This window comes from Myripristis murdjan, chromosome 23 (genome assembly GCF_902150065.1).
Source record: "Myripristis murdjan chromosome 23, fMyrMur1.1, whole genome shotgun sequence".
Classification (NCBI taxonomy): domain Eukaryota; kingdom Metazoa; phylum Chordata; class Actinopteri; order Holocentriformes; family Holocentridae; genus Myripristis; species Myripristis murdjan.
Window position 1 is genome coordinate 19,081,894 of NC_044002.1, and position 576,716 is coordinate 19,658,609.

Consider the following 576,716-nt stretch of genomic DNA (forward strand, 5'->3'; position numbering starts at 1 on the left):
AGCTTTGTTGCAGCGTACATCGCTACTCTACACTACATCTCTCCTTCATGACTGGTGAAATCAATAAAGTTTTCATCAGATCCATGCAGTTTGTGAGTCAGAATAGGCAATCTTGAAAATCCTGTTTCTACTGTGTTTTCAGTGCCATTATCTTCAATACACAACAGTTTTCTATTCAAATGCATTTTGTTCGACTTACTGTAATCTTTGTGCACAGAGCTCTGGGTCACTGGAGGCCACTGCCCTTCTCTTTCTGGCTTCTTCTCTCTCAATCTCTCTCTCTCTCTTTCTCTCTCTCCCTCTCTCTTTTGCTCTCTCTCTCCCAGTCGTCATCTGGACTGGTTCAGCTTGGCTGCGCGGCCTGATTGTCTGTAATTGTTTGGCTGCTGCAGCGATTGGCCCAGGAGGCTCGGGGCGGGGGGCAGGGGAGGGAGTTGTGGTTCAAGTTTTTCTGTTCGCCCTTTGTTTTTCGGCTGGTGTGGAGAACTTTAAACTTTCAGCATCGACTCAGTGCGGCGTGAAATGTAAATGATATGTGCGTGCATGTGTATATGTGTATATCTGCATTGGTGTGTGCATGAACACACACACCAGCATGTTCACATTCACGTCTCCCTGAGCGGCTGTGTGTGTGTGTGTGTGTGTGTGTGTGTGTGTTTGCAGCTCTCTGCACAGGCTGCCTCATCTGATGCCCTTCAAGAGCCAGAGAGCAGCCGCCTACTCAATCAGCCTCCCCGGTTAAATCAATGGGTTTCTCTTGAGAATCTTCTCTCACAGAGAAAATGGACATTCTTTTAAAGGCACAGTTCACCCAAAACACACACAAAAAAAAGATGTTTTCCCCTGATCAACCCTAGCGCAGCGTATCCACCCAGATACAGCAGCAACAGCGCGTCATCACAATACAATCCTAAAATAATCGCAATGTAGATGCTTGAAAATGTAAGTTTCAGCCCTCCTCCATGAGGATTGTGGTGTGGTTTGTTAGGAATGAGAATACAATCCAAACCAACTGCAGGAAACAGCCACTGAACACTGAACAAGTTTTATGGGTATGACGAGACTCATGTTGAGATGTGATAGACAGCAGTTACTCATGCTTGGACAGCCTAGCATAATAAAATGAACTGATGACAAACCGCAGCTTGGACTGATGCTCATATTCAGCTATTTCTTTTTGTGTTCTTAACTGGCTTAAAAATCAGAGACGGGAAATTATAGCAAAAAAGTGCAGGCGAGCCCATCGTGCTTAGTTTAAGTTACAGAGTTGTTTTGGCTCTAGTCTCCAAGCCAAAATCTCTAAGCTGGGCGGACAACAGGTCACCAAAACTCCTCAAGAAAAAAGTTATTTGTGCATCCAAATGTATACAAGCTCAGCTTTGCTTATAATTTGGCAGTGTGAACCAAAACAAACCAAATACAACAAAATGGACTTTTCCACTGTAGTTTGGACAAAAGAAAAAAAAATGTAGACATGATTGCACCTACCACTGGTTGTCTGTGATGTAGATTAACATCATCTGCCTCATATTTAAAAGTGTCTCTTCCTGTACTGAAGAGGCAGGTTTTCCTCAGTTTCCTTCATAACAGTCATAAAAATCTGAGATCCTCAAGTGAAGTGTGTCTGGCCATTGTTTATTTTTTTCATTGTACAACTTCTTTCCTATTCCGTTACGCCCCTACTTCTTATTCTATTCAAACTCACAATATAACCCCACTTATACCACCGCCGAGCTGCGGACAAAAGCAAGAAACGCATTTGTTCGATTACTCACTGTAAACACCCAGCAGCTCTCTAAGCTGGAGTCAATCGCCATGCCACTGGAGCGGCAGTCTTTTCTGCATGTTTGGAAACGGAGACAGCTGAGTAAAGGAAATCACTCAGAGATACCAGTGTGAGGACGACCCACAGAGAGACAAGGAGGGGAGGGGGCTTGGAAAGCAGCTTTTTCCTGCTTCTCTTGTTTTGGCTGAAAGAGACAGGGCAGAGGAAGTTTAAGCAAACAGAAAATAACCACAGAGAGAGAGAAAGAGAGAGAGGGATGTCGGGGGCCTTGGAGGCAGCGGGGAAAGAATGAAAGAGAGAAACCCTCGCAAACAAACAACAAAAAAGGGGGAGAAAGAGTTGGAGGAGTGCAACAACAAAGAAAAGCCAGGCTAAAGTGAGAGAGGAGAGGGGAGTGAGGGGCCAAAGCGGGCTAAAACAACTCTCCACTCCACAGTGCCAGGTTTAGACAGTGCAGCTCCTACCACAGCAATACAGAGGGAGAAAAAGAGAGAAGTGACCTTTACTTTGGTCCATGTGAATGCAATTGGAAAAGAGCACGATGTGTCTCGCTAAATTGTCCCCCTGACCGCTAGAGGAAAAACACGGTAGGTATGCCCATGCTGGCTCCTGCCAAAGCACTAAGCAGGAAGCTGAAGCACTCAAGAACGAGAAACCACACCAACCCCACGGAATAACGAAGCGAGCAGAATCACATATTTTCGTGGAAGGTAAGAGTGGGTTCTTTTAACAGATGAACTGGAAAAGAACGTTTCTCGAGGCCTCTCTCTGAATGTCGACACTTGAATTTTTTATCAGAGGATGTGCCAGAGCCTCTGCTATCTCCAAACTTCCTCTGCTCAGATCTATAATCTCTTGAAGTTTGATCCTCAAAGGCACAAATCAGTCAGTCTTCCTCTTTAAAAGCACATCTCAACTGAAGAACAATTTCCTCGAGCAACTTTTGAGGAGGAGGAACTTTTGCGCATGGAACAGGAAAAAAAAAAAAATGTTATTTCCCATATGAACTGAGCACTGCTGGAGTATGTAACATAGCATAACAACCTTGTGAGTAATTGTTTTTAATGCATCCACAACTTTTTCTCCACAAGTTGAAATGTGATGCACGTAGTCAATTTTATTACAGTGTTAATGCTGTAAAATATAAGTTTATATGATAAGAACAAGACTAGCAAACTTTATTTACCCAGGGAACTTTATATGATTGACACATTCAGTAAAGTTGCATGCACTTGGAGCTGCTCAGTGCAACAAACCCCAATAAGTTGTCTGACTACCTCACTGATGTGGTAGCTACAGTGCCCCAAATGGCTGCCAGCTGAATCTGCAAAACAGAACCAAATCAACAGCTGAGAGAGGAACTGATGCGGGTATTGCCAGTTTCTTAAAATCATAGAGAAAAATCCAGAATTGCTATGCTGGTTCTCCATTTTTCCATTTTTTTTTTGGAAGATCAGTGAATTCCTATATTGCACTGATGCAGACAAACATGGATATGATGACCACTGCACATGCTTGCCCTGCAGCTTTCTGAGGGAAATGTCCCCATCTGTGTGGAAAGTCCAGTGAGAACCTAATGGTAAACAAATAATCCTGAAGGAAACAATTTGAGAATTTACACAGCTGCTTATCATGAACTTATGAACCCGTAAAGACAGATGAACTCCTGGCTACGTGAAATTTATGTGGATGTCCAATTAATGTCGATGGTAAATGTAGTCAACTGAAGCAAAAAACTGAGAGAGAAATCTGAATTTTCCTGCTTGCAGAGTGGAGCCTACATGTACCAGGATGTAATGTGCGCTCATTGGTCAAATCCGTCGATGAACCCGACTCGGTGTACAAAAAGTTAGACAAACATCTTAAGAAGTTCACTCTTGGTTCAGAAAAACGACATAAATCATATTTGACTAGTTTTATCGACAACATGCGTTCATAGGAGAAATGGCAAGAGGGATAGGGAGAGCAGCACTGGTCGAGCGAGCTAGAGATTGAATGAAGAGAGGGAGCTGAGGTGGCAAGATCAAATCAGCGAATCAGAAAAAATAAAACGTTATTCTCTGATTTTTTTTTTTACAGTGGTTATGTTCTAGAGCACAAATAAACATGCCCACACTTGAACGCAACCCTGCAGGAAGGTGCCATAGAGCCAAATTCGGTCTGAATGCAGCCTAATGCAATCAGCGTCTTGGCTTCTCTCCACTGCGTTTCTACGGCTGTATACTCTCGTTTGAATAAGTAGGGCTGCATATCCCAGTCAGCCAAAGCACTGTAAAATGTATCCTCATCCATAAAATCCTCAGCACTCATATTTTGGGATGCCATTGTCGCTGTTGGAAACGTACAAAGACAACAGGGAAGCTTTGTTTTTGAGCGTCATCTAGAGCACGACCCCGGCTACCCAAGCTGAACTGCCGCTCTTCCTTGACATCGACTTCGTCACTTTATGAATCAAACGGCGGCGCTTTTGCAGCTGCCCGTCAGAGACACAGAGAACACCAGCAACACCTGCAGACGTTTTTCACACCACACAGATGAGGTTAAAAATCAGCGAAGTAATCCTTTAAGCCCTCTGAGCGCAGCTTTGAGCTGCACCCACAATATCCATGTTTGTCTGTTGCTATGAGACCTGATGTCAGAGTCTTGCCTGCATTCAAATTTTGAAAATGGTCCAGCAGCATTGCGTGAGATGTGCGTCTGTTGGAGCTGATTTGCTGCCATTCAATTCAATGTTTTAATGTCGGCTGGCAGTGGCAGATGAGTGGCAGGCATTCGGCTGCTGTTTCCCCTTCACTTTGCTGGAACCAAAACAATCAACATTTTGGGCAAATTAATACACGTGTTGTTCTGTGCATACCTGTTGAAGAATTTTAAGTGTCTTTGGTGTCGATGGCAAACTTTTTGAAAACTTTGTGAAATTGCAAGTAAGGACGGAAAATAATTTGACATAAAAACGATGCTTTCAGATTTCACCAGATTAGTATGCACTTGACCTTTATCTTGCAAACCATAGTTAGGTTAAGTGTGCATTTGGCCTTAACTTAGTGTGCACTTGGCCTTTAACTCTCAAACTGCAGTCTGTAGGGCCGAACAAGATGTTCAGTGCTAATATGGATGGTCACAGATCTCAGGGGTTCATATCAACCCAGCACTATCAGCTGCCGATTCACCTCAGTGTGATGATGTTCAACCATGTGATGATCAAGAGGATGCCATTCTTAGTCCCTGTACAATTCAGGGGTCTTTCATAGCCCGTGGTACTGTTATTTTTAAATGTGTTATTTATGACAGTATTGCCATACGATGATGTAATCTTGTTTTTGTTTTGCTCAGCAAGCATCCTTACATCCTTTTCTTTTTTTTTCTAGCTGCTGGTTAACATGATTGCCGTGCCGTTCTCCCCAGATTTCATTATTAGCAGGAGTGATGTCTTCATCACATCGTGGGTTTAGCCACTTGGCAGAAATTCCTTTAGAATGACAGCAGCCCAATCTAATTAGTGTGTCAGGAAACATCCATTTAATAAGAAAACACTGTTGTTATTTCGAATGAACATAAAGAACAAAACACAGTATTTGCATTGTTGGAGAATGCGTGCCATGAAATTAAAGAGAGGTGGCACTTTGTTTGACGAGCTCCATTAAAGTGAGGTAATTTTGTAAAAACGATGAGCAACTCAGCCTAAGTAGGAGAAATAGCACAAATCTAGCTCTAAAAGATGGGAAATTAGGAATACACATAACTTACATGCTCATAAACACACACACACACGTCCACAAACAATACTTGCAACAACATGAATAAACTTTAGAAAGCCAATTGAGTCTCTGCAGTCCTTGTCAATGCTTGATGCCTTGATGGGCGGTGATGTCAGCGGTGCATTCAGTTGAGCAACAGGTGATTTTATATAGCAAGCACCACCACCACTGCAGCATCATCATTTGTCAGCAACGTACATTGAAAAACCTGACTGCTGTTGCTTACAAATGTCCTCCATAATCTTTTAGGGCATTCGGGGACAGTTGCTAGACAGTTGCTGCTTTTTGGGTCATTAAAAACACCATATAGAGGGAGGTCGCCACACGCCAGATTACGACTGAGCTTCTTTCTTGTTCTCCGCTCTGTAATCGCCTCCAGGGAATCTGGGGTCATTCCAGTAATGGATCCTGCCCTCCTGATCGGTTTGAGGAGCTTGTTCCTGTCCTCGACTGTTCGGCTAATTCCCCCGACAGACGGCCGCACAGAACAGGATGCTTGCTGCAATACTCTGATAAAAACATATGTGGCATCAAAAGATCTGAGCTTCCTGAGGAAACACGGTCTGGACTGGGCCTTCTTGAAGATGGCGCTGGCGTTCTCTGTCCAGTTCAGCTTGTTATCCATGTGAACGCCCATGTGCGTGTATGAGGACACTGTTCTAACTGCGTGTCCTTTAATCTGGACAGGGCTGACCTTAGCATTCTTTCCTCTAAAGCTGGCACTGATTGATGCTGTTATCCTTCTTTAACAACCGATTGAACCCATGGGAATGTAGGAGCCTGCACCGCACTAATGGTTCACATCATTACAGATATGGGGGGTCTCCTGCAAAAAAAAAAAAAAAATCAGTTATGTGGAATATTCTCAGAAAGGTTTACACTTTACTATCTTGTTCACTTATTATACTTTCCAACTGATGTGAGCAAATCATATACAGGAATCTTTCCGACCTCTATCTTCCGTCCCATATGGGGTGAACATAAGCACAAGCATAACTCCCTTACCCTGAGTCCTGCCTATGCTGCATTGACATCACACTCTGGGAATCATGGGAGGTAGCAGGAGGTTCATTTGTGCCCATGGGCAAAACCCACTTCACTGTCTGTACTGTATTATAGGTCAGAGAGTACAACTAGTCTTCTACAGCTGGGCATTAAGCGCCTCCACTGGAGCGGTCAAGGTTTAAGGGCCTTGCTCAAAGGCACCTCACTGGTGTTGTTGAGAGCACTGCTGATTTACTCAGATTTTCCCAGCTAGTACAGGGATTCAGTCCTGTGACCCCGCAGTCACAAGGCCAACCTGCTTCTAGCTGTTATATATCGAGGGTCTGCTGGGATTAAGCACTGCTGCCGTCTTAGCCAGGAGTCCCTCGGAAAAAGCCACTTTATCTCAGTGAGATTTAATAGGGCAAATGAGAAAAAAGATAACAATAAAGTGCAATTCTGCCTCTCTAATGGCAGATGAGGAGGAGGAGAGTCGGGGAGGGATTGAATAAAAGAAAAAAGACGGAGAGAGAGAAATGACCTTTTCTTTAGTCGGTGTGAAGGCAATTGGAGATGAACAAGATGTAGCTCTCTAAATTATCCAAATGACTGTAGCAGAGAGAGAACCACTCATCCAATATGTTATGTAGCCCTCTCTCTCTCATCTGATTTCAGCATGGCCAAACCCACTGAAATTCAATGCACATGCACAGGAACACCCACACACATTTGCATTGTGGGCATTTACCTAACACTCCAGGGTGGCATACAGTTTGTGCCACAGAAAAAAGTGCATAAGTTCTGCGAAACAGTCAAAACTGCAGAGCCTTTACAAAGTGTTACAAAGTGCTTTACAGAGAGAAATTAAAAACCAGAAATAGCAGATAAAATGAGACTACGGCCAAAGGACGTGAGCATGGAGGAAGTAAAGAACAAAATGAATAAGATCAAATAAATAGGAATAAAAACAGCATAAATAAAACATGCATTAAACATTTCTCAGCACTTTCACCAAGAGAAAAGATTAGGGAGGAGATTTAAAAGAAACTTGAGACTCTGTGTGTCTGAGCTCAGGCAGACAGTTCCATAGTTTGCTCTATGGTGCTCTAATAGTAAATGCATATAAGGCACTCTGACAACAAAACCATTCACGTGTCCAGGGTAAGATTATGTGTAACACTGATATCTGTAATGCTAAAGAAAAGTCACTTGTCCGTTTGTGTCTCAGTAAAACAGTTACATTAAGATTGCATTAAAATACACAAGGGAATTACAGCTGCAATAGCCAACTTTGTACATTGGCAGCCTAAAGCAGCAGCAAGCACCAACTGTTTCAGTTTTTTTTTTTTCAGAGTTCAGTATCCAGAAATGATGTAACGTGTCAGAAAAGCTGCACTCAGCAAACTCATATTTATCAACCCAGTGATGCTTTATAGCGAAAGATGCCACTGAGACAAGTGGGGCAAAAGATCTTTATGTTGGTGCGTCGCGTTTTCCACACCCAAAAACAGAATTTCATCGGAGCAAATCAAGTAAACACCTCCAGTAGGGGGGGTGGGATACTCTTCAATATAGTAGCCCCAGTTTCATGATTTAGACTAAAATATTCTAGTGTATTTTCTTACATTGAAATCTTGCCTTGTGTACATTTAACTTAAACGTTTCAATCAAAAGACAGAAATGTGGCTCCCACACTAATAGAAAAATAGCTCCACTGTCACAACACGTATGGATAAAATTGGTTAAGTCCTTGGTTGACCAAAAACTGTTTTTACTTAATATGTCTTTAATATTTAAAAAAAAAAAAAAATTAAATCATGATTCAATGTTTTTTTCTCATTGCACATTGCATTTTGGAATGAATCACTTCAGCTATTCTGGTGAAGGCAGCAGCCAGGCAATCAACTCATAACCACTTTGCTATGAACACAGCAAAGGCTTTAAGCATCTCCTGTTCAAAGGTCACACCAAGCCTTTCTGCTGTTAATGCCCTCTAATTTAAAGCGTCGGGATAATTAGGCAACACACATCATGGGCTCAAGCACACACTCAAAAACATACACATGCAGAAACCGGTTTTGGTCGATGCACAAATGAGCGCTTACGAACTCACAAACATGCATATTTATACACATACGAGCACACGCTGTTGCAATCATTTGGCCGGAGTCTGTTTAGTATTATTTCTGAATCTCATTAAGCACGGCCTGTTTTACTGGTGTGTAGCATGACATTAGGCTCAGCAGAGCACCAAGCTGTGGATTAGTATGTTACTGAAGAGTTAAGGAAAATCATTTTTCACAGCTGCTGCAATAATGACCAGAATACAGAAATGGCTTCTTAGAGCCAAGTGGTCAGATTGCAGGGTGGTTCTGGCAATTTGAAACATGTTAATTTACATCCAAAGTACACTTTAGCCCTGTTTTGTGTCTGGTTTAGTTGTCAGGAAACAAAATCTGTACAACCAGTATGGAGTCTTGAAATGAATACAACCCTTTTGCATTTGCCCGCACATGAGGACTGAGTAAAAAGTAAGATTCAAACATTAAATCAACAGGTATAATGAATTAATCCATGAATAGACACACACACACACACACACACACACACACACACACACACACACACACACACAGAAACACACACAGAAAAATGCACATGCACACACATACACACATACCCGTGTGCACATAGCATACACAAGTACACAGAAATAAGAACCCAAACACACATGCACACTCTCACCACACACTAGCATGGACATGCACAGACACACACACACATTAACATCAATGCATGCACAGGCGCACACACTGAGTCATACTTGCACGTGCACAGACAAGTGCACAGACATAGACACACAGCTGTAAACAAAAAATGCATGCACACAAACACACATTTGCACACAGAGGCACGTACTGTATAAACACTCATGCATGCACACTCACACACCGACAATCTGATGCGCATGCACTCATACACACACACACACACACACACACAGCAAACAGATTAGGATAGATGCTCTCCCTGGTCATGAAACATTTATGACGACAATACCTTTGTTTATTTCACTTGGAGGAGCAGCATCACCTTGAGGAGTGCAGCCGTCACCCTGGGTAAACGCTCACCATGCATAATGCTGGGTAACTTGGCAGCAGCAACTTGTTCTTCAGGCTCTCCATGTGGAAGGCCCGATGTAATCCTCAAAACAAAGAGCTCCGGTTGGCCTTAGGAGGCTTTAACTCTTTATGGAGTGCGAGCTCACGTTACCACAGTGGGATTGAAGCACAGGATTTGCAAAGCCGAGCAAAAGAGATGGACGGCTACATGCAGGCAGCGCGTGGGCGTAGACACAAACAAAAAAATCGAACAGAAAAAAAAATCTTCTGGTAACAAGCCTCAACTTATTGATTAGTTAGTTAACCTGCCTCCAACACATACAGGAGCGCAAGCACAGACATGATGTCGGACAGAAGAATCCTGCAGTAACAAGCCAAAGTCATCGATGAGTTAAGGTACCTTTGACACACATGAATGCACACGTGCAAACACACAGCGAGGGAACAGTGCAGTAATGAGCGAAAACCACTGCATTAATCAAACTACCTCTAAAACGCACACACACACACAGCAGTCGAAGAATGCAGTCATGGGCTAAACTCATCAATAACTTAATCAACCTGCCTTTTCCACACAAATACACACACACACACACACACACACAATTTAAGTAATACGCTAAAGTGCAAACATGCTGTCCCTCTCTGCAGTGGGCTGACTTGTGCAGCGATGACAAAGCGTGCCCAAAGTAATAATACAAGGCCCGTCTGCAGCACTGACCCACGGCTTCACTCAAGCACCGCTCTTCCCGCTCTCTTCCGCTCCCAAGACACCACAACAGGGTAAATTACCTACTTACATTTGAATTGGATCCAATTTCTTCTCGGGGATTGATTGATTTTTGTCTGGGACTTTGTTATTGACACTGGAATGGGATTAAATATGAGGAACTTGAAGAAGCTGCAGAGCCTTCTATTTTAGCTGCCCTCCTCTTCCACGCATGAGAGAGCCTGCCTGAATAGTCACACCCAGCCATGAAAATGAGATTCATTATTCACTTCTCATATTAAGATTTAAAAAAAAAAAAAGGAATTTTTTAAATTACAAGTCTTCCTGTAGCCAATGTAATGGCTGAAATAAATAATATCCAGGCCATGTGTGAGCAGCCAAATCTTTGGTTTCTCACTATATAACTCAATCTGGGCAGGATTTTGATTGCAGGACAATTTCGTGGAACAATCTGTGTGCAATAAATCTATTATGATAGTCTCCAAAATTACTAAGGAGGGGTTTTATTTTTGCAACTATGTCACACTCTGCTTCCAGCTACAAGTATTTAGATCTGGGGGGGGAAAAAAATCCAACAAACAACACAGTGAGGGATAAAATAGGACATTTTAAGTGCCATGCAAAACAGACTGTTGGCAATCAAACTGTATGAGAGTGTGGATCTGGATGATACTTGTATTTTCACAGGACATTGGAGAGATCACTGAAAAACAGAAGTTATTATTCCTGTAGCTATTACTTCCCGAGAGGACACACAAATAATAGTCACAAATAATGTGTTGCAATGGACTGAATTGCGTGTATGAAAATGACATTACCTGACTTCCTCTGGCAAAACTAATCCCACCCAGACAGGGCTTATGACTTTGATTCATTTATTCTCTGTATCACTTAGGCCCGTTGCCCACTTACAGCCTAAATTACTTACAACCCCAGTTAGCTCTCTCCATGAAAATCAATCAAGTGTGCAACCGTCCTCAGTTCATTTCCACCAGAACCTCCTGCCTTGAAGAGATATTTGCTTGACCAAGGGTTTTAAACCCTCTTCTTTATTTTCCAGCAATTGTTTGAACATCAGACAATGCAGATTTGGAAATGGAAATGGCTCCATGGAAAGTCACTGGGGGGACAAGTTGCAAGGTTTCAAAACGGCTTGTTGATTTTGTTTTAATATTCAAAACGGCATCCGAAGGGCTGATTGGTCTTTTTTGTCTTCATCAGATTGCCCCCACGCTGCTAAGCCTCTCTGTCCCTTTGTACTCCCGCAGTGCAAGACGGCTGCAGCAAATGCTCCAAGTTATGAAAGGGGCCCCCGAATGAATTTATCTTCATTATATTGGAGAAAATATTCCCTGTTATTAGGCCATTCAAGGTCTCAAGCATTGTTGTTTGTTTTCATCTTGTCCTATTGATCATTTCGGAAGAGCAGATGTCATGTTTTTCATTTTTCTTCAACTCATTTTGTGATGAAATTCTCCCAGTAATAAGCACGCCCGCTCTAATTGTCCACACAGGCGAAAGGTCTGTGCGGTTACATTATTGCCATACAGCAGCGCCATTCACAGTAAAAACCAGGATCAGTCAAGTGAAATCGACTCATCTTTAATCATTAGCTCGATGTCAAAGGTCAGTCCCAACTCACAATTGCTTGTTATTAGCTTCATATCACAATTACATCTTCAAATTGTGAATTAAATGAGTGTACTGTCCAACATGCACTTAAATGTTCATATAACAGCTTAGTGGGAAGCACCGCTGGCTTATTAGCTTGCTTTCCTAATATATTGCATATGAAGTTGCTCTCCAGACAGATTTCCATCTTCCTCTGTGAATAAAATTGCAGCACAGAGACTTGGAAGGAGTGCATGTTAGGTGAATCATAGATCTCTTTCTGATAATGAAAAAAAAAAAAGAAAAGAAAATAATAATCATGACTAAAATTAGTTCTCAGTTCAATGCCTACCCCTTGATACTTGATACTTGACAGATTTTAAAAATATTTTAAAGATGAATAGATGCTCACTCTCTCTAGACCTCTTGGCCCAGTGCAGATTCAGCTGCTCACATCTCTGCATTTGGTATAATTGCTTTTGACACATGAACTCCCACTGAAAACCCTACCGGTGAAATAACAATAGCATGGGGTTCATCAATTAGCACATTCAGCTAATAAACACAGCATGACGAGACCTCATTGTGTTACGTGCACTCCTTGAATTTTAAGATATTAAAACAACAAAATGATCTTTGACCTAATTATTCAGTAATATTTTAGTCAACTTACAGTTTCAAAGTGGCTTTTAAGTTGAAGGGCCTTAATACTTTTTTTTTTTTTTTGCAGTGTACACCTCTGATTCTGCCGTGCCATTGAAGTCAGACAACACTGTTGACCGCAAGTTATTATTAGACCAGAGGAAGAACGACAGACTGAGAGGTACACACATACTCAGCATCTTTGTCCTGTACATCAACCTTATACCTGACATTCCCCTCGCCGCCTGTCTCCGTCCCTTGTTAAACACACACACACACACACACACACACACACATGCACACACTCTGCAAATGCATGCGTAGATCGATGAAAACAAACTCGGTATTTAACTCGGCATTGGCATTCCTCTCATTCATTTCCCCCAAAGGCCCTCATGGCGATGTCTGCCCTGCTTCTGCCCAGCTCCCCCCTTCCCACTGGCATCAAATGTCACCACTGAAGGACTGGCAGCCAGCGCGCACACAGCACAGCACTGCGTCTGTGTCCTAGACAAAAAAAAAAAAAAAAAAAAAAAAAAAAAAAAAAGAAAAGGTGCCATTCAATTCTGCTCTTTTTGATACAGGAAGTTGCTGACATTGCCCCCCGTGTGTAGAGCAATATTTATGGCTCTAGATCCAAGTTGGCCCCTTGTAAACCTGTTGTAGCGGGTCAAAATGCCTGGTTTATCAAGGGGGGGGGAAAGCGCTTTATTCTATTATTATGAACCAGCTGTTTTCAATGCTCGATCCTGATTGGTCAGTAAAGGTACTCAGTGGAAATATACTTGTGATCAGTGATTGTCGTTATAAATAACTTCTCCAAGCAGTTTTGATACATCATATCAAGCTAAGTCAGGAGAGTTTATTGCCATTGTCATCAACACTTTAATCACAATTGCCGCTCCACGTAAAACAGTGACATCAAGAAATCGAAGAATATATACTGTGCAAAAATATAAGACGACCGGTCAAAAGTATTGCACAGCCGCTTTAAACACAATTGGTGTTTTCTGTCTTTGGTGTGTTATGTTCTGTAGGGCATTTTTTTATGCAGGTACACCAAAAAGTCACCGCACCATGGATATCAAATCAAAACACAAGGTAACATATAAACACATAAACTAAAACACCTTTATGGCTCATATTATAGTCTATGGTATAGACTATAATATAGTAATGAGGAGTAGACTGTAATGTGTACTGGGCTAAATTACCAGCTGTGCAGTGGGTGTTGCCAGCCCAGTTACATCAACTCAATTGCATGCTTGCGAGGTGCCAAACACAGTGGAGTATCATTTGCAACAACTCCGCCTTTACTGAAGAAAAAACATGTAAAGTGTTGTTTAGGAGTATTTTTTTTTTTCCAAATAAATGTCCACTCTTTGCAAAATATCTATAAATATGTACACTATGCTGTTCATACAGTAAGTCAAACACACAGTAATGACATATTTTATGTATCGTGTGAGCTCTCAATTAAAATCAGAATTAGCTCTTAAGTATATGTGCCTCTTTTATTATTAATTTTTCACTGGCAAAATAAAATGATCATCACTGGGAATCAGATTTGGGCAAACTTTGATGGCAGACACATGGCTGGGACGTGACGCAGCAACGCAGTGTACCAGGGTCAGGTGATTTTTTAAAGGGAGTGCTCACTCACCGGCTGACACCTGAAGGCAACACCTCACGCTGACTTGCTGCAGCACATCTGGGCTGCATCATAAATGCATTTAATATTATGTGTTAATTTTCCAAGTTATTTCTGTCATTAGTAACAGTGTATTACACAAGATGATGTATGGCCAGACAGTTGTTATTGCAAAATAAAACCCCTTTAGGGTGATACAAAAGCACCCTGTTGGGGTTTATTTTGGCAGTACTTCACTTCTTACTTGTGTACTTCTGTATTGATTCTGTCCATGCTGTGATGCGGACCTTAAAGGAGAATACCAACATCAACTTTAAAACAGGTTGGCAGGTCTAGATTGCATTAGAGGACATTCACCACCGGGCCTCTCATAGCCAGTCAGATGGAAAACAGTGTCTCGGCTCGCTCTCTGTAGCCGGGGCACCGAGAGTTGTTCCCTTTGACATTTTATTTAAATTTTATTTAGCCTTTATTTTGGGATGGTTGACTGAGCATGTGTGCTGTTTTTTTTTTTTTTTTTTTTTTTTTTGCACTAACACCCTGGCTCAGATTCACACCATTCCTGGAAACTGCCCAGCACAGCCACAGTCTCACACTGCTGGGTGCAGAGAGCAGCTCCAGCGCGGCGGCTGAGTGTTAGGTAATTTGCCCAAGGGCACTGTGGCAGCCACTGTTGAGGCACAACCCTTCTTGTTCACTCTCACCGCCCCGAGTTTAATTTTCCCACCCAGTACGTCTGATACCATCAACCTTACACTGACTGGAACAGCATGAAGCGCACGGTTTCTTAAAGTTAATGGTTTGGAATAACGTGTTGCTAACAAATGCAATGGGTTTTTAATGTGTTTAAGATGCAGTTGAGTGATATTTTTCCATATTGGCAATTTAGTCTCGAAATCATGTGTAGAAAAAAAAAAACCCTCACATATGCTGTCTCATTTAGGCCATTTAAACATTTTAAAGTCCCCCTCGAGTGATTTCATGATCTCAATCATTTTCAAAACTCTTCCTGAAACAGTTCATCTCAGAAAATGATGTATGATTATTTCACCAATCACAGTGAGTCATGACGCGTCCAGCAGCTTCATCAGGGCCGGGATTGGTTGTGCCAGCTGTCCGTCATTAGCTGTTTCCTCCCATTTTACCAGATTAACAAAACGCCCCATTCCTCTGTATTTGCATTGTCCAAACTTTGTATTGATCAAAATTTGTCCTCGATATAGTCACATTTTTGTAGTAGTTATAAGTTCTATCCTCGTGTTTATTTCATTTTTCTGAAAATGAATCAATCTCGATGTCCTTGTAACGTCTCAGAGATCTGTCTGCAAGTCAGTGGCACTTTTCCTGTGTTATGATGATATTGCTGTTGCTGTTATTTGAATGGATTTCTGAATATGCGCTCAGTGAGGTCTTGCACTCTTGAACAACAGCAGCACATCTATTCACAATCCACAGTCAACAGTGTTATTTGTTTTATATACAATGAGCTTTAGTTTTATGGAAGAAAGCTTTTACTTTGAGTATAGATGTCAGATTTTTCAAAATCGGTGACATTTTATTTTTGGGAATGAAAGCCTCCATTATGTAAACTGCTTCTCCAGAATGCTTGCAGCTCAAGGGAAAAGTGTTGTTGTTGTGTTTTTTTGTTTTTTTTTTTGTGCTGAAAAAAATGAAATAAAAAAAATATTCTTCTGAACTTTGAGTGCAGAAGGTTGTAAGGTGATGTGATCGAGATGAATTTATGCATGCTGCAAGATGGAGTTTACTGTTGAGACTAAATTAAAGAACTGGATACTGAGAAACCCCAGTGAGTGAGTCATACTGATTATCACACACATGGAAACAAACACACACACACACACACACATAAAAACACACAAAAAATTAAACACACACACACTGGAGTCTCTGGGTGACCAGCTGGCAGCAGTTATCTCTCCCCGCAGACTGCAGTGTGTTAATCACACATATGGATCTTTCTCACTCTCTGTCTGTCTCTCTCTGTCTCACACACACACACACACACACACACACACACACACACACACACACACACACACACACTCACACACAGACACACCACACACACAGCAAATGACCATACTTGCTGCACTTCAAAAGAGGCACCTCAGAGCCAAACAAAGGACATCAAACGGTAGGCCACAATTCGTTATGGGTAGGCCGACTAGTCTTTTTCCAGTGACAGACACACACACACGCACACACACACACACACACACACACACTGGCAAAGCTATCTACACAACACACACCATAAGTGCTTGAGTTGTTGTTATTGAGTGGAGTTGTCTTCCCTGATGAGGCGTCTTACACACAACCAAAAACACACACACACACACACACACACACACACACACACACATACACATACACACACATAAGAAGAGCTTGCATACACATTACACTGCTACAGGATTATATTGGACCCCTGCTGTTTAGTCGAGCTGGAGAGGCAGATAGAAGTGTGTGTGTGTGTGTGTGTGTGTGTGTGTGTGTGTGTGTGTGTGTGTGTACGTGCTTGACAGACAAAAAAGACATATCCAATTCAAGTCTGGAGAATAAACGACTGCTGTAGAAGCTGTACCATGATGCTCCACCATATCCACGGGTTATCCATGTGCAAATGTCCTCCATGTGTCCATTTAGCTGACAGTCCCCTTTTATGCCTAGACAATATCCATAATTTTATGCGATTCTAATTTTTCCTCTAAATCTCCTACATTAAATGTTACACACACATGAATCGAACCCACTGACCTCCAACATCTCTTGATATGGTAGAAAATATTGCTACCAACATTGTGATATTCAGTGTTATTGCACTCATCTCGGCATTAACATGTGTCTCATATCCAGATTGTGTTTAGATCTGATGGAGCTGGATTACACAAACTATCACAGACACCATTATCTCTTATAATTAATTTCGTCTGTTGAATCTTTACCACTCTCAGAGGAGGAGATGTACAACAGATAAAGACAAGCAGAGGAGTCGGAGAGGGATTTGAACGCTTTGAGACGGCTGAGGTTTGGAGCTGCAACTCAAAATCAGGAAGACTCAAGTCCTTGAGATTTTAGAAATTCTGGGTTTTTCCACCTGGCATTCGCAAGCGTATACACACTGAAATCCGATGTCTCGTCCTCTAAGAAACATCACTTCCTCTTGTAATACCTTGCCTTGCCTGTTTGCCATCTGCGAGTATCCTGATAATCCACTTTTGACAAGGATGTTAGTGTCTGAGCTGCCTGCCGCCTGTTCGATTTGCATGTGTCCCGGTTGGATCCCTGCACAAAAGTTTGTTTCCGTTTGCGTAGCTGCTAGATGCAGATTAGAGGCACTTTGCATTGGGTGTAGTCAGTGTCGCCAAATGCGTTCCCGAGCAGATGGATGATCAGATTTTTACTGTGTCTTGGGTGCATTTATGTGTTATCAGATCAATGATAGCGCCAGATGTCGGAGGGGGCGATGAGCTCAACAGCTCAACAGTCGCTTGGGACATTAAGGCCTCTCTGAATGCTCTGAGATTGTGAAGGCTAGACGAGATCTGTTTTTGGATTGGGCGTCCTCACTTACTAAAACCCCCTTTCCACTGTAGGAGCACAGGAACCATTTTGAGGAACCAGGACTCTTACCCTCAGTTTCTACCCCAAGGACCGATTCTTGTTTTTTCCCCCAGGGATTGAACTCCTGGGCCCCAAAACGGTCCCTGCTACCATTTTATCAAGAGATCGTGCCGGTAATTGTGAGAAAAACATACCTTTCCTCTCTGTTTGTGACTACACACCATGCCACAGTTGATCTCCATGAAGCAGTCTGAGGGCGGTGTGGCTCAGGAGGTAGAGCAGTCGCCTGGTAATTGGAGGGTTCCTGGTTCAATCTCGAGCTCCCTAACCACAAACCACTCCTGATGGGCAGCTCCTGATTGGCAGCTCGGCACCTTACAGGCAGCATCTGCCATCAGCGTGTGAATATGTGTGGATATAAGGCAGACCTCATAAAGCGCTTTGAGTGGTCAGAAGACTAGAAAAGCGCTCTTGAGATGCAGTCCATTTACCAATTCTTCCCTCCAGCTCTGGCTTTTCTAGCATCCTCAATCTCACCTCTGAGCGTCTCAAAACCAAACGCAGCATCGCAGCAGCACGGTAGCAAATAATCATGAACATAAAGACAGCTTCGACATCTTCCTTGTTTACTGTTTTGCTGTCGTCAGTCACACACAGATGACCGGACACCTCCTGCTTATTTGCATCAAGTTTGTAATACACTGGTATTGATGCTGAACATGATTCCAGTTCAGAAAGAGATGCTTTTATTTTTATTCAAAGAGGTAAACAGAGAGCAAACATACTCGCCAATTCCGACCAATTTCCTTGGCTGAACAATCACCCCCTGACGTCTACTCTGCCACCTACTGGTTGGTCCTATATACAGCACGGACTGTGAAAGCTGATTTTACTGTGCACAGTATATAATAATCAGTGTATCTGGTAAGTACTATTAAAAAAATAAAACATTTTCTTGCTTTTCGCAGGTTTGGTAACAGGTAACAATTGCTTTTGCTTTCCCTCTCAGGTCCCACATTTGCTGCTGATCTCAAGGTGCTCAATTTTTTCTCCTGGACCGTCTTCCAAGAGCAAGAGCCAAGGACTTTGGCCCCGGAAAGTTTTGCTGGAAAAGGTGGCACATGAGTTTTCGGTGCCAGTTGACGCTTTGGGATCAACTACAGCAGCTACTCTGAACAGGCAGACACATCGAGCTAAGCAAAGGGTTTTAATTTTCCGTTCCTTTGTAGATTTACATTTTAGCAAAAGCAATGCACCGCGAGTGCAACAGAGGAATAGAAGCGAGGAATAATAAGAAGTACAAGGGTCAGAGCCGCTGCGTCTTGACTTTATTCCTGTGACCTCAGAATAATCACCTCTGAGACAAGTGCAAGGAAAGGACATGAGAACTAAAGAGAGAGGAAGACATTTTCTTTTACTTAACTATAAGAGCATATTAGAGTGAGCAGACGCTGCAGCGAGCAGGAGGGGGGGATGATTCGGGGATGACAAGGGTCCCAGATCAGTCTGATCCAGGCTTGGCTGAACAGTTGACCTTGTGCTTGATTTCCCTGGAGATTGCTATATGTGTTGGTGTGTGTAATCTTACAAGTCACATCATTTTGAATTATTTAAATGTTTATTTAAAGAGACAGTTGACCTATTTAGAAAAAAATACATTATTTTACCGGCCCCCTAGACAGTCGCAGTGCTATCTTCCCTTCATCATTACTGAGGGCTGGATACTGGCTGGATGCTCCATTCTGGTACCCAAACTGCACGTATAACTCACATGGATGATAGTTTTGCTCAAATGACTGTTTAAAGCCGTGTGTTTCCTGCAGCCGGGAAACTTGTGCAATTCCAAAGTGGTAAAAGTTAGCCGGCGAGTAATGTTGTGGCTGGAGTCTTATTTTCTCCCCTCTCTCGCACATATTTCATGTACATTTCAAGCGCCTGTCAGAAATCGTTGTAACTGAGCAACACAGAGACCTCATAGACCCACGCAAGAAAATATTTCCACCATATATGTGCATGGTAAATGAACTAATTAAAAAAAAAAATCAAAATGGGTGAATTATCCCGTTAAGCTCTAAGAGGACCTTGATAGATTGAGGAAGTGTAGCAAAATCATGCAAATCAAACCACAGTGCGTCCATGGTCATACAGCAGAAAACTAAAGCTGTTGTCAAAAGTTGCACAGGCAAGGTTTTCATTCAGCAGCACCAAGCAAGTAGTACACCATTTGTTAGGTGTATGATGATCCGGCACTCAAACAAAAAAACCTTGGAACCGCGCTGTAAGAGAAACAGTCTAAATTCTGGAAAAGTGTTTTCGCTCTGAACTTAAAATGTACAGCAACGTGCAAAACCTCAGGGACACAGAGAGAAAGAGAAGAGAGAGAGAGAGACAGAGAGAGAGAGAGGGAGAGACAGACGGTGCAGTATCACGTCTACAGAGCCGCAAAGAGGAACATAATATGCTGTAGTGACTAGAATCCAGTCAGTCATCCAGAAAGCAGAGAGAAGCACAAACACGCCACATATTCTGTACAACCGGGGCTGTTGTCGTGCAAAAAAAAACTCCTAGCTGCCATTGTGGTGATTTTTCTGTTTCACTTCACTTGAAGGATTGCGTGGTTCCTCAATAGCTGTGAGAAAATTTCCCAACCTCACGTGCTTATGAAAACCCCCCCTCAAAACACCCCTGGATAAATAATAGGTCTTTTTCTTAGTTCCTGGAAAAACTGACATTTTTTGAGGTATGAGGTTTTCATCACAGTGAGGTGGTGGATTATTGTAAAATTAAATGTCACAGGTGTGTCAGTCATCCCTTGCTTATATACAGGATGTCAGGACAAGAGGGAGGGAGCGGCGGTGGACCTTCGGGCTGCAGGTCCGGTGCCTGGGCAGGTCGTGGGCATTAGATGTGAAATGGAGGTCAAACTGTCTGCTTATGAGGGAGAAAAGCACTAGAGATTCTAGACACAGATAGACACAGGTGAGAGTGGCGAGTGGGATGAGGCGCAGACACTGCGTTGAGTGACAAGTGAGGATGCAGCGAGACAGAAGCGAGCAAGTGACATGCGGCGGCGAAAATGGGAGAGAATGAGACGGGTGGGAATGAACATACACATGGCGCCGCAAGGATGTTTTCTGTTAGAACCAAATGGTTTATTTATCATCAACACTTTAATTTCTGTCAGGTGCAAGGGCATTTTCTGTTTCATATTTTGTCACCACTGCAGTTTTGTGTAATTTGTGTAAAAACAATGAAAATATGCCAGAGATGTTGCCAGATTTTAGACTTATTTAGCATCAAAGCAGCTGGGAAATTATTTTTTTATGCACTGGGTAGCCAAATAATCCTCATTTATTGATAGTTACCTATTCAAACTCGAATTTATCACATGCTGCCTCTTCAAGTGATATTTCCTCCTTTGCTCTGCTATATTTCTGGGTGTGGTGCACTAGCAAAAAGCCGTTGTGCTCAAAGTGGTGCCTGCAGACGTGTTGGAGCAAGTGTGAGTGTGCAAGCCCATTTTCACATGGAAAATGGGAGGGAAAAGGGTTTGGGGTGGGAAAAGGGAAAAAAAAAAAAAAAGGAAAGGTGCAGTAAACAATTTGGGATTTATGATGTTATCAGGATGGTAGATGCAGTCAGTCCCACGCAAACAGGAAGTAAACTCCCCTTCAAAAAGGGCAACAAAGGGTTTTGCAGTTGTGCCACAAACCTCCTAGCAGCCACGTCATGGTGATTACGTCATGGAGGGCCGCTGGAGAGCTGGCGATACAACAAAGGCAGAGAAACACCTGGAAAAGCCTGATGTGGTGTGGTCGTAGTTCAATTCAGCAACATTTTAAGTAAAGCTGAACAGTCTGATCAGGTAGATGAACTGTGGCCCAGTAAACTGATTTGGCTTATGCTTTTGGTTCTAGTTTCCACTCCAAAGCTCTGTGCATTGGAGCTTGAAAGGTTCGGTAACTAGAGCTAACTAGACAGGAGGATCATTTGGTAACTGATGTTATCATGCCGCTGCTGATCTGTGTAAATCAGATGTGCTGACGACAAGACAGTAGCTGCAGTTGCATGGACAACATTTCGTCAACATGCACACCTGCTGGGAAGTGTCAAATATAAACCAGAAATATAAATATAATATAGGCTTGAAAAATATAAATGAAAAAAAAAATGAAAATTGGCCGAGTTAGAACCACTATTGCCGTTTTGATTTTTAGTCTTGCAATAAGCAGCTTTCAAACTTTTCCTGCAGTTTTTGATTTTGCTCCATGCTTCAGTGGATTCCGGCTTCATCCGTCTTTCCAAGCACTTCTTTGATCAACTCCTATGTAGTTTTGAGCCTTTCGACCACAGAGGCGTTCAAAGATTCAATCCTTACAACAAAAAAAGCTGTATCAGCCACAGGCCGGTTGTGTTTTTTTATGCCTTTACACTTGTCCCAGTCCAGCCCTCATTTGTAACCATGTAGTTATTAAATGCACAAAATATTTGTTCATCCGTCACGCAACATAACAGTTCCTCCACAAAGTCATTTTCCCACAAGCACCTTCTGTAAACCAACAAAGTTGTCTGTGCTCTCATCAAGCTGGGTTGAGAAATCCCCTGCTGCCTTTAGTCTCGAAAGTTGTTTGAAATAGCCCGGCGTTAATTCTTTGGGAAACGGCGTTGTTATTCACGGGGATGAATTTCAGTTTTTCTGCTGACTTTTCATCAGTGACTGTGCTAACCATGTCATTTGCAGCAGACAGGATTAATTTGTATGCAGTAGTGTGGGGCTGCTTCTCCGTGGCTATATGGTAATAAACCATATAGGAGGCTGGGTGGGCTTTGTCATTTAATGTCACATTTCTCCTGCATATGCATCAACAGCAAAAGAAAACCACGTTTGAAAAAATATCTCTTGTACGGTCTTGCCCCTGATTTTCCCATCTTATTAGAGGCTCTTCAGCTGATCTCTCGACTCTCCCATCTGTGCCATTGACCAATCAGCTGGTTGAATGTGACCAGTCGCAGGGGTGGCTTCACCTTCATCCTCATGGTCGCTTCCCACACGGGTGGTCATTTGGCTAACGTTAGCTGCTGTAGCTGGGATTTTCTTTTTTTATTAGCTAAGCATCCATTTCTTGTGGGCCGGCTGTATTGTGATGGTGGAAACCGTGTGCGTGGTAGAAATACCCTCATGTGGCTCAAAGGTGCACTGCAGATATAAATCAAAAGACTGTAGAAGAAATCCTGCAAATTTATTTGGTGACGCTCATAAATAAAATCTCCTGCGACCCAGTCTTCGGGAATCAGCAATGACTTCACAGGTTTGTTGCGCTTCAAAAGGCAGGCGAGTGAGCGGGACAGCTTTTGGCCGGGCTGTGCAGCAGCCTCCTTACTAAATCATTAGGTGGCCTGCTTACAGTCGCTTTGATTACAAGGGGAGAGTGACAGATCCTGCGGCTTTCGTCCTAGGCGCTGATCGAAACCTTGAATCCAGGATTGGACTGTACCTCAGGGAGAAGATTGAAGGGCCGCCACAGATCCACAGCACAGTCTGAGACCCTGATTACTGGGGCAGAGGTGAATAATGGTAAACCTGTGAGCCTTTAGAGACAGATATTTAAAGGAACAGCTTACGCAAAATACAAAAAACGATATTTCCCCATGTATCCCCTTGTGCGGTTTAGCCATCAAGATAGGCTGTGTGTGATTTGGCAAGGTTTCCAGTCTGCTGCAATCTCCCCTGTCTCCTGGCACCCCGTTACAACAGGGCTGGAAAAAATAACGTAAAAACAACAACAGCTCTTTTCAAAAACATTGAGACACAACTGCCCGGTATACTCGAAAACACCCAGAAGGCAAAGAGTATCATTAGGAACTATTTCCTGCTGAAGGACGCTGGCAAACTGTATAAATCTTCCAGTTCACCAGTGTTCTTTGGCAGACTGGAAACCTCAACAAATCGCACAGAAACTATCTGGGTGGATAGATTGTGTTAGGGGTAAGTGAAGAAAATATCGTCTTGTGTTGTAATTTTGGGCAAACTGTTCTGTTTAAAGATGTCCCTAATGTTTTGCACATTTAGTGTACACATCATGCTTAATTGTGTGTGCTATGCATACTCATGTTCATGCATATATTATGTGCATGCTCGTATTTTAATGTTTGTGTTTTTGTCTGCTTGTTTGTATGCATGAGTGCATGTGCGAACACATTCATTTGTGTGTGTATTTGTTGTGTTTGTGCTAAATAGGTCATATTCAGCACTGCAGGGCTACCCTGTGGAGAAGCCCCTGACCACTGGCCAGCCCGATAACATGACTGCTTAACTGGAATAATTAGCGCCCGGTTGGTTTTACAGATCCTTTCACTCTGTTGCGTAATGTTATTTACCATGCTGTTAGCTTTGAAGAATGAAATGTGCTGAGATAGTTGCGGAGGATGGGAGATGGATAGGGAAAATCAGCGGGGAAATTATTTATATGAAGAGTTTCATTCCGAAGCAAGATATGGTATTTGAGAAATGTGACACGTGCTCCGACAAAATGACTGCCTGCATGAAAGTAAAACTCGCCATTAAATGCTATTCAAGTCAGAGGCTATGAGTGCTTTGCTTGGAAACCTGAAATTTTCAGATACTGAGCAATAAGCGTCTAATGAGTCAAAAACACACATGCAGGCAAAAATGCACGCGCACACACACACACCATCCACAATCAGCCTTGGCAGAGTCACATTTCAGTCCAAATGATGGTTGACAGAGACCAGAGGAATGATTGGAACTATTTCATCCAGCTGGTTTTAAAACTACCGAGCAGGCAGGGAGGCTGCAGCTCCACATGCTTCATCCTCATCTCTTACCCTTGACAAGGAACAAGGAGGAGCTGGAGGAACGTGTGGAGGAGGAGGAGGAGGAGGAGAGGAAGGAGGAGATAGAGGCTGCAGGACGAAAAGAGCGAGAAAAGTTCGAGGAGAGGGAAGAGGAGGGACGGGGAGGAAGAGCAGAAGATAAGGGACAGGAGGATAAGGAAGGAGGAGTTGTTGATCAGTTTCACAGCATTCCAGCACCACTGCGATATCGGCTGAATGTAAACACATAGCGGGGCAAGAGCTATTGCACTGACACTCCATTCCTCTGCCATTCTTATGTGCTATGATCACAGTAATTAATGAGAAATATTCATCAAACGCCACTTTAATTATAACATCCAATTTGTCTTGAACGTTAGCTATCGCATGTACACTTGTTCTATTAGTGACTGGTTGATACAGCAGCTTATATTGCTTCACAGGAATTTATTATTTTCATTATGTCTTAGTGTTGTCAAGGCATTGCATCATGAAACGGCCATCAAATACTGTATTAAAGTGTCATGTACTCAAATTTACTAGGTGAGTTTAATGAGGAGAGGAGAGTGCTTGTTGTGCTGAGTCCAAGATGGGAAAAAAAATATTGTATGCAGATTAAATAATAATTTTAATGCCGGAGTGTGATATGAATAAGAATATTAGTGAGGATCTGAATTAGTGTCATTTTTCTGTGTCTATCCAATTTGTTGTTTGCTCGAATGCTGATTATGTCCTGGTTGAGTGAGTGCATGAAATGTCTGTGATTTTTGCCCATTTCTTTCTTGCAGCTCGCATTAGAGGGGAGTGTTTGTTGATTTCTTCAGACACAATGGCAGGGTTTTTATTGTCAGTATATCATATGCCATTTGGATGCAGGCTTTTATCCAATTTGCTGTAACAAGAGTGCCTGAATTTTCACCATGTGCGGCGACAATGGGAGTCTAACCCTGCCAATGTTAGGGTCATGCTCAAACACACTGAGCGACTGAGCAGTGCTGGATGGCAACTGGAGGTTGTAAGGAGCAGAAATAATCTCATTGACTTCAATTGTGTTGGGAGAAGCAAATTAACGAGCGTTTTTCTAGCTAAGTCACATTTGACCAGAGCACGATGACAAAGGCAGGAGCAAAGAGAAGTAGGTAGCTTGTATGAAACTTGGTGAAAAACAGACTGAAAACAAGGTAATCAAAGTTATCTAGCCAGCACAACTGACCTTCTAAGTTAAATTTAACCATTCTATTCTATTCTATTCTATTCTCAACCATTCAATAACTATTTTGTTAAACTATTTAACTGTTTTGTTTTTTTGGGGGGTTTTTGACTGTCCAATATCACAAATACCATGGTCACTGATTATGTAAAAAAAAAAAAAAAAAATAGTAATTTCCAGTTATATTTTTATTTACATTTTGGGCAGAATTTAGGTGCAAAGTGGGTGGGGCTGTACAGGGTGGCCAGTGTCCCGGAAGTAAAAAAAAAATCCCAGTCTTTTTTCGAAAAGCAGTGTTGCGTGACACCCGGGTGGGAATGAAACTTGCAACTTGTGTTGAATCATCAGTATAAACAAATAGCAACAGTGTTTAAAGAACTCAGGTTCATTGGAAAAAATTTTTACAACATTACAACAGTGTACCTTGCATTTCCTTAAGAAACAACCAGTTGCCAAGCTCAAAACCTGTTGCCACACACTGGTGAGCCTTGTAGCTTTGACTTTATTCCATTCAATTCAATGTTATTTATTTATATAACCCAGAATCACAAATTACAAATTTGTCTCAAAGGGCTTTACAGGAATGCAACATCCTCTGTCCTTGGACCCTCACATCGGATGAGGAACAGCTCACTTTATTCATTCATGCTTTGATCATTTAAACAGCTACAACACAGTGTTTTGTTCATGATTGCAATCACCATTCTGGAAAATAATGTAATGTATTACTGAATATAACTGAATATGTTGCAGCTTTAGCTTCAACATGGTAAATTCTATGGGTACCGTTCAGTGCCATCCGTCATACCAAAAACTGTGATTTTGCAGAAACAAAGTTGAAACATTTAGAATCAATGGACATAAAATTTCCTGTCATTTATATCCAGGAGGCTCCCATGACTCTGTTTTGATTACTATTGGGGTTAAAAGTAAAAATCCAAAAGGGGAAAAATACTACCATAACCTGCAGCTCCACCCACTTCACAGCACTCTTGCCTCTTTCCATTCAAGTTAACCTTGAGCTCTGGAAAAAAAATGGTAGTTCCTTAGCTCCGCCCACTGAGGTCTAAAACCAGCCAATGTGATTATTCCTGCCTCCACAGCAGGTCTGCCTCTGGGAAATTTACTGGAGATACAGAGAGATACAGACACAGAGAGAGAGAGGGGGGAGAGAGAGAGAGACAGAGATAACTTATTGTCATTGCAGTTATTGCCGTTAATAGCTCTCAAGGCACTCGCCGAGGTGTTGGTATTAGCTTTCAGCCATGACAACATTACCACAGTCGATACATTGCACCTTAATGCCGTTTGTCCCTCCTTGACCTCCATAGCCCAAACGAGGGTCTAACACCGTGTCTCAGCTGACAAACACCCTAATCGGCTAAGGACCTGCCTTTTACAGAGGGGCTTAGTAATTAGATGGGTTTATGGATGGCTCCTGGGGGGCACACACATCACACACACACACACACACACACACACACACACACATGCATTCCTTGAGCGGTTGCTACCCTAAATCCAAGACTCCCGTTCTGCTGGGGATCCTCACACACGCACACACACACCAACTGTTACACTATTTGCTACACCGTTTTTGTTTTTTTTTTGGTTTTTTATTTGTAATGCCTTTTAATGGGCAAATTAATGCAGTCCGTTATTCCCTTGTCGAATGAATTTGAGAACAAAAGCGCTATAAAACTCAAATACGGGGTCATTACCAGCTCCAACAAACAAGATGCTATCTAGCTGCCCGGAACCACAGAGACTGAACTATTAAATGGCGGGAATATTATTATTTGGAGGGGAGTGTGCATCCCTTAATTCAAGTGCACTTTGTAACTTTGTCGTTAAAAGTGCTACATGCATGCCGTTCTCTCTCTCTCTCCCTCTGTCTATCTCTCTCTCTTTTCCCTCACTGCCATCATTACTGTTATCATCCAGCTGATAATGGATGGGTGTTAAACGCTGTAGGAGGGATGCAGAGGGAGGCTGAGGAGTGTGTGTGAGGCTGAGTGTGAGCCAGGGCAGTGGGCCAGAGGGTGGAGGCTATGAATTGTGCAACAGTTGTACGTATTAGCCAGGGCTTAAGGGAAGAGAGGACCTTCTTCTCGTAAGACTGTTTGACCTCTGTGTGTGTGCGTGCATGCGTGCGTGCATGTGTGTGTGTGTGTGAGTGTAGGCCTGACCTCGCTCAACTAGACCAGCAGGGTGTTTCTGTGCGTGTGTAGACCTTCTCATGAACTGTGTCTGACCTGGTGGGTAGAGTTAACAATGTGTGTGTGTGTGTGTGTGTGTGTGTGTAATATGTCTAGCCTCCTTGGAAAGAGTTCACAGTGTGTGTGTGCGTGTGTGTGTGTGTGTTTTGGAAGTGAGGGGGAGGGGCTGGTTAGTGGTTTGTTTGGGTGGCAGGGGGATTTCCAGCCAGCTGAGCCTAAAGTGTGATCTGCTCTGTGACTAGAGATGGTGCGATCAGACCTCACCGCCAGATGGGAAACAGAAACACTAGGAGGACGTGCTGTACCCCAATGGCTGATCAATATTTGAGCAAGAATTCAGTCCCGAAATAAGCTCTCTGCCAGTTGAAAGAAGCAAGGAGGTAGCCTCCTCCTTATGGAATATTACTATTGATTTTTAAAAAAATCCAAATAAAATATGTTACAATCCTCTCACGGAAAAGAAACATAAGTAATCCTATAATCTTATTATCATAGTAATCCAATAATCAGTTTTACAAATATTAAAGCCCCTATAGGATTATCACAAGTCCATAGATAGATACTATAGATAGGTAGGTAGGTAGATAGGTAGATAGATAGATAACATTTATATCAATATAAAGTACTGTAAGGTCACTATAAAGTCATTATTGAGCATCACAGACACATAAGTCCCAATAGGAATACTGTAATATTAAATGGGAGATAAAAATGCCATAAAGTACGATAAAGTCATTGTAAACTCATCATTGACACCTTAGTCACACTAAAAGTCCCTAAGGGAATATAATAGTAATAACAAAGATATTCCTTTTTATTAGGTTCACCTCAGTTCTCAAGTCATTCGCTATTTCTTCGCTCATAATACGAGTCTGCCAAAAAGAAAATATCACCTCTGCAAACTTGTCAGAAAATTATTGATTGGCGTCTCTATCTCCCAGGCACGGTCCCGCCTCCTGAGCGCGCGCGCACGAGGAGTTCCTTGTGCGCGCCGGAGGCACGCGGCGCCGCGCAATCCAGCCTCTGTGTAGTAACCCAGACCAGTACAGTTCTCAGCTAGACATGGCGGCGGATCCTAACCCGGACTGGCTCTCCTGCCTCCCCTCTACTTGGAGTTATGGGGTGACTCGGGACGGACGCATATTCTTCATCAAGTAAATATCACGCGGATACACCTCATGGATACGCGTTGGTTAATCTCCCGACGCATTTTTTGCTTTTCTTTTTTGGGTATTAGGTTATTAGGTTCCCTGTTCACCTTTTCCCCCCTCCGTTTCCTTCTATCAACAGCGAAGAAGCAAAGAGTACAACCTGGTTGCATCCTGTTACTGGAGAGGCTGTTATAACGGGGCACAGAAAAACTCCAGGTAAACGCTTTATTCTAAGGTTTCTGTTTCTCTGCAAGGAGAAAAAAACGCGCACACACGCACCGCCGGGAAAGGTTATCTGCGCGTCACGGGGAAATGGGACAACTTGCAGGGGGAAACGTGAGGAAAAAGACGAGGGAAAATCCTTCTCTCTGCAGCAAAAGCAACAGCCTCCGCTCCCCTGCTCTGCTCTCCTCTCCCTGGCGGACCATTACGCACGGCTTCCCCGCTCATTTCACCTGGACACTTTGCGACACACTTTTTAAAAGTTCCGTCACGTAGGCTTGAACCGAGCCGATTCCCTGCAGTGACATTTGACACATTTCTTATACGAGTATAATTGGACGTGCCTGCCTTTCCTGCCCGCCGCTGCTGCCGCTGCTGCTGCTGGCGCTGCAACAGCTGCTGCAAAACATAATTTCTAACCATTTATACGCACCGCGGCTGTATAACAATGCATCACATCCGTGCACCAGTGCAATGCCCTTACTCTGTTTCACGGCCGCGGCACGAAATTTAACACTCCTCCTCTGCAATAGGAGCGGGATGACGGGTGGAAAGGCATCGGCGCATGCAGATCAGCGAGGTTTCCAGTCCATTTAAATGGCTGGGGCATGATCACTAAAGGGAATAGAGACCAGATGATAGAGCAATCCCGCAATATCGCAAATGGAAATTCGGGAGGGTGCAGAGAATTGCGTAAAGTGCAAGCACAGGGGAAAACAAATTACCTATTTCTGGTCTAGACACTGCATTGCTGTGTGCAGGTGTGTGTGTGTGTGTGTGTGTGTGTGTGTGTGCTACTATTGGCTTCTCTCATCACAGCTGCTTATGTTTCTGGCTCTTCTTTTTCCCCTCCCTCTCTCTTCTCTCTCTCTCTCTCTCTCTCTCTTTCTTTCTTTCTTTCCCTCCCTCCCTGTCCTGTCCTCGCAGATTTACCAACAGGATGGGAGGAAGGATACACATTTGAAGGAGCTCGCTGCTTCATCAAGTGAGTTGGAATGTGTGGAGAGAGAGAGATATAGAGATTGATAGATGGGGAGAGAGAGTGAGAGAGAGAGGCGGTTGATTTGCTCTCTCGCTCTCAGGCAGTGAGTGGCTGCTTTGTTTGGTCGGTAGGCAGAGAGATTTCCCTCAGCTCTCATCAACGCCCACTTCTCTCCCTCTGCCCTGCTCAGTGCTGCTGAAGGAATTCGCAAATATCTCTCTTGGCCTCGCATATGCACACACACCGACAAACACACAGAAACACATACACGGACACGGACACACACACACACACACACACACACACACACACACTGATTGAATGCGTACATGCTCTTGTCTCTGTCCCTTGCTGCTGTTCAGACACTCTACCTATCACTTGCGCTCTGTCTGTCTGTCTGTCTGTCTCTCTCTCTCTCTCTCTCTCTCTCTCTCTCTCTTTCTCTCACACACACACACATACATACACACTTGTATGGATATGCTTTGGAACAAGTCATTGCTGTCAGTGGGACGTAAGTTTGACAAGCATGTGTGACTCAGCCTGCTCTGCTGCGCTGAACAGGCTCTACTTGTTGGCGTGCTGTGTTAGTGTGTGTGTGTGTGTGTGTGTCTGTTTGTGAGAGTGTGTAACCTCCCTGGGGTTATTACTGACTCTAGCTCCTTGTCCACATTTGCGCACATGTATATTTTGTGGACCTGTCTGACTACAAAAATGCCTTACAGCACCCATACACCCACCCACACCCAGATGCACACACACACACACACACACACACACACACACACACACACACATACACACAGAGTTCGAGAGCAAACACTTTAATTGTATCTCCCTCTACCTACTTTTCTACCTAGTTTTCCAGCTTTTGTGTATACAGTCTGTGGCCATTTTGAGAGCAGCAGCTGACACATATGGTGAGCTAATATAGCCCCTCTATAAATAGCACAACACCGCTGCTCAATGGTATGTATGAATGCATAAACATACTGCATGTGTTCATGCAAGCACATGGGCGTGCATGCATGCACATGTCAATACACACAAACATGTAAAGTGCACACACATTGATTTTTGTACACTGCAAAAAGATCGCCAAATCAAGTCAATTCTCTAAAATTAAGACTCTAATTTAGTCTTAATTTGGCATTTTCCTCTTTTTAGTGACAGTAGAGAGAGACAGGAAAGGCAGGGGAGAGAGAGGGGGTTAGGACATGCAGCAAAAGGCTCGGACTTGAATCGAACAGGGGCTGCTGCAGTTAAGGACACAGAATGGGTACATGGTATGCGCTTTACCAGGTGAGCCACTGGAGCGCCCAAATCCTGTTTGTCTTAAAAGGTTTCTGACAAGTGACAAAATCTGTCAGAGATAGTCTGAGATAATCCCACTTCTTTCCTATGCCAATCAATAGGATCTTCTTGAATCAAGTGTCATTTTCCTGATCTTAGTGTGCCTATCTGCCTTTTTCCGCCTAAGAGTTCACTTGTAAAAACGCATAAATGTCATTGCTAACCACGAAACAGAATGAACTGACTTTACATGTAACGCATCACACAATGTACACATTATAAAATCCAAAATTCTCTCCAAAAAGGCAATATTGCCCATGCATTGGCCTGCTGGTATGATCTTCTTATTGGTATTATCTGGAAGAACATGGTTTATAGAAATAAAGACAAATGGCAGTTCATTGAGTGAAAGATTCTTGAAACAAGTGGAACTGCATTGCAACCAAGTGAGTGGGATTATCTCATCCCATAGGCAGATTTTTCTCATTGCTTTCAGGAAAACAAGATTTTAACTCTGAATATGAGACTAAATGACTTGTTGATGGCTTTTTTGCATTGTATTGTTTTGCCTGAGTCAGATTGGACTGCAGGCTTAGGAGCAGCACAGCCACTTTCACTCTTGAATACAATGGGCAGCATTGAACAATTAGACTTATATCCATCGAACAGCTCTGAATCAACACATTTCTTCACATCCTTCAAATTCCACCCAAATTCCTCATCGGTCAGCAGCTGTATCAGTCCATTATTGGAGGCTTCACCCCTCTGCACCCTGCATATCCATGCCTTTGAAGGGCACTGTTGCCTTTTGAATGCCTATTGACAAGCAGTGACTTCCCAGGCTCTCTTGGGTGAGAGCGAGGGCTCAGAGAGGCCTCGCCTTTGTTTCATCTTGCAAGTTTCCCCTTTTCAGCTTTATTTATGTCTTTGGGTGATCTTGCGCAATTTTTCTGAAACTGTTTTATAAGTAAATTTGACAGGAGCTGCCAACATGATTTGCTGTATTACAGCCCAGTGGGGGGTAAAGTCACTCCTCAGCTGAAATGCCATCTCTTGGCAGTTGTGTTCAGTCAGCTGTTGGTTTAAGACCACAGTGATTCAACAATAAGCGTTCATGCAATCCTGGTATAAGAGCAGCAAAGCTCTCGGAGAGCCCGTGCAATGTGAGCGCCGACAGGAAGAGGCGGTGCTGCCCTTCCATCTCTGCTGTGTGAACCACGGCATCTTCTGTCCAAATCGTAAGTTCTTCCAGGGAGAAGCGATACATGGAGGTGATGGGCCACATTTTCACTTGTGTTGTTGCAGGGGTCGCATTTAGATTCAGTTCAATGTTTTATGCTGCTGCATTGTCTTTCAGATGTCTTTTAGACTTTTTTTTTTTTGGTCTTCGACTACCAGGATTTTGAAATGCTGCCAAGGTGTTAAGCTGCGCACAGCTACCCAGGCACTCTCCCGATTGTCCATGATATGTCAAAGAAATTTGACTTTCAACAAAAGATGGCACCTCTTGTAAGGCAACTGAAAGAACGTTCAACACAGAATCTCTGTCTTTATGAGAGATTAGCAGTTTTCAGTCTTTGAGTCCAGTTGCTGATAGTTTGTTTTCAGATTGCGGTATGGCAGCTCTTAGCATTGCTCGGTGATTGCCTCTTTTTTGTTCTCATGTATTGAACCTAGGGCTCAGCGATTTGGACAAAATTAAATGTCACAATTTTGACCAAATGCCTTGATATTGATATTTCGATGATGTTGTTGGGATGACTTCTGGTGCTTTCATAAGATACTTAGTAATGTGGATATGATGACAAAGCCTCCAGAGACAAATGTTAGAATGGCTAGAACAGTCTGATGCTGCATCCCTTTACTGTGATGCAGCTTTTAAAACCAGGAAAAGACAACACCTATGCCAAATCATGATATTAAGATATCCAAAATATGAGATTATGTCTACCCTCAAATAACCCTAGCCCTAGCCCTAATTGAACTATGAACTGTTGTTGTCACTCCACTGTACGCTGGATGCCACCTGCCTTGGTGTCATGCGAGAAGTCATTTCAAAATTCTTCAAAATGTGGAACTACTAAAAATGGCACTCTCAGTTTTACTGATCTGTACCTAAAGAGAGCAGTTTAAAGGGCAGTTCCACTCAGATTCACCCTGGGCCACATTTTCCAACCTGTCTCGTGTTACTTTTGAGACAAGTTTCGGTTTCTGTTTGCAAAAGAAGTGCAGCCTCCAGCGCACTTAGCCCTCTGCCAGCGAGCAGGTGCTGACAGATCATAGTAAACATGGTGGTATACCATTGAATTTGCCTAGGATTGTATTGCCAAGCTTAAATCACTTCACCACTCACAGAGGGCAGCCATGGTAGAAATATCAAATGTTAACGCACTGCTGCAGCACTTTTGCTCCCAAATCAAGGGGGAATTTTTTTCAGAAAATGCAAATTTTGTTCCTTTTTGGGGCATTGGAGTGTGCAAGGAAAGGTCTGGCAAGCTGTAGTTTGCCACATTGGAGTTGTGTAACACCCACTCACTCCTATCAACAACTCAACCCTTGACACAGACTACATTATAGTGACTGTGGAGGAAAGTTTGCAGTATTAGTGGATGATAGTTCACTGCAAAAAAAAAAAAAAAAAAACTCCATCTTAACAGGTCATCTCGTCTAATATTCAGTGTTAAAATTGTGTTTTTCTCCGAATATTGTGAAAAAATCTGCCAGTAGGTTGAGATAATCTCAATGTTAATCCACTTGTTTCCAGATTTTTCCTGAGTCATGTGTCATTTTGTTGATTGTAGCAGGCTGATCTGCCTTATTCCAACATGTTTATACTTGTTTCCAGGTGAAGTCCTGCAACAAGTGAAACTGCATTGGAAACAGGTGGGATTATCCCATCCCACTGACAGATTTTTTCACTCGTATTAAGAAAAACAACATTTTAAGGCTCAGTAGGAGGCACAAAATGGAGTTTTTGCTATGCTACAGTTGAACAGATGCAGAATAGGATGCAGTTTTAGTAGCTACCGCAGCATATTATGCGTCAAATGGCGCTAATGTACCCCTACATTGCCTCTGTTTTCCAAATCCAAATGGAACCACGCCTGGCTGCGAACAGACTGACAAGCGCTTTAAAGTTTGGCTTAGCTTTATGAGGCTGAAAAATAGCGTTCCCAAAAGCAATACCTGGAGAAAATTGATTTCCTGCAATGGAGGCAACAGCTCCCTTGCTCGGGCTTGGTGTAACCTGAAAATATGTTGTGGTCTGTCTCGGTCCCTGCAGCCCGCCGCTCCGCCTGCAAAGGTCGTCAAGAGGTGTCGGCTTTCTCGTTCACCTCTCTGTGTCTGCGTCCGTCTATTGCTTCTCTTCTTCTTCTCTCTCAACATTTCCTCTCCTTCCCTCTCTCGCTCTCTCTCTCTTCTCTCCTTTTGTCCGTCTGTCCTGTAATAAAGTCCCAATGGATGCTATCAAGGGGTCCCTGCGCTGTGGATTTGGTGTTGGTCTCTATCTGCCGCACCTTGTTAGGTTTAAGATTGACAGTCTATCTTCTCGTTACACAGACACAAACAGTGTTAGAGGCCTCTTGGGTCCCACTCACCGCCAGAAAAAAAGTGTAGAGTTTTTATAGTGCATATGTATGTGTGTGTACATTTCTTTTCTACCACCAGACTTACTCTGTGCCTATGTGTATATATATGTGTGTGTGTGCGTGTTTCCTAGAGACCTTACTGTCTCAGTGGCTAGGCTGCCCTCCTCTATTCTGTCAAGTCACCGAGTCCCAGGAGAAATCTCCCTGCAGCTTCTCTTTTGACGTCTATCTCTCCCTCCCTCCCTCTCTCTTTCTCCCCCTCTCTCTCTCTTCTCTGTGAGTCTGTGTCTCTCGCCCGCGCCCCATCTCTAGTGGACGCAGAGAAGATCAGACCGCAGCATGACTGGCTGGAGCTGTTTGATGTTTTCTTTCACTGAGCACTCCCAGGAGGCTTTCCGACTCCCCGTGTGTGTGTGTGTATGTGTGTGCATAATATAGTCCCCGCAGGTATCCAGTTTCTGAATCCGTCCATCTGTGCATGTGTGTGTGTGTGTGTGTGTGTGTGTGTGTGTGTGTGTGTGTGCGCACTATATAGTGTGCAGCTACCTAACCTCTGAATCTGTCTGTGTGTGTCCATGTGTGGTTTTTATGAGTAACAGAGGCATTAGCCTTGCAGGTAGCAAAAGTGTGACCTAGCTGCTCTGTCTTATTCTCTAGATATGTGTGTGTGTGTGTGTGTGTGTGTGTGTGTGTGTGTGTGTGTGTGTGTGTGTGTGTGCTCACTTATGCAGAACGGAGCCAGCCGTGTGGCCACCCTCTCTTCCTGCAGCATCAGATGACATCAGCAGCTAGACACCACAACTGATCACAACCACTTATCATTCCAGTCAGGACATATATACACACACACACACATTCACACATTCACATATGCATATATACACACACATGCAGACATCCTGTGTCCTATAGACCTATAAGGCTCTGATGTCACTACATGGCTTTTTGGAACATTTCCAGTATTAAATCTTTTGTCTGTCTCCTATTGACAAAGTGAATAGGGTTTTGGACCAACGTATCTTTTTACATGTAATGAGCAATACAATTTTCACTGCAAAATCTCCATCTCTCTCATTTAGTCTCATATTCAGTGTTACAATCTTTTTTTTTTTGCCTTCAAACAAGGTCAAGAAATCTGCCAGTGGGATGAGGTAATCCCACTTGTTTCCAGCACTAATCAACCTGTCTCCAGTGTTCTTTCCTTCATCCTAGTGGGCCGATCTGCCTTATTCTGCCTAGTTTCAGCATATTTATTCTTGACCAGAAGATAACAGAAACAAGTGAAGCTGCACTGGAAACTAGAGGGATTATGTCATCCCGCTGGTATAGAAAAACAATATTTTTGACGCTGAATATGAGACGGAGTGGCTTACTAAGAAAAACATCATCTTTGAAAAAAAAATATTGACACAGCCATTGCTAGTCTGCAGCCTTTCTGATGAAAAAGTCAGTCAAGGTGAGTAGCTTGTGAACGTGCACGTAGATGTCGATGGTGAACAGCGTTTATGCTAATCTCACCATGGCTGCTATATAGATAAACGTGCACATGCAGCTTCAAAACTGATCATAATCCACCTCCGTTAATCTAAGCATGAATAGGAGCGCAATCATCAGAAGCGACAAGAGTCAGTATTTTAGCCCCCATTCATTTTCACATCGGGATGGATCTGGAATCTCTTATTTGGCCTATAATTTACGCCAGCCTACACAAGTCTTTTCATCAGCTCGCGTGTTTCCAGCCCTGCATATCTAACTTGGCCCTGTCTGGACGGGGAGGCGTGTCGCCAGGCTCGGCTTCGGGCTGATTTATCGAAAGCAAGACGGGACAGACAGTATCCATGCATGATGAACACAGCTGATGGAGGTTAGTGATGGTGATATACAGCGGGGGGAAAGGACACACGCGGGACAAATGCACACCACATTCAATAACCACAGGCAGCGGCGGAGGCACCCGCTCAGCACCCTGCCAAGGTCCTCACCGCATAAATGAAGGATGGCGAGGCGTTGAAGCACTCCGATTACTTTTGTGCGGTATCTATCAATGCATTATTAACGAGTTTTTTTTTTTTGCAGTCGAGAGAAAGTGAGAGCCGTGCCCCTTACTCAAAACACATGTCCCGTGGATCATTGGGGCTTCTGTCAGGGGAGAAATTGATATCTCTGCCTGTGCTTTTTTACAAAAAGCTCTTGTTCTTTGATTGTGAGGGACTCACACCAAAACCTGACATTTACCGTTGATGCTTTAGATCAGGGGTTTTCAGACTTTTCCATGCTCCAGACCCCAATTTGTTCCCCAAATTGACGAGTCCCATTTTTAGTGATGTGTCCTACAGGGACCTTGATATGAAATGGTTTTGGTTTGTTTCAAGTATTAAATTGTTTCGATGTTTAGATACTTAAACACGGACAGATTGAGATCGAAAGTGATGAGACAGAAACACTGTTAAAATAATCACCCGTCCATTTTTTTGCATCTTACCAAATTCCAATTGATTATAATGAAAGTGATAATAAACTACTCCCCATTTTGCTGAGGACCCCTGGAATGCCCTCAAAGACCCACGAGAGTCCCTGCAACCCCACTGTGAAAACCACGGCTTTGGATAACTGGCATTTTTTGTGTCATCGAACTCCTTTATAGCCGCGCTGGAAATATCTTGACATGACATCGTGTCGTCTGTGTTTGGCCAGTTATCCGTCGGAATAAGAAAAATAAACCATCAAACAACAAAAATGTGCCCAGAAATGCAAGGCGCCGTGCCAGTGGCTGTTTTTTTTTTTTTTTCCCAACAGTGTTCAAGTGTTTTTAGGTTGGATTTTTACTGAAGACATTGTTTTGGAAGGGAACATGAAGGCTTGCTGCCTCAGATGAAGCCCTTAGATGTGCAGAAAATGACAGATCCTCTTTTAAAAGTGCACCGTAGCCAGTTTGGTATCCGCGCTTACACACTCTAGTCTGACATATAGCTGACCTTTGACCTCTCGCAGCGCCGACGGTTAACAAGCAAGGCCTCACTTGTAGATTAATCATTTGGCCTCCAGAACATGAAACAGGGAGATGAGAGAGGAGAAGAAGAAGAAGAAGAAGAAGAAGAAGAAGGAGGCGAGGAGGAGAAGTTTTCAAAGCTTCTCTGTGTGGCGCAGCCTCACGATGCTCCCACTCCCCTTCTAACCAAGAGAGCGAAGGAGGCGGAGGGATGAATAAAAAATGAGTAGATAAGGATGGACAGGCAATGAAAGAGAATAGGAGAGTGGTTTTTGCGAATGTAACCTGGAACTTACACCAAGCGAGGGCTGGAGGGGGGGGGGTCAGTCATGTTGGGCCACTTCGCTTGTCTCTCTTGATCCTTTTCTTTCTCTTCCCTGTGTGTGTGCATGTGTCTGTGTGTGTTCTCTTTCTCTCTTTCTTCTCTGTGTGTGTGTGTGTGTTTCTTTCTCTGGTTTTCCTTGGCAGCCACTCGGTGCTGTTGGAGCGCCACAAAATAAACAGTTTGAGTAACATGAGCGTACCCCCTCCGCTCTCCGCCCACTGGAGCAGGGCTGGTGTTGCAACCACTGGGCTAGCCCCCAAACTCTGTCTCAGCGTGTGTGTGTGTGTGTGTGTGTGTGTGTTTGTGTGTGTGTGTGTGTGTGCATTTGTATGTCATGCTCTGTGAAGCTCAAAAGGACTACGATGCTGCATACATGTGCATGTACTGTATGTGTTTGTATGCATGAGGGATGTGCATGACTCACAACTGAAGGGTGAGAGGGTGAGATCGTCAATCTTACTTATCTCCCCCTTTTGAATGTAGCGTTTTTAACATTTTGCTGTAAAAATGCCACATTAAGAAAACAGATGTAAGAATAAAACACAAAAAACTGCGAATTCTCTTTTCAGTACCAGCTGGGAGTTAAAAAGTAGATGGCTGTTTCTGGATTTTTGGACAAAACTAGTCATTCGTTTTGGAATCAGCTGCAAATGAGGAACAGAATAGTCAACCGCAAAGCAGATGGACAATTGCCTCTGCATGAAAAGTGAGTCGGCCGCAGCGAGAGGAGGCGTTCTCTCTCGATGAACAAGAGTCAGATTTGTGGCACCGCACCGCATCGTAATACCCATCCTCACCCCTAACCCTCCTCTCTTTTCCTGACAACCATCGTCTACATCCATTGTCTCTTGCCGCGCTCCTCCAGCTGCGGACAGGCCGCTTGTTGCAGCTCCCAGTCTCCCAGTCAGACAGCCACTATTGTTTGATTTTGCTTTTTTATATTTTATTTACGCAGCAGCTGTCAGGATGTGCTGATTCCCTGATCATTGGTCGTATAACTTTGCACGGTTTTGTGAACTGCATTTATTTATTTATTTATTGTAGGGTTTTTTGGAGTTGGCATACATGGGCATTGATGCATGTGCAAATGTGCATGCATTGAACTCACAAAAATGCACATACCTAGTGTGTGTGTGTGTGTGTGTGTGTGTTTATGCAGCTTGGTAAAACTTTAAAGGACAATTTAGCTATAAATAAGTCAAATTTGCATACATATGTCTCTGTGTGTGCAGTTACAAATGTGCATGTCCATGTTTGAGTGTGTGTGTGTGTGTGTGTGTGTGTGTGCATACATGAGCCCTCCTGTGTCATTATCCAACCCCCGAAAAACAAACTTCTGAGTGAGTCAAAATCCATCACATCATTTTGTTCTGCGATTGATCATTGATTAGCTGGATGTGGAACAGCTCGCCCGCTGTAAAGCCCTTGGAGACAAGCCGGCGATGAAGGGTTACATGTGTCGTTACGTGTGTGTGTGTGTGTGTGTGTGTGTGTGTGTGTGTGTGTGTGTTTACACATGTACCCGAGAAAACAGGACTCAGAGGCACTCATCAAACAAACTGACAGGTTGTCATCGCTGTAGAAAGACACAAAGGTTTTCTCTGTGTGGGTGTGTGTGTGCGTGTGTGTGCGTGGGTGTGTGTGTGTGTGTGGGTGCATGTCTACAAGTGAAGGGTTAGAGCAAGTCTCTTGTGAATAGACAGTGAGATAGGAAGAGAGACAGAGATGTGCACAGAGAGACAGTCTGTGTCACAGCATGCCATCAGCTGAGGCCCAGTGGGCGATAGCCACCTGCACATTTTTGCATTTTAATTTGATCTATTTATGTATTTCTTTTTATTGCCACATTTGTGTTAATGTGCAGTTTTGTTTTCCTCCCTGTAGCTATTGAGCTTACAGTCGCTGCAACAGTAATGATGTTAACTGCAGAGGTGGAGAGGTTAGTCAAGTGCCGTCCTTCACTGGAGTTCTGAGGTGCTGTTAACACAGTATTTCCATTAAGGGAGACTTTGTACTTCTACTGCACGACACTTTCACAGGGAAATCTTACACTTTGAACCGCACTACACTCATCTGACCGCTGTAATTACTGGTTGCTTTGCAGAAGAAGCTTTCCCATGCAAAAGATAAAATCCCCTCCGTTGTCAGAGTGCAAAGCAGCCAACAGGATATGGAGCAATTAGAGCTACAACATTAAAATACTTCTTAGAGGTTATTGCATCAATAATTTCTAGTTAGGTTAAGTTTGCATGCAGGAGTTTTACTTGAATATTTTTTTTCTTTATGGTATAGTAACTTCTAAGGATGCACGATATCAGCATGACATCGGTATCGGCTGATATTGGCTTTAGAAATGAAATATCGGTATCGGCTTGAAATGACGATTTCTGCCTATATGACATGCTGATATGTGAAAGAGGCCAAATCTGCCCTGGTTGTATCTGTTGTCAGGATTTTCTCAGACAGAGCATCATGCAAGCTTGTTTCAGTAGGATGAATCTTACAGTTTTGTTTGAAAGAAAAAAAAAAAAATAAAATCAGCATGTTTTACATAACCTAAGCTGAAATAATTCTCTTATTTTGCCAAGTGGAGTGTTTGAAAAGCATCATATTTTATGTCTGCATCTGCCAGTGGGCCTTCCACAATAAGAGCAGGCGTAATAAAATGTTAATTCTACTGCAGGAGAGAGTTGATGTTCTCTGCCATTAGTTGGAAAGAATAGGATGCTTATATCAGCATTGGCCAAAACAGTTGGAAAATGTTGGCATATCAGATATTGGCAAAAACCTCAATATCGTGCATCTTTAGTAGGTTAATTACTGCACCTGGAGCATCCCTACATGCCATGGCAATCACGGCTTTACAACATGCCACTGAAGCAATTTTGACTTTGGGTTTAATTTTAGAGGGAAGGTGGAGCAAATGTAGAGAGAGAAGAGTGTGTGTGTGTGTGTGTGTGTGTGTGTGAGCGAGTGTGTACCATTGCTGTGTGGTCAGACGGAGCGTGAGTAACAGGGCGAGGGGCAGAGGTGAACCGGAGGTGTCACTCGACTACTAGTTCTGCAGGTGTTTCCACCTTAACAAGCAGCACTGAGAGCGGTGACAGAAAGACAAGTGTGTGTGTGTGTGTGTGCGTGCGTGTGTGTGTGTGTGTTTCATACTTACTGCTAGCTGTGGCAGTGGTTTTTGGGACAAAGAGCTCCCAAAGTGGGTCGTTGCCTGGGTGGGGCAGATATACTGATGAATAGTTTCCTGTACAATCTATACACATACACACACACACACACACACACACACACACACACAAACTTGCACACGCGATTGCACTCCAACATGCCCTCCACCCTCTGTTTTAAAGAGTTTTCCATAAATTTCAGATGTTTTTTCTCTTGAAATGCGTGCTCCCTATCCCACCGCAATGGGAAACCTATGAAAGAACTGCTCGTAGATAATTTGGATTAGATTAAATTTAATGATCCCTGTGGGCAAATTGAACCGTTGCAGCTGCATGTAGTGATAGAATAATAAGAATAGGGCGTAAATAAAAATGCAGCTAAAGGGGAGAATGGTTATGCAACCGACAACATCAGCACAGAGGCATTTTGAGTAAACAGGCATGAAAGAAAGTGTGTAAAAAGTCATTAGATCTGGTGTCAGACAGATATTACAAAGCCAGCGTTGTCTCTGCATCTTAGCAGAACTCAACGAGACATACCACAAGTGAGAAATATCAAAGTACACAGTTTAACGTACATTTTGCTTTAGAAGGTAGAACGCTGAAACACCGTCCAAGGAAAAGGTGGAGATTTAAAAAAAAAAAAAAAAAAGCAAAATAATAATTCTCTCGGCAAGCCACTTAATCTTGGCAGCTGTGCTTTATGATTTCCAAAGAGGAATGCTAGCAATGCTAACCAGCAGTTCTGGGCAAAGTCCTTTTTGAAGAACATATTTTCTTTGCAAAGTGACAAGCATCTGGCAAAGCAAATGAACCATAATTGAAGCATCTCATTTTAACCACCATGTTTTGCTATCATCATGAAATATTTCCAAAATAGTAACGATTCTATCTTCTATCATAAACGTTTCTTTTTCTGCAAAGCTCTTATAATCACTTGTAACTTAAACTCATAATAAGCTCTTCTTGTATCTTAGTAGCTGCTGAGGAATTTATGTTTCATCCTTTGTTGATTTGTCTATCAAGAGAGTATTTCACAATCATATATAAACACATTTTCATGAAATGTATTGGGCAGATGGGCCTTGAAATATTATTGATTTTAGCCGGAACTATGAACGTGCTGGAGAAACGGACTTGATTCCAAATCCTGAGGCTATTTTTGCAAGGTTACAAAATCAATGTTACTTCAATCTGCATGATAGGGATCATTTATTTGGTTGTATTAGGAATTGTTCCTAGTTGTTGTTCTAGTCTGCCTTCTAGTTTTGTAGGAGAAGGCATAAGTTCTGTCCAGTGTTTCTCCTACCAAAGGCGGTAAATCTGGGCGTTTTGTTGCGGGGTATCATGAAAGAATTTTGAATTATTGCCATAAGACTCTCCTGCGAAATACTAAATCATCTTTTTTTGAATACTTACGATGTGTCTAGACCAAAAGCGTCGTGATTGTGAGACAACGTTGTTCAGGAGCGGTTCAGTCGTGCACATTTTAAAGAGTAAATCTACCAGCAGAGAAGCAGCCCATCTCTCAGTGCAGCGTAGATTCCTCAATGTCAGCCGGATCCCAGTGGAACCCATCGTAATCTGCCGTGTTCATTATAAAAAAAAAAAAAAAAAAAAAAAAACCCTAAAGTCTCTTTTGCCTATATCTCTATCTGGCTGTGCGGACAGTGGTGCTTCCCTGTGTGTTGCAGCGACTGTATGGAACACACACTTCACCTCAGGGCTCGGTTATGGTTTATGCTAGTGCTGTTGTTGTCGTTCTGTTTGATTTAACGGGACTGGTAAAATGCGTACCCTCCGTTTCTCTCTCCTTCTCAGCAACAGCTGACTGTGCAGTGTGTGTGTGCTTGTGCTGTAGGTGTAATGATTCGTTTGGACCATGCCTAAAGGTGCTATTATTTCTAGACAGTCCTTTTTCCTTTCCGCCTATTGTTGCAAAATGTAGATGAATTAATTTAGCGTGTTTGTGTTGGTTGTCAACCTCATGATTACGCGCATATTGTTGAAAAAATAGACGTGTCGATGTGAAGTGTAATTAACCCACTATACTTTATCAACCCGCCACTACAAAATTCCAAGGGGAAACGCCGCTTTCTTTCTTTTGCACTTTGCAATGAAAGTATTCAGTTTAAAATGTCAGTGAATCCCTCTAACATGCGGCCAGAGAAGTTGTTTTCGTAACTCATGCTTCATTCCGTGACTCCGCACCTCTCCCGCTCCCGTCTCGACTGGCAATTGGACGGCGAATCAGTCGCTTGACCTTGAAACGGGAGCGGCCGCGTCTGGTCCTGTAGCCGAGTGAGCCGTCAAAAACCCCAAAGACACCGCTGACCCCATTTAACCTGACGGGCTCCGAAATGACTTTGACATCGTTCCAGCTCGGTTGATAGGAGGCGTTCGGATCTGTGCATGTAGGCCGCTGATCCCCGGGGGCGGTTTTCGACTGCGAAGGGAATCTGCACTCCTGGAATCAGGGCGGGAAATTACCGGCACCCACCAGACAAACGCAGCTCCAGTGGTGGGCTTTGAAGAACTCGAACTTCATGGATTTACCCAGCGTCTCTCCTGCGTTTACGCCTGCAGACTCTTCTTACTCAGTTGCTACACAGCAGAACGCTGTTGTGAAAACCTTGTTGCTCCAATCCGGTGGTTTATGTGCTATAACTCCAAATGTAGGTTCACATTGGCAACCCTGAAAAAACGCAAAATCACGCAGTCATCAAGTTAACACAAACGCTGCATTTCTCGGTGCCTTAAAAACTGGCTTTGATGTTAAGGTTCTCACAGCAGTAATGTCATGACATCAAGCTCTGCTGTCTGGTTAGTACATCTATGCCTTAACTTCTGATCGCTAAATGCTAAAATCATTGTGGCTGGTGGAAGAAAAAGTTTTCTTTTCTGCCCTAATTAGGGCTTTGTAGCTGACTTTCTTTGTTCCCATGGGGATTCCTGGATAGTCACAGGGTTTTTCCTGACTGATCGTTGCTTTCTTACTTTCAGGTTTGCGGTAGGAAAAAAAAAAAAAAAAAAAAAAAAACACGTCGAAGCTTCATAATGACATGGAAGTATCATCATGACACACGAAAATTACACTGCACTGACTGTTGGCGGCTCGACATCATCTGATAATAAAAATGAGCATTTAGCCTCCATAATGGTAAACAGCAGGGTAAATAATAACAACAAGAAAATCACAGACATCCAGTCATGCCCCATTTGCATTCTGGCAAGCAAAGGGAACTTTATCAGCTAAAAATAAGAGTACACTGCAAAAAGTCCAAATCTTACCAAGATGATTTGTCTTATTTCAAGTAAAAATGTCTTATTTCTAGTCAAAATATCTCATTACACTTAAAATAAGTCATGATCACCTCAGAAATGACTTGTCTTTAGACAATTTTCACTTGTTTCAAGCGAAAATCTACTTGAAACAAGAAACAAATTTTGCCAATGGAACAAGCAAATTTTTACTTGTGACACAAGTGAACAAGTAAAAATTTGCTTGTTCCATTGGCAAAATTTGTTTGGTGACTAGAAATAAGACTAGAAATAAGACATTTTTACTTGAAATAAGACAAATAATCTTGGTAAGATTTGGACTTTTTGCAGTGTAACCGCCCCAGACTTGTAAAAGTTACATTGTGACATAGAGGTTTCCCTGTGACACGTGAAGGTTACACTGACATGCAGAAGTTTGATTGGGATAAGTTAAAGTTTCATTGTGATATCTAAATGTTTCATTGTGAAATAGAAGTTTGGTCGCGACACGCTGACCTTACACTCCTACGTTACATGCCGCGTTGCCGTGTCTCTGCAAAAGGGAGCTGGACGGCTTACGCTGCTGCTGTCAGAATAGTTCAAGTTTGCTCTGTAAATGTTGCACAGTAATAAAAAAAACAAACAGTTTTAAGTGGTTGTAAAAGCCAGCCTTTTTATGACTAAGTTTCTGCACATTTGCACACGGACTCTTGACGAAAACACACACACACAACTGCAGTTTCTTTCCTAAAAATGGAGCCTTCACCCTCAAAAGATCATTTATTGATTGCCAGCGAGAAACTTTCTACGACCAAAACTTTTGCCTGTTTGAATTAGGAGGAAAATTCACTTGCGGGATTGATCGAATCGAGCCCATATCTGTGCGGTGCAGTGATGTGGAAACATATTCGGACGTGGCTGAGGAAGGAGAGCGGGGGCTTCAAACCTCGTTTGATCTAATCGCTTTCGGATCAACAGCCATTTATCTGCTCTGTTAAGTATTGAGATGAGGGTGAACCTTCCACACAGCGCAGCAGGGTGCACGCTCGCTGTCTTCCTGTCTGTTGTTGTCTCTCTCTCAGACACTCTTGCATTCACACACAGATTTTTAAGCACCTGAGTGGTTGCAGACTCCCTGTGTTTGGATATTACCTGTCAAATAAGATATTTTAGCCTGGGGTTGTTGTCCAGATCCTCTTTGTCTTAGACTCGGGAATAAGTTCTCACAATCTCCTAATATGCCGTAACTTCAGCCAGCAGTCCCCAAAAGCTCAAATGCTTCTCGTCCTGTAGCTTTCCCCCCAAAATTAAAAATAGGTTCACATCGAATTTCCATTACCATGCTCAAAGAATAATCAGTCCCTCATCATGTGGTGGGAGCTAAATGTTTTAGGATTCTTGCTCGGAATTTTTTTTTTTTTAGCTGGTCCTAACTCGATTTTATTAGGTTCATTCTTCAGTAAAGTTTGTGCGGGTGATGTAATATACCAACTTAAACAGTCATCCTCACAACTGAGCAGTGCAGTGCATTTAACATTCACGTGAAGCTGTTGTGCCATCTGAGAAGTGTGTGCGCTCTCAGGTTGCATGCTGTTTTCCGTAACCTGGCCACCTCCCTGTTGACGTTTGGATTAAGGATCAGACCTTTTAAAAACCCTCCTGTTTCCTGTCGGGCTTCAGCCGGAGGGGTACGGCACCTCGCCCCGACTCTGGTCTTCACGTCAGCCAGCATTAAAGGATGCTGAATGGACGGCTTGATTGGACCATCCGCAGTGCCAAAATCAGAAGTTGACACAGCGGTTGTTTATCGTCCATCGTGCTGACGCACCTCGATCTGAATGTGTCTCTCCCGTCAGCGAGGGACACACAGCAAAACGTTGAATGCGGCTTGTGGAAGAGTTTCCTTTCTCCCGGAGAGAGGAAAAGCACAAAATGAGAACAAAGTGCGGCGCCTTGTGAAGGTAACTCAAGGCTTTACAGGGCAAAATGACACTCTCACTCAGCGGATCCTCCACATGTTTCAGACAGAGTGTTTTTTCTTCCCCTCCACATAAAGTGGATAAAGTTTAGAACTCCTCATGTCTGCCAAATGCGCACCTAAAAAAAAAAATCAGCTACACCTGACAGAGAAAATGTGCCTAAATTGGTCTTCAGAAAACCCCGGGCTGTAAAACAGTGCCTTCCTTCTTCTTCCTCTTTTTTTTTTCCTCTCTCTTTTCGGCTTATCATCTGAAATCCTCAGTGCTTACCCACAGACACATATCATCCTCCCTCACCCATTTACTGCAGCATGACAATATAATTTCAGGAAGAGAGATAAGAAAGCTTTCGGCACTCCGGTCCTCCTGACCTCTCTGTCTCGGCTACCGACTGAACTGGAAGGTCACGAATGAATGTAGTCAATGAAGGCCAAGCGTACGGGTACAAATGTGTGTGTCTGAGTGTGTGTGTACAGTATGTGTGCGAGCAGATTTGTGAGAGAATGGAGGCCAAGGTTTTCATCCTTTATTGATATCATGTGTAAGATAAGGCAGCCTCTCTCTCTCTCTCTCTCTCTCTCTCTCTCTCTCTCTCTCTCTCTCTCTCTCTCTCTCTCTCTCTCTCTCTCTCTCTCTCTCTGTCTGCCCACCTGTTCACTTAAGCTAGCTGCAGACAAGCACCGCTGAGCCCGTGTTTAGTGTGGATTCAGGGCCAGATTAAAGGCTTCCTGGGACGGTCCAAGGAGATAATGTGGGAGTGGGCGGGGGGTTAGATCCTCTGTTTTGGAAGGTTCTGCTCGGTTTGGACAATGAGGGGCCGGCTGAATTTCTGCTCGGTGCCCGGTCACACTTTCCAGTGGCACTATCCCAAAGCATTACACCGCTTATTAATCTTGGGAAAGGCAGTGTAATGAAAATCTCCCAAATTTGTGATGTACAAATGCAAAAGTGTAAGGGCACAATGTACAAGTAGAAAATCTATAAAAGAATGTGTTTTTTTTTTTTTAAGTATACTCATCAACCAAGGACAACCAAATGTGTTTTTTTTTCTTTTCATTTGGGCCTCCCGTCTACACAAAAAAAGCGGCTGAAAATGCTCTAAAGAGTGGAATATTTTCCTTTCGCCTTGTGGACAATGAAAACGGTGCAGTTTCATGAGGCCAATGCCACCGGCGCCTCTTGGCACACGGTCAGAGCGGAGACACTGACCTCGTGCAGCCGCAGCCGGCCCTGTTATTTTTCAACAATTTGTATTCATCTGTAAGTTTTAGTAGGGGCCTTACCTTTTGCATGTTGTCCATTTAAATGATTCATTTATTTGTCTTTTTTTCCCCCTAGAAACCAATTTAATTTTCAAAAAAAAAAAAAAAAAAAAAATGTGTATAGGTGGCCTAAGGTTAAGCACCTTGACAAAGTATTTTGTTTTTCATTTGAAGTAGACGTCTGTCACTGGAGAACAAAATAAGATTCAGTCACATGGGCTCGCCTAGTGCATTGATCAACAGGAAAATATACACTTGATCACATGATCTCACTACTCCTAAAAAGCAACATGGAAATCTTTAAAAGAGCTGATTAATTTGGTTTGGGTTGGCTGTTAATAAATAGACCTTCACCAGTTAGGAGTTTAATAGTCCCAGCTGTGGCAACCTAAATCAGGCTTCAAAGCCTGGCGATAAAGGAGAGGGATGACTTTGAATGACCTCTCTTGGGAATTTCCATTAATTTTAGTGATTCTGTGTGTGTGTGTGTGTGTGTGTGTGTGTGACTGACGTATGTGTGCATGTGCATTTTAAAGGCACCACTGCTCCCACACTCGTGCAGGAGAGCATATGTGTGTGTGCGTGTGTGTGCACCTGGGTGTGTGTGTGTGTGTGGGTGTGTGAGAGCCCCTGTCTGCCCCTCCCCCGCCGTCTCTGAGCTCTTTTCTTTGTCAGGGATCTGTCCAATGTGACGCTGTGGCCCCCGACGAAAGGTCATCTCACCAAAGACAAAAACAGACGAAACGGGGAACAAAGCCCAGGGGGATGAATGGAGGCTCGGATAAATGGATAAAAATGAAGCAAACAGAGAGCCGAAAGATTGAAGTTCTGATACATATAGTTTTTCTTCTTCTTGTTCGGGGAGCACTCTGACCCAGCCAGGCCGTTTTTTTCTCAGCTCTTTCTCAATTGTCTGATAAGAAGTTTTAGAGGAAAATGGATTTTGAGACGGCACAGACAGAACACAGCGCGGCTGTTTGTCTGGAAGTTCAATGCCGCGTCTCAGCTGTGTCCTCAGTGCTCCTCCTCGCCGAGAGAAGCCCGTCACACAGGCAAAACCAACCATTTTCGTCACCCAGTCGTATGTGTAAGGACAAGTGTCCTGCAGTGTGCTTTCTCAGCCAAGGGCCATCCTCCGATTAAAAAATGGTCCAAGGCTTGTTTGGCCCACTTTCACTCAGTACAAATTTAGCCCAGGGCGAAGTTAAAAAATTAAGTGTTCCATTCAAACTGAAATATATTTAGTTACCTACTCTCTTTTAAAATTTTCCATTGATTTTTTTTTTTTAAACCATCAAACATGTTAGATTTTAACGGTCCATGCCTCATTTTGGAAACACACCTTAATTCTGATTTTAAGCCTGCAAACGTGGAGCTACTCCTGTTTCTTAAGTCAGAGCTAACCCACTTTCACCCTGGGAAGACTCCCACTCCAGCAGCTGCATTTCTGCATAAAATGTCTGGTTTGATGGTGGTGTGTGTGTGTGCGTGTGTGCGTGCGTGCATGTGTGCGTGTGTGTTAATGATTTACAGCCCCTCCCTAGATAAGAAGTCTGTGATCCACAGGAAGTGAGGTCAGTGGGGCCACAGGAAACACACACTCATCTGTTTCCTGTCCAAGTGTTAGTACCACAGTCAGAGCCAAAGCAACGTTAACCTCTACACACACACACACACACACACACACACACGTAGACACACTCACCATACACGCCCTCTCACCCCCACCCGTCTCCCACCCCTCAGCTGTTTTCTGTCAAGAAATGTGTTCCATTTTTTCCCCTTTGGTGCAATATCGCCATTTTACCCTGTTGCGTATGCTTGTGTGTGTGTGTGTGAGAGAGAGAGTGAGAGAGAGAGAGAGAGAGACAGAGAGAGAGAGTTCAGGACAGGCGAGAGTGGTTGTGCTGTCAGAATACACACACACACACACACACACACACACACACTGTTTGGCTAGAGCCTTTAACCTTGACAGGCTGAGAGCAGACACTTTGTCCTCACAAGTGCAGGTCACTAAACTTTTTCCTCTGACTTTATCATTCAAAACAAATCCCCTAATAGCTGCTGCTTGCAAGTAAAATTCCTACGCATTTCTGAGCCCGGGAGCAGATAAACATATTGACTTGTCCTTGTCAAGGGGGGGAAAGATGGGAAAAGGATGGCGGAATAGGCATGAGGCACTCCGAAACGCTCATCATCACTATAAAGAACATCCTCAGGGGTGTTATTGGCTTTCATCAGCGGCACAGGGAGGTCAGGAGAGCCAAACCAGGCAAATATTTGGGGCCCCCAATAACCAAAAAGGGAAAAATACCCCCTAAACATGGCCATTCATACCGTACAACTGTAAACTCCCTTGAGCCTCCCATAAAGGCACTATACAGCACCATCCAAAAAAAAAAAAAAAAAAAAGTTACTGATTGGACTGACCTGCGAGAGGCAGTAATGTGCTGCAAGGCATGTAGCCTGCCGGAAATACATGAGAAGAAGAAGAAGATTGACTGGACTGACACACACTCAAACCTCTGCCTGCTCTCTCATTTTAAAAGAAGAATTTGACCTCGGCTGTTTCACGGGTAACGCTGGCAGCCGAGCCTTTATTCCGCCGTACGGTACTTTGCACTGCAAAAAGTCCAAATCTTACCAAGAATATTTGTCTTATTTCAAGTAAAAATGTCTTATTTCTAGGCAAAATATCTCATTACACTTAAAATAAGACATGATCATCTCAGAAATAACTTGTTATTTGATGATTTTCACTTGTTTCAATCAAATTTTCACATGTTCACTTGTGTCACAAGTGAAAATTTGCTTGTTTCATTGGCAAAATTTGTTTCTTGTTTCAAGCTAATTTTCACTTGAAACAAGTAAAAATCGTCTAAAAACAAGTTATTTCTGATGTGACAATGTCTTATTTTAAGTGTAATTTTGACTAGAAATAAGACATTTTGACTTGAAATAAGACAAATAATCTTGGTAAGATTTGGACTTTTTGTCATGTCTGCGTGAGTGTGTGTGTGTGTGTGTGTGTGTGTGTGTGTAGGGCAGGCATCCCCAATTAGTGGCCTCCGCTTCAGGTCTGGACCCAGTAACTGCAAAAACAGTTCTCACTTCAGCTTTTTGTAGCGCTGTGGTTTGCTGTCGCTGCAGCATCCCCATGTCTCGTCCAATCCTGTGCATTATTTAAGTCACTCAACCGTCCCGGCCAATCAGAGCTACTTTTACGGCAGGAAGTGCTTGTATTCAGTGAGCGAGAGAAGCAAATGCAGGAGAAAATACCTTAATGGGCTTCTTTGCCTCGGGCCCCCCAGAGTCTAGGATCACCACTGGCTTTCACTTCAACAGTATTGTCTGGAAAAAAAAAAAAAAAAAAAAAAAAAAAAAGATCTCCATAGTGGTATAAAACATCTTAAACATGCGAGAAAGCAGCAAACAGATCGCTAACAAGCTCCCTGGTTACCAGAAATGTTGGCATAGCAACCAATTGGGGAATTAACGGCATGGTTAGAATGTGTGTTTGAGCGGTCTGATTGCTGGGCTGAAGCTAACAGTTGTATAAAGTCACAGCACTGGTTTACAGCGCTGCATAACATGCAATTACAGTCTCAGTGGAGCTGTTTGTCTCGTGTGCTTTGAGGACGTTTAAATTGTCAGGTAATGTGCCTCTCTGTAAAAGCAGCTGGTTGCCTCCGACCTTTAAAATAAGATACAAATAACGTAAAATTATAACGCCTAAACTGCAACTAAATGTCTGTCTTTAGAAGTGACAGTTTAGCCCTGTAGTTGCTTGTTTTTTCTTAAAATGAGTGAAAAAATCTGCCAGTGGGATGAGATAATCTCACTTGTTTCCAATGCGAATCAACTTGTTTTCTTGACTGGTTGGATGGTTTGCCCTATTCTGCCTTGTTTCGTTATATTTATACTATCCTAGAAATAAATGAAACTGCATTGGAAAAAAAAAGTGGGATTATCTCATCCCACTGTCGTGTTTTTCCACTTGTTTGGAGGAAAAAACAAGATTTTAAGACTGAATGTCAGACAGAATGACTCAAGATTTCAGACTTTAGACTTTTTCGGTGCAGAGTTCGGTTTGGAGATGGAGATTTTTGCCGCGTAACCTCTATGTGATATTCATAATTTGTCCTGCGCTTCGGGCTGACATGTCTCGTGAACGCAGGGCAGATTCAGGCAGTGTCTCTGTAGCAGTGTGTTGCGGAAGCAGCGTGTTAGTGAGGGAATGAGTCTCGGGGCTTGTCAGCTTCCATGAGCACACAGATGGGCAGATGAGCAGAGCGGGGATGACACGTTTACCAAAAAGCTGTTACGCGAGGAGGGGGGGGAGGGGGCTACTGTTGGAAGGAAAATTGTTTGTAGACGTGCAGCATAGCCTCCTTCTGCCATCCAGGGGAAGTATCAAACGTGGAGGCTGGTGCAGCTCACGCATCCAACGTACAGCTTCATGAAAGGATTATCATTTTTGCAAATTTCTTAAAGTAGTGCCGACAAAATGCACTGGCTGCTTTGTGGAAGTTTTTTTTTTTTTTTTTTTTTTTGACATTGCAATCACATTCAAGTAGTAGAAGTTGGAAATCCAGACTGAATATCATTGCTGATGAATTGAATCCGGGTGGGAATATATCTGTATAAGTGAATATTAGGTTTGTGGCAGTGAGGTGGGCAAAGAAATGGCGATATTGAATTTAAAGTTTTGAAAGTCCTGGGAAGTCCGAGGGCAGGTAGACGGATGACCAGAGATGCAGACAGACAGACAGATGGCTCACAGGCAGGGGAACTGGCAGCCCGAGCAATGGGCAAATATGAGGGAGACTGGTAATGGGAATCCAAGTCGGAAAAAGTCTAAAAATATCCAAATTGATGTTTGTAAAAATGTCTCACTTTTCTCACCATGCAGTGGCAGGTTTCTTTGCACAGCATGTCCACTGTTACACCCAAGCAACACCAGAAGCGAGCGAGTGCTTGGCAAATGTCCTGACAGGATCCGACCTGTCACAAAGTCACAAAAATGGGAACCTGACAGCTTTCACAGTGGGAGTTTATTTATTTTGTGCACTTTCCCATCTTTGTCCTGGTGAAAATGAGGGACCACCTGTCTATGATGGGTAATGTTACTTGCTGAAATTTAAATTAAGTCCTTGAACTTTTTGCTGGAAACATAGTCGAGAGGCAGACACTTCCAAGATACGTCTCTTTATTGCCACCTCTGCTCTTCCAACATGGAACAACATGGAAGTTCAAAGCAGTTTCCCGCCAATAGAAGTGCTTCAAAGCCTTGGTGCACCCAGGACATATTGCTAAAATAGAGGCAAAATGACAAAATGTTTTTTTTTGTTGTTTTTTTTTTTTTGTCCCAAAGCAGTGCTCACTGCTTCACTTGCTGATGCTTCCTCCGAGTTTGGACATCTCGAGTCACATTGTCTCCTGTTAGGAATATTAGTTAGATTTATTTATTTATTTATTTATTTATTTATTCTTTATTTCATTCATTCATAAAAGAAAAGAACAATTTAATATAAAAATACAAACATTCCCAGATCTTGAATGAAAGGGAGCAGAAAGAAGAATAATCTTATTTAATCTGCCCCTTTATCTGAAGAAATCCATTTACAAAAAACATAATTTAAAAAAAAAAAAAAAAAAAAAATTAAATTAATACAGGTTAGTTACTGAAACATGTTTTTTTCCCATTTTCTCTGCTTTTACTAAACACAGTTACAACTACTAAATGCCCCTTAAAATAATTCGAACCTTGTTGTTCATACAAGCCATTTTTTAGTTTGCAGAATTTCCCTTTCTATGTACAGTTGGAGAAGATCTGTTTTTTGTTTTTTTTTCCTCCATTTTTTTGCTTTTTCAGTCCTTGTTTTGGTTTGTAAATTGTTCTGAAATTAAATTCCGGGTAGCATAAAAACACCTGATAACGCCTTACCATTGAAGATTCTTGGGAATTTGAAAACTGCAGATTCCCAAGATGTTTCTGCTGATGAAGCTCTGCTAAGTTAACCTGCCTAGAAACATGCACACGCACGCACGCACACACACACACACACACACACACACACACACACACATGCACATGTATTCTAAAAGCTCAGTCACAGTCTAGTCTTGCATAGCCACACCTATCTCCACACTTCTCTTTGCCAGCACTGGAAAAAGGTCTGGCTTATCATTTTGCTCTTGGGGGAAGAATCTCTCTGGCTTGTTTGTGTTTCTTTAAACCCAGTCCTTTGCAGCACTGAGCCCAGGATGCAGTGACGACGCTCTTGGAAAATCGTGTCGGCAGAGAGCGGAACGGGAGGAGCATTTCGACTGAAATAGTCGGCCAATGGCAGGCTCATACCCACGGTCTCCATCCTGTGAATCAGACTAATCACTTGTAGCACTGACATCATGGGGCATCTGGATTATTATATGGGCGTGTGCGTGTTGGTAATGATGATGCATGTTATCATTTCACCGGCTCTCACACTGTCATTACTGATGTTGTCACTGTCGTGTGTCACCGGTCACCGATTGTCCGAACATGCCAGCGCGACAGCTTGAGCTCCGGCCTGGAACCCGTGTCCAGACTCCTGACGTAACGTTACGGAGAACAAAACCTACAGATTCAACCAACTGGCAATGACATGTGGTGGCTGGTTTGCTGCTGGGATTCACTCAGAGCTCCATTGTCTGTGTTCGGATGGATGGAGGGAGAAGGGGAGCCTTGTATGGAAACAGTAGTGTGTGTGTGTGTGTGTGTGTGTACCTGTGACCTTGGCGTGTCCTGCTCAGAGGTTTTATGACCCATGCATGCACACTATGGGTCATTCATTGCACTGATGCTTTTATAAATCCTGTTGATTCAACTGCATCGATCTGCTGCAAGAAATAAATAAAATGAATCTCTCTGACTTCAGCCCGATTCAGTTAGAAATACTTTGGATTGAATCATTCATGAATTAAAAAATAAAAGCCCTAACATTACGGCTTTTTGTCAATAATTTTAGAGTAAATAACATTTAATTCTTACAGTTCGTCTTTCCAGTACAGTTGTCCCTCGCTATAACGTTGTTCGCCTTTTGCGGCCTCGCAGTTTCGCGGATTTTTTGTAGTGCAATTTTGCATGCTTTTTTAATTTTTTTTTTTTTTTTTTAATTAATTAATTAATTATTATTATTTTTATTTTTACAGCGCATTGTGTTCTGCGTCCTGATTGGCTAAGGGACTGTAGACCATTGTCAATCAATCTCCTCCGTGCCGTGTCTCCTGTACAGTACAGAGTGCGTTCATTCTATAATACTGGACTTATTTTTCTACGAAGGTTTGAACTTTGAGAGTTTAAACAAGAGAGAAAAGTGAGAAAATGTTAATGCCTGTCTGAGAAAAGTGTATAAAGTGTGTAGTGAGGGGTTTTACAGCCTTAAAACATCTAGACTTGCCTAGAATAATTGTAAAAAATAATAAAAAATTCGCGGATTTCGCCTGTTGCGGGTTATTTTTAGAACGTAACCCCCGCGATAAACGAGGGACCACTGTATTCTTACAGGCAGTCTTACATTATTACCTGTGTTTACTTAATGGATATAAAATTTTGGTCAGACTCTTGACTTTAATCGCACCAACTCTAATCGATATGAATGATTCCAAAAAAGAAAACTTGTTTCTACATCGAACAGCCAACAAGTGAATAATGAATGGTACTGAAACTTTTTTTAAGCCAGATTCACAGTTCTAATGCACAGAGGACAAAATGTGTGTGTGTATGTGTGTGTGTGTGTAACGCTAGTGCCAAATAACAGCTGATGCAAACAAAGTCCTCAAAGTTGGCCCACTGTAATTAATGTGAAACACTTTCCAGCCCCTTTTTCCTGAACACACACACACACACACACAGACACAAACACACTCATGTGCCCAAATTCCTCCAAACTCCTCCTTTACACTTGCAGCAATTCCCTAAATTTCCCATCTGGCTGTCTCCTCTGCTCTCCTCTGCTCTCCTCTCTGCTCTCCTCTCTGCTCTCCTCTCTCTCCTCTCTCTCCCTCGCCCAGCGCCCTGCAGTGTGTTACAGTGCTCTGGTATGCTCTCACAGTGAGGCTGATTGGTAGCAGTACAAGTTGGTGCGAAGCAAAGTGTGATTAATGCCCGCTGGCTCGAAAAAAAAGGTGGACTTTTATGCTGCGTTGGCTATAGCTCTGCTTCCTCTGCCATCTGCTCTCCTTCTCTCGCCAGTTTACTCGCTCAGATAGATGGAAGGAATTAAGTAAAGGAATAAAACACTGGATGCCAGCGCCTCTGGTGCTCTGCTCGTGTCAGGGGGGATAAGACAGAGTTTATGCCCAGGAGCAGCGAGGCTTGGTTGGTCACAACTAATCACAGGGGCCCAGGCTACAGCTCAGGCCTGCAGAGCAAAGGCCGGGTCCATATTTTCATGCTGGAGAGTTTTACAACCAACGTCCTAGAGCTCAGGGTGAATGGACTAATCCACAGCACGGCTTTGGAGATGGCACGCTTTCTGTTTCTCCTCTCGCTCTCTTTTTCTCTGTCTCCTCTCTCCATCCATGGCCATCAAGCTCATCTCCCATCAGGCTGAAGGGAGGATGAATAGGTAATCTACTACTGAGGCTGTCCAGGATTACAATGATCATGGGGATCTGGGATGCGCCGTGCCAAGCTTATGAAATTCTCTCAGTCCGTGCTAGCAGCTGCCAGGCCTTTTTTCCAGTACGCTAATGTTCTCAATCTGGTTTTGGATAGCCGAGCGCGAGCCCACAAATCTCCCCCTCGTTGTGCGTGCGTGCATGTGTGCGTGCGTGTGTGCGTGCCTGCATGCAAAACAAACAAACGGATAGCATGAAAAGGATTGTTGCTAGGTGAACCCGCTCCATTGGAATCAATAGGGGGCTTTAGCTCGGTTTATGATTCTGAATTTGAAAAGCCGGAGATGGCTGTGCACGTACACGCCTGTGAAAATAGAAGCTTTGGCTGTTTTTCGTGCGTCTGTTTAGAAATGCAGCTCTTGAATTCAGCAACTGGAGCCGCCGTTTTTTTTTTTTTTTTTTTTCGGGCGGGTTCAGTGTCACGGCTCTTTGGGATTCAAGTGAAAATCGAGAACGTTTTTTTTTTATTTGGCCTCCAGTGTGATTCCTGTCTATGGAAGTGGGTGTGTACACATGAACACACACACACACACACACACACACCAAAGCCGCCCCTATACACAAACCCTAAGTGGATCATCTCGAGCCAGTCTTATGAAGCATTGTGCTCCCTGATGCAGAGTGTTCCCCTGCCATAGACTAAAGCCACAAATCGGATGAATTTGGAGGTGCAGTGCCGGGCCTCTCCTCTCCCTCTGGGCTGAGCAGATAGGGGTTGGGCTGCATGAAAGTGGGCAAGAACAGAAATACCCCCACTGGAGCCCATTTAGAGATTATGTTAATGCCATTTCTGCTTTATTGGACAGACAGTACAGAGCCTAGAGAGACGGGAAGGATGCGAACGGCAGTAAAGGCTGCGAGTCATGTCTGACCCGGCGTTGTGGGCGTACGCAGTGTGTAACAGCCCCATGTTGCTCGATGGAGTGTCTGTTTTCTGTGGACAAAAACACACAGCCGGACACTTGGAGGAAGGACACAGAAATGTCCAGTGGCTGCGTGGAGGGGAGCTGGTTATCCGTGTGGCGTCCCTGTGATGTAGCCCTGCTGGTAAGTCCACAGCGGATTCACACAGTGGTGGCTCAACTTTTGTTTTGGATGAACTTTGTCCATGAAAGTGCGACACACACACAGAAAGTTATTAACTGCTTTCTTTCTTTCTTTCGAACCAAATTTGATTCTTTCTAGATTCACTTGAAGACTAATTGGATGACATGAATACTAAACCCTGATTGACAGTCTGTTATCTCTGTGCAGCTGGATGGTCCTACACTGCACTGCCTTAATGTGCCATATAGGTTTGAGCATGTCGGCCTTTGGGAATATGAATAAAGGGAGGTGCCCTTAAAACGGCTTAAAAGTTTGGGATAAAAGATGCTTCAAAAATCGGTTGTGATTCTCTTGTTCTTGCACAGAATTTTTTTTTTAGGCATTTATCTTAACTAAAGTGATGTAAACCAGCCTGTGTTTAGTGCCTTTGTCAAGGGCACTGGAACAGGACAGGGATTGGACCTGTGACTTGCTTTATACAGGACGATCTGCCGAACTGCTAAATCAACCTGTCATATACTCAGCATTATAGTTACAGCAACACTGATGGACCGCGGCAATTTTGTGCTTATTAATGCAGTGTTTATTCAGCTTGGGGACGCTAATGAGTGTACTGCTTACCAACATTGGTTTTTCACCTGGTTAGAGAGCTGAATGGCAGATGTGGTTTTCCATGGACTGCACAACAGGGAGAGGAGTTATAGGAGAAGGAGACTTGGTAAAAGTTAGCCAAAGCCGTAATGGTGTTTTTATCCCTTGGCAGCAAGTCTCATGACTGTATTGCAATGATATTGAAAGTAGAAAGAAACACAGGAAAGACTGAAGATGAGTGACCTGTGATGACAAGGTCCCAGGATGTCCAGCCGAGCCACAGGGACGCCAAGGATTTGAAAAATACCAATTTCCTTAATAGGTGTAATGTGCTTTGAGGTGCACCTTAAACAGTTTTTAATGGATGTTGTCACACTCTGACTTGGAGTGTGGGTAGTTTGCCGAAAGGCTGGCTGAAAAGGGTGTAGTTTAACCCAAAAAATGCAAAAAAGGTAGCAAAGTCCATTTAATGAGAAAAATTTAAGTGTTTTATTGCCCTTTTAGCCCTATAAAGCCTGAACCATGAAAGAATTGGCAGATAATTCCAATTTTTTGAAACTGAACCCTTTATTTAGTCCTATAACAATGTATATATATAAAAAAAATTCAAAAAATATGTTGAAGTGCCAATGGTATGGTCCATGGTGAACAGGGGAAGTGTTCAAAGGTATACAACAGTATTTTGGTCAAGTATTGATTAAACTGAAAACGAAAAAACGGAATTGAAAATGTGTATCATATATGATACAAATGGCTTTATAGGGTCCAGCAGACAATAAGGCAAAAATACAGCAGAAAAATTATTTACAAAATACTAACCAGAGCACCATTAGGTCTGCGCCGCACCACAGCCCTTGGAAAAAAAAAAAAAAAAAAAGCCTCACTTCTTCTCTTTAGTCGGTCACCTCATCTTAGTAGATTCTGATGCGCCTCCAACACCTTTTGAAACGAGGCGTAATCCATGAACAAAACAATTTGTAGCCTCCGACGTGATCTAAATGCACATAATGGCTGTTACATCACAGGCAGCGTTTAATGCGGCGCCATCCGCCGTGTTGGCGCTGCGTCCGCGAGTGCACGCCCCCCCACTTCAGAGCTGTCCCACGAGCCATTTTGGGCTCCTCATTCGCGGGTTGAGTCTCTGAGCTTTTTGACTTAGGGCAAGGATAAGTTTGGTGAGGCCATCTGCCCGACGAATTCAGTTTGTCATTACCGCACCATCTGCATAGATCACGCTGGCTGTAGTGCTACGGCGCCCATGGGAACGCATAAAGTGACGGCAGACATGAATATCAGCACAGGGCCGGTGGATGTCGGAGGTGACCTTGGATCTGCCGTAGGTGTTGTAGCTGGACTGATTGTCAAAGCTAATGATGGGAATAGGGCTGTCACTTACTTGGGATGGCACACACACACACACATGCAAAATGTGGGACTACATTAGCTAAGTTACTATAATGAGACATGTCATTTACTATTAAGGACTTTCTTATTTGGCCTCTATCTCTCTGCCTGTCTGTCTGTCTTCCTTCCTGCCTGCCTGTTTCCCTATCTCTGCAGCAGACCACCACTCTTTTCTTGCTCGCTTTATGTTTTCCACATCTCCCCTCTTTCTGGCTGTGGTTATTTACACCCCTGTCACCCTAATTCCCACCTGCCTTTCATCTTTCTACCCCTCTCGCTCCCTTTTTTTCCCTCCCATGTGCCATAGTTAAGACGGATTTAATGATGCCTCTTTGGCCAGAGCCCATAGTGTCAGTCAGGTTTGATTTCAGCCGTGTTCACACTGCAGCTGAAATGGGGATTTCAGATTTTTCCCTCACATGTGCCACAGATCTGATGTTTCCTAGTCAGCGTGAACAGCAAGGCGCTTCACGGAATTGCATTTTTTTTTTTTTTTTAAATCGTGACCACATGGATGGTGTGCAACCTACATGCAACCTGTACTTAAACACTCAGGTCTTACATCATTCAGCTGAGACAGCACTGTCAGATGGCTCCATGGCAGCTCGGCTGAGCGTTATCATGGAGGACGGGGAGACACAGTGACGGGGAGAAAGCAAACAGGGGAGCTTGATTGGTATTTGTAGAGGCGCGTCACGTCAGGCCTCACACAAGCAGCAGAAATAGAGCTGGAAAAATGAATGTTTGGGCTTTTGATCTGGGTGCATGTTAACAGATGCGAATGACAAAGGCAAAAAAAAAAAAAAAAAAAAAAAAAAAAAAATCAGGTATGAGCAGCACACCGATAGGCTCAGCACCACAAAAAAAAAAAAAAAAAAAAAAAACTCTGTTGAACTCTGTTGAGCATGAGCATGCATTTGGCCTGCTATTTACAGAAGCACTGTCTTTCTCTGGACAATGAAGCTGAGCTGCTGAAATTGAGAAACAAATACAGCACAGGTAGGATGTTGGCCGCCACCTGAGTGCGATCACATGACAGTCCTGTGTAAGCGTTTCCAGAAATTCTCCGTTTTTCCTGTCAACACTCAAACACTAGATCTACGTGTTGAAATGAATCCTTTTGTAAGGCAGAAATATCCATTTTGGGTGTTTGAATGTGTCATGTTCGTGTGGACCGAAGGCCAAAATGGAGGATAAAAGATGCATTTTGAGATTTACCCGTCTTAATGTGGAGATAGACTTTTTTTAAACAAATAATCAGGCCCCCCCCCCCCCCCCCCCCCCCCCCCCCCCCCCCCCGTGTAGGTTTACCTGTCCGCTGCAAGGACACATATTGAAAATCAGCTAACATAAGCTGGAAACGCGGTTGTACATGACATGCAGGTCCTCGCAATATGTCATTGAGGTTGTATCTGTCCTTGTTAAAACATACAGAATGACAGAAATCATCCTTTCCCCGAGGCAGGTAGAAGGAGAGGACTTCCACACGATTTTTTTTTCTCTCCACGCTGGCCCCTCCTCCACAGTAAATCAGTCTGTGTCTGAAAGCGGTTAATCTGTCCAAAGACGAGATATGACAGGATTTGAAATGCTCTATCACAGATTATGAATGGATTAGCGTGCCTTAACATGTGCAGTATAGATATTATAGGTAGAAACATGATGGATATCAGTCCCCTGCAGCCCGGTGGTGCTCTGTCTCTCTGGATGTGGAGGAACTGTATGTGTCACAGCATGAAGCTCTAATGAAGCTCCTCTGACTGTACACACACACACACACACACACACACACACACACATAAACACAGTGTGGAATTACACAGGCTGCTTTCAGAGCAGTGATGACTTCAGCTTCTCTAAATGACCCCAGCGCTTCTCCAGCTGGGATACGCATCAAAAGACACTGTTAATTACACCTAATTACATCAGATGAGCTTGACTGGATAATGACCTGCTTGTACATGCGTGTGTGTGTGTGTTATCGCACGTATGTAACGTGAGCATGTGTGTGTGTCTGTATGTTTTGCAAGCACACGTATGGAAATCCATGTGGTAGCAGCGCTTAAATATTTGAACAGGGCCTTCTTCTGCGCGCTAATTAGAGCAGTTTTTGTTGCCGCTGAGGTGAATGCTGAAGAGCGTGGCGTCACCAGCGGCTGGTTTACAATTCATGGTATAACAAAGCATGAATGTTACATGAACAGCATCTGAATGCAGCCAGGGTGTTATTATACAAAGGAAACCAAAGTTTGAGTAAATAACTTCTATATGTGTGTGATAGTGTGTCTTTGTAATTCAAGATCGAGGCCAGCAGGGTGGTTGTGAGGGTGGAGACTCCCTCTCAGCTCAGGATCTGGATTCAGGCGATCACCTGCTGTGCTGAAGTGCCTTTGAGCAAGTCAACAACAAAACCTCTCAGCAAGACGTGTAGTCACATATTGAGTGTTAAGAAATCTCGCTTTTCTTAAAACAAGTGAAAAAATCTTCCAGTGGGATGAGAGGAGATAATCCCACTTGTGTCCGATGCAGTTTCATTTGTTTTTTTCTGGCAGATCCGCCCACGAGGACCAAGAAAATGACACTTGACTCAAGAAAATTGCGGAAACAAGTTGACGAGCTTCGGAAACAAGTGGGATTATCTCATTCCGCCGGCAGATTTTGTCACTTGTGTTATCAAGGGCAAAACTGGATGGATGTGGAAGTTGCTCAGGCAGAGATTTTTTTTGCAGTGTGTCATCACCAGGCTGCTGCTCTGTGGCCAACCGCGACCTCTGACCTCCCTGCGAACATCAGCAAGTGAAACGAGAACTTCCCTACCAGCTCTCTGTGCACGGGAATCAATAAAGCCTCACATTATTATGAGTTGTGTAGGAAGGCACTTCATAACAGATACGGAAAATGCTGGTTGTTGAAACCCGTTTGAAGTGTGACGCTCTGTCGGTGGAAGATGAAGCATTTTTTTTTTTAAATGTGTCGTTTGATGCTCTGGATGCTAACAGCACAACAGCCTCTCAGCGCTGCAAGGCACATGGGTCTGGTATGTGTGTGTGTGTGTAAACTGGGCTGCAAACACACAGAGCGCCTTGATGATTTATCCGAAAATGCAAGAGCGATGGAACGTAAGGCTGCTGCACCTGAAAGAGCGTGCGGCCGGACTGAGCTTTTTTAGAAACCAAGGCAATCCTATGTAGAGAGGATAGCAAAATAGTACACAGTGGCAGTGACTTACATCAAAATGAAGTATGGGGAACTCAAAATAGCCACCGACACACTTCAAAACAAAAGCAACAATACAGAATATGCAACGCTGTGACTTCTGCAATGTAAAATCTCAGGCTTGTGCTGGTTGCCCAGTAGCTTCAATCCTGTTTTTTTATTTGATGGTAGCTAAGCACAAATATCACATAATCCAGGGACAGAGGAGATGGATTGTGTAGTGAAAACATGATTTCATGCACTGGGAATGCCTTGATTTCTGATGTATTTCAAAGGCCCCTTATTGTACCAGACTGTATTTTCCTTGCATTGTGGTTTTTTATTTGTTTTTATTAGCAGAGAAAATATGAAGTCTGCAGTTCCTCCCCTTTTGCCATAGCTTCCCTATTTAATGTGCCTCTACATGCCGTTTTTATTTGGAGCCCTTATTGACATCGCTCAGAACTGACAATCTGCATTTGACCGCTCCAAGGTGAATAAGCACTCCCACTCACTCAGGCTCACTTTCTGGCTTTCCTCATCCGAGCACAGCGCTCAAATCCTCTGATAAGGCGGCCAATCAGGGCAGAGGTTCATTAGCATAAAATCAACGCCTACAGAGAGCAGCCTGTTCTTTACAGTGGAGACTTTACAGAGGCTGGGAAACACACTGCAAATGCTGGATTTAGAGTGTGCATTTTCTCTTTTGTTTTCCTCCCCACTTCCAAAATGTGTCTTTAAAGACCACAGTGAACTGTGTTAGCTGCGTTAGTGTTCTAGGCAGTGTGAAAAAAAAAAAAAAAAGAAAGAAAGAAAAAAAAAAAAAACAGAGTAAATCCTGTTGACAATGAAGTAGTCATGCTAATCTGGACTTGATGCCGGTATGTGTGTGGGTGTGTACCTGCTTGTGTGTGCGGAAGCGTGGATGTTTCTGCTCATCCTCAAATATTTGCGCATGTGCGTGCGTGCGTGAGCATATTGAATTCAAACAATAAGCCTACGCTGCTACATTTAGATTTCCAGCCGGGCGTGGGCTGCGCTCTACTGTACTCTATACCATCTTACAGAAACACTGAAACGTTCCACATTGCTTTGATCGGTCCTCTAGTGGGCCTATTAGAACAGCTTAGCTATAGCTTTAGTTAAAACACTGAAAGAAACTCGGGCCAAGTCGCTTTCTGCCCGGCCCTCTGTCAATCTGCCATTAGTTTCTGATGTCTCCCCCCGACTGGTGTTGCTTTCTGGCTGCTTTTAGATGCAAAGTTACAGGCGTGGGGGGTTTGAAATAAATTGGAGCGAATAAACATACGGACAAGTGCGCCGATGCATGTGCTGTGTTCCCCGCACGCCATTCTCTTCCTTTCCTCGCATCTTCATGCGGTCACGACAACCACAGGCTCACCCATTTGATCTGGGATCGGTTAGTTCATTAGGGCGACTGGCAGCTGTGTGGCTTGTGATGGTCAAAGTGACTGATCTGTGGATCGTTGGAAAGACCCACCTTACCCGGCGAGCATTCAAACAAGTAAACGTCAAGCTTTTTTGAATTAATTTCACGGTATGTTATGATCGATGCTTGGAAAATGGACATTTAATGATATGAAAATGTGTCTGTCATGGATTAACAGGTCAACGTTTAGTGTGGGAATATGTATCTACAATAAAAAGTGCCGTCAACTGATCCCTTAACCCCTTCAGACCCTGCATCCATTGGAATGGACATGACATATTTCTGTCTCTAAACCAATAAACACTGGGTAATTGAATGATGTCAGTAATGCTGGTTATTGGTTGGATCCTGATTATCAAATCATAATCATGTTATGACTTTGAGCACGCTCTGAGAGATTGACAGACATCGGACAAGACACGCGTGGCTGAGCGACCGCAGAGAGGGAGGAGTAAGTGCCCATTTTCAATCAAAAATATAAAATTATGTTCATGATGGCCAAACAAATTTTCTGTCAGCATAATTGGAACTGTTACAAGTGATAATATTTTAAGTAATTTTGAACATACATCATATGGTTAATTTACAGGATTTTTCCCAAGTCTGATGTCCATTGCAATGGACATGAAAAAAATACTATTAAAAGCATGAGTTAGCAAAAATGTGTTTTTTCCACTTTGTTTTATGTTGGAGAGGAATCAGAATCATTAAAAAAAAAAAAAAAAAAAAATTTGCCCAGCAGAAAAAATGCGGGTCTGAAGGGGTTAAAAGTCAGTTTTAAGAGTGTGATCGCCAATATAATGTTCGCTAATTTTGCCTGCCAAGCCAGCCTACCTCATTATCCATCATCCAGATTTGTCAGCAGTGTGAAACCTATAATAATAATATCAACTGTCCAGTAAAATACACTACATCTCGTGTTGCATGTCTTGATTTTGTCTTGATTTGTTTTGGTTCACTCTGTTCAATTTCAAATAAACCAGGCCTTGTAACCAAAAGTCATAAAAGTTGGTTTATGGGACAGTTTTGGTTATTCGTCGTCCTTCCAGGTTACAGATTTTGGCAACCCAGGGGGAATCTGGAGTCCAAATTTCCGCCAAACATGCTGAAGTTGCCTGTGCTGTGTTGCGATCGACCCTCTTTGGTGCGCCCGACGTCTCGTTTCAGAGGACATGGAGAAATAAGCTGAATTTGATCATCAGCTGAGCTTGTGGTTTGCTCTCGGTTCATTCTGTTATTGCTGGGCCTCGGACGCTAACCGAGAGCAACCACAGGCTATCCGGTGTCAACATCCATCTCTTTATACTCGTATAACCTTGTGTTTTGCAGCCCTTTCTGCAGTCGGTTTGGATTTACCTTCTCACTCCTAATGAAACGTGCCACAGCGGTGTTGTGAGAGGACGAAAACCCGGTGTGAGGCTGCTCGCTGCCACCCAAGTTCACATGGCACCGCGCCTCGCCAGATGAGCCCGAGCAAAGGAGTAAACACTCGAGAGTTTGAATAAAGCGTACCAAACACACCCTGAGATTATTTAACACTGCGAGGATGAGCTGGGGAGGAGATGGGGAGAAGGGTGGGGAAAAAAAAAAAAAAAAAAAAACAGAGACAAAGGGAAGGAAGCAGGCAGCATCTTTAATCAGAATAGGGAGGGACAATGGGAGGAGGTGAAAAGGAGTTAAAGAAGGAGAAGAGCTCGCCAGCTCCTTGACAGAAATACGCCTCTGTAACAGCCTGATAATGTTCTCCTCTGTCAGCTTAGTGTCAACGCCCTCTCACCACTCCTCTATCTCTATCGCTCGCTCTTCATCTCTCTTTCACTTGAATCCGCCGTGTCTCCATTGTCATCCGTCTCCATGCACATCTCCTTCTCCTCCTCCTCCTCCCTGCCTTTTGTGTTCGATCGCTACTATCGCAGATTGTGCTCAGGCCGGGCACACGTGTGGGTGTCTAAATATTGTGAACACACTTCACAGAGGAACCCCCCCTTTACTAATGACTTTACATAAGAGGGTAAATCTGCGAGTAGGCAGCGGCACAGTGGAGAAGAGAAGAGAGGAGTACAAGAGTAATATTGAATAGAGAAAGAGAGAGGAGGGGAGAAGATTTGGAAGAGGAGAGAGGAGAGGAAATGTTGTGCATGCTGTGCAATTGAACCACCTGAACTAATGACTTTACATAAGATGGTAAGTCTGTGAGTGGGCCGAGGCACAACAGTGGAGAACTTCAGTGAGGCGGAGGTTTGGAAGAGAAGAAGCGCCCGTCTTAAAGGGATAGTTCAGATTTATTGATGCAATTTGGTACGAATTACTTGGTAAAAGTGATACCGATGCATAGCCGTGATCTCCGGAATGTGTCATGTGTCATTGTTTTTTTTTTGGTTTTTTGGTTTTTTTATCATCTATTTATCAGCTATTTATCATCTGTTTATACTGTAAATTTGCACATTGCCCACATCTATGCACATTGTATACATCGATGCACACTGTTTTTTTTTTTTTTTTTTTTGCACATTGTTTTTTGCACATTGGGTACTTAGATCTTTAGATCTCGAGTGTCATCTTTTATTCTTTATTTTTTATATTCTTTATTTTTTATTATTCTTTATTTTTTTACTATTCTTTATTTTTTTATTACTCTTTATTTTTTATTATTCTTTATTTTTTATTTACTTAATCTTGTACTCTGTGGATACTGCTGAATTTCCTTCGGGATGAATAAAGTATCTATCTATCTATCTATCTATCTATCAAACACCCCTTACTTTGATGGAGGAGACTGTGGACTGTGGAGGTCGTGAACTATTTTTTAGATGACAAACTCAACTTCCCTGAGAGTGGAGATAGCATTTTTATGCGGGACAGATCCTTTCTAATTAGGAAGCTTAAAAGTGGAAGTAGAAGAAGTCTGCACCAGTCTGGTGGAACGCATTCGCACATCTAGCACTACAGCCTGTTTTCTGATGTAATTGTCTGGAACGCTGCTGCTTTTATGCTTGCCAAGGTGAAGCGGAAAGCAAATTTTCAACATAGTTGGACAAAGAAGTGTACTGTGAAATGTTTAAACCGTCCACAGAATGCAACACAAAACAATATCTGTTTAGTGGGAGTGATAGGCTTTGGAGTCCTTTATTGTTGTTGCATTTTGTTGCGAGCAAGTAAATAATACCAATTTGCATCAATAAGCTACCCCTTTAGAGGACAGGAAAGGAAAGGAAATGAGGTATTTTGTCAGATATGTCCTTTTAAAAGGAAAGGGGAGAAGCAGGTTTGAAAGATGAGAGAGGAAGAGTCACTCTGAGGAAAGAGAAATAGCTGATAGGAGAGGTGAGGATTTTGGAGTTAAGAGGAAAAGAGATCTGAGAGGAGTTCAGATGAGAAGGTTTGAAAGGAGGGAGAGGGAGGGTGGTTTTGAGAGGAGAGGAGAGGACAGGAAAGGAGCTGTACTGGAAGAGGGAGAGGAGTGCCTCTGACAGGAGATGAGGAGGAGAAGGCGCCCGGTTCACATCAGCATTTTGGGGCTGGACAACTGAGATTAGGAGAACCGGAGCTGCTCATGTTCTCTGTCTGTTCACAGCTGCATATTTAGATATCTATCCAGAACGCTTGCAGGTTTGAACGAGTAACAGGACATGCTCCTGTATTTTCAGGGCTGTCATGAAGTATTTACTCAGGTGATAAATCCTGCATTTGAGATATTGCACCTGGGTCACAAAACATCTTAAGGCTAAACGTCACTCCTAACTTTGGGACTCTTAAATTTTGAGGGGGGTTAGAGTATCTCACAAAGCATTTTAGTACCAGAAACCAGCTCGCAAACCTTTAAACTCATATGCAGTCATATTCAAAATCTTGTTTTTCTTAAAACAACTGAAAAAAAAATCGCCTGTAGGATGAGATAATCCCACTGGTTTCCACTGCCAGTAAACTTGCTTCCAGCTTTCTTTCTTTCTTTTTCTTTTTTTTTTTTTAAATCAACTGTAATTTTCTTGATCCTAGTGGGCTGATCTGCCTTGTTCAGCTTTATTTCAACATATTTGTACTTGTTTCCAGAAAAAAAAGTTTTGAAACAAGTGAAACTGTATTGAAAACAAGTGGGATTAACTCCTCTGGCAGATTTTTTTTTTTTTTTTAGCTTGTTTGAAGAAAAACAAGATTTTTAACACATAATATAATATTAACTTGATTTGTTGAGATTTTTTTTTTTTTTTTTTTTGCAGTGTAGGCTACATGCGCAGCCACGCTCATTTGGATAGTAGCTACAGTCAGCTTTGGTTATTTCAAGCATAACTTGATTCTGCTAGGTGCCACTTGTTGAGAATCACACTGAGCGTGAACTTGACCGGATTAAGCCCTAAAATTAGAAGCGACAACCATATTTAGCTCTAATGTGAACCGAGCCCGGGAGGAAAGGATGCATTTTGCAAGAGGGGTGGTGCGGAACGCGGAGCAGACGAGAAGGTCTCGAAATGGAGCTACGAGAGGAGCAGCTTTGAGAGAGGAGGACATGACAGGAGGTGTTTGGCCAGAGGAGAGGAAAAGACGAGGGAGGAGAGGGGAACTGAGGTCGACGAGTTGCTGCCAGGTATCTCTGTAGTAAGTAGCAGCTATAATGGCTCCGAAAGCTTACACAGGCTTCAGTTTGGAGAGCCGCTGAATAATACAGAGAAGCCTGGCTCTGCTCTCTCTCTGCAGCATGTGGTCTGCTCATGACGAGTCTCTCTGCCTTAATCTGCTCAGGCGTTGTGTGTATTGGCACCGCGCGCCGCCAGAGCCGTGTACGTGCGCACGTGTGTGAGTGTCTGCGTCATTCTGTATGTGTAGATGGTTCATCTTGCATGTGTTTTCGCCGTTTGTGTATGTGCACACGCAACCGCGGGGCGATCTTGTGTGTGTTAAAGCGAGAGAGGGTGTGTGCATGTATTCCTGGTTGGCTGTTCAGAGTGCATGAAGAGGATCTTGGCTTGGAGCAGCCGTTCTGCTGCCAAACATCTTCTCTGAAGTATACGGACAGCCAGGAGTTGACGTGCACCTCCAAGATTTACAGCAGCAACACTGAGCGTTTTCTTCACTTTGGAGTTAGTAATGTAGTAGGGCACCCTCCGTTCCCTCAGATTCATTCAAGCATTTGTGGGTGGGACGAGAAAATTATCGCTAGTGCAGCAGGAAAAAAAAAAAAAAAAAAACATAATCCAACCCAGTTTCTTCTACAAACAAGTTGGCCCAGCGCTTTGCAAACTGCATCAGAAGCAAAACGCGGACGGATGTTGAATCAAAACCAAAATTACCACCAAGCACTTCTGCTATTTAGGGAGAAATCCACGTTTGGATGCCTCTGCGCTGTTATGTGTCATCGATCTGTGATGTTCTTCTGGTTAACTCAGTGATTTCCTTCATTTCTCAGAGTGACTTTCTGACAAGCCCTCAGGCAACGGGTGTGAGCAGCTGCGGGTTATACAAACAACAGAGATAGCAATGTGAGAGCCAGAGAGAGAGAACGACAGAAAGTTGCACCCCTTACCCCAAAACGTCTTGCAGCTGCATTGCATTCTGGTCTGTTGAGGCTCTTAACAATGTAGACAAAGGTATACAATGGATTTCTCCCTGTTGCACATCAGCATAGGCTGCTTGCCAACTGTCTGAATGCTCCAGGGGGACGCCCTCCCTGGGGATTCATTTTTTTTCTCCCATATTTTGATCATTTTTCAAAATTTGCCCATATAACTAGATTTCTTAGAAACAGCAGCACCAGGCCCTGCATCCTATCTTTGCTGTTTCGAAATGGTCAAAAAAAAAAAAAAAAATGCATTACACCAAAAATACAGTTGGTCTCCATGGTACCTTGCTGGCAATAATGTGACTTTGAATTATGGCCGTCTTACAAAACACTGATTTGAAAGACTATTTTAGGCAGCTTCTTTTTTATCTGTCAGTTGGAAAGAGAGTCTTACCGCCAGACTCATTTTATTTTAAGTTACAAATAGCAGTGCGAGATCCAGACGGCTCTTTACATAAGTAAAATCAGCTGCAGGCATGTGTGTTGTCAATCCTAAACTGCCGCCCTAAACTGGACAAAAGGTTACTAGCATCCCTAAAATGGGCACAACAGCACTTTGTCAAGTGTACAAGATACAATTAAATTTTCATTTTTATATTTTAAAGAAGCAATCCACCCAATATGCAAAAGAAGATGTTTACTCAATACTCATTATTCATTCAGATAGTTTTTTTATGTGATTTAGTGAGGTTTGTAGTGTTTTGTCACCCCAGTCTAATGAGGTTGGATGCATATTGTTTCGTGGAGCTCATACCTTCAAAGACTTACATGTGAAAAACTCAACAGCAGCAGCTCTTTCCAAAAACAACAACTGAGCAGATCGACACAGCTTGACAGTGTTTCTTTAACAGGATGTTTTTTTTTTTTTTGGGTGAACTGCTCCTTTAACTGTTCATACGTCTCTGCGCAGAGTAGCTGTTGTCTCTCCGGGCTTTGGGGGTCAGCGTGCAGTGACACACAGAAGAAGAAGAAGAAGGAGGAGGAGAGCGCAGGAAACACCGTTTTTCTCTCTGTTATCGCCGCTCCTGTGTCTCCCGGCTCCCCGGAGATGAGCACAAGGACGAGGACGAAGACAAGGACGAGCCTAATCTGTTTTCAATACTGAGATCAGTTTATGGGGGAAGACACTCCACTCCAGGCTAGTACTGTCTTATGCAGTGGTGTGTGTGTATGTGTGTGTGTGTGTGTGTGTGCACCTTACTGGAAGATGCCCAAATATGGTTTGAGCAGCTTTTGTTTAGAAGTGAAATATCGCCTCCCCCGATTCCATCAGCAGCGCAACAAGGTCATTCATTCCCCTTTTTTCCTTTGTGTGTGTGTGTCTGCGTGCGTGTGTTAACGGATGGGTGACACACACACACACACACACACACACACACACACACACACTTGGCTTGTGACCTCGTTTACCTGTTAGCTCTTAATCGTCCCCTGGTCCCTCTGAGTGTTTCATCATATCTAAACGAGGCCTCGTGTCTCCAATATGAACGGGTGCAACACGTGAATAAGTGAAATGAAATGAAATGAAATGTGAAATGCAGGTTAACCCGCTCACGCCGAGCTCACGTCTCGCATGGTCGTGGAATTGTTGTTTGGTGTAAATGCATCAGGGCCTCTATTTTCACATCAGGAGCGCTGCGTAAAAAACACGCAACACGGTGTCCTGTATTAGATGCCCTGCATGTAAACACATACAGTGAGGCTGAATGGCTCATAGTGTCCCATTGTGTTTTCAGCCTACATCGTAAATTAGCCTGAAAAATCAATCTACGCTGGAATCTGGTCAGTGAAGCTAAATATAAACTGAGGAAAAACATGACACTTCTTTGCATACCCGTGTCATTCATTATCTGGGGAGGTTAGCCGGATAACAAGCTAACCCACATAACTTAAGATGACTAGATTGCATTTTTCCGTTAGTGGCAAGAGCGCTGGCCGACGTGCACTCTGAAAGAAACTTTTTTTTTTTTTTTTTTTTTTTTTTTTACCGGCTCACCCCATTGCAGTTTGACTCACTCAGGGAGATTATTTCTCCCTCCTGAGAAATGTGTTTGGAGCCGCAACCGCAATCTGCTGTGAAATCGGCCTCTAAAAGCTTTGAGAAGATGTCTCTTTTGAATTATGGTGGGATGAAGAGGCTCTGAAATGCCATACGTCTCCTATCTGGATGTTAAACTCCCGAGAGCCAAATGTGAAGATTGTGAGTCTTTGCTCTCCCAGGCAGCGCTGGCAGTGCCGCTGCGCCTGTGCCATGTTGTCGTCCGGCGAGAGGAGTAAACACAGACCATCCGAGAGGAGAGATGACGACGCCGCTAATTAATTACTCTCTTTTTGCACCTCTCTTTCCTCTCTCTCTCTCTCTCTCTCTCTCGTCTCGGGTTGTGTTTCTCTCACATTTCCTCCCTCTCAGGGAAAAATGGAGCAAAACTATATTTAGGGCTGTTTGTAAGACTAGTGGAGTCACCTGACGGACGCCGGCCACAGGGAGCTGATTACCATGCACGTGCACACACAGCCACACGAAAGCCACAGGATGAATGGGCCCTGGAATCGACTGCAGTGGGAGTGGAGAGACATCTGGCCGGATAAATTAATTAGTGTAATTATTCCGTGATAAATGATGCCTAGTTATTGCCCGTTATCTCTGGTTAGGCCTGTTTTCTGTAAACCGTGCACCTCCAGTACCACACAAACACACACACACACACACACATGTTCTGTGTAACAAACTACTCACCTTCAGCGATGTTTGAACGGTACCTCTCCAACTGACTATTGATGTAACCTGAGGCTAAAATAAGGTGTGAAAACTGCTTGTAGTTAGTTAAAACCTCTTCACCCCCGCCGCTCCCACCGGTGGGCCCATCATGACAAACGCACGCTGCTTTAACTTTATTTGAAATTGCAGTGGAGATCCCCAAGGTTTCCAAAGACACCACAGACATACTGTATCCTTGCTGGGTAAGGGGGAAATGTGTATAAAATTATACACAAGACATCAAGATGTTTTCTATTTGATGTAACGCTGCAGGCATGAAATAATGGCATCTTTGGTTTGAATATTTCACTCTGTGTAAGTGCGATGTAGCTTCAGTGAGGCGCTGCAACCAGCAGATACAGAATATATGGGTGACCTTGTACAATATGGAAAAAGATGTTTTATTCTAACTTTGAAGGTACTTAAGGGGAAATTTAATGGACGATCGGCATTCAGGAGGTTAAAGCAGCGAGTCCCTTAGGCCCTCAGTCCTTTGAGCTGAGTTTTTTTTATTCAATAATCACGAACTACATTATTCAGTGTGGATCAGTACTGTATTTTAACTAACAGCTCAGTGCTTAGTATCCACTAACTTTGGGATTTAGTCATGGTTATCCTGGCAAAGTGTGTTCGAAAGATTAATTAAGCCCTCATAATTTGTTTTCTCTGGACCATAAATGCTATTTTACAGTAGTAGTTGTGGATTTTTTTAATTTTAATTTTAATTTTAATTTTATTTTATTTTTTATTTTTTTTAATTATTTTTTTTGGTGTTTGTTTCAGTTTTAGCCTCTAACAAAGAGTCAGTGTTATAGACTGCAATCCGTTTTTGTTTTTTTGTTGTTTTTTGTTCCTTCATCAAACTCACACTCAGCACTCTCACACTTGTGGGTGCAATTGAGGAGTTTTGTTTCAAAATGAGATATCGACCATTTCAGAAAAAAAAAAAAAAAAAAAGTGACACCTTCTCTTGCAGAGTGATTGATAGCGCTACAATAAAACAAATTCCCCTTCCCCTGAGGGAGTAATCCACCAGCTTCTCATTTTTATTTTTATTTTATTTTGGTTGCAGTTGTTAGTGCTGAGCAGTTCTCGCTGTGGTGTTTTTGCTGTGCACTTCACCGAAATCAAACTGTGTGTGCAATACTGAGACGTCTCTTTCTTTTGAGTTTTTGTAGATGGAGGTAGTGTGTGTGTGTGTGTGTGTGTGTCTGCTTGGACACTGTGGCTGTTTCTGCTCATCCAAACTACGGCTTTATTATTGACTTTTTGATTCCTGAATCTATATAATTAAAAAAAAAAAAAAATCGCAATATTGAATCGCAATACCTGTAGAATCGCAATACTAAAGTGCTTAAATACTTAAATACTTGATGTGCATTGTTTTTGGAAATATGACTCATGATATACAGTCACTCGAGGTGTATCATTCAACTATTTCCCATGGGATAGAGTTATAAAAGCAAACAAAAATCGCAATAAATTGTAATATTGAATCACAATACTTGTAGAATTGCAATACTGAAGAATTGCAATGCATACTGAGTTGGCACCCAAGTATCGTGGTAGTATCGAGGAAATACCTCCATATTAAGTCTTAAAATCTTATTTTTTCTTTAAACAAGTGAAATAAATCAGCCAGTGGCTTGTTTCCAATGCGATTTCACTCATTTCAGGATTTTTCTGTGGAAACCGATATTAAAAACTGTTGAAACAAAGCAGAAAGAGGCAAATCGGCCCACGAGGAACAAGAAAACTCTGGAAACAAGTTGATTAGCGTCGGAGGGAAGTGGGACTATCTCATCCCACCGGCAAATTTTGCACCTTGTTTGAAGAAAAATACGATTTTAAGGCTGAGCGTGAGACTGAATGAAGAAGGAGGTTTTTTTTTTTTTTTTTTTTTGCAGTGCAGCAGAGGATTTTCTCCCCCCCAGGAAAAAGCCTCCCTGACTGTGGATATTTAGAACAACAAAGCTTTGACGAACAGGGTAGGGGTTGAATGTGTTGTGGAAATTTGCAAAAGAAAACAGCGCCGGTCATGTGTGCATATGTGAAACGCCGGAGCTGTGAAGCCGTTGTTTTGTTTCCTATGGAGAGTGTGTGCAGCCTCCAGTGCGCGCAGAATGTAAACGATCTGCGAGTCCAGACGGAACAACCGGTTATTCTGCTGGCATTCCTTCCTCGTGTCACCTCGCCGGGTCCGCCTGACAGAAACGTCTCTGCAATTCACACGCACACACACACCAACACACACGCACACACACACACCGCAGATACGAACGTAGACCATTTGACCTGGATTATGAGGCTAAGTTGTGTATTGTTATGATAGATGATTTGCACGAGCACCCACCCTCTTTCTTTTCTCTCCCTCTCTCTCTCTCTCTCTCTCTGTATCTCACAAAGCGCACGGGCACTTCCAGGAAAAAAGAAAAGAAAGAACGCAGGAAGGGGAGTAGGAAATGAGGTTTCAGTGTCACGACCTGCCTTTCCCCTTAGTTCAGATAGGTTTTATTGGGAAATAAAAGGGGGCTATTATCATGGCAGAAAGCAAGCCTGAATGAAAATGACTTCGCCGTTATCTCGTTAGGAAATGGATTGCTCGTCGCAACAGTCTAGACGTTGCGGGTTAAGGTCAGACCGCGATGTGGAAAAATGTGATTTGTGTAATAGTTTTAAACCACAAGGTATTTGGCCCGCTCTGACCCGTGTTGAGCTGTGAAGACGCAGTGGAGATGAGATGCCTTCACTGTGCCTTGTTTTAAATGACGCACATTTGTCACCCTCACCTCCCATGTCATGAAGCGATGATGGGAGGTAAAGCAGTGGAATGACAATATATTTTTGCTCAATTGCAAACTAACTGAGCCGCTGGCGAGGAAGCCATTGATCTTAAATGGGCCGCTGATAATTTAACAGTAGGTTAATCCGTGAAGGTTAATGCCCAGCAGATGGAGCGGCGAGCTTAAACGCCAAGATGTTAAATTAAACATATATTTTTATGTTTAATACTCAAGTGCATCCAATCACAAATACTTAACTGCATGGATATGGATATGGAATATGGATATGGAGAATATGGAGGTAAATGGACCATTTTCACCATGATGATTTTGAAATTATGTCACATTTGAGGTCTAGCCTACCTCAAATGTGACACGAGTTGCATTTGAGGCACATTATGCTTGAGCTACTATACCCAAAAATGAAGAGCTATCATCAGATTTATCTAAAAAAAATCTACGTTGATTGCTTGAATTTAGCAGGAACTTAGATATCTAGCTACCTCGGCCTGGTTCTTCTCGGTCATGGTGGGGTCACCTATTTTACCTTAAAATGTCCATCTTTTAATTCTTGAGATCCATTGGTTTATGATACTTTTTGCAGTGGAAAATGTGTAAAATGGCAAGTCATGTATTTGTCTGATTCATGATATTGTAGTGGCTTCAAGATCGGGTATTATTCAACAAAAATAACAAATATGCAAAAGTTACCCGTCATCCATGTGACATCCTTTTTATTTTATCCACTATTTTTGCCGTCATTAGATTGCACCATGCAGAAACGCGGGCATCACTGATCATTCTGAGTTTCCCACTTGTAATTGTGACTTTGAAGAGGGGGGGGCATTCACGTGCTGCTAACTTGTAACTTGTAAGAGTTTCCCACACCGAGTGTAACGTCAGATCAGCGTGGGAATCAGGTTGACTCAACTGGTGAGTAATTTGTGCAGCATCAGACCTGCTACTCATACTCACTTAATAAATCACCTCGGTAAAATGGCCCTGCAGAGGTAAAGAGCAGTCTTAGCTGTGTGAAGTGAACCGAACAATAAGGGATATCTTGTATTGGTAATCAACTTGTTAGTTCAGAAGTGGGTTGTTCGTCATTCATGTTATTTTCGTCGGTATGAAGTCAACAGCGATAATGACCCCTTTGGCTTTACAGAACTACAAAGTAGGTACTTCTGTTTGCCTTTGTAGGACAGAAACCCAGAAATATCCTAATCAAACTGCACCCTGACAGGTTATGTAAAGCCGCCATCAGAAGTCTGTTTGGCTTAGCGAGTGTCGTATCCAAACAGTGGAAATAAACAGGCCTCTTCACAAGGCTTCAAGCACCGGGCTGTAAGAGCCTGCTGGCCCCCTCATTATCCTTGGCACACACTGGCTGGTCGTCTGACAGGCGGCTGTTTAGCTGCTGTTGACATCTGGATTTTATTGACTGATGGATGGATTGAACAGGATTTGAACTTTGAATTAATTAACTACCAGGCTTTTCAGTTCTTCGCTTTCATCTCCCCACACCCCGCCTCTAAGTCGGCCTCCGCTTTCCTCCAGTCTGCAGTCTCTTCACGTAAGCTTTGCCCTTTTTTCTCTTTCAATCTTTTTTCTGTCTCTTTCTCTCACCCCACCGCCCCCTCTGTGTATATGCAGTCTATTACAGCTGACATGTCGTCTCCCTGCTTCCATAGCCTTACATGGAGAGAGAGAGAGAGAGAGAGAGAGAGAGAGAGAGAGAGAGGTGGGGGAGAAAAAGACAGGTAGACGGAGCCAAGGCACTTGAACTCCAGCTCATCCAGGGCGGGAGCTGCGCAGTCGCACTCTGTGGTTGGACTGGGCAGCTCCCGGGTGGGAATGTTAATAATGTGTGAATGTGCAGGAAAATGAGCATACATGCTTACTCAGCCTTCCCTGGATGAAATTAGGTTAAAAATAAAAAAAAAAAGTGTATGCAACCCTGAGGGGAATAGCTGAGCATCAAAACACTGGAGTGCAAACAGGGGATTGTGTTAACACCATTTCTGTGAACTTAGACAGCTGTGTTGTCGAAGCAGACGTGCCTCAATAAATTTGTTCGAGAACATTCAAATAGTAATTGGCACCATTTTCATAGAAATGAGCGCTCAGTTTATTCCTTTGTATAACCAGTTGATTGAACACAATAGTCATTTGAGCATATACCCAGTTCATAAAGCTTTCACATTTGCGGCCATGTGGTTTGTCTTTAGCGGGAGGAAAAAATAAAAAAATGCACAGAATGCACAGAAAAGAGCGCCACCTACAGAAAATCCAAGTCCCACCCACACTGTTTGATTGACAGGTGATCACTGGGAAGTGAAACCCCAATAAGAGCTTAGCACTAGATGTTGTCAGTACAGAAAGAGAATTGAATAGAATTGAAAGCCTTAGACTAGAATATACCAGTGCATTACCAATGTAAAAAATAAACCAAAACAAACAAACAATAAATAAATAAATACAAATAAATAACCAAAGGAGCACCTTTCAGAATAAAATTTAAAAATACGCCGGATATTCAAAAACCCCACTCTGAAAGACGGTACGTTTATTTTGACATTTTCCATTGAATTTACTTTGAATTAAATGTGAAGAGAGAAGAAGAATATTCAAGAGAAATTAGAGAGAATACATCATTGTCTAAACCTAGAAAACAACAATAAAATATGTTTGATGTAAATTTCTACCATTTGAAAAATGTAAACAACATCCACTTTGATATGATAATGAAAAGCATGAAATTAATCGCCACCCCGAGCCCTACATGGAAAATAGCATCATTTTCGATGTTGTAATGATGTGTTTTTGACATTTTGAGCAATACCTATCAGACGGCAGCCTCTGTCCGCTTCTTTCATGCTGTAATTTGCAATTAAACCCTTCAGTTTGACACCTTGCAATAGCCGTTTAGGTTCAAGTGCCTGCAGGATTTGACCCATCCAGGTTTAAACAGGCTGTCATCTCTCTCTCCGGCCGTCCACTGATGTTTTAATTCTGTCTAATTGGTGATCATTAAAGTCTGGAGTGGCTGAAGAAGGAGCCCGCAGTTTGTGCTGAGATAAGCAGTGCTATTGATCCGGACCTTGACAGGCGTGCATGCATTGGTGTGTGTGTGTTTGTGAGCGAGAGAGAGAGAGTAAGGCACTGATTTAGCATGTGTTTGCCTCATATTTCACATTACAGAGAGTATTGAGAGTGCATGTGTTGTTTTTTTCAACAGAAACTTAATTACAAGTGAATGTTAGTGATTAATGTTGGCTGGAGAGGAGATAGTAACAGATGTGAGGTGGTGGCCTAAGGTCATCCTGAAAGCTCCAGTGGTTCTGTGTGTGTGTGTGTGTGCATGTATGTGTGTGTGTCTGTGTTGGGGTGTGTTGTAGCCAATACCTGCAGGGCGTACAAATTGAAAACAAACAGCCCACATCATACAGTGGCTCATAACCCCCGCTGCCATAATGTGTATCCATGTGAGGGTGTGCGCGTCTGTTTGTGTGTGTGTGTGATTACAAATCACAACACACGCCGTCTCGGCAGAGTTGTACCAGTGTGAAACAGAGTCGGCACAACACGCGGGTCGACAGACGCTGTTCGGGTGGCTGACTTTCTGTGTACTTCCCTGATTATTCTGCCTGATTGTTTCCAGTCTTTCAATGCCTCGTTCTCCGTCTCTCTGCGGCTGCAGCACAACTGCCCGTCCAGCTGTCAGATTTCATTCTGAAATGTTGCGTGTAAATGAAATGTCAAGTCGGTGTGTTTTCACCTGCTGGGTTGATGCAAATAAATAGGACTCTAGACTGTAAAACAAACAAACAACAACAACAAAAAAAAAACCACCCTAATCCACCAGAAAGATTATTCTGTGAAATGGTTAGTTTTGCACTTTTATTGCTCTTTATTGTCTCATAATGTCAGCTGTAATTCATGAAAATGTACTTGTCAATATTCTGTAGCACCGACTAAAAGTGATAAAATGATGAGCTGAATGCATGGCGGCAGCAGCGCCACTGGAGAAAACATTTCTGTCTGCGCTGGTGGGCAGATATTTTACAGGAAACTTGCCGTTTGTATTTTCTTTGGTCTGAGTCCTTGTTGTAAAAGTCGTATTTTTGTATTTTGGTTTGTTTCAGTTCCCGCCGCCCAATTACATGCAAACCAGAGCTTGTTAACAAAAGTCACAAGGACTCACAAGTATCTCGTTAATTGGACAGAGTTTCGGTGCCGTGTCGCCGGACTTGGGCTAAACATGATGGACCCGTTCTTTAATTTTTCTTCTCTGATGTTCAAAACCAGAACAGAACCAGTCAGGAACAGATGAAGTAGCTGCACATGAGACGGCGGCGTGCCCCAGTTCATCTCGGGTTTCCTCGCATGAAACCCACGAGACCCTGCTGGCGATCAGATGTATACATTCGCTGTGTTTTTGGTTCATTTTCAGTTGTTGGTTTGGATTATATTTGTGCTCCTTAATGAACCACATTGCAGCTCTTGGAGGAGCACTGACATTTGCATTTTTCGAGTTGGTTTTGGTGCAGATAATTGGCACTACCTTCCTTCCCAACCCTCCTAAATGAACAACACTAAAGGAGTGAAAACACTGCAGAGTTTGAATAAACAGCTCCAAACAAGTTTTTTTTTTCTTCTTCTTCTTCTTTTTGGCAGTGCCACTTTTGGTTGTTTGAATTGATCAGCAAAAAAAAAAAAGTCATCTTCATCCAGCTTTTCTAATTCTGTACATTGTAATTGAAATTAAAATTCCCAGATGGAAACCCGGGTAATGAATGTTGCATTGCATCATTTCTTCAAGAAGAGCCCCCCTCAGCTTAGCGGCTGAATGTTCTCGCCATGCAAAGAGGGTTTGACTTTGCAGAGGGTTTTTTTTTCCCCTTTCTGGATTCAGCTCCCACTCATGTCATCCCATTTTCATCGTCTCCTCGCCCATCCCGCACTTCTCTTGAACTCGATTTAAAAAAAAAAAAACTTCTCTTGAACTCGATTAAAAAACGCAGACAGCTGAGTGGCTCCCCTTTCCTCTGCCGATATTTAAAGTGACGTTGCCATTCCCGCGGCGTGACTGTGTGCTTATGGGTATTGTATGGGCCCGTAATGGTCTGGGCGCAGATGAGATGTCAGCGAGTAAAACGGGCTTGACACCAGCGGCTGCACTGTTGAATTTATGGCAGTGGCAGAGAAGTTTGGCAGCATTAGAGATTTAAAAGGCGGCTGAGGCTTAAGACCTAATTTCGTGGCGTGCACAGAGAGCGGTGTGAAACATCAAGGTTCAAAAGGGCAGCGGCCGCCTTAATCCTATCAGCAGACAGAGAACGGCTTCAGACATACACGCACAAAGGCATTCACACGATTAGAGATAGACACACATGCAAAGAAAGATACACACATATAGAAAAATCCAGTTACACACAGATGCACCCTTAGAAGCACATATATTTATATCTTACTTTGATAAAACCCATGTGGAACTGTGATGTACAAACATATAGGGAATATCCATATATGGCATGTATATCCACCTTAAATACCCATATATGAGTTATTTTTGAATCTTGCACATTTCCACATATGGATATGTATGTGTACATACCTCTGTCATATGGCCACATAAAATTACAGTGTCTTTTTCATTTAAATGGGCAACATATATGTATATAACACCATATCCAGTATATGTGTATTTGCAGGTTGTATGTACACACTACAAAAATATCCATCTTAACAAGACTTTCAGTTTCATATTCAATCTTGTTTTTTCATTTAAAAAAAAAAAAAAAAAAAAAAAAAAAAGTGCCGCTGGGATGAGATCATCTCACTTGCTGCCAGTGCAGTTGCACTTGTTTTAGGATTTTTTTCTGGCAATAAACAATCAAGAAAATGACACTTAATTCAAGAAATATCCAGAAACAGGTTACTTGCCTTTGGAAACAAGTGGGATTATTTCATCGTGCTGGCATATCTTTTCACTTGTTTGAAGAAAACCAAGGTTCTAACACTGAATATGTGACCAAATGACTTCATATGGTGGAGATTTTGTGCACTACATGTATGTTTTTTCACTAACACAGAGACATATTTGTTCATATATTAGATTTCAGTGTGGAACGTACAACAGTGTGCAGACTCTCGCTAACAAAATTTAGCAAATTACCTCCACTCAATGCCATTTACACAAATTTGTGCATACACACAGACACACATTGAGGCGTCATGATGATAAGGGTCAACAATATGCAGAGTCATGCTAACAAAATGCATGACATCACACCCACGCGCAGCCGAACACTGACAGACGGCGAGTCACCCGCTGAAACAGACAAACAACGGCATTATAAACTGGTTTTACTGTGTGGCAGGCAGTGACATGTGCTGCTCTGTCATTGTAGGTACACACACATGCATGCATTGTGCGTGCGCACACACACACACACACACACACACACACACACACACACACACACACACACACACACACACCTGCACCCTAAGGCAAACACAATGGCACCTCCCGGCCCTGCTCCTTTGCTCTCTTGTCTTGTCAACATCCCTGGAGAGACAGACAGTCTGCTGTGAATACACACACACACACACACACACACACACACATGCACACACACTTGCTCACACATGGAAATACATGCACACACACTGTTGAAGAGCATTGCTGTTTTGTTTGTGTGCAAGTGTGGGTTTGTGTGAGAGAATGGGAAAGAATGCAAATTTGTGTGCAGATTGGTTACTGCGTGTTCTTTCCCTGTTTATTCACTTGAACTGTGTGTGTGAGTGTGTGTGAGTGTATGTGTGTGTGCGCGCACGGGTGCACGAACGTGTGTGAATCCATGCGCTTTCATATAATGTGTGTGTGTGTGTGCTCACATTTGCATTGGTGGTGGTCTTATGTTTTGAAAAGAAGTCACGCTCTACCCACCTTCGAAGTCACACTCCCACACACGCACACACGCACCGCCATGCACAAACACACAAACGGACACACAAACACACGCGCGCGCACATACATCTACACTGAATGTGTCAGACCTCTGGCTGAATTTCAAGGGGATAATTACAGGAAAGAGCTTTTTGGCTCTGAACACTCTTTGATTGCTCTGCCTCTTCCTCTACTGGAAGTCAAGAGAGCCTCTGTTTGTTCGTGTGTGTGCATGCAAGCAAATGAGTGGGGCATGTGCCTGTGCGTGTGCATACGTGTGTGTATGTGTGTGTGTTGCCACGGTAATGTGGTTGGGAGGGGTGTCAGAGTGAGCGTTGTGGATTTGTAAAGACGATATTTGAAGCCACATTCAAATCTGACTCACCCGTAAGGAGGTTACAGTCCCAACTCCAGCTCTGCAGGACTCATAATTTCCTACATTGAATATCATCCCACGTTTAAATAATATCTCACAGCGGAATATGTACTGTGATACTCAGTAAAAAGAGATAAAATGGGGGCTACTAATATTTTCAGGAAATTACACTTTAAAAAAAAAAAAACAGAAACTCCCAGGCTTTTGCAGCATTGCAGTCTTGTCTGTAAAATTGACTTTATTTTAAATCTGCTGTGGGGCGAGTTCTGCTATCAAGCTGTTATATTACTTTATTAGGAGAAGTTTTGCCCAACACGTCATACATCAAACAAAAACTTTTCCACCACAGCAACTGTTCCCAAATTCAGGAACCTTTTTTGAGGAACCAGGAACTCTTAGCCCTGAGTCGGTGCTGTTCAAGTCCCTTGGGGAGCAGAGTGTTGGTGCTGAACATCCCTGATTGGTTAAAAAGCACGAGGAAAGCAGCATGAAAGTTTAAAAACAGGAGTGAGCAACCATAAATACAAATTATTAAAAGATAATTTCATGAAGAGATCATTTTGATGGCAGTTAAGAGGATAAACAAACCGACTGCATGCCATGTTAGAGTTGGATCTCCATTACTCTTTGCAGCATCACCGCAGTAAATAATCATGAACATAACAACAGCTTTAATGTCTTCCCTGTTTACTGGTTTGTCATTTGCATACAAATTGATTAGACACCTACTCCTTATTTGCATTAAGTTTGTATTAAGAAAGCAAACAGCTTGTGATACTCAGTTTGAACCGAGGAGCCCTCTTCCCAGAGCGAGACCCACAACGTTGGCGGCGGAAAAGGGGCATAAAAATTTGTCTTTTAAATAACGAGGATCGATAGAAGTGTCATAATTTTGTTAGCCAATGATCTGAGTTGCCTAATAGGGCTGCAGCTGAAGATTATTTTCATTTGTGATTAATCTGTCAATTATGTTTTTCATTAATCGACCGATCATTTTGACTGTAAGATATATTAAAAAATAATAATAAAATACCTAGCACAAGTTACCAGAATTGCTTACTTGGTCACTCCAGCAGCCCAAAAAAAAAAAAAAATTGTAATGGCAATATACTGAAGCAAGCCTAAAGTGAGAATACTTTTCATGTCCAATAAAAAAAATGAAGGATTTTCTGGATACTTTTAAAAAATGTTTAATATTTATTGTTGTAATTATTATTATTGTTGTTGTTGTTGTTGTTATTGTTATTGTTATATTTTAATTATTTTTTAATAACCATAGGAAATGGAGGAGAGCAAACAAACCTCAGCATTTGTGAATCTGTTTGGTTTATTTATTTTATTATGAAAACAATAAATAGATTATCAAAACTGTGACTGATCATTTTCTTTTGTTCGGCTCATTGAATAATCAACTAAAGGTTTCAGCCTTTTTGCTTCATTTGCTTTAGTGGTCTTCGTCTGTTCAGTCATGGCGGGTATCGCTGCTCATGCTAATTACCCAGTTCCTCTTCGGTTCATTTAAAAAAAAAAAAAAAAAAAAAAAAAATCACTCTTACAGCTGCTGGCGATGCAAAACGCATGCCGTCCGGTACGCTACAAGACATTTCCCTGTGGTGAACCCACCTGACAGTGAAGGGTTTACAGCAGCAAATGTCAAAGCTTTCATGAAATGGGTGTTGGTTGAGTCACTCATAATGTGTCATCGGTGTGCTCATGCTATCACTCAGGCGTGATTTTGAAGTAGAACTAAATCAGTAGCCAGGCTGCAGTGTGAAACCTGAGAGGAAAACACACACACACCCACACACACACACACACACCCACACACACGCCTCATGTCATTCTGTCCATGAGGTGTCACCATGTTGTTTATGACATTGTGGATGTATTCAAGCAGTTTGTGCTGTGGATCCATCTGCACGTGTGTGTGTGCGTGCGTGTGTGTGTGTGTGTCTGTGTGTGCTTCTTTATGGGAATGAAGGAAACAAAGGAGGCAAGTGGACGCTAGTTCCTGCATGTATGTGTGTTTGCATGCAGTGCAGAGTGTTTGTCTGAGTGTGTGTCTGCCATGCGTCTTGTGTGTCCACAGGCCTGCCGTCTAAGCTGGTGGTTAACCAGCCCTGTCATTAGATCCTCACACACACACACACACACACACACACACACTCAGACTTCACTATAATGCCTCAGGATTGTTTTTCCTCAACCCTCAGGGATTCAGGAAGCGTCCACTTAATTCCCTCTTCGCCTCTGCTTGAGCCGAATCAAACTGAATCTGCATTTGAAATCTAATGTGGTTTGCTCGTGAGCGGGCAGTCGGAGTCTAAACCGACCAAATGCATCAATACAGCAAAGCCACAAACTCCTGCTCGCTACTGCTGCGGCGTGCTGGAACTAACCAATTTTTGTCAACCAACTGTGGATTGCATTTAAAGAAGTAGTTCTTAAAAATTCCATTGTGAGTTCGTCTTTTGATTGATTGTTTTTTAACGCCTTTCATGCCTGCCATATTGATTAGTCACTTTTATTCTGTCTTCATGAGCTATCTATCTAATTTACACTAAAGAAAACAAACTCTATCTGTGATTTCACCCTTAACTTCTCATGTCTAGCAGTTTTAAATAATATTATCTCACCTTTTAGCCCCTGTTGAATGACTCCTAGGCCTTCATTCATTTACTAATCTCATTTCCACAGCCCTGTACTTACGCGCTATAAGAGGTGATTGTCCCCAGTGGCGTAAATTGACTCGGGGAAGGGGGTGATTTCATTCTGCCGGAGTGACTCAGACGTACTCACTCACTGGTGGAAATGACTGCTCCCCTGGAGAAGTGACCAGCTGTCCCACTGAGCTGCCCTGACGGCTCGGCTCGGCCCGGCTCAGCGGCATTATCAGCCCACACTCCGGGATTAATGCCGAGTAGCCGCCCGGCTCTCGCCTACTCTCGCCTCTCTACTCCTATTATCCCCTCTGCCCTCCTCTCCTCTCTCCTCGCCTGGCCTCTCCCCTTATCGGGTTTCGCCTCCTCTCTCCTCTCCACTCCTATCATCCCCTCCTGCCTTCCTCTCAGCTCCCCTCTCTTTTCAGAATTACAGGGAAAAGGTGAGTGCTCCATTTTGCAGCGCCGCCTTTAACCGTACTTAGCGTAATTGTCTTGACCCCTCCAGTGGCGCCGTCCTTTGTGGTCTCTGTGTGTGTGTGTGCTGTGTGTGGGTGCATTTAAAGATGAAAGGGGGGGGCGAAAAACGTCATTCAAATCTGTAATTGCATGGTGGCCACTTTGGGCGTGTGTCTTTGCCTCAAATTTTCTTTCCCTTTGGGTTCCCTCATACATCCATTAAACCCTTGAACTCTGATTTTCTCCTAAATAGCCTTAAATAGTTGGGAAAAAAAAGCATTTTTCTCCTGATTGTACACCAAGTCGCATGCATATTCTATATCTACTGTCTGCAGCGCTTCACTGAAGCGACATCACACTTATACTGAGTGAAATATTCAAACCCAAGATGCTGTAGTTTTATAGCGGCAGCATTATATCAAATAGGAAATATCTAGATGTCTGGTGCATCATTTATACACGTTCCATTCCAGACATATCTGGTATCTTTGGAAACCTTGGGATCTCCACTACGATTTAAAATAAAGTTCTTTTGGTTTGAACAGAGCTCAGCCACGCAGCATGCATTGGTAATGAGGGACCCAGCGATGGGAGCAGCACGGTTAAAGAACAAACGGCTTGGTGGTCACTTTTGGCGTGGGGCTTTCCTCAGATTTTCTCTCCTTACACATTCATTAACACACACACACACACACCAGTGTGGCACCATGTTGCAGTTCACATGATTCTACAGTATATCACAGCGTTTATTTCCGGCATAAGTTTTGAAAGGACATGTGAACGGGTTTGTTTGTTTATAGACTAGACTTGTTATCTCGTCTGCCTGATAATTAGCTTGTTTTGGCAGCCAAAGGTTGTGTTTGCATGTGTGCGTTTGTGCGTGTGTGTGTGTGTGTGTGTGTGTGTGTGTGTGTGTGTGTGTGTGTGTGTGTGTGTGTGTCAGGTGGCTTCAGCTGAACTGAGCTTGACACAGCATGCATGTGTCTGTGCACCGAGCCTGAAAGACCAGCTTCATCCTCCCACTCAGTGCAGAGGGAGAGGACTTGAAATGACAAAACCAGAAAGGAGAAGACACGTTCTTGTGTTTTTCCGGGTTGTTTCGCCCGTTCCCAGTGCACAGTGACTCGGCAGGAAGGTTTAGTCAGTGTTTGTGTGTGTGTGTGTGTGTGTGTGTGTATGCGTGTCAGAGAAAGACACACAGAGAGAGAGAGAGTCATGTGCCTTCCTTCCTTCTTTCTAATAATAGCAAATAACATCCTCTGTTTTATTAAACAGGTCTCTTAAGTATTATGCTGAATGGTTGGGTGGGGTGGAATAACAATATAGCAGCACGCACGTACACAAAACACACACATTAACCTGAAAAGCATGCCTACACTGTAAAAAAAAAATCCACCTTAAAAATGACTGAGACTAATATTCCGTGTTAAAATCTTATTTTGACAGATTTGCTGGTGGAATGAAATAAACCCACTTGTTTCTGATGCTGACAAACTAGTTTTCAGTGTCATTTTCCTGATCCTGGTGGGCTCATCGGCCTTATTCTGTCTTGTTTCAACATATTTGTACTTGTTACCAGAAACGAAATCCTGAAAAAAGTGAAACTGCATTGGAAACATCCCACACTGCATATCAATATTTTATTCATATTAACAAGCTAAATGACTTGTTAATATGATTTTTTTTTTTTTTTTTTTTTTTTTTTAAACGCTGCCCGTTCCTCTGGCACCGTCATTGTATCCGAGGCCGGCCTTGTTTTACAGGTCGCTGGCTTTTGGATGCTCAGCTGTTTGTTCACGGCTACGTCTCCTTCAGAGGACAGACAGAGGAAAGAGACTGAATACCTCAATTATCTCAGGCCGCTCCCCTTTTGTGCAGTGGACAGAGTAGCTATACTGAAAATGATACTGCAGATACTGCAAAATGATACTGCAGCACCCGATTTGAGTCCTATAGGCTACTAGAGCTTTTCCAGCATTGGTAATTGGTTGTATTTACTCTTGCCAGCTTGTATGAAATTCAAAGTCAGAAATGTATATGTGTGTAGGTACTTCTAAAAGCTTGTTTCGGTGCACACAGATTCGGTTTGCTTTATATTTTACCAGCAAAACAAAATATGATTAAAGGTATTTTGTTAGTACTGTGCTGTTTTGCAAGCATGCAAGAGAGGAGAAATTGTGTGTCAGCAAAATATTACCTTCTGGAAACACTTTTTGTAGTTTCTGTTCTCCTCAAAGGCACTATCAATATTAAAAAAAAAAAAAAAAAAAAAAAACTGTGCTTGCTTTTTGGTTTGTCTGCTTGTAACATTTTAGTGTTACTGTAGTCAAATAAATGTTTTTTTTTTTTTCTTCAAGAGAGAAGTGTGCAGTTTTCAACTTTAATTTGCATTGCGGTTTACTGAAAGACTAGTTGCTTGAGATGTGGCCCAAGGTTCAGGCACTCACTCGCATATCAGATTCAAAGACTTCTCATTGACTTTCATGGTCTCAAAACTGGCCCGTTTTGAGGTTAGGCCCAACATTTGGCCAAAATCTGTGATCAATAAGGCCTCATTTTTACTCGTAATCTTGTCAGTTTAAGAAATCCTGGTGAATTTCAAGTCATTTTCAAACTGCTGCTGTATTGACTCCAATCTCCATCTCAGGATGCAAAGTGTTGATCCGAGGATGGAGAGAGCTGATGCATATTGATGAATTAGGGTGTTTCAAGTGCTTCTCAGATACTTTGAAGATTAGTAAATCGTCAAAAAGAACCTGTATTTTCTCAAAGCCACCAATTTTCCAAGATTTTCAAGGCCCTGCACAGAATATCACTGTCGTATATCCAGAATATCTGCTGGACCAGCAGTTTGATCTGCCAGGTTTCTGTGAATATAATATCCATGGAAACAGTAACAGAGCAATGGGCTACTCCTAGGTGTGAATGTTTTTAACCATGTGAATTTGAGCCGTGGCAAATTCCTGATCCAGGAGCAGTCTGGACAGCCAGCAGTGTCTGCCTCATTAAGTCCACGGCTGGAACACGCCTAGGTGAGTCCCAGAAAGAGACACCCCCCCCGCCCCGAGGCGCTGATCAGCTATCAGATTACCACGTCTATATCCTCGTTTAAGCCATTAACACAAACAGCCCGGTGCTGATTCGGGATCAGACTTTAACTGACCGCTTCACCCCGCAGTCTGACGTATGTGGGAGTAATGAATCTTTTTCCTGCTCACACACCCTATTATCACGTCTGCTTCACTGCCATTGGCGGGGTCTCTTACATTTTGTTCCAATATTATGTAAGCCCTTTTATAGCGGAGTCAGTTCCAATTTTGCATTTTTATTGGGTGAGAGGAATTCTGGTGAGTGCCAATATCTCCTAGCACGAGCACTCTGACTGCACTTCTGTGTATGCATCCCTGCACATTGTTTACCTTTGATACCTGCAACTAAACTTATACAAACTAACAGCTGACACACAGTAGCGGTTTGCCAAACTAACATCAGCAGGAACAAGTCTCAGTGATTTTGTTAAGTAGATGGGCTTTTTCAAACTTAAAATTACTTTTGAGATGGCCTTAGCAAATAAACTTGAAACTGATGACCAGCCTCTATTTAAGAGTAGCCCAAACAAATGGGTTATTCAAGTAGGGCTGCACAGTATGGAGTCAGATATGCAACGTTTGATACTGATGCAAGATGTTGCAATGGTGATCTGAAACGAGATAAATGTTTCAGCTGCGGGGCGGGTGCAGGAATGATCGTCCAAAATCTGTGTACAACACCCAGACCAATGGAGCAAGCTTATGTTCCAGGTCCAGCAGGGTCTGATATCTCTGATAGCATACATCTCCTCGAGAAAATGACTTGCTTATATTTGCCAGAGTGTTGTTCATGCCTCTCGAGTACCTCGCCCTCCTCTGGTCCAACCATTGCTCTCGCTAACCATTGATTTCGTCCTTTTTCTGTGTTCAGAGAAAGGCTGACACCGTGAATGCGAGGCTACAGTCTATCATGACTCATCATAAAATTGTCACTCTAATGTACAATGTGAATGTGCACGTTTTTGACTCCCTTGTCAAATGAATGGTTACAGTTTGTTTTAATGAAGGTTATGGTTAAGATCAAGTCAGGCAAATTAATCATCTTGGTTAAGGTTAGGGTTAGGTAAGAGGTTAAAGTTAGGTTTGCAGTCTTTGGTGATGTGCTGATCGCAAAAATTCATATTGCAATGATAACAATACAAAAACAGCACAAAAAACAACAATATAGCTGTATATTTAAGATGTGTTGGGAGGGTAATACATAAGTACTACATGGCTTCATGGGCTTATCTCTGCTGCTTAATGCCGTGTAGTATTCCCCTTCATTGCATAGCTTTATGTTTTGAATTTGGGCTGCCGCTATCCCTGGGTTTAGGCTTGAGATGCCAGCAAGAACTGTTTGGATGGGAGGAAAGAAGCCCGTTTTGATGTTTAGTCTCCACAGGGTCCCTGTTGCTCTGTCAATCTTGCACTCCACGCCTCATCAGCACACATGCTGTCCTTGAGGACGGGACATTTTTCATTTTCCGGCCCAAGCAGAGGCCAGGTGCGGCATTTCCCCGCTGTCCTTGAGGCTGTGTCAGTTTTGGCGCCTGATCTCAGAGGTGAGGATCAGCAAGACAGGACAAGGCTTAAAGGCCAAACACAAAACATTAGCCGAAATTTCCTCACAGATCGGAGTTGGGGGGGGGGGGGGGGGGGGGGGCGTCAAGTCAGATGAACATTTTATCAAGTCTGCTGGCTGTGACCTGAACTATTTTCCAGTGTTGTTTAGAAGAATGAAGGAGCAAGGACAAGCCAATCGACAACTCTGTCAGTTTCTCTGTCTGTTTTTCCTCCCTGTCAGTGTATTACAGTATAGATGGCCTGACCACGGGTACTGCGCAGATATTACTTTATCAGCAGAAAAAATATACACACCAAACTCTGTTATTGACTTTTCCATCCGTGGTTGGATGGGGCTGTATCGTCTCTCCCACAGGCAGCCGAAGGAGAGGCTCCTCTTCCATTCCAAAAACATTTCTGGAGGCTTTCAGATACTCTCCCCCCCATCACCACCACCAAATGCACAATGCCTCCAAATGACCCTGCCTTGAGTGCATGTGTGTGTGAGAGTGTGTTTGTGCAGAGAGCGAGAGTAAGAATGTGTTTGTGTCACCCACGAATGTCCTCATGTTAACTCAGTGATGTCAGCCTCACAGAGGATGCAGAAGGCCGATTTTGTGTGTGAATGTGTGTTTATCTTGCTCTCCATCTGGGATGCCACAGGTCACGGGTGTAACAGGAGAATGGGTCCCCCTCCTTTTGGATCGGGTTCTGTTTGTCTTTTTGGTTCCCGACCTCATGAGGAGACACTCGTATGATAGAATAGAGAGAGAGAGAGAGAGAGGGAAAGCGAGAGAGTGTGTGAATATGAGAGCAAGAGGGAATGAAGAAAGAACAAAAAAAAAACAAAAGAGAGAGTGAAAGGTGGAACCTGTTGATTACAAAAGATGAAACCAGGTGCCGTAGCGTGAGTCCAACTCAAAGAAAGAATAAAAGAAAGACAAAACTAAAGAACGAAATGAAAGAAGGCGAAAGGAACAATGAAAAAAAAAAGAAAGCTAGAAAGGTGGGACCCGATACTTGTTTGGGATGAGAGTCGCTGCTGCGGTGAAACTGCAGCTCAAAGACAGAAAGAAAAGGCCCAATCAAAGAATGAAATGCATGAAGAGTAAACGGGTGGAACCTGTTGAAAGTCAGAGCTGCGGCTTAACTTCTCCACATGAGCTTTTCAGAGCGCCGTGCAGCCCTGGCAGCTCTGCAGTCACTTAGAAAGAAATACTGGAGAGCAGCCGTGTTAAAAGCACAATCCCTCTCCTCTGCTAACCGAGGAGCTCTGCCGACACAACCCTCCGTCCAAAATGGGGGATGTAGCTGTGAGTCTCAGGCACTGATATGTGTGTGAGTGTGTGTGTGTGTGTGTCAGTCTGTTGACTACTCCCGTCTCTGCCTGTCTGTCATTTTCCTGCCTCTGTGTTTTTTCTCTCCGTCTCCCTGCTTGATAATTCACTGTAATGCAGTTCTGTCAAATGTCAGCTCTCAGTGCAATAAGATGTTATTCAGTCCGACTGTTTGACATCAGCAGCAGATCAGCAGACGCACAGGGCCGGTGTTTGCTATTCTGCAACCGAAAGCCTTTGCATTTGAAAGATGTTATTGAGGATGCAGCGAAATTAACTGATGCGGTGTGGAAGTGCAGCGTGTCAAAAAATACTGACCAATCTGGCCAGTGTTTGGCAAGATTTCACTTTGAGCCAGCACAAATACTCTTTTTAGTGTGCGCGAGAGAGCGAGGCTCTGTGTGTTTGTGTGTGTGTGTGTGTGTGTGTGTGCGTGCGTGCGTAGGTGTGTGTGTGTTTATGCGTGTATGCATGAAAAATGATTAGCTGGCTGAGCACCTTTCAGAGCTTTCAATTAGAAAGCGGAGCCTAGGCCAACACTGTGGCCAACACCTTTCTCTTTCTCTTTTTCACACACACACACAGTGATGTTGGTGGCAGGCCAGTGGAAAGTGCTGTGTCATGGCATACAGCGGAAAGAAACAGCAATACAGAGCGGGTCGTCTCTAACCTTTGACCTCCAACCTGTCTGAAGACTGAAAGTTCTGGAAAGGGTGTCGCTACCCAACCACACATGCAGATGTTCACACTTCATCATTTCATTGCCATTTTTTAAAAGTGCCACATGCGCCATCTTAACATCAATGAATAATTACCACAGAAGACCGGCAGCTCCTGTCAGCTACAACATTTTACTCGCAAGCAATGAGGCAATGTGTGTATCGACGTGGCTCCATGCTTTCACCATCACAGTTATTGCTGCTGTTTGTTTTGCTCGGCGCTCTCACACTGTGCCATCCTGTTCCTTTGTTAGCGAATGACAGACAAATGTTCGGTCCAATCGCCGGCGATGTATTTTTGTAAACGTCCATCGCTTTTTACAGCAGCCATTTTGACATGAATAGCAGGGTAAACAAAGGAGGAACTATCGATATTAATCAAGAACCAAGACCTTGGTTTTGTGCATGCTGGCTCACTAGGAAGGCTCTGCTACATCTGTACTCAATGTCACAGGACCTTCACTGATGTCATCCTATTTTATCTGAACATGACTGCTCTACATGTATATTATCTCTCTCTCTCTCGCCACATATATACACTATATTACCAAAAGTATTCGCTCACCTGCCTTTACTCATACTATGAACTGAAGTGCCATCCCATTCCTAACCCATAGAGTTCAATATGATGTCGGTCCACCTTTTGCAGCTATTACAGCTTCAACTCTTCTGGGAAGACTGTCCACAAGGTTGAGGAGAGTGTTTATAGGAATTTTTGACCATTCTTCCAAAAGCGCATTGGTGAGGTCACACACTGATGTTGGTCGAGAAGGCCTGGCTCTCAGTCTCCGCTCTAATTCATCCCAAAGGTGTTCTATCGGGTTCAGGTCAGGACTCTGTGCAGGCCAGTCAAGTTCATCCACACCAGACTCTGTCATCCATGTCTTTATGGACCTTGCTTTGTGCACTGGTGCACAGTCATGTTGGAAGAGGAAGGGGCCCGCTCCAAACTGTTCCCACAAGGTTGGGAGCATGGAATTGTCCAAAATGTTTTGGTATCCTGAAGCATTCAAAGTTCTTTTCACTGGAACTAAGGGGCCAAGCCCAGCTCCTGAAAAACAACCCCACACCATAATTCCTCCTCCACCAAATTTCACAGTCGGCACAATGCAGTCTGAAATGTACCGTTCTCCTGGCAACCTCCAAACCCAGACTCGTCCATCAGATTGCCAGATGGAAAAGCGTGATTCATCACTCCAGAGAACGCGTCTCCACTGCTCTAGAGGCCAGTGGCGGCGTGCTTTACACCATTGCATCCGACGCTTTGCATTGCACTTGGTGATGTGTGGCTTGGCTGCAGCTGCTCGGCCATGGAAACCCATTCCATGAAGCTCTCTGCGTACTGTACTTGGGCTAATCTGAAGGTCACATGAAGTTTGTAGCTCTGTAGCAATTGACTGTGCAGAAAGTCGGCGACCTCTTTGCACTATGCGCTTCAGCATCCGCTGACCCCTCTCCGTCACTTTACGTGGCCTACCACTTCGTGGCTGAGTTGCTGTTGTTCCCAAACGCTTCCATTTTGTTATAATAGAGCTGACAGTTGACTGTGGAATATTTAGGAGCGAGGAAATTTCACGACTGGATTTGTTGCACAGGTGGCATCCTATGACAGTTCCACACTGGAATTCACTGAGCTCCTGAGAGCGGCCCATTCTTTCACAAATGTCTTGTTTCACAGTCTGCATGCCTGAGTGCTTGATTTTATACACCTGTGGCCAGGCCAAGTGATTAGGACACCTGATTCTGATCATTTGAATGGGTGAGCGAATACTTTTGGTAATATAGTGTATAAGCATGTTTATTTTGTGTTTGTGCAACTGATACATTAATGAGACTAATAATCATACCCGATATATATTTAACATGTAAATTGCCACACCTAAGGAGAGCTCAATCGAGGGCTCTGCCTCCCTAGTTGGGCTGCATGGTTGCATGAGGTCACATTAAAGGACACCATGGTGGTCCAGTTTCAGTCCTCGGACCTTGTTCACAAAGTCCATAGAGTTTTGAACATGGTGAGAAATATTTACAACCAAAGGAGCTAAGATGGTGGCTAAATGTTTGGTGGTGTTGGAAGTGACTGAGCTGATGTTGCTGATACGGGGCCCGAGGAGATCTCCTTCTTGGGGAGCTTGTACATTCGTGCATAGGATGGCGTCACCAGGATACCAGCGAGAATATTGTTCATGATTAGTAGGGATAACCATGATGACTGAGAACCTTCACCTACATTGTCACAGCTGTTTTCCCTTTATTGGAAGGGCAAGGAGTGGCGAGGCAGAAAATCAGGATTATGCACGGAAATCAAATCATTAATCAAAAATAATTGATTTGTAAGAGATCTGATATGAAGAAGATGTAGTTTTCCAGTGCACATACTAGGTCTGGGTGTTACAGGTTTGCTTGGTCTGTAACATAATGAAACTAGATAAGTTAACAGCCCTCTTTGGGTGACCCTCTGTGATTCTTTTGGTAATTAAGAGGATGCAACAGGGTTCATTTTGAACGTGGTCATAATTTTGATCAACTCAAGCAGCAATAATGCCACTGCCGTGAGACAGCGGCTACTAATTACCTCGAACATGGTCTCATTTATTTAGACTAATTATACCAAGGTGTCAGCATTAATTTGACCGTGACATATTGTGTGTAAAAATATTATGTGTCACACAAAACGTTTAAGATGGTAAAGACTGAATGATATGTTCGCCACACCTGATCTGAAAATATCTCAGGTCGTTTCCAAACCTGTGACTGCAGACCCCCCTGGGGGTTTTTAGGGATCCCCTTGTTCAATGAGAAATAGTTCAGTTTCATTATTAATGCATTCAGTTAGCACAGTAAGAGAAGATGTAACCGGGATGAATAATGTGTAACACCGTTCTGTCAGAGCGACCGAATCTCTACAAATCTTTGCTGCAGAGAATCAGCATTTACAAAGCCACTTGTTTTTAATGGCTTTTCTGTGACGTTTGTGATGTTAAATGTACCATGTTCAGCCCTCAGCGGTGTTTCGTTTGAGTTCAGTTTAGTGAAATTTGGCTCAATTTATTTGAACTCTTACACAAATAATTAAAGCTGAGCAAAGACGCAAACTGTGTAGGCTGAGACAAAGAAGACAATAATAAAAAATAAATCAAATGACAAAGAGGGAGACCTGGGTGAATTGGACAAAAGAGCCTAAACAACATTAATCAGAGCACAGAGAAGAATGGTACAAAAACAACAGCCCAGATCTAGAGGAATGAGCTGGTAAAGTGTGTGTGTGTGTCTGTTTGAGTGTGGAAAATAACTTAAAAAGAGCAAAATGGTACATTTTGAACACCCACAGCCGTGCCACAGATGCTGTTTGTATCTCCAATAGATTATATTGACAAGAGCCTCAGAGAGAAAAACCTGGTGTGGGAGTGCAGGGGCTGTGGAAGACGGTCTTATCATGGCAAGGCTAAGTCTGGCCAAACTGTGGCTGTGTGCATCCGTCTTTCGAGGTCGAGAGATAAGACGCATTTGATGAACTTGGAAGTAACAGACAGGCAGAGCTTGAGTAGCTTGAAAACTGTAGGCTGCCCTCCAAGCCAGAAAAAAAAAAAAAAAAAAAAAAAACTCAATCAAGAACTGAGCTGCAGCCTGTGAACCCAAACCCACCTGAAGCCATAAATCATCAGTTAATTAATTTCCAAATTCTAAACGGCTGATAAAGATTCAGTGATATTTTTTTTTCTTTTTTCTTTTTTTTTTTTTTTGTAAGCTGAGCCTGACCCAGATCTGAGCAATTAAGTGAGGAATTCAACCATCAAATGTTTTATGCTGCACTGTAGGGGACAAACAACCAACACGGCTATTTTCGCTGACGACATTGAACATTAAAAGGCATGCCGAAGTTCAGTGGCAGCAGCTGTGCTTTTAAAGGGAAAGTTCACCCAAACTTCCCCCCTAGGTGGTATGTAGGGCAGGAGCATATTTAATCACCAAAAACCTCATGAAGTGTGCACTGCAAGAATGAAATGCATAAGATTAATATTTGAGGTCCTAATAGTAATGAAAAAAAAAAAAAAAAACAATAAAGGCTGCATATATTACAGAGCACTGCATAGGAGGCTGCGCAGATCACTTTTCATTGCAATATTTTTGTCCAAAATATATCAGAGCGAGAATGAGCCCTCACTTCACTGGATTTTATAATTAAATAGAAATGAATTGGTTTGAGACAGTATTCCTGGATGTTTAAAGTCTTGCACCAAACTCGACATCCTATTTTTTTGTTTATTTTTCAGTGTAATATATCTGATCATAACCACAGCTAACCAGACATTTGGACTTTAGTTTGGTGAAAGTGTGGTTAAACTGTTTTTTAGTGGTTTTAGGTGGTTATTGTTAATGAAAGGTAACTCGGGGGGGTTATCAATCTAATGACAGGAGGCCGACAGTTTGCATTGGGTTCATCTAGCCGGTATTCAGCACAGCAAGAATGATGAGAAGAGCGTACCATCACGACTGCCCTACATACCACTTTGGGGCTAAGTAAAATAGTATCAGTTTTTTCAAAGTAGGTGAAGTATCCCTTTAAAGGGAAGGTTATTGCTGGGAGGGAGCTGGGACGTTTGCACTGTCTGGGTGCATTGTGCTTATCTGTGTGTGTGTGTGTTCCCGTCAGGGCTCGTGGCATAAGGTTGTTGGGCCATCACCAACCAACCTGCCAACCTCTTTGCAGCAAATAAATGTATGCCACACACACACACCTACACACACATTCACTCAATCACTGACACACTGCATCAAACACTAAAGGGATTCATGCAGTCCCTCCACTGCTAATTGAAATTATATGGGCTGAAAGGAATGGGTCTATGTGTGCGTGTGTGTGTGTGTGTGTGTGTGTGTGTGTGAGAGTGTGTGAGTGTGTGTGTGTGTGTGGGTATGCATGCGCTTGCACTTTTCCCCTTATTTACTCTCTGAGGAAGGGCAAAACCACACAATGACGGCGGTATTACTAAGGCAGCAGCAGCAGGATTAGCCTCTATTCCCTTCCATTTATCAGCTCAGCTCAGGGCCTCTCAAACGTTTTCATGCTAAAAAACCCCAAAACAGACGCACATTAGACAACAGACCCCCGTTTGATTGGATTTCATTCTAAGGAACCCCATAGATGAAGAATTTTTTCAGCGTTTGTAAGACCACCTTATACGACCAGGACCGTAGTAAATGAAGTTGAAAACCGAGAGTAGAACAATGCGAGTTCTGTTCAGGGCCACGAATCTGAGCATGAATTGCACCTGAGAAATCAGATTCAATGCAATTTATTCAATCATATGAACAGTATGAGCGTGAATATTAACATCAGCCAGAATATGTTTATGTGTTTTTGGGTGAGAGAAAGACAGTGAGAGAAAGGGTGTATGTGCATGTGTGCAAGTGATTGAGTTAATGTATGATTATGTATTGAGTGAATAGGTGTATTACCCCTTAGTTTTATATGATCTTGGGAAGAAAAATCAAGTTCTCAATGTTCAAGACAAAGACCGAGACTATTAATATCGAGGACTCGACAACTCAAATTGTTATCATAGGTTTTGATTTACTGTAAAACATCCATCACTTTCTATAGGCGTGCTGCAGGAGATGGCAGAGAAACCACGACTCAGACTAGTCTTTGTGGGAAAAAATAGCGAAATTGAAGTGTCAAACGTGCTGGAGATCCCTCGCACTGCTCAAGGACTCTCTGTACCCCAAGTCAGCAACCACTCGTCTGTCTCTGCACTTACATGTCTGCCCTCCCATCTGTTTTTCTATGTTTGTATCCATCCATTTATCTGTTTGTCTCCTCGTATCTCCATCATCCATCCACTCACTTTCTTCGCCTCGCTCCTCTCCTCATGCTTCAGTTTCACCCTTTCCAGTGAAAGCTCAAAGTGTCTCGGCTGCACAGAAAAAAATTAGGTCACGCTGCTCTGCAAATAGGCCCTGTCAGCACAGGGTTAAAATTGGAGGCTGCCACCCTGATGATGAATGCTAGGCATGTCGCACACACACACACACTCATACCCATATCAGCGCCTGAGACCACTGCTACATGCCCATTTCGGAAGGAAGGCTCTGTAGGAAGAGCTACTTGGTTAGCCGAGGACTGCTTTTCTCCTAAGTGACTGCAGAGCTGCCAGGGCTGCACAGCGCTCTGAAAAGCTCATGTGGAGGAGTTAAGCTGCAGCGCTAACCCTCATTTTTAACTAGCAACAGGTTGCACCCTTTATAAACTTTATTTTCCCACCAATGGGCTTCCCACGAGTCATGGGATTCCTGGAATATCATGGATTTTTTTCTCTCCCAAGTGGGGGTCATTGAATAGAATAGAATATGAGATTTATTTTGCAAAGTGCATTAAACAGTGGGTTTCATCTGTTTAATGTGCGGTATAAATTCAAAAATATGTTTTTCTCTGCAAGTGTACCTGCTGTGTACACCAGGCTGAAAATATAGCGTTTACAAACCGGGAAGGAATGACATTTTTGGGTCATGGTTTGTTATTAGTCACACGCACATACTGTATGTGCACATTGTGTAATGGGACAAATTGCCATCTCCATGTTCAACATCCTGTATTTGGCTCTTATTTAATTGATGTCAATGCAAATGACATTAGTGAGCAAGAAGCTGGAGTGATCAGATCAAATTTTAAGGTCATATACATTGGAAATTATAGCTATTTTTTTATTATTATTATTTTTATTCTGTGTCGTTTAGTCCTTTTGTACTATGTGTCTTTTGATTTGATTTGATTTTTTTTGTATGGACCTTGAGTCTGGAATAAAGCATATCTATCTATCTATCTATCTATCTATCTATCTATCTATCTATGAACTGTATTCAGGAAATAGACATTGTCATTGCATTCATTCATCGTTTTTTTATCTTTTTTTTCTGGGAACAAGTATAAATATGTTGAAACAAGGCAAAATAGGGCAGCCCACTATCAAGACAATTATGCTCAATTCAAGAATATTTTAGAAATGAAAAGAAGTGAGATTATCCCATGGCATCTGCAGATCTTTTTTTTTTTTTTTTTTTTACTTGTTTGAAGAAAAACTGAATTTGAGCCTAATAAGACAGAAGCCTACATAACTTTGTACATTGTAGTGATCCTTAATCAAGTTAAGCATAAGTTACCATAGGTGTTGTTTCAGCGACTGTTAGCTAATTTAATAATTTAAAGAAGTTCTCTCGTATGTTTTGAAGAAAGCTACAAACGCCAGCCGAATTTCCCATCCGGAGGGTGACGCAACTGCACAAGCAACCACGGGAATAAAGCCAGGAAGGCTTTATCCCAGGAGCTCCATCTCAGTGGATTTCCGCTGTTACAGATGTGATTCAATGCAGAGCTGTGTAACTGCCTGTACTGAAGATGGGGAGATGACTGATGGAGAGAGTGAAACCTCCGCTCAGCCTTGCCTCACTGATGCAATGCACCACTAACTCCTAGTGAGTGGAAAAGCACAAATATCGAACTATTTCTCGTTTTGCTTTGGACCCGGTGGCACCCCTGCCAGGCCCCCCATGGGGGTTCGCACACCACACTTTGGGATCCATTACCGTAGCAGAGAGGCAAAAGCACATGCCACTGGGCACCAGGATTTTGGCATTGTCTCACATCATTTTCAGGTTGGCCCTCCTGGTTTTCATTATAAAACAACCGGCTTTATCAGTAATAATGAATATTCCAGATGAGGCAGACACTGAGTTTGAGTTCATTCTTGCTCCACCTGCTTCGACTGTTATCACACCATTGATCATAGTTGAACACCCCCTCCTCCCCCCAATTAGGTACCTACTGCACCATCTAGTGCATCATCTATAGGATGAAATTCCCACGATTCCAGGATGGATTTCCCACATTTTCCTCAACCACCAGCTTCATATCTGGATGGACGTTTCTCAACGCCTTAATTGGCAGATGATTAAAATCACCACAGAGCGCCCGGCCCATTTGAGGGCAGCCCAGTCTGATCACATCCAATGTGTTCATGAGATAGTCCACTGTCCTCTACTGCAGGGCTTTCTCATTTGCTGATGGAGGATGGTAAAGTGTCCACACAACCCAATTTGAGAGTTATCACTTCACTGAATAGACGTTATCAGTCACAATCACCCCCACAGGTATGGGTTAATAGGGTCCTGCTGCACCTTCTAGTTGGTCAGAAGGCTGTTATCATCTATTCCTATTGTCAGCCTGTCTTAACCAGTGAAAAGGGACCCTGGAGCCAGACGAATCGTGACGTATTATAAAGACAGACAAAGGAGCTGGTTGGGGTGATGGATGGGTCAATCACATGAAATTTTGCCCCAGAGACCTCGGATCAAGTCCCGACTCAAGCAAGAACCATGTTTGTTTTTGGCTAGCTAACATTAACGTGTTAGTGAACGTTGTGTTAAGTTTCCCAGCCTTAGCCGTTACCTTTTCCTAACCTTAACCATCATGACAAACCCACTGCCAGCCTTAACAAAGTAACTAATGAAAGCTAGGCTGACGAAAGTGGCTGATCTTCTGTCCTTGGCTGAAAGTTTGATTGGTTAAAACAGATTGATGATAAGAATAGATGATAACAGAAGGCACAGTAGGGACCTACTAACCCATTACTGTGGGATTACGACTGATAACGTCCATTCAATTGTGCGATAACAGTCAAATCAGGTGAACAGAGCTGGGAAGTCTGGAGCTGTAGCCAAATACAGTCCGATTCATCTGGTTATCATGAGATTCAGGTTGGCTGCAACTTTACTGCTAATTAAACCCAGGACTATTTTAATCCCTAGAATGGATTACAAGTCCAGTTCCTTCACTGAAATAAACATCAAATTTAAAAAGTGGTAACAACTGGAGTGGGTCTGTTTGACTTGATTTTAAAGGCAGGCTGTGAAGTTTCCAACAGGAAGGCTCACCTTTTTGTTTCATGATGTTAAGGATGAGCCTGAAGATGGATAAAACCCCTCAGGTTCATGTCAAGACTAATAACCCATGAAATTAATCTAACACTTTTAGATGCTCGTCTTGAATCTCATGTTTTGATGCCAAATGTGCACAATGGAGTGAAGTGCTCTTATATTTTGGTTTATGATCAGATACAAGAGTTGCTCTGAACTCTGAGGCATTTCTGAGTTATATTCTTTTGAGAATTGAGTGGCTTTCATCATTCTTCACCACATCATAACCACTGTTTTAGTGTGTCCAACAGCCTTGAGGTATTCCTATCAGAAATATCGTTAAGACTCACAGAGCATTTTCTTCACGGCCGTGCGGCTGCACGCAGCGTTTGCAGTACGTGAAGTGAAATTTATTCTGCTCTCGCTCTTGCGTCTAAGTCGCTCTAGATCTATAAAACGGGAAGACAACGTAAAAATGTGTAAAGAGCTATTGTTGAGTTATCACAACGTCTGTTTAGGAAATCTGCTTGGCCTCCATTTCCAGTGACAGGTGGCTTGACAGCTCCATCGCAGCTCCATAACCGTGCAGTGAGTGTTTGCTCTGACGTGTGACAGAAATTGTCTAAAATATCACACTCCGTCTACTTTGGCTGTAATAAATGCACTTGTCATTGCCAACAGACCGACCGGTTTGGCATTTTGCTTCGCACTCGATCTCTCTTTTCACTCCACGTCTTTCACTCGTTCCCTCGCTCTGTCTGCATGTTCGCTTTCTTTCTTGTCGGTGTCTGAATGCGGCACTTTTTACCACTCTGTTTACTTCTTTCACACGCTCAAGCTCTGCGTCCTTCCAAGCAGAATTTGAATATGATTCATTGAATTAAAAAAAAAAGCTGAATGTAGCTGTCATAACATTTCCTCAGCAGCTCAAGACAGTTTTTGCACTTAGCGGTACACAGCGATACAAACGCATTTGTCAAATACATAAAGACATAGAAAACACATCACAGTGGGAGTTGCAGTGTGTTGGGATCCATTTGCATCACAAGAAAAACGACAATAATAATAATATTGATACTACAACTAGTTTTACTACTACTACTACTACTGACAATACTAAATAATAATAATAATTATAATAGTATAGTTTGCATTTGTACGACTTGTATCTTGTTTATGTGAAATTAAAATGCATATATGTTGAAGCCAAACACTTAATAATTTGCCTATAAAGTAATAATTTAGCATCTAACTAACCCTTAACTTGCCTAATATTGTAATATAATACCCTCACTGAATGTTAATGTGAATAATGGGAATATTAGAAATGTATTGTGTGCTTGTGTTGTATTATTCTTTCCCAATTTTTTTACATTCTACAGTGTATTGACATTTCTCACTGCAAATCACTCAGTATTTTTTGTGGTTATGACTTTACAAAACATAAAAATACATGTTTGTGGATGGTGAAATATTTGTGGAAAGTCGAATAAAAACTTTGATAGTTGAAAGGCTGGCATCAACTGAACCGCAACTTTGAAATCAGTTCTTGAAAGACACTTAGAAATGTGTTGTTCTTCTCTTATTTCGCTTCAAGCCAGCTGACCGAGTCCCGTCTAATTCACATTTTATCTTTGTGACGTTGTAAAAGTTTGCGCCAAATTCCCCTGACGGTCGGATGGAAACACGGGTTCTGTCTGTCCAAGCCTTCCTCCCTCTCTCTCTCTCTCTCTCTCTCTCCTTTTCTTTCTGTCACAGGCATGTTTAATTCACAACTCAATGGAAATCTCAGTCACACCCTGGTGAATGAATGAATATTTCAGCACTCCTACTCATCCAAACTCCAAAGAAGGAATCGTGTTCGCTTTATCCACACTGTGTTGTGAAATATTGAACCCTTTGTCAAAAGAATGAGCCTGTTTCTCTCCGGGACGCCGTCCTCCATGTGACGGAATAATTGTTGTAGAAGAGAAGCCCTGAAGGTCAGAGGAGCGGGTTTGTGGCCAGAAGCTCGCCGGTTCGAGTGAAAGAACGGTGCTCTCTTCTCCCTCAGTACCCGTAGCTGATGTGCCTTTAAGCAAGGCATTTAACCCCAAAGCAAGCGCTCCAGTGGGGCTGTCAGTGCCGTGTGCAGGCTGTGCTTGTCCTGGGCAGCTCCCAGGTGTGAATGGAAGTGTGTGATTGTGCAGTGTGGCATCGCTGAAAGGGAGCATACGTGCTCAGCATACTACCCAGGATAAATAAAAGTAAAAAAAAAAAAAAAAAAAACCTCTCCTCCTCCTTGTTAAGAGAAAGGATAAACATCACAATGTTCCTTGGGGACCTGTGAGCTGCTCAGTATGTGTCAGTATGCCATAGCTACAGGGACTGGAGCAAGAACTGAATTGTTAATAGAAATCACTCTTGTTGTAGGAGATACTCAGTCCTTTAATCACCAAAATTGTGATTATGCACAATTAGCCGTTAAGCCCTAATTAACAGTCTAAATATTTCTCTGCATCATTATTTTAAAATCATTATGTATCACAATATATTTTAAAATGTCTTGTAAATGTCTTAAATATTGCACAAAACATTCACGGCCCTGCTAATGAAGACTATGGGAATCATACTAAATTATATCTTTTTTATGTATATCTATATGAAAGAGAAGATGATGAATCTGTCCGACCCTTTTTTTTTTCTTGCCATGATGAAAATAACGGAGAGCGTTGTACTGTCGCTCCCGTGAGGCCTGGGTAGGATGCGGGAGCCCCGTTGAGCCGGTGAGATAAGAGCAGTGACGGATGAGATGCGTTTCACTTCATCTATCATTCACAACCTTCACTTCTCCTGCAGGAGACAGGAATCAGGAAGGACAGTCACTGTCAGTCTGAGAGAGAGAGAGAGATGGAGAGAGGGAGAGAGACAGAGAGAGAGAGAGAGAGAGAGAGAGAGGGATTTTCTGAATAGTCCCTCAGAGCTGGAGTGCAAGAGTGTGGCAAGAGTGCAGCAGGCATGCAGTGCAGTTGGGATTATGGCTAAAATGATCATTTACATAGTGCCACTTTCTATTAGTATACAAAAGTAAAGCTGCAAATATTAAAATAAACATTTGTTAACACTTTATTATAACACCTTTCACCCAATGAGGGGGAAAACGGTCAGCAAATGCTTTCTACAGTCTCCAAAAACTGTAAATTCACTGTTAATAAATATAAAAGATATATTCTTATATGTCCTTACCTTCGTGTTATAGCGTGTTAGAATGCGTTTGTCAGCTGTTTCCTACTATAAATTCTTAATGGGGTGAGGGTGTTAATTAAAGTGTAACCAACATTTGCTTGTCCCACTCTACATATTAGTGTCTTTGTTGAGTCTTGCTTGAGATGTATTGGTGCTCTGGCAGCACGGGCAGATGGTGCCAATAAAACTTAGAGAGGCTGTGTGTGTGTGTGTGTGTGTCAGTGGGGAAAAGGGATTGTTTGACTTGATGAATGATCGTTTTAATGAAAGAAGAGGTTATGTCCTCCTTTCTCTGTAGCACTGGAGCTCCTCTAGCCTGCTTCTTCACAGATATTCACAGAGATATTCCTCAGAGACGTTCCTACAGCCTGCAGTGGAAAAGTTTCCTAAACTCTTACGCCCAGTCTCTGATTTAGGTTAATAAAACCGGGTGTCGGTGCAGCTTTACCATCAGTAACTTCCCAACAAGCATCAGAGCACTATTAGATTTATTTATGTATTTATTTTTCATTTTAGTTATTTCAGTGGCACTCAACATGACTCTAAACATTTTAATGACATTCAAAATGATTAAAAACCATGAATGCAGCAGTACCAGTGTTGGTATCAGCACTGAGGCTAATACCAGACTCAAATGGGGTGTCAGTATCACAGACTAATATCTGATACCGAAAACCATGAGTTAATATGTCAGAAATAATAGCAAACTGTCTTGATTTTGTCTGTTTTGGCCAAACAGAAGCTTGTAGCTATCAAATGAGCGGAAAAAGGATTTTATGTGAATATTGTGTCCAGTGACACCAAATTAAAGGTACAAGCCTGCAGTGTTTATGAGAGTAATGGATCCGGAGTAATAATAATAATAATAATAATACGAATGATAATCAGCATCATCATATTGCAATGTTGTGAATGATCATTTTTGCATCATTTAAATTTTAAAAAACTAATCTTGATGATGATAAAGTGATGTTGGTGTGATTTTTGCACTTGGTCATATTGGGATTTTGTTGGTATTTTGATTAATTGTTCAGCCGAATCACTCGGTCTCAGCTGATATTTGCAGTTTCATACTTGTTGTCAATATCTGGAGTGAAAAAGTGATATCGGTGCATCCCCGCAGTGCTAAAAAACTAAAATGACTCTTTCACGGAAGACAGTAAAGTCGATTCCTAGATCTCCATCCTGACATGCCGCCTGCAGGAAAACGTAGAATAGCCAGAGCCCGCCGCGCACTGACACACAGCGCATTACTTCATCTAGCAAATAACTTCTAATGCTCTGATGCCAGTCTTCACTCGAATCCGAAAAGGAAAAAAAAAAAAAAGAAAGTCCTCATTACAGTAAGGTCAGAGTGGAAATCAGAAACATTAGCAGGCCTTGGTGAGCGCACAGTTGACTATGAAACAATTACAGCGAAAGGAAAACGGTTTTGCACAGACGGAAACCCTCAGCGGTGCATTAATCCTGGCGGCCATGGAAATTAATCAGCGCTTTTGTAGTGCTGCCCTCTCCGCTGTCCTCCTCCTCCTTCCTTCTATCACCGCAATTTAATGTGAGAGCCGGAGCCGGCCGCCGCATCAGACCGGCTAAACTCGAGAGCAAAAAGCCAGGGACTCATTTATCCCCACCACACTTAAATTGCTTCATTTACATCTGAAATGATGGAGCCTCTCGTGGCTGCATAAGAAGTTTGCGTTTCGCGCTGATAAGCTCCATCTCTCTGCCCTACTTGTGAATTATTGACTCTCTCTCCGGCCTTATCAGCGATGTTATGATGGAGTCATTTGTTATCTGTTTTATTTTTATTTTATTTTATTTTAAACCTTGTCCGTGAGCCAGATTTCCCCCTCAATGTGGAGCGATGACGTTTTGTGCTGAACTGAATCCGGTTGAAACGCGATGAACTGAGCTCAGACCGGCCGCGGCGCCTCCACTCGAGGTGTGTTTTAGGGTGCGACAGCAGATGTGGTTTGTTGTAAACTCCGCTCTGCTTGGAGCGAGAGCACGAGCACTTTATTCTCTTGTCTCTTCTGCAGCTGTGTGTGTGTGTGTGTGAGAGAGAGAGAGAGAGAGAGAGATCTCAGCCTGGTGTGTAACTAAAAAGCTGTTACTCCTTGTTTGTTTGCTGCTCCAGTCAAGAACCAGAGCTCGCTCTATCTATCTGTCTCCTTTTTTCTCTCTCACACACACACACACACTGCAAAAATCTGCAGCTTCACAAGTCATTCAGTCTCAAATTCTTGATTTTCTTCAAACAGGTGAAAAAAAAAAATCTGCCAGTTGGATGAGATAATCCCACGTGTTTCCAGAATTTTCTTGAATCGAGTGTCGTTTTCTTGATTCGCAATGGGCTGATGTGCCACTTGTTCTTCCCCGACGAATTCCTGAAACAAACTGCTTTGGAAACAAGCGGGATTATCTCATCCCGCCGGCAGATTTTCTCAGTTGTTTTCAGAAACGGAGGATTTTCAGCACTCAGCATGAGACTACATGTCCTGTTAAGATGGAGACTTTGTTTGTTGTTGTCTTGCTCAGTGACACACGAGGATCATGTTCTTGATCCTAGAGGGCTGATCTGCCTTATTCTGCCTTATTTCAACATAATTATACTTGCTTTGAAAAATGAAACTGTATTGGAAACAACTGGGATTATCGCTCTTGTGAAGATGATGATTTCTTTCAGTGCATCTCTCTCTCTCTTTCTCACTTTCTCATCCCTGCAAACCGAACAGTAAGTGTGTGTGTGTGTGTGTGTGTGTGTGTGTGTGTGTGTGTACGTTTGATTATACGTTGCACAGTATTTGCATAAGCCGATCATTAGTTGGATATCAGAAAGACTGTGTATCTGTGTGTGTGTGTTTACTCGTGTTTGCCTCCCCATGTGTATTCCATTATGGCCACACAGTCATTTTTATTGTTCCCACATTGACCCACGCCCACATTCCCACACACACACACACACACACGCGCACACACGCACACACACATGTACACAAAGTTGTCAGCTGCGCTTTCTGCTGTTCTGCAAGCAAATTTTACATCCAGAGGGGTTTCTTGTCCTCCTTCTATCTTTGTTTTTCTCTTTATTTCTCTCACACACACTCTCTCTCTCTTCCCATCTGTTTTTCTCTACACTTCTATCACTCTGCATCCCCTCTCTTCGCTCTCTCTCTCTCTCTCTCTCTCTCTCTCCCTCTCCCTCTCCCTCTCCATAGGTCAGGTCCGGCCAGCTTTTGCAGAGATTTGGAAAGCTTGCATTTCCAACTCCACTCCACTACTGGATGTAAATGGCCTTTAAAATATTTTTAAAAAGACATTTATCTGGGGCTGCTGCGAAATCATTTGGCTCTCGCACACACACACACACACACACACACACACACACACACAGAGGGAGAGAGGGGGCTTTAAGTACAGTGTTCCCTGACCCGATCCCCTCAAGTACCAACTTGAGAAAAGTTAGCCTAATGATGGGACTTTTTGCATAGCCAGCACTTTTAGCAAATTAGGATTCACTCAAAGCAGAGGGATCTTGGCTGCTCCAAACACTAGTTTTCTCCTCTTCTCTCCTCTCCTCTCCTCTCCTCTCTTCTAGAATAATTACACGAGGTTTCCGCAAAGTAATCTTTAGCTAACGTCCTCAATCATCTTGCATTACATCTCTCTGCATTCCCCCATTCAGTCCCAGTTCCACCGGCGGCGTGCGGCGGTATGTAAATGTCCCCCCGGCCCCGGGCTGTTATTAACCGCGCACTGCAAGACCACACACTGGAACAAAAATGGCTTTCCAGTGGCGCTTTGGTCGAAAACACAGGGGAGCCTTGTTAGCGCGGTATTGTTTTATTTTGCACTATTGTCGAGTGAGTTTTCGCTGTAAGGGAGATTTGAAATTAAAACACTGAAATGTTTATGGAAGGTTTTGAGAATGTTACTCACCTGTTCATCGGCTGTTGTATTATCTTAGAAAGCTGCTATTTTTGGCTCACAAAAGCCTCCTCTTATATTTAACTTACCCACAGAGGAGTAATTGCCCTTATTATGTTCATGTCCCAAGATATAAATTTATATATAAAAAGTATATATACATTTTTTAGAAGTTCCTCTATCACACTTTAAGAAACACCTGGGGAAGTTGGTCTGCTGCCGTAACAATCAGTCAAAAGTCAATTACAGGCAGAGAAAATCCAAATATTATAGTCCATTTTACTCAGACAGAAAGTACAATAATAATGTAATGGTGCAGTTTAATTTCCCTAGTTTTATTACCGAGGGTCTTTATCAGGGCCCGAGCCAGGATGTAATGCCAAGCCCAGCAGACTACAGACATCGCTGCAAGCTACAAACAAGCTATTTACTGGACCGACTTGAAAAAATCCGGCTGGGGAAAGTGAATGAGGTCGAACATTAATCCTTCATTTGAATGATACTTTAAAGTGCACGAGTTGAATCGGTTCACCGGCGGAGCTAAATTGAAATTTCAGATTGGTCTGCGTCTGTGTTTGGACGCGGACGATTCGACGGCGGCTGGCTCTTTACCAAAAAAAAAAAAAAAAAAAAAAAAACACGGGCTGAATCATCCTGTTGCGTCGAACTCTCAGACTCTCGTGTTCATTCACTCCTTGTTGTCATTATGTGGCACCGAGGCAGCGCGGAGCACCAGTTCGTGGCTCATGCACAGCGTTGTGTGATTCATTTAGTTTAGTTCAGCAGTTGTAAGTGTGTGGGTTAGTAGCTCGGTTGCTGAATCGACGTTTTTTTTTTTGGCTTGAATGAGCCGCGTAGGCAGAGCCATCGTTCAGTTGAAAGACATGATACAGATGCGAGTGATTCATTCTCTCAGTGGGTTCTATATATCGGTCAATCGGATTCTCAAGCCTTTCCTGTTGCATCCCAAAATGCAAAAGAGGATATTTTCCTATTTAGCAATACTACAATCCATCCATCCATCCATAGTTTTGGTGTGTTTTGGTGAGGTTTATCGTCTGCTGCGCTCTTCCCTGTCTCCTGTCACTGTCCTTGGATGGGAATTATTTTGTAGAGTTACAAGTGGAAAAACCGCAAGCAGCTATTTCCAGAAAACAATGACACGGATACCCCAAATAACACACAGCAAGGAGGTTTCTTGGGAACTATTTCCTGCCGAAGAACACCAACAAGCTGTGTCTATCCACCCCAAAATAGGAATAAAGCCCCAGAACGCATGCAGGTTTTCACATATTTTCACCGGCTGCAGAGAGGCAGAATGGAAACCTCGCCAAATCAGACAGAAACGATCTGGACGGATAGATCTGCACGAGATGGACGTGGGAAAATATCATGTTTGGCATTTTGGGTGAACTGTTCAGTTGCTGACTGGGGCAGCCCTGTTGACCCTGTTCTGTCTTAAATGAGTTTGAGTTCTCACAGCTGGAAATGAGTTCAAATTCATCGTAGTACACATCATTTTTCCCAAATATATCTTTACTTGATGCTGGACTTGAACAAGATTGACATTTGGTTCAGTTAACCTCTGAGATCAGGGCTTTTTCATGCTCTGGACCTCCCAAGTTGACTGCACTGGATTTGTGATTTTGTCCTATATAATGATATGAACAGATAATTTTTTTTTTTTTCTGTTAGGTATTTAATTGTTTAGATGTCATATCTGAATACAGACAAATATATTCAAAGTGGTGATATTGAAACATAATGTTAAAATAATCACCTTTTTTTTTGTATTGCAATGATTTCTGTTGAATTAGATTACAGAGGAATTGTACTCCTCCTCGTGTTGCTGAAAGCCCCTCGAGTAGCCCTGGGAATTCCTCGACCCCACTTCAAAACCCACTCCCTTCGACTTTGAGCTATTTGTCTTGCACTTAAAAAGTTGTTTTCTTTCCAATTGACCTCTCTTTGGCTGTCGGGTGTTGCTGCTGTTGTGCTAAAGTGCTGCTGGCCACGAAATTGTCATTTTTACAAAGGTGAATCAGATGAAGCGGTCCTGAATGTTTCTCTACTGTCGGGGCCGCCTTTAAAAAAAAAAAAAAAAAAAAGCAAGTTCAAGGAGCTGGTCTCCCCACAAATGTTGAGGTTGGATTTAGCAGTCGGCGCTTAAAACACTGTACATGCTCACCCAACCTTCTCTGGATAAATAAATGTTAGACGAAAAAAAAAAAAAAAACATCTTTCCTTAAGGGCAGTGGTTTATGGGTAATAATGAGCTTTTTTGTGTAATGGAGTGATTTTTCTCAGACATCCGCTTGCAGAGCACCCGCAGCTGTACAGTGTGGTCGCTGATGGATGTGGGAATATTGGAGAGAGAGAGAGAGAGAGAGAGAAAAGAGAAAGTCATCTCGTTTTCCTCTCTCTCGCTACATTTACTGCCCCCAGGAACTGTTCTGGAAAAAGCTGCGTTTCAGAACAACATTACGGTCTTTGTCATATTGTGTGGGAATAATAATATCCCCACCCATCTATTTTGTATAAGTACATGTCAGATTGAGACTCGCTTTATTCGCCGAATGCGGCAAACGCAAAGACATTTGTCTCGATGACAGTGTTACCCTACATAGCTGAAGAGTGGTAAGTGCTGGAGTTGTGAAACTGAGAAAATGTACTTTGGTTATTGCATCTTAACACACACCAGAAGTACTGCCGGTGCCAAAGTGGATTGCATAATGACTGGAAGCATTTATTTGTGTTAATGTGATATCCCAACCTGCCTTACACACAAATTGGTTTATGCTGTTTGCCTTTATAGGACATATAGGGACTTCACAGACTGCACTGGGACACATGTTATATCAAGACAGGGCCTCACTTTTAATCCAAAGGTCAGTGCAGGAGAGTGCATGTTTTTTGGCCACCCGTCTGTTCACGCTAACCATATCCAGATACCACTTTGCCCCAAGTCAGACACAATTTGGGTGAGTCAAAGGAGCGCAGCTAACCACCATCAGGAGAAATGAAAATGTGTGGCTTTGGGACTTTGGTTTGTGGTGGAGAAAATCATCAATCACGTCGTCAAGGAAACGTTGTTGTCCCGGCTAGGCGAGCTGGTTTAGTCTCACAACAAACCTCACACATGGAACAATAAAACTGTTTTCTGCTCATTTACCCGCCTGTAGCCAGGAATGTGTCTTTGTGTGTGTGTGTGTGTGTATGCGGATGTGTTTGTCCATTGCTAATACATCTATATGCCTAGTTTGCCTTCAAAACTCTGTTGTGTGAATTATACTTTATTGAACAAGAGACTGCAAACAGCAAATTTAGATAAGAGGCTCACGAGGTGAAAAAGTTTTTTGTTGATAAAGAAACACTGTGATAAATAGAGATGGAAATGGAAACACGTGTTGAATGAATAATGGAACAGCTTTGGAGAGAGGTTCTGTTTCATTGAAAAGTGGCTTTCCACTTTCAGAGAAGTCTATAAAATGTCTATAAGCTATAGCTATGGTTTCCATGTGTAAGGTGGCCATTGTGTCCTGGCCTGTGAAGCATGCAGCTTGTGGGTACATTTTTGTTTTGGTTTTATTTGCAGGTTTGGGTGCAGGCCAAGACAAAAAGCAAGTGCAGACCAGAGCAGAAATTGCAGTAATATGCTTTGCTCTTTGTTTCTCTGCATGATTGTGTGTGTGCATGTGTGTATAAATGGCCTTTGCATGATGCCTTATAGCCAGGCTCATGAACAAAATATAAAGACAGAAAAAAAAAATGCAGCCGCCTGGAAGTAATCTCTGTTTTGCAGGCGCTGTAAAAGACACTGAATAATGTGCAGTTCTGCTGGATGTGTATCTGTTTTTATGCAGTGAATTGCATTGAGTGCTGCTGTCCGTGGTGCTGAATAAGCAAAGGCCCAGGGGCCAAATCAACATAAAGCCCAGTGTGTGGGTCAGTAGCACGCATCATGTCTCCACAATTGAATCATCACAAAAGTACTCTAAGCCCACTTATGTCCATTGTAAATCACCCTGTTTGTTTATTATTTATTTATTTATTTATTTTATAACACCACGCTGTGTGCATCCAAATCCAAACAGACACAACTGTCGTCCGGAGAATGCTTTATTTTGAACATTCCCAAGTTATTTGCACAAGACGGTGCAATAGCCAGCTGGCAAATGGATGTTATTTTCTCATAAAGACGTAGATTGTAGATTTTTGAGGTGTAAATTTCTCCCTACCTGGTGGCTAAATCTGTGGCATCTGTGAGTTTACACACTTGCTTTTCATTTTGGATGCGAGATGGGTCCTCATTCAGCTGATTGGGGTCGTTTGGAGGACGTAGCTGATGGCTGCAGGACGTTTGTGATATTGCATGTTGTCTCACGAATGCAAGACTTGGTTAGCCGTTAAGACACTTAGTGGGTGTGTTTTCTGTGTCTTGGTTGTAATTCAAGAAGTGTATTTATATTCTCCAAGGAACACTGTATCTTCTTATTGCTATTCAGGGTCATGGGTGCTGGACATGCAGGGGGCAGAAAGCAGGGAAAATCTGTCTATCTAAGGTCTAAAAGTCTGTCTACTCACCTTCAAGTCTGTCAAAAGTTTGGAGTCTGTCAAAAGTTTAGGGTTAACAAGTCAACTTCCATCTCATTCCACTTCCCAAACATCATGTGTTTGTTTAGACCTCCATAATCCATGTGTCAGTTGTACTGATTTGAAAAGGCAGTCATTTATCTCTTTACATAACTTTATTCTAGTTAGGGAAAAATTTCTTTTGAATTACGGCAGCCAAAACAAGAAAATGCACTAATTCTTTTTTACAACTCACAGACCATTTTAAACGCCTGAGGGAAACCACATAATTTGTATTTCATTTTTTATGACATTTCAATTCAAAAGTTTGCTTTAAAGTCATTTTGCAGTTGGAGTGAAACATTTTATGACTGATGGCAAGTGAAACACTAGCAGAAGTATCCGATTTTGTTTCTGCATGTTAGTGGTAAATGGAAAAAGTGACTTCTAGTCAGTGATCATCATCAAATAACCACCAATGTATGCAAAAATCAGCTATGCTTCCCAGCTAAGCATTCATTTATTCTGTTTTTATTGAGATGCTTTCATGAAATATACATCATTTACTATCATCTGTACCATGTAAAGATATGAGACAGCGTGAAAATGTGAGTAAACTTTATTTTACCCAAATAAAAAAGTGGGTAAACTGAGATTTGGTGGGCTTGTCCTCCACTTACAAAGGAAATTAGCCACACTGAAGCAGTAAAGCAGTAAGACATCCCCGCTCTCCTCTTCTATCTGTGTTTCTTGCTCTGTCTTGTCCTCCATCTCCCTCTCACCCCATCCTCCCTGCCAGCTTCTCCTCCCCCTCCTCCTCCTCATGCTAATCGCTGCTGTAGGGTAGGAGCGTGGGTGGGTAAGAGGGAGAGGGGGGATTTCTCAAAACTCTGGACAGGCAGGCCGGCTAACTGCTCTCCATGCTCCTCATGCTCTCACCACGGCTCGTCTGGGCTAGCTTTGATCCCGGCGTTCTCCCAGGACCGAGCCAGGAGTATTAGGCACTTTTCCGCTCTTTTCTTCTTTTAATTATGAGTCCATAATGAAGGCGGCATGCTCGGCTGGAACACATCACACAGCGAGGACAGAGGAGATCCGCCCTGCGTCTCCGCCTCTCACTTTGTACCCTTTTCCCTTCCACTTCACCAGTGTTTTATCTCTTGTAGTTCCCGATTTTAGCCATGCGCAGTGCACCGAAGCCTCTTTCTTTTCTCTTTCTTTCTTTCCCTCTTTCTCTCAAAACTTTGTTTCTCTAACACCCTCCCTCTCTCTCCCCTGCTGCAGTTAAGCTGCAGACTCACTTTGTATTTCAATGAATCACCAAGGAGGTGTCTCCCAAAGTGTTGGAAACTTTCCACCGTGGATATATCGTTTTTTCTCCCAGCATGAGTGTAATTCATGAGGGAGAGATCGGCCTTTTCGAGCCGTAATTACACACTAAGACTGAATGAGTGAGAGCTTTCTGGAAGAAACCTGCTCCTGAGCCGCCTGGGAGAATTAAAAAGGTCATTATTTAGTCGTGCACGGTGGCCATATACGGTGAATTATCATCACAATGGCCCATGAATCAGCTATACTTGACATTATTATTTTAAAAAATGGGCAGACTCATATTTATTTTACCTTAATATTACCGCCCTCAATCATTTCCTCTGTGCATGCTTCTTTTGCAGATTAGGCTAGATTGGCATTGTCGATTAGCATTATCTGAGATTAAACAGGGCTACAGATAAACCACAATTTCAGCGTAATTTCACATGCATCTTTCTCTGTCAGTTACAGAAGGTGTCAGTAAGGCTACACCAGATTTTTCATCAGATCAAATCAGATATAGAGCAGTTTATTTGAGTTCTGGGTTGTTTCTTTTTTTTTAGTTTGGTTTGTTTGTAGATAGAGATGAGTGCTGTTGAAACTCAGGTTGCGCCAAGAAACCGCACCAAGTCTGCTTGGAAATGCAAGTCATGGGTTTCTTCCAAGTGAACCGCAGTACAGTTCATTAGTAGTGAGAACTTAACCTGAATCAACCTGAAACGCAAGGTTTTATGGGTAAAAGTAGGCAGGTATTGACATCTGAAAGCCAGAAGTGATTCATGCTTGGAAGGTCTAGCATAACAAATTAACATTGCAAAGTGCAGTTTGGACTGAGGCTCATATTCGACTATTTCATCATGTGCTTCTAACTGCTTTGAACACCATGGAAGGTAAATTAAAGCAAATAGTGCAGAAGAATCCATCATAATTTTGCTCAGGTTGCTGGAATCAGATTTGTTTTGACTGCTAAAATCTATCATCTCACAGAATGGCGGGTTACCAACAGTTTTGATTCCTTGTGACTTTTGTTTACAAGGTTTGGTGCTCTTGAAATTGACCAGTGTAAATCTATTTTAATCTCATCTAAAATGCAACAATCGAGATCTTATCCACTGGAAAATAAGCTGAAGGCTGTGATTGCATCCGCAGCCAGTCGACCACCGTGTTTTGCTTTCCTGGGACTTACAGACCTGATACATCTGATGCCAAAAAAATCGATGGCGCGCCCATTTTTTCATGCTAAACCAGATAAGATAAACCAGGCATACTTCAGCGAGTTTAAATGACCCGCATTGACCTGTGGAGCAGAATCGTGTTTGCAAGTTAGTTCTTCTAATCACCGCACAGCGAGGCAGGTGGAATTCAATCGGAGTACACATGAAAAACATCAATATGCAAACATGAGTGCAGCGCTGAATCGAAAATCAGTGCCAGGTGCAACACTTGCAGACCGAAATTACACGCAAAGGTAATAAAGTCACTGAATAGCACACATGAGTACACATTTACTTCACGGGACATAATGTTTCACCATTAGGCCGTGTGTAGCTCTGCTGCCGGGAGACTCGTGGCTGTTTGGACAGTTGGTCAAATGATCTATAGCAGAAACCACATGAAGCGCTTCAGGCACACAGCACACTGTTAGTGCATGCCTGTGTGTGTGTGTGGTTGTGTGTGTGTTGTTGCCTACACAACAGGGTTGGTAATTACCACCCACCAAGCTCCAAATGCTGGCAAAAATTAGCCCCTGGCAAGTAAATGAATCAAAAAGTCACCTGCCACACCAGTCAGGAACTTCTTGAGGTGATTTGGATAATTGAATGCCTCGGTTACCTCGGTTTTGTCTGCGTCTCTGAAACTGGGGTGGGCCCACCTTTACATTCACTGTGGCCTGCAGCAGTATCCCAAAAACACAAAGAGATTAATTTCTGTTCATTTAATTTAAATATTTATAGCGAAAATTTAAAATTCCCCCTCCAGCCATTTGGATACACTTTTTCATACAGGTTAGACAAATCAAATTGCACAGTAAGGAGTGCAGTACAGATAGATGGATGGATAGATAGAATTACACACTTATTTATTTATTGTTGCAATTAGCCAATCAAATCAAAGCAAAACACTGGCTCTGTCTCAGCGCGGCAGCTGATTGGCTGCCTGTAAACCAGAGCTGGGTGATGAATCAGTATTATATCGATGGTTAGATGTCGTAATGTCATATTGTGAAATGGAATAAGCGTTCTCTTCTCTTGGTTTCATCACAGTAGATGGATTCACTTTTCTGAACTTATTAGCCTCTTCTAGCTGTTTTATTATTGGCCTCTATATGCTTAGTCATCATATCCACATCACTGATGATTGTTTGGCAAAAATCTGTGTGTAAATATTGTATGAAAGAACCAATAGTCCTTACAATGATGTCTTAATATTAAGGGATACATTCAATAATATAGTGTTTGGTTTTGTCCATGCTGCCCAGCCCCGCTGTACACACTGACATAATGTCTAAACTTGCCTTGAGGGTTAACCAGCCTGTACATCCCAGAGGTCCCCACTTAAATCTTATGGGTGATGGAGCTTTTGTCGTGGAACAGCCTTCCCCGAAGCGTCGGATCAGAGATGCATCTTGAAACCTATTTTTATTCGTTGGCTTTCCTCTGCCTCTGACATGTGCTTTTATGCTCTGTCGATCTTATTTCGTGCTTTGAACCGTGCAGTTCTTTCCCCTTATGTCTTAATCTCGCTGTTGGTGTCCCATGCTCTGACTTTTTTTTTTTTTTTTTTTTTTTTTTCACTTGAGTTTTGCAACATCCCCTATTTTCAACAGTACAAAATGACTTTGTGGCTTTGGAGTTGACTCAGCTGAATGACTTGATCGGGGTTTTTTCCCAAACTGGGGCCCAAAGACCAATAGAGGTCCTTGAATCGGTTCCAGTGGTTTCCCAGCAAAATGAGGAATTGATTAATTTTACCTTTCCCCTCTTTTATTCATTAGAAGAAAGCAGAATTACAGAATCCATAAAGTAACCATTAGATTCTGAGGTTTTACTCTTCACAGGCAATAAATATCATCTCAGATGGAGGCCCCTGGGTCTAAATCTTTATCAGATGGTGCTCTGTGGTCTGCAGTGTCTCTATTTTGGGCGTCTTTACATGAGTGACCGCATGCCAGATTAATGGGTGGTGGTCATGTCAGCTTTTGACCACTAGAGGGGGCTATAGCTCTACTGCTCCTCATTGTCTGTGCTGTTAAAAAGGCTTGGGCTCCCAATCAGCAGGGCTTTAACTGCCATGTCAATAAATGCAGTGCTTCAGTATTGTCCTTGCTCAGTGTGCAGACACAGACATCGGGTGTGATGCTTAGTAAAAAAAAAAAAAAAAAAAAAAAAATCTAACACTATATACACTGTGCGTTCAATATTCTTGTTTAAAGTGGACTTGGTGGTTGTTATGCGCTTTGTTTCTGCCAAATGTCCTTGGCCGCCGCTCAGCTGGACCTCTCCACCGCAGTAAAAATTTATCGGAGATCCAATAGCTACTTTACTTACTCCTCGCCTGACTTTATTTGTTGTGTGTGTGTTTGATTGTTTTGTTTGTGCGTATGCGTGTGCCTCTAGAGGTCTCAAGGTCTCGACTATATTTGCAAGCCTCCAGCAGGTGCACCAACTTTTAACCCTCTAGTTTTCAGGCCTGTATTGTAAGTACAGAGAGTTTAATAGACACGGAGATGGACTTTGTTTGCAAAAACATATATCTACATTCTGTAAAACTTTCTTTTTAGGAGATATACGTTTAAAGAAAAATTATGTGAGTATGGAATAGACGATTTTGCATTTTGGTTTCAGAAAGCATGCTGTTTATGTCACTGCATACAACAGTCAGTTCATTTACCTGTGTACAGCACATGATCAGGCCTAAGTGCGTCCATTTGCATCCACACTCCAGACTAATTTCTTTGAATTTCTACTCTGAGACAATTAGAAGTGCTGCACACAGGCAGACACACCGAGAAAAAAAAAAAAAAAAAAAAAAAAAAAAACTATTATCTTTAATGCAGTCAATCCGTTGTGAGGGATTTTGCCTCAGACAGGCGGAGTCGTGCCGCGGATCCCAAGTCATTTCTCCTTCCTTGTTGTCGCCAGGTTGGAACCCAGGCGTATTGCCTTAGCCTGAATAATAGAAGTCCTATTCCAAATCCATTTCAGCCGGGATCAGCGTGGTAGCAAATAACTGCTGCATACTACGCCACGGTGCTCTTGTTTGACAGAAGTTTTCTCTTCCCGCAGTAGAGCCGACCAGTTGCGTCTTGGAAGCCAAGTTTTGATAGAGCAGTAGTGGCCAAACCCATCATACTGTACAGGTTCAGCGCAATTCACATGCAAATTCCTTTGTGTTTTTACGAGGATTATTTTCATTGGGATTTGTGCAATTGGTCTTTGAAAATGGAAGTTCAGTGCAGTCAATTTGGAGAGTAAGTGAGCCAGCAGGGCTGCAGTTGCATGGCTCAGTGTAAGGGTGGTAGTGTTGAGCTTTGTTTGTGATCCCCCCGCTTGCTCAAGATAATGTCGGTGTGTCCTGTGTGCATTGCTCCAGTCTGCCTGATTTTCATGATTTTGCTTAAGATGAAGGCTCACATGATCGCTAATGGCCAGAGTGAGTCACCTTTATGAATCCATGTTGTGCATCTGAGCTTTATTCAGATCCACAGAAGAAGTGGAGAGAGTTTTCAAATACATCCTGCTGAATTACAGGGGAATATTTTCTATTTGCTGCAGTAAAACAATGCCACCTCGATTTGGAATATTTCACTCAATACAAATATGATGTAGATTCAATAAAGTGCTGCAGCCGGCAGATACAAAACATATACTGGACGCTGTTACACAATATGGAGAAAAAATAACTTGGAAGTCATTTAAGGGGAAAACAAAATCCAAATTTAAAGCCAGGCTAAAAAATACAGAAATGCTTAGTCATGGTAAGGTGGTCGGTAAAAATGTGTCAAAGCAAGGCAGGATATGCCCACTAGGATCAAGAAAATGACACTTGATGCAAGAAAATCCTGGAAACAAGTGGATTAACATGGGAAACAACTGGGATTATCTCATCCGACTGGGAGATTTTTTTTCACCTGTTCGAAGAAACACAGGATTTTAGCTCTGGATGTGAGACGAAATGACGTGTTAAGAAGGAGATTTTTTTGCAGTGTATATGGTCTGACTCAACTGCTGTCTCATGCTGTGCCTTCTTTGTACTTTGTGCCTGATAAAACAACTAACAGATTCTCTCTCTCTCTCTCTCTCTCTCTCTCTCTCTCTCTCCTTTCTTCCCATGTCTGTCCGTGGCTCCATTGTGCCTCTCCACCAGGTAAGACATTTCCCTTAAATTAAACTGCCTGCTGCCTGTTTCTTTGCCGAAGCTGCTCGTACTTTGCTTTAATGGGCAGTCTCAGATGTTTGTTTATACATTTATTTATTTATTTATTTATTTATTTATTTATTTGTCTCCTGCTTGACTGTAATAGGTTTCTGCCCAGGCACTTAAACCCAGTGCATGCTGGGTGAGAGATTGTGGCTTTGTTAGTGGTTCTTTTTGGTTTTTAAAATCGAGTCACATTTGTGTAAGAGCACACACGCTGCAGTGGCTGCTGCTGCTGCGGCTGCTGAGTGTGAGTGCATGTGTGTGAGTGTGTGTGTGTGAGCGTGTGTGTGTTTGCACGTGCATGTGTTCTTCTGTGTGTGTATGTGTGTTCCTGAAGCGAGCCTGGTCTGTAACTAAAGGGATATTCTTCCTTGTTTATTTATTGCTTTAGTCATGAACCAGAGCTGCCCTCTCTCTCTCTCTCTCTCTCTCTCTCTCTCTCCTCCTCTCTCTCTCTCTCTCCTCCTCTCTCTCTCTCTCCCTCTCTCTCTGACATAATCCATCTCTGTCTCTTCTTCTGTGCCTTCTGAGTGTCATAGCAGTGCGCTTTGTCTCTGCTGTCTTATCTCAAGGTCCTCCATCGCTGAAATAAATTGTAACTCTGTATATTTTATAGATGATTTGTGTGTGTGTGTGTGTGTGTGTGTGTGTGTGTGTTAGAGAGAAAGAATCGGCGCAATATAACATCAACACATTAGACAGTCATACTGCCCTCAGTTCCACCGCAACTTTAAAAATTGTCCTGACAAAAGCCGTTTATATCATTTTGGAGAAAGAAGTGAGTACGCCACATTAGGTGCAAGGCACATCTTTACTTGTCATCATTCAAAGCCAGAGACAAAGACAATGTAGTTAAAAAAATACACAGTTTTGATCGATTATTTGGTAATGGGATTATGTTAATTGCTCGGAAAGCTGTGTTCTTTTTCCTCTTTTGTTGATCTTGTCACCGTCTTTTTTCATTTGGACTCTGCAGAACGCTCCATCTTAGCAAGTCGTTTAGTCTCATATTCGGTCTTAAATTCTCGCTTTTCTTCAAACAAGTGAAAAAGCTGCCAGTGGGATGAGGTAATCCCACATGTCTCCAATGCAGTTTCAGGATTTTTTTTTTCTGGGAACACTTATAAATTTGTTGAAACAAGGTAGGCTTGTGCAGATCAGCCCTCTAGGATCAAGAAAACTCTGGAAACCTGTGGGATTATCTCAGCCTAATGGCAGATTTTTTTCGCCTTGTTTGAAGAAAGACAGGATTTTAACACTGATTATGAGAGTAAATAACGGGATAAGACGGAGATTTTTGTGCAGTGTGTTTCTACTGTACGTGTATTTCATGCCTTGAGATGGACTGAAAGAGAGAGAAGAGAATATGTGTGTGTGCTTATGTGTTTCTTTCAATGTGTGTGTGCGGCCTTGCTTGATGTTTGTGATTGTCATGGGTTTGATGGACGCAGGGGCTGATGGGAGGACAGATAGATGGACGGATGAGGAGATGGATGAAAGAGTGGACTCGCCTTGGCAGTTCGTCTTTTCTCGCCGCTCCACTTCACTTCACTACAGTTTCAGCCTATAGATCTCTCTCTCTCTCCCTCCCTCTCTCTCTCTCTCTCTCTCTCTCTCTCTCTCTCTCTCATTGTCACAGTCTGTCCATCACTATCTGGATCTTTTTTCTCTATTTAATATGCATGAATGTTTTTGTGTCTCTGCGTGTGTTTGTCCGTGTGTGTGTGTGTGTGTGTGTATGAGAGAGAGAGAGAGAGACTATGGGAAGGAGGTGGCCTGTCCATGTGTGCCTATGCCATGTATGTGTGTATGTGGAGGCTGGTAACCATGACAACAGCAGCCTGAAGTAGGAACGCCTGTGGCAAGCACAGCACAGCGCCTCTCTCTCTTCTCTCTCTCTCCCTCTCTCTCTCTCTCTCTCTCTCTCTCTCTCCCTCTGAGAGGTGGTTGAGAGATGCCGGACCTCTTCTTCTTCCTCCTCTCGCTCCCTTTCCTCTGCAGTCAAATGCTTTCTTTACATTTAGACAGAAGCATCAGGATCATTCCTCACGACCAGGTGCATTCCTCTGCTTTCCTGTATTTTAGCGAGATGAATAATCCAGCTCGACTCCTTTCCCACTGTACTGGCATTCCTTCGCCACGCTGCCATCTTGGCAACAACAAGGCATTGTAGTCAAATAACAGGCAATCGGCAGCCTCAGCTCTGCCTGCAATCTCCATATTTTGGTCTCGTATTCAGTGTTAAAATCCTATCCTGAGATGAAACAGTGCCACTTTTTTTTTTTTCCCAGTGCAATTCAGCTTGTCTCCAGAATCTTCTTCAGCCAAGTGTCCTTTGCCTTTTTCTGCCTTGTTTTAGCATATTTACACTGAAATCCTGAAACTGCATTGGAAAAGAGTGGGATTATCTCACTCCACTGGCAGATTTTTTCCACTTATTTAAAAATAATGAGGCTTAAAAACTCAATATGAAACTAAACGACTTGTAGAGATGGAGTTTTTTTTTTTTTCCTTTTTTTTTTTTTTTTGCAGTGTAGTTTGAAAATGTCATCAGTCGCCGAATTTCTGAAATGAGCAAGTAACTGACCCACTTTGCCAGCACTCATGCCTCAATGTCAAGTGCATGTGTACATGTGTACGTGTGACAGGAGGTTGCACAGAGAGATTGAAGAGAGGGAGAGAGCTGTATTACTGTACAAAAGGAGCGGACCAATAGCAACCCTGCGGCTGGTGGACTTAAACACAAGCAGAGAGAGAGAGATTGAGAGAGAGAGAGAGAAGGGGGGGAGAGAAAGAGTGAGAGCTGCACTGAAGGCACAAACATCTATTTTCACTTCCCTTCCCTGACGCTACCTGCTGCTCCCGTGGTCATGGTAAGCTCCGGACGCGTCTCGACTTAATGTACTCTTGTTTAGTTCACTGTTTGATATTCATCGGCCGTGCAGCAGCTGCTCTCCTCAGATCCTCCACCAGAAGCTGCAGGACTTGGTGTGGGTTTTTTTTTGTGGGCTGCCTGGCTGATGCTGGAGGTGCAGGTTAAATGACGCTCATGTTTGTCTCTGCCGTTGAGAGGTGTTGTGATGTGTCGGTGATCCTATCAGCACTGCACTGACATGCTACATGTATGCATGAGGTATTTGAAGAGATGTTTTGTTTTGGGGTTTTTTTTTTCGCTTTTGAATTCAGAATGCACACTGGAGGTCATGTGAGATCAGGAGAAGGAAGGAATTCAATTACCAAATGCAAAGTACTCGTTTTGCAACCTGAAATTGGACTCATTACGGTAGAAATACATGTGATAATGTCCTTAAAAATTGTTAGCAAATATATTGATAGGGAACCTAACATCATAATATTCTGTGGTGAGTTTTACTTCATGCCACTGATCATTTATTCAGTCATTTTTCCAAATGGTGCACATCTCATCTGTTGGTCTCAATCATTCATATAAATTGATTGTGTTGCAGTGCAGACGTTTATCGATAACTGATTCAAAACCTGCCTGTTTTTCCTCGGATCATCGACATCATCATCATCATTTTGATTAGTAATCACGACTGTAACACTCAGCAAACAGCAAACTGATGAATCTGGATAAAATCAGGCAGCTCTGCGTGTATGCAACATAAGAAAAAGCACAACACAAGCAGCAGCGCGGCTTAGATAAGCACGACATCACAGGTGTGATCCCTGCGACTGCAGCCGCATGTGTGTGTGTGCGTGTGCGTGTGTGTGTGCACGTGTGTGACCCCGCATCCTCACAGGAAAAGGTCTTTTGAAGCTGGTTTGCGATGGAACTATTGTGAGCGTGCCGCCTCTGAATAATGATGTTTATCCCCACACATCTGGCCAGTTTGAAAGAGCAGCTGTAAATGTTTTTTTCATGAGATGTTGATGATGCTAAGAGCAGTTTTACTGTGATATTTAGACAGGCCTGTTTTGGTATGCAGTAGGGTCAGATCCACATATTGGTTTATGATACTGGCATTTCTTTTTTTTTTTATTTTAATTTAATACTTGTCACTTGCAAAGGCTGCCTGTAATGCGTCCCGGAGGTTGGAGTGAATGGGTGTGGTGAGCCCCCGTGCATTAAGGAGCTGATTACCTTAAAAAAAAATCTAATTAGTTTGGGTGTCAGTGGAGAGATTTGTTGTCTTGTGATGGTTGACATGCTGCCTGTTCGAGATGTTTTTTAATGAGAAAAACTCTGGATACTTGTCATGTTTTTGTTTTTTGTTTGTTTTTTTTTTACATGAAAATTGTCAAATTTGAAGATTTTGCATGCTAACAGATGATCAGATAACAGCAGCCTCAATATATAAGGCACAACTTCACATTAAGGGGTTATTTATTCATCTTGATGGAGCAAGGCTAATTACTCCCATAGACTACAACTCTTTATGCTAAGCTAACACGAAATGCTGCACATATAAACCAAACCACTGGACATACCGAGGTGAAAATGGTGTCAAACATCTTGTATCAAATGTGTAGTTCGTCCAAAACATTAACTATTTTGAATTTGCCGCTGCCGCCTAATCGGTTCCAGAATGCAACACGCTGTTTATGTTATGATGCACATGTGAAGTAAGGCAATTATAGGTATCGGCTTTTAAAAACTCTGATCGGTGGAGACGCAGTGTGCTTGAGTGTGGCTGTGATTAACTCTAATTGCAAGATCCTCATGAGTATAGTGTGATTAGCATAACATCAGGATAAGGAGAAGGCTTGGGGCAGGAGATGTGGACTGAATGTAATGTCATGTTTACTGAATTTCATCACAGTATAGAGGCCCTCCTGTGTGTGTGTGTGTGTGTGTGTGTGTGTGTGTGTGTGGTGCGTGAGAATCGGAGTGGAGGCGTAAGACTTTCTTGAGGGCACATTGATGCACACGCTCCGGCACGAACAGCTACACACCTGCCTTTGCAAACTGATGGATTACCAGCAGCTTTATCAGACCACAGGGGCCGCACACACACACGCGCACACACACACACACACACACAAATGGGGCTTGCTTGTTACATCTGCACTTTCAGTCAGTTTTATCCCAAAGCTGCTGTCACTATTCTGACTCCAGGGCTTCATGCAAGTTCAGTCAATGCACGTGCGCACACACACACACACACACACACACACACACATGCACATACACATACACACTACCAAATATCACCATAGCGCCTCATGCAACAAAACGCACTCACATATGCAGATTTATTACATTTTCAAGTATGCGAGTGAGTGAGTGTGTGGGAGGTTTCGTTTATTTGCACAAGAATAAAGGCCAAATGAAGAAAGTCCACTTTTTATTTGAAAGTTAAAAAAAAAAAAATGCATTATTACTCACTTTTTACAACAAAGTGTTTCCTTTAGGTCGACTGCTTTTGGTGGGAGTGGATGAGCTGCTGCGGGAACATATTACAGAACATTTGGACCCGAACAAGCAAACATTTAAACGAGTCGTATTTTACAAGTTTTCCTTTGTTTTATTTTATTTCCCAGCGATCCCCTAAATTTCCCTTGTTGGAAAGATTGCATTGCACTTTATTGCGCCGCTGTGTGTGTGTGTGTGTGTGTGTCTGTGTTGGGGTGGGGTAAGCCCCGCCCTCGGTGAAACACAAAGAGCAGAGGAGAGAAACAAGCACAACTGCAAATGCCAGCAAAGCGCAGTGGGCACATGCTGAGCTGAAATGAAACAAGTGTGCATACATTTGGTAGATAACATAAATAAAATATTTTGTTTGTTTCAGAGAGGCAGGTCGTCCCATAAGGCGGTAGTGGAGAGGAAACACTGCACAACTCATAAGCAATACAGCAGAATATACAAAAGAAACAAGCTTTAGAAATAAGGTTTAGTGCCCCGTTCACACTGCTGATCTTAGGTGTGTGTGTATGTGTGTCTCCTCTCTCTGTGGTCCCTCTCAGGATTTCCTCCATTTTTAACTGTGTCATATGTAGATTTTTAAGGTATGAGACGACATAATCCCACTTGTTGTCGGTGCTGTTTCATTTATTTCAGCAATTTTCTAAGAACAAGTAAGGCATAATCAGGCGAATGACACTTGTGGGATTATCTCATCCCACTGACTGATTTTTTTTTTTTACCTTGTTTGAATAAAAACAAGATTTTAACGCTGAATATGAGGCTAAAAGACTTGATAAGAAGGGGATTTGTTGCAGTGTGAGGGCAGTCGGACAGGACAAATGGGTGCTGATGGTGGTTATGAGCGTTGAACGTGTGACCTTTCAGACACAGGACAGCGTCTGAACTGGAGGTGAACCCAGCCGCCCGCGAGCGCGTGTAAATATGTATGTACCCGTGCATGAACGGTCACGTACGCCTTCATCAGCGCGCATCCACACACAATTAACGTTATCGCCGTCTTCCGCTGATCTTGTTAGCGAGATAAGCCGATGTAAGGTGAGAGGGAAGGAGAGACACAACAAGGTGTTTGTGTTTGTCTGCAGCCTGCCTGCGAGAGTGTGTGTGTGTGTGTGTGAGTGTGTGTGCAGACGTGCAGGGGAGAGCGCTTGCGTGGTCGGGCGCTGCGCTGCCGCAACGTTCACCCTTTCATCGAGACACAGCAGGGATGTGAGACTGCACTGAAAAACACAACATGACGTCACATTTAGTTCAATATCTGGGATATGGCCATTTCCAGGCCATATCCCAGCATGAAAAGTGATTAGTAGCAACAGAGACTGTTTGAATTGCATAAATTTGAATTTGGATTGGGATTAGTATTCTCTGAATAATCTAATTCAGCGATTACGTTTGTATGGAACAAAGAGAAATTGAATGCAAGGGCTTGAAACATTTTACTTTTTGTACTTTTGACTATATTTTGAAAATTTCCTCAATTCAGAATGAACTTTTTGGGACACAGGCAAACAAAGATTCAATCCAAAAGTATGAGAGTTTATTGGTGATACTCTGCAACAAACAACAACAATAAATAAATAAATAAATAAATAAGTAATCCACATTTTAGGATGAGATACTTCTTGAGTCAAGTGTCATTGTCTTGATACTAGTGGGCTAACATTTCTTATTAGGCCTTGTTTCAGCATATTTATACTTAATGCATAAAAATTCACGTGAAAATGCACCGGAAACCAGAATCACTTCATCAAAAAAAAAAAAAAAAAAACAAGGTTGAAGTCTGAATGCCTTGTTGAGATAGATATTTTCTGCCGTGCGTACTGTGTTTTTACTAGCAGGTTGAAGTTTTGTCTCCTTCTACACTTTGACCGGCTACCCGTTGGAGATGAAATCATCAAACAAAAAAAAAAAAGCTCCAGTCGAGCCGGGCAGAGGAAGACGAGCTGAACTTGGAAGGTCGGGCGTGTGAGAGGGGGGATCTGTGTGAGGGTGAAGCGGGGCAGAGCCGAAAAAGAGCGCGCTGCCAGCCGGCTTTCCCCGGATAAATACGGCCTGAACAAAATGTGGGACCGGAGCCGGATGCAAAGTGACCCGTTGCCGAGGCGGGTTTAATCTCAGCGAGCTAATGATGACATTCATCAGGGTGACAGTCGTCAGAGCAACATGAGCTCCTCTGTGGCCTCGCACTGCAGGGGCCGCAGCTCCCATCCACATCTGAGAGTGACTGGAAAAGGTGCATGTGTGTGTGTGTGTGTGTGTGTGTGTGTGTGTGTGTGTGGGTGTGTGTGTGTGTGTGCGTGTGTGTTTCAGACTGAGGGTCACTGCAGGAGCCAAATTGTTCGACACACACCTACCCCACTTCATCCCCCGAGGAAAGGCCTCACTTACATTGCATGCACTGATCAATGGATTGATTGATTAATTGATTGATTGATTGATCCACTGAATCATTAATTGATTCACTGTTTCATTTCACTAATTAACTCCTTGATAGATTGCATATCAATATGCTGACTGTGGTTGACTGAATGACTAATTTTATTCATTCATCTATCGACTTATTGATTCACTGTCTCATTAATTTATTGAGTTTGAAAAAAAAATGCATTGATTTCTGATTGATTACTGATGGACTGTCTCACTTACTGACTAGTCAATTGTTTTTTTTTATTAATTGATTGACTCTTCGATTGATTGATCGACTGATTCATTAATCCGCTCACGTTATCATTTATTCATTTATTGTTTCATTACTAATTAACTGATGAATTGATTGATTGATTGCTTACTGATATACTGACTGATAGACAGACTGATTGATTGATTCATTCATTCATTCATCCATACATTTGTTCATCTATCCATTCATTGATTCAATGACTCACTGACTAATTAATTGGTTGTAAAAATGACTGATTAATTTCTTGACTGATTACTGATGAACTGGTTGTTTGATTGGTTGATTAAGTTTTTGATTGATTGATTGATTGATTGATTGATTGAGTCATTCATTCAATGACCGCCAAAGGGATCATGAGGGGCCATTATATTATAATGCCATGGATTTGCAGTATACAATGTAATACATGTCCTCTCCCTGATCAGATATTGATGATTACTTATTGATTTACTGTTCTGTAGTCCTTAGCTTCAGTCTACATCTAAATGTAGAAGCATAATCCAGGCTCAAGCCCAGTGGGAATACTTCATTACCTTGTAAAATGTCTGCTAGTTAACATCATGTAACAGTAGATGTGTGTTTTGATGCAGTATTATAGCATTTAGAACAGCGTGTGGTGTTTTCCATCTGCAAGACACGTGCAGTCTGTGTGCAGATCCCCAGAGTGTGAATAAATATGAGCTGGGGATTTCAATACTCGTCCTGTTGTCAGTCACGTTGACTGACAGGTGAAATAACTGCAATTATTTATTCTGTATGTAAACAGGAAGTGGATGTATTACCTGGTCGTATCCAATTAGAGCTATCTCAACCGAAACCGTGCCACTTTGGTTATTTCAGGGTTTATAATCCCTTTGTACAATAATTTCTACAAACAACTGGAGAGTTCATTTCCAAAATGTTTGATACTCATTTAGAAAAAAAAAAAAAAAAAAACTTCCTTTTTTGTCATTATCTTATATACTATTAGTTTGTACTATTAGTTTAAGTTTGTGCGATCAGTTTTGAAAAGTTGGAGTCACTTTTTCTCTCAAAGGGACGTCGTCTCATTTCAGAACAGATCTCTCCATCTTGATGAGCAGCGGAGTTCATTTGCATATGCCGACCTGCACGGCCCAGCAGATACAGTGCTGCTGTGCGGGCTGGTTTGAGAGTCTGATATTCAGAGGTGACGGCTGTAACCGCGCTCTAATGCCAAGCTTCACGGGTCTCTCGGCTCATCCGCCCACGGAGGGGAGAAAGAGATAAGACGGAGCCAGACAGCTGAGCAGGCTGTCAGTCATTCCCGCTGATGGTGGGGCACAGACACCTGATACGTTCTGTGCAACATTACATATTGGACTTTTTGTAGGAATCATGTCCGAGCAAAGAAAGAGAGGCTATCCCGCAGGTGAGGATAGAGACACACAGCATTTTTCTTTCTCTAATCCCCGCTAAAGCTTGCAGGAGCTGACCAAGGAAAACAAGCGTAAGGGAAAGAGACAGAAAGAGGCAGAGATAGAGAGAAGAAGGGAAACAGATGGAGTGAAAGAGAAAGACAGAGTGAGATGCAGAGGGATTTGGCTCTGCTACATCGTTTTGGCGCTGACAGGTGACGAGGGAGCACACGGGAGGATCTCTCGGCTGCAGAGCGGCAGGGTTATGCAACTCTGAGTGCTCTTGATAGGGAGCGGCAGACAGGCAGGTAAGGCATGCGCTAATTCATTGTGCCGTCTGTCTCTACCTGTCTGTCTCTGCGCCTTCCCGCCTCCCCCACCGCCTCCCTTTCCCCCCTGAGCCGGAGTAGCCGGGGTGCTGAAAGCTCACTCAGGCGAGAGTTTAAGTGCTGTTGGCGAATTCCACTCAGCGCTGAATTGCTTTCCTGGGAATCATGACACCATGTTGAAGAGGAATCTCAACACTTCCTCCTATATTGCTCCTCTACTCTTTAACCCCTTTTACGCTGAACTAAAATCCCACTACCGCCCGGGACTGCCGAGTGCTTCGAATCCCTGCTGAAGAATGCATCCACTCCTCCTGTTTGTTGTGTAAAGATGATTAAGTTCGAGCTTTGCTGACACTGAGGTTACGGTAAGGATCTGGGCCTGTTGTGAATAACATAAGCCTGACCTAGTGACTGGTGTTTGCCTTGACGCCTTGAAATGCAATGGGCAGATGCATTTTTCAGCAGGGACGCAAAACTCAGAATAACACCGGCATTTCTGTCCTGCGTCCTGAACCCTGCAACCGTCCCGGGTAATTACCGGCTTCAGCTCCGATCTGCAGATGCGCGGCTGCTAATTTGTGATCCACACAGCTGTGACGATGCAGGACATGCTCTTTTTTTTTAGGTAGACAAACACTTAAACTTAATATGATAACTTACAGAAAACTGACAGCTGGGGCAGGACACTGGAGGAAAAAACAAAAAAAAACAAAAAACAAAAAACCCGCAGTATTTCAGTTGCGATGGAAGATTGTGACACCCAGTTAACCTGGAGGTGAAATATGTCACCCAAGGGCCAGTTGCACCAGCTTGCACTGGCGTAATGTAACTGCCGGCAATAATATTGTCCTATTCAATATTAATCGTGTCACTTACATTTGAAAACAGTTGGTTTAGGATAGGATAATTCCTGTTTACAATTTTGAAGGATTCTGATTGAATTAACCTTGGTATGTGTAATATTATGCGACTTGTGTCTTGCTAAGTCTTGTCTTAAGAACACATTTTGTCACCAAGTTTAGTTGCTTGGTCAGTAGGAACAAAATATACGTTAGTAAGCCTGAACTTTGCACTCCAATTTAAGCAAGTACTTAAGAACAGCTGGTGTAAACTGTTTTTACCCAAGTAGTCCAAGTAGGTAAAAAAAAAATACATTCTCTTAAAAGGTGTTTCTCCCTCTCGCTCAAAAATCTTTTTTTCTATGTCGTACAGATTAGCTCAATCCAACTCCCTCCACTTCATCCTCGGTTGACGTGGTGAATATCTTCTCCTCCTCCTCTGCTCAAGTTTGGATCACACGCAAAGACGTAATTGATTCAGCTAGAAAGCAATAAAGTCGAGTCCCAGTCGAGCCAAATCTGGCTGTCGCTTACATGCTGTGATTGCATTTCTCATTTAATTGTCCTTACCAGGTGTTGTCACTGTTACACACCGTTGGATCCCACCAGGAACACAAATCCACCCCTCAAAAAAAAGAAAAAAACAGTTGAAAAAAAAATTGCTGTCATCCATCTGGTTGTCCCTAGCAACAGCACACTCACCATGAGGCAAGGCACCTTAATCTGGCTCTCCTAGTTTGTGATTGAGGTCAGAGCACAGCACTCATTGTGGAGGTAATCATTTCCTCTCCATTCCCTTCACTCATTATCTCATCCCGTTCTCCTCTCCTCTTCCTCCCTCTCCTCTCCGCAGGTCTGTCCCTCTGACCCGGGCCACTAATTCACCGCCACAATTAGAGTGAGGTTTAATGAAGATGTCCGGCCAATATGATTACATTATTAGCTCGGCTTTACCCCGAGAAAAAAAAAAGGAAAAGAAAATGTCTCGCCTAATGCACAATGAGGGGGAGACGGAGGGAACGAGAGGCAGGGAGAATTACCAAGGTTAATTCACCCGGGATTGCTTTATATAGTCCTGCTTAAACAAAGAAAAGTCTGCTAAAGTCTGACTTTTTGCTGATGCTCTCAGAAACAAAGGCAGCAGCGTTTGCTTCACAGGAGCACAAAACATTGACGTTGTCAGCTGTTTGCGGCAACAAAAAAAAAAAAAAAAAAAAAAAACCTTTGGGAGCTGTTTGTCATTACTGCAGACGTGTTTGGCTTTCTGTTATGTAGTCAAATCGGTATAATCTCTCAAATATCCTCGGCTGTCAAAACAAAGGGGATCAAAAAGGAAAGGGATGTGTAGATAATGATTGATGATGATTTGAAAGTAACAAGTTATGGTTTCCTCCCCACACGAGAAAGCCCAAACTGACATTGATTAACTGCTGTTTTGATTTTTTTTTCTTTCTTTTTTTTCTTCTCTTGTGATATATAAGCTTCCAAAATAGAGCTTGACTCAAATAGCTCATCACTGGTATGTCAATATTTTGGTGTATGTTGGCCGATACACACGAAGAGATACATATTATAGCAATAGGCACTTGAGATAATTAACAATTCATTCATATATAATTCATTCAGTAGTAGACAGTGTTAAAATTAACTACCTTGTCCATTTACTTGCAAAATATCAACCCCCTGGCATATATCGTTATTATGATGATTTGGTCACCAAATTTGTGTTTTTGTGTAATTGCAAGTTTTTTATTTACTCCCAAATATTGATAACTGTACCGATCCAAAAAAAAATCTGGCATCAGTCGAGCTCTATTTCAAAATGTTCCTGTTGACTTTCGCTCCAAAAGCCAGTGACTTTTCAAAATCGTACATGGAAATAATAGCTATTGCTGATTTTATTGCCTGGTTTCCTTTCATACTTTCAAAATCCACCCTCCCGTTTCAGGGTGACGCGTTTTGGAGAGCGTTTTGGGGAAATATAGACAGTGAAGTGGTGTCTCTTGCTCCGATCGTCCACAGCGCCGCTTTTGCGCCTGGTCTCACTAAAACCAGCTGCAAAAGGCATCCCACTGACGGACAGGCTCTGTCATTTGTCCTGACGTGTGTGTGTGTGCTTATGTATGGCTGATTTGTGGCGTGCGCGCCTGTGTGTGTGCGTGCGTGTGCGCCTCGGTGAGCGCGCCTGTGTGGCCCAGAGGTAGGTGAAGCGTTGCGATGATATGCCAGGCCAGAGGACATGGCCTGCCCCTCCAGCCTGCCATATCTAACCATGTGTCATTTCACATTATTGTGCTACAGTGCAGTGGCCATGTCCCTCGTCTGCCCTTGTGTGGGCATGAGTGTGTGTCGCTGCCCCCGTTAAAAGGGCAGTTATTGGAAGTCGCTGAGTGACCGCGTTTGAACGCACGCACCGTGAGACAGGATGAGGGAAGGCCTTACAGAGCGAAGGCCGCCGCCTCTCTGACGTAAAATGGCCGAGGAGGGGGGCGGGACATTGACGCCAACGCTCAGCCCGTCATGTAGAATTCATTCCCTGATGTCCCGGGGCAGGCACATAGAAATACCTTACAAATACCAGTTTGAGTGCTCCACTTGTTCTGAAAGTCAGACCCAACACACGCACGCACACACACACACACACACACGCTGTTTCACTCGTGAGCAATGTGCCTTGTAGCGGATATGGACAGGACATGATGGAGAACAGTATTCAAATGGAGCGAGGATGCTTCTGTATAAGAAATTAGACCTTGCATCTTGTCCTTCTTGTAAGTCCTTGTATCTACAGATCGGTCTTAGCTGCAGCATAATTTCCTCTTGTCTGTTGAAAAGCTTGTATCTCCAAAATGTCTGCAAAAGGCTCCTGAGTGGATCTGCCCGTCAACACCGATCCCAGATTAAATTCATACAGAAATGATGGGAGTTTTTGTTGTTACCCTAACCTTCGCTGTTAACTGATTTCATCAACTTAGCCTTTGCACAAACCTTAACCGATGTTAACTGTAACCATTCATTCGAAAAGAGCCGTTTTCATGTCAAAAACCTGATTTGCGCTCAAGGGCGACTTCATCTTACACTCGAGAAAAGCAGCTTCATTTTTACGCCAGTGGAGTTTATCCAAGTGAATTTGAAAGTAGGGAATAATATATGCAAAATCACCTGCTGAATTTTTACCCCGCCTGTTTCCGAGCATTGTGAAGAAATGCAACTGGAAACTGAAGTATTTGACATAACACTACAAAGTGTAACTTCAACAAGAACAGTGACGTAACGTATGAATATAAAATTTGCTCGAGGGAAACAATCAAGGTGTCAATTTGCATAATCTTTTCAAGTCAAGCAAGCATCATAGACTATATTGTGCATGTGAATATATACAGTAATGTGTTTTATGTTTTAAGCTCACACGCCTCATTTGCCTAAAGTTACGATGGAAATTAAGGCAATCCAACATTTGTTTTTAACCGAGAAAAAGCCATTTTTACAGTATCCTTAAAAAATTGGAACAGCTGGCTGGCCTGGTGGTGAGAAAGCCCAGAGGCGAGCATATTTGTCTCTCAGAGGGATATGTGGGGGAAAAAAAACAAACAAATTCCTAATTACATAGTGTGTAATATAGCAAAGTGCTCTAAATTGCTAAGACTAGTCGGCACCATTCTGCTTTTAAATAGCTCCGTTAAACTAAACTAATGACTTCAGCTGATAGTCGTAGAGATGGCAGGCATTTAAAAAAAAAAAAAGGAAGAAAAAAAGATGCATTACACCAATGGTTTAATTTGCTGCTTGTAGAGATGTGAGGCATTTGGCATTCCTCAGCGGACTGAAACGTGTCATGTGTAGATGAATTTCTGGCTCAGATCCTCCCTCTCCGGATAGTGGGCTGGTTTAAAAATACCGCTGTCTCGGCTCAGAGAATCTCCCAGGACGCTACTGGAGAGCAGAGGTTTGAACTATGTGGCATGCTGGGACACACACACACACACACACACACACACACACAAAGACACAAACACACAGTGGAGTAGAGGGGGAGAGAAAAGAGGACAGGAGAGGAAATGAAAGGAGATGGAGAGAAACTCAGTTCAAAGTACAAAGGGAGCAAAATGAGAAAATGTTTTCTTTAGGGCAGCCACTACAAATACAAAACACATTTTAATGTAAAATTACAGCACAAGGGGCCCAGTGCTCTGCAAACAGGGGAGGGCGGGGGAGGCGCAGACAGAGATACAATGAGTACTGAGCGTACAGAATATCAGGGACATCCTCCTGAAATTGAGTCGCAGCTCCTTTTGCATAATGCACATCTCAATTTTCTCAAACCAAAACTCCCTCTGTAGCTTGTCCGCTTCTCTTTATCTACATCTCCCGCTTTGTGATCGCTATAGACTCGATAAGGGAAATCAATAAGGGATAATAGCTTTTATCAGGATTCACCTCATCAGTGGTAAAGGGGAAGCTATTATTTTATTCGTTGCGTGTAGATCCTCCAGTCTGTGTGTCCCATATTCAGCAGAAACCCACTGTGAAAGCCAAATGTCAGCCAGGGCTTGTGATGCCCAGCAAAGTTTCTCACTATTTATCAACTTTACCATTTAAATGACATTTTCTCTCCACTAGAAAGCATTTTATCTAGTTCTCTATAGACCTATACTGGAATTAAATGCACATAATGGAGTAGCATGACTTTGCTCACAAGCTTGCCAAACTGAGAGCACAATCTCCTGCCTTGGCGGACATACTGTAAGCATCGTGGCAGACTGACGAACAGGCCGACTATCAGGCTGACAGGACTGTGGAAATCTCATTCCCAACCAGCCTCTTCTCTCTGACAGACTTCATCTTCCATGGTGCTGCAGCACTGCTGGGCTCAGAGCTGCTCACATTGTCCCCAGGAAAGCATCAATCCGCTGGCCTGAAGCCTTTCATACGCACAACTAGATACTGCATGTGTTGCCAAGCAACACAAAAGAAGTGGCAGAAATGTTCTTTTTTTTTTTTTTTTTTTTTTTTTTTTTCTTGGTGGGGCGGCATGGCGGCTCCGTGGTTGCCACTGTCGCCTCACAGCAAGAAGGTCGTGGGTTTGAGTCTCGGCCGCAGTCCTCCTCGTGTGGAGTCGGCGTGTTCTCTGCGTGTTTGGGTGGGTTTCCTCCGGGCGCTCCAGTTGGCTCACGCAGCCCCGCAGTCATGCAGCTCAGGTGGACCGATGACTGCAAATTTCCCTTGTAGGTGTGAGCGTGTGTGTGAGTGTGTTTGTTTGGGTGTTAGTCATGAGGCGATGAGCCAATCGGGATGTGAGGATCCTGGGGGTGTGGAGGATAAAAGCACGGATGGATGCTTAACGGAGCTGCTGAAGATGTTGAAAATGTAGTGAAGTTAAAGGAGCACTGTGCAACATCGCTGTGGGTTGATTTAAGTGAGGACCCTGTAGACTCAACTGTCAAAAATAAGCACTTTAACAGTGAATCAGACTGCTGATGGGAGCTATGTGGACACAACCCTCAAATTTTGTGCTTAATCCACATTTTTTCAGTTGACTCAAATCAAGCTTGGGTAATTTTGCATAGTGCACCTTTAATGTTGGCTTTGACAGATGCAACACTCCCATAAACACTGACGCCACAGGGTCAGATGGCAAAAGGATGATCTGCAGGCCTATTTAGCCTGGGCAGTACAAATGACACCAACATCATGATACTCAGTGCCATAATAAGGTTTTTTTTTTATTATTATTATTGTTTATGTTCATATAAAATCACAACATGATTCATGTATTCAAAATCAGAAAAAATCCATTGAATTGTGAATTGTGATGTCAAACAAAACTTGCAACTCTTAGTTTTTTCTGCAACGTTGAAATGTTTCATGTCTTTATATTTTCAGCTTTAAATTAGAAATGTGCTTGTTACCATCATTTTAGACCGCATCGCAATATGATTTCACTAAAAGACGATAAATAATCCTATAGAATCATTGCCCAGCCCTAGCTGATACATTCCTGCAAATGGTGGGACGGGGACAGTCGATGTAAGTCACAAATCTACCAGACTAAGCAGTATTCTTCACTCGCCCACAAATGTTGATGTCCTAGGGTTGGATATATGAGTATTACCAGGACCCAGGGGTTATGATACCTCGCTAAAACAGTGGCAGTCAATAGCAGCTCATTTTAGCTGACAAGTAAAAGAGTAGCTGTGGCTGCTCTTTGGATTTTGGAGAGCTGGCAGCGCAGTGCAGGTTACACCTCTAGTGACTAATGTTTAGTTTCCCTCCGTACCTCGCAGCTCCCCCGCGCTGACTTTCCTCCCTTCTACGCTTTCCCACTTTCATCCACTGACCCCACTTTTCCTTAAACACAGCACTGGCGCGCCCTGCCGCTGTTCCTCTTTCCTCCGCTGATGTATTTGCTCTGCAGCCACTTTTATGTCCCTCCAATGCAGTTGGCCTCCCCCATAAAGGTTGCCCTGCGCTTAGCCCCAGTCCACCTCCCCCTTACGGGAACTGATCTGCAAACATCCCAGTGACTGTGCCTGCTCAGCTGCCACTCCTGGGCTCCAGTTTTGCCCTGCTGGTGCAGTGGGTGCTTCCGGAGAAAAACACCCGCCTTAACAACTCACTTACTCTCACGTTCAGTGTTGAAATCTTGCTTCATTTAAAACAAGTTGCAAAGAATCTACACGTTTCCAGGCCTTGTTTTAACATATTTATACTTATCCCCAGAAAAATTCCTGAAAAAAGTGCAACTGTACTGCTTCTTTGAAGAAAACCAAGATTTTGAAATTTAATATAACCCTAAATAACTTTAAGAAGTGAATATTTTTTTGCGAGTAGGAGTGGAAGCTTTGTCTTCATCCCTTCACACTTTGACAAGCTTACCCTTTGGACATGAAATCATCAAATCGTTCTCTTTTTCATTTCTTCGAAGAAAAACAGTATTTGAAGACTCAGTGTGAGGCTAAATGTCTTGTTAAGATAGAGATTTTTTCATTACTCATATAAAGTCACATTCCTAACACGCCATAGGACAACAAGATATTTTTGAACACACCAAGCAGACTAGACTTAAGCTGAGGCAACAGACCAAATTTCATTCACCTTTTTTTTTTTTTTTTTTAAACTTTCAGTCACCTCCCGCCTCACTGCCTGAATCTGCTCCTTGTCACGCACAATCACATCATAAACAAGTATTTTCTCGAGCCTCAGAGTTTCCTCTTTATATAGTATATGTTTTTGTTTGCCAGTTTTCCCCCTGACGCTGGAAATGTGCCTCAATTTCCTCAGCCCGCCGGCGCTGAAAAGCTTAACAAACGGGCACGATGGCAGGTAGTTTCTGATGTCACCAAACTGGAGTGAATCTGTCATTACAGGCCATGCGGCATGCTTTCATACCTCATTAAAGCTAAAATGGCGAATAAATTGGATGTGCTTAAGTGCTGGTGTCAAATTTGCTGATTAAACCATTTCACACAAAACAGCCAGGTGACTTCAGACAGCTTTCCCTTCCTCTCTCTCTCTCTCTCTCTCTCTCTCTCTCTCTGTCTCTCCATCTTTATCACGTGGATTTGCATGGAGGACTTTTCACCTGTTGCCTTGGTAACATGAATTAAACGTGACAACCCTGAAAAACAGTTAATGCATGTGAAGAGCATGGCAATCTGGCTAACTGCCACACACAAGGAGGGCAAGTGAGCGAGCGGCGCCTTCTCCCCTCTGCCCCCCCCCCGCCCGCCCTTGACATTTACGGCTGCGGCGGCCCGGAGCGTGACACTTTAACCCGGAGAGGGCGAAAGCAGATGACTGCGATTTTACTGGTCAGCCCCCGGTTGTGAATATGTGTGTAAGTGCAGGAATGTGGAAACACACGCGGAGATGGAAAAAAAAAAAAGAAAAGCATGCATCCTCTGTGAACCCTCCACAGATAAATTGAGGTATGAAAAATGCAAGGGCCTACTAGCACACCAGCGTGTAAGTGTGTGTGTGTTTGTGTGTGTGAGAATGTCTTCTGTGGCATTGGTCATGCACACACACACTCATGCACATGTACTGCATGTCCTCACTCGTCTGAATTCTGCGTCTAATGCCACTATACCTCGGCTAATGTCTTTTTTCATTCCCTTTGCGACTGTCCCCTCCACCTGCCTGGTCTTTCCTCTATGTTAAATGGTAGCTCTTGCCTTTTATCTTAATGCACCAGAGCTCCATCTACTGTAGCAGCTCGCTTAAGTGCATGGTGCGTTGAAAGGCCCAAACTCATTACATTAGTCCAACCCTGGAGCCCCCCTAGTGCAACTTTTATCGATGGAGCAAGTTCTCAAAAGCTTGCCTTTTACTGCTGCCGTCTTGAGAAAATGGAAGTGGAAACACATAACGCCGCTTGTCCCAAATATCGAACTATTTTGGTCGCCGAACGGCGCAGTATACCGCCACAATCGCTCGCAGAATGTTATTTTGTTTACCTGTGCGTCTCCTCCTCGTCTCACAGCTCGCATTTGAACAGTTTCTGCTGACCAATCTCTGTTTTCAAGTGAAGCGGCGATGCATTTCGCCGGGCAAGCGGTGCTCTGCATACAGATGCAAGATCCGCAATGTGGCAAGGGGCACGTTTTATTATTTTGCTTTGTAGAGTATCCCTTGGCATCTGAGAGGTTCTGCCACTCACAAAACTTTATGCATTTTAGATGCGGAGGATAGAGAAAGGGGTGGCAGAGGAGAGGAGAAAACAGCCAAACATCAAAGCTGCTGCAGTGAGGAAGTGGAGGAAGAGGAAGATGGGAGGGAGAGAGTGGAGGGAGGAATTTACTTTTCGGAGGTTTGACCTTGTCGGCGTGTCCAAAGGCTAGTTGACCCCACTGGCTGACCCACCCGCGTGTTATTCTCCACATTTTGCATCCCTGTGTGTATTTTGATGTTTCAGAGCTCACTTGTGCAGTTCAAGTGGTGCTTGACAGGAACGGTTTGCTGCAGCCCCAAAATACTCTCGATTAAAAAGCTTGTTTTCACGTACCAACAGACAAGTTTAGCGGTTTACATGTCTCTCTCTCTCTCTTTTTTTTTTTTTTTTTTTTAACTTCCCTTTTCCTTGTTTACCCTCCACTCAAAGTGAAAACCAAAACAGATAATCTCTTTAATTAGCCTGCAATTCGCCATACACTGCTAGAAAGTAAACTCTATCATTTCGATACACCAATTCTGCTTGATGTCTTCATTTGATCATGGATACTTTTGGAGATATTTAGAGTCGAAGAGTGCAGACAGGATTTTTTTTTTTTTTTTTTTTTTCAGTCGGGAGGACATTTTCCAGAGGTCTGTTTACGACTCTCTCATCTCACAGCAATGATTTTTTTTTTTTTTTTTTTTTTTTAACTTGGCACAATCTGTTTCAAGTAAAAGTTTCCAGCACCGTCATGGACTTTCAGTGGCATAAATCCCTGCTGTGCAAATCGGGGTCCTTTAAGGGAGCTCTTTAAATTACACAATAAGAGTATTAATGCATGATTATTACCATCTGAGGACTCATTTTCCATTATCTTTTCTCCCTTACGGACAGCAGAAATCTTCTCATAGGTGCATTTACCACCCGGGGGCCTGAGGCCTTTGACATGAAGCAGTGTGAGGATCTCTGACCTGAGACGAGAGACTAGATGGTTGCCTGAGCTCATATAAACATAGCAGATGGGGAATCAAAGTCTCAGATAAACAGCAGAAAAACAGCAGAGACCGAAAGATGTCGTGCTCGCTTATAACTCTGAACTCAATCAAAATGGGAAACTTTTGAGCCGGTGAAATCCCCATTCCTTGAAGCAGCGTGTTTGTGTACTTTTGGTGAGGTTTATTTTTTTGTTTTTCTCAAGAAGAGCTGTTGTTCACCGGTGCTTACACAGCTAAAAATACAAGGCCTGGGCAGCCTCAACCTCTGTGATCGGAGACCAGGGTGCAGTCGCTCTCTGAAGCCTGATATGGATCCAGGACTCTCGGAGACCAAAGCTGCTGCAGCCCATACGTCGTGCCAGCATTGATCCCGTTTAAATTTGACCAGTTTCCAATGTTTCATCCAGAATTTTACACTTGGCAGAACGGGAAAAACCTTTGAAACAGCATTTAGAGCAAGAGACTCTAAAACTCTGCATTCAAACGCAGATAAATGAACTTCATCAAGGTTTTTAGCCTTTACACAAGGTCACCCATTATTTTTTGACTATGGCAGAGCTGGGCTAACAACTCCCATAGACTTTAAGTCTTTATGCTAAGCTAACATAAAAAAAAAAAAAAAACGCTACACATAGGAACCGAACCACTGGACGTACAGAGGTGAAAATGGTATCAAACAGCATGTCTCAGTCTGGGAAAGTCAGAAAAGGATATTTTCTGATGTATTCCTGCTCAGTGGGCAAAAGCAGAAGACAGTGTTTGCACTGGTCATTGCTATGATGTGCACGAATGTAATTGTATGAATATAAAGTGGTCTGCTGCTGGAATACGCCATCAAAAAAGTCACTAAAACGAATCGTACGCCTTCATCTCCACTGAGATCTGTGTGATCCAGTAATTTCTGTAGAGGGAGTTTGTTACCTCCCTCACTTGTTAGCGGGATTTCGAGATGGAACAAAACACTATACATGTTTAATGAGCGATACACTCGGTGAATTTTAGAAGTTCACACCCACGACACCTGCTCTGGAAATAGCTACTATAACTGACAGAGAAAAAAAAAAAAAAAAAAAAAAAAAAGCCGGTAGAGGCGATACTGTGGCTCAGACGAATCGCAGGGCTTAAAGAACTTGATATTCATTCGACAGCTGAAAAGGATTTTCAGCCGGAGAAACAAATGAAGGTGTTTATTCCGACGTACATCGGGAGTAACGGCATCAAAGGGTGTTCCTCATCCAGAAAATGTGTTTTTTTTTTTTTCTCTCTCTCCCGCTGGAAACTCGGTGCCGTTCTACCTCTCAGCTGTCGTGTCTCAAACAGCAAAAACACACACGCGCGCGCACGCGGCTTCACATCTGGTAACGCCGCTTTTCATTTCACCCATGAACAAAATCTTTTACGCACGGTAAACAGAACAAAACAACTAAATCTTCACACCTGATCTGCAGTTTTAATCTCTCGTAATCCTCTTTGTATGCTAATGAGTTTTGATGACATTATATGACAGGAGAACTTTACCTCTGCTTCCTCCTGTATTAGTTTCCATGCACTGCTAGTGTTGTATATAATATCCGGGATGGAATTACATGTTTTTTTGCTTTTTTTTTTTTTTTTTTTATTGTTTATCTTCCCATGTAAAAAAGATGATTTCATTGGCGGTGATGTCATGCATTTTTTCCCAAAAGTTACGTCATTGCTCAAAAATGGCTTTATACACATGTCTTTGCAATTCAGCGGGACCTGTTTGGTATCTCTGTAAACCGTGGGATCTGCACTAGAATTTAAAACAAATTTCAATGGGTTTAGCGCAAGCTCAGCCACACAGTTATGACAAACCCCCTGCTGGGAGCGGCAGGGCTGAGGAGGTGAGCCGTTCTCCCCGTAGAAGAAGGGAAGGAACAACTGGAAAGCCAAAAAAGCTGAACTCATTTTAAGATAAATAAATAAAGAATTCATTAGGTCTGTGTGCCCTCGCGAGAGTGATGTCGTGCTGCACAGAATCTGTTTTCTGTTCGGTTTTGTTTTTGTTTTTTTTGTTGTTGTTTTTTTTATTTTCGTAACACCTGAGGGAATGCCTCCCTGGCTCAGATGCCTTCACAGCAGCCCTCGTGGGGGTTTCTCGTGCAAAAAAAAAAAAAAAAAAACTCAGACGGCACACCACTCCACGGTGACACATCTATCTGATAAGGCTCAAACAGTGGTGCAGGCTGAGCAGGAGAGAGAGAAAGGGAGGGAGTGAGGGAGGGAGGCAGGGAAGGAGGGGGAGGGAGGGGTGTTTAGCGCCGCTCGCATAAGCACCGCCGCTGCCTTCACCCGGAGCAAAGCCCGTGGAAAAACCGGCCGTCCACCTCCTGCTCTCCCTGCTCTGCCTGCCTTCCCATCACTGCTGCCGCGAGATTCCTCTGGTGAGTCAACAATCTGTGGAGTTTATCGGTGTTGGTGTTTATTTTTTTTTGGGATTTTTTTCATTTTTTTCTGATGATGCATATTTTGTTTTTTTACACCGAGAACCAGGCAGCACTGTGAAATATGCTGTACAGTGTGGCATATGCTCCACGGCGATGGAGAGGTTATTTGGCAGGAGCCTTGCAGTGTAGATTGCAAAGCCAACGTGAGGAGCGATGCACGAATCACACATGCTGTTGCCAAGGCATTATTTCACAATATTACCCCAAAAAAAATATATATATATATATTTATATATGAGCTCGTCTACCAGAGGTTTGAGCGGTTCATGTGTTGTTTTCGCAGGGGTGATTCAGAGGTCCGGTTTCCTCAGAGGAGCTAATGTCACCGCTGCTGCTGCTGCTGCTGCTGTCCTGACTGTTAGCGCTTGTTTGGACAGTGTAATCCGGTGCTGAATATTTTAGCATCAACCTTTAATGCTCTGTAAAACGAACACAGGGAAATGTGCGGCTTGCAGCGCCGCCTTGTCTTCCCACATCAACCTTGACTGTTTGGATTTCACATTTCACTGGTGGTGGACTCGCATTTCTCCACATGAGAGGACATCTGTCTATCTGTCCGTCTTTCTATCTGTCTGTCTGTTCCAAAGGGTAGCAGACGTTCAATCTAGTTGCCTGTTTAAGACCCAGGAATTTCAGCTGACTCCCAACATGCTGCAGCGCCGTGATGTTGATAGTCGTGTCAGATAATCAAGGCTCAGCTGATAGATCAACCATGTGGACGGCTTCATCATAACACTAATGGCTGCGGGGTGGGGAGTGAGAGATGGGGCCGTGTTCCAGCTGATGGATGCTGTGTGAGTTGAACAAAGCTTTGCCAATTAGACAGTGCCAGGGAAATAACAGGACACATAATGAAGCATCTCCATCACTGCGACAAGACAGAGAGTGGCCACTTTTCTCCCCCTCACACACACTCTCACACACACACACACACAACTGGCTTCAAAGACGGTTGTAGCTGATGAGGATTTTAGTAAACAAGGCATAATCTGACTTGGAAACAAGCTTTGACTCGCCACCCGCCCTCCACACACTCTCACACTCACACACACACACACATGACGGGCCTAAGCAGAAAATTATGACTGGAGCGTGATGAACACCAAACTAGCGAGGTTTGATCTCTCTTTGAAGCCAGATGTTAATGTAAATTGTGTGGAAAAAAGCTCTCTCTCTCTCTCTCTCTCTCTCTCTCTCTCTCTCTCTCTCTCTCTCTTTCCAGTCCCGTCAGTGTGTTCAGTGCACCGTTAACCGCCTTGTGTTTGTTCACGTTAACCAGTTCCCTGTATGTTCAAGGTAAAAGCGGGGTAGTGCATAATGCATGGCCTGTAGTAAGTGCTCATGTTTCTCATTTCTGCCTCGCTTCTCGAGTCTTCCCATCCCTTTCCTCTCATCACCATCCTCCTCTCCTCGTGGCATCAGAGTTGCTGCGCGTAGCATTTTTTTAAGCATCAGTTTGTCATCGTCAGATTAATTGTGACACCTCCGAGTAATTACCGCAAACAAATGAGACAATGGTCGATACGGCTGGTAGCCTCTATCTTACACCAGAGGTATTTTACGGGTGTTTTGATATCACGCTTCCCCCATAAATCCCGGTCACTGCTTCCAATCGCAAAGCTTTAACTCTGCTAGTGCTGGAAGAATAGCGCCCTCCTCCTGTTTCCTGTGGTAAAGCGATCCAGAGGATTTTTGGCAACATCTGCCGGAAGTGGCACACACTGTAAGACAAAGCGTGGAGGCTTCTAGAGGCCGCTAATGATTATTGTCATTGTTTGTAAATCTATTATTTTTTGATGAATCTATTCATCATTTTGCCTGTCAACTGTCAAAAGCAATGACAAATACCCATCAAGTTACCAGAACCCAAATAAGGTCTTAAATTTGCTTACTTGCTAGTGTGACAGCCAAAAAAAATTTCATTTTAACCCTATAAAGCCATTCGTATCATATATGATACACATTTTCAATTCCGTTTTTCGTTTTCAGTTTAATCAATACTCGACCAAAATACTGTTGTATACCTTTGAACACTTCCCCTGTTCACCCTGGTCCATACCATTGGCACTTCAAGTACATATCATATATCATACAACAGAAAGGTTGTGTAATAACATATTTTTTGAATTTATATATATATATATATATATATATATTTTTTTTTTTTTTTTTTTTTTTTTTTTTTTGTTATAGGACTAAATAAAGGGTTCAATTTAAAAAAAACTGGAATTTTCTGCCAATTCTTTCATAGTTCAGGCTTTATAGGGTTAACAATAATAATAATAATAATTTAAAAAATAAACAAGCGTATCTTTGCATTGTTAAGGTGTTAAGCATTTGTTAAGATGCAAATTTTGATATTTTTATGTGCATTCAAATTGATTTTTTTAACTAATGGCTAACTGTTTAAGCACTGCTCATGTGTTTATGGCTTTTATTCAAGTGTCTTAATGAAAACGGCAGTATTCGACCTTAAAATGCTTTACGCAGCACCTTTAACACAGCGTGAATGTGAGTTTTCATGTTCAAACGCTGAACATATAACCTGCACCGTAATGGATAGTTAATGGCACGTCTTGAGGCTGATTCTGCGGCTGCCGTCGCTGTAAGTCACTCTGGGTTACAGCGCCGGGGTAAATGCCTGTAATGTAAAAATGTGAAAATATGAAATGAGTGCTTTTTGTCTCTCGCTAAAGGCCAGGGGAAGGATGATATCATTGGCCTCTTTATTCACTGAGAGGCCGTGGGCGTCGAGGCTCATTGCAGCTGCTGGTGATGACGATGATGATGATGGGCGGACAGGAAAGAGAAAGGAGATAATATGAGAGAGGAGTGGGATAAAGAGGGAAGAGGAACTGAGAGGAGAGGAGGAGAGGAGGGGAGAGGGAAGGAAACATGAGGAAAAGAGTGAAGTGGAGCAGATATAAGGGAAGGAGAGGGATGAAGAGGTGAGGAACAGATAGAAGGAGCACGGGAGAGGGAAGGAGGAGAGAGGAGAAATGGACAGATGAGAGGAATGACGAGAAAAGAGAAGGGATGTGCGGACATAACAGGGAACGAGAGAGAGAGAGAGAGAGAGGAAGAGGGAAACAGAAAGTGGAGGAAAGGAAGGGAGATGAGTGCCAGAGGAAAGAGGGAGGAGAAGAGAGGAGAGAGACAAACGAGGAACGGAGAGAGGAGAAGCAATTTGAACATTTACTCGAGAGTTTTCCGGAAAGGCTCTCGTATTTCTGCCCCTATATTTTCGCGCCTACATTTCCTCCCTCTGCCGTCCTGCTGGATGTGAGATTGTTTCTCTAGTGGAATCCTCGCCTCGCTGATGGCGCTCAACTCGAGGGACCTTCATCACCGCAATCCCATCAGCCATCTGTCACAGTTACCAATGGCAACATGGGAGCCAATACAGGAGTGTGATAAGAATATGAGTGATGTGATTTGTTTGGCTCCATTAGAGCACTAGTCTTCAGGGTTGTTGTTTGCGGTTACATAACTCAAGGTTATTTTCGAGCAGCAGCGAGAGGCTAAGCATGTGCACATGTGTACAGTGGCTACTCCATTCATTACCGCCTGCTTAAGGGGCTTTTAACAAGACAGAATTAAACATTACTTGTTCCAGAGCCAAGGCCAATCTATTTTAATCTCTAATAATAATGATAAACACAGCAAACTGTAATAAAAATGCAAATGTAGTAAATACCATTAAGTGGAGCAAAATTTTAGCAATCTCTAAAATGGAAAACTAATCATTTTCCATACTAAGTCTATTAGGAGCTAATTTTAGTGGTGGAATTGCAAATCTCAGCGCACACTTTGAAAGCATTAAATTTAAGGTAAAATGGACGCAGCCTCATTAGAAAAGCTTTAGTGTGTGTTCAAACATGATTTGAGAAATTTGCACAAGGAGAGCTCAATATCACCTTAATTGTTTCCAAATCGCATCGGTAGAAAAGCGGCCCGGCGTCATATTACCTCGAACTTGAAGTGCAGAGATCTGAAAGGCGGGCATGCATGTGAGTTTGTGCGAAGTGGGGAAAAAATAAAAAAATAAAATAAAATACAACCCGTTTGCTTGACTTTTCATGGCGTTGTTCACCTTGTAGACTGTGTATCGATTCGCATTAAGTACGGGCACAGTATCATTGTGTCCTTGCAGTTCTTTTTAGTGTGTTAACAAGAGGCCCGTACTCTAGAAAACACCAATTGCCAAGTGTTACCTTTTGTGCAAAGAGAAGATTTGGTCCCATATGCTCATAATCTTGGAGCATTTTGTAATTTAGAAATGGGAGATGTGTGTTTTTACTCTTCTGTGAACATTTCACACGCTGTAACTCCCGGTGTCCGTGCATTTGAAGAGTTACCTTGAGCTCCCATTAAATCGCAAGATTTACAATGCTGCTTCTTATTGGTTCTTGTGCGCCGCACAGCTCAGACATAATCCACAGGTAAACAGGCTTGTCTAGTAGCGTAGCATGTCTCTTGGCTAACCTGATTAAGCCCATTCCACCAGTAATAGTGTGAATGAGGAATTGCTTTTTGATTGAGCAACAAAGGCGATTTGTTGTGCCGCCGGGTCTTACCGCAAGAAAGGAGCTTTGGCTTGTTGCTTGTTGAATGTGTTGGCAGACTCTTTGAGATGGCTTTGTATAAGCGGAACGGCACATTAGCTCAACAAGCCGCGCCGGTATCTGCGGTAGCACCGTTTTGGGTTTTCCAAACAGGGATTTCTGCACGGTGTCACTCGGGCCGCGGTGGAGCAGCTAACCAGATATTCAACAGGGCTCTCCACTGCAAAACAGCAACCAGCAGCTTCTGTGGAGAGCGCATGAGAGCTGGAGCTTTTCACGTGCACCGCCGGTTAGGTAAAACCCTTGTTCTTGCTCAGGCGGCATTTGGATTCCAGGGATGGAGGAAGTTGTTATGATGCAATCATCCCCATCCAGATTATCTTTCAACTCTACAAATCACGCAATTACAGAAATCCCACATTTTCCTGCATGCTTTCTGCACCGCTGCCTCTTTTTTTTTTCCGAGAAAGATTCCTCAGAAAAAATCAGATTCTGTTCCCTTGTCAGCTATCAGAAGGCGGCCCGATTTGACAAACAGATTTGAAACAGAGAGAGCTGTGTGTTACAGTATTTCTGCGCAGTTCAATCCAGGAGGGAAACACACAGTTTGCATTTGCTGTTAGAGTTCTTGTGCAGGATCGCTGCAGAATTGGCAGTTTGATTCTCCCCTGTTCGCTTTAAAGTGAACTTTAAAGCATCTTAAAAGCATCCCGGCCTAATGGAAGGGTCAGAGGTGCGGGTAATTGCAATTATAGTGTCAGATAGACGAGAGGAAAGTCATTACCCTGCTTTGGTGCGGCTTTGCTCGCACACTTGTAATTCCTTCCTTATTCAGCAATAAAATAACCCCAATAATCAAATATCTCTGGACAGAAATGGCCATTTCTCTCCATTTGTTGCATTTTACTCTATTTACTCGATCTACTCGCTGTTAGTGCCAAAGCCCTGCTGGGGAATTATTCTGCTTGAATAGCTCTGAAGTGAAAGCAAATGACCTCAAATCATAAAAAAAAAAAAAAAAAAAAAAAAAAAAAAAAAAAATATCTACCCAGGTAATGGTAGTTTTATTGAGGCATTTGCTATTAAACGCACCTCAGGAAACCACCAAGTCAGTGATCAATGCATCTTGCAGCGGTGCCCGAGTAAAAATATGCAATTACCCGCCACACCTGACTGGTAAATGTATCGGCCGATGCATTTCATTAGATGCTGTTTTATGAAAAAGTGAAGGATGGATAAACTTGATTTTTTTGTGCGCGGCTTCAAACACGCAAGCGTCTTGTTTGATATCCACGTAAAGCGCGACGTGAGTCACGTTGGATGTTTTTCCACCTAAGATGTTGATGTTTCAGGCTATTGTCCGGACACTTCAGCGGAATAATTTATTTATGGAAAACTGCATGACTGTAGGGCTTATACAGACACACAGATTTCTGCGCACACACACACACACACACACACACACACACACCTGATCCCAGCTCAGTCAGCTCATTAGGTAGAAGCTGTCATGGAAGATATGACGTTAAAATGGGAGAAATTGTCTCTTGCGCTGTTTATTTATAGTTTTTTCTCAGGAGGGGGAACAAGAGAGAGACGAAAGAAATCAAGAGATGGAGAATTAGATAGCGAGCGGGAGGGAGGGGAGTCGTTTTGCCTTTGAAATCGCACGGCTGCTGTAAGTGGTCACGTTTGCTCAACATATCGCACATGCAAATCAGATGTCACAGCGGTATTTGCAGGTGGCTTGTATGTCCGCTTCCAAGACAGAAACAGGGATGATAAAAGGCCCGGAAACATGTTCAGGCGCAGCGTTTCCCATGTCCCGGTGTCGCCGAGGCAACATGATAACGGTGTTACTTGTCCTGTGCTACATGCAACATACACAGAGTGCATGAACAGCATTTTACTCCTTTACAGCTGAAACATTTTAATTTCGCTTTTGTTTATCCAGGTATTTCAACATGAACAATAACAAGAAAGCAGCCTCGAAAATGAACGTAAAAGTTGAAATTAGTGTACGAAGATGCAACCTAAGATGCATTTGAAATAACGTAATTTTTAAGTGTCAAGAGAAATTACCTTTATGATTGCAGTGGGCAGTGATCCAGCAGCAGACCAGTGGTGTCAGGGGCCAAGACTAAACAGATCTTGGCGGAGCATCGACAGCTCTTTATTTAATCTGTCTCAAGATCCTTCGTAATCATGTTTACACTCGCCAGCAGAGACCGGAGAGACGGGTTCTCGGTTAAAGCCGCCCGAACGCAACGGAGAAATGCCTCCTGCTTTGGCCAAATGACGTCCTGGGACCTACACGCCTCTGCCCACAGGAGGCGATGGATCAAAACACGGGACTGAAATTCAAACTGTCCTGTAAACAGCGGCAAACGAGCGCCACGGCAGTCACAAGTCTTTACCTCTCTTGCTGCCTTGGTGTAAAGCATCACACACACACACACACACATACACACACAGGGCCGGGGTGGTAAATACGATTGTGCCGTGCGCCGTTTACCGATGTCACATTACATGATTTCTGAGTGTTGAAGTTCGCCTCGCTGCCTTCGTGAGGCCGCTGCCGCGCGAGGTCGTCTGATTGTTTTTCGCTTTTGAAAGGCGCCCCTCTTTCTTTAAACCCCGCCCCAAAACAAACAAACTGTTTCAACAGGAAATACATCAAATTTTAAGGAAGCAACACGTCCACAAAATGCCACCTAACTCGCATGCTACAAGTTCTTCGTTTTTCCATTTATTGTGAGAAAAAACATTGCATTAAAACATAACAAAATCATGATTTAATAATAGTAATATTATAAATAAAATAGTGTAGCAGAGTGACCTGTGTCAGCCAAGACAGAGGGACGGACTCTGTGACTGCTGAGAGAGGGAGGAAGGAAGACAAGGAAGGGGAAATCAAAGGGAAGGGGAGGAAAGCAGTGATTAAAGAGTGATGGGAGGTCGGAGGGAGGGAGGAGGGACTGGAGAGAGAGAGAGAGAATGAAGGAGGAGAGGAAGAGGCTACTGGCGAAGGAGGGGGACACAGAATGTGGAGGGTAAGATCTAATTGGGGCGGTAAAAGGCAGAGGGAGAGAGCAGGAGAACAAAGCGTGACGGCGGCGGCGAGGAGGAGACGCTCGCTCGCTCAGAAGGTAAAAAGCGAGGGAAAATGTCGGGGAGAGGGGGCAGGGAGAAGAAAGGGAGAGGGAGAGGGAGCAGGTAGGAAGGAGGGAAAGAGGGAGGGAGCGAGGAAGGAGGAGGAAGAGAGAGTCGGCGCTGGTGGCCTTTGCTAAAGGTTAGCAGCTTGGCCGGAGGGAGAGGCAGTGAATGGCAGCGGCTCTGCAGGGAGGAGAGGAGAGCACAGCATCGCCGGCCAGGCTGCGTGGACTGCAGGGCTGCATGCATCACACACACACACACACACACACACACATATGTACACATGCACATTGTCTCCATCTCTCTCTCTCACTCTCTCTCTCTCTTACACACACACACACACTCAGGCCAGTCACCTGACCACAGGGCGGCTGTTCACATGGCATTTAAAGCGAAGCACGCCCCTCCATAGTGACGACTAATGACATTAAACATTAGCTGACATTTCACATGGGCTGAATTAGCTGAGCTATTGTTCAAAGATAGGGCGTGTGTGTGTGTGTGTGTGTGTGTGAGTGTGTTTGCCTCTGACTATGGCACCCCATGCTGCGTCATGTGCTGAGTGTGTGTGCAGAGAGAGAGGGAGCCAGCTTATCAAGATGCCAGCCCCGTGCCCGTAAACTCCTTTGTGCATTTTGTGCTGATTTTTATTGTGTTGAATTTTTAATACGCCGCTCCACTTTGCACTGTGCCACGTTGTGTCATTAAATGCGGTGCTGCGTCGCGTATGTTTGCCGGGATGGGGTGGTGGGCGGGGGTGGGGGGGGGTATAATGCAGTGCTCATTCGCGGTGCATGGAAGCGAACCTCAAAGTTTCGAATTCCATTTAAAAATAAATAAATAAATAAATAAATAAACCAGGCAGTGCCGCCCCTCGCCTCCTTTCATGGATTTAAATAGTTGACTTCTCAGCCACGGCTGCCTTATTAGCTCTGTGGAAACTGATGTGTTCCCCTCAACGTGACGGCTGTTAAAGGTTAAATAAAAATAACAAGAAATAAATAAAAGTGCAGGACCTAAAAACGGCCCTCCCCGCCTGCCTCCCACTCCGGCTCTCCGGCCACCTCGTGTGTCTCGCTTGAATTGTTCTGAGGTCGCACAGTTTTTTTTTTTTTCATCCATTGTCGAGGCGTCCCAGGTTTGACCTTTGCACTGGTTACTTGTAATGTAGATTATCTGGGAATTCAAGACCACGCTATTATCGTACTCATGGTACACATCCTGTGGTTGGATCAGAAAGACCTTTAGTAGGGAGGAAGAGGACACACACACACACACACACACACACACACACGTACATGCATGCATTTAGCAATACTTAACCTCTTTAACCCACTACTTTAGATTCCACTGGAGATCGTAAGGTTTCCAAAGATGCCATTTACGTCCTGCTGATTTCCAGGGGAAATGTGTATCAGTGATGCACGAAGCAGATTCCAAGTTTGTTATCAGTTTCACACACTTTCATGCGGTGCAAACATTTGCTTTTGCTATCGGTGTGAAGGTTTTGCAATGCACAAACCTCCTCCGTTTTTCTCTTTTTTTTTTTCTCTCTTTTGGACTTTATGAAGGACTTGTTTGAGCAATATTGGCACATGCAAGACAAATAGCCGGAGACAGATCACTTTAACCTTTGCAAAAAGCAGATCGATCGGTGCATCCCGAGCCAATATGTAATAAGATGCTTTATTTCATAGTTAAGTAAAGGGGCTAAAATACCTTTTAAAAAGCAAAGCAAAAAAAAATCTCTGTGGAAATAAAATGCTAATTCTGTTCACAACTGGCAGTGACCGAGTACATTATGTGTCGCATGTCATCATTTCCCGCTGCAGCCCCTCGACCCACAGCACCTGTCAGTCACCCCTCCCTCCCCTCCTCCGCGTCTTCCTCCTCCTCCTCCTCCTCCTCCCATCCTATTATTTTCGCACGTCATTACATCTGGATGGGATGTGCTCGGTGCCGCACCGGGGGAGCCGCCGTGAATTGACACTCTGTTCCTTTGCTTATTCTCATCCTCTTGTTTGTTCTCTGTCGCGCCCCCCCCCCCTCTCTTTCTCCTCTCTCTCTCTCTCTCTCGCCTCCCTCTGTCTCCTCATTTTCTCCTCTCCAATTTATTCCCCCGCATCATAGCCGGAGGGCACGCAGGTTGGTGAAAAAAAAAAAATGTTAACAGCCAATTAAGCTGTTTTTAAGGCGTTTTCGAGGGGCGTACGTGCGGGGAGGGCTCGGTTGTCGTGCGCACGCGGACATGCTCGATGTGGTGTGGGGATTGAACTTGTGACCCTCCAGTTACAGTGTTAAGTAGAGACCTGTTCTGTTGCGTGCCGTCGGGATGCGTTCAGGACTACGTGGTGGAGGAGGAACGCACACACACACACACACACACAGGCAGTTTATTCCAGCCTCTCTGGAGAAAGTTAACATCACAGGAGGCTTGAAGGGGTTAAACTGAGGCAAAAGGAGATGAGGATGGACTTCAGATTCAGCTTCTTCTTTTTTTTTTTTTTTTTTTTTTTTTTTTTAAGGACTGATTGACAAGATGACCTTTTTAAAAAGTGACACTGCTATTATTAGCCACACACCATTCGGGCCAATTACATGTCAGCGAGGGTAGAAATACCTGCCTTCACCTCAGATACTGTCACTGATCAGCTTTTTTGGTTCGATTTTTTTCCCTATTTTGAGTGTTTTAAAAGTAGATGATTCTACTTTACTTTTATTTATACCTGTTGAAGCGTTACAGTACACTTTAAATTGCATCCAGTACAGAAAACGTGTTTTGTGGCCGCCCTTAAGCATCAGAAACTGGACTTGTGATTTTTCATGTGTAATTTGGACCATTTTGGAGCCATTCACAATGATTTTTTTTGTCACTCTTTTAATTTTTGAAATTAAAAGGCTCAAACTTGAACTCTATCCTCAAATCCTGTTAGAGTTGCATGGAAAAGATCACATGTAACAAAATATCACAGGCAAATATGATGTTTTCTATTTTTTTTTATAAATACATTTAAAATATGCTTTTTTTGTGTGCTTGAGTAGATTTCCACACCAGTAATTTTACCTACTTTTACTTAATTGGGATGCTTTAATATTCTTTGCATCCCTGCATGTCGACTTGCTTAACATTTCATTAACACACCTAAAGCCAATTGATCTGGCGGGTTCAAGGAAATGCCGTTAATCATTAATTAAAGGCGTCTATTGATAAGTGTAGCTACAGCTTCTTGGCGTGAATTTCAAAGTCTTTTTTTTTTTTTTTTTTACACAACCTGGGTCAAGGAAAAGTCATGGGAGGACATTCTGAAATGAAGCATTTTCACTTTAATTGTGTCGCTGAGCCACGAGAGGCTGAGTTTGCACAACCCGAGCGCAAACGCTGAGTAAACCTTTAATTCTTAATCGGTAATTATTAATTGATGATAATTGAACGCTTTTGATCTGCCAGAGCAATATAAGCTGCAGCGCGAGCGGTGACTTTCAGCGAGCGTGTTAATATTTAAAGTAACATTTACGAGATCACAGGTTTGTCAGATGCTCTACAGCGGCTTTGATCGGCGCTCTGCCAGTCAGAACTGAGGAGCGATGAGTTTTATAATGTCACTTCTGTCGTATTGATTTTTTTTTTTTTTTTTTTTCAATCTGTGAGGCTCCGTCTTCTTCAAATTCCCTCACGGTGGCCATCGCTCACTTGAAAAGCAGCGAGTCACGCGGCTGCAGCTGAGACAAAGCTTTAAAATAAGAATATTAATAAAAGAAAATCTGCCACTTCACATAAAAAAAAAAAAAAAGAAACGTGCACATTTTGCATTTGAAGCTTCACTTTGCATGCGTTTCTTGCTTACACATTGTCATCTGTCGCCGTGCGTGTTTACGTGCCTCTGTTGTGGCTGTGGGAAAATGAACCCGAGTCTTTGATAACTCAAGGTGACTCGACTATTGGCAATCTTCTCTGCCTCATCCGAGAGAGGCGGAGGGGGGGGGGTGCAATTGAAGTTAAAATTGGATAAGGCATAGCTCACATCAAGCCCATATTTGTGCAACACAGCGTTCTGATTTGTCTTGCTCCATATTTGAAGCTGAGTGTAATGATGCCTCTGGTTTGATATGCTGCTTTAAGTCGACGCTGAAAGCCTGTTGAAAGCCGGGCGATGATTTATTCACAACTTGTCACTTCACGATGTGCTGCTCCTTCGCCATGCCGTCCTGTTGTGTGAGGCAGATATTTCTGTTCTTTCTACAGTTTTCTTCAATCCTGTTCTTTTTTTTTAATAGCAGCTTGTTGCAGTGTCACAAGATCAGTGACGGACGGTAATGGTTCGATTCTTCACTCTTCAACTCGGCCGTGTCCTCTCCTTCCTCACTTTGAGTCGAAAAGTTTGTGTGTCTCCTTGTGTGTGTGTGTGTGTGTGTGTGTGTGTGTGTGTGTGTGTGTGTGTGTGTGTGTGTGTGTGTGTGTTTGACACTGCGTGGTAAAATAGCGGGGAGAAAAATAATCAGGGAGCGACTCCTCACTTCCTCCTTTCATCGTGTCATTTCAATAACAGAGCTTCTTTTTGTCTCGCTTGCCACGTGAAACAAGGCCATGTGGAACAACTTCTAATACTTTCTTTTACTCTCTATCGCTCTCTCGCTTTCTCTCTCTCTCACTCTCACACAGACACACACACACACAGGTTCTCCCTACCAGGAAAGGTCATGCTCAAATTGCTGTTTTATGTGTCCTCTCTTTCAAGTTACTGAAGATTTTTTTGATATAAATTCTTTTCATGTCTGCCTCTCTTCTCTTTCACACACACACACACACACACACACACAAACTTCAACACCGCCGCTACTCAAGTCACCATGAACGCCGTGTGTATGCGTGACCGTGTGCACGTGCTAAACAGGCGCATGCTCCTTGGCCTCGGGGCGCTCCGGCCTGGACGCTCTCCAGCAGCAGGGGAGCGGAGCGGTGCAGCGATCCAGGCGACGGCGCTGCATGGCTGGCCAGATTGCACCCAGGAGGAGCCCCCCCCCCCCAGCTCCTGTGCATCTGGGTCCCCACGTGTGGGTGTGAAAACAGCGTGCACATGCGGGGGCCTCCATGTGCTGCCAACACATGCCGACCCTCCAGAGAGCCCCGAGAGTTTATTTAAGAAAGCTCGCTCCAGGTGTCGGGGCTCCTCAGTGGCATCGTGCGGGGATGAAGCGGAGGGCAAACCCGCGTAAAAACACTCACCGACATTAATCTGTTCATAACTACAAACACGTACACACACAGGGCTGGGTGTTGGCAAGTCGTTTATAGACATCGCAATATTGCCAAGTGCAATATCCAAATCACAGGAGCAGCAAACTTCTGATAAGCTGTGTGACAAAATCGCATAAAGTATTGTTTTATTTCAGAGATGCCCTGGTCTTCAAATCATATTCTCCAGATGTAAGAAAAGATGTTTGTTTTGGTAGAGAGCAAAGCAAAAAAAAAAACATGATTTTGATTTTTTTTTTTTCCGTGAAAATGAAAATCATGACAAAATTTTCATTTCACAGTCGCGACATTTGACCATATGGTATTTTGTAATCGTTCAGCCCTCTTGAACACTACATATCACAGCACATGGGTCCCTCAATACGATTTGTATCACGAGATATTGCAGAACTGGCTGAAAATGTATAAGGCCAGACAAAAAAAAAAATTCTGAGTTCCGGTTCCCGACCGAGTGTCCCATTTAACCCCCGAGTCAGGTTATTTTATTGGCCTCTGTGTAAAAATAAAATAAAAAAAAATAAAATAAAGGCACTATGCGACCGAGTGGGACCTTGTTGGCATTGGTCAAAAGTTAAGCAGGGCTTTTATTTTGATGTATGTTGCACTCGCCTTATTTGTGATGTTCTCGCGTAACTTCGGAAAATAACTTCATGGAATCACACGCCACCGACAGCACCGGCTGGAAAGAATGGACTTCCGCACGGTGTGTGTGTGTGTGTGTGTGTGTGTGTGTGTGATTTGTCCTCGCAAACCACCAGCGAAAATAATCCGACTACAAGAGAAAACCTTTGCAGACGTAGTGAAAGAGGTGAAACAGTGCCGTTGGAGATTTGCAAGTGGAGCTCGGCTCTATGGCGGTGGGCGTGATGGGTGTTTTCGACTTCAGATACCTGAGACAGAGACACCTCCCTCTGCTAGTAATAATGCTGCTCCGTCCGTTAAAAAGGTGGTAACTTATGCAAATATTGAATTATTATATTTAAAAAGCAACCCATGCATCGCTTTCCGAAAAAAAAAGAATAAAATAAGATAAAATCCCTACCTACCCATCGTTCCTATGAATAAATAAAATAAAATAAATCCCCCCTACTCATCCTTAAAATGCTAATAAAATTAAAAATAAAATAAATAAATCCCCCTACTCATCCTTAAAATGCCAAATAAAATAAAAAAATAAAATAAAATAAATTCCCTGCCTATTCAAGCCCTTAAATGACAAGGAACCGGAACCCAAAGTATTTTTTTGTTTGGCCTAAACAGAGCTTAAAATGCGACCTGCGGTATCACCCTGACAGAATATTCAACATATTAGACGACAAATCAGGTGACAAACTGACTCAAAACTATTTTATTCAAAATTCCCATTCCAGTTTATCAACACAGAATCAGCACAACCTGCAGCACAACCGGACACAGGGCACGGAAATGTCAGCGTCAACATTTTCATCACACACTGCATGAAGACATGACATAGCAACACAAGGGGCTAGAGAATAAAAGCAGAATCTTAAAAAATAATATTAAATGTTACTGAATGTTACCGGTCTTGCTAGTCGCCACCAGCAATACGACTTGTTTAAACGTGTTTTAATTTTTGATTTCAGTGTGGCTTGTTTCATGAAAATCTGTGAAGTCAAAATGCACGTCCCTAATAAAGGGACATAAATCACACTTGAGTGGAAATACACTTGTCACGTTGGTGGCTGTTTGCCTCAGGATGATTGCTGACTCTAGGTCAGTTTACGAGCTTTGTAATTTGCTGCTGTGTCACCGGTTATGAGTGTGTGTGTGTGTGTGTGTGTGTTTGTGAGACTGTGCTTCCTCTGCCAGAGCTGCTTTGGTAAATAAGCCTGTGTTTTCAGTCCAGCAGCTTGGTTTTCACACAACTACCTCAGTGCAGGACTCTTTTGGCAGTTTTGTTGTTGGTATCACGGGTTGACTGTGTGTGTGTGTGTGTGTGTGTGTGTGTGCCAGCGGGGATTTGAAGTGATTTGTGTGCTTGGAAGAGAAGAGGAAGACTGTGCCTTCTCGGTTTCTTTCTGTCAACATTCTCCTTCCTCCCTTCAGCTTGTGAGGAGTCTCTGTCCCATAGACACAGTTGGCTATGTGTGTGTGTGTATGTGTGTGTGTGTGTTGTTCTCTGCCTATGTGAGAACTAGTTTTAGACTTTTAGACCTCTGGAGTGTGGGTGTTTTTTTTGTTTTCTTCAGGTTAGTTTGGAAGTGTGTGGTCATACTTTCTTTTTCATGCTGACAGCCACAGCTGCTTTCAAAATATAATGTTTGAATGAGAAGGACCCGGAGTGTAAAAATCCACCAAACTCTCTAAAGTATGACCACCACTTCCTTATGTCATCTGCTCTGAGTCATGTGTGTAACTTGTTTATGTTTTTGAGAATTGTTTTGTGAATGCAAAAGAAACGCAACATGAAACTGTGACGCTTTAAAAGGCAGAATGAGTCGGATTTGCAAGTTTTCATTTCCTACACATCGCTGTTCATCCTCCTCCACAATCCACAATTTTTTTTAGCTTCCTTTGGATTGATTGGATGTGGCGCTATCGATCCGGCACCGCGTGCTGTGATTGGCTGAGCGCTTCACACCCGCTGCCTAAAGGCCGACACCCCAGGAGTCCTGCGCTCAGCAAAACAAGAAAATCCAGGCAGGGGGCAGGGTCTCTGCAGACACACACACACACACCAACACACACTTCTAGTGAAGACTGAGAAGTAGCCTACTATTTTTGTTAGAATAACATAACAACACCTTCCTAAAATAATCGCCTAAGTCATTCTTTGTCAAAAATGAGTTTTTTTGCCTAAATCATCTCCTCTTGATGCTGGCCACCTCAGTTGAACAGATCATGCCATTCTACCCCTGAAGTATAACTGCCTAAATCAAGAGTGTGTCAAAATTGTGACTTAGGCAGTTTATTTTGCCTAAGTCACTTTTTTTTTTTTGTGACTTAGGCAATTTTATGTTATTTGGGCTATTTTAGGCTATTTTAAGCGTTTCAAGATGGCAGCGGTATCAAGAAGAAAGAAAATTTTCTCTGCCAATGAAGTTATTTCAATGATCCAGGGCTCATCCTCAACTGGTAAGTGATGAGGTTTAGTGTAACATTGGAATATAACATATTACAGTTGCCTAAGTCAACAAAGGCATGTTCAGAAATTTGCCAAAGTCATTTATTTCTGTTATGTTACATAATTGACTGACATTGTTTTTAGTATATCAGTAGTCATCTTTTTATATATATATATATATAACCATTTTGAGTGAAATTATCAATAAGTCTCATACAGTTCATTTTTGGTGAAGTTTTTTGTGTCTCCTGAAAATCCTCAAAAAATGACTTCGGCGATTATTTTAGGAAGGTGTCGATAAATAAAGTTAGGATTATGATTAGGCTCTACATGTGTGTTATTGCTGATATTATGACCATCATTGTTGTCATGTTAACAGCACTAACAGTGTTCAGGGCAGCTGATTTAGCTGAAGGAACTAAATAAATCTGTCAGTGGTTTCCTTGTGATGCAGCATCTGACCGCAGGACGGCCGACGGGGAGAGGCTGCAGGGAGACCAGACAGCTCCTCGGTGGCTGCTCTGCTCGGCTTTGATACGTTTACATGCAGTGTGTTACCGTGGCCCGCACCAGGAGCACAGACTGAGGGGGAAAGGAGTGAGAGAGGGATGGAGGACAAGAGCGAGAGGAAGACAGGAGGAAACAGCAAAAGCAACTGCAAAGACGATGTGCGGCGAGACTGACAAAAGAGGAAAAAAAGGGTGCAAGACAGTGCAAAGCAAAGCAGACGGAGAGAGTGGGAAGACAAAAAGAGTGAGAAATAAAAACAAAGAACATGAAAGAATGGAGGGACGGGAAGAAAGACAAAAAGAGCAAAAGGAAGTGAAAGACGCAGGAAAACATGTAGACAAGTGAAAGGACAGTGACTAAGAGAGATGATGAAAAAGGTGACAAGTGAGGAAGAGAAAGACAGATGACCGGTGATGGAGCAAGAGGGACCACGGGGACTCAGAGAAAGACTGAAAATGAAAGAAAAAAGTTTGATTAAATGAGAGAGAGAGAGACAGAGAGAGATTGAAATAAACAGAGAGAGGGCAGTAAGACAGACTGTGGAAGTTAGAAGGAGAGAGAGAGAGTGAAAAAGAAAGCAAGAGAAAGACAATAGAGCCTGAGAAAGAGCATTATACAGGAAGAAGGAGAGGAAAAAGGAGGAAAGAGGGATAGAGAGAGGAAGTGAGGGGGAGTGAGCTAGAGAATGAGAGAGAGAGAGAGAGAGAGAGAGAGAGACGGCTCTATTCAGTCTCGCAGATCAGTCTCGTAGATGTTGTAGTCACACTTTCCTCGCTGTAGGCTGTTGTGTTTCCCAGAGGAGAGGTTCAAGACTTTTATTTTTTTGCACAGGACACTCTTCTTTCCATCACGCTGCCATCACTTTTTCACTTTTGATTTCCTTTTTCTTCCCCCCCCCCCCTCGTGTATTTTGCCGAATTCACTTGGACGCTGCTTCAACAGACAGGATGTTTGTCTCCTGCGAGGACGAGTGACAGAAATTACAAAAAAAAAAAAAAGTTGCACTGCGGTCCTCGTGCTGTTTACTTTCTTTTTTCTTTCTTTTCTTTTTTTTTTTTTTTTTTGACGCTAAAAGGTCAAGACCAAACAGGAAGTTATGCTCAAGTTCAGCACCACCCACTTCTCCAGGTGTGTGTATGCCTCTGTGTGTGTGTGTGTGTGTGTGTGTGTGCAGTTTTCACCTCCTGCGGTGCTTTCATTTTGCAGCGTTTCTTTAATGTGTGTCCCCTCGCCGCTGATTTACTGTTTTGTTTAAGGGAAAGTTTATGACGAAGACGCGGGATCTTTACAGCCGCCGATAAAGCCGTCGCTCTCCCATTTTTCACCGGCTTGACGGCTCCCGGTTAAACAGGAATCGTCTCTCTGTGTCTTCAGGGTTGTGTCCGTTTTACGTGCTGTTGCTGCAATTTAACAGTTTTCCTCTTGATCTTTCCCTCCTCTCTCTCTCTCTCTCTCTCTGTCTCTCTCTCCAGCCACAATGAGCGAAAGGTGACCTGCAAGCACCCGGTGTCAGGCGTCCCCTCCCAAGACAACTGCATCTTTGTCGTTAATGAGCAGTAAGTCTCTCCGCACCGCAACAGACATCAGCGCTCGTCATGTCTCTGATTCCACGGCTGATATCAAAGGCTCGGGTGTTGGAAAACGCCCCGTTCATTTACCTATGAAGGGTTTTTGTTTGAGTATTTATGAATGCAAAGCTGGATGTTACTGGGGGAAAAAAAATAGAGCATGCTCTGCAGAAAATGGCCTCAATGAGAAGTTGTTTTGTTCAGGCTTGAGTCTTCAAAATGTGATTTTTTTTTTTTCTCATTGACTGTTCATGCACACTGCAGAAAAGTCACAAAACATCCAACTTAGCAAGTCGCTCAGACTCACATTGGATCTTAAAGTCATGTTTTTGTTAAAATAGGTGGGAAAAAAATCTGCCAGTGGGATAAGACAGTCCCACTTTACAATATTAATCAACTTTTCTTAAATCAAGTGTCGCTTTCTTGACACTGATCTACTTTATTCTACTTTGTTTCAACATATTTCTACTTGTTCCCAGAAAAATTCCTGAAGTTTTCCCACGTTCTTGCAAAAACTGGACTTTAAAACTTAACGTGAGACTGAGCGACTTGCAAAGTTGGATGTCTTTTGCAGTGTGCATGCCCAGTCAGTGGATGAGTCGGGGTTAAAAACGGGTTATCCATGTTGTGTCTGGTGGCAGGAAAGGGTGAAATTAAGTTGTTTATGAAGTCAGAAAAATAAGTGACTGCGGTGGTGAGGGTGGGCTTAACGACTGTACCATCTAATGGCACGTTGAATCATTAATTGTCTGGTGGGGGATAAAGTCTTTCAACATGTTAGGAGCAAGGATGTGTTCAGTCTCCAGGCAGCTGCGAGGCTTTTAACAGAGAAACAGTGTGCAGCCGACAGAAGCCGTGTTTTCTCTGACAAAATCAACGCCCACACTGGAGAGCTCGACTATTCAGCCGTTATCACAGTGCGCACTCTGTACGCGGCTCCAAATCCTCTGCCGGGTTTTCATGATGCAAAATAATCATAGTGGAATCCATTTGCGATACAGCTGCCTCACAATAGACACAGGCCCCGGCCGCTCCGTCGGGGCGTTTTGTCTGAGCTTCCTGGAGGCGGCGGCTGAATAGAAAGCAGAGGATTGTGCTTCTCTTATGCATGCAACGAACTCATGATAATCATTTCGGTTGCATGATCCACGCCGCAGCTTTACCAAAGCTAATAGTTCATTCTCTCTCTCTCTTTCTCTCTCTCTCTCTATTTCTGTCGCCCCGTCTTCCTCATGCTGACTAAATACCAAACCATCTGTCTGTCTCACTGACTGAGGCTGGGGACACACAACAGGATTATCAGGCCTATTTCCACCGACAGTTGGAGGGGAAATCAGTCAGAAATCAGGGGAAATCACCAGTGGCTGGCGAGAATGATCGGGGATTTGGTGAAGGGCTTACACATTCATCATATTTTAGCACTTCCAGACCTGGTTTTGGTACGAATCAGCCCTCGAGTTATTCCATTTATTTTTATTTTTTTTTACACACAAATGGAAACAAACCAAAAGGGTGGAAACGTGGAGGAAAATATTGCTTGGTTGCTCTGCGTAATCAAGATCAGGAATGTGTCGGATGCTCTTGGAAACGGGGAAAACAGAGTTACTAAGGAGGGCGATCCCGGCGCTCCAAATAACAGGAAATGTGACAGTGAGGAAGGAAATATTGCAAAACCCTTTATTGTAGCGGCCAAATCATTAAAAAGCCAACATGTTTTGACCGCTGAAGGTCTTTGTCAGGGCTTTAAAAACAGACAAATACAGGTGCAGCCTCACCTGTATAGTTGCAACAACCAATAGGAGGCAATCACATGACCCAGAGAACATCATGACAAGGAAGTGCATTCACTCGATGGTGTGTTTAGGTGCTGTTGGATCAAGGTGAGGTACTCCAGTGTAAAAACATGGGAAACAAATCCGAGGCGAGGCGCTCGTGGCGTTTTAAACTTCATAAGCCTTCATCCAGGCAGGATAAAGCGGATTGAAAACATTAATGCACACCAGCCTCGGCCCTCATCAGGGCGTCTCATCTCATCAGGGTGGGAACGTAATTATAACATAATTTCGGTGGAAAGCAGACGGCGTAAGTTAAGAAAAATTAATCACCAACTACACCTTTTTATGGTGGCATTTATCACGCGGCGCTGGAGTTCACGTCGAAGGTCAATGCGGGGAAAGTTTCCATACAAACATCTTTGTCTGACTTCACGCGGTGTGCGACTTGATTAAAACCGTCAGGAGATCAGAAGGCTTCCGGCACTTTTACGGACGGGGGACTCAACGCGGATCAGTCTGCTCTCCGCTTTAAGTGGAGAGTTAAACCTACATACATAAAACAATGTTTGAATAAATTCTGGATGTTGAGTTTATGATCGTCCTGACTAGCAAGTTGTGTGATACCTTGTTAAATTTTTTTTTTTTTTTTTTTATTTGGTGCTGTTTGCTTTCACACAGCTCAAATAGAAGCAGCAGAAAGTGGCATCCTTGCTTATTACTGGAAAGCACATAAAGAGAAAATGCACCATTCATAACGCAAGGAATATCCTCAACCACGGAGTCTCTCATTGCAATCAAAGGAGGATTAAGGAAACGGTGTGTGAGGGACACGATGCAGCCGCTCCGATTGGTGGATAAGCTGCTGTCAAGCGTTTCAAAGACGGTGCGCTGCCATCCGAAGAGGCCACGACAGCGTCACGATGTTTTGTTGTCGACGGCGGACCAAAGCATCGCCCACGTGAACGCCACCTTAATTTGATTTGAGCGTCTCATTTCCGGTATTATCACAATGCCAGACTTTGGAGTTCAGCGTTATTAAATTGTGTATTATGTGGAAAAACTCGATACTAATACGATACAGTATGGGTCTGTAGGCTTAATGGTGTCATATTTCCCTCTTGACACTAATGGGCTGGTATTCATTTCGAGATATGGGGCTCTTTGACACTGTTGCCATGTTTTCAGGCGTTCGCTGAATTTTACAGATGCTTAAAATATTCAGCATTGAATCGTTTCACAGGGGTGTCAAAGCGGTATTTCTTTGTTATCATGACAGCGCCGCTCATTTCAACCCTGTTGCTTCATCCCTTCGATCATGACTGTCTGTATCAGGCTACACGGTCTCTACGTCTGGCCATCTAGATTTAGGCTTGTCTATCCATTTCTCTGCTGTCTCTAAATCCAAATCTCTATTTTTCTCTCAGTCTGTCTCTCTGCTTATAAATCTCCCCCCGTCTGTCTTTCTGTGCTGCTTGTCTCTTAAGTCCGTCTTTCTGTCTGTTTGTCTGTCTCTCTCCTTTCCTATAAATCTCTCTCTGCCTATCTGTCTCTCAGTGTATGCTTTGCTTACGCCAGATATGCCACAGACACACAAACACAGGGTGAAAATCTCTTTGAATGTTTTATCTCCCTTGCTCTCCGCCGTCTGAATGACTGACTGCAGGATGATCCTGCTCGTCAACTCTGAAATGGGATTCGTTCCTTGGACGACGCGGGCGAATCGCACACAATGCGAGACGAGAAACTACTTTTTCACTCGAGGAGACAAAAAAAAAAAAAAAAAAAAAAAAAAAGGAAAACGGCGAAAAGGAGTCGAGACGACGGCCTGAAATTTAGGACCGGAGCTTCCAAGAAGACAAACAAACTGGAGCAATTACACGGTCCACCTCCAGAGGAGTCGTGGAGACGGCATTTCAATCCATTCTTTCCTTCAAACCGTGGACTGTGGCGAGGCGGGGGAGAAGCCCCTCCTCCCCCCCGCCGCCACCCTGGTTTACTGCTAACAAGTTCAGTCGAGCCACACTTTGAGTGACAGCACCTCTCTCTCACTTTCTTTCTCCCTCTCCGTCACTTTCACGCATACGCACACACACACACCCTTACATTCTTCTCTCATTCCAATTATCTCCTCTGTCACACCGCTCTTGTTGGGGAGTGCGCAGGTGTCCATGTGTGTGTATGTATGAGTAAGATATGTAAATGAGGCGCGCGTGATTTGTATTTTTAAACTTGTTGAGAACATCCGAGGTGAGAAACTCGTGGCAAAACGAGAGGTGTTTAACGGCAGCGATGCCGCTAATGAGAGTTTCACCTTGTTCCCTCCTGAGTGGCATGAAAATGTCGACCAAAACGTGAACGCTTTGAAGTTAAATCCAAGAAACCCGCCGGCCTGACGAATGTACTTAGACCTCGCACGCTCTCACCGCTCGTTGTTTAAGCCCTTTCACGCTGTTTCAGCCTTTATTCTCCCTCCTCTTGATTTTCAAAGTTCATTAAAATTAAATTGTTTTGAGTCACACACTTGATAATGTAATGGGATATTGCATTGATCCCTCTAGGGTATTTCAATTTTCACATGCCCCCCTCCTCCACAGGGAGGCGAGCGATGGGTCAGCTAAAGATGACCCACCGCTTAAAACCAATTTCACAAAAGATCTTGATCATTTGTGTCCAAAGGAAACTGCAGGGACTCACAGCCCTGCAGTTTCAGTGATCACATGTGCTGTGATCCCTATATTAAAATTAGTTCGGGGAATTTGCTGGGAAGGCCACTTCCTCAAGAGCTCCTGTGTGTTGAGCATTTTGTGCCCTGTTCTTGGTAACTTATTAAGTGTGTCTGTATTTGCAGACACAGGAATATAGCCTATTAATTAACATGAAATTCTACTTGATATCAAATTCAGCCCCTTTTTCAATGCAGAAAGACAAATTGGACCAATATTGCCGCAGAAACAATGGCCTGATTAGCAGAAACCTTTTGGTTGGAGACAGCTGATGTGATTTCCCCGCTGGATAGTGACAACATTCTGGCGAGTTGATATTTTTACCTCAAAAACTGAACCTGGCAACATGTCAGTGTGTCAAAAAGACAACTTTTGCATGTCAAAATATCACAAAATGATGCCTTTTAAGCCAGCACTTGATGCTTTGTAACAATATGCAGAAAAAAATAATAACATGCAGGAAAAACTCGAAATAAATCAAGATGGAAATGGCACTCGTGCCTTTCAGACTTTCTAACCAATAGGTCATCCTGCCACTTTTAGTCTTTCAACACCGTCTGTGCCTCTTTTTGTTTTTAAAGTTTAGATTTGAATCACACACTCGGTGGAGTTGATAATATGAACTGGAGGCACAAAACACCTCAGTGCCACATGTACAGCCTCCTGAGCTTTCCTCTTCCCTGCCTCTGCAACATTTTAAATGAACATGAATAGAAAAGAGCGCAAGCCCCAAGCTTCCCTGCAGGCTCAAGATCGTCTTAGTCTTAGTGCGCGCTCAAGATTTAAGCGAGTGTACTGCAGAGGCACTTCCAGCATCGCACGAGGAACGGCTAAAAAAAAATAACGCTGCTTAGTTTCAGTCTCAAAGGTCACCAAACCACACACGTATTGCAGAAAAAACACCCTTATGACTAAAGATCTTTTAACGCGTTGTTCTCTTTCGCTAGTTTCTTCAAAAGAGGAGAGTTTTTGAAATACAGAGACCGTATTTTCTCCCCAGGCTGCTCGGATGAAACCCGGCGCGGAAATAAGCTTCAAACCCCTTTTCCACGTCAGTCTTTTTCTGTCTCTCTCATCTCTCATATCTCTCATGTGCCTATAGAGTGCGTGAAATGCTTGATTGAGAAGGTTATTTGCAAAACCAAATGATTCTAGAAAACATTCGGAAACAACAGCATGTTTCAGTCTCGCTTGAAAAGTTGATTTTTCATGTGTCAAATGGGATTGAATTCACACAGAAATGCTTTGGTGCCGCGATGCCTTCAACTGGGGGTTCACACTGCAATCAATCAGCACCAAACGTCCATTCATTTCCTATAAAAATGAATGAAACTTGGGTGATGTGTGGATGCTCAAACAACCTTATCAGCTGAGAAAGGTTGGCCAGCGCTGAACTTCTCCTTGTCATCGGCCATTAACAGCCAATCATATTTCCACACCTCCTTATTTCACCAGCATTATGATTTCTGTTTCAGCTAAATGGAGAAAAGTCAATCAACTTTTTTTTTTTTTTTTCCATTTTGCACAAGCAATCAACGCCTTCACTTCTCAACAACTGTTGTATGAAAAAATGCATTAAAGGTAGAATGAGTAGGTGGGGTGAGAGCCAGATTGGTACCACGATATCAAATAGGAAGCTATAAAAATTCCACATGCAAAACATGGAAAAAAAAAAAGAGATGAAACACCAAGCTCGTTCCACAGCCACAGTGAATCTGGGGTTGGCTTTCATCCACTGGTGAGCAATGAAGACTTTGAAAGTTGCGTTTACAAACCTCAACCAATAAATTCTGCTCATTCTGCCTTAAATGAATGCATCAAAACCAATGCATAGAGGACGGTTCTATTCACCACTGGGGGCAACAGTGAGCTCTGAGGTAAAGTAATTGAGTTGCGAGTATGTTTGATCAGTGCCACGTAAGTGTCACCACTCACTAGCTAATGAAGTTAAATACTCAAAAATGTTATGTTATGGTAACACCAAAGCAAAAATGCATGATTTGCATGCTGAAACCTTTGCAGCTGAGGGCCTTAACACAGATGCAATCAGAGCCTCTCATACAAACTGCAGTCACATCAGACTGAAGTGAGCAATCGAGGGCTTGTAGTTTTAACACAGGCAAAGGGAATACCCTAAGCAAAACGGACAGCACCCATTCTCTCCTTGCACACCACTGGCAATGAAAATCGATGGCGGGTATTACCTCAGTGGCCTGCCCTGCACTTGGAAACTCAGCCACGTGTGCACGGTGCTCACCGATTTCCAGTAATCTCCCCCGGCTTTCCTCAAGCAGAAGAAAGCCTCGGAGCCTCGGAGGTGCACTGGGACTCAACAGGTCGGAACTACTTTCATCCCCACGGTGCAGTAAACACTGTTATGCTGTTAATGCTCTCTTGTCACCAAAGCCAGCTGATGAACTGTTGTGGATTTTCTGGAACTGAAGTTGTGGATTGAATTTTGTTTGGGGATTAGTGAGTTTTGTGATAGTGGAGCCTGTGGCTTAACTGGGAAAGGCCTGTTTTGGACCACCGCTTGGAGGGGGATCTGAACACAGTGTTTGTACTCTGGCCCTGTTCACATTAGAGCTAAGTATTGGAACTACTTTAAAAGCAACTTGTTGCTAGGGCTGGGCACCACTCACATTTTAACCAATATCGGTACCTGTACCTGGGATTCAGTGCCAGGACTCAGCGGTACCTTTTTTTCTGTACTTTATTCTCTTTGTAGTAACACAAAATGTATTTCAGTCGTAAAGAAAATGAGTCCAAACTTCTCATTTTCAACATTATTATTTATTTAAAACATTTTGTATTAATGATAGGAATGGATGATAACAGCCTTCTAACCCACCAGAAGGACGCTGATAACCCTCCTCAGCCCTCTCCACCACCCAGTCCTCCATAAAAAGGAGTTTGGCTGACATGGAGAGGGCCGAGCCAACAGCGAGGTCCATGAACACATCACTTGCGCTGGCTGTGGTGCAGGTTCTGAAATTTGGCACTAATTAATCTAATGTGAATAGGCACTCAGTGTTACTGATGTAATTCAGCTGCTACCCTTAAAAGCACCATTCAATTCCCAGCCCTACTTGTTACATAACCATGTTGCTGCTGTTTAAAGTAATTTAATAATTTATGTCATTATGTATTGGGGATAAATAACATACAAGAGTAGTTTGGCGTTCCTAGAAATAGAGGTGCACTTTGATGCTTTGTGTATGTTGACATCTTAACACTACAGTACAGTCGATGTATAGCTCAGTCATGTGTTGCCTGCAATTAATTTGGTTGTCCAGCCCGAAAATGCTGATGTAATGTGACTCCCCCTGCATGTTTCCATGACATTTAATAAAGGTGACGTTTTTTGCTGAATTTTGTCATGGCTCCTTTATTCCAGGTTATCTGCTGACTTTACCTTTTCCAAGGTCACACTTCCCTCAAGAGCAGGAATGAGTCCGTTTTTCAACGTCAGCTAGTCAGTGGATTGTCCGAGGATTAGTCGCCTTGTTGGGTCTCAAGAAAGGCCTGTATTTGTAGAAACAGTTTGCCCGAAATACAAAAAAGACATTTCTTCATTCATTTCAACTTTATGTCAGACCAGTGTGGTCCATATAATCTTCTTTTATCCCTACTGCAGTCTGTTAATGCAAATAGTTTCTGAGTAACTTGTCGAGGGTTCCTGTCTGTTGCAGTCGCCCCTGTGTCCTGGAACAGAAACCTGGATGGATAGATTGCACTAAGGATAAGTAGGAAAATGTCTTTTTTTCCATATGTGGTGAACTGGCTCTTTTAATTAGTTAGCACTGTGGTTAGGTGTCAGAAAATGAAGAAGACTCCTGATATCCAAATAATAAATGCTTAAACAAGTTCCTCTTAAATTAAGAAAAAGGTCAAAGAATACTGTCCAGAATTGTTCTGGTCTTTATTCTGCCTTAGTGCTCCTGTTGCACACAGACCCGAAGCCTCGGCCTAATTTACAGTTTCTGTGCGATGACATTTTATATTAATGATGAAACTTTAATAGGCCATATTGAAGACAGAGTTTCTCAACCTTTATAAAATCGGTGGGATTAGGCAACATAGGAATCATCACAAAAAAGATGAACTAAGGCCGGGTCATATATCAGTCTATCAATATATGAATATCTTGGAGATTAGATAATTTAATATCATATTGTATATAATATTGTTATTTAAATGCTGCATTACAGCAAAGGATGCAATTGTCTGCGCTCATTTGACTCTTATGCTTTTCTATTATTTGTCATCATATCCACATTACCAATGATCATCAAAATACTCTGTGTGTAAAAATCGCAAAAGCACCAAACTACAATGTTGTCACGAGATTAATATCAAGATATTCTGTCACAGATACTGTGATGTTTGATTTTGTCCATGTTGTCCAGCCTTAGATGAATCTCAGTGGAAAAAACAATGAAAACTCTTGGTCAAATACTTGAGTTTTGACTGAGTAGTCGACTCTTTCACCACTTTGGCCCGATCAAGACACACACATGCATGGCTTACACGGATTAATATCTGCACCTCTTCCCCTTTCCGCCTCACTCTTTCTCCATCCCTGCTACACTTCCTCTCACCTCCTCTCCTCCTCCTCATAAATCACAATAGGATTTGTGCTGCTGCTCTGCCTCGGGCCCTTAAATGAGAGTTAGTGCTCCACAGCTCTTCACATATTCAAATGTCACTCTCGCTGAAATTAAGAGATTCATAATATCCAGATCCCAAAGAAAAAAAAAAGTTGTTTTTTGCCCCCAAGGGGAAGTTTTCTCCTCATCTCATTAGGATGTGAACTTCTACAGCTCTTGCCTTTGTTAATGATTCTCTAGTTTCCCTTTTTTCTCCCCCCCACCCCTGCATTGTGATATATTCAGCTCTTTAATATTTCCTTCCATTCAGCTCCCTGATGTTTTCTTAATGGTGCACTCCTCTCCCTGTCCTAACAAGTTTAGGAGCCAAGGAGTTTCAAAAGACGTGTCGAGCCCATCTGCCTCGGCTCTGACCCTTTGACACTTTCTCTTTCTCTGTCTGTCTTTCTTTTTCTTTTTTTTTCTGCTCCTGCCTCCTCCGTCTGTCTCCTCCCTTAATTATTAACCGACTCCGCTTTCACGTCTGCGGTTGTCTGATTGTACAAACAACAGAGAGAAAAGGAGAGCAGGGGGAAAGATAAAAAAAAAACAACAGAAAAATGAAAACAGGACAGACAGGGGAGTGGGAGAGAGAGAGAGAGAGAGAGAGAGAGAGAGAGAGAGACTGTATATCAGAGAGAGAGATAGAGAGTGATGGTTGGCTAATGGGAGCCACTGAGCGGCGGTGGGCTGATGAGTCGATCAAAGCGATGTCTGGGAAAGCCAAAGCAAAAAAAAAAATGGCATTGCTTTAAATTAATAAACAGATTGCCTGGAGGGAGGCGCTGATAGATTGGTGTTTAAAAACAACAAAGGGTTTTGGGTTTGACTACTGCAGCTTCTCTGTTATCAAGTGGACAAATGCATACTCATAAACACACACAAAACCCCAAAAAATATCACCCATTGAGAAAGCACCTTCATTCACTTATTGTTTCATGTTTGCATTTTGCCCCTTAATTGTTATTATTTGTTTTTAATTGTCATTGAGTTCCTCATTTTCTGTATCTCACGTGCCATGATTGAATTTGACTTTAAGCAGACGTTATATCATTTTTCGTTTTGTCATCCTCCCCCCCATCCCCTTGTTCTGTTTTTTTAGTGGGAATTGTGGAACGCTTGTCCACCCTGACAAGCCGCTAGAGGCTCTTATCAGGTAACGATCCTCTGCATCAGTAAAGCAGCTCTGACGACTTCCTTTTGGCTTTGGCTTTGGCTTTTTCTCAACCCGCCCTGATGTTTTGAATAGTAGTCTGCTGCCGTCGGTGAATGAAAACCCGTTAAAGCCGCATTCACCAAGATCGGACTTATAGAATCAAGCACAATACAATTACATCGGCAATTTTTTTATTTGGAGTGTCCTGTGTTAATATTCAACCTAGCCAACTTAACCCTAGACCTAACATGAAGTAATTAAGGACCAGTTGATGTAAAAATATCTACACTGTCTCAACTATAAACTCAATTAATACAAAGTTGATACAAAGCATCAACTCAGCAGATGCACAGTGTTGGGAAGGTTACTTCTGAAATGAAATAGGTTATAATTTACTATTTACCCTGTTACAATCTAATAAGCAACTATTTTAATGGCTTCATCAAAGTCATGTACCTTATTACACAGGATTACTTTTTGATGACTTTTCTAACAAATGTTTCAAACTGGACAATAAAGCTGAAAAGTCCTTGAAACATACGTTTAAAGCCGGCCGCTGACTGTCAAACTTTTTATTAAAAGTGCTTCAGTGGAACTTGAATTAAGATCAGAATGTTGTTGTTTTTTGTTTTTTTAATTATTATTTTCAAGGTCACACACCAAAACAAATCACAAGTCTGTAGATCACAAACAACAAGCAAACAACAGAACCAATCAAAAAAAAAAAACAAACAAAAAAAAACATTCAGCTGCCAGCTGAATGGAGCCTGTCTGGACGTAGAGACGCTCCTGCCCTTGAGGCGGCTGCACGCAAATTTGTCCCAGCAGCTTCGTTGGAAATGTGTCAAAAGAAGACATTCCTGCACGGCAGAAAGATGCAAAGCAACAGAAAGGATTTTATATTCCACATACAATCTTTTTACCGAAAAGAATATGTTTAGATGTAACTCCTTTGACTTGATTTGTAAACGTAATGTACAGTACATCTGAATACAATCACTTTTATTTTGTAATTTAATAAAATGTAAGTAGTTAGTCGCCAATACTGCAACTAAGTTGAATATTAACCAATACATGACCGTGTCATTGTATATGGAAGTAATTTACAGTTGAGCCTGTATGGTTCTCATTTCAAAAGTCAATTAAAAGCAAATTTCATTCATAGTTGATGTTGATATATTATGGTTGATTTTACATAGCCCACGTTCCGATATTATTGACCATGGCTTAAAAAGAGCTTGTTGGTGTTAGCTTAGTTTGCATGCACACTACTAATCTCATTTTCATCTGATTAAAGGAATTCTGTGACTATAGAAACTTTATCAAATTCAGAAATGTAAAGCCATGTTAGGACTGAAACAATCAGCCGATTCAACATTAAACAACAGAGAGTTTATCGTTTTAGTTTTTTATCAAGTAAAAATCCCAGACTGATTCCATCTTCACTAAGATCACTAAGATGCAAAGATTTGGATACTTTTCCCTGTTGATATCATCAGAAAACTTATATTTTTGTTTTTTTGTTTTTTTTTTTGGCTGCTGGGTAGACCGGGGAAGTCATTTGAAGGCATCACTTGGGGTTGTGCCAACATCCCAAGAGCATTTCTCATTATTTTTGACACTTTATAGACTCAGTGATCAGATGAAAAACGTATCCATACACTAATTTACAGTGAGGATCACCAGCAGGCTATCATCCTGATCTACCGATGTTAATTTTGTGGTATGCTGTCATGATAACTCGCCATTTCTCAGTCAGTGTGGAAATGCTCGCTTTTCCAAGAGTGTTGTGAAGATCAGTAAAAGACTACTATTCAAATGTCAGGCTGCCCCTTAAAGCTTTAAGCCCCATTCATCTTTTGTTCCAGGATTCATCCCTCTGTTCGGAAATTCTTCTTATCCTCCTCGTACTTCTGTCTTCCTGCCTCGTCCTAACTCCTAACTTTATTCCAGACTCTTGCATGCGTTGCATTGCTGATGACCCGATAATGCAAAGGGATATCCGGGATGATGAATGTGTATGCCATGTGATGATCTGTTTCCAGCATGCGGGTGGCAGAGTGAAACTTTCCTCCCTGAATATCAAGCCTGTGTGTAATAATTTGATAGGAACTAACGCTTTTTTTGGCGCGCCGAATCAAATGAAACCCTCTTCCTTCAGCAGTGGCGTGGATTACCTCTGAGATGATGACATCAAGGAGGCCTCAGAGAATGACACACTGCTTTTATCACCACACACACACATGTACACACACACACATTTGAGCTGCTGAATGTCAGGGTGGAAAAGCCGGAGCATCTCGCTGACACATCACAGCACAGCGAGCAATGTCAGGCAACTGTGTGAATCTCTTTCTCGTCCCGGCTCACAGTTTAGGTGTTGGACGGCCTTTTAGCATGCAAGCACTTATTGATCTAACTCTGACGCATAAAAGGGATGTCGGAAATTATAACTTAAATAAAAAATACTGGTGTAATTTTGAGTTTCAGTGCATTTAAGTCAGCCTTTTTGTCGTTTACATCCACCTCCAAGTCATTTTTAATACAAGCTACATGAACTGTGTAACTTTAAAAAAAAAAAAAAAAAATGCTCTATGATCCGTTTTGAAATACATTACACTGTGAAATCTGGCCTTAAATAACAAAGACATGAATGCCACAGAAACGTTTTTAAAGCGACATGTTTGGAGTAGTTATTTCCTGGCGGAGGCTTGTATTCCTCTCTGCGGGTGATTGACAGGCAGCAGAGTGTAATGTAATGCGCGCATTGATATGAGGAACACTCAACTCGGGCGTAATGAAGTAAAGACAAAACAGAAACTTTGACAACAACAAATTAAGGCTTCATGTTTACTGTGATGGATTATTTAGCACGGGCAATTTTCAAGTCTGGGGAAGTTTTTTATTTTTATACTGCACCGGAATGAAGAGCACCAAATTGCTTCTTCTGAGAGGAGAGGAGGAAAAACGAGTGCTGGTCTCTCCAGCTACATCGACTGTGTGCAAGTAAACCAGGAATATTGTGAAGAGTAGGGGCTTCGTTCCCCCTTGATGGTCAAAAAGTGGCGCTTGGAGTAGAAATAGTTGCAGCATCAGCCATAGTTTATTTATTCTTAATTCACATTCCCATTAGTTGTTACCTTGGCAACAATATCCCAGGGCCCAGCGTTCATAAAAACTAAAAATGCTTACACTTACACTACACACAATGCAATTAAAGCAATACACACGATTTTTCCCACTATTACGGCAAATATAACACAATTTTAAACAAAAATGTAGTCAAATCCAAAGATATGATATACGACACATTAAAGAGAACATTATCCAGTAAAACAATCAGTCAAACAAGTGAAGTCAATCCTTTAACAGCCCAAAAATGATAGATTTCCAGGCCTGTCTTCAAAAATAACGTCTTTACTGCCGTGTTGAAATACAGATAGTACGGTTGTTTCTTTGTTTCATTTTGTTTAACAACTCATGCAAAATCAACTCGCAGTCTGTCTGTGCTCACTCCCTACTGAACAGCGGGCTGGTAATCACATCAATCTCCTCTGCATGAACTGAAGCATACACCTCTTTTTTTTTTTTTTTTTTTTTTGCACAACTTGACCGAATTATTGGAGCTGGAAAGCATCCTGTTGTAATAGATGCTCCTCTTGCCATTTTTGCAGTAGCACCAGGTTCTTTGTTTGTCCCCATCGTGGGAAAGCACAAGCAAAATAATGCACAGAACAAAGAACAAATTACAGCGCACCGCTTAAATCGAATTTATCAGTAACATCAGAAACGTGCAGAGCGAGCAAACACTGGTGCCCTATAGTAGTGGGAGGCAGCGCCACAAACAAACGGAGCAGGGGAAAACTCCCGTTTTATTGTATCGTAAGCTCGCTGATCCAGCTTAGACGGCTGAGTAACGGCCAGTATTAGTGACGCTCACACACACCAGCTTCATCAGCGAGGCACCCAAGTAAGAATAAACAGAGCAGCTAAAGGAAAGAGCGCGGCGCGGCGCAGGGATAGGGGCGTAGGCAGCGAGAGACAAGGAGGAGAGGTTAATAAAGGGTGAGATAAACGAGCAATCGAGAGATGGAAAGGGAGACCAGAGGAGACGGTGGGAAGGATTAAAAGAAGGAGAGGGGTAAAAAGATGTGGCTGTGTGATCGGGGGGAAATTGTGTGTGTTAGTCACCCTGTCGTAGTTGCAGGGCCCTTGTCACCAGAGGCAAGTGATGGCCTCCTCTCTCTCTCTCTCTCTCTCTCTCTCTCTCTCTCTCTCACACACACACACACACACAATCAATAGGCCGGCAATCCACTGCCACTGACATAACCACGAAATGGGAGCAATTTCTGAACATCCGCCTCTGGCACAATGGGTCCCAGTTTTCTAAAGGCTAAAATGCCGTCACTTGCAGAGATTTCACACGCAGGCGGTTGAAAACGGTCTATCTGATTGTCGACAGCCCAGGCCAGAAATACTTTACAATGGACGTATTCGGACTCCGAAGGCTTAAGCTCATCCGTGACGTTCGGGACAGTCAGACGGGTCACCGTGGCGGTTGTGAATGAACAGCCTGGCGTTTTGATACCAGAGGTGAGGGCGTGTTCGGCGACTCAAACACGCTTTGCATAAATAATTCTTTCTTTACTTCAACTCTGGCAGTTAGATGTTTTCTTGCTCACATCCAAACACACACACACACACACACACACCTTGTGCACCATCCGGTCCTCAACCTGTCAAAGATCCAGCCCACTTAGAGGCGCATATTTCAAACAACTTTTGTCTTTATGAAGCAGAGGACGGAGGCTTTCAGTGTCTTTCAGCGGAGTGAGCAGTGGAACAGCTGTAGAAGTTAAAATCTTTGCTGAAATAAGGAACGGATCCTAACATTTCAGGGAAAAAAAAAAAAAAAGCCTAAAGTCACATTCCACCACATTTGCTCCATTTAAACTGATGAATTTTGCTGTTCAGTTCGACGTGAAATTCCCCTGCATCAACAGCATAAATTGGAGCTGAGTGCAGTGTAAACACAGGCAAATTATTGTAATAACATTTGACCAACGAAGCAGGGATAGACATATTGTGGATCCGAGGGAGCCTATGTGAAATTTGGATTGGGGCCTTTGTGTCCCTAAACTACTCTAAAAGGCATAATTAGCCATAAGTTCATTCCACCACTGCAGCTTCCTTAACTAATGCTGGTAATTTAACCCCTATTAAGTGTTAAGTATTAAATGTGACAAGCTAACTAGCCTTAAGTGGTTTTGCTGAACTGTGGGATGGATGACTCTTACAAATACCCAGCACTATACAACATTTCTTGTTAAAAATGTATTATGATAAGAGCTCTAAATGCCGCAAAGAGGCTGAACGGGTCATGAAGATGCCATCAATATTTTTAGCGACAATTTTAAACCATCTGAATAAATTTTATTTTCAGTGTCATTTGAAGGCATGGGTATTTTTCCAGATCTATGATGTGGCTTTGGATTGTTCTGTTTCATGTTTTATACAAGTCGATTTTAGACTTTTCAGCTTTCCAGTGTTTAATTTGCGAAGTTGCAGGTTCCCCCCCTCGGCTGCGGGGAGTTAAAAGTTGCTGAGTCGGCTGGAGCTGCTCTGCACACGAGATGATCAGCGGCGTCAGCGTGCAAAATAAAAGACCCGCCTATGTGCTTCGGGCTCCTCAAATGGCCGACATGTCAATTTTAACATTAAACACGTTTTAATTATGCATTAAGGGTGATAAGCCGTAGTTTTCAATATTGCTGTCACGAGATAGAGGGCTGGCAGTTGAGGCGCTTCAATGTTGGAGACTTTTTTAGGGACGGCTCGAGAATAAATGGCACACGGGACCCGGGGGGCCCGGGGACACGGGCTGCATGTGCACCTCGTCTCCACCGCGCTCACGCTGAATGAAATGATGAATATGTACACAAATGGAACATGACACACTCTGTACATTTGCCAGTGACTCCAAAAAACATCCTCGGAAAGAAAGGAAAATGAGGGAGTTGTTTCTCTCATACCCTCTTCACTGCGCTAGGCGGAAGGATACGTGTGTTCAGCGTGTGTTATACTTCCAAGCATCTAACTTCTCCTAAAACAACTAAAACTTTTCTTTTTTTTTTTTTAAATTCCAAGATGTTTATTTCAAATACACATGGCACGTTGTGTAAATAAGACAGCTTCAGAGTTGCTGTGAGTTTTTTTTTTTTTTTTTCACTTTTGCAGGGCTAGGCTAATGACTCCTATAGACTTCAAGTCTTTATGCTAAGCTAATTTGAAATGCTACCCATAGGAACCAAACCACTGGATGTACAGAGGTGGAAATAGTATCGAGCATCTTTTCTCAGTCTGTGTAAGTCAGTAAAGGGGTATTTTGCCCAAATTATTGGAGTATCCCTCTACACATTTTCGTCTTTATTGTTCCCATTTGGTGCCTATTTCTACACCGAGATATGACCCACATGATTTTGAAGAGGTTGAAGAGATGATGAGAGAAACCACATCTCAGGGCCCCATAACATCAAAAAGAAAATTTATGTTTTGTTTAATGGGTTGACTCTGCATTTAATGAATGACTGGGGTTTCTGATGATCGTGGGCTCATGTGCCTTGTGTCCCACGTGGAAGAGGAAGGTAAAGGAAGGTGAGTTTGGCGGCGGCTACAATGACATAGAACGAGCTAGAGGAGAGATAAAGAGGTCAGTTTTTCATCTGGGGGGGGGGGGCGTTATCATCGCTATCTTGGCAGTTATCTAATCAGCAGTGTGGGACAAACACAGAAGGTACTTCTGGGAGACAAACCGATGTTTTTATCAGCTGCATCAGCCTGTAAAAATGTGTGTGTATAGGTGTGTGTGTGTGTGTGCGTGCGCGTCTCCACGAGGAGCTGGGGCCACACACTGAGGTTCAGGTGCATCAGCAGATCTGGGTGTATAACACACACTTTCCAACCAGAAATAACACAAGCTTGCTTTGCTGTTGCTGGGCAGTGATGTCGCAGCAGAAAGTGACTGGTCAGTTTTTCATTCCCACTGTACAGTGGTATTTTTCAAACATAAGATATTGACAAGCGTCTGTGTTGTTTGTGCATATCCTCTGTTTTCAGGGACCACCAGAATATTCACCTATTTAGTAATAAATACTGAAGCATTTACCAAATTTAGATGTTTTTATGCATTTTTATATCAAAATGCCATCACATGTTTGTCCTGGAAAACCTTGCATCTTCAGTAGTGAATTCATGATGAAGCAGTAGGTGTGAACAAAACTTTCAACCAATAAAAACATCACATTTTTGAATATTGATGCCCCGGCCATAAAATAAAACGACCTCTCTCTTTGTAATTGGTTACCCCTTGGTTAACACTCTTGAAAGATGCTTCTCTGTGTTCCTGTTTCATCAGGAAATCAAGTCAAACTAAGGAAGGAAGAGGCTCTGCTAATCAAAAGCAGAGAATAATTTTTCTGTAAAGATGTTCTCTGCCAGATTTCCAGCTCAGGCAGGGTTCAGTCAAGACCCTCAGACTTCGAAACCCTGCGCCACCCCGCATTGAGAAGTAATAAAAAAAAAAAAACTGCGTGTTGTCTGCCATCCACAGTGATAACCATGGGGATCACGCACACTACAAATTCAGCTTACAACTGCAGGAAACACAAGACGCGGGCCGACGCCTCTGTCCGACAATACATTTAAATTGGAACCCAAGCTTTGTTCTCATTTGCGAAAACAATGAGATTCGTTGACGCGCTTTGTTAATATTCTGCTGACCTTGTGCGCAGAGATAAAGCTGTCACCGCGCCGTAGTTTTAATCAGGCGCGGGGACCTTGAACTTTTCTTTTTCTCACATTAGCTGTTGTCCTTCCACTCGACTGGGGCAGAAAACTTTGAGCTGGTTCAATTTGTCAGGCCAAGTTGGCAGGCCATTTAAATTGGTTAGACGTGGAGGCATATATCAGGGGTGACACCCAGAGAATAATAGCTGTGATTCATGTGGTGAACTCTCTCCCTCTGTCTCCTGGTCTCACTCTCTTTATCTCCATTGCTCTTGCTCTCCACTCCATCTCTCCTCTCCTCTCTCTCTCTTCACCCACACATTCACGCTACTCTCCTCTCCCACTCCTCCTCATGCTCTTATTCCCCGTCTCTTTAATGGCCCTAACAAAGATAGTGTGTCATTAAGAGAGGAGGACGGTGGCTGCTTGATGAGATGGGAGGCCGGCTGATTGGCCGACTGGACTCACAGATTGACATGGACACAGAATCTGCCCCGGCGATTAGCGACTCCTCACTGTCATTTTGAAGCCCATTTAATCAGGATGTGCCCCACACACACACACACACACACACACACACACACACTCACACTCACACACATGCGCCCACATACCTACAGTTCCCCGTCATCTCAGCAGACTGAACTAACTCTTCTGGCAGTGAGTTCACACCAGGAGTGTGACGATTCATTCGCTGCGCTGATATATCGATGACAGATTCTGTCCATTACGCCGCATTGATTAGCTACAAGAAATGAATGACTGAATTTCTCTGATTGTGGCCTGAATCGATATCGAATCATTCATGTTTTTTTTTTTTTTTAAAGAAAACACCGAATGTTATGGTGACGCTATGAATTGCAATGTTCATTTGTTAAAATAAAAAGAATGTAAGTAAGTTTAGTCTGATTTTTTTCATATTTTTTTCACATTTTTTTTCTCATTTCGAATCTGAAAGAAAAACTCCTTACATTGAAAAGCCAACTAATGAATTGTTAATCAAAAAGAAATGGCACTTGAAATCGTGAGTGTTGTACTTTTTTAGTTCAACCTCTTTTACGTGAGAACACCAGTCATGCATGCAACTCGGGTGGCACTAAATAACCACACACAGATGATATTTTATTGGGATCGAGAATGTCTAAAACGACCACAAAACCCGAGGTTTTATGGGAATAATGAGACTGATGCTGACATTCGACAGTCAGCAGTTTGTCATGCTTGGAAGCCCGGATGCTTTTGACTGATGTTCATATTCAGCAATTTGTTCAAGATGTCCGATACCGAGTTCATCACTCTTAGCTGAAGTTGCGTGGCGTCAGATTTGTGTGAACACCTAAATCTCTAACCGTGCAGGATGACACGTTTCCAAAGCTGTCCGATAAAAAAGCTACTTTTCCCGCCATATTTCCCACCATGCAGCAGGCGTGCTTTACGTGGTGCAGTCTCTATTTTACAAGATGAAAGCCTGACTCGCTCTCTTTCTCTCTCTCTCTCTATGTCTCTCTCCCCGTCCCAGGTCGGCTCCCAAGGCTTCGTCAGAGCAGGGCAGCAGTTGTGACAAGAAGGAGCGTCCCATGAGCACCATGAGCGAGGCGTCCAACTACACCGGAGGCTCAGACTACAGCACGTTCCCCGGCAGCCCCACCACCACCGTCACCACCACCACCACCACCTCATCGTCACGGGTCAGTCTGCATCACACGGCACCATCTGTGGGGCAAAAATACCTGTGAGCGCCTGGGTCGTTGCATCTCGAAGCATTTCAGCCAATGGTGTTTGTTACATTTGTGTTTCTTCATGTAGAATAGATCACATGGTATATTAATGAGCAAGCGGGCCTTAATTACAGCCTTATGTCAAGATTTATCGCGCTGACGTCTTCAGAAATGCAAATATAACGAACATCAGTGGCTGAAGTGCTGAAAGACTCAGTGATGCGGGCAAAACTGACACTTCAAAAGTTAATTTTATAGCGTGTTAAGAGGTAATAAATGGCTCTGTTGACTAGTGTTTTGCAGGGCGGTTTTTGCCCCATCAGCCATAACTGTCACCTGTTTCACACGTATTTACATTTAAATGACTTTAGGGATATTTAGCTGCCGCATTTATTGAGTGGCACTTAAAATACATATCTGTCAGTGTCAAGGATATTGTGTTGCAATACACTGTTACACCATATAATGCTGTGCAATACACTTCCATTCTGTATTGTACCACACTATACAACACTATACTGTATCTGTACTGTGCCATGTCATACTATAGGACACTGTTCCATCAGTGATCAAATTCAGCTTTATTTTCATTTCAGCTCCATACATCACATTGTACATAAACTGTATGCAATAAAACTACATTATGGATATATAATAAATAGGGCAAAGGTGCAACAGTATAATTAAGAAAGCAAATTTATAGCACAATGAGAATAATGATGAGTTAACTTGCACTCTGGTTACTTTTTCAAATATTAATGTTTGAGTTTGTCAGTTCTTATAAATCTTTTTTTTTTCAGATTTGAATGGCATATTGTTTCACTTTAGTCAGTACAAATTAAAAAAAAAAAAAAGTGAAAATCCTCATGTTGTGCAGAGAGATTGCTACTGATTGGGGGAAAAAGGAGGAAAGTGTGTTTGACAGAGTAAAACAGGCTGGTTTGCTCCTTTTAAAAACAGAGCAATGGTCCTGCATTGCTTTGTAAAGCTTTGATCCACAACACACTTATGAAATGAGTATTGCAAAAGCTCTTAAACGAGTTACTTTTAATAAATCCTAACTTTTTTTTTTTTAAGTTAAGTAACAGAGTAGTTTCGTAATGACTTTCAAAAGAAAATTGTGCTGTGCCATGCCATTCCATTTTGAACAACCCTGTAGTTTCTGTATAATACACGATAACATGCTGTATTGTACTTTGCTGCACCATTTTATGTGAATAATTTATGGAACGAATGGATGGAACACATGAAAGGACTTCACAGAAACATTAGACCTTCACTGTGCCTGGATTTTTATCATTGCCCCCGTTCCAGCAGCTTTTTATGTGTCACTCCTGTTACACTCTGCACAGGGTACGTGTGTGGGACCCCAAGTCCCATGGGGCTTTGCTGCAGGAAAAGTTGAGTTCCTGTTTAATGGTGACATGCTGAGCATAGGTTGTTCAATGTTTGTTGATTGTTGATTTTGCTGAGTGGAACTGGTCCATGGTTGTGCAGTTGTTACTCAACAATAGACTTAGCTCTATTAGCAGCAGGCGTGTCATTTCCATGGGTCACTGCGACGTTAGATTGTACAGTGTGTCCGTTTATAAATGGTTAATAAACCGGGAAATAAATATGCATGGGTAGATCAAATCAAAAGCTATGTGCTTTCATGAATAAGTGATGTGTTACTTCTGCTTACACTGACCAAAAGAAAGTATAACACCGCATATCTTTATGTATTCATGAGCAGTCATTATTTATGACCAAGCTGTATGGGTCCAGCTCCTTGCCTTGGTTGAGACACATAAAAAAAAAAAAAAAAAAAAAAAACTTGCATGAATGACACACAGAATGCATCATTCAGAGAAAAGAGGCTGCGTTTTAGGGCAGGTTGATAAAACACAGTTTGGGTGGTGAAATTTGGCATGATAACGCCGCTGAAACTTTGAGCAGATTTTGCAGTGTAAATAATTAAGTTGCACCTGTTTTCCTCTGAAAACATCACAATGATAGCATGCAAGCAAATGCTGCTAAAAAAAAAAAAAAAAAAAAAAAGGCAGTGGAGTAACAAACAGGCCTGTGCCAAGGTAAGCTTGTTGAGCTACGCCAAATAACAACCTGATGATAACGATGGACAAAAATGTAATTATTCTTTTCTTTCCTTTTCTTTTCTGATGTAAATATGGCTTACATTTTGTTTGAAGAAATGCATAATCTCTAGAAACACTATAGAGTACATATTCATTTTGGCAGCTACTAATTTCATCACTCTCTTGTCAATACATATTCAAGCTGTTGGGGTCTTTACTATATATACACATATATTTAAGATATAGTGTCATGTGTAAAGAAATAGCACAGTAGGCGTTATGTTTTTATTTTGCATGGTAATTTTGTTCTATTTATGTTCAATTCTGACTTGTTAAAAGGACTCTGTGTAGCGTTGGTTCATGTCTATTATCGTTACTGAAATTAGCATAGGATTTTGGCCGCTGCACCCAGACCTACTGCATTGCTGCATTTTTCAGTAAGTGAGCCATGATATATGGGGGATGTGGAATATGCTTTGTTTAATGAGCTGAATACATCTTCCCCTGTTGTTGCTTTTTATAGCTGCTGGAAAAGCTGCTTTATGTGTATACTTGCTTTCTTGCAGCCAGTACACCAAATACATTTCTGTATATGGGATCCAACATGGAAAAACAGGCACACAGTGGGGGATTTGTTATTTATTGTTTTTGTTTTTTTTTCATAAATACATAATAGAGGTCATCCTGCAATCATGACATTTAGATGACATACAGCACTATAAATGCAGTGTTATCTATATTGCATATGCCGGTTCTCTGTATTCATTATTCGTCGGTGTGTTTCAACAGCCCTCAAGGTCTTCCAAAAAAGTTCACAATTTTGGGAAGCGGTCCAACTCCATCAAGAGGAACCCCAATGCCCCGGTGGTCAAGAGCAACTGGCTTTACAAACAGGTACAGGAGAAAGCCTCATTAGTTTTACATCTACCCATCTACCTGAGCAGTGTGATATCCCTGCAGTTTACCTCACAGGATGTGTTGGTGTATGTGTGTGTGTGTGTGTGTGTGTGTGTGTGTGTGTGTGATTTAAGTGTCTTTGCCATCAAAGTTTATGTTTGATGATGGTTGTGTGTGTTTGAATATACGCATTTAGAAATAAAATTGCCCTATTCTTTAGAAATAGCGAGGGGCTCCATTGATGGCAGTATTGTTTGGTTGCTTGTTCAGTCTGCTCACCATTTAGGTCATGTGACCCGGGACTTGCGGTTTCACTTTCAGGTGGGAGGCCGTTCGGTTTCACATTTAGCAGGCATCCTCTTCACAATGATAGTTTAAGTCAGTGTTCCCCTACTGTGGCAGCCCACCGCAAATTTTCAATTTCGCCAAATTAAATGTCGCCTGTTTCTGCTGAGGTGCACCTCCGTGACGCGCCTACAGGAGCAACATGTGGCTGCAGACAGAGAGATGCACACAGACACATTGCCACTTGCAGTATTTTTATACTATTCCTATTGTAATGGAGGAGGTTCAATTTTCTTGTGGAGACTATCGTCACAGAATCATAGCCAGGAGACGCAGATTATTTTAAGAGTTTATTTCTCTTAACTTCAGCATGAGGAAGGGGGGAAACAGACACACATGGGTCATCTGAAAGAAAGCAAACAAAAGATTAAACTGAACATAAACTGACCTCATTGCACAAAATAAAGATAAATGTCAATAAGGTTGAGGTTTCTAATTGAACTAAGGAAACAAACAAAACTCACCAGGTGAAAAGAAGGGGTGAGGGGAAGTGCAGTCTTAAATAAGGGAGTGAACAGGTGAACTATATCAATGCAATTATGTGGTGGCAAAGCTAGAAACAACTAGTGGGTATAAAGGAAGTGCGACACCAAACAGGAAAAGGTTAACAAAATAAGAGCTTCACAACACCTATAGTCATTTAGAAGCATCGCTGCTGCTGAAAATACACTCCCCAGATTATGTTGTTGCTTTAAAGAAAAAAAAACTGTCCAATCAAAAGAGTAAGAGTAAATCAGCAACAATGGTTTTTCCTTGAGTCAAAGCATGGTAGCGATACAGTAATACAGTGGATAAATAGTGCCTAAAGCATCATATACCCATGGTGTCAAAAACACATATTCTCTATATTATCGTTCGAGAGAGTTTGGAGAGGGGCATTTGTTTTTATCTGCTGAGCCTGCATTTAGTTTATCGAACAGATTTGCTACACGTGTAACTTGCTGCAGAGTTGTAGCAGCCTGGAAGCCCGAGCAGAAAAAAGCCAAGGGAGGTTTTAAAAAAAAAAAAAACAAGATTGATTCATTAAAGCACTGCAGAGTAATGTGGCGCAGAGATATCACGTAGCTCCTCTGTGTCACATCATATGTTCACCGTGGAGCAAGGCAAGCATGTTTTTTTTTTTTTACCCAGCTGAATGTATTTACTCTGGTGTGATCATCTTCCCACCGCTACAAACTTAGCATTTAGCCCCATTAGCAGCAGCACGGGGCTCATTTGTTATACATACCGCCAGCAGACCTGGTACCCTCTGAGTCTTGCTTTTTAGGATGCATTCATGCACACCCACATGCTCAGTACATTCAAATTGGAGGTGACAGTCTGCACTTCAGCTTCACATTTAAATCATCTCACATGTAACGAGAGACGTAAAAACATCAGGTGCCTTGTTGCTGTCCAAATACGAGATTGGAGGATGCTTTTCCACCTTCGAGTGCGACTTGATTTCAGCTAATTGGCCTTGAGGCTCGGCCAGGTCACTCAAGACCGTTCCCCCAGCTCAGCGCAAGTTGAGCAATTTTCCTCTCCTCGCTACGATCTGGCATGGGTCAATTTGTCAATTGGTCTCCGGACCTCTGAACGCCGCGCCGTCCCCCCGAGGAGAACTTCCCTCATGGAGCACATTCACGTCTGCCCCAGTTTTCAGTTTTCCTTGTTAAAAGCTGTTGTCAATAACCTCCATCTCAGCTAAGCCTTGGCCTCTCAGCAGCCGCTCACTGTATTCACACTGAGAGAGGAATCGATTTACTCTTCACACTGCTCCCCCCTTCTCTCTCCCAGACACACACACACATACGCCTCCCCCCCAAACCTGCTAAGCAAAGTGCTCCCTCAACAGAAGAATATGTCATTTCTGTTTCACCAAGACTTCCCTTTTATTTGTGCCTCTGTATCTCTCGAGCTGAAAGCACAAGCGATGCAAGCGGACGGTCTCGAGCTTGTTATTGTCACGGGTAAAGAAGGCGGGCGTCGAGCGCCGCAGCCATTACGGCGGTGGCAGCGGTGAGAAAAGAGCCGGGTCTTTAGTGCGGAGAACAAAGCGTGGGCCTTTGCCCCGAGCAGCAAAGAGGCAAATTTGTCACCGCGTTATGAAGAGATAAAACAGAGCAATTTGTCTCAGAGGAGGAGATAGAAGCTGGTTAATAGAAGCAGCCAGAGGGAGAGGGAAAGAGAGAGGGAAGGTGATGAGAGGAATGAAATGAGAGAGGATCAAAAGAGAGAGGAAAATAGCGTGTCTGTGTGTGTGTGTGTATGTGTGTGTGTGAGAGAGTGTATTGTTCAATTGTAATTACTCTCTGACTGACTCATGACCTTTGCCCTTTGACCCCTGTAGGACAGCACAGGCATGAAGCTATGGAAGAAACGGTGGTTTGTTCTGTCTGATATGTGCCTCTTCTATTACCGCGGTGAGGAACACACTCACTCACACACACACACACACACACACACACACACACACTCACACACATGCATGCAAGTTTCCAGATCTATTTTGTTGTCTCTTTAGGGCCTTAGGCTTTAATTAAATGTGTATAACTGATACTTTCATCCACCGCCAAGGATGAAGTGTCTGTGTCTTGCTCAAGGGCTCTACAACAGAATGCATTCAGACTTATGATCTTTGTGTTATGGGACAGTAACAGGGGTGTAACAAGGCATTATGTAATAATGTAGCATGTAATAAGTTATTACATAATGAAAATTATTTTGCGCTCGAGGTTTTTATTATAAAATGTGGAAAGTTATTGCGAAAATGCGGGAAAAAGTTGATTCATTTTGATGAGTGATTATAAAATGCAGGGTTATTATATAATACGTTGTTACAAAGGGTATAAAGATGGTCTAATTTCATTGATGCATTGATAATTAATTCTGCATTGATACAAATTTTCATATTTCAGATGAGAAAGGTATGTGTTTATTAATGGATGGGAAATTTTGGCTAAAAGTGCTGAATCAGATCTTGATGTACTAACTTTTCCCAAGAAAGAAAAATCATTCTTAAATTTCGGTAACTAGTGAATTGTGAATCAAATTGCATCGATGTTACAGAGTGACTGAACCCCAAACCCCAATCTCTGCACAGCCTGACCTCTTATTGTGAAAAGTACGGTGCCTGGTCTCTAGTGGCAGGTGATGTCACCACCTGTTGTTCTGTATGGGTGGTGACATCCCCTGCCACTAAAGACCAGGCGCTGTACTTCTCACCATCCTTAAAACAAAGATTCACACCCCTGCTTTCTAACCACTGAGCCTCGTGCGTCCTTGCCAGTTAAAAGTAGCAGTCCTTGGTTTGACCTAAAACTAGAACGCCCACCAACCACCGCTGCCAATTTGGAACTTTACCTTTAGAAAAGCTCATCTCTTCCTCCTTGTGTCTCCTAAACCCTTGAGAGAGTTTTCCCATCTCCATAAATTGGCAAATTAACCGCTCCCAGAGCGCAATCAGTGGCCGCTTTCATGACAAACCCAGGGGAGAATTGGATGTTTATTGGCTTAGCCAGCGAGAGACGAGAGAGAGGAGGCGTCCTTAGGAAGGACAATGACGTGCTCGGCTTTCTGATAATAACCTCCTCTCTTTCCATTTTTCTCCTCTTTGCTCTATCACTTTATTTTAAGCGCCTTCTGTCACTCAGGTTGGGTGGTGTTTGCGTGAGTTTGGAGTTGTTATCCTTAATTCTTTTTGTATGAGCTGGGATGATGAGGACTGTTGTTGACTGTTGTGGCTGTTGTTGTGCGCATCCCTCCAGGAGCAAATCTCCTCTAGATATATGAGTCCATCATTGACCAAACATAACTTTGCATAACAGGTCTGCAGCCTTTCCTGGAAATCTCAGTGAGACTGCTAAAGTGCCTTGAAATGTCAATCCTTCTAAAAGAAGCCACCCACTCATTGCGGTATATACCTATCTAGCTGCATGCCAGCTCACTCATTCTTTCTCCCTCTCTGTTCTCTGTCTCCCTGTATCTCAATAATTCAGCAGCAGAGAGCGAGAAGGAAGAGCTGCGAGGCTCACCGTATAAGCTCGGTTAAAGCAAACAGCAGCACTGGCTTGAGGCTCTGTAGGTTTTTGCTGCAGTCGGTGCAGCAGATGTGCCTCTGTTCGCTTTGCACCGCCTTTGGTTTTCAGTCCAAGGCTCCGATCAAAGCGGCATCTTCCTATAGCAAGCAGAGAGAGGCGATAGTAATGATTCAGTCATTACCGGCCTGACATCCATCAGCTCAGGTTGCTGTTACACGGCTCTTCTGATGTGGCATCAGTAGATATTTACTTGGTTAGGGAGGTCGACTGTTCATGGCTGTGTAGCAGATATCTTTTGTCTTTTGTACTCTGCAACAGTTTGGCGTCTGATACGTGAAAGCAATAATAAAAGAGCAGAAAGCAGTGTTTTCTTTGTGGAAAGCCGGTCCTCAGCTGTGTGTGTGTTTCCTGCTGTGCACCACACACAGCGAGAGAAAGAAGATTGTAGTTCACACAGAAAATGGACAGGGCCCGTGCGCCCAATCGTCTCATTCTTTCTCTCTCTGTCTGCCGTTCTCTGATAAGCCCCAGCAGGTTTTGTTCCATCTCATCCTGTTAGACTAGTCAGCCATCACACCGTGGACAAGATAAAGGTAAACCGCCGTGTTCTGATACTCAAAGGCAAGACTTAACAACTCGTTCCAAATCCTGCGGACAAGAAAATCTGGAGACCGTGGAAGAAATATCAGGGTGTTCTCTGAAATGGGAATTTGTGCTCCGTGTTTGTCACTGTTAAATATGCAGTTTCATTTTTAACTTTTACTTCTTCCGCCCTCATTGCGAGCGACTTGCGTCAAGTTCAGTCTAAACAGGAATCACTAAACGCGAACCAAACTCAAGGGGAATAGTTTCATTGTTCTTTCATTACCATAAATCCAAAGCCTTATCTAAACAAAAGCTTATTTAGCCACCAGCAAATTACTAATAATCCGATTTGCACTGAACCTGAGCCTGATCCAAACTCAGCCAAAAAAAAGCGGAGTTTTGAGCAGATCCAGTTACTTTCCAGCTGGTCATTTGGGTTTGGAGTGAAATGCCGTGATGTGTCGCCCTCCTTGTTAGAGCACAGCTAACCTGCTGACTCTTCTTCCTCTGTGGTGCAGATGACAAAGAGGAGGGAATCCTGGGAAGCATCCTGCTGCCTAGCTTTCACATCTCCATGTTGTCGGTGGATGACCACATCAGCAGGAAATATGCCTTCAAGGTGGATCCATTTTTCCTCTTTTTAGTGAAAAGATGATGTTTTAATAATGCTCTTGATGTAATTTATATTACACTGTATCAGAAATGATGCCATCCTCAATATTCTCAATTTTGCAGTTGTTTTCTCAATTATTTTTTTATGCTGAAATTAATGGCGGTGTTGATGATCTGGCTATGAAATCTGTCTTGCTTAATGCATGAGTGTTCCTCGTGCACAGACGCCATCCTCAGTTTTAATGATGTTCTGTGGCTCAGCGCAAGAATAACACCCTTTATGATGTTTTGCAGATTAGAATAGTTTAGTTAAAAGGGTATTTTTAATGAATTTGAAGACTAAGTCGGAAGAGTCATCATACTGGAGCTTGATTGGCCAACTAGCACCAGCATCCTTGATTCAAACGAGCGAAGGCTTTCTAGTTCTGATGCTGCAAACTGGCCAACATGGAGCAATTTTAGCAATGCTTTAGTGAGGACATACAGCAGCAGGAGTCTAGTGGTAATATGCTGACTGGAGTTAGTTTGAAGCAGCATGGAAAAGCGGAATAACTGTAAATTTAACCTCTCAGAATGAAATTTTAACAATGCCCTTATTAAATGTATTTATTGCTACTACATAAATCGAGAAACGAATGAATTCAGGCGTCCCTGGTTAGCGCTCTGGAGGGCTGCACTTTTTTTTTTCAAGGCCTATCAAGTCCTCTGACATGGCAAGTCATTTTACAAAACATGTTGCAGTTTAGGCTTTCTGATATTGCTTTTATCAACAGTGAATTTTAATTACCTGGCCGTGTCCATCGCTGTCTACATAAGCGTTTTCAGAGTCTGTTTTCCAAAAGCCAGCTGTCCACACTGAAACACCCCGAAATGCGTGAAGTTTCCCAGACTATGGCCTGGATCACAAGAAATCTCCATCTTTGAAGTGTCCAGGAAAAAATGTGTTTTCAGATTTACCCGGCATAGTGTGGACATGGACTTCGCATTTTGAGCAGCTGAGAGTGTGAGAGTTTGAGCCGCTGTGTCCTGACAGCATTCATGACCCTAGAAAGAGTCTGCCTCACCCCCCGTGCCCTTTCACTTTCTCACAGCTGCCTAACGCACATGCACACCACACACACACACACATGCACGCACACACACACACACACACAGAACTTGTTACTGCGGCACCTCAGTGTCATTCTTATTTATGCAGCTCAACCTTTGCCAAGATAAATAAAGATAACTCAAACAGCCTTGAAGGCATTCACACTTGTGTGTTTTTACTCCTGTGCTGAAACACACATGGAGAGGGAGGCAGAAAACAGCCACCAGCTTGCTCACACTCTCATGCACACACACACACACACACACACACACACACACACACACACACTCACAAGTATAAAAACACCCAAACTGCTGCCAACGCAGATGATGTAAAGACTCCCTGCTGGTGTCTCAAGGTCACCATCCAAAGCTGCTTCTCACACTCTCACACTGTTTTATCTTCGCCTCTCTCGCTCCCTCTATCTCTGCGTGTTTATCTGTCTGTCTACCTGGCTTTATCTTTCTCTCGGTGTATTTTCAGGCCACTCACCCCAACATGCGGACCTATTATTTCTGCACTGACACAGCCAAAGACATGGAGTCCTGGATGAAGGTCATGACAGATGCCGCCCTCGTCCACACTGAGCCAATCCGAAGGTCGGTGCACATGACAGGGACACGCCCACAAGCAAAAATTAAACCAGGACTGAGGTTGCCTGAGTAACAGGAGAGATATGAACCGTTGTCTAGAGCATCAGACCACCGCCATGAAGGAAGCAGCCCATTTCTACTGAAGAACAACCACAATTACTCAGCACATAAGAGCATAGCAATCTCATATTAGATGTGTTTTCGTTCATTTTTTTTTTTTTTTTGCACTAATTAGGAGCAAACTTTTGCAAAGTGGACAATGGTCAAATGCAAATCAGGTGCATTTTCATTAGCAGCTGTTCAGTGGAACAAGGCTTGCTGCCCCCACGAGAATAAGATCCACATCGCACCATTTAAACACGGAGCAGGCTTTTCATGACTTGATTGCCATTGTGACGATAATTTTATGTAACACTCGTTGTACTTGTAGCTTGCCAAAATGGTGACAAAATGCTTTGGCTGATGTGTTAATGGGCACTGCACATTCGGGAACAAAGACATAAATCAATTCTGGAGGGTTGTTATGCAAAGGAATTTAAGCACCGGTTAAACCATCCCTTGTATAATTTAAAGAAATATGCATGTGCAACAGTGAGACAGTTGTCGTTCTTTCCGTCCTTACCAAACATATTTTCTCTAACCCGGACACAAAACACATGAGGTCATCTCCTACGAAGTCATTAATTTTGCAAACTCTGTTCCAGCTGCAGCTTTTTGAGTGGCCTCTTTATTGAAACAGACAAAATCCACCTGAAGTAGCATTTTTCTTAGAAATTTGTGCTTTCGTTCACCATCCATTTTTCCATTTCAAACCTTCAAATTGCACAAATTGGCTTGGTGGAAGCAATTGCCTTTATTACGTGCAGCCTGGTGATTCGAAAGTATAGATCAACCTCAGCCATGATTAGATTTTGATGCATTGATTGTGCCGGTTAATTCCAGGGCGGTTGAGCTTGTGAACATGAGATCAGTTTTTAGAATAACGGTCATAGGAGGACAGCAAGCAGCCAAGCAACCAATCAAATCAGGAGTGTCTGCCTGATTAAGTCCCTTCACAAAACATCACAGAACAGGCTCTGCCCGTTATTTAATGCCCTTGATATGCAGAAGTTAATTATTGCTGCGTCCAGTCACCCAATATGATGTGATGCATCTTTGGCTGAATACAAATCACAAAATAAAAAGAGCTCTGCCGCGGAGGACGCTGTTTGAAACTGTGGGTGTGGGCGGTGGGTAAAGAGAAATTTACTTGCGTGCATTTATAGTCTAACATCGATTTATGTGCGCTAAGAAGTTGCCTCGTACACATAAAAGCAAAATCTGGATCTCTTGCAAACACACCCACTTCCAAGGCCACAAGTCGGACATTATTTTTAAGCGTAGCGTCAGGGGCGCCGAGTGCAAAATATTCGCCATGTGAGTAATGCAGCCCTTCTGTGGGTGAGGAGGTGGTGGAGTCCAACTGTGTCTGGACAGAGCGCTCACTCTGCTGCTTTTTAGGACACTCCGTTTTGCTCTTGAGTCTTGATCTGTCACTTTCTGCAGAGAGAGTTTGTAGTGACCATATTCACCAACAGCAAAATATTAAAATTAGACGATATGCAGCATCTCAGTTTGGGGGCACGCTCCATTTCGAGAGTTTGGGGGCACGCTCCATTTCGAGGTGATTCCTGCATTGCCTGCACCATTATTTTCTATTATTATTTTGTAAGGAACAATATAAAATCCCACTGACAACCTTAGCACTGTCAGTACTGAAGTGACTGGCTTTAATATTAAGTTTCTCACTTGGCGAATGGCCCCCATTGTCTGTTTTGCTAAGTTTTTCTCAAACAAATTGCACCATCATTAAATTCAAAGTCGGCATCAGTCGTACGCACATGCACCAGAGGAGAATGAAATGAATTAGTAATGTTGACTCCGCAGTTGGTAATGGTGCAGTTAAAATATGTTAAAATGTGAGGGTGAAAAGGAGATGCTCTTATCTGTTGTGACCTTACTTTGTGATTCAAGTGTGAAAAGACAGTGTTTTTTTGTATTTGAATCTTGTTTTGTATATTTCTTGCCTAATGCAGCTTGTAAGTGCGATCGCTCATTTAATCATTTATTGAATAGTAAATTATGTGCATTTTCATGTCTTGCTGTGAAAAGTGGCCTTTTATTTTTTCACCACGTAAACAGGTAGAGCCTCGCTTTACATCTGTCTTCATTGAGTTTTAAGAAAGCTGTGATTATTCACTCTTGTTAATGCACCATCACACAGCCTGGCTATCACCCCTGTCCTTTTACTGTCAGTGGTTTCTTGTAGAGACCAGAAAAGCTTCAGAAGATGCACTCGAGTCGTTGAAAACTTTGAGGTGATACCTCTCTTCTCTGTTCTCTGAAGGTTCTGTGGGGAAGGAGAGGGGAAGACAGGAGTGCAAGGGCAGGGGGAGAGAGGAAGAGAGAGAAGGGCTGTCAGACAAACACAGGGGTTTTGACAGTAGCCTCAACCAAGATGCTTTATTTTCTCAACCAGGGCTTATATTTGAAATTTCTGCTTTTTTTTTTTGTCTTTTCGTCTTTGTCCCCACACATTTCTCTGTTTTGTTTCTCTCTCTGCCTTCCCTTCTATCTCTAATTGTTTGTTTTCTTTGTGTCTCCTTTTACTTCTCTCACTCTCTGTCCTCTCAGATTGGACAAGTTGAAAGTGGACCAGCGGACGCCTCAGGAGCTGAACAACTTGCTGAACCACAGAGTCCTGACCCGGCCTGAGATCCAAAACAACGAACGTAACCGCGAGCCCGTCCGGCAGCACTCCCTGTCACGCGCTGATGACAAACGGCAAAAGGATCCCGAGAAACACAACGGCCAGAGGGAGAGGGAATACTACACCCTACAGAGAGACGGGGAGAGGTACTCTTTGAAAAAGGACGGTGTGAGCTACATGCTCCAGAAGGACGGCGAGAGGTACCTCCTGCACAAGGACGGAGAGAAATACATGCTGCGAAAGGATGGTGAGAAATATTCACTGCAGAAAGACGGAGAGGTCTACGCCATTCACAGGGATCTAGAGAAGTACGCAGTCCAGAAAGTGGATGAAAAGTACACTGTACCGCCGACAGATGAGAAATACGCCCCAACGAAAGACGGAGAGAAGTACTTGCTCACAAAGGACGGGGAAAAGTTTGCACTGCAGAAAGTTGGAGACCGGCACACACTCCAGAAAGACGGACAGAAATATGTTCTTCAAAAGGAAGTGAAGAGACAGCTGTCGTTGAAAGACACAGAGAGGTACGGCACACTGAGAGAGGCGGAGAGTAAGTACGGCACCATACAAGTTGTGGACAAATACGGCACGGTTAAGGAAGTGAAGAAATACAGCACGCTCCGGGAAGGGGATAAGTACGCTACCCTCAGAGAGGGAGATAAATATGCTACGGTTCGTGACGGGGATAAATATGGCTTCCAGAGGGACCCAAGTGCAGAGAGGTCGCTCACTAAAATCAGCAGCATCAAACTGCAGCCGGCTCAGGCCGCTGCCATTGCTGCCGCAGTGTCGGCCTCTCGCCAGGGCCAGGCCCAGGCCGGCCTCAGCCTGCACAAGCCTCCGCAGGTGAACGGCTCCGGGGTTGGGGCAGCAGCAGGGGCAGGGACAGGGACAGGGACAGGGGCAGGGACAGGGGAGCAGCCTGGGGATGTCAGCAGCCCCGGGGAGGTGGATGGCGGCCTGGCCAGGGGGTCAGGAAAGACCCAGGCTCCAGCTCAGGAGGCGGAGAGAGGCCTGTCCAGGACCAACTCCATGCAGCAGCTGGAGCACTGGGTCCGCACACACAGGACGAGAGGACTGGACGACGACAACAGGAGGTGAGTGTGTGACAGCATGTCTCTCTTTGACCTCTAAACTCTGATTTTCCCTCAAATTCCCCCACTCAAAGTTAGAAATAAATGTTATCCATTGTTCAACAGTGTCACGTACATAATCTGTATCTGCCTGTTGCAGCACTTCATTGACACGTCAGTACATCACATTTAAATTGAGTGAAATAGTCAAATCAAAGATGCGGCTTTATGGTTGCCGCATTAAATAACAGGAAATATTGAGATTTCTTGTGCATCTTCATATTGTCAGAATGAGCTGTACTGCCTGTGTTTGTCTTATATGTCTTGTATGTTCTGAATACTACACAGTATTTTTACATAGTATTTTGTCCAACCATGGCTACTTCAAGTACAGGGGGAAAAACATGATCCCAATGATAAGACGTTGAAACTGAAAGGTGTTTCCCTGTTTAATATCAGAGTAAGCCAACCTTCTGAAGTGGAGTTTGGTTATTCTAGCTAAGTTATGTTTACATCTATGGACCCAAACCCGGTTTACTTGAGTAACCAGGTTAAAAACAGAGCACTCCACGGATCCAGCAAATGTCTCAGCAGAGCGAGAAGCATAAGCTCGAGAAGATGGCAGCCTGCCTGTGGGAGGCGAGTCTGGCAAGCCAGATCTTTCTTTCCCTCTTTCTTTCCAAGAAGGAGCTTGTGCTCTCCAGGAACCGGCCATCTTCCTGTTTCCTTTATCGCTTCATCTCGTTGTTGTTTTTCTGTTTTCCGCTGTGCTATTACCTCTAAGGTCTCATCCAGTCCAGTTTTGTTTCACCTTTCTATCATTAATATTTTGCTTCTTTCATGTGTCTGTTCCCTTTGTTATGAATTGAGGTTGTATTGTACGCCTCCACAGGTTTTCATCACCTGACCTTCAGAAATTAGTAATTTGTTTCTCTTCACTGTGTTTTTATCATCACATTTCATCTCAGTGTATTTATCACACATCCTCTATGTTTTATCACTGTGCAAATGAGGTAAAACTACACAACAAAATGTATAGGAATAAATGAACTCGCTCCTCAAGCAATAACACTATTGGTTGATATACAGTTTCAATTTAACACCATTTGGTCATGAGCGTCTCAGCAGGAAGCGTTCAGACGGCTGAGGTCTATCAGCAAAACCCCAGAGGACGAGTGACTTCTCAATCCAAAGTAGAGGCTGCAAAGAAAAAAAGAAATGAAAAGAAAAAAGAATCCATCTCTTCAGACGTAACGGTTTCCGAAACTGTTGCTACACCAAAGAAGCCATCCACTCAGACGCTCTCTTTTCAGAAAAGATTGTCTTTAAATCACTCAGCTATTCTGTTGCAGGGGCAGCAAAAACAGTTTTATTCTAACAGTCAAAGCCAAATATAAAATCGCACAGCTCTCCTTATCAAAGTCCCCACACTCTGAAATGGTTGGATGCACTTTCATTCTATGCAGATCTACAGTGCTGTGTATAGTTTGTTTTTTGGATTGCGAAAGATGAATAAATGACGGCCAAAATATGGGCTTACACACACGCGCACATTTACAGTATTCACCAAGTTATATCGCTGAACACCAAGGGCGACCTCTCATCCTGGCAGCGCGGTGCTCTGGAGGATCTGAAGCCCTTTTTTTTTTCCATCTCTTGCTTTGCTGCCCCGCCTTTCCTCTCCGCCCCCTCACTTGCTGTCTGTCTACCTCTGTCCTTGCTCTGACCGAACAGGCCAGAGGGAGCTGAAAGCTTTTTGTGTCACCGCAGATGTGTATCTCAGTCGGGAGGGCTGGCGTTTAGCTGCCGTTTAGCCGGCTGGTCGGAGGAACACAACAGAACAGAGCTGCAAGAGCGCCGAGGCCACGTTTGCTCTCAGCTCTTCCTCTCTCCCCTCCTGTTGCCATGAATAAGTCATGGAAATGAGACTGTGATGAGATCAAAGCGAGCCGAGTGTTACCGAGCCACATTTGTCATCTTTATCAGCGCTCGGCACCAAGGCGGGAAAAAGAGGAAGTTTGTTGTAGGACTGATTGTTATCGTTGTTAACACCAAGTCTGGCTGCTGCAAACAGCCACATTAGTTTAAGTGGGCAGAGCTAGATGCAGCGGTAAAACTGATTACAGACCCTTGTGAGTGAGTGTGAGTGTGAGTGTGTGTGAGCAGTGTCTGCATGTACCTGTGAATGTTGTATGTGCATGTATCTCTTGAACTTCAGATGATGCTTTTGTATGCATAGTCGTGGGTGTGTGTGCACCTTGTGATCTTCAGGTGTAAAGAATAAGCCGTGTGTGTGTAGTGTGTGTGTGCTACATGTGCATCCGTGCATATCCCCATAGCTGTGATGCGTTTCTCTGTGATTCTGATAGATACCATCCTCTCTTTCCCCTCACTTAGCACGTCTGCCTGCAAGCAGCCCGTGTTATCTGCAGCTGTTTGATTTTCTTTTTTTCTTGTTATTTATGAGCATGCATGAAGGCCGCAGTTTATTTTCTACTGTAAAGCTCTTATTTTGTATAATTCAGTACATTTTTACATCACAATGGCCCTGTTACAGTCTTTTGACCTTACTGCATATTATACTGTGGCCTGGTTGAATACCCCTCTCTGATTGGCTGAAGGGTGCGTGTTCAAACCTTTATCACTGCTCTAAATTCATATATTTGGCATATAAACACCCTAACAAAGTAACTAAGCTAATAACCTGACTATCTTACCAAGCTACAAACTCTTAGTCTGTGCTTACTGCTTCAAAATGATGATTATTTTTGAGCATTGTCATAATTTTAACACCAACACTGAGCCAGATTAGCCATTTTTGTGTAGATATGAGCTGTATTTAGTCCACTTTGGCAAATCTAAATGCTGTGGCTCGAACTGAATAATGTTAGCGCCATCATCCAGCTTTTTTGGTGCGATTTTCTATCCCTAAGTTGATTATCTCTCCCAGTTTTTTTTTATTGTTGGCATGTGGCCATGGTGTAAGCAGAGTAATTATTATTTAAGTTGTGGGAAATGTGATCCTTAATGTTTGGGGAAATATGCAACTGGTGGCGTTAACACAGTGCTAATACAGCACTGTGGTTCATTTTCAGTACGTTTCAGTACAAATTCAAATGTTAAAGTTGCAAAATAAAGTATTACCTGTTGTTTTGAGATAATTAAAAGATATTGGATAGCTCAGTCAAAGGTTTACGAGCGGAAGAGCAGAGCCTCTATCTGCAGAGTCACCAAATTAGTGGATTTGAGACTGACCCAGTCGGTGGAGTTGTTTTTGTGGCTTTTTTTTTTTTTTTTTTTTTGCATCCAAATCTCCTGCTCACAATTCATCCACATTAATTCATAATTGTGCTAATAATTAATTTGTCCCATGCCAAATGTTCCCACAAACTTGGACAGAGTTGCAGATTTGTTTCTTTGTTTTGGCATCAACAAAAGTGTCTTGTTTTTAGCTTTGAGAGAGACTGTGAAGGAAATGAAAATGAACAGTGAACTCTCGAGCATCACAGGAGGAATGCTGTGGGGGTTTTTTTGTTTTTTGTTTTTTTTTTTTGGCGTGGATTCCCCTGTTAAAGGCCCAGTCCTCAACCTGAGCACCGTGCCCCCCTCCTATGGCAGACTGTCCCACTCTCAGCTCTTGTTCTCTCTGGGTTAAGATGTTTCTAAGTGCTAGATGCAAGGGCCGACCTCATATGACAGCTGAACAATCATTTTTAACTACACTTTGGAGTTCAAATGCTTTATTGATGTCTGAAAAAGCCTGCAAGCTCAGAAGCAAAATGCCACTCTATTTTGAGTTAAGCTGGGATCAGAAAGGGATCGTTTTCCGCTTGCGTTCCTACCTTTCAAGAATCAGTGTCAGCCCACTCATAACTTAAATAGTTATTAATAACTTCAAAAGGTGCCTCACTCTCTCTGCTTGTGGCTGCTGCGGTATCTGTCCGCCTTTTGTCGAGCATAAAAAAAGAGGATGGCTGGCTTGTGACTGCGAGGTTGCTGGTTCAAATCCCCAGTTTTCTGCTGAAATCTGAATGGAGAAAGTGAATAGGCGGTATTCTTCCAGCACAAGAGCAAATCCCTGGATAAAATTTGATAAAAGCTTAGTATCAGTAAATATAATCTGTAAGGTACAAGATGTATAAATATATATAAAAAGGAAAAACTAAATAAAAAGTGATTAATAAGTAAAGAAGTTAGATTGTGAGACTGTTCATAAATCAAAATAATCATTAATGGTTGTCAGTTATCATGTAACACTTAACTAATTACACTTTATGAAAAGGAGAAAAACATTAATTTATCATTGTTTTTACATGGAGGTAAAGCAAAAGTAATACTGTCAAGACTTGCATTGCCAGTTATATCTTTAAAGTCACAATGCAATGAAAAATTACTTTTTTCACTTTGTCAACTTTTATGCTAATATGCACCTTTTTAAATGAAAAAAACATAATTCTTATTTGTTGTATTGTTATATCAATTTAATACTTTTAGTCCTAACAAATAGAATATATTAATCATTACACCATGGCGTACCCGGAGGCATAACTAAAATTTGCAGCCAATTAAAAACATCATTGGTTTTATTTTTTAAAAGTCAGTGATGGCTGCCCCTCAGCTTTCCCATTCAGTAATACTGATTAAACTGTGGCTTATATAATGGTTTCAGCAGCAAATACACCAAATTCATGATGCCAGATGTTCTCAAAGAGCAATAAAAAAAAGTTATCCTGTAGCCACAGCATCACCGGTTTGATCAGCTAACTGCATGAAATGTAAGTGGCTGAAATAGCTGCAGGAAATAGGATGATGTCGTTGTCTCTCTTCCTCTCTCCCTGCCCTCTCCGTTTCTCCTCCTCCTCCTCCTCCTCCTCCTCCTCCTCCTCCTCCTCTTCTCCCGGCTGATTCTCAAAGTGAGATGAGCAGTGCAGGCGACGCTCTCCCCATCTAGGTGACAAATGGCGATGGGCGGCTGGAGTGACAGCGACCATAATATATGTCGCTGTGCGCTCTCCGTCTTCGTAAGGTCAAAGCCACAGTCTATAGAATAAGGACATCCGTTTTATGATCACATGCTAATGGCGAGCTCCTCATTAATCCATGTTCCCGGGTCGAACAGGAAGTGAAAGTGAAGCAGGGTTTCGTTAATAGCAGTTGTTCGATTGTTAAACCTACCGCCATGTGCCCTCACACACACACACACACACACACACACACTCACACACAAATCTAGGTAGTTCCTGTTCATTACCTTCTGATTAAGCGCATTGATTCAGTGGATATTGGATAACGGCGGGTGCAGGTGTTTATTGCAGGTGTTTATTTTCCCTTCTGTTGCGGCCACAGGCTTGTAGAGCACAGGGAACATTTTCTGTAATTACAGTTGAAACGAAAAAGAAACCAGCGCCACGTCACGTCGTCTGAGTAAGTGCTGCGTGTAGCTGAAATGTCAAGCAAGAGGTTTTTCGTACCTGCTGTTGAGCTGGTACATCTCGAGTGATTTCATCCCCCTCCGTCTCGCTTATTCAAATTCCAATCAGTACAGCCAGTTACTTCTAAATTGCAACCTCTCCGGCTCTTGAGTTTGGTTATTTTATTATTATTTTTTTTTTTGTATTATATTTTTGTTATCTTGATTGGCGCAAAAGAAGTAAACATCTTTCTCCCACTCCAATCTCTCTAACAAGTGTTTTTATGCAAAACAGGTCTCCTGGTGCGGGCAATGGAAAAAATAAAAAATTTAAAAAAACATGGTGAGAGGTCCGGGCATGCAAGATTAATGAGTCTGACTGTGGAAAAGTGACTCCTTCATTCATTTATTCATTTATTTGAACATTTGTTAGTTTCTTCAAAGTTTGATTGATTCTTATAGTATATGGTCTTATCTTTATGCAAAAATAGAAGAAAAAAAAATCCCCTGTGCCACTCTGCCCTTGCTGTTTTTATAACACTTCTTTCTTTCCTGATTAGTCCAGCGGTGCAGGAGTTCTGCCAGGGCACGTTGGCTCTGAGTTTTGCCTTTGTTGTGTTAGTTTTTTGAAATGTTCATGAAGGTTATTCAATGAATCAAACGTTGCCCTGTTTGGCAGGGTTATCTAGTGGATGGATTGGAGTTTTTCAGCTGGACCCAGGGTTGCCAGGTCTGTGAGACAAAAGCAGCCAAACAGCAACTCAAAACCAGCCCAAAACCCGCCCAACCTGGTATAAAAATGGCCCAAAAATCAGCCCAATACCAGAACTCAAAATATGCCCATAAAAATCCATATATGTTGCTTTTAAAGTCCAACAGCATTGCTTTAATTGCAAAATGCACTATAATATCTATAAAATAACACCATAAACATTAAAGGCAATTTCCCGAAACAGTTCTTTCACCTATTTAATTTACAGTATATCAGAACTTAAAATATAATATGGGATACCATACTTCAGCTGACAGGCACTGGGCACGAGTGGTGCTGATGATGTGATTGGTCATGTGCTGAGTGGCCTCACACAGCACTGGCATATTATTTGTCTGTGGAGCATGTGACATATGTGGATAGTTTATATGCTGATCTGGCCCGGAGTCAGTTTGACAGGATTTGGGTATAAACATTGGTCATTGAAGATATGAATCTTTATTGATGTCTGCCCAAGCCCAACCCGCGGACAAAATTTGTTACCAGCGGCAACACTTAAAAAGTAGCCCAATTTGGCGGAAAAAACGCGGACGTGGCAACCCTGGCTGGACCGTCTGGGTGCATGCCTTGACCCGTCTCTTCTCCTCTCCCAGCATTACCTCCTACCAGACGTTACCCAGGAACATGCCCAGCCACCGCGCCCAGATCGTCCCCCGCTACCCGGAGGGCTACCGCACGCTGCCCCGCAACAGCATGATGAGGCCCGACAGCATCTGCAGCGTGGCCGGCTCCGTGTACGACCGGGCCCTCCGTCCCGCCTCCACCACCACCGTGACGACGGCGGAGAAGAGGAGGTCGATGAGGGACGACACCATGTGGCAGCTGTACGAGTGGCAGCAGAGGCAGGCCTTCTCCAGGCAGAGTCTGGCTCCGCCGATGGGTACAGACACCAGAGCCAACACACAAACACGGCTTACTTTCCTGTAGGAGCGGTGAAGGTGCAGAGAGGAGTTTCAGTCTCACAAACAGTTCTCAGAGGCAGAAATACTTACATCAGCTGAATGCCACCTCAGCAGGTGGGGCTACATAATATTTTCTGGCTGTGTAACGTTAGAGTGAAACCCAGTGAAAACAGCAAGAGGTAGGAGATAGGAGCTACTAAAATACTATAAAGCTTAATGCTCTTGAAAAAAAATGTATGAAACAAGAGGTAATTGACATTTCATTCATATTTTCACCAGAGTTCTCAGTTATTCTAGTTTCTTAGATGTTTAATTGTTTCTACCTCCTGAGCGGCTGTATCTCTTTCTTTTTTTTTTTTTTTAATAAATAAAACTGCAGTGAAGGGTTTAATTTCCAAACCTTATATATGTATGTGTAGATTTGAAAAGGTTATTTGTGACCTTCATAGCTTGAATTCCTTGTATTTCACAATGTCGGCGTCATCAAAAGTGTTATTTGGTAAGCTTCTAGGATGGCAAAGTAATTTCAAGCGTTCCACAATGAGCTGCAATTTTTGTGCCATCGTTTTCTAAGCCAAAAGCCGAGCTGTTGGCCTCCTCACAGAGGCAGCACAGAGAGCATTTTGTGTTTCCTACAAAGTGGCTGAGAGTGTAAGCTGTTCGTCTTCCTCTGGTCTTGTGTGGCTGCAGCGGCAGGACACTACGGCACGCTGCCCACCACCAAGACCATGGGCAACATCTCGGAGCACGCCGTGGCCCACTCCATCCCCACGTCCCCGTCTCACGGCTCGCTGGCACTTTACAGCACCTTCTCCCCTCCCCGGCAGCAGACCACCCACAACCCCAACTCCCACTCCGAGGTTTCCTCGCCCGTCTTCAGGGGCGACGTGACGCTGGACCGCCGACACAGGACACACCTCACAAAGGTAGAGGCGCCCCAGCAGTCACTTGCTTTATTTTAGACCAAATGGTTGATAGTCAGAACTTTTGGTCAACATTTAACTTCTGTAACTTTGACCGTTAGACCATAACGTGTCACTGTGACTCTCCGTTAAATAAAGATTAATGAAATTTCTTTAGCAGCCCCTTAAGGCAGTGCAGCCCATTTCAAGGGTACAGGAAACTCTTAGTCCTGGGATGAAAGCAGTACACAAAAAATGAAAAATAAGATAAGAAAAAAAAATGAAAGGGAAACTACCGTGTCATGCAAAAATGATAAGTTTATTACATCATTTAGATGACTTTTACAGTGTTTGTAGGCTTTTCAGACACAAAAACCAAGTCTGTATTTGAAGGCTGTAATAATCCGTAAATATCTTTTTTATAGTGGCTTCCCTCTCAATATTATTTTACTGTAGTCTTTGAAAACGAATTTTTAATCCTTAGGATGGACTTAGTTTGAAAGCACATAATTGAACACTAAATTAACACATGAGACGTGCAAAGAAAAAATCAAACTTCATGGCGTGTCTTACAAAATGTCAGGGACGGACCATTATCATCTACAGCGTGGCTGGCCAACGCCCGATATTTAATTAAAGATTTCACTTTGACCGAGGTTCCTACACAAACCTGGGAAAAACTGGGAAAACTCATCAAGTATTTTCCAGGTCTTTGAAATGTTTTGGAGTTGGCCAGGCGCCGAAAAATGCTGTTCATTCCTGCCTCATATAAGACGCCACATATCTTTGTAGCTGTAGGCCTCACTGTCATTTCACCTGTTGTGATATTGTGTGATATTGTGCAGAGTATTCCTCAGCCGCCGAGCGATAGTGGTTGACAGTCATACAGCCCAGACACTATTAGCACAGATCAGATCAAATACCAGTCGAGATATTGCGGTCTGGAAAATGCAGGCAGTGTTGAAATGGAAAAGTGTAGCAACCTCTGGCAAACTCACACGTTTGTCCAACACTCACAGCCGCAAATGAAGTGAGAATTAAGTATAAATTGATCCTCAGATTCAGAGTGTTTTAAAGCAGACACGAAATGGCTGAAAATTACAATGTGTCTCCGTGTCTAAAGATTCAGATGTTTTACTAAACTGCATTTCTTGTTTGTCTTTTCAACACATATTGACGCAAGTCCAGCCTCCCCTCAGCTGAGCTGCCGTTTCTTTTGGCTCTCAAGATCTTTCTCTCTTCCTCTCCCTCGTTAAAAACATACTAAAGCTCCTGGCATCCTAAACTAAAAGGGTCGATCTCAGATATGGAAATGGTCCTGGATCTGAAGAGTCCACAGATGGTCCCTCTGATTTTCCCACAACAATCTTCAGAGAGAGAGCGGGAGGGAGGAAGGGAGGGAGAGGAGAGGGGATGCAATGAGTTGAAATTGCAGTCAGTGTATGATTCGCAATTAAATGGATGAGACCAATCCCCTGTCACAAGTCTAAAACCCAGGTCCAATCCCTGTCACCAGCCTGTGAGCCGAGGTGACAACCTCTAATGAAGCCGCACAGAGTCTGTGGTCTGTCTGAGACTCACTAAATGTCTAAGACACATGTTCAAAGAGTAGGTAATGCTCATCCTGCTCTGTATTCCAAGCCGAAGGGTGAAGAAAGTGACAGATAAAAAGCACTAGTTAGAGCCTTGCAGCAGGAAATAATTAATTTATTTGAAACTGAATTGCAATAATTTTCAATCTATGAAAGCAAAGAGGACGCTTTGTCGGTTGTCATTGCAAGTGAGTGCAAACGGAGCTGAATTGAATTTGCGGTCGGCGTTTGCAACAACAGAAATATGATTTTGGCAGATTGAAAGATCAGAGAAGAGCCTTGGATTAGGAAATAGCTCTGCTTAAATGTTTACTTTTGCTTCTTTTGGAGAATAATAATGTTCCCCTTTCAGCGTCGAGATGATAAATCCCCCCTCAGTCAGTCTAGTGACTGAAGCTAATTTAATTGAATCCAGCCTTATTGTATTGAATTGAATTGAATTGCATTATTGTTCTGTATTTGCAGCCAAAGACAGCAAATGTTGGCAGATAGAAACAAGAAGGAGGAGCATTGCATTAAGGGATTGTTAGATGTTTATTATCGCAAAAATTTGATTTTAAAAGTGCAGTGATGGTGAATTCCTCTTACACTTCTGTTACAGTAACTGAACTCAACCCTATTGAATCTAACTGAATGTAACTGAATCTAATTGAACTGAATTGAGTTGAGAGAAACTGAAACTTGGGTCAATGCCATCTTCCTCCCACAGTACGGCTACCCACCTGACCGCAGGTCCATCGCGGCTGGCGTGCCTCCTCAGACCATCACCCCGCAGTCGCTGCAAGGCAAGACGGTCAGTGGCCCCATTCCTCTCCTCATCGCCCCTCAGATACACTCACCACTAACAGATGTTGTCCTGCTTTTAATTCACATCACTGGTAAACAGAGAGCATCGGAATAAATGAAAGACAGTTTCTGCTCTCTCCTGCTTACGCAACGCAAAGACAGACACTCGCAGACACTCACTTCACATGTCTATCTCAATGATGTGTTCTTTTTTTACTCTCAGCAGCCCCTTATTGCTGTTTCTCCACTTCTCTCAGCGGGGCCAGTGTAATTATTGACAATGGCATTGTGTCTTAATGATGTACGCATACACAATGCTGCAGCGCAAATGAAATTGTCCTCGCCCGCGCCGACGACAATCAGAGCGAGGACTGATATTCCTCTCTGAAGCAAGCTGTGAATAATATTGTGATTGTTTGACGGCAGCGGAGCGCCTCGGCAGCTTGATGAGAAAAATTTGTCAAATTATTTTCCACAAAGCTTTTGCAGTTCACTGTTTTGTTACAGTGGCTGCGTTCCCCCATTGGGGCGTGCAGCTGCTATTATCGATACTGTACGCTGCCGGGCCAAACAAACAGCACTGCCGTCACGGGATATCGCCGTGTGTGTGCGCGCGTGTGTGTGTGTGTGTGTGTTCATGCACCATGCTCCAGCTGAACATGTGTGGGTGTATGCTTGTGTGTGTGTGACTAGGGCCGGGCAATATATCAATACTATATTGATATCACAATACGAGACTAGAAAGATAGAAAGATACTGTTTGGGTTTTTTGAAATTAGACTATGATATGGCATGAGTTTTGTATTTTCCTGGTTTTGAAGGTCATGTTACAATGAAGTTATGTCATTTTCTGGATTTATTATTATTTCACTTGTGCCAAAATTATGCTGTTGCCTGTGATATTATATGGCATTGTGCTGTTGCATGCCGTTGTTACGGTATCTGTGTTTCTACGCTGTCGCTTCCTCTTGCCTGTGTCTGCTGTTGTGTTTGTGTTTCTCTGTCTACTGTAATAACCACTTTTCAGCCAGATGGCTTTGACTACACGCTGCATTCTTGGAGTTTTCTAGCCTACCGTAAGCGAACCAGAAAACAGGAGCAGTCCAACAGACAAACATCAGCAGTACACAAAACCAGGCCCATGGGCACAATGGATGCACCGTGCACTTTAATGGGTAGTAACTGTAAAAAACCGTCCACACAAGATGACAATAGACAAACACAGGAAGCAGTAGCAGCAGACAAGTGAAAGTGACTGAATAGGCCAATGCAGTGTACCAAGATATAGCAACATTACCAATATATAAACCAAGATACACTGAGAGCACCATCTGCAAACAGCATGGTACCATCTGTAACGGCATAATTTGGGCACAAAATGAACCCCATACATGCCGAGGTATTCGTCAAAGATATAGTGATATTTGCTGTTATTATATTGCCCGGTCGTATGTGTGAGACCTGATTGTGTGCATGCTAATGTGCACCAACCCATCCAGCCAGCCATAACCGGAACCATCTGGCAGCTCCCATCCTCACGAACTCGCTGCGTCATGTTTTACTCCCGTTTTATTCCAGTCAGTCGATGGTTGTTGTTTTTTTTTTTGTTTTTTTGTTTTGATGTCGAGAAGTGAGGCAGCTCTTCTTCTCTCCTCTGTGTGTTGCTCTGTGCAGCCGGAGGAGCTGACCCTGCTGCTGATCAAACTCCGTCGGCAGCAGGCGGAGCTCAACAGCCTGCGGGAGCACACAGTAGCTCAGCTAATGACCCTGGGCATGGAGGGGCCCAACGCCAAGGTCAGCACTGTGTGTATGCGAGTGTGTTGTGCATGCACGCGTTAATGCTTTCCCGGTTATGAGGTCAGCATCCCATAAAGTGTGCGTGTGTTGTGTGAGTGTGCGGGGGAGTTTCCTTGTGTTGCTGTATATGTAGGTTGTTGTGGGTGTGTGTGCATAACTCCGGGTGCTGGGGATTGAGGTGTTGTTGAGGTGTGAGTGGGCTTTGGTCTGTGTGTGTGTGTGTGTGTGTGTGTATAGGTGCTTGGTGCATGGTTGCCCTCCTCCTGTCTGAGGTTGCTGTGCGGTTGTGGGTCAGGAGAGCATGCATCCCAGCAGATGTATTGAGCAACATAACATCCGTTGTCTGTTTCCGCTTCTGTGCTTCGGTGTTCTGCATCTTGACTTTTGAGCGCTGGTTTGAACCCCTTGATGTGTGCATTGTTGTTGTTTTTTTTTGTTTTCGATCCGCTCTGCAATAGTCCACTGGTTAGTCCAACAATATTGTGGAAGCCCTTTGGGAAAAAGTATTTTATAATGCATGCACATGTGCAATATGTCTGGTATTTCCATACGCAAGACTGCTATGCAAATTCCCAGTGCAGCATGTGTTTTAAGTTGAGGTTCGGTAAGTTGTGTGATTTGCTCTAGACTTGAGGATTAATGCACTTTGGGTTATGAATGAAACGATTCAGTGGAGACACAATAACCCTGCTCAAGCAACACATTCATTAACTGTCTATGGTTTGTGCATCTTCTCAATAGGGCTGCATGATCATAAAAAAAAAACAAAACATGATAATCCTGATTATTTTGCTCTTGTAATCATGATTGTCAATCATAACCACTAGTCTTGACAATTTTAGAAATACACTTTTTATATATTAAAACACCATTGTTTGTAGTATATCACACATCTAAATATAGAGAAATTGAATGAAATTTTATTGCTAGAACTATAAACGCAAAGTCTACCATGAATAGAAATGAAAACTAAAATTGCAATATACAGTTATACATAATTAATGTTGCAGGCTTTCTCAAATTATCTTCTGTCCTCGCAGCAAACGCTCTGACTCTCTTATTTACTCTTCTTTCCTGTTGAAATGTGCCTCTTCCTGTCTCGGCTTGCCTTTGTCCTTCAACCCCTCTCTCCTCCATCTCTGCCCTCTGCTGCTGTCCATCTTTACCCAACGCTGCTTCACCTCTCTGACTTCTTCTCTCCTTCTTCTGCGGCTACTGTAGACCGAAGTTCTTTCCCATCACCTCCAGAGGAACCTTATTTACCTGGACAGCCAGGTGAGGACTTCTGACTCTGCTCCCCTCTGTGTCTCTCTGCACCCAAAACCAAAATATTAAATGAGCTTGGGGGAAAAATTGTGAAGCACCGAAACTTGACACCTCAGTTTTTCCCCCTTCTTAGGAGTAAACCTTTGCTCATGTTGTTTTTTTTAGACAACAAATACAAGCCACAGACACAGACATACAGCTACGTCTGCTTCGATCTACTTCTATTTGTATCTCTTTTTCTCTTCTAACTCTTGTGCTCTTGCTTTTTCACCACTGCTGGTTATTTTACACCTCGTCTCCTTGCTCAGATCGCTCTAGTCTGAACATCATCCATACTTAACTATCAACAGATCACTGTTTTACTGCAAGTGAAATCCAAACTGGGTTTAGTTAAAGGTTGCACAACCTGGTGCCTTCGGGACCCAAAAACAAGCCGCTTTAGACTCCAGCTAAACATTACATCTGCCAGATTCACCGATTTACACACCTTCTACTACGAAGAAGAACTAATCAGTGTGAATTCAATAGATAGATAGATAGTGTAGTGGTGCTGTTATATATTGGCAAATCATCACAATAGATATGCACACATTCTGCTGGGAGCTGCATTATTAAACATCAGTTATTTATGTTTATCATGGCGCAGCGACACTCAACTTTTCTGATTGCCTGAAAATGTCAGCAATCAAGACAGACACAGCAGCACAAAAAAATGCAAATGTCAAAATTGCATTTACATGGAGGCATAAGTTTGATTATGGGAAAGAAAGATGATAAAAATGAGTTTGGATAAAGTACTGTTACATAATGCATGTTTTTCACATTGACTTGCTCTCGAGCAGAATCCCACTCCACCTGGCTGAGAGCCTGTGGCCTCAACGGCTTTTCTAGTTGTTTTGAGTGCAGACACAAGATACTAAAAGTTTCACCGGAGTTAAATTCATTCGAGCAAGTGATGCAATTGCGGCTTTTCATCATCAGCAGCCATTGATTGTCTGCCTCAACTTGGATTGGCGCTAATGTAACTGATAACGTGCGTCTTCCAACTGGAATCTCATTAAGACCGCACGGCAACACGCCCCGGCTGCTGAGGTAAAACCTAACCTGTCTGCGGTTCGCACAAGCATACCCTGATCATGGCAGGCATCTAAATGTACTGTTTATTTTTGGCCTCCAGGTTAGAACTCGCCTTCCCATGGTTCCTGCATAATTGAATATGACTGTTTGGCTCTGAAAAGGTCATATGCTTCAGGGGGGGAGGCTGTCCTTGGAGTTACTGTGTGGGGGGAGAGGGAAGGAGTGGCTTGCAGTTCGGATCCTTATCGACAAGATACAAATTGGTTTGATTGCTGAATTGTCATTATTATTGCAAGAAAAGCTCTTGAAATGCCCCATCAAGGCTTTCATGCTCAATCAGTTTTGGGTTTACATGCAAAAAAAAGATAAGAAAATAATATCCTTTGCAACTTTTTTTTGTAGCTTTGAAATATACTCAAACCTCATGTCAGTGAAAGATCAAATTTCCAAATGCACTATTTGCTACCAGCCACCATGGTTCGTTTTAAATGTTAGAAAAGCTGAAAAAGAGAGGCTTCTTGGTGGATCATATGCTCAAATTGTTGCAGAAAAGGTCGTACATCATAGTCTGAAAGTTTGGTGTGTCTCACAGTCAGATTTCACAGTGGATTCTAATCTTCCTCTCCTCTTAAGAGAGAGAAGAGGGCAGCTTTCATTCCAGCTACAGGGTATCAGACATCAAACAGTGGTTGAGCCTTCAAAAAAACAAACAAAAAAAAACCATACTGCTGTGTTATTATACCGCTGTATCCTCTTTCTCCTTGGCGCTACGCTAGACGAAGGAGAATGAGCCTCTAATCTTCATGATTCACACTATGATCGAGAACTCGGCGCCAAGGCCGCAACTCTACCAGCAAGTAAGGTCCTGGGCAGGTTCTGGCTCGATTCAGCTTCGTCACGGTCCACTCAGGAAGTGGAATACACAGCTTTTTGTAAAAAAAACGTTAGTCTTTTGTCACATCGCTGTCAGCAAGTGAAAACGTCTTGATGCCTATGCATTTTTTTTCCCAGTGGTTTTTGGTTGCACACGCACTGGATCATCTTTCAGTTTAAAGCTACAGTACGGAACCACTGCATAATGTTTAATCTAAAAGCAAATGAGTTCACACAGTGACTAAGCTTTTTAGCCATAGATAAAACTCCTGTATCACTGGAAACACTGGAAAGCTCTTGTCTGTGGCAGTATTCCCGCGCTGATGCAGCTGACTCTCAGTGGTGAGTTTTACATCAACCACAATTAACAATTTTCCACTGGAATTGTAAATTACAACATGGCTAATTACCATGCCTGATGATTCTGATTCCTGATTTTCTCAGAGTTTTTTTTATAACTTTATTCTTTGCACTTGAGGATTGAAATCAAGCCTGAGGTATATTTTGCATTGTGCATTATTTCATTTTCTGCCACAAGAGGGAGACAAACCAGAAGTGGTATGTTCCGTACTGCAGCTTTAAGTTCAAACACTAAAATCACCCCATGTGGATTTGGAGGGTTTTCACTTGACAGCAACAATGTTTTAAATTGAATTTGCAATCAGACAAATCACATTTTCGGGATGAATTTCATAAGTTCCATCTCAAGAATATTGACTCTTGAACTGACAAAATTTAAACAACAACAAAAAAAAAGGTAATATTTCATAACGCTTCAGTGCTGCACTGACTGAAGAGGAGCTGACTGGAGCCAAGCCTTTGTCCTGGTAGCCCAGTGGCTGTGTATCCACACGTTCCCCCCTCACCATCAACCTCTTGTTTTGCCACTTTGGATGCAGTCAGTCCGTCCGTCAGCCCGTTGTTTCTCGGCAGCCCTACCTCAACGTCATCACGGCATTATTTGAGCTGTGTATTAACCTGTTTTGGTTCCAGCACATCTCATTTCATCGCTTTCTGTTTGATTCTGTTCGAAGTGACCTGAAGGGAAGCATGGCTTATGGTGTAACGCTACATAGCCATGGATCCCCGACCCCCTCATTGTCAGTTGTCATAATGGCACTGTTCATTGTCAGGTGTCACTTTGGAAATGCCAAACCAGTTCTTGCTTTTTCCCCCATTTGGTTGTTTTTGTCTTAATGGTCCCATATATATCGATTTTACAGCATTTCTGTTTCTGTTTTTGAGATGCACTGTGCTGTTGTTCTGGGTGACAGTAAGGCACTTCATGATGTTTCCAAGTAACTGTCCAAAGGCCGTTTAGTCAAAAGTATATACTGAATGATTTTGAAGAGTAATGCTTTGTTCATTACAACTCGGATCTTGTTAAAAAATGAGCTCCAACTTGTGAAAAAAACAATGAAATTGAACAATCATCCAACTTTGAATTTTAAGTTAGAAAATCGGGTCTTATTTCAGAGCTCAAGTGTTGCTGAACATGCAGAAATGGTGGAAAATAAATTGCATTTTGTTGTTTTGGGTAAAAATTGAATCCATTTAATAGCATTCATGTGTTACGTTAGCAAATACTTCTGCATACACTTTTATTTTATTTTTTTAATTCATGTAAGCATCCATTTCCAAGTTGAAAACGTTAACGCAGTGTTGTCGCAGCTTGGAAATTTACAAGTTTGAAATTTTGAGCTCCGAGTTGAAATAAACGCAGCATAAGCCCTCACAGTCACAATACTGGACCCTGATTGGCTAAAAGCACTTGCTCTTGAAGCACAGTGACCAGTCATGACCGAGTCCAGTTGTGTCTTGCAGCTATTCTGTAAAAAAAAGGGTGGATTTTTGAAAATGCAATAACTGTAATCATATAGAATCACAGTTTAGTTTTAAATTTATTTATAGCACCTATACATAAATAAAGGAAAAGTTGAATTCTCATAATAGGGCATCTAAGAGGACGTTGAATGCATTTATTGGTGCAAACTAGAAAACCTAGACAACCTCCTGATGGCTTGAGAATACAGTGTTACCCATTTCTAACATGTGTCTCATGAAATTACAAGGTCGGTTATAAATTCAATTCAAGTCCCGAGAATCGCTCTGGGTGGGCGGGTGCCGTCGTCTCTCAGCTGTACTTCCTGGAACAGAGCATAATAATAATGTTCACTGTAAAGCTTCAGTTGGGGGAAATGTCAGAGGGTTTTATCACTTTACTCCAGACCACTAAAAAAAAAAAAAAAAAGAAAAAAATCCCTCTCTCTGCCCTCATCTTTCACCTCCAGCCAAGGTCACCAGCCAGCTCTTTTTTTTTTTTTTAAGTGAAGACATCAGAAGGGAGAGCCAGTCGCCCCAGTGTAGTGAAGGAGTTATGAACCGTGTGTGTTTGTGTGTGCGTGTGTGTGTGCGCGCGCGCGCTTAAGGTTCCAGTTTTAGCCTGGGTGTCATGGAGGTTTATCTCGAGGCCTGCCAGAGAGGAGCAGCAGACCGTCATGAGGTTGGCCCAGGGCCGAGCGAGAGAGAGAGAGAGAGGAAAAACATGGAGAGGCAGGAGAGTTAAGAGGGGAATAAGCAGGGAAGAGATGACTGTAATCGGGTTACAGAAACAGCTCATCCAAATTCCCAAAAAAAAAAGATATTTTTCTATTTACCTCCAGTGCAGTGTATGCATCCAGGTAGTTTCTGGTTCGGATGGTGATTTGGCGAGGTTTCCAAGCCCGCCTGTTTCCTGTTTCCTAGAGTTTGCCAGGTACTCATGTCATTACCTTGAGCAGCACCTTTTGCTGTTGACCTTTTCACATGTAAATTTTTGACGCTTTGAGTTTAACAAAGCAATACCCATCCAGCCTCATTGTATTGGGGTGGAAGGAGACAGGAAACCTCACTAAAATCACATAGAAACTACCTAGATGGATAACCTGCACTAACCTTTTTTTTTTTTCTTTTCATCATTGTTGGTTATCCATCCATTTAACGTGCCTCTTAAAGTGAAACCTAGAATCACACAAGTAGTGGACACACACATACACACACGCAGTATACACACAAACGAAATGAAGAGGGATTTGTCTTTCCATTAGCAGCTGCAAGAATCCAGGGGTGAGGTGAAAGTGGACGGCACGGACAAAAACATATTTATTTTTGAAGGGCTTTGCACCGGCCCGGTGTTGCTTGTTCTCCCCTCATCCCGAACGCATTGGCAGTCCTTAGCTGCACCTCACTTTACCCTTCTTAGCGCTGGAAAATTCAGACAGGATAACCTCGGTAACACCTGGGTGGATAGTGTTAAGGGGAATAAAACAGGATTAGAGGAAATGCATGGAGAGCTCATCCCCTCATCCCCTCCCCTCTCTTGCTCTGGAGTGAACAGTGGGAACTGTATGAAGAGTTGCTTTCCAAAGTGAGTTCTCCGCTAACCTATTTGAAACAATGCCAGATTCTCTTAAAAATAGGATTTGATATTGCAAAGGTGAAATAAATTTGGTATTTTTAAAAGCCAGTAGGGCATTCACACCCCACACAAAAGATCTCTGTTTCAGAGATATGGAATGATGAGCGTCAGGTGGCTTTTTTTCCCCTCTAAAAATAGCATTTTGGAGCACAACTCTTCATATCCATCCTGGCCAGAGCCCCTTGCTCTCTGCTCATCCTAACAGATGTGTTGTTGTTGCCCCCTGCTGTCCGTCTCTGACCGTGCCGCCTCGTTTCAGATCAGCCCGGACGACTACAGAGACGGCTCCTTCGCCCCGCGCACAGAGGAAGTCGACATTGACGTAAGACGAGCACGTCCTTCAGCATCACCCTTAATGAAACGTCCCCCTCTGCATGTCAAATTCACAATCAAAGGGTCCAAATAAATTGAGTCGCTGTGTGTGTTTGTGCGATTCAGACCAAGCTGAGCAGGCTGTGTGAGCAGGACAAGGCGGTGAGGATGCAGGAAGACAAACTACAGCAGCTACACAGAGAGAAGGTACACCTGTGAGTGTGTGTGTGTGTGTGTGTGTGTACCTGGTATTGCTAATGTTGTGGGGACATAAATCTGTTTACACAGTCACGTTGTGGGGACTCGCCTCCTTTATGGGGACAAAAAGCAAGTCCCCATAAAGGAGCACCATTAATTTTAGGGTGAAGACTTGATTTAAAGCTAAGATAACTTTAGGGTTAGGTTAAGGTTAGGGTTAGGGTTAGGGTTAGGCAGGTAGTGGTGTGTGTGTGTGTGTGTGTGTGTGTGTGTGTGTGAGGGCTGCAACTAATGGATATTTTCATTGTTGACTGATCTGTCAATTTGGTCAATCAAGCATTAAAAATTAGGAGCAAGTTTAAAGTCCAAAGTGATGTCCTTAGTCTGACCAGCAGCCAAAAAACCTAAAATATTAAATTTGTAATGATAAGAACAAAGAAAAGAAAGCAAATCTTAGAATTTTACAGATCTTAGTGAAGCTAGAATCTGCAAATGTTTGATATGGTTGCTTGATAAATGACTAAAAGGGTAAATCGGTTACCAAAATTAGTTAGCTAGTTAACTATTTGGAACTATTTGACTGATAAACTGTTTCAGCTGTTGTGTGTGTGTGTGTGTGTGTGTGTGTGTGTGTGTGTGTGTGTGTGTGTGAATTTTGCATGCATACTCGTTTCTTTGTGCAGAATCGTGTGTATGCATGTGCACCTCTTGTGTACATGGGTTTGTTTTGACATAATTCGCCTATATACATGAATTTGTGTGTGTGTGTGTGTGTGTGTGTGTCTCCCCCAGCACACTCTGGAGACGGCCTTGCTGTCTGCCAGCCAGGAGCTGAGCGAACAGGGCAGCTCCAACCCTGCAGCGGTGCAGAGCCTCATCCAGCAGAGAGACGTGCTGCAGAACGGCCTGCTCAGTACCTGCCGAGAGCTGTCTAGAGTCAACACTGTGAGTGCACCCTGACACACACACACACACACACACACATACACACTACTAAAAGACCAGTATACAGACTTGCATCAGCCTTGCGAGACTTTATTCATTAAAACTGTTTTCTGCAGCGCTTTGTGGAGAAATACACCCATCTTATCAGCTTAAATCACCAAAAGGGCTGCAGCAACGAAGGGCGTCCGATCTCTCTTAATTAAGATGCAGTAGATTTGGCCTGTTTGCCCAAACTGGTGGAAAATCTCCCCTCTCTGATTTAAAGATGCACCGTGCAATATTGCACAGTAAGAGTTGATTTAAGTGAAGTCATTCAAACTCAGCTGCTAAAAAAAGACATGGAATAAGAAAGTAATGTGATAGTTGAATGTACCTGATTCTTGTCATCAGACCGATTCAGTGATGAATTATGTGCTTATTCCATATTTTTGGTCAGCTGAGTCTAGATCTAAGTGATTTTGTCTGGTGCATCTGTAAAAGTAATATTATGTTGCATTTTTTTTTTTTTTTTACGGTAAAATGACCCTTTGCAGTGTCATCACCCTCTACTCTGCAATTTACAACCACCCTGTTGTTATTTCCTGGTTTTAGCTTTCTAAATCTCTCTGTTGTTCTGAATAAGCTCCTCCTCTGCCCTTCACCTCACACCTCACTTCTTCAACTTGATTCAGAGCTTCTCTGAAACTGCACATTGATGAACACATCCAAATTCCAGGTGGATCACACGAGTGCCTCTGTTGCTGCAATCAGCACTGTAGCAACAATAAAAAAAAGTTAATTCAAAGCAGCTTACCTTGCAGCTGAACATCTGCAGTTTCACCACTTATTCAAACTGAAGTTAAAATAAACCAAGTAATCCAGCAAGAGCCTCGTAAGAGTGAAATGTAACCCTCATTTCTGTCCCCCAAAACATTTTTTTCACCTTTAGTTTAGCAGGACTCGAGCAGAGTTTGAGCTCTCAACGCCCTCTAGTGGTCAGAAATCGCTCAGTGCCGCTTCAAGTTGCAATAATTGAATTGATCTCAGCTGACAAAGAATAATAATAATAAAACTTTATATTTGTACAGCACCTTTCATACAAGAATTGCAGCTCAAAGTGCTTCAAGAAGTGAAATAAGCATATCATTTATTAGCAACTTGATGAGAGCCGTGTAAACTCAACCGCCAGATTACATGCTTATTTCATGCATTTGCCAGTGGAGTCTTCATTTAAATCATCTCTCACCAATTTTGATTTATATAATTTATAATTAAAACACAACGTGCTCCATTCAGAGGGCTGGACTCATCAATATTCGATCTTTTGCCTCTGTCTTGCCTTTGTTATCCTTTGGTATGAAGCATCAAAGCCCAGACAGGTGTGTGCAGTTTACTGATATTAATTACCTGACAGGATCTCTGTAGAACAAAAAGCTCTAGCTGCCATTCGGGGGCACTGCTGAAAACCGCAAAGAGCAGCTCAAAATGGATAGGTTAGCCCTTTACAAAAACATAGGTATCTCAAATGGTCTTAAAGAGTCTTTTAAAGTTTAACTAATTTCACTCAACCTCCCAAAAAACACCGTTTGTACAATTAAATTAACAAAGAGAGAAGAACCACGAAAAGAGATTAGAGAAACATAGGAACCACAGAGATATGGAGGCAGGATTTCTTTTTGGAAGCAGAAGTATGGGAAGGAATATATGCACATTCAAATGCATGCACACATGAGTCAAGGACACACACACACACACACACACACACACACACTCACATTCCCATGACCCGATTGTCGGTTGGTGTCCTGGTTTCAGGAGTTGGAGCGCTCCTGGAGGGAATATGACAGGTTGGAAGCAGATGTCACTTTGGCCAAATCCAACCTACTGGAGCAGCTGGAGGCTCTGGGCAGCCCGCAGGTAAAACACACACACACACACACATGCACACACACTTTCAGGAGGTTATGCTTTAAGAATTTTTATTGGATGCTTGCTGAAGTATGTCTAAATGCACCCATCCTTGTGTTTCTGCATGCTCCTGTGTTTTCGTGCATGTGTGTGTGTGTGTGTGTGTGTGTGTGTGTGTGTCCTCAGACGGAGCCTCCAAGCCAGCGGCACGTCCAGATCCAGAAGGAGCTGTGGAGGATCCAGGATGTGATGGAAGCTCTGGCCAAAAATAAACCGCAGAGGAGCACAGACAGCAGTGAGGCTCTGAATCATTTTTTTAATAAAACACCGCATGAATTTCCGGTCGGCATCTTTGACAGGATGCGAGAATCAGACCTGTGACCTTTTCATTATTGAGGTCTCTCTTACTACTGCTGCCATTGTTTCACCACATGCACAGTCATTTTTCCCTCTGAATTTGAGATGGAAAAAAATACAGTTTTAAGAAAGTGGAAGGGCTGAAAATTATTGATTTATTACAAATTTACTAATATATCAGAGGGGATATAAATATTCCTTATGTCACTTTTGGGTATAAAAACCTAGATGGGATGTTAGAGAAAATCCAGCTGTCATTTGGGCTTACAAAGCGAGCACCGATCATCACAGATGTTTCATGTGCACAACTACAGATGCTCTATTAATAAGTAACATGACAGCCAATGTTTTTGCAGATGTCTTGATTATGAAAACAGTGAACCCCCCTCATGCCTCTCACCTCTGAATCCCCTCGTGTTCAACAGGTTTCCCCGGCTCCAAACCGCTCTCCAGCCTACAGAAGAACGAGGTACAGTGCTGTCTGCATGCGCCACGCAAATTTAATATCCAGTTGAAATTCTTCTTCTCACTCTCAGCGGTTTTAAAAGAAGTCTTCACCTGACATACAAAAAAAAAAAAAAAAAAAAAAAAAAAAAAGAACCCACTCTCCCCCAGTGCAGTCTATCCGTCCAAATAGTTTCGGTGTGATTATTTTGTTGAGGTTTTCTGTTTGTCTGTCTCCCTTCACCCCAGTACGGCGGTGCTGTGATGGGTATTGTGTTATTTTATTTTATTTTGTTTTGTTTTGTTTTGCTTTGCTTCGTGGAGCTCGAGCCATCAAAAATTTACTACAGCAGCAGCTCTCTCCAAAAACAATGACACGGGTGCTCACGGATGCAGAGCTCTCGTGGGCGAACAGTTTTGTTGGGAACTATTTTTTGTCACGCTGGGGGACAGGGGAGATCGCGGCAGACGAGGAACCTCACCAAATCACACAAATTATCTGGAGGGACAGATTGCACTAAGGGTAAGTGGGCAAATCTCTTTTTTGTATTTGGGGTGAACTGTTCCTTTAAAGTCTGGTCTTGTCATGGACAAATTTGGCCACAAACCACCGCTGAGTCCTACAGCTGGCCAACAGGTTGATCAAAAACTGTATTTTTTTTTTAACGCTGGTGTTAAAACTGTCAACAGGCAGTGACGTTGCTGCCACTCAGCCCCCCCAAGGAGGGCGACAGCGTGCCCCCCCGCCCGCCCCTCCCCCAGTACTATGACTCGTCCGACCGGCCCCCTCCCGTGCTCTCGCACCCCAGCGGCCGCCTGCCGCCCCACGCGCACCGCCCCGAGGACCGCAAGTCGGGCTCCAGGAACGGAGCGCACAGCGTAAGACCCGCTGACCGTGCTGCTGCCGCCGCGGTCCAGCACTTTGGTTTGGCCCCGGCTGGGACCGCCACCAATTAGCTCACCGAACCATCGCATTTTTTTTTTTTTTTATGTGTGTTTATACTAGTGCTGGGCAATGTGGACAGAAAAGGAGAAAAAGTCTGAGCTCAAACAGTGGAAGAGCCAAATGGCTGCTGAACAAAATGGATCAAAAGATGGAAAAAAGCAGCTGTGACACCTTCTCTATTGAAAAATATGTAGTTGCACTAATACTAGTAATTAAGAGAATAGTAACTAATTTCATTCATTGTCAAATAATATGAATTAAAGAGAGCTACATTAATTTCAACTGAGCAAATATCATCCCTTGATATCACCATATCTTTGATCTTAATATTGTGATGATATGGTAGGGAAGACTTTTTTGTGCTTTCATAAGATATTTGCATACAAGAGGTTTTTGATACACAGTCATTAGCAATGACCAGGCAGGTAGAGGGAAATAATACAAAAGCTAAAGTAATCTAATAAGTTCAGAAAAAATGCATCCCTTAACCGTAATGCAGCCTTTAAAACCAGGAAAATACAAAACTTATATTATATTACGCCGTCTAGCCTCCTATCACGATGTTGATGTACAGTACGTTGCCCAGCCCTGGTTTGCACATTTTTTTTAACATTCATTTCCATCTTTTTTACTTTGTTTTCAATTTCATCGTGGAGTTTCTCCTCCGTCGCCCTCGATCCCGCTCTCTTTTTTCGTGTGTGTGTGTGAACCACTCCACATGCAGTGCCCTCTGGCTTCCTGGGTGTGTGTACTTCATCCGATTTTTTTTTTAAATCCCCCCCCATCCATCCATGTTTCATCCAGCCATCGCTGTCATGGACCTCCAGTATTTTGTTCACAGCCATCCTGGTGTGCACATGTGGATTTTGTCAGTGGGATTTTGTTTGGCATGAGTGTGTTGTATCTTATCTTGGTTTGGTTTTGTAGTTTTTTTCGGTATATCCTCCCAGGCTCCAAACGCAGGTGCTATACAGTACCAGAAAGTGGCTGTGCACACAATCAACATGCATACACTGAAAAAAAAAACAAAAAAAAAACGAGCAGGAGGCGTAAAGCTAATGCAACTGTAGCTGGAGCACAAGATGATTTAAAAATGAGAAGGAAAAGGAGGTATTTCACCTTTGCTTCAACAAAATGTGACAATGCAGTCTGCTACTTACCTGCAGTACTTACATTAATCTACAAAGCTTGCCCCAGGCTGTTTATCTCGACTAGATCATAGCAACTTTTTGACCTTAGATCTTAAAGCTCTGCATGATCAAACACCGCTGTGATTAAACCCTGTTCTGACGTCTTTCACCGCTCGTCTGCCAATCTCGGTCCCGCCCCCTCTCTTTTGCGAGCGGTGGCTTGCTCTGAAACCTGCGCCGCTCCTCCGCAAAAGTGGCACAAAATTTCCACTGTGGACGCCGTTCAAAAACAGCAAGCAACCGGCTACTTACTGTCAGGAAAACCCAAACACCAGCAGATTTAAAAACAGCGAGACGCGATGCTTTGTCAAAAGATGGCCATCTGGCACATTAGGAAAAAGACAATGTGCTGAAAATCTGACATGTTGTGTGTGTGCACGGCCCCTTGGAAAGGTTTTCTGTGGCCTGGTGTCCTACATCATGTTCTGCATCATGGTGGACCTGCGAAGAACCGGGCTAAGAACCCATGAAATGTCCCAGATCGACTCGATTGAAGAACTAGTCGATGGTGTTTCACATGTTTTAGTCCATTTACTGCATTACGCATACCCTTTTACAATGCTACCTGCTATTTTCAAAAGTATACCATGCTATTTTAGGTGCATGAATGTTTGCTTTTCCATTCATTTCAGTACGGTATGAAAATCAGCTTGCAGACACGTGAATCTTACGTGAGATTGCTAATCCATCACAGTGAACGTCCCGCTGGGATTTGTTTTTGTCACAGTTACTTTATCGGTGTGTGACAATGCCCATGCTGAATCGAAACATCCTCTGGTGTGTTCACTAGTCGGCGGGAAGCTCCAGCGTCCAGGATTTCAACGTTGGCTGCCAAACAGCGTCTCACACACACACACACACACACACACTATATGGATGGAAAACCTAAGCCAGAGGAAAAACATCAGGCAGACATGGTCATTGTTAAAAGGATGATGCGGTTTTGGCTCCTCTATGCCCATGATAGTCATTCTGCATAATTTTTGCATTTTATTGACAACACATCAATGCGCCATTCCTCCCCGTAACACCCAGAAACCCACACAACAGAATCTACATCTCCACCGGAAAATAGTGCCTGAGGAAAAGATTGTTGCACAAACTAAGTTCAAATGTCCGTGACTTCTAAGCCCAGGCACAAATATCTCTGGAGCAGCTGAGAAATTTTAAGGCAGGTTCATCACTCGAGCATTTGAATTTTGGAAAACAGGAGGAAATTCAAGGTTATATTCATAAAAGGATTGTGCAATACTAGTTCTATAAGCCCAGGTGGAGCCCTCTAACCTCCACACCGTAGTATGATTTGCTTTAAAAAATGCTCTGTGGTGACGTAAGGTGTGGGTGTAGTGGAGCAAATGGGCTAAAACATGCAAAAACGCGAGTAAGGTCCTTTATGTGCCTCTCTGCCTTCAAATCTTCTGAATTACAAATTTGTCATTTCAACAAATCAGGCGGTTGTTTGAGCCATTTCATTTCCGCATTAAAACCACCATCCTAACCGCAAAACCACTGAAGAGCCTTCCTTTCTCTGGGTGTACCTGCATTTTTATGTCATCGCTGCCATGTGTGTGTGTGTGTGTGGCTTGTTGTTTGTGTGCTTGTACGCTGACTGCTGCGTGGTGTGTTTACTGACTCACAGCAAGCCCCGGACTACCGGCTGTATAAGAGCGAGCCGGAGCTGACCACTGTGAAGGAGGAGGTGGACGAGGCCAACGGGGAGGACAAGGACAAGACGGAGCCGGCTGCAGAGAATAAAGAGAGCGCAGCCTCCAAAGGTACTCCTGCACTCTGTTACAGCTCCGGTTTCCTCTCAGCTTTGAAGGCAGGGACACACTCTGGATGAAACAGAAATAACGTGGGCAAGGTCCCATCTTATGTGCAGCTCTGTTGCCCCTCATCTCACAGCAGGACTGAAGTAAAAGATGCAAATGAGCACGAGAAGAGAGCGCAGTTAGGAAATACAAATCAAAATATGCAACATGGCAGTCTAGATTGTTGCCAAAATGCATTCAAAGGAGATTTAAACAATATTAATATTAAAATCTCTTGCCTTGTCTTGAAAATCAACCTCAACCCTCTGAAACCCTAATATACAGTATCTCTGCCACACAAAAGCCCTTCCTGATTTAAAAAAAAAAAAAAAAAGTACAATACTTTAGCGCATGAAGAGGCAATGTATGTTTGGTTGTTGGCAAATTGGCAATTAGTAATAAATAATAGAAACATTTTTTGTAAAACATTACATAAAATAAACAGCTCTTACAGTACAAAAGTTAAAAAAGAAAATCTTTAAAAATAATTCTTAAAACATGAAACTAAATTTTAAAATAACTAAAAAGATGATATAGAGATATATATTTGATATTTAAGAATTTTAAAAAATATTTTTTTTATATAATGAGAGTCTGTAAGAGTGCTTTTAGATCAAAAATAAATAAATGAATAAATCAGAAATATATATTTTTATGGGCAAGGTAGCCTTTTTTATATTTTTTTTTTTAAAGAGAAAAAGGAATTTTATTTTGATTTTTAGATACATAACTACTATGCTATAAAAGACAAATCCCACCACTCCACCCCCAACCACTCCATCCCTGCCCATTTTTTGTTGCACAAACAATGTTAAAATAGATTATTAAACATAATAGAGACATAATAGGAGCATCAAAGGTATACAATTTGAATTCTCAGCGAAAGAGAATATTTCCCCTCATCAGCGGAGACGCACGCTCCATTTGAGCTCTCTGTCAATCTAAATCTCACTCCTCATATTTTGTTATTTGTGATAATGGAAAGAGCATCATTTATGCTGCTGTAGCTGCGCGGGGAGCTCAGATGCATTATGAAGTTTAAGCTGAGGATGTCTCCAACTGTTCCACTCATGTCTCCTGTGTGTGTATGTGTGTGTGTGTGTGTGTGTGTGTGTGTGTGTGTGTGTGTGTTTTTTTTTTTTTTTTCTGTCGACGTTCCTCTTACGTTGTTTTGCTTTTGAGAACTGGAGCATCACTAAATGTTCTGCAAGGATGTGAGCAATTAGCCCGAGTGCACTGATTGTTCACAAACGTGTGACTGGCAGTGTCGGCTGCTTTCTCCGCAGCAGTGCCCTCGTACCCGGTGGGCATTGTTCCTCCCAGGACCAAATCTCCCATGAGCCCCCCCGAGTCCTCCACCATCGCCTCCTATGTCACCCTGAGGAAGACCAAGAAGCCTGAGTCCAGATCAGTAAGTTGTTTTTGGTTTTTTTTTTTTTTTTTTTTTTTTAGCATTCAGAGCAGGAAAAAAAGAAAAAAGTTGGAGAGAAACGAAGCAATTTCAGTTCAGGAAATATGGCACAAACATCCTGAAGGATAATTGTTTTTTTGTTTTTTTTTTATGCTTTTTGTGTGGGTGCACAGTCTCTTTAGCTAGTTTCTAAGCCAAATTTGGGAAGAATCTGTCCCATTACAGGGGTATACATTTACATTTTGTGATTTTAGGCATTTGTCAGAGACTCTCATCATCCAGAGCCACTTACGCAGCCAAGAAGAATTTTGGCAGGTTTTTGTATAGACAAAAGGACAATATGGAAAAGCCTCTTCTTTCCTTCCCTTTTCATCACTGTGTTGAAGTCTTGCTCTAAACTCTCCTGGTTTGATTTATTGGACAAACAAACCATCTTCATTCACATCGTCTTAGATATCACAAAACAGCTCCTGTTCCCTCAGCCACCTTTGTCACTCTCTCATGGCAGCCATCGTCGTCCTCTCTGAGTTTTGGTCACCGCAATTTTCCCAGAGGTCACAGCTGCCTCTGTAATTAGGCACAGTGTGTACATGAACACAACAATGCTGCACACTGCAAAAAAAAAAAAAAAAAAAAAAAAAAAAAAAACCTCTCCATCATAACAAGCATTTAGCCTCATATTCAATGTTAAAATCTTGTTTTTGTTCAAACAAGTGGAAAAATCTGCCAGTGGGATGAGATAATCCCACTTGTTTCCGAAGCTAATCAATTCAGTGATCCTAGTGGGCTGATGTGCCTTCACTCTGCCTTTTTGTCAACAGGTTTATACGACAGAATTCCTGAAACAAGTGAAACTGCAATGGAAACAAGTGGGATTATCTCATCCCCCTGGCAGATTTTTTCCACTTGATTTTAGGTTTTGTTAAAATGGAGATTTTTTTTTTTTTTTGTAGTGTTAAGAGTATTTGATTACAAGCACCTGATAGTCTGGAGTTGCAAGGACTGCTCTTTTACGTTATATTTCTGTGTCCTTAAAAATTCATTGTAAAATTCTGATTGCAGCAGGCGAGGGAAATCCACTGGAAACTGCATCTGACTGTACCTTTGTGTGGATGAATTACTGGGATGACATGGAATTTTGAAAAGTCTGTTCCAAACAGGGGAAACTGGGGAATTTAATCCGCTCTTGGGATAAATCATGGAATAATTAATTTGAAGTAATTTTGAAAGCCTCCATTGAAAAAAAATCAGTCACTATTTTTTGACCAAATGTGATATATACTTTCCTTTGTGCTGTGTTATTCTCACCTCCCATGCAGAATAAGTGCGGGATAATCAACTCGTAGCTTTGCATTAAACAGTTTTAAGACACAGCGTGGGGGCAAAGGACCACTGGGTGAGAAGTGGAGGGTGCTTGCCTCTGCGAAGTGCCTTGAAACTGTTTAATGCAAACCTACAAGTTGATAATTTCACTTATACCATGGTTATTTAGCAACAGTATAAAGGCAAGAGGAGGAAACTATACAAAAAATTCCACAAGGGGGGGGGTTTACATATCAATTGTTAGTTTATTAGAATTCATATTTGGTAGCTGCTTCTATCCTTTGCTTTTTAACGTTGCTATGATTGCAAGCGGATGACTTTAGAACAGTAATTAAAGTTAAGCTGAACTACATGTGCGATACAGTGTGGATAATCTTTGGACTAAAATTTTGAAATTGTCTTCTGGTTTGGGTCGGGTTCGGTCACGTTGGCGTTTTTTTTTTTCGTGAAACTCTGGTGTGAAAGAAATAAAAATGATGGACCTACTGTCTGTTCTGGGAAACGTCCTGCGCAGTGCTGGAGTTTACGTGATGACGTTGAAGGCAGCACGTAGGCTATCTCAGGCGGTAAATGTAACATAGCGATGGAGGGCGAGCAAAATCTCAGGCTCGTGTCGGGTTCAGACAAAAATATGCAGCCCGATCCACACTCTACTGTGCAATACAGATATAGACACATATAAAACAAAATAATCAACTTAAGTAAGACCGAATCTGAAGTGTGTTTGAATTCAACCTTTTAGTCATGAAAAGTTCTGGAAACAATCGGGGAATTTGACATTTGAGAGCCCTCTATTTTGGAGTGTGCTGGTTGTTTGGTTGTATTGCAGTCCAGGTTATGTGCTCCTGACTTTTAGGTAGGTGTCCTCAACAAAAATAGCTCTCCGCTGGACTCATTGTGTTACATCAAGGTTAAAAATACAGGTATGCTGTATTTGCAGATATAGCGTGGACAGATAGGACATTTGCCAGTACACAGGATCTGATGTAACTATCCCTTACGCTATTTAGGGCGAGCACCCACATGGAAATTTTGTTTGGATACTAGACCTAAACTCACCCACACTTCACCTACACTGCAGTGTTTTAGCATCAACACCGAGGCAATCTGCACATCTAATCCACAACATCTCACCTAAAAATACGACTTTAGGGCTGAAATAAAAAAACAAAACCAAAAATAAATCAATGATGAACGAGTAATATTTAGTCATACCCTGCACAGGATCGCCCGTGGAGCGCGGTGGACCAGATGGGAGCCGGGGAGCGAGAGGTGGGCCGAGTGAGGATGAGCGTGGAGGAGCAGCTGGAGAGGATGAGGAGGAACCAGCAGGCCTCGCTCAGAGAGAAGAAGAGGGAAACTCCGTCTCGCTCGCCCTCATTCAGCAAAGACAATCCCTTTGTTGTATTACAGGTAATCCACACGGACACGCGAGCCTTCATTAGTGTCTCCGGCTCTGTGCACAATAATCCGCTCAGGTTATTACAGGTAGTTTGGCAAAAGTCCTGCTGTCCCCCCTCGCACAACGTTGTGCGGAAAAAAAGAGGAAAAACTCGACTCTTCAATAGAGTTTGTCGTTCGGTGATGTCAGAATGTGGTGGATCCAGTCTGTCAAAAATGCCACTCACTTAGTCATCCAAAGACTTAATTTAGTTCTTATCCCTAAACAAAATACTGTAATTTGTCCTGGTCTCACGCTATCAGTCACTGTGTAAGAGTGCGTTTTTATCAAGACTTTAATAGTGGATGATGCATTTTGAAGCAAAACTCACTTGTTCACACTGTATTTTTCAGTAATTTTTGTCGCCAGTTATTCTTGCCTCGTCGGGAGTAATGGTGCACTTTGTAAAATTGTCGAGGGTTGAGTTAAGTGAGGATCGTTTAGACTCAGCTGAAAAAAAAATATGGAATAAGCCCGCGGTTCTTGCCGTCAGTCCACTGATTCACAGATAATTATGCACTTACTCTAAGTTTATTTGTTAGTTGGATCTAAACTTAAGTCAACCCTCTGTAAATTTGTGTATTGCACCTTTAAAATGTGCACGAATGCATGTGAATATTGTTGTCTGCATCTGTATGTTGGGACCCGTGCACTTTGACCACAGTGCAAGTCAGATCTTGAGCTTTATCGTGTTTTCCTGACCGTTTTCTGTTTAATCCAGGTAATTTATCTCACGTCTGAAGAGATGTTCTCAACTGCAAATGATCTGATAATTTCAGCCGATCAATACATGTGTTTATGCATGTGTGTGAGCGTCTCTGCCTCGGTGTGTGTTTCTCCAGAGCCGGGTGCAGTGTGAGGAGGCCTCTGCAGACCCTTTGGAGCTGGAAGCGGCGCTGCAGCAGCTGAAGGCTCAGACGGAGCAGAGCCGGACCGCCGCTGAGGCCGCCAGCTGTCAGATAGACGGAGAGAGACAGCAAACTGCAGCAAAGGTTGATGGAATATTTTGGATGTTGACACAGTTATCGAGTAATAGGGCTTGTTAAAAATATTGCTTTGTCTGTTGTGCAATGTGATGCCCTGTTTTTAAAATCCCGGCTTGATCTTTTGGGTGATTTTTCAGTGGGTCTATGAAGATTTTTGCTAAATGTTATTTGCAGCAACGCCTCCTGTGCAGCTGATGCTCCTCTGAAGCCAGTGCCATCAAAGTCACTAAATGAAGATGTTTTAATGCAATTTATCTTAAAAAAAAAAAAAAAAAAACGTAACGGAAAAGGAGAGTTTGTCAAAGGCGAATGTGTATGTAAGCTGCATATTGGTAGGAAATATTTCTAACTGAGCTGATGTGAGATCAAAACTGGGACCTTCAGAGTCATAATCAGACTTAATCGGGTATTCGGTGCCAATGATCGACCCTATTAAGTCACCACACACTCCTCCTGGGCTTATGAATTTGTAACATAAAAAATTTAGTAAGGTAGATGTCTAGTGAAGGGGTGGAATATCAGCATGCCGTATACTGTAATACTAAATAGCTTCCTCTTCTTTGGGCCTAGGAAAAAGACTTATTAGCCTTCAGGGCTGCTAATAAAATGTCTTGCAACGTTGGTCGTTTGCTCATAGTGTCATCCTCCATAGTTGGACAGTTAAAATTGCAGGTAGATGGGAGGGAATCGGGAGTTTTGTGTGTAAAAGCCAGAAATCTCTCTGTTTGTGGTGAGTTTGTGCGACAGGGCATTTAAAACCTTCCATGTTTTTCCTTTAATTAGTCAGTCAATTAATTGGTTTATTCATGAAAAACTGTGGTGCATTATGCCGCAGAGAAGTGCCGTGTGGTGTGAAATGCAGCCACAGACTGTTAAAGTAGTTGAATATTGAAGTCACATATGCCTTCTGGATTCAAACCTCTTGCACACAATCACTTTGTTTTCTTTTTGATGAGTGTGCAAACAGCTCGTGAATATGCTTTGACTTCCAATGCAGGAGGCGGCGAGGGACAACAGGCCTGCAGAAGTGGGGCTGGAGCGGGACAGGAGCCTGTCGAGCGAGACGGAGGCCCAGACCGAGATGAACAGCATAGACAGTGAGGTATGAGCGCGGTTCCTCGTCCCCCAGAAAACTGTGAAACCGAGAAACCTGCTGGTAGTTTCACGACTGCGGTAATTCAGCATGAATATATTTGCATCGATTGGCGTCATTATGGAAGCCCGAGTGCAGGCGCAGCTCGAGTGACGCGAGGGAAGAGTTTGACTAGCAGACTTGATGAATGCCGGGTTGTTGTTTTATTGCCTGTAAGTCATATCAGAACCACCACAGTTCACCACAATTTAATTTCAATTTCAGTTTAATTTATCATCACTCCAGGCACTGTCACTTAAGTTTTATTTGCGCAGTTATAAAAGTTGGAAATTAAGTCCTTTTATTTGCACAGTGATAAAACATGGAAATAGAGTGCTGGTATTTGCACAGCGGCGGAAATGAAGTGCTAAAAAACACGATGAAATACAGTGATAAATAATGCCATTTTTGCAGAAGAGGTAATGAAAATATCCAACAGCCTTATTAGCAGGTAAAAAATAAAAGAATGAAAGAAAGAAATGTCGACACCTCATATATTTCATTTTCAACTTGAAATAAATTTCGTCTGTCTGCGGTTGTGTCTGCTAACGAGAAACAGTTGTAGTCGTGCTGGATCGTGCAGGGGCGTTATATCCAGCAGACTTTGAGAAATAATGAAATTGGAGGGAGGAACTGCCTCCCTATCCCCAGCTTCCTGTGGTAAAGGCACCGTCTGTAATCCCAGCCCTGTCTGACACACAAAGCTAATCAGCGACTGTGGCTTTAATATCTCCTAATCTGATCTGGGACAATAACAGAGGATTTGTGAAAATGTGGAGGAACCCAGTGTGGCTTTAAGGGGCTTATCTCCTGGATTCAACCCAGGATTGGTAGCTCGGCCCGGGCTCCACTCCAGCGGGACAGCACCTCTAAGCTCCATGGAGCCGGACAGCAGAGCCTGGGCTTCCAGCAGACTGCAGGCCTACACACCGTCCTCAGTTCTTTATTTATGTCCCACATGTATTTATCTATTCACAGAGAGTCTTTTTTGTTGTCTCGTTTCTCTGTAGTCGTCACCCCTCCTGCTCAGCGTCGTGCTGCTTTGTACATTTTGATAACTGTTTTTCTCCCTCTCTCTCTTCTCCTGGGCATGTTATTGTACTTTGATTTTTTTAAGCGCTTAACTGAATATTTCTTTTAACTGTGCTTATTGATTTAAATTGAATAACTGCATATCTTGTTTTGTTTATTTTATTACTTTTGCTCTATTTGCAAAGCACTTTGTCACTGCTGATTTGAAAAGTGCTCATTGAATAAAATTGACTTTAATTTGTAATATGTTGGAGCCCCCAGATTATTTTTTTTTTTGTCATAACTAATAACTTTAGTTTTTTTATATATATTTCTGTTATCCATTATTAATTACTTTGTCACATTAGATTCTCGTTTCTTTTGTTTTTTGTTCACGGTGTTTCATATTGGTGCAGATTTTAAGATTTAGGACTTGGCAACTTTTTCGTAGTTTGTTTTGCTACTTTCTATCACCGGTTGGTCATGCAGTCAAGAGACTGGACCTGGAGGCTACTACAGGCATTAAAACTAGAAGTTAATTTTACTAAAAAGTGCAGCAGTGGTGCATTGAACACAAAAATGTTGATGATAACATGCAGCTGTAAAGTGACATGTTTTGAGCACAAAGCTCTTTTTCAGGCTGGCAGCTAATCGGTGCCATACAATAGTGATTCAACCTGTGGCTTGTTGATGAAAGCTTTGTAGGATGTCAGTCTTTCCCATGAAAAATCCTCTGCTGCACAGGAAGTGATGTACCGTGTGTTTTCAGACGCAAAAACACTGGTTTGCGGAAATAAGGTGGTTGAAATATGAGAACCATACTACTATGCAGATGACATTCAAATTTAGGAAACTTAATCTGTGCCTAAAGTGTGCCTTGTGTAAATGAGACTGACTGACTGTTTTGAACCCAGAACAGTATCCTGCATTGCATTTCAAAGCCATGATTGACACCGCGCTTGGCATCGAGGCAGTTTGAAAATTGAGTAACTTTGTAACATAACTAGTTGACATCCTTACAAAGGTAACTCTCCCTAACGCTGCTCCTGTTGGGCAAACACTTATCTTAAAGCAACACATTTTCTAATCAAAGCATAACTGTGTTTGTGTGTGTGTGTGTGTGTGTGTGTGTGTGTGTGTGTGTGGCAGTTGGGTGAAAGCCAGCGGGTGGTGATTTTGGACCTGTGCACGGAGCCCCAACGTGTGGAGATTGTCAACCTGGAGTCCTTTGAGGAGGAAGACGAAAGCAGAGACCAGGATCTAACCAGCTCGCCTACAAACACCACCACTGAGAACAGGTTTGTTTGCATGTGTGTGTGTGTGTCTGTGTGTGTGTGTGTGTGTGTGTGTGTGCGTGCATGCATTTCTGTTTGTGCGTGAACTGATAACTGTTTAAATTTGCACATGGGTGACGAGTACACACACAAGATAATGTGTTTCAAGTGGACACTCTGGCCCTCTTTACCCCAATGGTGTGTGCTACATGAGAATCAGTGCATAAATGTGTTGCCCAAGCTGTGCATGTAATAAAGAGTCATATTATCCAGTGTAGCTTAAAGTATCCATTTGTAGCTTAAATCAATAGTGTTTTTTTGCACTACAAGTGGCTCCCCTCTCTTTACTTTTAATATCATTAATGGCTTATTTCCCCCTGACATCACAGATGCCATTTGTGGTCACTGTGTGGCAACCATTTTGCATCCATTAGAAATCATTATGTGCCCGCTGAAAACAGCCAGAGCGTGATGCAGTCTCCTGTTGCTGGGTTGCAGCCTCCATGCTCCCGAGCCTGAGACACCGAGCCCAGAGCCAAAGGAGGAGGAGACCGGCCTGATGCAAACAAACAAGCAGGACACGCAACAGACAACCAGAGAGGAAAAGCTCGAGAAGAGCCTGGATTCCTACAACCAGCTGACGGCAGAGGACAAGAAACACAACAACAACAACAACAACATGTTAGCTGGTAGGTGCACCACAGACAAACAAAATGATAACAGCCGACAAGATTCAAATGCAGCTTAGCAGTGCTCTCAATTCAGTCAATGATGCAGTGCATAAAATTCAAAACACTCACAAAAGTGAAAGAGGATAATGCAAATCCATACATTTTTAATACCACATTTTATATAAACCCTGTTTCCTGTTGCCAAGAGGCTGTTGCTACAATAACTGCCCTTTATAACAGTTCAATTCAAGATCTAGTGCATGAAAAGTCGAAAACTCTGCAGTTGGAATAGTGGACCTGGAAGAAAATTGGAAAGAAAAATGTCTCCATTTCAGACTGTAAAGCAGTGCTGCAAAATCTGACCCACAGGCACGGTGTAGAATTTAGTAGAGGCCAACCTCACACAACCAGCTGATCCTCAACCGAAGTGGCAGATTGGAAGCCACCAAACAGCCGGACCAGTCGGAGTAGTTGGAGGAACTACAGGCGTGGCGAGAAGCTGCAGTGCACTGCATTGGAAAACAGAAACAAGAGGATATTGACATAGTTTTTCCCTTAAAAAAATGGCAGGAATCATGCACTGACCTCCTAAAAAGGAAGAAAAATGCTTATCAATATGCTCGCTCACTTTCGCCATCCTAATTGCTGCTGTTTGATTCCCTTTGGCGCCCTCATGCTGCATCATTAGACAGATAGTTGGTCCAATCACCTGCTGTGTATTTTTGTAAACCTCCATTGTATCTTGAACTCCTGTGGCTGTGTTCACAAATCACAGTTACTATTAGTTCATATGATCCTATAACACTTAATGTATCATGAATTTATGAGCCTTAACTAATAGTTCAGTCATGCATCATGATATGTTAATACATATCATCAAATTAGCTGTAAACCGGTTAGGTGAACCAAAACTTCCTGCACAAAGCGTGAAGCCAAATGCACTAAGTGTTTAGTAATCATATGCACTAATAGTGAAACCATCTATTAATGGTCATGAGTGCATGAGTCATGCATTAGCTATGCATAAATCAAAGATGAGGTGTGTGTCTTTATTATAAAGTGCAACCAAGGCTGTAGATCTTATTGGTGATGGTCTCATTTGTTTATAGTAGTAATAATTCTGTCTAAAAAGTAACATGGTAATGATTTATTAATATTAAAATGCTACACAAGCACTAAAAAAAAAGACATCCAACCCTTAATGACTTTCTCATTGTGGAGGCTCTCAGCTCCCAGGTGTGTGTGTGTGTGTGTGTTTGTAACTCCTCCATTCATTCCTGATAAAAGAAGTGTGCCCCTCAACTTCAAAATGCAGTAAATATGCCTTTTATTTGTATCATGTTAGGCACCGTGTTTTTCCTCCTCTCACATTGTCTACATAAGAAAGCTCTTTCATTGAAGTGTCACAATGTTAATAAAAGGTAAATCCCGGTTCTTTGTCTGCGGGGGGATTTGCCTCCCCTCTCTCTCATCCGTCCCGCTCCCCCATGCTGCGGTTGCGCCTCAGGCTTGATGTAGGCGCACCAGAAAGCCCTGTGAAGTTTACTTAAGACAAATCAGATTGCCAGTGTGGGAACATCTTGTGCATTTTTGTAGCTCTCTCCCTTTTTCTTCCTCGTTTTTGCTGCATGAATTAACGTTAGAAAAGGGTGATGGTCTTGATGGTCGAGACAATAGACACTCGCCAGCACTGGGTGACCATCTTGCTCTTTCTTGCATTGCACCCATGCTTTTGAATGTCCCAGTCATTCCAGTCGTTGATGGTGTTTAGTTTTAAGTCGGCATCGAATAAAACAAGCAAATCCTGTCTTTTTTTCCTGCTGCAGTCCAAGTTAATGGTCATGTTTGACCAGCCAGTCACCTGAGGATGATAGTGCAAAGCCTTTAATGGTTGCTGCTGTTGACTGCGGAGGAGAGATTTTGCTCTGACTGTGCAGATTGAAGCGGTTTGTCAGAGCATCAGCTACTGGCAGAATATCAGAGCGCTCATCATTTGTGATTATTTCCAGCTGAGCTTGGAACAACTTGATGGAACCGGTCCACATGTGGCTTGCTAGCAAAGATGGCAGCGCACTCTAGTGGTGAATTAAAAATAACACCCAGCAGCAAAAAAACAGAACTCCAGTGGTACCCAGTTAAGGAGCAGAACTGAGTGGGGCTCGACACGGGACAAACCTGCCACAGCGAACCCGAGGACAAAACTCCTCATGCAGGCAGTGCAGTCCATATTCTCCTTTAATCTGGGCTGAGTTGAACCTGTGGGCCACAAGATGACAGTTACTGCATTATAAGATGTTTTTTTTTTTTTTTTTTTAATCTTTCCCAAGGAGGTTAGGATTCCTCCCATGTTAGTCTGTCTGTTTGCAGGACATTTCGGAAACAGATAAACAGATTTCCAGGGAATTTCCACATATAGCTCGTTCAAAGGATCTTGGTTTTCCATTGAGCAATCTCAGTGGTTTTTATTATCCGTTCTGTAATATCTGCCTTATTCTGTTTTTAATTACTTTCATGTTGATTTGATTTGATTTAATTCAGTTGACTATATTTGATTTGAGATAATAATAATAAAAAAAATAATCCACTTGGCACCCATCACTTTCCCAGCCAGTCCAAAAGGGTTCGACTCTCTGTTATCCTTCCCAAGACTGCCTCTATTTTTTTTTCCCATGTAGCCTCTGGGAGTTTTTCTTGCTCCCTGTGAGGGTTTAGGTCAGGGGTGTCAATTTGTTTTCTGTAAACTGTGGGCTTATAACGTGATTAAGGGCTCTAAATAAACTTGGACTTTACTTGTAACTATCAAGGACATGTTTGCAGGGTCAAGAACAAACAGGAACAACATTTTATTTGTGTAAGAGCAAAATTGAGAAATGGTGGGTTGGTTGGCACTTTCCAAGTGACTTAAAGGTACAGCTCACACAAAAATTTCGTAAAAAGAGACAGTGTCCCATTTACCCCTAGTGCAGTCTATCAACCCATTTAGCCTCTGTGTGATTTGGCGAGGTTTCCAGCCTGGCTTCTTCTTTCACATCAGTGCAACGGGGTGTTCTTTTATAGGGCTCAAAATGTCAAAAATTTGCATGTGGAAAAACTCAACAGCAACAGCTCCTTCCAGAGACAATGACACAGATACCTGACCGAACCCACAGCCGTCAGTGGCGAAGAGTTTTGTTGGGAACTATTTTCTGCTGAAGAACACCAGCATCTCTTTGTGTATCTCTTTGCTCTATTTGCCACCAGTGAAAATGAATTTTCTAGTGGTGCAGTGTATATACATATATATATATATATATATATATATATATATATATATATATATATATATTTTTTTTTTTTTTTTTTTTTTTTTTTTTTTTTTTTTTTGTGGGATGAATTCTTTGGGGTATTTTGGGTTAACTGTTCCTTTAAAAAGATTTTTTTTAGTAAATGGCAAAGCAGAGAAAACCCTAACCCTAACCTTAACAACAGAAACATCAAAAAACACATTTTATTATTTATAATGGTATCTTAAATGACCTCTCTCTCCCTCTTTCTCTCTCTCACACCTATTTCCATCCTCTTCTCTTCTTCTTCTTCCTCTCCTCCCTCCCTCCCTCCCTCCCCGCCCAACAGCGCAGACGTTCACCTTGGTGACCAGCGACACGTGAGCGACGCCGGCGTCCCAGAACCCGAGGCGGCGGCGCCCCACCCCCCCTCCGTTATAGAGCCCAAATGTAGCCAGCCTGCACCGAGCATGCTCCATGGCTTCCTGCGTTTACAAAACTACTCCAAACTACTGTTCCTGTGCCCGTGCGAGGGAGGCCGGCGGGGTGACGGCCGTGCAAACAGACTGACTGACACACGTGCAGATCGGCAGCCATCGCATCCAGACGGAGAGAAAGACAGACATACTGTATCTTTAGCACCTATTAGATCTGTCCATACCTGCGTCCCCCTAGCTGAGCACTAATTGTGTTGCCAATATTTTCCACCCCACCACAAAAAAAACACACACATCAATATATAAAGAACTAATGCTAACTTATTCTGAGTATTAAAAGTCATTTTATTATGATAATTAGAATATTCTACTGATCTGTATGGGGAAATATTAGCTGTTTTTTGAGTTGCGAAGACTGCTGGAGGTGACTGTACAGCTGTATATAGGAGCACTTGACAAGTCTCACCGCAGATGGGCTAAGCACCAAATCTCTACACACATGCAGTGCTTTACTTTGAACCCCAAAGTGACCGCCAACGCTCTTCGATTTCACCTGTACTGATTCTTTTTTATTATTATTATTATAATTCTTTTAAGTGTTTATTTGAAACTTGACCAGAGGTTTCCCTTACCCGTATATTTTCACGTCTTTTGCACCGCAACATCACAGATTGTTCATGTGTTGGATATACATATATAAATATATAAACAGTTATATATGAACATAAAAAAGCCGATTTTTACTTCAACAAGGTGCCACTTCATGCTGCTGTTTTTTGGACAGAGTTGAGTATTTTACTGAAGTTGTCATTATTTATATTGTGAGGACGGTCTGAATCTCCTGAAGCCTGGTTGATGATGCATACAGTATATGAATGTTTTGGATTTTCAGTCTGCTTTTTAAGTTGTGTCTTTAATTGTTTTGTTTTGTTTTTTTTTTCCCCTTTGGTTTACATGACATAGAAGATACAAGGTAGAGAGAGGCTATAAGGACATGGAAAGTTCTGCAGATTAGAAGTTTTTTGCGTTTAAATCTGTCCTAGATGGAGAAGAATCAGAGAATAGCACATGTACAAAGCAATAAGTAGGACTTTGGAACACCAGGAGTTAAATTAAAAAAAAGAAGAAAGAGAGAAATTATGTATAAAATGTAAAAACAAAAAAAAGAAAAAGATAGAGAGATATTGTGTAATTTATGTACACGATTAACAGAGGCAGAGCGGATATTATAACTATAAGAGGTTATTATTAATATTATTATTAGAGTCAATATGCAAAAAGTTCATATCCCATCTGTTTTATATCATGTGAAATAAATGTTGATGTTCTTAAAACATGGTCTGATCGTGGTTGCATTTTTGCAGGATTTTAGAGTGGACGCCAGCAGAATAAACAATAAGTATAAGCTGTATTCTTTCCCCAAAATAGTATTTCTTCATATTTGGAAACTAAACCAATTAAAAAAAATTAATTTACTTTAATTTAGAAAAAAAGTGTTTACTTACACGATTAAGGCGACAGAACAAAGTCATTTCAAAAACCAGAATGTATGCCTGCCCTGCTGCAGCCTGCACTTCCCTTCAATCAGGTACTGTATATTATATTATATAATAATGATGATCAAAATGTGCATGTCTTATTTACATAAACAAAGAAAAAGCAAGCAGGAAAACACCGCACCTTACACTTAAAAGGAACCACACTGAACAGTTTTATTAACACAGCCAAAACACAAATCTAGTTGCAGGATGCATGCTGGGAAACAATAAGGAGTGCTTGCAAAATGTGTAGGCGAAATCCCCAGTTGCTCAAAGCAGGCTTGACTAAGTATTTTTGTTAATTTACATTTAGAAATTTGTAGTTTTGATTACGCACCCGGCTTAGCCAAACCTCTTCAATTTTATTAAAAACAAGAAAGAGGCAGTTTTTTTCCCTCCTGAGAGGCAGAGAGTGTAACGGGCCCAAAGTTCAATGCAACAAGTCGGCCACTAGACCAATCGGTCGCCGGGTCTCAGAGTAAATCTGAGGCGGAATCGACTTGTAGCCGAGCCGAGAGAGTTTCTCCCGGCCGGAGCCCTCAACGCACCGAGAGCGGCCGCGCTGCCTGCAAGCAACAAGCGCCGGAGTTCAGGTTAAAACGTGCCTTTTCAGCACTTTTTTACTTGGATCATTTTTCTGTTTGTCGGAACACGTGGAGCTGAGAGGCCACAATGCCAAAGATCGTTTATCGGCAAGACGATGGATCACTCCTCGGTGTTTTCGCGCATGCGCATGTTTCCACCTGCGTTATCGTCTACGACAGTAATATTCGATTTAAAAAAGTTGTTTCGGATGCTTCAAAATTCTGCCTGTGGATGGTCAAAAACATTGGTTTGTGTATAATTTGGTCAATAAGATTTGGATCTGTTTAACTGCAAATAGACTGTCTGCCACAGGAAGTATTACAACTTCTCCAGGACTACGAGAAACAATGTGCTATTGATTTCCTTGCCACATCGCACTTTATTATACCTGTGAAGAGGCCAACTGAAAATATCTCAGCAAAAAAATATTTCTCAGTACATGTCTGCTTTGCAATATATTTTCAAACACTTGCAAAACTTCTTGTCTGTCATCATTTGGAGTAGATTAAACACAAAATGAAAGCAATGGTCTAAAGCTGAAATTCCCATTTCTATGTTTGTTTGTTTCTGTTTTTAGGTGGTCTTTACTAGACTGGTGGCTATTGTAATAACATTTTTAGTGGAGGAAGATCCTGCATCATTGCCAAAACCAATCTCAGGGCTTTCAGGTCATATCAGAAGAAAGCCTTTTTAGACTCTCAGGCCTTACAGTAATTGATTTTGTTCTACATTGATTCACACTACTGCAGACCTTGACATCAACTTTTTGGAGATATCCTTGAAAAATCAGGGTTAATTCTGCTCTATAGCAGGGTTTAGGAGGAAATGGATCTCTCGTCTTCAAAATAAAAGCCCTAAGCCGTGCTGCCTGGCCTGGCTGACTGAAGTGAGCCTCACGTTAAGATACAAGTTGAACTAATGTAATTGTAGGACGCTAAATCATTTTAATGAAATACAAAACTTGATGTGTATATAAATTACAATTTGTTTTATCATTCATTTTTAAATGTTATTCCTGAGTCCTGCATCTGTAGTTTGAGATGCATTATTTGCATTTTTATAATTGGAAAACTGCCTCCACCACGATTGTTAGTCTCCTTAAGTGACTCATATGCGCAAAATGCATACAAATTTAAGTAAGCAATCTTTATGTGGTTAGGCTTTAATGTTTCATTTAAAAAAAAAAAAAAAAAAAACAGCTCCCACCCCTGAATCTCACATTCAAGTACATGCATGTAAAGGCCTCACTCTGCCTCTGCTATGGTAATAACTCAGTGTGTGTGTTTGTGTGTGTTAGTCATAAATTTCATGAACAAAAAAAAATACTAACATTTATTACTGACTTTGAACTTTGTAAAAAAAAAAAAAAAAAAAAAGCACGGTATATTGAGCAAAAAGACTAAAAATCCTACAGTTTCTAATATTTAATCCGTTTGACCTGAGCTCTGTGCGTGGGCGTGCGTGCATTTTATACATTTCTTTGCTAATAAAATACAATAAAAATCATAAATAAATTGCAAGGTGCATTTTGTCTTTTATTTTAAAGACGTGTGGATCATTTCCGCCGGCCTAACTAGGGAGCCGTGCCCAGCCAGAGAGGCGGCTGCTCTGCGGGTTTTCAGCAAGATGTGCCACCTTGTGCCATTTTGATCTGAGGAGTGACCTATCTTTCAAATAGACAACCTTGGACCACAATGCGGAGCCCCTACGTCACTTTTCTCCTCCCGTCGGGTCCCTGTGCAAACCCCCTGCTGTGATACGCTTGAAGCGGAGAGTGAGTGGAGGAAGGAGGACAGCTTGAGGGGGAACTTTTCGAGTGGAACAACACAAAAAAGCTCTCCGTGCGGCCCCAAAAATGGCTGAAGTCACGACCGAAGGACCCGAACAGGATTCCGAGAGGACGGCGGATCAAAACGGCGCCGGTGAGACGGGAGAAACCGGCAAGGAGGAGCAGGCCCTGCCGGACCCCAAACAGGAACCGGGCGACAACGAGAGCGGAGCAGGAATGGACGTGAACGGCGGACACGGTGCGGTGACGACGGGGGAGGAGGAGGAGGAAGACAACTCGTCTCCCGTCCCCAACGCCGGCAAAGAAACAGTTTCACCGACCGAAAATAGACTCGACGGCGAGGGGGAAACGGGCGGTAAACTCTCCGAAGCGGGGAAAAGTCCCGTACGGGGGAGTTTGGCGAGTAGCACCGAGGGTGTACCAGAGGGCTCCCGGGTGCTGAAACAAGAACAAAGAGAGGAGGAGAGCGTGTCCTCACCGCCTACCGACCGCACAAAGACCGCGGAGAAAGGGGAACACGGCACCAAGAGACGGGCCAGTGTGGAAATGTCCTCCTCGGATGGAGAGCCGCTCAGCCGTGTGGATTCAGAGGACAGGTCGGTTCAAGCAGAAAGCAACCAGAAGCCCTAGTTTACAGTGATTTCCTTTAGAGCAACCCAACATGTGTTGTTAGGCTCCAAACGAGGCGGAATTCAACATGTTTTTTTTTTTTTTTTTTTTAACATGTAATGTGTCAAACATAACTAAGAAAAATGTTGCTCTTCCTCCGCCAGGTAATATAGTTCTTTAACAGCAGCTCACACAAGGTGGTTGCCAGGCGACACATTTAAGTCGCTGCGTGGACTGAGTGGTGATTTTCGGTTAGCGCATTAATATTAAAATTAACTGTGATGCGGTCACATGTGTGCTGTTATGGGGTGTTTTACAACGGCCAGCAGCCAATTAGGATGACCGGAAGTTATCGCTTACATTGTGTGGATTTGGTAGCCAAATGAAGATTGAACAATGACCTTTTATGTAAAGGGCTCCAGAAGTTTTTGACCCGGATTAGACCACGAGTCCTGAGTTTTCCCCCATTTCAGAAAACCCAATCTGAGCTCCTATTTCCATTGTTGATGATGACTTAGTCCATTATTGCCCACATGAGAGAGAGGGATGATAAATCAGGTCCAAATAGTCATCATTATTCTCTCATTTTCCTAATTTTCAGTTAAACCATTGTGTGCCTACCTCAGATGAGTAAAAGTCCTAAATACAGCGCTTACACACGTCAAATAGTGTTGGGACGATATGCTTATCTCCTGAATCAATACTATCTTGATACTTGGGTGCCGATTCGATATGTATTGCGGTTCACTATTAGGATTTACTTCCATCTTTGTTTTTTGCGCCGTCCCTTATTCTGGAAATTGCTTAGAAATCCACCTTATTGTTAATATACCTGTAAACCACACACCCTCTTGAGTGCTCTAGCTCTCTAGTTTGTGGTTGTAAAGTTTCATGAGGCTGTGATTATGGTATAGGTCGTAATAGGTCATTTTATACATTGATGTCAAGTTTCGAAAAAGGTCGCGCTACAATGAAATGGCTACAGTGGGGGCTAACATCATCACATTTGAACAAAATTAGGCATGTCTGTAAAAGGGAGATCTGCAGAAGCCAATGTCACTCAGACATCTTAGATCAGAGGTCAAGGTACCCCTTTGAAACCAACCATGGCATTTTTTCCCTTGCCAATTTAGCCTAACTTTGGAGCGATAGTGTATTTACTCCAAATCGATTCAGGGATCAAAAAGTAAATTTATAAAAAGAATAATTTCCCCCCACTCCTTACATCTAGGCTTGTATGAAATTACCAATTCTCTGTTTTGCTTGCCTGCTCTCACACATTGGAGGTCAGTCTGCAGGTTAAACTACAGAGCAGAGCTGGGGGTGGTGTAAGTATTAAACGCCTTGCTCAAGGACTCGACCACAAGGCCAGTGATTCTCAACAGGTATAAAAGGACTACATCTCATGAATTGAAATGACCTAGTGTGAGAATTGTTGATCTTTTCAGGTTATGAGTAGTGTTGATGGTTCATTGACACTTTTTTTTTTTCTTTTTCTTTTTTTTTTTTAGCTTTATGAATGGGGAATAGGTGTAGTATAAATAAATCTGCCGGGTTGATTTCACATTGGCCAGCATCACAAAAAACGTGGTAACATAAACTACATTTTCCTTATTCTTCTCTTAAAATGCACACATGCATACAACATGTTTTATTTTGTCCCATTTTCTCATAAAGACATTAATCACAGACGGTGAAAACTTAGGCAGCGAGGATCAATTTGTCCTTCATGATACATTTTTATGTGCTGAAACAGGTGGCAGTCGGTTTGTATCGTTTATGAGCAGAAGTCAGACGCCTCCTTGGCATTTCATTTGTCAGTGATATTTCCAGAGGCCTCAAAAGTTGCATTAAGTTCACTTGTGCTGTAGTTTAAATACCAGCCTCTCTGCAGCTAAGCTTGCAAATATTTGACAGTGGCCCCCTCAAAATCCTCAGTGATATTTCAGTGCCTGTCATTCAGATGAATGGGGCCGTCACTTGGCCTCTGAATTTCTGCCCCAGTGGACATTCACTGTAGGTCTGTCAAGAGCTTCAGTGTCTTCATGGTCACACTGTCTTTCATAACCTTACATGTTTTGACTAGTTAACATAGCTAGCTAGCAAGCGTTAATTAGGTAATGGAGAGAAACCCTAAAACGTTTCTTGAGAGTTTACCATTGGCTCCAACAATGGATGAAGTAGATATCTTTTTAGAGAAATGTATTCCAGTAGTCTTTAAACAAAAGTAAAAAGTTGCAGAGAAATGTGAATCTTTTAATGGCTGTATTTAACTGCTGGTGCATTTTGCAGAACTGTTACTTGTAAGAAATCACAAATTGGATTGAAATCAAATAAATTGGATTGGCTATTGACAGTCGATGACCACGAAAAGCTCAGCCTGGCAAGCTTCAGACAAGTTTTCATGGTTTCTCAATGCTGTAAATGTATTTCCAGTGGCTTGTTGATTGTCCCCTGCAAAGAAACGCATGGTGAGCAACATAATTAATAATATAGCAAATTGATTTTGAGTTGAATTTCGGTATTCCTCACATTGAGGCGGTAAATGTCTCTGCTACGAGTCTGTCTTTGGTTTTTCAGCATCTCTTGCAAACCCTCGAAACATGCTCATTTGGTGCAGCTTTGCTACTCAACGTGCTCATTATGAAATCTGTTTAATCCTCAATTCATTCTGACATGTTTGGAAACTGAACCTGAAACTACGCTGATCACTCGAACACATACAACACACTGGGTTTTGGAGTTCAAATGAGAAATCTTTTCCAGGCCTAACCAAGCTCAGTGCATAAACATCCATCAAGCCAGGAACGTAGGCAACGTCGAGTTGAACCAACATGCTTTCTGTTGTGAAACTTGTACCTCACACCTACATCACTTTCTGATTAGCAATCAGGGACAGTTTAGGGTTTCTGCCGCTGAGAAGATTTTGCACCAGAGAGATTTCTGGAGACCAGGATGCGCTGTTTGTTTTTTTCCACTTTGTTTGATTAACCCAGGGCAAGAAAGTAACTTTTTTTTTTTTTGCAATTTTTTAATCAACTTTTCCAGTCAGTGGATTTTGCTGCAGTGGTTGATCATGAAGTTTAATGGTCACTTATATTACCTCAATAACCAACATGATTTTTTTTTTAATTGGGATGGAAAGTTCTAAAAGTGATTTCCACCATGTATACAGGCTTAATTATTCATTAACTGTATTATAGTTTTCCTGCATTTGTCTGTAGACAAGCAGACGTTAACACCAGTCTCTTTATGAATGAATCTGTCTAATTTTGAAACATTGGGGGCATTTGCTGTAGAGTGATTATTGAAATGCACGTACGATTCTCGAGGGAAATGTTGAAAAAGTCACTTTGAAACCTGTTGCCCCTCCGTTCTGTTGAAATTCCACAGATTAACCCAAGCTTGACAGCCCACGCGTGAACCAAATTTGAAATTATGCGTTTGCGCCTTTGTGTTTTTTGGCATGGCTATATCTTAGTTTAAATGCTGCCGTCTATCAAGTTGAGTACAACCTTTTTTCTTTACTTTTTTTTTTAACAATAAAAAATACAATGACACAAAATTGCCCTATGACTAATATGCAGCCCACTCTCTGGGAGCTGTCTGCACAATTGCTTTGTAATTTTTTAATTTTCTCATAATGAAAGTCCTCTGTTTTGGAAGCATGATAGAAGTTGCTTTGCTGTCTCTTATTACTAGAGACCAACTCCTGTTCTTTTAGATGATTATAGAAAGGAGTTGAAAATGCAGGGCAATAACATGACACTGAAAACTATGGCACCTTTGAAAGCCGCTCTCACATTTGGGTACAACCACAACCACATTGGTGGCATTTCTACAGCTTGGTATATAACTTCCTGATATTTTTTTTGTTTCTTGTTTCATGCAATCAAGGTGGCCAGCCTGCATGGTGTTACAAGACACATTCATACATCGTACTGCAATGTTTATCTAACAACTATAATCCTAAAGATACTGAGATGTCATGCAGGCCTTTCCCCGGGCTTCACAGTAGTGCTGAACAATTAATCAAAATATAATCAATATCGCAATATGGTCAAGTGCAATAACCAATAACTGCAATATTTTTTCATAAAATTAAAATATGTGACAAAACACAGTTGGGAATAAAGTATTATGGTGCTGCAGAGATGCCGTGGCCTCCAAATTGTTTTCCAGGTGTAAGAAAACATGTGTTTGGTACAGACCACTGCAAAAATCACACCATTGTCATATTAGTAGCTGTTTCAGTGAAAATGAAAATGATAACGCAAAAGTTATCCCCCCTATCAAAATAGCGAATCATATTGCAATCACATTTGTAAAATTAATCACAAAATGATTTTGTTTACCGCATCGTTTAGCCCTACTTCATATGTCAGTTTTGCTACATCAGATCAACTTTTACTGAAGCATTATATCCAAAAACTTTCATAAGCATCTAACCAAGAGAGGCTGGCACAAATGGAAGTTAGATTGCTATAAAACATTCGTCTGAGCTTATGATGTTTGGGACTTAAAAAATAATCAGTGGGTGTTTAGTATGCCACTCACATTCACAATGACAATGTGTGAATGCCAAATTGAGGGGGAGAGTAGAAGACGGGGTGCTTATTGCTACTTGTCTTATATTTTGTTCCCTAGTCGCCTGTAAACAAGTCAAGAAACAAAGTTTTCTCATCATAGGAATAGATTCCGAAATTCCCTTACCACTCTTTATTGTTTTATCAGCCCGACATTATTGTAGACTCAGATGGGATTTCTCAACGTTGGTTTGTTTACTGTGAAAGTGGCTTGTAGAGGAGATAAGCCACAATCAAAATAATTTTAAAAAGTTATAATCCCCTCCCCATGCCTCTTTGCTTTTAATGCCCCCTTGGCTGGTTTTCCACTTGTGATAATCCTGCTGTCAAGGCAGCTGCAGGACTTAAATGTAACTTTTGTTCCCACCCCTGGCACAGAGCGCTGTGTGGCAGCTGGGGGCTTGCGGAGAGAGAGAGAGTGTGTGATGTACAGCATGTGTATGAAAGTGTGTGTTTCCAAGGCGTCAGTCCTTGTAGGGGTGTTTATAAGGACCTCTACCCATGCCCCCACAGAGAGCCAGTATGGAGACGGATCTGACCAGATGGTTGTCTAGCTCTGCCCACACAGACTGGGTGCCAGCAGGGGTGCTAGCTGTGAAAGCTGCTCGGCTATTCGGTTGTCCAGCATGTACAGTCTTGGCCAACTAAGAGTCGCAACGGACTAGAAGCTCCCGATTCACACAGTTCTTAAACATCTCTATGGAGGCATTCATTGAAGAAGAGAATTCACTAGATGGGTGATGGGCCTGTTTCACTGACTCCAGACATAAACATGTTGTTTAGACGATATGCAAGAAGAAGTATAAAGAGTGTGAGATGGAATTTAAAAAAGTTTTTGTCCTCCATTGAAAGTTTCAGCAGTCTCATTTGCTGCTGTCTGTATTGTTTGAATTAATCAAGCAGCCTCAGCTCTCCTTGTCTGCTTACTTAACTAAATTTGCAACTGCCATGATCATATTTACAGTCATTTCAACCAAACAACCCGCAGATGTTCAAATCCTTCTCTAACTCGTCTGTTTCTCTTTATCTACATCTTGTCATTTGTGATTAGCATATTTGATAAGGGCAAACGGCAAGACACAATAGCTTTTACCTGGATTCATCAGTGCACATTGAGAATGTGCAGCCCAAATATTTAGAATTGGAGGTTTATCACAATTCGAGAGAAGGGGTGATGAAGTGACAATGGAGATCGTCCTTAAATTGGAAGAGCAGGGTCCAAGCCTCTGCCCTCTCTGTGGATGCATGGGTCCAAGCAAAAAGATTTAAATAGGGATCAGTAAAGTATTGCAGTCATTATCCAAGCTTTTCCCATACAAATCCAAAGTGCTGGAACCTGCGCTGGATTCAAAACTGGGATCGGCAAAGGAACAGACTTCATGTAACTACCAACTTTCATCTAACCGTCACTGCTATAAAAGACTCTAAAAGACTGTCAGAGGTGCATTCTGAGATAACAGGATTACCATTATGAACTGTTATTTGTGTCTGAACTGCACCTGTTCTACATTATGTCGTCAAAGTTGATTTCTTGCACATTTTTTCACTTATTTTTGTCCATGATCAAAGGTTGGAGTAGGGACTATGAATTGGGCTCCATCCATCTGTCCCGTGACATTTCTGAGCCTCTGCTGGCCTGGTTTGGACGAGACTTTGGGGAATCATGGATTCTGACAGTGGGGTCTGACATTTTGAATATAAACCTGATTGGTCCGCCACAACAGCAGCACCAGGCCAACAGGACAATAAGCTTAATATCTCAGGTCAAATTTGATTAACATTTTGAGGAATGCTGTGTTTTCACATTGATATCCAGCATCTTCAAAATGACAGTGATTGGCCCACCACAGCGCCAAAAAACAGGCCAAACACACCAAGAGTTTCAAGCAGCGGTGTTTCAGACTTATCACACATTTCTGCATTGATGCTGCTGTTTTGTCTTTATTTGTATTTTTGTCTCTCCATTTACCTTTCTTTCTCTATTTGATGTGTGTGTGTGTCTACTGCAGCATCGGCAGCACCCTGATGGAGGTGGAGAGTACGGCATCCAGCGGTCGCTCCACCCCAGCCATGATGAACGGTCACGGCGGGGGGACAGTGGCGGGGGGTGGCTCGGCAGCAGGGGGCAAGTCTCTGGGCTACACCTGCTGCTGGGACCACTGCCAGCTGTTGTTCCCCAGCAGCCCCGACCTGGCCGAACACATTCGGGCCACGCATGTGGATGGACAGAGAGGAGGGGTGCGTGTCTCTTTATCTGGATTTATGTATACAGGGTGCCTGCAGGTTGTTAAAAAGTCTCAAAATGTCTTAAATTCATTAAATTCATTTAAAAACCCATTAGTATTGCATTTGAAAAGTAATGAGGTCTCAGTTTCAACATTTTATGATTTTAATCTTTATTTATCCTTTTTTTCTTTTGTTCATCGTCAGAGTCAAAATTTCTGAATCCACAGTCTGCCTCTGAACACAATACTTCAGTATTATACTTGCCTGTCGTACTTATGTCTAGAGAGAAATCAAAGAAGATCCTTGGATGTATAAGGTCATCACAACTTCTATGGGGAAAAATAGTGTCTTTGATTACTGTTATTATGTTAATCTAAAGGAAACTGTTATAACAAAAATAAAACATTGTCAATAAGCCATCACATTTCTATTTAAAATGTACCCCCTGCACTCGACCAAATATATCATAATTATCTTTACACCTACCAGCAATAAGCAAAATATGATTTGTCTAAAAAAACATCTTGAATTTCATTTAAATTTTTCTTTAAAAGGTCCTAAAACTCAAACAAAAAAGCAACTTTGTGCTGTAGACACCTCTCGACACCCTGCATTACAAAACAAAATGAGGATAAACTGCAAAGAGGTTAAATTACAGGGCAGAGTCCATCATGCTTGGCTAAATTTACAGACTGAAGACTGGAACTGAATCTGGTTTGACGGTGAGAGATGCCAGCTTTCACAGCACCTGAACTTAATTAAAAAGAAAGTGCTGTGGGTTTACCTGGGTGGTCCACCCAAATATTATTGTTACATTGCAAACATGAAACCGATGAGAGACAGATTTAACTTTTAGCCTTTCATCATTTCCTTTCCAATCAGCTCTGCTAGAGTTTGAAAGGAATGTGATGTTAATGTTTTTCAAATATTCTAATTTGAGTCATTTTCTATATTTTTGTTTTCCATGCAGGTGTTTGTGTGTCTGTGGAAGGGCTGTAAGGTGTACAACACACCCTCCACCAGTCAGAGCTGGCTCCAGAGACACATGCTGACCCACAGTGGAGACAAACCATTCAAGGTGAGAGCCGCTGTTTCACTGAACAGTCACTTACATCTCCGTTAGAATCACACAGGGTGATTGATTTGTGTGGTTGCTTTCATTTGCACATTACATTGATTTAAAAACACTGAAAAGAAAAAAGTTTTCTTGTCTAACTCGTCTTGGTTTACACTGCTTCTATGTGATGAAGCATTTCATTTGACACTTGTGTAATCATTTTGAAAGAATGGTGAAAATTCATTGTTTTGGGAGTTTCATCAACAAACTTAATTCCCTGTTAACAGATGCTATTATTTTTAGATATATCGATAACCAGAATTTCTTGTGCAGGGCTGCCTCCTCAACTCCACCGACTTCTAGCTCATTCATCTCCATCACCTATGCTCTTACAGCAGTGTTCCCCAACACAGTCCTCAAAGACCATCTCTCCTGCAGGTTTTTGTTTCAGCTCTGCTCTTTCACACCTGATCCGTTTAAGGGCTTCATGCTGATTGGTTGAAGCCGATCTACCTGAACAGGGTGTGCAGGAAGATGCGTGGGCCTTAATTGGGTCAGGTGTGCAAGAGCAGAGCTGAAACCAAAACCTGCAGGACAGGCGGTCTTTGAGGACTGGCTTGGGAAAGCTCTATTTTTTCTATTTTTTGTTCTTGGCCTAGTCCACATGTACGTGGGTATTTTTGAAGACAGGATAATGCCCCCTTCATTCTCAAAAAAAAATCTTGTCCATACAAGCGCTGTTTAAAAAAAGAAAAAGAAAAAAAGAAAAACAATCACAGTCCACATGAAAACAATTGAATGTGTGGGTGAAACAGCACTCTCAAAGACAACAGTGATGCCCTTGACTAAAGGAAGTTCTTCGGCCATTCGTTAGCAACAACCAGTTCTGGTTTTCTTCTTGGAATATTACTCCCCATTCCCTGGCTGCATATTTTCATTCAAGAATAGCCATGTACTTGTGGACAGGGCCTTAGAGTGATCTCTCTGAATCCTGCATCTCTTTCAAGGGAAAAATATAGTTGCACTTCTCTCTGTGGGCTGAAAATTCAAACCATGTTGTAGGCAACATGTCAAATGTTTTGTGATCAGAAAATTAGAGAGATGAGAGCAGCGATGGATGATTTGTTATTACAGGCGCACACACAGCTATTCTCCCCACCACACTGTAAAATGCCTCTCCTTGATCAGTATGTTGATTAATGATTTTGGTTTATTTGTGTGTATTTGTGTCCTCTCTGTCGTCCCACAGTGTGTGGTGGGAGGCTGCAATGCAACATTTGCCTCCCAGGGGGGGTTGGCGCGCCATGTGCCCACTCACTTCAGCTCACAGAGTTCGTCCAAAATGGCCAGTCAAGGCAAAGTGAAAGAGGAGTCTCCCTCAAAGGCCGGCCTGAACAAGAGGAGGAAACTCAAGAACAAACGCAGGCGCTCTCTCCGTAAGTAGAACACACACACACACACACACACACACACATTAACATTCACAGAAACCTTATGCACTCTGAAAATGCCTTGGCACATTTTGTTCATTTTTGTACATGTACACATACTGTCCTTGCAGTTGAATATCCTTAAAAATCAACACACACATTCACCTGTGGTGATGCGCACACACACAGACACACTTAAGTATCGGTTAAAACAATATTTCTAACTGTATTTCTCAACAGCTTCTCTCCCACATTAGTAAAAATCAGTGCAATTGGCATCCCCTATCTGATGTGACCTTTATAATTATAGTGCTAACGTTTATTTATTTATTTAAAAGATTTCATTATTTATTAAACATTTTCAGCCCGGCCCCATGACTTCTTTGACGCTCAGACCATGGACGCCATCCGCCATCGAGCCATCTGCCTCAACCTGGCAACACACATAGAGAGTCTGGGTAACGGACACAGTGTCGTGTTCCACAGCACGGTGGGCTTACACACACACACACACACACAAACACACACACAAACATCAGATCACATATGGCCAAATACACACATTCTCGTGACTCTTATCATCATGCATGTACATTGGAGTCAGCTTCTTGATCTCACTTTAAGGTATCAAAGGAGTTACTCTCTAATGGAAGTTAGATCATGTGAAATGAGAACAACGGTTTGGTTTGGTATGGTGTGTTGTATGCCTTGGCTTTTTAAATTCTGTGTTTTACATCTTGCTCTGTGGCTAGATTCTAATACAGTTACATACTGTACATGCTTAGAGTTGCAACTGTTAGTCAAATAATCGATTAGTTGCCAACTATTAAATTAAACGCTAACTATTTTGATAATCAAGTAATGGTTTTGAGACATTAAGAGGAAACAAACTGTCTGATTTTAGCTTCTCAAATGGGAATATTGTTTTTTTTTTTTTTTTTTTTTTTTTTTTTTAGTCCTCTATGACTGCAGACTAAATATCTTTGGGTTGTGGACTGTTGGTTGGGACTAAACAAGGCATTTGGGGACATTACTGTTGGCTGTGGGAAGCTGGGAATCATTTATGGACCAAACAACTAATCAGTCAGTCAAGAAAATAATCGACAGGTTAATCGATAATGAAAATAGATGTTAGTTGCATCTCAAATCAGTTTCATCCTAGTACATTTGAGCCAAGAGAATCTTGTATAGAACTATTGAGGGTTGGCAGGAACATAAATGGTTCAGGGATTACACTGACATGCACTTTGACACCAGCAGAGGGAGGCATCTGCCTTTGAGCCACGTATTAACCAGTAACACTCTTATCTTATATCCATCTCTCAGTTTTGAAATTGGTGCAGTATTCTGTGTGGGACAAGCCTAGAATGTGTTTCCTTTTTGTGTGGGTGAGAATGTGATGTGAAACTCCATTTACACTTCTGGCAGTTTGATGATGCATATGATGATATTATTCAAATTTGCAAATTTCCCGAAATGCTGGAGTGCACTGTTGAATTCAGAAAACATATGATCCACCAAGTAGCACTTCTTTCAATAAATTTAGATTTTTGACTGTTATTTCTTCAGCTAATTCAAATGTTAACTTTATTCTTAAACTGGAAACTAGATTTCTAAGGCCCAATTTTTTCCTTGTAGCTGTTCATTTTCTGAGATTTTAATCTAAACATTGTTAGAACAAATAACCAGACTGTGCCACCTGACCAAGAGCACACACACACACACTGAGGTTTTGGTGAGAGCCATTTCTTACATGTATCATATTGACTTCTCATTTTTAACCTCCTCACAACATCTAAAGACCCTCCAGACTTTGTAGACAATGATGGAAGAAAGCCGCTGAAGGTTTTTGGAACCAGAAATGTCAGAGTGTGTATGCTAAAGAACAGGGCTGTGCTCTGTACAGTGTTTTTATTGTCTCCTCTGTCCATTCAGTAACATCCTGATGGGATCCAGGAGAATTTCAGATTACTTTAAGGGTTGAATACCGATTCTGGCACTAATACACACAGCAGCCTGACATTCTCTGATTTAATATTTGCTTAAATAAAATGTGAACATACTAACTACCCGCCCACTATACCAGCCTCCACAATACAGCCAAACCCTTTGGTCATTATGCATCTTTTTAATGACACCGGCCTGGATCCCATCTATAACAGCAATGCAGGCTAATGGTCCCTGCACTTGGTTATATTCTTATCTGGATCTCTGTCTTTTCAGGTAATAGCGAGGAGGAAAGAAGACTCTGGAAAAGTCAAGGTCCTGTTGCACTGGACACCTGAAGACATGTGAGTCCTGCATTCTTCTTTCAGTCCCCTCACCACCCCCATCCTTTTCCTCCAGTGTTCTTATTTTTTGTTTCACAGATTGGGGCTTTACAATTAATCATTAAAAAAAATCAATGGTTTGTCAACATGCAGAAAAAGTATTTGTGGCAACATCTATGGCTCCACGTGACTTCATGTTCTCCTCTCCTCATGTCATCTTGTCTCTCTGTCTCAGACTGCCAGATGTTTGGGTGAATGAGAGCGACAGGTTGCAGCAGAAAACCAAAGTGGTGCATCTGTCCAAGCTGCCCACAGATACAGCTGTGCTCCTCGACCCCAACATCTACAGGTGTGTGTGTGTGTGTGTGTGTGTGTGTGTGTGTGTGTGTGTGTGTGTGTGTGTGTGTAAAGGTGGCAGGGTGGCTTAGGGCAGAGAGTGACCATCTCATAACAGAAAGGTCACAGGTCGAGGCAGTTTCAGGGTGTTGAAGGAAAAGAGGAATGTTGGCAATTTTATCTAAAACAATTCTCCCTCCACAGGATGTTCTTCTAACGATCTTCAGAGGCGATGCCAGTGTCACATCCTGCTATCCAACGACCAATGAGGAGCCAGTCTCTCCTTCTTCCTTCTTTTCAGTCTCTATGTTCTTTTGCTCCCCCATCACCTCCAGAACAATGCTGTGAGTTTAGTGAATCTTGTTTCCAAGGCTCTCTGAAGAATCTACATTAGGTGCTGAGCATATTGAGAAGTTTTAGGGGGAGGGAGATGTTGCTTTTATGTTTTAGGTAACACAGCTAGACTGAAAGCTAACTGAGGCAAGCTAAACTGACAAAATTGTAGAGTTAGACACATTTCTAGAGAAAACCTGTCTGTAAATACTTCTGAAGATTTGTAATATATTTTTATACTTTGAAATTTTACTGTACTGTAGATAGATGTTCTTTTTCTGCCAAACATTTTTTAAATAGATGTTTTAAAGACTGATAATATTGGTCCATGTGCATATAGTTGACAGTGCTCTGGTTTGATGTCATTAAAGTTTTTTTTTCCCGGCTTCCACTTGGTGTTAAAATCTTTCAGAGTCAGATAACAGCCGAAGACTGAACCATGTCTGTGTTGTGTTGTTTTATGCAAGTGTTGTTTTATGCACTCCAGACAAGGAAAATGTTGAGAGCATTTGAATGTTTTGGTGATGACCAGATGCTTTAAAACAAACATTTAACATTGCATAGCTTTGTGACTGACCTAAAAGCCAGAGGGTTTATCACAGCTGCGGCACTAAACAAGGCTTTGTTTTAGAGGTTGACTGTGATGTGGCTACAAGTACAGATTGAAGCCAAGTCGTGGCTGCAGCATTGAAGTATCCATAATGGTGGTTAACAGTGTCCTGAAAGGTGTTATTTCCTTTGCACAATGGTTACCAGCACACCTTGTACACAGTCTAAGTTTGGTACACAGTAGTATTGTATGTAAACACAAATAAAAACAGAAAGCATAACCATTAGCTTCCAGCCTTAACCCAACAGATGGCCTACCAGCCAGCGATCCATGATTAGCTGCGATTTATGGGAATTATCAGCAGGGTTGGCTTGTGTCTTTGACCAAGCAGGTTGCTCAGCTCCACGTATACCTCAGAAATGATGAATGTCCAGTTAATACCTTCCAAAATATATGGAACAGGATTAGGGTCACATGAAAATTAAAAAAAAAAACAAACAAACAAACTGAGATTCAAAGTCAAAATTCTGAGAATTCAAATAAGCTTTACTGGGATGAATATTGAGGTCACATTATTGCCAAAGCCATGCTGCAAAATCACTGTCTGAACTATTTATGTGATGATGGGTAAACAAATCATTACTAAAAGTCTGATAAACAGCCTGTGCAAGAAGGCATATGAGCTTAAAAAATATTCATAACAAAATCTAATGAAACAAGGGAACAATGACATGAAAGGAGTGCTATCACTGGTTTCCCCCCTCAGCTATGGCAAGCAGAAACACATTTTGCTGCCAAAAGAGCTGCATCAGAAATCTCTCCCAACATGCACATCCCTACATTTTGTGTATTGAAGATTTTGTGGGCAAACAACACTGGTTTTGTGCAGTGGTGTCACTAGGCCCGGGCCTAGCCCCTCACAACCCCTGGTCATAAAACAGTTTACTTCATAGGTGTCATTTTGTTTTTATGTCTGACAGGCGCTTGAATGCAGGATAACTTAAGTTTCTGACTTGCAAACTTAAAAGTCACAGCTCAGTTTTCTTGTGAAAATCCAAAAATTCAAGGGGTAAAGGGTAATGAGCTGAAATTAAGAACACTCCCTTAACCCTCCTGTTAGCTTCAGATTTACCAACTCCAGTATCTTAAACCTCCTGAAAAGCATTATAATAAAAATTGTTACCCAAGTTTGTGTCTTGTTGACTATCTAAGTAGTCCCTTGCATAAAACATAACCTTAGTTTTTGTGGGAATCAGGTTTTTCTCCCCCAAATGTCACATTAACTATCAGTGGTTGTGGTGCTACTACAGGTGTGCTGATGTTAGGTGAGGGCCCTAAAGAAAATTTGAGACAAGTCAGGTTTTTTTTTGATGATTATAAATGACATGTTCCTCGGTCTCATCCAAAACAATCTAAAGCAAATGTGTGTAAAGCCAATTAACACCTACAGCTACAAAATGTGTCCAGGACATTGAAAATATATGTTAATTAGGAAAAGTCAAGAATTATGAGGTCAAAAAAAAAAACAAAAAAAAAAAACAATTTTAATCATGTATCGTGACATGTTAAACCCTGAATTGGGTAAAATTGACCCCTAAGATAACAAACAGGAGGGTTAAAAAAGTCCTGGGAAAAAAAAAAGAAAAACACATGGAAATGTTTTTTTTTTTCTTGTAATATAATTTGAATATATAATTAGAATAATTCCTAATATAGTTTTATGCATTTTTTCCGCTAGTTTTTGTTAATTTTATCACTTTCTTTTTTCAGTTATCATTATCAATTATCATTAGTCATTATTAATTTCATAGTCATTTCAGTTTCCGTTTCCCCATTTTTTTTTTTTTTTAGAAATCAAAGACAGAAATCAAACAAGCATTTAAATTCAAGTAAATCTGACGGCCATCAGGAAGAGGGATTATTATTACTATTAATCCAATTAATAATTCATCTGACACACTGGGCCTGGCCGCTGGACACAGAGCGCTGATGGTGGAGGCAGAGCCGTGCGGGCCCACGGCGCCTGTCACAAAGGCCGCTGACCGAACCTCGCACCGTTCGGTTTGGCCTTATGATGTCACACTACCCGAAAAACGTCATCCTCTGTTAGATGTTGGTTGGCATGGCAATTAGTTGTGGTTCTGAGTGTGCAGCGGTGGTGGTTGTGGTCTCAGGAGATCAGCGTTTCTCTAAACTTGAGAGAAAGCGGTTGGCCTGCGGTGCTGCAGACGGGACTATTTTCGGTGATTGATGCAGCCAACGCAAGGACTCGGTTGTGTGTGACACTGTGATCCAGACCAGCGCGGAGGAACCACTGCCGACCTGGTAAGATGATGCCGACTTGCTAACTTCTTGCTTACCTGGTGTACAAGTTCACGGCTGTGCACAGGTGAATCTGACATCAGACATGTGCCGCTGAACTTTGGCGTCTGATCGGGAAATAGGGGACACCGGGGTTGGTTGGTTGTCACACTGCTTATCACAGCCACACTAGAGGGCGCTGTGACATGATGTTGAAATGAAAGAGTTGGCCTGACCTCCTGTTCATTTTGCACGGGTCATTTTGTGTAGCAAACAGAAAACATTCACGTCAGGAGATGTTTTGTAATTTTTCTGGGTCAGAGTAATTTTCCATGTTGGTGTTGCGCTTGGTATTAAAAGCATGTAGGTTATTAGTCATTTAAAAATCGAACACTTTAAAAAAAAAAAAAATCAAAGGTAATTGCTTTGATTTGAGTCAGTTTTTAACTAGCAAGCTTAAGCCTATTGTGTTAAGGTCATTTTTGACCCGTTTTCAACTTTAGATTTGTTAAAAGTACCTTTTACATTTTCTTATTGAAACAAGGCTTCATGATATCCTCAGAAACAGCTATTTTAACGCACCAAAATAAATTGTGAAAAGTTTTGATCATTTGATCCAAAACAAAGTTACATCTGTGGTGTTACGGGTCAAATAACCCGGCAGAGAAGAGCGGCCCAATCCCACACGCACACACACAACCTCTTTCTGTCTTCCTCTCTAGCACACAAACACATGCACACAATTGCTTTACTCATGGCTGTGCATCGATTTTGATGATGTTGCACCATTTGCAATGGGTTACTACTGTTAGGTGTTGATGTGCACATTTCACCTTTTTTGATGTGATGTGTTTGTGTCACTGTGTCACAAAATGTGGCTGGGCAGGTCAGTGAGGTACAGATTCCATCTGCATATCTTGCCAATGTTGCCAGTGATCAGTTTGAAAGTAATATTTTGAACGTGCAGAGAGACACATTATATTGTCAATATTGGATTTGAGAGAGAGAGAAACTTGCCCTTGTTCATTTTCTTCTTCATTGTCAATTTGCATTTGCTATTTTGAGCAAAATAAAGTTTGGGTTTAGGAAAAAAAGGACTTTTTATCTTCTTTCTGACGTAAATCTATACCAGTCAGTTTTTTTCTTGTAATATAGGCTAATTTGAATATATAATTAGAATAATTCCTAATATAGTTTTATGCATTTTTTCTGCTAGTTTTTGTTAATTTTATCACTTTCTTTTTTCAGTTATCATTATCAATTATCATTAGTCATTATTAATTTCATAGTCATTTCAGTTTCCGTTTCCCCATTTTTTTTTTTTTTTTTGTTAGAAATCAAAGACAGAAATCAAACAAGCATTTAAATTCAAGTAAATCTGACGTCCATCAGGAAGAGGGATTATTATTACTATTAATCCAATTAATAATTCATCTGACACACTGGGCCTGGCCGCTGGACACAGAGCGCTGATGGTGGAGGCAGAGCCGTGCGGGCCCACGGCGCCTGTCACAAAGGCCGCTGACCGAACCTCGCACCGTTCGGTTTGGCCTTATGATGTCACACTACCCGAAAAACGTCATCCTCTGTTGGATGTTGGTTGGCATGGCAATTAGTTGTGGTTCTGAGTGTGCAGCGGTGGTGGTTGTGGTCTCAGGAGATCAGCGTTTCTCTAAACTCGAGAGAAAGCGGTTGGCCTGCGGTGCTGCAGACGGGACTATTTTCGGTGATTGATGCAGCCAACGCAAGGACTCGGTTGTGTGTGACACTGTGATCCAGACCAGCGCGGAGGAACCACTGCCGACCTGGTAAGATGATGCCGACTTGCTAACTTCTTGCTTACCTGGTGTACAAGTTCACGGCTGTGCACAGGTGAATCTGACATCAGACATGTGCCGCTGAACTTTGGCGTCTGATCGGGAAAATAGGGGACACCGGGGTTGGTTGGTTGTCACACTGCTTATCACAGCCACACTAGAGGGCGCTGTGACATGATGTTGAAATGAGAGAGTTGGCCTGACCTGTTCATTTTGCACGGGTCATTGTGTGGAGCACACAGAAAACATTCATGTCAGGAGATGTTTTGTAATTTTTCTGGGTCAGAGTAATTTTCCATGTTGGTGTTGCGCTTGGTATTAAAAGCATGTAGGTTATTAGTCATTTAAAAATCGAACACTTTAAAAAAAAAAAAAAATCAAAGGTAATTGCTTTGATTTGAGTCAGTTTTTAACTAGCAAGCTTAAGCCTATTGTGTTAAGGTCATTTTTGACCCGTTTTCAACTTTAGATTTGTTAAAAGTACCTTTTACATTTTCTTATTGAAACAAGGCTTCATGATATCCTCAGAAACAGCTATTTTAACGCACCAAAATAAATTGTGAAAAGTTTTGATCATTTGATCCAAAACAAAAAGTTACATCTGTGGTGTTACGGGTCAAATAACCCGGCAGAGAAGAGCGGCCCAATCCCACACGCACACACACACACACACACACACACACAACCTCTTTCTGTCTTCCTCTCTAGCACACAAACACATGCAAACACACACAATTGCTTTACTCATGGCTGTGCATCGATTTTGATGATGTTGCACCATTTGCAATGGGTACTGTTAGGTGTTGATGTGCACATTTCACCTTTTTTGATGTGATGTGTTTGTGTCACTGTGTCACAAAATGTGGCTGGGCAGGTCAGTGAGGTACAGATGCCATCTGCATATCTTGCCAATGTTGCCAGTGATCAGTTTGAAAGTAATATTTTGAACGTGCACAGAGAGACACATTATATTGTCAATATTGAATTTGAGAGAGAGAGAAACTTGCCCTTGTTCATTTTCTTCTTCATTGTCAATTTGCATTTGCTATTTTGAGCAAAATAAAGTTTGGGTTTAGGAAAAAAAAGGACTTTTTATCTTCTTCCTGACGTAAATCTATACCAGTCAGTTTTGACCCATAACACCACAGATGTCACTATGGTTAATAATATTAAATGCAATAAATAAATTAATCGATTAATTAATAAGCTGTGTTCTAATATTAGTCTATAATAGTCAGATAACATAATTATCCATTGTCTTCATTGTATGAAATATAACGGAGTGAATTTAAACATTTTTATAATTGAAAACGAGTGTTATTGTAGGATGAAAGGTCCATAGGGCTAACAAATAGGAAATTGAAAACACTGTTGACATGAATATGAATGCAAAATAAGTTAGTGATTAGGTGAGTTAAATCATGGGTCGAATTTGACCCGCTAGCACCAAAAGTGTTGGCAGCTTTCTAACACATTTCCACATTTCAAGGGTTAAAATGTTTGTCAAGATGTCCTCATGTACTCATGAGGACATTAAGTTACTTTGTAGGCTCAGTCAAGGCAATTACTTCTTGTGATATTTTTTCTTCTTGATTGTTTTCTTTAACTTGTGGTCGTTTCCATGGGTTTAAATGAGTCCAGCAGGACAGTCGGCATGGCAAACGTTATAATTCATAACGTCTCATGTGATTCTGATTTTACACACTCATACACACAATAGATTCAGTAAAGGTTAGTTTTTTCATCTCTGTAATTTGTTTCATTTTACTTCTCATTTCAGAGGATCATTCAAACAAACAGTCACCTGGTTCCAGTTTGTGTTTTAAATACAAGGGCTATTGATGAGCACTATTATACAGGCAGGATTTTTTTTTTTTTAATGTATTTGGTGATTCTATCTTAAAAAACTAAAACATTACATGTGATTTTTAAATCACAAATATTTTTTTCAATGAAACCCCATTGATAGCTATATGGACAACCAACCCCATACCTTGTGACAACCAACCCTATGATGGGGATGGTTGTCACAATGTCTCAGTGTCTTTGATGGTTAATTACTTCTTATTACAATAACTTGTAAAAATGAAAGGAATACCTGGTAAAAGCCAAGACCTAAGAAGCTAAAATGCAGCACAATATAAGTTAGAAGAATTTTTTTGAATGCAAAATCAGTTCTGGCCCTCTCTCTCTCTCTCTCTCTCTCTCTCTCTCTCTCTCTCTCTCTCAAAACATCAGAAAGGTCACAGGTCAAGGTAGCTTAAGGATGTTGAAAGAGAGGGGGAATGTTGGCAATTTGATCTGAAACAGTTCTCCCTTCACAGGATGTTCATCTACCGATCTTCAGAGGCAATGCCAGTGTCCCGTCCTGCTATCCAACGATCAATGAGTAGCCAGTTTCCTTTTCTTCCTTCTTTTCACTCTCTATTTTTCTTTGCTCCCCATCACCTTTGCAGTCTTAAACTTAAGATCCAGGCACTTCTGTCAATTTTGGAAAGTGATAACAAATATAATGACAATATCCGTAACACACTTGGATGACTTAACTGGTAATGGGGAGATAGAAATACCAGGTTACTGCACTTTTAGAAAAGACAGAAATAGGTTTGGGGGAGGTGTTGCTGTATACGTGCAAAGCCATATTCCTGTGAAGACCAGAAATGATCTCATGAACCCAGCTATAGAAGCAGATAAACATGCACCAATGAAAAAATTCACCAGTCAGAAGTACGCCAGTCCCATAGCTGGATAAAGAAAAAAAAAAATATCGTTCACTCAGAAACAAGGTCACAAAAATGAATAGACAAAAAAAAAAAAGAATTATCAAAACAAAATTAATAATTCAAAGCATAACAGTAAGAAACTATGGATTTAATAATTACCTTAATATACCTTTAATAATTTGCTTGGCAGATCCAAAGCAAACAATCCTTCCTTTATTGAGTCAGAGGGCATATTTATCACAAAACCTCATAAAATTGCTGATCATCTTAATAACTACTTTGTTAATAAAGTTGAATATTTAAGACAAAAAATGAACACTTCAAATTGCACAATATCAGATGACTTAATCAAAAAAATGTATAATGATAAACAAAACCTGTAAGTTTAGCTTCAGTAGTAGTTGAGCATGTGAGAAAAATGTTGGCTTCAGTAAAAGATGACATACAGTTTGAGATGGATAATCTTGATGGAAAATTAATTAAATTAATATTATATTAATACTATATTGCTGAACCCGTATGTCATATTTTTAACTTGACCCTTAAACAGAACATATTTCCTCATGCTTGGAAAGTTGCTAAAATGATTCCCATACCAAAGAATAACAGGACTCCCTTTAGCAAGGAGAACAGTAGACCAATTCGTATTCTTGTGATTAAATCATGAATTATTTTTCCATTTTCCGTTAATGACCTTGATTCTGAGTTTCAACACGCCTACAAAATGAATCACTCCACCTGCATGGCTCTAACACAAATAACGGACGACTGGTTGTGTCAAATTGATAACAAAAATCTTGTCAGTGCTGTTTTACTTGACTTCAGTGCAGCATTTGATGTTATCGATCATGATTTATTATTGAAAAAACTTTACGTTTATGGTTTTAGTGTAAATGCTGTTGATTGGCTAAGGAGCTACTTAAATGACAGTTCACAGTGTGTATTTTAATGGTTGTCCCTCTGTTAAAAGAAGGTCGGAGTGGGGGGTGCCTCAAGGAACTTGCCTTGGGCCACTTCTTTTCTCTATTTTTACTAATGACTTGCCTTTGGTGTTAAAAGAATCAACCATGATGATGTTTGCTGATGATTGCACATTATATAGATCCTCCAATAGTCTGAATGAGCTTAATGAATCCTTACAGAGAGATCTTGAATGCATATCAAACTGGGTGGAAAATAACAAACTAGTACTTAATATAATTAAAACTAAATGTACCATCTTTAGATCTAACTTTGCATTGAAAAAAGAACTGTCCCTTTCTCTCACAATGAAAGGTATAACCCTTGAGCAAATCAAAATTGTAAAACTGCTTGGTGTCACCCTGGTCTTGTCATATTGTTAAAATTGTCACTAAAATGGGTAGTGCAATGTCAGCTATCAGGAGATGTAGGTATTTCATGACTGATCACTCAATCAATATTGTAATAAAATCATTAGTTTTGTCTCACCTGGATTATTGTTCTGTTGTAGGGTCTAGTGCAACTAGAAAAGATCTTCATGCGCTGCATCTTGCACAGAACAAAGCAGCCCGTTTAGCTCATCATTGTTCACCCAGGTCTAGTGTTGATAGCATGCATGATGCTCTTGTCTGGCTTAAAGTGGAGGATAGATTAATGTGCAATCTTCTTGTGTTTTTTGGGAATATTTTGTTTCAAGCTACATCTAAAGAATTTCATGCCAGGATTTTGTATATCAATGACAGACACACTCACAGTCCAAGACAAGCAACACAACATCATATTGTAGTTCCAACACCCAAAACCAGTGCAATCCAGAAAACTGTTTTGTACAGAGCTTCCACTCATTGGAGCTCACGACATGGTTCACTAAAAAAAATCTCTAACAAAGTAAGGTTTAAAAAATGCCTTAAAAACGGATTGCTTTGAGTGAACGGGATCAACTCTGATATGACTTTAACAGTTCATTTTTAATGTTGTATTACTGGTATTGTTGTTTCTAATGCTTTTGTGTAGGCGTGTGTGTGTGTGCGCGTGTGTGGATGTACATGTATGTATATAAATGTGTAAATGTGTGTGGGGGGTATGTGATCTTGTTTAGTTTTTTTTTTTTGATGTTGTATTATATATCATTTTGTTGTTTTTGTTGTTGTTGTTGTTTTTGAAATTTTGTAGTCTGGACATTTTTGTACATGGATCCCAACAAGGGATGCTGCCTCGGCAACAAATAACGGGGGTACAAATAAACAAAAAAACAAAAAAAACTCCAAAACAATGCTGGATATAGTTCCAGGATGACATCTCTAGGTGTTTATAGTTAATGTAATACCCCTCAAACTTCAGCAAGCTATTGCTATACAACTGAATCGCTAACCTAAAGCCTGCAGCAAAGCAAAAAGTCGGTGCCGAGTAGTGACTCTGTCCGAGTCACGAGTCCACGAACCAGTCTGGAGCCGTTACTCAGCAACCGCCTGCGCCTGTGCCTTGATACGAAAATAGCCCCTGAAGCAAGCTGCACCAATTTGGTTTAGTCTGTAGCGGTGGCCCACCTGTGTCCTGAAACGGTAGCCTACATGACTGCAGACGCGTGCCCACGGGCCTATTTTCGGTGGTCGGCTCAGCCTGCGCAGAGACATTTGGAGGTGTGACAGTAGTGACTCTGTCCGAGTCACGAGTCCATGAACCAGTCTGGAGCCGTGACTCAGCAACCGCCTGCGCCTGTGCCTTGATACGAAAATAGCCCCTGAAGCAAGCTGCACCAATTTGGTTTAGTCTGTAGCGGTGGCCCACCTGCGTCCTGAAACGGTAGCCTACATGACTGCAGACGCGTGCCCACGGGCCTATTTTCGGTGGTCGGCTCAGCCTGCGCAGAGACATTTGGAGGTGTGACAGTAGTGACTCTGTCCGAGTCACGAGTCCACGAACCAGTCTGGAGCCGTGACTCAGCAACCGCCTGCGCCTGTGCCTTGATACGAAAATAGCCCCTGAAGCAAGCTGCACCAATTTGGTTTAGTCTGTAGCGGTGGCCCACCTGCGTCCTGAAACGGTAGCCTACATGACTGCAGACGCGTGCCCACGGGCCTATTTTCGGTGGTCGGCTCAGCCTGCGCAGAGACATTTGGAGGTGTGACAGTAGTGACTCTGTCCGAGTCACGAGTCCACGAACCAGTCTGGAGCCGTTACTCAGCAACCGCCTGCGCCTGTGCCTTGATACGAAAATAGCCCCTGAAGCAAGCTGCACCAATTTGGTTTAGTCTGTAGCGGTGGCCCACCTGCGTCCTGAAACGGTAGCCTACATGACTGCAGACGCGTGCCCACGGGCCTATTTTCGGTGGTCGGCTCAGCCTGCGCAGAGACATTTGGAGGTGTGACAGTAGTGACTCTGTCCGAGTCACGAGTCCACGAACCAGTCTGGAGCCGTGACTCAGCAACCGCCTGCGCCTGTGCCTTGATACGAAAATAGCCCCTGGAGCAAGCTGCACCAATTTGGTTTAGTCTGTAGCGGTGGCCCACCTGCGTCCTGAAACGGTAGCCTACATGACTGCAGACGCGTGCCCACGGGCCTATTTTCGGTGGTCGGCTCAGCCTGCGCAGAGACCTTTGGAGTTGTGACAGTAGTGACTCTGTCCGAGTCACGAGTCCACGAACCAGTCTGGAGCCGTTACTCAGCAACCGCCTGCGCCTGTGCCTTGATACGAAAATAGCCCCTGAAGCAAGCTGCACCAATTTGGTTTAGTCTGTAGCGGTGGCCCACCTGCGTCCTGAAACGGTAGCCTACATGACTGCAGACGCGTGCCCACGGGCCTATTTTCGGTGGTCGGCTCAGCCTGCGCAGAGACCTTTGGAGTTGTGACAGTAGTGACTCTGTCCGAGTCACGAGTCCACGAACCAGTCTGGAGCCGTTACTCAGCAACCGCCTGCGCCTGTGCCTTGATACGAAAATAGCCCCTGAAGCAAGCTGCACCAATTTGGTTTAGTCTGTAGCGGTGGCCCACCTGCGTCCTGAAACGGTAGCCTACATGACTGCAGACGCGTGCCCACGGGCCTATTTTCGGTGGTCGGCTCAGCCTGCGCAGAGACCTTTGGAGTTGTGACAGTAGTGACTCTGTCCGAGTCACGAGTCCACGAACCAGTCTGGAGCCGTTACTCAGCAACCGCCTGCGCCTGTGCCTTGATACGAAAATAGCCCCTGAAGCAAGCTGCACCAATTTGGTTTAGTCTGTAGCGGTGGCCCACCTGCGTCCTGAAACGGTAGCCTACATGACTGCAGACGCGTGCCCACGGGCCTATTTTCGGTGGTCGGCTCAGCCTGCGCAGAGACCTTTGGAGTTGTGACAGTAGTGACTCTGTCCGAGTCACGAGTCCACGAACCAGTCTGGAGCCGTTACTCAGCAACCGCCTGCGCCTGTGCCTTGATACGAAAATAGCCCATGAAGCAAGCTGCACCAATTTGCTTTAGTCTGTAGCGGTGGCCCACCTGCGTCCTGAAACGGTAGCCTACATGACTGCAGATGCGTGCCCACGGGCCTATTTTCGGTGGTCGGCTCAGCCTGCGCAGAGACCTTTGGAGTTGTGACAGTAGTGACTCTGTCCGAGTCACCAGTCCACGAACCAGTCTGGAGCCGTTACTCAGCAACCGCCTGCGCCTGTGCCTTGATACGAAAATAGCCCCTGAAGCAAGCTGCACCAATTTGGTTTAGTCTGTAGCGGTGGCCCACCTGCGTCCTGAAACGGTAGCCTACATGACTGCAGACGCGTGCCCACGGGCCTATTTTCGGTGGTCGGCTCAGCCTGCGCAGAGACCTTTGGAGTTGTGACAGTAGTGACTCTGTCCGAGTCACGAGTCCACGAACCAGTCTGGAGCCGTTACTCAGCAACCGCCTGCGCCTGTGCCTTGATACGAAAATAGCCCCTGAAGCAAGCTGCACCAATTTGCTTTAGTCTGTAGCGGTGGCCCACCTGCGTCCTGAAACGGTAGCCTACATGACTGCAGACGCGTGCCCACGGGCCTATTTTCGGTGGTCGGCTCAGCCTGCGCAGAGACCTTTGGAGTTGTGACAGTAGTGACTCTGTCCGAGTCACGAGTCCACGAACCAGTCTGGAGCCGTTACTCAGCAACCGCCTGCGCCTGTGCCTTGATACGAAAAAAGCCCCTGAAGCAAGCTGCACCAATTTGGTTTAGTCTGTAGCGGTGGCCCACCTGCGTCCTGAAACGGTAGCCTACATGACTGCAGACGCGTGCCCACGGGCCTATTTTCGGTGGTCGGCTCAGCCTGCGCAGAGACCTTTGGAGTTGTGACAGTAGTGACTCTGTCCGAGTCACGAGTCCACGAACCAGTCTGGAGCCGTTACTCAGCAACCGCCTGCGCCTGTGCCTTGATACGAAAATAGCCCCTGAAGCAAGCTGCACCAATTTGGTTTAGTCTGTAGCGGTGGCCCACCTGCGTCCTGAAACGGTAGCCTACATGACTGCAGACGCGTGCCCACGGGCCTATTTTCGGTGGTCGGCTCAGCCTGCGCAGAGACCTTTGGAGTTGTGACAGTAGTGACTCTGTCCGAGTCACGAGTCCACGAACCAGTCTGGAGCCGTTACTCAGCAACCGCCTGCGCCTGTGCCTTGATACGAAAATAGCCCCTGAAGCAAGCTGCACCAATTTGGTTTAGTCTGTAGCGGTGGCCCACCTGCGTCCTGAAACGGTAGCCTACATGACTGCAGACGCGTGCCCACGGGCCTATTTTCGGTGGTCGGCTCAGCCTGCGCAGAGACATTTGGAGGTGTGACAGTAGTGACTCTGTCCGAGTCACGAGTCCACGAACCAGTCTGGAGCCGTTACTCAGCAACCGCCTGCGCCTGTGCCTTGATACGAAAAAAGCCCCTGAAGCAAGCTGCACCAATTTGGTTTAGTCTGTAGCGGTGGCCCACCTGCGTCCTGAAACGGTAGCCTACATGACTGCAGACGCGTGCCCACGGGCCTATTTTCGGTGGTCGGCTCAGCCTGCGCAGAGACCTTTGGAGTTGTGACAGTAGTGACTCTGTCCGAGTCACGAGTCCACGAACCAGTCTGGAGCCGTTACTCAGCAACCGCCTGCGCCTGTGCCTTGATACGAAAATAGCCCCTGAAGCAAGCTGCACCAATTTGGTTTAGTCTGTAGCGGTGGCCCACCTGCGTCCTGAAACGGTAGCCTACATGACTGCAGACGCGTGCCCACGGGCCTATTTTCGGTGGTCGGCTCAGCCTGCGCAGAGACATTTGGAGGTGTGACAGTAGTGACTCTGTCCGAGTCACGAGTCCACGAACCAGTCTGGAGCCGTGACTCAGCAACCGCCTGCGCCTGTGCCTTGATACGAAAATAGCCCCTGAAGCAAGCTGCACCAATTTGGTTTAGTCTGTAGCGGTGGCCCACCTGCGTCCTGAAACGGTAGCCTACATGACTGCAGACGCGTGCCCACGGGCCTATTTTCGGTGGTCGGCTCAGCCTGCGCAGAGACCTTTGGAGGTGTGACAGTAGTGACTCTGTCCGAGTCACGAGTCCACGAACCAGTCTGGAGCCGTTACTCAGCAACCGCCTGCGCCTGTGCCTTGATACGAAAATAGCCCCTGAAGCAAGCTGCACCAATTTGGTTTAGTCTGTAGCGGTGGCCCACCTGCGTCCTGAAACGGTAGCCTACATGACTGCAGACGCGTGCCCACGGGCCTATTTTCGGTGGTCGGCTCAGCCTGCGCAGAGACCTTTGGAGTTGTGACAGTAGTGACTCTGTCCGAGTCACGAGTCCACGAACCAGTCTGGAGCCGTTACTCAGCAACCGCCTGCGCCTGTGCCTTGATACGAAAAAAGCCCCTGAAGCAAGCTGCACCAATTTGGTTTAGTCTGTAGCGGTGGCCCACCTGCGTCCTGAAACGGTAGCCTACATGACTGCAGACGCGTGCCCACGGGCCTATTTTCGGTGGTCGGCTCAGCCTGCGCAGAGACCTTTGGAGTTGTGACAGTAGTGACTCTGTCCGAGTCACGAGTCCACGAACCAGTCTGGAGCCGTTACTCAGCAACCGCCTGCGCCTGTGCCTTGATACGAAAAAAGCCCCTGAAGCAAGCTGCACCAATTTGGTTTAGTCTGTAGCGGTGGCCCACCTGCGTCCTGAAACGGTAGCCTACATGACTGCAGACGCGTGCCCACGGGCCTATTTTCGGTGGTCGGCTCAGCCTGCGCAGAGACCTTTGGAGTTGTGACAGTAGTGACTCTGTCCGAGTCACGAGTCCACGAACCAGTCTGGAGCCGTTACTCAGCAACCGCCTGCGCCTGTGCCTTGATACGAAAAAAGCCCCTGAAGCAAGCTGCACCAATTTGGTTTAGTCTGTAGCGGTGGCCCACCTGCGTCCTGAAACGGTAGCCTACATGACTGCAGACGCGTGCCCACGGGCCTATTTTCGGTGGTCGGCTCAGCCTGCGCAGAGACCTTTGGAGTTGTGACAGTAGTGACTCTGTCCGAGTCACGAGTCCACGAACCAGTCTGGAGCCGTTACTCAGCAACCGCCTGCGCCTGTGCCTTGATACGAAAATAGCCCCTGAAGCAAGCTGCACCAATTTGGTTTAGTCTGTAGCGGTGGCCCACCTGCGTCCTGAAACGGTAGCCTACATGACTGCAGACGCGTGCCCACGGGCCTATTTTCGGTGGTCGGCTCAGCCTGCGCAGAGACCTTTGGAGTTGTGACAGTAGTGACTCTGTCCGAGTCACGAGTCCACGAACCAGTCTGGAGCCGTGACTCAGCAACCGCCTGCGCCTGTGCCTTGATACGAAAATAGCCCCTGAAGCAAGCTGCACCAATTTGGTTTAGTCTGTAGCGGTGGCCCACCTGCGTCCTGAAACGGTAGCCTACATGACTGCAGACGCGTGCCCACGGGCCTATTTTCGGTGGTCGGCTCAGCCTGCGCAGAGACCTTTGGAGTTGTGACAGTAGTGACTCTGTCCGAGTCACGAGTCCACGAACCAGTCTGGAGCCGTTACTCAGCAACCGCCTGCGCCTGTGCCTTGATACGAAAATAGCCCCTGAAGCAAGCTGCACCAATTTGCTTTAGTCTGTAGCGGTGGCCCACCTGCGTCCTGAAACGGTAGCCTACATGACTGCAGACGCGTGCCCACGGGCCTATTTTCGGTGGTCGGCTCAGCCTGCGCAGAGACCTTTGGAGTTGTGACAGTAGTGACTCTGGCCGAGTCACGAGTCCACGAACCAGTCTGGAGCCGTTACTCAGCAACCGCCTGCGCCTGTGCCTTGATACGAAAATAGCCCCTGAAGCAAGCTGCACCAATTTGCTTTAGTCTGTAGCGGTGGCCCACCTGCGTCCTGAAACGGTAGCCTACATGACTGCAGACGCGTGCCCACGGGCCTATTTTCGGTGGTCGGCTCAGCCTGCGCAGAGACCTTTGGAGTTGTGACAGTAGTGACTCTGTCCGAGTCACGAGTCCACGAACCAGTCTGGAGCCGTTACTCAGCAACCGCCTGCGCCTGTGCCTTGATACGAAAATAGCCCCTGAAGCAAGCTGCACCAATTTGCTTTAGTCTGTAGCGGTGGCCCACCTGCGTCCTGAAACGGTAGCCTACATGACTGCAGACGCGTGCCCACGGGCCTATTTTCGGTGGTCGGCTCAGCTTACGCAGAGACCTTTGAAGTTGTGACAGTAGTGACTCTGTCCGAGTCACGAGTCCACGAACCAGTCTGGAGCCGTTACTCAGCAACCGCCTGCGCCTGTGCCTTGATACGAAAATAGCCCCTGAAGCAAGCTGCACCAATTTGCTTTAGTCTGTAGCGGTGGCCCACCTGCGTCCTGAAACGGTAGCCTACATGACTGCAGACGCGTGCCCACGGGCCTATTTTCGGTGGTCGGCTCAGCCTGCGCAGAGACCTTTGGAGTTGTGACAGTAGTGACTCTGTCCGAGTCACGAGTCCACGAACCAGTCTGGAGCCGTTACTCAGCAACCGCCTGCGCCTGTGCCTTGATACGAAAATAGCCCCTGAAGCAAGCTGCACCAATTTGCTTTAGTCTGTAGCGGTGGCCCACCTGCGTCCTGAAACGGTAGCCTACATGACTGCAGACGCGTGCCCACAGGCCTATTTTCGGTGGTCGGCTCAGCCTGCGCAGAGACCTTTGGAGTTGTGACAGTAGTGACTCTGTCCGAGTCACGAGTCCACGAACCAGTCTGGAGCCGTTACTCAGCAACCGCCTGCGCCTGTGCCTTGATACGAAAATAGCCCCTGAAGCAAGCTGCACCAATTTGGTTTAGTCTGTAGCGGTGGCCCACCTGTGTCCTGAAACGGTAGCCTACATGACTGCAGACGCGTGCCCACGGGCCTATTTTCGGTGGTCGGCTCAGCCTGCGCAGAGACCTTTGGAGTTGTGACAGTAGTGACTCTGGCCGAGTCACGAGTCCACGAACCAGTCTGGAGCCGTTACTCAGCAACCGCCTGCGCCTGTGCCTTGATACGAAAATAGCCCCTGAAGCAAGCTGCACCAATTTGCTTTAGTCTGTAGCGGTGGCCCACCTGCGTCCTGAAACGGTAGCCTACATGACTGCAGACGCGTGCCCACGGGCCTATTTTCGGTGGTCGGCTCAGCCTGCGCAGAGACCTTTGGAGTTGTGACAGTAGTGACTCTGTCCGAGTCACGAGTCCACGAACCAGTCTGGAGCCGTTACTCAGCAACCGCCTGCGCCTGTGCCTTGATACGAAAATAGCCCCTGAAGCAAGCTGCACCAATTTGCTTTAGTCTGTAGCGGTGGCCCACCTGCGTCCTGAAACGGTAGCCTACATGACTGCAGACGCGTGCCCACGGGCCTATTTTCGGTGGTCGGCTCAGCCTGCGCAGAGACCTTTGGAGTTGTGACAGTAGTGACTCTGTCCGAGTCACGAGTCCACGAACCAGTCTGGAGCCGTTACTCAGCAACCGCCTGCGCCTGTGCCTTGATACGAAAATAGCCCCTGAAGCAAGCTGCACCAATTTGCTTTAGTCTGTAGCGGTGGCCCACCTGCGTCCTGAAACGGTAGCCTACATGACTGCAGACGCGTGCCCACGGGCCTATTTTTGGTGGTCGGCTCAGCCTGCGCAGAGACCTTTGGAGTTGTGACAGTAGTGACTCTGTCCGAGTCACGAGTCCACGAACCAGTCTGGAGCCGTTACTCAGCAACCGCCTGCGCCTGTGCCTTGATACGAAAATAGCCCCTGAAGCAAGCTGCACCAATTTGCTTTAGTCTGTAGCGGTGGCCCACCTGCGTCCTGAAACGGTAGCCTACATGACTGCAGACGCGTGCCCACGGGCCTATTTTCGGTGGTCGGCTCAGCCTGCGCAGAGACCTTTGGAGTTGTGACAGTAGTGACTCTGTCCGAGTCACGAGTCCACGAACCAGTCTGGAGCCGTTACTCAGCAACCGCCTGCGCCTGTGCCTTGATACGAAAATAGCCCCTGAAGCAAGCTGCACCAATTTGCTTTAGTCTGTAGCGGTGGCCCACCTGCGTCCTGAAACGGTAGCCTACATGACTGCAGACGCGTGCCCACGGGCCTATTTTCGGTGGTCGGCTCAGCCTGCGCAGAGACATTTGGAGGTGTGACAGTAGTGACTCTGTCCGAGTCACGAGTCCACGAACCAGTCTGGAGCCGTGACTCAGCAACCGCCTGCGCCTGTGCCTTGATACGAAAATAGCCCCTGAAGCAAGCTGCACCAATTTGGTTTAGTCTGTAGCGGTGGCCCACCTGCGTCCTGAAACGGTAGCCTACATGACTGCAGACGCGTGCCCACGGGCCTATTTTCGGTGGTCGGCTCAGCCTGCGCAGAGACATTTGGAGGTGTGACAGTAGTGACTCTGTCCGAGTCACGAGTCCACGAACCAGTCTGGAGCCGTGACTCAGCAACCGCCTGCGCCTGTGCCTTGATACGAAAATAGCCCCTGAAGCAAGCTGCACCAATTTGGTTTAGTCTGTAGCGGTGGCCCACCTGCGTCCTGAAACGGTAGCCTACATGACTGCAGACGCGTGCCCACGGGCCTATTTTCGGTGGTCGGCTCAGCCTGCGCAGAGACCTTTGGAGTTGTGACAGTAGTGACTCTGTCCGAGTCACGAGTAAGGCAGCTTAGCCTTACAAGAGTCTTCTCGATTCATTCATTTACGGTATATTGCAAAGGTGTGGCCGTTCCTATCCCAAACTAGTTCATGCATTTATCTCCACCAGGCTATTGTAATGCTCTTTTCACTTGTCTTCCAAAACAATCCACTGTTAAACTCCAGTTAATTCACTTTTAACTAGAGCAAGACACAGAGAGCAGATCAGCCTAGTGTTAGCTGACCTGCCTCGTCTCCCTGTGTGTTTCGGGGTTAATTTGAGACTTTTTTTTTTTTTTTTTTTTTTTTTACTTGTTTTACGAGGCTCTCAGTGGGTCAGGGCCGGCCTGCATTACTAACCCCTTGTTGTTTTATAATCTGTCATGGCCTCTTTGATCCTCTGCCGCAGATGTTTTTAGATGCAAACTATGACATAAATAAGAAAATCATGAGCCAAGCCATTTTTTTTTTTTTTTTTTAATTATGCACCACAATGAGGGAGATCCAGGCTCTGTGATCTTATTTAGTCAACACTGCTTTTAACTCTGATTTTTTTTTTTTTTCATATATCTAATTTACTTTATTATTTGTTGTTCACTGTCATTTATTTTAATTTTAAATTATGCTGAAGAGTACTTACAGCAGCTTTTTCATTGGGGAGTGTGTGTGTGTGTGTGTGTGTGTGTATCATGTGCCCTTCATGTACTTGAGAAAAACAAACAGCAGGGGGCGCCATGGCAACAGGCTCCTGCAACGTCACATCTAGTGGCCGGAAATCGTCAGCGGGACCCTTTGCAGGACGGAATGGCCGGGCTGCTGAAAAAGGTACGGCTGGAGGTCATGTTAGTGTTTGAGCAGAATAAAATATCAGCAACAGCGTGTCGACTAAACGAGCTTCATGTTTTTGAGGTCAAAATGCAGCTGTGTGTTTATCTGACGCGCTTATTCAGGCAGAGTTTGGCTTTGACCGCGACGAGCTTTCTGCCGTGCTAAGCCTCTTAGCCGACATGCTAACTTGAAGTCGGCGGTGTGTTTACAATGAGAACAGCAGCTAAAAACAACCTGTTAGTCATTTCTAGACATGTTACGAATCCAATACAGTTTAACAGACTGATGAGCGTCATGATCAGATGGTCAAAGGTTGAATTTGTCTGTTATTGGACAAAAAAAAAGAAGACCGCAGATAGTTCATCTACAATAATAACTTGTTGATGAACCAGCATGAAACCTGTAGTTTAGTTGTTGTTGTTAATGAGCAGTAAGAAGAGATGATTCACTAACCTTAACCCTAACAAAAAAAAACATTCAAGGCACACTGTTATGGTAAAAAATGTTTAGAAAACCTTTAATTGATTTATTTTTGCTGCACTGACCTTGATCAGGTGGTTGGAAATGTGTTCGTCTGAAGTTGGTCTTGGTATTTCAGCGTCATTATTTAGTGCCTGGATATATACACACATCATGATCACACCTGGGGCTGAACACACACTACTGTTATGACTATCATGGCTCTGTAGTCAGGAGTATTCAGGTGTGCTCGCCTGCTATGATTTAGGGAAAATCAAGATGTGACTCTATGCAAAGCTCATCATCCGACTAAAGGTTTGTGTCCTCTGTTCCTCCTCAGACCACGGGCCTGGTGGGCCTCGCTGTGGCCAGCAATCCTCATGAGGTGAGAAACTAACAGCCAAACACACAAAACACATGATCACCGTCTCAAACAGCTCCTAGCCAAGTTATTCAACACTGGCTACTGATAAGTCACTGATGAAAACCTCACAAAATGAGATGAGGGAAAAAAATCAGAGAATACCGAGTTTTTTTACTGTGTGATTCATACCATGTAATTCAGTGCAATTAGGTTGAATTTGATTATTAAACATGATTTTGCATGTAAGCAGATTTTATGCTGAGATTTTGAAACTGAAGTGAGATGTGTCAGAAGTTTGCGCTCTACCGGACAGAAACTTACAAAGACCAGACACAGCGTCTTACAAAGCTGTCACACTTTCTGTCTTTTAAAATATTTAATCTAAAAGGTAGTGAAGCTAAATTGTTAAGATGGTGTGCTTGTGATTCAGATTTTGTGCCAAACAGATGCGATGATAAATTCCAAAAACGGACCTCAAACGGTCTGACAAACTATTATACATTTGTCCATAAGGGGGCATTCCAGAGTTTATCTACAGGACAAATATGACCCGGACAAGAGGGATTTTTTAACAAAATTTTTTATGTAGCTTCAAGTTCGGCATCACTTCAGTCAAAACCTGAATACAGTCTTATCAACAGAAGAATTATGTATTATCAAATTATTCTTTGCAGCATCTAAATCCACAGCATGCATTAAATTATTTCCAAAATGCACCATGGTATTCTCCAGTGTAGGTCTGAAAATACACTTTATATAAAAAAGAAATGGGAGAAGCAGGGCAATTTCAAAATTTCAAATGAGATTTGGCAAAGAATATGTGAAGTGCAGTGGATTTCAGGTAGTTTGACAATATGAGGAGAGCTCTGTTGGAAAAATATTGTACAATTTTTAATTATTTCCCTGCAAAAAAAGACATTTTGGAGATGTTTAGATGGGGCGGTAGTTGCTGGAGACATTGTGGGATAAATGATGCCAGTCACTTCCATATCCTCTGGAACTGCCAGGTTCTAGTCACTTATTGGCAAGAAATACATAAGCATATTAATAATGAATTAGGAAGTAACATTCCTTTTTTGATGTGACACTATCTACTGAAAGATGGAACTAAACTGACTAGACACTGGCTCAAATACTTCTGGGGGCAAGTAAAAAGGCGGTCACACGGAGACGGCTAAAACCAGACCCTCCAATCTCTGGTGAATGGATAGAGATAATACATGAAATATAAATTATGAACAACTGTCGTTTTCCCTCAGGATCCAAAAAGAAAAATTCTACCTGATACAGAACAAGTGGTCTGAATACATTAAACCAATAAGATCAGATTTTAATTGATTTGACTTCAAGTGTGTATGACATTGCATGTATATTTATGTATCTATGTACCAGTGTACATTTGTAATGTAGGTATATATACGTGTATTTATATACACGTATTTATAACTCTTTTTAAACTGTGAGTGCGAAGCTTCCCAGGTGCAAATGTAAATAGTTACGCCATAAAGGGAAATGTCTGGAAAAGCAAAAGTTGAAAAGCCCTGAGCAGATGTTCTATGAGCCTCATATGAGAATGTTTAATACCATGTGAGGTAATGTGTGAGGAATGCTTTTCCAAAATAAAATAAAAAAAAAAAAAGGTAATGAAAAAAAATATACTGTATTGACTCAATAATCAGGATGTTTATTTTTTCCATATTGTACAGGATGAATAAAAATTTATGAAAGAGTCCGTTGGGAGCACGAGGCAAAATGTGTTCAGAATGCAAACTTCCGCATGATCTCCTCCCACTGCTCTGGCTCTCTCAAAAACCTCAGCGCAGCAGAAAAGGGCGTTGCCTCACACGCCCTTATCTGCTGCACACTTAAGTCACTATAGTAACTTTTTTTTCCATTCTGTACCATTTTGTACTGTCTGTCTCCTCTAACCTGCTGTCTCACATCGCCTGTCTGCGTCTTCCTCTCAGCGTCTGAGGGTTCTGTACTCCAAGATCCTGGCGTCGGTGCAGGTCATGCCTCAGGACGCCGCGTACAGGAAGTACACAGAGCAGCTGATCAGCGAGCGCTACAACCTGGTCAAGACGGTGTGTACCACACCTCAGCGTCTCTCCTGCTGCATTAAAGATGGAGTGTTTGGTTTGAATGTGGGATTAAATGTCATCATGTCATTGGATTTGGGTTGTCTGTTTGAGATGCCAGCATTTCTGGATAATGAACTTTTTGTTTCACTTCAAAGGAGCCTGATGTGGAGAAGCTGGAGCAGAAGATAAACTGCGGGCAGATCGAAGAAGTCATTTTCCAGGTTGGTCTTCAATCTCGTGCATGCTAACTTCTCCTTAAAACTTCCTCTCTTTCTGAACATTGCAAAAATAAGAAGGTATATTCTCTCCCCGGTCCCCCAAAACCTCCAAAGGCTCCATTGGATTTAATTGAAACGCACTGTCAGATGTGGATTTTTCCTTATCTAAGTCACTCCCCAGTCATTGTTTTTGTAATTGTATGTTTGTTGCTCTTTGTTCATGTGAGAACGAGATTTTTCATTCATTTTATTCACAATGCTGCAGTGAAAGCAACTTCCAATTTCCAGCATTAGATCCTCTATTCAGTTCTTCTCTAATGTCGTCTCCCTTCCTTTCCTGCCTCTAGTTTAACACAGTATTACAACAGCCACTGCAGCCTATTATTTCCTAAATATAGAAAAATGGACAATTGAGCAAACCCTGTTGTGGCCAAAAAAAAAAAAAGCTCTCCAGGCCATTCTTTGCACCCTCTAATGGCGTAAAAAGAAGCCATGTGTGAATTTTTTCTTCATATTAAAAAAATTGGTCTTCTCAAATGGCTACATGAGTGTATGTATGTGATGAGATCAGTCATATGCCAGAACCGCAGTGAACATCACCATCTTGTCAAATGTGTCCTCCCTGCAGGCCGAGTGCGAGTTGGCTCTGTCCAGGAAGATGGTCGAGTGGAAACCATGGGAGCCGCTGGTTGAGGAGCCACCTCCCAACCAGTGGAAATGGCCTATTTAAATACAGCTCCTTTCTAGTTATGTCATTGTCTGTTGTGATTTGTGTGTGATCTATGCCTGCTTCCAGCAATGTAATATACAAATTAAAGACATGGGAATATTTTCCCTATTTATTTCTGAATGATTGAATGATTATTTGACAACCACTTTAGGGGAAAAAAAAGCTCTTGCCCTTGTATTCGTACATCAGGAAATTAAAGTGTGTAAGAGGGGTGAAGATCTTTATTAAATTACATCCCAGTCCCTACAACAATGTTCAGCATTGTGGGCTTGACTGAGCCATATTCAATCAAACCCACAATTTACAATCACATAAAAATAACAGTAGATGGAGCCACAAGGTAACCACCACCACCACTCTCAGCTGTTTAAAAGCCTCTCTACTTCCCCTGTCACCTTACACACTGATGTGTACAACGGTTCATACTAACAACCGCAAGAACGAGGCACGTCTGCACACTGATGGAGGGGAAGTGGGACCGAACTCGCACCAAAAGCCTCGGTTCATCACGGAATCATAAAGCCTCCTTTTGTGGGGTCATTCTCATATAAATGGGAATGTAAGCAGTGATCATGAATGGTATTTAGTGACCCTTTCCTTTTACAGTCATGAACAAAGGTAAATTGCTGCCTTGGTCAAAAAAGGGACATTTAGATAAGAGTTTTAGCTGGGACACAAAGGAGGCTTTTTGTAGTGTGGATATGTTTAATCAGAGTTTGACGCCCTCTCCCTAAAGATGCCCTCTTCCCCAACATCAATATGGACATGTTTTCTCATAAACTGTAGCTTATGACAGAAAGCTGTGGCGCTCATCAGCTAAAACAAGGGAATAAAGTCACCACGACACCCAGATGAGTTGTTGGAAGCGCCGGTCAGCCTACAACAAGGTGAATGTGCAGCCACACAGCTCAGCTGGGGCGTTAAAACACAAGTTGCACTCGTTCCCTGGCGTCTTCAGGCTCTGGCCTCCTGGGCGCTGCTGGTGGCTCTCTGTAACAGCTGGAGCATGATGGGATAGATAGGGGCAAACTCCTTTCCCTGCCGAGCCCTCACCGACTGGACGTAGGCCTCCAGAGCGCCCCTTAGAGGACGAGGGAGGAAGACAGAGAGAGCACAGTGTTAACCGAGAACTGCACTTAACTCATTTCACCACCAGAGGCCGATCATTCACCACAATTAAAATCACAGTGAAATGAATTGCCAATTCACTATTTGATAATTCTCTATATCATAATGTAAACACCATTGAACACCATTGAAACACCATTGAAATGCAGTTTATTTATGCAGTTATAACCCATAAATCACAAATGTATTTTGTCAACATTTTTCCCCTCGAAGAATCGTCCCTTTCTGTGTGGAGTTACCACAGTCTCCACTTGTTTGTTCATACTGTTACAATTTGTACAATTCAGTATTGGAAGGCACCCTGTAACCCTGCTGGGCTGTCCATGGTGCCTCCCTGAGGAAGCAGCAGCATGTGAAGACAATGCATGGATGAAACGACTGAGTGTACCTGATGAGGGTGAGCCGGTCTCTTTCGGAGGGATGGTCGTCCAGCCACTGGGAGAACCGGGCGATGGACCACTCTGCTCTCTGTGGGCGATGAAGAAGAGTGTTATCTGGTCTCTACACTCTAACACACACTGAACGAGACAAAGATTCAGGAGAGCCACAAAACCTGTTCTAATGGAATAATGTTTACTTTTTAAATTAAACCCAGGCAGGATTTAAGAAACCTGATGAATCATATTGATACATCCTTTACTTACGGCTGTGAGTGCAGTGAGTCTATGAAGTGTATTAAGTGTGTGGAGTGTGTGTCCGTACCTGATGGGGTGACTTGAGCTCGGAGGGAGCTCTGGTGAAGAGGAAGTGCAGCAGAGTGCTGTAGGGGATCAGGTCGCCCACAGCCGAACTGCTGACTATCAGCTCGCTGGTCTGAAACAGCAGCGGCCTGCAACAAAAAAAAAACATTTCAATGAACCTTAACGATCAATAATCCAGTGGATTTCAATCTGGGGTCCAGGGACGAGCAGGGCTGAGGCTCTATAATTTACCAGTTTTTTCCCATTAGACATACTGATACAAAAATGCGATTTCTGGAGAGTAGCTCCCTTAATTTCACCACTTTGAAGCTATGAGTCAAAGTTCAGGTATGATATCTAAACCACAATATCTGTTCATATCAGAGTCCATCGGGCAAAATCTCTTCAAATGGACGTCTGCAGCTTCATGACGATCAGCAACATGAAAAAGTTCAAAACCCCTTCCCCTGCCCTGATCTAATCTAGGTGCTATGTTTAGCATTTGGAACCTAATTGGTTAATTTATTGTGACATAATCACCGTAATTACCAATACCATGATTACCGATAATTGGAAAACCTCTTATCTCACAGCAGTGATAATATTATTAGTGGTAGTTTTTCAAAATTAAGACCACCTTTCCCATAATGCATTGCTTCCTGTTGCAGAAACACTTCCAGTATCTATCTCGGCAAGAAATTTAGGAGCTTTGGCTGCATTTGCACCAGAAGAACAGCAGCTACATCTTATTTTCTCCTGAGACGCAGAGCTCGATGGTGTGATCTTGAATAATTCGAGTTGTCTTATTGTTTATAAGGGTTAGCCATAAGTTAGTTAAGGCTAATATTAGGGAAAGGCTGTTGAGAATGAATGTGGGCTTAAAGAAATGAATTAATTATAATGATACATACAGCACTTTAAACAAGAACCATAGGACCTTAGGAGCTAGTTGAGAATGACATTTCTATACTTCATGTAGTATTTATTATGTATTATTGTTAGTTTTGCTTGGCCTGGTGTCTCACAGGTGCAGCTGTGAATGTGGTTTTTCTGCAACATGGATCGATGAGGAGGATCACACAGACCTGAAGGAGCGCAGCATTCGGTACGGCTTTCCCAAATCAGACACTCTCCTGCACAGAGGAGCCACTGCCATCTCCATCTGAAGAGCAAACATACACACACACACACACACACACACAGTGAGGTGAGCGTACAAGCCTGGCAGACTGCCCTCACACAGTCACTTCCTAATCACTGTAATCTCTGTAATCCCTGTGTGTGTGTCTTCCTGTTGCTCCAGTGTTGCTGTTATGTTTTAGCGAACCAGAGGGACAGATGAACGAAAGAAAATCCTGAATGAAAATGAATCCATGACTTTGACCTCCGCAAGGTCGCCCTCACCTGTGCGAAGTCGGCGGCCAGCCTCATCTTGCCGCCCTCGCCCAGCGGCCGCAGCAGGCTGGCGTTGCGTATGAACAGCTCGATGGCTCTCTGCGCGATGGACTCGGTGCTCTCGTAGATGAAGTCCACGCACTGGAAGTGGCGGAAGTAGTCGGCCATCACCCTGGAGATGAAGCCCTGCAGCTCCTTCATGTAGAGGGAGCAGGGGACGTCGGGCTTGTCGGGGCTGGACAGAGGCCTGGAACGCACAAAACCCGAAAATATGAGCCAGTGGGGAGACGCCGGTAGCCACTCATTCAATGCTGATGCTCGTTCTAAATATTAAAATAAGTTGGTTTCACTATCAGTTGTTACTCTAAACAAATCAGGACATTACAGAGAAGATGGAGGATTTCCCCTGTAATCTTCTCATGAATTCCTCATTTTGCATTTTTATGTGTTTTTCATGGCTGGGAGATTCAACACATTTTCTCTCCTTTTCTGAGGGGAAATGGCGTTTCAGGCAGCTTTTGCTAAACAAGGTGTGGAATTTTTAGCCCACAAATCAAGTTAAAGGTCAGAGATAATATTACAGCTGATTCCAACCGGCTGAATGTGAGGCATTTGCATCTCATTTTCTCCGGCAGAAAGCATTTGTTAACATTTCAAACACTGTGGGGAAAAAAAAAATACTCTTTGTCTGCATTAAAGCTGAATACTATGGTCCAAATTCAAATTGTTATTATTATTATGGTTTTAGTGGAATGCTATTTTTTTTTTCAGCATGATTTCCTTTTCACAAAAACCTATTGTTATGGTTTTTTTTTTCTTATTTGGTCATTTTTTTTTCTTTTTTGTTCTGTGTTCAAAATAGTATTTGCTTCATGAACTGATAGATTTAAACATCCATGTTTTTGTTGTAAATTAACTCACCTTCACCAAACATGTTTTCTTACATCTGGAGAATACAACTTATAGCTGCAGCATCTTCTGTATTTTGACACACTTTTTTTTTTTTTTTTTTACCTTTGTCAAGCTAATTAACTGTAATCAAATTTCAATTAAATGCACCCGTCTCATTAAAAATCCTAAGAGACTCCTGTTAAAATTTCTGTCACTGACATCGTTATGAACTGGACTGATGTTTTTGGGTGAATTTGTTAAAGGAGGATCAGTGATAAATGTCAACGTCGGAGAGAGAGCTGACCCCGAAAAGTCTTCCTGGTGTAACGTGATGATGATGGCCTCAATGGAGTCGCCGACCGACTGCAGGAGCGGCTGCACGGCGCTGCTCATCAGAGCCTGAACGCCCTGCAACGACAAACACACCGACTCACTGAGTTAGAATCCCATCATCCATAAAGACAAGAGCTCCTTCAGTGCAGCCACACAATCAGACACAATCAAATTAAGTAAACTGCTCAACAATTGGGTCGTAGGGGGGATCCTGGTCGCCATAGCAACTTGTCTTGTCAGGTGACCACGAGCTATTTGAGGAGGTAGAACGTGATTGGCTGATTGATTAGGATTTAAAGTATAGGCATGTATCAGGTAGGTGTGTGTATGAGTGTGTTTGTGTGTTTGTATGTGTGTGTGTGTGTGTGTGTGTGTGTGTGTAAATTTGTAAGCAACCCATGTAACCAAGAACCAGCATCACCACTCTCATCTTTTGTCTGTTCCATCTCTTGGAAGATCAATCGAAATTCAATATGCTGGCCCAACAGATTGTGTGTGTGTGTGTGTGTGTGTGTGTGTGTGTGTGTGTGTGCGTGCGCGCCTGTGTGTGTGACTGGCGTCAGCAGATAACCCGATCTTCATTCCAATCTCCTCTCTAAGCTTTTTTTTACGATAAAGGAAAAAATTACCTTCTGCAGGCTGACTTTGATGAGCTACAGGTATAGGAAGATGACGTGTGTGTGTGTGTGTGTGTGTGTGTGTGTGTGTGTGTGTGTGTGTGTGTGTGTTCTTGACCCAATGTCCTCACAAGGATAGAAATAGTTGGATATTCCCCCAAAGAGAGAACATTTTGTCAACTTTTGCTTTACTAAAGGACTGGTTTAGGGTTAGGACCTCGGACTCTATTTAAAAGTGAGTCTCTGTGTGTGTGTGTGTGTGTGTGTGTGTTCAAGATTAAAGGGCATGCAAAAGTATGAGCCTCAGGCCTTTTTGCAAGTTGACAAAAGGCTCCATTTATAGTAATATGCCCAAGAGGCCGTCCTTCACTGTGATTATGTTACAGCAGTGATGCAGTTGGTAAAAGACGGAGCCGAACACCATCTGCAGCGCTCGAGTTCCCATAACAACATTAAAGCACATCTGATAGGATGCTGCGGCTTTTACACAACAGACACCAACATGTGCGCACCGTCGGCAAAGTTTTCCTTTAGGTGGTGTACTCCAATATAACGATGGAGCAATATGTCACTGATTTGAATGTCTGTAAGAGTCAGAGCACAAATGCAGGCGCAAAACAGGTTCAGCTTTTCAGAGCGGCCTGTCTTAAGGCCTTAAAGGAATCCTCCAACATCTTTTTCCTTTTTTCTGACTTACCCAGACTGAGACAAGATGTTCGATACCATTTTCACCTCTGTATGTCCAGTGGTTTGTGTAAATAAGACTGTATAGGAGTTACTGTAAGGTTTATTTTTTTCATTTTGGCGGAGCCAGGCTAATGACTCCCATAGACTTCAAGTCTTTATGCTAAGCTAACATGAAATGCTAGCCATTGGAACTGAACCACTGGACATACAGAGGTGAAAATGGTATTGAACATCTTGTCGCAGAGTGGGTAAGTTGGAAAAAAGGCTATTTTGTTCAAGTTATGTTGAAGTAATCCTTTAAGAAGCTCCATCACCCTTATACTGAGTGAAACAATGAACCTGCCAATGAGAGATGATTATAAAATACCACAACTGTTTGGTATTTTGACAGCTGCATTAATCATAAACTCATAGTAAAAAGTTAACCATCACCAACATTGGCAGTAAAAATACTTAAGCATTGATATCAATATCAATGCTTTTGAAAGTTGATATCAGCTGATACTGACAGTCTGCCAATGCATCAGTCCATCTCTACAAGAATAAGTACAAAAAACAGAAGTAAACAACAAAGATCAGTACCTAGTTTAAGTATTTGAAGCAGCAAAAGGCGAGCTAGTGTGAAAACATGACCGGCCAACTGAGAAGCTGTCAGTCTTGCTCATGATGTGTGTGTGTGTGTGTGTGTGTGTGTGTGTGTGTGTGGCTGGTTGTTGGGGTACCTCCAGAGAGGAAGAGAGAGCCTGTTCAGCAGCCGGTGGACACGACCCCAACCCTGAGATAACCTGCAAACACAAACACCAGAGCTCAGATTAACGGGAGTGCAAAAACAGGAAATAACAAACGTTCATTTTTTATTCGCTTTGCTCCGTCGCGGCTTCGTAGCCTTTCTGCTTCCATGCCCCCCGCCCTCCGTCTGCCTGAAATAAATTCTCACTCTGTTTTCTAACAGTAAAATTTTGATAGCCTTGAGGTTAAATATTTAATAGTGGAATAATCTGCTTTTTTAGTCTATTAATCAGCCTGGCTGCGGCGCCAGGACACACCATACATCTTTAATGGAGGGAGTGGAGAGAGCACACTTTACCCTCCCTCCTAGCTCTCCCTTTATCCCTATTTCATTTCCTTTTGCTCTTATTCTGTGTGTGTGTGTGTGTGTGTGTGTGTGTGTGTGTATGTGCATGTGTTTGTGCCTGCAACCCCTTGACCCAGGCTGAACTTGGTGAAATCTGTTGATTTAAAATAAACAGCTAACGACAACAATTTCACATCATTATCATCACCACATCTCTCTCTCTCTCTCTCTCTCTCTCTCTCTCTCTCTCACACACACACACACACACACACACACACACACACACACTTCCTCCAGCTCTCTCCCTACAGGGCATTTACTTTGTGTGATGAGGTGGCAGTGTTATTTGTAGAGTAAATGTGTGTGAGTGCAGAGGGGAGGGGAGGGAGAGCTCGGTGTGTGTTCATGTGTCTCCTGTGTGTTAATAATATTTCTTTTTTCTCACGCGCTTACAAAACCACGTGTGCTGTTCTGCCTGCCACGATGTCGCCATCATATCTGCTGTTGGTAGTCATTTTACAATTAATTCTGCATAATGCAGGCAGGTTGTATGATGCATGTATTTCCTCCATAATTTCATGCAGTAGCCATGTTTTGGGCGACAATGTTTTATTTTATTTTTTTTAATCATATCACAGTAGTTATTTCTAAAACATTTCGACTATACTTTTAATTTTAGATAACAGTAAAATTAACAAAGATCATTTTAATTTCACATGTTCTCTTTCACTGGTGGTAATTTTGGTCCACCTGACTCCAGATAAATATGAAAACACCATTTTTGCCTCAAATTCTTTTCGGTCCACGGTCCAAATTTATCAAATTTACCACTTGGGAGTGCTCTTTTGAAAAGTTGAATTTCTAATGGACAAAAACATCATTTTATTGTGGTTGGAGAAAAATGAAACAAGAAACAAATATGTTTTTTTGTTGTTTTTTTTGTCAGATATCTCTAGGATAGTGTAGTTTTTATTTAGTTCCGTTTAGTTTGTTTGACTAAAAAAAGCAAGAAATGCAACAATGAATCTTTGCTTAAAATATTCAAGGATAAAATAATCTAAAATCTGAAAAAGCTATACAAATAAAATTATGAGTATTATCATTATTACTGTAAGGTCAACACTTGTTTCTATTGTGGTCTGTGATGTTTTAACAGCGAGATGGCACAGAAATACAAACATACAATAACACAACAAATTAAACCCTTTTTTTTATTCCTGGTGCCCCTGTAATGTTCTCCCTGCCCTTCTGTGTGTGTGTGTGTGTCTCATCTGCTTGTGTGACTGTGGTCGAGGCCTCCCGCTGCTTCTGTGTTCATACTGTCTGTTATTGTGTTTACTTTTGCATTATGACTGTATTGTTTACAATTTGCTCACTGGATCGGCACCTCATGCTCACTAGTTTAGGCGTCTCTTCTCTCTGTGGTCAAGATTCCTTCCGTTTTTCCCCCCTGTTCCTCCTCCGGGTTTTCTGGAGGGAGTTTTTTCTGGCCCGCTATGAGGATCAAGCCAGGTGGTGTCGTCTTGTTTTGTTTGTTGCAATCTCGTGGGCGTGTAAAGCCCTTTGAGACTGTAAACAGTGATATTGGGCTTTAAATAAACTTGAACTTGAAGTCCTACACTGCAGCTCCTACAGCTCCAGATTGTCTGCAGTTGAGGCTTAGACCTCTTTAATTTATTTTATTTCTTTTTTTTAAGGGAAGTGGGTTAACAGTCCCTTTAATGTGCAGCTTGTTTCAGTGCTCACCACCATAATACCTAAAAGAACATTTACTAATGTTTGTCTGCCCTTGGCAAAGATGACTTCTGGTCTGACCTGCATAGAAACAGCCAGGTGGATACAGTGAGGATCACACTGAGCTCGTTGCTGCCACTTTCTTGGTTTGATTTCTTTCTTTTTTTGCAGGATTATTTGTCAGGCCGAGGGTTGATGGCATTTTGTGCAGCTGCCTACCTTGGAGACGGCTTGCTGCAGGCGGAAGAGCGAGTTGACCACAGCGACGTTCCTCCTTTGGCCCTCTGTTAACGGACCAATCACCTGACTGGCATCGCCCTGAGTACACAGCTGCAGACAGAGACGGGTGTGCGGTTATTGATTGATATACAGATAGATAGATGGATACAGCCGGACAGAGGGAAACATGAGTACACAGACGGATGGAAAGTATTTAAATGAAAAATAGTGGGTTAGAAAGACGGAAGGAGATTTAAAGTGGATGGATTTTTCACCTTTTTATCATTCCCTTGAGTCTATGAAATGCTGCTTCAAGGTTTTTCAAGGGTAAATCATTTAGAAATATTATTAGTAATTCTTACAGCTGCTTTGGGGTTGCAGATGCATCATTTTGTTTTTATAAATGCATTTTTGTCAAAATAACAAAATTCACATACTTATTGTAATCAATAAACATCTGAGAGTGTAAAACATGAATAAAACCCCATCAGATTGCCCATTTTCATAGAAAACCTCACATTTAAGTACAAAAGGGACAGTCCTGCACCAGTGCACACAAACACACACTACACACCAGCTGTTCAGACTTGACACAGAAGAGTTGGACAGTCTTGGCAGCGTTCTTCGCCACAGCCAGCGTGAGGTTGGGATCCACCGACGCCACATTCAACTCGCTGCAAGAAGAGAACACAGAAACAGAGCTGTTCAGTCTGCTGACATGATATAGTCTTCCTCCTTAAAGACCCCATAAAACGGCATTGATCCTCGATTTTATGCATTTCTTGTTATAACAGGATATTAGCCGGGATTTAGTGCGAGAGAGCATCATGTAACACTGGCAACCAATAAGAAATATGTTAGGAAGAGCTGAGTTCATTAGTTGAAATTTTATTTTAAGCCAACTGGTGCAGATGAGGTCACTAAATTTGCTCCTCACGTTAAATACACCAATTACAAACGAAATCAAAATGGGTCTCATCCATGCAAAAGGAATAATTCACCACTGGAGAGACGGTCTTTTCATAAAACTGGGTTGTCTATGCAGTAGGAAGGTGCAAATGTTGTTGAAATTGGTGTTACATGACCAGAGAAACCAGAGAAAAGGGACTGTGGTATTTCCTTTGGCTCAAAAAGTAGACAGCCTACAACCAGAACTCACTGTGCAGACAGCACCGCCGGGTAACAACCTGGGGCAGAGGATAGAGTGCTAAGATAGTCTAGAATGGGCCTTATAAAAAAAAAAAAAAAATGTGGATTCTATATTTTCACACTGTAACATTGCCTTGTTAGTAATAAAACACTGTCGCTATTTCATTTTGAATGTCTGTTTCACCACACTGAAAAAAATGTGGAAGTGTGATCTGTAGTTGGCTCTAGGTTTTTGAATCATCCGGCAAACTTTTACCGGCAAATGAACGGGGAGCTCTGGCAACATGGAGGGAAGGTAAACATGATTCATTTGCATTTACTACCAACACTGTAATAATACAAAGTCGCTTGAAAATCAACGAAAATCACAAAAGTATTCTTTTAATGTTTGATTCAGCTGATAAAATGGAAGCAATAACTATTTACTATTTACACTGTTTCCCAAGAAGTGAAAGCAGTGGCTGTTGATGTCATGGGGACAACACATTCATTCTTAACAACCAAATTTGTTCTCATAAACTAAAAACAGATGTGTGTTTTCTGTAAGTAGTTAATGTGGTGGCATTGGTGCATAGTTTTAGTCAATTTGAATGGTTTTTTTTTTCTAGGATATGTCATATTTTTGCATTTGAAACCGTGGTAACCGACCTCATGGGCAAATTGTCAGCATTAATAAGTTTGACATGACAAGTGGGGGATGTAACAGCTGGTTTGGTGATAATATTCACCTCCTTCACGTCTCATGTCAGACTGAACAACTGTACACAAGCTTATACAACAATTACTTACAGCCTCTTAACAACCTTGCTGATGATTCCCAAGAAGCGCAGCCAGATATGAATTAATGACTGTCGTTTCAATTAACTCTGATTAGACAGCTGTTTTTTCTCGCCGTTTTTCTTGCTTTTCATTTGTGAATTTTTATGAAGGTGTACTACTTTGAACAAACTATTTAAGACGGTTCACATGACGTCACCTGAAGAGTTCAGATGCTCATTACAGTGTTTTTCGGTGCCTCTGAGCATTCAGAGGGCCGCATCAACACCGCACCGTTAGAAACACCGCATCCAAAAAAAACTGTTTGACTGCTCTAAATTAAAGCAATTACAGGCCTTTTCATCCATACATTCGAGCACAATGGCTTGAATAAATTAGTTTATTCAATTCTCTTGAGAAAGCTTGAGAAAAAAAGGCAGTCTTTTGTCTATTTTCAGCGTGAATGTGTAGATATACAAACCATGCAACCACAGAGAATAGGGAGGAGAGTTGGGCGTCACACACACCTGCTGATGGTCTTGATGATGCTGTCCAGCTCGTCGTTGGAGGGGGGGTTGCGGCCCCCCATGGGAAACACAAGGTTGATGGGATCAAACAGGCGAGACAGGGATTTGGAGAGGTAGGCTGCCTCGTACGGCTGCAGAGAGTCCTTCAGGGCCTTCTCTGGGCTGCACACACACACACACACACACACACACACACACACACACACACACGTGCATGCAAGATAACATACATACAGTCAAAAAGATGCAGGATGGTAGATGCAAAGAGGTATACACGGACACATGCGCACACACACATGAAGGAGGTAAAAATGTATAAAAACACTGTAGGTGGTTTGTGTATAAATAAGGAGTGAAAACACTTTCTATCATCTGTGTGAGACTTTAGAAAACACACCGTCCACAAACTGCTTAAAATATCCGTGTTGACATTCATTAAATGATTTATGTAACTTGAGGCGAAATGCCACTGTGCCTTGTCCCATTTTAATTCAGTGCAGGCATGACACTAAAGAGCCCCGTGTGTGTGTGTGTGTGTGTGTGTGTGTGTGTGTATATCATCATTACCTCATGACTATTCATCATCATTAGCCAGTATGTTGATGGACTGCAAAGTGTTCAGTAACTCTAGAAGTCTTGAGTGCCTGCTGTCTTACATGTCGTGTGTGTGTGTGTGTGTGTGTGTGCATCTGTATGCTGAACACCAAAGCAGCATACACAAACTTGCTCCAGTCATTAATGCATTTTTTTTTTTAGCTTAGCATTCACAATCTTCCTTCTTTTTTCTATCGTTTCTTCAGTCGCTCTCTCTCTCTCTCTCTCTCTCTCCACCTGCATGATAACTCCTCTCTCTGCCAATCTCTCCCCCCTCTGTTTGCGCTCCTCCACTCTCTCCTTTCACTCTGTTTCCCCTCCCTCTTTGCTTTGGCTCTGTCTCTCTTCTAACTCTCTATCCTTGGTGTTTCCCTGCAGGCTGTTAGCCTCCTCCTCTGCTCTCTGGTTCATCGACTAGATCTCTGATTCCTCACACCTCTTTTGTCTCTCTCTCTCTCTCTCTCTCTCCCTGCCATCTAGTTCCTCTGCAGAAACAAAACACATACACAGTACATTGCAAAAAATATATATATGTATACACACACACACACACGCACACACACACACACGCTAAAATCTGATGATGAAAATAATCCCACTTGTTTGAAGAAGTGTAAATATGTTGAAGCAAGGCAGAATAAGGAAGATCAGTCCACTAGCATCGAGAAAATGACACTTGATTCAATTCTGGAGATAGCTGGATTAGCAATAGAAACACATGGGATTATCTCATCCTACTGTCAGATTTATTTTTTTTTTTTTCCCACGAAATAAAAGATTTTAATGCTGAATCTGAAACTATAGTGCTTGTTAAAGTGGAGATTTTCTTTTGCAGTGTAGCAGGGAAGGCAGCAGAAAGGCCAGGTAAGCAGCGCTGGCAGCCTTGAGCAGAGGTTTTTAAAGGTTTTCTGGTGCAACTTTGAAGTGAGGTCAAGTGTGGCAAGAAATTCTCAGACCTACAAAAGTCTAAAGTCATCTTTACACAAGCATTTAACCCGAAGCCAGAGCACGCCTGCACTGCAAAAATGATTATTTGTCTTATTTCAAGTCAAAAATGTCTTATTTCTAGTCAAAATATCTCATTAAACTTAAAATGAGACATGATCACTTCAGAAGTAAATTGTTTTTAGACACTTTTCACTTGTTTCAAGCAAATTTTCAGTTGTTTCAAGTGAATTTTCACTTGAAACAAGTGAAAATTTGTTTGTTTCATTGGCAAAATTTGCCAGTGGAAAAAGTGAAAATTCACTTGAAATAAGTGAAAATTAGCTAGAAACAAGAAACAAATTTTGCCAATGAAACAAGCAAATTTTCACTTGAAACAAGAGACAATTGTCTAAAAACAAGTTACTTCTGAGGTGATCATGTCTTATTTTAAGTGTAATGAAATATTTTGACTAGAAATAAGACATTTTGACTTGAAATAAGACAAATAATCTTGGTAAGATTTTGAGTTTTTACAGTGTGGTGTGAATTAGCTTGTCACCCAAGTAAAAAAAAAGTCAGGGAAGGTTACAAATACTGTCAAAAATTAACGAGCAAATGGTGAGTCAACATGACTTCTGTTTTCAAGTCTTGGATCACTTGTTATTGCGCAACATGAACCTAAACAAACAAACAATCCAAAATGCTCCAAACTCTTTTACTTTTGTTTGGACTGAAGAAAACACACCGTGGGTGTGATCGCACCCTGAAAGTGATTGTGCGTTTGCATCTGCTCACTTGTAATCCTGTTTGGTGTGCGTGAAGAGGTCCTGGCCGTCTGTCTCTGTGGTGGAGACGTCCAGAGAAGAGTCCATCCCTGCGCTGCTTGTTAGCGCCCCCTGCAGGCTGGCGCTATACTGCTGCAGGCGGCGCCAAAGCTCATTGTACAGACGCAACAGCTTAGGATATTCTCCTTCAACAGCCTGCTTCAAGAAGGAGGAGGCTAGTGAGAGAGAGAAAGAGAGAGGGAGATTGACAGAGTGGGGGTGAGGACACATTTCATTTCATATGACAAGTTCGAAGAGAGGGAAGGATGAGAAAAGAGAAAGGGGAAGAAGATTATATGTAAAGCTTAGTGCAGTAGAATGGGGGCACTGGGAGAAAAAAAGACATAGATGGAAAGAAAGAAAGAAAGACAGAGAGACAGAGAGTGAACACATTTCACTTTTACGATACATGTCATTATATCCAACAGCTTTGGCAGGATGGAGGGGACACAGAAGAGAAAAAGGAAGAATAGAGATTTAACATGAGGATGAGGATGCGGAGGAATGAGTGGAGGCTGGAGAGAGGGAGCAAACGTGTTCCATTATACCCAAATCCAGCAGCTTTGGAGAGACGGAGAGAGGAGGAGAGCGAAAAGGGAGGAAGATAACAAGTGCAGAGGATGAGGACTCAGAGTAAAGACAGGATTTGGAGGAAAATTACAGGAGGGATATTAGCCACTTGGCAAGTGTCCATCCTCCCTTGAACTACTGGGCCACTGTAGAGCAAAACTCAGTGTCATTCTAACATTTGTGTTTTCATTTCATCTTATCTGGTGACTTGATCCCAAAACTGCCCGTCGTGAGGTTTAAAAATAATGATGTTTATCACAAATAGTAAAAAATAACACCAATATGCAGTGTACACACACACACACATATATATATATAATGGAAGGGAAGCTCCAGTCAGAAAATTAAGGGAAATTACTGATGTTTCTGTGCCACTGGAGGGTAAAATCCTTGCCTAACCTAACCTGTTTCCAAACGGATTTTGTGAACTACGACAAATAGGAGGAGGGAGGGAGGGAGGGGGAGAGAGAGAGAGAGCGAGAGAGAGAGAGAGAGTGAGAAGGAAATTGAGAATTAAGAGTAGAAAGAAATATGAAGCAATACACGTCTGAACTGCTTAATCACATGTGGACGAATGCTCCTCTTCCACATGCACCACTCTTCTTCACTTATATTTCTCATAGTTTGTGAGCGCACACACACACACACACACACACACACACACACACACACATTCACACACAGCATGACTGAGAGAAACTACAAGTTGTTCAGTATAGAGCTAGCATGAAGCCAAGTACTTCAGCAAGCAGCCAAATCCGCCTCTCCTGTTCTCACTTTGTTATTCCCTCTAATCATAGAACTCCCTCCTGCATAACGGAGCCTGAAACGCCTCCATGTGATTTGTGTGTGTGTGTGTATGTGTGTGTATGAGAGAGAGAAGAGGATATTGTTGGCACAAATTAAGCCTTTCTTGTCTCTGCACCCACATCTTACAAAAACCACCTCATACAACCATCGCTGATTTGATTTTTTAGGCTTTTTTGTTTGTTTATTTGACAGTTTTACAGTAGAGAGATTGACATTCACCTGTCCCGAGGCCAGATTCAAACACACAACACTGAGGCATCCAACTGATTTCATCTCGATACTGAGCCCGGTACATGTGAAAATACTGTTTTGGTTAATCCAGCCACACTTCACCACACTGACAATCGCCAAGTGTTTTTCCAAAAGCCCGCCATCCACACTGAAACGCCCCAAAACACTCCCAAGACTAGACTACCACCTAGATTATATGATCATCCTACAACACCGACCAGCATTTCCAAATTTAAACACTTTGGAGAAAATTTTTTCGAAGAACCCCATTTTCGGAGGTGGAAAATGCTGGCTTAGTGTGTGGGCGGAAAACTACAACAGAGAAAGAAGACTATTAACTATTTAACTATGCCATAATTTCATACCTGTAGAGCTTTCTAAATATTATAGCGGAATTTGAAGTACACTTCTCCACGGAGGACACCTGAGGTCATGGAATTGACCCAGGGTTAAAATAAAGTGGCTGCAACCCACCTCGCAGCCTGGGAGAAGAGCCAAACCTGACCTGGCATTTGTACCGTGTAAAGAAAAAGAAACAGAGACTATGATTGCCAGCAGCAGCGAAAAGGCCAGCAGCTGGAGTAGCAATGAGCTGAGGGAATTCCTGGTTATTAGAAATTACAAAGAAATTAAACAAGAGTGTTCCATCTAACACACATGCCCCACTGGGCTTGCTGGCAGGGCGAGAGGAAAGGTTACGGAGTCACCAAAGTTCACAAATGTCATCATCTAGCCGACATGAATGCTGTAACCAGATTTCACGGCGATGCAGTTATTGTTTTTGAGACATCAGTGTGCAAGATTAAACATTTCGCCTACTGGTGGTGCTGGAGAAAAGGTCATGGGGGTCACAAAAACAAGGTTTCATGCTCTAGTCAACACAAATATTGCCACAAAATTTCATGGCAGTCTACCAAATAGATTTGGAGATCTGGATCTGGATCTGGACGTAGCTGCTGACTGATAAACATGGTGATGTATAGGCCCCCATGTCCTGATGGTGCAAAAAACAGCCCTTCACCTTAAGAGGGAGTGTGAGAGGCTTTAAACTTCAAACACTAAATTTAACATGAGGCAGAATATGTACAGAATTCAGGTTTTTATTTTGTTTAGAGCAATTCAGCAATTCAGCTAGCAAAACAAGGAATATTAACAGAAACAGTTCCTATCTCACGACACATGGATCCTCCTCCGACTGTGTAAAAATGACCAAGCAAAAAAAAAAAAAAAGATTGAAAATTCCTTCTCTCCTCACTTGATCCCTCACCTTTCCATGCAGAGGATGGTACTCATATAAAACAAACTTGACATGAGAACCACAAATTACCTCTGTAAATATAATATGATTTATTATCAGAGCAGTGTGACCAAAGTCTATAGAGAGAGAAAGCTCAACTACAGCCATTGACTGAAAAAAAGAGTGCAGTACAGTCTTTTGGCCATCGGGGGCAGTGCTGAACACTTGATAAACAGAGTAGAATATGTGGCAATCAGTACGTATTCCAAATATTTACCAGTAAGTGTGCTTTCACTGTGATTGTTACAAGGCCCAATATTTATAATGAAGACATAATTATACGCTGACATGAATCTGCTAGTTGTAAAAGATTTCCACTAGCACTGAGGCTAAGTGGTGCTGATTGGTTGCATAAACACAGGAGCCTCCAAAAAGGCTCCAGATTTCATTCATTTAAGCACACAGAAAAGTGTATCTTCTCAACCAGCGTCACAGTAAACAAGTTATTGTACTCTTGACTCTGTTTAGGCCTGCCTTACATATTCTTGTAGGTGGGCAAATATATAGACCGTAGCTGACTGTGACTATGCAGTCTTTAATGCTGACTGTGGATAATGTTGGACACAGAGGAATCAAAACTCATTTGTGCTGTTGCACTGATTGCATGTCGCTCTGTACAGGAGAGTCTGATTACACCACATTCATGTCATCATGTGCTTTGGGACTCTGAAGCAGAAATATTAGTTGGCTACTTTGAGGGGTTTTCACTGGTTCACAAAAACAACCATGGTGGAAAGCAAAGTATTTGGGGATCATATATCTGTGGCTCACTGAGGTATCATCAGATAAAATTTCTTACCATTTACAGAAAACTGTACTGTGGGCAGCCATTTTTAAAAGTCAAAGCCAGGCTAATTGTAGAAATGTAAATGTAAAATACAGATTTACAGAAGAAACTCAAATATATGATAAACCCAGCACCTCATAAATGGGGCATAAGTTTCTCAAGTATAAATGTAAAAATGACACTAAAACACCAAATGGTACTAAAGGCGATTCTATGAAGTTTTTCTTTTTTTCCAGATAGTGTTGTGCCCCCTTTACCTGAAGCATCACACTTCTCATCTTAGTTGTGCAGAGTCTTTTGAGCTTCCCAACCTCCACAAGTCATTTCATTTGTAGACCAAGGCCTAGTGAAATGAACTAGGATAAACCAGCATTACATCACTGTTCACTCCAACCCACCTTTAAATAAAGATGCTCACTTGATGGATTTTTCCATTGTCTTGAAACAAGAAACATGCCCGGATTGAATATTAGGCTGCTAAGTGCTGCTGTAGCTCTTTTTACAACAAGTCATTTATTACTTGCAGCCTCATTGATTTCCTCGTGCTAACTGAGCCATTGTTACACCCTGATGATTATGGCTCACTAAATGAAGCCACCAGAAGCCTTTCTGCCTCTTTCATCAAGCTAGACTGGCTGGCCAGGGCGGTGGTGTTGGAGCAGTCTACTGCATGAAGACACTTTTCAGTCAAACATTAAGGATTTTTCGAGTATTTAATCATAGCTGTGAATAAGCCCTGCACCTTTTGATTTGTACTGTCAGTATCCTTTTAAACTAAATAACTAAATGGATGGATGGTGAGGAGACAGAGAGAACGGACAGGAAATGGAAACAGAAACAAGAAAAAGAAGGGGAGGAAACAGAAGGGAAGGGAGAGGAAATGAAGAAGAGGAGGGGAAGAACAGTCTTACCTTCTGTAGCTTTGTGAAATTCCTCAGACAGTGTGTTGGTGACGTCCGTCCAGAAGGTGTAAAGGATATCATGCTGACCATCCTGTCATTAGATTCACAGAGACACAAGAAATAAAGAGCAACATGTTGTGCAACGTGTGATATTTGTGTGCAAACTTTGTTCACCGTTCTCATCTTTCAAGCCTGTGCAATCGCATCCAGTCATAAAACCAATCCCAGATTGTTCACCTTAAACATCTTCAGCTACCAGTGATTTCAGAACAAATGTCTCTTTTTTCTGTTTTTTGATATTGGAGAGAATCTCTGATGGCAAAAAAGCTCATCACACCGCAGTGGGAGTTCCACCATTAGTTTCTGATACAGAATAGTAAATAAAATCAGCCCATTTGTGGATTTGCAGCTCGTGCATTCATCCATTCGCAAAAAACCACAAGATTCGCAAGACACGTAACATTCTTAAACCGCTGACAAGTGTATGCACCAATATCAATGCCTGTTATTGGAGTCAGTGTGTTGTTATCGCACCCTCCAAGTCTGATGGCAAACCTCCACAGTGTTGTGCACTTCTCGCCAATAAAGTGAAGTTGAATCCCAAGCTCCTTACCAAAGCTGTTCTATAAAATGTTTTATGTATCACACCATCTCTACTTTTACCCTATTTTTGCTCATTTGTAGGCCAATATCCCACACCACAACCAGTATCAGTGCATTCTACTATGTATCGCTGCAGAGGGCTTGGAGGACAAACAAACAAAAAAAAAAAATCACTAATATATCATTATGCATTTATTCTGCTTACATCCTGTGCAAATATGACTGATATTTGTTGTTTTAACATATAAGTGGTATTATATAACATAAAACTTTCATGTTTCTCAACCAGACTTTTCTGTGTAGCTTCTAATGGGGTGGTGGAAGAGCAGCCTTAGCTCAGCAAGGAGTGACACTTAAACTACACGGCTACATCAATACTGTCAGGCAGGCACACATCCACTTAGACACACACACACACACCCTCTCAAAAGGAAATGCTTTAATTATTTAATGAGTGTGGACATGCATGTCTGTGTACTCTCCCCTGTTCCTCAATTAGGAAACCCTGTTCAGGTCTCTGGCTCAGCCGTCTCACCTCTCTTCTCTCACATTTACTATTCCTTTACTTTACCCAGTCTCCGCATGCTCCTTTTAAACACACCTACATACACTTATCATGCATGGGATTCGGTATTTCATTTCTATAACCCCCAAAAAACACAATAATATAAAAAGATTAGAAGATAATATAAAATAGATTCATACAAAACACAGAATGCAATAGCATACAAGAGAACAGAATAGATACAGAAAAGAAAAGAAAAGAAAAGAAAAGAAAAGAAAAGAAAAGAAAAGAAAAGAAAACAGTTGATACAATGTACAAATAATAAAGTCTGGAATAGAATATAATAAAACCTAAAAAACCTACAAAGAGCAGATCAGAATATAATGTGTTATCATCAACAGAAATACCCAAAATAGCATGCAATGCAATAGAATAGAATAGAACAGAAACATAAGTAAGTTTTAGCTGTATCAACTGAATTAAATGTCAGTGTACGAAATATCACAGATATCTTTCTGATTTTGAGTTGCAGCCGCTTTTGCACAATTGACACCTCAGCTGTCTCAAAGCTTAAAAATCCTCCACCAGCCCGCCTGCTTCTCTTTATCTACGCCGCCTCCTTTGTGTCTGATAAGGGAAATCAATAAAGGATATTAGTGTTTACCTGGATTCACCTCATCAGTTGTACTTCATGAAAGACACTGAGTGACATTAATAGTTTGCTCATCCGGTGTGTAAAACACCTGTTTTCTGGGTTTTCACATTAACAGGCCTTTGTCACAATGTATGTTCATTCCCTTCTGTCACACGTTAAAGGTCCTAACAGTTTCAAAAGTGCTTTTATGCACCAACTCTAAAATATCTTGCCTAAAGTAAAACTATTTGGCTATTTGCAACCAAAATATTTGGTATCCCTGTATGCTCTGAAGCCACGGATAAACGGCAGAGGGCTAGGAGACTGAAAGAGGAGTCGTCCAGCTGTATGCCTGTGGATCTGCAGAGCAGAGGAGCCTTGCATTAAGACATGTCATTAGGTCTCCAACTCACACCTCTATCTCTGGGTAATTGGTGAGAGCTTTGTTTCCATAGTAACAGTCTCCCTCGGTGGTTTGTGCAACTACGTTTCCGTGGAGGTAGAGATTGAGACGCTGATGATGGTATTGATGATGTGGTAATGAAAGTCATGATTTCAACTGTTCCTATGGATATGACAACTATGACTTTTATTATTACTAAAAGCACAAGCTCAGCTGGAAAATGCATCCCTGTTTGTGCCGTCTCACCTTGATGATCTCATCGATGAAGCAGACATGAGTGACAGGGTCTCTCTTCTTTGTCAGAACCTTCTGGAGATGCTGCACCTATAAAATGCACAGGAAAGAAAAATGATCTAGCCTGAGAGCTTGTGGGATGTGGCAGATGTCCAGAAATTCTTGTCGACCAACTATCCATATACCTGTCTACAAGCAGCACAAATCTGGTCCATCAGCTTTTCGAGGTTGGTCCAAAGAGCGGCACGGAAAGCTGCAGTGTTTCCTGGAGTTGGCAGCACCGCTCTGCCTGGGGCACCTGCACAGAAAAATTCACTTTAGAGTTTACACTTTTTTTTTTTCTCAAAACAGCAGGCGCTTTTGTAGAAATGTCCATGTTTTTAAACCTGCATCTATCCTGTAGAGTATTAGTAGAGTGTATATATCATGCAGCCATCTCTTTATGAATGCCATAAACTAGAATCCAAAGACTTGTTTAGTCCACAAAACAGTAACAAAATAATGATGAATGATACTGGCAAATTAGCAGAACTCAAATGAATGTCTCCAAATTACTTCTTAGACTGACCAAGGAGCTGAAAAAAGTATTACTTTTATAATCATCAGTTCAACATTTTTTAAGCTGTAACCAGTACGTTTGTAAGATTGTACCTTGATAAATGACTCACTTGATCATTACATGGGAACGCATATATTGAGGGACACAGCTGAGAGACATAGGACAACAGCCATTATATCTGTTCTTCTGTTTTCTCTCTACTATGTTTTGCATCTTCATCCCTATACAGTTATCAAAAAAACAGCTAAAGATCTAGAATACAGCCCGAGGAAGACACATATTAGGAGAAACACTGCAAATTCATGGCCCGTGGTGACAAGTGTGCAACTGCCTTCCTTCACACTTGTACTTCCACGGCGATCAGCACCTCTCCAACACGGCTGTGCGTTCCTTCTCTCTCCTATCCTGTAACTCGTGTTACACCGCACAGATAAAAAGGCGCAGTAGCTGCCCTAAATTCGTCTATTTTGGTTGAAGCCAAATGACGAACTAGGTCAAATTAGGGAATGTCATTGTCGGTAATTTCTCCTGTGTGTGAATGTCTGTGTGTGGGGGCTAATTGGATGCACCACTGCTGAATGAATTTAAGGGAAACACATAATTACACACTCAACCTCACACGTCCTGATGCCACCTTTACCTCTGGTGTTGGCGGGCTGTGTCAGGCTCTTGATGTCCAGAGCGCTGGTCACGTTGTCCCGTATGGAGGTGTGGTAGCCCCCCACCACGGCACTGATGGTCTCCCTCAGATTGCCCAGGTTGTAAAAGACCTGCAGGGCCGTACCAACCTGGGTCGGATTCTGCGGGACCCGAGAGGAGGCAGGGAGGTGGGGCGAAAGAGAGAGAGAGACAAAGAGAGAGAGAGAGAGAGAGAACATAAAACAGGTTGGCAGCCATCCGTGGCGTAATTTTTTAGCAGACAGAAATCAGGTTAATGGGTTTTATAATTGTGCGCACACACACACACACACACACACACACACACACACACACACACACACACACACACACACACACATACGCATTTTGCCTCTAAGTGTGGAGGTGAGTGTGGCAGCTAAAAATACTTCCTCATGCTGATTTAATGAGAGTGGTGAAGATGTGGCAAGTTGAAGGCTGAGAAAAGCAATCTACACCTTAAAGGCAGCAAATAATGGAGGAGTCTTGACTACAGGATGTCGGTGTATCAGAACGGGCTGGACGATATGGTTGAAATCACTGAACCAAATGGTAGTGTTAGATGTGATGTCAAACAAATATCTCAAACAGTACTGCGTATAATGTTTCATGCCAAATTTTGTCAGATTTAAATTAAATAATTACTTGTTACCATCACTTCAGACAGCAGAACTGTGTCACAATACAGGTTTGGATTTCTTAATGCTAATAATACTAATAAATACTTAACACAAATTATATTTCAGCTTGGTATGGCAGCAATTTCAACTGACTGGATAACATTGTAACCCCAAATAGTATAGTCTACTTTATCTTTTGACATATTGCCTAATGTTCTCATTTAATAATGTAATAACCTACAGACCAATGCACTCTCCCTATTGGCCTATTGGTCTTGTGGATGACAGGGATGTGTTGCAATTTGATTTGAAGAGGAAGAGACGTCTTGAGTTAATCTGGCGAAGGTAGACATTGTTTCTAATAAAGTTTCCTCTGCAAATGTAGAGGACTATCTGGAGTGCAGATGCTTTTTCTTTTTGTTCTTTTTGTTTTTTTTTTAAGGATTACATTTGTTGCTCAAAGCATTTTAGAACACGCATTACATGTTTAAACTTTTTTTTTTGGCACGAAATCCCAAAGTCAGGATATCATCACCACATGATTCACGATTCAACTGAAAGACGATGAAAGATGAAGAGAAGCAAGGCCAAGTGGAGAAGAGAAGAGAAGAGAAGAGAAGAGAAGAGAAGAGAAGAGAAGAGAAGAGAAGAGAAGAGAAGATTTAATTATATCTATGGCAGTTTTGCACTTTGCTTTGCCTCTTTGTTACATTTATCTGCACTCTTGGGCTGAAGTTCATCATTAACTACAATGCAATTGGGACTGGAGTCAACGGGTTAGTTTTTATTTCTGCCCATCCCATCTCCCTTCTTCCCTTCTGTAACTGCTAATTGACCAAACCTGTGGAAATGCATTCCAGCACGTTCAAACTTACACTCATCAGCTCAAGGTGGCGGTGCTACATCATTAGTTTGTGTGCTCTGATTGGCACAAAGGGGGGCACTACAATTACAGGTCTGAACAAGGTGAAAAATTATGGGTTACTGATTGGCCCACAGAGGGACGGCATCATTTGTAGGGGATGACATGGTCTCCGCTGCCTTGTTATGTGTTGTAATTATCAGAGCAATTTATCATCTGTACTGAAATGAATTCCTATGGCCTCCCTGAACTGGAGAGGAGAGGAAGAGAGAAGATGTTCAGAGTGAGCCACATGAGTGTGTGTGTGTGTTTCTGTACGTAGGTCAGTTGAGCTCCCACTCAACAGATGGGCTACGGGGTCTCTGCTGGCACAATCAGAGCGCTGAGGTGAAACTGGCTCCCACACAGCCCAGTCACCATGTCCAACTACTTACATAATACTCACAATAAACAACTCGCTAGGCTGATATAAGAGGCTGCCTGGGTGTGTATATAAATATATACGTGTGTGTGTGTGTGTGTGTGCATACAGGCCCATATGTTCACACACACATGCAACAATGACAGAACTTGTGTTAGCCAAGGCTTATCCCAGCAGAAGTCAGGATAAAAATACTTCTTCCGCGGGTGTAATACACAGGGGAGAAAGGTGCTGTAAAGGGTGTGTGCGTGTGTGTGTGTGTGTGCGTGTGTGTGTGAGTGAGAGAGAACTAGAGATACAGATAGAGACAGATAGAGAAAACAGTCACAAAGACACCGCACTGGGAGTTTGTCTGAGTGAACGAATGCAATAAGACCTGTTGACTGTTTCACACTCCACTGAGTAACAGCACCTTACACACCTGTTTAACCTCAGTTTGTCGTCACACACCCTCACACACACACACAAATCCACCACAGGTGTCTAACCGGATTTGCCAAACCAATCAACAGCTGTTAAGAGGCTGCCCTGTGCATTTCCTGGCATATGGAGCCCCACCATGCATTTTATTCCTCATTATTGCAAAAACCTGAACGCGAGAAAATGTTTACGTAACAAGAAAGAGGTGTAATCCCGATTATATACGTAAGGGATTATACATATTAGATTATTAAATTCTATTATATTTGGTTACGTCATGTTGTATTCTATTTTTTCCTTACAAAGAGGCTCATATTCCCTCATGTTCTAGACTCCGTCCACTTAAAACTTCACACTCTATGATAACAGTTTTTTTTTTCCTCAGACTAAAACACTTGTCTATCCAGTGATGGATAACACTTTGTCACAGACCATGTACTTCTGACTTTCTCACACAAGTGAAGTTTTCACATCTCTTTTCCCATTTGTAACTTTGGAAATGTCGCAAAAAATATCAGGTATGTTTCCATCACCTGGGTTGACGTGAGTAAATTAAGTATTTCAGGTACTGCTGAGTATTTGCACAAGTTGTTGATCGTTCCTCTGTGTCAGTTAATGTTGACAATAGTTCATGCTTTCATCCAAAGACAAAGACTTAGCATTAGGAGCAACAACAGGGTATGACATTTCTGTGAGCTCCTTTGGACAGATATTTCAAATCGTGAGAGTCCAAAGGCACTTGAATTGTAGTAAAATCAAACTAATCCATTCAATGAGTTACAGCATAATTTACTCTGCAAAGAACTTCTTTCACTAGTTATTATTATATTGGGAAAAAAAATTAAATGTGAGTGTAAAACCATTTTTGCAATAGAGTAAATTTCCATTCAGGTTTTCTAATTTGACATGTAAGAATCCACAAAAAAATATTTGTATGGGAACCATAGTATTCTGTCTTTCCATGAAAATTCTGAGTATATTCTGAGTATAGTTCATCAAGAAGAATAATTTCCCCAAACAAACATGTTCTCTTTTCCCTTTTGTATTTTTTTTTTTTTTTTTTTGTCTGAGTCATATTATTTTATCCTCACTCCTTTATTCAACCTCATATTCCCCCTTCTCCCCATCTGCTTCCATTTTTGTCTCTTCCCCCCTCCGTTGCCTTCGGGGATTCAAGTTGTCTTTTCCCTAGTGAGGAAAACATGTTTCGCATCCTCTCTTTGGGAAACCCTGGTCTACCACAGTAATCACTGACACCTTGCATACCTTCTGATTGGCATGAGCACAAAGACAAATCACAAGTCAAAATTTAGGCTGAATCTTAGGTTTAAGAAAATAGCCACAAATGATTTGAGGTGCCAAAAATTGAAAGTAGAGAAGGATTGGTGCCCCTGTTATGTGATTTTTTTTTGTTTCCTCTGCTTCAGTGATTATTTGCTGTTTGCCTCAAGGCTCAATTCTTGGCCTAGTATTGTTTTGTTAATATATGACACCACTTCACTTTAGCTTGGCAGTACTTTTTTCTTCATTATAGCATCTCTTTTGACTGCTATGCCACTGACATTGAGCTGCATCTAACTTAACAATTGCAGCAAGTCTCCAGTATTACTGGCATCTGGGAATATGATGCATTTGGACAAGAGGACCCTGATATTTGCTCTAGTTTGAACACAGCACTGCATAAAAAGGCATCTTACACTTAGACCTTTTGCTCCATACATCAATATGGTGTTTAATTCATGTCTGAATCTTAAATACACTAAAAATCTTGCTCAGATTGCTTTTACCACCTTAGGTAAAGTACAAAATAATTCTTAATAATCTTAACTTTTTGCTCGTCTGAGTTGTATTTTATTTTTTTAATCCTGTCTTCTGTAATACCCTGTTCTTTGGTTTCAATCGATACAGCTCAAACACAGCTGTCTCATTATCTCTCGCTCCCCAGCATGTACAAGATAATTTTTTATTGACAAATGAGGTGTAGTTGTCATAACCATCATAAAGCATGAGGGTCTTTATCTTGCTCAAACACACCCATACTGAGAGAAAGCCAGAGAGGGGACATCAAAACAGACTTATAGATATATTGCTGCATGCTACTGTGATCATCATTTCATCATCCGTCCATCTCGGCAGGAGGAGCAAAGCAGGACGTGGCTGCAGCTGAGAACACACAAGCAGAAATGCAGTTCTCCTCTGGGCTCTGGCAACATGTCATCATGGACACTGAACAGACCGTCTCACGTACACACATTCATGCATGCACACACACATGCACGGTTTTTGAAACAGGACACTGTCCCCCTTGAGAACAAGGCTTTCTGGGGCAGATGAAAGCTAGCACAGCTCACATGTGCTTGCTCTCTCTCACATGTACTTTAATTGGAAAAGCAAAAACAGAGCACTACATGTATAAAAGGCGCTGGCCACGGTGCCAGTTTTGTTTCTCTTCTTCTCAAAAGAACATGTAGCCGAAGGAATCAAAATACACAAACCTCAAAATTTCTTCCAACTTCAAAAACATATGTAACTTTTTTGGGGTTTTAATACATATTCCCCAGGAGGAAATGAAAACAAGACAAAGCGGGAATGGTGATGACAAAATGATGACCACAGTCTGGTGGAAAAAAAAAAATGCAATAAAAAAAAATGAAACACTAAAATTCAGATGACAAATAGTGCTATACAGGGTATGAATCTTGGCTCCATTATTGTATTGTATTGTATTTATTTTCAAAAAAGAACAGAAAACCAAACAAATCAAACAGACTTTAAATTTCCTTACCTGTTCAACTTTGCAAAAGGATTATATTCATGTACACCCTGAAGTTAATAAAGACAAGAAATCCATTGGAGATGAAAAAGATGACAGTGATGCTAATCACAGTCTGGCAAAACAGATTTTTGTTATTAAAAACTGATCAAAAGACACTGGAATTTCCACTCAATTCTGGGCAAAAGATTAATAGAACCAATTCTACTCATCAATCAGAGAGGGAACGTACGGCAAAAATTAAGGTCTGCTTTAATTTCAAAGAAAGGTAGTAGCACAGTAATAGAAATCAGTTTAGCCGGAGTCAAATCAGTGAGATGCTGATTGGATTTGCCTGGCCTCCTAACTCATAGGAGGGCTTTCATTCTTACTGATATTCAACAATCCTGAATAAAACCAGAGTATTTCAGCTTAGCAGGTCTGCTTTCATTTCTGTGACCAACTTTGCAAAATTATTCTGATAAAGGGAGTGACAGTGCAGTGTTAACACCAGAAAAAAAAAGCAGTGAAAATCTGCAAAATGTCACCCACACAGCGGACTGGTTTTGGTGACAGAACAACATGTCAATCAAAATCACTTTATTTGCCAACTACAATAAATGTGCAGGAGTCTATCTTGATGACAATAGCACAGGATCATACTGACAAGTCGCATGGTAACAAACATGGTTAGGTAACACCTAAAAAATTCAAAGAACAGGACGACACATTCAATGCACAGGGAGAGCAGGACATGCAGAACGTACTGGACTGCACTCATTCTACATAAAGTGGATAAAAAAAAGCATTGCATCATTATGTGCATTCATCCTATGTATGCAAGTTTTTTGAATATCAGCACAGGCATTAAAGGGATAGGTAACTGATTTCTTGCTAATCATGTTATTGTCATCAATGGATGCAAAGAACATCCTGAAGCTGGGAGAATTTGAAGTTTTCTTCTATGCAGAGAAATGCCTGTCGATCGATCTCTTCTGAGTCAAATGATCAGTTTTGCTCGGGATTAAAAGCTACTTTCACACGTCAGAGTGGAGCGATCCAATTCAGACCACTAGTAAGAGTCAGATCTATTTCAGTTCTGACATGCGAGATAGTTTCACTTTGCCGGACAGGTGGTTGGTCTTACAAGGGTCTTTAAGCACCTTTTCACATCCACCTCGTTTGGTCCGGACTTACAGACTTTTTGGTTTGATCCAAACCAAAATTACAGGTGAAACAAGTGAAACCTCCCCTAGACCACAGTCATGACCAAACACCCGAAACTTGGTCCGACAAAAAGAGGTGGTCTCAGTCTAGAAACTAACCGAACTATGGTTCAGTCTGATCTGGTGTGAAAACATTTTTTTGGATGACTCAGACTTTCAGACCGATTACAGAAAGTTCCAGCAGGCTATTGTCAGAGCCAGAAAGAGGGAAAATAAGATGCAGTAGAACCTGGGGAGAGGAGGAGACCAAGTTTTCTATTGAAATAAGGGTCGGTGACATTCTGAAAAGTCAACTGGAAAAAACTCATAAAAATGCCGACAGTTTCCAGGTATTTTCGGAGACAGCAGTGAGAGGATATGAGAGGAGAGCACTTGAAGTTGGAGGTTCTGGTAGTAATGCCATAATCATATTATCACAGGAGCAACAAAATGAATTTGTCCATTCATTTCTCCATCAATTCAAATGGTGGTGGAAGGCAACCCAACAAACTGACAACACACCAATATCAGACATGTGCCCATCTACAAACCAATCAGTGTCCGGTACAGGGAGACACAGCTCATGTAGGTGGTGACGACAGGACGAGGGTATGTCAGAAGGTATGTTAGGTTCTTCAGTGCAATCACCTAATCACAATGTGAAACCAAAGCTAACACGATCAAATATGCACAATGTAACAAAAACACGAACCTTGGTTCCGACTTTCAGGTGTGAAAAGGCCCTAAAACTCCATTTTTTTTTTTTATAGTTGTTGACTTTTAGGAACACTCATGTCTTAGTGGATGATGATGATAGACTCTGGACTAACACCAAAAAAGAAAATTCAGATTTCCTGACTGGATTTATTATCGTCTTAAAGCTGCACCATGAAACGTCACGCTTTGACGTGCCAACATACAGACTTGAACCAGTCTTTCTAACCACAAAGAGACAGCAAGTGTGGGATCAAATGTAGAGTGTGTATGTGTGTGTGTGTTTTTGTGTGTGTGTGTGTGTGTGTGTGTGTGTGTGTGTGTGTGTGTGTGTGTGTGTGTACCTGGATCTCCATGCCCTGCTCCAGCAGTCTCTTGGCCTGGTTCTCAACCTCCAGTCTGGCTCTGCTGATCAACAACAAGTCGTTCTCGATCACCTCAATGCCGCTCAGGTCAACGCCTTGGGATAAGTAGTCTACAGCACACACACACACACACACACACACACACACACACACACACACGCACAGAAAGAACAATAATCTGAAATCACAGAAATGACCACATTCTTTATATTCCAGCATCTTTCCCTCTTGCTCTGACCAAATTAAAGATCCAGTTATCAGTTTATTGCACCATCTATAGTTAATATGTTAATTTTGGTTACAATGCATGTTATATAGAATTTTTGACTTGCTGATGGAGAACACATTTTTTAATTCTTATCCTAACACAAATGAAATACAGGTCATTTTCCTCCAAAGACTGCTATGTAGACAAAGATTTTACAGAGTCAAAGTACATGTGCAAAGAAAGTGTTGCTCAAAAATCACAGACTGAGGCTTTAAACTATACTTTGAAAACAGGAAAGGCACAACAACAACAATAATAATAATTAAAGCACACACACACACACACACACACACACACACACACACACGATGTGCTTTCCTGAGTCTGGATTGAAATTTAATTTCTCATTTGGGTCCCATACATGGAATATTTAAGTGCTCTCTGCTCAGATCAATTCCATTAATTTCTAAATCCCTTCTGATCTCATTTCACAACAAATTCAAAAACACATCACTGCTGAGTGCACTCAGCAATTTTTCAATGGAGCAATTTGTGTGATCTCAACTTTAACCCTGTAGTTGATGACTGAGAGAAATTTACAATCCGATTTATGAGTCGCTGATATTTGCTATTTCATCCGGTGTTTGTATTGTTCCCATGTATTCATCTTTCAAGGGAAATTGTTGGGCATTATGACTTTCAATAGACTGAAAACCCAGAGGCTCAGGACAGGAAGAGAATGTGTAGTTATCAATAATTTCCCTCAAACACCACTTAAATTTCACCGACATTTACCCTGTCACTGGATTTCCCATTCCGGTTATTCATTTTGCATCCTGTTGATGAAACAGATGACAGCAGATGTCAGTTTGTCGGATTTGTAAGGCGGACTGTCACTCCAAATAAAGACCCGGTGCTTTTACCTGTGTTTTAAAGAGCACTGTGGTTTCGCCGTTGCATTTTTCATCCAACCCACTGGCCTTAGATAGCCTGAAAACTGCACTAGAGAGGGGAGTATTGACTTTGCCTTGCAACAGAAGCATGTTGTGGACCCCTATTAAATTGAAATTGATGTAGTGTTGTCAATATGTGGCATTTTGCCCAACAACTCCACCACGATGCCTCTGATAGCCTTATAACGCAGTGATACCAACAGTGCAGTCATTCTGTCTCTGTTGCATTTATATGTTACACTTGGAAGAATAAATTCCAGGATAGTCAACAATACTTGTAGAGAGTAAAAAAAAAGAGTTCCAGTGTGATCATCCGCTGGAAGCATTTTTGAAGAGATGATTTTTTAATTAACCTGAGCAGCATGCAGCATTCAGAAAGTCAACCTCCCAACTGCGAAAGAAAGAAGTGGAAACATGCACAAGGTGTAATTTCAAGCATGACGCGGGACGTCGTTGCAGGCTTCAGTATCATGGCCTCACAAATTGAAGCCGGTCAACACAGATGTTCTACATGATGGCAAATTTGCAATCAATATAATCAATAAAACAACATCAGCCTTCCTTAAAGAAAGCGAGCAGTATCTGCAGCAGTGCAACTGTGGTTGATTGTAAATACTTAAGTAAAATTACTTGGATTGAGGTCGTTTCATGCAGTCAAACAGCGCTTCCTTCGTCGGGTTTTGCATTTTTTGTCCGATGCGTTGTGAACGCAGCGTGACAACAAGGTGGGCTGCAGCATCCTCGCACTGTAATTTTCCACAGTTTGACGTGTTTTTTTGGACGGAGGTTTTTTTTTTTTTTTCTTGATAACACACAGACACAAAAAGGCAGAGGGGAAATCAGACATTGTCACTGAGAGGAGAGGTGAAGAGGGGAGGACAGTGGAGCTGATAGCAAAGCATTTCAGATGTGCTATTTGTCCAGGGCTGCAGATTGTTTGCTCTTCTTCCCAGTGTTCCCAGACAAAGAAAGAAGGAGAGAGAGAGAGAGAGAGAGAGAGAGAGAGAGGGAGGGAGGGAGGGAGGGAGGGAGAGAAACAGCATTATCAGGCAGGTGGCGGGCTGAGGCACAGAGGACCGGGGAATTGGACAGGAGCCACATCCAATTCCAAAGCAATCCGCTCACAGCCTCAACTGAAGTACAAAGCCTGCCTGAGACCACAATCCAACAGCTGAGCCCTGTCTCTTCGCTTGTCTGTTTCTGTGTGTGTGTGTGTGTGTGTGTGTGTGTGAGAGAGAGAGAGAGAGAGAGAGACAGAGAGAAAGAGACAGAGAGACAGAGAGAGCAAGAGAGAGAGAGAGAGAGAGAGAGAGAGAGGGGTTGTCCATTCTGACTTATGCTTAGAGGTCTGTCTGATATGCTACCCTTGAACTCTTGCCCTCTCTCTCTCTCTCTCTCTCTCACACACACACACACACACACACACACACACGCACACAGTGTAGACTATTGGCTATTATGCGTTGGTTCCCAAGGGATGAGTCGTGTTCTGGCACAGATGTGTCTAGAATGCTACGCTGAGGGAGCTCGTTCTTCAAGGACGGCAGGACAGACAACACCAGCATCATTCACCAACCGCTCTTAAGAAGAAATTTCTTCTTAAAGCCCACTTACGCAGTTTTCACCAAGATTCTGACATTCCCTGCTGTTCTCTTATTTTTGGATTTGTCATATTTTAAGAACAGAATCTACGCAAGCTCAGGAGCATGCGTTTGAGTGTCGACATGTTTGCGCAAAATAACTCGTTACTGTGTTTTCTTCAATTCTACAATTGCATACTATATAGGATTTAAATTACAATAATATTTCATCATGTATAATATTGTTAAAAAACATTTTCATTCTTTAACAGAACACTATACTAACACTTCAATTCTGTTTTTTAAAATTTTTGGCCTCAGATTTATTTATTTTATTTTTTTAATTAACCAGTTGTGCGCTCTCCCATGCATCTTTTGTGCTTTCAGTTTACAAGGGCAAATGGATTCATCACTACAAGAACAACACAGGTGTGAACGATTCCACGTCATGAATATGACACAGACTTTTCTTAAGACCTCAGGAGACAAATTTAAGAAAAAAAACTTAGGAAGATAGTGGTGAATGAAGTCCACTGCCACCAACACATACAAATACACTGCGTGGATTTGCCAGTGTTTGATAATCAGCACACAATCTGACCTTCAGGTTTCAACTTACTGATGAAGGTGATCATCATCAGAGCGGGTTGTGGGTGGGGAAAAAGGCAGCAAGGTGGGATGTGTGTCCCGCTTATCAAGGCATTTTTAAAAATCAGGAGACAATAACAGCTGATGAGGCATGAATCAGGACAGCAGAGTGACCTACCCAGGTTTGTAACACCTGGCTTTCAGAAAGGCCTTATTCCAGAGTATTAACAGGTTTGTTAAATCGTGTGCAGACTAAAATCTCCCCAATACATATATACTTGCAGCAATGTATCGCACTCTTTGAATAGCTCCACTGAAACAGTTTTGTTACACCACAGTTGATTCATATTTTGACCTATTACATGTTAAAAATGGCTATCACAAGGTATGAGAGCCCAAAGTGACACCTTAAAATCGCTTATGTACACCGAAAAGCAGCTCAGTCTTAATCTCATGCTGTCATTTCATGGCTTTATGAAGCAGAGAAAAGCAAAAGCAAATTATATTTTTCAAGCTGTACACTGCAAACACACCAGCATTAACCATCAATAACATACTGGATGCAAAGTTTGACATGTATTGTATTGTATTGGCATTGACTTGGTGGTCCAGCTGGCTATCACACACACACAAATAAAGTTTCTGGTCTAACAGCCTCTACAATCAGTCTATTCAAACTGGACACGACCATGAGAATGAATCTGATTTCCAGCAAATCGGAGTTAAGCGGCAGCAGCTACTTTGGCTTGCACAGCGTCAAGTAAAACATAGTTTTCGCTGTCACTGAGGCAACAGTTTCCTTGTGTCGAAAATGATGAATCAATCCCGCATCGTTTATCTGCAATTTCCAAATTAGGCGGATCAAGCTGGCTCACTTTTAAAGGCACCGACAATTACGGCCAACACATACTCAAAGCCGAAGAAGACAAGAGCTGGCAGCGATGAGTCAGCGATGTTGGCAAAGCAACTCGCTGACAACCCCTAATCAGGTCCCATGAATGTACTGGCAGGACGGATGAATGAAGAGACTTACAATCCTCATGAATTTTCCCTGTGATATTTGCTTTGCTTCTTCCATGTTAGCACGAGTTATATTTGCAGGAAAAGCTCCTATCAGTTATTTATGAGGGCTCATCTATAAATTTCGTGCAATCAAGGGCCGAATTTACACACATTAGACTTCTTTTTATTAATCAATCTTGTTTGCTAACATTTGCCACTGTAGATTGTGGTTATTTTCTAATAGTCAATAACATATGCAATGTGATAATTTTTTTTCCGTCTGACGTATTGGCCCAATGAGACAGATAAAAAAACGATTAATGCTGAACCCTGGAACAGTTATCAGATTTGGAAGAGGAAATTCCAGTCACACTTCAAGTACTGAGAGCAAAAATGTATTATTAAAGTCAATATAATTCAGTACATAGCCTATGTAAGCTTGTAACACTTCAAACAACATATAACTACCAAAAAAACACTTTAATTAGCTAATAAAAACAATGGAATTTCCAGTTGTAAACGTTAATATTTTTTCCTGATTTTTTTTTTTTTTTTTTTTTTTTTTTTTTTTTTCTTTGGGCCTAATAATGGAAACATCACACACTGACTGATGACTGTTTGGTCAACTTAGTCAGCTGACTAAAAGGGGAGTAAGAGAATTTGCACCGACACTTAGCAGACGGCTCAGCTAGCCCTGCAGAGAAGAGATTCCTTCCCAAAGTTCCTCTTTAGCTTTCAAGAAGAAGAAGAAGAATTCCTGAAATAGCCTCATATAATCATAACATGTAGAAAGAAGAACAGAGCTATGCAACCGCCAAACTGCAACATGTCAACTAGTGTAAACCAAGATGTGACTTTATGTCTGTCTCTGTCTCTCTCTGTGTGTGTGTGTGTGTGTGTGTGTGTGTGTGCACATGGGATGCTGTTTTGCCTCCATAATTTGATGTATCACTGGTTGAAACAGGATGCTGGGGCGAGTCATAATGTGGGGAGGGGATCATTCAAATGGGTAATCCAATGGGATTATCAGTCAGGAAGAGTGAGGCAGTTTTATTTGATTGGAAGAGCAGAGGGAAGTCATTATTGAATGGGAAGTAATGAGAAATGTGATTTTGACATAAAAATACAAGCAACTACCTATTTTAGCATTTATTGTTAAATAAGTGGGTATTATGACAGCTAACAAGTTGGAAAAAGTCATTTTTAATTCAGTGTTTCCTGTGTAATTTTATGACGCTGTGGTGCTGTGGGTAATAATTCTGTCCCATATCTGTCAATGATGGTTCAGGTTTCAGTGTTAAAATGTTTTTAATCAAAAGATCATTACTTCTACAGCATCTGGACTACACATATTTTAGATTTAGATAACAGCAATACTAGATAATAATCAGCAGTGGTGGTGATTTCCTTGAATAAATTAAGAGTTTCATTTCATTCTACAGGGACTGTGTTGGCATTACTGTTATATTCCACTTCTCATTTCACTCGCCAGACATATTTTCCTTTTTTTGCACATACTTAAAGCTAGTGCACATGCCAGGATTTATCAGACTGCACTTCTCTCCCAATTCTTACTGACAACAAAATATTAGAAAATGCATCTTTAGAGAAAACACACCGTCAACAGCTCGTTTGATTTCGTCGCTGGTCATCGACCACTGCAAATATTACCCATCATCTTGTCTACACCTTTACACATCCTGAAGTCATTCTTTGCAATGGTGGATAGTAACGGCTAACAGATTATGCCCTGTATACCCATCAGCTTCATTCGCAAACTGACAATGGATATGCCCAATTTTTCCATGTTTTGGGAACAATCAACACGGCCACACAATAATGAGTTAAGTGGAGTGCCTCTTTTATGATATGCACAGTGACTTTTAATAACCACCTTAACAATGAAAATAATGCTGGTTGAGGGTGACAACGTTGGTGATACATGCGCAGTCACTTCATTTAATGGGAATATTCCTAGAGACGAACTCATGGTGGAAGAAATCAACATGTTTCTCAGTTTGGAACAAAAAAAGGTGACGGTTTGCATCCCTGAAATCTTCATCTCATTTTTCGGGGGTAACAGCAGCCGCTGCTGAACGTCCTCGTTTCATGACGTAGAGTGTTTTCCTGCGATGGTGGCAGAGGCTGTGTCAAGACTCTCCTTGTGGGTTTATTCCTATTTCTGATGACTCGTGCGTCGCGTTAGCCTCATAGTTGCTGAGTCATGTGTTCCTGGCCGTGACCTCCACCCACTCCCCTGAGGTGAACTATTGTGATCACTGACGAAGCATCACTGCTTGCCAGGAAGAATCACTTTTGTCCTGTTACCCTGAGCAAGATGTGAAATGTGAAAAGGTGGATGCTTTCTGGGAGAATTTTTAATTTTTCTCATTCTTTTCTCTTTAGTTTTTTAAACACAGCCCAGTACAAAAAACACAACGTTTCGGCCTCAAAATGTTGAAGTTGTTAAAACCTGTCTTGGTGTGCATCCACTTTTTTCATATTTGGATTGATCTGCTGAAGTTTGCTTCCCATTCATAAGTTTTTCTTGCAGCACTAATTCCCTTTTTTAATTGTATTTTCAAAAACCAAATCACAAATCATAAAGACATACTAATAAGGCACATAAAACACAAAAAATACACCAAGGAAAGTTTTTACCTTCAACAGAAGGTACTGCAATACTCCAGCCAAAAAGACAGAAGGACAAAAAACTTATTTAGATTGTTATTTGGAAAAAGAAGCCTAACATCTTGCATTTTCCCTGACTTATGTGTTATTACCGCTGAAGATAAAATGAAGACGCAGTCCAGCGACATTAGCAAACACAGAGATCTTCAATTTGAGTCTGAACTGACATTATGACATTGACAGCCACTGGGCATTTATCGCCTTTTGCACGAAAACCATGACCAGCTATCCAAATGCACACACGCACATTTGCCATCACCCATATACACCGCTCTGCCTCTGTTTGAAATGAGTGTAACAGGGGACTAGACAATAGCAAGCGGCCTGCAGGCTAGCCAGCAGACAGCCTGGATATCAGGTTGCAACATTAATGCAATCATTAAACATTTATGGGCATTTTCCTTTGCTCTCTCAGTGCTTACAGCAATCTTAGGTGTGATTCCTGAGCCTGTATCTCGCTCACACATTGTGGTCACCTTTGCTACCAAAAAAGCATGCAGTTGTCTTTTTTTTTACCCTCTCCGTCTTCTTGTCTCCATTTCTATCTCCCTCTCTCTCTGCAATGATTTGTATCTGAAGGAAAAAAAAATCCCTCCTGCTGAGTTGCGCATGTCAGCAAAAACAGTCTGACTGGAAACTGTCATCTCTGCTTACACTCCTTGAATAAACAGATGCAGACTGAGAAATGAGGATTCCAAACTACAATGAGCAGATCAGGGACAGACGTGAAAACAACGGCAAACAGGATTGCGCCTAAAAAAATCAGATGCGGGAATTCTTGTTTAATTAATCAACAAGGACAGATTCTCTGAAAACAGCGGGCGGGTTCTGCTTTGGATCCTGAACTATCATTCTGCGCTTGCCTCAGCCGGTGGTGCTGTTGTTGCCATGCCAATGCCAAGCAGCCCTAAAGAGTCAGCTCACTAGCTACCTGGCAGATATGCTCACCAGGCAATAAGGGCAATACAGCGACTGCTCTGACAGTAGCCAGATTGGGACAATTAAGGATGTAGCGTCAGGCAGGTGCTATGCAAACATAAACAGCAAAGGAGTGGCCAAAGTCCTGGGAGGAAGGATGCTGCCATTAGCATCGTCACTGCTATGGTTACCAAACTGGGCTCTCTAATGAGGGCAAACACACTTAGGGAAAGCCGGCAGGGAGAGAGAAATAGGGAAAAAAGGTCGGGGGGGAAAAAAAGCAAACCCACAGGTTAAATCCTGATCTGTGTCATACCTGCATGACAGCGACTGAGCTTTCCCCAGTTAATGCATGCAACACAAAAGAGAAAGAAAACCCTCAAAGGAAAGCAGGAGACAGATAAGAGGCGAGAGTGAAGGGAGAGAAAAAATGAAGAGGAGAGTGTTAAATCTGCTTTGTGAATCCAATTAGTCAAGCGCAGAGGTGTAAAAAAAAAAAAAGAAAAAAGAAAAGAAAAAGAGGAGAAGAGAAGACAGTTTCAGAGAGGGGAGGGAGCGATGCAAGAGTAGGAAGGGCTACTAGAGGCAGATACAGAGAGAGGCAGGAAGCAGGACGGAGAGGGGGAGAGAGATAGAGAGAGAGAGAGAGAGAGAGAGAGAGAGAGGGGAAGAGAGGGAGGCTGAGCAGCGGTGCCAGTGTCTCTTTCCTTCCAGATTATGTGGCTTGATGTTTCCTACCAGTTGTTTTTCCATCTGTATTCTGGGGCTGCGGACAGTAAGACACATCATTGAGTGATGGACCAGTTTGTCTCTATGGAGAAAAGCTAAAGCCCAGCAGCGATCTCAGTCACTCCAGCTTATCACCTGTGGGGACGGGTGACACCATGCTACCTTTGGCGGTTGGGATTACAAAGCACTACAGGAAAGCAGTCACACACACCGCTGGATCGCAGAGGATTTGCCTTTGTCTGAGAGGTAAACTAACGCACGGAGGAACAGCACACTAATATCATTATCGGCGCACTGATATCAAGGCAATGTGAATTTGTTTGTAGACTGACTGCATGAAGGCAGCATAATATAAAATCAACACATTGACTTGTAGATAAAGACACAACCACAGCGCACTGGCACGTTGTTGTGCCAATGAGTCACGATATTTTTTTTCCCCCAGGCTGTGATTTTTTTCAAGTAGTGAAATAATTAGGCGTAATGAGTGCCTGTCAAATAGAAAGCAACACTGGTTTTCACCGGATAAGATGAAGCCCAGTTGTCTTATTGTACTTCCCACATTCACTGACTACTGACATAATACAGTATTGTGTTCCCTCATGTAGTTTTGCTAACGGTGCATAAACACAATATCCACGGCGAAAAAAAAAAAAATGATGTTGATGATTCACAAAGCGCATAATCTCACATATCACAAAACTGAACAGGCAGGCATGGATTTCTTTTGTTTGGGTTTGAGAGTAGAGAGTGAATCAATCTGAATTTGTCCTCAAAGTGAGGTCATCCAGAGGACAGTTATTCCATGTAGTGGAAAATACAGCTCAAGGAAATGATGAGCGTGAAAAAAAAAAAAAAAAAAAAACAGCCTTGCAGAAAGAATGCTGTTTTGGAAAATAAAGTTCTCACATCGTGGCATTTTTTTCATGCTCTGCGCAGGTAACAAGAGTTTCAAAGGAATTCAAATGTCAACAAAGGATTACATAATACAAAAAATAACCACAAATATAGTGAACTCCACCATAGAGAATTTTTTTTTTTTTTTTGACAATTTCTTTGAAGGATGGCAGCAAAATACAAGATGAAATGAACATGGCTGTGAAGTCCCATTAACAAGTCTGACACTACACATTTTAACCCACAGTGAGCAGCTTCCCTCACTTTGCTGATATCTGGGCTTTCCTCTTTGAAATAAAACAGACCCTTTAACCCTCATACCTTGTGCTGCACAGTTACGGCTAAAATAATAATCCTGAATACTTTCTGCTAGATATTATGATCATAACTATTAATCACAATGATCAACGATGTAGGAAGAAAATAATTTTATTGCATTTATTGACTTTTTATGATTGCAGCTGGTTTCCACATGGCAAAATTCTACATTACTGCTTCTTCCAGCAAAAATCAATATGATATGATTGTACAAAATTAATAGCGCACAGCTACTCACACCTGTGGGAGCACTTGAGCTTCTTTTGCTTGGAGAATCAACTTCCCGAATCGAATGAGTGGCTTGTCAACGTATACAAGAATGCGCACACCAGGGCCAGAGGGCACAAATAAATCCAATGTACTGTGAATTAAAAATGCAATGTATTCACAGACAGTGTAGCCATTTTTTTTGTGAGATTCCACACACTCATGGCCAAAGTCTCTCCAAATTTAAATTCTGAAGACAACTACTTACTGAATTGACTGTTCTCTGATTTCTGTGTCATTCTACACACAAACAGATAGGACTTGAGGAGTGGTCACATATGTTTTGCGATTGCCGAGAGTATGTGACCCATTTCTGTGTCAATCATCACATGATTTTATATGCCAAGGCGTCTGCGAAAAACCAGTTCACAGCTTTCACCGCTCATTTGCCAAACAAACACATGATGGGAACCATCAAAGACAAGCAAGGCATAAAAAATTGATTAAACAGACACTCCGCGTACACACGAGAGTACATGAGCGCAAACAGGGACACACGCAGAGACGCAGCCATCCAATTAGCATAGAAAGAACAAATGATCTGTCAGGGGATGATAGATGAGTTTAAAGTAGGTGACGAACATTTAATGCAAGAGCCTGACCGGTGGGAAACGGTCTGATTTTAATGTGACACACTTCCCACTTTTCCAGTCCATTACATTAAAATATCTTTCTCCATTTTTTTTCCTTCAGCAGCATGAAAGGTAGAAACTGATGGAGGAAGAAAAAGAGGGATGGCGGCGGTGATGACGACAATGAAGACGATGATGTCATTCTTGGCTTAGATCAATTCCTCTCTTGCAGTCTGAAGGATAAAGTGCAACTAAGAAGGTTGCGAATGTCAAACAGTCGAGGGATCAGTCTCGGTCTGTGCTCTCCAAGGGGCCTGGCACAACCTGCGTCAGAGCTCTTTGACCTTTGGTTCAATTCTGCGCCCCCTTGGGTGGGAGATGTGTGAAGCCAGGGGTTAGCCTGGGTCGAGTGCAGAGTTTTTTCTCTCTACCTCCTGATTTCTGTCTCCACTACTGTCTCTCTCTCTCTCTCTGAAATACACAAATATGACTTAAGGTGCCATGGACTACATGTGGACCTCAGCATCTCTGGAACGATGAGGAGACAACTCTGAAACAGATACAACACAAGAGAACTGGAGAAAAGAGGAGAGAGGGGGACTGTTCTGGCCCTGGTACCATTTTCAAGGGAAGATGACATCGGAGGCCACAGTCCACGCACAATGGACAACAACAAGACAGAGCAGTGAATGAAAGAACGCATTGATCTTATTGCACCACGCTTATGTGGCAAAGTACATGCCCCCCCAAAGAGGGGCGGGAGTGTGTTGGTTTCTGTGTTCACTGATCAACAAACAGCCCTTTTCCTTTGTCAGAACGCCATATCCCATTACAAAGCCACCGATGACTCTTCCATGCCAAGCATCCAAACATCTGCCAAAAGGCTCTTAAATCGAATGGAATAACTCAAGATTTTGCAAAATATCAACTGTCAAACCATGGCGCGGCGGTTTGGTGTGCTCCAGCGACTTCCTCGTGGCCACTTCAACTGCTGCTGAGCTGGAGAGAACACCACTGGGAGGGAGGGGTGAGTCTACGGCTTAGATCACGCCTTTGATCTGAGCCATAGTGGAAAAGATTACCATGCTGCATTTTTGCATTTGGTTAGGTTAGGTTCAAACTGCTCAGTTACAAGAAAACAAGAACACACAAGTTGATTTTGTGAGCACTGAGGACGCAAAAAACGAGTCCAATTCCAGTTCATGTAAATTCAGTTAGATATGATGGGCTCATTTTTTCAGTAATTTGCTTTGGTGTTAAGAAAAAATGAAGACATGACCTTAATATGGGCATCGTTTGAGACTGCATTTTAACATCATTCACTGCAGCAGGTTGAGATTAACAGTATTATAGTATGTATTCACACGTACCGAAGCACACTGTAATCGCATTTTCAAAAGTCTCACTGCAGAAACTCAACACAACCACAGCCCGAATTATGATGTTCTCCCGCTGCCCAAGCAAGCTAAAGAGTCCAAATATACTGCTCTAAAAATACTTATAGCATAAACAGGCTCCTACACAAACTGTGAACTGATATCAATAGGCCTCGCAACACAACGTCAATAACCCTGGCCTAGTATCTGACAGACACATGGAATGTGCTGAGCTCTGTGTCTGCTGTTGGACCAATATTTAGATACAGGTATTGATACCAGAATATCAAGTGCCCCTGTATTATGTCTTAAAATCAATGGAAAGTCACTTGATTTTTTGTTTTTCCAACACACACACACACACACACACATACAGAGGAATGTTATTACTCTCATGGAGAACTATGAATTATGTCTCAATCATTTTTGTCTTAATAACAAACTGTCTAAAGGTAATGGATTGAATCAGTTCCCTGGAGCCCATAATTTAACACTCAGAATCTGAAGTGAAAAAGTGGTACTGGTGCATCTGTCGCTGTTATTTGCTAAACTAACTTACAATGCGAGTGGACCATGTCTGTCATCACAGAAATCCTCTTCTTATTTATGATTTCACTTGGTCTAAGTGCTGTTTTGTTACAGTCGTATGAAATCTGCTAGACTGGTTGTTAACTTTGCTCTTTCCCGAGGAATAACCTCTTCAGTCACGCGGCTTGATGCACAGTTACGTTCCTGCATTGCTCAGGTTTCCAACAAAGACAAATTATAGCTCCACACCACGTGAATATACAAAGGGTGTCCTTTCCGGTGATTTTGTCCCCAGATCCAGTAACCACTGTAAGACTTAAAATCAGTATCTGCCCTCAAATACAACCCTTAATGTTTTCATATAACGAATAGAAACGATAGTACCAAAACTTCCCTTTCCTTTCCTTTGTACACTGTCCCTAAGTAAGACATGTTTCCTACATTATGCTTCAGCTTTCTGAATTAGATCCTCTCTTATACACTTATAATCACACTGGCATGCACTGATGAACCTAAGATCAGATTTTGTGCCAAGTAGAGGAAATATAGAGCAATTTATATAAGTACGGCCTCTCCCAACTACAATCCAAGCTAAAATTAATAAATGCATTGTACTATATAAAATGTTTGCCAATTAAATTATTTATCACATCTAAACAAGGGTATGACCTCCATAAAGTGGATTTTGCAGTTATTCAACCATAATAACTTCACATACATTTCTGACTTTTTTAATTTTGATAAACAGTCTCAGTGCAGATTTAAGTTGGGAAAAAAAATTAACTTCAGTTTTTTATGTGGCATAAGTCAATGTGCAGTCAAGGGCGTTTATAGCCATGGTATCAATTATCATCCATGGAAAAAAAATCATTACTTGAGGGCAATGCCACTTAAGATATAAACATAGCAGCAGTCAAAAACTGTCAACTTCAGAATGCAATTAGGCAAAGCCCTATGGCATTGCTAATTTAAGTCAAAAGCAGTTTCAGCGCTGAGAACAAAGGACTTTGCATTTTGGCCTTGATGACTAAACTTAATGAACACAGGGGGACAAACTTAAACTGTAATCTCTTTGAAATAATTCTAATCAGATCGGAGTGACATTATGAAGTGCAATTTCCAGACCCGTTTCACTTATTTAACAGCATTATACTTAAAAGTTGAAAGAGTAAAAGCAGTCATCCACCCAAATAATATATGTACTTTTCCTACTTCTTTTGTCCTTAAACACGTGACAGCTCTTGGATCATTATAACATCCAAGATTTAGTGCAGGAAAGGCATACCATGACATTTGAATATTTATTCATGTTTCTTCCAAAATTGTCACTTTTCCCTATTATGGAGACAACCTTTCAACACGTGGCTGGCAAGATTGTTAGCATTCTTCATCGAACCTAAAGGGCACTGCTAGCTGGTGGCAATTTGGTGGAGAATAACCTGATAACATTAGACATGTCAAGATTGACTTTTAACAACTTCTCTGGCTTTTTCTGTGCAATTGGCTCTCCAGGCCTCTTCCTCCCAGCAAGATAATGCACACCTTCCCTGTGCTGATCTCAGCAGCCACCATGAGCAACATGACAGTCCTCGACACTGCTGAACCCTACGATCTCGACATGAGCACCTCCGACGCTATCTACCCCATCAGCTTCCAGGTACGTCTATGTCCTTGCAAACACGTCTCAATTGTCTTTCAAGGGGCATCAAAGTACTAACGTGAGATTTGCATGGTTGTAATACCCAGAAACATAAAATGTAACAGTAACTACGCAAATTCAGCTCAGTTTTGATGCAATTTTTCCACTGTGACATAAAGCCTACCAGTATTTTTTCAGCTTGTGACAACTCCGATGACATGTGTACTTGACTGTCACACAGTTAACTTCCTAGCCCCTTGCAATGCCCACAGTGAGCTAAATTAACAAAGACAGAGTGTGCTGATTAGTCGGGGGTCAAACTTGTAATGTGGCTTCTCCTTCGGCCAAGATATGGCAACTTGTTACGGCATTATGATCTGACAAGATGACCATCAAGACACAGATATAACATCAAGAGTCAAAAAATGAGTTTAGGAAACTAGGCGATTTCTACTTCAGTCATAGACTGGAAATTAAATGTCAGATACTCAAATTCGTTTTATGTTTCGCCCATGGCAAAACATAAAACCCAAGCCCAAGTGTGACTTCAGCTGAGAAAAAAGACTGAACCAAAACCTTTCATTGTGACAAAAACTACCCTGAACTCACTCCACTCTACAGTGATGTAAAATCTTGTCACATCTTGTCACACCTTGGAATCGATAATTGCAACTAAAAAATTGAGTGTGACACTAAAAACCACAGCTCACACAACTGTCCATTTGTCTTTAGGTCTCTCTGACAGGTTTCCTGCTGCTGGAGATTGTTTTGGGCCTAAGCTCCAACCTGACAGTGCTGGTCCTCTACTGTATGAAACAGAACCTCATCAGCTCTGTCTCCAACATCGTCACGATGAACCTGCATGTAGTGGATGTGTTGGTGAGTCTTGACATGCAATATGAATTTGAGTCTGCTACTGTTTGGCACCAGGGATTTGTCACTATGTATTTGAGACATTTATGAACTGAGGGTTCAGCCACCCCCAAAAAAAAACATGGCAGGTAAGAATTGCCAGCATTCCGCCAACAGGCACAGCTAGCTTCAAGCTGACTAAATTTCAATGATAAGTGAGTATCAATGCAAATGCCAACATATACTGCAGTCTGCCATGGCAACACTCCCAGATTTCTTAACAGTTGCATCACCCAAAGTGGTTCAAATAATGGTTATGCTATAATAAATTATTACTTTTTAGCACTGTGAAAGTGAAATGTAGATGCTGTCATGACAGTACCATGACAACCAAGAATTTGACCAAGGATTCTGTACTATCTCAACAATGCCACAAGATATTAAAATAAAATATTCATCCATTTTTTTAGTATTAGCAGTTGCTAAATTTAGCTGATGGTTTCCTGCCTGTAAACAGATAACCAAAGCATGTGTTGCAGTTTCATCTGGTATGAAGGTATGTGGCATAAATTGTTGGTCTGTTTCCAGGTGTGTATATGCTGCATCCCGCTGACGGCCGTGGTGGTGCTACTTCCCCTGGAGGCGGACACAGCCATGGTTTGCTGTTTCCATGAGGCCTGTGTCTCCTTCGCTAGTGTGGCCACTGCCGCCAATGTGCTAGCCATCACCCTGGACCGCTATGACATCTCAGTACGGCCAGCCAACCGCGTGCTGACTATGGGCCGTGCTGTGGCTCTGCTAGGGTCCATCTGGGCTCTGTCCTTCCTCAGCTTCCTAGTCCCCTTTATGGAAGTGGGCTTCTTCATCCATCCTGGATCTGACCTGGCGAACCAGACTGCAGTGGTCACAGTGGCTCATACCAATGAGTATTACACAGAACTGGGTTTGTACTATCACCTTCTAGCCCAGATTCCCATATTCTTCTTCACAGCTATGGTAATGCTAGTGACCTACTACAAGATCCTTCAGGCTCTTAATATCCGCATTGGTACACGATTCCAGCACAACCTACCCAAAAAGAAGCAACGCAGTAAAAAAAATATCTCTTTGACCACTGCCACACAGGCAGAGTCGACTGACGGCTCACAGAGCAGCACAGGCGTCCGTGGAGGTGGGAATGCACCTTTGGGCATGCGGGCGTCAGTGTCCGTCATCATCGCACTAAGAAGAGCGGTAAAGCGTCACCGGGAGAGACGGGAAAGGCAGAAACGAGTCTTTAGAATGTCTCTTCTTATCATCTCCACGTTCCTGCTTTGCTGGACACCCATAACTGTGCTCAACACGGTCATCCTCAGCACTGGGCCCAGTGATTTCACCGTCCGCCTTCGCCTGGGCTTCCTGGTGATGGCCTACGGGACGACTATCTTCCACCCGCTCCTTTACGCCTTCACCCGGCAGAAGTTCCAAAAGGTTTTGAAGAGCAAGATGAAGAAGAGGGTGGTTTCCGTAGTGGAGGCTGAGCCGACACCAAACAACGTGGTTATCCACAACTCATGGATTGACCCCAGGAGGAATAAGAAGGTCACTTTTGAAGACACAGAGGCAAGACAAAAGTGTCTCTCCTCGCAAGATGTGGAATGACAGCATTTCCTGAAATTTGTAGAATAAAACCAGAGAACTGGTAATACTCACAAAGGTGAAACTACAGAGTCTCTTGAAGGAATTGAACTCTAAAGTGTGTTGATAAAATAACAGGTGTTTCTTGGTGGATCTAGAATATTGTTTAAGGATACTTTACAAATACCTAACTGGCTGGTATTTGGGAAAAACAAAACATGGAATGACAGATGACGATGGGGAAATACTTTACAACACCGGAGGTGCTAATAGAGGTGGACTCTCTTACAGATGGAGTACATAATGGATACTGACACTCTTGGGGCAGCTTGCTGAATGAAAATTCAAATGGTCACAGAAAAGGAGACCTTTCACACTAAAGCAGAGGAGTTACAAGATAGAAATGAGGAGATTATTTAATATAAACATCACATGTAAAAAGGGAAACTACCAGCAGCTACCTGTGTAGAAGTTCAAGGACCACTTCACAGCCATGGGTTGAGCCTTTTTCTACATTAATTATTTCCCTGATGCAAAAAAAAAATGTAATGTTGAAATAGGTGTCATAGCCACATGAAGAGGGATAATTTATTGCTATTTATTGTGGATATTGTGGAGTGGTGTCAAGGACAATTTAGTAACAAATCTGTATCTAAACTGCAGTGCATGTCGTTCTTTGGTTAGCGCAATATGAGACAAATGTCTATAATGCTGTACAGTCATAGAATACCTTGATAGTGTTCGTCACCTTTTGTAATAAATAACTAAAGGCACAATATGTGTCAGTATCCTTCTGTTCCCCGGCTCCCCTTGTGGAATTGGGTACAGAGACAGAGCACATCTGTCCAGTGAAGCTGAAAATTGACTTGGAATTTAGTTTTCCCTTTGCTTACCTCAGGGAGGTCATCTCCATCTGTCTGGCCCTGAGCTGAAGAAACGAGGGACTGACGACCTAGCCTAAACTTTTAAATACAGCGGTGACACTAAAGTCTTCACATTAGTGTTTAATGCTCATTTTCCAGGACAAAGAACTTGTTTGCATTTGTTGCCAGACAAATACAGTAGGGAATGACATAGATAAAAATAGAGATACCTTTTTTTCTTTTCAGTGAAATTGCATAGCTCAAAAGGAAAGATTAAAAATATGCAACACCAGAAATATCCCTTGTGCTATTTTAATAGCAGTGCAGAAACTTTTCAAGGAAGGGGAAATTCAAGCGGTTAGAGTCTCACCCAGAACAAAAGAGTCACAGGTTTGATCCACACAGCAGCCAGTGTGTTTATCAACATCCATGTGACACTGAATCGCAACCTGCCCACTCATTATCACATGCTATAAGGTGCTGTGAATAACAATCTCAGCTATATATGAAACATGTCAGTGAGAACAGGTCGAGTGTAAATCAGAGATAATAGATAATAAATGCTTTTTTCTCTTTTTTTTTGCATAATTATATGATCAAGGAAAGCAAATGAACTTAGCTCTTGTCAAATTTGCATTGTAAACTTTTTTTTTTTTTTTTTTTTTACATATACACCTAGTATAATCTCATCCAGAACAAAAAAAAGGAATGCAACAACAGTTCTTACATTTAAGCTACACCAAACGAAAATGATGAGCCATAGTGCCTGGACAATACTCCTGAGCCTCTTGAATTAGTTTCTTGCTTATTAAACGTCAATAAGTCACATGGTATCATTCTACCTGATGAGCGACACAGGGAAGGGAACCACTAACCCAAGTAGTGTTAATGCCTTGCTCTACCTACTGAAATACACAGGGCAAAAACAATGGCGTTCATGGTGCATTAAAGAGTGAGTTATGTAAATATGGGCTCTGCTACAACAGAGATAGAAGGGAGGGCAGAGGATCATATTTAATGCATTAAAAGAGCAAAATAGCTGCAGTAACCAGTGTGTGTACTCATCATATATGTTATGTACAAAAGTAATTATATTTCTTCCCCAACAAGACAAGAATTTTCAATGGTGCTGCCTACAAACGAGGCACGAACTAAAATGAAGTCATTGCTTGCTAACATCTCCACATTTTGCATGCAATCAGTGTGCACAATGGTATAAAGAGGTCATTGTTTGAAAATTTTGAACTCCAATAGCCAGAAATTATTTCCCGTGATGGCAGCGAACTGCACACAGCACCATCATGTTGGTCTGTGAAGCGTTATAAAAAAACAAAACAAAACAAAACAAAACAAAGAAACCAAAGAGAGAAGAGAGGGTGAGACTAGCTCTCTGTGAAGAAAACAAGGAGGCGTTTTACTCTTTACTTGTCATTTCCTCTGCAAAATTTAAATTGAACAAAAAAAAAAGGCAATTCTACAGCATTTCAATTACAGGTGCTGGGAAACTGTTCTCTATCGCAGCATCACTTTGTGATCTAGGTTGATAAGGCAGGTGTAACTACATAAAAAATGCCTGGTGCAGCTGTGTTTGTTTATTTATTTAATCCTACAGTTTGGGATTTCATAACAACAGCTGGTATTTGCACAGACACGGTAAACTGGTTGGTTTGACTAATGCACTGGAGCAGGATTCTCAAGCATTTCATGTCAAAGCCGGAGACAGATATAAACTAGGATACGGACACCCAATTGGTTAGATTTTGTCACAGGAACCAGCACCAAAGGTAATTATTGTTGCTGGTAATGATTTAATGTACAAATGGGACATCCCAGGACCTCACTGTGTGAAACCACAGAGATAACAAAATGCAAGACAGCAGCACCCTCGAGTCAAATTGTTGGGATTGTTGGGGAAAAAAAACAAAAAACTAAACACCTACAGGCACGGCAGGGATCTGAAGCCAACATCGTATCACCTATAAGAGGCTGCCGCTGTGCTGGCGAACACTGAGCACTCTGACCCCATTCAGAGGCTCTTAGCAGCCAAAGGAATTTGTGTGTGGTGTGTGTGTGTGTGTTGGGAGGAAGGTGGTTGCTTTGTATACCACAACACACACTTTCCGCAACACTCTACATTGTGTGTGTATGTGTGTGTGTGTGTGTATGTGTTATGAGAGGCGGTCATGGACTAGCGGGCACAGGCTGCTGAAAACACTTGTCCTTGCGAACCTGCTCTGTCACGCTCATTGCCTCGTGATAACCAAGGGTAGTAGGCAGATAGATAGCTGTTGGCGGTGGCAGGCACGCATCAATATCACTTTCCATGTGCTGAAAACAGAAGGTCACACAGTCCTCCAAAAGTCTCCCGTCATTGTCGTACACACCAAATAGGTTGTTTTATATTGATATGTATTCACCGATGGTGGTAGATGATATGGGTATCACCTGAGGGTAACAACGTCATGATGTAAGGAGGTCATGATACACTTTCAATATAATGTATGTAATATATTAAAAGTCACTGACCCCCACCCAATGACATCAGAAGATGGGGATTATGAAATCAATGTGTGCATGCGTTCATCGGTTCGTTTGTCACACGCAGGCGTAACTTTCAGATGGATGCTCGTATTTACACCAAATATGATGGGAGGGTTGGTTTTATGCCAAGGACAAAGATTTTCGCAAAAAGGGGGCATGGCATAGCACAAAAGGGCTCAACACAGATTCAAACATCGTCACAAAACTTTGGCCAGGGGCTAAGTGGAGCCCTATGATTTCCCATGACGCAGAAAACATGGACAGAATTGCAGAATTTGAAAACAACTAAGGAACCGACTGTAAAATGCAGAATATCGCAGAATTTGCGAAAATGTGGATGCAACTTTTTCACAGCGCCTTAGCCGAATGAACAGAACATGTTTGTTTGTGGTCATTTACGTGCACACTGCTGCAGTTTCTTTCCTCTGACCGCTGTCTGTGTTTCACTGAGGGCAGGGCTCAGCCACTCTCTCTCACACACACACACGCACACACACACACACACACACACACAGAAGCAGTGCACTAGCAAGAAGAGCTCATCACTTCAACAAAAACTCAGCAGTGTAACCACATCAGCAATTTTATAACTACTGAAGCACATATTCATTATATTCTAAATATTAATAATAACATTACTGAATATTAACAATAACAAAATGTGCTAAAACCGCAAAACACAAATAAAAAAAAATAAAACTGAAAACATGAAATAAAATGTAATCTGGAAAAAATTATAAGTGATTTCTAAGGAACATTTTTGTTAAATTCTCACTTAGTTGAAGCCACGCCCACATCCTCCCAAGCCACACCCACTCCTCTCTTTTTTTGCAGTTGCCTCAAAGAGGGCCTTGTGATTTGGCATGCAGCTGGTTGGTACAAGGCCGCGCTGACTTCTGGTTGTGCTTTTTGCTACTGATTCTGGACCAGGGATATTAGCTCTACTGCACTTCATTCGCTAATTTATTTGTTTGTTTCATTTAATGTGATATAAAAAACAACAGGGAAAGAGGGGTGGAGGGGAGGAAACAGTGCTATGGACCGACCAAATGGGTGGGAAAAGAAGGACAATGAAGGAAAAGTTATTTGATTTGAGGTTTATATGTGATGTATATGCCCAAAAATCCACTATCTGACATGAAAATACAGGAGATAATGAGGTCAATATTTGACTTTTGGACCAACAGTACAACTGGTCCACAGAGACAATTTGCTCTTGAACCAAATGTGTATATTTTATTTTGTTTTGATTGTCAAGGTACCAACAGCATTTAATTATTTAATGACAAGACACTTGGATGATGCTGCACGACCTGTTTGGAAAACTGTGAGGATATTTTTAGCATTCCGTGGAGCTGTAAAAAGATGGCCTATTTAAGTTTGACAGTTTGGAAAAGACTTTGGAGAAAACAAAATGCTTTGATTGACATGTGGACGAGTACATGACAGATGATTTTTATTCAGGGTGGACTGTCCCTTTACGTAATCTGATTTGATGCTATGTAAATTGCAGTTTTGCTTTTAGGTGAACAATTGAGTCAACATATGAATACACTTCCATTATGTTTATTATTTCCTTTCATCAGGAAATTAAACATGCACTGTGCCGTAATGCGCTGACCCTGCGATTAATTGTTAACATATGGGTCTGCACACTGTGAGGGCATGCTTTGTGCTCCAGTGCTTTTACACTTGTTTCCAACATTTACTGTGCAGTGGTGCAGATGAAAACATTTTTAAGATGCAAAGCCAGAGAAGCAGTGTGCAGCGGTGAAACTACTAATCCTCATCAGCGTGGGTAAGCTGCACAAAAAGTAATTTAGTAAAGTTACTCATAATTTTTTACTTACTCACAGTACTTAATTAATTATTCTCTCTAAAAACTAAAATTGTCTTGAGGTTTTCTGGTTGAATATCCTAAGTGATAAATATTAAAAAGACTATTACAGCTACAGTCACAGCAGTGTCAGTCACGACTGGAAGCAAATTCAGTTTATTAAATTACATAATCCAAAGTGACGAGTAGTTTCTGTCTTCATCAGTGTTTTACTGTATGGATTACAGGCTGTTTAATCAGAATCATAATCAGAAGTACTTTATTGATACCCGAGGGGAAACTGGGTCAGTTGCAAATTCACAAAATTACATTATGAGAAGTAGCAAGAAAAAAGAAAAAATACTAAATGTACAAATATGAAACTGCTCGTTACAGGGTCAGGACAAACATCCACCAAACTCACCTCAGCTCATAAATTATATTCTCCCTGCTGGGAATCCATATCTTTTAAAAATGAACAACTTGATTGGGGGAGACAGAGGATTTTCCTGGCTTCTGAATGATCTCCCTGACTATCTGCCCACTTCTATCACCGCTCTCTCCTCAGCAGTTCATTAATCCGACCCGCTGCACTGGACAATTTGAACACAAGCAGGCAAGAGAGATTTTGATCACTTATTTGATGTGATTTTTGACGCGTTAAATATGCTATAAGTCCAATGAAGTCCTGCGCTCGAACAATCTCAGAACCCATCAGCTACGAGGCTATCTCTGACAGCGCTGTCTTTGCCTCTGGATTGTGATGTCCAATTTTTTAGGGTTTTCAAATGCAGTCCAAAACAAGTCGAAAACCGCTTCAGTTTCCATTTCTTTTATTACAAGAGTTGAACGTTTCTCCACACATCACACACACCACACATCTCCATACATCAATACTTTCTGTCGGTATTGTAATTTCAGACAATGTGTGTTCAACTTCCTTTGCTCCCCACATGGACTGTTTACCCTCATAAAACCACTCAAGACTACAACGAAACAGAAACCAGCGTGTTTCTAATATCAATATCTTAGCCCTCGCTATAGACTCTGTACATGTATATATAGAGTCTGTTTACAAAAACTATTGCTTAAGTAATGGAAGTAACACATTTTTTATTAGAGAAGTAACTGTAATCTAATCACCGAAAATTAAAACATTGTAATTAAAATGTTACTGTGTTGCTGGGAAACGTAATGCACACTGCACAACCTAAACCTGCTATTAAAGTTGGTGGATTCTTCAAGTTTGAGATTCAACTGTGTTTTTCCCCACTGGACGAGTTGTTCCACATATAACCGCTAAAAATATGACATAAAAATATAAAGCAACAAACACCACACCAAATAAGAGACAGTCACTTATGCAACGATCAGTGCAGGATGACCACCACATGAACATGCATCCTTGTAACTAGGAGGACGCTCAACAATCAACAATCCCTTAACGCCAAACCATGTAAGCTCTGGATAGCGTCAACTTGGCCAGACGTCCCCCTAGCAGCCTGCGATGAACCCTAAAGCTGACACATCTGTCCCCATCCTCTGATTTAAGGATAAACAGTCGAGCCGTCATAGAAGCTGTTGTCTGATCTTCTGTTTTTATTAGCCTGTGGACTCTAGGGAAGCGCGCCGCTGCTCCAGCTACATTAGATAACAGGCCAGACCCCCTGCCTGGAGTCCACAAACCCTCCCAGCACAGCATAAAAACAAAGAGGCAGATCCTTACCGAGTTCGTTGAGGCTCTGGGCGGCCTTGGTGATCTCCCTGCTGCCCCCCTGAAGCTGACCCTGCAGCCTCTTGCTCAGGTACAGGATACGAATGATCCTCCGCAGCAGGTCACAGGCCACCTGGAGGGAGGAGGAGAGGAGGGAGCAGGGTGGTGTGGTGAGCGGGAAAGACCATCCTTCAGTCACAGTGCCCACCCTGACAACAAGCATTAAGCCCTGCCAAGGTGCCCTTGAGCAAGACACTGGATCGCTACCAGCTCGATGGCTGCTGTCTTGTAGCTGAGCCTAACCTCTGACCTTCTGGTGGTAACGAGCACTGCAAAAAATCAATCTATCAATCAGGAATCAATAAACAATCAGATTGTTAAAGAGAAAGGTACTCAATACAGTACAGACCTCTGTCATGGTTGCACCTGGAGGTTATGGCCTTGTCTGTGCCAGAGTTATAATTATTTTGCATTTTTCATGAGTTTTTTTTTTTCCCCCTCAATTCAGTTAAGTTTCAGTTATCTTCCAGAGTGGGTTTGCTCGTTTCAGTTTAGTTTTTACTGTTTGAAATGTTTCAGTATTACTTTTTGTTTTGTTTTTTTGTTTGTTTGTTTGTTTTAATTACTATCATATAGGAGGGTGTTTGTCAGGGGCAAGATTTCAGAATAGGTATTCCAATCCAAACCCAACACTTTGTGAAGGAAGCTGAATCCCAGTCATGTCAATGTCCCAGTCAGCACCAACGCCTCCTCATGCTTGTTTTGTTGACACATTTGACCAAAAAGACTAAAACTAAAGGCATTTTGTGGATATTTTTTATTTTATTTTAGTTAGATTTCTAAGTACTACAATAATGTTTCAGTTAGGCCTACTTTTCATTTCTTTCTGAAGTCCAATTATTATTTTTTTAATTTACTTACTTATTTTTATTTCACTTAACCAAAATGATTGTTTCACACTTAGTTTTAATTTATACCTTAGTTTTAGTCAAATATAATATTGGCTTGTGCAAAGTCATCCCGTTTTAGGCAACCCTGTTGCTGTAGGTCACTCCTCGTTTTGGCCAATCAGCGTTCAAAGTTGGTCCGAGGTGCCTTTATGTGGACGCTTCTGGGAACTACAGCCTTGTTTGTACTAAGCCCCGCCCACTGCCCACCGCCTTGAGGCTGACTGTCCCGAAAAGTTTATCACTTTTTCGCTGGCCCATGACCAACCTGCTCACAAAGTTTCACGAAAATCTGTCCAGTACTTTTTGAGTTATCCCACTAACTGATGGACTGATGGATGAATAAACGGATGCACAAATGGACGGACAGACAGGGACACAAACTGAACCCCCTGCAGGAGGATTCACACTTTCAACAGAGGTACTGAAATCTGGGAGATTAGGCTGATCAGAGAGCAGACCTGCAGCCAGTCGGTTCATAACTGAGAACAGATTTCCTCTCAAACCCATGAAACACAAAAAGTCAGAGATACAACAAAGTTTCAGAGACACAAACCAAATGTCCGCAAGATGTACTCAAATGATTATTTAACAGCATGTACTTTGAGCCAAGAAATCTGATTGGTCGAGAACATTTGCCTGCCAATGGTTTCAACGTTGCTTTCCAAGCCCAGCTCGGCAGATTATTGTGCTTTATAGTTGCTATGCCAACTCATATAGTAACCATGGAGCTACTCCTGTTTTTTTTATGTTTTATACTGTATGTATTCACCTGGAGGGAAAAATATTCAAACAAAACGTGCTGAGACAAAAAGACAAACTCATTAAGGACTTGTTTACTGTGATTATGGGTACCTGAAGGCATCACTGGCACACCTACATTCACAATAAAGAACACACAGTCAGGTATTATTGTACTGATGAAGTAGCCTATGATTTATTTAGATCAATCAGTGCTAAAGAAAAAAAAAAACTCTGATGGGAGTTAGGGTTTGTTTAACAGATGAAAAACAACACAGACACGACTGACTTCAAAGGTTAAAAGCAAGAAGAAAAAAAAAACAGCAAGAGGATGGGGTGAAATTAAAACTGGGGACCGCTTATAAAATCAAATTTTATAGGGACAGGGAGGGAAATTGACAAAGAAAGAAACAAAAGCACAGCGTGGTCTCAGAGCCTGAAGGACAGAAAGAGGTCATTATAATGTTATGGGCCTAGAGGAGGAGGAGGAGGAGGAAGAGGAAGAGGAGGGGTGCAGCTGGGAGCTGAAGGCCTGCCCTTCCTCCGTCATACTGACAGCGTGTGTGTGTGAACAACCAAAACATCTTTCGGAAAGATATGAGGTGTAGTTACCCATGTATTTACCCCTCGTCTGGAAAAGTGTATCATAATTTGTCTCTGCATACCAGGTTGTTCTCACATGCATGCTTGTAAGAAAGCCTGTGTTTGCCTCGGTCTTTTCTTGAGCGTGTGTGATTGTGTTGTGTGTGTATAGATATTTCTGCTCGTATGTCTGCGTTTTATCTGAGGCAGACAGAAAGGAGGTTATTGTGTTGTTGACGGAGGGAAAAAAAGACAAACCGGGACCTTGCGTTCCCCTGGCATTGTGCAGCATAGTGACTGTGATCAGCAGCTGTTTGACTCACATCCAGCTCATACTGAGGGACTGAGAGGGATATCACACTCACACACACACACACACACACGCGCGCACATACACAAAAACCAGAGCAACACAGAGCGATCAGCCCAGGAGAGAGACCTCCGAAACACGCTGACCTTTTTACAGCCTGTATTTCATCAATATTTAATCACTATTCTCCTCGGCTGCACAAACAGAAGAACTGCAAACCACTGTTCCCACTGCAGCGCACGTGCGTGGTTGTGCACGGCAGCTTGGAGCTCCACGCACAACAAAACGTCTTGCCTGCACACGGGCACATACTGACCCTCCTCTCCTACACACCTTCTACTGCTCCGTGGGTTTTTGGATAGCATCAGACTGAATCTGAAGTAATGCTCATGTCGAAAAGTACCTTTCTGCTTTTATTCTGATTACATAAGCTGAGAAACTGACTCTGCAAATTTGCTACAAAACAATGACGATCCACAATTCACTAATAAATAATTAAGAAAAACAAAACAAAGGAAAAAAAGTAACAGAAAAATGTAATATAAGGACATAATCACGACGTGTCTCACCTGTAACCTGGCAAGCTGGGTCGTCCTGGCTACAATTTTATTGTACGGGTCGACAATCTTGGTCCTTATCCTGTGCAAGATAAAAAAAAATAATACATTGTCTGAGTGATTTATTAAGGACAGAGAAGTTGGGACTTTATGAAAAAGAAACCCCAATATTTAAAGTCAACTTTCAGATAACAAGGGGGAGTGTGTAAGTGTCCCATCCTATGCACCAAATACAGCTTTCAAACACCTTAATCCATCCAAAACATGTTAGTGTTAATTTATGTACCAGCAAAAATGTCAGGTGCACTACGCCCAAGCGGTCCAGAGAACTGAGGCATAATGGCATATTTGGCTGTTGTATTTTAATTTTACAAATCAAGTCATGTCAAGACCATTTATTCATTTTCAAAAACCTTATTTTATTTCACTCTAGTCAACAACATTTCAAGGATTTTTTTAGGATCCATGTCAAAAGCATGCATGCTCAGTCAGTGTTTCCCTCGTATATAGAAAAAATAATCAAACAAATCAAAAAACATTTACCGGTCAACAGCTCCCTGCAGGGCACTGATCCTCGTCTGCATCATCTGAAGAACCCCTGAAAAAAAAAAGTAGAAAAAATAAAATAAACTCTAAACTTACTAAGACACACAAAACACCTGGATCCCTTTCAGACGATTTTGGCTCTGAGAACTGCCTGGTTCTCAGTGGTGCACTTCAACAAAAAGACAATGCCACCCTCTTGTGGTGAAACTCAGGAATTGCAACAACAAGCTACAAAAACCTCTTATCCCAACCTTGACTTATTTTTAGGAGCTCAAAAAAATTTCAGAAAAACACACACATAAATACCTCATTGTTCAAGTCAAAGTAGTGAATTTATATGTGATGATTTACCTTCAAGAGATTCGATTCCAGTTGCCTGAGCCAGTAGGTCCTCATGTCGGGCCACCACCTGACAAAAAGAGTGCAACTTAAATAAAGGGAGATGGGCTTCTGTGTTTGCAGCACTAACACAGGACAGATGCAGGAGAAACGCATGAGGAGGTATTTGCACGGGGGATAATCCTTCATCGGAAAACGGTAGATACCGCAGCAGCCCAGTGGGGGCACGTAGGCAACATTAAGGTTAGTGAAGCCCTGATATCTCAAACTCACACTCAGTTTGGTTGATTCCTGATAAAGATGACTTACTAAAACTGAAAACAACAACAACAACAAAAAAAAATATCCACAGACAATTCAGTGAACATGTGTGAGGCCACCAAATGTTTCTGCAAAAGTTTTTCAAGTGCATTTGTAATATGAACCTCCACAATTCATGATTGGACACTGCAATATGTACAATATTTCAACATTTTATTATAATTAAGAGTATCGATCTTAGCTGACAATGGTAAAAATGATTTTCTCAATACCATGTGGAAAATTTAAATGAAATAGTTTGCCATGAGTGTGCAGTCCTAAATGTGTATCTGTATTCCAAACATTTTACGTGGCCCAACAGATTCTGTGTGGCTGCTTTGCTTTAAGAGCAGGTACTACAGCCAGCATTGATATGATATTGTATTTATATTAACTAACAATAGTATCAACTGTGGGCATTCATTTCCACACATCAGCAAGCTGAAGTGTCAGAGACAACACACACCTAAAAAAAAACATTTCCTACATGTAGCAGTGTCAAATTAAAGTTTAAAAATTGATCAAGTCAGGGGAGTTCAATTCAAGCAAATGACAGGAGAAAGGCTCCCAAACCAGCACAATCATTCAGACCAGGATTTTAATGTGGAGCTTTGTTTTTTCTTTTTTTTTCTTCCCAACCCTGATTTGCGTCAAAGCCAAATGTGCACGCTGCATTGCTACCTGGCTGTGCAGCTCCTTGTCCAGCTGACTGATGCCCTGCGCCAGCTTGGCCAGCTGCTCAGCGATGACAGCATGGTGGATCGCCTGAGCCGTGTACGTCTTCACGTCAAAGTCCTCGTTCAGGAAGTCGGTGTAGCACTCTGCCAACAAAAGAGATCACCGAGTATTGACTTCACTTAAAGTGCCACATGCAGATTAAAAAGAAAGAAGAAAAAAAAGAAAATTCTAGCCAGAGTTCAAAACCTCCTGTACGTTGATGCCGGCACGGTTCATGTTTTTATTGTTTTTAATTGGAAAAGCAACAAGTGATGTCACATAAATAGACTTCACATGGCATCACATGCATACATCAAGTTCTACACTGGAAAACACAAACATCACATTAAACAGAGACTGTAAAGGCTGAGTTGATATGACAAATGACCGTGTGCGAAAGGAAGGAAAGAAAACCAAGAAAAGACAGAAAAGAAGAACCTGACAGCTTCTCTTGGACTTTCTAGTTGTTGATTCCCCTTCTTCACATCTCCATCTCTCTATTTTGTGTATTTTAGAGTTAAAGAAGAAGTAAAGGCAGAAAGGGAGAAAGACTAAAACAAACAAGAAAGCATGTAAAGATTATGATTACTGTAATGTGCCCTGCAGCATCAGCATCAAGTACATACGCTGAGTGATATAGTTTTATTCACAAAACTATACTATTACTGTGGCTTTTATGCTTGGACAGGGTCACTCTCTAGTAAAAACAGGCAACAAAAAAGGATTTCTGCACTTTTTTAATGGCCTCTGTCGTCCTGCTACACATTTCTCATTGATTGTAGTTTAGCTTAGTTAGCTTCAGTCCGGCTGCATTTTAATGTGAAAGCCATTAAAAGGTCTATGTCGTGCCGCTGTACATTTACATTTATTTGGAAATTACTTCCCGAGAAAGGAAGGAAAGTATTTGCAGCGACTAAAATACACTGATAAGCATATCCCTGTTTTTTGGGGGTTTATTCGGAGGCGTATTTGTAGTTCAGTGAAGAGTTTCTGCGTAAACGGTCAAATGTCAACTGAACAAAGCTGCTGCACCGGCTTCAAATTCATCACATCTCTCTTGGATACCGAAGAAAGCCTGAGAGGGATATCAAAAACCACCGCTGCTGCGCGTAAAGGCGGACAAATCAAAGTCGGTGTTGAGTTTTTACCATCTTTCAGAAGTGAATTCGTGGAAGCTCCTCTGCTCTCCTCCATGTTGACGCTTCCGCACAGTGACGTCGAGCTCGAGCGACGCCGGCGACGCCAAAACGTGACAGGCGACCTCTAGTGGCCGAAACGGAGCGTCACACATGGAAAATCAACCACACGAAGATGATCTCACTTTATGTTTTTATATATTATATTATAAACAGTTATGTTGTCTCTTATGTAAAGAACTGTGTATGACCAGAATGTTTGAAATGCGCTATCTCAATAAACTTTGCCTGGCCTATAATGTTGCTATAATATTCCTGTTAAGTATGTATAACATGAAACTCACTTCTCATGTGCAATATTGAGTGTTATAGTAATACTTTACTATCGTGTCACTACTCTTATGATAGATGAGCAATTTTAGTTCATTTTGGCTTTGTTTTGGTAATCAATCAGAATCATAATGAAAAACCTTGGTTGTAGTGTGAGGATCATAGTTATTATAAAGTACCTCAGCAAAACTGTGCTGACTACAGTCTTCTTTTCTATCAAGGCGGAAAGAGGACAGAACAGAACACAAAAAACTTGATATTAACACATAAAAAAGCTGAATTCACATCTTTTTATTTGGATAAATTCTTGTCATGTGATAAACACAGAAGTAATTTTTAAAGGTAGTAATTTTGTAAAGGTAAAAAACTGATTTGACATGAATATGATGTATGTATTTTGACACCTCGATAGATACGTTACAAGGATTTTAACAAAGTACTGAAATTAAGGTGCATTTCTGTACAAGTGATTTATTTATAAAGCACACTTAAAAACAACCAGGTTGACCAAAGTGCTGTACATAGGCATAAAAGACATCAAAACATAAAAGAGACATAAGAAACATAAAAATATAACAACCATAAAATACAAGATTATACAGCTCTCAGGCTAAGTTAAAAGCCAAGGAGTAAAAGAAAGTTTTAAGCAGTGACTTAAAAACCAGCAGGCTGGGGGCCTGCCTTACATGGAGAGGCAACTCGTCCCATAACCAAGGGGCAACTACGGAGAAAGCTCGGTCTCCCTGTTCTTGAACCTTGTCTTAGGGACCTCAGGGAGCATCAGACTGTCTGACCTCAATGACCTTGAGGGAGCATGTGGCTTTAAAAGATTGGCAATATAAACTGAAGCTAGCCTATGGAGGGCTTTAAAAACAAACAGTAAAATTTTGAACTCAATCCTAAAATGAACAGGGAGCCAGTGAAGGGAGGCAAGTACAGGAGAAATATGGTCTCGCTTACGACTGCCAGTAATTATAATGCTGTATTACACTGGATAAAACATAATAAAACATGAATATTACTAAATTCGATTTCAACAATATAAAAAAGTGTACACATCTTTGGATATTTAAAAATTTCAGCTTCAATGGCAGGAAATTATTTCTGAGAAAACATTATTGCTGTGCCAGACTAATCTGTTTGATTGACAGCACAGATGATCAGAGGGGCTGAGTTTCTACCACCATCATTAACACAAGGACCAAAATAAGGGTGGAGTTTCTCAGTGAAGCTGCAGCCGCTATAGGAGTAGATAAGAGCTGCAGCATCTACATCATAAAAGGAGACCAGACCCTCCTCATAATCCACAAACACCCCCACCTTCTGAGGCTGAGACTTCAGAGAGAGACAGAAAGGAGGGCCAACGAGAGCTTCATACTCATTTTTATTCCTCAGCCATATAGTCCAGTAGCCATACTCGGGGCTCGCTGCAATTTTTCCCTTCCTGTCAATCGTCTCTCTGGCCACTCCTAAATCCCAGTCAGTCTTCCCTTTAACCTGAACCTCATAGTAAAATCTTCCTGAAGAGAAGCTCTGCTTTCCTAAGACACACACATAAGGAGAGAATCTCTCTGGGTTGTTCGGGAGATTCTTCTTTACATCACCATGATTTACTTGTTTCCCATCATCAGACAGGATGAGATGGGTATGTGCTGTATCAGGATCCAGAGTCACATCCACCTCAAACTGCTGGACCCTCTTCAGCTCAAGATCAGCACACAGCTTCTTCATCTCTTTACTGAGCGTCTCCTCCAGCTGAGCCACAGCTCTCCTCACACTCCCCACATATGATGAGCGATGGACTCTGACCTCTGTCCAGTTCTTGGTGTGTGGAGGAGCACTGAGGGATGGGAAGCTTTGGAGGAGGTGAAGGTGGTCTTCAGTGTGTGAGAGCTGCTCCACCTCAGTGCTTCTCCTCATCAGCTCAGAGATTTCCTGTTGCAGCTCTTTGATGAAGCCTTCAGCCTGTTTCTCTGTTGTTTTCTGCTTCTCTTCAATCATGTCAATGAGCTCAGCCTGGCCTCTCTCAACAGACTGCATCAGAGCAGTGAAGACCCGCACACCGTCTGCTATCTCTCTGTCTGCATCTTCCCTGCTGAGCTCCGCTGACCGCTTGATCTCCAGAATCTTCACTCGTCTCTTCTGGATCATCTGCTGAATTTCAGCATCTGTCTTCCCCAGCTCAGCCTTCTTTCCTTCATATTCTTCTTTCAGGGGAACAATGTCATGTGACTTGTGGTCTAAAACAGCGCAGAGCAGACATACACACATCTGGTCAGTCTTGCAGAAAAGCTCCAGTGGTTTATCGTGCTTCTCACACATCCTGCCTTCCAGGTTGTCCACAGGATCGATCAGCTGATGTGTTTTCAGGTCTGTGATTCTCTGATGAGGCTCCAGGTGAGTCTCACAGTAGGAGGCCAGACACACCAGGCAGGACTTCAGGGCCTTCAGTTTGGTCCCGGTGCAGACGTCACAGGGAACTTCTCCTGGTTTGGCACGTCGTTGGTCTGAGCAGCTGCTGGCTTTCTTTTTTGCTGAACTGAACTGAGCAGCCATCTCAGATATGAAAGTGTTGACCCGCAGCTCAGGTCTTCTGTAGAAAATCTCATTACACATGGGACACTGATACGGGATGTTAACATCCCAGTGCTGTGTGATGCAGGTTTTGCAGAAGTTGTGTCCACATGGTGTGCTGACTGGATCAGTGAACACATCCAGACAGATGGAGCACAGGAACTGATCTTCAGATAGCAGACAGCTGGCAGCAGACATTTCTGCACACTGACACTGAAAATGATGAGTGCAATGTTATCATATTTACATAATTCTTAGATTTGTTTAACCCTCCTGTTATGTTCACATTCTTGAACATCTTTTATGTTTGGGGTCAATTTGACTCCAGCAGTTTAAACCTCCACAAAATTATTATAACTAAAATTGTTATCAAAGTTTATGTGTCAGGTACTTTATGTTTCTTTGTTGATTACCTAAATAGCCCTTTAAATAAAACATAACTCACCCCCATCCCCACTTATACATCCAGTACTCCTATTACGCGACAATGGAAAAATATGCAAATCACCATAAAATCTCACTGATTGACCTAAAATTGGAAAGAAATATTAATTTTTGGTGTTTTAATGGCTTTATTTTATTTCTAAGTAACAATTTTTGTTATTTATTACCAATGCATTACAAAGTGTGTACAGGACATTGAAAAGATATCATCATGTCAATTTCATCTTTACCCTGTAGTGCCCATTACATTAGGAACACTCATTAAATATGAAGCAAAAAAAATGATGTTAATCATTTATTTAGAGACGTTAAACATTGGCTGGGGTCAAATTGACCCCAAACACAATAGGAGGGTTAAGAATATCAACACCAAATTGCTGGCCAATTGTATTGACAAATGTCAGTGCAAAGTGACGACACAGAAACACTCAATTACAGTTACTTCAGTTACTTCTTTACATTTTAGCACAGTAAATATTATGTACTGTACTCACCTGTGAATCTGACTCTGTAGTGTTGTTGTGAAAGTCTTGACAAACTTTATTTTCTTTGGAGAGATGAACGGAGGGTTTTCAACTGCAATAATGTTGCTGAATTTCTTTCTCTTGCATTTCTGCAATGTGACGTTGAAAGAATCCTGTTTTTCCAGTGTTGCTCCACCTCTCAATGCAAGATTTGATGCCAAATTTAGTTTTGTCTGCAATTTCAATCTCATACTTGTTATGAATCAGTTTTGGCTGAACTCAAATGCAGATACAAATACTGAGTGGCTGGTAAAGTAGGGAGTGCTTCAAGCTGATTCAACCAAAAAGTCAAAATTTTAAAATCGATGGATGTTCATTATATGTTATGAAGTCTCTAGCAGCCCTGCATGATGCTGAAAATGATTTGTCACAATGTAACTTGTGGGAAAACTGTTGTAAATGGGTGAAACATTCAAAATAACCTGCATGGTCCTTTTAATTCCACACTGAGGTCACCACCCTGCTGGTCCCAAACACTTCCAGTTTAAAGAAAAGGAAGAAACATACATGCAAACACACACACACTACAAAGAGCTCGAGATCACACAGCCCACATACATGGTTGCCATCATAATTTGAAATTTGCACATGAAAGATGAACAGCTACTAGCAGAAAAAAATACCTCTTGGATGATTCTGAGTAGGGATGAGTGAGTACACCACTATCTGTATCTGTATCTGTATCTGTATCTGTTTAAGCATCTACATTATCCGTATCCGTATCCGTACTCGGAGTGGGCGGGGCCAAAACCGGGAGTGGGTGGTGCTTAAACCAGAAGTTGGCGGGTTTTGACCGGAAATGGGTGTGGCTTAACCCATATGTTATTTTAAGCCTTGATCAGAAGTTGCTATATTTATTGTTTATTGGAAAACTATTTTCAGAACAGCCTCAGAATTGAGCTTCAGATCAATGTTTTTGATCACAATAGTAAATGAACTATTTACAGAACAATTTTTTTTTTTTTTTTTTTATAAACACAGAACATGAATATTCTTAAGTGCATCAATGAATACAACACATGCAGTAGGCATGTGTGACTGGCCTATCAGGCCAGTAACCCAGCCACTCGGTTGGCGGGCCTTTGATGTTTCTCTTAATATTATGAGAGTGCTAATTATTGCTATTACTGCTAGAGGGGACACGGAGGCCTTTGAGAGATTCGCCCTCCAGATACACGCCCTGGTAGGCATTTTGCAAACCCTCGGCCCTGAAGGGGATGCAGAACTCAACTGCGGCTCACATGTAGCAAGGCTCCTGGGAAAGCTACCTCCTGAGCTACGGGCAGCTTTCCGCAGGCACATGGTTCATAGACCAGGAAACATCTATACTCTCCCAGATTTCTCCCAGTGGTTACAGTATGAAACCTGGTGCCGAGGCACTGAGGAGCAGCTCAGCGACAGGAGAGAGAAACCTAGCCTCAAGCCAGTGCGGCAAAAGGAGCACTCAGCCAAGCCTCGAGCTGCAACCATCCTCCATGGCTCTGGCAAGATCAGCTCCACCTGCTAAGTCGTCTACAGGAGAGAAAGGGAAAAGGAACAAGCCTAAACCTTTCTGCCCCTATTGCAACAATACCGAGCACTTCCTCAGCCAGTGCCCCACCTTTAAGTCATTCACCTTGGAACAAACTGCCAACTGGCTAAGGGAGAGTAAGCGATGCCATAAGTGCGGCAGAGCCCACCAATCTGAGCAGTGCACATTGAAAAAGCCCTGCAACATCTGCCAGGAGAAGCACCGCCAGATTCTGCACGATGTGAACCTGAGGGAGAAACCCGTCAGAACCTCAGAGACAACCTTGTATCTGGGCAGACCTCTTCCTGAAGGTCATCCGGGTCCAGTTGCATCATCAGGACCGCACCTTGGACACATATGCTGTCCTGGATGATGGCTCAGAGCGGACAGTGCTCCTGTCCACCGCTGCTGACCAACTAGGCTTACAGGGCACCCCTGAAGACCCACCCTTGAGAATGGTCAGGCAGGACATCGAGACCGTCCGTGGAGCCAAAATCTCCTTCAAGATCTCACCAGTCTCTCATCCTCACCTCCTATACCACATTGGTGGTGCCTTCACCTCCAAGCACCTTGGCCTCGCAGACCATTCATACCCAGTGGCTGCCCTACAGAGGAGGTACAAACACCTGAGAGGTCTGCCCCTTGAGCCATTTGAAGGAGTCAGTCCCCTGCTGCTCATTGGTAGTGATCAAACCCACTTAATCACACCTATTGAGCCAGTGCGAAGCGGACCACCAGGTGGACCTGCAGCCATTAAGACCAAGTTGGGATGGGCCCTGCAGTGCCCAGCCAGGGGGATGCCTCAATATTGCCAACCCCAGAGTTGCTTCTTCACATCAACCAACCCTGCTACTACTGAACTTAAAGGGCATGTTTTACCAGGTCCAGCTCCTGCCTGAAGACAGGCCCCTCCTAAGGTTTGTGTGGCGCGACCTGAAGAGAGACGTGCCCCCAGACATATACGAGTGGCGAGTGCTACCCTTCGGCACGACCTGCTCACCTTGCTGCGCCATCTTTGCCCTCCAACGGCATGTTATCAACCACAGCAGCCCAGACGAAGACATCAGATTCTCGGTGGAGAAGTGCTTCTATGTTGATAACTGCCTGCAGAGCGTATCATCAGCACAGGAAGCAAGGCAATTGCTGGACAAGCTACGATCTTCCTGAAGAGCTCCTCATTGCTTGGAACATGTGGGTATCCGAACTCTCAACTCTGCCACAGATAAGCCTGCCCCAGTGTTATGTTCCTGCTCACATGGACCATCCTGATGCCAAACACGATGTCCACATCTTCTGCGACGCCTCTGAGGGAGCCTATGGCTCGGTGGCCTACCTGCGCACTAACGATAGCTACGGCAACATCAATGTGGCATTCCTTATGGCCAGGTCAAGGGTTGCACCACGAAGGCAACACTCCGTGCCTAGGTTGGAGCTCTGTGCCGTGGTCACTGGAGCCCAGTAAGCCAAGCTGATAAAGGCTGAGCTCACCCTACCTCTCCGAGGAACCATACTCTGGAATGATTCAACAACAGTACTTGCTTGGCTGCAGTCTGACTCTTGTCGGTTCAAGGTCTTCGTGGGGACCAGGATAGCTGAAGTGCAAGAGCTCACAGGCTCTGAAGCCTGGAGATATGTCAGCTCAGAGGCCAACCCTGCCGACAACCTCATCCGAGGCAAGACCCTAGCAGAACTAGCCAGACCGAACCGGTGGAGCAATGGACCCCACTTCCTGTTGCAGCCACCAGATGAATGGCCCAAGTCTCCAGTGACTGAACCAGTCAAAGACACTTCAGAGGTCCGATGATCTATGCTCTGTGGGATTTACAACCATCAGCCCAGACCCAGCTGTGCCAGATCCAGACAAATGTGACACCTGGCAGGACCTGGTAGACTCTACAGTGCAGCAGCTTCACGGGGTGGCCAACCAGGACGGATCCCCTCCAGTAGCCACGTACAAGCAGGCCGAGCATCTCATACTACAGAAAGCCCAGATCGACTGCTTCCCTGAGGACTATGCCCTCCTGCGAGCCGGTAAGCCTGTCACTACAAACAGTCGTCTCATCACCTTATGCCCTGAGTTCGATACAGCCTTCGGACTCATTAGAGTTGGTGGAAGACTGCGCCGGGCAGAGGAACTCGACCCTTCGGCAGTACATCCAGTTGTCCTGGACCCACACCACCGGGTTACAACGCTGCTGATCCGAGACTTCGATGCCAGGTTGCAGCACCCAGGGCCTGAGCGAGTCTTCGCCGAAGTCAGATGGTCCTTCTGGATTCTGCATGGGCGCGAAGCCATTAGGAAACAACAACACTCCTGCCCAGAGTGCAGAAAATGGAGAGCTTCGCCCTCAGCACCACTTTTGGCTGACTTACCATCTGCACGTCTCCGCCTATTCAAACCGCCATTCTATTCTTGCGGCATGGACTGTTTTAGTCCATTCCAGGTTAGAGTAGGATGACGGACGGAGAAAAGGTGGGGCCTCATCTTCAAGTGCCTCATGACCCGAGCCGTGCATCTGGACCTGCTCACTTCTCTCGACTCAGATGCCTTCCTCATGGCGCTCCGGAGATTTACTGCTCGCCGTGGTACCCCTGCCGAGCTTTATTCAGACCAGGGCACCAACTTCCCTGGGGCTGAAAGGGAGCTGGCCACAGCATTTGCAGAGATGCACCCCAGCCTGAAGGAACTCCTTTCTAAGCACCACTGGATTGAGTTCCACTTCAACCCACCGGTGGCCCCACACTTTGGAGGAGCATGGGAACGTGAGATCCGTTCCGTGAAGTCCACTCTCCGGGCCACCGTTGGGTCTCAGATGGTCACTGAAGAAATCCTTCAGACTGTCCTGATCGAGGTCAAGGGCATCCTAAATTCAAAGCCTTTAGGCTACATTTCATCCAATGTTGCAGACCTCGATCCTATTACACCAAACCACCTCCTCATGGGGCGGCCGAGTAGCTCCCTACCTCGTGTGGTCTACCCACAGTCAGAGCTCCTGAGTAGACGGCGTTGGAAGCAGAGCCAGATCCTGACAGACCATTTCTGGTCTAGGTTTAGTACTACCTGCCAAGTCTACAGCCACGGCAGAAGTGGCATAAGATGACAGATAATCTCACCGTGGACACTGTCGTCATGCTAGCTGACCCGCGCCTGCCACGGGCCCTCTGGTCCATTGGCCGTGTTGTTAAGGTGATCCCCAGTGCCGACGGCCAAATCAGGCTGGTGGGAGATAGGGTTTACACACGCCCTGTTGTACGACTTGTGGTACTTCCTGAACTCCCTGAAGATAGCACCCTGGTCTAGCCTTATGTCCCGGTCAGTAACTCAGGGAGCACATTTGCTGCGCAACTGTGGGGGCGGCTGTCATAAAGTCCTCAGTGCTCGCTCCGTGATCAAGCGGATCTTAATTAGTAGCGCGGGCACGTGTATATTTGATCACGCAGTGCGTGCGTGAGCACCTGTGAGCTGGCTGACCGACGTGCTGCTGCTGCGCTCTTTCCTCTCCCCAAAAAGTGGACTTTTCTCCGGTGGTGTGGCGCATTCACCCTTCCTGTGTGCGTTATTGATGCCCAAGTGAGTGTTAATATATATATAAGTTGGAGGACGGACTTATTTCCTTCTAGGCACATTTAGCCTTATTGTTTCACTCTTGAGGGAGTTATGCTGGAGTTATGCTGGAGTTATGCGGGATGTCTAATGTGCGCAAATGTTTCCACGACGCATTTCTGTTTCCTTATTATTCCTGTATGGTTATTACTGATGTAGCCTATATTACTGAGTGCCCATGGCCATATATCCTGCAAATATCTTATGTTTATATCCTCATTGTGTTGTATGCGCAGCATGTTGGTAGCGGCCGTGTCACAGTTCAATTATATCTGTTCATCACTGTGTTATAGCGTCACCCAGCCACTCGGTCGGCGGGCCTTTGATGTTCCTCATTATATTAAGAGAGTGTTAATTATTGCTATTACTGCTAGTGTCCACTAGTAACTTCATTATTACTATTGCTGGTTTCTGTTAATTGTGGCACAGTTTCAGCATAGCCTATTTATATTGTTTACAATTATTATTAACGTGTGACATGTATGTTTATTTCCTTCCATTTCAGACCACACACACACATTTAGCCTGCCATCCACCTTCACTGTACTGCTGTGCTGTATGTTTTGGAGTTACCCTAACTAAATGGTTGAAACTCATCTTGATTCCTGTGTGTTCTTGCCGACACCCCGGTGCGAGTGCTGTCCATCCAATTTAACCAGCCACTAGAAACCCCCTATTTTTCATATTGTAAACACAGAACTTAATAACATCATCACCTCAATCAGTACAGCCCTATACTTTAGTCATCAACACAGCAAAATTAACAGATGATATATTACTACACAGGCTGCCAGGGCAAAACAAAGAAATAAAGTGTAATAAACTACTCTCTCAGATGCACTCAGGAGCAAAGAACAAAGGGCCCATTTACACATAAATGGGTATTTTTAAAAACAGACATTTCCCTTCGTTTGTGCCCTTCTTTTACACGCAAACGGTGAATTCACCTCTGAAAACGATTCTTTCCAAAAAATCCGGCCAGAGTGGAGATTTAGGAAAACTCCCGTTTCGCGTTTGCATGTAAACTGAGAAAAACAGAGTTTCAGGCAGTCGATGTCACATTATGCGGCATCTAATTGGCTTTCTCCTTCTTCCTACACTGCCGCCCATAGCCTTGGCGTAGTTATGATGGTGCTCAACGGCGTATTTATGTGGGTTGATGTAAATGAAGACTTTTTTGAAAACTATGCTGTGTGCACGATGTTATTTTGGAAAACAGAGGGAGGAAAATATTCGTTTCTCAAAATACCTGACTATGTGTAAACGTAGCCAAAGGGATGCTCCTCAACTCAAGTGCAAAGAGTGAACGAGCTCAGGAGACTTAACACACCTGAGGGCTGTACTACGAAGGAGGCTCAACATAGCCAGGCTTTGTGTTCACTATCAGGCTCAACAAAACCTAAAGCTCCAGTCAAAGTTAAGTGGTATCACGACCGTGGTTATCATCAAGGTTTGTTAAGTCCGGCTGTCAGCTTTGGCCTCTGTGCGCGTTCACATAAAAGGGGGTGTTTTGGCGTCATATGATTCTACTTCCGCAGGTATACTATTAGCGCCACGCACACCGTTTGCCCTACTGTGAGCGCACAACTTCTATCCGTGGCATTCCTGACACTTGGCTCAACAAGTGAGCAAATGTAGCGTAGGTTCCCCCAGATGAAATTCTATACCGCTCATGGAGAATATCGTTAGGAAATGCCAACGGATCCACGCGATCCCTAAATCCTCTTTGTCTCCGCAATGAGCCACGGACAATCCTGGCTCCCAGGTCCACCGGATCATCAATGAACGGTGACGCCATCTCCAAAAGAGTTAAATGTTGAGATAGCGGGCTAACGGGATAGCCTGGCTTATTTCGATAAGCCTTTTCGATAAGCCTCGCTAATTTAAGTGAGAGTTCCGTTCCATCAAAGTGGCTTATATGAGTTGCAGCTCAGTAACCATGGTAACTTAGTCAGCAGAACTAGCCTGCTCCGTGGCGGCTTACGGTCAAGTTTAGCTCAGCTGCGTGTCAAAGAATGTCCGACGGACGGAAACAGACCCCCAAATGACAGTCCCGTCATGTATATTGTTGCCATGGCATCACATAGGCTTTTCAATTCAATTAAATTCAAATTTAATTATGTAGCACCATGTCTGTGTTTGGAAATATAAGTTCAGTCTTATTTCCCACAATGTGACCAAGCATGAATGTACGTGTTTACTTAATGAAAATAAACGTAATGAAAATCATGTGCTACCACTGTCAGTCTCCGAAATCATCCGAATAAACAATCACTCAATCAAATTTTATTCATATAGCACAAGTCATACATCAAATGCAACAAGTGTTGAACATAAGAATTAAAAAGAACATGAGGTTAAATAAAAAAAAGAAAAAAAAAAAGACATCTTATTTTATTTCCCACCCGCGATTTGCGATGATCCGCCTCTATTCTGCCCGAAGCCAATAGGTTAGTTGACATAGGTGAGGGACGTTTACAAGAACACATATTTCAGTTAATGCCAATTGGATTCATGGTCATCCCACTTCTGAAATGATCCCTTTTTATTTGGATTGTTGCATGTATAATTTCAGAAAGACTGTGCCTAGGGTTTGAAATCATTTATTAACCTTTCAAAAAAAAAAAAAAAAAAAAAAAAACCCTCAATCATCATAATTTTGTTCAAGCTGTGAAGACAAAGAATGAAAGCATTAAATACAGTCCAAACCATGGCTTTCTGTTGTGTTTAAATTTATACTTACTTCCTTCTCCAATTTTTTGATTTCCATATCCCGACGGTGTCGCGCCGGTCAACAATCCCGCTTCCGGTGCCCCTCTGGCCACTAGCGGCGCCCTTCCAGCAGATGGCGCCCTAGGCAATTGCCTATACCGCCTATGCCAAAAGCCGGCCCTGTTTGTGATAATTTCCCTATATTCTTCATATAGTTCCATCAGCAGTGTCTGCTCCGCCGCTGAAAATGTCGAGTCTCCCCTTTTCTCCTCCTTTTGAGATGTTGTATCTTCGTTTCAACACTCGACTGTTCTGGGCTGCTCATGTACCCCGTGAACGCGCGCACTTGAGGCTTGTTCAAACGTGGCTAGAATTAGCGTTGACCTGACGCGGCTGAATCGCGTTAGGTTAGTGGAACGGGTTGAGGCTTTAGTGAAAGTTGATGCTAATTTAAGCCAGGCTATATCATGTAAGCACAGCTTTCTTTAGCTGCTTTCATGGAACAGCCCTCTAATTAAACTAAGCAGGGAAAATAACAGGAACCACACAATCTTCATCCACCAGCTTTTATTTTAATTCTTTTCAAGCTTGTAGAGATTTTTTTTTTGTGTGTGTCATGATAAATAAATTAAAAAAAACAACAACAAAAAAACATATGTACAATGATCTGACACTGATACCACATTTGTATTTTGTCACCTAGACATGTTACAATGATCTTGACAAACTGGTCCAGTTGACGTACATTGGTCAGGTTTTGATGCTTCAGTAGTTGATTAGAGATTAGATTCCATTCCATTCCATTACAATAGGTGACGCAGTAATTATGTAGTAAAGGGAAGTGGTTTATTTCAGCAGTCAGTAGCAATGATATTCACAAAAAGACAAAGACAATCAATCTCAGGAGAAAATCTCATGATGACATTAAAAGTTGGAAAGCTGGGCAGCAAAGACAAAGTTTCAAGTTAGCATCATAATATTAGTCTGCATTATTTTCATCATTTCTTGTGCACTAGTGATGGCGATGTCTTTTTTCCCCTGAGCTTGTGGGGGGTGAATTGGTTGATCTGTGAAATACAACAGAGATTCAGCAACAACATGAAGGTATTGAATCTATTAACAAGCCTTTACACACTGATTCCTTTCATTTTTACCTATTTATTTATTTTTGTATCATGTCATTAGGCTACTTTTATTTATTGATTTGAGGTTTTCTTCATATTGTTCCATTCTGAGATTTTTCAAACCATATTGGTTTTATACGACTGTTGTTGTGCTGCTGAAGTCGTCTCAAAAGAAAGGTATTGCATGGTCAGGGGGCAGCTGCGATACCTTCAGAGACCAAAACATTATCAAAGAGAATAGAGAGAAATTTCTCATTGAAGCTGCAGCCACTATAGAAGTAGAGAAGAGCTGCAGCATCTACGTCATAAAAGGAGACCAGACCCTCCTCATAATCCACAAACACCCCCACCTTCTGAGGCTGAGACTTCAGAGAGAGACGGACAGCAGGGCCAGCATTAGCTTTGTACTCATTTTCATTTCTCAGCCATATGGTCCAGTAGCCATTCTTGGGGCTCGCTGCAATTTTTCCCTTCCTGTTGGTCGTCTCTCTGCCCACTCCTAAATCCCAGTCAGTCTTTCCTTTAACCTGAACCTCGTAGTAAAATCTTCCTGAAGAGAAGCTCTGCTTTCCTAAGACACACACACAAGGAGAGCATCTCTCTGGATTGTCTGGGACATTCTTGTTTACATTGTCAACAAATGAAAGTACTGAAGCAATGTTCTGACTCCTGTCAGTTAGAGTTCTCATATTCTGCCCGAACCCGACCCGACCCGACCCGACCCGACATTTTCGGGTCGGGTCGGGCCTAAAATTTACGTGAATTGGGCGGGTCGGGTCGGGCTTCGGGTTCTGTGGGGGATTTTTTTTTTTTTTTTTTAAATAAAAAAAATAGAATTATGTGTTCTGTTATTGATTATGACGTTTCATTTTTATGTGACTGGTGGAGAGAGTGAGAGACTGGATTGGATTTGGAGGCTAAACTTTCAGTGACAGACAGACAACCAGCTGTGCGAGCGCAGCGCAAACAAGTGAGAGAGAGTTGCAGCAGTATCCGGCTGTGCTGGCAGACTCGGCAGCAGGGACGGTTTCTGCTATGGGCAGTGCAACTGCCCAGGGCGCAATCTACTTGGGGGCGCACAAGAAAAAAAAAAAAATCTCCAGTTTTCTAGACTACCGTATTGACCCGCACATGCCGCGGCACCATCAGTCGGCATCAGGCGGGCCGGCCGCGGCACCGTCCGATACCGCGCCCACCCGTCAGGTCTGCCGGATCTGACAGGTGAGCTGCCTGATGCAGGCCGGTGCCGCGGCCGGCCCGCCTGATACCGACTGATGGTGCCCTGGTGCCGCGGCCGACCGGCTCTGCTAAATAATGGCGAATTTGGCGATTAGGGGCGATTTTTTTTTTTTTTTTCGGGCTTTTTCGGGCTGTCGGGCCTAAAGTTCGGCTAATTAGTCGGGTCGGGTCGGGCCTCGGGTTGGCCCAGTCCGGCCCGGGTCGGGTCGGGTCTTAATTTTCAGGCCCGATGAGAACTCTACTGTCAGTGACTGAAAGAAAAAGAAAGTTATGTTTCCCCCTGGTGGTGGTTTTGAGTTATTGCAACTTTAATTACAAGGTCTCTCCAGTGTTCCTGCATAGGCTACACTTGCCACATCGCAGAGTTGGTTGTCTGAGCCTTGGAGTGGAACCAACAGTGAGTAATGATGCCTTTGGACTATTTTTGTTGTTTCATGGCACTGTGAGCTTCAAGGTAGAGTTTTGGGGCGATTACTGTTGTTATAAAAACTATACTAATGCTAATCGCGACGCTAACCGTTAGCATGAGGCTAGTTAAGCTGCTAAGGCTAATTTAGTTCATTGCTGAGCCTCATTTGTGTGGTATGAGTGAATTTCCATTTATATTGCTGCATTTCATATTATGTTTGCTTTCCAGTGGGTGCATTTTGTGTGATAACTGTGTGTTCACTATAAAGTAGACTGCACTTCAGTATTTCACATATTTCATGTATTTGTGCTGTAACATCTTCTGTATTTACATTGTGTCTTGCAGTTTTAGAAAAAAGAAGATTCAGTAAAGCAACTTCAGTCAAATCTACTGGGTCTCTCATTTTGTTCGCTATCTGTCAGCGAGGACAGAATAGGCAACAATAACTAATAAATAATTTACATACAATTTGTTCTCCACTAAGGATAAAAATACACCACTAAAAACATCACAGTCAGTAAAATTGCAATTCAGTACTGATATCTGCTGCTCCTTGCTGAGGGAAACCTAAAACATGAACTGAAACTCAGAATGGAGGAGGTGTGTACTAACTGAAAGTATGGAGGGTTTTTTTTTTTTTTTAAATGTGTCTGTTGTACAGGTCAGATAGGCTGCTTTGCTGAGCAACTATGATTTTGCCACTGACTTTCACGATTTTTGAAAGTGCAGTTTTGCCTTTAACACTAAGATTGCCATACCAGCAGATCACAGAGAATGTCAGGATAGACTCGATGTAGGATTTATAAATTATATGCATCAGAGTCCTATCTACATTGAATTTTGCCATCTTGCAGAGGCAGGATGGCACTTGTCAGTACAATTGCTGGCCAATTGTATTGACAAGTGTCAGTGCAAACTGACAAAGGAAGCATTTTAATTTTACGCAAATGATCAGCCTCACCCCATTGACATTCAGTCATCTCTTTCTGCCCTCACAATTGGACCTGGCATTCAAGGCATGGCATAGCTGTGGATTGGTGTATTTTACTGACCTATTTGATGAAAATTCATTCAGGTCATTTAGCTGATTGTGTCAAGACAACAATGTCCCGAAAAATCATAATTTTTGCTACTTTCAAGCCCATAGCTTTGCCTCAAAGTATTTTTCATCATACATTCTTAGTCTTAACCCCTACAACAAAGGATTGATCTCCAAAATTTATGGGATGATACAGAATTTATTTATTCCCTTGTGGGATAACATTAAGGTGGCCTGGGCGGATGACATAGGCGAAATAATCTCTGATGAAATGTGGGACTCTGCTCTTTCGCTAATCCATTCCTCCTCTTTCTGTGTGAGGCTAAATTTAATACAGTTTAAAGTATTTCACCGTTTGCACTATTCCAATGATAAACTGGCAAAGATTTATGATTCTGTTCGCCCAGAATGTCCTAGATGCCATCATACTCCAGTCTCACTGGGACATATGTTCTGGTCTTCTCTATTTCTATCTGGCTTCTGGTCTTCAATTTTTGAAGGCCTAGCATCTCTGGGTAATAAAACAATAAATCCTAACCCATTAACCACCATTTTTGGTGCAGTAAAGCTGGAGGTAGGCCTCTCAGGCCGCCTAAAGAATGCAGTCACGTTCGCCTCCCTGCTAGCAAGACGACTTATCTTGCGTAACTGGAAAGCGAGCAGGCCTCCATCTTTTACTCAGTGGGTTCGGGAGGTATTGTCATTGTTAAAGCTGGAAAGGATTAAATTTGCTGTGCATGGGTCTTATCAAAAATTCGATTAAATATGGTCTCTGTTTCTTAGATATGTTGCTGGCCTTTCACTTCCTGTGGACTGTTAACAGAACTAGTCCATCACCCCATATTGCTACACCTTTTAAGGTCTCTATGGTTAGAATCTCTGTGGCTGCATACCTGTTTATATACTCATGTAATTTCTCCCCTTTTTTTTACTTATTTTTTTCTCAACTCTGTTAATTAATTTTTTTTTTCTTATTTCTGTCTTTCTGTTATTTGTTGTATATATTGTTGTAATTATTTTGTAATGTATTTATTCTATAACACTTATCACAAATTTGTTCTTAAAATGTGTCTGACCCTGGATGTGGGGTGGGGGGATGGGGGGTTGTGTTATATTTTGTATGTGTTTCGCAAATTGTGGAAAAAAAAAATGTAAAAAGAAAAAAAAGTGATAACACAAACACTGAATGTGACTGACACTCAATTACAGTTACTTCAGTTACTTCTTTACATTTACGCACAGTAAATATTAGGTACTGTGCTCACCTGTGAATCTGTCAGACTCTGCAGTGTTGTTGTGAAAACTTTAGAGAGACGAACGGAGGCTTTTCACCTGCATTAATGTTACTAAGTTACTTTCACTTTCATTTCTGCAAGATGACGTTGAAAGAATCCTGTTTTTCCAGTGTAGCTCCACCTCTCAATGCAAGTACACTGGGAATTTTTTGATGCCTAATTTAGTTTTGGCTGTGATTTCTAGGGCCCGACCGATTTATCGGTCGGCCGATTTAATCGGCCGATTTTAGCCATTAGAGAATAATCGGTAATCGGCCAAAAGTTGGCCGATTGACGCCGATGTTAACACTTATTTTTTTTTACTAATAAAATGCAGGGAATATGTTGTTTTTCTTAGAAATAATGTCATTGCGTTACGTATCCAGTAGAGGGCGCTCCGACTCCTTTCACGTCCCGCTCCATGGTCACCCCACAGCAGAGAGAAGTAGTGAGAAGACTGAAGAGCCGACAGCGCGTTTACTGAGCCGAGCGGTTTGCCTCAATGGTAAGTTTATAACTAGTTTGTGAAATAAACAGTAACTCAGTAAGTTTCCTATTCCCCATGGCGAGCCTCGTTGTGTCTGTCACGCTTGACTGATATGTTAGCAAGCTAAAGTTAGGGTAACCTAGCTTAAATATTACCTTGCTAAACACTTTGCATGCTAGCAGACTACATAAGACCGGAGCACATTAGGATAACGCGTCTTCGCTGTGCTTGTGGGCTGCATTCATTTACAGCAGCGCACGGACTGTTTTTTAACTTGTGGCGTTGAGGAGGAAAATGCGATTCTGGTCTAAGTTATAACTTCATGGAGGAAAGAAAATGTGAACGCACGTTTAGAGGACATCAGAGAGGCGCATCTCAAATCATGTTTTACCAGACTTTTATGACGCTGTTTATCCACCTACCTATTACCTACAGATAATAATTCATTAAATACACTCTCTGACCACTTCATTACACTGTGCAATGTAATGCACACCAATAACAGCTCTACCATGAATTCTACTTTATTAAATGTATTACTTTGTAAATGTTGACACTGTCAGAGAGACTTATGTTTACTGAGATGATAGTGGGTGTTGCTGTTGGTGTGCAGAGCAGTATATTGAGGGTTGTTCAGAGTATTTTGACCCTCTGATGCATGTAAGTGGGGTTGACAAAATATCAGACACCTCAATATGATGCTCCTCACACCAACACCCACTACCACCTCAATAATAACCATAAAGAAGAATTATCTGCTTTCTTACAGTCAACAACATTTTAAAAGTAATAGGTTTAGTCTAATGAAGTGGCCAGGAGTGTACATGCCATATTCATGTGAACACAAGTAAGACAAATGCTTAATGTCTGAGTTTCAAAATGGCCCACGTAACTAGACAGATTTGTAACGTTATTTTTTTAACTAATGCACATTATGTCTTACTGTTTTTTTACAGATGGCAAAAGAAGGTGGATGCAGTATGGTGTGGAACTACTTCACCAAGGATGTCACTAATGAAGCAGTCTGTAATATTTGTGCAGCTTCTGTAAGCCAGGGATCAAGCAAGCAGAAAGCAAAAAACACAACCAACCTTTGGCAGCACCTTAAAGCTAAACATGATGACATGATGATAATGCCTTTTTGCACATCATATTTTTGATTTTTTGTTCAAATTGTTCATATGCTGCTTGTTCCACACAATTTCTGATAATAAAAGTATTTGAAAATAGTAAAATGTTCTCCCTTCAATTTTTATCTTTGTAACACGTGTTTGGAACTATATTTAAGCCATCCAAAGCAGGTATGTCGTCTTTTTTTTTAACTGAAAAATGAAAAAATTTAATCGGCCGATATATTGGTTATCGGATTTTTTAAATTCCTTAATATCGGCATCGGCCCCAAAAAATCCATATCGGTCGGGCCCTAGTGATTTCAGTTTCATTCTTATTATGAATCAGTTTCGGCTGGACCCAAATGCAGACACAAATACTGAGTGGCTGATAAAGATGAAGGATTTATTGAAGAATATGGTACTGCAAGGCTGAAGAGGCAGGGGGTTGGAAAGATGAGAAATGCAACATTGAGATAAAACTTGGAAAATAACTCTAGTATCAAAACTGGAACGGCCAAGAGAGCGGATGGTTACATGGTAACCTAGGTTCTCTGAGTGGAGAGACTATCTCTCCACCCTACATATTCCATATGTACGGGGACTGACCCCACTGGGGCAGCTGTTGTGGATTACTCTTTAAGACACATCACCTGTGGTGGCCACACACTGATTGGCAACCTATGGCTATATAAGCCCCACCTCTGTGTGGCCACGCCGGTTAACCTTGATTGGAACGTGTTTCAGAGCGGCTCATGGCTGGAGAGATAGTCTCTCCACTCAGAGAACCTAGGTTACCATGTAACCATCCGTTCTCTATCGTGTCAAGACTATCTCTCCACCCTACATATTCCATATGTACGGGGACTCTGTAAGACACACCGCGAAGAAACCAAGCAGATCATGCCGCCCCTGCGGGAGTACAAGCAGCAGACAAATTCGAATGAGACGTCACCGCCACCAGAGCCACCCATGTGCTCAAACCAAGGAACTATATACATTATGTACACCCCCCTGGCCTCGGCGCAAGACGCTACCGAGGCCCAGCCAGCCCTGCCAGACGCAAAAGCCAGCTGCAAAGGGGGGAACATCACCTAGCCCGCTAGGCTAGCCCAGAAAAAGAAAAGAAAAGATCACGCAGGGCCAATGTGCTCCTAAGAGCCCTGGCTGCGGATACTCAGTCATGTCCTACTGTACCACGCCCAAGACCCGCTCCGTGAACGGGGTGTTGGCTGCCACATTCATGCAGTAAAACCTAATAAAGGTGGACGGGGTCGACCAAGAGGCCGCCGTACAAATCTCAGACAGGGTGGCACCCCTCCACAAGGCCCAGGAGGTAGCCAGGCCCCGTGTGGAATGTGCACGCACCCCTGCCGGGGCAGGCTGACCTGCCGCCTTATACGCCTGTTGGATTGCCTCTACCACCCAATGGGACAGCCTGGACTTGGAGACTGGTCTCCCTAGACTGTTAGCCTTGTAACAGACAAAGAGCTGGTCTGTAGTCCTGGTGGCATGAGTCCGCTGAATGTACAGCTTTAAGGCCCTAACAGGGCACAATAGTGCCCCCCCCCCAGACCCAGCACCACCATCCTGAGGAGGGCTGAAAGGGTGCAGCTCCAGAGGCTGATTGCTATGGGGCGCAGACCAGACCTTAGGGTGAAATGCAGGATTTGGGCGCAGCACCACCCCAGTATCCCCAGGCAAAAACCGGCAGCATTCCTCATGCACTGAAAAGGCATGGAGCTCACCCACCCTTTTTGCCGACACAATAGCCAACAAGAATGCCGTCTTGAGGGAAAGCCATTTCAGCTCCACTGTTGCCAGTGGCTCGAATGGCCCGTGCCGCAAAGCTGACAGAACCAACTCTAAATCCCATGGGGGGACACTTGGCCTCCTGGAAGGGGGAGCAACCCGACGAGCCCCCCTAAGGAACTGAGTAACAAGGTCACAGCAGTCCCTTGTCAGTTTACGAGGCCCAACACGGGCAGCCTTTATGGCTGCCACCATCCCCCTCAAAGTTGAAGGAGACTTCCCCTCATCCAACATTTCCTGGAGGAACCGAAGGATATCAGGGGCCATGCAGGAGAGGGGATCCACCTGTCTTGTGGAACACCATGATCGAAAAACCCCCCAACGGTAGGAATAAGCAGCCCTGGTTGATGGAGCCCGGGCTCCCTGCAAAGTGCCAACCACCGACTGGGGAAACCCCATGGCTAGGAACTCGGCCCTCTCAGGGGCCAGGCCCAAAGCCTGAGACCCTGGGGAAACGGATGAAACAGAGTCCCCTGGGCCTGGGACAGGAGATCCCCTCGAATGGGTAGTTCCCATGGTTGTCCCTGAAGAAGGGGTGCAATCTCTGCAAACCAAACCATCTGGGGCCAGTTGGGGGCAACCAGGATGAGGTTCACATCCTCCACCCGGACTCTCTGTAGGAGGTGGTGCAGGAGGACAAAAGGAGGGAAGGCATACAGGAGGCCCTGTGGCCACTGATGTGCCATCGCATCTGTGCCCAAGGGAGGATTGTCCCTCCCCATGGAAAAAAAGAGGGGACAATGCGTGGTCTCCCTGGATGCAAAGAGGTCGGCCACGGCTGTGCCGAAGCGATCCCATATTTGGCTGACAACCTCTGGATGCAGCCGCCACTCTCCGGGGAGGGGTCCTCCCCTTGAGAGCCGATCTGCCGCAAGGTTCATCTGACCCGGCACATGTGTAGCCCTCAGGGACTTGGACCGAGGATGAGCCCATTCCAAGATTATCCGAGCCAGTCTGCAAAGGCGAGGGGAACCCAGGCCCCCTTGCCTGTTGATGTACGCTGCTGCTGCTGTACTGTCGGTTCTCACCAGCACATGGCGCCCCTGCAGCACTGGCAGGAAGTGCAGAAGACCCAGATGGACTGCTTTCAGCTCCAACACATTTATGTGCTGAGCTAACCAGGGTCCCTGCCAAAGGCCGCTGATGCCCTTGCCTTCGCGGACAGCCCCCCAGCCTACCAGGGACGCGTCTGATGACACTACCTGGCGACGCAACACGGGTCCTAAAGCCGTCCCCTGCGCCAAGTTGGTTGGCTCTTGCCACCAACGGAGAGATGCACGCAGTCTGCGTGTCACCAACACCCGAGCTTGCAGGTCCCTCTGTGGGCAAAGCCCAAGACCCAGGAGGCAACGCTGCACTGGGCGCATGTTCAGAAGAGCCAGAGGTATGACATGCACTGTGGCAGCCATCAACCCCAAGAGGCGGAGACACAGTCTCCAGGTCACCGTGGCCCCAAGCTGAAACTGGGATAAGCAAGCCCTGAGGGCGTCCCGTCTTGCAGGAGTCAAGGAAAGAGTCCCTGCTCTGGCATCCAACCACAAGCCCAGGAACTCGGTGGATTGTGTGGGATTGAGTCTGCTCTTTCTCTTGTTGAGACGCAGGCCTAGGTACTCTAAGTGCGGCAGGAGTCGAGTTACAGCTCTGCTGCACTGCTCCTCGGAGTAAGCACACACCAACCAGTCGTCGAGGTAATTGAGGATGCGAATACCCTCTCGACGCAAGGGTCCCAGTACCGCATCCATGCACCTTGTGAACGTGCGTGGGGCAAGTGATATGCCGAATGGGAGGACACAGAACTCGAATGTTCTGCCATTGAAGGCAAACCGGAGATAACGCCTGTGCCCTTCCCATATTGGGATCTGAAAATATGCATCCTCCAGGTCTATCTTGGCAAACCAATCGCCTTGGAGGACAGCTTGACGAACCCTCGGCACCGTCAACATCTTGCAACGTAGGGGCCTCAAAAACTTGTTCAGCCCCCTCAAATCCAAAATCGGCCTCAGCCTCCCGTCCTTCTTGGGAATGAGGAAGTACCGTGAATAAAACCCTGCCTGATGATTGTCCTGCATCACCTCCCTGATGGCTCTCTTTACTAAGAGAGTGTCGACCTCTGTCGCCAGAACCTCCCTGCGCTGGGGATCTGCCACCAGCGTGAAGGTGGCCGACTTTGTCAGAGGGGGTGGGTGCAGAAATTGCAATCGATAACCCTGTGTCATGGTGGATACCACCCAGGGGTCTGCCCCAAGAGTCTCCCAGGGAAGTTTGTGCTGGTCTGGGAGGCGAGGGGGGACAGGGACCCGGTAATTGTCAGGAAGAAGTAGATGGCCTGGGGGGCCCTTGGCCACGGCTCTGGCCACTTTGCTGACGGCGTCTAGCCCTACCACGCCGACTGGCTTCCAAATGGACCCTTAGGTCACTGGAAGCTGCAGAACCCAACTGTGGTGGTTTTGCCTGCGGGGCTGGCACAATGTGCTGGGTACGGCCCTGCCTAAGCATACCAGACATTTCCTTGGCACATTGGCGAGCTTCTTTAGCCTGCTGAAGCATTGCCTGGGCATCTGGTCCAAACATGGCAGATGGGACCACAGGCAGCCGGAGTAGACAGGCCCGGTCTTCCCCTTGGAGTCGTGACTGAGACAGCCAGAGGTGGCGCCTCACCATACAGAGCGAAGCCAAGGCCCTACCGGTCGCCACAGCCTGCTCCTTTATGAGTCTCACCAGAAGTGATGACACTTGCTGTACTTCAGCCGTTAGGCTAGAGTCGTCCATCAACTGACTGGCCAGCTGGCGTTGATATAAGGCTAAAATAGCCCCAGTATTAACCAACTGGCCCTGTACAGCCATGGCTCCATGCAGCTTATTGAGCATGGCATCCATCATCTTCGTATTTCTGCTAGGGCAACTTGGTGTCCCCAAGACTGACTTAGTGGGGGACATCAAGGCCCCCAGAGCCTGATCCATGGGAGGTGGAGGACCACAGCCAATCCTCTCTCTACCATGAACACCTGCCAGTCTTCTGCACAGGCCTGACCAACGATGGGCTTCCGCTGGCTTTGAAAACTGTTTCAAAACCAGGTCTTCCACATCAGGAAGCAGTGGTACAGAAAAAGGCCGTGACTGAGTTGCGTCCACATCATCAAACCGGGAGGCCCTCTGACCTTGGTCTACCGGCATGTCAATTCCTAATGCTTCAGCCGCCCGAGAAAGAAGCTGGTGATAGAGAGGAGAGGTCACTTCCTGCTCCTGCTCCCCTTCTACCTGCTTACCCTCTACACCCCCTTGAACCGGGAAGAGGTCTCCATCCTCTGCATTTACGGTCAAAACATCAACGTCCCCATCATCAGATGCATCTGACATGCCCCCCTTTCCTTCCCACATGGGGGCAGGGGCCTGGACAGTAGGCGGAGTTGCAACCGCAGTTACTGGAGAGGACATCGCCCTTAGCCTGACAGACATTGCAGAGGGATGAGGTGATTGTGCCACTGGGTCATCCAAAACCACCATTCTTGGTTTTTTGGATTTATGCAGCTGCTCAGTGATAACAGCTGGGCGTTTATCAGGGAAGACCCGAGCCCTAGCCTCCCTCACTCTAGCTGGCAGTATGAAACAATTCATACAGGAGGCGGGATCTTGACTGGCCATGCGTGCATGGTCCAGCCCTAAGCAATGCACACACTGGTCATGACCATCCTCCATAGGCATCTTAATGCCACAGCCCAAACAGGTATGTGATAGACTATCCATCCTATGCACCGGTGGCACTAATCGCCCCTCATACGTCACACACCAACACGGAAGTAAACCGGCGGAGGTGTGTGTGCTCCGTCTGTTTTTTTGTTTTTTTTTTCGTCGGAATTACCCGCAGCCAGATACGCCCGTGTCCTCCAACTTGGTCGGATTTACGAGCAGTTATTGGCAGTATGTGTCAAGCAGCGCTGCCGCCGACGCACACAAGCCACACCTGGCTGCTGTGATCAGCTGGGAAGCACGCTCCACGTTACCTCCGACGAGGTCGGATTTCACGGGAGACAATGGCAACCAGTGGAACGGTCAAACCGTTGTCACAAGCCGCCACGCTTTCACCAGCTTGGGCAAAGACAGTTTGCAGCTACCCAGAGAGGGGCCCGTAGACCAGCTCTCCCAACACAAAGTAAGTGGATTTTGCACACAATCTGTCACACACGCTATCCCTTAGAGAACACACACACAACTGCTTGCAGTGGAAATCAAGGAATCGGCGTGGCCACACAGAGGTGGGGCTTATATAGCCATAGGTTGCCAATCAGTGTGTGGCCACCACAGGTGATGTGTCTTAAAGAGTAATCCACAACAGCTGCCCCAGTGGGGTCAGTCCCCGTACATATGGAATATGTAGGGTGGAGAGATAGTCTTGACACGATAGAGAACATCTGCCACTGTAGCAGGCTGAACAATGTGGTGAAAGCAGGGCTTATTATACAGCTTTGTTGATAAGATGACTGCAGGCAGGTGAGGTGGTGAAGCAGGAGCCTAGGGAGACAGTTAGCCACGCCCATGCCACACACAGACACACACACACACACATACATACAGTATAAACCTCATTTTCGCCCGTCCTGCCTGACTGATTTCCTGCCTGACTAATAAACTTTTTAAAAAGGACCATACAAGTGATTTTATATCAAATGAAATATCTATAAAATGTACTGTATATACTTGAGGTTTCTGCTAATCTTTTGCAAAAGCAAGCATTTATATTTTCAGACTATTTTAGGACGACACGTATGATTTTTCCTGCCTTTTATCCAGCCAGTGGTTTCCATTCATTCCATGACAATAAGAAAATGAACTTTCAGCGACTTCAAACCTTCCTCACATCAGTATTCCATCACTGTAATGAAAATTGTCCAGATTATTTGTCCTAAAACTTGAAAAGAACTGCTCTTTACTGGATATTTCTCCTGGACTTCACTCAAAGAACCATTCAAATTAATAGTCCTTTTGCTTTTTTATTGAAATTGCAGGTGGATTTTACATCTTTAGCATTTCCATTGGTCTTTACTGTCTTTAGTCTTTAGTCTGTTTAGGTGAAAAACCTCACAGAAGAAAGAAAAAACATACAAAGACAATCAGTCAACCAAATAAACATTTCTCTAAACAGCCTTTTTTTTTCAACCTTTTACAAAAGATATGTACATTTTAAAGGTAACAAATTACTTTTCTTAGAAATGAATCATAGTTTAAACAACTAATTACTTTTGATGAAGTATTTATCTTGCTAATTTTTTAACCAATCAAATGTTTTTTAACTAACAGATCAGTTTTTAAAGAGTACACACTTCTCTAGTAAGTACATTTTAAACCAAGGTATTTTTAAACAATATACAGAACTTCAATTAATTCAACCATTTCATCTTTACTTATTTATATTTTAACTAATTTATATTTCATATCAAACAATTCGTTTTAACTAGTTAACTTAGTGTTTGAAAAAACATTTTTAGCAAACCTTTAAATTAAATACATCCATCAAAATAAATGAATCACTATTCTAATTCTTAACTGATTTAAACAATAAACAACTTTGCAACTCATTTACAAAGGAAAAGCACATTAAACTTAATGTTCATGTTACAGTCCAAATCTCCCAGGCGCTCTTGAACGCATCCAGCAAGCAGTGAAGCAGCTTTGCCAAATGACAATTCAAAATTTGAATGATATGGTTTGAAGTTTTTAGTACCCCTGCATGATAAATGATGTGATATCCTGCTACTACTACATTTGGCCAATAAAGTGATTATGAGTCTGATATTTTTATTTGTATTACAGTATACAAATCATTTTCACCCCCACCCAGTTTGAGCCAAAACCTCACTAGTCTAGTGGTGACTAAGAGAATTCTTCAACCAGAGGAGCTGGGATCACAGCATCCACCCTGCTGAAGTGCCCTTGAGCAGTTCACTGCATCCCTGCTGACAGAGACCATTTCTGTGAAGATCAAGTTCATATCGTACCGCTATACTGGGACGACCGAAGAACAGCAGCAGCAACTGTTTCTACAGCATGCTGGCCATCTCCAACAAGAACAAAGTCAACAGGATCACACACGCTGCCTCCAAAATCCTCCACTCCCCCACAGCAAATATCTCAGACATGACTGACAGAGCCATCACACACTTTGCACTCACAATAGTAAATGACCCATTGGACATTGGAGGGGGGTTACCTGTATGTTCCAGTGATGTACAGGCTGTGAAGACAAATTTCCTGTGGGACAATAAAGACTATATCTATCTATATATCATATTGTAGGGTTTCAGGTGGTGTCTCCTGCCCTCTAGTGGCCATGTTGGAGGCCCACAGTATTACCCACTTAGTATGGAATAGAAATAGTTATTTCCTGTTTTCTGTTGAGTGCTTTTACAGTACAAACCATTTTCAAGCATTGAGCACCAGTCAGAAATGAAACCATTTTAGAGTTCAGAAACGAGGCATTGATGTAACCACACAGCTTTTTTTTCCCCATTTGTCTTTATTTTGACAACTTGTTTTAATGTGAGAAACAGCGCTTCATTATTCACAAACTAAATAAAACATTCAGTGCATCTACAATGATCTGAAGTTAATAAAACATTTATATTTTTCCCCCAAGACATCTTTCAGCTACAGGCTACAGGCAAATTTAAGGTCATTTGGCAAAGTTTTGACATTACTGCAAAAGTAATTAGATTCTAATGAAAAAAAAAAAATTATTCAAATATAGGAACACACCACAGATGGTGGATATTAATGAGAATGAAATTTAATCCATGGAAAATAGAATCTGAACGACAGAAAAGTGTATACAATATCAGTGAACATGATACATTTTGATCTATGATGACAGTGAATCCTTTCTGGCAACTTACAAATTGTCTCTAATTTGTGTGATTGACAGGACAGATGATCAGAGGGTTCGAGTTTTTACCACCGTGATTAAGGTCAGGACTGAAGTATGGGTGGAGTTTCTCAGTGAAGCTGCAGCCGCTATAGGAGTAGATAAGAGCTGCAGCATCTACGTCATAAAAGGAGACCAGACCCTCCTCATAATCCACAAACACCCCCACCTTCTGAGGCTGAGACTTCAGAGAGAGACGGACAGGAGAGTCAGCAAGAGCTTTGTACTCGTTTTCATTCCTCAGCCATATGGTCCAGTAGCCATTCTTGGGGCTCAGAGAGATGTTTCCCTTCCTGTTGATCGACTCTCTGGCCACTCCTAAATCCCAGTCAGTCTTTCCTTTAACCTGAACCTCATAGTAAAATCTTCCTGAAGAGACGCTCTGCTTTCCTAAGACACAGGGGCAATGAGAAAATCTCTTTGGGTTGTCTGGGAGATTCTTCTTTACCTCACCATTATTTACTTGTTTCCCATCATCAGACAGAATGAGATAACTTTGTGCTGTATCAGGATCCAGAGTCACATCCACCTCAAAGTGCTGGACCCTCTTCAGCTCAAGATCAGCACACAGCTTCTTCATCTCTTTACTGAGCGTCTCCTCCAGCTGAGCCACAGCTCTCCTCACACTCCCCTCATATGATGAGCGATGGACTCTGACCTCTGTCCAGTTCTTGGTGTGTGGAGGAGCGCTGAGGGATGGGAGGCTTTGGAGGAGGTGGAGGTGGTCTTCAGTGTGTGAGAGCTGCTCCACCTCAGTGCTTCTCCTCATCAGCTCAGAGATTTCCTGTTGCAGCTCTTTGATGAAGCCTTCAGCCTGTTTCTCTGTTGTTTTCTGCTTCTCTTCAATCATGCCAATGAGCTCAGCCTGGCCTCTCTCAACAGACTGCATCAGAGCAGTGAAGACCCGCACACTGTCTGTTATCTCTCTGTCTGCATCTTCCCTGCTGAGCTCCACTGACCGCTTGATCTCCTGAATCGTCACTCGTCTCTTCTGGATCATTTGTTGAATTTCAGCCTCTGTCTTCCCCAGCTCAGCCTTCTTTCCTTCATATTCTTCTTTCAGAGGAACAATGTCATGTGACTTGTGGTCTGAAGCAGTGCAGAGCAGACATACACACATCTGGTCAGTCTTGCAGAAAAGCTCCAGTGGTTTATCGTGCTTCTTACACATCCTGCCTTCCATGTTCTCCACAGGATCGATCAGCTGATGTGATTTCAGGCCTGTGATCCTCTGATGAGGCTCCAGGTGAGTCTCACAGTAGGAGGCCAGACACACCAGGCAGGACTTCAGGGCCTTCAGTTTGGTCCCGGTGCAGACGTCACAGGGAACTTCTCCTGGTTTGGCACATGGTTGGTCTGAGCGGCTGCTGGCTTTCTTTTGAGACGACTTCCTGAACTGAGCAGCCATCTCAGATATGAAAGTGTTGACCCGCAGCTCAGGTCTTCTGTAGAAAACCTCTTTACACATGGGACACTGATACGGGATGTTAACATCCCAGTGCTGTGTGATGCAGGTTTTGCAGAAGTTGTGTCCACATGGTGTGCTGACTGGATCAGTGAACACATCCAGACAGATGGAGCACAGGAACTGATCTTCAGATAGCAGACAGCTGGCAGCAGACATTTCTACACGACACTGAAAATGATGAGTACAATGTTATGTTTTTTCTTAATTCTTAAATTTGCGTTTAACAAGATCAACACTAAATTGCTGGCCAATTGTATTGACAAGTGTCAGTGCAACGTGACGACACAGAAACACTGAATGTGACTGACACTCAATTACAGTGACTTCAGTTACTTCTTTACTTTTAAGCACATTAAATATTATGTACTGTACTCACCTGTTAATCTTACTCTGAAATATTGTTGTTAAAGTCTTGACAAATTTGTTTTCTTTGGAGAGACGAACGAAGGCTTTTCAACTGCATTAATGCTGCTGAATTTCTTTCCCTTGCCTTTCTGCAATGTGACGTTGAAAGAATCCTGTTTTTCCAGTGTAGCTCCGCCTCTCACTGCAAGTACATTGTGAATGTTTTGATGCCTAATTTAGTTTTGGCTGCGATTTCAGTCTCATACTTGTGAAGAATAAGTTTTGGCTGAACCTAAATGCAGACACAAATACTGAGCGACCATACAAATGATTTCACATTCAGTGTATTATCTGCAAAATGTATATACTTGAGGTTTTTGCTCCAATCCAATCCAATCCACTTTATTTATATAGCACAATTTTAACAAACACAAGGTTTTCCAAAGTGCTGCACAACAAGATAACATACAAGATAACACAATAGAAGCAGAATAAAAGGGTAAAATACACAATAGGATAACGCGATAAAATAAGATAAAATAAAATAAAATAAATCTGCTAATCTTTTCCCAAAGCAAGCATTTATATTTTCAGACTATTTTAGGATGACAGGTATGATTTTTCCTTCCTTTTATCTAGCCAGTGGTTTCCATTCATTCCACTACAATAAGAAAATGAACTTTGAACAAACAACATTTGGTAAGCGGGTATTAGACTTTGACCTCTCTACATCCAAGGTTTGGCAGTATCTACAACATAAGCATTTGTTAACAAGGGTCATTGGGTCACTCAGAAATATGGCCCATAACTGTGATATTCTCGCTGGTCTGACAATGAAATGGAACAGGTCATGAGGCTTCGTTTTACTATTCAAAGATTTGTAAGCAGGCCAATACAGCTCCTAATGCTTGAAAGAAAGCTTGGCAATGAGACCTGGGCCTTCCATTAAGTATACCAGAGTGGGAGGGGATTCGTGGAAACTCTAAGAAAATGTCACAGGATATTAAAATTAGGCTCAAACAATTCAAAATTCTCAACCGTTTTTACTGGTCACCCTCTCGGCTTCATAGACGAGGACTTAAAGACTCAGCGGTGTGCTGGAGGTGTCAGGCCCCAGAGTCAGAGGGCACTTTATTTCATGCCCTGTGGGAGCGCCCAATGATTCAAGACTTTTGGAAGCGGGCTCACCAACAAATCAGAGACATTTCTGAGGATAATTTTGAATTTGAACCACGGTTGTTCTGGGTGACCCTTTACAAGTTTTGCACTGCAATGCTTCCAACTGGATTTTGACTTGTATCATGCTGGGTAGACCTGGTTTTGATGAAAGGGTGGAAGATGTCAGGAAGTCCTTCTTTCCAGGACTGGCTGACTGAACTGGGTAAAGTAGCCTCCTATGAGCAAATGTTTTATAGAAGAATTGATAGATGGGAAAAATACACCAAAAAATGGGGGAAATATATTGTATATCTAAGCCTGCATAACAGAGATTAACACTGGCTTGAACTGCAGTACACCTGTAAACTGTAATATCATACTCATTGCACCGTTTTTTTAAAACATTATTATTATTATTATCATTATTATTATTGTTGTTGTTGTTATATTATTATTATTATTATTATTATGTTGGTATGTGCATATGTATATATATGTATATTTATATGCATATATTTGTATATGTGTGTATGCATATATATGTGTATATATATTTTGCTTGTTTTGTGTTCTTCCTTTTAGTGTCTGTACAGTGTTAAAAATGAAAACTTCAAAAAATATGAATAATAAAAAAAGAAAATGAACTTCCAGTGACTTCAAACCTTCCTCACATTTGTATTCCATCCTTGTGATAAAAATCATCCAGATTATTTGTCCTAAAATCAGCAGCACTGTTGTGTTTTGATGACTTGAAATTGGGAAAGGAAAAAAAAAACAAAACAAAACAAAAAAAACTCTTTCTCTACCAGGGAAAATAGTCCCAAGGGGAAACGTTTGCTTTACCCAGCCAGTTATCAGTTCCATGGTTTATGAATATTGATGACTTGGTTGGCCACAGAAGCAGAACATTATAAGGTGTTTTAAACAAAAATTACAAATTTGAAAATCAAGGGATTTTTCATGATATGCTGTAAAGTCTTGAGCACCTGTGCATGATTTTGCAAAATGATTTGTTGCAATGTAAAATGTGGGAACACTGTTGTTAATGGATGAAACATTCAAAATAACCGGTATGGTCCTTTAAGTCCATACTGAGGTCACCACCCTGAAGGTCGCAAGCACTACTTAACCTAGTTTAAAGAAAAGGAAAAAACATACATGCATACACACACTCTCCAAAGAGCTCGAGATCACACAGCCCACATACATGGTTGGCATCATATTGTGAAATTTCACACATGAAAGATGAAGAGCTACTAGCAGAAAAAAATACCTCTCAGATGATTCTGAGCTTTAACATCAAGCAGTGTCAGACAGAGGCCACCCCTTAAATTTGATCAGTGTCTGCACCTTCTTATCCTCTGCTTTTGGGAGACCTGGAGATGTTTTGTCCCTGTATTGGTGCATTACGCAAAATTGTTTAAGGGTTGATTGAAGCGAGGACCGTGTAGACTCAACTGACTAATGTGAAATAAGCACGTAGTGATGTTGAGTCTACATGGTTCACAACTCACTGATATTTTTCCCCATTTTTTCACACTTATTCCTCAATTTTTTGCCAGTTGGTTCCTCTGCTCATCTTTGCAGGCTGATCTTTTATTGTGAAAGGTTCCACAATCTATCACTGAGCATTTATTCTTTGTCATGGATGTGACTGAAAATGTAGTCAATTACAATTGTTCTGCAGGACTTTACTGGACTTGACTCGGTTATCATGAGCACAGAAGGAGAGGCACTTTGCAGGTTCCATTTTACAGCATTTATTCTTTCTTTTGCATTCAGTCAGAGAGGATGAAGTTGATTGGTGTCATTTTCAACAACAAAGAAGCAAACATACATACATGCATCTCAAATCTTCACACATCTTAAACACAGAAATTAATAAATAAATCACTTCGATTAGTACAGCCCTATACTTTAATAATCAAAACAGCAAAATTAACAGATGATACTACATTACTACACAGGCTGCCAAGGAAATACAAAGTTATAAAGTGTAATAAACTACTCTGTCAGATGCACACAAGAGCAAAGAACAAAGGGATGCTCTTCAACTGAAGTGCAAAGATTGAACGGGCTCAGGAGACTTAACACACCTGTGTCAGCTCCTAACTTCAATGGACACACCTGTGCATGCTGAAGGAGGGAGCTCTTGTGCTCCCCAGTCTAGCAGTCATGTGACTTCCACTCCCAACAACACTCAAGCAAAAATATTCTTAAGTCAAAGGAAAATGACTCACTTAAAAACAACAACAACTCCAAAAGTCAAAGTACAGCACTGCAGCTCTCTCTCCTGTTCAGCTCCTACCTGCTGCCCTGGTTTGCTCCTTCAGTTTTGAATTCGATCACAGAGACAAACCCCTGTCGACAGAGGACACACCTGTGAGGATCAGATTATCATCAGAGTCTACCAGAGGGTGCAGTCCTCCCTCTGGTGGCCATATTGGAGGAGCTCAGCTCATGGCAACAAAGGAGGAGAGCAGCAGCTGATTTCATTTCAAACATCATAAGTCATCAGCATAGGCTATACATGGTTAATTAGTGTTAAGTTGAAACCTTTAACACCAACCACATTCTCCCAGTTTTTATTTTAAGTCTTTATTTCGCCAGGGCTTGTGGGGGGTGACTTGGCTTATCTGTGAAATACAACAGAGATTCAGCAGCAACATGAAGGTACTGAATGTATTCATGAGCCTTTACACACTGATTTCTTTCATTTTTAGATATTTATTTAATTTTGTATCATGTCATTAGGCTACTTTTATTCTTTAATTTATTGATTTGAGGTTTTCTTCATATTGTTCCACTCTCTGATTTTTCAAACCATATGGGTTTTATAAGGCTGCTGCTGTTGCTTTATTATTTTTTTTTTGTCCTTAATGCTCTATTCTCTTTAAGTGTGAAGTAACTACACTGGGGAGCCACGCCAAATCACCACCAAGTGTTAGCGGAGAAGGTGTAATATATATTGTCATTATTAACATTAATATTACTCTCAAAACGACTCTGGTGTGTTTCTGAATTTCAGTACAGATCCTCCTGTGACTGGTCAGAAAAACTGTTGTGCCTATTGCCTGTTGGCTAAAAAAGCCTCAACATGACATCAGCAAAAGCTCTTTCACCCAGCCATGGCCCTAAAATTAACCATGTGAGAATATTTTGCCCAGATCTATGTTAGGATTCTTAAAACAGGTCACCAGGTAGCTGTGATAAAAAAAAAAAAAAAAAAAAAAAAAAAAGAACGGCTCTCCGACGGAGCAACTTGGTTTCCATCGTTCAGACCAAAGAGCCTTTCAGAAGAATCGATTCAACACTGTTTTGCACCCGTTCCTCCAGCAGCACCCAGCTGTCCCACCAGAGGGAGACTCAAACTCATCCAGTCTGCAGCAATATTGTCACAGGAGCGGTCCTCTTGTGACCATGGCAGCAAGCATCCACCCTGCTGAAGTGCCCTGGAGCAAGACACTGCATCCCTGCCACTTCCACAGGACATGATTCAGCAAGGTCAGGATTTTTTTTTTTTTGCTTGGATACTGTTTAATATGAATGAAGCTGCTCTATACTTTTGATTTTGTTGTTGTTCCTGTTGATTATGCTCTGTAGAGGCTTGTAAGCCCATGCAGGCGGGTCGCCTTTTGCTACATGACACTTTAAAAAAAAATTACTACAATTATAACCAGGGTGTTTGAAATGCGCTATCTCAATAAACTTTGCCTGGCCTATAATGTTGCTATAATATTCCTGTGGGAAATTAATGTGAATGTGAATTAAGTGTAACATGAAACTCACTTCTCATGTGCAATATTGAGTTTTATTGTAATACTTTACTATAGTGTCGCTACTCTTATGATAGATAGATAAGCAATTTTAGCTGATTTTGGCTTTATTTTGGTCATCAATCAGTACCATAATTCAAAACCTTGGTAGTAGTGTGAGGATTGTAGTTATTACACAGTACCTCAGTAAAACTGTGCTGACTACAGTCTTCTTTTCTATCAAGGCTGAAAGTGGAAAAAAATGATGTTAACACAGAAAAAAGGTTAAATCACACCTTTTTGCTGGAATAAATTCTTGTCATGTGAAAAACACAATTAAAAGTTTCATATTATTTGCAAACCACTTCAGTAATTTTGTCAAGATAAAAGACTGATTGGACATGAATATGATGTATGTATTTTGACTCCTCCATAAATATGTTAAAAGGATATTAACAAAGTAGTGAAGTTAATTGTTGGATATTTACAATTTTAAGCTTAAATGGCAGGAAATGATTTCTGAAAAAAACTTATTGTTATGGCAGACTAATCTGTTTGATTGACAGGACAGATGATCAGAGGGGCCGAGTTTTTACCACCATCATTATCACAGGGACAGAAGTATGGGAGGAGTTTCTCAGTGAAGCTGTAGCCGCTATAGGAGTAGATAAAAGCTGCAGCATCTACGTCATAAAAGGAGACCAGACCCTCCTCATAATCCACAAACAACCCCACCTTCTGAGGCTGAGACTTCAGAGAGAGACGGACACCAGGGTCAACATTAGCTTTGTACTCATTTTCATTCCTCAGCCATATGGTCCAGTAGCCATTCTTGGGGATCAGAGTGATTGGTCCCTTCCTGTTGATCGACTCTCTGGCCACTCCTAAAGTCCAGTCAGTCTTCCCTTTAACCTGAACCTCGTAGTAAAATCTTCCTGAAGAGAAGCTCTGCTTTCCTAAGAAAGACACACAAGAAGAAAATCTCTCTTTCACTTTCACTTTACTTTATTGATTGTCCCAACAAGGGCGATTTGGTTTGCAGCAGACATCGTACAAATCATATTTTAAAGGGACATAAACACATAAAACACACAGTGCACAAGTTGCAGCAAGTAGCAAGTAGCAAGCATCGGCCCACCATGTTGTACATTTCATGAAAGCACCATTCACGATAAAGTGCATAATAAGTACCGGTAAAATAAATAAGTTAAAGCGTAACATGAATACCGACAGATAAACTAGGCGGCAGTATAACATCGTCAAATATACACCTCAACCCGTTGAACATCAAACAAAAACACAAGGAAACAACAGGTTGGACCAGTGCAAATGCAAATAGCAGCAGCAACACAGAGCATTACCTTCTCCTCTCCGCAGCATTTAAAGCCCGGATGGAGATAGGCACAAAGGAGAACTTCTTCCGGTTTTTAATGGCCGTGGGGGACAGTTAGGTGAAGGCCTGAAGGAAGCAGCTTATATTCTGAGCTGAGGGGATAGGTGTTATCCAGGCTATTAAATTTCACCTCAGCAACTTTAGAAGCAACTCTCACAGTCCTCCCAAGGGAGTTCTTGTCTTTGTTGCAGAGGTTTCCATACCAACAGATGATGGAGATGGAAATGACAGACTCAGTAAAGGCAGTGTAAAACATTTTCAGTCCTGTCAATCTGGAATTTGGTGAGCTTTCTCAGGCAAAAAAGGCATTGCTGACCTTTTTTGTATAGCGATTTGCAATTCACATCGAATTTCAGCTTGCTGTTGATTATGGTGCCTAAATATTTGTAGTTCGTCACCAACTCAACTGGCTGATCATGGACAACACTACACTGAGAAACTGGGGAGGTTTGTCTGAAATCAATGCACATAGTTTTGGAGACGTTGATTTGAAGGAAGGTTTTTTCGCACCAAGATATAAAATCGTCGAGAACCTGGCCATGGCCGACATCATCATCACCCAGCAGGCTGGCGATAATGGAATCGTCCGCGTACTTGATGATGAATCTGTTGGAGTGGCAGCTAAAACAGTCATTTGTGTATAAAATGTTTAAAAGAGCAGACAGAACACAGCCCTGAGGTGAGCCGGTGGAGGATGTTAGTAGGCTGGACAGTGTGCCGTTGACTCTTACTTGCTGAGATCTATTTGTAAGGAAGTCAAGAAGCCAACCCACAAGGCACGCATCCAGACCAAAACAATTCAAAAGTGTGTCGGCTAGTACATGAGGTTGGATCATGTTATAGGCTGATGAGAAGTCAACAAAAAGCAGCCTGACATGATTCTTACTACCCTCTAAATACTTACAAATAAGGTTAAGTAAGGTAGCGGTAGCACCTTGAATGCCTCTTTTAAACTCTTATTTGATCATCTTTTCAAACTGTTTCGTAACCATCGAGGATAAAGCCACCAGCCGGAAATCATTCAGTGTAGTGGTCCTGTTTGTTTTCGCAACGGGTACCACTACGGACTGCTTCCACAGAGATGGCACCCTCTGCTGGGAGAAGGACAGATTAAAAATGTAATTAAAAAAGGGGCCAAGCTGGACAGCACAGGTTTTTAACAGGTGATGACTAATATGATCAGGGCCAGGGCTTTTCCTCGGTTTACACCTTTTAAAACACTTCAATAATTAACAATTTAACTTAATTACATCTCCCTCATTAAAAGAGGGATTCTGAGGAGGAGCTGACAAAAGACAATTTTTAATTTCAGAGTGTTCGTTACTGAAGTCATGGGCATCAAATCTGACATAGAAATCATTAAGGTACTGAGCCAGCTCTGCATCTGACTTAAATCCATTGAGCTGAATTTTCTTCCTGCCACTTCCTTTGGTCCTAGTAATCATTTTCATACTGTCCCAGACGGAGCCTAGATTGTTCGTTTTTAACTGGGACTCAATCTTCTCCAATATTCTCTTTTGCAGAACCTAATTTCACATTTAATTTCCTTCTGCTGGTAAAACAAATACAGTCTATTCTCTTCCTTGAAGGCTTTTTTCTTTCTGTGCAGGAGGTCTTTAAGTGTCTTAGAGACCCACGGCTTAATATTGGGATAAGCTTTCATAATTTTTTTTGTGTATAACACTGTTTTCACAGGATGAGACCCAACTGCTAACCACATCGGTCAGCTCATCTATGTCTGCAGAGGACTCCTTAAACATTTCCCAGTCTGTAGTTTCAAGGCAACCTTGCAGAGTGAGGCAGGCATCATCATCCCAGACATTTACTTTAAGGTTTTGCACTTTGCCTCGCTTCAGTGCAGCGCGGAATGCAGGGATGAGATTTATACTGTATACCGCGAGATGTATACACCCCACCCCCACCCCACCAGATGACTTGCCTGTTGCAGCAGCGTCTCTATCGAGCTGTATAGGCGTCAACAATTGCAAAATGTCTTCGTCAGTATCCGACTCTGTCTCAGACTTCCAATCCAAGTCAGGTGTGGGCCAATCCAAGTCAAGTTTGGGCAAATTCAAGAGGGGAAAAGTATTATTCCATAGGGGGATCTCTGGGTTGTCTGGGAGATTCTTCTTTACATCACCATGCTTTACTTGTTTCCCATCATCAGACAGGATGAGAGCAGGATGTGCTGTATCAGGATCCAGAGTCACATCCACTTCAAACTGCTGGACCCTCTTCAGCTCAAGATCAGCACACAGCTTCTTCATCTCTTTACTGAGCGTCTCCCCCAGCTGAGCCACAGCTCTCCTCACACTCCCCACATATGATGAGCGATGGACTCTGACCTCTGTCCAGTTCTTGGTGTGTTGAGGAGCGCTGAGGGATGGGAAGCTTTGGAGGAGGTGGAGGTGGTCTTCAGTGTGTGAGAGCTGCTCCACCTCAGTGCTTCTCCTCATCAGCTCAGAGATTTCCTGCTGCAGCTCTTTGATGAAGCCTTCAGCCTGTTTCTCTGTTGTTTTCTGCTTCTCTTCAATCATGTCAATGAGCTCAGCCTGGCCTCTCTCAACAGACTGCATCAGAGCAGTGAAGACCCGCACACTGTCTGCTATCTCTCTGTCTGCATCTTCCCTGCTGAGCTCCACTGACCGTTTGATCTCCAGAATCTTCACTCGTCTCTTCTGGATCATCTGCTGAATTTCAGCATCTGTCTTCCCCAGCTCAGCCTTCTTTCCTTCATATTCTTCTTTCAGAGGAACAATGTCATGTGACTTGTGGTCTGAAGTGCAGAGCAGACATACACACATCTGGTCAGTCTTGCAGAAAAGCTCCAGTGGTTTATCGTGCTTCTTACACATCCTGCCTTCCAGGTTGTCCACAGGATCGATCAGCTGATGTGTTTTCAGGCCTGTGATTCTCTGATGAGGCTCCAGGTGAGTCTCACAGTAGGAGGCCAGACACACCAGGCAGGACTTCAGGGCCTTCAGTTTGGTCCCGGTGCAGACGTCACAGGGAACTTCTCCTGGTTTGGCACATCGTTGATCTGAGCGGCTGCTGGCTTTCTTTTTAGCTAAACTGAACTGAGCAGCCATCTCAGATATGAAAGTGTTGATCCGCAGCTCAGGTCTTCTGTAGAAAACCTCATTACACATGGGACACTGATACGGGATGTTAACATCCCAGTGCTGAGTGATGCAGGTTTTGCAGAAGTTGTGTCCACATGGTGTGGTGACTGGATCAGTGAACACATCCAGACAGATGGAGCACAGGAACTGATCTTCAGATAGCAGACAGCTGGCAGCAGACATTTCTGCACACTGAGACCTAAAGGTAAGATGTGAAATGTAATTCAATCTCAGTAATTAACTCAATCTTCATAATTCAATCTCAATATTTGAATAGTAAAAATAAACTCTGTCCTTTAGTGGCATTTTTTGTGAAATAATCATGGAGCTCACAGTTGAGAAAATCAGTCTATGAAGACACTCCAGTGGCATTCAGGGTCCTTATAAAGTGAAAAAGAGCAGGGCTGATGAGCGTCCAATAATGAGGAGAGTGAGCAAGTGAGTTTACTGTCTAAATTTTACCTAAAGGCTTTTATCATGGACATAATCAATGTGGTACTCATGTTTTCAACTTGACTGTAGGTATTCATAACAAAAATAACAGTTGTAATAAATATGTCTTTGATGCTAGTAAATATTAATAAAAATGGTGCTGATATTGGTATCTATTATTGTTACACATGATAATAAAGACCTTTTAAATTATTGAACATTTCTTCCTCTTCTCTTAAAGAGCAGCAACAACACAAGGAGTCCCTCTTTGGACATGTTTTTTACTATTAGTAAAAATAATTTTGATACAGTGTTATTAATTGAAAATACTGTAGCTTGTTTCTTTATATTTCAAATGTTTCTCTGTATTTCTTTGGCCACCACACATATTCCATTCTTTATCATGCTTTGGCATTTGTGATCACATTCTAATAAATGCATTTTAAATGACTTCAAACTCATTAGCCCTCCTCTTCTTCACTTTAAAAGCACCTTGAATGCCAGTGGAGTCTGTGTTTGGATTTCTCTGTCACCACAAACAGCTCAACTTATTTTGATATAGTTACATTGCATTTCATTGACAAATGAATGTAAAATGGACAGGCATACAGCTCAGTTTTGTGAAATTGCGCCCTATTTCAACAAAGTAGATATTCACAGCTGTACTCACCTCTTGTTTTATTTCTTATGGAGAGAAATAAACTTTTCCCGACGGCAGCAATGTTGTCGCTCTGACTAGGCTACTTTCAGTTTCACTTTCCCAAAATGACACTGACAGTCTCGTCGTCCACGTGTTGCTCCGCCTGCAGATTGTTTGTCATGTTTTCTTGTCATATTCAGCGTGATAAAATAAACATGAAGAATTTGCCTGAATGTGTTTTTTTTTTTTTCTTCCAAGTACATGTCTTATACCTTTTCTAATTCAGTTTACACATGAATGCAGAAGTAAATGTTTGCCACAAGAGAAACTGATTTGGTCATCTGTCATTTGACACCCTCTCCACAGCCTCTTGGCCCGACAGAGGAGCAGCTGCAGCACTTGGCTCCTCTCACTGCGCTGCAGAGCGGAGCGCTTCAGGAGATCCTCTGTCCCCACGGCAGGCACACTGTTGAACAGCTCCTGAGTCACACACACTGCCCCCGTCACACCCTCGCTTGTGCAGTGGACTATTTTAATTCTATTTATGCTATTTTAATATTTTAATTCAATTTATAGATGTATGTTTTAAATTTTGTTTGATACTATTTGATTGTAGAATTGTAAGCATGGGTGTTTTTTTATGAGCTGCTGGACATTTTAATTTTCCTTTGAGGATGAATAAAGTTTGATCTATCTATCTGTCTGTCTGTCTGTCTGTCTGTCTGTCTGTCTGTCCGTCCGTCCGTCCGTCCGTCCGTCTGTCTATCTATCTATCTGAGTGTCACCCAGTTTTACCCAAAGCATCACATTTGGCTCAGAAGGGTTTTGCTGTTGTGAAAGATAAAACCAAAAAATAAATGAATAAAAATGGAACTATCAGGTTTGCTAGTCCATTCATAAATCAGTCTGTCACTTGATTATTTTTGTGTGGACACATTATTTGCTAGAAAAAAAAAACTTAATTGTAATGCAGATAAATCAAGCTCCCCATTCACCGTATTGGAGTACATACTTTTTTTTTTTTTTTTAAATATATTCTGTGACTCTAGTCTATTTTTTCCCCCCCAGTATTGCCCCTTCTACTTGGTAGAACTCTATCGTTCATGTGTGTGTGTGTGTGTGTGTGTGTGTGTGTGTGTGTGTGTGTGTGTGTGTGTGTGTGTGTGTGATGAATCAAAAGATTACAAAATATATTTCAAGGCCATTTCCCCTATGTAAGTATTTTAATTGACCACACAGCGGATTTGAACTGAGTGATTCATCATAGATTTAAACCCTGCAGAGAAGAATTCATTCCTTTTGTTCTGCCCTTTTCCTCGTTTTATTTTGTAGATAAGAGTCAGCAGAGGCTTTGTTAACCTTTGGAAAACCATTCACATTGCATCAGCAGTAACAGTTTAAATGAAGCTGAAGCTACTAGTGGAGTTTCAGGAGCAGGACCACACCTGAACCACACCTCTTCCAGCTTCCCTAATAATGCCCCTGTGAACATGTATCATTTGGTTGGTATGTATTTGACACTAGGAGTCTCACCACTTCTGAGATTTGGATGCTTGATGGGCATGTCGCTCCTGATGATTGACAGTGTCTCTCGCCTATAACTGTGCAAACACTTCCAAGCTGCACCTAATTGGACGGACCCGTCACTAGTGGGCTGTGCTCTCCCGGATTTCAAACCAGACCAGCATGGCTCTTTTCAAAACTTTCTTTGATATTACAAAACCAGTTCACCAAAATGCATTTCTGAAACATTTGAAGCGAGAAATAAACCTTACAGTTGCTGAATCTGTCTTCACTTCAGATCAGTGATTGTTACTTTGAAAGTTTTGCAGGAGTTTTCCAGAGGCGGCGAGTTGCACCGGGCATCCATAATTTTCATAAAGCAGCCAAGACCTCAACTTTATGCAAATGACAAGACACTGACGTGACGCCCCATCTCTCAAAATGCAATGCCATGCCACCAGAATGCATTGCACAGCTGCCTCCAAACACAATGAATGGGAAGTGTGGAAATGACTGATCCTGTGGACACGTACCATAACCCTCTCCTGCTGTTTCATCTTGCTGGCAAGATGGCGCCACACTATGGCGACTCAGTACTACTCTCTGTTTTGTTTGTTAGTCTGGTGTTATTTTGTGTGTTTTTGGAACCCAGTCTTGGTCTTGTTCAGTAAGGGTAGTACGCCGAGCATCAAAAATCATAGGATGTAGCCTCCCTTCACTTTCATCACTGTTTTCCACAAGAATAATTAGGAAGGCTAAAAAAGTCATAGCTGACCACTCTCACCCAGCACACTACCTCTTCAATCTCCTCCCATCAGGCAGGAGATATAGAAGCATTAGGTGCTCAACATCCCGCTTCAGAGATAGCACATACCCTTTGGCTATTAGACAACTGAACTTGCATTGACTTTAATGGTTATGTATATACAGGTTACATTGCAAGTAGCACTTTAACATAACTGCATGCACTTACAATGCCGCTGGGTATTGCATATTGCTTATTGTTTACTGTCTGTCTGTGTTTATGCTTGTCTTTTTGTACATGATGTGCTGCTGTACTGTCCTTGTTTATGATATTTATGTTGGAGAGTCTACCAGGACAAATTCCTATCAACTTGTTGATATGGCAATAAATCTATTGAATCTTGAATCTTGTATTCCACATCAAGAACATGAAAGAGAAGGCAAACGCACCACCCAAACTGAGTAAATTCAAAGACAAGTTCTTGTTCTTGTCTGTACATCCACATTGAATGCTGACATCTTTGAACCAAGATGAAACCAAGACAATTATTGATTCCCAATTTTTCAACAGTGCGCACCAGCAGGCCCAGTGTCAAAAGCTGAAAACCTCACCCTCACCGTGCCTGAGCCTTCACTCTCCACCATCAAAGATTTGCTCATAACATGCATGACTTCCCCTAGCAGTATTCTGTTTATCTCCATCAACATACAAGTCTATTACATTTATCCAATGAACACTCCATATTATCCATCCTTCCCCTTTTGAAATGAGAAGACAAGCTGATAAGAAACAAAATGGATGCCATCACCTCCATCGTTCAGCAACTCATCTCCCTGATAACACTAGTCGGTCGCACTGTCACCACCTTCCAGTAAGGCCACCTGACCATACACTCTTCAAAATACTATAAATAATGAGAGAATCCCCTTTTCCTCAAACAGCACCGCAAACCTTTAATACCATTATTGCTTCCCTTCTCACGTCAACCATATAAACAGACTCTGTTCAGGTGGGGCACTCAGCCCCCGGGACGTCTGAGCCCCTAATCCCCATATATCCACAGATTTAACAGCCTCCACTTCCATGGGCACCTGGCTTCATCAGCTACAGCAGCCCTCACCAGCTCCAGCCGCTGATACTGGGATGCCAGAACCCCCTGCTGTCTAGATCCATGATCCACAGCAGCCAACATTAACTGGGACACCAGCACACATGTTCAGCAGCCTACATCTCCAAAGGCAACTGGCACTGGGATGTCAGCATCCTCTGTCATCAGAATTATCAACTGCAGAAACACCCACTAGCTGGGGCACCTGTCACAGGGTTGCCAGTGCCCCCTCCTGGCATCCAGATCCCTAAGCCCCTACAGGCTCTTTAGCCGAGGTACTAGATTCCCACATTGTCCAGTCACAACAGCCTGCATCAACTGGGGCACCCGACACTGGGAAGCCAGGTCCACCCATCAGGGCCGGCTCTTGGCATAGGCGGTATAGGTGGTCGCCTAGGGCGCCATCTGCTGGAGGGGCGCCGCAAGCGCCAGTCACCCTCGGAAAAAATAAATAATAATAGTAATAGTAATAACGATAATAATAATTTCTGATGCCCATTGGCGGCCTCCCTTTGTGTTCTGTCTTGAAAATAACATAAAATAAACAAAGAAAGAAACAAAGACATGTTTGTCACTTGCGCTGCCGAGTCACATGACGTGTTGGGGGCGCCTGTGTGGGGGCCCATCTCAGGGTCAGAGGAGTCGGGCTTTAACATAGTGCATGTGCAGGCCGCGCCCAAGTTGAATTTTTTTTGTAACTCGGCCGTCCAATAGGAGAGAATAGTGGAATCTGAAAAAATCGTCGTCACCACTGGCACAAGCAGAGGTCCTTATATAGCAACATTTACGGTAAAAACGGCTCCATTCTCTGCAAATGCCCCTATATTGCAACACTTACGGTAACTCATACATTAGGTAAAATGCAGAGAAAGGCCACAGAGAGAACGATACAGCCGGCAGCGGGCACTCCCTGTCCGCATGGACTCCACAGCTTCCCGTGAGCTCCGGGTGACTCTCAGCCGTCTGGCTCTGACCCACAGCCCCCAGCAGCAGCAGGAAGCCCTCACCCTGCCACCGGGTTGTAGGGAGGACTACAGGTGTACAAAATTCATTTATTCAAAAAGCGAGTCAAATATATCTGGTGTGCACTCAAACATTTCTAGTGCACAACGTAATAAAACGTAGCATGGTGTGTTTTATTTTTCTCTCAATGGCCCCTCCGCGGCTCATTAGTAAATAAACATAAAACAAGAGAAGAAGAATATTTACATTTTTAATCCAATCAAAGAGGACGTCATACAATTCAAATAAATACAGTGTACTCTACATCAGCCAATACAACTGTTTCATTGCTGTGTGTTGTGTTGCCTGTTTGAACTGACCGCGTGCATCTGCAAACATGTGAGTAAGAAGAGAAAATACTGCCAAACAAAATTGAACTTCATGAAGAATTTCGGGAATCCCGACAGGCCCTGAATCCCCCACAAGATCTCGCGATGCTGTTGTCACCGGCGCACAGTGCTTTTGGCTAGCAGCCAAAGCAGTGGAGATTTCCCATGAAAAGACTTTCTAACTTGATATTCAAAGGAAAAAACGCCTGACTTCAAGGATTTAATCCGAAGGAAGGGACAAAAATTGTGAGGACTTTTCAAATGGAATAGATAGATGTACTTCAAACGGAATGGTACAAAAAGAAAGGCCGGGTTGTGTGGATGTAGTCAAGCTAGGAGGTTGCTGTGCTTTCCAGGCCTCCTTTTCTCGGCGGGTCGCGTCTGGCTGAGAGAGGCACAACCTGCCCAGGGCTTTGCTGAAGCACCAAACCTCCACAGCCCACATCCGCTCTCAGATTGCCCTGAACACCTTTGGGAAGAGCCGGACAGACACAGACACAGCGCTGGATTAGCAGCTCAGGCTCCACATCACTGCACACAACGAAAAGGTAAAAGCTAACAGGGAGATTTAAAAGCCTCTCTCTCTCTCTGGTTAGAGTCTTCCTATGTTGTGCTCGTATGTGACTGACACGATAGCTTTTCAGTCTTAGTTGTGCTTGGAGGTTTAATGGTGTGTGATCAGAGCGGGCGGTGTTTATAATGTGTATAATGTGACTTTGGGACTGTGGCAGGATGGGGGGCGCCAGGGAGTAATTTCGCCTAGGGCACCAACATGGTTAGAGCCGGCCCTGGAAGCTGTGATATATATTATCATTTTTAATAACATTATTATTACCCTTAAAACGACTTTGGTGTGATTCTGAATCTCAGTATAGATCCTCCTGTGATTGGTCAGAAAAACTGTTGTGCCTATTGCCTGTTGACTAAAAAAGCCTCAACATGACATCAGCAAAAGCTCTCTCACCCAGCCATGACCCTAAAATTAACCATGTGAGAATATTTTGCCCAGATCTATGTTGAGGATTCATAACCAGGTCACCAGTTAGCTGTGATAAAGAAAGAACGGCTCTCTGACGGAGCGACTTGGTTTCCATCGTTCAGACCAAAGAGCCTTTCAGAAGAATCGATTCAACACTGTTTTGCACCCGTTCCTCCAGCACCACCCAGCTGTCCCACCAGAGGGAGACACAAACTCATCCAGTCTGCAGTAATATTGTCACAGGAGCGGTCCTCTTGTGACCATGGCAGCAAGCATCTACCCTGCTGAAGTGCCCTGGAGCAACACATTGCATTCCTGCCACTTCCACAGGACATGATTCAGTGAGGTCAGGGTTTTTTTTTTTTTTTTTTTTTTTTTTTTTTTTGCTAGGATACTGTTTAATATGATTGAAGCTGCTCATTTTGTTGTTGTTCCTGTTCATTATGCTACTACGACTATGACCAGGATGTTTGAAATGCGCTTTGCCTGGCCTATAATGTTGCTATAATATTCCTGTGGGTAATTCATGTGAAGTATGTATAACATGAAACTCACTTCTCATGTGCAATATTGAGTTTTATTGTAATACTTTACTATAGTGTCACTACTCTTATGATAGATAAACAAATTTAGTTCATTTTGGGTTCATTTTGGCAATCAATCAGTATCATAATGCAAAAGGATCGTAGTTATTATAAAGTACCTCAGTAAAACTGTGCTGACTACAGTTTTCTTTTCTATCAAGGCCAAAGGTGGACAAAAAAATTAAATGATATTAACACAGAAAAGCTGAAATCTAATTATTTATTTGAATAAATTCTTGTCTTTTGATAAACACATAATTAATAATGGTTAATGGTTTTGCATTTTTTGCAAACCACTCCAGTAATTTTGTCAAGATAAAAGACTGACTGGACATGAATATGATGTATGTATTTTGACACCTCGATAGACACGTTACAAGGATTTTAACAAAGTACTGAAATTAAGGTACCGTTCTGTACAAGTGATTATGCTGTATTACACTGGATAAAACATAATAAAACATGAATCTTAGTAAATTCTATCTCAACAATATAAAAAGTTTACACATCTTTGGATATTTATAAATATGAGCTTAAACGGAAGGAAATGATTTCTGAGAAAACCTTATTGTTATGGCAGACTAATCTGTTTGATTGACAGGACAGATGATCAGAGGGGCCGAGTTTTTACCATCATGATTAAGATGAGGACTGAAGAATGGGTAAAGTTTCTCAGTGAAGCTGCAGCCACTATAGGAGTAGATAAGAGCTGCAGCATCTACATCATAAAAAGAGACCAGACCCTCTGCATAATCCACAAACACCCCCACCTTCTGAGGCTGAGACTTCAGAGACAGACGGACACTTGGGCCAGCAAGAGCTTTGTACTCATTTTCATTCCTCAGCCATATAGTCCAGTAGCCATCCTTGGGGCTCAAAGTGATTTTTCCCTTCCTGTTGCTCGACTCTCTGGCCACTCCTAAATCCCACTTGGTCTTCCCTTTAACCTGAACCTCATAGTAAAATCTTCCTGATGAGCAGCTCTGCTTTCCTACAACATTGGGGCAATAAGAGAATCTCTCTGGGTTGTCTGGGAGATTCTTCTTTATATCACCATAACTGACTTGTTTCCCATCATCAGACAGGATGAGATGGGGGTTTGCTGTATCAGGATCCAGAGTCACATCCACCTCAAACTGCTGGACCCTCTTCAGCTCAAGATCAGCACACAGATTCTTCATCTCTTTACTGAGCGTCTCCTCCAGCTGAGCCACAGCTCTCCTCACACTCCCTTCATATGATGAGCGATGGACTCTGACCTCTGTCCAGTTCTTGGTGTGTGGAGGAGCACTGAGGGATGGGAAGCTTTGGAGGAGGTGGAGGTGATCTTCAGTGTGTGAGAGCTGCTCCACCTCAGTGCTTCTCCTCATCAGCTCAGAGATTTCCTGCTGCAGCTCTTTGATGAAGCCTTCAGCCTGTTTCTCTGTTGTTTTCTGCTTCTCTTCAATCATGTCAATGAGCTCAGTGTGGCCTCTCTCAACAGACTGCATCAGAGCAGTGAAGACCCGCACACTGTCTGCCATCTCTCTCTCTGCATCTTCCCTGCTGAGCTCCACTGACTGTTTGATTTCCTGAATCTTCACTCGTCTCTTCTGGATCATCTGCTGAATTTCAGCCTCTGTCTTCCCCAGCTCAGCCTTCTTTCCTTCATATTCTTTTTTCAGAGGAACAATGTCATGTGACTTGTGGTCTAAAACAGTGCAAAGCAGACATACACACATCTGGTCAGTCTTGCAGAATAGCTGCAGCGGTGCATCATGCTTCTTACACATCCTGCCTTCCAGGTTGTCCACAGGATCGATCAGCTGATGTGTTTTCAGGCCTTTGATTCTCTGATGAGGCTCCAGGTGAGTCTCACAGTAGGAGGCCAGACACACCAGGCAGGACTTCAGGGCCTTCAGTTTGGTCCCGGTGCAGACGTCACAGGGTACTTCTCCTGGTTTGGCACATGGTTGGTCTGAGCGGCTGCTGGCTTTCTTTTGAGCTGAACTGAACTGAGCAGCCATCTCAGATATGAAAGTGTTGACCCGCAGCTCAGGTCTTTGTTTAAAAACCTCTTTACACACAGGACACTGGCACTGGGTGCTAACATCCCAGTGCTGTGTGATGCAGGTTTTGCAGAAGTTGTGTCCACATGGTGTGGTGACTGGATCAGTGAACACATCCAGACAGATGGAGCACAGGAACTGATCTTCAGATAGCAGACAGCTGGCAGCAGACATTTCTACACACTGACACGAAAAATGGTTGCAATGTTATCATTTTTACATAATTCTGAAATTTGTTTAACAATATCAACACTAAATTGCTGGCCAATTGTATTTACAAGTGTCAGTGCAAAGTGACAACACAGAAACACTGAATGTGATTGACACTCAATTACAGTTACTTCAGTTACTTCTTTACATTTTAGCATAGTAAATATTATGTATTGTACTTACCTGTGAATCTGACTCTTAAGTGTTGTTGTGAAAGTCTTGACAAACTTTATTTTCTTTGGAGGGACGAACGGAGGCTTTCCAACTGCATTAATGTTGCTGAATTTCTTTCCCTTGCCTTTCTGTAATGTGACGTTGAAAGAATCCAGTTTTTCAAGTGTTGCTCCGCCTCTCACTGCAAGTACATTGGGAATGTTTTGATGCCTAATTTAGTTTTGGCAGTGATTTCAGTCTCATACTTGTGATGAACCAGTTTTGGCTGAACCCAAATGCAGACACAAATATTGAGTGGCTGTTAAAGTGGGCGGTGTTTCAAGCTGTTTCAACCAAAAATAAAAAATTTTTCAGGGGATTTTCAAGTTTTTAGTAGCCCTGCATGATTTTGCAAAATGATTTGCTGCAATGTAACTTTTGGGAAAACTGTTGTAAATGGGTGAAATATTCAAAATAACCAGTTTGGTCCTTTAAGTCCATGCTGAGGACACCACCCTGCAGGTCCCAAACACTTCCTGTTTTAAGAAAAGAAAAAAACATACATGAACACACACACTTTACAAAGAGCTCGATATCACACAGCCCAAATACATGGTTGGCATCATATTTTGAAATTTCACACATGAAAGACAAACAGCTACTAGCAAAAAAAAATACCTCTCAGATCTTTCTGAGCTTTAACATCAAGCAGTGTCAGACAGAGGCCACCCCTCATATTTGATCAGTGTCTGCACCTTCTTGTCCTCTGCTTTCGGGAGACCTGGAGATGTTTTGTTCCTGTGTTCAACTGGAATACCAACTTTCCAACAGCAGCAGAAAAACACACTGTAGTCAAGATGCTCTCACAGAATACATGAGAAAAGTTTCCTGTTCACTTCAATTGACTTGATTTTTTATTTTTCAAAAGGGCGACCAAACTGGCTGAGCCTCATTCACTACAGATAGTTGTGGAAAAAGCACCAAAAACTGCGTCTAAAGTAGAAGTGGTGTTTTTTTTTTTTTTTACTTCTGTAGAAGCTGTGCTGTTAAAATCTACTGCAGTAAAAGTAACAAGTGTCTCATTTAAAACGTCCTGGCAGGAAAAGTGACTGAGTTACTTTTTCAAAACAGTAACTGTGTCAGCTGTGATCAAATGAGATAACATGCCCCAAACTGCAGTCTTTTAAAGGTGCATTACGCAAAATTGTTGAGAAGTTGGTTAAAGTGAGGACTGTGTAGACTCAACTGACAAATATGAAATAAGTACATAATGTGATGCTGAGTCCACATGGTTCACAACTCACTGATATTTTTCCCCATTTTTCCACACTTATTCCTCATTTTTTGCCAGTTGAGTCTAAATGGTCCTCACTTCCATCGACCATCTCCAGTTTTTCATGGTGCAGCTTTTATTTTGAAATTGTGAAATGAAAAAAAGTAGAGCAAACAAAGCAGCAGCAGGTTCCTCTGCTCATCTTTGCTGGTTGAGCTTTTATTGTGAAAGGTTCCACAATCTGTCACCGATCATTTGGTCTTTGTCGTGGATGTGATTTAAAATGAAGTCAAGTACAATTGTTCTGCAGGATTTTACTGGACTTGACTCGGTTATCATGAGCACAGAAGGAGAGGCAGTTTGCAGGTTCCATTTTACAGCATTTATTCTTTCTTTTGCATTCAGTCAGAGAGGATGAAGTTGACTGGTGTCATTTTCAACAACAAAGAAGCACACATACATACATGCATCTCAAATCTTCACACATCTTAAACACAGAAATTAATAAATAAATCACTTTGATCAATACAGCCCTATACTTTAATAATCAAAACAGCAAAATTAACAGATGATATTACATTACTACACAGGCTGCCAAGGAAATACAAAGTAATAAACTGTAATAAACTACTCTCTCAGATGCACTCAGGAGCAAAAAACAAAGGGATGCTCCTCAACTCAAGTGCAAAGAGTGAACGAGCTCAGGAGACTTAACACACCTGTGTCAGCTCCTAACTTCAATAGACACACCTGTGCATGCTGAAGGAGGGAGCTCTTGTGCTCCCCAGTCTAGCAGTCATGTGACTTCCACTCCCAACAACACTCAAGCAAAAATATTCTTAAGTCAAAGGAAAATGACTCACTTAAAAACAACAACAACTCCAAAAGTCAAAGTACAGCACTGCAGCTCTCTCTCCTGTTCAGCTCCTACCTGCTGCCCTGGTTTGCTCCTTCAGTTTTGAATTCGATCACAGAGACAAACCCCTGTCGACAGAGGACACACCTGTGAGGATCAGATTATCATCAGAGTCTATCAGAGGGTGCAGTCCTCCCTCTGGTGGCCATATTGGAGGAGCTCAGCTCATGGCAACAAAGGAGGAGAGCAGCAGCTGATTTCATTTCAAACATCATAAGCCATCAGCATAGGCTAGACATGGTTAATTAGTGTTAGGTTGAAACCTTTAACACCAACCACATTCTCCCAGTTTTTTTTTTTTTTTTTATCATTCAGCCATAAAGTAATTAAAGTAAGCAGAGAAAATAACAATAACCACACAATCTTCATCCACCAGCTTTTATTTTAATTCATTTCAAGCTTAAGATAAATAACAAAAAAAAAAAAAAAAATATGTGCAATGATCTGACACTGATATCACATTTGCATTCTTTGACCTAGACATGTTACAATGATCTTGACAAACTGGTCCAGTTGAGGTACATTGGTCAAGTTTTGATGCTTCAGTAGTGGATTAAAGATTACAATAAATTACATTACATTACATGCTATTAGGTGACACAGTAATTATGTAGCAAAGGGAAGTGGTATATTTCAGTAGTTATAAGAAATGATATTCACCAAAGACAAAGTGGGATATAGTCAACCTGATTAAATGATAATGAATCTCTTGAGAAAATCTCATGATGACATTAAAGTTGGAAAGCTTGGCAGCAAAGACAAAGTTTCAAGTTACTATCATAATATTAGTCTGCACTGTTTTTGTCACTTCTTGTGCACAAGTGATGGCAAAGAGATTCAGCAGCAACATGAAGGTACTGAATGTATTAATGTCCCTTTACACACTGATTCCTTTCATTTTTAGCTTTAATTTTGTATCATCTCATTATTCAATGTTGATTCTTTTATTTAAGGATTTGAGGTTTTCTCATTTTGTTCCATTCTCAGATTTTTCAAACTATATGGGTTTTATAAGGCTGTTGCTGTGCTGCTGAAATATCAGTTTGACAGGCACAGAGGTTTTTGTTTTATTCTTTTTTTTTCTTTAATGCTCTATTCTCTACAATATAAAAGAAGGTATAATATATATATTATCATTATTAATAACATTATTATTACCCTCAAATGACTTTGGTGTGATTCTGAATCTCAGTACAGATCCTCCTGTGACTGATCAGAAAAACTGTTGTGCCTATTGCCTGTTGGCTAAAAAAGCCTTAACATGACATCAGTAAAAGCTCTCTTACCCAACCATGACCCTAAAATTAACCATGTGAGAATATTTTGCCCAGATCTATGTTGGGAATCAACATGGTGAAATTGCTGGGCTGCAATAGTAAGCAGCAATGGGATACATCCCAGGAAAAAACATTATTTAACTGAGAATAAAGCATGAACCAGATCAGCCAGAATCTATAAAAAAGTGAAATGCATATGAATAATCATTGATTGGTAAGATATTGGTACTGATATCTTTAAATATAATTACAGTTGCTTATTTAAAATGTAAATTGTCACTCATTTTCACATGCAAAATATCACATTAGGAGCAGCAATATTGTCACAGGAGTGGTCCTCTTGTGACCATGACAGCAAGCATCCACCCTGCTGAAGTGCCCTGGAGCAAGACACTGCATCCCTGCCACTTCCACAGGACATGATTCAGCAAGATCAGGGCTTTTCAGCTGATAGTGATCACCACACTGAGCAAGAAGCTGCCTTGGGACAACTGCTGAGGGTCCTTAGGTTGCTTCATGTTTACTTTTACTTTTCCCTGAAACTTGTAAAAAGGGGTTTTCATCAGCGTTCAGGTACATGTCCTTAAGCTGATATTCTTTGGTGCATTAGTGTGTGTGTTGTCAGTCCAAGAACACACGGGACGTTAATGGTGGATTCCACCTTAGACAGAGGCTGCCAAGGACAGAGTGGCTGCCATTTGTCATCTTGACTTTTCTAAATCTCATAGAGGCTATTTGAATGAGTTTGAGTGTTCACAAACAAAACAGTAATTAATGGAGTGTTTGAAAAACTCGCCTCTAGCTTTGAAACACCATTACTAAATGCACAATCAGTTTACAATCATGAAAAATACATGGGATAATTTTGATTATACAAGCTTCAAGTCAGAGCTCTGCACTCTAATGTAATGTTGAGTTTCCCTTTTGTAACTTAGACTGTGCAAAGTATCGATGAAGCTGCTATTTTACAACTAATTTGTTCAGGTAATTATTTACTAATTTTCTGGTAACTTTCTAATTTTAAAATCCTTTTCTTGGAATGACTTGATTTAGTAGCGTATGTGGACGCTTCATGTTTAAAAATGTTGAAGGTACAGTTTGTGCCTCAGCTACAGTGTGGAGTTATGTTGCCTGTCACTCATTTTTGGCTCTGATACTGTTTAATATGAATGAAGCTGCTATGTACTTTTCATTTTGTTGTTGTTCCTGTTGATTATGCTCTGTAGTGGCTTGTAAGCCCAGGCTGCCTTTTGCTGCGTGACACTTGAAAAATAAATTACTACGACTATGACCAGGGTGTTTGAAATGCGTTATATCAATAAACTTTGCCTGGCCTATAATGTTGCTATAATATTCTTATGAGAAATTAATGTGAAGTAATGTATATCATGAAACTCACTTCTCATGTGCAATATTGAGTTTTATTGTGATACTTTACTATCGTGTCACTACTCTTATGATAGATGAGCAATTTTAGTTCATTTTGGTTTTATTTTGGTTATCAATCAGAATCATAAAGCAAAACCTTGGTTGCTGATCGCTGTTATTATAAAGTTCCTCAGTAAAACTTTGCTGACTACAGTCTTCTTTTCTATCAAGGTTGAAAGTGGATGAAAAAAAGAACCCACAAAAAACATGATATATTATCACAGAAAAAAGCTTAAATGAAACCTTATTTGAATAAATCCCCGTCATGTGATGAACACAGAATCAAACATTTTGTATGATTTGCAAACCACTCTAGTAATTGTGCCAAGATAAAAGACTGTGATTGGACATGAATATGATGAATGATGATCTGGCTCCTTGACAGATACGTTACAAAGATTTTAACAAGGTAGTGAAGTTAATCATTGGATATTTAAAATGTTGAGCTTAATGATTTCTGAGAAAACCTTATTTTTATGGCAGACTAATCTGTTTGATTGACAGGACAGATGATCAGAGGGGCCAAGTTTTTACAACCATCATTAAAACAGGGACCAAAATATGGGTAGAATTTCTCAGTGAAGCTGAAGCCGCTATAGGAGTAGATAAGAGCTGCAGCATCTACGTCATAAAAGGAGACCAGACCCTCCTCATAATCCACAAACACCCCCACCATCTGCGGCTGAGACTTAAGAGTGAGAGGGACACCAGGGCCAGCATTAGCTTTGTACTCATTTTCATTCCTCAGCCTTATAGTCCAGTAGCCATTCTTGGGGTTCAGAGTGATTGGTCCCTTCCTGTTGATCGACTCTCTGGCCACTCCTAAAGTCCACTCTGTCTTCCCTCTAACCTGAACCTCGTAGTAAAATCTTCCTGAAGAGAAGCTCTGCTTTCCTAAGACAGACACACAAGAAGAAAATCTCTCTGGGTTGTCTGGGAGATTCTTCCATAGATCACCATGATTTACTTGTTTCCCATCATCAGACAGGATGAGAGCAGGATGTGCTGTATCAGGATCCAGAGTCACATCCACCTCAAAGTCTTGGACCTTCTTCAGCTCAGGGTCAGGACACAGCTTCTTCATCTCTTTACTGAGCGTCTCCTCCAGCTGAGCCACAGCTCTCCTCACACTCCCCACGTATGATGAGCGATGGACTCTGACCTCTGTCCAGTTCTTGGTGTGTGGAGGAGCGCTGAGGGATGGGAAGCTTTGGAGGAGGTGGAGGTGGTCTTCAGTGTGTGAGAGCTGCTCCACCTCAGAGCTTCTCCTCATCAGCTCAGAGATTTCCTGCTGCAGCTCTTTGATGAAGCCTTCAGCCTGTTTCTCTGTTGTTTTCTGCTTCTCTTCAATCATGTCAATGAGCTCAGCCTGGCCTCTCTCAACAGACTGCATCAGAGCAGTGAAGACCCGCACACTGTCTGCCATCTCTCTCTCTGCATCCTCCCTGCTGAGCTCCACTGATCGTTTGATCTCCTGAATCTTCACTCGTCTCTTCTGGATCATCTGCTGAATTTCAGCATCTGTCTTCCCCAGCTCAGCCTTCTTTCCTTCATATTCTTCTTTCAGAGGAACAATGTCATGTGACTTGTGGTCTAAAACAGTGCAGAGCAGACATACACACATCTGGTCAGTCTTGCAGAAAAGCTCCAGTGGTTTATCATGCTTCTTACACATCCTGCCTTCCAGGTTGTCCACAGGATGGATCAGCTGATGTGTTTTCAGGCCTGTGATTCTCTGATGAGGCTCCAGGTGAGTTTCACAGTAGGAGGCCAGACACACCAGGCAGGACTTCTGGGCCTTCAGTTTGGTCCCGGTGCAGACGTCACAGGGAACTTCTCCTGGTTTGGCACATCGTTGGTCTGAGCGGCTGCTGGCTTTCTTTTTAGCTAAACTGAACTGAGCAGCCATCTCAGATATGAAAGTGTTGATCCGCAGCTCAGGTCTTCTGTAGAAAACCTCTTTACACATGGGACACTGATACGGGATGTTAATATCCCAGTGCTGTGTGATGCAGTTTTTGCAGAAGTTGTGTCCACATGGTGTGGTGACTGGATCAGTGAACACATCCAGGCAGATGGAGCACAGGAACTGATCTTCAGATAGCAGACAGCTGGCAGCAGACATTTCTTCACACTGAGACCTGAAGTGAAAGTATGAAATGTTAATGGTGTCATATATCATTCAATCTGGATTATTTGTAAAATATCAATAAAAAACAACAACTGGACAAGTGTACTCAGTAGAGTGCATATCTCGGCCAGGTATTTCTCCCTTTTTCCAGACTATGGGCTCTATCTTTCACACTGCGCTACCCGTTGCCACTACCTGCTACCCATGAATTACGCATTTAGCAGCTTCCACTATCCCTAAACGGTATCTTGCGGCCACACTACCCACTATAAATTATGCCGACTCCATTATTTGCACCTGGAGGTGTGTCCGTGGGTGTGTTTTATGCACTTTCCCTACAATTGCTATTTAGACCACACACGTTACTGAAAGCGGATAGAGGGTCCTCAGAACCACCCGCTATCCCATTTGGGCATTTACAAGAGCGCGCCCAGGCGGCTTCAATGCGTGTCCACTTGGACACATGTGGACGTGCACATGCAGCTCCACCTCCCCAATTAACTCGCCTATAAAAAGCCACCTTGCTTTAGCCTCAGTTGAACCCCTGAGAAAATGGCAGAGATAGTACTAAATCGTGACCTTCCTCTCTCCATCGCGGGTTTCGGTTTGCGGTTTGTGGATTTGGGATTGCACATCCTGCTCTTAAAGGCAGTGGCACCTGGCACACTGATTGGTTTAACTGGCGTAACGCCCAAACCACACCTATGTATAATGTAACGGGTACCGCAAGTGTTTTAGGGATAACGGCAGTTGTGCAAGATAGCAACTTTTGCAGGGGAACGCCTCTTATGCAATGCTAAATCCCCAAATAACGGGTTTAGGGACTCTGACGAAAGATAGGGCCCTATATGTTTTCCAATCTGCCAAGACTCAGCAGCCAATTTTACTGTCAAACACTTGTCAAATTACAAAATACATTACTGTATCATTCAAATATAATACAGTATCGAAAATATGCTGTAAAACTCCCAAAACCTCTCAAGTGTGTTTCTTGTTCTCTGTGTACGTGTTTCACTTTATTACACACGATACCAGTGGTGAGAAATATATGGCTCAGGAACCATTTCTGACTCTTTCTCAGAAGTCAAACAGTTTTCAAATGAAACTGCATTTCAAAAAAAGCACGAATTGCAAAAGTATATTCAAAATTACTGCTGAGGTCTCGCTCTCTCTCTCTCTCTCTCTCTCTCTCTCTCATAGTGCCTCTTTCAACAGGTTGTCAGTCTTTTCTTGGGTGCTGCTGCCCCTTTTTGGGACATTTTTATCAGTGAGAGTGTGTGTGCTTGTGTGTGTTGGTGGGAGTGTTAGTGGATGTTGTGTTGGTGTGTCAGTTTCACAGCACGGTTTGGCGTGCACACAAGTGTGTTGTAGTGTGTGGGGGTTGATGTGTGGCTTGTATGAACATTATCTGACTGTGTGGCTGTATGTGGCTGTGTGGGCCCCTCTCACCACTGACTGGAAAACTGTGTCTTTATTCACTTTCTGTCATCTGGCGTGTCCTTGGTTGCATGTCCTGCAGGTCTGCTCTTTATCTTTTATCTGACTGAGTTCTGTACAGGTTTTTGGCAAAATCCATGGCGCTGACCACGCTTCTTAAATATCAGAGGTTTGCTCGGATGTTGTTTGTATTTGCACTTTTCTCTCCACTCTTCTGTCCCTGTTTGTACAGGTCCTCGCCCCCTCTGCACTGAACCCATCAGCTGCGCACCTTGTTACATCCAAATATATTAACATCCAAATATAATCTTTTCAGTAAAAAGTTTACATGCACAATGTAACAGTCATTCTGTTGCTTTGAGTCTTTTCAGCGCCTTCTTTTGGCATATTCTGAAAAGGAGTCATTCAGGAGCCAGTGTCAAAACAATGTGAACAGCACAGGCAACCGTGTTACTTTCTTCATATTAAAAACAGATGAAATCCAATTCAAGGACGTTCATACAAATTTCAAAATTCTACAAAATTATATTTTTATTTGAGTATTCTCAGTGTAGCATTAATTTTGATGCCCTCGCTGTCACTAAGAATGAAAATGGTCGCTTATGCACAAACACTTTAGGGAAGAAATCAGCGCACAACACAACTCTTTAGGTTTTTTTTTTTTTTTTTTTTTTTTTTTTCCATGCAGGGAGTCTCAAGAGGATTTTCCCTTGGGCCACATTCAGAGGCTCTGATGTGATTGTTACCGTGAACAAGACTCTCTCTTGTGTGTAAAAAAAAAAAAAAAAAAAAAAAAAAAAAATCTAGACAGCCCTCGGAAGTATAAATGTGGATATGAACGCCTGTCGCTGCGAGTTGAATAAATAAATGAATCAGACTGAAAAAGCAAACATCCAGTATAGGCAGGTCTACAGTTCAATGTTGTGCCACTGCTCTCTGATGAAGCACAATAACAGTTTTCGTTTGTACTCACCTCGACTTTTACTGTTGATCCAGAAAGACAAACTGCAAAATGTCGTCGTTCAGGCTTACTTTCACTTCCACTTTCTCAAAGCGCCTCCTCCTCTCTCCTCTGGTTGCAGTGTTCCTCCACCCTCTGGCTGCACTTTGATTAGGAAGCTGATATTTTGTGGCCAAACTGTGTTTTTGATGTGTGCCAAAGTGCCCAAGTTCTGGCAAAAGATAGATTTGATTTACATCTGTCAGTGTCGCCATGTTAAATAAATAAATAAATACAAATAAATCAAACGATACTAAAATTAAACAAAATAAAATAAAATAAAATTTAAGAAATACACCTTTGGCAGCATTTCTTTTGTGCTACCTAATTCAGTTTTAAATAAGACACTGATGATGATGATGTGTGGAAGTCCATTTCCGCGAGGCAAAATAATAATAATAATAATAATAATAATGTAAATAATAACTATGAGATAAAAAGTCGAAATGATGAGAAAGAAAAGCCGAAATTATAATGATTGGTAATGATAATAATTTCTATTATCTCATAATTTCGACTTTTTTTTTATCCCATAAGTGTGACTTTATCTCATAATCATGACTGTTTATCTCACAATTTCGACTTTCTATCTCATAACTTTTCCTCTGGCAGAAATAGGCTTCCATAAATGATGTAATATCCTGCTACTGCTGCAGCTGTTATTTTTTTTTATTATTATTATTTTTTTTCCATACGTCCATTTCCCTCCTCACTATCAAGCATGATAAAATCATTCAAGTAATCTGCCTCAGATATCAACATCATTTCTAGACATGATCAGTGTTGTAGTGGAGGGTATACACAGGTAAATGGACAATTTAATATTTCACTTTTTCACTTTCATTGTTCTTGTTTCACTCAGCTTCATCTCCAAGACAAATTCCTGTGTATATTTGGCCAATAAAGCGATTATGATTCTGATATTTTTATTTGTATTACAGTATACAAATCATTTTCACCTCCACCCAGTTTGAGCCAAACCCACACATTTGAGAGAATCCTTCAACCAGAGGAGCTGGGATCACAGCATCCACTCTGCTGAAGTGCCCTTGAGCAGTTCACTGCATCCCTGCTGACAGAGACCATTTCTGTGGAGATCATGTTCATATTGTACCGCTATACTGGGACGACTGAAGAACAGCAACAGCAGCAGCAACTGTTTCTACGGCACGCTGGCCATCTCCAACAAGAACAAAGTCAACAGGATCACACACGCTGCCTCCAAAATCCTCCACTCCCCCACAGCAAATATCTCAGACATGACTGACAGAGTCATCACACGCTTTGCACTCACAATAGTCAATAACCCTAATCCCCCCCTTCAACCCACATGTCACACTGCTGCCGTCAGGCCGCCGATACAGGACTGTGAGGTGGAGAAGAGCTCGCTTTGCCACAAGTTTTGTCCCTTCTGCCATCGCAGCATTAAACAAAGTGTCTCACTGATCCAGTGTAGACATTTTCTCTGTGTTTTGCTGCATGTATATGTGTTGGGACATTGGAGGGGCTTTACCTGTATGTTCCAGTTATGTACAGGCTGTGAAAACAAATTTCCTGTGGGACAATAAAGACTATATCTATCTATATATCGTATTGTAGAGGGTTTCAGGTGGTGTCTCCCGCCCTCTAGTGGCCATGTTGGAGGCCTGCAGCATTACCCACTTAACAATATGCAATAGAAATGGTTATTTCCTGTTTTCTGTTGAGTGCTTTTACAGTACAAACATTTTTCAAGCATTTAAAATGTAAATTGTCACTCATTTTCACATGCAAAATATCACATTTGGAGCAGCAATATTGTCATAGGAGCGGTTCTATTGTGGCCATGACAGCATGCATCCACCCTGCCGAAGTGCCCTGGAGCAAGACACTGCATCCTTGCCACTTCCACAGGACATGATTCAGCGAGGTCAGGTTTTTTTTTTTTCCTGGGATACTGTTTAATATGAATGAATCTGCTCTATACTTTTCATTTTGTTGCTGTTCCTGTTGATTATGCTCTGTAGTGGCTTGTAAGCCCATGCAGGCGGGCCGCCTTTTGCTGCATGACACTTGAAAAATAAATTAGGATTACTACAGCTATTTACTTGGAATTATTTACTTTCTTATTTATTGTAGTTTAACTTATTTAGTTTCAGTGAGGCTGCATTTTCCACAAGCCATTTAAAGTGAAAAGCTCTATTCTATTCTAGTAATTAAAATAAAAAATGACCAATTATTGAAATATAGCAACCATATAGCATGTAACACACCACAGATGACAGATGGTAATGAGAATAAAATTTAATCCATGTAAAACAGAAACCAAACAATACATAAAACTATACACATTATCAGTGAACATGATACATCCTCATCTTTAATGACAGTGAATCCTTTCTGGCAACTTAAAGATTGTCTCTAATGTGTGTGGTTGACAGGACAGATGATCAGAGGGGCCGAGTTTTAATTCACATCTTTTAATCTGAATAAATCCTTTTCATGTGATAAAGTATTATTTTTTTTTTCAATGATTTGCAAACCACTCTAGTAATTTCATCAAAATAAAAGACTTTGATTGGACATGAATATGATGAATGCATTTTGACACCTTGATAGATACGTTACAATGATTTAAAAAAAAAAAAAAAAAAAAAAAAAAAGTAGTGAAATTAATCATTGAATATTTGAAAATTTGAACTTAAATTGCTGGAAAGGATTTCTGAGGAAACCTTATTGTTATACCAGACTAATCTGTTTGATTGACAGGACAGATGATCAGAGGGGCCAAGTTTTTACCACCATCATTAAAACAGGGACTGAAGAATGGGTGGAATTTCTCAGTGAAGCTGCAGCCGCTATAGGAGTAGATAAGAGCTGCAGTATCTACATCATAAAAGGAGACCAGACCCTCCTCATAATCCACAAACACCCCCACCTTCTGAGGCTGAGACTTCAGAGAGAGACGGACACCAGGGCCAGCATTAGCTTTGTACTCATTTTTATTCCTCAGCCAAATAGTCCAGTAGCCATTCTTGGGGTTCAGAGTGATTTTTCCCTTCCTGTTGATCGACTCTCTGGCCACTCCTAAATCCCAGTCAGTCTTTCCTTTAACCTGAACCTCATAGTAAAATCTTCCTGAAGAGAAGCTCTGTTTTCCTACAACATTGGCGCAACAAGAAAATCTCTCTGGGTTGTCTGGGAGATTCTTCTTTACATCACCATAATTGACTTGTTTCCCATCATCAGACAGGATGAGAGCAGGATGTGCTGTATCAGGATCCAGAGTCACATCCACTTCAAACTGCTGGACCCTCCTCAGCTCAAGATCAGCACACAGCTTCTTCATCTCTTTACTGAGCGTCTCCCCCAGCTGAGCCACAGCTCTCCTCACACTCCCCACATATGATGAGCGATGGACTCTGACCTCTGTCCAGTTCTTGGTGTGTGGAGGAGCACTGAGGGATGGGAAGCTTTGGAGGAGGTGGAGGTGATCTTCAGTGTGTGAGAGCTGCTCCACCTCAGTGCTTCTCCTCATCAGCTCAGAGATTTCCTGTTGCAGCTCTTTGATGAAGCCTTCAGCCTGTTTCTCTGTTGTTTTCTGCTTCTCTTCAATCATGTCAATGAGCTCAGCCTGGCCTCTCTCAACAGACTGCATCAGAGCAGTGAAGACCCGCACACTGTCTGCTATCTCTCTGTCTGCATCTTCCCTGCTGAGCTCCACTGACCGTTTGATCTCCTGAATCTTCACTCGTCTCTTCTGGATCATTTGTTGAATTTCAGCCTCTGTTTTCCCCAGCTCAGCCTTCTTTCCTTCATATTCTTCTTTCAGAGGAACAATGTCATGTGACTTGTGGTCTGAAGCAGTGCAGAGTAGACATACACACATCTGGTCAGTCTTACAGAAAAGCTGCAGCGGTGCATCGTGCTTCTTACACATCCTGCCTTCCAGGTTGTCCACAGGATCAATCAGCTGATGTGATTTCAGGCCTGTGATCCTCTGATGAGGCTCCAGGTGAGTCTCACAGTAGGAGGCCAGACACACCAGGCAGGACTTCAGGGCCTTCAGTTTGGTCCCGGTGCAGACGTCACAGGGAACTTCTGCTGGTTTGGCACATTGTTGGTCTGAGCGGCTGCTGGCTTTCTTTTGAGACGACTTCCTGAACTGAGCAGCCATCTCAGATATGAAAGTGTTGATCCGCAGCTCAGGTCTTCTGTAGAAAACCTCTTTACACATGGGACACTGATATGGGATGTTAATATCCCAGTGCTGTGTGATGCAGGTTTTGCAGAAGTTGTGTCCACATGGTGTGGTGACTGGATCAGTGAACACATCCAGACAGATGGAGCACAGGAACTGATCTTCAGATAGCAGACAGCTGGCAGCAGACATTTCTACACAACGACACTGAAAATGATGAGTACAATGTTATGTTTTTTCTTAATTCTTAAATTTGCGTTTAACAAGATCAACACTAAATTGCTGGCCAATTGTATTGACAAGTGTCAGTGCAACGTGACGACACAGAGACACTGAATGTGACTGACACTCAATTACAGTGACTTCAGTTACTTCTTTACTTTTAAGCACATTAAATATTATGTACTGTACTCACCTGTTAATCTTACTGAAATATTGTTGTTAAAGTCTTGACAAATTTGTTTTCTTTGGAGAGACGAACGAAGGCTTTTCAACTGCATTAATGCTGCTGAATTTCTTTCCCTTGCCTTTCTGCAATGTGACGTTGAAAGAATCCTGTTTTTCCAGTGTAGCTCCGCCTCTCACTGCAAGTACATTGTGAATGTTTTGATGCCTAATTTAGTTTTGGCTGCGATTTCAGTCTCATACTTGTGAAGAATAACTTTTGGCTGAACCTAAATGCAGACACAAATACTGAGCGACCATACAAATGATTTCACATTCAGTGTATTATCTGCAAAATGTATATACTTGAGGTTTTTGCTCCAATCCAATCCAATCCACTTTATTTATATAGCACAATTTTAACAAACACAAGGTTTTCCAAAGTGCTGCACAACAAGATAACATACAAGATAACACAATAGAAGCAGAATAAAAAGGTAAAATACACAATAGGATAACGCGATAAAATAAGATAAAATAAAATAAAATAAAATAAATCTGCTAATCTTTTCCCAAAGCAAGCATTTATATTTTCAGACTATTTTAGGACGACAGGTATGATTTTTCCTTCCTTTTATCCAGCCAGTGGTTTCCATTCATTCCACTATGATAAGAAAATGAACTTTGAACAAACAACATTTGGTAAGCGGGTATTAGACTTTGACCTCTCTACATCCAAGGTTTGGCAGTATCTACAACTTAAGCACTTGTTAACAAGGGTCTTTGGGTCACTCAGAAATACGGGCCATAATTGTAATATTCTCGCTGGTCTAACAATGAAATGGAACAGGTCATGAGGCTTTGTTTTACTATTCAAAGATTTGTAAGCAGGCCAGTACAGCTCCTAATGCTTGAAAGAAAGCTTGGCAATGAGACCTGGACCTTTCATTAAGTATACCAGAGTGGGAGGGGATTCGTGGAAACTCTAAGAAAATGTCACAGGATATTAAAATTAGGCTCAAACAATTCAAAATTCTCAACCGTTTTTACTGGTCACCCTCTCGGCTTCATAGACGAGGACTTAAAGACTCAGCGGTGTGCTGGAGGTGTCAGGCCCCAGAGTCAGAGGGCACTTTATTTCATGCCCTGTGGGAGCGCCCAATGATTCACGACTTTTGGAAGCGGGCTCACCAACAAATCAGAGACATTTCTGAGGATAATTTTGAATTTGAACCACGGTTGTTCTGGGTGACCCTTTACAAGTTTTGCACTGCAATGCTTCCAACTGGATTTTGACTTGTATCATGCTGGGTAGACCTGGTTTTGATGAAAGGGTGGAAGATGTCAGGAAGTCCTTCTTTCCAGGACTGGCTGACTGAACTGGGTAAAGTAGCCCCCCAAGAGCAAATGTTTTATAGAAGAATTGATAGATGGGAAAAATACACCAAAAAATGGGGGGAATATATTGTATATCTAAGCCTGCACAACAGAGATTAACACTGGCTTGAACTGCAGTACACCTGTAAACTGTAATATCATACTCATTGCAGCGTTTTTTAAAAACATTATTATTATTATTATCATTATTATTATTGTTGTTGTTGTTGTTATATTATTATTATTATTATTATTATTATTATTATTATGTTGGTATGTGCATATGTATATATGTATATTTATATGCATATATTTGTATATGTGTGTATGCATATATATGTGTATATATATTTTGCTTGTTTTGTGTTCTTCCTTTTAGTGTCTGTACAGTGTTAAAAATGAAAACTTCAAAAAATATGAATAATAAAAAAAGAAAATGAACTTCCAGTGACTTCAAACCTTCCTCACATTTGTATTCCATCCTTGTGATAAAAATCATCCAGATTATTTGTCCTAAAATCAGCAGCACTGTTGTGTTTTGATGACTTGAAATTGGGAAAGGAAAAAAAAACAAAACAAAACAAAAAAACTCTTTCTCTACCAGGGAAAATAGTCCCAAGGGGAAATGTTTGCTTTACCCAGCCAGTTATCAGTTCCATGGTTTATGAATATTGACGACTTGGTTGGCCACAGAAGCAGAACATTATAAGGTGTTTTAAACAAAAATTACAAATCTGAAAATCGAGAGATTTTTCATGATATGCTGTAAAGTCTTGAGCACCTGTGCATGATTTTGCAAAATGATTTGTTGCAATGTAAAATGTGGGAACACTGTTGTTAATGGATGAAACATTCAAAATAACCGGTATGGTCCTTTAAGTCCATACTGAGGTCACCACCCTGAAGGTCGCAAGCACTACTTAACCTAGTTTAAAGAAAAGGAAAAAACATACATGCATACACACACTCTCCAAAGAGCTCGAGATCACACAGCCCACATACATGGTTGGCATCATATTGTGAAATTTCACACATGAAAGATGAAGAGCTACTAGCAGAAAAAAATACCTCTCAGATCTTTCTGAGCTTTAACATCAAGCAGTGTCAGACAGAGGCCACCCCTCATATTTGATCAGTGTCTGCAACTTCTTGTCCTCTGCTTTCGGGAGACCTGGAGATGTTTTGTCCCTGTATTGGTGCATTACGCAAAATTGTTTAAAGGTCGATTGAAGCGAGGACTGTGTAGACTCAACTGACTAATGTGAAATAAGCACATAAAGTGATGTTGAGTCTACATGGTTCAAAACTCACTGATATTTTTCCCCATTTTTTCACACTTATTCCTCAATTTTTTGCCAGTTGGTTCCTCTGCTCATCTTTGCGGGCTGATCTTTTATTGTGAAAGGTTCCACAATCTATCACTGAGCATTTGTTCTTTGTCATGGATGTGACTGAAAATGTAGTCAAGTACAATTGTTCTGCAGGACTTTACTGGACTTGACTCGGTTATCATGAGCACAGAAGGAGAGGCAGTTTGCAGGTTCCATTTTACAGCATTTATTCTTTCTTTTGCATTCAGTCAGAGAGGATGAAGTTGACTGGTGTCATTTTCAACAACAAAGAAGCAAACATACATACATACATGCATCTCAAATCTTCACACATCTTAAACACAGAAATTAATAAATAAATCACATCGATCAATACAGCCCTATAATTTAGAAATCAAAACAGCAAAATTAACAGATGATATTACATTACTACACAGGCTGCCAAGGAAATACAAAGTTATAAACTGTAATAAAGTACTCTGTCAAATGCACACAAGAGCAAAGAACAAAGGGATGCTCTTCAACTGAAGTGCAAAGATTGAACGGGCTCAGGAGACTTAACACACCTGTGTCAGCTCCTAACTTCAATGGACACACCTGTGCATGCTGAAGGAGGGAGCTCTTGTGCTCCCCAGTCTAGCAGTCATGTGACTTCCACTCCCAACAACACTCAAGCAAAAATGTCCTTAAGTCAAAGGAAAATGACTCAGAGAGACAAACCCCTGTCGACAGAGGACACACCTGTGAGGATCAGATTATCATCAGAGTCTATCAGAGGGTGCAGTCCTCCCTCTGGTGTCTAAAGGAGGAGAACAGCAGCTGATTCCATTTCAAACATCATAAGTCATCAGCATAGGCTAGACATGGTTAGTTAGTGTTAGGTTGAAACCTTTAACACCAAGCACATTCTCCCAATTTTTTTTTTTTTTATCATTCAGTCATAAAGTAATTAAAGTAAGCAGGGAAAATAACAGTAACCACACAATCTTCATCTACTAGCTTTTATTTTAATTCTTTTCAAGCTTGTAAAGTTTTTTGTGTCAAGATTAAAAAAAAAAAAAAAAAATCATATGTGCAATGATCTGACACTGATATCACATTTGCATTTTGCCACCTAGACATGTTACAATGATCTTGACAAACTGGTCCAGTTAAGGTACATTGTTCAGGTTCGATGCTTCAGTAGTGGCATAGAGATTAGATTAGATTACATTACATTACATTACATTATGTAACACAGTAATTACGTAGTACAGGGAAGTGGTATATTTCAGTAGTTAGTAGCAATGATATTCACAAAAACACAAAGTGGGATATAGTAAACCTGATTAAGTGATAATGAATCTCTTGAGAAAATCTCATGATGACATTAAAAGTTGGGAAGCTGGGCAGCAAAAACCAAGTTTCAAGTTAGCATGATAATATTAGTCTGCACTGTTTTTGTCACTTCTTGTGCACAAGTGATGGCAAAGTCTTTATTTCCCCAGGGCTTGTGTGTGTGTGTGTGTGTGTGTGTGTGTGTGTGTGTGGGGAGAGGGGGGACTTGTTTTATGTACAACAGAGATTCAGCAGCATCATGAAGGTACTGAATGTATTCATGAGCCTTTACACACTGATTCCTTTCATTTTTAGATATTTATTTAATTTTGTATCATGTCATTAGGCTACTTTTATTCTTTAATTTATTGATTTGAGGTTTTCTTCATATTGTTCCACTCTCTGATTTTTCAAACCATATGGGTTTTATAAGGCTGTTGCTGTGCTGCTGAAATATCAGTTTTACAGACATAGAGGTTGTTGTTTTATTCTTTTCTTCTCTTTAATGCTCTATTCTCTTTAAGTGTGAAGTAACTACACTGAGGAGCCACGTCAAATCACCATTATTAACGTCATTATTAACGTTAATATTACTCTCAAAACGAATATTACTCTCAAAACGACTCTGTTGTGATTCTGAATCTCAGTACAGATCCTCCTGTGACTGGTCAGAAAAACTGTTGTGTCTATTGCCTGTTGGCTAAAAAAGCCTCAACATGACATCAGCAAAAGCTCTCTCACCCAGCCATGACCCTAAAATTAACCATGTGAGAATATTTTGCCCAGATCTGTGTTGGGAATCAACATGGTGAAATTGCTGGGCTGCAACAGTAAGCAGCAATGGGATACATCCCAGGAAAAAAAAATATATAACTGGGAATAAAACATCAACCAGATCAGGCAGAATCTATAAAACAGTGAAATGCATATGAATAATCATTGATTGGTAAGATATTGGTACTGATATCTTTAATTATAATTACAGTTGCTTATTTAAAATGTAAATTGTTACTCATTTTCACATGCAAAATATCACATTTGGAAAAGCAATATTATCACAGGAGTGGTCCTCTTGTGACCATGACAGCAAGCATCCACCCTGCCGAAGTGCCCTGGAGCAAGACACTGCATCCCTGCCACTTCCACAGAACATGACTCAGTGAGGTCAGGGCTTTTCAGCTGATAGTGATCACCACACTGAGCAAGAAGCTGCCTTGGGACAACTGCTGAGGGTCCTTAGGTTGCTTCATGTTTACTTTGACTTTTCCCTGAAACTTGTAAAAAGGGGTTTTCATCAGCGTTCAGGTACATGTCCTTAAGCTGATATTCTTTGGTGCATTAGTGTGTGTGTTGTCAGGCCAAGAACACACGGGACGTTAATGGTGGATTCCACCTTAGACAGAGGCTGCCAAGGACAGAGTGGCTGCCATTTGTCATCTTGACTTTTCTAAATCTCATAGAGGCTATTTGAATGAGTTTGAGTGTTCACAAACAAAACAGTAATTAATGGAGTGTTTGAAAAACTTGCCTCTAGCTTTGAAACACCATTACTAAATGCACAATCAGTTTACAATCATGAAAAATACATGGGATAATTTTGATTATACAAGCTTCAAGTCAGAGCTCTGCACTCTAATGTAATGTTGAGTTTCCCTTCTTTTAACTTAGACTGTGCAAAGTATCGATGAAGCTGCTATTTTACAACTAATTTGTTCAGGTAATTATTTACTAATTTTCTGGTAACTTTCTAATTTTAAAATCCTTTTCTTGGAATGACTTGATTTAGTAGCGTATGCGGACGCTTCATGTTTAAAAATGTTGAATGTACAGTGTGTGTCTCAGCTACAGTGTGGAGTTATGTTGCCTGTCACTCAGTTTTGGCTGGGATACTGTTTAATATGAATGAAGCTGCTATGTACTTTTCATTTTGTTGTTGCTCCTGTTGATTATGCTCTGTAGTGGCTTGTAAGCCCAGGCCGCCTTTTGCTGCGTGACACTTGAAAAATAAATTACTACGACTATGACCAGGGTGTTTGAAATGCGTTATATCAATAAACTTTGCCTGGCCTATAATGTTGCTATAATATTCTTATGAGAAATTAATGTGAAGTAATGTATATCATGAAACTCACTTCTCACATTCAATATTGAGTTTTATTGTGATACTTTACTATCGTGTCACTACTCTTATGATAGATGAGCAATTTTAGTTCATTTTGGTTTTATTTTGGTTATCAATCAGAATCATAAAGCAAAACCTTGGTTGTTGATCGCTGTTATTATAAAGCTCCTCAGTAAAACTTTGCTGACTACAGTCTTCTTTTCTATCAAGGTTGAAAGTGGATGAAAAAAAGAACCCACAAAAAACATGATATATTATCACAGAAAAAAGCTTAAATGAAACCTTATTTGAATAAATCCCCGTCATGTGATGAACACAGAATCAAACATTTTGTATGATTTGCAAACCACTCTAGTAATTGTGCCAAGATAAAAGACTGTGACATGAATATGATGAATGATGATCTGACTCCTCGACAGATACGTTACAAAGATTTTAACAAGGTAGTGAAGTTAATCATTGGATATTTAAAATGTTGAGCTTAATGATTTCTGAGAAAACCTTATTTTTATGGCAGACTAATCTGTTTGATTGACAGGACAGATGATCAGAGGGGCTGAGTTTTTACAACCATCATTAAAACAGGGACCAAAATATGGGTAGAATTTCTCAGAGAAGCTGCAGCCACTATAGGAGTAGATAAGAGCTGCAGCATCTACATCATAAAAGGAGACCAGACCCTCCTCATAATCCACAAACACCCCCACCATCTGCGGCTGAGACTTAAGAGTGAGAGGGACACCAGGGCCAGCATTAGCTTTGTACTCATTTTCATTCCTCAGCCTTATAGTCCAGTAGCCATTCTTGGGGTGATTGGTCCCTTCCTGTTGATCGACTCTCTGGCCACTCCTAAAGTCCACTCTGTCTTCCCTCTAACCTGAACCTCATAGTAAAATCTTCCTGAAGAGAAGCTCTGCTTTCCTAAGACAGACACACAAGAAGAAAATCTCTCTGGGTTGTCTGGGAGATTCTTCCATAGATGACCATGATTTACTTGTTTCCCATCATCAGACAGGATGAGAGCAGGATGTGCTGTATCAGGATCCAGAGTCACATCCACCTCAAAGTCTTGGACCTTCTTCAGCTCAGGGTCAGGACACAGCTTCTTCATCTCTTTACTGAGCGTCTCCTCCAGCTGAGCCACAGCTCTCCTCACACTCCCCACATATGATGAGCGATGGACTCTGACCTCTGTCCAGTTCTTGGTGTGTGGAGGAGCGCTGAGGGATGGGAAGCTTTGGAGGAGGTGGAGGTGATCTTCAGTGTGTGAGAGCTGCTCCACCTCAGAGCTTCTCCTCATCAGCTCAGAGATTTCCTGTTGCAGCTCTTTGATGAAGCCTTCAGCCTGTTTCTCTGTTGTTTTCTGCTTCTCTTCAATCATGTCAATGAGCTCAGCCTGGCCTCTCTCAACAGACTGCATCAGAGCAGTGAAGACCCGCACACTGTCTGCTATCTCTCTCTCTGCATCTTCCCTGCTGAGCTCCACTGACCGTTTGATCTCCTGAATCTTCACTCGTCTCTTCTGGATCATCTGCTGAATTTCAGCCTCTGTCTTCCCCAGCTCAGCCTTCTTTCCTTCATATTCTTCTTTCAGAGGAACAACGTCATGTGACTTGTGGTCTAAAACAGTGCAGAGCAGACATACACACATCTGGTCAGTCTTGCAGAAAAGCTCCAGTGGTTTATCATGCTTCTCACACATCCTGCCTTCCAGGTTGTCCACAGGATGGATCAGCTGATGTGTTTTCAGGCCTGTGATCCTCTGATGAGGCTCCAGGTGAGTCTCACAGTAGGAGGCCAGACACACCAGGCAGGACTTCAGGGCCTTCAGTTTGGTCCCAGTGCAGACGTCACAGGGAACTTCTCCTGGTTTGGCACATCGTTGGTCTGAGAGGCTGCTGGCTTTCTTTTTAGCTGAACTGAACTGAGCAGCCATCTCAGATATGAAAGTGTTGATCCGCAGCTCAGGTCTTCTGTAGAAAACCTCTTTACACATGGGACACTGATACGGGATGTTAATATCCCAGTGCTGTGTGATGCAGTTTTTGCAGAAGTTGTGTCCACATGGTGTGGTGACTGGATCAGTGAACACATCCAGACAGATGGAGCACAGGAACTGATCTTCAGATAGCAGACAGCTGGCAGCAGACATTTCTTCACACTGAGACCTAAAGTGAAAGCATGAAATGTTAATGGTGTCATATATAATTCAATCTGGATTATTTGTAAAATATCAATAAAAAACAACAACTGGACAAGTGTACTCAGTAGAGTGCATATCTCTGCCAGGTATTTCTCCCTTTTTCCAGACTATGGGCTCTATCTTTCACACTGCGCTACCCGCTACCCATGAATTACGCATTTAGCAGCTTCCACTATCCCTAAATGGTATCTTGCGGCCACACTACCCGCTATACATTATGCCGACTCCGTTATTTGCACCTGGAGGTGTGTCCGTGGGTGTGTTTTATGCACTTTCCCTACAATTGCTATTTAGACCACACACGTTAGGGAAAGCGGATAGAGGGTCCTCAGAACCACCCGCTATCCCATTTGGGCATTTACAAGAGCGCGCCCAGGCAGCTTCAATGCGTGTCCACTTGGACACATGTGGACGTGCACATGCGGCTCCACCTCCCCAATTAACTCGCCTATAAAAAGCCACCTTGCTTTAGCCTCAGTTGAACCCCTGAGAAAATGGCAGAGATAGTACTAAATCGTGACCTTCCTCTCTCCATCATGGGTTTTGGTTTGGGGATTTGGGATTGTGCATCCTGCTCTTAAAGGCAGTGGCACCTGGCACACTGATTGGTTTAACTGGCACAACGCCCAAACCACGCCTATGTATAATGTAACGGGTAGCGCAAGTGTTTTAGGGATAACGGCAGGTGTGCAAGATAGCAACTTTTGCAGGGGAACGCCTCTTATGCAACGCTAAATCCCCAAATAACGGGTTTAGGGACTCTGACCCAAGATAGGGCCCTATATGTTTTCCTATCTGCTAAGACTCAGCAGCCAATTTTACTGTCAAAGACTTTTCAAATTACAAAATACATTACTGTATTATTCAAATATAATACAGTACAGTATCAAAAATATGCAGTAAAACTCCCAAAACCTCTCAAGTGTGTTTCTTGTTCTCTGTGTACGTGTTTCACTTCATTACACACGATACCAGTGGTGAGAAATATATGGCTCAGGAACCATTTCTGACTCTTTCTCAGAAGTCAAACAGTTTTCAAATGAAACTGCATTTCAAAAAAAACACGAATTACAAAAGCATATTCAAAATTACTGCTGAGGTCTCGCTCTCTCTCTCTCTCTCTCTCTCTCTCTCTCTCTCTCTCTCTCTCTCTCTCTCTCTCTCTCTCTCTCTCTCATAGTGCGTCTTTCAACAGGTTGTCAGTCTTTTCTTGGGTGCTGCTGCCCCTTTTTGGGACATTTTTATCAGTGAGAGTGTGTGTGCTTGTGTGTGTTGGTGGGAGTGTTAGTGGGTGTTGTGTTGGTGTGTCAGTGTCAAACTGTGGCAGTCTCTGGGTTAAGGCATCATCATAAGTGATTAAATTCCCATTATTTGTGATGACAGGCTTTTGCTGTCATAGCTGCTGGCGAGCTGGACTGTTTCAGAACTTGTGCTGTCAGCAGCCGTGTTGCTTGTTGTCAGTTTTACAGCTGAGTCCAAAAGTATTAGGACAGTGAATATTGTGTCACTGTCCTAATACATATGGACCTAACTGTGTGGAATGCCAGTTTCACGGCACGGCTTGGCGTGCACACAAGTGTGTTGTAGTGTGTGGGGGTTGATGTGTGGCTTGTATGAACATTATCTGACTGTGTGGCTGTATGTGGCTGTGTGGGCCCCTCTCACCACTGACTGGAAAACTGTGTCTTTATTCACTTTCTGTCATCTGGCGTATCCTTGGTTGCATGTCCTGCAGGTCTGCTCTTTATCTTTTATCTGACTGAGTTCTGTGCAGGTTTTTGGCAAAATCCATGGCGCCGACCACGCTTCTTAAATATCAGAGGTTTGCTGGGATGTTGTTTGTATTTGCACTTTTCTCTCCGCTCTTCTGTCCCTGTTTGTCTGCATGAGGGCCCAGTACAGGTCCTCGCCCCCTCTGCACTGAACCCATCAGCTGCGCACCTTGTTACATCCAAATATATTAACATCCAAATATAATCTTTTCAGTAAAAACTTTACATGCACAATGTAACAGTCATTCTGTTGCTTTGAGTCTTTTCAGCGCCTTCTTTTGGCATATTTTGAAAAGGAGTCATTCAGGAGCCAGTGTCAAAACAATGTGAACAGCACAGGCCACTGTGTTACTTCCTTCATATTAAAAACTGATGAAATCCAATTCAAGGACGTTCATACAAATTTCAAAATTCTACAAAATTATATTTTTATTTGAGTATTCTCAACGTAGCATTAATTTTGATGCCCTCGCTGTCACTAAGAATGAAAATGGTGGCTTATGCACAAACACTTCAGGGAAGAAATCAGCGCACAACACAACTCTAGGTTTTTTTTTTTTTTTTTTTTTTTTTCCATGCAGGGAGTCTCAAGATGATTTTCCCTTGGGCCACATTCAGAGGCTCTGATGTGATTGTTACCGTGAACAAGACTCTCTCTTGTGTGTAAAAAAAAAAAAAAAAAAAAAAAAAAAATCTAGACAGCCCTCGGAAGTATAAATGTGGATATGAACGCCTGTCGCTGCGAGTTGAATAAATAAATGAATCAGACTGAAAAAGCAAACATCCAGTATAGGCAGGTCTACAGTTCAATGTTGTGCCACTGCTCTCTGATGAAGCACAATAACAGTTTTCGTTTGTACTCACCTCGACTTTTACTGTTGATCCAGAAAGACAAACTGCAAAATGTCGTCGTTCAGGTTTACTTTCACTTCCACTTTCTCAAAGCGCCTCCTCCTCTCTCCTCTGGTTGCAGTGTTCCTCCACCCTCTGGCTGCACTTTGATTAGGAAGCTGATATTTTGTGGCCAAACTGTGTTTTTGGTGTGTGCCAAAGTGCCCAAGTTCTGGCAAAAGATAGATTTGATTTACATCTGTCAGTGTCGCCATGTTAAATAAATAAATAAATACAAATAAATTAAACGATACTAAAATTAAACAAAACAAAATAAAATAAAATTTAAGAAATACACCTTTGGCAGCATTTCTTTTGTGCTACCTAATTCAGTTTTAAATAAGACACTGATGATGATGATGTGTGGAAGTCCATTTCCGCGAGGCAAAATAATAATAATAATAATAATAATAACAATAATAATAATAATAATAATAACAACAACAACAACAACAATAATAATAATAATAATAATGTAAATAATAACTATGAGATAAAAAGTCGAAATGATGAGAAAGAAAAGCCGAAATTATAATGATTGGTAATGATAATAATTTCTATTATCTCATAATTTCGACTTTTTTTTATCCCATAAGTGTGACTTTATCTCATAATCATGACTGTTTATCTCACAATTTCGACTTTCTATCTCATAACTTTTCCTCTGGCAGAAATAGGCTTCCATAAATGATGTAATATCCTGCTACTGCTGCAGCTGTTATTTTTTTATTATTATTATTATTTTTTCCATACGCCCATTTCCCTCCTCACTATCAAGCATGATAAAATCATTCAAGTAATCTGCCTCAGACTTTTCCTATGATCAGTTTTTGGCAAAGCGCAGGTGACCTGAACCCCAACTTATCAACATCATTTCTAGACATGATCAGTGTTGTAGTGAAGGGAATACACAGGTAAATGGACAATTTAATATTTCACTTTTTCACTTTCATTGTTCTTGTTTCACTCAGCTTCATCTCCAAGACAAATTCCTGTGTACATTTGACCAATAAAGCGATTATGATTCTGATATTTTTATTTGTATTACAGTATACAAATCATTTTCACCTCCACCCAGTTTGAGCCAAACCCTCACATTTGAGAGAATCCTTCAACCAGAGGAGCTGGGATCACAGCATCCACCTTGCTGAAGTGCCCTTGAGCAGTTCACTGCATCCCTGCTGACAGAGACCATTTCTGTGAAGATCGAGTTCATATCATAGCGCTATACTGGGACGACTGAAGAACAACAGCAGCAGCAACTGTTTCTACAGCACGCTGGCCATCTCCAACAAGAACAAAGTCAACAGGATCACACACGCTGCCTCCAAAATCCTCCACTCCCCCACAGCAAATATCTCAGACATGACTGACAGAGCCATCACACACTTTGCACTCACAATAATCAATGACCCCAATCCCCCCCTCAACCCACATGTCACACTGCTGCCGTCAGGCCGCCGATACAGGACTGTGAGGTGGAGAAGAGCTCGCTTTGCCACAAGTTTTGTCCCTTCTGCCATCGCAGCATTAAACGAAGTGTCTCACTGATCCAGTGTAGACATTTTCTCTGTGTGTTGCTGCATGTATATGTGTTGGGACATTGGAGGGGGGTTACCTGTATGTTCCAGTGATGTACAGGCTGTGAAGACAAATTTCCTGTGGGACAATAAAGACTATATCTATATATATAGCATAATGTAGAGAATTTCAGGTGGTGTCTCCTGCCCTCTAGTGGCCATGTTGGAGGCCCGCAGCATTTACCAGTACGGAATAGAAATGGTTGTTTCCTGTTTTCTGTTGAGTGCTTTTACAGTGCAAACTTTTTTTAAGCATTTAAAATGTAAATTGTCACCCATTTTCACATTTATTGTGTTTATGGGATTCTGTTTAATATGAATGAACCTGCTCTATACTTTTCATTTTGTTGTTGTTCCTGTTGATTATGCTCTGTAGTGGCTTGTAAGCCCATGCAGGCGGGCCGCCTTTTGCTGCATGACACCTGAAAATTAAATTACTATTACTACAGCTATTTACTTGGAATTATTTACTTACTTATTTATTGTAGTTTAACTTATTTAGCTTCAGTGAGGCTGCATTTTCCAGAAGCCATTTAAAGTGAAAAGCATGAAAAGGTTAATGTTGTGCCACTGTACATTTACATTTATTTGGAAATTACTTCACAAGAAAGGAAAGAAACTATTTGCAGCGACCAAAATACACTGGCGATGTAAAATTGACATGCAAATCCCTGTTTTGGGGGGTTTATTTTAACTTATTCAAACTTTACATGATGCTGAACTTACTTTATATTTTTAGATATTATATTATAAACTCTTATGTTGTCTCTTATGTGAAGCACTCTGTATGACCAGGGTGTTTGAAATGCGCCGTCTCAAACTTTGCCTGGCCTATAATGTTACTATAATATTCCTGTGGGAAATTAATGTGAAGTATGTATAACATGAAACTCACTTCTCATGTGCAATATTGAGTTTTATTGTAATACTTTACTATCATGTCACTACTCTTATGATAGATGAGCAATTTTAGTTCATTTTGGCTTTATTTTGGGTATCAATCAGAATCATAATGAAAAACCTTGGTTGTAGTGTGAGGATCGTAGTTATTATAAAGTACCTCAGTAAAACAGCTGACTACAGTCTTCTTTTCTATCAAGGTTGAAAGTGGACAAAACAGCAAGAACACAAAAAAATTGATATTAACACAGAAAAAAGCTGAATTCACATCTTTTTATTTGAATAAATTGTCATGCAATTAACGAAAAATTATTTTTTTTTTTAATGATTTGCAAACCACTAGTAATTTTGTCGAAATAAAACTCTGTGATTGGACATGAATATGATTAATGTATTTCGACACGATAGATACGTTACAAGGATTTAGTAGTGAAGTTAATCATTGGATATTTGAAAATTTGAGCTTAAATTGCTGGAAAGTTTTCTGAAAAAACCTTACTGTTATGGGAGACTCATCTGTTTTGTTGACAGGACAGATGATCAGAGGGGCCGAGTTTTTACCACCATCATTAAAACAGGCACTGAAGAATGGGTGGAGTTTCTCAGTGAAGCTGCAGCTGCTATAGGAGTAGATAAGAGCTGCAGCATCTACGTCATAAAAGGAGACCAGACCCTCCTCATAATCCACAAACACCCCCACCTTCTGAGGCTGAGACTTCAGAGAGAGACGGACACCAGGGCCAGCATTAGCTTTGTGCTCATTTTCATTCCTCAGACTTATAGTCCAGTAGCCATTCTTGGGGTTCAGAGTGATTTTTCCCTTCCTGTTGATCGACTCTCTGCCCACTCCTAAATCCCAGTCAGTCTTCCCTTTAACCTGAACCTCGTAGTAAAATCTTCCTGAAGAGAAGCTCTGTTTTCCTACAACATTGGGGCAACAAGAAAATCTCTCTGGGTTGTCTAGGAGTCTCTTCTTTACATCACTGTCATTTACTTGTTTCCCATCATCAGACAGGATGAGTTTGGGATTTGCTGTATCAGGATCCAGAGTCACATCCACCTCAAACTGCTGGACCACCATCATTAACACAGGGACAAAAATATGGGTGGAGTTTCTCAGTGAAGTTGCAGCCGCTATGGGAGTAGATAAGAGCTGCAGCATCTACATCATAAAAGGAGACCAGACCCTCCTCATAATCCACAAACACCCCCACCTTCTGAGGCTGAGACTTCAGAGAGAGACGGACAGGAGAGTCAGCAGCAGCTTTGTACTCATTTTGATTCCTCAGCCATATAGTCCAGTAGCCATTCTTGGGGCTCGATGTGATGTTTCCTTTCCTGTTGATTGACTCTCTGGCCACTCCTAAATCCCACTTGGTCTTCCCTCTTACCTGAACCTCGTAGTAAATTCTTCCTGAAGAGAAGCTCTGCTTACCTAAGACACAGGTACAGCGAGAGAATCTCTCTGGGTTGTCCGGGAGATTCTTCTTTACATCACCATGATTTACTTGTTTCCCATCATCAGACAGGATGAGATGGGGATGTGCTGTATCAGGATCCAGAGTCACATCCACCTCAAACTGCTGGACCGTCTTCAGCTCAGCCTCAAGCAGCTTCTTCATCTCTTTACTGAGCGTCTCCTCCAGCTGAGCCACAGCTCTCCTCACACTCCCCACATATGATGAGCGATGGACTCTGACCTCTGTCCAGTTCTTGGTGTGTGGAGGAGCGCTGAGGGATGGGAAGCTTTGGAGGAGGTGGAGGTGGTCTTCAGTGTGTGAGAGCTGCTCCACCTCAGTGCTTCTCCTCATCAGCTCAGAGATTTCCTGTTGCAGCTCTTTGATGAAGCCTTCAGCCTGTTGCTCTGTTGTTTTCTGCTTCTCTTCAATCATGTCAATGAGCTCAGCCTGGCCTCTCTCAACAGACTGCATCAGAGAAGTGAAGACCCGCACACTGTCTGCTATCTCTCTCTCTGCATCTTCCCTGCTGAGCTCCACTGACCGTTTGATCTCCTGAATCTTCACTCGTCTCTTCTGGATCATTTGTTGAATTTCAGCCTCTGTTTTCCCCAGCTCAGCCTTCTTTCCTTCATATTCTTCTTTCAGAGGAACAATGTCATGTGACTTGTGGTCTGAAGCAGTGCAGAGCATACATAAACACATCTGGTCAGTCTTGCAGAAAAGCTCCAGTAGTTTATCGTGCTTCTTACACATCCTGCCTTCCAGGTTGTCCACAGGATCAATCAGCTGATGTGATTTCAGGCCTGTGATCCTCTGATGAGGCTCCAGGTGAGTCTCACAGTAGGAGGCCAGACACACCAGGCAGGACTTCAGGGCCTTCAGTTTGGTCCCGGTGCAGACGTCACAGGGAACTTCTCCTGGTTTGGCACATCGTTGGTCTGAGCGGCTGCTGGCTTTCTTTTGAGACGACTTCCTGAACTGAGCAGCCATCTCAGATATGAAAGTGTTGATCCGCAGCTCAGGTCTTCTGTAGAAAACCTCTTTACACATGGGACACTGATACGGGATGTTAATATCCCAGTGCTGTGTGATGCAGGTTTTGCAGAAGTTGTGTCCACATGGTGTGGTGACTGGATCAGTGAACACATCCAGACAGATGGAGCACAGGAACTGATCTTCAGATAGCAGACAGCTGGCAGCAGACATTTCTACACAACGACACTGAAAATGATGAGTACAATGTTATGTTTTTTCTTAATTCTTAAATTTGCGTTTAACAAGATCAACACTAAATTGCTGGCCAATTGTATTGACAAGTGTCAGTGCAACGTGACGACACAGAGACACTGAATGTGACTGACACTCAATTACAGTGACTTCAGTTACTTCTTTACTTTTAAGCACATTAAATATTATGTACTGTACTCACCTGTTAATCTTACTCTGAAATATTGTTGTTAAAGTCTTGACAAATTTGTTTTCTTTGGAGAGACGAACGAAGGCTTTTCAACTGCATTAATGCTGCTGAATTTCTTTCCCTTGCCTTTCTGCAATGTGACGTTGAAAGAATCCTGTTTTTCCAGTGTAGCTCCGCCTCTCACTGCAAGTACATTGTGAATGTTTTGATGCCTAATTTAGTTTTGGCTGCGATTTCAGTCTCATACTTGTGAAGAATAAGTTTTGGCTGAACCTAAATGCAGACACAAATACTGAGCGACCATACAAATGATTTCACATTCAGTGTATTATCTGCAAAATGTATATACTTGAGGTTTTTGCTCCAATCCAATCCAATCCACTTTATTTATATAGCACAATTTTAACAAACACAAGGTTTTCCAAAGTGCTGCACAACAAGATAACATACAAGATAACACAATAGAAGCAGAATAAAAAGGTAAAATACACAATAGGATAACGCGATAAAATAAGATAAAATAAAATAAAATAAAATAAATCTGCTAATCTTTTCCCAAAGCAAGCATTTATATTTTCAGACTATTTTAGGATGACAGGTATGATTTTTCCTTCCTTTTATCCAGCCAGTGGTTTCCATTCATTCCACTACAATAAGAAAATGAACTTTGAACAAACAACATTTGGTAAGCGGGTATTAGACTTTGACCTCTCTACATCCAAGGTTTGGCAGTATCTACAACATAAGCACTTGTTAACAAGGGTCATTGGGTCACTCAGAAATACGGCCCATAACTGTGATATTCTCGCTGGTCTAACAATGAAATGGAACAGGTCATGAGGCTTCGTTTTACTATTCAAAGATTTGTAAGCAGGCCAATACAGCTCCTAATGCTTGAAAGAAAGCTTGGCAATGAGACCTGGGCCTTTCATTAAGTATACCAGAGTGGGAGGGGATTCGTGGAAACGCTAAGAAAATGTCACAGGATATTAAAATTAGGCTCAAACAATTCAAAATTCTCAACCGTTTTTACTGGTCACCCTCTCGGCTTCATAGACGAGGACTTAAAGACTCAGCGGTGTGCTGGAGGTGTCAGGCCCCAGAGTCAGAGGGCACTTTATTTCATGCCCTGTGGGAGCGCCCAATGATTCACGACTTTTGGAAGCGGGCTCACCAACAAATCAGAGACATTTCTGAGGATAATTTTAAATTTGAACCACGGTTGTTCTGGGTGACCCTTTACAAGTTTTGCACTGCAATGCTTCCAACTGGATTTTGACTTGTATCATGCTGGGTAGACCTGGTTTTGATGAAAGGGTGGAAGATGCCAGGAAGTCCTTCTTTCCAGGACTGGCTTACTGAACTGGGTAAAGTAGCCTCCTATGAGCAAATGTTTTATAGAAGAATTGATAGATGGGAAAAATACACCAAAAAATGGGGGGAATATATTGTATATCTAAGACTGCATAACAGAGATTAATACTGGCTTGAACTGCAGTACACCTGTAAACTGTAATATCATGCTCATTGCACCGTTTTTTAAAAAACATTATTATTATTATTATCATTATTATTAGTGTTGTTGTTGTTGTTATATTATTATTATTATTATTATGTTGGTATGTGCATATGTATATATGTATATTTATATGCATATATTTGTATATGTGTGTATGCATATATATGTGTATATATATTTTGCTTGTTTTGTGTTCTTCCTTTTAGTGTCTGTACAGTGTTAAAAATGAAAACTTCAAAAAATATGAATAATAAAAAAAAAAAATGAACTTCCAGTGACTTCAAACCTTCCTCACATTTGTATTCCATCCCTGTGATAAAAATCATCCAGATTATTTGTCCTAAAATCAGCAGCACTGTTGTGTTTTGATGACTTGAAATTGGGAAAGGAAAAAAAAACAAAACAAAACAAAAAAACTCTTTCTCTACCAGGGAAAATAGTCCCAAGGGGAAATGTTTGCTTTACCCAGCCAGTTATCAGTTCCATGGTTTATGAATATTGATGACTTGGTTGGCCACAGAAGCAGAACATTATAAGGTGTTTTAAACAAAAATTACAAATTTGAAAATCAAGGGATTTTTCATGATATGCTGTAAAGTCTTGAGCACCTGTGCATGATTTTGCAAAATGATTTGTTGCAATGTAAAATGTGGGAACACTGTTGTTAATGGATGAAACATTCAAAATAACCGGTATGGTCCTTTAAGTCCATACTGAGGACACCACCCTGCAGGTCCCGAACACTTCCAGTTTAAAGAAAAGGAAAAAACACACATGCATACACACACTCTCCAAAGAGCTCGAGATCACACAGCCCACATACATGGTTGGCATCATATTGTGAAATTTCACACATGAAAGATGAAGAGCTACTAGCAGAAAAAAATACCTCTCAGATGATTCTGAGCTTTAACATCAAGCAGTGTCAGACAGAGGCCACCCCTCATATTTGATCAGTGTCTGCACCTTCTTGTCCTCTGCTTTCGGGAGACCTGGAGACGTTTTGTTCCTGTATTGGTGCATTACGCAAAATTGTTTAAAGGTTGATTGAAGCGAGGACCGTGTAGACTCAACTGACTAATGTGAAATAAGCACATAAAGTGATGTTGAGTCTACATGGTTCACAACTCACTGATATTTTCCCCCATTTTTTCACACGTATTCCTCAATTTTTTGCCAGTTGGGTCCTCTGCTCATCTTTGCGGGCTGATCTTTTATTGTGAAAGGTTCCACAATCTATCACTGAGCATTTGTTCTTTGTCATGGATGTGACTGAAAATGTAGTCAATTACAATTGTTCTGCAGGACTTTACTGGACTTGACTCGGTTATCATGAGCACAGAAGGAGAGGCACTTTGCAGGTTCCATTTTAGAGCATTTATTCTTTCTTTTGCATTCAGTCAGAGAGGATGAAGTTGACTGGTGTCATTTTCAACAACAAAGAAGCACACATACATACATGCATCTCAAATCTTCACACATCTTAAACACAGAAATTAATAAATAAATCACTTCGATTAGTACAGCCCTATACTTTAATAATCAAAACAGCAAAATTAACAGATGATATTACATTACTACACAGGCTGCCAAGGAAATACAAAGTAATAAACTGTAATAAACTACTCTCTCAGATGCACTCAGGAGCAAAAAACAAAGGGATGCTCCTCAACTGAAGTGCAAAGAGTGAACAAGCTCAGGAGACTTAACACACCTGTGTCAGCTCCTAACTTCAATAGACACACCTGTGCATGCTGAAGGAGGGAGCTCTTGTGCTCCCCAGTCTAGCAGTCATGTGACTTCCACTCCCAACAACAACACTCAAGCAAAAATATTCTTAAGTCAAAGGAAAATGACTCACTTAAAAACAACAACAACTCCAAAAGTCAAAGTACAGCACTGCAGCTCTCTCTCCTGTTCAGCTCCTACCTGCTGCCCTGGTTTGCTCCTTCAGTTTTGAATTCGATCACAGAGACAAACCCCTGTCGACAGAGGACACACCTGTGAGGATCAGATTATCATCAGAGTCTATCAGAGGGTGCAGTCCTCCCTCTGGTGGCCATATTGGAGGAGCTCAGCTCATGGCAACAAAGGAGGAGAGCAGCAGCTGATTTCATTTCAAACATCATAAGTCATCAGCATAGGCTATACATGGTTAATTAGTGTTAAGTTGAAACCTTTAACACCAACCACATTCTCCCAGTTTTTATTTTAAGTCTTTATTTCCCCAGGGCTTGTGGGGGGTGACTTGGCTTATCTGTGAAATACAACAGAGATTCAGCAGCAACATGAAGGTACTGAATGTATTCATGAGCCTTTACACACTGATTTCTTTCATTTTTAGATATTTATTTAATTTTGTATCATGTCATTAGGCTACTTTTATTCTTTAATTTATTGATTTGAGGTTTTCTTCATATTGTTCCACTCTCTGATTTTTCAAACCATATGGGTTTTATAAGGCTGCTGCTGTTGCTTTATTATTTTTTTTTTGTCCTTAATGCTCTATTCTCTTTAAGTGTGAAGTAACTACACTGGGGAGCCACGCCAAATCACCACCAAGTGTTAGCGGAGAAGGTGTAATATATATTGTCATTATTAACATTAATATTACTCTCAAAACGACTCTGGTGTGTTTCTGAATTTCAGTACAGATCCTCCTGTGACTGGTCAGAAAAACTGTTGTGCCTATTGCCTGTTGGCTAAAAAAGCCTCAACATGACATCAGCAAAAGCTCTTTCACCCAGCCATGACCCTAAAATTAACCATGTGAGAATATTTTGCCCAGATCTATGTTAGGATTCTTAAAACAGGTCACCAGGTAGCTGTGATAAAAAAAAAAAAAAAAAAAAAAAAAAAAGAACGGCTCTCCGACGGAGCAACTTGGTTTCCATCGTTCAGACCAAAGAGCCTTTCAGAAGAATCGATTCAACACTGTTTTGCACCCGTTCCTCCAGCAGCACCCAGCTGTCCCACCAGAGGGAGACACAAACTCATCCAGTCTGCAGCAATATTATCACAGGAGCGGTCCTCTTGTGACCATGACAGCAAGCATCCACCCTGCTGAAGTGCCCTGGAGCAAGACACTGCATCCCTGCCACTTCCACAGGACATGATTCAGCAAGGTCAGGATTTTTTTTTTTTTTGCTTGGATACTGTTTAATATGAATGAAGCTGCTCTATACTTTTGATTTTGTTGTTGTTCCTGTTGATTATGCTCTGTAGAGGCTTGTAAGCCCATGCAGGCGGGTCGCCTTTTGCTACATGACACTTTAAAAAAAAATTACTACAATTATAACCAGGGTGTTTGAAATGCGCTATCTCAATAAACTTTGCCTGGCCTATAATGTTGCTATAATATTCCTGTGGGAAATTAATGTGAATGTGAATTAAGTGTAACATGAAACTCACTTCTCATGTGCAATATTGAGTTTTATTGTAATACTTTACTATAGTGTCGCTACTCTTATGATAGATAGATAAGCAATTTTAGCTGATTTTGGCTGTATTTTGGTCATCAATCAGTACCATAATTCAAAACCTTGGTAGTAGTGTGAGGATTGTAGTTATTACACAGTACCTCAGTAAAACTGTGCTGACTACAGTCTTCTTTTCTATCAAGGCTGAAAGTGGAAAAAAATGATGTTAACACAGAAAAAAGGTTAAATCACACCTTTTTACTGGAATAAATTCTTGTCATGTGAAAAACACAATTAAAAGTTTCATATTATTTGCAAACCACTTCAGTAATTTTGTCAAGATAAAAGACTGATTGGACATGAATATGATGTATGTATTTTGACTCCTCCATAAATATGTTAAAAGGATATTAACAAAGTAGTGAAGTTAATTGTTGGATATTTACAATTTTAAGCTTAAATGGCAGGAAATGATTTCTGAAAAAAACTTATTGTTTTGGCAGACTAATCTGTTTGATTGACAGGACAGATGATCAGAGGGGCCGAGTTTTTACCACCGTGATTAAGATCAGGGCTAAAGTATGGGAGGAGTTTCTCAGTGAAGCTGCAGCCGCTATAGGAGTAGATAAAAGCTGCAGCATCTACGTCATAAAAGGAGACCAGACCCTCCTCATAATCCACAAATACCCCCACCTTCTGAGGCTGAGACTTCAGAGAGAGATGGACAGGAGGGTCAGCAAGAGCTTTGTACTCATTTTCATTCCTCAGCCATATGGTCCAGTAGCCATTCTTGGGGATCAGAGTGATTGGTCCCTTCCTGTTGATCGACTCTCTGGCCACTCCTAAAGTCCAGTCAGTCTTCCCTTTAACCTGAACCTCGTAGTAAAATCTTCCTGAAGAGAAGCTCTGCTTTCCTAAGAAAGACACACAAGAAGAAAATCTCTCTTTCACTTTCACTTTACTTTATTGATTGTCCCAACAAGGGCGATTTGGTTTGCAGCAGACATCGTACAAATCATATTTTAAAGGGACATAAACACATAAAACACACAGTGCACAAGTTGCAGCAAGAAGCAAGTAGCAAGCATCGGCCCACCATGTTGTACATTTCATGAAAGCACCATTCACGATAAAGTGCATAATAAGTACCGGTAAAATAAATAAGTTAAAGCGTAACATGAATACCGACAGATAAACTAGGCAGCAGTATAACATCGTCAAATATACACCTCAACCCGTTGAACATCAAACAAAAACACAAGGAAACAACAGGTTGGACCAGTGCAAATGCAAATAGCAGCAGCAACACAGAGCATTACCTTCTCCTCTCCGCAGCATTTAAAGCCCGGATGGAGATAGGCACAAAGGAGAACTTCTTCCGGTTTTTAATGGCCGTGGGGGACAGTTAGGTGAAGGCCTGAAGGAAGCAGCTTATATTCTGAGCTGAGGGGATAGGTGTTATCCAGGCTATTAAATTTCACCTCAGCAACTTTAGAAGCAACTCTCACAGTCCTCCCAAGGGAGTTCTTGTCTTTGTTGCAGAGGTTTCCATACCAACAGATGATGGAGATGGAAATGACAGACTCAGTAAAGGCAGTGTAAAACATTTTCAGTCCTGTCAATCTGGAATTTGGTGAGCTTTCTCAGGCAAAAAAGGCATTGCTGACCTTTTTTGTATAGCGATTTGCAATACACATCGAATTTCAGCTTGCTGTTGATTATGGTGCCTAAATATTTGTAGTTCGTCACCAACTCAACTGGCTGATCATGGACAACACTACACTGAGAAACTGGGGAGGTTTGTCTGAAATCAATGCACATAGTTTTGGAGACGTTGATTTGAAGGAAGGTTTTTTCGCACCAAGATATAAAATCGTCGAGAACCTGGCCATGGCCGACATCATCATCACCCAGCAGGCTGGCGATAATGGAATCGTCCGCGTACTTGATGATGAATCTGTTGGAGTGGCAGCTAAAACAGTCATTTGTGTATAAAATGTTTAAAAGAGCAGACAGAACGCAGCCCTGAGGTGAGCCGGTGGAGGATGTTAGTAGGCTGGACAGTGTGCCGTTGACTCTTACTTGCTGAGATCTATTTGTAAGGAAGTCAAGAAGCCAACCCACAAGGCACGCATCCAGACCAAAACAATTCAAAAGTGTGTCGGCTAGTACATGAGGCTGGATCATGTTATAGGCTGATGAGAAGTCAACAAAAAGCAGCCTGACATGATTCTTACTACCCTCTAAATACTTACAAATAAGGTTAAGTAAGGTAGCGGTAGCACCTTGAATGCCTCTTTTAAACTCTTATTTGATCATCTTTTCAAACTGTTTCGTAACCATCGAGGATAAAGCCACCAGCCGGAAATCATTCAGTGTAGTGGTCCTGTTTGTTTTCGCAACGGGTACCACTACGGACTGCTTCCACAGAGATGGCACCCTCTGCTGGGAGAAGGACAGATTAAAAATGTAATTAAAAAAGGGGCCAAGCTGGACAGCACAGGTTTTTAACAGGTGATGACTAATATGATCAGGGCCAGGGCTTTTCCTCGGTTTACACCTTTTAAAACACTTCAATAATTAACAATTTAACTTAATTACATCTCCCTCATTAAAAGAGGGATTCTGAGGAGGAGCTGACAAAAGACAATTTTTAATTTCAGAGTGTTCGTTACTGAAGTCATGGGCATCAAATCTGACATAGAAATCATTAAGGTACTGAGCCAGCTCTGCATCTGACTTAAATCCGTTGAGCTGAATTTTCTTCCTGCCACTTCCTTTGGTCCTAGTAATCATTTTCATACTGTCCCAGACGGAGCCTAGATTGTTCGTTTTTAACTGGGACTCAATCTTCTCCAATATTCTCTTTTGCAGAACCTAATTTCACATTTAATTTCCTTCTGCTGGTAAAACAAATACAGTCTATTCTCTTCCTTGAAGGCTTTTTTCTTTCTGTGCAGGAGGTCTTTAAGTGTCTTAGAGACCCACGGCTTAATATTGGGATAAGCTTTCATAATTTTTTTGTGTATAACACTGTTTTCACAGGATGAGACCCAACTGCTAACCACATCGGTCAGCTCATCTATGTCTGCAGAGGACTCCTTAAACATTTCCCAGTCTGTAGTTTCAAGGCAACCTTGCAGAGTGAGGCAGGCATCATCATCCCAGACATTTACTTTAAGGTTTTGCACTTTGCCTCGCTTCAGTGCAGCGCGGAATGCAGGGATGAGATTTATACTGTATACCGCGAGATGTATACACCCCACCCCCACCCCACCAGATGACTTGCCTGTTGCAGCAGCGTCTCTATCGAGCTGTATAGGCGTCAACAATTGCAAAATGTCTTCGTCAGTATCCGACTCTGTCTCAGACTTCCAATCCAAGTCAGGTGTGGGCCAATCCAAGTCAAGTTTGGGCAAATTCAAGAGGGGAAAAGTATTATTCCATAGGGGGATCTCTGGGTTGTCTGGGAGATTCTTCTTTACATCACCATGCTTTACTTGTTTCCCATCATCAGACAGGATGAGAGCAGGATGTGCTGTATCAGGATCCAGAGTCACATCCACTTCAAACTGCTGGACCCTCTTCAGCTCAAGATCAGCACACAGCTTCTTCATCTCTTTACTGAGCGTCTCCCCCAGCTGAGCCACAGCTCTCCTCACACTCCCCACATATGATGAGCGATGGACTCTGACCTCTGTCCAGTTCTTGGTGTGTTGAGGAGCGCTGAGGGATGGGAAGCTTTGGAGGAGGTGGAGGTGGTCTTCAGTGTGTGAGAGCTGCTCCACCTCAGTGCTTCTCCTCATCAGCTCAGAGATTTCCTGCTGCAGCTCTTTGATGAAGCCTTCAGCCTGTTTCTCTGTTGTTTTCTGCTTCTCTTCAATCATGTCAATGAGCTCAGCCTGGCCTCTCTCAACAGACTGCATCAGAGCAGTGAAGACCCGCACACTGTCTGCTATCTCTCTCTCTGCATCTTCCCTGCTGAGCTCCACTGACCGTTTGATCTCCAGAATCTTCACTCGTCTCTTCTGGATCATCTGCTGAATTTCAGCCTCTGTCTTCCCCAGCTCAGCCTTCTTTCCTTCATATTCTTCTTTCAGAGGAACAATGTCATGTGACTTGTGGTCTGAAGTGCAGAGCAGACATACACACATCTGGTCAGTCTTGCAGAAAAGCTCCAGTGGTTTATCGTGCTTCTTACACATTCTGCCTTCCAGGTTGTCCACAGGATCGATCAGCTGATGTGTTTTCAGGCCTGTGATTCTCTGATGAGGCTCCAGGTGAGTCTCACAGTAGGAGGCCAGACACACCAGGCAGGACTTCAGGGCCTTCAGTTTGGTCCCGGTGCAGACGTCACAGGGAACTTCTCCTGGTTTGGCACATCGTTGATCTGAGCGGCTGCTGGCTTTCTTTTTAGCTAAACTGAACTGAGCAGCCATCTCAGATATGAAAGTGTTGATCCGCAGCTCAGGTCTTCTGTAGAAAACCTCATTACACATGGGACACTGATACGGGATGTTAACATCCCAGTGCTGAGTGATGCAGGTTTTGCAGAAGTTGTGTCCACATGGTGTGGTGACTGGATCAGTGAACACATCCAGACAGATGGAGCACAGGAACTGATCTTCAGATAGCAGACAGCTGGCAGCAGACATTTCTGCACACTGAGACCTAAAGGTAAGATGTGAAATGTAATTCAATCTCAGTAATTAACTCAATCTTCATAATTCAATCTCAATATTTGAATAGTAAAAATAAACTCTGTCCTTTAGTGGCATTTTTTGTGAAATAATCATGGAGCTCACAGTTGAGAAAATCAGTCTATGAAGACACTCCAGTGGCATTCAGGGTCCTTATAAAGTGAAAAAGAGCAGGGCTGAGCAGCGTCCAATAATGAGGAGAGTGAGCAAGTGAGTTTACTGTCTAAATTTTACCTAAAGGCTTTTATCATGGACATAATCAATGTGGTACTCATATTTTCAACTTGACTGTAGGTATTCATAACAAAAATAACAGTTGTAATAAATATGTCTTTGATGCTAGTAAATATTAATAAAAATGGTGCTGATATTGGTATCTATTATTGTTACACATGATAATAAAGACCTTTTAAATTATTGAACATTTCTTCCTCTTCTCTTAAAGAGCAGCAACAACACAAGGAGTCCCTCTTTGGACATGTTTTTTACTATTAGTAAAAATAATTTTGATACAGTGTTATTAATTGAAAATACTGTAGCTTGTTTCTTTATATTTCAAATGTTTCTCTGTATTTCTTTGGCCACCACACATATTCCATTCTTTATCATGCTTTGGCATTTGTGATCACATTCTAATAAATGCATTTTAAATGACTTCAAACTCATTAGCCCTCCTCTTCTTCACTTTAAAAGCACCTTGAATGCCAGTGGAGTCTGTGTTTGGATTTCTCTGTCACCACAAACAGCTCAACTTATTTTGATATAGTTACATTGCATTTCATTGACAAATGAATGTAAAATGGACAGGCATACAGCTCAGTTTTGTGAAATTGCGCCCTATTTCAACAAAGTAGATATTCACAGCTGTACTCACCTCTTGTTTTATTTCTTATGGAGAGAAATAAACTTTTCCCGACGGCAGCAATGTTGTTGCTCTGACTAGGCTACTTTCAGTGTCACTTTCCCAAAATGGCACTGACAGTCTCGTCGTCCACGTGTTGCTCCGCCTGCAGATTGTTTGTCATGTTTTCTTGTCACATTCAGCACGATAAAATAAACATGAAGAATTTGCCTGAATGTGTTTTTTTTTTTTCTTCCAAGTACATGTCTTATACCTTTTCTAATTCAGTTTACACATGAATGCAGAAGTAAATGTTTGCCACAAGAGAAACTGATTTGGTCATCTGTCATTTGACACCCTCTCCACAGCCTCTTGGCCCGACAGAGGAGCAGCTGCAGCACTTGGCTCCTCTCACTGCGCTGCAGAGCGGAGCGCTTCAGGAGATCCTCTGTCCCCACGGCAGGCACACTGTTGAACAGCTCCTGAGTCACACACACTGCCCCCGTCACACCCTCGCTTGTGCAGTGGACTATTTTAATTCTATTTATGCTATTTTAATATTTTAATTCAATTTATAGATGTATGTTTTAAATTTTGTTTGATACTATTTGATTGTAGAATTGTAAGCATGAGCTGCTGGACATTTTAATTTTCCTTTGAGGATGAATAAAGTTTGATCTATCTATCTGTCTGTCTGTCTGTCTGTCTGTCTGTCTGTCTGTCCGTCCGTCCGTCCGTCCGTCTGTCTATCTATCTATCTGAGTGTCACCCAGTTTTACCCAAAGCATCACATTTGGCTCAGAAGGGTTTTGCTGTTGTGAAAGATAAAACCAAAAAATAAATGAATAAAAATGGAACTATCAGGTTTGCTAGTCCATTCATAAATCAGTCTGTCACTTGATTATTTTTGTGTGGACACATTATTTGCTAGAAAAAAAAAACTTAATTGTAATGCAGATAAATCAAGCTCCCCATTCACCGTATTGGAGTACATACTTTTTTTTTTTTTTTAAATATATTCTGTGACTCTAGTCTATTTTTTCCCCCCCAGTATTGCCCCTTCTACTTGGTAGAACTCTATCGTTCATGTGTGTGTGTGTGTGTGTGTGTGTGTGTGTGTGTGTGTGTGTGTGTGTGTGTGTGTGTGTGATGAATCAAAAGATTACAAAATATATTTCAAGGCCATTTCCCCTATGTAAGTATTTTAATTGACCACACAGCGGATTTGAACTGAGTGATTCATCATAGATTTAAACCCTGCAGAGAAGAATTCATTCCTTTTGTTCTGCCCTTTTCCTCGTTTTATTTTGTAGATAAGAGTCAGCAGAGGCTTTGTTAACCTTTGGAAAACCATTCACATTGCATCAGCAGTAACAGTTTAAATGAAGCTGAAGCTACTAGTGGAGTTTCAGGAGCAGGACCACACCTGAACCACACCTCTTCCAGCTTCCCTAATAATGCCCCTGTGAACATGTATCATTTGGTTGGTGTGTATTTGACACTAGGAGTCTCACCACTTCCGAGATTTGGATGCTTGATGGGCATGTCGCTTCTGATGATTGACAGTGTCTCTCGCCTATAACTGTGCAAACACTTCCAAGCTGCACCTAATTGGACGGACCCGTCACTAGTGGGCTGTGCTCTCCCGGATTTCAAACCAGACCAGCATGGCTCTTTTCAAAACTTTCTTTGATATTACAAAACCAGTTCACCGAAATGCATTTCTGAAACATTTGAAGCGAGAAATAAACCTTACAGTTGCTGAATCTGTCTTCACTTCAGATCAGTGATTGTTACTTTGAAAGTTTTGCAGGAGTTTTCCAGAGGCGGCGAGTTGCACCGGGCATCCATAATTTTCAGAAAGCAGCCAAGACCTCAACTTTATGCAAATGACAAGACACTGACGTGACGCCCCATCTCTCAAAATGCAATGCCATGCCACCAGAATGCATTGCACAGCTGCCTCCAAACACAATGAATGGGAAGTGTGGAAATGACTGATCCTGTGGACATGTACCATAACCCTCTCCTGCTGTTTCATCTTGCTGGCAAGATGGCGCCACACTATGGCGACTCAGTACTACTCTCTGTTTTGTTTGTTAATCTGGTGTTATTTTGTGTGTTTTTGGAACCCAGTCTTGGTCTTGTTCAGTAAGGGTAGTACGCCGAGCATCAAAAATCATAGGATGTAGCCTCCCTTCACTTTCATCACTGTTTTCCACAAGAATAATTAGGAAGGCTAAAAAAGTCATAGCTGACCACTCTCACCCAGCACACTACCTCTTCAATCTCCTCCCATCAGGCAGGAGATATAGAAGCATTAGGTGCTCAACATCCCGCTTCAGAGATAGCACATACCCTTTGGCTATTAGACAACTGAACTTGCATTGACTTTAATGGTTATGTATATACAGGTTACATTGCAAGTAGCACTTTAACATAACTGCATGTACTTACAATGCCGCTGGGTATTGCATATTGCTTATTGTTTACTGTCTGTCTGTGTTTATGCTTGTCTTTTTGTACATGATGTGCTGCTGTACTGTCCTTGTTTATGATATTTATGTTGGAGAGTCTACCAGGACAAATTCCTATCAACTTGTTGATATGGCAATAAATCTATTGAATCTTGAATCTTGTATTCCACATCAAGAACATGAAAGAGAAGGCAAACGCACCACCCAAACTGAGTAAATTCAAAGACAAGTTCTTGTTCTTGCCTGTACATCCACATTGAATGCTGACATCTTTGAACCAAGATGAAACCAAGACAATTATTGATTCCCAATTTTTCAACAGTGCGCACCAGCAGGCCCAGTGTCAAAAGCTGAAAACCTCACCCTCACTGTGCCTGAGCCTTCACTCTCCACCATCAAAGATTTGCTCATAACATGCATGACTTCCCCTAGCAGTATTCTGTTTATCTCCATCAACATACAAGTCTATTACATTTATCCAATGAACACTCCATATTATCCATCCTTCCCCTTTTGAAATGAGAAGACAAGCTGATAAGAAACAAAATGGATGCCATCACCTCCATCGTTCAGCAACTCATCTCCCTGATAACACTAGTCGGTCGCACTGTCACCACCTTCCAGTAAGGCCACCTGACCATACACTCTTCAAAATACTATAAATAATGAGAGAATCCCCTTTTCCTCAAACAGCACCGCAAACCTTTAATACCATTATTGCTTCCCTTCTCACGTCAACCATATAAACAGACTCTGTTCAGGTGGGGCACTCAGCCCCCGGGACGTCTGAGCCCCTAATCCCCATATATCCACAGATTTAACAGCCTCCACTTCCATGGGCACCTGGCTTCATCAGCTACAGCAGCCCTCACCAGCTCCAGCCCCTGATACTGGGATGCCAGAACCCCCTGCTGTCTAGATCCATGATCCACAGCAGCCAACATTGACTGGGACACCAGCACACATGTTCAGCAGCCTACATCTCCAAAGGCAACTGGCACTGGGATGTCAGCATCCTCTGTCATCAGAATTATCAACTGCAGAAACACCCACTAGCTGGGGCACCTGTCACAGGGTTGCCAGTGCCCCCTCCTGGCATCCAGATCCCTAAGCCGAGGTACTAGATTCCCCCATTGTCCAGTCACAACAGCCTGCATCAACTGGGGCACCCAGCACTGGGAAGCCAGGTCCACCCATCAGGGCCGGCTCTTGGCATAGGCGGTATAGGCGGTCGCCTAGGGCGCCATCTGCTGGAGGGGCGCCGCAAGCGCCAGTCACCCTCGGAAGAAAATAAATAATAATAGTAATAGTAATAACGATAATAATAATTTCTGATGCCCATTGGCGGCCTCCCTTTGTGTTCTGTCTTGAAAATAACATAAAATAAACAAAGAAAGAAACAAAGACATGTTTGTCACTTGCGCTGCCGAGTCACATGACGTGTTGGGGGCGCCTGTGTGGGGGCCCATCTCAGGGTCAGAGGAGTCGGGCTTTAACATAGTGCATGTGCAGGCCGCGCCCAAGTTGAATTTTTTTTGTAACTCGGCCGTCCAATAGGAGAGAATAGTGGAATCTGAAAAAATCGTCGTCACCACTGGCACAAGCAGAGGTCCTTATATAGCAACACTTACGGTAAAAACGGCTCCATTCTCTGCAAATGCCCCTATATTGCAACACTTACGGTAACTCATACATTAGGTAAAATGCAGAGAAAGGCCACAGAGAGAACGATACAGCCGGCAGCGGGCACTCCCTGTCCGCATGGACTCCACAGCTTCCCGTGAGCTCCGGGTGACTCTCAGCCGTCTGGCTCTGACCCACAGCCCCCAGCAGCAGCAGGAAGCCCTCACCCTGCCACCGGGTTGTAGGGAGGACTACAGGTGTACAAAATTCATTTATTCAAAAAGCGAGTCAAATATATCTGGTGTGCACTCAAACATTTCTAGTGCACAACGTAATAAAACGTAGCATGGTGTGTTTTATTTTTCTCTCAATGGCCCCTCCGCGGCTCATTAGTAAATAAACATAAAACAAGAGAAGAAGAATATTTACATTTTTAATCCAATCAAAGAGGACGTCATACAATTCAAATAAATACAGTGTACTCTACATCAGCCAATACAACTGTTTCATTGCTGTGTGTTGTGTTGCCTGTTTGAACTGACCGCGTGCATCTGCAAACATGTGAGTAAGAAGAGAAAATACTGCCAAACAAAATTGAACTTCATGAAGAATTTCGGGAATCCCGACAGGCCCTGAATCCCCCACAAGATCTCGCGATGCTGTTGTCACCGGCGCACAGTGCTTTTGGCTAGCAGCCAAAGCAGTGGAGATTTCCCATGAAAAGACTTTCTAACTTGATATTCAAAGGAAAAAACGCCTGACTTCAAGGATTTAATCCGAAGGAAGGGACAAAAATTGTGAGGACTTTTCAAATGGAATAGATAGATGTACTTCAAACGGAATGGTACAAAAAGAAAGGCCGGGTTGTGTGGATGTAGTCAAGCTAGGAGGTTGCTGTGCTTTCCAGGCCTCCTTTTCTCGGCGGGTCGCGTCTGGCTGAGAGAGGCACAACCTGCCCAGGGCTTTGCTGAAGCACCAAACCTCCACAGCCCACATCCGCTCTCAGATTGCCCTGAACACCTTTGGGAAGAGCCGGACAGACACAGACACAGCGCTGGATTAGCAGCTCAGGCTCCACATCACTGCACACAACGAAAAGGTAAAAGCTAACAGGGAGATTTAAAAGCCTCTCTCTCTCTCTGGTTAGAGTCTTCCTATGTTGTGCTCGTATGTGACTGACACAATAGCTTTTCAGTCTTAGTTGTGCTTGGAGGTTTAATGGTGTGTGATCAGAGCGGGCGGTGTTTATAATGTGTATAATGTGACTTTGGAACTGTGGCAGGATGGGGGGCGCCAGGGAGTAATTTCGCCTAGGGCACCAACATGGTTAGAGCCGGCCCTGGAAGCTGTGATATATTATCATTTTTAATAACATTATTATTACCCTTAAAACGACTTTGGTGTGATTCTGAATCTCAGTATAGATCCTCCTGTGATTGGTCAGAAAAACTGTTGTGCCTATTGCCTGTTGGCTAAAAAAGCCTCAACATGACATCAACAAAAGCTCTCTCACCCAGCCATGACCCTAAAATTAACCATGTGAGAATATTTTGCCCAGATCTATGTTGAGGATTCATAACCAGGTCACCAGTTAGCTGTGATAAAGAAAGAACGGCTCTCTGACGGAGCGACTTGGTTTCCATCGTTCAGACCAAAGAGCCTTTCAGAAGAATCGATTCAACACTGTTTTGCACCCGTTCCTCCAGCAGCACCCAGCTGTCCCACCAGAGGGAGACACAAACTCATCCAGTCTGCAGTAATATTGTCACAGGAGCGGTCCTCTTGTGACCATGGCAGCAAGCATCTACCCTGCTGAAGTGCTCTGGAGCAACACATTGCATTCCTGCCACTTCCACAGGACATGATTCAGTGAGGTCAGGGCTTTTTTTTTTTTTTTTTTTTTTGTGCTAGGATACTGTTTAATATGATTGAAGCTGCTCATTTTGTTGTTGTTCCTGTTCATTATGCTCTGTTGTGGCTTGTAAGCCCATGCAGGCAGTCCACCTTTTGGTGCATGAAACTTGAAAAATAAATTACTACGACTATGACCAGGATGTTTGAAATGGGCTATCTCAATAAACTTTGGCTGGCCTATAATGTTGCTATAATATTCCTGTGGGTAATTCATGTGAAGTATGTATAACATGAAACTCACTTCTCATGTGCAATATTGAGTTTTATTGTAATACTTTACTATAGTGTCACTACTCTTATGATAGATAAACAAATTTAGTTCATTTTGGGTTCATTTTGGCAATCAATCAGTATCATAATGCAAAACCTTGGTTGCTGATCGCTGTTATTATAAAGTTCCTCAGTAAAACTTTGCTGACTACAGTCTTCTTTTCTATCAAGGTTGAAAGTGGATGAAAAAAAGAACCCACAAAAAACATGATATATTATCACAGAAAAAAGCTTAAATGAAACCTTATTTGAATAAATCCCCGTCATGTGATGAACACAGAATCAAACATTTTGTATGATTTGCAAACCACTCTAGTAATTGTGCCAAGATAAAAGACTGTGACATGAATATGATGAATGATGATCTGACTCCTCGACAGATACCTTACAAGGATTTTAACAAGGTAGTGAAGTTAATCATTGGATATTTAAAATGTTGAGCTTAATGATTTCTGAGAAAACCTTATTTTTATGGCAGACTAATCTGTTTGATTGACAGGACAGATGATCAGAGGGGCCAAGTTTTTACAACCATCATTAAAACAGGGACCAAAATATGGGTAGAATTTCTCAGTGAAGCTGCAGCCACTATAGGAGTAGATAAGAGCTGCAGCATCTACATCATAAAAGGAGACCAGACCCTCCTCATAATCCACAAACACCCCCACCATCTGCGGCTGAGACTTAAGAGTGAGAGGGACACCAGGGCCAGCATTAGCTTTGTACTCATTTTCATTCCTCAGCCTTATAGTCCAGTAGCCATTCTTGGGGCTCAGAATGATTGGTCCCTTCCTGTTGATCGACTCTCTGGCCACTCCTAAAGTCCACTCTGTCTTCCCTCTAACCTGAACCTCATAGTAAAATCTTCCTGAAGAGAAGCTCTGCTTTCCTAAGACAGACACACAAGAAGAAAATCTCTCTGGGTTGTCTGGGAGATTCTTCCATAGATCACCATGATTTACTTGTTTCCCATCATCAGACAGGATCAGAGCAGGATGTGCTGTATCAGGATCCAGAGTCACATCCACCTCAAAGTCTTGGACCTTCTTCAGCTCAGGGTCAGGACACATCTTCTTCATCTCTTTACTGAGCGTCTCCTCCAGCTGAGCCACAGCTCTCCTCACACTCCCCACATATGATGAGCGTTGGACTCTGACCTCTGTCCAGTTCTTGGTGTGTGGAGGAGCGCTGAGGGATGGGAAGCTTTGGAGGAGGTGGAGGTGGTCTTCAGTGTGTGAGAGCTGCTCCACCTCAGAGCTTCTCCTCATCAGCTCAGAGATTTCCTGCTGCAGCTCTTTGATGAAGCCTTCAGCCTGTTTCTCTGTTGTTTTCTGCTTCTCTTCAATCATGTCAATGAGCTCAGCCTGGCCTCTCTCAACAGACTGCATCAGAGAAGTGAAGACCCGCACACTGTCTGCTATCTCTCTGTCTGCATCTTCCCTGCTGAGCTCCACTGATCGTTTGATCTCCTGAATCTTCACTCGTCTCTTCTGGATCATCTCCTGAATTTCAGCATCTGTCTTCCCCAGCTCAGCCTTCTTTCCTTCATATTCTTCTTTCAGAGGAACAATGTCATGTGACTTGTGGTCTAAAACAGTGCAGAGCAGACATACACACATCTGGTCAGTCTTGCAGAAAAGCTCCAGTGGTTTATCATGCTTCTTACACATCCTGCCTTCCAGGTTGTCCACAGGATCAATCAGCTGATGTGTTTTCAGGCCTGTGATCCTCTGATGAGGCTCCAGGTGAGTCTCACAGTAGGAGGCCAGACACACCAGGCAGGACTTCAGGGCCTTCAGTTTGGTCCCGGTGCAGACGTCACAGGGAACTTCTCCTGGTTTGGCACATCGTTGGTCTGAGCGGCTGCTGGCTTTCTTTTTAGCTGAACTGAACTGAGCAGCCATCTCAGATATGAAAGTGTTGATCCGCAGCTCAGGTCTTCTGTAGAAAACCTCATTACACATGGGACACTGATACGGGATGTTAATATCCCAGTGCTGTGTGATGCAGTTTTTGCAGAAGTTGTGTCCACATGGTGTGGTGACTGGATCAGTGAACACATCCAGACAGATGGAGCACAGGAACTGATCTTCAGATAGCAGACAGCTGGCAGCAGACATTTCTTCACACTGAGACCTAAAGTGAAAGCATGAAATGTTAATGGTGTCACATATCATTCAATCTGGATTATTTGTAAAATATCAATAAAAAACAACAAGTGTACTCAGTAGAGTGCATATCTCGGCCAGGTATTTCTCCCTTTTTCCAGACTATGGGCTCTATCTTTCACACTGCGCTACCCGTTGCCACTACCCGCTACCCATGAATTACGTATTTAGCAGCTTCCACTATCCCTAAACGGTATCTTGCGGCCACACTACCCGCTATACATTATGCCGACTCCGTTATTTGCACCTGGAGGTGTGTCCGTGGGTGTGTTTTATGCACTTTCCCTACAATTGCTATTTAGACCACACACGTTACTGAAAGCAGATAGAGGGTCCTCAGAACCACCCGCTATCCCATTTGGGCATTTACAAGAGCGCGCCCAGGCGGCTTCAATGCGTGTCCACTTGGACACATGTGGACGTGCACATGCAGCTCCACCTCCCCAATTAACTCGCCTATAAAAAGCCACCTTGCTTTAGCCTCAGTTGAACCCCTGAGAAAATGGCAGAGATCGTACTAAATCGTGACCTTCCTCTCTCCATCGCGGGTTTCGGTTTGCAGATTTGGGATTGCACATCCTGCTCTTAAAGGCAGTGGCACCTGGCACACTGATTGGTTTAACTGGCATAACGCCCAAACCACGCCTATGTATAATGTAACGGGTAGCGCAAGTGTTTTAGGGATAACGGCAGTTGTGCAAGATAGCAACTTTTGCAGGGGAACGCCTCTTATGCAATGCTAAATCCCCAAATAATGGGTTTAGGGACTGACGAAAGATAGGGCCCTATATGTTTTCCTATCTGCTTAGACTCAGCAGCCAATTTTACTGTCAAACACTTGTCAAATTACAAAATACATTACTGTATCATTCAAATATAATACAGTAGAGTATCGAAAATATGCTGTAAAACTCCCAAAACCTCTCAAGTGTGTTTCTTGTTCTCTGTGTAAGTGTTTCACTTTATTACACACGATACCAATGGTGAGAAATATATGGCTCAGGAACCATTTCTGACTCTTTCTCAGAAGTCAAACAGTTTTCAAATGAAACTGCATTTCAAAAAAAGCACGAATTGCAAAAGTATATTCAAAATTACTGCTGAGATCTCTCTCTCTCTCTCTCTCTCTCTCTCTCTCTCTCTCTCTCTCATAGTGCCTCTTTCAACAGGTTGTCAGTCTTTTCTTGGGTGCTGCTGCCCCTTTTTGGGACATTTTTATCAGTGAGAGTGTGTGTGCTTGTGTGTGTTGGTGGGAGTGTTAGTGGGTGTTGTGTTGGTGTGTCAGTGTCAAACTGTGGCAGTCTCTGGGTTAAGGCACCATCATAAGTGATTAAATTCCCATTATTTGAGATGACAGGCTTTTGCTGTCATAGCTGCTGGCGAGCTGGAGTGTTTCAGAACTTGTGCCGTCAGCAGCCGTGTTGCTTGTTGTCAGTTTTACAGCTGAGTCCAAAAGTATTAGGACAGTGAATTTTGTGTCACTGTCCTAATACTTATGGACCTAACTGTGTGGAATGCCGGTTTCATGGCACGGTTTGGCGTGCACACAAGTGTGTTGTAGTGTGTGGGGGTTGATGTGTGGCTTACATGAACATTATCTGACTGTGTGGCTGTATGTGGCTGTGTGGGCCCCTCTCACCACTGACTGGAAAATTGTGTCTTTATTCACTTTCTGTCATCTGGCGTATCCTTGGTTGCATGTCCTGCAGGTCTGCTCTTTATCTTTTATCTGACTGAGTTCTGTGCAGGTTTTTGGCAAAATCCATGGCGCCGACCACGCTTCTTAAATATCAGAGGTTTGCTGGGATGTTTGTAATTGCACTTTTCTCTCCACTCTTCTGTCCCTGTTTGTCTGCATGAGGGCCCAGTACAGGTCCTCGCCCCCTCTGCACTGAACCCATCAGCTGCGCACCTTGTTACATCCAAATATATTAACATCCAAATATAATCTTTTCAGTAAAAAGTTTACATGCACAATGTAACAGTCATTCTGTTGCTTTGAGTCTTTTCAGCGCCTTCTTTTGGCATATTCTGAAAAGGAGTCATTCAGGAGCCAGTGTCAAAACAATGTGAACAGCACAGGCAACTGTGTTACTTTCTTCATATTAAAAACAGATGAAATCCAATTCAAGGACGTTCATACAAATTTCAAAATTCTACAAAATTATATTTTTATTTGAGTATTCTCAACGTAGCATTAATTTTGATGCCCTCGCTGTCACTAAGAATGAAAATGGTCGCTTATGCACAAACACTTTAGGGAAGAAATCAGCGCACAACACAACTCTTTAGGTTTTTTTTTTTGTTGTTTTTTTTCCATGCAGGGAGTCTCAAGAGGATTTTCCCTTGGGCCACATTCAGAGGCTCTGATGTGATTGTTACCGTGAACAAGACTCTCTCTTGTGTGTAAAAAAAAAAAAAAAAAAAAAATCTAGACAGCCCTCGGAAGTATAAATGTGGATATGAACGCCTGTCGCTGCGAGTTGAATAAATAAATGAATCAGACTGAAAAAGCAAACATCCAGTATAGGCAGGTCTACAGTTCAATGTTGTGCCACTGCTCTCTGATGAAGCACAATAACAGTTTTCGTTTGTACTCACCTCGACTTTTACTGTTGATCCAGAGGGACAAACTGCAAAATGTCGTCGTTCAGGTTTACTTTCACTTCCACTTTCTCAAAGCGCCTCCTCCTCTCTCCTCTGGTTGCAGTGTTCCTCCACCCTCTGGCTGCACTTTGATTAGGAAGCTGACATTTTGTGGCCAAACTGTGTTTTTGGTATGTGCCAAAGTGCCCAAGTTCTGGCAAAAGATAGATTTGATTTACATCTGTCAGTGTCGCCATGTTAAATAAATAAATAAATACAAATAAATTAAACGATACTAAAATTAAACAAAATAAAATAAAATAAAATTTAAGAAATACACATTTGGCAGCATTTCTTTTGTGCTACCTAATTCAGTTTTAAATAAGACACTGATGATGATGTGTGGAAGTCCATTTCCGCGAGGCAAAATAATAATAATAATAATAATAATAATAATAATAATAATAATAATGTAAATAATAACTATGAGATAAAAAGTCGAAATGATGAGAAAGAAAAGCCGAAATTATAATGATTGGTAATGATAATAATTTCTATTATCTCATAATTTCGACTTTTTTTTTTTATCCCATAAGTGTGACTTTATCTCATAATCATGACTGTTTATCTCACAATTTCGACTTTCTATTTCATAACTTTTCCTCTGGCAGAAATAGGCTTCCATAAATGATGTAATATCCTGCTACTGCTGCAGCTGTTATTTTTTTATTATTATTATTATTTTTTCCATACGTCCATTTCCCTCCTCACTATCAAGCATGATAAAATCATTCAAGTAATCTGCCTCAGACTTTTCCTATGATCAGTTTTTGGCAAAGCGCAGGTGACCTGAACCCCAACTTATCAACATCATTTCTAGACATGATCAGTGTTGTAGTGGAGGGAATACACAGGTAAATGGACAATTTAATATTTCACTTTTTCACTTTCATTGTTCTTGTTTCACTCAGCTTCATCTCCAAGACAAATTCCTGTGTACATTTGACCAATAAAGCGATTATGATTCTGATATTTTTATTTGTATTACAGTATACAAATCATTTTCACCTCCACCCAGTTTGAGCCAAACCCTCACATTTGAGAGAATCCTTCAACCAGAGGAGCTGGGATCACAGCATCCACTCTGCTGAAGTGCCCTTGAGCAGTTCACTGCATCCCTGCTGACAGAGACCATTTCTGTGGAGATCAAGTTCATATCAAACCGCTATACTGGGACGACTGAAGAACAGCAACAGCAGCAGCAACTGTTTCTACAGCACGCTGGCCATCTCCAACAAGAACAAAGTCAACAGGATCACACACGCTGCCTCCAAAATCCTCCACTCCCCCACAGCAAATATCTCAGACATGACTGACAGAGCCATCACACGCTTTGCACTCACAATAGTCAATGACCCCAACCCCCCCCTCAACCCACATGTCACACTGCTGCCGTCAGGCCGCCGATACAGGACTGTGAGGTGGAGAAGAGCTCGCTTTGCCACAAGTTTTGTCCCTTCTGCCATCGCAGCATTAAACAAACTGTCTCACTGATCCAGTGTAGACATTTTCTGTGTTTTGCTGCATGTATATGTGTTGGGACATTAGAGGGGGGTTACCTGTATGTTCCAGTTATGTACAGGCAGTGAAAACAAATTTCCTGTGGGACAATAAAGACTATATCTATCTATATATCATATTGTAGAGGGTTTCATGTGGTGTCTCCTGCCCTCTAGTGGCCATGTTGGAGGCCCACAGCATTACCCATTTACCAGTATGGAATAGAAATGGTTATTTCCTGTTTTCTGTTGAGTGCTTTTACAGTACAAACATTTTTCAAGCATTTGAAATGTAAATTGCCACTCATTTTCACATGCAAAATATCATTTGGAGCAGCAATATTGTCATAGGAGCTGTTCTATTGTGGCCATCACAGCATGCATCCACCCTGCCGAAGTGCCCTGGAGCAAGACACTGCATCCTTGCCACTTCCACAGGACATGACTCAGCGAGGTCAGGTTTTTTTTTTCCCCTGGGATACTGTTTAATATGAATGAATCTGCTCTATACTTTTCATTTTGTTGTTGTTCCTGTTGATTATGCTCTGTAGTGGCTTGTAAGCCCATGCAGGCGGGCCGCCCTTTGCTGCATGACACCTGAAAATTAAATTATGATTACTACAGCTATTTACTTGGAATTATTTACTTACTTATTTATTGTAGTTTAACTTATTTAGCTTCAGTGAGGCTGCATTTTCCAGAAGCCATTTAAAATGAAAAGCATGAAAAGGTTAATGTTGTGCCACTGTACATTTACATTTATTTGGAAATTACTTCACAAGAAAGGAAAGAAACTATTTGCAGCGACCAAAATACACTGGCGATGTAAAATTGACATGCAAATCCCTGTTTTGGGGGGGTTTATTTTAACTTATTCAAACTTTACATGATGCTGAACTTACTTTATATTTTTAGATATTATATTATAAACTCTTATGTTGTCTCTAATGTGAAGCACTCTGTATGACCAGGGTGTTTGAAATGCACTATCTCAATAAACGTTGCCTCACCTATGATGTTGCTATAATATTCCTGTGGGAAATTAATGTGAAGTATGTGTAACATGAAACTCACTTCTCATGTGCAATATTGAGTTTTATTGTAATACTTTACTATCATGTCACTACTCATATGATCGATGAGCAATTTTAGTTCATTTTGGCTTTATTTTGGGTATCAATCAGAATCATAATGAAAAACCTTGGTTGTAATGTGAGGATTGTAGTTATTATAAAGTACCTCAGTAAAACAGTTGACTACAGTCTTATTTTCTATCAAGGCTGAAAGTGGGAAAAATTATATTAACACAGACTCTGATTTGACATGTAATATGATGTATACATTTTGACACCTTGACAGATACGTAACAATGATTTTAAGAAAAACAGCGAAATTGATCATAAGATAATTAAAAATTTTGATCTTAAACGGCAGGAAATGATTTCAGAAAAAACGTATTGTTATGGCGACTAATCTGTTTGATTGACAGGACAGATGATCAGAGGGGCCGAGTTTTTACCGTCTCTATGATCAGGACTGAAGAATGGGTGGAATTTCTCAGTGAAGCTGCAGCCACTATAGGAGTAGATAAGGGCTGCAGCATCTACATCATAAAAGGAGACCAGACCCTCCTCATAATCCACAAACACCCCCACCTTCTGAGGCTGAGACTTCAGAGAGAGACGGACAGCAGGGTCAGCAGCAGCACCGTACTCATTTTCATTCCTCAGACATATAGTCCAGTAGCCATTCTTGGGACTCAGAGGGATTTTTCCCTTCCTGTTGATCGACTCTCTGGCCACTCCTAAACTCCACTTGGTCTTCCCTTTAACCTGAACCTCGTAGTAAAATCTTCCTGAAGAGAAGCTCTGCTTTCCTAAGACACAGGGACAAGTAGAAAATCTCTCTGGGTTGTCCGGGAGATTCTTCTTAGCATCACTGTCATTTACTTGTTTCCCATCATCAGACAGGATAAGATGGGAATTTGCTGTATCAGGATCCAGAGTCACATCCACCTCAAAGTCCTGGACCTTCTTCAGCTCAGCCTCAAGCAGCTTCTTCATCTCTTTACTGAGCGTCTCCTCCAGCTGAGCCACAGCTCTCCTCACACTCCCCACATATGATGAGCGATGGACTCTGACCTCTGTCCAGTTCTTGGTGTGTGGAGGAGCACTGAGGGATGGGAAGCTTTGGAGGAGGTGAAGGTGGTCTTCAGTGTGTGAGAGCTGCTCCACCTCAGTGCTTCTCCTCATCAGCTCAGAGATTTCCTGTTGCAGCTCTTTGATGAAGCCTTCAGCCTGTTTCTCTGTTGTTTTCTGCTTCTCTTCAATCATGTCAATGAGCTCAGCCTGGCCTCTCTCAACAGACTGCATCAGAGCAGTGAAGACCCGCACACTGTCTGCTATCTCTCTCTCTGCATCTTCCCTGCTGAGCTCCACTGATCGTTTGATCTTGTGAATCTTCACTTGTCTCTTCTGGATCATCTGCTGAATTTCAGCCTCTGTCTTCCCCAGCTCAGCCTTCTTTCCTTCATATTCTTCTTTCAGAGGAACAATGTCATGTGACTTGTGGTCTGACATGCAAAGCAGACATACACACATCTGGTCAGTCTTGCAGAAAAGCTGCAGCGGTGCATCGTGCTTCTTACACATCCTGCCTTCCAGGTTCTCCACAGGATCAATCAGCTGATGTGTTTTCAGGCCTGTGATTCTCTGATGAGGCTCCAGGTGAGTCTCACAGTAGGAGGCCAGACACACCAGGCAGGACTTCAGGGCCTTCAGTTTGGTCCCGGTGCAGACGTCACAGGGAACTTCTCCTGGTTTGGCACATCGTTGGTCTGAGCGGCTGCTGGCTTTCTTTCGAGACGACTTCCTGAACTGAGCAGCCATCTCAGATATGAAAGTGTTGACATGCAGCTCAGATCTTTGTTTAAAAACCTCTTTACACATGGGACACTGGCACAGGGTGTTCACATCCCAGTGCTGTGTGATGCAGGTTTTGCAGAAGTTGTGTCCACATGGTGTGGTGACTGGATCAGTGAACACATCCAGACAGATGGAGCACAGGAACTGATCTTCAGATAGCAGACAGCTGGCAGCAGACATTTCTACACACTGAGACCTGAAGTGAAAGTATGGAATGTTAATGGTGTCATATCATTCAACCTGGATTATTTGTAAAATAGCAAAAAAAAAAAAAAAAAACTCAGTAGAGTGCACATCTCTGCCAGGCATTTCTCCCTTTTTCCAGACTATATGTTTTCCTATCTGCTAAGACTCAGCAGCCAATTCTACTCTCAAACACTTTTCAAATTACAAAATAAAATACTGTATCATTCAAATATAATATAGTAACAAAATATGCTGTAAAACTCCCAAAATCTCTCAAGTGTGTTTCTTGTTCTCTCTGTATGTGTTTCACTTTATTATACACATCATATCAGTGGTGAGGAATATTTGGCTCAGGAACTATTTCTGACTCTTTCCCAGAAGTCATACAGTTTTCAAAATTAACTGCATTTCAAAAAGAACAGTAATTACAAAAGCAAAAATCAAAATTACTGCTGTGTCAGTAGCTGGGTTTCCATCCACCTATTTTTGTTCGCATTTTCAGAAATTGCGAAAAAAAAAAAAAAAAAAAAAAAAAAAAACTTGGATGGAAATGCCAGAAATTCGAAAAACGGCTGAAAATTCGCAAAAAAGTTTTTATGCTTGGAGGGGGTGGATTTCTCAGAGTATCGATAAAAGAAAATGCGACTTTTTGCTGTGGAAACATGTTTTGCGAATAAACGATGACTGGACCGGATACCACGTCACACTTCTATGCTACAGTCTTATTATTATTATTATTATTATTATTATTATTATTATTATTAGTCTCTTATTCCTTATTTAGGATGGTTCAGTACGAAGTTAGTGCTGCCAAAATAGCAACCAGACTTCTCCCAAGAGCCGACAAGTTCAGCAGGAATCTGTCCCTGATCAGCTGTTGAGTGTCAGCTGAGTGTTTGTTGCTGTTCAGTCCACACACAGACATCTTATGATGTCATCTCACGGCGCACTCTTCTCCCAATAATCGCAAAACAAAACTAATGGAAACAGGCATAAATTTGCATTTTCTTTTGCGCATTTTGACAAAATTCGCTCAAAAATTTCGATATATTTGGATGGAAACCCACCTACTGACTGGAAAACTGTCCCTGTGTTCCAGTACTCATACTACCATACTATTTAGTAGGGGAAAAAAAGATTTAGTATGTCCCAATACATAGTATGTCAGATGCAGTATGCCAAGAGTACCAGGATGTTCTACTACATCTAGTCAGATTTCACAGTATGGATTTCAGCATGCTGCTCTGGCCATTCTGACCCACAATCCTTTGCGCAGCGGACGTTACGTCGCACTGACTCAGTTGCGTGTACAAGCCACGCCCACAAACGGATGACAACAAAACACACATATCGCACAAAACTTGCTCAGTGACAGCAGGTGCAACAGGAAGACAGAAGATCAGAAATATGACAGACGACAGCGCAGTATGAAACAGCACCGGCATTTTGACAACAACATTCAAATGTGGCGCTAAGGACAGCGGCGGAAGTGAGCGAGAGGGTTGGACTTCAGGGACGATGTATGTAGTGTGTCCCAATAAGATGCATACACATGCATATTTCATACTAAACTACTTTGTAAGGGCAGCTGCAGTACATACTAGAGTGCCTGTAGAGAGAGAGTGGCGCCACCGGAAGCTCAAAACGCTCGCCAATCACGTGGTCTATGTAGCCCCCAAAAGTTCCAGGAAGTGCTTGGCGGGCAATAGAAAGTAATGGGAAAACTACGATAATCGGTAAAAAAATGATTAATAAATGCTTTGCTGTGCAATATTTTTTTATAGTTGTGTTAATTGATTTTAACTATGTTAACTTAACTAAACCTGTATGGTCATCTACAGCAATGTAAATCGTAATATTTTCTCATTTTATCTCTGATTTGACTGAAGCAGACGAACAGGTGACAAACAATGATTTGCCAACTGACAACACAATAAGTCTGGACTCACAACATAATGATAACTGCTCTTACAGGAAATCCATGTCTAATAAATAAAATTTGGATTTCTATTCATAGCAAATAAATGGACTTCTATCATTTTGTTAACTACTCTTACTTATCAATATCTGTTACGTAAAGTCTGTTACCTTCAGTAAATCTGTACAGTCGTTGACAGCAATAAAATATAAATATTTTCAGTTTTCAGTTTTTTTGTTTTTTTGTTTTTTTTGACTGAGGCAAACTATGATTTTCTAAGTAACTACAAGTCTGGACTCACAATATAGAGTTCTTACAGGTAAGCCACTGCAAATAAATAAAATTTTGATTTCAATTCATGGCAAATATATGGATTTCTATCACTGTTAACTATCCCAAACTTACTCTCTACATGTTATACATAATAAATCACACACACACTCTTTGTTTTTCCAAATGCACTTAATAACAAAATGAATTCCTTTACAACAGCATAGAACTCTATGATAGATCAGCATGTCTAGCCATTTGTTTTCTCTGCAGTCCTTGAATACAGTCTTCACCATGGTATGCTGTGCTGCATGGGGATGCTCCATTCGCTCAGAGAAAAGCATGCACATGTATGGCTTCCCCAAAGACAGGCACAGGAGGAAAATATGGATGACTAAAGTCAGCAGGAGAAATATGACCACCTTCATTGATTGTGAAAACAAAAAATATGTGAGGTAATCATATTCAAACAATGCATTGCACATTTTCAAAGACCACACCATAGGGAAGTTTAATATTTTTTTAAATTAAAAACAGAGAACACAGAACAGAGAAAATAACACAAAATCCGAGGGAAGTTGTTTGTATTAAAAGGAGATTTATTAATCTAGGTGTAGGCCTATAGTGTTAAGTGTGTGCAACGCAGTGGTAGTAAGACACATTATGACCCACAGTCTAGAATCAATATATTCATATCATGGTTAACTCTAACCCTAACCCTGTAGTAAGAGGTGGCCCAAAAACTTTGTCTCCCACAGTTCATAATTTTTCTCGTCCCTGTCGAAACACAGCCGAGACCAGCAGCTACTGCAACCATTGTCAGCAAAGGACTGGGCTAAGACTGAGGTGTGGACATGAGGGATATTTCAATGGTCCTCTGCCATAGTGACAAAACATCTAAACATTTTGACTTGCAGTGCTTACACAATGCCAAAGGGACGATGCATTTTGGGGGCACTGACTATTGATATGAGAAAGAAACTTCATTTTGACACGAGTGAACTGTTTTGGGAGAGATATGAGCTTTTGCAGGTGAACCATGGTGTTGTGCTGAACCATCCAGGTTATTTTGGCAAAAGCGTGTTGAGAACGTCCGGTCTGTTTCAAGAAATGAGTCAAAGCAATTGAGAAGGATCTTTCTCATTTTGGGGGCACTGACTATTTATATGGGAAAGGAATTTAGTTCTGAAGCATGAGTGAACAATTTTGGGAGAGATATGAGCTTTTGCAAGTGATCTATGGTGTTGTGCTGAACTGTAAGCCTGTTTTGCCAAATGATCTTGAAGTTTTGAGAATGTAATTTCGGTTTCAAGAAATGAGCCAAACCAATGGAGAAAAACTGTAAATCCCATGTGAAGTCACACACACAACAGGTAACAGGTGAAATAAAATGAAATGAGAAAATACAGCCTGTATTGTCCGCCAGAGAAAAAGTGCGGCAGAATGGAAAACTACTTCTTAGCGTCTGTATCGGTCGCATAGCAACCAGCGCCACATACGTGCACAACGCGCATGCGTGCGCCCTCCTCGGCGCCGGACTCAGCGCCCACTCTGCGCCAGTCTGCGTGGCACCCAGCGCTGTAGCCTACCTAGTGCAGCGCGCCGCCCAAACCGCGCGCTATGTGAAAGCCCCTAGAGAGAAAGAAGGTGGTACAGTCGTGCCAGACAGCAATTTTTCATGTCTCGCCCAACAATTACTCTCAGAAATTTTGCTGTTTATTGCCCCCCCAATAATGAAATGGGATTTTCGCCCCTGATCTGGCGTATCTTTGGTTGCATGCCCTGCAGGTCTGCTTTTTATCTTTTATCTGACTGAGTTCTGTGCACGTCTCTCCGCTCTTCTATCCCTGTTTGTCTGCATGAGGGCCCAGTACAGGTCCTCGCCCCCTCTGCATTGAGCCCATCAGCTGCGCACCTTGTTACATCCAAATATATTAACATCCAAATATAATCTTTTCAGTAAAAACTTTACATGCACAATGTAACAGTCATTCTGTTGCTTTGAGTCTTTTCAGCGCCTTCTTTTGGCATATTTTGAAAAGGAGTCATTCAGGAGCCAGTGTCAAAACAATGTGAACAGCACCGGCCACTGTGTTACTTTCTTCATATTAAAAACCGATTAAATCTAATTTATGGACTTTCGTACAAATTTAAAATTTCTACAAAACTACACGTAGCAGTAATTATGCTGCCCTCGATGCCACTAAGAATGAAAATGGTCGCTTATGCACAAACACTTTAGGGAAGAAATCATCGCACAACACAACTCTTGAGGCTGATTGTTTTTTCCATGCAGGGAGTCTCAAGAGGATTTTCCCTTGGGCCACATTCAGAGGCTCTGATGTAAATGTGACCGTGAACAAGACTTTGTCTTGTGTGTAAAAAATAAATAAATAAATAAATAAAAAAAATCTAGGCAGCCCTCGGAAGTATAAATATGAACGCCTTTTGCTGCGTGTAGAATAAATAGATGAATACATACAATTGAAAAAGTAAATATCAAGTGTAGACAGCTCTATAGTTCAATGTTGTGCCATCGCTCTCTGATGGAGCACAACAACAGTTCTCGATACTCACCTTGACTTTTACTGTTGATCCAGAGAGACAAACTGCAAAATGTCGTCGTTCAGGCTTACTTTAACTTGAACTTCCCCAAAGCGCCTCCTCCTCTCTCCTCTGGTTGCAGTGTTCCTCCACCCTCTAACTGCAGCTTGATTAGGAAGCTGATATTTTGTGGACAAATTGTGTTTTTGTTGTGTGCCAAAGTGCCAACGTTCTGACAAAAGATTACATCTGTCAGTGTCGCCATTTAAAATAAATAAATAAATACAAATAAAATAAAATGTAAAAAATACACCTGTGGCAGCATTTATTTTGTGCTGCCTAATTCAGTTTTATATAAGACACCGATGGTGATGATAATGTGTGGAAGTCCATTTCCGCGAGGTAAAAAAAAAAAAAAAAAAAAAAAAAAAAAAAAAAAAGTTAAATCCATTTCTGTGGAGATCAAGTTCATATCGTACCACTATACTGGGACAACCGAAGAACAGCAACAGCAGCAGCAACTGTTTCTACAGCACGCTGGCCATCTCCAACAAGAACAAAATCAACAGGATCACACACGCTGCCTCCAAAATCCTCCACTCCCCCACAGCAAATATCTCAGACATGACTCACAGAGCCACACGCTTTGCACTCACAATAGTCAATGACCCCAATCCCCCCCTCAACCCACATGTCACACTGCTGCCGTCATGCCGCCGATACACAGGCTGTGAAAACAAATTTCCTGTGGGACAATAAAGACCATAATTATCTATATATCACATTTTGGAGGGTTTCAGGTGGTGTCTCCTGCCCTCTAGTGGCCATGTTGGAGGCCCGCAGCATTACCCACTTAGTATGGAATAGAAATAGTTATTTCCTGTTTTCTGTTGAGTGCTTTTACAGTACAAACCATTTTCAGGCATTGATACCAGTCAGAAATGAAACCATTTTAGAGCGCAGAAAATAAGCACTGATGTAACCACACAGCTTTTTCAGTCTGTCTTTATTTTGGCAACTTGTTCTAATGTGAGAAACAGATCTTTCTTATTCACAAACTAAAGAAAACACTCACATCATAAACAATGATCTGAAGTTAATAATACATTTATATTTTTCCCCAAGACATGTTTCAGTTACAGGCAAAGTTAAGGTCATTTGGTTGCCCGCAGTCATGGTGTGCGCGTCGCCCGCGGTACACGTGTGATGCCCGCGAGGCTAGAGCACCAAGTCAGCCCAAGCCAGGAGGAGAGAAAAAAAGAGACCTGTAATTTGACACCCCACCGCTCGCGTCGCTGCAATGATTGACAGCAATCTGCATCTGACCAATCAGTGGTCAGATGCACCGACACTGCTGCAGGTGAGGAGAGAGATGGCTTCTAAGATGCATTTTGACTCTTGAGCAACTAAGGCTATGTTTACACATAGTCGGGTATTTTGAGAAATGAATATTTCCCTCCCTCTGTTTTCCAAAATAACATCGTGCACACGGCATCGTTTTCAAAAAAGTTTCCGTTTACATCAACCCGCATAAATACGCTGTCGAGCGCCTTCATAACTACCCCAAGCCTATGGGCGGCGGTGTAGGAAGAAGGAGAAAGCCATGCAAGCCATTCAGAAGCCAAACCAGACAGCAGTCCACCCAGGTCAGACCCAAAACCGGCGATGCTGCTGGCGGTGACGCGGACTGGCTCTTTGTGTTTGAGGGAGGAGAATTTGCAAAATTGTTGACCTCTGAGCCCTTATAATTGTTGACCTCTGAGCCCTTATTCATCTCTGCTCCTCAATATAAAAAAGCAGCTGTATTTGAAAATGCAAACATAGACTGAAATGCGACTGCTACTGTGAATGCATCCATGATCATCACCATTATAGACATAATATACGTACATCATGTCTATGATCACCATAGCCAAATGTAAACATTGCACGCACTTTTGGCGCATAATGTGACGTCGGCTGCCTGAAACTCTGTATTTCTCCGTTTTTCTCAGTTTACATGCAAACGCGAAACAGGAGTTTTCCTAAATCTCCACTTTGGCCGGAGTTTTTAGAAAGAATCGTTTTCAGAGGCGAATTCTCCGTTTTCGTGTAAATGAAGGGCACAAACGAAGGGAAATGTCTCCGTTTTTAAAAACACCCGTGTATGTGTAAACGTAGCCTAAGAGACGAAAAAAAATCAAAACAACTTCTTCACTTGAAGGTGGGTATGTTTTTGAAATAAATGTAAAACTTTGTGGCTCCACACAAACACCTTAGCTGTTACTCATAATGAGATAGAAGAGAGACTACTGTAAGTCTAAGTCTAAAATGTGGCCTGGAGATGACATTTTCCAGCAGCCCTCTTACCATTTCTTGAATGTCTTGTTAAGGCATTTGTCTGCATATGCATTCACCTAGCCTATCAATCTATGCATCAATAAAGAAGATCAATTTAAGGCTATTTGAACTGAATTTATTTAACACACATGCTTGTTTAGTGCGCTGACCTGCTTTCAGATATTTGTCAGGTTGAAGTGACCTTTTTTTTTTTTTTTTTAGGGAAAACATCTTTTGTTAAAATTATTTTTCTTTATTTATTTATTCTAGTTTGAAGTTATTTTTTTAGGGTTCCAAATAGACAAGTCCAAATAAAATGCCGCTTAGGGCTCCAATTTGGCATGGGGTGGCCCTGACATTATCAGTGAACATGATCATTTTGATATTTGATGACAGTGAATCCTTTCTGGCAACTTAAAAATTGTTTCTAATTTGTGTGCTTGACAGGACAGATGATCAGAGGGGCTGAATTTTTACCACCATCATTAACACAGGGACTGAAGTATGGGTAGAGTTTCTCAGTGAAGCTGCAGCCGCTATAGGAGTAGAGAAGAGCTGCAGCATCTACGTCATAAAAGGAGACCAGACCCTCCTCATAATCCACAAACACCCCCACCTTCTGAGGCTGAGACTTCAGAGAGAGATGGACAGCAGGGAAAGCAGCAACACTGTACTCATTTTTATTCCTAAGACATATAGTCCAGTAGCCATTCTTGGGGCTCGCTGTGACTTTTCCCTTCCTGTCAATCGTCTCTCTGGCCACTCCTAAATCCCAGTCAGTCTTCCCTTTAACCTGAACCTCGTAGTAAAATCTTCCTGAAGAGAAGCTCTGCTTACCTAAGACACAGGTACAACGTGAGAATCTCTCTGGGTTGTCTGGGAGATTCTTCCTTACATCACCATGCTTTACTTGTTTCCCATCATCAGACAGGATGAGCTCGGGATTTGCTGTACGAGGATCCAGAGTCACTTTCACTTCCAACTGCTGGACCCTCTTCAGCTTAAGATCAGCACACAGCTTCTTCATCTCTTTACTGAGCATCTCCTCCAGCTGAGCCACAGCTCTCCTTTCACTTCCCACATATGATGAGCGATGGACTCTGACCTGTGTCCAGTTCTTGGTGTGTGGAGGAACGCTGAGGGATGGGAAGGTTTGGAGGAGGTGGAGGTGATCTTCAGTGTGTGAGAGCTGCTCCACCTCAGTGCTTCTCCTCATCAGCTCAGAGATTTCCTGCTGCAGCTCTTTGATGAAGCCTTCAGCCTGTTTCTCTGTTGTTTTCTGCTTCTCTTCAATCATGCCAATGAGCTCAGCCTGGCCTCTCTCAACAGACTGCATCAGAGCAGTGAAGACCCGCACACTGTCTGCTATCTCTCTGTCTGCATCTTCCCTGTTGAGCTCCACTGATCGTTTGATCTCCTGAATCATCACTCGTCTCTTCTGGATCATCTGCTGAATTTCAGCCCCTGTCTTCCCCAGCTCAGCCTTCTTTCCTTCACATTCTTCTTTCAGAGGAACAATGTCATGTGACTTGTGGTCTAAAACAGTGCAGAGCAGACACACAAACATCTGATCAGTCTTACAGAAAAGCTCCAGTGGTTTATTGTGCTTCTTACACATCCTGCCTTCCAGGTTGTCCACAGGATCGATCAGCTGATGTGTTTTCAGGCTTGTGATCCTCTGATGAGGCTCCAGGTGAGTCTCACAGTAGGAGGCCAGACACACCAGGCAGGACTTCAGGGCCTTCAGTTTGGTCCTGGTGCAGACGTCACAGGGAACTTCTCCTGGTTTGGCACATCGTTGGTCTGAGCGGCTTCTGGCTTTCTTTCGAGACGACTTCCTGAACTGAGCAGCCATCTCAGATATGAAAGTGTTGACATGCACCTCAGGTCTTAGGGGGAAAGGCTTTTTACACATGGGACACTGACAAGGAGTGTTAACATCCCAGTGCTGTGTTATGCAGGTTTTGCAGAAGTTGTGTCCACATGGTGTGGTGACTGGATCAGTGAACACATCCAGACAGATGGAGCACAGGAACTGATCTTCAGATAGCAGACAGCTGGCAGCAGACATTTCTACAAACTGATGCTGAAAATGATGAGTGCAATGTTATCATTTTTACATAATTCTGAAATGTGTTTAGCAATATCAACACCACATTGTCACGTGGGGTGGTAGGTTGGACCCAAATGCAGGAGCAAGCAGGAAAAAACGCTCAGCGGAAAAGTATGCTTCTGCGTAAGAAGAGCGTACGGGGGTTGTGCGAAGCTTACGGGGGTTGTGCAACCTCCCAAAAATTGTAACTACGCGAACCCTACGCAGCCTCACAAGAGCTGTGATTGGTCCGCCAAAGTACATCATTTCCGGCATTTCGTTGCAACCGGCATCACATCCTGTCGTTGTGCTGGCCGGCAGCGCCATTTTTAAAACAACTGTTGTGTCTCCACTCGTCGGTTGTGTTTGAAAACTTTGGCCATGTCTTCGGTTGGGACTGCGGTTCACAACTGCTGCTCCCTTTTAAAAATGGCGCTGCTGGCACAACAACAGGAAGAGCAGCGACCATACGTCACAGGGTCTACGTTGGTGGGTGGAGAATTGCTCAGTGTGTTTCGCAGAGGTATGTTGGACACACAAGCGCTGCGTAGGAAATGCGTGCTTCGCACAACCCCTGTACGCGGAAGCATAATCCGGCCTTAAAGAGACAAAGCTACAAAGAAACACAAGGAAAATAGGGAAACACCAGGAGCAAACATGGCAGAAAAGACAATGAACAGACCAAGAATAGAACTGAACACAGGACTTAAATACACCAGAACTAATCAGATAGCAAGACACACCTGGGGAAGGATGGATAGATAGATAGACAGATAGCTAGATAGATAGATACTTTATTCATCCCGAAGGAAATTCACAGTTTTCAGCAGTATCCACAGATTACAAGATTAAATAAATAAAAAATAAAGAATAAAATATGACACTAGAGATCTAAGTACACAATGTGCAAAAAACTGTGTGCATAGATGTATACAATGTGCATAGATGTAGGCAATGTGCAAATTAAGTAAGAAATTTACAGTATAAACAGATGATAAATAGCAGCAAGCAATATAAACACTATAAACAAGGAATGTATAAAAAATAGAAATATGAACAATTTTAACAGCAAAGGAAAATAACCTAAACTTGAGGAACAACACGCTCCGGCGGAGGTTCAGAGTTAGTGTGAAACCATGAGACCAAGTGACAGAACCCGACGCCCGGTACTGGGATTCAAGAACTGTCAGACTTGATCCAGCCTTATGGAATCACCCCTTCCCCTCCAGTCTTTATGTGTTATCTATCAGTAGTGCAGTGTGTGTGTGTGTGTGTGTGTGTGTGTGTATGAGAGCAGCTTCAGTGACAGCAGCCTGTCACTGAAGCTGCTCCTCTGCCTGGTGATGGTGCTGTGCAGTGGATTGTCCATGATTGACAGGAGCCTGCTCAGCGCCCGTTGCTCTGCCACCGATGTTAGGCTCTCAAGTTGTGTGCCCACAACAGAGCCCGCTTTTCTAACCAGTTTGTCCAGCCGTGAGGCGTCCCTCTTCTTGATGCTGCCTCCCCAGCACACCACCGCATAGAAGGGGGTGCTCTCCACAACAGTCTGGTAGAACATCAGCAGCAGTTTTTTGCAGATGTTGAAGGATGCCAGCCTTCTGAGGAAGTACAGTCGGCTCTGTCCTTTCCTGCACAGAGCCTCCGTGTTGGCCGTCCAGTCCAGTTTCTCATCCAGCTGCACTCCCAGGTATTTATAGGTCTGCACCATTTCCACACAGGCACCGTTGATGCTTACAGGCTCCATGTGAGGCCTGGTCCTCCTGAAGTCCACCACCATTTCTTTTGTCTTGGAGGTGTTCAGGTGGAGGTGGTTGGAACCGCACCATGCTACGAAGTCCTGGATGAGTTTCCTGTATTCCTCCTCCTGTCCACCACTGATGCAGCCCACGATGGCCGCGTCGTCCGCGAACTTCTGCACGTGGCAGGACTCCGAGTTGTGCTGGAAGTCCGACTTGTACAGGGTGAACAGGACTGGAGAGAGCACAATCCCCTGCGGCGCTCCTGTGCTGCTGATCACAGTGTCTGACCTGCAGGCTGACCTGTGGCTTCTTTGGGACTGGGACGATGCATGATATTTTCCACCGCAGAGGGACCCTCCCCTGCTCCAGGCTCAGATTAAAGATGTGCTGCAGAGGGTCTCCCAGCTCTGACGCGCAGGCCTTCAGCAGTCGTGGGGATACTCCATCTGGACCTGCAGCTTTGCTGGGGTGAAGCCTCCTCAACTCTCCACACACCTGGGCTGTTGTGATTATAGGCAGAGAGGGGGTCTCCTCATCGCATCTGTCCACTTGTAGCAGGGGATGGGGAGCAGAGGAGGGTGTGGGGGGCAGGGTGATCAGAGGTGAGAGTGAGATGGGGTGGTCAAACCTGTTGAAGAAGTTGTTCAACTCGTTCGCTCTCCCCCCATCCCCCTCAGTGGTGGCCCCCTGCCTTGAGCTGCAGCCGGTGATGATCTTCATCCCGTCCCACACCTCCTTCATGCTGTTGTTCTGCATCTTCTGCTCCAACTTCCTTCTGTATTGCTCCTTTGCATCCCTGAGCTGGACTCTGAGTTCCCGCTGCACGCGTTTCAGCTCCTGCTTATCACAGTCTTTGAAGGCCTTCTTCTTCTGGTTCAGGAGGCCTTTAATGTGACTCGAGATCCAGGGCTTGTTGTTCGCATAGCAGCACACCGTTCTTACAGGAACAACAACGTCCATACAGAAGTTAATGTAGTCAGTGGTGCAGTCCACAACCCCCTCAATGTTCCCGCTGTGCAACCCCTGCAGTACATCCCAGTCAGTTGTGCCAAAACAGTCTCTCAGAGCATGCTCTGCCTCAGGAGACCACTTCCTGAATGATCGTGTGGTTGTGGGTAGCCTCCTCACCTTTGGTTTGTAGTGAGGCTGAAGCAGAACAAGATTATGGTCAGCTTTTCCCAGTGCAGGCAGTGGGGTGGCCCTGTATGCATCCTTTACATTTGCATACAGTAGATCAATAGTCTTATTTCCCCTGGTGTTACAGTCCACATACTGGAAAAAAGCAGGAAGTGTATTGTCTAGGGTCACATTATTGAAGTCCCCAGAGATCAACACAAGCGCCTCGGGATACTGTGTTGAGAGTTTATCAACAGCGGAGTGGATGACGTCACGCGCTACTTCCGCGTCGGCTCGAGGCGGAATGTAAACAATGACCACAATGGCGTGTCCAAACTCTCTCGGCAAGTAATAGGGACGTAAACTTACGGCCAGAAGTTCAATGTCCCTGCAGCAGATGCAGATCTTCACACTTACATGCCCAGGGTTACACCACCTTGTGTTCACGTACACCGCGAGCCCCCCTCCTTTCCGCTTCCCGCAGGCTTTGTTGTCTCGGTCCGACCTGACTGTGCTGAAGCCGGGTAGCTCCACATTAGCGTCTGGGATGCTAGTCGTTAGCCACGTTTCAGTAAAGCACAACAAACTGCACTCTCTGTAGATCTTGACATTTTTCACCAGCGCAGCCAGCTCATCGATCTTGTTGGGCAGTGAGTTCACATTCCCCATGATTACTGAAGGTACCGTAGGTTTGTATTGCCACTTCTTCTCCAGCTGTTTAGCCTCCAGCTTAGCGCCGGCTCTACAGCCTCGGTACGGTTTCCTCACCTCGTCAGGTAAATGTGGAACCACACCGACATGGGACTTGGTTTTCAGAGCAAGTAGTTGAATTCTCGAGTAAACGAGTTTCGGCGGGTGAAGATCCATAATCAGGTAGCACACGGATACAGATCAGGTACAAAACGGTACAAGTCAACAAACAAATAAGCAACAAACACGGACATACACGGAGCTGCTGAAAAGGCTGCCAGTCGCGCCGGCGCTGGAGGTCTAGGGGCTGGAGCACAAGACAGGAGAACACAGAGGAGAGGCTGAGGGAAACACCATCCCTGCGTTCCAAATCGCATACTTCTGCTTTTTACTTTTAGTATGTACTGCAGCTGCCCTTACAAAGTATGTAGTGTAGTATGCAGTAATAGTATGCATGCGTATGCATTAGGGCTGGGTATTGTTAAGAACCTCACGATTCGATTTGATTTTGATTCTTTGGGTAACAATTCGATTCGATTTCGATTCGATATTGATTTAAACACTTCGATATCAATTCAGTAATAAGTCGAAATGCACAAATAATTTTTGCTGCTTAGCCACATTAGTCGGAGCTGACGTTAACTTGGAGTGACACACCCCCAGCTGAAATAAAACATCTGCTGGTGAGTTTATTAAAAGATAGATGTTTGTTGTGGCGTCGACACTGGAAAGCAGTAGCCTGTATTTAAATATAACTGTTAATATAAGTTGGTTGTAGATAAAGATCAACTGTGTTGGTGAGTCGTTGTCACGGCACCTGTTAGCTTAAAAATGACTGAGAAGTCGGCAGAAGTGTAACTATCAGTCCATGAAAAAAATATTTTTCCCAGCGGATATTCTAGTTAAAACATGATTGAGCTAGCAAAGCAGTTTTTTGTTGATGTGTGGTATTTATTCAGTTTTGGGGAATCACGATGTCTAGAAAACATGATAAGCCCAAGTTAGCTGGCTGACAAGGACTAGTTAACGTCAGATCTCATGTTTTCCGCTGAAACGGAGAGAATACTAGCAAAAAACATTTTATTTTGTTGCTAATAGTTGTATAATCGCATTATTACACGAGAGGGTGTGCTTGACCGTCATTATTGTCACTTCAGTGATGCGCCTGTTAGCATCAAGCACACCCTCTCGTGTAATAATGCGTAAAAGAATGTGTCGAGTTGCATCTGTTTTGGTTTAGCCACAGGTTGCTGCATTATATCGGCATTGTGTCGGCTAAGGTGGTTGCGCAGGTTCGTGGTATTATTGCACTACTTTAATACTGCCTAGCACAGTTTACACACGACTTGACTCTTGTCTGTTACCTATGTTCTGGGGTTACTTTTAAATCCAAAGTGAGCACAAACGATTTTAAAGTCGCAGGTGCCGAATTAACGCTGCTGCTACTTGCTTCCATGTTGTAGTTGTGTACAGTGCGGCTTCCGTCCGTACAACGCGAATCACATGGAGGTGTTGCTCACCGCACCCCCTACTGGTTATGGGGTTGAATCGATTCAGAGGCTTTTCTGAATCGATATTGAATTGTGAAAAAATATATTGCAATGCATTGATGAATCGATATTTTTACCCACCCCAAGTATGCATACTGTTGAGACACACTACATACTGTACATCATCCCTGAAGTCTGACCCTCTCGCTCACTTCCGCCGCCGTCCGTAGCGCCACATTTGAATGTTGTTGTCAAAATGCCGGTGCTGTTTCATACTGCGCTGTCGTCTGTCATATTTCTTATGTTCTGTCTTCCTGTTGCTTCTGCTGCCACTGAGTGAGGTGAGTGCGATGTGTGTGTCTTATTGTCTTCCGTATGTGGGCGTGGCCTGTACATGCAATTCAGTCAGTGCGACATAACGTCTGCTGCGCAAAGGATTGTGGGTCAGAGTAGCATGCTGAAATCCATACTGCAAAATCTGACCAGATGTAGTAGAACATCCTGGTACTCTTGGCATACTGCATCTGACATATTATGTATTGGGACATACTAATTCTTTTTTTCCCCTACTAAATAGTATGGTAGTATGAGTATTGGAACACAGGGAGTGATGGGAACCGGGCAAAGGAAACACCAAAACACACGGGAAAACAGAAACAAGGGTCCACCCAAAGTGACATAAAACAAACGAAACTAACATAACACAAATTGCTGGCCAATCGTATTTACAAGTGTCAGTGCAAAGTGACGACACAGAAACACTGAATGTGACTCACACTCAATTACAGTTACTTCAGTTACTTCTTTACATTTAAGCACAGTAAATATTATGTACTGTACTCACCTGTGAATCTGACTCTGCAGTATTGTTGTAAAAGTCTTGAAAAACTTTGAACGGAGGCTTGTCAACTGCTTCAATGCTAATGAATTACTTTCACTTATATTTCTGCAATGTGACGTTGAAAGAAACCTGTTTTTCCAGTGTTGCTCCGCCTCTCACTGCAAGTACATTGGGAATGTTTTGATGCCTAATTTAGTTTTGGCAGCAATTTCAGTCTCATACTTGTGATGAATCAGTTTCGGCTGAACCCAAATGCAGATACAGATACTGAGTGGCTGGTAAAGTGGGGGTGCTTCAAGCTGTTTCAACCAAAAATTGAAACTTTCAAAATCGAGGGATTTTCCATGATATGTTGTGAAGTTTTTAGTAGCCCTGCATGATTTTGCAAAATGATTTGCTGCAATGTAAAATGTGGGAAAACTGTTGTAAATGGGTGAAACATTGAAAATAACCTGCATGGTCCTTTTAAGTCCATACTGAGGTCACCACCCTGCAGGTCCCAAACACTTCCAGTTTAAAGAAAAGGAAAACACATACATGCACACATACAGACTCTACAAAGAGCTCGAGATCACACAGCCCACACACATGGTTGGCATCATATTTTGAAATTTCCACATAATAGATGAACAGCTACAAGCAGAAAAAAATACCTCTCGGATCTTTCTAAACTTTAACATCAAGCAGTGTCAGACAGAGGCCACCTCTCATATTTGATCAGTGTCTGCACCTTCTTGTCCTCTGCTTTCAGGAGACCTGGAGACGTTTTGTTCCTGTGTTCAACTGGAATACCAACCTTCCAACCAGCAGCAGCAGAAAAACACACCGTAGCCAAGATGCTCTCACAGAATACATGAGAAAAGTTTCCTGTTTTGTATTTTTCAAAGGGCCACCAAACTGGCTTAGCCTCATTCACTACAGATAGTTGTGGAAAGAGCAGCACAAACTGCGACTAAAGTAGAAATGCTGTTTTTTTACTTCTGTAGAAGCTGTGCTGTTAAAATCTACTGCAGTAAAAGTAACAAGTGTCTCATTTAAAATGTCCTGGCAGGAAAAGTGACTGAGTTACTTTTTCAAAACAGTAACTGTGTCAACTGTGATCAAATGTTGAGACAACACACCACAAACTACAGTCTTTTAAAGGTGCATTACGCAAAATTGTTGAGAAGTTGGTTAAAGTGAGGACTGTGTAGACTCAACTGACTAATGTGAAATAAGCACATGATGTAATGTTGAGTCTACATGGTTCACAACTCACTGATATTTTTCCCCATTTTTCCACACTTATTCCTCATTTTTTGCCAGTTGAGTCTAAATGGTCCTCACTTCCATCGACCATCTCCAGTTTTTCATGGTGCAGCTTTTATTTTGAAATTGTGAAATGAAAAAAAGTAGAGCAAACAAAGCAGCAGCAAGTTCCTCTGCTCATCTTTGCTGGTTGAGCTTTTATTGTGAAAGGTTCCACAATCTGTCACCGATCATTTGGTCTTTGTCGTGGACAGGGGTGGACTGGCCATCGGGCACACCGGGCATTTGCCCGGTGGGCCGATGTGCTAAGTGGGCCGACAGTCCCCCGACACTTTTTTTTAAAAATTATTATTATTATTATTATTATTATTGAAATAGCTGACCGTAAGATCAGTAGATCAGCGGCCTGATTGACACTGGGCTGGCCCAATCACATAGCTAAACAACCCGTTTTGCGTAGTTTGGTCCCACCTGCATAATGATTTCGGCAAATAAAGTCATTGCAAGAGTTTGTTTACTCAGCACCGGGCCGGCCCCTGAGACACGCTGCTCTGCGGCCCATTGGTTATTTTTCTTCACTGACACGGGGCTGGCCCAATCATATCACGAGCCTGTGGCTCGCTGAGCCTGTGTGCAGTGCAACGCGGGTCGAACGTTATCTCATAGGATCTACTGAGATGGAGAGAAAACGCGAAGGTGGCGCAGAGAAACTGCGAGAAAAAAAGCGGCTGTCAATTTTCAAACCGATCGGACTTTTTCGCTTTTTCATAATTTATCAATATGAATGAAGAACAAGCCCAAACAATACCAGAAGAACGCAATTCCCGATGGTAGAGCGGATAGTGCCCCCTTCTGCCATGCAGGAAATCTTCGGTTCAGTTCCCCACCCGGACAAAAGTCGGATTTTACTTTATTAGGCTACCTCACTTTGTTGTTAACCATGACAGTGAAGTGATTCTTATCATTCTGCCTGTCACTGGCTAGATGACACACACAGTGGTATTTAGGGTTTCTGTAATTTTCATTTCTGTACTCTTTTTGTGAATTTGTAACCCAGGTGCTAAATTATTATTACCATTATTATTATTAGGCTATTATTATTTTGCCTTGTTTTGTTTTGGGGTTTTGTTGTTGTTGTTGTTTTTTTTTTTTTGCCTTTTTTAATGCCTTGTTCTAACTTTATGGGGAGATATTGTCATGTCTTAAAAATTATGTTTTGTTTTGTTAGGTTTTGTTCTTGTGTCTTGTCTCGTGACTTCCTGTTTTATTTTGATATCCCACTCTCCTCTTGTGTCAGGTCACTTGCCCTTCCCCTTGTGTGTTTCCCTCTAGTCTGATTGTCTGCCACACCCTGATTGTTTCCACCTGTTCCCCATTACCTTGTGTGTGTATATATAGTCCGTGTTTCCCTTTGTCCTGTGCGAGTTCGTCCTGCTTCGTCTTGTTTTGTCCTGCATTGTCTTGCCACGTTCATGTTCCACGTCAAGTCTCAAGTCAAGTCAGGTTTTGTATTTCCTTTGTTACTTTGTTTTGTCATAGTTTTGCTTTCTGGTTTCTTTGATACTTTTGTCTTGCCTTTGTTTGTATTCCTTGTTCAGAGTGATTTTGGTTGCTACTTTGTCATAGTATATTTCTGTTGTTACTTTGTATTGATATTTAAGTTGTTACTTTTCCTTATTAAAAGATTTAAGTTGAACTCCTATTTGAGTCGTGCGATTGGGTTCAATCCTTGTTAGTCAAAGTTCTGACAGATATATATACCAATCGAATCAGATTCAGATTTAAAGGATTTGTGTGGTATACTTTGTTTGTCGCCATGACCTTCCTATGTGCAGTTTGGGCTCATTCTCCATTCATGTTGATAGGCACCTGCACTTACTGATCTGAAATAGATGCCCAAAAGGTGTTGGCCAGTTGTGGCCTGTTCAATAGAATAAAAAAGTTCAATTCCTATTCATCTATTGTATTTTATTGTTCCACTATAGTACTATAGGCCAGTATGATTGGGGCAGCCAAGTAATTTGACATATTTGAACAATTTTTTAAAAAGTAACATAATAGTTACTTTTCCTGGTAATTAATTACTTTTTAGTAGAAGTAACTAGTAACTATAATTAATTACTTTTTCAAAGTAACGTGCCCAACACTGCTGATGACAGCTAACTAATTGCATGGCATTATGGTTTTAAAGAGTTGCACAGTTGTTATTCACATTTAAGAGAGAAAAAAGACCGGAAAGGTGTGCGTTATCGAATGTGGTGGGCTGGTCTGGTCCAAAATGCCCAGGCCGATTTTTTTTTTTTTTTTTTTTTGTCCCAGTCCGCCCCTGGTCGTGGATGTGATTTAAAATGTAGTCAAGTACAATTGTTCTGCAGGACTTTACTGGACTTGACTCGGTTATCATGAGCACAGAAGGAGAGGCAGTTTGCAGGTTCCATTTTGCAGCATTTATTCTTTCTTTTGCATTCAGACAGAGGATGAAGTTGACTGGTGTCATTTTCAGCAACAAAGAAGCACACATACACACATTCATCTCAAATCTTCACACATCTTAAACACAGAAATTAATAAATAAATCACTTTGATCAATACAGCCCTATACTTTAACAATCAAAACAGCAAAATTAACAGATGATATTACATTACTACACAGGCTGCCACAGCAAAACAAAGTAATAAACTGTAATAAACTACTCTCTCAGATGCACTCAGGAGCAAAGAACAAAGGGATGTTCCTCAACTCAAGTGCAAAGAGTGAATGAGCTCAGGAGACTTAACACACCTGTGTCAGCTCCTAACTTTAATAGACACACCTGTGCATGCTGAAGGAGGGAGCTCTTGTGCTCCCCAGTCTAGCAGTCATGTGACTTCCACTCACAACAACACTCAAGCAAAAATGTCCTGAAGTAAAAAGAAAATGACTCACTTAAAAACAACAACTCCAAAAGTCAAAGTACAGCACTGCAGCTCTCTCTCCTGCTCAGCTCCTACCTGCTGCTCTGGTTTGCTCCTTCAGTTTTGAATTCGATCACAGAGACAAACCCCTGTTGACAGAGGACACACCTGTGAGGATCAGATTATCATCGGAGTCTATCAGAGGGTGCAGTCCTCCCTCTGGTGGCCAAAGGAGGAGAACAGCAGCTGATTCCATTTCAAACATCATAAGTCATCAGCATAGGCTAGACATGGTTAGTTAGTGTTAGGTTGAAACCTTTAACACCAACCACATTCTCCCAGTTTTTATATCATTCAGTCATGAAGTAATTAAAGTAAGCAGGGAAAATAACAGTAACTACACAATCTTCATTTACCAGCTTTTATTTTAATTCTTTTCAAGCTTGTAACATTTTTTTGTGTCAAGATAAAAATCATATGTGCAATGATCTGACACTGATATCACATTTGCATTCTGCCACCAGCATGATAATATTAGTCTGCACTGTTTTTGTCACTTCTTGTGCACTAATGATGGCAAAGTCTTTATGTCCCCAGGGCTTTTGTGTGTGTGTGTGTGTGTGTGTGTGTGGGTGGGTGGGGTGGGGGGTGGGGGTGGAGGGGGTGGGGGTGGGTGACTTGGTTTATCTGTGAAATACAACAGAGATTCAGCAGCAACATGAAGGTACTGAATCTATTCATGAGCCTTTACACACTGATTCCTTTCATTTTTAGCTTTAATTTTGTATCATCTCATTATTCAATGTTTATTCTTTTATTTAATGATTTGAGGTTTTCTCATTTTGTTCCATTCTCAGATTTTTCAAACCATATGGGTTTTATAAGGCTGTTGCTGTGCTGCTAAAATATTAGTTCTACGGGCACAGAGGTTGTTTCATTCTTTTTTTCTCCATAATGCTCTATTCTCTTTAAGTGTGAAGTAACTACACTGGGGAACCACATCAAATCACCACCAAGTGTTAGCAGAGAAGGTATAATATATATTATCATTATTAATAACATTATTATTACCCTCAAAACGACTTTGGTGTGATTCTGAATCTCAGTACAGATCCTCCTGTGATTGGTCAGAAAAACTGTTGTGTCTATTGCCTGTTGGCTAAAAAAGCCTTAACATGACATCAGCAAAAGCTCTTCCACCCAGCCATGACCCTAAAATTAACCACGTGAGAATATTTTGCCCAGATCTATGTTGGGAATCAATATGGTAAAATTGCTGGGCTGCAACCGTAGGCAGCAATGGGATACATCCCAGGAAAAAATATTATTTAACTGAGAATAAAACATAAACCAGATCAGCCAGAATCTATAAAAAAGTGAAATGCATATGAATAATCATTGATTGGTAAGATATTGGTACTGATATCTTTAATTATAATTACAGTTGCTTATTTAAAATGTAAATTGTCACTCATGTTCACATGCAAAATATCACATTTGGAGCAGTAATATTATCACAGGAGCGGTCCTCTTGTGACCATGATAGCAAGCATCCACCCTGCTGAAGTTCCCTGGAGCAAGACACTGCATCCCTGACACTTCCACAGGACATGATTCAGCAAGGTCAGGGTTTTTCTTTTTTTGGCTGGGATACTGTTTAATATGAATGAAGCTGCTCTATACTTTTCATTTTGTTGCTGTTCGTGTTGATTATGCTCTGTAGAGGCTTGTAAGCCCATGCAGACAGGTCGCCTTTTGCTGCATGACACTTGAAAAATAAATTACTACGACTATGAACAGGGTGTTTGAAATGGGCTATCTCAATAAACTTTGCCTGGCCTATAATGTTGCTATAATTTTCCTGTGGGAAATTAATATGAAGTATGTATAACATGAAACTCACTTCTAATGTGCAATATTGAGTTTTATTGTAATATATTACTATAGTGTCACTACTGTTATAATAGATACGCAATTTTAGTTCATCTTGACTTTATTTTGGTAATCAATCAGTATCATAATGCAAAAGGATCATAGTTATTATAAAGTACCTCAGTAAAACTGTGCTGACTACAGTCTTCTTTTCTATCAAGGCCGTAAGTGGACAAAAAAAAAAAGATATAGACACAGAAAAGCTGAATTCTAATATTTTTATTTTAATAGAGTCTTGTCTTGTGATAAACACAGAATTAAAAATTTTGCATTTTTTGCAAACAACTCCAGTAATTTTGTCATGATAAAAGACTCTGATTTGACATGAATATTATATATGTACTTTTACACCTCGACAGATGTGTTAAAACGATTTTAAGAAAGTAGTGAAGTTAAGCTACAGTTCTGTACAAGTGATTATGCTGTATTACACTGGATAAAACATAATAAAACATAAATCTTACTAAATACTATCTCAACAATATAAAAAATGTACACATCTTTGCATATTTAAAAATTTCAGGTTAAATGGAAGAAATGATTTCTGAGAAAACCTTATTGTTATGGCAGACTAATCTGTTTGATTGACAGGACAGATGGTCAGAGGGGTCGAGTTTTTACCATCATGATTAAGATGAGGACTGAAGAATGGGTAAAGTTTCTCAGTAAAGCTGCAGCCGCTATAGGAGTAGATAAGAGCTGCAGCATCTACGTCATAAAAGGAGACCAGACCCTCCTCATAATCCACAAACACCCCCACCTTCTGAGGCTGAGACTTCAGAGAGAGACGGACACGAGGATCAGCAAGAGCTTTGTACTCATTTTCATTCCTCAGCCATATGGTCCAGTAGCCATTCTTGGGGCTCGTTGTGATTTGTCCCTTCCTGTTGATCGACTCTCTGGCCACTCCTAAATCCCAGTCAGTCTTCCCTTTAACCTGAACCTCGTAGTAAAATCTTCCTGAAGAGAAGCTCTGCTTTCCTAAGACAGACACACAAGAAGAAAATCTCTCTGGGTTGTCTGGGAGATTCTTCTTTACATTACCATGATTTACTTGTTTCCCATCATCAGACAGGATGAGAGCAGGATGTGCTGTATCAGGATCCAGAGTCACATCCACCTCAAAGTGCTGGACCGTCTTCAGCTCAGCCTCAAGCAGCTTCTTCATCTCTTTACTGAGCGTCTCCTCCAGCTGAGCCACAGCTGTCCTCACACTCCCCACATATGATGAGCGATGGACTCTGACCTCTGTCCAATTCTTGGTGTGTGGTGGAACGCTGAGGGATGGAAAGCTTTGGAGGAGGTGGAGGTGGTCTTCAGTGTGTGAGAGCTGCTCCACCTCAGTGCTTCTCCTCATCAGCTCAGAGATTTCCTGTTGCAGCTCTTTGATGAAGCCTTCAGCCTGTTTCTCTGTTGTTTTCTGCTTCTCTTCAATCATGTCAATGAGCTCAGCCTGGCCTCTCTCAACAGACTGCATCAGAGAAGTGAAGACCCGCACACTGTCTGCCATCTCTCTCTTTGCATCTTCCCTGCTGAGCTCCACTGATCGTTTGATCTCCTGAATCTTCACTCGTCTCTTCTGGATCATCTGCTGAATTTCAGCCTCTGTCTTCCCCAGCTCAGCCTTCTTTCCTTCATATTCTTCTTTCAGAGGAACAATGTCATGTGACTTGTGGTCTGAAAAGGTGCAGAACAGACATACACACATCTGGTCAGTCTTGCAGAAAAGCTCCAGTAGTTTATCGTGCTTCTTACACATTCTGCCTTCCAGGTTGTCCACAGGATGGATCAGCTGATGTGTTTTCAGGCCTGTGATTCTCTGATGAGGCTCCAGGTGAGTCTCACAGTAGGAGGCCAGACACACCAGGCAGGACTTCAGGGCCTTCAGTTTTGTCCCGGTGCAGACGTCACAGGGAACTTCTCCTGGTTTGGCACATCGTTGGTCTGAGTGGCTGCTGGCTTTCTTTTGAGACGACTTCCTGAACTGAGCAGCCATCTCAGATATGAAAGTGTTGACATGCAGCTCAGGTCTTAGGGGAAAAGGCTTTTTACACATGGGACAGTGACAAGGAGTGTTGACATCCCAGTGCTGTGTGATGCAGGTTTTGCAGAAGTTGTGTCCACATGGTGTGCTGACTGGATCAGTGAACACATCCAGACAGATGGAGCACAGGAACTGATCTTCAGATAGCAGACAGCTGGCAGCAGACATTTCTACACACTGAGACCTAAAGGTAAAATGTGAAATGTAATTCAATCTCAGTAATTAACTCAGTCTTAATAATTCAATCTCAATATTCGAATAGTATTAAAAATAAACTCTGTCCTTGAGTGGCATTTTGGCACAGTGGAGAAAATCAGTCTATGAAAACACTCCAGTGGCATTCAGGGTCCTTATGAAGTGAAAAAGATCAGGGCTGATGGGCGTCCAATAATGAGGAGAGTGAGCAAGTGAGTTTACTTTTTAAATTTTACCTCAAGGATTTTATCATGGCTATAATCAATGTGGTACTTTAACTTGGTATTTTCAACTTGACTGTGCGGGTACTCATTAGGGAAATAATAGTTGAAATAAATACATCTTTGATGCTAGTAAATATGAATAAAAATGGTGCTGATATTGGTATCTCTTATTGTTACACATGATAATAAAGGCCTCTTAAATAATTGGACATCCCTTCCTTTTCTCAGCAACAACACAAGGAGTCGCTCTTTGGACATGTTTTTTACTATTAGCATAAATAATTCTGATACAGTGTTATTCACTGAAAATACTGCAGTTTGTTTCTTTATATTTGGCCACTACACATATTCCATTCTTTATCATGCTTTGGCATTTGGCATTACATTCTAATAAATGCTTTTTAAATTACTTCAAACTCATTAGCCCTCCTCTTCTTCACTTTAAAAGCACCTTGAATGCCAGTGGAGTCTGTGTTTGGATTTCTCTGTCACCACAAACAGCTCAACTCATTTTGATATAGCCTACTTACGTTACATTTCATTGACAAATTAATGTAAAATGGACAGGCATACGGCTCGATTTTGTGAAATTGCTCCCTATTTCAACACAGTAAATATTCACAGCTGTACTCACCTCTTGTTTTATTTCTTATGGAGAAAAACAAACCTTTTTCGACGGCAGCAACGTTGTCGCTCTGACTTACTTTCACTTTCACTTTCTCAAAATGACGCTGACAGTCTCTTCTTTCACGTGTTGCTCCGCCTGCGGATTGTTTGTCATGTTTTCTTGACATATTCAGCACGATAAAATAAACGAGGAATTTGCCTGACTGTTTTTTTCTTCCAAGTGCATGTCTTATACCTTTTCTAATTCAGTTTTAAACATGAATGCAGTAGTAAATGTTTGCCACAAGAGAAATGTACTGAGCTATCTGTCATTTGAGTGTCACTCAGTTTTACCCACAGCATCACTTTTGGTCCAGAGGGATTTTCTTTTTTTGTCGGAGTGCATCCTTCAACAAGAGGAGCTGAGTTCAAGCCTCTGTTCCAGGGAGGAATTATTTACAGTACAAAAAAAAAAAAAAAAAAAAAAAAAGTAAAAATCCGGTTTGCTAGTAATAAAACAGTGTCACTATATTATTTTTGTATGGACTCAACATTATTTGCAGTTAAAAAGAAAAAAATTAAAAAATCACGTCCCCTCTTGGGACAGGTTTCTACTATTAGCAAACATCATTTTGATATAGTTAACTGAAATAGTGGATTTTTTTTTTTTATTTAGGCTATATTTCATGCTTCTCTGTATTTCCCTGTCACTACATGTATTCCTTTCTTTAATATGGCATTGATTTATACATATATGTATTTTTCTGACTTAATTATGCCAATAAAGGCTTTTTAAATTACTGCACAGTCAGACGCCCTCCTCATTTTCCTTTTAAAAGCACCTGGAAAGCCAGTGGAGGCTGTTTTTGGATTTCTCTGTAACCACAGAAAACAAAACTCATGTTGACATGGTTGGAAACAGATGAACATCTGATCTGGAAAAGCACACGGCTCAGTTTTGTGTTTCAACACCGTATTATCCACCGTGTTCCTCTCCTCTGCTGCTGCTTCTCTCGGTTTATTGGGCTTGCAAACAACTTAAGGTGAATACCACCACCTACTGCACAACAGTGTGTATCACAGGTCATTTTACTCTATTTTTTTAATTTCTACCCACCAACTTTGTGTCACTTCAGGAAGTAATTCATGCCTTCCTGGTGCTTCTTACTCCCTCTCCTGTTCCCAGTATACCCATCAGACTCCATTCCCGTCACACCTCCCTGACTCCACAATGTGATCTTTCCCTTTCATCTTTGTCCGTGCTTCAGTGAAGCATGATATGCCCAACTCCATAGTTCTCACACCTGCCATGGCTCCTGCCCCCCAGTACAAACAACATGCCATTTAATCCTGTATGATCCTTCCTGAGTGTTGTTGTGATCCCCCCTTCCTTTCTGGTCTTCCTCCCACCGTCTCTGCTATATCTCCATCCCTTTCTTATTAATCACTGCTTTTCCTTCTCCTGTCTTGGTGGAACTGGTGCTGTTATTTCCTTTTGCAATGCTCCTTTTGCTAATTTATCTGCAGCCTCATTCCCTTTCACCCCCAACAGAACCGTACATCTATACAGTGGTGTGAAAAAGTGTTTGCCCCCTCCCTGATATCTTATTTTTTTGCATGTTTGTCACACTTAAATGTTTCAGATCATCAAACAAATTTAAATATAAGACAAAGATAACACAAGTAAACACAAAATGCAGTTTTTAAATGAAGGTTTTTATTATTAAGGTGGAAAAAAAATCCAAACCTACATGGCCCTATGTGAAAAAGTGTTTGCCCCCTCCCTGATATCTTATTTTTTTGCATGTTTGTCACACTTAAATGTTTCAGATCATCAAACAAATTTAAATATAAGACAAAGATAACACAAGTAAACACAAAATGCAGTTTTTAAATGAAGGTTTTTATTATTAAGGCGGAAAAAAAATCCAAACCTACATGGCCCTATGTGAAAAAGTGTTTGCCCCCTAAACCTAATAAGTGGTTGGGCCACCGTTAGCAGCAAAAACTGCAATCAGGTGTTTGCGATAACTTGTAATGAGTCTCTTACAGTGCTGTGGAGGAATTTTGGCCCACTCATCTTTGCAGAATTGTTGTTTAGCTATATTGGAGGGTTTTTGAGCATGAACCACCTTTTTAAGGTCATGCCACAGTATCTCTATGGGATTCAGGTCAGGACTTTGACAAGGCCACTCCAAAGTCTTGATTTTATTTTTCTTCAGCCATTCAGAGGTGGACTTGCTGGTGTGTTTTGGATCATTGTCCTGCTGCGTAACCCAAGTGTGCCTGAGTTTGAGGTTATGAACTGATGGCCAGACATTGTCCTTCAGAATTTTCTGGTAGAGAGCAGAATTCATGGTTCCATCAATTATGGCAAGTCGTCCAGGTCCTGAAGCAGCAAAGCAGCCCCAGACCATCACACTACCACCACCATGTTTGACTGTTGGTATGATGTTATTTTTATGAAACGCTGTGTTAGTGTTATGCCAGATGTAACGGGATGCACACCTTCCAAAAAGTTCAACTTTTGTCTTGTCAGTCCACAGAATATTTTCCCAAAAGTCTTGGGGATCATCAAGATGTTTTTTGGCAAATGTGAGACGAGCCTTTGTGTTCTTTTTGGTCAGCAGTGGTTTTCGCCTTGGAACTCTCCCATGGATGCCATTTTGCTCCAGTCTTGTTCTTATTGTTGAATCATGGATACTGACCTTCACTGAGGCAAGTGAGGTCTGCAGTTCTTTAGATGTTGTTCTGGCTTCTTTTGTGACCTGTTGGATGAGTTGTCGCTGCACTCTTGGAGTATTTTTGGTCGGCCGGCCACTCCTGGGAAGGTTCACCACTGTCCCAAGTTTTCTCCATTTGTGGATAATGGCTCTCACTGTGGTTCACTGGAGTCCCAAAGCTTTAGAAATGGCTTTGTAACTTTTTCCAGACTGATAGATCTCAATAACTTTCTTTCCCATTTGTTCCTGTATTTCTTTGGATCTCAGCATGATGTCTAGCTTTTGGGGATCTTTTGGTCTACATCACTTTGTCAGAGAAGTCCTATTCAAGTGATTTCTTGACTGAGAACAGGTATGGCAGTAATCAGGCCCGGGTGTGGCTAGAGAAACTGAACTCAGCTGTGATAAACCACAGTGAAGTTATGTTTTAACGGGGGGGGGGGGGGGGGCAAACACTTTTTCACACAGGGCCATGTAGGTTTGGATTTTTTTTTTCGCCTTAATAATAAAAACCTTTACTTGTGTTATCTTTGTCTTATATTTAAATTTGTTTGATGATCTGAAACATTTAAGTGTGAAAAACCTTAAAAAATAAGAAAAAATAAGAAAACAGGGAGGGGGCAAACACTTTTTCACACAACTGTACCTCCAGTTCAAAAAGTTTACGTGCATACTACCACCTTATCAGGCCTGACCTCTTCAGCCCACTGTGGCCAAATAATGGCTGCCACTATTTCTGCCATATAAACTGGAGATCTTGGAGATTGACATTTTAAACTCAGGGAGGTAGAACACCAGTTCCCACACACTCCTGTTTGTTCTTAGAACCATCTGTGAAGATTTTTAGATGCTTGGGATAACTACTCCTCAGGTACATACTTCCACTTCATTCATTCACCATTCTCTTTTCTTTTCCAGTATACTGATGTGTATCTGCACTTGTGGGAAAAACCAATGGGGGTACGCTACTAACTGGGGTGTTCCTGATGTTCATGTGTCCTCGCTCTTTCTTCCCTTCTGCACCCAAATCCATTCCCCTCAAAATTAGAATCCCGACAGTCCTGTAGTGTTTTCTTTGTAAGGTTTTCTTCCGCACTTCCTTTTAGCCTGACCCAATATGCAAAGGGCAAGTTTCTCTCTTCTTAGCTCCAGTGTTGTCCCTCCGTCCACTATTAGTCCTGTATCAGTGGGGGTTGACGTAATAGCTCCTGTAAATAATCATAGTGCTCCATACCATATTTTTTGCAACAATGTCTTTGCTGCTGCTCCATATACTATACAACCATAATCTTTTGTTGACCTCATAATCACCCAGTAAATATCAATAATCTGCCCCCACTGCATCCAGGCACAGTTCGTATTAGATTTATGACTTTTTTGCATTTTGTTTCTAGGTGTTTGATATGTACTTTCCATGTATATTCGCTATCTACCCACAGACCCAAGTACCCAGTACCATGTACTGTTAACTCATGTGACCACTTCTTCACTTTCTCTGGGGCTTTCCTTATGTTCTCTACCACATATGACACATTTCTTGCCCTCATCCATATGGCCCTGTTGTCTGCATAAAGCGCAGATTTTTTTGATGCATCCATGAAGATGTAATTTATCATTACGTTGGACAGTATAGGGCTGATTGCACTCCCCTGGGGAATACCATTTTCTATTTCAACATCCTTAGAAACTTCCGTTCCAGCATTGACTCTAATTTTCCTGCCTGTTAAAAAGTCCATTATCCAATTACACATCCTTCCTCTGATACATATTTGACTTAATTTTAAAAGCAGCCCTTCCCTCCACATAGAATCATATGCCTTGTCAATATCAAAATATAGTGTTACCATAACTTCTTTCATTTTCAATGTCTTTTCCTCCTTATTACTGACTCTGACTAGAGCATATATTGTGGATCGTCCTTTTCAGAATCCACTCTGACAGTTTTTCAGAAACCCTCTCTGTTACAGCTGACATAATATTGTCTTCTCCATCCATTTACATAGGTGAGATGTCAATGCAATGGGCCTGTAGCTTCCAGGATTAGCAGGATCCGTCCCTGGCTTGTTGAATGGAAATGTTACTGCCCTTCTCCAACAACTCAGCATAACTCCATCTCTCCAGGTTTTAGTAAAAAGTCTCTATATCCAGTATCTTGCAAGGCTATTTTGATTTCCAACATTGTAAAGTCCGCATCCAGAATTGACCTATCATCCATATCCTAAATTTTTCCCAGTCAGCCTTACCAAAGCACCATCTGCTAAATGAACTCCCTTCTTATATATACACATTTCTATTAACTATAGTGAGAACTGGGAAATGCTCACTTCCTATGGTTGTATCATTCTTGGCAAACCATTTGCAGGTATTCACCAAACTATTTTACACCAGTGTCGCTCCGCCTACGTATTATAGTCATGTTTTGTTGTCATATTTGGTTTTGGACAGGATTATAATGACAGGCAGACACTGATGGTGATGTGGCAGCTTTTTTTTTTCTGTGCATTATTTTCCACCAACAAGCATGATAAAATAAACATCAGTTTTTGGTTGGAAAGAAAACCTGCAGCCTCTTGACCCTGCTGACCCTGGACCTTTTCCAAAAGGTCCGAGATGAGCAGACAGCATGCAGCAAAGACTTGGGATTGCTCCAATGATAATAATAATAATACTGATAATGATAATAATAATGATAACAATAATAATAAACTTGATTTGTATAACACCTTGCCCTGGAGCAAGACACTGTATCCCTGCCACTTCCACAGGACATGATTCAGTGAGGTCAGGGCTTTTCAGCTGATAGTGATCACCACACTGAGCAAGAAGCTGCCGTGGGACAACTGCTGAGGTCCTTAGGTTGCTTCATGTTTACTTTTACTTTTCCCTGAAACTTGCAAAAAGGGGTTTTCATCAGCGTTCAGGTACATGTCCTTAAGCTGATATTCTTTGGTGCATTAGTGTGTGTGTTGTCAGGCCAAGAACACACGGGACGTTAATGGTGGATTCCACCTTAGACAGAGGCTGCCAAGGACAGACTGGCTGCCATTTGTCATCTTAACTTTTCTAAATTTCATAGAGGCTATTTGAATGAATCTGAGAGTTCACAAACAAAACAGCAATTAATGGAGTGTTTAAAAAACTTGCCTCTAGCTTTGAAACACAATTACTAAATGCACAATCAGTTTACAATTATGAAAAATACATGGGATTATATTATTATGATTATACAAGCTTCAAGTCAGAGCTCTGCACTGTAATGTAATGTTGAGTCTCCCTTTTGTAACTTAGACTGTGCAACTTATCGATGAAGCTGCTCTCTGTGAGCCCAGCAGCATCAAAGTACACACACTGACTGTTATAGTTTTATTCCTAAAAATTATTACTGCGGCTTTTATGCTTGGACAGAGTGACTCAACGAACCCTTTAACGTTAATTCCAATAAAAACAGGCAACAAAAAAAGATTTCTGCACTTTTTTAATGGCCTCTGTCGTCCTGCTACACATTTATTCTTGATTGTAGTTTAGCTTAGTTAGCTTCAGTCCGGCTGCGATTTTCCAGAAAGCATTTAAAGTGAAAAGCATTACACGGTTTATGTTGTGCCACTGTACATTTACATTTATTTGGAAATTACTTCCCGAGAAAGGAAGGAAAGTATTTTCAGCATCCAAAATACACTGACAATGTAAAATTTAGGAGTTTATTCAGACTTTATTCAGGCTGATTTTAACTTTATACAAAAATGACCTCACTTTATATTTTTATATAAACACTTCTGTTGTCTCTTATGTAAAGCGCTCTGTATGACCCGGGTGTTTGAATAGCGCTATCTCAAAAAAACTTTGCCTCGCCTATAATTTTGCTATAATAATCCATAACTACTGTTATGATAGATGAGCCATTTTAGTTCATTTTGGCTTTATTTTGGTTATCAATCAGAATCATACAGTAAAACCTTGGTTGTAGTGTGAGGATCATAGTTATTATAAAGTACTTCAGTAAAACTGCTGACTACAATCTTCTTTTCTATCAAGGCTGAAAGTGGACAAAACAGAAAGAACACAAAAAACTTGATATTAACACAGAAAAAAGCTGAATTCAAAACTTTTTATTTGAATTCTTGTCATGTGAAAAACACAGAAGTAATTTTATTATTTGCCTACCACTCCATGAATTTTGTAAAGATAAAAAACTGATTTGACATGTATATGATGTATGTATTTTGACTCCTCAATAGATACAAGGATTTTAACAAAGTACTGAAATTAAGTTACAGTTCTGTACAAGTGATTATGCTGTATTACACTGGATAAAAAATAATAAAACATAAATCTTAATAAATTCTATCTCAGCAATATAAAAAATGTACACATCTTTGCATATTTAAAATTTTCAGCTTAAATGGAAGGAAATTATTTCTGAGAAAACCTTATTGTTATGGCAGACTACTCTGTTTGATTGACAGGACAGATGATCAGAGGGGCCGAGTTTTTACCACCATCATTAAAACAGGGACTGAAGACTGGGTAGAGTTTCTCAATGAAGCTGCAGCCGCTATAGGAGTAGATAAGAGCTGCAGCATCTACGTCATAAAAGGAGACCAGACCCTCCTCATAATCCACAAACACCCCCACCTTCTGAGGCTGAGACTTCAGAGAGAGACGGACACCAGGGTCAGCAAGAGCTTTGTACTCATTTTGATTCCTCAGCCATATGGTCCAGTAGCCATTCTTGGGGCTCGGAGTGATTTGTCCCTTCCTGTTGATCGACTCTCTGGCCACTCCTAAATCCCAGTCAGTATTCCCTTTAACCTGAACCTCGAAGTAAAATCTTCCTGAAGAGAAGCTCTGCTTTCCTAAGACAGACACACAATAAGAAAATCTCTCTGGGTTGTCTGTGAGATTCCTCTTGACATTACCATGCTTTACTTGTTTCCCGTCATCAGACAGGATGAGATAAGGATTTGCTGTATCAGGATCCAGAGTCACATCCACCTCAAACTGCTGGACCCTCTTCAGCTCAGCCTCAAGCAGCCTCTTCATCTCTTTACTGAGTGTCTCCTCCAGCTGAGCCACAGCTCTCCTCACACTCCCCTCATATGATGAGCGATGGACTCTGACCTCTGTCCAGTTCTTGGTGTGTGGAGGAGCGCTGAGGGATGGGAAGCTTTGGAGGAGGTGGAGGTGGTCTTCAGTGTGTGAGAGCTGCTCCACCTCAGTGCTTCTCCTCATCAGCTCAGAGATTTCCTGTTGCAGCTCTTTGATGAAGCCTTCAGCCTGTTTCTCTGTTGTTTTCTGCTTCTCTTCAATCATGTCAATGAGCTCAGCTTGGCCTCTCTCAACAGACTGCATCAGAGCAGTGAAGACCCGCACACTGTCTGCTATCTCATTGTCTGCATCTTCCCTGCTGAGCTCCACTGACCGTTTGATCTCCTGAATCTTCACTCGTTTCTTCTGGATCATCTGCTGAATTTCAGCCTCTGTCTTCCCCAGCTCAGCCTTCTTTCCTTCATATTCTTCTTTCAGAGGAACAATGTCATGTGACTTGTGGTCTGAAGTGCAGAGTAGACATACACACATCTGGTCAGTCTTGCAGAAAAGCTCCAGTGGTTTATCGTGCGTCTTACACATCCTGCCTTCCAGGTTGTCCACAGGATGGATCAGCTGATGTGTTTTCAGGCCTGTGATTCTCTGATGAGGCTCCAGGTGAGTCTCACAGTAGGAGGCCAGACACACCAGGCAGGACTTCAGAGCCTTCAGTTTGGTCCCGGTGCAGACGTCACAGGGAACTTCTCCTGGTTTGGCACATCGTTGGTCTGAGCGGCTGCTGGCTTTCTTTTGAGACGACTTCCTGAACTGAGCAGCCATCTCAGAGATGAAAGTGTTGACATGCAGCTCAGGTCTTAGGGGGAAAGGCTTTTTACACATGGGACACTGACAAGGAGTGTTAACATCCCAGTGCTGTGTGATGCAGGTTTTGCAGAAGTTGTGTCCACATGGTGTGCTGACTGGATCAGTAAACACATCCAGACAGATGGAGCACAGGAACTGATCTTCAGATAGCAGATAGCTGGCAGCAGACATTTCTACACATTGACATAAAAAATGATGAGTGCAATGTTATCATATTTACATAATTCTTACATTTGTTTAACAAGATCAACACCAAATTGCTGGCCAATTGTATTGACAAGTGTCAGTGCAAAGTGACAACACAGAAACACTGAATGTGACTGACACTCAATTACAGTTACTTCAGTTACTTCTTTACATTTTAGCACAGTAAATATTATGAACTGTACTCACCTGTGAATCTGACTCTGCAGTGTTGTTGTGAAAGTCTTGACAAACTTTATTTTCTTTGGAGGGACAAACGGAGGCTTTTCAACTGCATTAATGTTGCTGAATTACTTTCCCTTGCCTTTCTGCAATATGACGTTGAAAGAATCCTGTTTTTCCAGTGTTGCTCCGCCTCTCACTGCAAGTACATTGTGGATGTTTTGATTCCAAATTTAGTTTTGGCTGCGATTTCAGTCTCATACTTGTGATGAATCAGTTTCGGCTGAACCGAAATACAGATACAAATATTGAGTGGCTGGTAAAGTGGGGGTGTTTCAAGCTGTTCCAACCCAAAATTCAAAATTTGAAAATCAGGGGGTTTTCATGATATGTTGTGAAGCTTTTAGTAGCCCTGCATGATTTTGAAAATGATTTGTCACAATTTAACTCATGGGGAAACTGTTGTAAATGGGTGAAACATTCAAAATAACCAGTTTGGTCCATACTGAGGTCACCACCCTGAAGGTAAACACTTCCAGTTTTATAGAAAAGAAAAAAACATACATGCAGACACACACTCACTTGACTCATTTGAAAAAACAACTCCAAAAGTCAAAGTATAACACTGCAGCTCTCTCTCCTGCTCAGCTCCTACCTGCTGCCCTAGTTTGCTCCTTCAGTTTTGAATTCGATCACAGAGACAAACCCCTGTTGACAGAGGACACACCTGTGAGGATCAGATTATCATCAGAGTCTATCAGAGGGTGCAGTCCTCCCTCTGGTGGCCATATTGGAGGTGCTCAGCTCATGGCAACAAAGGAGGAGAACAGCAGCTGATTCCATTTCAAACATCATAAGTCATCAGCATAGGCTAGACATGGTTAGTCAGTGTTAGGTTGAAACCTTTAACACCAAGCGCATTCTCCCAGTTTTTATATCATTCAGTCATGAAGTAATTAAAGTAAGCAGAGAACATAACAATAACCACACAATCTTCATCCACCAGCTTTTATTTTAATTCTTTTCAAGCTTGAAAACTTTTTTTGTGTCAAGATAAATAACAACAACAAAAAAAAAAAACATATGTGCAATGATCTGACACTGATATCACATTTGCATTTTGCCACCTAGACATGTTACAATGATCTTGACAAACTGGTCCAGTTGAGGTACATTGGTCAAGTTTTGATGCTTCAGTAGTGGATCAGAGATTAGATTAGATTACATTATATTACATTAAATGCTATTACGTGACACAGTAATTATGTAGCAAAGGGAAGCGGTTTATTTCAGTAGTTATAAGCAATGATATTCACCAAAAACAAAGTGGGATATAGTAAACCTGATTAAATGATAATGAATCTCCTGAGAAAATCTCATGATGACATTAAAAGTTGGGAAGCTGGGCAGCAAAAACAAAGTTTCAAGTTAGCATCAAAATATTAGTCTGCACTGTTTTTGTCACTTCTTGTGCACTAGTGATGATGGCAATGTCTTTATTTCCTCAGGGCTTGTGGGGGGTGACTTGGTTTATCTGTGAAATACAACAGAGATTCAGCAGCAACATGAAGGTACTGAATCTATTCATGAGCCTTTACACACTGATTCCTTTCATTTTTAGCTGTTTATTTAATTTTGTATTATGTCATTAGGCTACTGTTATTCTTTTATTTATTGATTTGAGGTTTTCTTCATATTGTTCCATTCTGAGATTTTTCAAACCATAGGGGGTTTATAAGGCTGTTGCTGTGCTGCTGAACTCGTCTCAAAAGAAAAGTATTGCATTGTCAGGGAGCAGCTGCAATACCTTCAGAGACCAAAACATTATCAAACAGAATATACAGAACACAGAGATTACATGTGTTATCATTGGATATGTTCAATTTTCACTGTGGTAACAATGAAAACTTTTCAGAGTAACTCACACTATGAGTCTAACCTGTGTGCTTGACAGGAGAGATGATAAGAGGGGCAGAGTTTTTACCATTATTATTAGGACAAGGGCCGAAAAATGGGTACAGTTTCTCGGTGAAGCTGCAGACGCTATAGGAGTAGATAAGAGCTGCAGCATCTACGTCATAAAAGGAGACCAGACCCTCCTCATAATCCACAAACACCCCCACCTTCTGAGGCTGAGACTTCACAGCGAGACGGACAGCAGGGCCAGCATTAGCTTCATACTTTCCATCCCTGAACCATATTGTCCAATAACCATTTGGGGGACCCAGTAATATTGTCCCCTTCCTCTGAATCAACCCACTGGCCACTCCTAAATCCCAGTCAGTCTTTCCTTCAACCTGAACCTCGTAGTAAATTCTTCCTGAAGAGAAGCTCCTCTTACTTAAGACACAGGTACAGCGAGAGAATCTCTCTGGGTTGTCTGGGAGATTCTTCTTTACATCACCATGCTTTACTTGTTTCCCATCATCAGACAGGATGAGATAGGGATTTGCTGTATCAGGATCCAGAGTCACATCCACCTCAAACTGCTGGACCCTCTTCAGCTCAGCCTCAAGCAGCTTCTTCATCTCTTTACTGAGTGTCTCCTCCAGCTGAGCCACAGCTCTCCTCACACTCCCCTCATATGATGAGCGATGGACTCTGACCTCTGTCCAGTTCTTGGTGTGTGGAGGAGCAATGAGGGATGGGAAGCTTTGGAGGAGGTGGAGGTGATCTTCAGTGTGTGAGAGCTGCTCCACCTCAGTGCTTCTCCTCATCAGCTCAGAGATTTCCTGTTGCAGCTCTTTGATGAAGCCTTCAGCCTGTTTCTCTGTTGTTTTCTGCTTCTCTTCAATCATGTCAATGAGCTCAGCCTGGCCTCTCTCAACAGACTGCATCAGAGAAGTGAAGACCTGCACACCGTCTGCTATCTCTCTCTCTGCATCTTCCCTGCTGAGCTCCACTGATCGTTTGATCTCCTGAATCTTCACTCGTCTCTTCTGGATCCTCTGCTGAATTTCAGCCTCTGTCTTCCCCAGCTCAGCCTTCTTTCCATCACATTCTTCTTTCAGAGGAACAATGTCATGTGACTTGTGGTCTAAAACAGTGCAGAGCAGACACACACACATCTGGTCAGTCTTGCAGAAAAGCTCCAGTTGTTTTTCGTGCTTCCTACACATCCTGCCTTCCAGGTTCTCCACAGGATGGATCAGCTGATGTGTTTTCAGGCCTGTGATTCTCTGATGAGGCTCCAGGTGAGTCTCACAGTAGGAGGCCAGACACACCAGGCAGGACTTCAGGGCCTTCAGTTTGGTCCCGGTGCAGAAGTCACAGGGAACTTCTCCTGGTTTAGCACATCGTTGGTCTGAGCGGCTGCTGGCTTTCTTTTGAGACGACTTCCTGAACTGAGCAGCCATCTCAGATATGAAAGTGTTGACATGCAGCTCAGGTCTTAGGGGGGAAAACTTTTTACACATGGGACAGTGACAAGGAGTGTTAACATCCCAGTGCTGTGTGATGCAGGTTTTGCAGAAGTTGTGTCCACATGGTGTGCTGACTGGATCAGTGAACACATCCAGACAGATGGAGCACAGGAACTGATCTTCAGATAGCAGACAGCTGGCACCAGACATTTCTACACACTGAGACCTGAAATGAAAGTATGGAATGTTAATGGTGTCATATGTCATTCAACGTGGATTATTTGTAAAATAGCAATAAAAAACAACACAAACTCAGTAGAGCGCACAACTCCGCCAGCCAATTCTCCCTTTTTCCAGACTATATGTTTTCTTATCTGCTAAGACTCAGCAGCCAATTCTACTGTCAAACACTTTTCAAATTATAAAATAAATGACTATATCATTCAAGTATAATACAGTACAGTATAGAAAATATGCTGTAAAACCAAAACTTCTCAAAAACTTGTTTTCTCTGTATGTGTTTCACTTTATTATACACATGATGCCAGTGGTGAGGAATATTTGGCTCAGGAACCATTTCTGACTCTTTCCCAGAAGTCAAACAGTTTTCAAAATAAACTGCATTTCAAAAAGAGCACAAATTACAGTTTTTCTCCATTGGTTTGGCTCATTTCTTGAAACAGAAATGACATTCTCAAAATAACATGGACAAAACTCCAAACCTCTTGGCAATTGTTCAAAACATACTGGAACTTCTCATTCATTTCATGAAATTGCAAATGTCTTAGTACATGTCTCAATGTCTCAGTACATCTTTGCAAATGATTAAGTACAGTTAGCCTACAGTTAGCACAATTTCCAAGTGAATAGATCTTGTTGATCTAAACTGACTGTTGGGTTCTCATGTATGGTTGGTTTCATTGTATAAGTCATCACATGCACAATATTCTGTTCAATTGTCAGAATTAGTCAAGAACATAATACCATGAATAATACCATATATGAATCTCTTGGAACATTTGATAAATTGTCCACTTTGTCGTCATCTTCACTTCCAAACCACAGCAGAAGTTTTCTTTTGCAAATGTGTTCATACCTTTTCATTGGATTCACACATTTTTCACCCTCTTTTGCACAACACTTCTCACATGTGTCATTTACACGGCCCTGACTCCATTGACTTCACTGTGGTAGTCAAAAGCAAAACATCTGCTCACAGCTGATAGAAATGACCTGCACCACTGTGAAATCACTAGTGCACCTGCATCACTGCCCTTTCCACAAATCACCATTCACCAATCAGAGTGCAGCTACAAAAAAGGGGCCTATAAATTGTATTCTGTATTTTTTTTCAACTCCTTTGAGTTTTTCTGTGTAATACTGTATGTGAATTACAGTATTTCAGTTTTCCCATCAATACAGTAAAATTTCACCTCAAAGTCTTTCTGAGTTTGGATGCAGGTCTTTACTGTAAGTTCACATTTGAATGTGTAGCTCACAGGAGAACCTTGTTCAAACTGATAGCTGTATTTTGTATTCTGCTGTCAACTGTGTTACAGTACAGTAGAGCTGACTGAAGGAATCTACTCATTTGGGCATAAGTTGAGTTGTTTGAGGGAAATATTGGCTTTTGCTACTTGCTTTACAATATGTAACTATGTAAACTGTCAAAAATATGACTGCAATACACACAGGAAAAGGTAAGGTTGAACCTGCTCAGAGTAAAAAGGGTGTGTTGCATTTTGGTGTTGAGTATGAAGTGAGTGAGTGGATTAGTTGTATTGGGCAGTGACAAAATGAGCTTTTGCTGCATGTTTGAAATGTTTTGTCATGGTAAGAGCCTTCTGCAAACAAAATGTGTTATTTTGGGAAGAGCGCCTCTCATTAGGCCTATGGATTTACTGTTTTGATACCAGGGTTTCTGAGTTGACAGAGGAAGTAAAGCGAAAAAAAAAAATTACAAAAATTGTAATCGTTAAATTTCCTTGGCAGTATGAGTGCAACGTGTGATGTCAATCCTTGGAGGTTACTCTTACCGTAAAATCCTTTTTTTTTTTTTTTTTCAATTTATACATTGATATGAGAAAGAAACTTCATTTTGACACGAGTGAACTGTTTTGGGAGAGATATGAGCTTTTGCAGGTGAACCATGGTGTTGTGCTGAACCATCCAGGTTATTTTGGCAAAAGCACCAAGCGTGTTGAGAACATCCGGTCTGTTTCAAGAAATGAGCCAAAGCAATTGAGAAGGATCTTTCTCATTTTGGTGGCACTGACTATTTATATGGGAAAGGAATTTAGTTCTGAAGCATGAGTGAACAGTTTTGGGAGAGATATGAGCTTTTGCAAGTGATCTATGGTGTTGTGCTGAACTGTAAGACTGTTTTGCCAAATGATCTTGAAGTTTTGAGAATGTAATTTCTGTTTCAAGAAATGAGCCAAACCAATGGAGAGAAACTGTAACATCCAAATATAATCTTTCCAGTAAAAAGTTTACATGCACAATGTAACAGTCATTTTGTTGCTTTGAGTCTTTTCAGTGTGCAGGAATTCCTTCTTTTGGCACATTTTGAAAAGGAGTCATTCAGGAGCCAGTGTCAAAACAATGTGAACAGCACAGGCCACTGTGTTACTTCCTTCATATTAAAAACTGATGAAATCCAATTCAAGGACTTTCATACAAATTTCAAAATTCTACAAAATTATATTTTCACGAGTATTCTCAACGTAGCATTAACTATGTTGCCCTCGCTGTCACTAAGAATGAAAATGGTCGCTTATGCACAAACACTTTGGGGAAGAAATCAGCGCACAACACAACTCTTTCGGCTGATTGTTTTTTTGTTTTGTTTTTTTTTCCATGCAGGGAGTCTCAAGAGGATTTTCCCTTGGGCCACATTCAGAGGCTCTGATGTGATTGTTACCGTGAACAAGACTTCCTCTTGTGTGTAAAAAAAAAAAAAAAAAAAAGTAATAATAATCTAGGCAGCCCTCGGAAGTATAAATGTGGATATGAACGCCTGTCGCTGCGAGTTGAATAAATGAATAAATAAATCAGACTGAAAAAGCAAGCATCCAGTATAGGCAGGTCTACAGGTCAATGTTGTGCCACTGCTCTCTGATGAAGCACAATAACAGTTTTCGTTTGTACTCACCTCGACTTTTACTGTTGATCCAGAGAGACAAACTGTAAAATGTCGTCGTTCAGGCTTACTTTCACTTCCACTTTCTCAAAGCGCCTCCTCCTCTCTCCTCTGGTTGCAGTGTTCCTCCACCCTCTGGCTGCACTTTGATTAGAAAGCTGATATTTTGTGGCCAAGTTGTGTTTTTGATGTGTGCCAAAGTGCCAGAGTTCTGGCAAAAGATAGATTTGATTTACATCTGTCAGTGTCGCCATTTTAAATATATAAATAATTATATAAATGAATGAACGAACGAACAAACGAATAGATAGATAGATAGATAGATAGATAGATAGATAGATAGATAGATAGATAGAAGATAGATAGATAGATAGATAGATAGATAGATAGATAGATAGATAAAAATAAATGAAAAAAAACATACCTGTGGCAGCATTTCTTTTGTGCTGCCTAATTCAGTTTTAAATAAGACACTGATGATGATGATGTGTGGAAGTCCATTTCCGCGAGGCGAAAAAGGCGGTAAATTATAACTGTGAGATAAAAAGTCGAAATGATGAGAAAGAACAGTCGAAATTATGATAATGATTGGAAATGATAATAATTTCGATTAGGCTATCTCATAATTTCGACTTTTTTTTTTTTTATCCCATAAGTGTGACTTTATCTCATAATTATGACTTTTTGTCTCACAATTTCGGCTTTCTATCTCATAAATATGATTTACCATGTTTTTTTTTCCCTCTGGCAGAAATGGGCTTCCATAAATGATGTAATATCCTGCTACTGCTGCAGCTGTTTTTGTTTTTTTGTTTTTGTTTTTGTTTTTTTGTTTTTGTTTTGTTTTTGGTTTTTTTTGGTTGTTTTTCCATACGTGCATAGGTCCATACGTCCAGAGGAGCTGGGATCACAGCATCCACCCTGCTGAAGTGCCCTTGAGCAGTTCACTGCATCCCTGCTGACAGAGACCATTTCTGTGGAGATCGAGTTCATATCATACTGCTATACTGGGATGGCCGAAGAACAGCAGCAGCAACTGTTTCTACAGCACGCTGGCCATCTCCAACAAGAGCAAAGTCAGCAGGATCACACACGCTGCCTCCAAAATCCTCCACTCCCCCACAGCAAATATCTCAGACATGACAGACAGAGCCATCACACGCTTTGCACTCACAATAGTCAATGACCCCAACCCCCCCCTCAACCCACATGTCACACTGCTGCCGTCAGGCCGCCGATACAGGACTGTGAGGTGGAGATGAGCTCGCTTTGCCACAAGTTTTGTCCCTTCTGCCATAGCAGCATTAAACAAACTGTCTCACTGATCCAGTGTAGACATTTCCTCTGTGTTTTGCTGCATGTATATGTGTTGGGACATTGGAGGGGGGTTACCTGTATGTTCCAGTTATGTACAGGCTGTGAAGACAAATTTCCTGTGGGACAATAAAGACTACATCTATCTTGTAGAGGGTTTCAGGTGGTTTCTCCTGCCCTCTAGTGGCCATGTTGGAGGCCTGCAGCATTACCCACTTACAGTTTTTTTTCAATCGCTTTACCTCCTCTATCAACTCAGAAACCCTGGTATCAAAACAGTAAATCCATCGGCCTAATGAGAGACGCTCTTCCCAAAATAACACATTTTGTTTGCAAAAGGCTCTTACCATGACAAAACATTTCAGACATGCAGCAAAAGCACATTTTGTCACTGTCCAATACAACTTGCAGTCAAGCAACATAATCCAGCCACTCACTCACTTCATACTCAACACCAAAATGCAACACACCCTTTTTACTCTGAGCAGGTTCAACCTTACTTTTTCCTGTGTGTATTGCAGTCATATTTTTGACAATTTACATAGTTACATATTGTAAAGCAAGTAGCAAAATCCAATATTTCCCTCAAACAACTCAACTTATGCCCAAATGAGTAGATTCCTTCAGTCAGCTCTACTGTACTGTAACACAGCTGACAGCAGAATACAAAATACAGCTATCAGTTTGAACAAGGTTCTCCTGTATGCTGCACATTCAAATGTGAACTTACAGTAAAGAACTGCATCCAAACTCAGAAAGACTTTGAAGTGAAATTGTACTGTATTGATGGCAAAAACTGAAATACGGTAAGTCACATACAGTATTACACAGAAAAACTCAAAGGAGTTGAGAAAAAAAAAATACAGAATACAATTCATAGGCCCTTTTTTGTAGGTGCATACTGATTGATTGGTGAATGGTGATTTGTGGAAAGGGTAGTGATGCAGGTGCACTAGTGATTTCACAGTGGTGCAGGTCATTTCTATCAGCTGTGAGCAGATGTTTTGCTTTTGACTACCACAGTGAAGTCAATGGAGTCAGGGCCATGTAAATGACACATGTGAGAAGTGTTGTGCAAAAGAGCCTGAAAAATGTGTGAATCCAATGAAAAGGTATGAACACATTTGCAAAAGAAAACTTCTGCTGTGGTTTGGAGGTGAAGATGACGACAAAGTGGATCCGAGTAGTAGTAATGGTTATTCCCTTTTTTCTGTTGAGTGCTTTTACAGAACAAACCATTTTCAAGCATTGATACCAATCAGAAATGAAACCATTTTAGAGCACAGGAACTAGGCACTGATGTAACCACACAGTTGTTTTTCCCATTTGCCTTTATTTTGACAACTTGTTTTAATGTGAGAAACAGTCTTTCTCATTCACAAACTAAATAAAACACTCAGTGCATCTACCATGATCTGAAGTTAATAACACATTTACATTTTGCCCTCAAGACATGTTTCAGCTACAGGCAAACTTAAGGTAATTTGGTAAAGTTTTGACTTTACTGCAAAAGTGATTAGATTCTAGTAAGCAAAACAAAAAATGACCAATTATTGAAATATAGGAACACACCACAGACAACAGATATTAATGAGAATAAATTGGAATCCAGGTAAAACAGAATCTGAATGACACAGAAAAGTATATATATATATATATTATCACTGAATACGATACATCTTCATCTTTAATGACAGTGAATCCTTTATGGAAACTTACAAATTGACTCTAATTTGTGTGCTTGACGGGACAGATGATCAGAGGGGCCGAGTTTTTACCACGATCATTAAAACAGAGACTGAAGAATGGATGGAGTTTCTCAGTGAAGCTGCAGCCGCTATAGGAGTAGATAAGAGCTGCAGCATCTACGTCATAAAAGGAGACCAGACCCTCCTCATAATCCACAAACACCCCCACCTTCTGAGGCTGAGACTTCAGAGAGAGACGGACATCAGAATTTGCAGCGGCTTGGTATTCATTTCCATTCCTCAAATATATAGTCCAGTAGCCATCCTCAGGGCACAGTGCAATATCTCCCTTCCTGTTGATCGACTCTCTGGCCACTCCTAAATCCCACTCTGTCTTCCCTCTAACCTCAACCTTGTAGTAAAATCTTCCTGAAGAGAAGCTCTGCTTACCTAAGACACAAGTACAGCGAGAGAATCTCTCTGGGTTGTCTGGGAGATTCTTCCTTACATCACCATGCTTTACTTGTTTCTCATCATCAGACAGGATGAGCTTGGGATGTGCTGTATCAGGATCCAGAGTCACTTCCACCTCAAACTGCTGGACCCTCTTCAGCTCAGCCTCAAGCAACTTCTTCATCTCATTACTGAGCGTCTCCTCCAGCTGAGCCACAGCTCTCCTCACACTCCCCACATATGATGAGCGATGGGCTCTGACCTCTGTCCAGTTCTTGGTGTGTGGAGGAGCACTGAGGGACGGGAAGCTTTGGAGGAGGTGGAGGTGGTCTTCAGTGTGTGAGAGCTGCTCCACCTCAGAGCTTCTCCTCATCAGCACAGAGATTTCCTGTTGCAGCTCTTTGATGAAGCCTTCAGCCTGTTTCTCTGTTGTTTTCTGCTTCTTTTCAATCATGTCAATGAGCTCAGCCTGGCCTCTCTCAACAGACTGCATCAGAGCAGTGAAGACCCGCAAACTGTCTGCTATCTCTCTCTCTGCATCTTCCCTGCTGAGCTCCACTGATCGTTTGATTTCCTGAATCTTCACTTGTCTCTTCTGGATCATCTGCTGAATTTCAGCCTCTGTCTTCCCCAGCTCAGCCTTCTTTCCTTCATATTCCTCTTTCAGAGGAACAATGTCATGTGACTTGTGGTCTGAAGTGCAGAACAGACATACACACATCTGGTCAGTCTTGCAGAATAGCTGCAGCGGTGCATCGTGCTTATTACACATTCTTCCTTCCAGGTTGTCCACAGGATGGATCAGCTGATGTGTTTTCAGGCCTGTGATCCTCTGATGAGGCTCCAGGTGAGTCTCACAGTAGGAGGCCAGGCACACCAGGCAGGACTTCAGGGCCTTCAGTTTGGTCCCGGTGCAGACGTCACAGGGAACTTCTCTTTGATCGAAAACCTCTTTACACACGGGACACTGGTACGGGGCATTATCATCCCAGTGCTGTGTGATGCAGGTTTTACAGAAGTTGCGTCCACATGGTGTGCTGACTGGATCAGTGAACACATCCAGACAGCTGGAGCACAGGAACTGATCTTCAGATAGCAGACAGCTGGCAGCAGACATTTCTACACACTGAGACCTAAAGTGAAAGAATGGAATATTAATATTGTCATACATGATTCAATCTGCATTATTTGAAAAACAGCAAAAACAACAACAACAACAACTAGGCTGCACTCAGTCGAGTTCAAATCTCCACCAGGCATATCTTCCCTTTGCCTGACAATATGTTACCCTATCTGTTAAACATAACTTGGGAGAGACTCAGCAGCCAACTCTGCTGTCAAAAAGCTTTTCACATTACAAAATAACTTCCTGTATCATTCAAATATAGTACAGTACAGTATAGAAAATATACAATAAAACTCGCCAAATCTCTCAAGTGTAGGTGTTTCTTGTTCTCTCTATATCTGTTTCACTTTATTACACACATTATACCAATGACGAGAAACCTGTGGCTCAGGAGCCATTTTTGGCTCTTTCCTCGAAAAGCATTGCAAGAAAAAGCATTGCAACTAAAAGCTGCTTCACCTTGTTTGGTTTTGGGAACATGGAGCAAATGTCTCCCAGGTGACCTGAGGAGTCTGGATGTCTCATTAAGGTACAAGTAAATCAGAGATGTATGTAGGCCAAGGACCATTTCATGCTTTGTAGGCAAGTAATACAATTAACGTCTGTTTTTTGATACACAGGAAGCTGCTGAAAATCAATGCATGAATAAGTTTTTCTGCATCATTTTGAGACAGAAATCCTTTAATTCTTGCTATGTTTTTGAGGTGGTAGTTAGCTGACTTTGTAATTGTATATACGTGGCTTTTGAAGTTTAGGTCCAAAACAACACCAAGATTTCTGGCATCATTTGCTGATTTCAGTATCATGTATTCAAGGTGAGCAATGACTCTGAAAACAATCATTTCTGTTTTTTTCCCCCATGTTATACAAAATTCTGGCACATCCACTCATTAATTTGTTCAGTGCATTTGTCAAGTGAATGTAAGGGACTGTAATCACCTTGTGACACTGTTATGTACAGCTGTGTGTCATCTGCATAATGATGGCATGTCGATGCTGAATAGAAGAGGCCCGAGTATGGACCCCTGAGGAACTCCACGTCATTTTTGTTTGTTCACATTCATAATTGACAAAAAGTCGTCCCTGTCTAGCAGAGTGCCAGAAAGTCCCATCCACTTCTCCAGTCTGTCAAACAGTATCATTTGGTCAGCTGTGTCCAACACAGCTCTGAGATCTAGTATTGTTAAGACCGAAGTTTTTGATGCATCACTGCTCAGCTGAATGTCATTCATTCATTCATTCATTCATTCATTCATTCATGGGCCTGTAGTTATTTATAATTGAGGCATCCAGTTTTTTTTTTTTTTTTTTTTTTAAGGTTTAGTGACTGCAGTCTTCAAGACCATTGGAGCCTCTGACCCTCTGACCTCTGTTCTGACTGAATAGATTTGTAGTACATCTGATGCTGCATGATCTAAGGGGGTAAAAATGTGCCAAATTAACATGAGTAGTTTAATGGAGAGGCACAGATGGCATAGCCATTTTACCAGAGATGGAGTTATAGACTATTTCTCTTGTCTTAAGAACTTTATCTGTAAAAATAAAGATCCAAAGTTATTACTTGACTGGCGCTTTTCCACTAGCACCTACTCGGCTCGACTCAGCTCAACTCTATCGGTTTGTAAGGTTTTCCATTAGGTGGTAATACCTGATAGTACCTGGTACCAGGTACTATTTTAGTACCTACTCGGCCGGGGTTCCAAGCGAGCTGAGTTGAGCTGAAAATGTGATGTAAACAGAGTGCAGGCCACTGATTGGACAGGGAGCCACGACACATGAGAGCGACTCCTTCACGAAAACCAAACCCGGCATTTTTAAAAGAAAACGGCAACAGCGACCGTGTGCATTGATTATCGCTGAAGTTGGCAAAGTTGGAAAATGGCAAGCAAACCGGTACCATGGTCAAATGAAGAGGTGGAGACTTTTCTGTGGTTGGTGGTGGGGCCGCCTTGCTATGACGACTCCACTGACGGTGAGGTGGTACTTAAGTGTAATGGAAAATGACCGAAACTGAGGCGAGCTGAGTAGGTGCTAGTGGAAAAGTGGCATTAGTGGATAACAATTCAGGGGGACTGACACTGAAGGATTTGTAAGTCTGTCAGTGAGAGTGAATAAGATGCATGTATTTTTGATATTTTTAATAATAAGCTCAGAAGTTTCTCTTCATAGATGCCATAATGAACCTGGAGTTGGTTTTTCACTCTGCCTGTCTACACACTCTCTTATGGCCTTTTAGCAGTGTGGCATTCCTCTATGGTGCTTTTTCACTGGAGACAACTTGGTCATATTCAGCTGATGGCACCAGTAGCCTAATATGCAAGATTAGCTGTGGACAGACACACACACACACACACACACGTGCGCGCGCGCGTGTGTGTGTGTGCGCGTGAGCACGCAACCAAATGCTTGCTCATGGCAACAACACCAACAACAACAAAAAAAAAAAACACAACAAACATTTGGCCATTAAGTGGTAAATGCTTTTGGTGAAATAATCATGGAGCTCAAAGTAGAGAGAACGAGTAAAAGAAGATACTCCAGTGGCATTCAGGGCACCTTTAAAGTGAAAAAGAGCATCCAGAAATTTGAAAGCTTTTATTTGCATGTTGAGACACACTGTTTGGATTCATAACTGTTAATTTGGCTTCTTTCCAACTTCTGCTGTTTTCTACATGTTTCCTAAAAGAAACAAAGAGCCTAGCCACGCCATTTCCTTTATCTATTCTTTCTGGCAAAACTACATTACTGGCAAAATATTCTGACTTTTTTATTAAACCTTAGTTGCTAATCTCTCCTGTCTGATCGAGTGGATAATACCATTTTTCTGTCTTCACCTCACTGGATCATTCACAAAAATGTCTTAATCTATAGCACAAATTTTGCAGTCGTATAATTGGTGTTTCAGCTGGGTCATGTTTTTTCTGCTTGATATTTCCTGCTGAATGCATCTTGTCTATAGGAAGACGAGGATGTTTCAAATCCTCTTGCTTTAAGCATGGACTGCATGATTTTTCTATGTAGTTCTTTCTTTCTATATATTAAGAGGTGATGTAACCAAATTCCTGTACATTCATACATCTTGAAAAAATATACAAACATTGGTCTTTCACTTGTGTTTTCTCAAAATGGCATTAATTTTCTTCACCTTGCTATCCCTAAGAATGAAAATGGTGGCTCATACACAAACACCGTAGGAAGAAATCAGCACACAACACAACTCTTTAGGCTGATTGTTTTTCCATCAAGGAAATCTTAAGAGAATTTTCCCTTGGGCCACATTCAGAGGCTCTGTTGTAAATGTGACTGTGAACAAGACTTTCTCGTGTGTAAAAAAAAAAAAAAAAAAAAAAAAAAAAAAGTTAGGCCTAGGTAGGCCTCGAAAGTATAAATCTGGATATGAAACCATGTCGCTCCGAATTAAATGAAAGAATAAACAAATAAAGCTGAAAAAACACCCAATCTAGATAGGTCTACAGTTCAATTTTGTGCTATTGTTCTCTGTTAAATAAAAGTTATAGTTTGTACTCACCTCTAGTTTTACTGCTTATAGAGAGACAAACTTCTCAAATGCAAAATGGCGTCGTTCAGGCTTACTGTCACTTCCACTTCCCCAAAGCATCTCTTACTCTCTCCTCTAGTTCCAGTGTTACTCCACCCTCTGACTGCACTTAGATTAGGGAGCTGATATTTTGTGGCCAAATTCCATGTTGATGTTTTTAAATTAAGGCAGCATTCCTTTTGTGCTGCCTAATTAAGTTTTTAAATGAGACAGATGATGATCTAACATCCTGCTACTGTTGCAGTCATTTTTTTTCCACGTGTGGAATATCCACACCTATCAGTCAAATATCCATTTAAATATATAGAGTGTAACCACTTCCTCGTGAGTGATAATCTAAGAATGTATGCTGACTTCATCACTTCATCACTTACCACTACACTAGTGGGCATGACTGAAGCTTGTTTACCATGAGATAAATTTAAGTTATCAACAGCACACCACGACCCCTTCTCAGGAATACAGCACAAAAATGTGCAAAGGTACAATGTAACATACTTTATTATTAACTTGCAGGTATACAATAATGACAAGGCATATTTTCTGAGTCTTATCCTGTATACAATTCTTGTGTTTAATTAATGTGAATACAGCACAAAAATGTGCAAAGGTACAATGTAACTTACTTTATTATTAACTTGCAGGTATACAATAATGACTAGGCATATTTTCTGAGTCTTATCTTGTATACAATTCTTGTGTTTAATATTAATTTTTTTTTAACTGCAATTGTTCTTGTTTCACTCAGCTGTATCACCAAGACAAATGCCTGTGTGCATTGTACATTTGGCCAATAAAGCGATTATGATTATGATATTTTTTTAAATTTGTATTACAGTATACAAATCATTTTCACCAATCATTTTCATCACTCAGTTTGAGCCAAAACCTAACATTTGATGCAGTTTTGATCCAGTTTTGAACATGATTACAGTGACATCCTCTGCTGAAAGGAGACATTTCTGTCAGGATCAGGTCATCATACTCTACAGAGGACTTCCAGGTGGTGTATTCTGCCCTCTGGTGGCCGTATTGGGGCTCCTCAGCTCATAGCAACAGTGACTGTGAACAGGTGATTGGATTTCTAAAAAAATGACTTGACTTTCTTTCATTTCTAACCTTATAACACTTATAACCGCTATAGTAGACATTCTTAATTTCAGCATTATGTTAATTATTTTTATAATAGAAACATCTCACAGCATTAAATGAGAAAACACTACCTTCAGAAAATTTAATTCAGAAATTTAATTCTTAATTCAGAAAACCCAAACAGAATTTGCTGTTTGCCTGGCCTGTATCAAATTAGGAATGTTGTCATGGATAATAGTGGAAAGTAAGTGTACATGTGAAAATACTGACTGGCTTGTGACTTATGGTCTAAAGCATGGCAGATGATGATGATGATGATGATGATGATGATTATCCATTACAGAATTCCTGTTCTGATTGAGGTTCAGCTTGTTTCTTGTTGCTCCTTGTTGGTATTTGTTTTCTCATCTAAATGATATATTTCTCCATGTTCCTCCCAGACATGATAATTAGCAACAGGGGAGGCAGCCAGGATTTATGTGCAAAACTTGATCATGCAATAATCATCTGTAATATATCAATTATCAGCCATTAGTTTTTTGTTTGCTGATATAACATTAATTTGGTGAGAGTCAGAAACCTTAATAAACGGAATCTAAATAATGCAGAAAAGTATTTGGACACTGTCAAACAACATGTTGAACTTTCAGCTTACATACAGTAGCTGTGAATCTTTTCTGAGAAAATCTAATGATTTAACTCATCTGTTTGACTGACAGAACAGATAATCAGAGGGACAGACTTACAACTACTAAAGAATGGGTAGAGTTTCTCAGTGAAGCCACAGTCAGTAAAGGAGTAGATAAGAGCTGCAGCATCTACATCATAAAAGGAGACCAGACCCTCCTCATAATCCACAAACACCCCCACCTTCTGAGGCCGAGACTTCAGAGAGAGACGGACAGGAGTATCGGCAGCAACTTTGAACTCATTCCCAAATATTATTCTCCAGTAGCCATCTTTGGGGTTCCGTGTAATTTGCCCCTTCCTCTTGATCGTCTCTCTGGCCACTCCTAAAGTCCAGTCATTGTTCTCTTTAACCTGAACCTCATAGTAAAATCTTCCAGAATAGAAACTCTGCCGTCCTAAGACACTGGAAAAATAAGAGAATCTCTCTGGGTTGTCTGGGAGATTCTTCCATACATCACCACAATTGACTTGTTTCCCATCATCAGACAGGATGAGTTTGGGATTTGCTGTATCAGGATCCAGAGTCACATCCACCTCAAACTGCTGGACCCTCTTCAGCTCCAGATCAACACACAGCTTCTTCATCTCTTTACTGAGCGTCTCCTCCAGCTGAGCCACAGCTCTCCTCACACTCCCCACATATGATGAGCGATGGACTCTGACCTCTGTCCAGTTCTTGGTGTGTAGAGGAGCACTGAGGGATGGGAAGCTTTGGAGGAGGTGGAGGTGATCTTCAGTGTGTGAGAGCTGCTCCACCTCAGTGCTTCTCCTCATCAGCTCAGAGATTTCCTGTTGCAGCTCTTTGATGAAGCCTTCAGCCTGTTTCTCTGTTGTTTTCTGCTTCTCTTCAATCATGTCAATGAGCTCAGCCTGGCCTCTCTCAACAGACTGCATCAGAGCAGTGAAGACCCGCACACTGTCTGCCATCTCTCTGTCTGCATCTTCCCTGCTGAGCTCCACTGATCGTTTTATTTCCTGAATCTTCACTCGTCTCTTCTGGATCATTTGCTGAATTTCTGCCTCTGTTTTCTCCAGCTCAGTCTTCTTTCCTTCATATTCTTCTTTCAGAGGAACAATCTCATGTGACTTGTGGTCAGAAGTGCAGAACAGACATACACACATCTGATCAGTCTTGCAGAAAAGCTCCAGTGGTTTATCGTGCTTCTTACACATCCTGCCTTCCAGGTTGTCCACAGGATCGATCAGCTGATGTGTCTTCAGGCCTGTGATCCTCTGATGAGGCTCCAGGTGAGTCTCACAGTAGGAGGCCAGACACACCAGGCAGGACTTCAAGGCCTTCAGTTTGGTCCCGGTGCAGACGTCACAGAGAACTTCTCCTGGTTTAGCACATCGTTGGTCTGAGCGGCTGCTGGCTTTCTTTTGAGCTGAACTGAACTGAGCAGCCATCTCAGATATGAAAGTGTTGACATGCAGCTCAGGTCTTAGGGGAAAATGCTTTTTACACATAGGACACTGGCACTGAGTGTTAACATCCCAGTGCTGTGTGATGCAGGTTTTGCAGAAGTTGTGTCCACATGGTGTGCTGACTGGATCAGTGAACACATCCAGACAGATGGAGCACAGGAACTGATCTTCAGATAGCAGACAGCTGGCAGCAGACATTTCTGCACACTGAGACCTAAAGGTAAAATGTGAAATGTAAGTCAATCTCAATAATTCACTCAGTCTTCATAATTCAATCTCAATAATTCACTCAATCTTCATAATTCAATCTCAATATTCGAATAGTAAAAATAAACTCTGTCCTTTAGTGGTAAATGCATTTTTTTTGTGAAATAATCATGGAGCTCACAGTGGAGAAAATGAGTCTGTCAAGACGCTCCAGTGGCATTCAGGGTCCTTATAAAGTGAAAAAGAGCAGGGCTGATGAGCGTCCAATAATGAGGAGAGTGAGCAAGTGAGTTTAATGTCTAAATTTTACCTCAAGGCTTTTATCATGGCTATAATCAGTGTGGTACTCATGTTTTCAACTTGACTGTGTGGGTATTCACAAGGAAAGAGTTGTAATAAATATGTCTTTGATGCTAGTAAATATTAATAAAAATGGTGCTGATATTGGTATCTATTATTGTTACACATGATAATAAAGGCCTCTTAAATCATTGGACATCCCTTCCTCTTCTCTTAAAGAGCAGCAACAACACAAGGAGTCCCTGTTTGGGCATGTTTTTTTACTATTAGCAAAAATAATTTTGATACAGTGTTATTAATTGAAAATACTGTAGTTTGTTTCTTTATATTTCATATGTTTCTCTGTATTTCTTTGGCCACTACACATATTCCATTCTTTATCATGCTTTGGCATTTGGCATTACATTCTAATAAATGCTTTTTAAATTACTTCAAACTCATTAGCCCTCCTCTTCTTCACTTTAAAAGCACCTGGAATGCCAGTGGAGTCTGTGTTTGGATTTCTCTGTCACCACAAACAGCTCAACTTATTTTGATATAGTTACATTGCATTTTATTGACAAATGAATGTAAAATGGACAGGCATACGGCTCAATATTGTTAAATTGCTCCCGCTGTACTCACCTCTTGTTTTATTTCTTATGGAGAGAAATCAATTTTGTCGAAGGCAGCAATGTTGTCGTTCTGGTTTACTTTCACTTTCACTTCCTCAAAATGACGCGGACAGTCTCCTCTTTCCCGTGTTGCTCCGCCTGCGGATTGTTTGTCATGTTTTCTTGTCATAGCCTATTCCGCAAGAAATAAACATGAGGAATTCGCCTGACTGTTTTTTCTTCCAAGTGCATGTCTTATACCTTTTCTAATTCAGTTTTAGACATGAATGCAGCAGTATATGTTTGCCACAAGAGAAATGTACCTATTTATCTGTCATTTGAGTGTCACTCAGTTTCACAGCATCACTTTTGGTCCAGAGGGATTTTCCTGTTGTGACGGAGCGCATCATTCAACAAGAGGAGCTGAGTTCAAGCCTCTGTTCCAATGAGCAATTACTTACAGTACAAAAAAGGAACAACTGGGTTGCTAGTCATAAAAGTCTTTCACTTTATTATTTTTGTATGATTACAACATTATTTGCAGTTAAAAAAAAAAAAAAATCACATGTCTCCTCTTGGGACAGGTTTTCTACTATTAGCAAACATCATTTTGATATAGTTTACATAATTGAAATAGTGGATTTTTTTAAAATTTATATTTCATGCTTCTCTGTATTTCCCTGTCACTACATGCATTCTTTTCTATGGCATTTATTTATACATATATGTATTTTTCTGACTTAATTATGCCAATAAAAGCTTTTTAAATTACTGCACAGTCAGACACCCTCTTCTTTTTCACTTTAAAAGCACGTGGAAATCCATTGCAGGCTGTTTTTGGATGTCTCTGTCACCACAGACAACAAAACTCATGTTGACATGGTTGGAAACAGATGAACATCTGATCTGGACAAGCACATGGCTCAGTTTTGTGTTTCAACACCGTATTATCCACCGTGTTCCTCTCCTCTGCTGCTGCTTCTCTCGGTTTATTGGGCTTGCAAACAACTTAAGGTGAATACTGCCACCCTATGTACAACAGTGTGTATCACAGGTCATTTTACTCTATTTTTTAAATTCTACCCACCAACCTTGTGTCACTTCAGGAAGTAATTCATGCCTTCCTGGTGCTTCTACCCCCTCTCCTGTTCCCAGTATACCCATCACACTCCCCCCTCCTCCCCTGACATCACAATGTGATTTTTCCCTTTCAGCTTTGTCCGTGCTTCAATGCAGCATGATATGCCCACTCCATAGTTCTCACACCTGCCACGGCTCCTGCCCCCCAGTACAAACATGACATTTAATCCTGTATGCTCTAAGTTCAATGCAGCATGTATTAATCCTGTATGTTCTAAGGCACGCTGCGTGTCGTGCCTTAGAACATACAGCTTTCCATCACTGCCTCATGATGCGGTTTATTAGACATCCTGTTGTGTGTCAGTCTGTGTTTCTGGCTGACGTACCCCTGCTCTGCCAGCACAAAAACAAACCTGAAATCTTCAGGCAGCAAACTGGCAAGAGAGGCAAAGACCGAGCATCCAAATTTTTTATGCGCCCCTTTGCAAAGCCACCCAAAACTAATGCTTGTGTTTGTGTGTGCTTGGTCAAAACATCTGAGAGTCTGCCAGGACGGTTCTCCTCTGCGTTGGTTTAAATTTACATTTGTTATTTTTTTGTGAGGTCATTTGAGAACAGGCTTCAGTCTCCAAATCACAAACAGCAAGGACATAAAGGGTATACATAAATTCCTGCAAATGATCATGATGATAGACAAAGCAAGAAAAAGGCAACAAGCCAAAGAGGGAAATAAGGGCTTAAACACACACACACACACACACACACACACACACACACACACACACACACACACAAACAAAAACAGAAGTGTATCCAGGTGCAATCTGAGAAGTAAGGTTTTTAGATTGAACATATTTGAGTGTGGATGTAAGGTGTCAAATTTCAGCTCCAGACAGTTGCGACACATTCATTTTCACCACAGAGGATTCTGAGAAAACGAAACAGACAAACACAAGTGGTGTTTGTCTGGTGAAGTGAAGGAAGGGGGCGGGAGAAAAGCTCAGTGTTATTTGGTGTTTGCTGCAATTGCCCTTTCATTTTTTTTTTTAGTAACCTGTGGCTGTATCAGCTGAGGCGAGATACACCGGCATGGGCAAAACCGATGGCTGTCTGCGCTGCCTATTCGTCTTCTTCAACGCGAAGTTTGTGGTGAGTGGACTCAGTGATAATGCTGATAAATGAAATCGGACCAGACCAGGCCGGTTAATTTGGATGAGTTTCACCAGCTGAATCCACTTCATGGGACATGACAGGTTTGAATTTTAGGAAAACTAAACTTTGTGAACACACTTACTTTCATTCTGGTTTGTAATTTATCCAGGACTTAGGCTTGTAGAAACTGAACTGAGTCAACGTAACTGTACATAATATCACAAAAAATACACTCACTGTATTCACTCACTATAATGCTCAGGTTTTCTTTTTGTCACAGTAATAGAGGTGTTCATTCAGTTCTATGTTTGACATTGAGCTCATAGTTTATGCTGCTGTTGTACTAGACTGTATTTTATTGAGAGCTGTTTCCACTATTCTGTCACCCTCATTGTATGTAAATATGGTAGGACAAAAAATTAGAAACGCCTCTCAATATAATGTAGTCCAGTACAAGACCTCTGCAAACTAGCAACTACAGGTCTGAGACAAAAAAAAAAAAAAAAAAAGAACTAATCCATGTCTCTACTGTAGAGTTAACCGCATGGTCCGTTTCAACTTCCATTTTGCGGATCCACTGAGTCAGTCAGACTACTTTCACTTTTGCACACACACCTGCACTCGCCCGCAGTGTTGTAATGTAACGAAGTACAAATACTTTGTTACTGTACTTAAGTAGAATTTTCACATATCTGTACTTCGTTATTTATATTTCTTTTACTTTTACTCTTACTCCACCACATTTCCGAAATAAATGTGCACTTTTACTCCGATATATTTCTCATAACCATCTTCGTTACTCGTTACTACAAAATAAAAGTTGAGTTGGTGATGTAATTCCTGTTTGTTATCATTTCAACCGCGGCCGCCAAGTGCGAAGAAGAAGAAGCTCCGCCACCAGACACAGTGGGTTACCCGGCTGCTCATATATATCTGTTTTTTTCGGCAGCATCTTTGTGATTTTATGTGCATTCGTTGAAAGACATGGTGACATATTTTAGGCCATTCTCGTCGTGGAGAATGCTGAAGGAGTCGGGCTTTAATTTGCGGTTGCCCTCGTTCGCCCTGCGCCCCATATGAAGCTGCACGTCAAACCAGACTTTACAGACAAGCCCCCCCAAGGTGTGTTTGAACTTCATGCCTGAAAGTGCTTCATCTTCTGGCAGTCTGCCTCGGTTATGGCTTGGTGGTGGGAAGATTTGTCACACCGGTGAAAACATTGTTGCTGGTGGTGAATCCAGCATCCTTTAACAGACAGCAAGCAGCTCCTCCGACCACTCATCCAGGCTCAGGCCACCCAGCAAATCAAAATTCACTACAAAGTCTGACATTCTCTGTAAAAAAAAAAAAAAAAAAAAAATGAAACAGACGTACGAGTAAATTGAGCGCAGGTAATTGGTTGCTAGGCAACGCTATGTCCATTTCCACTGGCGCAGGGGTATGTTGTGCTTCGGTCTACCAGTGGGTTACACTGATACAACGGCATGGAACGCGGCTCAGCCAATCACATTTAAGGATGGGAAGCACCCGTTTTATAATTTCAAATGATAACTCGCTCTCATCAGGGTTGCCAGGTGTACGATAAATATCGTATTTGTACGATAATTTGGCCCTCTGTACGATGTACAATCAATAATCCCCAAAAAGGCCAAATGTACGATAATTTGACCATTTCAAATTATTGCCTACCGCAACTGTCTGCCGGAGAGTTTTTTTTTTTTTTAACCCTGAAGGCATCTATCCCCATGTGACATCGTTCCAGCCAGTCGTGCTTTGCTGAGCGTGAGATACGAGTGACGTCTATGCGTTTGTCTCAGAACAACGAGCATGATCGGCTGAATGGTCAGCTGCGCCCGCCCCACGAGACGCATTTGCTCAGAGCCTGTCTACGACGAGCCTTGCCACTCCCCATTAACCCCCGTTGTATCAAACTTGGTTGCAGTTCCACCGTAATTCCACTGGGGGTGATCGCGGGCGAGTGCAGAATGAATGGGACTCTATGGAGCTAAACGGCTAAATTTGTCTCTTACTCCTGTTTATGCTTGAAAAATCTCAAATACTGTTGTAGTTTCTGAAAGTTCAATATGGATTATAGGTTAAAAGTGAAATTAGCGAGAACTTATATCCTTTCAGTTTCCTACAGTTTCGGCTGTTGTTGGCCATAACACGCTAGCATTTGCTAATGAATGCTGACGGACTTGCGGCTATTTACGACCAGGGATCCCACTTGATGGCACCTGAAGACCAAGAGAAACGGGAAACACCACTCTTAAGGAGGACTTTTCCATCAAAATTGATATTTGTGTGTACAGAGAATGTCTAATAGGGGAGACTGGGGTAAGATGAGCCATTTTTCATATTTAGGATCACTACATGAAGGCAATCATATTTTTGTCGCTAACTAATATATCTGCATATATTTCAGGATGTTGTGCATCTCTTCAAACAAACAGAATGAGTGTAAACATAACTGTTTCCATAATATAGCCTGTCCAAAAAAAGTGGTCTCGTGGCACAACTTACCCCGTGTATGGGGTAAGTTGAGCATAGGAGCGGGGTAAGTTGAGCCATATCCCTACTCACCTCCCACCTTCCTCCCCACCTCCATCCCACCCCTCCCTCACCTTCTCCCTTCCTAAATAACAGTCACTTCTTCACATTCATGTGTATTTTTATTTATTAAACACAATTCAGCAGGTACAATAAACAGCTGTTTTAACATGCCTTTAAGTGCGCTTGGGAAGAGAACATTAACAGCTGTGTTTCTGGAAAGAAAACACTAGAACACTAGTTTCTTGGTGTCCTTGCTGACAGTAAGGTCAGTTATGAACATATGAATGTAACATATTTGTGATGGCCACCATTGGCCACCACATAGCTCCGCCCCTGGCTTTCACTCAATATTCCACCTGTCGAGGCTGCAGGGGAACACAAATTGCTCAGACCTCCTTGCTGTACCACCAACTCTGTGAGGTCTGGGGAGTTTTAGAGATTTAATATTTAACCCTCGTAAAGGCTTTAGTGGTCAAAATGGCCTGAGCGTCTGCGAGGGGCCTCCGGGGTCCTGTGGCGCGCCCATGCCTCGCCCTCGGCTCCGTGGCAGCAGTTGTGGCCTCCAGCACTCCCCCATGCCCCCGGACCCCCCGGCCTCAGCCCCGAATGCACCGCAGAACGCAGGAGCCGGTGGTTCAACTTACCCCTACCGGCTCAACTTACTCCTGGCCAAATGGCTCAACTTACCCCAGAGCTACCATTTTGACTTTTTTAGTCCCCACAGCTAAAATGGTGCACTTTTATGCTAGGTTTATGACCTCATGTTGTAGCTCATAGATACCACAACTGATGTATGAAACAAATTTAAAATGATCTATTTTGGTCTTAACACAATACTCATGAAACTTATGAAAGACTAAATTCACTTTCAAGAGTAAAAAATGGTTTTTCGGAAATAAATGTCTAACCACTTTACCCATGTGGTTCTTACCTTCACAGACTCCATGAAATGATGCCTTCCTCCTAAATATTTGGTCACATGATCAATATTTTTTACCGTTTCCTAGCACCAGGGGGTGGCTCAACTTACCCTTTGGCTCAACTTACCCCAGTCTCCCCTATAGCACAGACGGGCTCTCTCGAGTGTCTCCGTCTGCTCTCCGGAGACGGGCTCTGGAAATCGCCGTAAAGCAGCACCTCTCAATGTGTGACGTCATCACACTTTTTGAACGGCTTTTTAGAACAGATAGGTGAACTTAAAAAATCCAATATTCAGCTGAGTGTATTTTTTTAGCCCCAACTTTTGAAAACAGTATTCAAATTACTTGACAAAAAATTATTTCCAGAGAAAAGTGGATTTTTAGGGGTGTAGCCCCATAGACTCCCATTCATTCTGCACTCGCCCGCGAGCGCCCTCACATGGACAGAGACGTGTTTCCGAGACCCGGAAGTTAGACGAGAGTGCCACTCCCAAAAAAAGTCCCAAGAAATCCCATTGGTGGAAAGTTTTGAAAATCACCTCTATATGACCATATAATACCAAAAAACACTGTTTTTAACACACAGGGAAAAGGGGTTCAAAATTTTATTTTCAGATATCACTATAAAAATTCACAAGTTGATTACACACACAGACAAGAAAAATAAGTCAATTACAAGTTCTTTGAATTATTCTGTTTACACATGCATATCATCACACATTATCTGATTTGATATGTGCTAATAAGGAATATAAGGAATAAATGCCAGAACAGATGAACAGTGAATTAAAAGGTTACTATATATACAGTAACCTTTTAATTCACTGTTATATAGTAACCTTTTAATTCAAGGTTACTATATATATAGTAACCTTGTAATTCACTGTTTAAATGTCTCTTCTGGCATTTATTCCTTATATTCCTTATTAGCGCATATCAAATCAGATAATGTGTGATATGCATGTGTAAACAGAATAATTCAAAGAACTTGTAAGTGACTTTTTTTCTTGTCTTTGTGTGTGTAATCAACTTGTGAATTTTTATAGTGATATCTGAAAGTAAAATTTTGAACCCCTTTCCCCTGTGTGTTAAAAACAGTGTTTTTTGGTATTATACAGTCAAATATAGGTGATTTTCAAAACTTTCCACCAATGGGATTCCTTGGGACTTTTTTCCCTCACTCAGGACAAACTGAGGATACAAAATCAGTTGAGTTTGCTTCTCTTGCAGTTTGTCCTAGGTTGACCCCAATTTTGGCCTAAAATTACTGGACTAAAGTTCAGTTTGTCCAAACAGGGAGGTTGAGAGACAGAGAGAGCTGTTGATGGTGACAGAAGTTTAACAGTAATGTTAAAAAGCTGAAGCTTTTTTCTCCTGTACCTACCCAGGTTGCTTTTACTGTAAGGAAGCCACAATAAATTCATTATCAAAATTCTAACTGCTCACTTTTACTTCTAATACTTAAGTACAGAAAATTACTTTTGATACTTAAGTACAGTAAATGTCAGGTAGCCTACTTTAAGACTTTTACTCAAGTAATATTCTAAAAGGTGACTTTAACTTCTACCAAAGTCATTTTCTGGTAAGATACTTACTTTTACTCAGGTATTGCTTTCAAATACTTTATACAAGACTGCTCGCCCATTGGCTACTATTCATTCCACTGGATATGCAAAATCTTGGATTAACAGCTCAGTGAGGTGGCCTGCTCACTGAACGGGGCACCAGATGACCTTAACAGGGCCAAACAAATGTGGAAATACCTTCAGACAATCACAGACATAACATAATAACACCAGTGCTTCATTACCTTGAGCAGCTATTACCTTTTGTAGTTGTTACTGCAACATCTGAACTACTGACAGGAGAGCCAGGCCATCTCTGCGTCAGTACACTGCAGATAACAGAAAAAAGTTGCTTGTTTTTTTGAGCTGCAGACGCCAACGACATTCCACCTCTGTATTCAATATAACGCCATCAAGATTTAGGTCTTTATGAGTCAGTCTGTGCTTGGGTGTATGACCTTTTAACTGGCAGATGGTAGATGGTGATGCTGGGAACCAAATATGCATCAACAATGGTGTTAATTTAGCATTAATTTTACATTAGTTTCAGTCAGAAGCACTTGAATTAATTATAGTCATTTCAGTCAAATGCCAGGACAGTATTCTAAAAATACTGTTGCACTGTCTGTGCTTCCTTGGCTGATCGCTTATTAATAAGGCCTTCACTAAGGTGTGTGTATATATATATATATATATATATATATATATATATATATATATATATATATATATATATATATATATATATATATATGTATATATATATATATAACACACACACACAATTATTTTTTAAATTAACTTTACATAGAATCTGAACATCTGCACTTTGTGACAAATTTTCTAACAATTTTTACATTTTGTTTTGTTTTATTTTATGGAAAAAAAATGAGGGGAATTTTGTTGAGCTTTCAAAGAGGTAACACTGTCTGGCAGCATAGTGTATTACTAATTACTTTCTTTTCTATTTATTTAGTTGTTTTTTTTTTTTTTTTAAGAAATGACTTGGATTTAGCTTTCAACAGGGTCGTGACAGCATCGTTGATTACTGTACTTTTTCAAAATCAGATGTGTGTGGATATAATCGCTAAGGACCAACGTTATTTCCTCTACCGCAGGGAAAAGATAGCATGCTTCCTCCACTTTGTGAATAAATGTGTTTTAACCTTAGCATGACAGCACTGACACTTGTGAAATACACCGTGTGGTTTTGTTCCATGTCACATTATTTGGGTGCTGTGTGTCTCTTGTCTAGATGGAGGGCTTCGCTCTTGTTGTTTTCACCATTATGTTGAACATCCACATGGGCCAGGTAAGCTTCAGCACCTTCCTGGTTTTTCAACCCCTCTTATGTGCATTTTGGGAGATTGAGCTGATTCATGGGATAGGAAAGAAACATTTTTACAACATTTATAACTTTCTATCTTTCTTTCTTTCTATTTGGAAATGCTGAAATGTTACTGGAACTAAAGCTGTGTATGTTTTCAGATCAAAGAGGTGGACACCAGCTTGCTGATGTTGATATGTTGGACCATTTCCCTCACTCACCTCTTCCTGTCCTGTCTGGCTGTCTATGGAGGATGTGCAGAAAACAAATGTGCACTCCAGCTGGTACTGTGCAAAATTACTCCAATTACTTGCTGATAATGTAGGCTATGTCTTTATATCACGGCAGGGAACAACTCTGGCATGTTGCGCAACTTTATCGGAGAATAAAGTGTAATTATAGTGTATGAAATCAGTTGTGGCTTCATTCACATCACACTGAATACATTAGGTCAGGTAACTCGACACCTGATAGAAAGCAAAATAAATTACAGGTGAAAGAGGGCTTCCTTTCTCCCACGGTGCTCTTCTGCAAAATCAGGTGGATTGGAGTTGCCAAATTGCCCATAAATGTGAGTGACACCGTCTGTGCATCTGTGGCCATTGCCAAACCCGCTTGAGGCGGATTGGCCCGTAAAATTTATAACGTCTTTGTTGGCCCATGACCGACCTTTCCACCAAGTTCTGTACAATTCTGCCCAGTCCTTTCTGAGTTATCCTGCTGACAGATGGACGGAAACATAACCCCTTTGCTGAATTTGTACTCCCTTGGCGGAGCTAATGATCTAACCCAAGTATCCTGGCTGGTAAAGCCTGTTGTAGACACTCAGTGAGCGTCCTGACATACTCCAGGTGCTCATCCCAGTCTCACCCAAATGGCAGAAACCAAAAACACTGATCCATTAGCCTCTGGAAGGCAGCCATTGGTCAGTCCAAAGGCCATGTCTCGTTGAATAACATGAATACAGCCTACAGTTTTAATCATGTTAGAAGCTATTCCCATATCTTTAACAGCGAAATGCCAAATTTGAGTAATTTTATGAAAACCTTTATGGACTCAAGATCTGGTAACCGTGCTGACAAATCAGTTGGAAAAAATATTGTGTGTGTGCTTGTGTGTGTTTCTGCAGTTCTCTGCCTTGATGCTCATCATATTCATTGGCATGCTGGTCGTTGGAATCCTGGAAGTCCTGGTCGGACCCATTGTAATTGTAATATTTAAAATTTTCATACCTTAACATTCATTCATTCACATTTCTGTCCCTCTGCTGCATTCTGACATCACGTTAATTTTTGTTTCATTCAACACCAGCCCTTGTCCCCCTTATCAATGCTTGCTCATATTGCTGATGATCTAAGAATCAAGGATAAGACTGCACATTCTGTCAGTGTCAGCTGACAACTGACGAAACTGATAATTTAACTGATAATTTAATCAGTAACAGATGATGATGACAAGTCTTCTTTTTGACATTACTTGTTAAGGTCTTTTTCCCCTCAAAATACAGATGTGTTGAAAATAAAAAACATTTTGTCACAAATATGTATTTCTTGGAGGGATTTTCTTTGCAGACAGTCTGCAAGAAAAACAAACATGCGGTTACCGAAGAAGCAAAAATAGCAACCAGAATTACATTTCTCAATAGTCTTCATGCTGCGGTGTTCCCAATCTATGGTATAGAGTCATGTAGTTTGGTGTCACATTCTATTTGAAAATGAAATCTGACTGAGAACAACAACCTGCATGCCCATTTTCTTTCACCAAATCCTAAAATGATGATTTCTGCAGTTGCAATTTATAAGTGTAGCTACATTATAAAGATGTGTGGGTTAAAGGGTTAACAACAATAATGGCTCCATGCTGGGATTCAGGGAAGTCCAGAGGACCTTTAGAAGAAATTAATATTTCAATGTGAACAATCTGGACCATGTTTGAGAATGCTTAGTTCCAACTGTTACCTAATTTTATTATAACAGAGGAATACTCCAACCTCTGGATGTACCGAGGTGAAAATTATATCAAACATCTTGTCTCAGTCTGGGCAAGTCAGAGAAAGGCTATTTTTCCTCTACTATTTTTTACTTTTCATCTTGTTTTTTGTGGTTTTATTTTCTGCAAAGCATTTTACAGAGGGCTAGGCCAAGTCAAAACACAAATGGTAGTCAGAGATTAAAAAAACAGTTAAGATGGCGCTGAACGGTGCAACAGGAGAGACAAGCTCCGCTGTCAATGTTTATGGTCCTGCTGTCTCTGTCGTTGAACAGTAAACAGGATTTCCTTTAGTAGCATTTCTTAATACTTTCTCCTTGCAGCTCTGTGTTTGTGTTCATCAATAGAGCATCTAGCGAATCTTTTATTTCAAAAAGTCTGCTGCTGTACGATGGTGGTTTTCAAAGTGGGGTCCAGGTACTCCATGGGTCCTTGAGGGGCTTCCAAGGGATCCCCAGCAACAAGAACAATATTTTATTTCACTTAACTTTAATTAATTATAAGCTGACACAAAATACAAAAAAGCTATGAGCAAGGGAGGGCAACAGGGATAAAATCAAACACAAAATCACAATACTTTTAAGATACTTTAAGTGTGCCGATCAGTTTCATTTTGTACAAACCAGATGACATTATACAGCTGCACCCTCATCCCCAGCAGTCTCTGATGTATCTCTCCCAAAAAGGTTAATCAAGTTTGACCCAGTATTGATCATCAAGCTTATGGCCTGTTGGTGACGCTGTAGCGGGCCACTGAAGTTTATATTCAATATGCCAAACTCCAGTGTCAAAACTCTTCACTTCCCCCAAATTTCAGCTCAGCAAAGTCTCAAATGGGTCGTGACGGAGAGACAGAGGGACGGACAGTCTTTGATTATGGGAGATTTTAAAACCCCTTCTCCGGTTAATTCTTTCTACTTGGCCAGCAGATTTGGTGCTCTTAGTGAATTCAGTTCTTGTCTTTTCTCCTAATTACAGAAGTACATACCAATCTTGACAGAACTCTTAACCTACCAGAAGTTCAGGATTCTTTCAGCGATATTTGGAATGGCTTTCATTGCGGTAGGTTATTTTATTTTACCTGTTACAGTAGTAAAATATCACTGAATGTACAGTGATACGCTTGACAGCACAGTGGTTAACAGCCTACTGTTGCCTCACAGCAAAAAGGACCCAGGCTTGATTCTGAGTCCTTTTTTAAAAAAAAAAAAATCATATTTAAATGGAATCGTTGAATAAGTGTTGGCTTGAAGGTGGAATGAGTAGGATTCTCCTAAAAACAATAAAACAATAACCCCTGTCAGTCTTCAGAAGTGTGTGCTGGTGTGTGTATGTCAGCAGAGACCTTGCCCTCTGCCTGGAGTTTCTTGTTTCACTGAGCTCTGGTCTCCTCTTGGCGTCGGCCTTTGGGCAGTGGGTGTATAGCTCCCAGCCAATCACAGCGCAGCACAGTGCCAGATCAATAGCATGACATCCAATTGGAAATTACAACTAACTGTGCATGTGGAAAAAAGGAACTATAGCGAGGCCAACTGCTGGCCAGACGAAGCTCGTTCCACAGTGAGAGTGAATCTGAGGTTGGCTCTCATCTGCTGGCGAGCGCTGAGGGAGAGGATGAGGATGAAGAGCAGAGTGCTATTGGCCTTTTTTCTATAGAATAAGTAAGTGCCTGCGCTCATTTACCTACACCTACAGAGGGCGACGATGTTCATTCCATCAACTTAGGAAACGAAAACTCAGCCAGGGAGGAGGAGCCAGCTTTGAATCCCACTCATTCTGCCTTTAAGGTCTATATTCTGAGTTTGACCTTCATTTGCTAATGTGTGTAATATGTGTGCTTGCTTGCAGCTTTGTGGAATGAGCATGTCCATGGCAATGGCCAAGCAGATCTCATCCTATGATCGGAACATGGCCATGAGAACGGAGCATCTTATCATGAGCGTACAGAATCAGCTGATACCCCAACCCATCAATTACAGCCTAGTCACCAAACCATCTTACTCCGAGCCTCCAGGCTACTGGGTATGAGGTTCGGTGGCATACTTTCATTTTTAGCATTCCTACCTCTGTCACCTGTAGGAGGCACTGAACCTCTAATAGAATCCTGAGGATCAACTTACCACTGAAATGTAGAATATCGCTCTGAAACATTGTGTAAATACTGATCAAGTCAAACAGGGAAATGAATTGTTTTATATAAAGACCATAAGGATTATATGGGGGTCCATTTTTTCCTTTTTTGTAAGTTGGTTAAAAAAAAAAGAATAGTGTCACAGTGCTGACAGTGTCGTGAAGTAGAGGCTCCTGAAACCTCAGCCGTAAAATGTGAAGTCTTGCAACCTGACGTGACATGATTTCAGGTGTGTCTTTGTAAATCATGATCAGTCACCCACTGGTTTCTGTTGCTCCATGAATAACAGCCAATTTTGCAGGGGGGAAACCTTGAAAAATAAGTTTAGTGGTGTTTATGAGTTATGGCGGATGTTGAAATTTTTTTTTTTTAATGTTGCTGAGATACTGAGAAATACATTACTTGATGTGAATTGAGGGGTAAATATCACATTTTACCATACTATTATTGCCCTCTGCCATGTTTAAATGTTATTTTATATTAATAAAGTCAGCTTCCTGTAATAGCAAGGATTGTTTTTGTTTTTTTTTTACTTTCCCTTCTTTATTACGTTTGTAGGATTTGTGGAAACTCCAAGGATTTATTTATGATTATTTTCTACAATTGAAAATACATTCTTGTAATTCAGTCACTGTGCCCATACTCAGCAACGTGTTAACTACAAGATAAGACAAAAAATAAATGAGGTTTTAAAAAGTACTTTCAAACAATGTGGAACTGTATTGTCAAAAGTTTTCAAAACTTCTATGTAAGAAAAAAATCCCTTTCCCATTTTTTTTTAATTGCCAGGAATTTTTTTAATATATATATTATCTGACACTCAAAAGACATTTTGCCACTCAGTGGTGTGTTTAAGCAACCACATAGGAATATTTTTCTAATTCAATTTTCAAGCTCCTATACTTTTGCTTTGTAATAAACATTAATTGTTATTGATTTTTCCTGACTGATTTTTTATTATCAATGCTTGCTACTTGGCTCTGCTTCATGATGCATTCATTTCAAATGGGGTCAAAATGTCAGAAACATGCCAAGGACACCCCTTCCTCACCTCCTCCATTGTCTTCACTTAAGGAAGAACTCTTTGTCCTTCTCTTGATGGTGCAAGCATCCACGCTGCCAAAATGTGACCATTGAGCAAGGCACTGCATACCTGCCATATCCAGAGGCACAGATGTAGTGCCACAAATGCGCAGGCACATGACGTCTACCCACCTCCGCACACATGATGTTATACATATCACAAAAAAACAAACAAAACAAAAAAAAAGAGAGTCACGCTCTCATGTCTCATTCTATTAATGAGAGTTTATCAAGACGATGCAAGTCGAAGATCCGCGAGCCAAGTCCGTTTTGGAGAGTTGTGCTAAGGTGTGTTTCTGTGCAGCTTTGCCTCATTCCTTATTATTAGTTTGCCGTTTCACAGACCATGCTATAATTTCCCATTTCCCACATTTTAAATTCTGGTGCAGATCCCAAGGTTCCCAGAGATGCACAATAAAATACAGATATTTTCTTTTTGAGGTCATGGTGCAGCCATGAAACAAATGGCAACTTGGGTTTGAACATGTCACTGAATCTAAGTGTGATGTAGCTTCAATTTTAAAACTCTGACAAGATCAGCAATCAAGTTACAGCCAACTTAAAAAAAAAAAAAAATCTCCCTTACTAGACACTTTCTGTAAGAGAAGACTGGGTTTTGTTAAAATGAACAGCAATTCAAAATGAATTGAAATGTAGTGCACTTGAGAAAGAATAGACATTTATTTTTTATTTCTTCGTCTCATATTGGCTCAGGAACCATGTGAGCAGAGCCGTTCATCATGGATTTGAGACCTTTAGTTTTGACTTGAAGTCTTTTTTTCTGCTCTGAAAAGTCAAATCGGATCAGGCTTCGTAAACTGTAGTAGTGCAAATAGTATTGGTAGCCTAGTAGTAACTGTGTTACAATTGGCCGTATAGTTCAATGTTTTTTGCATTATCCAATGTATTACATAGTTCAGGGCAGCTTGGCTGCTAAGCAGAGGATAGACACAGCAGGAGCCAGATGTACTTTCTCTATCTTGTTAGTTAGGTCTGTTGCATTAGATACACGCCCAGTCAACATTCACACACATAGCATAGCACATTCCGGAAACAAGGCATGGACAGTGGTTGGCCTGTCCATGTCGGGTAACTGGCCAATTATTCTCGGTTGCGTCTAAAAGTCCAACCTCTGTACGGGGCAGGCCCAAGCCCAAGAACATAAATGTGCATCATTTCCTGATATCGGGGCTCATTCTGACTGAGATCCTGCGGGAGCTCTGTCACACTGAGACCAGCGCTGCCTTGCTTTATATGTGACCAAAAGAACAACAAAACAACAAAAGAATCAGGAGCTAACAGACTGAAAAAGCAAACATCCAGTGTATACAGGTCTACAGTTCAATGTTGTGCCACTGCTCTCTGATGAAGCACAATAACAGTTTTCGTTTATACTCACCTCGACTTTTACTATTGATCCAGAGGGACAAACTGCAAAATGTCGTCGTTCAGGCTTACTTTCACTTCCACTTTCTCAAAGCGCCTCCTCCTCTCTCCTCTGGTTGCAGTGTTCCCCCACCCTCTGACTGCACTTTGATTAAGAGGCTGATATTTTGTGGTCAAGTTGTGTTTTTGATGTGCGCCAAAGTGCCAGAGTTTTGGCAAAAGATAGAATTGATTTATATCTGTCAGTGTCTATGACTACAAGGATAGAACCCAATCGCACGACTCTCAAGACTTCAACTAAAGTCTTTAATAACTAGGAAAAGTAACAACTTAAATATCAATACAAAGTAACAACAGAAATATGCTATGACAAAGTAGCAACCAAAATCACTCTGAACGAGGAATACAAACAAAGGCAGGACAAAAGTATCAAAGGAACATGAGAACAAAACTATGACGAAACAAAGTAGCAAAGACACAAAAACGTAACTATGGCAAGACAAAGTAACAAAGGAAATACATAACCTGACAAGACTTGACTTGGAACATGGACATGGACATGGACATGGCGTAACAGCACAAGACAATCAGGACCAAACAAGACGAAGCAGGACGAACTCGCACAGGACAAAGGGAAACACGCCCTGCGTTCCAAATCGCATACTTATACTTTTTACTTTTAGTAGGTACTGCAGCTGCCCTTACAAAGTATGTAGTTTAGTATGCAATATGCATGCATATGCATACTATTGGGACACACTACATACATCATCCCTGAAGTCCGGCCCTCTCGCTCATTTCCGCCGCCGTCCGTAGTGGCAAATTTGAAAGTTGTTGTCAAAATGCCGGCGCTGTTTCATACTGCGCTGTCCTCTGTCATATTTATTATCTTCTGTCTTCCTGTCGCTTCTGCGGTCACTGAGCGAGTTTTGTGCGATATGTGTGTTTTGTTGTCGTCCGTATGTGGGCGTGGCCTATACACGCAGTGCGACGTAACGTCCGCTGCACAAAGGATTGTGGGTCAGAATGGCCAGAGCAGCATGCTGAAATCCATACTGCGAAATCTGACCGGATATAGTAGAACATCCTGGTACTCTTGGCATACTGCATCTGACATACTATGTATTGGGACACACTAAATCTTTTTTTCCCTACTAAATAGTATGATAGTATGAGTATTGGAACGCAGGGTCAGACTATATATACACACAAGGTAATGGGGAACAGGTGGAAACAATCAGGGCGTGGCAGACAATCAGACTAGAGGGAAACACACAAGGGGAAGGGCAAGTGACCTGACACAAGAGGAGAGTGGGATTTCAAAATTAAACAGGAAGTCACGAGACCAGACATGACATAAAACTAAACAAAACCACACATAATTTCTAAGACATGACAAGAACAAAACCAAACAAAACATAACAATTTCTGGGACATGACATAAATATATAAATGAATGACTGAACGAACAGGTAGATAGATAGATAGATAGATAGATAGATAGATAGATAGATAGATAGATAGATAGATAGATAGATAGATAAAAATAAATGAAAAAAAAAATACCTGTGGCAGCATTTCTTTTGTGCTGCCTAATTCAGTTTTAAATAAGACTCTGATGATGATGTGTTTAAGTCCATTTCCGCGAGGCAAAAAAACAAAAAACTCCCTATGGTAAATTATAACTGTGAGATAAAAAGTCGAAATGATGAGAAAGAACAGCCGAAATTATGATAATGATTAATAATGATAATAATTTCGATTATCTCATAATTTCGACATTTTTATCCCATAAGTGTGACTTTATCTCATAATTATGACTTTTTGTCTCACAATTTCGGCTTTCTATCTCATAATTATGACTTACCATGTTTTTTTTCCCCTCTGGCAGAAATGGGCTTCCATAAATGATGTAACACCCCCACTATCTAGCATGATAAAATCATTCAAGTAATCTGCCTCAGACTTTTCCTATGATCAGTTTTTGGCAAAGCGCAGGTGACCTGAACTTCAACTTATCAACATCATTTCTAGACATGATCAGTGTTGTAGTGGAGGGTATACACAGGTATATGGACAATTTAATATTTCACTTTTTCACTTTCATTGTTCTTGTTTCACTCAACTTCATCTCTGTGACAAATTCCTGTGTACATTTGACCAATAAAGCGATTATGATTCTGATATTTTTATTTGTATTACAGTATACAAATCATTTTCACCACCACCCAGTTTGAGCCCAACCCTCACATTTCATGCAGCAGGGTTGTCTAGTGGTGACTAAGAGAATCCTTCAACCAGAGGAGCTGGGATCACAGCATCCACTCTGCTGAAGTGCCCTTGAGCAGTTCTCTGCATCCCTGCTGACAGAGACCATTTCTGTGAAGATCAAGTTCATATCGTACCGCTATACTGGGACGACTGAAGAACAGCAACAGCAGCAGCAACTGTTTCTACAGCACGCTGGCCATCTCCAACAAGAACAAAGTCAACAGGATCACACACACTGCCTCCAAAATTCTCCACTCCCCCACAGCAAATATCTCAGACATGACTGACAGAGCCATCACACACTTTGCACTCACAATAGTAAATGACCCCAATCCCCACCTCAACCCACATGTCACACTGCTGCTGTCAGGCCGCCGATACAGGACTGAGGTGGAGAAGAGCTCCCTTTGCCACAAGTTTTGTCCCTTCTGCCATAGCAGCATCAAACAAAGTGTCTCACTGATCCAGTGTAGACATTTTCTGTGTTTTGCTGCATGTATATGTGTTGGGACATTGGAGGGGGGTTACCTGTATGTTCCAGTGATGTACAGGCTGTGAAACCAAATTTCCTGTGGGACACTAAAGACAATGGGCCCTATCTTGCGCCAGACTCCCTAAACCCGCTATTTGCGGATTTAGGATTTAGGAAGAGGCGTTCCCCCGTAAAAGTTGCTATCTTGTGCACCTCCCGCTATCCGCAAAACACCTCCGCTACCCGCTATATTATGAATAGGTGTGTTTTGGGCGTTACGCCAGTTAAACCAATCAGTGTGCCAGGTGCCATTGCCTTTAAGGGCAGGATGCGCTATCCTAAATCCTAAATCCTAAACCCGCGATGGAGAGAGGGAGGTAGATTTTCTCAGGGCTTCTACTGAGGCTAAAGCAAGTTGGCTTTATATACATATTATATATTATATTAGGCCTATAGGCGAGTTAATTCGGGAGGTGGAGCCACATGTGTCCAAGTGGACGTGTCACAAGGTTGTACTGATTGAGTAAAATCCCCGGGTCATACCACACACACACAAGAGGCAGAGGTGGAACTATGTGTAAACTAATTTATTGACAAGGTAGGCTATATTGGGCAAATAAAATATTAAAAATAAAAATATAGCACGGCTGCTGGCTTATGATAAAACAATAAAACGTGCTGGCGTAAGTGTCCAATTAAAACAGTCTTTCCTCTAAACAGTCTATATGAGTAATATACTCAGTCCATTCCGGCGGCGTCCCGGTATCAGTCCGACCGTGTGTGTGGCGAGGCTCCGTCGGGGCGCGCATTGAAGCCGCCTGGGCGCGCTCTCCTAACAGCCCAAACTTTAGGGATAGCGGATAGCGGGTGGTCCTGACCACCCGCTATCCGCTATCCCTTAAGTGTGTGCGCAAGATAGCAACTTTAGGGATAGCGCATGAAACACGCCCACGACGCACCTCCAGGCGCAAATGATGCAGTCGGCATAACGGACAGCGGGTAGCGGGTGGCGCAAGATACCGTTTAGGGATAGTGGAAGTTCCTAAATCGGCAATTTGCGGGTAGCGGGTAGTGGCAGCGGATAGCGGGTGGCACAAGATAGGGCCCTATATCTATTGATAGATCATATTGTAGAGGGTTTCATGTGGTTTCTCCTGCCCTCTAGTGGCCATGTTGGAGGCCCGCAGCATTACCCACTCATCAGTGTGGAATAGAAATGGTTATTTCCTGTTTTCTGTTGAGTGCTTTTACAGTACAAACATTTTTCAAGCATTTAAAATGTAAATTGTCACTCATTTTTACATGTTTACAGTTTTACCCTGCTGAAGTGCCCAAGAGCAAGACACTGAAACCCTGCCACTTCCACTGAACATTATTCAGCTAGCTCAGTTTTTTTTTTTTTTTTTTTTTCCTGGGATACTGTTTAATATGAATGAAGCTGCTCTATAATTTTCATTTTGTTGTTGTTCCTGTTGATTATGCTCTGTAGTGGCTTGTAAACCCATGCAGGTGGGCCGCCTTTTGCTGCATGACACTTGAAAATTAAATTACTACTACTACTGCTATTTACTTGGATTTATTTACTCCCATACTTATTTATTGTAGTTTAGCTTAGTTAGCTTCAGTCAGGCTGCATTTTTCCAGGAGCAATTTAAAGTGAAAAGCATTAAAAGGTTTATGTTGTGCCACTGTAAATTTACATTTATTTGGAAATTACTTCACAAGAAAGGAAAGAAACTATTTGCAGCGACCAAAATACACTGGCAATGTAAAATTGACATGCAAATCCCTGTTTGTTTGTTTGTTTGTTTTTTTTTTTGGTAGTAATGTGAGGATCGTACTTATTATAAAGTACCTCAGTAAAACTGCTGACTCCAGTCTTCTCTTCTATCAAGGGTGAAAGTGGACAAAAAACAAGAAAGAACACAAAAAACTTGATTTTTAACACAGAAAAAAAGCTGAATTCACATCTTTTAATTTGAATTCTTGTCATGTAATAAACACAGAATTTAGTAAAATTTGATATTATCTGAAAAACACTCTAGAAATTTTGTTATGATAAAAGACTCTGATTTGACATGAATATGATGTATGTATTCTGACACCTTGATAGAAACGTTACAAGAATTTTAACAAAGTAGTGAAGTTAAGATACAGTTCTGTACAAATGATAAATTCTATCTCAACAATATAAAAAATGTACACATCTTTGGATATTCAAACTTTTCAGCTTAAATGGAAGGAAATGATTTCTGAGAAAACTTATTGTTATGTCAGACTACTCTGTTTGATTGACAGGACAGATGATCAGAGGGGCCGAGTTTTTACCACCATCATTAACACAGGGACAAAAGTATGGGTGGAGTTTCTCAGTGAAGCTGCAGCCGCTATAGGAGTAGATAAGAGCTGCAGTGTCTACATCATAAAAGGAGACTAGACCCTCCTCATAATCCACAAACACCCCCACCTTCTGAGGCTGAGACTTCAGAGACAGACGGACAGGAGGGTCAGCATTAGCGTCGTACTCATTTTGATTCCTCAGCCATATAGTCCAGTAGCCATTCTTGGGGCACAGAGGGATGTTTCCCTTCCTCTCAATCAACCCGCTGGCCACTCCTAAATCCCAGTCAGTCTTTCCTTTAACCCGAACCTCATAGTAAAATCTTCCTGAAGAGATGCTCTGCTTTCCTAAGACACAGGGACAATGAGAAAATCTCTCTGAGTTGTTCGGGAGATTCTTCTTTACATCACCATGCTTTACTTGTTTCCCATCATCAGACAGGATGAGAGCAGGATATGCTGTATCAGGATCCAGAGTCACATCCACCTCAAAGTGCTGGACCCTCCTCAGCTCAAGATCAGCACACAGATTCTTCATCTCTTTACTGAGTGTCTCCTCCAGCTGAGCCACAGCTCTCCTCACACTCCCCACATATGATGAGCGATGGACTCTGACCTCTGTCCAGTTCTTAGTGTGTGGAGGAGCACTGAGGGATGGGAAGCTTTGGAGGAGGTGGAGGTGGTCTTCAGTGTGTGAGAGCTGCTCCACCTCAGTGCTTCTCCTCATCAGCTCAGAGATTTCCTGCTGCAGCTCTTTGATGAAGCCTTCAGCCTGTTGCTCTGTTGTTTTCTGCTTCTCTTCAATCATGCCAATGAGCTCAGCCTGGCCTCTCTCAACAGACTGCATCAGAGCAGTGAAGACCCGCACACTGTCTGCTGTCTCTCTCTCTGCATCTTCCCTGCTGAGCTCCACTGACCGTTTGATCTCCTGAATCTTCACTCGTTTCTTCTGGATCATCTGCTGAATTTCAGCCTCTGTCTTCCCCAGCTCAGCCTTCTTTCCTTCATATTCTTTTTTCAGAGGAACAATGCCATGTGACTTGTGGTCTAAAACAGTGCAGAGCAGACATACACACATCTGGTCAGTCTTGCAGAAAAGCTCCAGTGGTTTATCGTGCTTCTTACACATTCTGCCTTCCAGGTTGTCCACAAGATCAATCAGCTGATGTGTTTTCAGGCCTGTGATCCTCTGATGAGGCTCCAGGTGAGTCTCACAGTAGGAGGCCAGGCACACCAGGCAGGACTTCAGGGCCTTCAGTTTGGTCCCGGTGCAGACGTCACAGGGAACTTGATTGAACTTTGATTGAAAACCTCTTTACACACGGGACACTGGTACGGGGCATTATCATCCCAGTGCTGTGTGATGCAGGTTTTGCAGAAGTTGCGTCCACATGGTGTGGTGACTGGATCAGTGAACACATCCAGACAGATGGAGCACAGGAACTGATCTTCAGATAGCAGACTGCTGGCAGCAGACATTTCTACACACTGAGACCTAAAGTGAAAGAATGGAATATTAATATTGTCATACATGATTCAATCTGCATTATTTGAAAAACAGCAAAAACAACAACAACAACTAGGCTCCACTCAGTCGAGTTCAAATCTCCTCCAGGCATATCTTCCCTTTGCCTGACAATATGTTACCCTATCTGGTAAACATAACTTGGGAGAGACTCAGCAGCCAACTCTGCTGTCAAAACGCTTTTCACATTACAAAATAACTTCCTGTATCATTCAAATGTAGTACAGTACAGTATAGAAAATATACCATAAAACTCGTCAAACCTCTCAAGTGTAGGTGTTTCTTGTTCTCTCTATATCTGTTTCACTTTATTACACACATTATACCAATGACGAGAAACCTGTGGCTCAGGAGCCATTTTTGGCATTTTTGGCAGATGACCTGAGGAGTCTGGATGTCTCATTAAGGTACAAGTAAATCACAGATGTATGTAGGCCAAGGACCATTTCATGCTTTGTTGGCAAGTAATAAGATTAACGTCTATTCTTTGATACACTGGAAGCTGCTGAAAATCAATGCATGAATAAGTTTTTCTGCATCATTTTGAGACAGAAGTCCTTTAATTCTTGCTATGTTTTTGGGGTGGTAGTTGGCTGACTTTGTAATTGTATATATGTGGCTGTTGAAGTTTAGGTCCAAAACAACATCAAGATTTCTGGCATCATTCGCTGATTTCAGTGTCATGTATTCAAGATGAGCAATGACTCAATCATTTCTGGGTTTTTTTTTTTTTTTTCTCCATGTTATACAAAATTCTGGCACATCCACTCATTAATTTGTTCAGTGCATTTGTCAAGTGAATGTAAGGGACTGTAATCACCTTGTGACACTGTTATGTACAGCTGTGTGTCATCTGCATCATGATGACATGTCGATGTTGAATAGAAGAGGCCCGAGTATGGACACCTGAGGAACTCCACATGTCATTTTTGTTTGCTCACATTCATAATTGACAAAAAGTCGTCCCTGTCTAGCAGAGTGCCAGAAAGTCCCATCCACTTCTCCAGTCTGTCAAACAGTATCATTTGGTCAGCTGTGTCCAACACAGCTCTGAGATCTAGTATTGTTAAGACCGAAGTTTTTGATGCATGACTGCTCAGCTGAATGTCATTCATTCATTCATTCATTCATTCATTCATGGGCCTGTAGTTTATTTATAATTGAGGCATCCAGGGTTTTTTTTTTTTTTTTTTTTTTTTTTAAGGTTTAATGACTGCAGTCTTCAAGACCATTGGAACCTCTGACCCTCTGACCTCTGTTCTATTTGTAGTACATCTGATGCTGCATGATCTAAGGGGGTAAAAATGTGCCAAATTAACATGAGTAGTTTAATGGAGAGGCACAGATGACATAGCCATTTTACCAGAGATGGAGTTACAGACTATTTCTCTTGTCTTAAGGTTTGTAAGGTTTTCCAATAGGTGGTAATACCTGATAGTACCTGGTGCCAGGTACTATTTTAGTACCTACTCGGCCGGGGTTCCAAGTGAGCTGAGTTGAGCTGAAAATGTGATGTAAACAGAGTGCAGGCCACTGATTGGACAAGGAGCCACGACACATGAGAGCGACTCCTTCACGAAAACCAAACCCGGCATTTTTAAAAGAAAACGGCAACAGCAACCGTGTGCATTGATTATCGCTGAAGTTGGCAAAGTTGGAAAATGGCAAGCAAACCGGTACCATGGTCAAATGAAGAGGTGGAGACTTTTCTGTGGTTGGTGGTGGGGCCGCCTTGCTATGACGACTCCACTGACGGTGAGGTGGTACTTAAGTGTAATGGAAAATGACCGAAACTGAGGCGAGCCGAGTAGGTGCTAGTGGAAAAGCGGCATTAGTGGATAACAATTCAGGGGGACTGACTGTCACGACCCGGCTCATGAGCCGTGACAAAAAGTGGAGGTACACAGTGTTTAACGTAAAGAATTAAGATTTATTAACATAAAGTAACCAAAAACATACTAAAGTTGTGAAGTGTGAGAATCTGTAATGTCAGTGTGTCTGCTGATGGATGTGTGAACAAATGGTGAGTGCGGGGTGTTGTGTAAGAGAAATAAAACTAAATCAGGCCAAAGCCAACCAAAGAAAAGACGTGGTGCCATCAGGGTGGATAAGAGGGAGAATGAGGGAAGGAGAGGGGGCCTTTTAACCCCTGGGAGCCTGGCCAGGTGCTCCCAATTGGGAAGACTAGTCTCCACCCACCAGCAGCCTGCAACAGGGAGAAACACACAACAACAGACAGGGGGAAAACACATAACCACGCCCAGCAGGCCCTGATAGGCAGGAGGCCGTCACACCCCCCTCCATAAGAAAGGGGTTCCAACCCCGGAACAACAAATAATCAAAGTATCTCTAACCATTAAATAAGTTCTTGCAAGCTAGACATAAATTATCACATAAATATACATTTTTTTTTTTTTTTTTTTTTTTACACCAAACGAACTACTAACCTGACATTTTCCATCCGTGGGTGCAGCTCAGCACTTGTAACATACCCCTTCCCCCTCAGCAACCTGGTACCAGTAAGAAGCAGTTTAAGAAAGGGAAAGTTACGCACAAGGAAAAGTTACACTGAGGACATGCAGGTTGCTACACAGTTATTACAGTCCTACTGAGGAGCTCTGGACAGCGCGTCTGCCACCACGTTGTCAGAACCCTTGATGAACTTAATGTCTAGCCAGTAGGACTGCAGGAGTAAAGGCCATCTTATTAACCTCTGGTTTGGACATTGCAGAGAGTTAAGGAAAGTTAGGGGATTGTGGTCGGTGTAAACAACAACCGGTACAACACCACATCCCACATAAACATCAAAATGTTTCAGGGCCCAAATGAGTGCAAGCGCTTCTTTCTCTACCGTAGAATAGTTTAACTGGTAGGAGTTGAATTTCTTCGAAAAGAAGCTCACGGGTTTCTCAAAGCCAAAATCATCAGCCTGCAGGAGGACTGCGCCCGCTCCCACGTGACTAGCGTCCACTTGGAGTGAGAACGGACGGTCAAACCGCGGGGCCGCCAAAACTGGCGCATTAATCAATAGTGCTTTCACACGCTCAAAAGCCTGTTGGCACACAGGGGACCACACAAAAGTTACCTTACCCTTCAATAAATCAGTAAGTGGCGCTACCACTTCAGAAAAATTTCTGCAAAAACTTCTGTAGTATCCCACAAGACCAAGAAAACGCATGAGTTCTTTTTTCGTGGTAGGTGGAGAATACTGTTCCACAGCTCGCACCTTTTCCTGCACCGGACAGACTGTGCCCTGACCAACCACCCGACCCAAGTACGTCACCGTCGCCCTCGCGAACTCACACTTGGCGAGGTTGACAGTGAGACGCGCTTCTGCCAGACGGCTGAACAGCGCCCGGATGCGCTCCAGATGAGAAGACCACGTATCAGAACATACAACAACATCATCTAAATAGACAGTACATCCCTCCAAGTCCCCCAGGACTTTGGTCATGAGCCGCTGAAATGTTGCCGGCGCATTACGCAGACCAAAAGGCATTACATTGTAAGAAAACAAGCCATTTGGCGTTATAAACGCCGAGATTTCACGTGCCCGCTCTGACAATGGGACCTGCCAATAGCCCTTCAGTAAATCAAATTTACTCACATATTTAGCATGGCCAACCTGGTCAATACAGTCTTCCATACGAGGAAGTGGAAACGAATCGGGCTTAGTCACTGCATTCACCTTACGGAAGTCCGTGCAAAACCTGGGAGTGTTATCAGATTTGGGAACTAACAGGCAAGGTGAAGCCCAGCTTGAGGACGAGGGCTCAGCGATTCCATGGTCCAACATATACATTACCTCAGCGTCCAGATATTTACGCTTTTCAGGATTGACTCTGTAAAATCTCTGCCGAATTGGCTGAGCATCCCCAACATCTATATCATGTTCAATGAGGTGCGTCTGGGTGGGAGTGTCTCCGAACAAACATGGAAAATCATTGATGAGCTCTGATAAATCTGCCTGCTCTGACTCCGCCAGATGACCCAGCAAAACACTCAACTGGGAAAGTGACTCTGAGTTCTTCAAACGGCCATGCAACACAGCAGAATCAAGCCCAGGCAATCCATCCTCTACATCTGCTGCCACAGACTGAGGAGCAGAAATCACAGACACTCTTTGCACTGAACATGCCGGGTGCGTGCGCACCGGAGGAGACTGAACATTAGCCACAGATGGACCAGACCCACGACCATAATAAGGCTTCAACAAATTTACATGGCACAGCTGAGTTGCCTTCCTGCGCTCAGGGGTGGATATAATATAGTTCTGTTCAGACACTTGCTTCAACACCTTGTGTGGACCAGTAAATCTCGCTTGGAATGGCGAAGTAACAATGGGCAGCAACGCCAATACCTGGTCCCCCACACAAAATACACGGCGCTCAGCACGTCTATCATACAGATTTTTCATTTTACCTTGCGCAGATGACAATTTCCGTTTTGCCAGCTCTCCAGCTGCATACAATCTGTGCCGGAATCCATTTACAAAATCTATAAGATTCTTGGGAGGCTCTGCCTCCCTCCACTTGTCATACAACAGGGTCAACGGGCCACGTACAGTGTGCCCAAACACCAAATCATTTGGACTAAATCCCGTGCTCTCCTGTGTCACCTCTCGAGCCGCCAACATCAGCCAAGGCAACCCCTCCTCCCAGTCTGCATCCATCTCAACACAATAAGCCCGCAAGAGCGACTTCAGGGTCTGATGGAAACGCTCTAGTGCGCCTTGACTCTGTGCATGGTAAGCCGAGGCCTTGTTATGCTTTACATGGAGCTGTTTCAACACCTGGGAGAAGAGATGAGAAGAGAAGTTTGACCCCTGGTCCGACTGGATGATTTTTGGGATACCAAAAATAGACATAAACTGGGTGAGAGCACGTACCACAGACCGAGCAGTTATCGTGCGAAGCGGGTAAGCAGCTGGATATCTGGTGGATTGACACATCACTGTGAGAAGGTAAACTGCGCCAGAACGAGAGCGAGGCAGTGGACCCACACAATCAATAATTACATGTTCAAAAGGCTGCGCTACAGCTGGAATTGGAAACAGAGGAGCAGGTGCTATACCCTGGTTGGGCTTACCAGTGAGTTGGCAGGTGTGACAAGTTTTAATATAAGCGGCAACATCCTTTTTCACACGCGGCCAAAAGAAATGCCGCAGCAACCGGTCGTAGGTTTTCCGGACACCCCAGTGCCCAGCATCATCGTGGGCCAGCTTCAGCACAGACTCACGATACTTACGAGGCAACACAATCTGAATGATGGGGTCTCCAATGAACCTGTCCCCGTGGGGCACCCACTTCCGGACTAACAATCCACCATGCATAAAATAACACCGTGAGTTATTTTTTACCTCCTCTGCAGATAGCACTTGTTCAAACAACTCTCCCAGAGAGAGATCAGCTCGCTGCTCAGCCTTCAGGTCCTCCTGTGAAATCTCCAGAGGAACACCAGACAAAGAAAATGCACACAACTCTGAGACATCAGCCTCCAACTTCTCAACACCAGACACATCTGAATTGCCACTCGTCATAGAGCGCGTTACCGCACAAGCAGTAAAAACGTCTGGGAAGTTCACTTCACTGTCATCAGGCTGCTTCCTCACCAGCGGAACAGATGACACCACCGGAGGCGGTGGCGGCGGAGCATCAGCCCACACACGATCTCCTGCCACACCATTCCCCAAAATCAGTGTGATGCCCTGGATAGGCAGCGCCGGACGCACACCGACAGCCACCTGGCCCTCAAAGAGATCCGAATGCAACATGACGTTATGCAGCGGCACCTGCAACACTTTCATGCCCATTCCCAAGACAGGAACGGAGCACCCAGTGTCGCTCTCTTCTGAAAACGGCAACACTGAGGCCTGGATGAAGGAATCAAAAGCAGCAGTATCCCGCAGAATTTTCACTGGCACTCTAACATCACTACCTACCAAGGAAACAAAACCATCAGACACAAAAGGGAGGAACGAATCAAGTTCATCAGGTAAGGCTTTCGTTTGCTTCTCAGCACTTACCACATGCACAGCAGACAACGTAGGCTTAGACACAGCCAAACAAGCACCCTTTGCCTGTCCCGCAGGACCAGTCTGTTTAGACTTGTTCTTAAGGGCAAAACAGTCTGCCTTCCAGTGCCCTTTTTTATGGCAAAAATTACAGATTTTATCAGAATTTCTCAGGCCACGCTCTCTCATGTCAGGTCTACCTGTGTGGGCAGAAGAAAACGGGCCGCTTGCGTCAGTGTTCTCCACAAAACCAACATTGTGTGCGCGTAACTCCCTTGGATTACGCCTGTGAGTTAAAACATAGTCGTCGGCTAGAGCAGCAGCTGCAGCAGCAGTTTTCACCTTCTGATCGCCGATGTACGTGGCAATACTCTCAGGGATCGAGTTTTTAAACTGCTCCAGCACAATTAAATCACACAGTTCGTCAAAGTTCTCTACCTTCAAAGCAGAACACCAGCGCGTAAAGTGCGCGGTCAGGTCACGTGCAAATTCCAAATGAGTCTGCTTATCTCCTTTTACCCACGTCCGAAAACGCTGGCGATAAGCTTCGGGAACAAGCTCATAAGCTTTCAAGACAGCTGATTTTACAACAACATAGCTTTGACAGTCAACAGAAGACAACGAGGAGTAGGCCTCCTGCGCTCTCCCAGTCAATGCGCACTGAAGCATTAACGTGCGAGCCGACTCCGGCCACTTCAGCGTGTCCGCCACCCGTTCAAACAGAGCGAAAAACGTCTCCGGATCCTTGTCATTGAATTTTGGCAACAGACGCAAGTTACCCAAAACGTCAAAACCATGGTCCGGCCCAGAGCTACTGGAAAAACTCTCCCGCTCCGCAACACTGTCAACAGGCAACTTACCACATTTAATCAAATCAAGCTTGTACTGCTCCAAATTCAGTTTTGACTGTTCAGACTGAAAGCGTAGTTTTTCAACTGCCAGTTCTTTCTCAATTTCCGCCTTCTGCTTCAATCGATCGTGTTCCAATTGCAACGTGAGCATCTCCTTCTGTTGCTCAAATGTTAACCCACCGGCGGCAGCCGGTGGAGGCAAACCAGCGGTCTCAACCGGACTGGGAGGACCACTGGGAGGTTGCTCCTCACTTACGGCCAAAACCCCCGCATCAAACAAGGTTGCCCTCAAAATACATTTAATGTTGTCCTTTAACCTTTTGTCAGGCACATCCACCTCATAATGCTCAGCTATTTTTAACAGCTGATCTTTGGTGCATTTATCCAAAAACTCCTCCGATGGAGCTTTAACAAAATCTACAATCTCCGCCATTTTACACCAAACCAGAGAATTAAATCCAAACACCCTGCACAAACAAAGGAGGCAAAAGCAAGTGTCAGCACGGTGCCTACAACCACAAAGAGCGCACAATCCCCTCTATCTTACCTGCCTACTGTAAACTTACCTGGCTCCACTCATCCCTAGTCTTCATGCAGTCCCGCGGCGGGTACTTATGCACTAAATACCGCTGGTACGGAAAAGCGACCAATGAATGGCAACTCCCCCGAAACCACGGCCGTGCTCCCGAGCAATTGCTCCAACCACGTTCACTGCAACACTAGTGAAAACAATAAACTCGACGCACCCAAAGGGGTAACGCCGCTATATCTATCCAGGGGATTACACACCCGAAAAAACCTTCAGCACCAGCCGACTCTCACTAATACCCCAGCACCATGCAAAACAACAAAAGCAACCAACTTTTAAACATTAAACAACTTACCAAACACTGTCTAACTCCAACAGAGTGCGTAAACAACCACTCAAGGTTTCCAAATTACGCTCGACAACAGCTGCGCTGTGGGAACCCCGATGACGTCAGCTCATTCACAAATTCGGAGCCCATTCATAAATCACTACTTACCGATCGCGTACCTGGCTGCGCACACCAGGACCAAAACCAGTAATCAGCGCACACTCGCAACAACAAACCAAGAGACATGCGTGATCTAATTCACAATTCAACCACATTACCAAAGTCTCTATACAAACCGGGAAAAGACGAGCCCCCAATTTGTCACGACCCGGCTCATGAGCCGTGACAAAAAGTGGAGGTACACAGTGTTTAACGTAAAGAATTAAGATTTATTAACATAAAGTAACCAAAAACATACTAAAGTTGTGAAGTGTGAGAATCTGTAATGTCAGTGTGTCTGCTGATGGATGTGTGAACAAATGGTGAGTGCGGGGTGTTGTGTAAGAGAAATAAAACTAAATCAGGCCAAAGCCAACCAAAGAAAAGACGTGGTGCCATCAGGGTGGATAAGAGGGAGAATGAGGGAAGGAGAGGGGGCCTTTTAACCCCTGGGAGCCTGGCCAGGTGCTCCCAATTGGGAAGACTAGTCTCCACCCACCAGCAGCCTGCAACAGGGAGAAACACACAACAACAGACAGGGGGAAAACACATAACCACGCCCAGCAGGCCCTGATAGGCAGGAGGCCGTCACACTGACACTGAAGGATTTGTAAGTCTGTCAGTGAGAGTGAATAAGATGCATGTATTTTTGATATTTTTAATAATAAGCTCAGAAGTTTCTCTCTCTCTTGGATTCATAACTGTTAATATGGCTTCTTTCCAACTTCTGCTGTTTTCTACATGTTTCCTAAAAGAAACAAAGAGCCTAGCCACACCATTTCCTTTATATATTCTTTCTGGCAAAACTACATTACTGGCAAAATATACTGACTTTTTTTTATTAAACCTTATGTGCTAATCTCTCCTGTCTGATCGAGTGGATAATACCATTTTTCTGTCTTTACCTCACTGGATCATTCACAAAAATGTCTTAATCTATAGCACAAATTTTGCAGTCGTATAATTGGTGTTTCAGCTGGGTCATGTTTTTCTGCTTGATATTTCCTGCTGAATGCATCTTGTCTATAGGAAGACGAGGATGTTTCAATACCTCTTGCTTTAAGCATAGACTGCATGACTTTTCTTTGTAGTTCTTTCTTTCTATATATTAAGAGCTGATGTAACCCAATTCATGTACATTCATACATCTTGAAAAATTATACAAACATTGGTCTTTCACTTGTGTTTTCACAAAATGGCATTAATTTTTTTCACCTTGCTATCCCTAAGAATGAAAATGGTGGCTTATACACAAACACTGTAGGAAGAAATCAGCACACAACACAACTCTTTAGGCTGATTGTTTTTCCATCAAGGAAATCTCAAGAGAATTTTCCCTTGGGCCACATTCAGAGGCTCTGTTGTAAATGTGACTGTGAACAAGACTTTCTCTTGTGTGTAAAAAAAAAAAAAAAAAAAAAAAAAAGGTTGGGCCTAGGTAGGCCTCGAAAGTATAAATCTGGATATGAAACCATGTCGCTCCGAATTAAATAAAGGAATAAACAAATAAAGCTGAAAAAACACCCAATCTAGATAGGTCTACAGTTCAATTTTGTGCTATTGTTCTCTGTTAAATAAAAGTTATAGTTTGTACTCACCTCTAGTTTTACTGCTTATAGAGAGACAAACTTCTCAAATGCAAAATGGCGTCGTTCAGGCTTACTGTCACTTCCACTTCCCCAAAGCATCTCTTACTCTCTCCTCTAGTTCCAGTGTTACTCCACCTTCTGACTGCACATAGATTAGGGAGCTGATATTTTGTGGCCAAATTCCATGTTGATGTGTTTAAAGTAAGGCAGCATTCCTTTTGTGCTGCCTAATTAAGTTTTTAAATGAGACACTGATGATGATCTAACATCCTACTACTGTTGCAGTCATTTTTTTCCACGTGTGCACTTTTCCCCCTCACTCTCAAGCATGGAAAATCATTAAAGTAATCTGCCTCAGTCTTTTCCTGTGAACAGTTTTTGGCGAAGCGCAAGTGACCTGAACCCCAACTTATCAACATAATTTCTAGACATGATCAGTGGTGTAGGAGAGAGTGTACACAGGTAAACAGACAAACCTATACCCATCTCTTTTTCTGGAAATTTACAGTATACCCACCTATCAGTCAAATATCCATTTAAGTATATACAGGAGTATAACCACTTCCTCTTGAGTCTTCAATTAATAGTATGCTGACTTCATCACTTACCACTACACTAGTGGACACGACTGAAGCTTGTTTACCATGAGATAAACTGAAGTTAATAAACAGCCCACCATGACCCCTTGTCAAGAATACAGTACAAAAATGTGCAAAGGTACACTGCAACGTACTTTATTATTTATTTGTAGGAATACAACAATGACAAGGCATATTTTCTGAGTCTCATCATGTATATAATTCTTGATTTAATATTTTTTTTAACTGTAATTGTTCTTGTTTCACTCAGCTATATCACCAAGACAAATTCCTGTGTACATTGTATATTTGACCAATAAAGCGATTATGATTCTGATATTTTTTATTTGTATTACAGAATAGAAATCATTTTCATCAACACCCAGTTTGAGCCAAAACCTCACATTTGATGCAGCAATGCAGTACTGTAATTTCAAGCCAACAAGCAGTGAGATAATTAGGCACAGATCAGTGCAAAACCCTGATGCTGAACTGTGATGAGCCAGAGAGCAAACACAGAGGAAACAGCAGCAGCAGAGCATTTGCAGTGCAGGTCAACAACTTAAATTCACCACCCAGTCTTTGACACAAGTTCTCAAACTCAGCTGACACACCAGCTGATCCAGTTTTGAACATGATTACAGTGACATCCTCTATCTGTCAGGATCAGGTCATCATACTCTACAGAGGACTTCCAGGTGGTGTATTCTGCCCTCTGGTGGCGGTATTGGAGCTCCTCAGCTCATAGCAACAGTGACTGTGAACAGGTGATTGGATTTAAAAAATTATGACTTGACTTTCTTTCATTTCTAACCTTCTAACCCGGCAATAGTAGACATGCTTAATTTCAGCATTATGTTAATTATTTTTATAATAGAAACATCTCACAGCATTAAGTGAGAAAACACTACCTTCAGAAAAAGGCCTAATTCAGAATTCCCAAACAGAATTTGCTGTTTACTTGGCCTGTATCAAATTAGGAATGTTGTCATGGATAATAGTGGAAAATAAGTGTACATGTAAAAATACTGACTGGCATGCGACTTATGGTCTAAAGCATGGCAGATGATGATGATGATGATTATCCATTACAGAATTCCTGTTTTGATTGCGGTTCAGCTTATTTCTTGTTGTTCCTTGTTGGTATTTTTCTCATCTAAATGATATATTTCTCTATGTTCTTCCCAGACATGTTAATTAGCAATATATTATTTTTTATTTATTATTATGTTATTTGGACATTGTCAAACAACATGTTGAACTTTCAGCTTACATACAGTAGCTGTGAATCTTTTCGGAGAAAATCTAATGATTTAACTCATCTGTTTGACTGACAGAACAGATCATTAAGGGGGACTTACTAGTACTAAAGTATGGGTAGAGTTTCTCAGTGAAGCCACAGTCAGTAAAGGAGTAGATAAGAGCTGCAGCATCTACATCATAAAAGGAGACCAGACCCTCCTCATAATCCACAAACACCCCCACCTTCTGAGGCCGAGACTTCAGAGAGAGACGGACAGGAGGGAAGGCAGCAACTTTGAACTCATTTGCAAATATTATTCTCCAGTAGCCATCTTTGGGGTTCCGTGTAATTTGTCCCTTCCTCTTGATCGACTCTCTGGTCACTCCTAAAGTCCAGTCATTGTTCTGTTTAACCTGAACCTCATAGTAAAATCTTCCTGAATAGAAACTCTGCCGTCCTAAGACACTGGAAAAATAAGAGAATCTCTCTGGGTTGTCTGGGAGTTTCTTCTTTACATCACCACAACTGACTTGTTTCCCATCATCAGACAGGATGAGGAAGGGATTTGCTGTATCAGGATCCAGAGTCACATCCACCTCAAACTGCTGGACCCTCTTCAGCTCAAGATCAGCACACAGCTTCTTCATCTCTTTACTGAGCGTCTCCTCCAGCTGAGCCACAGCTCTCCTCACACTCCCCACATATGATGAGCGATGGACTCTGACCTCTGTCCAGTTCTTGGTGTGTGGAGGAGCACTGAGGGATGGGAAGCTTTGGAGGAGGTGGAGGTGGTCTTCAGTGTGTGAGAGCTGCTCCACCTCAGTGCTTCTCCTCATCAGCTCAGAGATTTCCTGTTGCAGCTCTTTGATGAAGCCTTCAGCCTGTTTCTCTGTTGTTTTCTGCTTCTCTTCAATCATGTCAATGAGCTCAGTGTGGCCTCTCTCAACAGACTGCATCAGAGCAGTGAAGACCTGCACACCGTCTGCTATCTCTCTCTCTGCATCTTCCCTGCTGAGCTCCACTGATCGTTTGATCTCCTGAATCTTCACTCGTCTCTTCTGGATCATCTGCTGAATTTCAGCCTCTGTCTCCCCCAGCTCAGCCTTCTTTCCTTCATATTCTTCTTTCAGAGGAATAATGTCATGTGCCTTGTGGTCTGAAGTGCAGAGCATACATAAACACATCTGGTCAGTCTTGCAGAATAGCTGCAGCGGTGCATCGTGCTTCTTACACATTCTGCCTTCCAGGTTCTCCACCGGATCGATCAGCTGATGTGTTTTCAGGCCTGTGATTCTCTGATGAGGCTCCAGGTGAGTCTCACAGTAGGAGGCCAGACACACCAGGCAGGACTTCAGGGCCTTCAGTTTGGTCCCGGTGCAGACGTCACAGAGAACTTCTCCTAGTTTGGCACATTGTTGGTCTGAGTGGCTGCTGGCTTTCTTTTGAGACGACTTCCTGAACTGAGCAGCCATCTCAGATATGAAAGTGTTGACATGCAGCTCAGGTCTTAGGGGAAAAGGCTTTTTACACATGGGACACTGACAAGGAGTGTTTATATCCCAGTGCTGTGTGATGCAGGTTTTGCAGAAGTTGTGTCCACATGGTGTGCTGACTGGATCAGTGAACACATCCAGACAGATGGAGCACAGGAACTGATCTTCAGATAGCAGACAGCTGGCAGCAGACATTTCTGCACACTGAGACCTAAAGGTAAAATGTGAAATGTAATTCAATCTCAATAATTCACTCAGTCTTCATAATTCTCAATTCTCAGTTAGTAGTAAAAGTACACTCTGTCCTTTAATGGTAAATGCATTTTTTTTAAATTTTTTTTTTGTGAAATAATCATGGAGCTCACAGTTGAGAAAATCAGTCTATGAAGACGCTCCAGTGGCATTCAGGATCCTTATAAATTGAAAAAGAGAAGGCCAATAATGAGGAGAGTGAGCAAGTGAGTTTAATGTCTAAATTTTACCTCAAGGCTTTTATCATGGACATAATCAATGTGGTACTCATGTTTTCAACTTGACTGTGTGGGTATCCATGAGGAAAATAACAGTTGCAATAAATGTATCTTTGACGCTAGTAAATGGTGCTGATATTGGTATCTATTATTGTTACACATGATAATAAAGGCTTTTTAAATCACTGGACCCTTCCTCTTCTCTTAAAGAGCAGCAATAACACAAGGAGTCCCTCTTTGGACATGTTCTTTAATATTAGCAAAAATAATTTTGATACAGTGTTCTTCATTGAAAATGCTGTAGTTTGTTTCTTTATATTTGGCCACCACACATATTCCATTCTTTATCATGCTTTGGCATTTGTCATCACATTCTAATAAATGCTTTTTAAATTACTTCAAACTCATTAGCCCTCCTCTTCTTCACTTTAAAAGCACCTTGAATGCCAGTGGAGTCTGTGTTTGGATTTCTCTGTCACCATAAACAGCTCAACTCATTTTGATATAGTTACGCTGCATTTCATTGACAAATGAATGTAAAATGGACAGGCATACGGCTCACTTTTGTGAAATTGCTCCCTATTTCAACACAGTAAATATTCTCAGCTGTACTCACCTCTTGTTTTATTTCTTACGGAGAGAAATCAACTTCTCTCGACGGCAGCAATGTTGTCGCTCTGACTTACTTTCAGTTTCACTTTCTCAAAATGACGCGGACAGTCTCCTCTTTCCCGTGTTGCTCCGCCTGCGGATTGTTTGTCATATTTTCTTGTCATAGCCTATTCCGCATGAAATAAACATGAGGAACTCGCCTGACTGTTTTTTCTTCCAAGTGCACGTCTTTTACCTTTTCTAATTCAGCTTTAAACATGACTGCAGTAGTAAATGTTTGCCACAAGAGAAATGTACCTATTTATCTGTCATTTGAGTGTCACTCAGTTTCACAGCATCACTTTTGGTCCAGAGGGATTTTCCTGTTGTGACGAGCGCATCATTCAACAAGAGGAGCTGAGTTCAAGCCTCTGTTCCAATGAGCAATTACTTACAGTACAAAAAAGGAACAACTGGGTTGCTAGTCATAAAAGTCTTTCACTTTATTATTTTTGTATGAACACAACATTATTTGCAGTTAAAAAAAAAAAAAAAAAAAAAAAAAATCACATGTCCCCTCTTCAGACAGGTTTTCTACTATTAGCAAACATAATTTTGATATAGTTTACTTAATTGAAATAGTGGATTTTTTTTTTTTATTTATATTTCATGCTTCTCTTTTTTTGCCCTGTCATTTCTGACTTAATTATGCCAGTAAAAGCTTTTTAAATTACTACACAGTCAGACGCCCTCCTCTTTTCCCCCTTAAAGCACCTAGAGTGCCATTTCAGGCTGTTTTTGGATTTCTCTGTCACCACAGACAACAAAACTCATGTTGACATGGTTGGAAACAGATGAACATCTGATCTGGACAAGCACACGGCTCAGTTTGGATCAAACTTTGGACCAAACTGAGCCGCTGAAACACCAAACTGTTTGGTGGTTCAACACAGTATTATCCACCGTGTTCACCTCCTCTGCTGCTGCTTCTTCTCTCAGTTTATTGGGCTTGCAAACAACTTAAGGTGCATACCGCCACCTACTGTACAACAATCTGTATCACAGGTCATTTTACTCCAGTTTTTAAATGCTACCCACCAACCTTGTGTCACTTCAGGAAGTAATTCATGCCTTCCTGGTGCTTCTTATCCCCTCTCCTGTTCCCAGTATCCCCATCAGACCCCCCCCTCCTCCCCGACTGTGATTTTTCCCTTTCAGCTTTGTCCGTGCTTCAATGCAGCATGATATGCCCGACTCCATAGTTCTCACACCTGCCACGGCTCCTGCCCCCCAGTACAAACAACATGACATTTAATCCTGTATGCTCTAAGTTCAATGCAGCATGTTTCCATCACTGCCTCATGATGCGGTTTATTAGACATCCTGTTGTGTGTCAGTCTGTGTTTCTGGCTGACATACCCCTGCTCTGCCAGCACAAAAACAAACCTGAAATCTTCAGGCAGCAAACTGGCAAGAGAGGCAAAGACCAAGCGTCCAAATTTTTTATGTGCCCCTTTGCAAAGCCACCCAAAACTAATGCTTGTGTTTGTGGGTGCTTGGTCAAAACATCTGAGATTCTGCCAGGACAGTTCTCCTCTGCGTTGGTTTAAATTTACATTTGTTATTTTTCTGTGAGGTCATTTGAGAACAGGCTTCAGTCTCCAAATCACTAACAGCAAGGACATAAAGGGTATACATAAATTCCTGCAAACGATCATGATGATAGACAAAGTAAGAAAAAGGCAACAAGCCAAAGAGGGAAATAAGGGCTTGAACACACACACACACACACACACACACACACACACACACACACACACACAAAAAAAAAAAACAGAAGTGTATCCAGGTGCAATCTGAGAAGTAAGGTATGAGTAAGCGTAGTTTTTACAGGCAGAGATTTATATCAGCCTGTGTTTTTTTTTTTTTTTGTTTGTTTGTTTTGTTTTGTTTTGTTTTTAGATTTAACATATTTGAGTGTGGATGTAAGGTGTCAAATTTCAGCTTCAGGCAGTTGAGGCACATTCTTTTTCACCACAGAGGATTCTGAGAAAACGAAACAGACAAACACAAAGACTAAAACTCAGGTGAAGTGAAGGAAGTGGGCGGGAGAAAAGCTCAGTGTTATTTTGAGAGTGAGCACGTGAGTTTTCTGACTAAATTTTACCTAAAGGATTTTATCATGGCTATAATCAATGTGGTACTCATGTTTTCAACTTGACTGTGTAGGTATTCATAAGGAAAATAAGAGTTGGAATAAATATGTCTTTGATGCTAGTAAATATTAATAAAAATGGTGCTGATATTGGTATCTATTATTGTTACACATGATAATAAAGGCCTCTTAAATTACTGGACATCCCTTCCTCTTCTCTTAAAGAGCAGCAACAACACAAGGAGTCTCTGGTCATGCTTTTTACTATTAGCAAAAATAACTTTGATACAGTGTTCTTCATTGAAAATACTGTAGTTTGTTTCTTTATATTTCATATTCATTCATATTCATAATTTCTTTGGCCACTACACATATTTTTTTTTGTTTTGTTTTTAGATTTAACATATTAAAGTGTGGATGTAAGGTGTCAAATTTCAGCTCCAGGCAGTTGAGGCACATTCATTTTCACCACAGAGGATTCTGAGAAAACGAAACAGACAAACGCAAAGAGTAAAACTCGGGTGAAGTGAAGGAAGTGGGCGGGAGAAAAGCTCAGTGTTATTTGGTGTTTGCTGCAATTGCCCTTTCATCTTTTTTTAGTAACCTGTAGCTGTAGCAGCTGAGGCGAGATACACCAGCATGGGCAAAACCGATGGCTGTCTGCGCTGCCTCTTTGTCTTCTTCAACGCGCTGTTTGTGGTGAGTGGACTCAGTGATAATGCTGATAAATGAAATCGGACCAGACCAGGCCAGTTAATTTGGATGAGTTTCACCAGCTGAATCCTCTTCATGGGACATGACAGGTTTTAAATTTTAAGAAAACTAAACTTTGTGAACTTTGGGCAAATTGAGTCGTAGGCAACTGGACTTGTATTTGTCTGATGAAGCCCCTTGGATAAGAGGCAAAACGTCTTCCTAAGACAAATTCAAGTCCAGTTGCCTACGATTCAATTTGCCCAAAGAGAACGATGACCTGGATAAATGAGAATATCCATAGACATAAACTTTGTGAACAAACTTTCTTTCATTCTGGTTTGTAATTTCAAACTCCAATAAATATCCAGGACTTAGGCTTGTAGAAACCGAACAGAGTCAACATAATTGTTCATAATATCACAAAAAAAAAAGAAAACACTCACTATATTCATTCACTATAATGCTCAGGATTTCTTTTTGTCACAGTAATAGAGATGTTCATTCAGTTCTATGTTTGGCATTGAGCTCATAGTTAGTGCTGCTGTTGTACTAGACTGCATTTTGTTGAGAGCTGTTTCCACTATTCTGTCCCCCTCATTGCATGTAAATAAGGGAGGACAAAAAAAGTCCAGTACAAGACTTCTGTAAACTAGCAACGACTGGTCTGAGAAAAAAAACAACTGATCCATGTCTCTAGGCTGTTCAGAGTTAACCACATGGTCTGTTTTAACTTCCATTTTGCGGATCCACTGAGTCAGTCAGACTACTTTCACTTTTGCACACACACCTGCACCTGACTGTACTATTCATTCACCTGCATATGCAAAACGGCATAATAGCTCAGTGAGGCGGCCTGCTCATTGCACATAATATAATAACAACAGTGCTTCATTACCTTGAGCAACATTTACCTTTTGTCATTGTTGTTATTGCAACATCTCAAATAGGGGAGACTGGGGTAAGTTGAGCCAAAGGGTAAGTTGAGCCACCCCCTGTTGCTAGGAAACGGTAAAAAACATTGATCATTTGACCAAATATTTAAGAGGAAGGCATCATTTCATGGAGTCTGTGAAGGTAAGGATTAGGGATGCGCATTTAGATTAATTTTATAACCGAGTAACCTAGCCTGGGCCTACTCGAGTACCCGAGTAATTAGGCTAAATGGGGACACATAAAATCGTTCATATACAGCGCATCAATATACCCCTGTTTAATCGAGGAGAAAACTTTTTTCACAGTCATCGTTATCTTGGTGGTAGACTGCTTTCATGTTTTATCCATGTCCGAGTAGGCTAAATAAAATAAACATGTATAAATGCTCCCTGGTGTGCGTGGTTGAATCCATTTATTAAATAAATCGGTCTCAACCAGTGTTCACGAAGCTGACGGAATAAGCAGTCTTCGGTGTGGATGCGCATAGCTAAGTAGGTACCCTCTCTCTGAAAATTGAAAATGTATATCTATCTAGATGTTAGACTAAATTATTTATTTGCTAGCTCAATCATGTTGTTACTATAGAATATCCGCTGGAATTTTTTTTTTTCATGGACCGATAGTTATAGCCTACTTCTGCCGACTTCTCAGTCATTTTTAATCTAACAGGTGCCGTGACAGCGACACAGCTGATCTTTATCTACAACCAACTTATATTAACAGTTATATTTAAATACAGGCTACTGCTTTCCAGTGTCAGCACCACAACAAACATCTATCTTTTCATAAACTCACCGGCCGATGTTTTATTTCAGCTGGGGTTGCATTACTCCAATTTAACGTCAGCTCCGATTAATGTGGCTAAGCAGCAAAAGTAACAGTAAGCAGTCACATTAAGGCTGAACAGAGTTATATAATTTCAGCCCCACCTTTCGGGGGCTTTTGCTAATTACCTTTTCAGGCTGTTATCAATTTACCTCTGAAATAAAGACGACAGTTTTCTCAGATGTGTTGATTTATTAAATGTTCACGTCAGTGTACAGATACCAAACGAATTGACAAATTAATTAAATCAATGGTCTTGGCAACTCATAAAGACTAAACAAATTAATAACGATTAATAGGCTGATTAATAACTGATTACATTAGCACATTAATAACAAGAAAAAAGTTATAGCCGCACATCTCCGTGGAAAATCTTACAGGTAGCCTACTGTCCGTGGTGCTGATTCCTCATTTCATTCTCTATTATAGCCTAGAAATTAAAGCTCCATAAAATTCACGGAGGATCTTGTTCAGCTCTTCTTTCCTTAGGTGAGAAATCAGCTGTTTGCCCGGTGTTTGTCAGGTAGTCTTGTAGACATTTGACGGCCCAAGACGTTGGCCGGGCCGTACCGGCTTCATTTCCTGACTCTCCAGCTGATCCAGCTCTTCACTCGTCACTCTCGCGTATCTCTCCTTTTTCTCTTCTGTCTTGTCTTCCTCGCTCAGCCGTTTATCCAAACTTAGGTCGCCAAACAAATCAAAATTGACAACCAAACGGTCCATTATGCAGGCGAACAAAGCTGACAGCGGCTTTTGATGCGGGTTTCAGTGAAAAGTTTTGCGTTGCCATGGAAACCACACAGACTCAGGAAATAGCTAATATTGCGGGAGGAGTTATATATTCAGTGATGAGGTTTTTTTTTTTTTCATTTAAGCACGGCTAGCCGTACTCAATTGCTCATTTGAGCACATTCTAAACGTCTGATTGACCAATCAGATTGCTCGGTCGGATCTACCTGTTGTATAAATGTAGTTTGATCCTAAGCTGGACTGGGCACTTTTGTATGCCGCGGATAACCGAGTAGTAATTTGTAACCGAGTAGCAAATTCTCCCCTCGGATAGTCGGGTACCCGGTTAACCCCGCCCATCCCTAGTAAGGATACAAGGATACAAGGATACAAGGAAGTTTATTTGTCATTATACAACAGGTTGAATAATGAAATTAAAGTGTGGTTCCCTCTTGATTGATTAATTGATTGATTGTGTAGAAAATAGAATTATTAAGCCTGGAGGAGTTCAGATGGTGCATTTAGTAGTCTCACAGCCTGAGGGAAGAAGCTGCTCTGTAGTCTGGTGGTACGGCAGCGGATACTTCTGTATCTTTTGCCTGATGGCAGCAGGGTGAACAGGCTGTGGCTGGGGTGGGTGTTGTCTTTTAGGATCCTTTTGGCTCTGTGCAGGCACCTCACCTCCCCGATATCACTGATGCTTGGTAGATGGGTGCCAATGATGTTTTGGGCAGTTTTAATCACTCGTTGCAGAGTCTTCCTGTCCTGGGCCGTGCACATCCCATGCCAGTTTGTGATGTTTCCAGTCAGGATGCTTTCAATCGCTCCTTTGTAGAAGTTGACAAGAACTTGGCGTGGGAATTTTGCTTTCTTAAGTTTCCTTAAGAAATGCAGCCGTTTTTGAGCTTTTTTAACTAGGGCAGAGATATGTGAAGTCCATGTCAGGTTCTCTGTTATGTTGATTCCCAGGAACTTAAAACTGCTCACTTGCTCCACCTCAGCTCCATTGATGTAGACAGGGTTGTGTGTCTTTGCCTCCTTTTTTCGAAAATCAACTATCAGCTCTTTGGTTTGCTGACGTTGAGCAGTAGGTTGTTTTCTGTGCACCATTTTGCAAGATGGTTGATTTCCTCCCGATATGAAAACTCATCATTGTTGGAAAGCCGGCCGATGATGGTGGTGTCATCCGCGAACTTCACAATAGAGTTCTCTCCATGTCGGAGGTTGCAGTCGTGGGTGTACAGCGTAAACAGGAGGGGGCTGAGCACACAGCCCTGGGGCGCTCCGGTGTTGAGCACTAGAGTGGCGGAGGAGAGACTGCCAATCCAAACTGACTGGGGTCTGTTTGTGAGGAAGTCCAGTATCCAGTTGCAGAGAGAGGTACTGATGCCCAGAGTGTTCAGTTTTCCAATCAGCTTCATGGGGGAGATTGTGTTGAAAGCTGAGCTGAAATCAACAAACATCCTTCTGGTGTAGGTGCTGCTTTTCTCAAGGTGAGTGAAGACTGAGTGGAGAGCAGTGGAGATGGCATCCTCTGTGGATCTGTTGGTTCTGAATGCAAACTGCTGAGGGTCCAGACTGGCAGGGATGTTGTTCTTTATGTGCTGGAGAACCAGTTTCTCAAAGCACTTCATCAGGATGGGGGTGAGTGCCACAGGGCGGTAGTCATTTAGATTAGACACTGCAGACTTTTTAGGCACAGGGATGATGGTGGCTGTCTTGAAGCAGGTGGGAACACTCTCCTGTGACAGTGATATGTTGAATATGTCAGTAATGACATCTACTAGCTGGTTGGCACATGTTTTTAGTACACGGCCAGGGATGTTGTCAGGCCCAGCAGCTTTACTCAGAACCACATGGGTAAAGTGGTTAGACATTTATTTCCAAAAAAACATTTTTTACTCTTGAAAGTGAACTCAGTCTATTATCAGTTTCCTGAGAATTGTGTTAAGACCAAAACAGATCATTTCAAATTTGTTTTATACATCAGTTGTGGTATCTATGAGCTACAACATGAGGTCATAAACCTAGCATAAAAGTGCACCATTTTAGCTGTGGGGACTAAAAAAGTCAAAATGGTAGCTCTGGGGTAAGTTGAGCCATTTGGCCAGGGGTAAGTTGAGCCGCCCCAGGAACAGCTTGAGAAGAAGTGTAGAGGCAGAAATGTCGGAGAGTGGGCTCAACTGGGAAGAGCTTGAGCAAAAAGCCACAAACAGAGTGAAATGGAGGATATTTGTCAGTGGCCTATGCACCCAAGAGGAGCAAAGGGCTTAAGTCAAGTAAGTCAAGTTGAGCCGGAGCCCCATACACTTAATAAGTGTATTTTGGCTGTAGCCTAAATGTCTTAAATATTAAATAAATATGAAATATTGAATGAATGAATGTATGAATGAATGAATGAATGAATGAATGAATGAATAAATACTTATTAAGTGTATGGGTTAAGTGTATTTTGGTTCAATGTTCAAATGTGTTACGTTCATATGTTCATAACTGACCTTACTGTCAGCAAGGACACCAAGAAACCAGTGTTCTAGTGTTTTCTTTCCAAAAACACAGCTGTTAATGTTCTCTTCCCAGGCGCACTTTAAGGCATGTTAAAACAGCTGTTTATTGTACCTGTTGAATTGTGTTTAATAAATAAAAATACACATGAATGTGAAGAAGTGACTGTTATTTAGGGAGGCAGAAGGTGAGGGAGGGGTGGGATGGAGGTGGGGAGGGGGGGGGGGTTAGGGATACGGCTCAACTTACCCCGCTCCTATGCTCAACTTACCCCATACACGGGGTAAGTTGTGCCACGAGACCACTTTTTTTGGACGTGCTATATTATGGAAACAGTTATGTTTACACTCATTCTGTTGGTTTGAAGAGATGCACAACATCCTGAAATATATGCAGATATATTAGTTAGTGACAAAACTATGATTGCTTTGATGTAGTGATCCTAAATATGAAAAATGGCTCATCTTACCCCAGTCTCCCCTACTGGCAGGAGAGCCAGGCCATCTCTACGTCAGCACACTGCAGATAACAGAAAAAAGTTGCTTGTTTTTTTGATCTGCAGGCGCCAACGATATTCCACTTCTGTATTTTATATAATGCCATCAAGATTTCAAGGCATTTGAATTTTAGTTTTACAATTAGTCACCTCTTGAAAGTTTTTTTTTTGTTTGTTTGTTTTTTTGGTCAGATATCATCATTTATTTTACATTAGTTTATGTCAGAAGTCGTCATTTCAGTCAAATGCCAGGACAGTATTCTAAAAATACTGTTGCACTGTCTGTGCTTCCTTGGCTGATTGCTCATTAAGGCCTTCTCTAAGGTGTGTCGTGTTTACTAAGACTTTACAAATTCTAATCATCACTGACACTTCGCTAGCTTTACACCTGAAACAATAAAAAGGATAAACGCCTCAAGTACATCAACTTTAAAGCTCATAAATAACCTCTACCACATGCCCTCTTTCACTGATGTAAAGAATGTCTGCCATGTCCTGAAACCTGCCAGTTTACACCGATAAGACTATAGACGAGACGGTGTATCGTTTCCATAGCGACGGCTCTCTTTACTTCAGTGTTTCTGTCAGCTCTCTGTAGCTGGATAGTTTGCAGCACAGCTCCATGCTGCCTTCACAGGAAGGGCACATCAGAGTATCATCGATAAATTGTCAGCTCAGGAAAATGGACGCTCTCTTACTTGGGATTCCCCGTGGAGGAAATTAAGACTTTCTTCCTCTTGAAAGCGTTCATTTCTCCTGAGGATTCACTGAGGAGGGATATTCCACCGTCAGGCTTCCTATTAAAGCAGCTTTATGGCTTGTATTGTTGGTGAAAGGAGGGCAAATTCACATTTATTTGCACCTGTCTGTTAGTCCCCCTATGACATTTATGTGTTGTTATTTTTTATGGGGGTTAATAAAAAAAATAGTTTAAATTTTCAGAGCAATTCATTAATGTACGACAGCATATTAGAGACACTGTAGGGAAAAAATGTGGGGGGGTAATATTCAGAAAAAAAACTCAATTTCTGGGACTAAAGCTGTAAATTTATGAGGAAAAAAAATCATGAGAAAAAACTCAAACCCTGAGTTAATAAAGTCACAAATTCATGACAAAAAAAATTGGAAAAATTGTTTTTCTGATTCTATCAGATTTAGTACCAAGGAAATCCTGGTGATTTTAGCCCAGAATCTCAATCTTATCATCAGCTTCCAGACTTTGAAGAGACTTTGCCGATTCAGAAGGACACAATATTGTGATTCTGGGCTAAAATCACCAGGATTTCCTTATTACTAAATCCCGTTGCAAAGTTGAATTTGATGAGGTCAGCAGCTGCAGGCCTGATACACGGCGAGTGGCAGCGTCTGCAGAGTCAAGCCAGGTGGTCCCTTCACCAAAAAAAAAATTAATTAATTAAAAAAAAAAAAAAACCTAAGAAAATCAATTTTTTCCCTCAGAGTTTTTTCCTCATAAATTTGCAAAATTAATCTCAGAAATTCTGAGTGTGTGGTGCGGTAATCTAATTGCACAAGCACCTAAACTGCACCGCGCAGCCCGTTTCCTCAATAACAGGAAGCAAATTTACCACATCTTGAGAAACACACTCTGCCAGCTGCCAACGTACAGGATTACCAAGGAAGATGACTCACACCCACGTCACAGTTTGTGTCACCAGCTGGGAGGGGCTGGTGGTGAATCAAAATCCTCAGGCAGCCACTGTTTTTTTTTTTTTTTTTTTTCTATGATATGATTGAGGCTTTATATTTTTATGGGGGCACCTCATACTTTAATGTTACACTTTTGCATAATGCAGTGGTTTTCAACTGGCAGGTCATGGTCCCAAAAGTTGGTTTTAAGAAAAATAATTAAATAAAATTTTATAGATATACACACAAAATTAATTTAAAAATTAACTTTACATGGAATTTGAACATATGCACATTCTGACAAATTTTCTAACTATTTTCACATTTTGTTTTATTTTATTTTATGGAAAGAAATTAGGGGAATTTTCTTGAGCTTTCAAAGGGGTAACACTGTCTGGCAGCATAGTGTATTACTAATTACTTTCATTTCTATTTATTTAGGATTTTTTTTTTTAATGAATTGTATTTGGCTTTCAACAGGGTCATGACAGCATTGTTGATTTCTGTACTTTTTCAAAACCAAACTGAGCTGCTGTTGAGTTCACGTGTGTGTGGATGTAATCGCTAAGGACCAACGTGGAGGCTATACCTGTTTATTTCCTCTACTGCAGGGAAAAGATGGCATGCTTCCTCCACTTTGTGAATAAATGTGTTTTTAACCTTTGCATGACAGCTCTGACACTTGTGAGATACAACATCTGGTTTTGTTCCATGTCACATTATCTGGGTGCTGTGTGTCTCTTGTCTAGATGGTGGGCTTCGCTCTTGTTGTTTTCACCATTATGTTGAACATCCACATGGGCCAGGTAAGCTTCAGCACCTTCCTGGTTTTTCAGCCACTCTTACCTGCATTTTGGGAGATTGAGCTGATTCATGGAATAGGAAAGAAACATTTTTACAACATATTATAACTTTCTATCTTTCTTTCTTTCTTTCTTTCTATTTGGAAATGCTGAAATGTTACTGGAACTAAAGCCGTGTGTGTTTACAGATCAAGATTTCATATCAAGATGGAGACATCAGCTCGCTGATATCGATTTATTGGACCATTTCCCTCACTTCCATCTTCCTGTCCTCTCTGGCTGTCTATGGAGGATGTGCAGAAAACAAATGTGCACTCCAACTGGTACTGTGCAAAATTACTCCAATTATCTGCTGATAATGTAGGCTATGTCTTTATATCACGGCAGAGAACAACTCTAGCATGTTGCGCAAATTTATAAATAAATTAAATGTAAATTATAGTGTATGAAATCAGTACTGGTTTCATTCACATCACAGTGAATGCATTAGGTCAGGTAACTCGACATCTGATAGAAAGCAAAATAAATTACAGGTGCAAAAAGCCTTTCTTAGACCCGGCTTTGAGGAAACTGCAGTTTGTATTTTTTTTTCCCCCACAGTGCTCTTCTGCAAAATCAGGTGGACTGCAGTTGCCAAATTGCTCATAAATGTGAGTGACACCGTCTGTGCATCTGTGGCCATTGCCAAACCCGCTTGAGGCGGATTGGCCCGTAAAATTTATAACGTCTTTGTTGGCCCATGACCGACCTTTCCACCAAGTTTTGTACAATTCTGTCCAGTCCTTTCTGAGTTATCCTGCTGACAGATGGGCGGAAACATAACGCCTTTGCTGAATTTGTACTCCCTTGGAGAAGCTAATGATCTAACTCGAGTATCCTGGCTGGTAAAGCCTGTTGTAGACACTCAGTGAGCGTCCTGACATACTCCAGGTGCTCATTTCAGTCTCACCCAAATGGCAGAAACCAAAAACACTGATCCATTAGCCTCTGGAAGGCAGCCATTGGTCAGTCCAAAGGCCATGTCTCGTTGAATAACATGAATACAGCCTACAGTTTTAATCACGTTAGAAGCTATTCCCATATCTTTCCCAGCGAAATGCCAAATTTGAGTAATTTTATGAAAAGCTTTATGGAAAAACTGTTTGTTGACTCAAGATCTGGTAACCGTGCTGACAAATCAGAGGGAAAAAAATATTGTGTGTGCTTGTGTGTGTTTCTGCAGTTCTCTGCCTTGATGTTTATCATATTCATTGGCCTGCTGACCATTGGAATCATCATCGCCCAGACCGGAACCAGTGTAATTATAATATTTAAAATTTTCATACCATAACATTCATTCATTCACATTTCAGTCCCTCTGCTGCATTGACATCACATTAATTTTTGTTTCATTCAACACCAGCCCTTGTCCCTTTAATCAATGCTTGTTCATATTACTGATGATCTAAGAATCAAGGATGAGACTGCATGTTTTGTCAGTGTCAGCTGACAACTGACAAAACTGATAATTTAACTGATAATTTAATCAGTAACAGATGATGACAAGTCTTCTTTTTGACGTTACTTGTTAAGGTCTTTTTTTCCCTCAAAATACAGATGTGTTGAAAATAAAACACATTTTGTCACAAATATGTATTTCTTGGAGGTATTTTCTTTGCAGACAGTCTGCAAGAAAAACAAACATATGCGGTTACCAAAGAAGCAAAAATAGAAACCAGAATCACATTTCTCAATAGTCTTCATGCTGTTCCTCAGTCAATGGTATAGAGTCATGTAGTTTTGTTTTCACATTCCATTTGAAAATAAAATCTGACTGAGAACAGCAACCTGCATGCCCATTTTCTTTCACCAAATCCTAAAATGATGATTTCTGCAGTTGCAATTTATAAGTGTAGCTACATTATAAAGATGTGTGGGTTAAAGGGTTAACAACAATAATGGCTCCATGCTGGGATTCAGGGAAGTCCAGGGGACCTTCAGATGAAATTAATATTTCAATGTGAACAATCTGGACCATGTTTGAGAATGCTTAGTTCCAACTGTTATCTAATTTTATTATAACAGAGGAATACTCCAACCTCTGGATGTACCGAGGTGAAAATTATATCAAACATCTTGTCTCAGTCTGGGCAAGTCAGAGAAAGGCTATTTTTCCTCTACTATTTTTTACTTTTGACCTTGTTTTTTGTGGTTTTATTTTCTGCAAAGCATTTTACAGAGGGCTAGGCCAAGTCAAAACACAAATGGTAGACAGAGATTAAAAAACAGTTAAGATGGCGCTGAACGGTGCAACAGGAGAGACAAGCTCCGCTGTCAATGTTTATGGTCCTGCTGTCTCTGTCGTTGAACAGTAAACAGGATTTCCTTTAGTAGCATTTCTTAATACTTTCTCCTTGCAGCTCTGTGTTTGTGCATGAGCATCAATAGAGCATCTAGTGAATCTTTTATTTCAAAAAGTCCATGACAACAACAGCAAAATGTGTCCTGCTGTACAATGGTGGTTTTCAAAGTGGGGTCCAGGTACCCCATGGGTCCTTAAGGGGCTTCCAAGGGATCCCCAGCAACAAGAAAAAAATTTTTTTTTTTTTTTTTCAGTTAAATTTAATTAATTATAAGCTGACACAAAATACAAAAAAGCTATGAGCAAGGGAGGGCTACATGGACAAAATCAAATGCAAAATCACAACACCTTTTAAGACACATTAAGTGTGCCAATCAGTTTCATTTTGTACAAACCAGATGACATTATACAGCTGCACCCTCATCCCCAGCAGTCTCTGATGTATCTCTCCCAAAAAGGTTAATCGAATTTAACCCAATATTGACCATCAAGCTTATTGATGGCGCTGTAGTGGGCCACTGAAGTTTATATTCAATATGCCAAACTACAGCATTCCCAAGTGAATTCTTTCTACTTGGCCAGCAGATTTGGTGCTCTTGGTGAATTCAGTTCTTGTCTTTTCTCCTCATTACAGTACTCCATGTCAATCGTCTCAGAAATCTTAAACTTCATCACGTCCATCATTCTTACAGCGATATTTGGAATGGCTTTCATTGCGGTAGGTTATTTTATTTTTCCTGTTACAGTAGTAAAATATCACTGAGTATATAGGGACACGCTTGACAGCACAGTGGTTAGTACTGTTGCCTCACAGCAAAAAGGACCCAGGCTTGATTCTGAGCCCTTTTAAAAAAAAAAAAAAAATCATATTTAAATGGAATTAATTTTAAATGGAAGTGTTGGCTTGAAGGTGGAATGAGTTGGATTTTCCTAAAAAAAACAACAACATATAAACTGATACAAAAATAATCCCTGTCAGTCTTCACTTATGAGCCACTAGAAGTGTGTGCTGATGTGTGTGTGTCTGGAGTTTCTTGTTTCGCTGAGCTCCGTCCTCCTCTTGGCGTCGGCCTTTGGGCAGTGGGTGTTTAGCTCCCAGCCAATCACAGCACAGCACAGTGCCAGATCGATAGCATGACATCCAATTGGAAATTACAAAAATTGTGCATGTAGATCATGGAAAAAGGGAACTATATAGCGAGGCGAACTGCCGGCCTGACGAAGCTCGTTCCACAATGAGAGTGAATCTGGGGTTGGCTCTCACCCGCTGGCGAGTTCTGAGGGAGAGGATGAGGATGAAGAGCAGAGTGCTATTGGCCTTTTTTCTATTGAATAAGTTCCTGCGCTTACTTACCTACACCTACAGAGGGCGACGGTGTTCATTCCATCAACATAAGAAACGAAAACTCAGCCAGGGAGGACGAGCCAGCTTTGAATCCCACTCATTCTGCCTTTAAGGTCTATATTCTGAGTTTGACCTTCATTTGCTAATGTGTGTAATATGTGTGCTTGCTTGCAGCTTTGTGGAATGGGCATGTCCATGGCAATGGCCAAGCAGATCTCATCCTATGATCGGAACATGAGAACGGAGCATCTTATCTTGAGCGCACAGAATCAGCTGATGCCCCAACCCATCAATTACAGCCTAGTCACCGAACCATCTTACTCCGAGCCTCCAGGCTACTGGGTATGAGGTTCGGTGGCATACTTTCATTTTTAGCATTCATACCTTGTGTCACCTGTAGGAGGCACTGAACCTCAAATAGAATCCTGAGGATCAACTTACCACTGAAATGTAGCATATCGCTCTGAAACATTGTGTAAATACTGATCAAGTCAAACAGGGAAATTAATTGTTTTATATAAAGACCATAAGGATTACATGGGGGTCCATTTTTTCCTTTTTTGTAAGTTGGTTAAAAAAAAAAAAGAATAGTGTCACAGTGCTGACAGTGTCGTGAAGTAGAGGCTCCTGAAACCTCAGCCGTAAAATGTGAAATCTTGCAACCTGACGTGACATGATTTCAGGTGTGTCTTTGTAAATCATGATCAGTCACCCACTGGTTTCTGTTGCTCCATAAATAACAGCCAAATTTGCAGGGGGGAAACCTTGAAAAATAAGTTTAGTGGTGTTTATGAGTTATGGCGGATGTTGAAATTTTTTTTTTAATGTTGCTGAGATACTGAGAAATACATGACTTGATGTGAATTGAGGGGTAAATATCACATTTTACCTGAACGCATGAGGACAGGTGGTTGATCAGTCATTGTTTCTACGGAGGTTTGAGCTACTAAGTGAGACATAAGCTGAAATGCCGTTTTCATTGTTGCTTTTCTCTGCATGTTTTTGCATCTGTCCCAATAGTTTGCTAATAAAATGGTTTATAACATTATCATCTTTCCTTATTGAAACCATCTGTGACCTTTTGCAATTTTAATTCCTTGTACTATTATTGCCCTCTGCCATGTTTAAATGTTATTTTATATTAATAAAGTCAGCTTCCTGTAATAGTAAGGATTGTGGGTTTTTTTGTTGTTTTTTTTTTTTTTACTTTCCCTTCTTTATTAAGTTTGTGGGATTTGTGGAAACTGCAAGGATTTATTTATGATTATTTTCTACAATTGAAAATGCATTCTTGTAATTCAGTCACTGTGCCCATATTCAGCAACGTGTTAACTACAAGAAAAAAAAAAAAAAAACAAACAATGTGGAACTGTATTGTCAAAAGTTTTCAAAACTTCTATGTAAGAAAAAAATCCATTTCCCTTTTTTTTTTTAATTGCCAGAAATATTTTTTTTATATATTATATCATCTGACACTCAAAAGACATTTTGCCGCTCAGTGGTGTGTTTAAGTAACCACATAGGAATATTTTTCTAATTCAATTTTCAAGTTCCTACTTTTGATTTGTAGTAAACATGAACTATTATTGATTTTTCCTGACTGATTTTTTATTTATTTTTATGTTAATGTTTATTTGACAAGGGCGATACATACAACATTGCCACAAATGGGAAAATGTGATGTGATTATCGATGTTTGCTACTTGGCTCTGCTTCATGATGCATTCATTTCAAATGGGGTCAACATGTCAGTCAGAAACATGCCAAGGACACCTTTGCCCCTTCCTCACCTCCTCCATTGTCTTCACTTCAAGAATTCTTTGTCCTTCTCTTGATGGTGCAAGCATGCACTCTGCCGAAATGTCCTTGAGCAAGGCACTGCATCCCTGTCATATCCAGAGGCACAGATGTAGTGCCACAAATGTGCAGGCACATGACGTCTACCCACCTCCGCACACATGATATTATACATATCACAAAAAAAAAAAAAGAGGGTCCCTTTCATGCTCTCATCCCAAGGATCCCAAGGTTCCCAGAGATGCACAATAAAATACAGATATTTTCTTTTTGAGGTCATGGTGCAGCCATAAAACAATGGCAACTTGGGTTTGAACATGTCACTGAATCTAAGTGTGATGTAGCTTCAACTTTAAAACTTTTTAAACTAAGATCAGCAATCAAGTTACAGCCAACTTAAAAAAAAAAAAAAAAAAAAAATCTCCCTTACTCAACACTTTCTGTAAGAGAAGACTGGGTTTTGTTAAAATGAACAGCAATTCAAAATGAATTGAAATGCAGTGCACTTGAGAAAGAATAGACATTTATTTTTTATTTCTTCGTCTCATATTGGCTCAGGAACCATGTGAGCCAAGCCGTTCATCATGGATTTGAGACCTTTAGTTTTGACTTGAAGTCTTTTTTTTCTGCTCTGTAAAGTCAAATCGGATCAGGCTTCGCAAACTGTAGTAGTGCAAATAGTATTGGTAGCCTAGTAGTAACTGTAAGGGTAAAAGTAGGGGTAGACTTATTGCTTTATTGTATTTACAGCACTCACATATGTGTCCCCCCCTCCCTTCTCATGTTTATGTAGAGCTCTTAATCGCTGATAAAGGCTCTCACAGCTTTACAGGGCCACACTTTATATCAAATAAAGACACCAACACCCTGACTTGAACCCTCACGGTGTGTGTGCTTGCTCATTTTTGTGTGAGAAGTTGAAGCAATCTGCGTATTATCTTGTGCGTTCGAGTGCTATAAATTGAAGATATTGTTTTGTTAGTTTAATAAAAGAGATTTCTTATTGAAAAAGAAAGGATAATATAGAATTTTTGTCTATGGGCGGTATCATTCATACTAAATGCACATTCCTACTTTAATCTTTATTTCTTATACTTAGAGGTTTGTTTGGCCCTCTATTGATAATCAGGTGACTGTGATTCAGATGAATGAACAGTGGCGCATGTGCCTCCTTGGTCCCCAAACTAATTTCTGCACCACCCACCTGGTTCCCCCTGGCTCTTTCATGAAGCACCACCTAAATGAGGTTTGTGGATTAGCAGCAGGACCCGGTGGGTTTGCCTCATCCGATCATCCTGTTTCTTGTTTTGTATTTCGAATTTAATTTTGACTTATTTCAAATAAAACTGTGTGACGACTGTTATATTTGAGCATTATCTATCAGGAAAAGGTGCGTTAGAGAACTTCAGTGCAATTTTTAAAAAAGTAGAAGTCCTTTCTGATTTGTTGTTCATGCTGATTATCCTGACTAGCTGTAATATTAACACTCTAGTCTCTGCAGGATAATCTACAGAGCACCTACACAGTCCACATGCACATGCCATGGTCATGGATTTATTTCTTATTTGTGTATGTGCCAGCGAAAAGAATCAGGGTGTATAAAAATGTGAAATAACAGCCTGCTTATCTGAAGAGAAAATGATCACTTGAATTGAAAAAGTGATGCATTAGGTCACTCCTTGACACAAAAATGAAATCTGAGAACTCTTAAGGCTGATTTTTATTTCAATGTGTTCCCCTGAACACAACACAGCTTACATACAATCAGGCCTTATAAAGATTCTGACTTTCGGTCACGTTTGCCATGCTGAACTTCTGATTGAACTGTTGACCACACTTCAAAGCACAGACACACTCGCTCACATATGACATATCACACACTGCATATACGTGCACTTTGCCGTAGTAATCGGGTTATTCGCCATGTGAGGTTGTCTGATTTTTCAAATGACATATAATAAGAGCGCCAGTTCTCAAATTTGAGTTACAGGATTGAGAGAAATCTGGGTAACACGGGTAGATTTATGTTGGAGAATCATTTTTATTGAGCCATGTAAACCCTTACTCTGATTTCTGAACAGCATCTTTGTGCTCATGTGGAATAGAACAGAATAAAAAGCCTTTATTGTCATTATCCAATGATACTAAGGGCGCTACTCCTGATCAGTGCAGACAATTAAAGACAGACAACAAACACACATCCAGTCAATATGAAGCTAAAATAAATACCTTATATTGCACTTGCAAACATTGTGCATTGCACATTTGCAGCATCTCTCTATAGTGTGTGTGTATCGCTGGAGTTAAGGGTGATGATGATGGCCCAGGGAAAGAAACTGTTCTTAAGCCTGTTTGTCTGGCATTTGATGGCCCTCCAGCGCCTCCCAGAGGGCAGCAGGTGGAACAGCTGGCGTCCAGGGTGAGTGACTCGTCCCTAATGATTTTCCAGGCTCTGCAGAGGCACCGTGAGCGGGAGCAGGGAGGGCACAGGGCTGCCGATGACTTTTTGACCTGTTTCAGGCTCCGAGCAAGGATATGCAGTTTGGAAAATGAATGAAAAAGGAAAAATATTAATGATTTATAATTCTAACTTTAATATCAAAAACCAGCTGTGGGAAGAAAGCTACAGCTGGTCTTGGGAACAGTGGGACTGCAAAACAGCAAACCTCATGTGAGATTAACCCTAAATTTGGAAACACATCTACCTTATCAGACTCCTTTACTTCATTTACTTATAACATGATTGAACTTACCTGTATGCACACCACAGCAATTTTTTCAGGCACCGCTCTCTCTGAATATATATTTTGGCGGCAGCTATGCCTGCTGGGAGATTTGTGACACAACTGCACAGCCCCTATTGACGGAGAAAGATACACACAGCAAGAAAGGGAGGAATAAGAGAAGCAGTACGTGTCTTCTCCCCTATATTTGTGCCTGGTTGTTTGTCTTCCCCTCTATTGAGCGTGTGTGTGTGTGTGTGTGTGTGTGTGTGTGTGTGTAACTGAGATTGTGACTGAGCATTTCACAGAATCATGAATTTCACTGCATCATAAATTCCATTTTCTCCCACTGCAACAGGCCATTCCCTGTGAATCATTGACTCAGCCACGAGGTTCATTTTGCTCCCATTCTATTGTATTAATGCACCGCGAGAAACCGAACAGAGAGAAAGAGAGAGAGAGGGAGAGAGAGAGAGAGAGAGAGAGAGAGAGAGAGAGAGATGGGAAGATGGGAGTGTGTGTTTGTGTTTCACTGCTTTCCCTGTGAATCACGCAGCGGTGGCCTGCGACGCATCCTTGAGCTTTTATTTATCTACTATACATATTTTTCTCACAGTTTTGTGTGTGTGTGTGTGTGTGTGTGTGTGTGTGTGTGTGTGATTATTCCTGGTGTTTTTCATGAATTATCTGAGTTGTAACCTTGGAGAAAAGGGTTTTGCTGAAACTGAACCATGCAGATTTTTTTTTTTTTTTTTAAAGATGGAGGAGTGTATGGCAAACACTCAGCTATATACACACACACACACACACACACACACACACACATAGGGTGAGATGAGCTGGGGCTTTTTCACACTGAGTTAAGTGACAAAAAGGGCACTTTCAGCCTGTGCTAGATGCATTCACACACACACACACACACACACACACACACACACACACACACACACACATGTAGGTAGGCAGGCAGGGTGTTGGTTTTGTCAGTGTCAGAGAGCTGTAAAGTGTTTCAGCTCTGTGACTGCCCTGGAGCGGCCCTTCACACTACATCACACATCACAAGACACCGCGTGGCATGACATCAACTCTGAGAGAGAGAGAGAGAGAGAGAGAGAGAGAGAGAAGGGGAGGAGAAAGAGATGGGCAGGATGAGAGGGGGAGAAGGTGATAGAGAAAGAGATAGAGAGGGAGGAGAGAAGGAGTGCGCACACACACACACACACACACACACACACACACACACACACACACACAGGGCAGTGATGTGCCAGTCTCCATTCTGTCTGTGACGAATGTGGAACATGAAGCAGAACACACAGTCAGACACACTGTGGTTCTGTGTGTGTGTGCTGGTGCTTGGGTGCATGTGTATCTGTATGTGTGTGTGTGTGTGTGTGTGTGTGTCATTCCTTAAGACCTGACTTTGTCATTGTTAGGCCAGGTTCAGGTCCTCCTCTCACTCCACACACAACAGGAAGCTCAATCAGTGGCCGCTGCTCACAATGTGAACTGATGAACCTTTGACAAACGGTGTAATAACCTTTTTTCCACCCTCTGTGAGAATGTACAGCCACTCCTGTGTCAGACCCGCCATGCTCTGCCTCTGTAATAATAACCCTGACACCACATGTACTTGTAGTAATTGCAGAGAGCAGCAATGTGTTTCCCCTTGAGGTACAATGGGCTGCACATTTGTTAATAGACTGGAAAAAAGCCTTTATGACCAAAGACATTAAAGCACCACACCAGTGATTGTGCATGTGTTTCCTAATATTCTGCTAAATGTATGTACTGTATTTCACATTTCTGCCAATCTTCCCCCAAAGCAAGGAGTCGTGTTTTATCCAGCTGTTGGTTTCCTTTCATTCATATGAAAATTAACTTTCAGAGACTTCAAACTTTCCTCACACCAGTGTTCCTTCACCGTAATAAAAGTCGTCCACATTCGTTTTCCTATGAGCAGCAGCACTGTTGTGTTTGGATGACTTGAAATTGGGCGGTGGTGAAACGGTCCCTCCGCGAGGGAAACTAGTCCCCGTGGAAATTATAGTTTGCTTCACGCAGCCAATTATCAGTTCCGTTTGTGAATGGCGACGGCTTCATGTCAGTTTCAAAACTCACTTAGGGAACAAAGACCATGCCTCGAAAACATCCCGTTTCCACACAAAACTCTTTAGACACACCTCACCTGTCCCTCAGTTTTCATACACCCTGACTCTCGACCCTCATCCCTTCATCCCTCACCCTTCATCCCTTCAACCCTCGTTCCATCCCTCCTACATCATCTCGCTTCTCCACCTTATAATAAACCATTGGTAACACTTTACAATAAGAGTACAACAATTAACGTTAGTTAATGTTAGTTAATGCCGTAATGGTTAATTAACTGTTATTTAATGATTATTATGGCATTTACTAAAGTTAATAATATCTTTAATAATGTATTAATTCATGTATTAAATGAATTTTATTTCGAACATGTTTAAAAGAAAAAGAAAGAAAGAAAGAAAGAAAGAAAGAAAGAAAGAAAGAAAGAAAGAATAAAACAAAAAGTGTATGTACATGCATGCATGCATACGTAAAACAAAACAAAACAAAATAATAATAATACAAGCATCATCAAATCATAATAAACACAAGTTCAAAACAGGAGTGGGAAGAAGTATGCACTTTTTTAAAATTCCCACCCCTTCCCTACCCATTATAGTTTATATATCTATTACAACTTTATCCATATCAATATATATATATATATATATATATATATATATATATATATATATATATATACTACATATTTATCCATATCACTGTATATATGCTACATAGATATCCATATCAATAAACATGTTTACCACAGCCATTAAATTATATAATCACTGGTCTATACTACATAATACCCCAATCCGCTTATCCCTTATCATTTTAGCAATTTATTTTATCCCTCATCTTCCAAATACCTATTTATAAATAATTTTTTGTACCTCTTTTTAAATATATTTATTTTTGTACTTTGTTTTATCTCTTGCTCCAAACTGTTCCACAAAGTCACCCCACAGCTTCATATACACATACTTTTCATTGTTGTTCTTACTTTATGTTTATGTTTATGTACAATAACCCTTAAATAACATATAAATTAATACCTTAGCATGAACAGCATTAGATAGATAGATAGATAGATAGATTTACTTTTTTTTTTTTACTTTTTTTATCCCAAACTGGGAAATTCTTATGTTACAGCAGCATCAATAGAAACATAAAATAAAGTTAAATAGAATAGAATAGATGCTGAAGTATATACAATAAAGACAATAAAGACTAAAAATATACAATAAAGACACATTAGTTAACGGTTAGTTAACTGTTACTTAATGTTTATTACATTACTAATGTTAACTAACAATTAACTAACGTTAATTGTTGTACTCTTATTGTAAAGTGTTACCAAAGCATTTCAGCTTCATATCCTGTTGGTGTGGTCTTCTGTTGGTGAAGGTAGCCGTAGTCAACCGGTGATTCAAATGTGTGTGCTTGTGTGTTCATGTATGTCCTGTAACTCTGCTTCTTCTATGTGGATATAAATAAATTATTTAAGTGTGTGTGTTTGTGTGTGTGTGTGTGTGTGAGTGAGCATCCATTCCATCAAATCAGCCAGAAAGTCCCACATGGCAGGCCTATTGTGTTTCCAGCCATTGTGGCAGGAGGACACACAAAATAAGAAAAAGAGGAGGAGGAGGAGGAGGAGGAGGAGGAAGAGGAGAGGAGGAAATAACACTCACAGGGAGGAAAAAAAAAATCCCAGCTGTGTCTGCGGAGCCGAGCGCCACAAATGAGCTGCTGTTTAGAAAGCAGAGAAAGGCTAAGCAGCAGGAATTACCGGACTTATCCACAAATCACATGCTATCACACTCAGAGTGGGACACTTTATGTTAACTCTGTGTGTGTGTGTGTATGTGTGTGTGTGTGTGTGTGTGTGTGTGTGTGTCACTGATTCTCAGCATCCTCTCTCTCAAACGGCGGCGTCTCGCTCTGACTGCTGCAGATATTGTGTGAGGAAGCTGACACCGCCAACCTCTCTTCAAAACAATCCGCCAAACTCAGTTTTCTCTCCTCCTCCCCTCCCTATTCATCCCGCTCTGTTGCCGTGGTCACAGTTGTCACGGTAAATTAGCATCCCATTGTGAGGATACACGCCATCATCTCTCCCATGATTCCTGCGGGAGAAGCTGAGGCCCAGGGCTCGGAGACACCAACAATACCTGTCTGTTCCTCTGTGTGTGTGTGTGTGTGTGTGTGTGTGACATCTCATTCTTCCTCTCTTCCAGCATGAAACCCGTGTTCTCAGCAGAGCTTTATCTAAGGACCATGCGTGTTGCTTTACCGTCCAGCCTCAGAGTTGCTGTCTGCGCTTTTGAATTATTCACCACACAAATCCCCAAAGTTGAAAAGTAAAATAGCGAGCGAGCAGATGTAATTTGTAAACTTGTGCTGCATTCTGTGGTTTGCAAACATAAAAATCCCTTTGCAAATGTGCAAATTACATTTCCCATACAAAAGCATTTGCTGAGGGTGGCAGCGACTTGTGACATCTATACGGTAACTGAGCAGCTTGTCTGTGTTTGTGTACTTCTATTACTTTAGTCAGCAATTTTTCTTTTACTTAAATATGTTTTTATTGAAGTATTGCACTTCACAACAAATAAATCACACCCATTAGAGAATAAAAAAGGTTTCGGCCTCTCCATAAGCATTAGATACTGGACAACTGTAAATAGGATCAGGGAAATCAGGCAGTAATTGTGCACTTCAGTAACAACTTACAAATTTCATATTTGTTAGATCGGAGCTTGATGTTTTTTGTTTTTGTTTTTTTTTTTTTCAAAACATAAAAAACTTAAATTAAATTCAGAATGCATTTTAAATTAGTTACTTGTCACTCTTTTCACTCCTATCACTTCTACTTCAGTAGAACATTTGCCATGTAATAGCACTTCTAAGACACTCTCTTTCCACCACTGGCACCTATCATGATAATCTATAATCAATATCCCCCTTTTTTTTTCTTCTTCAGCTATTTTGGCAATGTTTTACCTCCAAAGAATCGCGCCACGAACTGCTGCACATATGTCTTGCAACGTTAATAAGCACAAATTCACAAATATAACTCAGAGCAACATGCATGTGCACTAGGTTGTGACGCAACGTGCACACTTGTCCTCCAAAATAGACTGAAACACATTTTTCACACTGTTTTGGAAGAAACGCATCTAAAAAATGTGAGCCAGAATCTCTATAATCAGCCTCTTTTTTTGCAGAGGAATCTTTAAAGTTTTGTGTTTGCAGTTCAAGCACGATGGACTTTTGTTCCCTGACCGGTGAGTAGTTCCATAACTTCTGCCTTCATGTCATCAACTCAAACAGAAACAGCAGACGGCTCCAAATGCAGGTCAGGATCAGTCACAAATTCATTAAAAAATCAAATTCCCTGACTCAATCCCATGGAACAAGGCAATCAATAAATCTCCTCCAATAATTTCACTAAGGTGGCTCAAGTTTAAATCAGTCATAACACAGCAAACTAATTAATTTCTCTCTGCCTTTTCCTCATTTCTGCTCTACACTGTGTTCATTTTCACAGCCACTGTCCTGTTACGGATTATTTCTCAGTCCCATTATTATCCTGGTAGGAATTATGCTTCTTTTTGTGTCATTTGTGGTAGTATTATATCTATGATCATATCAGGAGTTCTCAGTGTGTGTTTATGTTTGTGTGTGTTTGTGTTCATCATGATATCATCGACATGATCACCCGTAGGTCCATTCCAGCCCAGATCATGTCAGTGTGCGCTGCCGGGCCGCTCTGAAGACGCCGGTCAGAGTGACGCTCAACTACATTTCAGGTTTCTGGGACTCGTTACTGCTAATGAGCCAAGCAGGAGGCCGCTGCTCCAGCCAGTTACAGCCCTGTTTGTTCAAATAAACACAGCTACGGTGGAATAACATGGAGGCAGAGGAGACAGGGGCTATGGGCCTTATTAAATATGAATGGGTTTAGATATGGGGGCTATAGAAAACAGAATTAACTGTGTATTTATGAGGTATTAATTGCTACACAGATTAATGCAGGTTAATATTTGATGCAGATTAGTTGTATGTGCCTGTGTGTGTGTGTGTGTGTGTGTGTGTGTTGGCAGCATCTGAATATTTAACATGCATAATGAATGTGCTTGTCAGTCATGCTGTTTGAAGCTGTTTCACTTGGCGTCGTTTAGCCCGGTTTGCTGAAAAACTGAACATGGGGTTTAACAGACATGACTTATTAAGCTGTAGTTTTTTGTTAGTTTTTTTTTTTTTTTTTTTTTTTTTGGAAACAAACAGATTTTTCTGGCTGTTGCGGTGGTTAATTGAACACATTGTCCCTCTACAGTGCTCTGGATTCCTCCAACCAGCCGTGCATTGCAACCAATTACAGCCCACCTCAGAGGCCTATTACCGTTTTCTGCTGAAAGATCTAAGGAGCAATTTTAAGAATTTATTCATTCCGGGGAAAAACAACTACAGTCTTCCGCCGGTGTGCAGAGCAGCTTCACCAGCGGCCGCACGGAACCATCAGGTGGATCAAAAACGGACGCAATCACAGATTTCTTTTCATTAAGCTGCATTGAGCCATCAACATGGTGCATAAAAATAAGAAAATCAACTTGGAAACTATAATCATCCAAACATCAGAGAAAATGTTGGAGGTAAAATTTGCAGTTTGGGATTTCTGCTAATACAATATCACCTGTTTTTGTTTGTTTTTGGTTTTTTTTAGGTTAGTTGTGTGTAGAAAAAACATGTAAAACCTGCTCGCCTGGTGGATAAGTGATATTTTGGGTCGTCAAGAGGCATTCTGGAAATTGTAGGAAATGGCAGAATGGAGAGGCAGACCAGTCAGGATGAGGGAAAGTGGGTGCACCTGGAAAGTACGAGAGTTCATTGTAAAAATAACGTCTGGGATGCACTGACGGTCTCGGTCTGGTGAGAAACCGTGTACGAATATCTGAGGGTGGAATTTTCCTTTAACCCTCTGAACCCTCTTGAGGGAGAAGCAGAAAAATACCTTTATTCACTGAGAATAATGAGATGGCAAACATTCACCTCTTCTGAGCTGTGGAGAGCACTTGATGTGTGTGAGTGTGTGTGTGTGTGTGTGTGTGTGTGTGACCATCTGTAAGTCCTTAATGTGGGAGAGGTTGGCTCGTACACAGCAGCGCTTTTTCCTGCTGTTTTTCACCCTGAAGTCAAGAAAAAGAAAGTTTCTCCGACTTTCCTTCTCTGCTCATCAGTCCGATTATCATTCTCTCCACTACTTTCTCTCTCACTCTTTCATTTTCGTTCCATTCCCCTCGTCCCTCCATCTCCAGTGTTGTGCACGTTCGCGCTTCACAAGGACTTGCTCAGAGTTCAGTTCACACATTAAAATGAACTCGGCTCACGGTCTTTGAGTTGTCATTCACTCATAAATATTTCCCAAAACCGGTCTGATGTTTCCACCCAGTGTGTCGTTTCAAATTCGATGCCGATTTTTTTTTCAAACCCAGTGCACACAATTTGGACAAAAATGTGAGATTTTTTCTGTTGGAATCTGTACCAGGTTGGTCATTGAAATCACTCAAATATTCATATGGACGGGCTTAACCAAAGATGTGCCCATCCATTTTTTTTTTTAGTTCCCATCCAATTCTGATACCTCAGCCTCCCATATCAGCTGATCCCGAGTACCAATCCGATAGCAGTGCTCTTTTTTCTTGATCATTATTATTAGCATTATTATTATTATTATTGGCATTACTATTATTGGTATTATGTGCTTGGTTACATGAGGCTGTAATAAACTGCACAAAACTTATTAAAAGAGCCAAATTATACAAAATGCATTCAATCTAAATGTATTCCAAGGCAATTTATATGAACTGTTGGTTAAGTGCAAACTGCTGTGGCAGCTCCTTTAATGTTTGGTAGCGACCACTATGATAAAATTTTCTAATTTGACTGCAGTACCGGCACAAGCCACTGTGGCGCTATAACGACATCAGCACAATACATCCAGAGAGGCACTGCTGAAGAAGAAGAAGAAGAAGAAGACCCCTGCGTTCATGGCTACAGCCTGACTGACAGTGTTGTGGAGGCCACAGCAGATTAACCACAGAAAAATATTATAGAAATACCACAGGTGTTGTGTGTGCGTCTATTATGTATCAGAACAACATGATCCATCTCCTTCCCTCCATCTCTCTCTCTCTTCCCATCGGTATCTTCCCGAACAGAACAGATACAACGGTTAAATCGCCAAATGTAAGATACAAGAAATATCTCACTAAACAACACATCAAACAGTCGACATGTAGAAAACACAGCGCCCAGGCCTCTGATGGCTCCTCAGGTCCCTTCAGTCATTTCCAAGGGCTTCGCATTAATCCTTTTCCATTTCAGGTTCTTTATCCGCACATCTGGAGGAAAATATTATTTGGATTTGGCTCCCCGCCCTCCCAGCCTTCATCCTTTCTCTGCCTTTAGTTAAGTCTTCGTTTTCTGTCTGTCATTTTTTCCCCCTTCTCCATCTCTCTGTTTCACTCTGGGTTAATCCTACCCCGCCTTGTGATATTTCATGCGTGTAAATATTCCCTGTAATTACGTCAAAGCAGACACAGGGGCCATGGGTGACCTTGATTAGGCTTAAAGGGCCTCTAGGGGCCACACACACATATATATTCACACTCACACAAACATACAGAGTGAACAATCTTTCCCAGCAGGGGGCTTTAGCTGCAGGAAGATGCCTTCAGGGGGAAGAGCTCAGGAAAATCCCCCGACTTGATCTGGCTCTGCGCTCGCTTAACCTCCTGCATGGCTAATTGCAGCGTAACTCTCAGCAGACTCTCCTGCCACCTCCACAGATCCCTTCAAAGAGCCACTCCGCTCTCTGTCCCCCTTTTACTCATCACTTTGATAAGACCGAGGCTTCGGATACATCAAAGATGAAAGTGTTGCTGTCCCCAGACGGCTGGTGTGTGTTACTGACAGCTGCTGTGCTCACTTATGCCCCGTTTCCACTGACATGGTGCTGTTTGCCTTAACCCCTTGACCCATCGCCGCAACCCATCACCATCCAGCGGTGCTTTGTTGTGTTGTTGTGCTTTTTCTTGTGGACCCTGTATTCCTTTTTGAAGTTTTGCCCATGGCTGTGTCTGTCAGGCTGTCCATCCGTTCAGCTCTTTGCTCCTGGACAATATAACTTGAAATCTATCGGGACGATTGCCATGAAATTTGGAGGACGCATTCATGCTACCCAGAGGACGAACCTTGTGAGGGTTTCATTAAATCTAATCAATGGATTCCTGTGACATTTGGTGAGTGCTTTCATGCTTCCCAAAGGATGACTCCTCTTAATTCTGATGGCGCTGTTACGTTCCACCAGCACCACAACACAAAATTTGACATCCCGAAATCTGTTGGGCAGATTGCCATGGAATTTGGAAAGCACGTTTATGCTACCCACAGGACGAACCCTATCAAATCTGGAGACCTCATGACCTTCTCCTCTAACACCACCCTTTCTCCTGACATGCACTAAACCAGGGGTGTCAAACTCGTGCCATGGAGGGCCAAGAGGCTGCAGGTTTTCATTCCAACCAACAACTCCAGCAGGTGATTTCACTGATCACCCTACCTCGAAACAGAGAGGCGGGACTAATCAGTGAAATCACCTGGTGGAGTTGTTGGTTGGAATGAAAACCTGCAGCCTCTTGGCCCTCCATGGCACGAGTTTGACACCCCTGCACTAAACCAACTGTGAAGACAAAGCGGTCCTTTTTTTTTTTTTTTTTTTAACAATCTTGGTCTTCTGTTTTCCTTTGCTGCTTATCTTCAGTTTAATTCCTTTGAGGATGGAGATCTGCTATTCTAGACTTTGTTTGTTAGTTTACGGGGAAGTTCTGGGGAAATTGCATAGTTGGCCCAGACTTCATCATCATTTTGTTCTGTTTGGCCGGACCTCCAAACTCCCATAGTTTTGGCTAATTGATGGCAGTGTTTTTGTTCATCAAATTACTTCGCTTTATAGCAAATCCTCAGGTAGTAATTTGTCTTTTGGTGGCCTCATGTGCCTTCAATTCCTTCTGTGAACTTTCCAACTTGACCTGTCTTTTTGTTTGTGTCTTTGTTGGTGTCTTTGACTGATTCTGGCTTTGTTGACTCCAGAGTTGGTTGTTTTTTTTTTTATTTTGTTTTGTTTTTAAATTGGCTGTTCAACTAGTGTAAACATTACTCAGTCATATGGCCTCTATCTTCAGTGGGTCCTTCGATCCAGACCAGCAAGTTCATGTTGATGATATTGTGTCCCCACCACGGCAATGTGTGTCCGTTGCCGCTTGCCTGTGCACACAGTCAAGCGGCAATTCAGCAAATAATGCTGGCATTACACATTAAGAGTCTGTATGTATTACTGTATTAACAGAACAAGCCTTTCCTGTGACGGTGCTATGCATGATTAATGTGGTGGACAATATTCGGCGATGCACTGCAAAACAGGCCTTCCACAAACTGCACCTCCTATCTCTTCAACGTTTGGCTGACTGCATGAGAAAATGATGTTGGCATTACAGCAAGTACTATGGCTCGGTGACACTCCTATGCAAAATGAATAGGGATTTGTAGGGGAGCAATAGGAACAATCCAGGCCATGACACCGACATGATCGACCCCAGAGGCCAATATGTTCAGAACCATTTGCAATTTGTTATAGGCGTTTGGAAAAGGCGTATTAGACACTTGGGGAAAAAAAAATCAGACCAAAGACAGAATGAAGAGAAGGAATGTTTCTACTTTATCTGCTGTGCCTCCCTGCCATCCCCTAACGAGTCTAACCCCACCTCGTTCTCCACTGCCAATTAGCCTAACTCTGCTAATCTTCTTAGTTCGACAAGGGAGATTCTCTTACAGCAGCTGAGACGTCTGCATAGGCCGGCAGCAGGATTAGCAGTGATTTCCATGCAGACAGGTTTCCCTGCCTGGAGGGTGATTTAAGGAAGGTGGGGAGGGTGATATCAGCCGCACAACACCCTGCAGACCTTAACCACCGAGTCAACTCCAAAGCAGTGCACAGCCCTCGGTATTAGCCTGTATGACTCACACTGGAGCGTAACGTCTCAGTGGTACAGGTGTGTGTGTGTGTGTGTGTGTGTGTGCACAGAGTGTGTGCATGGGTGTTTGAAACAGTGCAGGATGAGAGCGATGGTATCTGGTGTGATTCAGCACCTCCTCTCTGTACTGTAAAGTAGGGATGGGAATCACTGGGTAACTGGCTGCTATATATACAGTATATATATATATATTTTTTTTTTTACCCATGATAGCAACAATAATAATTATAAATTTTATTTGTATAGCACTTTTCTTGGTACTCAAAGACATGAACATGAAATAAACAATATTACAAAAAATAACGTAGATATATTAAAACAAGTATGGAGAATTTAGCACCAATGAGGCAGTTTAAAAAAATGGAGGCAGTCAGAGGCGTGAAGGGAGAGAGTCAGACGTCGTATGCTATTTTGAAAAGACGCATTTTCAGGGATGTCTTAAAGGAGGAAAGTGTGTTGGAGGTAGGAGGGGGGGTGTGGATATGGAGGGCTTTGTAGGTAATGAGAAGGAGACTGGAGTTGATGAGGAGTTGAATTTGAGGTGGAATAAGGAGCCAGTGGAGGTTTTGAGGGTTGTAAGATAATCAGCTATGATACATCACAATATCTACAGCTGAAGAAGAAGAAAATACCCAGAAAAGGAAAAGTAATTTTCTAATAAGCAGGAATCAGTCGTGCATGCATGCGTTAATATGTATCGCAATATGCCAATATATCAGCATTTCGATATTTTGTCCCGCCCCTATTGGAAAGCCTGTCTCTGCCTCTGATGGGACATTTCTGCTGCTCTTGTTTGTGCCGTTAAATTATTTCTTCCATGGTGGAGGCATTCTTCTTTATTCTTACAATCCTAGGGCCGCTGAGCTGAAGCTGCTGTTTAATGAGGTCTCGCTCGCATATCGCCACGGAGACCCGGCGGCAAGGTCGGGGGCCAGGGGTGTTTTTGGTTTTTTTTCTCTCCGCCGTCCTGTTCTGCTTCACTCGTTTTCCAGATGCCTCTGCTGCATAAGGGAGTGCACACAAACACATACAGGCTTCTCAGTCAGCACCCGAGCTTGGTGGAATATTATTTTAGGGTGTGTGTGTGTGTGTGTGTGTGTGTGTGACTTCCACTAATGTGTGTCATGAGGCTCATGTATAAGGGCTGAATGAGGTGTTTTTCAGAGAAGAATTAATGCAGGATAATCTCATTCTCTGCAATGCTGATTCACTTGCTGTCAGCCTCCACTACTTAAACTCTCTCTCTCTCTCACACACACACACACACACACACACACACACACACACACACACCGTTAACTACCCTGTCATTCAAATAAACTGCAGGTAGCTTTGAAGTCACCTTGCTCGGGTTCAGCAGAGGAGAAAAGTTAAGCTCTCCGCGGGCAGACGGTGTCCTGTCTGACGAGAATTACACCGTCGTAAAATGTGTCCTGCAGAGTGGATACACACACACACACACACACACACACACTCGATGCACAAAATATCAGGAGCACCTTCCTGATATGGAGCTGTGGCCCCTTTTGCACAGCCCACATCTCAGTCGTTTCAAAAATCCCTCTCTCATTCATCAGCTTGTCTTTATCTGCATCCGCTCCTTTGTTATTGGCACCGATTTAATTAAAAAGAAAAATCAGTGTGAGATAATGGTTTTCACCTGAATTCATCGTCCATGCGCTTCAAGAAAAGAGAAATGGCGTGTCCATTCTGTGCATATGCATTCAGTTTATTATTCTGCTGTGTGACCGACTTACAGTCCTTAGTCCTCTATTGAGACAGTCCACCTGAAGTCAAGGAAATCGTAGAAAACAGCAACATGTTTCCTTCCCAGCGGTTTGTAAAAGACCTTTAAACAATATCCAAAAGGAGGGAGTGTTTCTACGGAAACGACGTCGTGCAGCTCGTTCCGTGCCCAAGGTGAATAGAAAGAGAAAGACGAGAGAAAACCAACTGGGGACATTTAGAAAGGATCCGATTAGTCGATCTAGTTCTGTAGTTGCACGTATGAAAGAATAAAAAGCTCTAGATATAAGCAGGCAGTTGACCTGACAATGCCTCGGTGATAGATAGAGACATGTGTATTGTTTGTGGCACTTCAAATGCTGGAGAAAAACATCCTAGTCACAAAAAAGTCTTTTGGATTCCAGGTGACACAATAGCGTGAAAAGTAGTCAATAGAAGAACAGATAGAATAGTAAGTATTTACACTTTATATATCAGTACTACATTTTCTGCTTTTGCTGTCTTCCACTACAATCTCTATATATTTACATGCATCTAATCTTTATTTTGCATATGATGTTGCTGCTGTGTTTATCGTTATTCTTATTTCTTTCTAGCTCTTTTATCTTCATTATTAATGTTATTCCTGTTGATTGCTACCAAAGCTTTGGCAATATAAACTGCACTTCATTCCAGTCGGGCTAATTTAATTAGACTGAAATGGGGACGTGGCCCTTTGAAGATCAGCAACACTGGACTATGCAAAATAAAAGTGTTATCCGCTGTTTCTATCAGTCCACACCAGTCATATTTAATTTAACACTTGTGATAGTTCCTAACAGCCGCCCCAGAGCCGCATCAGCTCTGATCCAAGCAGCTGTCACTGAGAAATCAACACGCACGCCGAGCCTGGGGACTTGTGGGACGATGACGATGCCATGCTTCGGCATCGTGACTCATCTTTAATATCAGCCTGAATCCACCCCGTGTGGCTTATTTTTCAATTTGCCACATTTAACTGATTTTAAAGGATTCATACAGGATTAAGAAAAAAAAAAAAGAGGATATATCCCTTTAACCATCATTCATAAATCGTACATTGATAGTCAATGGGGGGGGGGGGGGGGGGGGGGGGGATTTGGGGTTTGGGGGGGGGGTTTGGGGTTTTAAGGGTCTGAGCTTTGTATTAGCTTTGTAAGTAACTATGGCCGATGGTTTATTAGTTTACAATATTTTAATGATTGTACATTTTGTTTGTTCAGGGACTAAGGGTGGAAATTAGCTTTAGGGCTATAGCCTTGTACAGTGCATCTCTCCCTTTCGGGTTAATGTCCCCTGTACCTTGTCCCTGTTTTCAAAAAATAAATAAATCAAATCAAATCAAATCAAATAAAAAATGAATTTAAGTTATTTTACAATTAACAAACCATGGAATAATAATTGATGATACTTATTACACAGTAGACTCTTCATTAAATGTATTGTTGCATACATTATATTTACAATATACACAATATTAAGTATTTGTTAATGATTACCAATTGATTTGTAAACCCTTAAGAAATCATTTATTAAACATAAAGTTTGTAAACATTATTTGGATGGCTATTATAAAGTTGATACGGACTTTAAAGGCAGGATGAGTAGGATTCCTCATCCTCTCCCTCAGTGCTCGCCAGCAGGTCAAAGCCAACCCCAGATTCCTATTGGATGCTGTGCTATCGATCTGGCACCGTGCGCTGTGATTGGCTGGGAGCTACACAGGCGCTGCCCAAAGGCGAAAGACAAGAAACTCCAGGCAAACACACACACCGACACACTCATACACTCATAAGTGATGATTGAGAGGTCTGTACATTGACTTTAAGGAAAATCCTACTCACTCTGCCTGTAAAAATACTTATTAATACTATACTATTAAATAAATGCTGTGTAGCGCATCTTTAAACATTATTGGGATGATCTTTACAAAGCTGAATATTTTAAATTAAGCTGCTGACTTCTTCAACTTCTAATGATCTGTGTTGGCTTGAGCAGACAACTTCATAACGTCCAGATGGTTTATAAAGTAGGCTATTTATTAACCATCATCATTGTAAGGCTATTATAGCTTTGCTGAAATTGCAAGTGATTTTTCAAATTGTGTTTTCTTTTTTCTTTCTTTCTTTTTTTTTTTTTTTTTTTTTTTTTTTTTTAACAGGGAATGCTTCAGGCAGCTGGATTCAGATCTCCTCCCCGTTTCCTCAGCCAGTTTCTGTCTGATATCAAACAGCAGCAGAGTACAGTGTGGCGATGACTGACGGCTGCACACACTGTTTGCCTGGAGCTGGAGTCAGGCTGGACAGATACAGTGACAGCGACCTCGGGTTATTAAACGTCTGCATGGGAGCAGGGAAAAAAGGGAAGGCAGGAAAACAAGGGGGAGAAAGAGAGCTGGAGGAGCGAGTGGCTGCATTATCAGCTCCCTCTGTTGAGGACGGATGCTCTTTTCTCTCATGTTGTTGTTGTTTTTTTCCCCAGCTGCCTTTTTTTCTTCTTCTTCTTCTTTCACACTTTCTCTCCCCCTGCAATCATTTTGAAGTTGAATAGATGCTCATTTGACGGCCATCAGGGCCAAAATCAACACAGAGATGAATGACATGAGTACAAAAATATATATAAAATTATAATCAGAGTCAAATGAATAATGGAAAAAAAAAAATCACAATGCAGTGGCTGTGAAGGGCCTCACGGATTCATTTTCAGCTATTCAATAAATAAATAAATATTTTAGTAGGTCTTTGATTTGTATTTTTTTTTTTCCCTGTGAGTGCCTTGCCCATTGTTTCCATGCCACTGCTGTGAAATCAGAGCCTAAAAATCTGTCTGATATCAGTTCAGAATGTCCTCAAAAGCTACTTGAATATGATTTTTTTTTTTTTTTTTTTGAGTTTTATGATTTTTATGAGTTTGTGCCAAAAAACTTTTTTGAGATTTTTTTTTTTTTTTTTTTTTTCGGGTGACCTTGAACTTGTCCACCTCCTGCCGCCAGTGAACGCCTCGTTCTCCGGGCGTTGCTGCCCCCTCCTCTCGTAGCTCCCTCCTCTCTTTTGCACGGTTCCTCTGGAGGATAAATCAGCAGACAGACTTTAAATAGCTTGCAGACACCTCCCTCCCTCCCTCCATCCCTCCATCCCTCTTTCCACTTTGTCTATCAGTCTTCCTCTCTCATCTCCTCCCATGACACCCTCTCTCTCTCTCTCTCTCTCTCTCTCTCTCTCTCATGGACGATGCTCTCTTTGCCTCTAATCTCTCCTCAGATTTTTCCTGCCTTATCACAGTTTCCAAGTGATACCAGTGTAAGCCTGGCTTGATATTTTCTCTTGGTTAACTCGTTTTTTCCCCCCCTTTCCCTCATCCTTTTGACTGTTACTATCTCAGCATATCTGTTCTTTAGTAGTTCACTCTCTCCCACCTCTCCCTCTCTCTCTCTCTTTTCTCTCGCTCTGTCTCCAGAGGCGACTGCAGTGGTGTGAAAGGAATGAGAAAGCCTTGTTAACCCTGAGCTAACACAGACGCACATTTCATAGGAAAGTTTGAACCCGGACATCACTTTCCATGTGGTGCCACAGTGGTTCAAGCATGTGTGTGAACTGTGTGTGTGTGTGTGTGTGTGTGTGTGTGTGTGTGTGTGTTGTGAGCATGTGAAAGCTGATGCCCTGGCCTCACAAAGGGATCGGAGCGATACCAGGGGACTGTGTGTCATTTAATGGCCTTGTGTGTGTGTGTGTGTCTGTGTGTGTGTGTGTGTGTGTTGATTTGCCACAGACTGCAGTGGCTGCTGTCGACCTGTGTGGGGCAGCATTGTAAAGTTGTGCCGCAGAGGGGAAAAGGCATCTCTGCGGTGAGGGACTTCGTGCAATCTGATTGGACGACAATGTATGTGCTGGTATGAGTGTGTGTTTGTGAGAGTGTGTGCTTGTGTATGTGTGTGTGTGAGAAAGAGAGAGAGTGCACACCTGCTAAAACGATCACACACACACACACACACACACACCAAGCTTGTTTACTGTGTGATCCCAGGCCAGCGGTGTGTCTCTTCCGTCTCCATGACAACCAGCGGTGTCTTAACTCCAAACAGGAAGTGTGTGTATTTGTGTGTATGTGTGGCCAGTGAGAGTTTCCGGTCCCGTTCGAGGATCTGGGTGTGTGTGTGTCTGCTTTTTTTTTTTTTTTTTTTTTTTTTTTTTTTTTTTATAGAGCTGCTCTCCAGGGAAAGTGGTTGAGCCTCAGTGTTTGTATGAGAAGTCCCTGCAGCCGCCCATGTGCCCCAAGGAACTGTGGGTAAAAACCCTTCCAAAAGGTGACATCACTCTGTGGACACGGGACTGCAGAAACAGACCGAGAGCAGCAGATTTAGTGCTGAACATGAACTTTATCTTCACTCGCATCTTTTTTTTTTCCTCCCTCGTCCTCAGCACCGCCCGCCTCGCTCTCTTCACCCTCACTTCTCCATATCCACTCGTCTATTTTCTCTCCTATCCTCCCTCCCTTTATCTTCCATCACCCCCTCCTCACCTCAAACAGATGCTGATTAACAGGCCTCACATGTCATGAATCATATACAAAAAAGCATGTGCCAGTTCATTTTATTATTACGATCAGATAATCCAAAAGTTGTTTGTGAACCAGGTGCCTTTTTGAAGACAGTTTTTCCTCAATTTAAGAAACATTTGTTGTACTTTAGCCATGCCGTGTGCCATCATTTTGTTACTACTGCATGTCCTGCTTGTGCTCCATATTATGTGATCGTGGTTTTGAGTGGAATAATGTAAATTAAAGGATAAAACACATAAAAACAAACAAAAAAAACAGTCATGATTCACACAGGAGTCGGTCTTCCATGTGAAAGTCCTGCGTTTTGCCGAGCCGTCCGCCACCCCAACCTCATTTCCCTGTGGACTTTTCCCACAGACGTCGATGAGAACTCATGTGTCCGACACGACAAGGGATCCTGACTGACTTTCCATTGTTTCGGCGGTGGTGACGTGGGATTTTAACCCGATCCGCGGCGCCACCGCGTAACGTTTTGTTGACTTACCGTGGTCATTTCAGCTATTTTTACCAGATCGGCGAGAAGCGAGAATGCAGGGAATTCGAAAAAGCAGGAAAAACTGTATTTACTCTTGCAGACATGAACGTTGCAGCATAGCAAAGCATCGAGTTCCCTTACAAAAATGACGAGACTTGTGTAGCGATATGCTGATGAGTTTGCGGTGTATTTACCGATATGCTTGATCACTTTTTCCCCGTCGCAGTCACTGCTGGTGGTTGATGTTTATATTCACGTAAATGACGTCCTCACCACCTCAAGTGGTTTTGAGCGAACAGCGCCATTGATTTTGCGATGGTTCTGCGAGGCTAGTGTCTGCTTCTCGCGAGCGAAATAACAATTTCTCCTGGAAAGCAGCAGCAGAAGTCAGTGGATGCTGTCGGGTTGAAGAGGAAAAACATGCAGATAAAAACAACCAAGTTTTTAACACAGGCTTAAATTGCAGGCTGTGACGGGAATATAAATTTTAAAACCCCGCGTATTTTCCCCATGGAGAGAAGCTGTTTAATCCAGAGGTGATTTATCACTCAGAAGTCAGAGAAATGATAAAGATCGGTGAATCTCTCTCTCTCTCTCTCTCTCTCTCTCTCTCTCTCTCCCTCTGTTACCATACAGGTTACATGGATTAATCACCTTGAATATAAAACGAGTAGATTAGTGCACCCTGGGATCTGATTGCATATTAATCACCGCCTGCACACACACACACACACACACACATATCATGTCTATGATGTTGTTAGGCTTGTTATCTGGCTGTCAGAGCGGGCTGCACGCTGTTTATCGATTCATTTATCTGTTCATCCCTCCATCTGTCTGCCGCCACCTTGCAGATAAGGACCTCACTCTCTAAATAACCTTCTCTTCCATCGGTGTTGTTCATGTTGACTGGGGAAAAAAAAATGGAGAGCGTTTTTATTTGTGGGAGGACAAGTGCTCTTTCGTTCCTGAGGGCGGCAGAAAGAGAACGAAGGGAGAGTAAGAAAGAGTCAGAGTGGCAAAGCTGTGAGGGCGTTTTCACACTTTTGAGCGACCCGGCACTGTCTGACATTTGACTTTGCTTTGCTTGTGTGTGTGTGTGTGTGTGTGTGTGTGTGTGTGTGAAGGAGAGAGTGAAGTGTTCTTCCTGACATTGTTTTTTTTTTTTTTTTTTTTTTTTTTTTTAACTTTCCATTCCCTGTCCAGAAAACAGTGGGTGGCTGCTGCGAAACCACAACCACTTCTCAGAACAAAATACCACCCTGGGCGTTCAGGATACATTTTTTCTCTACCAAAATAAATAAATAAATAAATAAATACATAAATAAAATTTTTAAAAAATTTAAAAAAAACTCGTAATACTCTTTCTGGCTCTTTCTGTGCTCTCACAGCTCAGTGGTTCTCCCTGCTTTCAGCTCCATGATGACATGTTGTTCAGGTTTCCAGCCGAGTTAAAAAAAAAAAAAAAAAAAAAAAAAAAAAAAAGCCCATGGAGGAAGAGAAAGTCGTTCCTTTGAAAACACTGGCCAGAACGGTGAAAAACATTATCACTGACCTAGCCTTTTTTTTTTTTTTTTTTTTTTTGTGGTCGACATTTGGGGCGTGATATGGATTTCAAGCACAAACTAAACTGATAACCAGCCAAAAAAAAAAAAAATACATTGGCCACATCTTTGCTTCAAAGCCCTCAGTGCTGTGCTGTCAACCTAGGTCCAGTAATGTGACATCCTTTGATTCTGAGTTTTTTTTTTTTTTTTCAATTTATTATTAATTAAGTAATGAATTAATTATAACAAAGTTCTCAAAATTCTTGTTCTATTTTTTTTTTCTATTCTTTTTTTTCTATTTTTTCCCCCCGTTATACAAACTTAAACTCGTGGTATGTAGCATGATGGCAAATATTGTAGTTCTATTTCTATTGTAATGTACAAGTATGAATTTATTTTAACAAAATAATCCTCTATCCCATCCACTTCCCTTGCACCTATTACATAATCAATTAAATAAAAATATATAATAAACTTAATTTAGACTGGTAATTTAGACACTAGGTTACATGGTGAAGTGGAATAGTTTTCGAGATTAAACCACCACAATAAGCTACATTTTCTACATCTCCTTTTTGCTTAAAAAAAAAAAAAAAATCTAAATGATGTTTGATGATGTTTTTCTTTCCTATAATTTTCTTCTTGTGTCTAGTCAGAACAATCCGCTGTCGCTGCTGCCAGAGAACACAAACACTTCTTGTGCGGCCGAGGATTTTCCCCTGGAAAGACCCACCAGCTTCCAGAGTTTGAATGAATCACTATTGAATGAATGTACAGTATTTATGCCTTTGATTTTTTTCTGACGCCATGTGTGTTTTGTAAACATACATAAAAATGTCTGCATAGCATTCCTTACCGTTTATCATTAAAAAAGTGTCACACATCCTGCTCCATGTATTTCTCTTTATTTGGATTATTTCAGAGGAATGGTTCAGTCCTTCTTCAGGTGCAAATAAAATAATTGGATAGCATCTTGCCATGTAAATATTGCAATTCTTCACACTGTATTAGCTTAAGTTCATTGTGTTTGTGTGTGTGTGTGTGTGTGTGTGTGTTCGCGTGCGGTGAAAAGAGGCAGGATGCTTCCACATCCTCAGCAACATGCTTCATGAACCTCAATTAATGAATGTTCATTTACAAGCAAATATTAATTGTCCCTCTCACTTGGTGCATTTTATCTACCTTGTGATTGAACGACTGTGCTTATACATTCGCCAGTACATGAACACAAGGTCTTTACACACACACACACACACACACACACACACACACGTACTTTCTGATGCATACTCTCATGCATGTAATGGCCTTGTTTCAGCTCAACGCGTATGCCCTATTCATCGATCATACATGCGCAGACACACACACACACACACACACACACACACACACATATTGCATTAATGAAAGAGGCCATCCATTTGTTCTGCCTGTCGTTGGCAAGGCTTCCTAAGAAACCACAGTGATGGAGAGTCTGCATCCACTCCTCCAGCTTCTCTCTCTCTCTCTCTCTCTCTCTCTCTCTCTGTCCTCTTGTGTTTTCCTTTCCTCTCTCTCTTCCATTCAGATTGGTTCAGATCTCATCAGGCCACTATTGTTCTGCTGTTATGGTTAAGTCTCCCTCTCTCTCTCTCGCTCTCTCTCTCTCCTCTTGTATTGTTCATTTCTTTGGAAATTCTTCTTTTTTACACACATCTTTTCGCTCCCTTTCTCCTTTCGTTCCCCCTCTGGCAGCGATAAGCACTGTGAGTCATGATTTAGTGATTGCAGGTTGGGGATGGAGGGATTGTGTGTGTGTGTCTGTATGCATTATGTATGTGTGTGCCACAGGTAATGGGGCACTACATAGAACATCTCCAACATCCATCACACTATTCCCAGGTTTTAAATTCCTCCTTCTTTACATCCATCCATCTTTTCCCTCTCTGGCTTCCCTTCCCCCATCCATCGCTTCACTCTCTCCGTCATCCTCATCCTCTTCGTCCTCGTCTCTCAGCTCTCTCCCTGGTGTGGCAGGACAGCAGAGGTATGTGCTGCCAGTTTGTGGCGGCTACACAGCACAATGCCTTGCTGCTAATCCAGCCTGTTGTCCTGCCAAAGTCCGGACCAGAGAGCCTGAGCAGCTTTCATCCGGCTCCAAACCACATCGCAGCTCACATTAACCCAGCACCCACAAGACCACTCACTCTCACTTTAATTAATCATCCCCCCCTTCCTTTTCCTTGTTCTTCATCTCTCTAAAAAGCCTGTCAAAGGGAGAGTGGTCTGGCTGAATCAGTGAAATTTAGAGTTTTTTTAATGGGCTGCTGCAGTGATTCCATTATTTCCCCCCCTCTGCCTTCTTTTCTGGGAGTTATTCCAGATTAAAAGTGCTGCTCGGTGCTTGGCCATTAGTTGACCAGAGGCTCTGACAGTGGAAGTCAACAGGTAGCGGCTGTGGCAGTGCAGATCAGTGCCATTCCTGCCATCTGAGTGCCTCCGTCAGGTGTTTCCACAGCTGTTCCTCTCGCTGAGCTGGAAAAAAACGTGACTTATTAGCCTGTGGAGCACGGTAACCATGGAAACGGTGAAAAGTGTCGCCGCGGCGCCTGCTCACCTCTTGCCCCGGGCGTCGTGTCGGGCTTGTGTCTCCGTTATGGGCCTTAACTATAAAAATGGATCGCAATTACACGCTGGTCTTTTATTCCAGTGATTGAGAGCAGCAGTAAATGTCACCGGAGAGGCTGCTGGCTGCAGCTTTCAGACACTCACAGCCGATTTATCTTCGCCATTTGGTGCAGATAACCATCATCCCCGTGACAAGGCACTTAGCCCAATCATGATTATGGTATAGCATGCTTTCTTCTGGCACGGTGGTTAGGTTTACCTGATGCCATATTAAAATGCTGTAGGATAAAAATGGCGAGCTCACAGGCCCTGTTTCAACCTGTTATTAACATCCATCCTGCATGATCCGATCCCAAGTGGACAGCATTAAGTAGATGTCTGAACAGCCTCAATGCATCATGAGATCTACTCACTCAGACCACATGCAGAGGCGGCCTGGGACATATTTGTCTGCAGCGCATTTCAGGTGTAAATGGGCCACACTGAAAGACCTCCCACTCACTTGCTCAGCACCCCGACAACAGCCAGATCGGCACTTCTCTAATCGAAAAAAAAAATCCTACCTGACTCTGTGCAGCACAGCTGAACTGTCAGCTGATGGATCAAACACAAACTGAAGTGTAGGTCAGCTGTAAAGCACAATAAAAACACTACCTGATGCTTGTTTCACCAGCCTCTGGGTTTAATTTTTTTCTTAATCACAAATCGGAGTCCCCCCACTCACCTGCACATTCAAATATTCAAGCCCAACGTCAGGTTCAGGTTGATTTACTCACTGCAGTGGAGAAACCAACCCTCTGAGACCCGCTGGTATAATTAAATAATCTGAGCTGGAACTGACAAGATCGAGCCTTTGATAATTTAAAGATGTGAAATCCATTCTGAGAAACTGACAGCGCCTTAAAATGAGGCTGGGGTGAGCAAGGATGTCTCCTTTTGTTAAATGCCTGATGCCTGACGTTGTTAATGTGCTAATATCTACACTAATGCTCCCTGAGGTCAGAACTACGCGACTGCAACCAGACATTTTCTGTAGGAAGGCGATAGGAGACGTGTGGGTTTGAGCACTGGCAATAGTGTAATGGCTGGCTGGACCACACTCACCAGTCTAAGCCAATCATATCAGTTCTTGATGTTTTGAAGCTGGTGCTCAAATTACTCAGCGGTACGAGTGGTGGCAGGCACTTACTGCGGTGAATGCAGACTCAGTGGCACTCTCTCGCAAGATAAAAACTGAGTTAGTTATAGACTGGAAACAATGTGGGTTTTTTTTAGTTTAGAAAGATCGACACACCCTCCTTTCATACTACATCGTGGTTTGATCCACTGCACTTCCGCCTCCCCCTGTGTAGAATAAAAACACATTTACCGACTGGATTTGGTCCTCTTCGTTATCTGGCGTTTGAAGCTGAAACCTGCTTTCCCGCCTGCCCCTGTAGCAGCCGCCTCCCCTAATGCCTGTCTGTTTACGGAGGCAGGACGTCCATCTCAAGTTAAAATCATACCTCCCTCATGTCTTGACTGATTTTCTGCTTTGTCACAAATGTCAGATGTTTATTTTTGATAATGATTCATTATCTTCGGTGTACCCCCCGAGAATTACTGAGGGGAAATTTTTCTGCCTTTGCTTCCACGTCTTGTCAACTCTTGGCTCACATGAGACTCCCTTATCACCCCTTGAAAAAAGGGGTGATAAGTTAAATGGGAGGCGGCACTTTGCACAATCGTGAGAGACTCGGAGTAGAGCCGCTGCCCTTTTGCGTGGAAAGGAGCCAGTTGAGGTGGTTCGGGCATCTGGTAAGGATGCCACCAGGGCGCCTCCCAAGGGAGATATTCCTGGCACGTCCAGCTGGGTGGAGGCCAAGGGGCAGGCCTAAGACCAGGTGGAGAGATTATATCTCCACACTGGCCTGGGAGCGCCTCAGGATCCCCCAGTTAGAACTGGTTGATGTTGCTGGGGAAAAGGAAGTTTGGGGTCCCCTGCCTGCTGAAACTGCTTCCTCCACGATCCGATTCCGGATAAGCGGTTGAAGATGAGATGAGATGAGATGAGACTTTGCACGATCTCTGAAAAGCCCCCAGGCAGTAGGACAGTGGCCAACAAGACCAGATCCCTATCTCTTTGAATGCAGGAGTTGTCTATATCTATATTTAATAACGGCACAATGTGGAGTGAAAATTTTTCAAGGGGCGTTAGAGCCACAGAAAAATAAAAAACATATTTTCCCACTCACAGAGGCACATGGTGTCCTGCCAGGCATGTAGTCGGGACATCGGGATTCCTTTCAAAAAGCATCTACAAATTCTGACAGTGACTGAAGGCACCGCCCTCTTTGCTTTTCAAGTTTTGCCACTGGACGCAGATGGAGTGCTCCCTCTCATCCTGTTATAAAAGAATTTGTCTTTGTGGTCAAAAATTATTCATCTATATTCGGCAGGGTCGATGTTTCACATTTGGCATCGCCAAAGTTAATAAGTGTGTCAGGTCAGTAATACTGATTTTCACCTGCTAATTGATATTTTTCTTCTCTTTTTGCTTCCACGAGCCTCCTTTCAGGTGGAAACTTGGCCAAAAGACAAAAAGAGGATATCCAAAAAATTAAAAACCACATTAGCGTATGTCCAGGGTGCTGACTCATGAAAACTAGCAGTTGTAGTGCCAGTATGCTCTCGAACTGTGTTGGATTAAATCAGTTTTCCTTTTCTTTGGCTTTTCCTAGGACCTCAGATGGGTCCCTGAGAGCAGAATCTGAATAAGGAGGCTGCTTTTGACAGCACATGTGCCAATAATAACAATGATAAAAAATACTAACAATAATAATATTGTCCAATTTCAAGCCACTGCATACCGCTTATGATCAAGCTTTCTGAATTCATTCAATTCATTAACAAAAAAAAAAAAAAAAAAAAACACATTTAAAAAAATCCATGGTTCAATATGAGCATGACATCAAATACAATCTGTGCTGCTGCTAATCCCTTCCTGTAACATTGTCCCCTGTGTCAACCAAATCCCTAACACTGGCAGTGTTTGTGCTTTGCTGTATGCATTGAAACCCCTGGCTGCACGCACACACACACACACACACACACACACACACACACACACACCTCACGAAAAACACCCCCAACACTCATAAAAGCAGTATGAAAAGCGTTTTTTTTTTTTGCAGGGAGTCCCATGAGCTCTGTTGGCTCAAATGGAAAACGGCGTCAATAATGGAAGCACAAATTAAGTCCGTTGTTTCGGCTCGGCTTCGTTGCCATCTCTGCGTTATCCGTTTCTGTGACGTGCGTTTGTTTCGCACGTATGAACTGTGAACGATGAGTGTGCAGTTCTGTGGCAGTGGAAATTAAACCTAGAAACATAAACGTGTGATAATGCATAAATGCCCAAAGCTGTGGTGTGGAGATTATGATTAGTAATGATGATGATGATGATGTTAATGATGCTGAGCTCCAGGTCTCAGGGCATGGAGGAAGAGGCTGAGTCATGCATTCAGTCAGCACACAGTTAAACTTTCTGCAGCCACAGAGCATCATTTTGTCGGCTTTAAAAGCAGGTTGTTTTTTTTTTAACTCCTGTTACCGTGATTCTTTCTGCAAACTTGTCATGTCCCCCTTTATATTTCTCTCCTATGTTGTCTCCGCTCCTCTGCAGAAGCGGCTTCCTGATGCAAATGAAGCGTCTCTGCGAGCTACTGAGGACCGACAGCTCTGACCTGCATAACAACGACAGAGTTTTTCTGGTGGATGCAGGTGAGCTGAGGCCACCGACCGTAAGGCTTCAGGGCTGAGAGAAACACACACACAGGCGCCTGGTGACACCACACTGACACTGCATGGACACACACACACACACACACACACACACACAGGTTTTCATTAACACCATGCTCTTCTTTTGCCTGGACACACACACACACGCACACACAAACACACATACACACACAGGGGTTTTCATTAACACCACACTTTTCTGCTGCATGAACACACACACACACACACACACACACACACACACACAGGCGCCTGTTGACACCACACTGACACTGCATGGACTCACACACACACACACACACACACACGCACACACACACACACACACACACACACAGGGGTTTTCATTAACACCACACTATTCTGCTGCATGAAGACACACACACACACACACACACACACACACACACACACACACACACACACAGGGGTTTTCATTAACACCACACTCTTCTGCTGCATGGACACACACAAACACAGAGGTTTTCATTAACACCACATTATTCTACTGTATGGACACACACACACACACACACACACACACACACACACACACACACACACACACACACACAGCCTTAATGACTCAGTCTCCCTGTGCGATAAACAACTTGCACAAACTACAGCGGGAAACTCAAGAATAGAAAACTCAATGGAGGGGCTTGTTGTCGGCACAATGGTTGCCGTGGAAACGAATCACATCTACTTCATATGATCGCCGTGGAGACCGGCGTCCCGTCCGCTGCCCATCAGCTCCTCCGTCATCCTCCCACTCTGCTCTCTCCGTCAGCGTCATCGTTCCTTCTCTCCCTCTCCCTCATCCCTCCATCTCAGCAGAGCCGTCCACAGACTAACAGAATAAAAGTTGCTCCTGTTTTTATATCGGCTGCTCAAAATAGCCCTCCTCCTCCTCTTCCTCCTCCTCCTCCTCTTCCTCCTGTGAGCTTCGCCGGAGTGACTGGCTGTCTAGACTGGGAGAAGAGGGTTTTCCCTGTGGGATCCCAGTCTGAGCCAGTGGGAGGCTGGAACAGACCCGTCCTGCACATCAGTGGCTCTCAACCTGGGAGCTGCACCGGGATTTATGGAGTCCAAATTGTTTTTTTGTTTTTTTTAATATGCACCGACTGCACAAAATATTCACCATGCATTATCCACAGCCAAACTATTTTATAGCTCAACACCCTGAAACCTAAATGCCTCACCGGTGCACAAAGTTCCCTTTATTTCTTCGTAAAACATTTGCGTCTTCATCTTGGCAAATGAAGATGCATTTCTTTTTGGAAAGAGCAAACATATAAATGTATAAATGAATTCATAAATAAATACATATTAAGAACTTTAAAAGTGCAGCACATTTTGATCAGTATACAAAATATTAATAAATCATTTTTACAGTCTCCAATTTAACATAAAAAAAAGTATCTTTAAAAGGCCAAAGATGTGACTGCTGGAATAAAATAGATGTGACTTTCATTGAGGTTTCAGAGGATAAATAAGCTTCTCTTCTTTATCTTCATTACTTCTTGTCCCTCTTTCTGATTGGGGTAGATTTAATAAAAAAGAAAAAAAACAACAGGCGCCATTGGTTCACACCTGGATTCACCACATCCTGGTATTTTACTAGAAGACTAAACGTCTCTAATAATTTGCACATTCTTCTTCACCTTTATTATCATATTGTTAATTGTTGCCTGCAGTGCATCCATTTTCCCTCATGAAATAATGAGCAGTGGCAGCCTCTGGACTTTACTTTGATAATTACCAGCCTCAAGACGGAGAGCAAAAACCACGACCTGGAGGAAAGCTTCACCTTTTTCTGTGAATGAAGCCGGAGCAGCGGCTCAGCGTGGCGTCCTGAGGGGCGGAGGGCTGAACGGGACGAGGTGCCCTGCAGTGGAGACGAGGCTCATCAGACGGCAGCCTGGCTCCTGTCTCTCCAGCTCACACACACACACACACACACCATGAAGCTCCAGTCTGCTAAATCCACCGTCCAATCCTCCTCTTAATTGGCTTAAAGCAGCAGGACTCTCTCTCTGCTCTCTCTGTCAGGCTGACGCTGCTTTTCATCAGGAAGAAAAGGGATAAATTATGACCCTCCAGTCTCTTGTTCTTTTTTTTGGCTCTGCTCTTTCTGTCTGAGCAGCTTTGCTCTAAATCAAGTTTGATTTCCTCTCCTCCCTCCATCCCTCTCTCCTCCAGAGACCTTGGTTAGACGTAGCAGGTAGTGAAGGAGCGTCTGTGGGCGATTTGTGGAGCTCGCTGTGATTTCTGTGCTAAATCAGCGGGGACTCTCAACAGGCAGGCCAGGAAATGTACACTTCAGCTTTACACCCACAGTCAGCCTGTGACACGACTGTGATTAAAAGAAAAAGTCGGGTATGTGGTGTACTTTTCATTTTGCAAGGCGGTTTTATTAGTGTCCAAGTTGGCTGACACACTCTGCGACAGCCAGCCTCCCTCCCAAAATAAATTATGAATCAATACCAGCGGATGCATTTTCTCAACATTCACAAAAACAACATTTGCATCTCATTTGTTTATTAGGTTTATTATCTGCAGGGGTTTAATCCGGGCCCTTGCTTGCTTGGATCAGCAGTCAGACTTTCCGCCTGCGAGAAAAACAACAACAACAACAAAAAAAAAGTCTTTAAATAAACTTATTTTACAGTCTCACTTCAAATAGTTTTTCAGGCTCCACGACTTGGTGTTTATTTTCCTCTTGTTGAGATAAAGTCAGAGGGAAAAAACAGTTTCCTGCCACTACCTACATTAGCTAATAACCCAGTTTCCCTTAAGCAACACTGATCACATAAAACCATCTTTTCTCTTTCCTACACTCCTTTAGCTCTGCACTCAAAACACTACAAGCAGCGGTTCTTTCATGTCACGGCTGTGTAAAAGACCCCATTACGTCAATTTGGGTGATTTTCATGTTTTCACTTCAGATCAAGGATAACGTGCTTTCCAGTGGGTTGAGAAAATCCTCCAACCTTTCAGACCGCGTTGGATCAACATTTTCGTCCTCGTTCCTCAAAAGTTGGCGTTTCAGATGCACGGTTTCACCCCCACAGCAGCGATTTGTTCTTTATTAGTCTTCCCTCGTCTGATGCAGGAAGTCTGCCTTGATTTTCCTGGAAGTGCAGTTGATTCAAGATCCCTCCCTCCCTGATAAAGTCTGATCCCCTGGCTTGCTGGTTCTCCGCCAGCAGACGTCTGGTGATTTTCTTGTTTGGGTGTCTATTTCCCATCTATGAAATGTGAACAAAAGGCCCGGAGGTCCTGAGGGGTCGAGGCGCGCCGGCACACAATACTGAAACAGATCCAATTTCTGTACATGGGATTATGGTTGTGAGGCGACGGTGGCAGGGCAGCTTGCAGTCGCAGCAAAAGCATCACATATTTCTCAGTTTTCAGTCAAGCGAATAAAAGTCTCAACATTCCTTTCTTCTTTTCTTTTTTTTTTTTTGCAGGCCACAACGTTGAGCATAAAAGTGCACAGTAATGGTTTGACACTGAGATGTCTGAGAGCGGGGAATGAAGAGGTTTTTAAGTTTAATTGAAAACCACCGTCTGGAAAAGCTATTTTAATTCTGCCTGGACTTTTCTCGGCAAATAAATCCACCAGAGCTGAAGACTCGGTGAATGTAGGTTCTTTTGGTGACATACTGACAATAAAATATCTTAAATTCAGCAGGACAGATATCAGAAGTGTTACTTGTTGGTCTTATAGGATTCAATCAGGAGAAATAATAATCAGACCAAAATACTTTTAGGCTGGATGTTTCATGTTCGATTGTGAAAGAAAACCACCTAATGAAACACTACACAGCGAAAAAAAATATTCATCTTAAAAGTCTTTTAGTCACATATTCAGTATTAAAATCATGTTGTTGTTTTTTTTCTTAAAACAAGTGATTAAATCTCCCAGTCGGACGTGATAAAACCCTTATTTCCAATGCAGTTTTTCCAGGATATTTTATGGGACCGAGTACAAATATGTTGAAAGAAGGCAGAAAAGGGCAGATCAGCCCACTAGGATCAAGAAAAATCTGGAAACAAGTTGATTAGCATTTGAAACAAGCGGAACTATTACACTTGTTTTAAGAAAAAAACGAGATTTTGACACTGAAGACGAGGCTAAATGACTCTGATTATCTGAGCAATTTGGTGTAATCTTCCCGTAACGTTATCGGCCTACATTTGAAGAGAGCGACAGTTCCAAACACTCTTATAATAAAACATATATATTTTATTTTCATGGTGCAAGTCAGTCATTGCACTTGTCAGTTCAACTTCATACCATTTTACATTCCACAACAAATTTCATTCACAATCAACAGCGACAGCAACAGAAATACAAACAAACGGTCCATCAGAAATCTTCATATGAGGGTATGGGTGCGCGTGAAGCCACAAGTTTCAAATCCTGAAAAACAGGAGCAGACACACTAGCTTATTACACTTGCAAAAGGCTTGGGACGCCAGGCCTTGGAGCCAGTTTTCGACATGGAGGTCAAGTGGACAGGGTGTGTTTTAGGTTTATTAAGAAAGCAATCTTTATAAATCTTATTATATATTTCTAAAAAGTCACCTAATCTGAGATGCATCAGGTTTAAAAGTTCACCATATTGTCATTACCTCCAAAAAATGAGTTTTTATTCCTGATGAAATGTTACACACTGCAAAAAAAAACTCATTTAGTATCAAATTTAGTGTTAAAATCTTGTTTTTATTCAAACAAAGTGAAAAAAAAAACTGCTAGCAGGGTGAGATAATCCCACTTGTTTCTAATATTTACAGAATTGCACTGATACTAGTGGGCTAATCTGCCTCATCCTGCCTTGAACATATTTATACTTCGAGAACAAACTAAATTACATTAGAAACAAGTGGGATTATCTCAGATTTTTTCACTTGTTGTAAGAAAAAACAAGTTTTTATAATGCTTAATGAGACTAAATGACTTGTTATCATTGATGTTTCTTGCAGTGTGCTCGATGTACTGTTCCACGACAGAGAGTAGTATTAAATTAATCCTAGTATCAAATCCCTTCCTATTACTCATGAACATGACATTTTCCTTACACTTCCACTGCTCAGACATGAAAGTGCATGGAAAATTATCACAGGCAGAGCGGAGGATTGACTGCTAATCTGAGCTGTTAAGTGCCACATGGGGGAATGACTTCATATGAACTTAAAATCAATCAAAACAAAAAGAAAACACAAATGTGTAAAGCAGATGTTTGTGTGTGTGTGTGTGTTTAATTAAAGCTGATGCAGACAGGGCTGTGTGTGGAGCTCCAACTCGCAGGATGTCTTTTTTTCCTCCTCACTGGGTCTTCACCAGAAGCCTCCAAGGAGCCATTTTCTCCTGCGTACCCCAGGAAAGGCTTCTCGGCTCTGGCTTGACCCGCTTCCTTCATCCCCCCCGACTCTGGCTCCTCACCCCCTCCGCCTCCTCACACCCCGTCATATCCACCCTCCTCCTGTCTTCTCAGACAGGCAGAACCAGGTCCATTTTATCCAGCAGCCTGGTGGGCTGGTTTTGGGGCTCCAGGGTCCCCGTTGCCCTCCCCTGGTGCATGCCCAGGTTGGTGCAGCGTCCTGGGGGCCGTGGTGGTCTACGCTCCCCCTGTCAGTCTCCTCTCCA

At 42.3% G+C, this 576,716-nt stretch overlaps 21 protein-coding genes and 2 pseudogenes across 31 annotated transcripts in view; 4 read left to right on the top strand and 19 right to left on the bottom strand.

Annotated features, from left to right (window-relative positions):
* The first annotated feature begins 29,157 nt into the window (after positions 1–29,157).
* LOC115354888 (pleckstrin homology domain-containing family A member 5-like) lies at positions 29,158–236,241 on the top strand. Of its 4 annotated transcripts, XM_030045399.1 has the most exons (32): positions 29,158–29,286; positions 29,423–29,499; positions 30,433–30,490; positions 161,089–161,172; positions 171,434–171,487; positions 180,795–180,963; positions 183,858–183,962; positions 186,643–186,715; positions 189,436–189,536; positions 191,103–191,218; positions 193,886–195,058; positions 201,810–202,096; positions 202,809–203,044; positions 205,322–205,405; positions 207,073–207,192; positions 208,417–208,470; positions 210,315–210,395; positions 214,128–214,190; positions 214,307–214,387; positions 215,171–215,323; positions 217,118–217,219; positions 217,397–217,505; positions 217,993–218,036; positions 218,702–218,890; positions 221,787–221,922; positions 223,245–223,369; positions 225,917–226,105; positions 226,976–227,125; positions 228,117–228,221; positions 230,412–230,560; positions 231,035–231,225; positions 234,820–236,241. In XM_030045399.1, the coding sequence occupies exons 1-32, from the start codon at positions 29,195–29,197 to the stop codon at positions 234,852–234,854; spliced, it is 4,785 nt and encodes a 1,594-aa protein (XP_029901259.1). In that variant the 5' UTR covers positions 29,158–29,194; the 3' UTR covers positions 234,855–236,241. The 4 variants fall into 4 exon arrangements, with proteins under 4 accessions (XP_029901259.1, XP_029901257.1, XP_029901256.1 ...); XM_030045397.1 differs by lacking the exons at positions 207,073–207,192; positions 218,702–218,890; XM_030045396.1 differs by lacking the exons at positions 171,434–171,487; positions 218,702–218,890.
* Positions 236,242–238,616: 2,375 nt separating this feature from the next.
* aebp2 (AE binding protein 2) lies at positions 238,617–252,057 on the top strand. Its single transcript, XM_030045335.1, has 8 exons — positions 238,617–239,415; positions 246,024–246,252; positions 247,211–247,318; positions 248,547–248,733; positions 249,093–249,217; positions 250,951–251,018; positions 251,233–251,346; positions 251,538–252,057. The coding sequence occupies exons 1-8, from the start codon at positions 238,886–238,888 to the stop codon at positions 251,548–251,550; spliced, it is 1,374 nt and encodes a 457-aa protein (XP_029901195.1). The 5' UTR covers positions 238,617–238,885; the 3' UTR covers positions 251,551–252,057.
* An 18,787-nt stretch (positions 252,058–270,844) lies between these two features.
* ndufa5 (NADH:ubiquinone oxidoreductase subunit A5) lies at positions 270,845–274,903 on the top strand. The gene is made up of 5 exons (XM_030045718.1): positions 270,845–270,928; positions 271,731–271,775; positions 273,722–273,838; positions 273,991–274,056; positions 274,682–274,903. The coding sequence occupies exons 1-5, from the start codon at positions 270,908–270,910 to the stop codon at positions 274,781–274,783; spliced, it is 351 nt and encodes a 116-aa protein (XP_029901578.1). The 5' UTR covers positions 270,845–270,907; the 3' UTR covers positions 274,784–274,903.
* An 83-nt stretch (positions 274,904–274,986) lies between these two features.
* On the bottom strand, positions 274,987–333,882 carry cog5 (component of oligomeric golgi complex 5). The gene is made up of 22 exons (XM_030045715.1): positions 333,748–333,882; positions 332,564–332,703; positions 331,595–331,652; positions 331,241–331,295; positions 330,710–330,779; positions 327,573–327,693; positions 303,871–304,001; positions 296,495–296,654; positions 295,481–295,593; positions 295,308–295,385; positions 292,926–293,007; positions 288,291–288,495; positions 285,975–286,136; positions 284,117–284,216; positions 283,543–283,653; positions 281,237–281,299; positions 279,182–279,285; positions 277,996–278,233; positions 277,677–277,753; positions 276,614–276,740; positions 276,300–276,379; positions 274,987–275,864 (listed from the first exon to the last, which is right to left on the bottom strand). The coding sequence occupies exons 1-22, from the start codon at positions 333,791–333,793 to the stop codon at positions 275,738–275,740; spliced, it is 2,448 nt and encodes an 815-aa protein (XP_029901575.1). The 5' UTR covers positions 333,794–333,882; the 3' UTR covers positions 274,987–275,737.
* On the top strand, positions 315,440–321,406 carry LOC115355068 (G-protein coupled receptor 22-like). Its single transcript, XM_030045717.1, has 4 exons — positions 315,440–315,641; positions 318,031–318,175; positions 318,890–319,036; positions 319,598–321,406. The coding sequence occupies exons 2-4, from the start codon at positions 318,053–318,055 to the stop codon at positions 320,648–320,650; spliced, it is 1,323 nt and encodes a 440-aa protein (XP_029901577.1). The 5' UTR covers positions 315,440–315,641; positions 318,031–318,052; the 3' UTR covers positions 320,651–321,406.
* A 1,314-nt stretch (positions 333,883–335,196) lies between the features above and the next one.
* On the bottom strand, positions 335,197–350,540 carry LOC115355408 (probable E3 ubiquitin-protein ligase TRIML1). 2 transcript variants are annotated; one of them, XM_030046193.1, is made up of 2 exons: positions 350,510–350,540; positions 335,197–336,852 (listed from the first exon to the last, which is right to left on the bottom strand). In XM_030046193.1, the coding sequence occupies exon 2, from the start codon at positions 336,835–336,837 to the stop codon at positions 335,197–335,199; it is 1,641 nt and encodes a 546-aa protein (XP_029902053.1). In that variant the 5' UTR covers positions 336,838–336,852; positions 350,510–350,540. The 2 variants fall into 2 exon arrangements, with proteins under 2 accessions (XP_029902053.1, XP_029902055.1); XM_030046195.1 differs by lacking the exon at positions 350,510–350,540 and adding an exon at positions 345,201–345,224.
* Positions 350,541–354,285: 3,745 nt separating this feature from the next.
* Positions 354,286–357,361, bottom strand: LOC115355586 (uncharacterized). The gene is made up of 2 exons (XM_030046444.1): positions 356,425–357,361; positions 354,286–356,315 (listed from the first exon to the last, which is right to left on the bottom strand). Exons 1-2 carry the CDS (start codon positions 357,359–357,361, stop codon positions 354,328–354,330), a joined length of 2,925 nt encoding a protein of 974 aa, XP_029902304.1. The 3' UTR covers positions 354,286–354,327.
* A 3,461-nt stretch (positions 357,362–360,822) lies between these two features.
* Positions 360,823–362,786, bottom strand: LOC115355405 (E3 ubiquitin-protein ligase TRIM21-like). 2 transcript variants are annotated; one of them, XM_030046191.1, is made up of 2 exons: positions 362,687–362,786; positions 360,823–362,468 (listed from the first exon to the last, which is right to left on the bottom strand). In XM_030046191.1, the coding sequence occupies exon 2, from the start codon at positions 362,464–362,466 to the stop codon at positions 360,823–360,825; it is 1,644 nt and encodes a 547-aa protein (XP_029902051.1). In that variant the 5' UTR covers positions 362,467–362,468; positions 362,687–362,786. The 2 variants fall into 2 exon arrangements, with proteins under 2 accessions (XP_029902051.1, XP_029902050.1); XM_030046190.1 differs by having other exon boundaries at positions 360,823–362,478.
* Positions 362,787–368,052: 5,266 nt separating this feature from the next.
* Positions 368,053–373,244, bottom strand: LOC115355413 (E3 ubiquitin-protein ligase TRIM21-like). Its single transcript, XM_030046200.1, has 3 exons — positions 373,186–373,244; positions 371,071–372,282; positions 368,053–368,556 (listed from the first exon to the last, which is right to left on the bottom strand). The coding sequence occupies exons 2-3, from the start codon at positions 372,264–372,266 to the stop codon at positions 368,115–368,117; spliced, it is 1,638 nt and encodes a 545-aa protein (XP_029902060.1). The 5' UTR covers positions 372,267–372,282; positions 373,186–373,244; the 3' UTR covers positions 368,053–368,114.
* A 6,710-nt stretch (positions 373,245–379,954) lies between these two features.
* LOC115355411 (nuclear factor 7, ovary-like) lies at positions 379,955–381,634 on the bottom strand. The gene has a single exon (XM_030046199.1). The coding sequence runs from the start codon at positions 381,625–381,627 to the stop codon at positions 379,987–379,989; it is 1,641 nt and encodes a 546-aa protein (XP_029902059.1). The 5' UTR covers positions 381,628–381,634; the 3' UTR covers positions 379,955–379,986.
* Positions 381,635–387,165: 5,531 nt separating this feature from the next.
* Positions 387,166–391,844, bottom strand: LOC115355410 (E3 ubiquitin-protein ligase TRIM21-like). The gene is made up of 3 exons (XM_030046198.1): positions 391,841–391,844; positions 389,037–389,039; positions 387,166–388,837 (listed from the first exon to the last, which is right to left on the bottom strand). The coding sequence occupies exon 3, from the start codon at positions 388,833–388,835 to the stop codon at positions 387,195–387,197; it is 1,641 nt and encodes a 546-aa protein (XP_029902058.1). The 5' UTR covers positions 388,836–388,837; positions 389,037–389,039; positions 391,841–391,844; the 3' UTR covers positions 387,166–387,194.
* Positions 391,845–394,006: 2,162 nt separating this feature from the next.
* On the bottom strand, positions 394,007–395,654 carry LOC115355407 (E3 ubiquitin-protein ligase TRIM21-like). The gene has a single exon (XM_030046192.1). It carries the CDS (start codon positions 395,648–395,650, stop codon positions 394,007–394,009), a length of 1,644 nt encoding a protein of 547 aa, XP_029902052.1. The 5' UTR covers positions 395,651–395,654.
* A 6,824-nt stretch (positions 395,655–402,478) lies between these two features.
* Positions 402,479–404,149, bottom strand: LOC115355412 (E3 ubiquitin-protein ligase TRIM21-like; annotated as a pseudogene).
* A 4,144-nt stretch (positions 404,150–408,293) lies between these two features.
* LOC115355587 (E3 ubiquitin-protein ligase TRIM21-like) lies at positions 408,294–412,324 on the bottom strand. Its single transcript, XM_030046445.1, has 4 exons — positions 412,225–412,324; positions 410,771–412,016; positions 409,835–410,256; positions 408,294–408,326 (listed from the first exon to the last, which is right to left on the bottom strand). Exons 2-4 carry the CDS (start codon positions 411,999–412,001, stop codon positions 408,294–408,296), a joined length of 1,686 nt encoding a protein of 561 aa, XP_029902305.1. The 5' UTR covers positions 412,002–412,016; positions 412,225–412,324.
* A 5,305-nt stretch (positions 412,325–417,629) lies between these two features.
* LOC115355414 (E3 ubiquitin-protein ligase TRIM21-like) lies at positions 417,630–422,767 on the bottom strand. Its single transcript, XM_030046202.1, has 3 exons — positions 422,725–422,767; positions 420,610–421,821; positions 417,630–418,096 (listed from the first exon to the last, which is right to left on the bottom strand). Exons 2-3 carry the CDS (start codon positions 421,803–421,805, stop codon positions 417,655–417,657), a joined length of 1,638 nt encoding a protein of 545 aa, XP_029902062.1. The 5' UTR covers positions 421,806–421,821; positions 422,725–422,767; the 3' UTR covers positions 417,630–417,654.
* Positions 422,768–429,435: 6,668 nt separating this feature from the next.
* Positions 429,436–438,405, bottom strand: LOC115355409 (E3 ubiquitin-protein ligase TRIM21-like). Of its 2 annotated transcripts, none has more exons than XM_030046197.1 (2): positions 438,225–438,405; positions 429,436–430,927 (listed from the first exon to the last, which is right to left on the bottom strand). In XM_030046197.1, exons 1-2 carry the CDS (start codon positions 438,390–438,392, stop codon positions 429,455–429,457), a joined length of 1,641 nt encoding a protein of 546 aa, XP_029902057.1. In that variant the 5' UTR covers positions 438,393–438,405; the 3' UTR covers positions 429,436–429,454. The 2 variants fall into 2 exon arrangements, with proteins under 2 accessions (XP_029902057.1, XP_029902056.1); XM_030046196.1 differs by lacking the exon at positions 438,225–438,405 and adding an exon at positions 433,745–433,813 and having other exon boundaries at positions 429,436–431,111.
* Positions 438,406–445,876: 7,471 nt separating this feature from the next.
* Positions 445,877–447,520, bottom strand: LOC115355234 (E3 ubiquitin-protein ligase TRIM21-like). 3 transcript variants are annotated; one of them, XM_030045951.1, is made up of 2 exons: positions 447,294–447,520; positions 445,877–447,260 (listed from the first exon to the last, which is right to left on the bottom strand). In XM_030045951.1, exons 1-2 carry the CDS (start codon positions 447,518–447,520, stop codon positions 445,877–445,879), a joined length of 1,611 nt encoding a protein of 536 aa, XP_029901811.1. The 3 variants fall into 3 exon arrangements, with proteins under 3 accessions (XP_029901811.1, XP_029901810.1, XP_029901808.1); XM_030045950.1 differs by having other exon boundaries at positions 445,877–447,228; positions 447,259–447,520; XM_030045948.1 differs by having other exon boundaries at positions 445,877–447,520.
* Positions 447,521–460,063: 12,543 nt separating this feature from the next.
* LOC115355003 (E3 ubiquitin-protein ligase TRIM21-like) lies at positions 460,064–471,756 on the bottom strand. Of its 2 annotated transcripts, none has more exons than XM_030045614.1 (2): positions 471,588–471,756; positions 460,064–461,720 (listed from the first exon to the last, which is right to left on the bottom strand). In XM_030045614.1, exon 2 carries the CDS (start codon positions 461,702–461,704, stop codon positions 460,064–460,066), a length of 1,641 nt encoding a protein of 546 aa, XP_029901474.1. In that variant the 5' UTR covers positions 461,705–461,720; positions 471,588–471,756. The 2 variants fall into 2 exon arrangements, with proteins under 2 accessions (XP_029901474.1, XP_029901475.1); XM_030045615.1 differs by lacking the exon at positions 471,588–471,756 and adding an exon at positions 462,590–462,625.
* Positions 469,727–478,749, bottom strand: LOC115355004 (E3 ubiquitin-protein ligase TRIM21-like). Of its 2 annotated transcripts, XM_030045618.1 has the most exons (4): positions 478,746–478,749; positions 476,635–476,637; positions 473,928–475,134; positions 469,727–470,163 (listed from the first exon to the last, which is right to left on the bottom strand). In XM_030045618.1, the coding sequence occupies exons 3-4, from the start codon at positions 475,130–475,132 to the stop codon at positions 469,728–469,730; spliced, it is 1,641 nt and encodes a 546-aa protein (XP_029901478.1). In that variant the 5' UTR covers positions 475,133–475,134; positions 476,635–476,637; positions 478,746–478,749; the 3' UTR covers position 469,727. The 2 variants fall into 2 exon arrangements, with proteins under 2 accessions (XP_029901478.1, XP_029901477.1); XM_030045617.1 differs by lacking the exons at positions 476,635–476,637; positions 478,746–478,749 and adding an exon at positions 478,077–478,145 and having other exon boundaries at positions 469,727–470,171; positions 473,936–475,148.
* A 2,357-nt stretch (positions 478,750–481,106) lies between these two features.
* Positions 481,107–489,159, bottom strand: LOC115355588 (E3 ubiquitin-protein ligase TRIM21-like). Its single transcript, XM_030046446.1, has 3 exons — positions 488,876–489,159; positions 488,043–488,680; positions 481,107–482,605 (listed from the first exon to the last, which is right to left on the bottom strand). Exons 1-3 carry the CDS (start codon positions 489,157–489,159, stop codon positions 481,107–481,109), a joined length of 2,421 nt encoding a protein of 806 aa, XP_029902306.1.
* Positions 489,160–510,718: 21,559 nt separating this feature from the next.
* On the bottom strand, positions 510,719–512,259 carry LOC115355589 (E3 ubiquitin-protein ligase TRIM21-like; annotated as a pseudogene).
* A 10,670-nt stretch (positions 512,260–522,929) lies between these two features.
* On the bottom strand, positions 522,930–525,283 carry LOC115355591 (E3 ubiquitin-protein ligase TRIM21-like). The gene has a single exon (XM_030046447.1). It carries the CDS (start codon positions 525,281–525,283, stop codon positions 523,658–523,660), a length of 1,626 nt encoding a protein of 541 aa, XP_029902307.1. The 3' UTR covers positions 522,930–523,657.
* Positions 525,284–575,291: 50,008 nt separating this feature from the next.
* Positions 575,292–576,716, bottom strand: part of tmtc1 (transmembrane O-mannosyltransferase targeting cadherins 1) — a 120,382-nt gene continuing 118,957 nt past the window's right edge. Inside the window, exon 19 of the mRNA XM_030046228.1 lies at positions 575,292–576,716. This exon is cut by the window's right edge and continues 97 nt beyond it. Within this exon, the coding sequence (XP_029902088.1) occupies positions 576,688–576,716 (29 nt within the window). The 3' untranslated portion in view covers positions 575,292–576,687.

Bases quoted from the DNA above. Each gene is read 5' to 3' on its own strand.
- LOC115355234 (XM_030045948.1), bottom strand. From the start codon at position 447,520: ATGTCTGCTGCCAGCTGTCTGCTATCTGAAGATCAGTTCCTGTGCTCC.
- aebp2 (XM_030045335.1), top strand. From the start codon at position 238,886: ATGGCTGAAGTCACGACCGAAGGACCCGAACAGGATTCCGAGAGGACG. The intron at 246,253-247,210 runs GTGCGTGTCTCT...TTTTCCATGCAG, and splicing joins TGGATGGACAGAGAGGAGGG to GTGTTTGTGTGTCTGTGGAA. The intron at 247,319-248,546 runs GTGAGAGCCGCT...GTCGTCCCACAG, and splicing joins GTGGAGACAAACCATTCAAG to TGTGTGGTGGGAGGCTGCAA.
- LOC115355407 (XM_030046192.1), bottom strand. From the start codon at position 395,650: ATGTCTGCTGCCAGCTGTCTGCTATCTGAAGATCAGTTCCTGTGCTCC.
- LOC115354888 (XM_030045399.1), top strand. From the start codon at position 29,195: ATGGCGGCGGATCCTAACCCGGACTGGCTCTCCTGCCTCCCCTCTACT. The intron at 205,406-207,072 runs GTCAGTGGCCCC...TGCTCTGTGCAG, and splicing joins AGTCGCTGCAAGGCAAGACG to CCGGAGGAGCTGACCCTGCT. The intron at 228,222-230,411 runs GTATGAGCGCGG...TGTGTGTGGCAG, and splicing joins TGAACAGCATAGACAGTGAG to TTGGGTGAAAGCCAGCGGGT.
- LOC115355409 (XM_030046197.1), bottom strand. From the start codon at position 438,392: ATGTCTGCTGCCAGCTGTCTGCTATCTGAAGATCAGTTCCTGTGCTCC. The intron at 430,928-438,224 runs GTTTTTAAACAA...ATGTGTAATGAG, and splicing joins AGTGTCCCATGTGTAAAGAG to GTTTTCTACAGAAGACCTGA.
- cog5 (XM_030045715.1), bottom strand. From the start codon at position 333,793: ATGGAGGAGAGCAGAGGAGCTTCCACGAATTCACTTCTGAAAGATG. The intron at 331,296-331,594 runs GTAAATCATCAC...TTTTTTTTTCAG, and splicing joins TGGAATCGAATCTCTTGAAG to GGGTTCTTCAGATGATGCAG. The intron at 296,655-303,870 runs GTACACACACAC...CGGGTCCCGCAG, and splicing joins AGCAGGGCATGGAGATCCAG to AATCCGACCCAGGTTGGTAC.
- LOC115355408 (XM_030046193.1), bottom strand. From the start codon at position 336,837: ATGTCTGCTGCCAGCTGTCTGCTATCTGAAGATCAGTTCCTGTGCTCC.
- LOC115355413 (XM_030046200.1), bottom strand. From the start codon at position 372,266: ATGTCTGCTGCCAGCTGTCTGCTATCTGAAGATCAGTTCCTGTGCTCC. The intron at 368,557-371,070 runs AGAGATCCCCCT...AGTGAAAGTGAA, and splicing joins AAGAATCTCCCAGACAACCC to AGAGAGATTTTCTTCTTGTG.
- LOC115355410 (XM_030046198.1), bottom strand. From the start codon at position 388,835: ATGTCTGCTGCCAGCTGTCTGCTATCTGAAGATCAGTTCCTGTGCTCC.
- LOC115355586 (XM_030046444.1), bottom strand. From the start codon at position 357,361: ATGTCCTCTCCAGTAACTGCGGTTGCAACTCCGCCTACTGTCCAGGCC. The intron at 356,316-356,424 runs GTATGCTTAGGC...TTTGGAAGCCAG, and splicing joins ATGTGCCAAGGAAATGTCTG to TCGGCGTGGTAGGGCTAGAC.
- LOC115355588 (XM_030046446.1), bottom strand. From the start codon at position 489,159: ATGTGTAAGAAGCACGATAAACCACTGGAGCTTTTCTGCAAGACTGAT. The intron at 488,681-488,875 runs GTCTGTTGAGAG...CCCATCCCTCAG, and splicing joins GTCTTCACTGCTCTGATGCA to TGCTCCTCTACACACCAAGA. The intron at 482,606-488,042 runs GTAAGTCTGTCC...TGCTATCTGAAG, and splicing joins CTACCCATTCTTTAGTAGTT to ATCAGTTCCTGTGCTCCAGC.
- LOC115355414 (XM_030046202.1), bottom strand. From the start codon at position 421,805: ATGTCTGCTGCCAGCTGTCTGCTATCTGAAGATCAGTTCCTGTGCTCC. The intron at 418,097-420,609 runs AGAGATCCCCCT...AGTGAAAGTGAA, and splicing joins AAGAATCTCCCAGACAACCC to AGAGAGATTTTCTTCTTGTG.
- LOC115355405 (XM_030046191.1), bottom strand. From the start codon at position 362,466: ATGTCTGCTGCCAGCTGTCTGCTATCTGAAGATCAGTTCCTGTGCTCC.
- LOC115355587 (XM_030046445.1), bottom strand. From the start codon at position 412,001: ATGTCTGCTGCCAGCTGTCTGCTATCTGAAGATCAGTTCCTGTGCTCC. The intron at 410,257-410,770 runs GTAAGCAGAGCT...CCAATGTTGTAG, and splicing joins TCGCTGTACCTGTGTCTTAG to GAAAACAGAGCTTCTCTTCA. The intron at 408,327-409,834 runs GTAAGGTTTTTT...TCCACCTCACAG, and splicing joins CAGATGAGTCTCCCATAACA to TCCTGTATCGGCGGCCTGAC.
- LOC115355068 (XM_030045717.1), top strand. From the start codon at position 318,053: ATGCACACCTTCCCTGTGCTGATCTCAGCAGCCACCATGAGCAACATG. The intron at 318,176-318,889 runs GTACGTCTATGT...ATTTGTCTTTAG, and splicing joins TCTACCCCATCAGCTTCCAG to GTCTCTCTGACAGGTTTCCT. The intron at 319,037-319,597 runs GTGAGTCTTGAC...GTCTGTTTCCAG, and splicing joins TGCATGTAGTGGATGTGTTG to GTGTGTATATGCTGCATCCC.
- LOC115355591 (XM_030046447.1), bottom strand. From the start codon at position 525,283: ATGTCTGCTGCCAGCTGTCTGCTATCTGAAGATCAGTTCCTGTGCTCC.
- LOC115355411 (XM_030046199.1), bottom strand. From the start codon at position 381,627: ATGTCTGCTGCCAGCTGTCTGCTATCTGAAGATCAGTTCCTGTGCTCC.
- LOC115355004 (XM_030045618.1), bottom strand. From the start codon at position 475,132: ATGTCTGGTGCCAGCTGTCTGCTATCTGAAGATCAGTTCCTGTGCTCC. The intron at 470,164-473,927 runs ATTCTCTCGCTG...CAACCCAGAGAG, and splicing joins CTCCCAGACAACCCAGAGAG to ATTTTCTTATTGTGTGTCTG.
- LOC115355003 (XM_030045614.1), bottom strand. From the start codon at position 461,704: ATGTCTGCTGCCAGCTGTCTGCTATCTGAAGATCAGTTCCTGTGCTCC.
- ndufa5 (XM_030045718.1), top strand. From the start codon at position 270,908: ATGGCCGGGCTGCTGAAAAAG. The intron at 270,929-271,730 runs GTACGGCTGGAG...GTTCCTCCTCAG, and splicing joins TGGCCGGGCTGCTGAAAAAG to ACCACGGGCCTGGTGGGCCT. The intron at 271,776-273,721 runs GTGAGAAACTAA...TCTTCCTCTCAG, and splicing joins TGGCCAGCAATCCTCATGAG to CGTCTGAGGGTTCTGTACTC.